The following is a 576,716-nucleotide window of genomic DNA, read 5'->3' on the forward strand; positions in this document are numbered from 1 at the left end:
ATAGTAAATCAAGCTCTAGAGCCCAGATTCTCAAAGGTAGTTAGGTGCTTAATTTCTATCAGAGCTAAGCACCTAAATATCTTTGGGGAGCTGGTCCTGATGGGCAAGGTTCCCTCTAAGCTGCATGGCTGCACATTCCCCTAAGCTTCCACATGACACATCACCTCCACATTGATGCACATCATAAAATTAATTCCACTCATGGATGATCAGTGGTTGGGTTGGGATCAAGGGATTTGGAGTGTGGAATGGGGCTGGAAGTCACCTTCTCTCTTAAATGAGAGCTGAGAGTCTGGAGAATAAGATAAGATCTTCAGAGACCTGCCAGTTCAGCGTGTGGGCAATATGTACTGCCCGTTTTCAAGCCCTGGTATACTTTGCTGAAACTTTTTTAACTCTGCATTTGTTAGGTGGAAGAACAAAATGTTTTACTTTTTTTTTTTTTTCTAGCTAGGCCAAGGTCATTGCTCATATGCTCTCACCCAGAATAACGGAAGGTTCTGTTAGAATTTGTATTGCCTTTGGATAACAGTTTTTCTGTGTTTCTGTGCCAACTCCTTTCATGGAGGGAGGAGACAAAATTGTGAGAGTAGGGGAACAGAGTTCGAAGAAGAAAGGAAAGGAAAAGAAGAGAGACTGTTTTTAGGAGGAAGAAGGTTACTGCTAGGAAAGTCCCTGACAGATCCATAAAAAAGCAGACAGTCAAAGGCAGAAAGAAATACAATAGAAATGGGTCAAAAAGAAAGCAAGCCAGGGCTCAAGTGTGAATACAAATTAGAGCAGGTATAGTTCTTCAGCTAACTAATCTATGTGCTATTATAAAGAAATTAGAAGGGTAAAAGCCAATACTGGATGTTATGAGAGCCAGCTTTCCACTCACAAGAGGGAGCTGCAACTAGAATTTCCCAGACCTGAGTTGTGCAATGTCTTATATAACAGGATGTAGAACAATCAGAATCAGTTTAGAGGGCAGATCAGAGAGACAAAAGAAAAGGAAGGAGTCAATGGTGCAGAGATTTCTGTGTCTTATTGAGAGAGCTAGAACATGGTGTCAGAAGTAAACATGCCTCATGTAAGGACAAAGCAGCCAGCGGATCTGATTATTATATTTATATTATCAGCCAGAGGAACACAAACCACAGTCAAGTCAGGAAGCCTGATACTGGTTCCTGGGCCCAGGGACATGGAAGAGGATGTCTTTAACAATCGTCTGTTCTTTAGTGAACTATGGAAAAATTATGAAATTGCCACAGGACTGAATGAAAAAAGATTAAAGAATAATGCCTGCAATACTGCTGTCAGTGATGGGGAATGAATGCCACATGCTCCAGAAGCACCTGGACATGGTGTCAGCAAACTACAGAGATCCTGTCAAAGTTTTGGATGCATGTGAGAATTTTGGACCTACAAGAAATGTTATGTATCGTAAGCACGGGCTGAATTGTTGCTTGCTGTCAGCCAGCTAAAAGGAGAGAGCTGCCCTGGGGGTGGGTGTGCTCACTTCAATTGTTTAGCTCTGCAAGATAATTAACTGTTAACTGTTGATATGTAAATACAGCGCATGCCAGGAGGGGGAAGGAATCTGAGGTGTGATTATGTAAATCCAGTTCAGCTAGGGCTGATGGCGGATCAGTGTTGGAATGGAATGTGATATATTGTAACTAATTTGGGGCTGTTGTGGGGGTCACAAATCATGCTACCCCTAAATGTGGGAACTGTAAAATATGATACCAGTGCTTGCAGGAGAGACACCATCATTGTAAGAGGTCTCAGAGGAGCAAGCCTCCCCCCCTGCCAGAGTTGAGTGAACTGAGTTGGGGGGAGGGGAGGAAGGGCTTGATGGCTGAGTCAGCCTGCTTCATGCCTGCCAGGTGTGAGCTGTAAGACTGGCTCAACCTGCCCCTTTCCCCCTGGTTTTAAGGACAGACCTAAAACAGACTCCATGAAAAGTCTTTTTGCTAGTCCAGTGGAAGCTGGAATCTTTTGCCAGCGTAGGTGGTGGCTAAAGAGATGAAATCACTGGTTTGGCCGGGAGCCAGATGCATTGCAGCCAGCGGAGTGGCTGGCGGGGACGACCGGTAGAAGTGGCAGCAGGTGGCCAGTGGAGCGGCTGGCAGGAACGACTGGTGGGTGGCCAGTAGGAGTGGCGGGAGGCAGCCAGCAGAGTGGCTGGTGGGAATGACTGACGGGAGGCCAGTAGGAGTGGCAGCAGGCGGCCAGCAGAGCGGCTGGCGGGAACGACCAGTGGGCGGCTGGTAGGAGCGGTGGCAGGTGGCCAGTGGAGTGGCTGGTGGAGCGTCCAGTGGCAACAGACAGAAGACTACAGGAGCAGCACAAAGGTGGCCTACCCTCAGGCTCAAGGAGGGGAGTCATCCGGATGATGTGTCAGAGCTGTAAGTGGGGCGTCTGAAGTGGGGTACGGAGAAAGTTGGTAAGTGAATGGAATCCTTACCTTGGTGGACTAGTGAGCCTGATAGGCAAAAGACATTGCTGAATCCTTTTTGAGCTAGGACAGTTACTCGTGAGGAAGGGGGGCTACAAACTCTGATGTGGTATTTTCCTAAGATAATGCCATGTGACTTCTCTCACTTTTATTAAGTTTCTTTTCTACACTCACTCTGTGCTTGCAAGTGGGGAAGCATTGCCTCTGAGGCACTCAGGGATGTGTGAATTTCCCAGGCTACTGGGTGGGGGCTTGAGCTGGTTCTGTGTGAGATGGACCCCTAGATATTGAACCTGGCTCTGGTTGCTGCCGGGCCTACCTGATAGAAGGGTTACATATGAACACTACCTGTTTGACAAGTGTGAGGAAGCATCTGCAAAAACTGTTGACCAGCACATTGCCAAGCTCTGCAAAATGGCAGCTTTATATGAGCACAGCATTTTGAAAGAGGAGTTCTATACAAGAGCACTTAGTCATAGGGATCAAAGACAAAAGTTCTGAGAAATCCCATGTTAACTCTAACAGGGGCTGTAAAAATGTGTAAAGTGAAGTAACAAACTGAACTAAACTAAAATAAACTGAAGATGAACACATGAGACTGAGAGTGCCTTGTGTAAACAAACACAGGAACCAAACCTACCAACTTAAACTCCATAAATACAGTGATGAGGCAAGCACACCTCACACTGAAAGCCATGCCTACTGAGGAACAAGACATTAAGCAAATGCCCAGTTTACAGCGTTATGTGCAGAAACTGTGGAAAGAGGAATCATTATTGGCAAGTGTGGAGTTAAAGGAAGCAAATGAAAGCAACATACCACATAGCAGAGGTGAACAACGATAAGCTGAGCAGCAGCCCAGAGTGAGATCCTGTACATATTAGAACAATACATGCTTACAGAACAAAATGGTTTCTTAAGCTCATACTAGCACCCTGCAAAGTAACACTGACGCACTGGCTTAATCTAGCAGTAGAATGCCAGGTAGTGGAGTATCTGTCAATGTAATGGGATACAAAGATTTCTTCCACATCCTACAGGTAGGAACACCAAAACTGCAGCCAAGCAATGTTACGTTAAAACACTCTCTGATAACATCGACCTCATATCAATAGGGAAATGTGAGTTATGAGCAGAACATGGAGGGAAAGTGACAGTTAGAATTCTGAGTTTTGATCTTCAGACAGAAACCACTTCTATCAGCCTATGCAAGTGAACATATGAACCTTGTGACACGATTCATATGGTAAACTCAAAATGAGGGGAAAAAATGCATATGGACGAACACAACCAGGTGCCTTCTCCAAGGCTTGAATCCTAAGGCTTTATGATGTTTTTGATGGACTAGGGAGTCTCTCAGTTATACTACGCTTAAGCATTGCACTGGCTGGATTTTGTGTATTTTTATCATTGCATTAAAATAAAAAAAACAGAAGCAATAAGGATGGCATTATTGCCAAAGTGACAAACTACAACATGGATAAGAAAGCACTGAGAGATCAGGAAGAGGCTCTAGAGGTCTCTCAGGAATATAGTAACTATGGTGATAAACTCAGTGGGTTTTAAAAGCAACCAAATATTTATACCTAAAGCTTATCCTAGCAGTGAAAATGAAATACGGTGAATTCAGTGATTAACCCCTATACACAACAAATTATATTTTAGTGAGACTATGATTGTAATTGGATATTGCCTTTTCCATTTTAGGAAGTCTTCAAGCTGCATGGAAACTATTTAAGAACACCCCAATAGTCTCAACCTAAATGTATATCCCAAATTTTAAAAAAAGTACAAAGACTGAAAAAATTCCTCCATGGATAAATAGCAATGAAAAAGATGCAATAAGAGGGGGGAAAAGGCATCCTTAAATATTAGATGTGAAATTGTACTGTGAAGAATAAACTCCAAGTCAAGTACAAAAGTATAATTAGGCCAAAGAATAATTTGAAGAGCAACTAGTAAAAGACAACGTTTTTTTTTTTAAAGTATAACAAAAGCAGGAAATCCTGTTAATCAATCAGTGGGGCCACTGGACAGTCAAGCTACTGAAGGAGTACTTAAGACAAGGCCATTGTGGCAAAGTAAATAAAATCTTTACATCAGTGTTCACTGCCAAGGATGAGAGACAGATTCCCTCATCTGAATAATTCTTTTTAGGAGACTGACAACTCTGAACTGTCCCAGATTGAAATATCACTAGAAGAGGTTTTGAAACCAAATGATAAATTTTTCACCAGGCTCAGATAGCATTCACCCAAGAGTTCTGAAGGAACTCACATATCACAGAACTACTAGCTGTGGTATGTAACTTAATAAGCCACTGTACCAGATGACTGAGGAATAGCTAATTTAATGCATTTTTTTTTTAAAGGTACTGAGAGGATCTGGAAATTACAGGTGTCAGGGCTGTTCCCCACTCTGGCACTCCAAGTGCAGAAGGTGGGGGCCCACAAGAGACCTTAAATACTTTGCCTCTATAGGCTTCTGCTTACAAAAACTCTCCAAGGTCACAGATTCACTGGCCCCGGAAGATAGGCTGTCACCATCAAGTGAATCAAAACCCTGAAAACCAGGACGAAACACTTGAGCTTCTTCCTCACGGGTGCCCCAAGTTCTTTTACCACAAGAGAGCTTAAAAAAAACAACAACCCAGAAAACAAACTGCATTCTCTTATAGCTGACCTTTCAGTCTAGGCAGAGACCTCCTGTTACTTTTCAACACCCATGAATCAAATCGGCACCCCAAAAAAGGTGATTTTTATTAACAAAACAAAAAGATATACTTGATAAAGCATACTTGGTTGCTAAATGTTACAGAGCAAACAAGAAAAGAACAGATTAAACCACCAAGAAATGTGGTCTGTTTGGGCTGCATCTTAGATACAGTGAATGGGGAAGGGAAGGCACTTGGGTTTCACACAGAGGAGCTTAACACAAGAAAGAAAATAACCCGATATACATTTTCCCCATATTTACTCATGATCCCTTCATGGCCCAGTCCATTTCCATGCCCAGTATTCCTCGAAGGCGTGGTAGTTCTGCCTGAATTTAAATCATCCTGTTTCTCCCAACTCCTGGCTCAAACTCTCCCAAAGTGAAACGGCAGGCAGGTATATCCTTACCATTCAAATTTCAGCACTGTATCCCATTGGTTCTTCTGGCTCCCTGCCAACACCCACTCACAACCTGAGTTTAACCCTTTAGTTACTGAATGCTGACCAGCACTCCTCCTAGCCATCACAACAGGTCAATAAGCCTAACTTCAGTGCTAAGAACATTATTTAAAATAATAGTAAAAAACAAAATTGCCAAATATTTGGATGAATAGGATATGCTGGGAAAGATTCAACATGGCTTTTATGCCAATCTATTCAGTTTTTTTGAGGGACTCAATAAGCATAGGAGCAAAAGCTGATCCAGCTGATATACTGTACTTGTCAGAGAAATTGGTGACAGTTGACATGGGAGGCCACCGGCCACATGACCATCTTGTTTTGCCTTGCGGAGGACCAGGACAACTCCTCCTCTGCACCAGGCCCTACCTCTCCCTTCCCCTGTCCTTGCTTCACCTCCACCCTGCCTCTTCACCCCTCTGCCCCAAGTGATACAGCCCAGGGGACTAGCAGGGCCAGGGCCAGTGCCAGCAATGGGGTCTGGCTCCTACACTCAGTAGCAACAGTAAGCGAGCTGAAGCAATGTGATCCCAGCTCACTCAGTTTCCAGCCATGTTGCTCCTCTTCTCCCCTGGTGAGTACAGGGGCTGCACTGATCCTCCACTAAGCAATGCGCTGGGAGAGCAGAGCAAGCTGGGGCGATGTTGCTCCGCTTCCCCTGCTACTGCTGGAGAGTGCAGGAGGAGGATGGGACTTCTGCTGCCAGGGCCAGGCCACTGCTATTCCCCTGACACCCTCCTGCCTATGGCATTTGGGGCGCATGCACTCCCTTGTGTTCCTCCATGTGTTGCCCCTGATCCTTGGACTTTCAGAAAGCCTTGGAGAAGCTCTCACATAAACTAAATGCTCTTAAACAAAGTACATAATTGGGGACAAGAGGGCTGGTCTTCTGTTGGATTATTAGCTGGTTGAAAGATGGGAAATGGAAGGTAGGAATAATGGTCATTTTCACAATGGAAAGAGGTAATTATTGATATCCCCCAAGGATATGTGTGGGATCTGGGCTGTTCAACATATTCATAAAAATTTTGAAAAGGGGATAAACAGTGAGGAGACAAAGTTCACAGACAATATTAAATTACTCAAGGTAGTTATGTCTGAAGCTAATCCTGAATGGTTACAAGTGGCTGTCACTAATTTGGGTTACTAAGAAACAAACGGAGAGATAAGGTAGGTGAGAGAATATATTTTGTTGGACCAGATTCCGTTGGTGAGAGAGACAATCCTGTGGAAGTTGTGGGTGGTCAGCTTCACTGGAAAATCAAGCCTCATTAGCTATCTTAAGCAACAATTTTGCAATTGCTTGCATACATGAATAACTATACGCATCCTGTATAGTTCCATGAGACTACGCATGAAGGCAAGGGTTTGCAGACATAGATACCCAGTGTTAGCCCCTTCCCCCCCTTTTCAAATATTTATTGAAAATTGGACATAAATATTAGAAGAATTGACATGCTGTTCCTCAGAGTCAATGAAATCAGTTTCTCTTCTGGGGAAATCTATTTTGAGCATTTAGCCTGAGAGAATCCCTGCTGTTTATTTCTCCTGCAGCTGGACCCTGTAAAGTGACTTTCCAGCACATTCTATAAAGCACAGCATTGTAAGAGTCAGATCTATTTGTCACAAGACCAGGTGGGCGATCACTTCTGTTTTCATCTGTGGAAATAGTATGTCAACTGAGCAATGTTTGGCATTTGCCTTGCTTTGGGAAAGTCCTCTGCAGATGCTGAGCAGTCTAGTAAAGCCCAATTAAACCAAAGTACATAGAAATGTCAGTGAGCAAAGCTTTATTTCCAGTCTTATTGTTTCAGCTAAATAGTGCCATGTAAAAACTTCTGTAAAACCATTAGCAACCACAATTTAAAACCAAATTTTTACAGAATGAAATCCTTCCTTTAATACTTTAATATATATATATATATTAAAGTATCTCAGCAGGCTACAAATCTCAAGGATTAGCCTATGTTAATTTATTTGTATCTAATGGGCTCATTGTGTGTTACTCATCTGATCCTTGTGAGGGAAGAATATATTGTGTTATCGGAAATGTTGTAGTGTATTGATTTTTGAGCATAGTTTCTGTGTAATTTTATAGATTAACTTTAGAATACATGTATAAAATATGAAATTGCCTAATAGTAAATGTTTCAGAGATGGTGGTAGTATTGATTTTTATAATTTTATATGAACAAAGTGTTTTCAAATAGGTTCAACAAAGAGATCACTGCAAATGGCACAGATAACATGGTTCTCTTGGCTGCAGTTTTCCACCAGATGGCAGTCAAGCTATTTAAGTTTAAAAGTTCTTCTAAAGAGGCCATACTTCTAAGTGAAAATATAAAGAAATTACTTCTGGTAGAATTTGCAAATATGAGTATTTATAAGAATTTTTATAGTAATGTTAAAGCATGATAATAGGCACAATTTTAATGGTCTTTCTGACACCGCTGAAGTCTATTGAATTTCCATTGACTTCAATGGCACCAGGACTTGATCCTTCCCAAAGCGGCATGCTGAGTCAATTGCCTCAGTTCATGCTGCAACTCAAAAAGAAGCCAGCATAGATTCCAACATAGCTCTCAACCAAAGCTTTGAACTCCCATGCTAGACACTGCTAGAGAAATGTTATACCTCTTTCGAAAGATCGCGTCTAGACTGCAGGCGGATCTTTCGAAAGAGAAATCCGCTTTTTCGAAAGAGCACCCAGCGAGTCTGGATGCTCTCGTTCGAAGACGGCCTCTTTACATTGAAGAACGCCTTCTTTCGAAAGAGGAACTTTCGAAAGAAGGCGTTCTTCCTCGTAAATTGAGGTTTACCGCCATCGAAAGAAAAGCCGCGTTCTTTCGAAGTAATTTCGAAAGAACGCGGCTTGAGTCTGGACACAGGGGAAGTTTTTTCGGGAAAAGACTACTTTTCCTGAAAAAACCCCTGAGTCTGGACACGGCCATTGGCTTTGGGGAAGCTTTGTTGTGAAGAAGAGAGGAAGGGATGGCTGGGCAGAAAGCCAATGAAAGAGGGGACAGAATAAAGAAGAGTGACTGCAGAAATGAAAGTCAAGAACAGGAAAAAGAGAAAAGCAAAAAAGGTTTGAGATAGGCCAGACAGAGCCTGTTCCTACTAGATGCTGAGGTCTCTCAGACCTCACTAAAATTGATAGGAATTGAGCATGTCCAGTACCTCAGTGGGTCAGCCCTGAAAGAACCACAAGACAGAACCCCCAAAAGGCCTGGTGAGGACTGTAAAATCAAAGGTTCAGAGCAAGAACAGGCAAAGTGAGCAAAAGGGAATGCAACATAGAGCATGAGATGGGGCAACCGAGGGGAAAAGAAAAACAAGACTGAGAAAATACAAAACAATTAGCGATAGCAGCTCATCTTCACCACATCTTCAGTTTGTGGTCTGAAACTTCATTTTCTTTTTCCTGTAATAATGAATTATGCACATGTTGAAGGAAACTGAACCCCTGTGCTGACTTATATGCACACACAAATGTTAGCCAAAAAGCACCCAGCCATAGCATGTTAATCTATATGATAATATAATATTGTTTGCGGGGGGTGAGTGTCCTAGAGCACAGAGATGCAGACGAGGAGACACACCTCGCTTTCCTTTGCATGGCTTTACACTCCAGTAAGCTGCAGCTACCCTACTCTTCTGATTTTGCAAACTGATGCATGTGAGCTATTGCCTCAGCTTGAGGGAAGTCTCATTGCTGGATCAGCTTGAACGACTGTGGCATATATTTATAAATCCCTGGGGAAGTCCTGCTCTACATCATGTACATGAGTCCACAGTGACTGTATATAGGCTCATGTTCCTAAAATATAGTCATTGGTGTTTGAATCATATACAATAATATTTCACTGTGCATTGAGAAGAATCTGATAAATTGCCATTTTACAAAAATTATAATTAACTAATAACAAGCAGCGCTGCTGTGATGGGATGTGTAGTCTCCACCCACTGTGTGGCAGTGATAGGTTTCAAACCCTAACCCAGCTCAATCAAGGTGCAATAAGTAACTCCTTCACTGTGAGGACTGCCAAAGATCCCAGTTTAAGGGTGGAATGTGGCTACTCTCAGCTGAAAGTAATTACTCTATTAGGGAGAGAACTCGCTCTGGGATCAAGGAAAGCTATATTGTTGGAGCTGCTTTTTGTTTGGATTTTGTGCTCCTGACAGTGTGTGTGAGCTGACTGCTAGGGACTCGAAGAGATGCTGGTTTGTTTATATGAATGCTGGGTATGTGTTTTGGGAGTAGAAAGACCACTAAGGCACCATCAACTTGTGTTGAGATGGCCAACCTCTGATGGACTCTTTCAGTTTGCATCATCCAAGTAAGAATAAGAATTGGCTTGATCGTTGCATTCCTTGATTTATTTTCTCCTCAAGGAGTCTTCAGTCAGCTGAACTTGCTGCGTAATTTCCTCTGAGTACATTGGGGTCTGGTCCTAGCTGATGAAGCCTTGGTAACAATTGTATTAACCTGTCGGGCCTTCAATTCAGATTCTTATACTAGTTCAGAGAGGTCTTCTGTTTATCCTATTAATATTTTGATGTGCACCAATTGAAAGTCTGGCTTTAGGCTCTTAAAAAAATCCCTTACATCAACAGATAGCTGCTTCAGTAAAATAGAAATTATTGCTGGCAGCAGCTTTCATTAATGTGAATATCACCATGGTAACCAGCTAGAGAAATGATAAACTATATTTCAATATAAAAGCTGAATGAACAATTGAAATAACTCAGTCATTGCTACCTGATATCACAGCAGTACGTTTCCTGTAGTTCTCACTATTGCTTCCTGCCCATGCTACATGGAATATAGAATGAAACAAACATTTTGATTGTTGCTCAGGAAGCTTTATATGACATGCAGAGGAGAAAGAATTTACATGAGTAAATCTGATTCACAGCTCAGAGGTGTGAGTCCTTGCTCCCTCAACTGATCTTCCATCCTGCATGGTTCTGATCCTTTTTTCTTCTGCATTTAAGATGTCCAGAATCACATCTTATACTAATAAGAAATAAAGTCAGGTCACTATAATTCCTCCACACCTCCTTTTATCATGTGTAAAAGCTTTGTTTTTTGTAAAATATAGTAACAGTAAAGTAGTGCACTGAAAGTGCCCGTACACCAGAGTCATGTCCTAGAGGCAGTATTGTTCAAGCAGGTAATAAGGTGCCAGTTCTATTCCTGACCATAGGCAGTGAAATATATGGGTCTACAGTGCCTGTGTTCCTTCAGTATTCAGGAATGTGGGCCTGGCTCCACCCATGTTGAATATATTTTCAGACCCGTCCCATCTGTAAGATGCACTGGGGCAATCACCCTGGCTGCGTCTAGATCGGCATGATTTTCTAGAAATGCTTTTAACGGAAAAGTTTTCCGTTAAAAGCATTTGCGGAAAAGAGCGTCTAGATTGGCACGGACGCTTTTCTGCAAAAGCACTTTTTGTGGAGAAGCGTCCGTGCCAATCTAGACGCGTTTTTCCGCAAAAAGGCCCCGATCGCCATTTTTGCGATTGTGGCTTTTTTGTGCAAAACAAATCTGAGCTGTCTACACTGGCCCTTTTGCACAAAAGCTTTGTGCAAAAGGGACTTTTGCCTGAACGAGAGCAGAAAAGTATTTCCGCAAGAAGCACTGATTTTTTTTACAGTAGGAAGTCAGCGCTTTTGTGGAAATTCAAGCAGCCAGTGTAGATAGCTGGCCAGTTTTTCTGGAAAAGTGGCTGATTTTCCAGAAAAACTGGCCAGTCTAGACACAGCCCCTGAGCCTGGCACTTTGTAGAAGTCCCATGTTCCAGAGGGGCCCAGGCCCAGGACAGCCTGGGAGGTTAGCGGGGGACCTGGCACTGGACAGCAGAGAGCAACCTGGCCCCAGCGCACCCTGCTCTGCTAACTCCCAGTGTTGCTAGGGGGAGGGAGCAGAAGCTGCAAAGATGTGGGGCAGGGATTTAGAGGAATCAGGAAGAGCAGAGACGGGTGAGGGCAGGGGATTGAGGGAAGAGGTAGAATGGGGGCAGGCCAGAGTGGAGGAGGTTTGACTGGGGCTGGGTTGCTCACTGCTGCCAGTGCCAGGCACAGGGCTCTCAAAGCACAGGGTCCAGGATAATTGCCCCAGTCCATCCTATAGACTGGATGATCCTTCTTGAATCCATTCTGGGAGCCACCATAAATATACAAACCGCATGTTCCTGACTTTGCCACTGACTCAGTGTAAAGTTTCAGCACTCGCTTGACCTATTTCACTGTCTGTAAAATGGGAATAAAAATACATCCTCAATTTCATACTGTCTTTTCAGAATCTTGAATGAATGGTGCTGAAACAGGGTATCATTATTATCCCAGTGCTGACTTCCATGAACACTGCAGCACATTTTCACACTCTGGTTGACTCATTTTCCTCAGTATATGGTTGCCTGTTATGCTCCAGAAGAGAGACCCGTTACCCCCGTGTGAGATTCTCCCCTCCCCCGCTTTTTTTCCCCTCCCGCCATACAAAGCTGCATATTCATTTGGAAATCTTTTTGCTTTGTTCCAATGAATTATTATGGGTGAATGTATCTGAAGTAGAATTTGAGCCATGAGAAGTGTCTGGTGATAGGACACTTCACCAAAGACCTTGTGGCGTTTAACAGATGGGAACTATGGCTTTCCAGTTTGGGATGTGAAATGATGTAAATAATATAGTTTCCTGTAGGAAACTTTCTCCTATTGTGATATTTCTAGTTGATTGCTAGACGCCGATGCTCTTTCTTTGATAGCTACCTTTTACATTCTTTGGAACAGCTAATCTCCACAGAAGCTCTGAAATACACACTGAAAGCACATCATGCTATTTTCATTGTCCCCATTTTCCTACCATTAATTAACTGGTCAGTTTTGTTACTGTGCCTTGGAAGACTGTGAAAAGACTTGAACCATAATAAGATTTTTCAAATGGACTGAAATAAACCAGTGGTTCAAATGCTATATTTTGCAAAGTCCATTTTGTTAAGGCATGCGAATGCCCAATATTCATGATACTCTGCCATTCTTACAGTGACATGGTAATGCTATCTTGTGAACAGCTTTTCTCCTCCTTTATATCGTACATATTCTCCTGGAATAATGCAGGGGTGGGGAACCTACGACCCGGGGGTTAGATTTGGCCCCCAGCTTGCCTGGATCTGGTCCCCAAGGCTCAGACCCTCCCCCGGGGGGCTGGAGCACCAAAATCTAATAGGCTGGCCCACCCCCCAGGCTCTGGTATACAAGAGGAATGTGGGTAGTGTCTTTCTCCTGTCAGTTTTGGGGGTTTTTTTGCTTCTGACTTGTGTGCAGCCCCCAACTGATTTTTCCATGGGTCAGCGGCTCTCACCCAAAAAAGGTTCCCCATTGCTGGAATAATGGGTTTGAATCATGGACTACGCTGCCCTGAGGGAGTTTTTGTTAATGGAGTGTAAGGGTACATCTCCACTGCATTGAGCCCAGATGATTGGCACATTGGGTTAGCTTAGCCCAGACGTCACCAGCCACACTTGCAAAACCATACCAGCGTTGCTATGCACTCACTGGTGCTGTAGTCATCCATGTGTCAATAGGACTTTTGGGAACTTATCCCATTGTTTCTTCAGCTACAGTAAGCTGAGCCAGTCTGATTCTTTGCCAGTGAAGTGTAGCAGAACTTATCCTTCTTCATGGACATTCTGGAGGACTGTTGGAAGACTATCAGCACTTGAATGATTTTTAGCCTGCATTCTCACTGCAAAGCGTAGGGTTGCCAGGTGTCTGGTTTTGAACCCGACAGTCCAGTATTTGAGATTTCTGTTCGGGAAACAAATTGAGAAAATATAAATGTCCACTATTTTCTTAATAAGATGTAATGTTGATTGCGATGTAATGTCAAGTGTGTCCGGTATTTCTGTTGAAACCATCTGGCAACCCTAGCAAAGAGTGTGGGTAACCAGACTATATGAAAACAGAATCCAGGCTCCAACCCAGACCCGTAGTCAGGTTGGCTAGCCTGGCTTGAAAGCATCACTAACTCAGGTGAGAAGTTTTGTGTACGGAGAGCACAAGTGTGAGGTTGGAGCCAACACCAGTCCCTGACCCTGGACTAACTGCAGTAAAGCCACACACGGCCCAAAGGGAGGGTTGTTGCCAGTACCGGAATAGAAATGAATCTGTCAATGGTCATATGCACATGCAATAGAGAACAGCATCTAAAATGCAGATGCTGCTCTCTTAGGCTATGTCTAGACTGCAAGCCTCTTTCAAAGGAGGCTTTTTCGAAAGTAGCTTTTGAAAAAGCCTCTTTTGAAAAAGCGCGTCTAGACTACAATACGCGGATCGGAAAATCGATCCGCTTTTTCGAAAAAGAGCGTCCTGACTGTTGGATGCTCTTTCGAAATTAAAAGCCACCCGGAACCACTTCTGCCAGGGCATGGGGGCAGCATTTCCTTCCGGGTGCTGCTGCCTGCCCTTTGCAGAGACGCATGGTTAAAGGGACGCCCCTGAACACCCGTTGCTCTGCTTCTGCAGCTGCCTTTGCTGTCCCTGTAGGAGGTAAGCAAGGCATTGCAGTGCTGGTTTGGAGTGCTCAGCTTCCTGGGACACCCCAGCAGGTTTTTTGTATAGAGGTTTTTCTGTTTTAGACCCATTTTTTCGGCATGGAGCCAGAGCTGCCCCTGGGCAGGCGATAGCCCCACGCCATCATACTGCAAGTGTTGCTGCATCTGCATGACACAGTCATGAGACTACTTCCCCATCTGGACCCAGACCAGAGGTACGAAGGGATCGTCCATCATGCAGCCCCACGGCCCTTGCCTCCAAACTTCTTTGTGGACAGGTGTTTTTGGAGGCTTGACACTGGCTCTGACTGGTGGGACTGTCTCGTTATGCAGCTCTGGGATGACCAAGAGTGGCTACGCAACTTCCGGATGCGAAAGACCACTTTCCAGGAGCTGTGTATCTGGCTCGCCCCTGCTCTGCAACGGCAAGACACCCACCTGCGGCCCGCATCCCTGTGGAAAAGAGGGTCGCCATTGCCCTCTGGAAGCTGGCAACCCCCGACAGCTACTGCTCCGTGGGACACCAATTTGGAGTGGGCAGGTCTACTGTTGGATACATCCTGATGGAGGTAAGTCATTGTCTGGGGACAGTCACAGTTTGGAGTGGAGAGAAGGGAGACTGTCAGGAAGGGCAAAGTGGAGTGTGAGGGAGCTCCTCCACTCACCCTGAATTGTTGGGGGGGGGGGGAGTTCTGAGGAGGGGATTCCCGGGGTGTTTGAGAGGGAAGGTGGGCGGTGGGTTCTCCTCCTAAGCGATAAGGCACCCCTTCTAACATTTTGTTGTCTGTCTCGTTCTGCAGGTGGTGAGGGCCATCAATTCGGAGCTGCTGAACAGGCTCGTCTGTCTACCAAATCTGGACAGCGTCGTGGCCGGCTTTGCTGCCCTTGGCTTCCCGAATTGTGGAGGAGCGCTCGATGGGACACACATTCCAATCTGTGCACCGCCCCATCGAGCAGCCCAATTCATTAACAGAAAGGGCTACTTTTCTATGGTCCTCTAGGCCCTGGTCGACCATCGTGGCCAGTTTTCTGACATTTGTGTTGGGTGGTCAGGGCAGGCACATGATGCCCGCATCTTCAGGAACTCGTACCTCTACCAGAGGCTTCAGGCAGGAACATTTTTCCCGCATCACGACTTTGCGGTTGGGGATGTGCGCATGCCGGTGTGCATAGTGGCTGATGCCGCCTACCCCCTGATGCCGTGGCTGATGAAGCCCTACACCGGCCACCTGGATGCGAGCAAGGAGCAGTTTAATGCTCACCTTAACCGGTCTCGCAACCAGGTGGAATGTGCGTTCGGACGTTTAAAAGGCAGATTCCGGTGCTTGCTCACATGCCTAGACATGGGGGAGAGCAACATCCCTGAGGTGGTGGCCGCGTGTTGCGTTCTCCATAACCTGGTGGAGAGGAAAGGGGAGGCCTTCCTACCAGGGTGGGGTACAGGTGCTGATGGTCAGGAGAGGCACTTTGCCCAGCCCCGGACGGCTGCCATCTGCCAGGCTCACCGGTCTGCTGTTTGCATATGGGAGGCCCTACGGGAGCAATTCTCAATTGGAGGCCACTGACTCTACTGAGGGGCTTCTGCCTGGGGACTGGGCCCTGGCCCAATAGAAGCTTCCCTCCACAACCCATCTCCTGACTCTGTTTGGAGAAATAATAAACACCAGGGTTTGTCTCAAAATAATAAGTTCTGTTTTATTTTTTTTAAATATCACTCACTAGAAAATAGTATAACTGTTGCAAACATAAAAAAGCTTTTGTTCATTTTTGATGTAGAAAATATACTTTCATGCCAAACTATGTACAATAAACATTTTGTTTAACACATTCCTTGTAATTTAACTGGGATGATGGGGGTGCTTGAAACCTGGAGGGGGGAAGGGGATCAGGTTGCACGGTGCTTGCCTGATTTCAGTCTCCTGCTTGGGCCTCATGTTTGGGGTCCACCATGGCCACGGGATCGGGTGGTGCGCCTGTCGGTTGGCTGGATAACAGCGGGTAGGTGCTCTTGGGACTGGGAGGCCTGGGGGAGAGGAGGGCCAGGGGGAGAGAGGGGCTGGGGAACTGGGGGAGTTGGGGGAGAGGGAGGTCCAAGGGGGGAAAGGGATGCTGCTGTGGAAGGGGGGTTTGGTGGGGCAGGGTCATGGGGTGCTGGAGGAGCAGGACCAGGCACAGGAGCAGGCAAGCCGCAGACCTCCCTGAGAGTGGCACTCAGGGACGTGTGTTGCTGGACCAGCTCCTCCATCAGCTGGTCATGCCACCGATCCTCTGCCTCCACCCTCTCTCGCAGGATGGTGTTGAGCTCCTGCACGGCCTCCACATGCTGCCTCAGGATGTCTGCATACACACGCCTGTGTCTGCGGCTCCCATGTCCCCGAGATGGAGGTGGGGCTGGGGTGCTGCGGCCCTCTTGCACAGCTGGTCCGACTGTGGAGGAAAAGAGGAAGACACAATCAGTCATAAAAAACTGGACTATGTAGCACTTAAAATACTAACAGGATGGTTTATTAGGGGATGAGCTTTCGTGGCCCAGACCTACTTCCTCAGATCAGAGTAACATGGCTACATTTCTATCACAATCAGTCATGTGTGCAACAGCTGTCCAAAAGGGCATGCCCTCTCCTTGAGACAGGGGAATCAGACATTCTGAAGGTAACACTGTGTGTGACCTGGGCATAAGCCTGAGCATTACAGATTTCCCTTGTGCATCACCCACTGTGCACCCACCTCCTCTCCCCTCCTCCAGGTGTTACACAACCTCACTGCACTCACCTGCTGCTTCATCTCCGGCGTCAGATGACACCTGGGAGGCCTCTGGGGTCTGTGTGACTGGCTCTAGAGTGAGGGTCGCCGTCTCCTCACTGTCCTCCTCTGGCACCATGTCCCCATCTCCAGATTGCTCTGGGTCCTGCTCTGGCGCCTCCACCACAGGGTCCGCCAAGCCTGACTGCACGAGACGCCGTAGTGTGCGTGCTTCACCACCACCCAGGATCTGGTCCAGCTCAGTATAATAGGGGCAGGAGGGGGGGCTGCCCCAGAACGGGAGCTATCCTCCCTGGCCTTCACATATCCTTGGCGCAGCTCCTTAACTTTGGAGCGCACCTGGTCCTGGGTGCGGGGGTAGTGTCCTTTTTGGGCCAGGGCCTCTGCCATGTGGCCATAAATGTCCGCATTTCGCTGCCTGCTTTTTAGGGCTTGTAAGGCCTCCTCCTCTTCCCAGAGCTCATGAAGGGTCTTGAGCTCTGGCCCAGACCATAATGGTGCCCGGCGTTTGGAGCCCCTGGTTGGGTCCCCAGAAGGGTCTCTACAAGGGCCAGGAGGGTCTTGGGGCTGGGACATGCTGCACTTAAATAGCTGTGTGCTCTGGCTGCTTTGCTGCCACAAGTGGCTGTGAGGGTGCCTGTCCCTTTAAGAAATGGCTGCAGACAGGAACCAGAGACATGCAAGGCATGCCCCAGATTGTCCACCAGGGCTTCTTCCTGGAGGCCATTATTTTCGAAAAAATGGCCTCCCCACATCCACACTCACTTATTTTTGACGGCTCTCCGTCAAAAAAGGCGTTCTGCCTCGTGTAATGAGGTTTACCGCCGTCGAAAGAAAAGCCGCGTTCTTTCGATTTAATTTCGAAAGAACGCGGCTGCAGTGTAGACGCAGGTGAAGTTTTTTTTGAAAAAAGGCTACTTTTTTCGAAAAAACCCCTGAGTCTGGACACAGCCTTAGGGTGCATCTACACAGCACAGTTATTTTGAAAAAACTGACTTTATTTCGAAACAACAATGCAAGCATCTACACAGTAATTCTGTTATTCAAAATAATTTTGAAATAATGGATGGCTTATTTCAAAATCTATAAACCTCATTCCATGAGGAATATTGTTTATTCCAAAATAGCTATTTGGAAATAGCAGGAGTGTGGATGCTCCATTGCTGCTATTTCGAAATCGCTCCTCCCCAGGGCTATTCAAAGTAATTACTCCCCAGTGCCTCCTGGTGCTCTAAATCGAGGTAGCACGTCCACATTAGGGAAGCCTGACTCAGACTAATTTTGAGGCTTCTCTGTAGCGTAGACATGCTATTTCAAAATAATCTATTTTGGAAAAAAATTCTGAAAAAGCTTATTTCAAAATACGCATGCTGTGTAGACATATCCTTAATGTTGCTAAAATCTGCCATGATACAATACAGAAACTAACAGTATTACAAGAGTGATAAACAGGTTCACAGAGCCTATTACTCTGTTGTGTTTGCATGTTATAAAATAAACATATAGCTTTACACAGAAACCAGTGGGGCATTCAGAGCTGGGGCTGGGTGGGCTTTTGGGGTCTCTTTGATATTACGTGAAAGTTAACTGTTGTGCATGGTGGGTGTGTGTGCGCTTACATAGTAGATAGAATTTTTATACTGCTGCTTAAAGCAGTCACATCCTAGAATGTGCTTTGTTTACAAAGAATTAATGTCTTTAGGTAAGACTCTGGTAAAACATGGCTTGATAATAGCTACAAATTATATTTGGTCCCAGCCTATAACCCCCCTAGAGCAGGATAATGCATATATAACAGTATTAAAAATATGATTTTGTTTAAAAAATATTCTAGTATGTCTTGAAATGGTACAAATCTGGATGCAGCTTATAATGTAAAAGCCCAGTGGGTCCTAACTGCTGTGGAGACACCTAAACTTGGCTCCATACGTCAAGTATGATAGGTGTTTCCTTCAGGCAGCTTTCCACAGAAATGCACATATTTCCGTTTGTGCATGATAGCAAACAGACCCCCTCTCTGTTTTCTGTCTGTCTCTCTCTCTCTGTGCAATCTATTTACGAAGTACTGTAGGAAGGGAGGAACAGCACAATTTTTTTTTCTCTCCCGCTTGATAAATCCTCTCCAAATGTTTTTGGTTGCTTTTATTTGCTCCTGTGGTAGATTGACTGACTGACAAAGTTGCATTAGTCATGGTTCTTATGTTTCTCTGCATCTATTTTTCCCATTTTATTTGAAAATGTGTGTTGTTAGTATTTTAGCTTTGTTTAAAAGTCTCCTGTCTGCCCCAATGTGTGTGAGCAAGATGCATAACAATAAATAGAGGTAATATCTGTACAATATAGTCCAAATGAAACATAAGCACTTACTGTGCCAAGAAGCCCCAGTCTTGGTCCAAGAAGCCATTGCACTGTGCATTATATGGCCACAAAACAGAGTAACTGGCTAAAAGAAGACTAAGATAAGTGCTGGAGCTATTCAGTTACAAGATTCCCATTGTGACAGAAGGACTTCACCTAGTTCAGTGTGACTGCAGGACAGGCTGACATAAGAAGAGGATAGACTGAATGCAATCCTATGATCTCTATATAGAAAACATAGTGTGTTACTCATGATGTTTTCTTTTCATATTGTTTATTGGCGTCTGATGGATACTTTCCTTCCCTTTGTACTCTAGGGATAATTCTTTGATAGTTCTGGTCTACAAGTTTTGCAGAAAAACTGCTTTTGAATTTGGTAAGGAGTTTTTGAAATATTTTGCAAATACACTTTTGCTGTATATCTTCTTTAAACTTGTAAACCCAGGCTACTTTGGGTAATGAATATAAATATAATGGTTTTGGGGAGAGAGAAATTATAAATAAACAGTGAAAAATCTCTTAAAATGGATTTTTCTATGTATAAGGTCAAACTCTTTAAGGGTTGCTATATTACAACTTTATTAAGGCTGGAAAAAATGCCTCTTAACAATGGGTGGGGGGAAGGATATATTATTTAATTATAATGCTAAAATTCCAATTTTACCCTAGATGGTTCACAGAATTTTACTGTAAAGGTATCACTGGTCTGGGATTAATTAGACCTGTGTAACTTGGAGGGAAAGTTAATATATCCTAGACTGATTTAATCTTAGAAAATTGTATATATTACAAAAAGCAGCACAGAGGTTTGATATGGTATGAATACGAGTGATGACAAATGGTAATGGACAGAGAGCAAGTGAGGAGAACAGGTGCATGCAAAGTGCACATTATTGATTGTTTCACATTTTATCATCAAATAGAAAAGTTACATCTCATGCTTCCAGTGATTGCCAGTGTTAATATTAGTCATTAATTTTCTAGTATAAATATCCAGGTGGAGTGCAATGTTTCAAAAGCAGTTCAGTGAATTAGTGACTGCTATTCTGATTCAGGCATTTCTAAAAATCTTACCCATAATCTGTTAATTATTTATTTAAATGTATTCAAGGTATGTTTTAAACTAAACTTATCTTAGTTATTCAAGCGAGATCTTAAACCAATTCCTAGGATAAACATGCATTAGAAAGGAAGGTTAATCTTGTGCCCCACTGGGATTTGGGAGATCTGAACTTGATTCCTAGCTCCACTGTACTCTGCCTATGCAATTTTTGGGTAAATCGCTTAATCTTTGTGCCCCAGTTCCCCATCTATAATAAGGGGTTAATAATTTCTCCCACCCTTTGTGTCTTCTTATATATTTAGACTGTAAGCTGTTTTGTGTCTGTGTTCTTATAGCACAATGGAAGACCCAAGTTTTGGGCCTCTAGGCATTCTTATAATAAAAAGAAATTACATTTATTATTAAATGGAAAGTACTATATAGTATTAATCACACTTATCTGAAAATCCTAATTATCCAAAGCCACAGTTTGTCCCCCCATGAATGTTGTAGGACACTTCATTTATCCGAACACCCAGTTATTGATAATTTTCATCTGTCCCCAAGGCCTATTGGATAAATGTGAATGTTATGTATATCTACGCACTTTGCAAAGATACATTTAGTCTCACAACAGTTCTGTCAGACCCAGAAGAGGACACTGAAGCACAGAGAGGTAATTTACTTGCCATGGGTGGTACAGGAAGCATTGGCAGAGCTAGGAATACCATCCAGGCTTCCGGACTGCTCACCCTGGGCTCCAGCCTGAGGGCTACCTTTTCCGTCCAGTTCAGAGGGCCGTTGTAAAAAAGGAGGAAACTATTCCTGCCTAAACTTCCCCCGCTTTATGAGATGCTTCCCCCATAAGTTAAGACAAAGGACAAGGGTGGGCAGGAGTGGTCTTATTTGTTAGAAAAACAATGTTTCCTTTTCGCATTTACCTCTTTAAAAAGTAGTGCACATTTCCTTACCCGTTCAATGCGTCTGTGCCTGAAAGAGACACGTCTAAATAAGGCCCAGGGCAACCCGAGGGCAGTTCTCTTGTTTGTTAGACTCTCCTATTTTCTTTTCATATTGTTTATTGGGCTCTGATGGACACTTTCCTTCCCCTTGTACTCTAGGGATAATTCTTTGACATAGGTCACATAACTGTGAACCACTGTAGGGAAAGAGTAGCTCTGGAAACTGTTCAAGCAAGTTTAATAATCTACTATATATTTGAGAGCGTTTTGTCTGGCTGTGCATCTACACGTGCATCTGTCTGCTTGTTCAAGGACTCCTCCTAAATGGTAAGACCTAGAACCAACACCTTTGGCATGCGGCCTCCTCTTATCACAACCTGAAGCAAGACAAAGGTTTGATTGTGACAGGAAAACTGGATGTGCCCAGAATGGGAGTGTGTCTCATAAAACCATACCGAAAAAAGAGAATCACCAGCAGGTCAAGGGGCTGGCTGGGGTGCGCTTCCACCATCCAGAATGGCCCCAGCCCCAACCTTGTCACCCCCCCCCCCCCAGCCATGCATTATGGAGAGTGGGGGGATGATGCTCTCCTTCCCCAATTCATATGAAACATTGCTGGCTGTTCCCCTGCGTCAGGGAGTGAGGTGAAAGTGCACAGTTTGCTGCATTCCTCACTCTGGCTAATGAGGGGAAGATGAACCTTGACATTCCCCAGCCAGGGGACATGCACCTCTCCCCCAGCTGTGCCCACTAGAGCTGCAGCGGTCATGCAGAGGTGCTTCTCACCTGGCCCCAACGTGCTGTGGTGAGATAGGGATGGTTAGCCCTCTCGCCCAGGAAAGCCTGCATACTGAACTCCTCATCCCCAGCCCCACCCCAGAGCAACGATTTAGATGATGCATGTACATTTTTCATTTCATTTTCCAAAAACAAACAAAAATAATGGGGTTAAGGGTCTGAGCAATGCTAGGTAAATTTTCTAGTAATTAATAAAAGGATTTTAAAAAATAAAATCCAGAAACCTTGAATGAGAACCACACAGTGACTAGAAAGATCAAATCAAGACTATGTGCATCAGTTATCGAACAGTCTCAAACAACTCCACTCAGCCTGTTATATATGTTGTATAATAACTAGAAGCCAGGAATGTAACCCATTGTCCCATCTCTGGCAGTCACTACTAGGATATGCTTCAGAGGATGGTGCAAGAAACCCCACAGTGAATGCTTTGGAAATAACCTGCTCATAGGAAAAGATGCTTCTTAACCCCAGGTAATTAGTGGGTGGTTTAGAAGCTGAAGCATGAGCTAGTTATATTTATATGGCTCTAGACATCTGGCCTAGATGCAAATGGTTAAAGGTTGGCAAAGTTACAAGCAACTGAGAACTGGGTCTTATAAGGGCAATGGTGGGCACCCTTAAGGATCAATATTGTTACCTGTTATTCTGTAATGGTAACTGAAATGAACACAAATTGCTGTTCATGCATCTCCTATTACACTGGAAGCTTCTTCACAGAAAGCTGAGATACCTAAACAAAAAGCTGTGGGCATAGACAAAAGCAAAATGAAGGTTGGAAGTAAGGGGAATACCTCAAATTTGTTTATACTAGGAAAGAATGTGCAGCCTACAATTTACTCCAAATGCTCTCAGGTGACAATTGTTAGCTTGCAAAGGCTGAGACAGACTCATATAAATAAGAGCTGGGAAAGCTGTATTGAACCCGTACATCCTCTAGGGTATATCATCAAGAGTTTTGTAGAATGCAATTATAAAGAACCATAGGTGCTGGAACTAAGGGTGCAGCTGCTGTGGCGTGAAGTGGTTTCCATCATATACAGGGTTTACAGTTTGGGTCAATGGCTCTCAGCATCCTGCTCCCCCTCCCCCAATTATAAATATTGTTCCTGCACTCCTGTAAATGGCATACATTTTCACCATTGCTTATGAAGGGGGACTACTCACCAATCTGGAATTTTTTCCCTGCTCTTCAGCCTCATTTTTTCCATTAATAAACTTCATCTCGTTAGTCCTAGTTCGTTTATTTCTAGCCTGAACTAAATAATTGCTCTTCTTGTTTGGCTTTTATAACCTTCCATTACTAGCAGTTACCACATTCCCCTTAATTGTCAGGGAGCCAAGTTGTGTGTATTTACTGTATGTGGTTTCTTTTAATCTTTCCTCAGAGATTACTCCTTCGAGCTCCTTAATTATTTGTGATAGTTTTCTCTGAACGCTTTCCCACTGGTGTGTGCTGAGACCAAAAGAGGCAGTCTGCTAAGCAGGGTCCTACTATAGCCATAGACCAAGGACTGGCCCCATTTCTCAGTTGCCCTTTGTGGAGTACTCCACTATACAAACCTAAAATCTAGTATATGCTTATTTTTTAAGAGTATGGGGGTAAGGACTGTTTCTTTCTAGGCATTTGTTCTAGCGATATGAAGGTTTAATCAGTTAACTCAGGGGTCACCAATCAGTAGATCGGGATCTACCGTAGATCTTGGAGCCTGACAAGTGATCTTGACTGGTTTGACCAGAAAGCTATCAAGAGCTGTCACTTTAGCTGCCCCTCCACCTACTGTCATGCTGCTCCTGCCCTCTGCTGTGGAGCTGCCCCCTTGGGAGCCTCCTGCTTGCTGTGCAGTGTATGGGAGGGAGAAGAGGGAGGCACTGATGTCAGGGATGTAGGGAGATTAGCAATGCAAATCTCTGTCACACTCATACACTGTGGCTACGTCTAGACTGGCATGATTTTCCGCAAATGCTTTTAACGGAAAAGTTTTCTGTTAAAAGTATTTGCGGAAAAGAGCATCTAGATTGGCACGGATGCTTTTCCGCAAAAGTGCTTTCACGGAAAAGCGTCCGTGCTAATCTAGATGTGATTTTGTGCAAGAAAGCCCCCATCGCCATTTTTGCAATTGGGGCTTTTTTGCACAAAACAAATCTGAGCTGTCTACACCGGCCCTCTTGTGCAAAAGCTTTTGCGTAAAAGGACTTTTGCCCGAACGGAAGCAGCATAGTATTTCCGCAAGAAGCACTGATTTCTTACATGAGATCGTCAGTGTTCTTGTGGAAATTCAAGCGGCCAGTGTAGACAGCTGGCAAGTTTTTGCAAGGCCCTGAGGAATTTTAAAATTCATGTGACTTAAGAGCACTCCAGCATCTCTCAGGAGATGGCAGGAACACCGGAAGAACTATATGCAAAAAGACGTGAAGTATGCTTTCTGCAGTTAACATTTAATAGTGCATTTATTGATTATACTCTGTACAGTCATATACCAAGTTATAAACCTTTTCCTTTGGTTCTCTCACTTAAACTTTACTCATGTAAAGCTTATTTACATTAGAAAGAAAAAAAACTTGAGGTACAAAAACCCAAAAAGATATCTGAGGTATAAATACAAAGTATATTTTAAATAATTATCTTTATCATGCTTTGTTTGACAGTACACTGTGGGCAAGTACACATTTATGATAGGCTTGTATGTACAGCATATGATTTATAAGTTCAAAAAGTGTTTCAAATTGAATATTCATGAGCAAACTTATACATTTGCCATTTAAAATATAAAAATACTGACAACGGTAACAAAATCTCAGCCATCTTGCAACTCATTCATACCCTCAGCCACAAAATACACTTATTTAATACTGCATCTCTAAACCAAATCCATACTTCATAGTAAAACCTGCAGAAAGACCACCTTTTCCAGAGGACCTCTTAGTTTCCTACTGTCCATAACGTGATTGTCAGTGAGAAAAATAGCTAAAGGTTAAAAAAAATTGAATGGCTCACATTGAAGCTCTTAAAGCTTCAGGTTAATGTGCAGCTTTCAGAAAGGCAGGTAAAAGAGAAAATCTATATGAATCTTCCTAGTTAACTTACTCTGTCTGATGCCTTAAGAATCCTGATGCCAGGACTCCTATGTCTACATTTTCCTCTTAAAAACCATTAGGATATAGTGAAACACAGGAAGATCATGTACAATTATTACAACATATTCAAGAGTAAATGCAACAATTATTCACTTTTAGTCAAAAAATAATTGACGTTACTGGCTTTTTGACCACTAGAGAGGAATTTCAACACTACTTCAATCTACATAGTTTACAAGTGTACTCTGTACTGCAGTAAATTTGCTAATCACTGCTATAAAGATTGTGTGGGTATGAAACAGACAGAGCAAGTTTACTATAACAATTGCCTACAGGTTAACAATATTAATAACACAAAACAGGCAAGAATGAAGGATTGCTGCTGCTGATGGTCCATTGGGTAGGCAGAGATTCCAGGTTGAACAGTATCTAATACATTAAAATCCATTTAGTGGATCCGTATCAGTGTGCCAGACACTATGCTTAAGCTTGTCCTTTCAACAATTACACTCATTCACACTTACCTCTGTGCAAACCTTTCTTTGCTTCTCTCAGTGAGAGCACATTAAAGAGTACCAGCTATTCCAGTGGATACACCAGTCCCTCAACATGTAACAAATAAAATGACAGGTATGTACATAAAGTTAATGTCACATTGGAATGAAGTATCTTCACCACATTCCATAATATATTTGTGTTTAAAGAATTTTGCTTCTCAGAAGCAACTCAAACCATCTAGAAATAGTACAATATACAGTTTTGTTTCTTTTTTATTGTTTTGCACAGTCCTCCTATATATTCCAGTCAAGATCTATACTACAGACCTTACACAGACAGGAAGCAGCTTTAAAATGTATGGGATGGTCACAGTCCAATTCAATATATTAGTCTTCGAAGACATCAGCTGGTATGTCATCCTATAATCCATTTGACAGTCTTCAGTTGCTGGGAATGTGTACACTGCTGATAGGTTTAATGCCTAGTTGTAGTCACCTAGATTTTACTTCTTTTTTACTGAAAGAGTCTCTGATCTTAACAACTTCAGATGCACATAGGTGTCCAAAAGACTTAGTGTACCATTCTGGCATGTGTCCCCTGTAGCACAGAGGGAAACAAAATAAATGAGAAGCTCTGTCAGCAATACTGGTCCTTACTAAACAAAAGTATATCAAAAGGTGCACCAACGGACATCTTGTTGGCTACTTGACTAGTTATTCCTAAAAACCCGGTTGAACTGAATTCTGAGAAATACCTGAATTCTGAGAAATATTCATGCCTACTAGAAGTGAAGAAGAAAAAACTCAACAAATAACTACATTAAAAAAAGAACAGAACCACCAAAATGTGCACCTAGTTTACAGAATAATTGTGTTATGGCTACCGCTAGTAGGGTGCCAATTATTTTTTTTGTCAAGGTCCATATTTCTTGGTCCATGTATAGTCAAGGTCTAAACTTGAAAGAAAGAAACATTTTCCATGCCACAATAAAAATAACGATATAAAGTTTGCAGTCTGTTAAAAAATAGCGGGCAATCTGGATATGGCCCGCAGTCTGTCTAGTGACTACACCTGTGGCTAGTACTTCTCATCAATTTGACCCTTGCTCGCCAGATCATGTTAAATTTAGACAGTGCATGCTTTGTGGATGGGATCTTGCCTTTACTTGTTTGGAAGGCAAATAATGTGCTCATAATGAAACATGAGACTGGGTTGTTGCTAAAATGCAATGTTTAGCAAGTGTTACAACACGATGGAATCTGAACTACTGTAATTTTCCCCACATACATTAACAGTGCTCTGGTTCTTCAGCAATGACCACTAAGTCACACTACCATTTTAGGTATGGGACTATTGTGACAGTGTTAGCTTAGCCAATGGGCTAAAATATGACAGCCTGCTTGCTCTATGACTCATAAGTACAAATGATGCAAAATCACCCTAAAACAATGCCTCCTATTCCTAGAGAAACTGCTGTCACCAACAAAGTCTGGGATACTGGGATACTGTACCTTAAGTCAATCCTGCACATGTAGGTGAGTTTGGATTTTCCTGACCCGCAGGGTTCAATCAGATATCTGGACAAAAGCACATTAACTCTAATGCCAACCACTGGAGCACGGTCATGATCCACCGAAGAGGCTAACAGCACACAAGCTCCTTTGGATAAATTCGTTCTCCATGTTCTGTTATGAATAAACATGAAATAATTGCCTTACATTAGATATTTGATTTGCTGTAAGGAAAAGGGCAAGTTTCTACCAGCTTTAGTAAAAGTTCTGAATTTGCATAAACAGGCATGTGTCTACCAACTCTTCTTTCCTCTGAAGTAGTGTAAGACACTTTTTTCCCTCTTAAATTTTGCTAATTCTCAGGCTTAAGCCTATTACTGGAGTATATGAAAGCTCACCTTAAGATTACATAGTCTCTGGCGGGGTGTGGGGCCATGCTGTTCTGGACATACTGGTATATATCTGTCTGACTGTCCAAGGTTTCAATTACTTTAGAATCCAAGAGATCTTCATCCCAAAGATGTTGCTCTTTAAGTAAACGGTTTAAAACATCCTCAGGTACAGCAGGGACTTCAATGGTGGCTTTCCATAGCCGGAGTGGAGGTCCTTCACACACCTGGGAACATCAACGGAGGCTTGTTAGTACTATTATAATTTATATCTTTTCTCCCTAATTTCTTCATGTTGAAAAACATACTATAAAGGATCAAAACACCATGTTATTATCAGTCTTGTCATATGCAAGAAAACCTAGTTTCCTACAGGGGAACATATGTATGAGAATGAGCTACATGGCTCAATGGAACTGATATGCAAACTTACAAGTTACCTTTTAAAGGGAGTGATCATAACTTCAAAGAGTGGCTCTTTACTAAAAAAGGGAAACTGAGAATAGCACCCTTTGGTTTCATCTTTATTATCTCCAGTGATTTCTGGCTACCATCTCAGATCTCCAAACTTGATCTGAGAGGCATGAATATTTATTTTTTCCCCCACCATTACCAGTAATAAAGGCTTCTGTGGGCCAAACAATATCTCTAGTTCCAGCTGTGCAAGTTCATTGCTGACCATAGGTTTTCACAGGGGTAACTGATCCTGTCCGTGGAGTTCAGTAAAGATTTTGATTATGATACACAAGAAAGTACAGGAAGCAATGGGATACCTTTTAGCTGTGTTGGCTCTGTGGAATGAATAGGAATAAACTTACTTTTGTCCCTAAAAGCACTAGGTTTTTTCCCCCCTATAGTCACTTTTCAGACTAGAGATTCACATTGCCAGTTTTTTCTTTTCTGCTACATCCTCATCTATTAAATTCTGTACCAGAATAACCCTCAGAAGCAGCCAATTAAACAGGAGTTGTAAATTTGGGACTCCTCCACGGATGTACCTTCTTGTAGGCGAGGTCTGCTTGTTCTGATGTGGAACAGCTGACCCAGCCTTTGAACTTGTCCTTCATCTCTTTAAGCAGGTCATCCATGCAGTCCTGAAGGTAACAGTGATAGTCAGAGGGCTCTGTACTGTTGATGCGTCCAAGTTCCTCCAGGCTTAGAGGCCTCAGGTCTTGCTCTGTGTAAGAATTCCGACATCTGCTCATTTCTTCAGGAATCTGGAAATTGCAGAAAAAGAATTATCATAATTCCGGAGCTATTTCTTCATATATCAGGGGAAACTGAAGGACTCAGTAGGGTCAAAGCCAGAGGTGGGAAAGATAGGGTCTGTGGGCTGGATCTGGCCTGCTAAGCCATTTGATCTAGCCCGCGGCTGCCCTGCCATTCCCCCGCTCCCAGGCCAAGTGAGACCCGGGAACAGGGAAGCACAAGAAATCTCCTTCCCCAACCAGGGGCGCACGGCACCAGAGGGAACCACCAGCTCTTCAAAATGGCTGGCGGTTCCCTCTAGGCCAGTGGTCACCAACCAGTAGATTGGGATCTACCGGTAGATCTCAGGGGCTCTAAGAGTAGCTCTTGAGCCCTCTGCCTGCGCAGTACATTTACATTAGATTTCCTCATTTGAGGAGCAGCTACTCACCGAGCAACAACACAGGTGAGTAGCTGTGAGGAATGGTGGGAGCTGGGAGGTCGGGAGGGATGAAACACCCCAGCCAGCTGACTGTGGCTTACAGCTGAAAGAGGCTGCCCCGCGCTCCAGCTGATCGGCAGCTTCTCCTCTGCGCCTGCCCACGTGGAGCTTGGTGCACCCTGGCTGAGCGCCGTGGCCAGCTGGCCGGGCAGCCACTTCTCTTCCCTCCAGCCCGGCTGCCCTGCGCTCAGCCCAGGGAGGCTGCGTCTAGCTCCAGCTGTGCTGGAGCAAGCTTCCCGGGCTGAGCGCAGGTCAGCCGGGCTGGAGCAAAGAGAAGCGGCTTCCCAGCCAGCTGGCCATGGGCTCAGCCAGGGTGCACCAAGCTCCACGTGGGCAGGCACAAAGGGGAAGCTGCCCGATCAGCTGGAGCGTGGTTCAGCCTCCATTTCAGGCCAAATGTTGGAAAAACCTCTTCCTACAGAAGAATTTTTTTTTAAAGCAGCAGTATAAGGATTGGGGATAGCAAGGGATGGAGAGGAGGAGAATAGAGAGGGCAGGGCTTCAAGGAAGGGGCGGGGCGGTAGATCTTGGCTTGGACTGTCATTTAAAAGTGATCTTGGGTGTAAAAAGGTTGGAGACCACTGCTCTAACAGGTGATCCTGGCTGGTTTGGCCAGGAAACTATCAAGCACTGGCACTTCAGTGCCTTCCACCCACTGTCATGCTGCTCTTGCCCTCTGCCTTAGAACTTGGGAGCCTTCTGCTTGCTGTGCAGGCTGTGGGAGAGAGGAGGGGGGGGAGCACTGATGTCTGGATGTCCCTCCTCACCCCACTCCTGTACCCTATCTCCACACAGAAAGAAGGGGATGGAGGGAGCTTGGCAATGCAAATCTCTGTCACTCTTTCACACCGTGTGTGTCTTTGTCATTGTCACCAACACACTCTGTCCTTCACTCTCATCTCCTGACCCAACACACACGTGGGGGCAGAGTAAACTAGTCTGTGCATTTCATCATTTTTGTTTCTCTCTTATGCTTAAATTTAATTCCTTGAGTAGTGAGTTCTAAAATGCCTAACCTGTCGTGGCTGGAGTCATTATCCTTACGGGCAGGGCTCGACAAACTATGTAAGCTACTTGCCCGTGGTGAATAAATTACAACCCAGACGAGCCGGGTTCGGGAGATCTGCGCATGCGCAAATCGCCGGACAGTGCGTCTGGTGAGCGGGGCTTGCCACGGCTCAGCAAGCCCTGCCTATGGGAATTGCTGCTCCTGGAAGTTGGCTGGCATGTCCCTGCAGCCCCTGAGAAAGGCAGATCAGGGGGTCTTACATGCTGTCCTTGCTTGCAGACACCACTCCTGTAGCTCCCATTGATCAGTAACAGGAAACCATGGCCAGTAGAAGCTGTGGGCTCAGTGCCTGTAGATATGGGGCAGCATGTGGTGCCATGGAGCCATTGCTGTACATGCCAGCTGCTTTCAGGAGTGGTGAAGGGCCAGGGCAGGAGTCAACCTGCCTTAACTCCACCACTCCGAAGTCATCTCAGTTAAACAGTCCCCAGCCAGAGCCTGCTTTCTGAACCCCGGTCCCGGCCCTGAACCATCTACTACACCCAACCTCCTGCTCCAGATGTGAGTCCCCTTGCACCCAGAGCTTGTACTCTGAACCCCCGCCCCCCCTCTGGACACCAATTAACCATCCTAGGCTAAGCCCGGAGCCCCTCCCATGCTCCAAATTCCTTGGCCCAAGACCAGAACCTGCACCTCAACCCCCTACACCAGCCTGGTGAAAGTGAGTGAAGATGGGAGAGGAAGGGGGATGGAGTGAGCAGGGGGAGGCCTCAGAGAAGAGATGGAGCAGGGGTGGGGCCTCAAGGAAGGGGCAGGAAGGAAGTGGGACATGGGTAATTGGGTTTGAGGTAGCTCTTACACTGCACTTAAATTGAAAAAGTGATCTTGTGGTTAAAAAGGTTGGAGACCACTGCTCTAGACATCCCACGTCCCTGGCAAGGCAGGGCAGGGAAGGAGGGCAAGAGACTTTGTGCACTCCCCCATCCCCAGGCCCTGACTGGCCCGGGGGTGGGGGAGTGCGCAAAGTCTCCTGCAGCCAGCTGGCGGTTCTCTCTAGGCTCCATGCATCCCTGGCAAAAGACTTCAGGCACTCCCCCCTCTGCTCCCACCAGGCCAATCAGGAGGAGACGCAAAGTCTCCTCCCTTTGCCAGGACTGGGTTGCATCTAGAGGGAACAGCCCCTGGCCGCCCGAGTCCCTGCCCCTTTGGGGGCAGCTTGTGACCACTGTCAAAATTCATGAAGTGCCCCCCTTCAAAAATTATTGCTCATCCCGGTCAAAGCTAATGGTTCATAAATTCATGAACTCACAATGCCCCCTTTCCCCCACAGCAGACATGCAGTATGACAATTGATACAGATGAATTCAGAGACTGATAACAGTGTATAAATGAAAGAACAAAGGGAAAAGAAGGACCCTGAGGGAAAAAAAAAGGGACCCCCCCCACCAGTTGTTGAAATAAATATTTGCTGCATTACTCTTGCCACCTGGAATTTAAAAGCTAAATATAGATCACAACCCTAATGAGTATACATCTACCTATTATATCCAAACTACAGTTTCTCTCTCTTGACCTTAAACAAACTAGGAAAATACAACCTATATGTAGCTACTAAAATGGTGGGTGCATAACTGATTGGAAAACTGTTCCCAGAGAGTACTTGACAATGTTCACAGTCTAGAGGGGCATAACAAGCAGGGTCCCACAGAGATCTGATTTCAATATTTTCATTAATTATTTAGATAATGCCATAAAGAATACACCTATAAAGTTTGTGGCTGATACCAAGCTGGGAGGGTTGCAAGTGCTTTGGAGGATAAGATTAAAATTCAGATGATCTGAACAAACTGGAGAAATGGTCTGAAGTAAATAATATGATATTCAGTAAAGATAAATTCAACATATTCCACTTAGGAAGGACTAATCAGTTGCACACATAAAAAATGGGACGTACTGCAAAAACAGATCTGGGCGTCATAGTGGACCACAAGCTAAATATTAGTCAACAACAGTAATACTGCAAAAAAAACCCAAACATCATTCTGGGCTATATTAGATGTGTTGTAAGCAAGACAAGAAAAATTGGTCTACTCCATGAAAATTAGGCCTCACCTGGAGTATTTTGTTTCCAGTTCTGGGTGCTACACTTCAGGAAAGATGTGGACAAATTGGAGAGTCCAGAGAAAAGCAATAAAAATGATTTAAGGATCTAGAAAACATGATCTATGATAAGGATGTTAAGGACTAGTCAATTTCCCGCCCCGCCATGCTGCCTCTATTAGATAGAGGCAGCAAAAGGGGGGAAAGGGGGGGCGGGCGAGAGAGAGGGTACTTTAAAGCGGCAGCGCTGCTGAGAGCTCGTACTAGGGCTTTGTGCTGCACTGCCCCTTTGAAACGCCGTGGCAGTGTTTCAAAGGGGCAGTGCTGCACAGCTGATCCAAGGATATGTATAGCGCTGCCCATTTGAAATGCTGCCTCGGTGTTTCATAGCGGCAGTGCTGCACAGAACTGACCCTGGGCTCCATGCGATGCTGCCCCTTTGAAACTCAACGGCAGCGTTTCAAAGTGACAGCACTGCCTGGAGCCTGGGGTCAGCTGCGGACTCCCTAGCTGACCCCGTGCTCCTTTTGGCATTTCTGCAGAACCTGGAGTCAGCTGAGGAGTGCCCAGCTGACCTGGGTTCCGCATAGTATTTCAAAGCGGCAGCGCAGCATGGAACCTGGGGTTAGCGGTGGACTCTGAGTCCCCCACTGACCCCAGGCGGGCGCTTCTGCTTTGAAATGTACAAGCATGTTGTAAGGAGGCAGGAGGTAAATTGTTCTTGTTTAACCTTTGAAGACAGGACAAGATGTAATGGGCTTAAATTGCAGCAAGGTAGATTTAGGTTGGACATTTTCTAGGAAAAACTTCCTGTAGCTAAGCATTGAAATAAATTGCCTAGGGATGCTGTGGAATCTCCATCATTGGAGATTAACAGGTTAAAAAATACCTCTCTAGATAATGTTTAGTCTTGAATGACATCCCAAGGTACCTTCCAGTCCTGGGGATCTATATTCTTTTTAAGAAGGTGCTCATCTGTTTGTTTAATTATATAGAATCTTTTTAGTTTCTTTAAAGATTCTTAGCTCTCCATTGAGCATGTCTATTTTTCATAGAGCTCTCTTGCTCACTGCTGAATGAATGGTGCTACTTGTTTCACAAGACAGTTGCCTCACCTGGAAGAGCTTCTTGCACTCAGCAATCATATGGGCAAGGCCTTGCGTTGCAGCCAAATTTTCATTTAAATCTTTCTGATCAGGTTTGCCCAGACTCTGTTTTCTCTGCATCACCCTACAAAGGAGGAAAATAAACAAGTCAGAATTAGCTAATGGCTTGGTAAGTAGATAGTGTAACTACACAATGTCCCGAGGGCACAGACTGGAGCTACCTGGGACTGAAAAAAATGGTGTAATGTTAAATCTTCTTGGTGTCTTTTCATGCTATTGCAGCTGTGCCTATTCTGTGGCAAGTCTAACCCGCTGAAAACAGCCAAACTGGCTGCCTAGCTGATCATCATAACCAGCGTCAGTAAAGGGAATGGAGTGTTTATGGTGGAAAATTGAGAGCCCACTTTGAGTAAAGAGGTGTGGGGACTTGGTAATCAATTTGACTTTCATCTGTAAGGCAAAATATTTCCTTTCAGTTCGCCCCCAGATAAAAGGAAATTGGAATAAAAACTGGCCGGTAAGTACTTTGGTTCCCTGCTATTGCTGGTGACCTGCACACCAGAATTAGTGTGGGTTTGTGTTTAAAGGGAATGAGAAAGCAGCACTAATTGGACTACTTTACTCTGATAAATTTTGCCACTCTCCAGTGAATGAGGATAAATTTATTGTTGCTCAGAGCTAGTTAGTTACCTGACCTCTCATTTTGTCTAACAATCCCTGTTTGCAAAGGAATGTCCCAATGGACTTCATAACACCCATCCATTCTTTAGCTTAACCTAAACTATGGGCATTTAACGTTCAATTACCTAGTTTGACACAGGATCATTGCACACCTGTACTAGGTGAATTACCCCTCCATGACATGACAGTAAAGAGGCTAAAACATGCTTTCTTAATCTTCAGTGGTGATACCCTCAGTGGTGTTATTTTAATACTGCTGTGCAACTGCAGGAGAAGTTAGAGGAGTTCACATTATGCTACAGGTGCTACCATTCTGTGGTAGTCATTATGGGTATGTCTACACTGCTACCCTAGTTCGAACTAGGGTGGCTATTGTAGGCATTCGAAGTTGCAAATGAAGCCTGGGATTTGAATATCCCGGGCTCCATTTGCATCTTGCCGGGCGCTGCCATTTTTAAATCCCCGTTAGTGCAGACTCCGTGCCCGCGGCTACACGCGGCATGGAGTAGGTAGTTAGAATTAGGCTCTCTACCGATACACCGAGAGAGCCTAATTCGAACTACCTACTCCGTGCCGCATGTAGGCGCGGGCACGGAGTCTGCACTAACGGGGATTTAAAAATGGCGGCGCCCGGCAAGATGCAAATGAAGCCCAGGATATTCAAATCCCGGGCTTCATTTGCAACTTCGAATGCCTACATTAGCCACTCTAGTTCGAACTAGGGTGGCAGTGTAGACATACCCTGTGTTTCCTTGGCCACTTCTGAAGTCTCCAAAGGTTCGTTTTGCTTTATAAAACCTACTGCATGACAGCGTGGGGATTGAATACGCATTGTACATCTGTACCTTCTATAGTTACCAATGTAATCAAAAGTGGTGGTGGGGAACAGAATTCTATTACTACAAAGCACGTTCAAGATGGTAACTGCTAACAGGGGAATCCCAGTACCTGCTAAATGGTACAAGGGAGTAGTATCCCAAGAAGGGTAGTACAGAGCTATATTCTTCTACATTTGTTAGAGAAATACCTTGGAGAAGAATTCTCTCTCTTGAGAGTATTTAAGTGGAAGAGGGAAGGTGCTAAACACACAGCAAGGTTTGTTGGCGTCATCTGGTTTTCCTTCACTGCGGCAGTGACATCACTCAGGAAATAAAGAAGAATCTGTAGGACCTCCCGGTTCTCGTCGGGTAAAAGCATAATAGCAGCCTTAATAGCCTGGAGCCGCTGGTCCTTTGGCACATCTGCATAATATTAGTAATATTCTCATCAGATTATTGATTTTCCACACACACAAACATGAATACATCCCAATGCAAAATTCCAGATTCAAATATTTCACTCAAGTTTGAAATGATTTCCTCCAGAATGCAGACCAGTCACAGGCACCACACGAAGGAATTTTTTTTATTGCCACCAATTTACCTACCCTCAGTTATTTCCTGTCTCATGAGTAACTCAACAGTGTAAAAGTTGTGCCTATACTACAGTTGGTATTCAAATTTAATTTCAAGCACTACCTTCTTCTGCAGCCCTGCTAAAAGGCCTGTTAAGCTGAAGAAGTCTGGCTGATGAACACAGGTGGGTGGTGGTGAACATGGACACAAAGTCCAGCTAACTCAGACTCCAGCAAAAATTCTTCACATCTCAAAAAGTTCATAGGGAAATGCATTTAACATTCAGTAAAGTAATAAAATAAAATAAATAAATAAATAGCTACTAAACTTTTTCAACACTGATGCCATAAAATACCAGAAAAGTGCTTCACCAAACACACACGAGTCTATTTTATTGAGCAAATCTTTCAAAGTCACATGGTGGAAAAAGAAAGTCACTGACATGCAGCCCCATACCATAACACGGCTCCATGGTTACTGACAACAAACACCTTGGGCAGAAAATTTTGACTCGTGTCTTTATAAAAACTGAAAGGATGGAAAAAAATGAAATAAACCAGGCCAGCTCTGCTTCTCATAAATTGAGTGCCAGTGAGCCACCCCCACAGAGGCAGCTCAAGGGACTGAATCACATGGTGTTTCTATCATCATTAGCCCTGCAAAACACTGATGACATGCTGAAGAGAAACTTGGCAGGATGTCTTATCTGTAATTCTTGCACTACTAAGATACCACTTGTTTTGTATCACTTTGAGAATAAAGCTAAATTCATAGGATTTTTTTTAAACTGATGGGAGTGATGATTTTAAAAGAGTTCATTAAAATATCTCACATGGGATATACTGCCTTCCACCCCAACAAGCTTAAGGCATTTTTAAAACCGTACTCAGGCACAATCAGCATACAGTAAGCTCTGCATAATACCAAGGGGATGGAAAATTCTGGCCACACACATGGAAGAAAAACTTCAAAAGGATTTTGCTGTTTATGGACAGAAGATCAAACATCTGGCTAGGGCCATCCCCCTGTTATGGGCAGAGAAGCTGGAACCTCTACACATCAATCCTGCGGGAGGAGCTACAGAATGGGGAAGTGCAGTTTTTGCAGCACTGGCATTAACTGCTCAAACAGGCAATGGGCTACATGTGGCCCATGGGCAGAATCCGGCCCCACCAAAACTGCTGGATCTGGCTCATGGGCTGCCCCTCTGTGGATCCCATCTTAGGTAACAACAGTAGAAATGATGACGTGGCAGCAGTAAGCTTAAAAATGTTTTCACAAGCTTATGAGTAGTGCTATTGGGCATAAAATTACGCGAGATGAAGGAATATCACAAGTTTCCAATTGAAAGAGGCAGAGGGTTTAGATTGGTTCTATTCTACATCACCATATAACTAGAGAACCAACAATCAGTTTCATAAGAGGCAGGGTGACAAAAAATGGATATGTCAAAAAAAAATAAAAGTATACGATGGTATCAAATGGCACCATTTCCAAATTCCCTGGCACATATGCTACCCAGATGAGAGATATATTTGGCAGTTCAGCCTTGTAAAACAGACACTGTAGGACTATTTGGGAATATTACTTTTGAAACCAGGGCCTAGTTTTCTGTCTCAAACTGGAATCTGAGGACTTACATTGGTAGATCTGCAGGAAAGTCTCCGAGAGTTTGTTGGTCATTAGTGGCTCAGGTAGATCACGAAAGTACTGCTTCAGCATGTCTGCCACATCGTAAGCAGACTGGCCTTCATAGTTAACGCAGTCTGTTGAGCTCTCATTCATTTGGCGCAAAGCCTGGATTCTTGACTTGACTCCAGATTTCCTGAATAGTCCAACCTACATGTGGTTTGCATAGTTAAAAAGAAAAAAAAAGACATTATAACCACCAAGGATGTGCCAAATCCTGCAGTCCTAGCCACTGACTTCAGTGGGAACTGTGCTTAAGTATGGCTACAGTAAAAAGAGAAACACAGGCCCTATAATTTGGCTCAAGTGCTGGCATGATGACAGTGTAGTGGAATGGTAGTGAAATGAAACTAACCTGATCCAAACAGTGGCTGCGGAGATACCGCATGGCTTGCTGAATGCTCTGCGGGAGAGGCTGTCCTGTGCGCTGGACATTAATTGGCAGAGGCACCCCAAACACATTTCGGTCTTTATAATCTGGGACCTTAATCCTTTTCATAAACTTTGGTACAGCCCTGTTTAAGCAAAGAGAATGCAGAGAAGAAAACGTGGCTGTTAGCATAGCATACACATCATTCTTACCACATCCACTCATCCCTATCTTTTTGGGTTCCAATAGCTGGTAAAGAGCTAAAAAGTGAAGTGGAAACAGATTGAACACGGTGCAAAAGGCATAGCTGTATCACTGAAAACATGAAATATCCCATCTTTTCCACAGAGGAAGGTAGGTGTAGGAATGGAACATCTCTATGAGGCAAGTATAATGTTAGGAGGGGGCTGTATTTGGATTGTAAGCATTAATATGTGGTACTAGTCAATCAATACCAGTACAACAAACACTGTAGGGTAGAACAACAGAAGCCAGGTTGAACTATAGTAAAGTCAAAATAAATCCTGTGGCCAACAACCCTTCGTAATGTAGTTTCTTTTGGTCTCTCAAGAAAGATGGGCATGTGAACAATAAGCTTTTTGTACGTCAGTCACTTGTTCTATAAAGCTCTCAAGCCAGGCTCACTGCCCACCCGCATGTGTAACAGCAGGAAGCTGATGGAATACATTTGAGTTTTGTCAGCTAAAAATTTCAGTTCTTCAAATGACCTCTCTGAGGGACCTCCCTCCTTGTCAGGCCCCTACTTTCAATGGGGGGGGGGGGGGGGGGGAGGGAGGAGGGGAGCGTTCCATTTGCTTTTGACTCAGATGAAAAATTTACCAGAGCTTAACAGAATAAATTACTCTTATTCTCAAGAGTGTTGTTTTCTTAAATAAAAAAAAATTCCTTTGGTGTCTGAAGTGTTGAGATCATCTTGCTAATGAAAGAGAAAGTTAATGTAGGGTACAAAATTTCAGAGGACACAACAGTGTCAGAGAACAGAGAGACTCTTAACTTTTGCATGTGCAGTCAACTGGACAAGCCGTGTATTATGCTTTTGGAGGTTAATGTGTTCTACAGAAAATAAAAAGACTCAAACTGTATTACATTATGGTTAAACATGGGGCATTATTGATATATGTGAATACTTGCTTTGTCAAAAAACAAGCCAGCAGAATGTGAAAAAACACATTACGAGCTCCACCGAGAATCTGAAGCATGCAGGGATAACTGGTCAATACTTATTTCTGTCTTACAGAACAAACAACTTCTGTATTTAGCATGGCTCACATAATAACAGCCTTTGAACAGAAGCTACTTTGATGTTGGAGTTAAATACTCACTGAGAGTCCTAGAGAAGGGAGGAGGCTGTCAGAACAAAGTAGGGCCCCCCCAACTATATTGTACTTTTTGCTGCTTTAGGACTGCACAGACTACAATACCGATATGGCAATAACAGGTTTTCCATTTCATTAATTTGACAAAAGGTATTGACTGAGTAACAAACACTTGACGTGGCTGAAGGAAACTCCACTTTTCTTCTAAAGTTGCAGAATTTTTCCATTTTGTTTTTATAATAAAAACATGAATTTGGGTTTTTTTTTCTTTTAAAATAAAATGTGTCAGCAGAAAAAAATTAGTTGTTAGATAACAACATGCTACAACTGAGTTGCCCTGGCATTAAATAAATAATATTAAGATTAATGCCAATGAAGGAGAAAGGTAGGAGACTATGAAGATAATTTTCTGGTATCTCAACATGTACTGAAGTAGGTCTTAAGTGCAGATTGTTTGAATATACGATTATTCCTTTTTGTTGGGGATGGTATCTGGGTGTTTCGCAACAAAGCCCCAACAAAGCCAGCTGGTCTGTGCTTCATCAGGGTCTGTTCTGAAATACATTCCTCATGTCCCTCCCTCTGTGGTTGCTGATTAACAAGGATCTGACACCCCATGACATTAAAACAATGTAAAGGGTTAATGGCTTTAGTATAGTCCTCTGAGGCTAGAGCCCCAGAAGGGGGTGGCAGAATGAGGCGTTAATTAGATGCAGGTAAACAGGAAGAGGGGAAGATAGCTGAGGGTTAGTGACATGTTTTCTATATTCATTCAGGACTGGCAAATCCCTAGGAAAAGAATGGTCCTTACCAGCTGAAGCCGTGCTTATTGGAAGGTGTGTATTTCTCCAGGAGAGCAGTTAACTTCAAAAGAGAGTATTTCTGAAGGAGGTTCATCTGTGCCACAGACTGACTATTAATCTGTAATGACACAGAGCTCAAGCTGGGACAGTGGGAGCTCTGAAAGCTGTGCCACCTCAGTCTGTGCCTGCCAGAAAGGAGGGGAAAATAAAAGGCAGTTGATTGAAGATACATGTGGAAACCACAAGGAAAAGGTTCTCTCTAATGAGGTGGAGGGCATGTGCTCTAATGTGCTGTTTAGCAGAACAGCATTAATAATACCCTTTGCATTTTGAGATTTGTCTACAACATCTGCTATACATCAGAAACTCCTGATATACAGTAGATGAGGAAAAATTTCCAGGTGTTAACGTGGGAGCACACAACCCGGTCTGGCAGCTCTAACTACATCACAGTAGTCTGCACAATATGGCATGAACCGGCACTGTTGGGAGTGCCACAATTTGGACAGGTTGTAAAATGAAGGCTTTGACCACTCAGCCATAGTCTCTTGTGTGATGGTGTTTTAGAAAGAGCAGGGATATCCCCACCAGTATCCTGGCTGATTTAAACTTTGGGCAATTACATTCTCCATTTCCCCCACACCCCAGTTTCAGTTTGACAAGTTGTTCCTTACCCAGCTCTAAAAACGATATTAGTGTTGCTAGTGAAGAGGCCTCTCACACTGCACTGCAGAAAGAGCTGCGTTTCAGTGGAGGTACAACATTCTGAATAAACAAATAGACTGTTTTAAAGAGGCTTGGAACCATTCTAGATTTAAGGGGCTATAAAAATATGTGCATAATTAATTTTCGAGAATGAGATGTAAAATGTACACATTTGCTTTAAATCCCCACGGCTGCTTCTATGCTTGGGGTCTAGTGGGAGAAGTTCCTGTTATTTACCTGTTGGACCGTGTCAGTGATGCACCCACTCCGGAGTCCCTTCTGTCCTGCATTCCTGGGGGCTCTTCTGTCTCAGTCAAAGAATTTCCTGTACTGTCAAGGTCACTAGGGGTTGCTCGATCATTATCTACATCAAGGTGAATCTGCTTCGGAGAGGAAGGGCATGGAGAAACTGAATCTAATGCTGAATCAGAGTCCCCTTCATCTGAAAACTTCTCTGACCACTGGTTAACTAGTCTCTGCATCCCTTTTACGTGGCATAGGATATCATCCAGCTCTGGGAATAGGTCTTCATTCTCCAGGTCCGCTAGGTCACCAGTACTGGAATACAGAATTGAGCCTGGTACATTGTCATAAATGCTAAGGCGGCTGCCCATTGAGCTAGAGGAGTTACGCCTTTTCCCAGTGCTCAGTTCCTTGGAGCTTCCTGCACTGTTCTCCCTTCTGAGGGAGAGATGACCATGTCCATGAAAGCTCCCAGTTCTCCAGTTCACAGAAGCGTTGCTTTCCGATGGGGAGAAGTTACCATTGCAGAGTGCTTTGGGAAAGGTCCCTGGCTTGTGGTCTTCAGGGATAAAAAACACAGTGTCTTCTGCAAAACTTCCCCTGTTCTTAAAGTTCTGCTCCATGACATCGCTGAAGGTTGATTGGTTGAAAGGGTCGAAGCCTTCAAGGTACATTCCCACCCTTTTATTATATGCACTGAGGCTACGTGTTCTCGTGACAGGGCTGGGTGTGCTGACAGCGCTGCTAGTCTCAGACTGACTGCCACTACTGCTGGTCTGGGTGGAATTGGAAACACTCCTTTTTCGTACCATGGGGACGTTAATATGGTTGCCATTGAGGGTAGAAATTTCCACACAGTTAAATTGTTTTAGTTTGTCCTCATCCATGCCCTCTTTCAGGATGGGCCCACTGATAATAAGACCAAGCTTTGAAGGTGCTTTATTTTTGCCATGGTGAGAGCTCTTGATTTTCAGGCTCTCCATCCTCTTTAGCAGGCTTTTGGTTTTAGACCTGGCATTCTTTTCATTGGCTTTCATATTGAAGCTGAAGCTAGATAGCTCCTTTGGCGAGGGAAGGCTGCTGAAGGAGTCATTGTTCGCTATGAAGTTGCCTGAGGAGCAAACGCTAACGACAGAGTTTGTTCTGGTAGTGGTTGCCTCGCTCTGGAGGGTGACCTGGTGGCTACTGGTGCTGCTGGTGCTGTGAATGGAAACCACCTCCTGACGCTCACTGAAGTCTGTCAGCACGCTTTCATGACTAGCTGCATTTGTCAGGAGAGGTGCTCCTGGTGATGAGGGATTCAAATCCTGTTTTGGAGGGAAGACATCAAACTCCTCAAGCCTGGACCACCTCTTGCTGTCCCTTTGAAAAGTCCATTTACCACTTATTGCACAAGGCTCATCTTCATCGGAATCTTCACTCTGCAAGCAAAGAGCATCTGATCAGGGATAATGACAAACTGGTAGTGATAACAGCTAAGTTATTTCATGAAGCATATTTAAGTAAGTGGGTGATCTTGCTAGTATTTAAGTGAAAAATCAAAAGAGACATGAGTGTCAATGAGGGCAAATTGGGCCTTTTAAGTCCATCACAGTTAATGATAACATATAATATGCAATATATCTTAAAGAGTATGTTAAATAGACAAAAAATATGTTTGAAGTTCATTTAAAAGCGGTCTTATAGAAATAACGCAAACAGAGCAAATAATATAACCTGCTTTAAATAGTTCTTTTCAACAAACCCCCAGTATCTGTAGGCTTTTAATTAATTGGTCACAGTGGATACCCTTGAGATCAGTGGAAATTCCTGGCATGCATAAAATTTTAAACTGGAGTCAGTGAGGGGCAGGTCTCCCTCTGGACTCTTTCCAATGCTACTCTTTGTTGATAGTGACTCTGTGTTTATATTCTCCTTTGCAATTAAGAGATTGTTTCTCAGACATTCTGAATTGTAGTAGCTTAACTTCTTACCCAATCTTAAGGCTTAAATGGTGTTATAACTGTGACTAATGAGATAGCAAGAGAACCTATTACACTGCCACAGTTTAATGCCTCCAGGCTCTAACCTGGTCCTTTCCTCCTCCTATAACCCAGCAGCTGACACTGAGATTGTCTGTGAAGTTTCTACTTCAAACTAGCTCCAGGCAATCTTAACTTTACTTCATAGATACTGAGCAGCAAAAGCCTGCAACAGTATACAACACAAGTAACCTTTCCATTGATTATACTTGATGTATGGGCAGTGCCTGAGGATATGTTTCAACATTGCCACTTAAGTCTCAACCTTTTAATGAAAAGGAATGATCTTGTATGATCAACACACTTCTCTTCCATTTACATAGAGTAGATAAGAAGACACATGGAATCTGGAAAAACAGAACTAAAAAGAATACAGGACTATGTAGCACTTTAAAGACTAACAAGATGGTTTATTAGATGATGAGCTTTCGTGGGCCAGACCCACTTCCTCAGATCAAATAGTGGAAGAAAATAGTCACAACCATATATACCAAAGGATACAATTTAAAAAAATGAACACATATGAAAAGGACAAATCACATTTCAGAACAGAAGGGGGATATGGGGGGGGGGGGGAGGAAGGTGAATGCCTGTGAGTTAATGATATTAGAGGTGGGGAAGGGTAGATGTCTGTGAGTTAATAGTATTAGAGGTGATAATTGGGGAAGCTATCTTTGTAATGGGTAAGGTAGCTGGGGTCTTTGTTCAGCCCCCCGCGGAGAGTGCCCATCTTGTTAGTCTTTAAAGTGCTACATAGTCCTGTATTTTGTTTCAGCTACACCAGACTAACACGGCTACATTTCTATCACTAGAACTAAAAAGAGTATATTTTAACACACCATAGCAAAGCAAGATACACCTTTGATACTAAATAAAGAACAAAAGGTTAAGTTTGCCAAAGCTTCTACAGGTTGAACCTCTCTAGTCTGGCATTCTTCAGACCTGACTGGTGAGGAACCAGAGAATTTGCCGGACTATGGGAGGTCAATATTGTCTTCCACTGCTTACTGCTTCCACTTCCACTGCTTACTGGAGTCTTAGAAGACATTTAGGGGTAAATTAGAGCTAAATAACAGCACTGAACACTGAGAGCCAGGACTGGTGACTGAAAAATAAGCTTTATGTCACTGTACGAAACTTGGCCGCACCTATGAAAAGTGGATATCTGGCTAGCTAAAATCATGCTGGACAACATATGTTGCCAGACCACAGAGTGCTGGATTAGAGAGGGTTAGCCTGTACATAGTCCTATGAGTGCCAAAAAGTTCCAATTTGTTTTAAAACTTCAGAAGCCATTTGTTAGATAAGGAACACAAGAACAAAAGTTTATTCTCTGGATAATAAGTTATCTTTTAAAGGGCTTTATTCACATAGCCTCTGAAGGGGTATCTTAGCCTAGTTCCAGTTCCGTTTTTAGTCTGATTATGGCACTTTACAAAGTAAGGCATAAAGCAAAACGGTACTTACGTTTCTAATAAAAAACACATACAGTAGAGTTCCTGTTTAGGTCGGATAATCGGACCGACAGGTGGTCGGATTACTAAAAATGTCGGATGATAGGGACTCTACTGTAGCTGGCGCCACTTGGTCCCCATCCCTGCCTGGCCCTGGCACCTTCCCTCCCTGCAGCTCCCGGGCGCCCGGCCCCGCTCGCTGCCCCGTGGCTCTCCTGGAGCCGCTGTTTCCACTCCTGCCGGCGCTGCTTCGTCCCTGGAAGCTACAGACATCAGAGGCTCCAGGAGAGCGACGGGGCAGCGAGCAGGGCCGTTCTCCCGGCCCGCACTTTATCGGACCCTGCAGCTTCCGGGGATGAAGCGGCACTGGCAGGAGCGGCACCAGTGGCTCCAGGAGAATGACAGGGCAGCAAGCGGGGCCATTCTCCCGGCCTGCACCCTGGAGCCGCTGATGCCGCTCCTGCCAGCGCCGCTTTGTCCCTGGGAGCCATAGGGTCGGATAAAGCAGAATGTCAGATTACTGAAGGTCGGATAATCCGGACTCTACTGTATAGTACATAGAAGAGGACTCACTGCATTCAGTGGTCATAATGCAAAAACTTAAAAATTCCATTCATGAGTGAGGAAACAATGAGACATTTGCTTAGTTAATTAAACTCAGAAGTTTGCCTACCAACAGGAAAATTAACTGGATGACAATGGATGCCATGCAAATGGTGCTGAATGTGATCCAACTACAAGGGAAGACCAAGAAAACAGTATTCATTTAGGGTATGTCTACACAGCAATATTATTTCAAAATAATGTCAAAATACTGTCAAGCTGAACGACTTCTTACTCCGACTCCTGGAACCCTCATTGTACTAGTAAGGGAAGTTGGAGGAAGAGTGCTCTATTTCAAAATAAGTGCTGTGTAGATGCTCCCAATTTTGAAATAAGCTATTTCAAAATAAGCTACATAATTGACATAGCTCAATTTGCGTAGCTTATTTCAAGTTAAGCCCTGCTGTGTAGACAAACCCTCAGATATACCCATTACTGACATTCTGTCAGCAACAGGTAATTTTCCTAGTGTAAACAAGGCTTATTCGAGCCAAATCCTGGTCTTAGTTAAGTCAACAAAAGGGGAATTTGGCCCTATTTTTTCTATATTATTACTAGAGTGATGTTTGAGCCAAAACCAGCAATTACTCCAAACCAAAACATGGACTGTTCTGATGTTAATGAGGCTCGGAAACAAGAGAGAACTGATTTTAGGAAACAAATCTTCTGGTAGTCAAAATCTTCATTATACATTTCCTATATGTATGCTATCACAAAATGCAATGCTATCTTTTCAGAACCTTTCTGCTACATACCATAAACTGTTAGGGAAATAAAGACTGATCCTTGGTAAACGTCCTTCCAGCATCTGTATGCATTCTTGTCAGGAGAGAAGGGCAGCACTGTATTGCACAAGTTTAGTCATCTGTATCTGCAACTACTCACTTCAAGGGGACAGACTTAAGTACTTTTGACCTTTCTGACTGTGTTCTCCTGCTGATTTTGCCAAACCTGCAGACATGTTTTCAGACTGCTAATCAGCTGAACTGAAGAGACGTGTCCAAAAACACCCCCCATCATTTTCATAATACATCTGTCCGCCAATCAAGGACTTAGGCAAGGGTATAATGTTTTTTAATACTGATGCCTTTATCTGTACCTTACTTTTAAAAAAATCAAGAAGCTCAACTGTCCATAATTACTATCACACCAAATCCAAACTAGAAATTCTACCATTACTGAGCTTGAATTGTAGAGGTCTTAGTGTAAGACTTACTGGCCAGTGAAATTCTTTGCTTTGCTGTTTGGTCAAGACAAATGCTACAAGCCATACTGCTTTCCCTACCAATACTGAAACTACTCCAAACTCACTTGACAGCATTTATCAGAGACTTCTGCCTTCGTTTCGATTAGTATTTTAAATGAGTGATTACAAAGCAAAGGAGCAACAGGCCCAACTGCGCATGCTGCTGAGGAGCCCTCCGCTCCCCCTGAGCTTGCCAGATAAAGCATTCCAGTGTTCTGCAGAGTCAGTTCAACTAAGCTGAGAGGATGATTTGCTCTGGTCCATGCTGATTAGTCAGCATCATAGGAGCTAATTGTGGTCTTCCTCGTCACAGCTGAACATGAGCGTGTTCTAGCTGACACAGGCACGCTGACATGGCATAGTAGTTGAGAGTGCTCTGCATCCCTGAGCTCAGCGTGTATAAAGGAATTAGATAAATCAATGAGTGTACTCGCTTACAGGACCAAACCCTGCAATCCTTAATCAAAAGATCAGAATGAAGCGTAAAGAGTGTGTTTTGTCCGCCTAAAAATGCCAGATTCAGCCCAGGAACAGTCTTGCGCTATAGCTCTGTTAGATGAACTACGAGATCATGTTCAGCTTTTATATAGTTCAGTACTGTAGAATGTTAAAAAACAAAACAACTACACAGCAAAACTTACCCTTTTCCTATGTGGACTAATTTCTAGCTTCATCACTGCACATTTGTTTAAAGTATTTAAACGCCTGTGGAAAAAACAAAAATCACCAGATTAACAACAGCGGGTGTATGACTTTTGTGACACTGGACTATTTCAATTAAGAGGCTTTTGTGAAGGCTATCTCCAAACTCCTTTGCATACAAATAGCCACAAAAGGAACCCCAATTAGCACTTATTATACTTAATTATTAACACACTACTTCAGCTGAATTCTGGGTGAGAAAAGTGAGGGTGGATGAGCATTTACTAGTTCCCCTGGGTCTAGCTAATGAGAGAAAAGTGAGTAAGTGAACAGTCCAAAGAGTGTAGAGACAAGCCAAATTTAAAAGTCCCTTTAAATTAATGAATTACTGACAATTATTGCTTAATATCACAGATCTTTTTATGTATAATCCTGAAGCAAATTTTCCTGACATACTCAGAATAAGGTACAAAGAAAGCTCTTCTCCTCTGATATTGTGGATGTGATGCAGCCTGCTGTTGCTTTCATTTTTTACCCATCTAGCTGAAGCCTCAAAGAGGAAAACTAATTTTCCACACATCAGGTGCCTATTTTGCTCATGTTGTGTAATATAATTACTTTCAATACAACCCCAGGACAACTCTACTAATCTGTTAAAAAAAAGAGAGAGCGAGAGAGAGAGAAGAAAATCATAGACCTTATTCTTCCTTCCAAGTCCATACAGTTTCTTTCATATCTAAGACTGTGGCTCTCAACATAAAATAAATTTAAATTAAAACAAAATTCATTGCTGGATAAGAGTACTACAGCTATAATTAACTAGGCTCCCCATGAAATGCACTTTTAACTGCATACCTTAATGTACAATATGCATCTTTTTGTATAATATTCTATGGCTGGCTTTAGACCCAGTGCCTATCGAAATCAATGGAAGTCTTTCCATTAACTTCAGTGGTGTTGGATCAGACCCCGGGTGCATACAATTCAAAATAGAATAATCAGATCTTTCTTAGTCCACTGAGTTTAATGAGAGCAGAATTAAGCAAATAAAAACCACACACAGTTTAAAATGCAGATCTTTGTTTTACAATTTTGACATCTTTTAAGCTAACCTTGGGAAAGCTAATATAGTTTTAAAAAAGAGAGAAACTAAAAAGAAAGTACTGATGCTGTAGTAAAATATAGTAAAGACTATGTGTGCTTCTTCCCCCTTCCATTACTTAAGCTTGAAACAGCACATATCATTTAGCTAATTGCGCATGTTTTAGAAGCTGTAGTAAAAAGGGGAACTAGCTGTTTAGACCCATTTCTCAAGGACTGGATTACACGTATTACTTGAGTTAGGGAAATTTGCTAATTGCTATTGCTTAAGTAAGCTATACTGGTGGTTGTTACTGAATGGAATAGAGTTGAAATATGCTAACCAATAACGCGGCAACACGAAGCTAAGGTAACAAATCAAGACGTGCCAAGTTAGATAAGAAAGTTAAATAAAGTATAAAAAGGATGCTTAGCCAACGCTCAGGGTCGGCTCTGCTTTGAACATTGAGTTCCTTAGCCGTACCTTGGTTGCAACCAATAAACTTGAGTTGGACCCAGCCTGAAAGTGTGACTCACTTCTTGGGGTAAATCAGACTAGCCTCCAAGGGGACGAAACCAGCAATTTATGCAACAATGCAAAGAAGTATCTGTGATGAGTCTTGTTAATTTTATATAACAACTTAGTTATGCCTAGAGGAAGAACAACCAACATCCTCCACTTTCTGCCCCCTTCTGCACAGATAAGGGTAGGCTGCATCCTTACAGATGGAATTTGCATGGGGTTTAATCCTGCACCCACTGAAGTTTATGGGAAAGCTTTTATTTGTTTCAGTGGTGAAGGTTCGGACCCTTAGAAAACAGAGGATCCATTTATGCAATAGAGATGAAACACAGGTACAGAGAGAGCCTTGCTCAGACACAGGGCCACACTGAAAGCCCAGAGCAGAATGGTCTCTTTCCTCAAGGAGTGGTCCTGGGCCTTATTTTCTGCACTTTAATGATTCTATCTTCAGAGCAGGGTTTGGCTAATTTCCTTATGTGCTTTCCGAAGGCTCTCATCACTGTAGCATCAGAGGCTTTGGCTACACTTAAGAGTCTAAAGTGCTGTTGTGGTAGTGCTTTAAACCGAAAGCGTGGCCATGGCACGAGCAGCTCTCCCAGCGCTCTACGTAAATCATCCGTTTGGCATAGCCAACAGTGCTGGGAGCACAGCTCCCAGGGCTGCAGTCTGGGTCACATGGCTGCTTTACAGCCCTAAAATTTGCTGTGCTCAGGGAGGTGTAAAGTGCCAGTATAGACTTGGCCTAAGTGTCTCTCAAACACTGCTATTTATTTTAACAACTCTCCTTCAAAACAAAGGAACGGTATTATTCCTATCTACAAATGTGGAAATGGGAGCAGAACCCCAGGTTTTGACTCATCAGTCCTGTGCCCCTCTGCAATAGACCATCTGGGGCCAACCCGTGGCTCGCGAGCTGCATGCGGCTCTTGCCCCCCAAAAGAGTGGCTTGCGAAGCCGCTTCTGTGCCCCGCCCAAACGGCCCCCACCCCCTGCCGGCTCCCTCCTGACCCCCGTCTTTCCTGTGCTTACTGGGTCGGAGCTGCAGATTTTTTAAAATGGCACCCAAGATGGCTGCCATCTTAAAGGGGCAGCCTCCTTTGTTTTTGCTTGACAATTCTTTTGGGGGGAGAAGGGGGCGGCTGCTTGACAATTCTGGTGCGGCTCTTCACATTTTTTCTGCCGCTGTTTTGGCTCTCTTTGTTAAATGGGTTGGCCACCCCTGCAATAGACTGTCCTCTCTCCAAGTAACAAGGATTACAATGCACACCACTATTCCAAAACATTACTCCAGATGGTCTTCAGAGTCATTACACCATGCAATGAAACATGCAGAGTCTGATTCTGCCTACATCAGCTTCATATTTCATTGGCTTCAGTAGAGTTACTTCTGACTGTGTAATGGAGAACAGAATGAGGCTCACAGGTCTTGAGACACATTATCAGAGGGAAGGTAACATTTTGGCGTGTGACGCCTTACCAAGTAGATTTTTTAATTTAAAAACAACAGACCCTCAGGAGAACCCTACTACACACACAGGGTGTGTCTAGACTGAAGAGTTTTTTTGAAAAAAGTAGCCTTTTTTCTAAAAAAACTTCCCCTGTGCCTAAATTGCTGCTGTGTTCTTTTGAAAGTAAATCGAAAGAACGTGGAAGTTTTTTCAACTACGGAAAACCTCGTTTTACGAGGAAGAACGCCTTTTTTTGAAAGTGCTCTTTTGAAGAAAAGATGCTATGTAATGCAAACTGTGCTTTTTCGAAAGAGAGCATCCAGACTGCCTGGGTGCTTTCTTTCGAAAAAGTGGCTTGCTTTTTCGAAATTAATGGTTGTAGTCTAGACGCTCTTTTTCGAAAGAGGCTTTTTTTAAATCTCTTTCAAAGAGGCTTGCAGTCTAGATGTAGCCACAGTGTTGCTGCATTAATGAAAAATAGCAGGTTCAACCTCTTACCTGACTCTACACAGAGTAAGATTAAAAGCAATTTTATCTGAAGACTGTATTCACATTTATTATTTTTATTTCCTCCCTCACACTCTCTCTTTTATCTCCTCTCAAAATACCATATAGGGCTTTTTTCTTCCTCTTACAAAACATTGAAGTGATACATTGATTCCCTTTTGTGCTAATGTTATATATTCATTGTAGTTTATAAATTATCAACATTAAAAAATGTAACAGATTAATTCACGCATAACTTTTACAGCAGAGGTCAGCTATGTGATGGTTACTTATCTTCCTTTTCAGATTGCATAACATCAATTGTTCATTTAATTTTGAAGAAGGGAATTCATATTTTAAAGAAAAATTAAAACCTATGTGTTTAGTTGCAAACAACAAAACTAGATTTTAAAAAAGCACACCTGCATCAATATGGATAAAATGTTAATTATTCAAAACACAATCATCGTAATTTCTTCCAGAAGAGTATACACTACTTGGGTTTTCTTTAATTTTTAATTTGGCACTCCTGAACCTCAACCCAAGGTCATGCCACTTGGCCTTCAATTCTGTTTCATATAACAACCTGTGAATTTTACAGTATTGAAGCATTTACCTCATACAACAAAAAGAGCTACCACGAAGCCCCTATATCAGGTCTTATCTATTTCCAGCCTGTTGCATTTAACTAGCCTGACCACTTTGATCAGTTAGGGGAAGCATATTTAGAGCCTACCTGATAAGAGTGTCTTTGATTTCACAAAGATTATATTGTAGTCCCCCACCCCATTTAAAATAAAACCTTTGGAAAGCGGATTGAGATAAGTATCGAGACAGACGATTTCTATAGAGATCTTTTTAGTCTGTAAAAAACAACCTCCCCTCCCCACACCCTAACATACATATGAAAGCAAGTTAAGATCATCTATTTATGGATGAGATGAATTACGGGACCAATCAGGCATGTAAAGATTCTGTTTCATATCTGACATGTTTTCATTACAAAAACAAAAAAGTTTCCTTTTGAATATCTAAATGCTCTACAGAGATGTTTCAGATCTGTGGTAACAGTCCCATAATTATACATCCAGCTTGTTTCTGCAGGGAGAGACACTGAAACCTTTAATGATGTTGCATGGTGGTGCCTTCCTCTAGAACTAGTTCCACTGAATGCATACATACCTACACACACAGACTATTATTCAGGTTAAGATATGAAATACTGGGATTAATTGTTATCTCTGCAATCTTAATTCATTCCCTTTTTGTATCTGCACTATATGATCACATACTATTCCTCCATAGAACCTCTAAAGAATAACTTATTTTAAATAATAACTCCAGAAATAACTTAACTTGAAATAGCACATCCACACTACAGGGAAGCCTCGAAATTAATCTCCCTTAATATGGACATGCTACCTTGACTTAGAGCCCCAGGAAGCACTGGGGAGTAATTACTTTGAATGACTCTGGGGAGTACTTACTTCAAAATAACAGCAGCTGAGCATCCACACTAACCCTATTTCGAAATATCAATTTTGAATTAAGGCATTATTCCTCATAGAATGAGGTGTTATTATTTCGCTACCGCAAGCCCATTATTTCAAAATAATTTCGAAATAATGGGCTTTCTGTGTGGAAGCTCACCTTGTTATTTCAAAATAAGGGAGTTAATTTGAAATAACTCTGTAGTGTACACATGCCCTTAATGAGAAGCTAATCAATATTTTGTTTTCTCCTCATTGTTCAAGATGTGACCGTAGCCAATCTTATTTCCTGCACACTAATTCCTGCTCTGAAGACAGAATTATTTGCCTGAACCTGGGAATGGGTACCAGAAAAGGGATCACTTGATGATTACCTGTTCTTTTCATTCCCTCTGGGACACCTGGCATTGGCCAGAGTCAGATGACAGGACATTGGGCTACATCAGGGTTTCCCAACCTATGGGTCGGGATCCAAATATGGGTCGCCAACTCCCCATCTCCCCACGTTTTTGAATTGCCTTGGGTCACCAAGTCTTCCTGAATTGTCAAAAAGGGTCCCCATCTGGAAAAGGTTAGGAACTGCTGGGCTAGGTGGACCTTTGGTCTGGCCCACTATGGCCGTTCTTATGTTTTTATTAATTTCCTCACAGGCTTTTCTATGGTTCTCATTACTATAGCATCTGTGTCTGACTCAAAGATTTATTTTCACAACCTTCCTATAAAATTAATTGGTAGTATTATTCCCCTTTAAAGATTGGGAACTGAGGCACAAGAAGATTAAGGTAAAAAATGTGTCCACTAATTTGGAGGGGCCAAATTTGAGATACTTAGGGTCTGTTTTTTTTTCAGAATCTTTAGCATTAGAACACTGAGACTCGTTGCAAGTGGGTTTCACAGGTATCTTCTGACAGCAGAGGAGTGTAGAGTCTCAGAAATCATGGGCTCCATTCCTAGTGCTAGAGGGGAATTATTCTCTCTAATGAGCAACTATTCTCTCCAGTATAGGCTTCTTATGCTTCACCACTTCCAACCCTCTCTCTCCCACCCCCAAATTTCTCCCCTCATCCTCACCTCAGTCGCCTTGTTCAACCATCCTCAATCCTACCTGGCTCCTTGTCCCCAGTCCTTCCAGCCAGGCCCAGCTTTCTCCCTTCTAAATTCTTATCTGATCATGTTTCATAATCGGTAACTAATTATTTTCTAATTATTTTTACTGTATTGTTACAAAGTATCATGAGCACTGTATTTTATCTCTATAATCTCCATCTTATCTGGTGGTTTACGTTGTTCAGGAAAGCCAGAAACACAGTGGCAACATTGATGCTTTCCACTAAAAACCACTAACATTCAGGTTTGAGCAGCATATACAAATTAGAGATCCAAACACATGATATAGTTGAGATCCAAAACTGGGCCTTCCTTAAATTTGAGTTTAGCTCTGGAGGTTTGGTATGGTCCAATCCTGCTAAAATGTCAAATATTGGGTAAAATATAAAGAGTTAAGCATTCAATTTTTAAAAAATTGATCTAACAGTGACCACCTTAAATCACTATTTAGGAAACTATTTGATGGCCTGATTTTCAGAGAATCATAGCACCTATAAATATGACTAAGTCTGTGCATACACATAATAATGCCTCACAATGCCCCTCTGAAATAAGGCAAATATTATATATTTATTGGGAATGTCTACACTAGCTCATTAATTCGAGCTAGGTAGGCAAATCAGGCAACCGGAGTTGCAAATGAAGCCCGGGATTTAAATATCCCGGGCTTTATTTGCAGGTTCCCGTCCGGGTGCCATTTTTAAATCTCCCTTAGTCCAAACTAACTGCCCGCGGTTACACGCGGCAGTTTAAAGTTAATCCTTACTAAGTCCTTAACTGTTACTCCTCGAGAAATGAAGAGTAACAGTTAATCCGAACCAAGGATTTAGTTCGGATTAACTTTAAACTGCCGCGTATAGCCGCGGGCAGTTAGTTCGGACTAAGGGGGATTTAAAAATGGCGGCCATACGGGACCATGCAAATAAAGCCCAGGATATTTAAATACCGGGCTTCATTTGCAACTCCGGTTGCCTGATTAGCCTACTTAGCTCGAATTAATGAGCTAGTGTAGATGTACCCTCCGAGTGAAAAGTTTACCTTTCTCAGCAAGTATTTGGTACCATCCTCCTTGATTTCTCTCCATATTATAGTTCTCAGTAGGGTATCATATTTACAAAATTAGTCTGCGATTAAAGCTTTGGTGATGGTTTTCCCTGCTCACATTATAAACTGTTCATTAAATTGTGTCCCTGTTCTTCATGCAGGAAAACTTTTTGTGAAATGCTTGCATTAAATAATGTACAACTTCTGTTTGTGTTTTCAAAATGTGTTTCTGTTTTAATTTCACTGTAAAATGTGCAATAAATGCGAGAAAGTAACAAGGACTGCTAGTAGCACACTGGCTGACATGGATAGGTACATTCTCAGCCTAGGGCACAGGAAGTCATGCTCACACAACTATTATTTTGTTATTGTCAATTGCATTTGGGTGTTAACTGAACATTGTGCTAAAAATGCAGGAGAATTCTTGACTTCCAAGATTTTCAGCCAAGATGTAGTGACAGGTTTATAGCTCTGTGACAACAGCTGTAAGCCTTTTCCAAAATTAATCATTATAAGTTACAAAGTGTCTTTATCATCAGTCAAAATAAAAACAAAAAGCACGAAGAAATACAGCAGCACATTTGTTGGCAAAGGTAACCTCGCAAAGATATTTAATTGACTTAAAAAGTTAATTAAGAGACTATTAAGGAACCCTAAAACAATACAGACTTTGATAATCTATTAATATGGGGGCATATTTATAAAGGATCTCTAAGCCAAATTCTGATTTCAGAGTTGCGCCATGAAGTTATTTGTTTTTAATTCCTGGTTAGTAGAATCTGAACATGTACTCCAAAATTTTAACTTAAATCAAAACATTCGTCTTTTGTACAACAGTGTCAGATCAGTCACAATGACTTCAAAATAGTATGTTATTGCCTTCAAAAATTCTGTCCTTGGTTTCACTTTTGTATACATTAAGCCAGTGGGATTACTAAACAAATTCCATTGTGTATTACATTTTGAAGACTAAAGCAAATGAATTATTTTACAACAAACAGTCATATAAAACACTGGCTACTTTCATGAAAAATAACTCTTCTTGAATTGATTACTTTGATAAGACTATTGTCACATTCCATTTCCTAAAGATTTGTAACATATACTTAAGGTAAAAAGGCTGTAAAAGCAGAACCTTACTTTATGGATCACATTAGCAGTGAACGCCATAGATTAATGCAGAAAATAGTGTTACTTTCATTCAGTAAGAGACACTCAGCCACTTTTCTCTCAAATAAATAAAAAAAATCCAGGTTAAGATAATACTGAAGCAGGAGTGTTGAATCCAAAATCCACTGGCTTGGCTACATTTTTTTTCCTGGCAAGGACAGATTACATTTCTGGGAATTTCATTTTTTTAAGCACATCACTGCACTTTCTGTTACAGGTTATAGAGCATATTAATGAATATATGAGATGCAATACATTGCATCTCATGTTTATACTTTTCACTTACATTACTTTTTTATTCCCAATAAATGCCAAATGAGCTGAGCTTTTCTTTATTGCATCTCATCTTAAATCATTTTAGATATTTCTGAAGTACTTTATATTCTATTACTTCCTTTTTCTTTCCCTTGTGCTTGAGGGACAGAATAAAATTGCACCGAAGTTACAAACTTCTCCTTATGACTTAATTTTAACTCCTTAGAGCAGTGATCACCAACCAGTAGATCGGGATCTACCAGTAGATCTTGGAGCCTCTGACAGGTGATCCTGACTGGTTTGGCTGGGAAGCTATCAAGTGCTGGTACTTCAGCTGCCCCTCCCCACATTACTGTGTTTCTCCTGCCCTTTGCCTTGGAGCTGTCCTCTCAGGAGCCTCCTGCTTGCTGTGCAGGGGAAGGAGAGAAGGGTGCTGATGTCAAGGTGCCCCCTTCCCACTTTGTATCATATCTCCACAGAGCAGAGAGGGGGCACAACAGGACTTGGGATGGAGTTTACTGGCTGCTTTTGGGAGTGGTGCAGGGCCAGGGGAGGGGTGAACCCTGAGGTAAGCAGGGCCCAGCTAGAGCCCACATCCCGATACCCTACCCCAGTCATGAACCCTCTCCTATACCCCAAACCCCGCCCTAGCCTCGAGCACCCCTGCATTCAAACACTCTCCTAGAGCCTGCAACTAGAACCTCTCCTGTACCCCAACTACCTGCCCCAAGCTCAGCTCAGAGCCCCTCACACTCCAAATCCCTTAGCCCAAGACCAGAGCCTGCACCCCAACCCTCTGCCTCTGTCTGGTGAAAGTGAGGGAGCAGGAGGTGGGGCCTCAGAGAAGGGGCACAAAGGAGGCACGGGCAAGGGTATTTAGGTGTGAGGTAGATCTTAGATTGCACTTAAATTCAAAAAGTGATCTTGTGCTTAAAAAGGTTGGAGACCATTGCCCTAGAGGCTGATGACACATGCACGTACTGTTCTGCTTCATTTGACTAACACACTGGAAAGCTGCAGTAGTGAAAGGTAAGAGTGGAAAGAAATGACTAGACTCACTTATATCTAGATATGAAAAATGGGCAATAGGCTCTACCCCCAAGCTAGAAAGTGAAATCCTTCACTGGAGGACAGAATAGTTTTTTAAATGACTGGCTGGTTTTGTAGTCTAGAATACTTAAGGGAAAATTGTTTAATCCTTACTCACTGTCATAGTCAGTTACTCACATAAATTGCCCTATACAATTTAGCTAGACTAGTTGTGTCAGTAACTGCTCACCCATATGAGTAAAGGATTAGCAATCTGGTGGTGAGGAAACAATCACATTGCTTGGGAAACACAGTTCTCAGAAAATCATTCCTGTTTAAATTTGAGACCATGACACAGTCATGTAAGCAATGGCCCTGGTTAAATACTGTTGTACGCAGCCAACTTCTCATTCTGCTGTAGCTTAATAATTCAAGAACATGAAGTAAAATCAAACAAGGAATGAAAAAGGCTGTGCAAATGTCTGTCATGAAGATAGCCACTAGCTGTTCTTTAGCACTTGAAAAAACCCAAATTTATATAATTAAAAAAAAATTAATATATACAGTAAAACTCCAGTGGTCTGGCATCCAATGATCCGGCACTCCTGATGGTCCGGCACCATCTGGAACCTGGAAGTGCTCCGGGCATCCGGACAATTGGAGCTGCTCTACCCCCGGCTTCCCCAATTCAGACGCTGCTGAAACTGACCAGTGGCTGACTCAAGGAAGCCCGGGACAGAGCAGCTCTGCCCCAGGCTTCCCCGAGTCAGATGCTGGTCAGTTTCAGCAGCGACTGACTTGGGGACACCTGGGGCAGAGCAGCTAGGGTGCTGCTGGGTTGGTCCCGCAGTGCCGAGGGGCGCATCTCCCCAACTCCATCCCAGATCCCTCATAGCTTCCTCTTCTGATAGTCCGGCATATTTGATAATCTGGCACCCCCTGGGTCCTTAAACTGCCAGATTATCAGAAGTTTACTGTACTGGCACTGGATGGCAAAAGTCCTCAAAGGCTGTGTCTAGACTGGCATGATTTTGCGCAAATACTTTTAACGAAAAAGTTTTTCCGTTAAAAGTATTTGCGCAAGAGAGCATCTATATTGGCATGTGGCTTTGTGCAAAAGATTTGCTTTTGTGCAAAAGCATCCATGCCAGTGTAGACGCTCTCTTGCGCAAGAAAGTTCCGATGGCCATTTTAGCCATCGGGCATTCTTGCGCAAGAAATTAACGTTGCTGTCTACACTGGCCCTCTTGCGCAAGTATTCTTGCACAAGAGGGCTTATACCTGAGTGGGAGCATCAGACTATTTGTGCAAGAACCACTGATTTTGTACATTACAAAGTCAGTGTTCTTGCGCAAATACTTGCGGCCAATGTAGACAGGCGGCAAGATTTTGCGCAAAAGCAACTGCTTTTGCGCAAAATCCTGCCAGTCTAGACGCAGCCAAAGAGAATATTAATTACTAAATGATCCAGTTAAGATTATTTGTATCCAACAAAGTGCTTTTTTTCAAAACAATATATTTCACTTACCTGCACAAGGCCTCAATGGCATCTCTGTCCAGGAAGTCATGCTCTCGCTTGACTAAAGTGATGTCAATGGGAAATAGGAGATCTGAAGGAAACAAGACAGATGGGCAATCACAAATAATCTTATTCCCAAAGGTAACTGATTTCAAAGCAGCCAGCTGTCTCAGAGTCAGTTCGCTAAGATGCAGGCAACCAGCTCTTGCAAAATAAGCTGCACATCTCACCATTCCAAATGCCAGACAGGCACTTAATTCTCATTGAGAAATTTGTGTGTGTAGCTCTGATAACTGATAAAGTTCACATACATCATGGAAAAAAAGACTGAGCAAAGCAAAGATGAAATAAGGAGAGACACAGAGAGCAACAAGCTGAATTCAGCTGTCTGCCTGTCATCAGAACCGGCAGTTGATTCAAACTCGCCTAGTTTAAAACAAATATTAAAAACAAGCTTTGATGAAGCTTGTATACCTCACATTAAAGCAAAGGATCACCAAAATAAAAATCTCTGGAAAACAATGGAAAATAAAATCTCACTGGCTGTTAATCAAGCAATTTAATATTCTGTCACTGTTCCAACATTAAGTAGATATGAACTGAAATTTAAAAAAAAAGACAAACTGCTAAGGAACCAATGCTGTCTCCATTTCCTAAAAAGATTGTTTAGATAAACTCTTTGGGAGAGCTAACAGGAGGAAATAATGTTGTCACTGCAGTATGCTGGAAACTTACTAGAGCTCTGAAACAACAACCAGATAAATATTATTTACTGTCCTCCACAGATTCCTGAATGTCACATAAGTCCCAATCCTGGATTCTTTGCACAGCCAAAATTCATACTGAAGCCATTGGTGGTTCTGGCTGTTCAAGCAATATGGGAACAGGTTCTAAAGCTACTTCTGCTGCCGTGTTTTGCCTCTCAGATCACAGTTTTTGTATAATAAGGAAAAGCAATTTTCTACGAAGATCTAATCTCCAAAGATCAAGAAGAGTGAGTTCAAGTGCCAAAAGCAGCAGGGTCAAGGGAAATTTGCTAAAATGACCAGAGATAATGTAGACAATGTTAGCTAACATTAGACCAACAAATAATCTCTCTCATTAATTATTGGGCCTACAAGTCCTTTGGGAACAGACAATACCACTTTCTGAAAACTGTAAGGAATTTTGGCTCCTCCCTCCCCAGAAAACTGCAGGTAATTCTTAATTTTAGCAAGACATAGGACTTGAGCCCAGGTCCACTGAAATTAGTGGTTTTAATGAGTATTAAACTGGGGCCATAAGGTACAGGTGTTTCCTCATAAAACGCATATCCCCCCAGTAGTTTCAGTCACATTATAGGAGTGCAGGGCCAAAATAAATGTATAAAATGTTAAATTCTGCTGGGATTTTCATAGAAACAAGCTAGCTTTGTGTCCCATGTGGAGGTGCACATCAAAGTTAACTTGAAATCCTAATAAGCTGACTAGCAGAATTAGGTGATAAATAGAATTCATATATTGGTTGTTTCTGCTTTTTGCTGGCAAAGTGAATTTAAAATAACTAAAGTATATTGCTTTTAAATAGGGATGGCTATATTTTTGATAACAGAATAGGCCAAATCCTGCTCTCACGTGGGTTGAAGACAAGCAGAATTTGGTCCTAAAATTAAAGGCTGGCGTCTGCAGAGAAAACAACTTCAAGCAGACCCTGAAAAAACACAACCAAGGAATGTTGTATGGGCAAACAATTTCCTAGAGATTCTGCATATCAGTAAAACACGACTGAAATGACCCTCATAAGCACTAAGTTGCCTAAGAATCCACACTTTTTCCAAATGTCAAAACCAGTTGGCATGGATTTACATTATTGGATTTATGATTCCCCAGCACACATTCCAAGAAAGTATGTTCCTGGCACCTTGTCAGCACCCAAAGAGGAAACAAATAGAAGGAAATTTCAATTCTAAATAGGCGAATAAAAGAATTGCTAACTGCTGTCTTAGCAAGTGCTATCATCTTCTCACATTGCCAATGCAGCTGCAAATAAAAGCTCAAATAAATCAGTTTTCAAGAAGAGTGCTTAGCATTGGCAGTTTCTAACAATTATTCACTGTAAGTAGTGGATTGTCTATAGACAGTGTTTAACAGCTGGAGACTATGAAGCAGAAGAGGCAGCTATGACAGTGCTTCCTAATTGTGCTAGAATGCAAAAAAATGTTACAAACAAAAGGACTTTCACAGTAAAAGACTTTCACTGTATCATTTTTCAAAATACACTTTACATTTTAGTAAATTCAGATGTAATTTAAAAATGGTAAGCCAAATCCTGAAGTGCTCATCACACAAAACTGCCAGTGAAATCAAGAGTTTTGCTTGAGTAAGGACTTTGAAAAAGCACCAATGTAATCCCTCCCTCATCCATACCGGCACGGAGAGTCTTGGGGGAAGATAGGGGAGGGGAATCTCTTCAGTGAGTTATCTTCAAATTATCCTGTACATGCATGCTCTCTCTCATCTCCACAGCGTGAGACCTACCCCCAAAACCAACACATGCCAGAGAACACATAGGAGGCAATGGCCATCTGGGAGGAGCCCAGGTGCTTGCATAATGACACAAAGTTCCTAATTCCCTCTTTGTTTCCAGACAGTAGCTCCACTGGAGGGTCTTCTCTGCCTACAGCTGCTGGTAAGAAATGGGACTGAATTGGTGGATCCATTGTTGAAAAGATTCAGTGAGCACTGTGTGCCTGACAGACTGGGTACATTGTGGAAGCTACTGTAGTGAAAGGCTGGGCTCCTAAAGCTGTCTACCCAGGAAGGACAATGGTGGAGACATCTGGGGCCCTGAAGTGAATTCCCAGGCACACAAGAACTATAATAAAGAGCAGACCTGTAGCACCTTACGGTGTGTCCACACAACACCCTAAGCTCAAAATAAGATACGCAATTTGCACTACACAAATTGCGTATCTTATTTAAAATCTATTTCGAAATAGGTTATTTCGAAATTTGGCACCAACTTTCAAAATAACATGCTATTTTGAGACATCTCTTATTTCTCATGGAACAAAGGTTGCTGGGATGTCAAAGTAGCATGCCCGTTATTTCAAAAAATAATTTGAAATTACGGGTGGCTTCGGTAGACATGGGGCAGCTATTTCAGGATGAGATGATCTGAAGTGGGTTTTACCCAAAAAAGCTCATAAATATATTAGCCACCTAAGTACCACAGGGCTTCTCATTGTTTTTACATTTACAGACTAACATGGATACCCCTCTGAGAAAAGCTAAAATACTTCTCCATATTTAGCTTTGTTTAATTTGGGCCATTAATTAATCCTTGCAGAACTCTGTGAAATAGATAAGTATTATTTGCCTCAGTTTCCCCAACTCTGAAAAGAGGGTAGAGGAGTCCCGTCCCCCTCACTCTAATAAATCAGTATCAGAGCCAGGACAAGAAATCAAGTGTTCTTGGGTCTTATCTTGTTCTCAATCCTCTATACCAAAGGCTGCTAAAATTCATCATTGAAGCACTTGCTGGTTGGAGAGTGCTGATTACCCCTTCTTATTTGCAGCTATTAAAATAGCGTCAGTAGCGCCAGAATTGCATTATAAACTTTCCTATATTGTCATGTAATCAATTCTACAGGCACATTATGGGATAACAAATGGGAAGGAGAGGTGTGTCCAGGAAAGTCATTAAAAAGTGGTTAAGACAAACATTGGGAATCCCTATATTAAGCTAGAAATACACGAAGCGAAACAATTTAAAATTGCCACCATGTCTGAGTGTCTTTGTAGGGTTTGATATAAATTCACCAAATTGTGTGTGTGCACATGGTGGATGGTAGAAACTAGCATAGTGCAGGATCTAATAGCGCTTCAGTTCATCACATCCCACCCTCATACTAGACACTGCATTTAGGAATTAATTATCCTGTCTAAACAATAAAGCTCTAGCAAATTGATCACACAGAAAAAAATCAACTATTATCAACTCCACTGCTTACCTTCGTAAAGCTGGGCATACTGTGGGAACCCTGCTGCTCGCAGCCAATCACAAGCTTCCTTGGCTTCAATTTCTGGAAGAGAAGAGATGCAAAACACCCTCTGATTAGCCAATTGCAAAGCAAAAAGTTCTTTTCTACCACTTCGTTTGCTGTGGTTACAAAAGGAGCATGTCAATATTCAGCAAAATTCTAGCTGTAACATATCTTATTATTCTCCAGGCTTTGTTGCTTCATTTTTTGGTTTCCTTTGCTTTTTGTGATCAAACACATCTTGGATATTGGAACTACATTAACACTCATCTCATATTTACAAAGCTAATATTTAAATAAACAAACACAGATGAATTCTAGAGCTACTATGGACTATTCTGTGCAGGATTTGTGAAAACCAGGGAAACTGGGACTGCAATCAATGTGAACAGCATTAATGCAATAAATTGTATAATCTCTTGGCACAGCTATTCTCTCTGGTCAGAAATACTTAATAAAGCTTATAATACCCATACTTTAACATCATGTAGATAATACTGATAGACGAAAAGCCTAAGAACAACTGACACATTGTGTTGCAGCTCACTCAAGCTTTACTGCACAGTTAAAACTGAGTAGCATTGGAGTTATCCACCCCTTTTTATGAGTTACTCAGTTTGAAAGCAAATTATTCTTTCCAACTAACTTTTTCTTGCTCTTCACCGAAAAATACCAATATTTTGCTAAATGAAATCATTCACAAATATGCACATGAAACTGTGAGAAAGGAAATGTGTATACTCATTACGCATTATATTTTCTTGTAAAGCATCTCCACAGATATAATTAATTTGGGTTCATCCCAGAAGAAAAAGAGAAGTTAATGTCTCAATAGGTCACAAGCCAGAAAAATGTAATGAATGTTAAGATCAGCTCTAGAAAAGCATCATTAATGGAGAAACCAAAACTGTACAGAACTAGAAGAGTTCTTTAAACTGACAGGATAATTTGGATGTAGTTTGTCTCTTTTAAATGCTTGGGGAAATGATAAATTGGGAAATACTTTCATATCTTGCTTAGAATTGATAGTATCTAGGAGGTAACGGTACATAATGAGAACTAAAAGGACACTATTAGTAATTCATACATTCCATAGCAAACTGTTGCTACTTGTTAGCAAAAGAACCAAAGAGTAGGATTCTTCCCAAATTTGGTTAACCAGAAAGTCGAATTTAAAAATATATATATATCAGAAAATAGCAGAGATTTACTGAACCATTTTCTTATTTCAGAGGCTTCAAGTTTATAATCTATTTTTACTAAAAGAGATTAATCTCCAATTAATTAAAGTTGGGCAAGTGGGAAAAAAATCAAAGCCAATTGCTTTGATGTTGAATATAACGTGCAGAGACAATTTGCCTTTTGAAGCTCTGCATATATACACATTACAAACCTAATAATGTATATAGAAGCATGGTCTTCGCTTTAGTTTTTTACAATATTAGTTAACAGTGAAATAAGAATTTTGAAACTTATTGCAGTCTGAAGGGAAGGAGAAAATAGACCAACTCCCCAGTCCTGTACTGTTCCAAAGCTGTTCTAATACATGTAATGTGTTTGGCTCTTTTAACATTTTACTTCATCAAACAGGTAGTGAGCAATCAGAAATTCTTAAAGTTTATTCAGCCTTGACTACATTCAGACTTCTTGATGGACCAGAACAAAAAGGCTTAATTAGACACAAGTGACTAGACAATTTTGCCACCTACTTTGACTAGATACCATCACTAGGAATATGCACCTGGATTTTAATACAAATATTTCGGAATATGAGCACGTAAGTCTGGTAGCAGTGGATTTAAAACAATTCCTCATTTGCATACTTAAAATGACAGTGTATGAATTTGGCGCACATTATAAAATACCTTTAAAGATGCCACAAACAAAGTCAAAAGAAATGGTGACCCTCTTTTGGATCCCCAAAATGACAATTTCACTTTCTTTGAGCTTCTATATCTGCTGCAGAAATAAAAAATAAGCTTTCTGTTTTGCTGAACATTGTATACTTCTGTGCTGATAAGATGCACCTCCAAATCAAAACATTAAGGAGAGCCAAAGCACAATATTCAAGATCAACAAACAGCAACAAATCCTTGTTCACTAACACAGGCAAGCATTTGCGCAACTTGTGTTTGCTTCACCTTCGGATTAGGGAACCACACGAGAACAAGCATGTACAGCCCCATCCACCCAGCTATTTAATAAGAAAATTATAATTCCATTCCAATTGTAAAGCATAAAAAAAAACCTTAGGTTTTTATGCAGTGCTGGATTTTAATTTAGACTTCAGTGATACATGAAAGGATGCTGAAAGAAATCCAGACAAAGTTATTTCAAGATTCTGGTCTTATTAAGGGCATGAAAATACTGGCAATAACAAAATATTAAGGGCCTCACAGAAAAGGCATTCAGATGCAATGAAATATTAAATGAACAATCTGAAAGAAATTCCTAAACATATTTGTAAAAGCTAGTGGTTGCAATATTTCTCATTTTTACAGGTTAGACGCCACAGTATTCATTAGACCCTAGCAGCTAGAGGAAGATAAGCAATATAGAATATGAATTTCTATTCTATTCATATCGGGCTGAGCAGTGGTACTGCATAGTGTAAGTTTGTGTTGAATATACAGCTCATTAAATTGCTGATAACAGATCAGTTTTCACTGCACTGCAAAACTTCATTATCTCACAGAAAAATAAATAAATAAATAAACAAACAAACATTTATTTTTTTATTCCTGCCAAATGAAGTGACAACCATATGGGGGAAGAGGGAGGAAAGGTTTTAGTTAAAACAGAGCTGGGCAATAATTTTTGACAGGGGGCCACCCCAGGATTTTGGAAAGAGACCGAGGGCCACACTCTTTGTAATATTAATGGAGGAGGTGTGGGGTTTGGGATGGAGGTTGGGTGCAGAAGGGAGCTTGGGAGGATTGGGGGTGCAGGAGGGAGAGTGGGGTCTGGGAGGGAGTTTGGGTGAAGGAGGCAGTTGTGACTCAGGGTAGGAGACTGGGGTGCAAGGGTTGGTTTGTGACCTAGGGAAGGGGATTGGGGTGCAGGAGTTTGGGCTGTAACCTAGGGTAGAAGGGGATTGTGATCTGGGGCAGATTAGGATGGCAGATGTGGGAGGAGATAGGAGTGCAGGAAGAGGACAGAGGGTTTCGGTATGTTGAGTGTGTGTGGGGGAAGAATAGAAGGCTGGGGAAGAGAGGGCCTGGGGTGCCAGAAGCAGGCTCTGGCAAGGAGATTTATCAGCCAGCAGCCCAACAAGCTTGCCTGCCTGAGGAGCTAAATGCTTGCAGAGTTTAAAAGGTTTCTCAGCCAGCTAGCCTGCCTGCCCCACACCTGGCTAGGCTGAACAGCCATGTGCTTGTGTGAATAACTGAGCTGGAGGGGAGAGGGATGTGGCGTTATTCAAACAGGCAGCACCCATTGTCCAATTTCAGGTCAGAATCCAGCCAATGGGATTGTGCTGGGGGTGGGACTTACACCTGAAGCCTTCCATCCTCCCCTCTGGGCTCACAGTGTTTAAAGAGAAACAGTCCCACAGCTGCTTTTCTGAGCAGTGCGTGGGACTGTGTGGCAAGCAGGAGACCCTACCTGGGGCTTCCTGCTGCATCCACGGGCCAGATCTGGTGGCTTGGCAGGCTGGATCCGGCCCCTGGGCCGTATTTTACCCCCTGGCCTGAGTTAAAATCAGGGTGGAACAGCCAGGGTATTTTGTCCTAGGCTGGAAGCTGCTGTCTGGCTGCAAGTGCTAAAGGCAGAGGCCCCTCCTACATCTTAACCTGAGCCCAGGAAAAATCCAGGATATGGGCCATAGCCCTGGTTATAAATGGATTTCTGAACATCTTGTTGATGAGTGCTACCTTAATTAGAAAAGGGACATCAGATGGGACACAGGCCCTAAATTGTAACCTAATTTCCAATCTGCTTCAAATTATACTAATACAATTTTTCATAAGATTATTAAATGTGTACTAATGCTGGTTGGAAATTGGTTTACAATTTGAGAAACAAGTGGAGCTCCTACACTGCCCATCTTGCAAGGATGTGCCATTTCCTTTTTAAAGTAAAAAGTAGGCTGCTACTAATAGATTCAAATGCCCATTATTTTAGACTACAAGCCAGTATTTTCATACGGCAAGAAATATGTGAACTTACACATGACCCTTCAAACATCTGCCTTGTGATAATTCTCTTGAAGCAATGGAAAGTTTTGGTGTGAGAAACATTTTTTACATTTCCCAATATGCAAGAAATTATTTTAGAAACTAAAAATGCAAAGGAAACACAATGAAGTCTTTATTCTTGGACTTTCTGTAAGCAAACAGCAGGCAAATGTGTTAAGGAGGAAACAGGAAATTTTATTGGAAACGCTTTATTTGTTAGTCTACTTCACAAAGCAGACAGTATATGTTTAAAATGAAGGTTAGGAGTTCCTTTTGTGTGGGACTGGGAATAATTAGGCCACATTTACACATTTCCTGGGGTTTTAAAATGACCCAATCCTACAAAACAACAAGTACAAACAGGAATTCTTAACAACTCCATTTTATTTAACTCTGCAATGTCTTAATTCCTGAAGATGTGAGTTTGCAATATTATGCCATCCAGGCAAAATCCCTTAATTCTCATCTCATTTTACACTGTAACTTCAAAATTGAACGAGAGGTCTACCGACTTAGTGTTGCTGGTACTGGGTTATAAAAATCAAAACTTTATATCCCAATGCAGGAGTTGTTAATTTATTTTTTTAACAAGAAAACTAACAGTTACTGTCTGTTCTGAACACAGGAAAGAAACAAATGTTTTGATCTATCCAAATCTCTCAAACGGTTTGAGAGTTTTTATAATTCCCATGAATCCATGAACTTCTGACAAAGGTTTACAGACTAGTACGTTTGCAGCCCTGTGCAACAAGTTGCAAACCTCCTACACCTGCAGAAAGACATAAATCAGCTCCATTTAAGCACCAAATAGAACACAAGCAATTGTGCCAAGCAGATGGTTTCCCTTGGCTTGAACTCAAGACGCCCTTATGGTCACATTGGCTCCTCTAAAAATCACTGAAACTCTGCTTATCAAGCCTTTTGGCTGCATCAAGGTGGCTGGTTTTACAGAGGCACTATGAAGTTGAACAGAATCACCGCTGTTTATTATCAGCAGATCTCACCAAAGGTTTGGATTTGATGTTGAAGATCACAACCATAACACACAGATACTCAGGACAGCCACGGGGAAAAAACAAAACAACAACAAAACACTTACTCTTTCCTAATCTGTGAGCAGAATAATAGTTTTACTTAAAATACATTTTCCTGCCAAAATATTTTTGTAAAATAGAAAACAAAATAACCTTCATTGGCTAGCCACCACGAGAGACATATGCAAGGATGTACATTAACCAAAACTGATTCCTCCACCACGACTGCCAATAATATCATGTACTAGAACTGATATCACGATTATTTCAATTCACAGAATTCTCTAAAGACCTTGATTTATACAGCATTTGAACTATTCAAGAAGTTCTGAACCATTTCCTTGCAGAGGATTTGCAGTACAGGCAGTCCCCGGGTTACGTACAAGATAGGGACTGTAGGTTTGTTCTTAAGTTCAATTTGTATGTAAGTCGGAACTGGTACATATTGTAGGGGAAACTCTAGCCAAACATTTCTCCAGAGCTCAGTTTTATTCTCCCACACCTCACTTCCCTCAGTCCTTTATTCTCAAGTTGAGGTGTCTGCTGAGAAAAGCCGCTCCGCGTCTCCCTGGTCTGTTGGGAGGAAGTCGGATCCATGTAACCCGGGGACTGCCTGTAGTTCAAACCTTGGCAGAAGATGTTCCATATGCCCATCTCTCATAGGATGCAACAAAGCAATCTCAGTGAAGTTTGAGAAGCAAACACTTTTCAGTGCATTTGAATTATATTCCTGCCAAATATTATGAAGTTACATTGTGGATCCTACATCAGGTTTGATTGGACCATTCTAATGCTACAGATGGTTTCTCTCAGGCCAAGATCATGAGCCCCACAAAATCACTTTCACAACCTCAGATAAAACAGTTTTGTAATTTTGAGAACTCCTTTGTATGAACCCATTAGCTCAGTGCTGCATACCTTCCAAAACAGTATCGTTTGGCAAAAATCAGTATTTTTTTAAAAACCAAAAAACAACCCTCTCTCCCCAGAATGTATATAATGAAAAAAATATGTATTTTAATCATAATTAACTAAATATAAATGTCGAAATGTTAAAAATTTCAACTCACAAACAACAAGCAAATAGATAATTCTGAAAAGGCTGACAAAGGATCTTCCTCAAAGGTTGGTTTTAATCATTTTAATTCATTCTTAAAGTAATGATAGGACATTAGCGTTAAACAATTATACAGAGTATCCCTTTCATTACAGGTGTGCCCTTCCGATATTTTTTTTAAACATCATGAGACATTCACCTCTGTTAATGTCATGAACACTGGATAAATTGGCCCTTGTGTTCAATTTGCCAGGTCAGAAGAAAAGTTAAATACTGTCTTTCTGCATCTTCAAAAACATACACAAAAGTTTGCAAAATAAGTATTATAATACACCCTCGAATTTCACTTTGCTTCATTCTGTTTTGATCCACATTCAACTGGAGTGTATGTCAATCCCTATTTTACTCTGTGTGTGTCAATAGTCAAGTCAAACTAATAAAGATGCCTGTACAGATTTCTTTGATTTTCACTACATTTCTTGCCAAACACTTTGGGAAAAAACAGTGTGTAAGGTCTTTGAGAGTGAAGATGTGTGGCACCACCTCCTTTCTCTTCCCCAGATTAGCAATGCCTGGGTTTTCAAACAAACATGCTGCTTTCTAATAATAAAAGCCCTAGAAGGAGGAAGGAGGGTGGGGAACCACTCAAATATTTCTTGATGAGCTGATGACAACTGAAAAACACTCTCCCTGTGTTACTGACTGGCTTTGTGTCAAGCACTGGAGGGGATTTTCAAGTTATGGAGCTGTTTGGAATCCTGTAGCAAGGATTTAACCATGCTGTTGATGTTATGTGTAAAACCACACCGCATTTGGAAAAGCAACAGAAAACGTGTGGAATTCATGATGGTAATAGAGGGAGAAGAAAGTACAATTAAAGGAACCAGATTTTTTGGATCCTATATTAATGTCTTCTCTGAAAGCCCGAGTACAATTTTTAACAGAACTTTTTATAAAGATACTAGCCCTCACTACTTAGAGTCAGAGTGAGCAGCACATCTCTATAGCCAGTACAGCCAGTGCCCGAATTATGAATGTATCGACTTACGACCGTTCGTATTTACGACCAACCTCCTATACAGCCGAAACCAGAGTTATGAACGAAATCTGCACTTACGAACAGCGTGACCATACATAAGTGAATGTAATCCGACTTATGAACAGATCGAGTTACTACCTAGTGTTTGGTACGTAACTCGTTCATAAGTCGGGGACCAGCTGTACTTTAAAGTTTACTTACCTTCATAATGACGTCAGAAGAATTTTAACATTAGTTCCCAAGTTCATTACCCCATTTATTAGTTCCATTTAGCTTTGTGTATTAGCTCCAATAAACTGTTTATTAGCTTACTTTAATTTTTCCTATAAAATATACCAAAATAAATAATATAATAGCCTTTATTGTCTATTGATTATAGCAAATAACCAATGAAATATAATATTGATCTCATACATCAAAATCTGATTGAAAATTTTTTTGAAATAATTTTGTATACCAAGGACTGTGGAAAAGAGAATTCTGAGCATAAGTCAGTTTCCTCTCTCTTTTAAGGGTTAGCAAAGAAAAATAAGTTGATTTTGATACAAAATGTTCAAGTTTCATTTAAGATTCATTTAATATCTGTCCTTCCATTTGCTTCAGAGGGCTCTGGATCAAGTGCTAGCCTAGAGCAATCCTTCTATTCAGAGGTGCAAGGGGATAAAGATAAGAAATCTTCTTACACTCCATCTCTGTCCCCAAAGACTCTGCAAGTGACTGAGGACAAAATCAGCCTCTTGGGGGTTTATGCTCTTTACCCAAATCTGGATTAAAAAAATAACCTGGCATTGTCAAAAACCATCATTTTACCTTCAAATCTGTCAATGGGGGCAAACTTAATTGTTGTTGGTTTACTTTATATAGGTTGGAAAGAGGAGGGAATATTACTACTACTAATATTTTGGCTCTAATCACTGAAGGAAACAGACCACTCACCTGTACATACTGTTTCTCTTTATAAAGATTATGCACAAAAGCCTGCAAAGCATGAATATGTCTCCTCTGCCTAATCCGTAATTCAAAACAGATTTATTAGCAGTGAAATATTCAGAAGAGCCCATTTCATTCTCCCTGAGAACCTGTGCACATAACCTAACTCACCACAAAGAATAGTTGTATGCCAGGAAAATCAATGATCTTATATGTTTAGTGCATGCTGGCCATATTACATGCCTTCCTCCACACAAAGAAATCATGAAAACAAGTTAAAATGTAATAATCTGATGTACACCCTAACTTTGTAAAAAACAAACCCACACACCTGATTTAATGAGTTTGTTTAGAACAGGCCATTATAATTTGTATGTTTTCTTTACAATGAATTATTGTGTTCATGTACTGAAGAGATTCCTCCTCCCTGAGATTTTAAGAAAGTGCTTAAGATGAGGGAACACAAACCATCCAATGAGCATCCCTGTGAGAAAAAGTACAGACAAAATTTTCAAAGAAGTAGGCAGGTTAGTCTGTGTCAGCAAAAATGATAAATCCTGCAGCTCCTCAAAGACTAACAAATGTATTTGGTCATAGTGATAGAAATGTAGCCGTGTTAGTCTGGGGTAGTTGAAGCAAAATGCAGGACAATGTAGCACTTTAAAGACTAACAAGATGGTTTATTAGATGATGAGCTTTCGTGGGCCAGACCCGAAGTGGGTCTGGCCCACGAAAGCTCATCATCTAATAAACCATCTTGTTAGTCTTTAAAGTGCTACATTGTCCTGCATTTTGCTATTTGGTCATAAGCTTTCATGGGCTAGGGCCAAACTGTAATTTCCACTTCATGCATCTGACAAAGTGGGCTCCAGCCCATGAAAGCTTATGCACAGAGAAAAAATTGGACACTTCAATTTTTATCTGGCCTGATTACTGAGTGAGTGATACATATAGGATGATGGCATGCAAAGCATTGGTAAGAGTGAAAGCAGTCACCTCTTCTGCTTGGCCAAAGGAGCCAGGCTGTCAGGTTCCAAAGTGAGAAAAAATCCAATCCTGCTCCAAAGGACCTTGAAGTAGAAGTGGAAAAAACCAAATGGATGTAAGGAGTAGAAAACTTCATCCCTATTCTCCATTCCCACAAAAGTGCCTGCCTATTATGGCATCTGGACCTACTCTGAAAGATGAACATCAAACAAAACTGCCCCAAAAGACAGCAATAACAGTCACACCCTGCCCCCATCACACATACCAACAACGTATAAGATCCATAAAGTTGCATAGTACTGGGAAAGAGCAAACCAAGAATTTGTGCTGCAAGCAAAAGGTCAGCAAGCAAACTCAGACTTTGAGAGTGAAAGCAAGACTGAATGAATCCAACAGCCATAGAAACTCAACTCTAAATGCTTGGTTCAGGGCTCAAGACTTCAAATTTAGAGATTGCGGAAAGGAATACCTGCGCTGATTTCAACTGAAAAATACTGAATAAGAGTGGAAGCATCTGATCTCTAGAAGGTGTTTCTACACAACAAAGTTATTTCAGAATAATGGCTATTATTCCAAAATAACTATGCGAGTGTCTACAGAGCAATTCTGTTATTTTGAAATAATTTCAAAGTAACAGACGGCTTATTCCAACTTCTGTAAACTTCATTCTACAAAGAATAATGCCTATTCCGAAATAGCTATTTTGAAATAAGGTGTGTGTAGATGCTCCATTGCTGCTATTTCAAAATAGCCCCTCACCAGCGCCATTCTAAGTTATTCCTCCTGGGGCTCTAAATCGAGATAGCACATCTACATTAGGGAAGCCTGCCTCAGACTAATTTTGAGGCTTCCTTGCAGTATAGACATGCTATTTCGAAATAAACTATTTCGGAATAACTATTCTGGAATAGCTTATTCCGAAATAACTGTGCAGTGTAGACGTAGCCTAGGTTTCACTATACCTGTCTTCAGCCTTGGGAATGGAGGGAAGGGACTGTTTTAGGAGTGTACGGGGCCTAGTACAGCGGAACCCCAAACTGGGCCTGTAGAAGCCACCACAATATAAATAAATACTTTTCATGATTTAAGACAGTCTTTAACTATGTGTCATATACTACTCCCCTCTCCCCCAAAATATATATAGTAAGCAGAACTTGAAGGCAGGACTTCAGATCTATAGCACAGATCTCTTCCAGTTTGGTTACATTGTAGTCTCAATCAAAAACAGCAAGCAAATGATCTGGTAGCACTTTATAGACTAACAAAACATGTAGATGATATCATGAGCTTTTGTGGGCACAGCCCACTTCTTCAGATGACCGGAGTTATGACTAGGTGATAAGAAAACTCAAAATAAACAGGAGAAGGGGCAGGTGGGGGGAGAGAAAGATGCTCTACCAGACCATTTGCTTGCTGTTTTTTTCTGTAACAGACTACAGGCAGTCCCCGACTTACGCGGATCCGACTTATGTCGGATCCGCACTTACGAACGGGGCTTTCTCGCCCCGGAGGTCGAGGTGGCGGATTGCTACCTGCGAGCTCTGGGGCGAGAAAGCCCCGTTCGTAAGCTGCTCCGGTGCCCCTGGTCTGCTGGAGACCGTCTCCAGCAGACCAGGGGCACCGGGCGGGTTCCCGCGCTTCTGAGGCTTTGCCAGAGCAAAGCCTCAGAAGCGCGGGAACCCGCCGCGGCTGCCGCTTCAGTCCCGGTACCTGTTGTCTGCTGGGGACTGGGGACTGCTGGGGACGGTCCTCTGAGGCTTTGCTCTGGCAAAGCCTCAGAAGCGCGGGGAACCGCCGCTGCTGCCGCTTCAGTCCCGGTGCCTGTGGTCTGCTGGGGACCGTCCCCAGCAGACCACAGGCACCGGGACTGAAGTGGCAGCCATGGCGGGGTCCCGCGCCTCTGAGACTTTGCCAGAGCAAAGCCTCAGAGGCGCGGCACCCCGCTGCCGCTGCGGCTCTGCTCCCCGTGTCCCTGGTCTGCTGGGGGGGGGGGCGCAGCTAGTGTGCCCCCCCAGCAGACCAGGCTTTTGTTTTGGACCCTGGGGCAGAGCAGCTGGGGCGCTGCCGATTGGTCCTGCAGCGCCGCTCTGGGCACTACTGGACTAACCCGGCAGCACCCCAGCTGCTCTGCCCCAGGTCCTGATTCAGCCGCTGCTGGTCAGTTTCAGCAGCGGCTGAATCAGGACGCTTGGGGCAGAGCAGATGGGGTGCTGCTGGGTTGGTCCAGTAGCACCGAGGAGTGGCGCTACTGGAGCAACCCAGCAGCACCCCAGCTGCTCTGCCCCAGGTGTCCCCAAGTCAGCTTCTGCTGAAACTGACCAGCGCTGACTACAGGAAGCCCAAGGCAGAGTTGCTCTGCCCCGGGCTTCCTGGAATCAGCTGCGATCAGTTTCAGCAGCAGCTGACTTGGGGACCCTGGGGTTCTTAAGTTGAATCTGTATGTAAGTCAGATCTGGCGGTCAGTTTCAGCAGCGGGAATCTGGACGCCAGTTCCGACTTACATACAGATTCAACTTAAGAACAAACCTACTATCTTGTACGTAACCCGGGGACTGCCTGTAACTCGGCTACCCCCTGAAGCTCCTGTAGTCTCAATGAGTACTAGTCCCTGGAGGGGAAAATGACACACATTTTGCTGGTGACTTTCTCAACTATTTCTCCATCTAGAAGATGTTTGTGGACTAGCAGTTAAAACAATGTTTTGCATAGGCCAGCCAAACACACATTTTTGCTATATGCATTCTGAAAAGCAGCACGGCTGAATGGCTAAGACTTGGTTCTGTCATGTTAGGGACCTGGGCTCTACTCCCATTTCTGACTGAAATATTCAGTAGTAATGGCTTTGTAGAATCCAGGAATGTGTACGCTTGTTAATGGAAGAGATTATGACTAGAACCCTGCCTGGATACAAAATATATATTTACATCCATATCCACAAAAATGAGCCATGAGTATCTGCATTGATATCCATGGATTTGCAGCACTCCAATGATGAGAGCACTTTGGGCTCTCAGTTTAGTGACCACTCCCTAAAAGAAAAGCGTATTTGGATGGTAACTCTTTTTGCTTGGTGGTTCCACAAGACAGGGAGGCTGATTGACTCCGAATATGGCACATACTGTGAAATCCAGGACCATAATTATACACATCTCAATATTTAATATTCTAAATTAGAGTTTGGAGTAACCACTTCCATTTTTCCTTAACGGATATTAAGCGTGGACTCCACTGTTTAATCTGAAGACTAAAAACAAGCTCTAAAGTTGAAGATAAAAGTACAGATTTTTATTATAGAGAAAAAAAAGCCTTTAGACCTGGATGAAACTCAGGTGTAAATCCTGGAAGACAGCCTTGTTCACAAAAGCCACTGCAAGACTGAAATACGGTCACTTCCATAACACTGCCTAGCATATTAAAAGTGAAAAGTTAGCTTTTCTTGGAGCAAGTATTTAGGAAATAATAGAAACTTCAGATATATTATGGAGAGAGGTATAATAATGGGTTCAATAAAACCAAATATCAAAGTCCACTTGAAAAATAGCTTGCTTAATATTACTCATAACAAGTAAAGGCCACAGAAGGGCCTAAATTCAGTGGAGACGTTGCAAGGAGACAGCGAGACTTTGGCAAGCCTGCAGAAGAGGACTTCATTCCATGCAGGTGTAACCTACACATCTACTTGGATATGGTGCACTGTCCCAGGCAGTGGCCCATATTACTTATAGCAAAAAAGAGACAACGAGTGAGCTCTACAGCCTTAGCTGAGAGCAGTCGGCTTTTAGTTCAAGCAGTAGAGGCTCATACATGAAGCCCCCAGGTTCGGTTCTACCTGTCTGCGTTACCTGGGCTCTTTGTTTTTCAGTGTATATGGGGAGCTTGGGGTGGAGTCAGCTACTGCTGTGACATTGGCTGTTTCCTCACATAGCACGGACATACATTTGTGGGGTTTTATAGCCCTGAAGCTGCAGTAGTTGCCATGGACTAGATCTATGGGGGAGGATAAACTATGGGGGAGGATCTTCTCTCTGTGTGTGGTCTTCAACTGTATGCATGGAAGAGGATTTGGAGTAAGATTTTCAAGTACCAATAGCTATTTATGGGTATGTCTAGACTGCATCCCTCTGTCGGCAGAGGGATGCAGATTAGGCAGGTCAACATTGCAAATGAAGAGGAGATTTAAATATCCCGCGCTTAATTTGCATTAAAAGGCTGCCATTTTTGCTGACTCAGCACTTTGTCGGCAAAAAGAGGCAGTCTAGAGGGGCATCTGCTGAGAAAGAAAGCCTTTATGACAGATCCCTTATGCCTACTGCAAGAAGGTTTACAGGATCTGTCGAAAAAGGCTTTCTTTCTCAACAGATCCCCCTCTAGACTGCCTTTTTGCCGACAAAGTGCTGAGTCGGCAAAAATGGCAGCCTTTTTATGCAAATTAAGCGCGGGATATTTAAATCCCCGCTTCATTTGCAATGTCGACCTGCCTACTCTGCATCCCTCTGACGACAGAGGGATGCAGTCTAGACATACCCTATATGAACAAATCTCACAAAACCCAATGGAAGTAGCCCACCTAAATTCCTTTGGCAATTTTGATAATCTCCTCATTGGCCAAGTGGGTTAGTATGGGAATGTCATTTTGGGATGAAATGACATAATCCCATGTCACCCACCTCATATAGGATCTGATGCAACTATTCTTATGCTTGTGTCAAGTGGTACTTTATTTCTCAAGTAGTCCCATTGATTTCACTGGGGCTATTTGCAAAGTAAGATGGGTCAAGATGAGGCTCACAGTGAACAGAACCAGGAAAAAAACAAGACTTTAAAGCTCAAGTCCTATGTCCCGTTCGTGCATATCACCAGTGGTGAAACACAAGTTGTCATTTTCCTCAAACAGCAAAAGACTAAAGATATATCATCACAACTTATCCCAGACTCGGAAGCAATTTCACTGGAGACATGGTATTCACTGGAGGGTGAAAGAACAAGTTAAAAGTTGTGGTCAGATTTTTGGCCTTAATAGCATAACCCACTCCATGAATTTAGTCAGTCTCTGTTGGAAAAGCAACAGACTTCAAATTCTTCTATGTTCATCAGCCTTGGAGAAAAAAATAAACAAGACCATCTTGACATGCTGAACCACACAGAATTATTTACAGCCTACCTTAGCCTGCTAAATGAATAAATCAGAAATAGGCCTGGAATTGCTAACATTATTCAGACTAGTTGGTTTGACATTCATGGTTCCTTCTTGGATCCAGAGCTTACAAAGTTCTGCAGTTCATCTCAACTATGATTTTAATAAGTCTAATTCAGAAATACTCTGCTGATTTTGTCAAATGTCTTGAGAGTTAAAAAAGCGGTCAGGATTAACAAAAAATGAAGGAGAATTTAGCCTGTCAGTGACAGTTGTAAGGAGCAGTCTGTAGAGAAAATCCACTGTAATGCCCAATCAAGATGCTTCTATCATTTATGGATATATTATTATCCCTTTGCCACTGTGAAGGCTTTGGACACCAAATCAGCACTCTTTGTGAAAGGGAGATCATTTCATTTGGTTAAATTTCTGCAATATGCACATGGAGGAAGGGGAAACATCTGAAGTTATTTTTATTTCTATAAAGTTTTCTGGTCATACAGCGTGAATGTTAGGGTGGGGCTAGTATTGTCTGGAGCCTGTCAGGATCCTTTTGCATAGCCTCATTTCCTTCTTCCTGTTGCTAGGAAAGATAGTTAAGCATGAGAAACTCTTGTTTACAATACTAGACCCATCCTGTTCAACACAGGAGCTCTTTTCCTCCATCTGCTTTTTACAGACCACGGGCCCCATCCTGTTCTCAATGAAGTCAATAGCAAAACTCCAACTGACTTGGGTTGGTTCCCAAGAAACACATTATATCATATGTTTCCTTGGGCAGGAAAAATGTGTATCACACAAACTCCACTTTTAAATATTTACAAAACACATAAATACAAAAGTTAAGAACTACTTACAGAGTGAAAAGGCAGAGTAAAAAAAAACTACGATCACGCTTCCCCAACCTCTTTGTTCATAACTCAAAGTACAACTGGAGATCAGCAATCTAGAAAGCCCTTTGAGGGCATCAAAACTGATTATATATGCAGGTTATTAGCATTACAGGTTATGATGCAGAGGCATGGGGGTTAACACAAAATTTTCCTTTTTCAAGAGGGCCAGTATGCATGGCATTCAAGGAAGTACTTTCAGATTTCTATAGTCAGCATCAGTATTATTCCCTTGCCCAGTAGGGGCAGCAATAGTGCTGTTTATCAGAAGAGAAGCACTCAATTGCTGCTGGCTTTAAGGTCCCAGGCCTGAGAACAGAACATATCCACTCTCAGACCTGGTGCTCTGTTGCAATGCAATGTACTGTTCAAACATCTTCCTGTACATTCTAAAACTGCTGGGTATGTCACTGAGATTTACGATCTAAACAAAAAAAAATTACCTTCTATATTTTTAACTACGCCTGAGAAAATTATTTTAGTGACAGCTGGTATCACTCAAAAAGAACTCTCTATGGGCATAAACCAATCCATATCTGCATTTTTCAGACATTCCATTGGTGAAGAATGAGCAAAGAGAACTTGTTTTATTACATGTCATAAAGGTCTGGGGATTCCTAGAGATTACTGAATGTAGCTGATCTCAAGTTTTTTTGACTAATCATAAACTATCAGTGCAGGAACACTGATAAAACAATAGACACATACTCTTTGCATGATATAATGCATTTCAGAATCTAAACTGAATCTAAATTAATCTTAACCTTAAGCAATGACTGAGAATAGTCTTGAAATAACCTTTGGGCCCATCTGCTAAACAGCCAGCTATCACACTCCTCAGTACTTTCATCTGTCATTGAGGTTTTTTTCTTTTATTGGAAACTCAGGTCAAGTGACCTAAAAGATACTGCTACCATCTGCTGCAACCTGAAAGGCAACATGGCAAACCAAACTGGTTGAATTAATAGAGGAACCTAATACCAATTATTTACGCTATGGACCAGCAATAGTCTGCTGGCCAGATGGATGCTGAATTAGTCAAACTTGGAGCTGCTGATAGATTTACATTCAGAGGCTGTTCTGCAATCTGTTTGGCTATTATCTTCCCTCTAGTTCTCCACAAAACAGCATTAAAAATGTAACCGGACACTTCGTATCTCACTGCTTCGCTGCTGGGAATTTCTTGATCAGGCCAGAGAATTCAAATAGGTCACACTTACTCATGTCAAAAATCCATCTGTTATTGATGGCTAAGATAAAGTTGCATTCCCTCAAACCATGAACCCACACATTGTAAGAATTATTGCCATATGAGGTGGAAATCAAAACCTTCTGGCATATTAATAATTATTTATGTAGTGCCATAAGTGTAGGTGGTACTGTAAAACTTGTTATTGTCTTTAAAAGAATAGAATTAAGAGATATTTGTCACATTAACTGCAAATGCACTTTAACATGTAGTACAGTGTTCATTAGCTTAATGGAAACACATTGTTCAGCAGCTTTACAATTACGGTAAAAGTGGGTCTTTGGTGAATGGTTGCTATTTGCAAGAAAGAGGCTGGTAGTACTGAAATGTAACCTGACAACAAAAAGAATTTGTTTTCTATTTGTGCAAGAAATACAGGGGGTTGTTTATTACTTGCAGGGGGGCGTTGTTCCTTGAAAGAGATCAAAGGCTCCAGTCATGACATCATGAGCTTGGGCACCACAGCACAGGAGGGAGTCATCTGGCTCCTTGAAGCCATCAGACTAATTATTGAGACTTCAAAAGAAACTATACGCTTCCTTCTCTTTTTTTTTCTAAAAAAAAAAAAGACTAGTTTAACTATTTCAACTGTAGTGCTCTTTAAAAACCTCAGGCACAGCTCAATTACAAGCTCCTTTATGAGTTATGAATTTCAATTCCAAGTGAAAATGTCAGAGTTGTAAGTTACATATTCTAAGCACTAATAAAAAGCATGTTTCAAGAAAAGCCCCTCAGTCTTGCTAGTCCAAACCAGCCCCAGATTTTTCATTAGTTTAGTAACCTACATTTTGCACACTTGGCTATTTCCCTGGTATGTCACCAGCCACAGAAGTTAACATTTACAGCCAAATTCCCATACTAAGCCAACTGCTAGTTGAGACTTTCCAGGACCTGAACATATTTTGGGTTTTAGCAACACTCTTCTCAGTTAAAAAAAAGAGATTCGAAAATATTGCTAGTGGCTATTAAAAAACAAACAAACAAGCTTTCTAACTTAGTAGATAACTGAGGAAAAGTGGGAACCTATCCTGGGTCGATGAAAACCAACAACAGTAACAGGGCATTTACTGAAACTTGATTTTTAATCCCAAGCAAGCCAGAAAGGATGCACAAGATCTTAGATCATTAAGAGAAAAAGCATACCAAACGCAAGGGGGGGGGGGGAGAGGAAGAGAAGTGGAGACAGCAGGGAATCGTGCATAGTTAGTGTACGTGCCAAGATAAAGGTCTGCGCTGACAAGCCTCCCCACCCTTTCAACTGTGTTAGACGCCCCTGCCTCCAGCATAACAACAGGCGCAAGACACACAGATCTAATCACACACACAGGGAACCCATTCGCCTCTCGATGATCTTCTCAAGTCAGATCAGGCTGTTGTAGCAGAAGGGAAATGTCCGGGTGTTTTAACAGAACCTTCCCTCCCTCTCCTCAACCCCAGAACAAGCCAGTCCCGCTGCCCGGACGAAAGTCATTTGCACCCTACCCAGCAGCATTAAACAACAGCACACAACACACTGGCTGTGCCGATCGCAACTTAAACCCGGGGCACCCCGCATAGCTCCGGGCTCGGACTGTTAAAGCCCCCCGGGTAGTAAGAGAGGTTCAGGATCTGGTCCCGTGGCGCTAGGTCAGGCTGCCCCAGAGGACTCGGCAGCAGAGCGGCCAGCCGGGCAGGCAGCGCCCGAGCGGGTCTCGCAGGCGGGCACCGCGGCGGGGGCAGGGGACAGAGCTTACGTGTCAGAATCATGGTCTCCCGTGTCGCGTCGCACGTCCAGGGCCGGGCGATAGGGCGCTACACGCGGCCAGAGGCTGCTCGGGCGCAGCTCAGCGCATCTGGCCCCTCCAGCGCCGCGCAGGGTCCCGTCCAGCGCCTGCCCCAGCTTCACTCGCCAAGCCCTTCGCGGAGCAGGCAGGCCACTGCAGGCCCCGCCGCCATCGCCTCCTCTCGCGCACCCCTCCCCGGGGAGCGGGCTCGGGCTGCCCGGCCCCCGCGCCCTGCTGACGGGTGAGCTCCGGGAGCCTCCGCTCCAGCCTTGGCGCTGCGGCTCCGCGCGGAGTTTTGAAAAAGCCTCCCCTGCGCCCGGTCCCACATACACTTCGGCATCGCGGCGGGGCAGCCGCCGGCCACGCCCCCTGCCGCCCAGCCCCTCGGCGTGTCTGTCACAGGGGGCCGGGCCGAGCATCCAGCGAGTCCCTCCGTCTGTCTCCTGCGCCTCGGCGCCTCCTTTCCTGCCCCACGCGGGCCGGGCCCTTGTGCCCAGATCCAGCTCCCCCGAGAGCGTGGCGAACGCTGTGCACCGCCCCTGTGCTTGACCCTAAACCCCAGGCTCCAGCACTCCTCGCCTGGCGCGCTCAGAGGGAAGGCAGCAGGAGGAATGTAAACTCCGCGGCTCTTTTTCAGAGGTCCCAAACTGCAGCTTTCCAGCAAAGCCCTGTTCCTCCAGCACCTGCCCAGAGGTGGCTGCCTGCTACCCTGTCTGTAACCAGGATTATTTTCTGACCAGCTCCTGTAGGTACAGGTTGAACCTTGCTAGTCCCACATCCTCTGGACCTGACTGTGCTGAACCAGAGACTTTGCTGAATGGCAGGAGGTCAATATTGTGTAGCAGCATCACCAACACTTCCCCTGCTTGATGGGCTCTTAGAAGACATTTAGGGATAAATTAGAGCTAAATAACAGGACAGAACTTTGAGTGCCAGAACTGGTGGCTGTAAACAAACTTTATGGGACTGCGGGGAAACTCAGCCACGTCCATGATTTGTGGCCATCCAGCTAACTAAAATCATGCTGCACCACAGATGTTCCAGACCACAGCTATTGCCAGACCCAAGTGTGATGGACTAGAGAGGTTCAGCAGTAGTAGCAATAGTGAAAGCCATTGGCCAGTGAGGCATGGCAGGGCTTATAATGTTTAGCTGTTTGGGAGCCTATGTCTGATTCATAAGTCCACATAGTCTGGACATAGCTCAGATCTAGGGCATTACCAACAGACAAGTAAGGATTAAAAAAGTACACCTCCCTATATCCATAATGGAATAGACTACCTCAGTGAAAAGATCCCTCTGCTCATGATTAGGGATGTTAGATAACATGTAATTGAATAGTCTGTAATGGCATTACATTTTAGCCGTTACACAACTGTTCAAGTCTCCAGAGGCTGGGTGAGCAGCCACTGTGCTCCCAGCCCCACTCCTCAGGGAGCCCCCTACCAAGCCATGCTACTTCCTCTCTATCAGTCAGCAGCATGAGGTGGGGAGGAATACCCTGTCTGTGGGGGTCTGAGGATGCAGAGCAGCCTCTGTCTAGGAAGAGCTTAGACTCCCCACAGACAGGGGCTGCTCCCAGGCTCAAAATTATGGCATTACCAACACAGTAGTAAGAATCCAACCAGTCTTTGGATTTATTGTCAAGGTTTATTTAAAAAATATGTTAATTAGGGTCATGCTTTCAGAGATGTGGACACATATCTATCAGGAATTGGACAGACACCAACAAACTCATTTCATAGTGGCTACAAAACAGCCACTAGATAGTCATAACTAGATGTAAAAAGATAAGGAGTTTTGTGGCACCTTAAAGACTAACAAAGTATGCCCAAATAAATCTGTTAGGGTATGTCTACACCACAGCGCTAATTTGAACTAACTTAGTTCGAATTAGTTAATTTGAACTAAGCTAATTCAAACTAACGCATCTAGAACTAAAAACTAGTTCGAATTAGCGTTTTGCTAATTCGAACTAGCGCGTCCACATTAAGTGGACCCTGAAGCGGGCTTAAGGATGGCCGGAAGCAGTGCCAGCAGGGCATCAGAAGAGGACTTAGAGCGTGGAGCTGCTGTCTCAGGCTAGCCGAGGGCTGTGCTTAAAGGGTCCCGACCTCCACCCCGGACAGACAGTTCTCAGGGGTGCCCCACTTGCAAAGCAGTCCTGGCTTGGAGTGCCCTGAGTGCCCACACTGGGCACATCACAGCACTCGGCCATCAGCCCAGCTGCACTTGCCACAGGCTGCCATCTGGGGAGAGGAGGCAATTGGGGGGCTGCAGGAGAGCTTCCACCCCCAGAAGCCAGCAGAGCCAGCCCAGTCCTCCCCATCGGGGGCTCGTGCCCCATTCCTCCCTCACCTCCTTCCACTTACCCTTCCCTAGCCCCTCTTCTTGATGTACAAAATAAAGATAACGTGTCTTCCAAAATGGAATCTGTCTTTATTGAACAAAACTGGGGGAGACTGGGAAAAGGAGGTGGGAGAGGGGAAGAGAGAAGCTGGGAGAGGGGAGGGCAACTAAAATGATCAGGGGTTGGGAACAGGTCCCATATGAAGAGAGGCTAAAGAGTCTGGGACTTTTCAGCTTAGAAAAGAGGAGACGGAGGGGGGACAGGATAGAGGTCTCTAAAAGCAGGAGTTGGGTGGAGACTGTGCATACAGAAAAGTTCTTCATTAGTTCCCATAAAGAAGGACTAGAGGACACCAAAGGAAAGGAATGGGTAGCAGGCTTCAAACTAGTAACAGAAAGTTCTTCTTCACAAAGCAAAGAGTCAACCTGTGGAACTTCTTGCTGCAGGAGGCTGTGAAGGCTAGAACTGGAACAGAGTTTAAAGGGAAGTGAGATCAAGTCATGGAGGTTGGGTCCATGGAGTGGTATTAGCCAGGGGGTAGGAGTGGTGTCCCTGCCCAAGGTTTGTGGAAGGCTAGAGAGGGATGGCACGAGAGAAATGGCTTGGTCACTGTCTTCGGTCCATCCCCTCCAGGGTCCCTAGGGTTGGCCGCTGTCGGCAGACAGGCTACTGGGCTAGATGGACCTTTGGTCTGACCCAGTACGGCCAGTGTAAGCTCAGGGCTCAGGGTCGGGGGTCTCAGTAGACCCCCTTGATTCTCTTGCACACCTGCTCCTGGGTGGCCAGGCTGGCAGCTCTCCTGCCCTAGCCGGCCACTTTCCTGTGCCTAGTGTGGAGATCGTGGATGAGGGCAGGCGGGTGCCCGCCTCTTGCGGTCCCAGGCAAGCTCCTGGGAGCCGCCAGCCTGGTCCCGGGAAGAGGGAGAGGGCTGGGGGGCATCGGGTGAGTGGCTCGATCCGTGCCAGGTGCAGGGTCTGCTGGCTGGGTGCTGGCAGGTTTGCACCTGGCACGGGCACCGTAGCCAGCCCGTGCCCCTTTAACGGGTCCGGGGCCAGGAGGGGGGCAGACGAGTTTCCCTGGTGTTGGCCAGAGCGGCCACCAGGGAAACCTGGGGAGGGCTAGCCTCCCACTAGTTCAAATTAAGGGGCTACACACCCCTTAATTCGAACTAGCTAGTTCGAACTAGGCTTAATCCTCGTAGAATGAGGTTTACCTAGTTCAACCTAAGCGCTCCGTTAGTTCGATTTAAATTCGAACTAGCGGAGCGCTAGTGTAGCGCCTATGAAAGTTAGTTCGAACTAACGTCCGTTAGTTTGAACTAACTTTGTAGTGTAGACATACCCTTAGTCTTTAAGGTGCCACAAGACTCCTACTTGTATTTACAGATGCAGATTAACACTGCTACCCTTTTTTACACATGACAAAAAAAGTTATTGATCTCATTAATAATTTCCTAAGTCATCCACTCCCTTTTACATTTTCTGAGGCTGGTTTAAATGCCCCTTTCTTGATAGATGCTCAAATTCTCAGCCTTAAAATGATATAAAACAAGCACAAATACTATGAGCAGCTGCAAAGCAATGAGTGTGTAAAAGGGCACTAACATTCTGAAAATGTCTGCATATCATCAAAGACTGTGACTGGTTAATTTTATTCTAAGTAAGCATCATCTATTACGTATTTTAGAATGTTCGTCTGTTTGTTCAAGAACTCCTCCTAAGCAGTAATAGCTAGGGCCAAATTCAGTATACAACTTCTTCTTATCATACTTTAAAGCAATGTAAGGGTTTGGTTGTGACAGGAAAATGGATACGTCTGGAATGGGATTGTTTCTCATAAAACCAAACAGAAAAGAGACAGAATCACCAAATCAAGTATAGTCCTCACAAGTGACATAACAGCAAATGTTGAAAGAGACTGAACCAATATGAGACAGAAAAATAGGATGAACCTGGTTGCTTCTCAATAAACCTTATGGAAGCGAGCAAAAAGGGAGAAAGTTGGAGTAGTGCTATGTGTTGGCACAGCTAAATCAATGCTTATGATCAGAAAACTATAAGACAATATTAAAACATAGCAAATTATAAAAGTTTACAGCAGGAATGGGCAATAATTTTTAATGAGGGGGCACTAAGAATTTGGTAAGTGGTCAAGGGATGCACTTTTCTATGGGGAGTATGCGGAGTCTGGGATGGCGGTTGGGTGCAGAAGGGAGCACTGGGGAGGAGACGGATGCAGGACAGGGTGTGGGGTCTGGGAAGGAATTTAGGTGAAGTAAGGGGCTGAGGTGTAGGAGGGAATGCAGGTTCAGGGAGGGGAGGTTACGTGTAAAAGAAGATTCTAACCCAGGGCGGGAATGCAGGAGGGAGTGCAGTGGTTTTGGGTTGTAACCTGGGGCAGGGAGTTTGAGTGTGGGGAGGTGGTGAAGTGCAAGTTGTAGGCTCAGGCCCTAAGCAGCTCCCTTGGGCAGGCTCCCTCCCTGCTATACCTCTCAAAATGCCTGGATGTTGGGGCCAGCCTGTGTGTCTCTTTGCCTCCAATAGGAGCTGTGAGGATTGTGCTGGGGGTATGGACAGCACCAGGAGCCCTTTCCTACTGGGCACACAGCATAGAGATGCACGGATTTTGAGTAGCCTCCCCCCAGAGTCCCACTGGGACATGGAACATTGGTGGCCAGTGGTGAACCAGATCTGAGGCTTTGCTGGGCTGCATCTGGCCCCAGGCCACATTTTGCCTGTTCCTGGTTTACAGAGATGAAGAAAAAAATATATACTTGTTGGAATTCTCATTTTAAACATTTTACTAAAATTAGCTTCATGAAATAACACTATTTTTGAAAACATGAAGTCATTTCAATACAGCATTTCCCTTTTATTTAAAAAAATCAGTTGTGTTAAGGACCCAAACAATGCCAGGTAAATCTGATAGTCTTTTATACTTTTGGGGCTTTTTTAAGTTCCATTGTTGTTTCAGCACTGTGGTCAGCTAGATATAAAGTGTGGTACCTGAACAGGCACATCTCCTCTTTCAGCATGCTGCTAACTGCTAAGTTGGCTATTACAGCATTGTTTCTGGATACCCCTACACAGTTCCAGATCATTAATTCACTTTCAGTCCAAAAAGAGCATGGTGCTGTGCTGTGTCTTCAGGCTTCACTTTCCACCCGGCTGAGTCAATTATCTCTTCTTATCTTAGTTAATTCCAACTTTTATGGGCTAAGTTGACTTTACCTGCATTTTTTGGATGCTTCTTCTATGGCAGCAGGTTGAGTTTAAAATGCAGGTCTGGCCCATAAAACACAAGTCCCTTCAGGGTTTTGGTGCCTCTGACATAATTTTTTCCACTCAGTCTTCAGGGTTCAAATAATGTAGGCAAGACAGACCTATGCTAAGTTTCCAGAGGGAATTTCATTTCCTGTTGTTGCACAGACGAGGCAATGCCACTATAATAGGTTGTCCTCTTTTTGTTGGCTACACCTTTGAGCTTTTACAGGACTAGACAAGGAAATGACACAGATGGCAAGACAGGGATTGTAAGAGTGTTGTATTTTGGCAGTGTGACTTAGAGCAAAGAGAGAAAATAAGTTACATCTGCAACAAACTAAAGAAAAGGCAAAAAGAATATACAGTAGGTTACCTATACAGGCAGTCCCCGGGTTACGTACAAGATAGGGACTGTAGGTTTGTTCTTAAGTTGAATCTGTATGTAAGTTGGAACTGGCATCCAGATTCAGCCGCTGCTGAAACTGATCAGTTTCAACAGCGGCTGAATCTGGACACCAGTTCCGACTTACATACAGATTCAACTTAAGAACCCCAGGCGTCCCCAAGTCAGCTGCTGCTTGAACTGATCAGCAGCTGATTCCAGGAAGCCCGGGGCAGAGCAACTCTGCCTCGGGATTCTGTAGTCAGCCGCTGGTCAGTTTCAGCAGCAGCTGACTTGGGGACGCCTGGGGCAGAGCAGCTGGGGTGCTGCTGGGTTGGTCCAGTAGCGCGGCTGCTCCTCGGCGCTACTGGACCAACCCAGCAGCACCCTAGCTGCTCTGCCCCAGGCGTCCTGATTCAGTTGCTGCTGAAACTGATCAGCAGCGGCTGAATCAGGACGCCTGGGGCAGAGCAGCTGGGATGCTGCTGGGTTAGTCCAGTAGCGCCAAGGAGCGGTGCTGCGGGACCAACCGCAGCGCCCCACCTGCTCTACCACAGGCCCCAGGCTTTGCTCCACGTCTCCCTGGTCTGCTGGGGGGGGGGCACAAGCTGCGTCCCCCCCCAGCAGACCAGGGAGACGCGGAGCAAAGCCGCGGAGGACCCGGGGCCGGCCCTGTGGAGCTTCCAGATAAGCTGGAAGCACCGCGGGTCCGGCCCCGGGTCCTCCGCCGCTTTGCTCCCCGTCTCCCTGGTCTGCTGGCTCCCCCAGCAGACCAGGGAGACGGGGAGCAGCTTTTCTCGCCCCGGAGGAGGCGGGCGGTGGGACCAGGCGTTCTGCCGCTCCAGTCCTCCGGGGCGAGAAAATCCCCGTTCGTAACTGCGGATCCGACATAAGTCGGATCCGCGTAACTCGGGGACTGCCTGTACAGCCTATGAGGGACCTTCACTTCTGGGACAGGCACTGTATGAAACAAAGGTTTTTCAGATCCCTGGGTTATAAATATGAGTATGTGTGTGGGGAAAGGAGAGAGAGGGAGAATTGCAATGGAATCAGGGTTAGGTAACTTAGGTAGTATTAAGAATAATCAATGTTATTGATGTTCTTCTAATTTATGAAATAGGCTGAAACATTCCAGTTGAAAGTCAGAACTTGTCTACACATTGTAGTTGCACTAGTTTAAGTTAAATGATTATAAACTGGTTTAAGTTAAATTGGCAGACCTCTGTGTGGAACAACTGCATCTTTCTTATACTAGTTATATTGCTCTAGCTTGCATATGGAATATGTAATGCCTACATTGAAACAAGGCCGATTTAAACTGAGGTCATTGTACCAGTTGAACCCCATTGGTTTTAAATGACCTCTTTAATTAAATCAGGGCAACTTCATGTTCAGGCAAGACCTATGAAGGTATCATTCATAAATGTGGGTTATAAATAATGAAATATGTAGGGCCCAATTACACTACTCTACATTAGCAAGCACTTACCCAAATACTCCCACTAAGCCTGAAGTACTTTTTCATACTTATGTATGACTTCTATAAAGTAAAAAAGAGGTATCTTCTTTTCACTCATCTAACATGTCACGGTCCTTAAATATATATTTCACTAATTTAAATGCAAACAATTAATAATTGGAAATCATTTACAGAGCAGCTCCCAAAGATCTAAGGTGGCTTTACTTCCATGAATGTATTAAACTTTGTGAGGCTGATAAGGTGATGTCTATGCTGCCATGCAATTTTGAATACTGGGGTGTGAACAGCAATGCATACCAAAGTACTGTGCTCTTAGGAATACATTAATGGGAGCTAGTAGCCTGTTAGTTCACATCCTTAGCATCCACCCAGGGGGAGATACAATGTATCACTTAAGGATTCATAGCTATCCACAGTCCCGAAGTCTGAACTACAGGGGCGTGTAGACAAGACCACAGTATTCTTTTTATCTTCATTTTATAGTTGACTAAACTGAGTAACAAAGAGATGAAGGATAATGAACAAACTTAAGTGTATAAACTCCAGAGTTAGGTGCCCAACTTTCCACTCTCTGCATCATTGCAAGCCACAAAACTCTCACTTGGCTGTCACCTTATTTTGTAACATCCAAACTGAGTGCCCTAATTTTCTATTGTGAAAGTTTTAGTAGGCATCTGCTTCCTAGACCCTGGGGAATGCACATTGCTGCCCCACTCCAGGGGTACATCTACACAGCAGCATTATTTTGGAATAACCGACATTATTTCAAAATAACAAAATGCACGTCTACACAGCAGGCCATTATTTCAAAATAATGTCGAGCTGGAGGACTTCTTTCTCTGCCTTCTGTAACCCTCATTTCACAAGGAATATGGAAAGTTGAAGGAAGAGTGTTCTTCCTTCGACTTCCTGCTGTGTAGACAACATGAAAAGCCACATTAAGCTATTTTGACTTCAGCTACGCACGCAATTGATGTAGCTGAAGTTGCGTATCTTAATTCGACTTTTGCCCTGCTATATAGATGGCCTAATGTCCAGATGCCTGTTTCCCACCTAAACTCCAGAGCAATTAATGAACCAAAGGAAGACAGGCATTTGGCTGCCCAAGTTATGTGTGGTGCCTGATCCAGTAGGCAGTCTCTGAGCACACCTATTGGATCAGGTCCCATTTAAAATACAGACAGAGAAGGAGGAAGAGAAGGGGATTCCATTACCTACCTTGTCACTGCAGAAATTATCATCTCCTTTGGCTTTTTTGCCTGGACTCTGGAGTGAAGCAGGTGCCAAGCTCATTAGGTACCTAAACTGCTTGACACCGGGCACTGGGTTCCTGTGCATGAATCACAAGCACAGATAGGGACCTCCCTACAGCCTGGACTTAGGCTCCTAGGGTGGGGTTTAGCTCACACCTCTCTCCTTAGCATCTCCCACAGGCTGACTTATTGTGTTGGCTATTTTTGGATCACATCACTCTTCTCTCAGTCATTGTATAGGAAGCCTAAGTGCTGAACTCAGGTTTTGTGGACCACAGTATTATTCCTGTGGCTTTTTAGGCACTTCAAAGTTAGGTGCTGTGACACTCAGCTTTATAATGCCTAAGTCCCTTCCTGGATCTCACCCTAAGTGGTTTGCCCAGGGGACACAGAAAGTCTGTATCTGTCCTAGATCTCCTGAATCCCTAATCTAAACCTTAACCACACCCATCCATTTCAGTCTGTAAGGAATCATCCTCACTTAGGCTTGGTCTACACTATAGAATTAGGTTTACACAAAGTAGTTGACATCAGCCTAACTCTGTACTACTGCTGCCTTGCTCCCACCATTGTGGGGGCACGTATACACTACACGGAAAATCAACGCTGCTGCAGTCGATCTTCTGGGGTTTGATTTAGTGGGTCTAGTATAGACCCCCCCATTAGTGCTGGTACTCCTGCTCCTCACAAGGAGTCAGGGAAGCTGAAGGGAGCATTTGCTCCCGTTGGCCTCCCGCTGTGTGGATGGTGAGGAAACGTGATGTAAGATATGTCGACTCCAGCTACATAATTTACGGAGCAGAGTTACGTATCTTACTTCAACATTCCCATGTGGTGTAGACCAGGCCTTAGTGCCTTACTACACTGACATAACTGCCCCTCCATGTGAGGCATAGGGCTTATGTCTGTGTTCCTTATATCAGCTGTTGGTTGTGATTCTTGTCAATTTCACAGCTCTGTTTGCTGCAAGAAAGTTGGCTCTTAGCTTTCCATGCTGCTGCTAGGACTCCGCTATGAAATAAGGGATCTTTCAGAAAAGGCTTTATTTTCCGCAAGATCAGCATCTAGACTGGCGCTTTTTTCCGACAAAGCTCCGTGCGGAAAAAAAGTGGCAGCCATTTTTATGCTAATGAAGCGGGGGAGATTTAAATCCCTGCTTCATTAGCAATTGCGATACGTCTAATTTACATCCCTTTTACGAAAAAGGGATGTAGTCTAGACGTAGCCAAGAGGTTTTTGTACAAAAAAGCACTGTGTAGATGGTGCCTTTTTGCACAAAAGGGGGTTTTGGTGCCTTTTTGCACAAAATGAGCGCTCCATTTGCATTTCCTCTTGCAGAAGAGGATTGTAGTTTAGATGCAGCCTCACAGTTCAACAATTCTGGGCAGCATTCTCATCCAGCAGTGACTTTTGGATGTTCTCAGACATCTTCAGTGACAGTAAAGTAAACTTTCCTCAACAAACCCTTCTGGTGTCTTCTGCCATTCCCCAGAAATCCAACCAAGCAACAAATTCCCTTCTTACCTAGCTACAACTTCCTTCCATAGTTCCAATGCTAATCACAAGCCTCAGTACTCATGACTCAATACATGGTGACCAGTTCTGGTTTGTCCTTTTCAGATGGTTTCTTCATGGCACAGTGCTCTTCCTGACTTGCATCTGATCAATCCCAGATAGCAGCTCTGTCTCTCCCAGCCTCAGCTGCTTTGCTATGTGAGGGCTTGCTGCTATAGGCCCTTTAATTTCAAGCTACTGTACTGTCTTCTCCCACTCTTTCTTTTCCCTTCCCTGGAACAGCTAGTTATCTCCTCAGCCTCAGAATGAGGTTTTAAACCTGCACATGCTCTCTAAACCTGCACATGCTCTCTAAACCTATGTCTTGTTTTTTGCTTCAGAGTTTCTGATCTAAGATAGTCAAGTCCAAAAAATGAGAAGACAAGGCCCTGGACAAGAACTCGTAAGGAAATGGTGAGAACAAGGTATTTAGAATTCTTGGAATAAGTGGATTCAAAGGAAGAACAGGCAGAAACATACAACAGGCTACTGGTGGACAGGAAAAGGGATACTGTTTCATGAAGGAGAGGGCTGCAACAGTGACTTCTGTGGCATGCAAAATGCAGGAGGTCAGGCTAGTTGATGGTAATGGTCCCCTTTGACTTTAAAGTCAATGAGTCTATGAATAAGGAGAGAAGCTGGGGAGCGAGAGAGGCATCAAGAAGAAATGAGAGTAGAGAGGAAGGAGGAAGACTATTTAGTGCCTTGAAGGAAAGCACAAGGCACTTAAATTTGATTCAGCAAGAAACAAGAAGCCAGTTGAAGCAATGCAGGGAGGTTGGGGTGACTTGGCAAGAAAGCAGAAGTTCTCAGAGCTCTTAAGAAAGTTTAGCAGGCTCACCTATACTGCTGTGGAAAAATAATAATACAGGTTGGACCTCCCTGGTTTGGCCCCCTCAGGACCTGACCTGTCCCAAAAGAGGGAATTTGCCAGATCAGGGGAAGTCTCTTGACACCAACCTTCTGGGATGCTCCCCTTCCCTGAGGCTGGCTTTGCTCTGGTGCTTTGCCATTGGGCTCCAGCCTGCTGCCTCCAGCCAAGTTGGACTCTCCAAGGATGGAGCTCCCCAGATGTGGTGACCTTGCTTCTCCTGCACCTGACCCTGGGGATGGGGCTTGGTGGCTGCCCCGCTTTTGCCATGCCTTGGGGACGGAGCTCACTAGGTGTCCCTGCTGCTTCCTTGCCCAGCCAGAGCTCCTTGGGGATGGGGCTCACCAGTTCTGCTGCTGCTCTGCCCGTCTGGAGCTGCCCAGTGACAGGGCTCCCGTGTCTTGTTGCTGCCTCACCCACCCAGGTGTGCCCAGGGATGGGACTCCCAGCCAGTTCACACTCCTGGGTACTGAGGCTCTCTGGTCCGGCAACATCCATGGTCTGGCCGAATCAAAGAGTCCTGGATTTAGAAGATTCAACCTATAATACATTTTTAGCCTAAATAAGCTCTCCTTTTTGACCTGCAGAGCAAATCAACCAGTGTGGTGAAAGATTAGCTCAATCTTCATTCTGTTCAATCTCTGTAGATACTGTCAGCATTGTCAGGGCCAGTGGTTTGTGATTGGAATGTCTGTCTGCTAGGAACTGGGCTGAGACCACTAACTAATTTCACATAGGCCACTAAGGAGATGCCAGAGGATAATCATCAACCTTTACTTGAGTATTACTGGTAATCTAAAGGCTCTGATTCCATCCTATTATCAATTCTTAGAGCCATCCTGTCTCTTTGGTTTGCATTTTAACTTGGATTCAGATGACACTGTCTAAGTGAATGCATTTGCAAAGTTAAAAAGTGAGCATAAGTGTTGTACTAGCAGGAAAGCATGCTTAAAGGAACATTCCACTGAGGCATGGGTGTTTACCAGGCAGCAGCAAAAGCAACACTGAAATCACTCATTTGTATGTAAAGAGCGTTGTGTAATCAATACAGCCTCTATCTTGTGGTGCAGATTTAATATTTTTATCTACTTAATTCCTCAGCTACTACTATTAGAAAAAAAGAGGAAATCATATGGTAGAATCCTAGGCTGGTTCCTGATGTATGAACTGATTTTAAAGTCATGCTTACTGAAAGAAGCAAGATGCTTTCTTAGTGGTGGAGTGGTGTCTTTAATGCAATACGGTCTCCATGGATGGTTAAGTAATTGCAAAGGATTGCCCAACAGGCACAATTGCTCACTTTAATAGGTGAATTCTCCTTCTGTTTGAATAGCATAAGGGAATGATTCGTAGGATGAGAACTAATAATAAGGACTTCATTGTCCTTTGTTTTCCCTTCAAGGCCCAAATGCCTTCCTGACTAACTGTACCATGGTCATCACTCCTCTTTTAAACAGTGTGATACTTAGGAGTCACAATTTGTAGTTTGTCATCTGACGTGCTGATACAAACACAGGATTGTAAGACACACGGATACAATTCTAAATGCTAGTGTTAAAGTCCTGTTAGCAAAGGCATGATAGATTATAGAGCAGCTTCTTTTTACTTGAGATACTAGGCCTCCGGCTATAGACATGGCTTCTGTGTGGCCTTGGATCCTGAAATGCTGTTTCTGAACTCTAAAGCACCCTAGTGTTGCACACTTGGTCAATGAAATAACAACTTAATTTCAATTCTAGAGCAGTTGATTTAAATGAAAATTAATGATTTAAAATGGACAATAATTATGCAGCCTTCCGTAAAAAGAAAAATTACTGGCTCATTTCTTAGAAATGAAATATACTAAGAATGCTGTGCTTTCTGAGAAGGAAGTTTTATTGCCCCACATCACAGAGATTGCTAAAGTGAAATGCTATATGTTTTTGAAATAATTTTAAGCAATAGTAATTTCATACAAACATACAAGTGTCTTATCTATTCTAATATCTTGTGTACTGAAATAGCCCATAGAGATACTTCAAGAAACATACACATTATCACTATGCAAAACTAAATACTCTGTGTGTATGTGCTTGTAAATTATTTGTGATCCCAGCTGTTGATCAAACTGACACCTAGATTTATTTTTTTGCAAGCAAATTAAAATGCTTCTAAACTTCCTCTGATACATATTAGGCATATAACTGACTATATTTTAAATGCAGAGATAAGTGAACTCTTTTTGCCTGAGTTCAAATGTACTCAAACCCCATGAGTTCGAAAGTTCAGTCTGAACAAAAACAGGACTGGTTTCATGTTGCACTTAGGGTAGACTGTATAAAATAGAAGCAGCGGGGGGAGAGAGAGGGAAAAATGATGCTAATATAGCTTGAAAAATGAAGTAGATTTGGCAAAGAGTAAAATAAATGCAGACTGACAAACGGAGAGGGGGAGAATGAGACACATTCTAAACACATTTTAACACAGAGGGCCATATCCCCAGTTGCTCTACATCAGCATAGATACAATAAACTCAATGGAGGTATTCTGATTTATCCCACTGGAGGTTCTGTCCATCATATTTTCCATCTAGAACGGCACTGATGCTTTTTTAAGAGAGTGATATGATTTCTTTCTTTAGCTAGAAAATATGTTTTTTTCACTCATGGAAAAACTGCAGCTGAGTTTTAAATTTCAGGAAAATAAGGCTTGAGCACTCAAAATAGCTTTGTGAACTCCATGAAGAAATCGAGAATTTCACAAAAATGCAAACCTCTTCAGGCTAGCTTATTCTCGTTCATCCCTGGAAGTGTGCAGGTCTCACGGTAATCCCCTGGTCTCAGGCCTTCCCCCACCCCACCACTGCTCAACTCTTCTCCTGACACCACTCCACCCTTTCCCCCAAGCGCTGCCCCTGCTCCACCCCACCTCTTTTTGCCCCTGCTCTTCCATCTCACCCCATTGCACTCCTTCCCTGAAGTGCCCTCCCCCAAGCAACATGACCCAGGAGGTTCCTGGGGGGCCTGCTGCAGGACAGCAGCACAGATATCTCCCACCCCCTGCAGTCATTGTGGTGATAGGAGCCGTGGGAAGCATAGTGAGGCAGCAGCAGGTCGCTCCGCTTCCTGTGGCTGCTTTGGATACAGGGGAGCCCAACTCCTGCTGCCGCCTTACAAAAGACCCTACAGGTATTCCCCTGGGCTGCCCTGGACCCCATGGGATCAGCTAACTTCAATATGGGGGACCCTTCCATCCATTGGATGGTCGGGGTGGCCACCGTCCCCCCTCTGCTCCCAGCTATCCTATGGACAGGATGGCTCTGACAGGACTAGTTAGAACTTCTAGCCTAGGGGTAGTCAGTTATTTTTTGTCAAGGTCCAGACTTCAGATAAAATAATACAATAAATAACAATAATGATAACAAATATTTACATACAGTATAAGTGCTGTTATTTGACATGTAATTAATTGGAAAGTTCATTTAACCAGCATTTCGGATAACTCCTAATACAAATCTCCAATCTAGTAACCAGGACTCAGGGCTGTCGACAGACATTGCCAGGCAAGGTCTGTGTGTGGGGGCTGTCTCCAGGCTGCCGGAAGAGGCGGAACCTTAGGCAGAAGTGGTGGAGTCTGGGGGCTAGCCTACTCCAGACAGACCCTTCGGTGGCACCCTGGGATCTGGCCATTGCCACTGCTGCTGTAGAGGTGGTAGTGGCCAGGAGTCCAAGCCCTTTTAAATCACTGGGCCCCATGGCAGCTGTCCCTTTGACTACTCCTCCCCTCCACTCCTTGCGTGGCAGCACATTATACAATTGCACATTTTGCTTTCTACTTTTATGCAAATGAGGCAGAAGGCAAGCAAGCAACCTGATATCAGTCATTTATTCAAAAAATAGCTTCCAAGGTGTGTCTTAGGGTCATTACAGATTCAGACCAATCTCTTACACCTTTTACATTTGCACAGGAGAATCCAATGCTGAATTGCACTTATCTTTGAACATTGTAATATCTTACTTCTCAGTTCTGTGAACACTTATGCATGTGTGAAACTCGATTCAGATAAATAACACACATTCATAAGTATTTGCAGATGAAGGATTTAATTATCAGGGGAAAAGAGGGCAAATTATTGCAACATTATTTCACTTCCACACCTATTAGAAAGACGCTTGTGCTATTAAAAAGCCAATGAAGAAATTAACAATGATATAATCTCGATCAGCAAATTAGCTACCAAGAGGTTTGATCATGCAAAAGTATCTACACGTTAAAGTTCATTGCATTTTATATAGTGTAACTTAACTTCTATCTAAACTTGCTTCATTTTATACAATTATTTTACATAAAGGGCTAGAGCTTCACTTGATGTAAACCAGTATAGCTCTATTGCCTTCAATAAAGCTACACTAATTTACACCTAAGCCTTAAATACCGTGTTTTCCTCCTTAAAGCTCGTCAGGGGTGGGCAATAAGTGACCTGTGGGCTGGATGCAGTTTACCAGGGTTAGTCCCTGCCAGGCCCAGACACTGTTTACCTGAGCACCCATAGGTAGGCTGTTTGCAGCTCCCATTGGCTGCGGTTCTTTATAATAAAGAATAATCAAAGAAATGGATTTCCCCAATGAGTGGCAGTAGCTGTGTTAAACTTAAAAAACAACAAATAGTCTGGTAGCATTTTAAAGACTAACAAAACATAGACTCATAGACTTTAAGGTCAGAAGGGACCATTATGATCATCTAGTCTGACCCTCTGCACAGTGCAGGCCACAGAATCTCACCCACCCCTCCCAGAATAATCCTCTCACTTATATCTCAGATATAAGATATTGAAGCCCTCAAATACTTTGAAGACCCCAAGATGCAGAGAATCCTCTAGCTGTGATCTGTACCCCATGCTACAGAGGAAGGCAAAAAACCTCCAGGGCCCCTGCCAATCTACCCTGGAGGAAAATTCCTTCCCGACCCCAAATATGGCGATCAACTAAACCCTGAGCATGTGGGCAAGACTCATCAGCCAGACACCCAGAAAGTTCTCTATAGTAACTCCTATCATACCTCCATTGACCTATTCCCACTGATAATGAATGGACAATTAGTTACCAAGATCATGTTATCTCATCAAACCATCCCCTTCATAAACCCATCTAGTTTAATCTTGAAACCAGATAGATCTTTTCCCCCACTACTTCCCTTGGAAGGCCGTTCCAGAACCTCACTCCTCTAATGGTTAGAAACCTTCGTCTAATCTCAAGTCTAAACTTCCTACTAGCCATCTTATATCCATTTGTTCTTGTGTCCACATTGGTATTAAGCTTAAATAATTCCTCTCCCTCCCTGGTATTTATCCCTCTAATATATTTAAAAAGTGCAATCATGTCCCCCCTCAGCCTTCTTTTGGTTAAGGTAAACAAGCCAAGCTCCTTAAGTCTCCTTTCATAAGACAGGTTTTCCATTCCTTGGATCATCCTAGTGGCCCTTCTTTGTACCTGTTCCAGTTTGAATTCATCCTTCTTAAACATGGGAGACCAGAACTGCACGCAGTATTCCAAATGGGGTCTCACCAATGCCTTGTATAATGGCACTAACACCTCCTTATCCCTACTGGAAATACCTCGCCTAATACATCCCAAGATCGTGTTAGCCTTTTTCATGGCCATGTCACAATGGCGGCTCATAGTCATTTTATAATCAACCAGAACTCCGAGGTCCTTCTCCTCCTCCGTTACTTCCAACTAATGTGTCCACAGCTTATAACTAAAATTCTTGTTATTAATCCCTAAATGCATAACCTTACACTTCTCACTATTAAATTTCATCCTATTGCTATCACTCCAATTTACAAGATCATCTAGATCTTCCTGTATGATATCCCGATCCTTTTCTGAATTGGCAATAGCTCCCAACTTTGTGTCATCCGCAAATTTTATTAGGACACTTCCACTTTGGTGCCAACAAAACATGTAGATGGTATAATGAGCTTTCGTGGATACAGCCCACTTCTTCAGATGACCGGAGTATTAGATGTCCAGAAAATGCTCTCCCACCAATATAGTGCTGTCTATACTGGTGCTGGTGCTTCTGTTGGTGTAACTTATGTTGTCCAAGAGTGATTTTTTTTCTATGCACCCTACTTGACAAAAGTTTAACTGACAAAAATGCCAGTGTAGACAAAGCCTAATAGATAACAAATATGTTTCACTAGGATATATGGGAAATAGGAGATTTATATATAAAAGTTCTTATATTTACTATCTTTGTTAACATACCAATGGTTGAATCATTAAATTAACTAGCTCTTTCCTCTGTCTGTTTTAAACAATTAGATTTTACCTTGCTTTTTTAAAATCACCAGGTTCCCATGCATTCCAGTGATGAGATGCATTTCCTATGTCTCATTCTTTTTCCCAGTGGGAGATCCAATCTGAGGAAGTATCTAAAAAATGTCAGCTTTTGCTGCAAGAGATAACAGCATCATTCACAAAATGCCTGCTCCTATAGGGTTCAACTGTCCTCAGCTCCCATTGAAGACTATGGGAATTGCAGGTTACAACGTTACTGAACAATAACTATTTAAAAAAGATGAATTTGCAAGACAGTTTTATTATACTCAAGTAAATGTAATCACTGACAGATTCAAAACTGGGACCTCTAGAGCTTAATGTAGGAACATCTACAGTTTAAGCTATTAAGCCAGCTGATTGGCAGCTTAGGCTGTAGAGCTCGCCCATTCTTATTACTCTAAGTGCCATTACACTGGACAGTGAACCACACCCATTAAGTGTGTGGGTTACATAAGCACTTTAGGCCCTGGTCTTGAAACATATTGCACCAGCACAGATCCTTGTTTTCTTGCAGTGTCTCTCTGAGTTCTATAGGACTCCACAGGGCCATATGGATGTCAACATTAGCAGACTGGATTGTCTGATCAGGACTGTTTTTAGCTACACTAACTAAGATATTATAAGTAACCACTGATGTTTCCTTTTAATATACAGTCTTTTTATCCCGCTCTCCCTCCCCCCGCCATCCCCTTTTGAATGATTCAAAGCTTTGTAGCTAAATTAGCTCTGTATTCATTAAACTTATTTCCTCTGCAGGAAATAGGTATATGCATCCACCTGGACGAGTTGCCCAATTATGTGAAAAGACTGCTGCTGTTTTTGCCTTGGGGAGTCTGCAGAACAGAGGAAATAATTATAAACCAATGACACCACAAAGTATGATAACTGAGGTAACCAGAACACACTCTCTGATGGATAATTTCACTACAACATTCATCAAAGGAAAATCATGTTTTATGGTATATTTATTAGATACCATAATCAAGGCAGCAGCTGCAGTAAATATAGTGAAAAGCTACTGAGAGAGTACAGAGGGAAAATCACAAATGCTTTCTGGTCAGTGGGCCAAATTCAGATCTGATGTAAGTCAAAGTAGCTCCACAGTCTGTTCCTTCTTACCAGCTCACGTCCAGAGTCCCTCAAGGCACTTCCTCTGACTGTCTGTCCTATCCGTCCCAGTAGAAGGGACGCATTAGCTACCAAATGGCAGATATTGATATTCATTAATGCATTTTGATAAGAACTATTGCCTTTTTGAACGTTTTTCTTCTCATGTTCTTATACCACTCAAGTATCTAAGCACTGTGCTGTAGTGTGTTAAATAATGTGACTAACATTTGTCCTGTGTATTTCATTTTCCCTCTGATCCTCTCCCAGGGATTTTTTTGTTGTTAAAATGTACATACTGTTATGTGCTTATGTTAAAAAGGCAAGATTGAAGAAGTGCATCTTGCATCTGAAGTGGAAAGTGGTGAAATTTGTGATGATCTTTAGTTCATGTTAGAATTTTTTCCACTGTCTCAGGCCAGCCCCAAACAAGCTGTCTCATGCACGGATGAGCATTCCTCTTCTGGTAGAAAGTTGTACGATGCTTCATGAACAGAGTTGTTAATCAGGTTTCTATGGAACTCCTTGACAGAGGATGTTGTGGTGATCAGGACTTTAATAGCGTTCAAAAAAGAACTAAATAAATTTATGGAGGATAGGTTCATCAATTGCTTTTAGCCATGATGGATAGGGAAGGTGTCCCTGGCCTCTGTTTGTCAGAGGATGGGAATGAGTGACAGGGGAGGGATCACCTGATAGATTATCTGTTCTGTTCACTCCCTCTGGAGCACCTGGCATTGGCCACAGTTGACAGATAGCATACTAGGCTAGATGGACCTTTGATCTGACCCAGTATGGCCATTCTTATGTTCTTATGTCTTCATCATAGATGTTTAGGTGATCTTTTACACATGTCAGCCTAGGCCACTAAGTGCCTTGAAAAGAATGAAACCTTGAACTGGACTTGACAGGAAAGACAACATAGGGAGTAACAGACAAGTTTGATGTTCATAGTAGCCTGTGTTATTGAAGAGATACCTGGCAGTTTTCTGTACTAGCTGGTGTTTCCCAGGAGCAGATATCTTAATGCTCAGGTATACCACATTGTTGTGCAGATGGGAGGTGATAAAGACATATAGAGCAGGTCATCATTCATCAGCATAAGATAGAGTCTCCTAGATAATCAGAGATTGCAGAAAGTGTGTGACTCATGGATGTTGCTATGTGAGAACTTGGTATCTGCAAGGAATCTAGGAACTAACTTTCTTTCTTGCTAATACCTTCTAAACTTTTCAATGTTTTTCTTAATAGCACTACTCTTTAGTTGTTTGCCATTTACCTGACAACTTCCTATACTTTGAAAAGGTTCAACAAGAAATACAAGCTACCTTTGTGAGGGAGGGAGAATCAAAGCAGCTTTTTTTGTGGAAACTACAACCTACTAAGCAGCTATCACTGAGCAAGAGCAGCTTTTAGAGATCCACATTCTCAATAAATTGCTGAAGAGAAGAAAATGGTGTAAAAAGAAATTAGTTATATTGCTCATAAGAACACATTGGGATGGATAATGTCTATTAAGTAATTCCATACTCTCCCAAATGAAAGTGCTCTAGACCAGAACAAGAGCCATTTTAGAGTTAGGAAGAGAATGCCTGACTCAGAACAAACAAAAGTTGCTGTCCAGCCCCAAATGAACAGATTGGAGAGCCAAGCCATTTGAAATAGCCATAGGAGAGGGTGATAGCATCAGTGGTGAAATCAGTTCCTTCATTTAAGTTTATGAATCATTGAAGGATGGCCAATTTAGCTAAATAATAATGCTTCTTTTCTGTCCTAAACTTCTCTTATTATGCTGGGATATTACAGAGGCCTCACTGGGGGAGTTATGTATGTACCTAGGAACAACTGGAGAAGTAACTGTCCTGTCAATAGGAGCTTGCCTGTTTTAAAGATAAGGCTACATACATACTCCATTACATGGTCACAAGAAACTTTTTTTCTTTTTCGGCACCTAGCTTCTTCAGTCATATCAGTTTTTGGGACAATACTTATATCAAATCTTAGCCTGGAGCAATTTTAGCATCTCTATGTTAAGAGCCCCAGAAAAAAGAGATATATATAGTGAAAATGGAGAACAGCCTTGCTCCTGAATGCCAATAAAATTCAGGTTTGTAGGCCCTTTCACCTGCAGAATCATATAAATCAAATACAAAGCTCAGGTACGTTTTTCAGATTTTAAAAGGCATGCAGAATCAGTGTAGGTTAGAAGGAAAGTTTAATCTAAATCACTTAATCATTAAATCTTAGAAATGGGTCTCATTTACTAATCCAGTAGATTTCAGATTTGAAAAAACATGTATAGTGCATAGCTGTGTGATAGATAGCCTTTGGAGTCTACTAACCTACTGCTATCATTAAAGAGATTGGGCCAAATTCTTTCTTAGGGTACATTATATTTGCACTTGATCAACATAACCTTTGTCATTCACGGGTGCTTAACCCCCTGCCGCCCATGAATGACAATTTTGCAGGGATAAGTGAAAGTGTGAATGCTGCTTTTGTTGGTAGGAGTGCTCTCCTACCCAGAAAACAGAGCCCTCTTGTATGGGGGAAGTATTTGTTTAAGCAAAAGTGGGGACAAATAACTTTCATATGCTCTGACTTTTAGGCTACATCTACACTGCAAGGTTTTTGCACAAAAATGGCCGTTTTTACGCAAAAACCTGTGGTGCGTCCACACCTCAAATGCCCCTTTTGTTCAAATAAAGCAGCAGTAAAACAGCAGAAGAGAGGGCTTTTGATGGTGAAGGTAAACTTCCTTCTATGAGGCATAACTCCCTTTTGTGCTATAGCTATTGTGCAAAAAGGCAAGTGTGGACACTCCAGGAGGTTTCTTGCCTATGGGAAAAAGCACAGATGCTCTGATGGCCATTCTGTGAATGGCCATCAGAACTTTCTTGCATAAGAGCGTCCATGCAGTGTGGACGCTCTCTTGCGCAAAAGCACATCACTTTTGTGATGCGCTTTGAGGTGTGGATGTGCTCTTGCGCAAGAAGTTTTAGCACAAAAACTCTTGCGCAGAAGACTTCTTGCGCAAGAAGCCTGCAGTGTAGACATATCCTTAGTGACAAGGCAGTGTCGACATAGTCTTGTTGCTAAAAGCTGTGCAGTGTGGACATACCTTCAGTTATACCAATTTAACTCCAAAAATACTATGGGGCAGATCCTCACCCCTAGTGTAACTCAGGGTACGTCTAAACAGCAACATTATTTTGAAATAACTAGTGTTACTTTGAAATAATGTTGAAATACTGTCAAGCCAGAGGATTTCGTACTCCAACTCCCGTAACACACATTGTATGAGGAGTAAGGGAAGTTGAAGGAAGAGTGCTCTATTTCAAAATAAGTGCTGTGTAGATGCTCCCAATTATGAAATAGGCTATTTCAAAATAAGCTACGCAATTGTCGTAGCTCAATTTGCAGAGCTTATTTCGAGTTAAGCCTGCTGTCTAGATGCACCCTCAGAGAATGAGTAAGGCCTATAAGGTCGACTGCTAGGGCGTGTCTACATTGCAGGGCTTAACTCGAAATAAGCTACGCAAATTGAGTTTATTAGCTTATTTTGAAATTGGGCACATCTGCACAGCACTTATTTCGAAGTAGAGCACTCTTCCTCCGACTTCCTTTAATCCTCATACAATGAGGGTTACAGGAGTCAGAATAAGAAGTCCTCCAGCTTGACAGAATTTTGACACTATTTCAAAATAACTGCCTGCTGTGTAGATGCGGACTAAGATATTTCAAAATAACACTAGTGTTAGTTAAACAATAACTAGTGCTATTTCGAAATAATGTTGCCGTGTAGACGTACCCTACTTATAAGAAATTAATCACATTTTCATTAAAAAAACCTCTGTTTTGGCTCTTGATGAATTGATTCTAGCCTTGTCCATACTGCTCTTTCATCTGATCACACAAGCAGTAGAAATATTGGAAATGTTTACAAAAAACCCTAATAAAATGTATTGTGCTCTGAACATTCAGTCTGTGGAGCTCCTTGGGTCTTTCATTTCTGAGACCATTGCTGCTGGAAGCTTTTATGTCTTTCCAGCTCCTGCTTAGCATAGGAAACAGCGAGCAGGTTATCATTTCAAAAAGAAACACAGAATGAAAATCTAAATGCATCCAGCTAGCTCATTGCTCGATCTCAGTTTCCGAGAATTAGAATTACTCTAGTACACACCTCATTAGCTTACCCATGATTGGATGCTGTGGGCCTTCCAGTGTCAAAATTAGAACCCTCCCTTCTTTGAAACAAGAGATTTTACATCACATATGTAGATTTATTATATTGAGGAACAGCATTAGGGTAGAAAAACAGTCTCAGTTTTCTTTGCTGAGGAATCTTTATATTCTCCAGGTACAGAGGGTCTATTAAAAACTTCAGGATTAACAGCATTGACTGGGATCTGATTTCTAGGCAGGAAGTGTAAACAATGACTTGAAAGGTGTGCATGCAGAACTTTCCAACTGATTTATCAGTAGCTCTTTAGAATCTATCATGCATGTCATATTGACCTTACAAACTTAATTACCTTAGCTATAAGAAATTGAATGCTTGCCTCTCAACTCCTTGATGTAAATCAAAGACAGAAATAATAATACAAAAAACCAACCCTCCCAAACCCTCTACAGAATAACGTTTCACATTTGCATCAGTCTGAAAAATTAAGACCAACAACAGAGTGCCTGATTCTGTTCTTAACTACACTGATGTAAATCTGGAATAACACCACTAAAATCAGTTAAGGCCATGTCTACACTACAGATAAGATTGAAGCAGCTGCAGTCGATCTTCCAGGGTTTGAATTAGCGAGCCATATCCTGGAGCACACGGCTGCTGTCACCCCCCCCCCCTCCTGAAACTCCACCCTTGTTAGCAGGTCTAGTGAAGACACATTAATTAGAACTGAGAGGACACTCCCGTCGAAGCCGGTAGTCCTGCTCCTACAAGGAGGAAGGGAAGTCGAAGGGAGTGTGTGCTAATAATAATTTTGAGAGCTGGCAGCAGTGTAATGCAGTTGTACTTCAGAGGAAGCTGCAGGGTGTACACTGAGAAAAGGGGCATGCTGAGGAGCAGGTAGTTGTGTCTCTGAAGAGGCAAGACTTCTACATTATCTTGATTAACATAAAGGAAGGATTCTTGGATTTTTTTCTGTTAAACAGTGTAAAGGTTCCTTTGGTTGCATAGGTTTTGGAAGAGAAATTGCAATAGTCTTTCCTCCCTCTTAGCACCCAGAATTCTCTCCATTAGGTCAGAATACATAGTTGCCAAAATTTGAAGTATTTTCATGGGACAGCTCTCCAAATAAGCAGAGAGGTTGGATACTTTCAGTTTCCAGCCATTAAAAGATCATGCATATACTGGTGATTTTTGTTTTGTTTTGTTATGCTACCTGAATGATCAGGAACTCAAAAGAACTACAGTTTTTCCACATGTTCTTGTTATTCATATTATACCCAAAGTAGCATCACATGCTATACATACACATTACATGTTACCCAAAGGCCTCTTCCAAACTTCTCCCAACCTGTTCTGTCTTCCCCTACCTGCTGCTGGATAGCCAGCAGGCTGGCCCCCCCTTTGATGTTTTCAGGGGGCAGAAGATAGCAGGCCTCCTTCTGTGTCTTTAGATGCCTTTCCATCCCTCTAAGACTGTCCAAATTTCCCTCTCATAAGGATTCTCCCTCTCTCTGTCTCCATCACTCATTCTGGTTTCTCTCTCCTGCCTCTCCCATGTTCCTGCCTCACTTTTCCCCTCATTTATATCCTGTTAGTTCTCTGTGGATCCATCTTTTCTCTCCTTCCCCTGGTTTTCCCCTTCTTGCTCCTGAGGAACCAGATGTTACACGGCAGAGTTTTTCTGAAAAAAACAGCAATTTTTTCCAGAAAAACTACAATTACATCCACACTGCAATTGTGTTCTTTTGATGGAAAGTCAAAAGAATGCAGGGGCTATTTCGACAGAGGTAAACCTCTTTCTATGAGGAAGAAGCCTTTTTCCGAAAGAGCTCTTCGGAAAAAGGCATGTGTGGACGGGGAAGAAAGGGGTTTTTTTCAAAAGAAGAGGCTTCCAGGAGAAAGCACAGGTGCCCTAGTGGTCACTCCATCCATAGTAATCACAACTTAAATGTGAGATAGCGTCCATTCAGTGTGAATGCTATCTTCCGAAAAAGCAGATTGCTTTTTCAATGCGCTTTGGCTTATCTCTTTCAAAAGAAGTTTTTCTGGAAGATCTCTTCTGGAAAAGCTTCTTCTGAATGAAGTCTGCAGTCTAGATGTAGCTTCAGATTAGTACGACCCTCCTCAGTCCCTCTCTTCATCTGCTGCTGCTTTGTGCTGTTCAAATGAGGAGTACAGGGCACAATGAGAGCAGATGGGGTGGTGGTGTCTGCAGCACAGATACACCAATCTCTGTTAGTGGGGTGGAAATCTAGAGAGCAGGGAGATACAAACTGCAACCTAGAAATACTGCTAGTCCCTGAGGCTATGTCTAGACTGCAAGCCTCTTTTGAAAGAGGCTTTTTCGAAAGTATCTTTTGAAAAAGCTTCTTTCGAAAAAAAGCGTCTAGACTGCAAGCAGTACTTTCGAAAAAGCAAGCTGCTTTTTCGAAAGAAAGCAGCGAGTGAGTCTGGATGCTCTCTTTCTAAAAAGCCCTGTTGGCATTCAAGAACGCCTTTTTTCGAAAGAGCACTTTCGAAAAAAGGCGTTCTTCCTCGTGAAATGAGGTTTACCACCGTCGAAAGAAAAGCCGCGTTCTTTCAATTTAATTTCTAAAGAACGCGGCTGCAGTCTAGACGCAGGTGAAGTTTTTTCGAAAAAAGGCTACTTTTTTCGAAAAAACCCCTGAGTCTGGACACAGCCTGAGAGAAACCAACTGATTAGTTGAACCAGGAACTAGTAAGGAAAATATGGGACAGTCACAACTCTGTGAGTACTGGCAAGCATTGGATATATCTACACTGGAGATGGAAGGTGTAATTTCAAAGTGTAAGCTTGAATAGACAAACACTAGCTCTGGTCAAATAAAATTAGAAGTGTAGCCGCAGTGGAACAAGTGGTAGGCAAGGATAGCCACCTGTATGCATAGGGTCTTGCACAGAATAGTACTCGGGACAACTAGCCCATCATTCCACTTAATATACTTACATTTTTAATCTGCTAGCTTTATCTGAGCTAGCGCAGGATATCTGCCCAATGTGGAAATGACACCTTCCAGGTTCCATATAAACATAACCTTAGATGGGTCTCCTTAGCTTGAAATAATCTTTTCTAAGCTTGTATCATTTGATTTGCTAGTTTCCTCAGCCCTGATAAGGAAGGACTGTATTTTTCTAAGGAGATTAAATGGAATTTAGGCTTCCAATCCTGCAATTGCTTTAGTACATTTGAAATGTTACTCAGCTGAAAAGTCCCATTTAAATTAGGTACATAAGTGTTTGCAGGAGGGGGCTTTAGTTTCTAGCTGATGGAGTTTCTGGCCCTGTAGCAGACCATTCTTGTGATGTGGACCACAGTTCACTCGAGTCCATTAAACTCATTCCACTAAGAAAAGGTTCCCAGGAACAGAAGGCTGATGATGCTTTCATCCTCTGGCCAGGAATAGCTACTATTTCTGGTCTGGTTGATGATACCGGAAATCAAAGTACAGATCTTGAGAACAGTAAGGCTTTTCATAATGGCCTCCCTGCATGATATGTCACGGGGCCAGCTAAGAAAATGAATTTCTAATACACTTGGCACTGAACCAGTGGCTTCTTTCAGAGAAGAACCGCACAGTACACTGTTTATTTGATCTGTGTAACACTGGAGTAGACTGCACCTATCTGAATTATCTTAACCTCATACAACCTTTTACTGGGAAGTTTGCATTGTTTTAAAGGTGCTAAACTCAAATATAATGTTCTTAGTTTGATTGTGATTTTTGGTGGAGAACATTTGTATTCAGGAAAGTGAGAAACAATATACTGGTTTCTGCCAGGCAAATAATATGCAAGCTTCCCTACTTATGTATTTCATGTATTTTGGAAGTGTTGCTACAGTAGAAGCTGAGATAGCCCCTTCATTCTAAACCCAGTTACTTTATAGTCATTTTAGACCATTAACTTGGAAGCAGAAATACACATATGCTGTAAATTTGATCTAAAATCTCTTTGTGATCTATGCTATTAACAAATAGCTTTTGGAAATGATCATATCTCATTTTAGTGACATGACAAACACAATGTAATTCTGATGACAAAAGTAAATCTCTATATTTTGTCTGTTTTTCAGGGGTTTCATGTTCTGCATAAATAGATCATAAATAAATATATTCAAAGACGAATTAGATTCTCCTGGTACATCTAACAGCACAAATAAAAGTCAAAAGATTCTTTTTCAGACTAAAGGTGATTCAGACTTCTCTAACCACTGTAAATTATGTGTCTGAAAAAATCAGTTTGTCCTGGATTAATTCCAGTTCATTGTGACTATTGTAGTTAGAAAGGAAAACTCAACTGGGTATTTTTAATCACTTTTACCTCTAGCAACAATGTGATGCTATTTCCATTGTTCCTGTTATGGTAATAAATAGCTGACATGTTCCCAAAAATTGGTTATTATGCTTTCTTCAATATATCAACCATCAAGACATTTCAGCCAGTTGGGAAAGGGAATGAAAAGGAACAGAGGAACCTCAAAGGAAAGGACAAGACACTGTGTCTTTTGTCTTTTGTTCCAAGATGGAAATAAACTGTCTCCACTGTTGATAAGCTCCTCTTTTGATCTCCTTTTGTAATAATTAGAGTTAGACACTAAGTTATTTTATGTGGCTCTTTAAATTCAAAGTCCAGTCCACACTAAACTAAAATAAATGGGAATTATTAGCCATATGCAAATATCAACACAATGAAGGCATCTATTATTATTATCTATGATTAATTATGTAGCTTTTGAATAATATCTAAGTAAACTAGTCAATGAAAGAAATGTTGGAGATGAGGAGTGTTCTTTAGTGCTGTCTAAGGGATAAATTTTTCTAAAGCATTTCAGGGATACACACACAGTGGGGCTCATATTCCTAAATTGAAAATCTGCCCCCTCCCACCCCTCAAAAAAAATTATGACTAAAGAGAAGACAGCAGTAAAGAACACGCCTCATATTTCAATTTAGGAATACAAGCCCCACTGTGTGAAACTGCCTGAAATGCTTTGGAAAAATCTATCCCTTAACAAATGGTTATAGTTTAAGTAATTAATTGAGAAGACTCACCTTTTAATCATTAGTGGAGGTAAACACAGCAAGGTATTGGGTTCTAGAACTCCACACAGAGATGTATAGCTATTCGTCTGATTAATCTGGCAGACAGATCATGTTAGTCTTATTAGGACTACAGAAAGGTTTAGAGGTGAAGAGATCTAAGGACAATGGGCTGGTGGGGAGCAACCCTCAGAACAGCTCTGTTTAGGGACAAGATCAGGATGAGATTTATGCTTTTTGTTAAATTAAGAGTAAAGGAAATCCTGGGGGTAAGAGGAAATTGGATTTAATTTGTTATGTGTGCACTGTGTTAGGGTCAGAGTGGGAATACTACCTCTTAAGTGCACATTTAGGCAATAACTTTCAGATTTCTTAGGTTAACAAGAAATAAGTTCTTGTTTTCCCATGAAAATCCATACTAGCATAGAATGTGCATATTTGGACAAAAGATGAGAAAATTAGAAACAATTTTAATTTCTAGCTACAAGCTAAAGAAATCCGATTTTGTAAATGTTAATAGGGTGCCCAGACTGGGCCAGAGGCTAGAAGGCAACAGGTCAAAGCAAATAAGCCTCTTCTATGCAGCAAGTAGACAGTCACTTTCTTCCTTTCCATGCCACCTGTTGAAGACCAGACTACACACTTTCTGTGTTATACAGCAAAGAACAGATCTGCAGAGTGCGGCTACTAAAAGCATTTCGGAATTGTAGTGTAATTCATAGATTTCTAAGGACTATTATGATTATGTAGTCAGACTCGTGCATCACACAATAAATAGAATCTGAATCAAGCTCAACCACTACTGGCTGAATTACAGCATCTCCCTGTTAGCTTCTCTGTACAATGTGCTCTCTGGCCAAATGATTTCTAAAGTACACTACTGTAATATGTTGTGCAACAGTTGCTCCCTGTAGACGCTGCTGGTGCACATTAAACATTCTCTAGTGTGCTTTAATGTAGTACTGTTTCAAACAGCTCTATGTTAAAGTGTATTGGCAGGGTCTACGCAGAACAGCCAATTCATGCACAACATGTTAGTGCACTTTAGAAATCACACCCCTTTGGAGTGCATTACCCTATTGTGCAGACAAATCCTTAGAAAGACATCTCAATTTATAGAATTTAAGTTATGAAGAATCTACCTCCTCCCTTGGCAAACTGTTCCAATGGTTAATTACCCACTGGGTCAAAAAATTATGCTTTATCCAAGTTTGAATTTTCTAAGTTTCAAATTCTAGCCTTCAGATCTTATGAGGGGGTTGTGCCTCTTGCTTGCTATGCTTGCAACCCCCTCCACCCTCCAGGATGCTATGCTTGCCAACCCCCTCGGCTGTTATGCTCACCAACCCTGCCCCCGGCCGCTACACTCATCAACTTCCTCCACCCCCCCCCCCAGCCGCTACACTCACCAACTCCCCCCTCTGGCCACTATGCCCTTCCACCAGCCTGCTCCTACACCGTCCCCCTTGGCCCCACACCCTACCCCCAAGCTTGCTTCTGCACCCTTCCTCCTGGCCAGACTCTGTACCCTCCCCTCCACCTACACCCCACCTCCTGCCCAGGTCCTGCACCCCCATCCCTATCCCACTCATTGGCAGAGATGGGAGGGGAGGGGTGCACAGAAGTGGGGAGGGAGGAGACCATGTGGGGTGGGGGAAGAGAGGCGATTGTGCAATTGAGGACAGAGGTAGAGGTGGGTGGCGGCATGAGGACACAGATGACATGATGACATTTACTCTGTCATTCTGGAGTAAAACAATTTTTATATATAGAGAAAAATCTTTCATTGCTCTCAGTGGCAGATTTTGTTAAATTTTAGAAGAGGGAGACTGAGGCTGACTTGGGTCACTATTTGGGAACTGCATTGGGAGGATAAAGGGCTTGCAAAAAGTAAACTAAGATTGGCTCAGGAAAGCCGGTGTGAGCTAGTTAGGAGAGTAACAGGTAGCCCAATTACAACTTCCCCACCTTGTGCTCATTTCTGACCAGTGTTGGAGGTGTGGGAGGATGCGAGGGCATGCTCCGAGACTCGTTGCTGGCACAGCCTGGAGCCCTGCTGATGCCAGGCTAGCAGGGAGCTGGTGGGGGAGGTAGGTAGCTAGTATCTGTTAGCATCCCACTGCTATTGGGGACACAGAGCCAAGTTGGCACGGAGCTTTACTAGCATCCTGGAAGACTTGTCTGCCAATTGCCCACTGCAGCACAGCCCCCATGTGCTGTGGCCAGGACTGGGCCACAAAGAGCAAAGCCACACACTGTTCCAGGGAGTACACGGGGACGGAGCTACTGGCTCCCCCATTTCATGGAGCAGTCACGCGGTCAGGGTTCCTGGAATGGGTCATCTTTCCAATGATATAGTTTTTATTCCCGGTGATCCATGAGGTGAAACTTGAGACCATTCAAAGGGATTGTGGTATTTATCAGACAACATAAGATGCTTTCAGCAATCTTAGTTGGTGCACATTCATATTATCAGTGGAGCCAATGGAATACTACATTTTCTGTGAGCTCTGTAAATAATGTCGTAAAAACAAAGAGTAATGGCATGCTGTTGGATTTCCAGGAAAGGAGGCCTATTGTCAACTTTCTTTAATCTTTCATAAATAGAAAAGCAACTAGGCAAAATGAATCATTCACAAGAGCAGATGTTAATTAATTAAAATAGACCATTAAAGTGTCAAAATAATTCATTTATAAAACTGTATTAAAACTTTCAACCTCACATAGAAAACTAGAGTTGGTACAGCTTTAATGAATGACACTCAAAAAACTATTCAGATAAGCAACTAATGTTCTGATGCGTATCTGACGTTTATTCTCTCTGCTTGCTCTGAAAATCAAAGTTTTCCAACATGTAGTTTTTTCATGCAATTTCCTCTTCTGACTAGACCAGAATTCCATGAGAAGGGCTTTTTTTGGTCAGTATTTTGGTACTTTTGCTTATGGCTGATACCAGGAAGTCAGGGACAAATGGAAATTAAAAAAAAAAGTAAAATGAACTTTTTTGAACCCTAAGAAAAGGTTCAGTCTGAGTCACTGCAACTTCATTTTGGCTTGCTGACAATGAGAGTTATTGGATTGTGGAATAATATCACATGGAAAGTTGCAGGAACTAGGGATGTTAAAATGCATTTAATTAAGTAATTGTGTAATTGCTGAAAAATTTCAGCAGTTACATGGTTACATGCAGGGCCACAATCAGCTCCCTAGGAGCTGATGTGCATGGGGAGCCAGCTTTTAAGTTCATGCCTGCCACACACACTGATACAGAGTAAGGATGTTAAGGACTAGTCGATTCCCCACCCCCCTTTGCTGCCTCTATTAAATAGAGGCAGCAAAGGAGGGGTGGGGGGACAGCAGGTACTTCAAAGTGGCAGTGCTGCACGGTGCCTGTACTCTGGGCTCTATGTAGCACTGCTGCTTTGATACGCTGTGGCAGCGTTTCAAAGGGGCAGTGACACACAGAGCTCGGAATCAGCTGTGCAGCGCCACCCCTTTGAAATGCTGCCACAGCGTTTCAAAGCGGCAGTGCTACATGGAGCCCGGGTCAGCTGGGGACTTCCTAGCTGATCCCAGGCTCAGTGTGGTGCTGCCACTTTGAAATACCAAGTGGAGCCCAGGATCATCTGGGGAGTCACCCACTGACCCCGGCTCTGTGGGGCATTTCCACGGAACCCAGGATCAGCTGGGGACTCCCTAGCTGATCCCGGGTTCCAGTGCAGCATTTCAAAGCGCTCAGAGCCTGAGGTCAGCTGGGGAGTCCCCAGCAGACCTCAGGGCCCATGGAAATGCTGTGCATTTCAAAGCGGAAGTGCCCTCATGGAGCCTGGAGTCAGTTGGACTTCCCACTGGCCCCGGGCTACATGAGGAGTTCCTATTTTGAAATGCACAAGAGCCCCAGTGGCAGGCATTCTGCGTGGACTTAAAAGCAAATGGTTTCTAACTGTTTCCTAGCTGAGGCTTCTTCCCAATGAGAGGGTTGGCAGATAAGAGCCCCTCCCATGTCTCTCTGTACCTAGCACAACTGCTGCTGTCTCTACCTCTCTCAATTTTCTCTTCTTCCCCCCATTTCTGCCAGTTTTTATTTTCTATCATGTATTGCTTTCTGCACTCTTCCTTTTGACTCTCTCTTGTTTTCCCTGCTTATCCGAAAGCTGCATATAACATGAACTGGGGACATGGACAGCGATAACTTCATGCGGGTAAGGTTAGCATGGGCAATCTTGGCTGAGCAGTGTGCTGCTGGACCCAGTGAGGAGAAGCTAAAGTTTCTGAGATAGTGTTTGCAGTCCTCTCCCCATAAGCCACTGCAGTAACTGGCTATGTTAGGGGTCTCAAGCAGCAGTGTGGATGAAATAGGTAGCTTTCAAGAAGCTATCCAAAGCCACAGAAGCACTTTTGCAGAAGTAGGGGCAGGCTCAGGTTAATCCAGCTTTCTCTACTGCATTGTTCTTTTACTCTTCCTCCTCAATCTCCTCTGGACTAAATGAGGACCCCACCCCAGCTCAGGAAAGTTCATTATGAACTTGTTTGAGTTTTCATTAGAAAAGGCAGTGGAGAATTACTTCTCCCGATGAAACCATATGGGGAATTTTAAATAGGGAGAATGGAAAGGAGTGGCATTGATGAATTCCAGAGAAAGAGAGCCATCTACTTCTGCTGGCTTGGAGGTTGTTCCAACAGAGTTAGGGCTGTTGGTTACTTAAATGGGCAATTCTGAATACAAGATAAATTAGTAACCCTTTAAAAAGTTCAGACAGGTGATACAAATTAACAAAATCAAGTCCACACTGAGGACTGCAGATTCTGTTGCACATACAATGTTTGAAGGTCTCAGATAACTGCCCGATACTAAGAAACTGAGTATCATGAGCTATAACTAGGGTGTGAGCTTACACTTGAGATGGAATTGGCTTTAACATAGTTAATGGGTGGGTGTGCTGGCAGCAGTTTGTTTATGTTGTTGGGCTTCTTAGAAAGAAAAACCTTGGCTACGTTCCTGCTGAGGGTTGGCAGTAAATCCACATACATTTCAGCAGAATATTGTTATATTTCATAGAAAGATTTGATGAAAATTAAAAAAAACAAGTTCAACCTTTACCAGATTTGCAGAATATTTTTTTACATATTTAGTGGGCTAGGTAATTATTTTCTTAATGATCAAACTTGTCAAAACACATTACATAGACTGTGTGTACATCATCATTCTTTTCCTTAGTACAGTCTGATTACAGATCATGCAATGCAGGAAAACATTCATTTCTAATTACTGCTGGTAATTTTTTAAAGATTATTCACAACCAAGTTACTACCATATAGTGGGAATTCTAAAGCTTTTGTGGGGAAAACAAAACTAGTTGGTACAGTTTATATCTTTGAGCTCACAAAAATGTACAGTTTTCTATTTTACTATATAGTATGAATTCAAATGCAGTATGCTGATGATAAGGACTGATATTCTTGCCAGTATTAGAAAATCAGACACACCATACCAAGATACCAAACATAATGACAATACTTCACATCTATATGCTGCTTTCTTACAGAGCCTTTCTAAGTGTTTCACAAACAATCTTCATGACCCCTTTTCAAGGTAGCTAACTGTTATTATTTTCATTTTACAGCCCAGAAAACAGAGGCACACAGAAGTTATTGTCTTGCCCAACATCACTCAGTGAGGCCATTAAGAAAACTGAGAACAAAACCTTGATTTCCTGATTCCCATTCATGTGGGGGAGGTCTAGGTTGGATATTAGGAAAAACTATTTTACTAGGAGGGCGGTGAAGCACTGGAATGAGTTACCTAGGGAGGTGGTGGAATCTCCATCCCAAGTGGTTTTCAAGTTTCGGCTTTACACACCCCTGGCTGGATTGATTTAGTTGGGGTTGGTTCTGCTTTGGGAAGGGGGCTGGACTCAATGACCTCCTGAGGTCTCTCCCAGCCCTAGGATTCTATGTTTCTAATGACAGGACCATCCTTATGCTCTATTCATAGCATTTCATAACTAGGGATTAAATGGCTGTGGGATAGATTGTGTCTGTTTATTACACGGGGTGGAGGAAAACAATAAGAGCCTTCAGGGACTTCTGTGCAAGAGCCAGGCATAATTGAAGTTCTTGTGCTCGGTGTAGCACAGTAGTGCTCTTTCGTAATGCACCTGAGGAAACACACAACCCAACCCAACGCTGCGGAACAGAGCGTTCCAACAGAGCTTCCAGGGCCTAGAGAAGTGAGCATTTTTTCTGCACTATCCTGAAAGATACAGCTCCCTCTGAGGGTATGTCTACACTACCCTCCTATTTCAAAATAGGAGGGTAATGTAAGCATACCGCAATTGCAAATGAAGTCCGGGGTTTGAATTTCCCGGGCTTCATTTGCATAAGCCGGGCGCCGCCATTTTTAAATCCCGGCTGGTTCGAACCCCGTGCCGCGTGGCTACACTTGCAATTGCGGTATGCCTACATTACCCTCCTATTTCGAAATAGGAGGGTAGTGTAGACATACCCAGGGAGAATGTGACTGGAAGGCATGATTGTGAGACTGGCTGGAAGGCATGATTAAAACCTTTGTGTTAGGACACTGTGTTTTATTGCATGGGAATTCGAAGCTGAAATTGTTTTGATGACAGAATGAAAAATATGGGTTGTATGGTTTGTGAAGGATGGACTTGCTACAGTATTCAGGGGGTATACATTCTACACAGTTTTTTTTATCTTACCCAGTGTCATTCTATAGTTTTTCTGTTTGGGAGTAACAGGTGCATTGTGGGATGTATTACATTATTTGAAATTTTATATGTAAAAGTATTTTGGATAATGTCGCTATATCATTTTCTAGTGTCTTAAGCTTTTGGAAATAATTTGTAATGCCCAGGGATGTGTAAGGCATTTCCCAGTTATGTGAATGTTGCAGCAATCATCAGTGCTAACTAGTGGCTAGTTATTTTTGTTGTTTTAGTTTCCAACTTAATGAAATAAGATGTACAGTGATATATTTGTTTCTGGGACTTCCGCTGATAGGTATACAAGCTATAGAGAGATCATGCTAATTTTTTTGGCATTATTTTTACCATTTTTTGGGGGGTGAAACACAAAAGAGTCATAGCTTCATTTTTATTTGGATGAACACCTAAAAATTTAGATTCTTATCCTTTGGTCAGAAAAACTGGACCAGGACTCTAATCAGAACAACAAAATTCTTGTAAGGATCTGACAGAGAGAAAACTTTACTTCCTGTTCTTGGGCAGGCTAGAAATCAAGTGAAAATCCTTTTGCTTTTTCTCTTGCTTATATATTGTGGAACAATTTTTCTCCCTTAGGGTATGTGTACACACAATCAGACATCCGTAGCTGATCCATGCCAGCTGACATGAGCTTGCAGGCTTGGGCTGCAGAGCTGTTACATGGCAGCATAGACTTCTGGGCTTGAGTTGGAGGCTGGGCTTTAGAGGACCTGATGAGGTGGGAGGGGCCAGGAGGCTGGAAGTCTGCACAGCAATGAAACACCCCTCCAGCCTGAGCTCTGCAAGCTCAAGTTGGCAGGCACAGGCTAGTCACAGGTTACTAGTTACTGTGCAGTCAGTAAATCCATACAACCCCAATGACGTCAGCTGATTCAAATTCTGCTTTCACATCTGGGTTTGGAAGGATTAGAATTTCATCGATAAATATCAGTAGATATCAGTTACACACACAAAGTGATGAAAATATATTTCTACCAATAACAATGGAAATTCAGAAAGGTAAAGTATGAATAAAAGATGCTTGAGAATTGATTAGAATTTAATTTCAAAATATTTATTTATATATTTTGATGTGTGATGTTGATGGACATAAGATGTCATGGGACATTTGACTAGTCCAGAATGTGGCTGCAAATTTAAAGGGTATTTTCTTTTACTCAGAATATACTGCATTTGTGCTTCATGATTTATTTTGGCATGCAATTTAAAGTGATGATTTTAGCCCATAAAGTTTTAATGGATGTCTCAGACATTGGCACTGACTTTGTGGATGCTCTGGAGCTCAAGCATTGAAGCCAAAAAAGAAAAAAAAAAGCGGGTACTGGGGCTACCGTTCAGCTTATTGGTGTCTGGCTGACGTACTCAGGGGAGCGTGTAGTGTAGTGGATGAAGGACCTCAGGGGAGAGGGCAGGAGGGGACAGAGTGAGGATGGGGACTCAGGGGAAGGGATAGAGTGGGAGTGGCACCTTAAGGTACATCTACACTGCATGCTTAATTCGAAATAAGCTATTCTGGAATAGTTATTCTGAAATAGCTTATTTATCAATAGCATGTCTACACTGCAGGGAAGCCTCAAAATTAGTCTGAGGCAGGCTTCCCTAATGTAGATATGATATCTCGATTTTTGAGCCCCAGGAGGCAGTGGGAAGGAATAACTTAGAATGGCTGTATAACTTATTCCTTATTTAGAAACAGCTATTTCTGAATAGGCATTATTCCTCATAGAATGAGGTTTACAAATTTCAGAATAAGCCGTCCATTATTTCCAAATTATTTCAAAATAACGGAATGGCTGTGTAGACGCTTGCATTTTTATTTCAAAATAGCGCTAGTTATCTCAAAATAATGGTGCAGAGTAGATGCATCCTTAGGCTATGTCTAGACTGCAGTTATATCAGAAAAAGATATGCAAATTGCGAATTGAAATTTGCATATCTTGTTCCGCTTTTTTTTTTTGGAAGAGGCTTTTCTGAAATTTGGCCTGTCCAAATTTTGGAAAAGCCTCCTCTTTCTGAATATCCCTTATTCTCATACAATGAAGAATATAGGGATGCCGAAAGAACGTGTTCGCATTCTGGAAAAGCTCTGCAGTGTAGACATACCCTTAGAGTGGAACTGGAGTGGGGCACAAACTGGAAAAATAAGTTAGTGGCTGTGATTGCCAAGACTGTCTGTTTCACATAAAATAGCAGCAGTTAAGAATAATGAGGAATTTGACCTTTCAATCTCTTGATTTGATTGCATGGAGCTCTAGGCAGATCATCCTTAATAATAGTATCTTCTGCCACTGGTTCATCAGAGCCGGGATATTTTGACTTTGATGTTCCACTGCAAGGCCTCTGTCCTCCCAGACTTTCTTAAAAGGGCTAGGAAAATGCCTGAGTTGATGGAGAAAATGGTTGAGGGGATTTTCTGTGGACATTTGGTCCCTTTTAAAATGATAAAATAATAGAAGTGTGCATGTGTCTTCAGATTACTACTTAAGTGCATTTTTAGAAAGTAGAAATAAGTCAGAAAATTACTATATGTGATAGCGTATAAAATACCTTACTTATAAGTGTCCTACAATGGGTATCATTCAAAAATATGCAAACTGATAGATAGGTAATGGAAATAGCCTAGAAATAATTATGTTCACTCTAACAGTGACATCAAGTTGCTAAAGCAAACATTTTTATTATAACATAAAAATTACAACAACGTTCAAAATGTGAAGAAAAAGTCATGTTTTCCAAATCAGTAAAACTTCCAGGGCTGCATCCAGCTACATTCCCAGGAAAATCATCATCTTAAGGGACTTCTGCTTTTGCTATCAGGAAAGCTTTCCAATACACCAACAGTGTTAGCTGTCGAACAGTTACATCTTGGAAGATATTTGTACAGCCATGAATCATTCCTTAGTCTTTGGACATGATGTTACTAATCTCCCTTGGATATTATATTAAAACAATAATCTACATTTTTATAAAGAATGTTCTGTCTGACAGCAGAGGATAGTCTCATAGTAGTAATGGACTTAGGTTAGCTATGTACTATTGGACTGGAACTACTCCAAGATTTCTGCTAATACTACTCAAAGTATGAGTCAACACACCTGTTTAAAAACATGGAAACCGTCGGAGGCCAACAATGTAATTTTTGGCAAGAGCATTAGAACTGAAAGTGAATTATGTTCTTTAATTCAATTTGAATGTTTTTAATATAGGACATTAGAAGAATTTTTATATCATGATTTTCTCTTCTCTGGAATGATGTAGAATAAGCAAATGAAATGAACTCTTGCAATGACTAAAACACCATTCCTTTAAAAACAATATCAAATATTTGTTTTATTTTTATTTAAAATAAACCTTCTTAAGTTTTTGGCAACAGACGATTTTCTAAAAACTTTTCAAATTAGTCTGTGTTTTCCTAACTGCTATAGGGCCATATACTTTAAACGCCAAGTCATGTGAACATGTCCATAAAAGCCAGTGGGGTTAACTCATGTAATTAGGACCAAACAGATAACTTTCAGTCTGATTATCTAAAATAAATCAAAATAACAAAGACCATAAGTGTCAATGAAAGTGTGTGTGCAGCTGAACTTAAGTGAACATAAAATGACTACCTGTATTTGCAAGCACCAGAATTAGAAATGTAAAGGTGTACTGCAATGAGAGAGAAATAATAGTTCTATGACACACTAAGCACTTTTTTAATGAAGTATTGTAAGACTGGGTGGCTAAAATCAATTTACAGCATGTGAAAGAACAACAGTTTTAAAATTCTAGCTATTTATGCAACATAGTTGTGCCAAATTTGAGCTCTCCTTTCTTCTACAGCCAAATATTACCATAAGAAGCCATCACACTTTTCTTCATTCATTGACAGTCCTTTGCTAAGTTTCCCTTTCTTCTCATGTAGTTGGAGGGACTCCCTGGTACTGCCAGAGAGTAGCAAATTTCAATGTCTACTCACTGTTTTCCTTCAAGGATTATTCAAGTAACTGACGTGTCTTTTCACAGACATCCGAATGCTCCTCTCCAACTAACTAACATGAGAGATTTTTATTATCGATAGTGCAAAATAAATACTGCTCCCTTTCCTCCCAGCAGAACAGGATGTTCATGTAGTCCACTTGCAAAAAGAAATCTCCTCGGGTATGTCTACACAGCAAAGCTATTTCAAAATAACAGCAGTTAAAAAAAAAAAAACAACCTATCCTAGCATCTACACAGCCATTCCGTTATTTGGAAAAAAATCGAAACAGCGGCAGGCTTATTTCAAAATTGGTAAACCTCTTTCCACGAGGAATAACACCAATTTTGAATTGTTATTTCAAAATAAGTGCTGTATAGACACTTATTTTGAAATAGGGGGCCTCCAGCCTTCCCAGGGTGCCCTGGTGGTCACTCCAGCCTCAACCAAGGACACTCCTCTTCCTCCCCCCATCCCTGGAGCCCTTAAAGGGGTAGACTCTGGCCATAGTGCCTGTGCCAGCTCCAACTCTGCCAGCCCAGAGCCAGCAGTCACTGCCCCTGACCCAGTGGCCCCAAAACATGAGCCAGCAAGCCACTGACAGCCAGCCCTCTACCGCTCCCCAGGAGCAGTCTGCCAGCTCCAAGGAGCCTGCCAGAGCCCAGAGAAGGCTGGCACCTTCCGGATCCAGGGTGGTGATCATGGACTTTATTCGAGTTTGGGGGAAATGCTCCCAACATCCATGATCTCCGCACTAGACAGAGGAACATGGCTTTCCATGTCAGGAGAGCTGCCAGCCTGGCCACCAAAGGCCACATGCGAACCCAGGAGCAGGTTCGCATGAAAATCATGTTGGGACGGCGAGACCCCCATCCCTGAACTTCCCCTTTCCCTTCTTCCCGTTGCTTCCCCCTTCCAGCTCCCTCCTCTCTGGTTTCTCCCCTCTCCCACCCCCTTTCCCCAGTCTCACCAGAGTTTCATCCCCCCCAGTTTTGTTAAATAAAGAGAGTTTGTGTTCATGAAAATACGTGTATTTTATTTGACATCAGGAAGGTGGGTTAGGTAGGGGTAAGTGGAAGGATGTGAGAGAGGAATGAGGCACAAGCCCCCAGTGGGGCAGGCCAGGGAGGCTCTTAGTGCTCCTCAGGATGGAAGCTCTCCCACAGGGCCTCCTGGATACTGACAGCCCCCCAGTAGACCTCCCGGATGGCAGCCTCCAGAAAGTGCAGCCAGGCTCTCAGCAACATGTCCAAAAGAAGCATCAAAAGTGCCCAGTGGCAGCTCCAATTCCATATTGAAGAGTACTGTGGTGTCCTGAATGAGGGCAACCAGAGCATGCAAAGACAAAAGGCTTTGCTGTCCCTCATCGAGGTAGGCAAGCAAGCAGGGAAACCTGAGAACTGGATGTCCGGGGGGGTCCCTTTAAGCACAGGCCTCAGATAGCCTCAGGAAGCAGCCACCCAAAGTAACTCCTGACCTGATGCCCTGCCAGACCTGGTTCTGGCTGGCCTTAAATGCGATTCAGCGTCCACTCAGTGTGGACGAGCTATTTTGAAATATCAAAAAGCTATTTCAAAATTCATGTGTGTAGACGCGTTATTTTGAAATAGCTATTTTGAAATTAGATATTTTGAAATAATGCTGTAGTGAAGACATACCCCTAGTTACTAAATAAATCATATTTCCTTTAAAAATCCATTTTGCCTTAGATTTGTAGATTACCTTACAAAAATTTCTGCAGAAGCCCTTCAGGTGCAACACAGGCAGTGTTATTTAAATTCAATTAAAGATGTGAAGATGTCTGGTTATTTTTCAGTCATGACCACTGCTCTACCAATCTGAGATACTATCATAAAAAAAGCAAAAGGGCGGCCTTCAGAAACACACTGCTATTTTGCGATTGTGTGAAAATTCTCCTGCATATCAACCAGTACTGCAAATATCATCCAAGTATTCGGTATGCTGGAAGATCTGATGTTGTGAGGTCCTCTTCTCCCACTAATTGACAGGAGACTGGTGTCCCTATCCAACACACCACTATTATAATTGACAAATCTGTTGGCAGTCTCAGAGCAGAAGCCAAAGATATTATGCCAAAGATATTATGTATCACGCAGGGAGCACAGAGATAAAGGGAAGGAAAGAAAAAATAAAGGGAGGATGAGCAAAATAAAAGGTTAGGGAGGCAGAAATTAGAAAAGGGAAAAGACAAGCACAGAGAAATCAGGGCAGGGGATGGGGAATAAGAAGACCTTTGGCTTCTATTTCCAGTTTGTCTATGACCTGATGTGTGACCTTGCATTGCTTTTCCCTTCCTGTCTCTTATCTGACTTACCTATTTAGAATGTAAACTCTTTGGGGGCAGAGACTGTGTCTTACTGTGTGTACGTAAGGTGCCCAGCAGAAACTGGTCCTGACATCAATTGGGACTGCTAGAAGCTACTAGTAACAATAAATCAGATGGAGGAAACCAGGAAGTGGGGGATTAAAATATGATTTTCTTCACTGTTAGTAAGAACATGGATTGGAATCCTACTTTCCTAAAGGAAATTAAAAGTCTGAGAAATTAATGCATGTAAGTAATAAGAGTAACACCCTGTTTGTTACAGAAACAAACAGTGGATCATTAATAACCACAAATGGTCAAGACTTCATGTGTGTCTCATCTAAATCCACATATCCAACTGCAAAGTGCCTCTAACATTAGATTAAGCCATTGATGCACTACTAGCTGAGAAGGGAAGAGTAGCACAATGCTTTCATACACCTAAGTATTATGTGGAGACAGAGAGATCTACATAATTGCCAGGCCCTTGGGCAAGGGGAGGCTGCTTCACACTCCCAGAAAGGGTGAGGCTTGGGCAGCCAGCCCTCAGTGCTGCCCGGACTGCACTGCTCCCCTACTAGCCCACCCTTAACTCCACTTAGTGGCAGTGGCAGGAGCCCCGAATTCTTGAAATCTCTATCAAAGCTATGTTACAGTAGCATCATTGCCCCTCCCTATTGGGAGGCCTGCTTGGAGGTCTGTCAACCGAGTACTGACCAAAGCTTCATAGGATCTGATGGTATTCCAGCCTAAAGTTATATGCTAAATAGACCAAACAAGAAAACAATGAAAACTCCAGACCTAAAACGTGTAATGTAAACTTCACAATGGAAGACCTTCAAAGAAGACAGGGTTGGGGAGAGGACTTAACTAAACTAGCCACCACTGTGACCAGGAATTCCTTTATTTAGTACAGAACCTCAAAGTTTAGCATGTAGCAAGTCTAGCTTTCAGGGGGGATGGGACAGGGCGACTGAAGGGGGTCGGGGATTATATCTAAACAGGGATTCTGTTCCTATACTTCTGATGTCATAAAAATGCAAACAGCCAGGTAATTATTAATTTCTCCAAAGCTATTAAGAGGATCATTATGATACAACTCATAGGACATGACTATAGATCTCAAAGGAAAACATATCCATGGAAGAGGCTCAGCTAAATTAGAATTTAATGTAGACCATCTGGTTTTCCACCACTGTGAAGAAAAACAAAGGGAACTTTCTTTTTAGAGGAGCCCTTGACTCAGAATATTAAAAAGGTCTCTACTCTTGTAGATATCCTCCCTGAAGAAGGAAATTTTGTATATAAAGACAAGATGTGAAGAATAATGAAGAAAGTACATTGGAGAGTATGTATTTCAGAACTGATATATTGTATATTTTATTTAACACAGGTGTTCCTATTGCTTATTTTTCTGGACTTATAACATTAATAAGACGGAGAAATCAATGAAACCTGAAATCAGTTTAACAAGAATGCTTTATTGGGCTTAATATCCACTCAAGGAATGGCTGTATCAATAAAAATACAAGGCCAGAAGGAACAATTGTGGTCATCCAGTCTGACCTCCTCTATAATATAGGCCATTGAATTTCCCCCAAATAAATCCTGTTTGAACTAAGCATCTCTTTTAGAACAAAACATCCAATCTAGATTTAAATCTTGTCCTGGAAGGTTTTTAAAAATCCTTTTAGGGAGAATTTAAACATAGATTATAGGAGATAGATTTTTAAACCTGATATCCCAAACCAGAAATTTAAGTTTTCAGTTTCTGAAAACTGAAGCATTTTCATTTGATAAAAAATGAAAAATTTGGGTGAATTTTTTTTATAAAAAATTCTATTTTTTTGAAAAACGATATTCCCTTTTCTGGCTCACTAGGGGTGCAAGCTAGAGAGTGTGTGTGGTGGTGGTGGTGGTGTTCGTGTGTATGTGTGTCTTTTAAAGCAGAGCACCCAGGGGCCTGAATACATTTGCAGCCAGTGGCAGCACTAATTCCTGAGCCAGCAGGGCTCTCCCTGTTTCTAACTCCAGCTCAGTGGCAATTGTTTACATGTGTGAGGGGAGAGCGACACCCTGACATCAGCCCTCTGCCATTTCTCCCTTGCCTTCCATTCTGCTCATCAGGCAGGAGGCAGCTTCCCAGCCTGGGTGGGAGGGAGTAGGAAGGAGAATTCCTTTCTGGAATTCCTTTCTGTGGATTGTCCCCTGAAATAACAATCAGGGAATGGGAATTGATGCACAATGCAGAGTCTTTAACTTCATTCAGGGACTATTACCCCCGGTCAGTCATTTTAATTATCAAATACTCTGTGATGAGATTATTCAATTCAATTGTTAAAAAATAATTGTAAGCTCTATTTTGTCATGGGCAACCCTGGTATTCTATCCAAATACTGGGGTGTGTCTGAATGCTGCTGCTGTGGGTCAGGGCTGTCCTTAGATGTGAGGCCCAGGGCAATGCCCCACCACAGGCCACACCCCTGCTCTGCCCCACACTGCCTCTGCCCCCAGGCTCCTCTCCTGTTCTGCTCCCACCACTGCTCCATCCGCTCCCGCACCCATTGCATCCCTTGTCCAAAGCCTCCTCCCCTGACTGACGTGAATCAGGGGATTACCTGGGAACATGGCACAGGGTGGCATCAGGAATCATCCATCTCTCCACAGTCACTGTGGTGGTGAGAGCCAGAGGAACCTGGCAGCCTGCTCCACTTTGTCATTCATCTCCCAGCCTGCTGCACTCCACTTCAGTGAAGTGGCAGGAAACGGAGTGCCCCACTTCCACTTCCTACTGTCATGGTGAAGTGGAGTGCAGCGGACTAGGAGTTGGGAGGCGGACCAGAACTCCTGTCTGGTTGCTCTGGCCTATGCTACTATGGTGAGTGGGGGGGGGGGGGGGGGAATCCCTGCTGCTGCCCCATTCCAGGCCTTCCAGGTAATCCTCCAGGCTGCCCTAGGATGGTTGAGGTGGCTGCTGCCATGTTCCCCATAACCATCCTATAGACAGGACACACCTGGCTGTAGTATATCAGAGAATTCATGTTAAATACAGCATTTGGTGAGGCTTCGAGGATTAGCTGTAATGCCTTGTATCAGTTATATCCTAGCAAAAGCTTGAAAATCTCCCATGTCTGCTATTGTTGGTCTAAAGGAATGCATTCATTCTTAAAACCCTTTTTTGGAGTCAATCTCAACATTTCAATCAACATAATGATCTAATAAATAAATTGAACATAAAACCCCAATACCTGTCTTTTTAAATACAGATTAGCAGCTTCTTTTAGGCTGTTGTCAAGACTATGGGAATGAGTTAATATGTTTGAGAGAGCCATTTCCATGGCTCTCTTACAATTAATTTTCTTTCCATAATTGATCAATCACATCAACAAGAATGAACACTAGCAAAACAAAAAGTGAAACAACAACAAAAATTATATTCAGTCTCAAACTGTTAGGCTACGTCTACACTGGCATGATTTTCTGGAATTGCTTAAAACGGAACAGTTTTCCGTTATAAGTATTTCTGGAAAAAGCGTGTCTACATTGGCAGGATGCTTTTCGGGAAAAGCACTTTTTCCGGAAAAGCGTCCGTGCCAATGTAGATGTGCTTTTCTGCAAAAAAGCCCCGATTGTCATTTTCGTGATCGGGGCTTTTTTGCGGAAAAGAAATCTGTGCTGTCTACTCTGGCCCTTTTCCAGAACAGTTTTCTGGAAAAGGACTTTTGCCCGAACGGGAGCAGCATAGTTTTTCCGGAAAAGCACTGATGATTTTACAGTAGATCGTCAGTGCTTTTTCGGAAATTCAAGGGGCTTTTTCGGAAATTCAAAAGCGGCTGATTTTCCAGAATAAGTGGCCAGTGTAGAGACAGCCTTAGAGCATAGAATCTTCAAGTCAAGGGTCCTAAGCGAAAGGGGCCAACTCCGTACAGAGTTTCCAGTTAAAACATTTCACGAACCACCTGCATACTCATAGCTAACCATAATCTCAGGCTGCAATGACAGCAAGAAAAAACTGCATACACTTTGTGCAGGCTGCAAAGAGAATTAAATGAACATGCTAAGTAGGAAACTAAACCAAAACAAGAAGCATCACTTTGAATAGAATAAATGGAGCAAGAGTGGTTTAGCATCTTCAAAAGAGCTCCTAAACGCAGCTCCTAAACTTAGCACTCTCTACATAGGCTTAGTCTTCCATTTCTTTAAATGTTTCTCTGTCTCTTCTTGGGTATGTCTACACTGCAGGAGGAATAACGATAGTTCGAACTATGGAGCATTTAAAAATGTTGGCGCCCGGGAACATGCAAATGAAGCCCGGGATATTTAAAGACATACTCCTTGCTACTTATTGCTTTGATTAGGACATAACATAGCAGTGTGCACTCATCAGTTCTGTACATGGTAAATTCACAAAGATCTGTCATCAACAGCTAATGGTCATTGGGAGCTTTCTTTAATAGCTTCCTGATATAGGAGATATGTTGCGTCTGATGAGAAAAAGGGAAACTTCCACTAACATTGATGAGACCTGGACTGAACACCCTCCCCCCCCACTAGTTTATTTCCAAGAGACAATGGAAATGTCAGTGAGACTATGAAAGGAAAAAGAGTTGAAATATTTTAAAGGACACAAGCTTTGTTATTAGTTTGTAGTATGGTTAGTATATGAAGATAAACAGGACTGACACTACCTAAGATCCTGTGATTTGCTGTTGCTAGATTAAAAAAACCCTCTTCTCCCCCTTCACACACTCTTCAAATGAATTTTCCCTCATTAACAGATCTGTTGACAGAAATTCTGGGCCCCAGGGCAGAACAGTCAGTGGGCCGCCGCACATACACTAGCCACACCTGCACAGATGTGGTCTTCCTCTAATTTGGGTAGTGCTGTGCTTGTGCTGTCTGGTACCCTGTGAGCTACTGGCTGTTCTTCTGGCTGTGCTCTTTTGGCACAATCAAGGCTTCCAAATGCCCACCTGGTAGGATTGTCAACTGTTAAATCATGCAAATTCAAAGACTTTGGTCCCAATCTTTCCCTGAGCCCACACCCCATCCCACTCCATCCCTGAGGTCCTGCCCTTGCTCACTGCATCCCCTCCCTGTTTTGCTCCCTCTTACCCACCCTCATGCAGGGTGCATCTACACTGCACTGTTCTTTCGGAATAACGGCTGTTATTTTGAAATAATATTGAAATAATGAGTGGCTTATGCCAACTTCTGTAAACCTCATTCCACGAGGAATAACTCCTCTTCTGAAATGGCTATTTTGAAATAGCTGCAGTGTGGATGCTTCACTACTGCTGTTTCAAAATAGCTCCTCACCATAGCCATTCTAAGTAATTTCTCTCCTATGCTTCCTGGGGCTCTAAATCAAGATAGAGTGTCCACATTTGGGGAGCCTGCCTTGGACTACTTTTGAGGCTTCCTTGTAGTGTGAATGCTCTATTTCAAAATAAGTTATTTTGGAATATATCTTCTGGAATATATTATTCCGAAATAAGCGTGCAGTTTAGATGTAACCTTACTTTCAACAGTTTGCAGCAGGAGGTTGGTGGCTTTGTGCAGGAATTTGGGTGCAGAAAGTAATGTAGGGTACAGGCTCTGGGAGAGAGTTTGGATGTGGGAAAAAGTGAGAAGTCAGAGTCTGGGAGGGAGTTGGGATGGAGGCTCTGGTCTTGGGCAAAGGGTGCAGGAAGGGTAAGGGGAATGGTGTTTACCTCAGGCAGCTCTTGAAAGTGACCGGCACACCCCTCTCTCAGTGGTCTCTAGATAGGGGTCAGGAGAATCTGTGTGCTGCTGATCACAAGCACATGTCTGCAACCTCCGTTGGCCACAGTTCATGGCCAATGGGAGCTGAAGAGTTGGTGCTCAGATTGTGGGTAACATCAGACACCTCTGCCAGGAGCTGCAGTGATGTGCTGGCCACTTCCAGGATCAGCATGGAGCAAAGGCAGGGGGCAGGAAGTCTGCCTTAACTGTACTGCCCTGAGGTGATAGTGAGGGCCCTCTGGCCCTTTTAAATTGCCTAGGCCAGTGGGCAATTACCCCCTTTCCCATCTCTGTCAGTGGGCCTACTCATTAATTACTAGGTTTTTAAACATAACAACCAGGTTTTTTTAATATAGGGCCTGTGCTTTCTTTATAAATATTTTCTCAGGAAAGAATCAGTAAAATGTGTGTATTCCTAGTGGACAGAAATACAAATCCACCCTGAGAAATGTCCATATTCATTAGTTTTTTTTCCAAAAAGTTAGTGGACAAATGTTTGGTATCTGATAGACTGGATTGCACATCACAGAACCACTGCCATAACAATCACTAACTGAGACTGTTGTTTGCTTTGGTAGCAGAGGCCAACGATTGAATTGACATAGAGCAGTGGTCCCCAACCAGTAGATCGGGATCTACTGGTAGATCTTGGAGCCTCTGATCCTGACAGGTTTGGCCAAGAGGCTATCAAGCTCAGCACTTCAGCTGCCCCTTCTCCCATTACTACACATCTCCTGCCTTTTGCCATGGAGCTTCCCCCCCATATTCTATCTCCACAGAACAGATGGGGGCACAGGGCTTGGGATGGAGGGAGTTTTCTAGATGCTTTGGAGAGTGTTGCAGGGCTAGAGCAGGGGTGAGCCACCCAGGAGCCACTTGAGGTAAGCAGTGTCCCAGCTGGAGCCAGAATCCCCAACCTCTGCCCCAGTCATGAACCCCCTCTGCACCCCAAACACTGAGCCCCTTGGATCCAAACTCCCTTAGAGAGCCTGTACTCTGAACCCCTGGTGTACCCCAAATCCCTGCCACAGGCTCAGCTCAGAGCCCTTCTCACACTACAAATCCCTTAGCCCAAGACCAGAGCCTGTGTTCCAACTCTCTGCTCCTGCCCGGTGAAAGGAAAGGAGGGGGAGGGAGCGAGGGAGGATGGAGTGAGCAGGGGCAGGACCTCGGGGAAAGGGCAAGAAGGAGGCAGGGCAAGAGTATTTGGGTCTGGATTGTGCTTAAATTCAAAAAGTGATTTTGTGCTTAAAAATGTTGGAGAGCACTGGCATAGAGATTTTTTACCAGAGGAGCTTTTTATAAACTAGAGATGGTGAATTCTGAGCAGATCTGTCCCATATGGAGAAATCTGAATGATCTGTGCTGTACCCCTTCTGTGAGGAAACAGAGGATATTATTCTTCGGTAATGTCAATTTGGCAATTTGAATTAGTGCTAAGCTCATTTGGAAAGCCCGTTCTTGAGATAAGACAGGTGATCTGAGACATATAATGCAATAGGAGCCATAGTAAAATGTCCTTTCTTTAGTCAATGCTCAGACAATTACTCATGACTTCTCATCAGTGTAATGGATTTGTAATGAATGGGGTGCTGGAGTTCAAGCAATTTTTTTACTTTTATAACTGATGCAGCAAGCCCAGTGTTGCCGGGTCTGTTAACTGCCTCGTCTAGAGGTGCTGGGGCTCAGCCCTCACAAACCCTGGCACAAATTAAGCATCATTATCTGATCCATATCAATCCAACATGCATTTCCATAGGAGCAAAGAGCACATCCCCAACCAGAGTGTTTGCAGGATCCTCTACCTCTTTGTGTGTTCTCCCATTTCAGAAAATTCTAATTCTATCTATTCTTGCTTTTGGTCCTTTGATGCCTAATCCTGCAGTCCTTGCTTCCTCAAAGCCCACTCCTGGAATCCCTATTGCTGCACATCGTCATTGCCCAGCAAGCTGCCATCATGATTTCATCAACTTTACTCCCAGGCAAACCCTTATTGAAATCAATTGACCTTCTCACACTCTTGACTCCATTGAAAGAAGCGGCAAACCTTCTATTGATCTCAATGGTAGTAAGACTGGGCACATAGACAGTTTTGTCTGGATTATGACCACAGGATTTGGTCTTGGGTTCAAAGAAATACATTTTATTTTCCTGCCGACACACAGTTTTTAAATGAGAAGTCCATGATGTGAGTCAATTAGAGGAGACGATGGAGCATGTGTATCAGATGTTTAGACTCTCAGGAGTAAATAGCTCCAAGATGGCCAAATAGTGCAGATTTGACTGGTTTTATTCCATTCCCATCCATGTTTTTAATGGCACTATTGTCAGGAAAATATCCCCACCAGATACAAATACAGAATTTGTTGCAGAAATAATGTTCTATTAATCAAATATCTTCAGAAAAAGCTGATCCATACTCAGCTGATTAAACTGTGAGGCTTTTGCATAGCTGAGCCCTTGAAATATTTGGAGTTTGTTCTGTCACTATCAGATAAACACAACAGAACACGCCGACCTGTAGAGGTTCATGACTAAACTGTTTGCAAGGTTAAAAAGAAAGGGAGAGCAAAAGCCATGTTAATCTTCTCTATCCCTAATTTTAATAAAAAGTAAATATTTTTGTAAAACCATTTCAAAGGCTTCCACTTTCAGCTATGTGGCAGGTCAAGATTAGGGGAAACCTAAGCACCTCTTAAGGTTAAGCACAGTATTTGTTTCTGTCTTTCAAACTACATCTGAGTGTATTTTGTAGATAAGTTAAGATAGGGTAAAGCTCAAACTCCTTTCCTTTGACTTTTTACCTAGAAATAAACAGCTGCAGATGCAGAAACTTCAGAGCACTCCCCCCACTTCATTAGAGATATTCTTCCCAGCTCTTAGAACTTAATAAAATATTGTATTAAGCTAAGGGCTCTGAGATTTGATGCTTTTATTCTGTTACTACTTGACAATTAAAATACATTTCTGCAGCATAGTATTTTAAAACATCAACAAGATTTTTAAAGAGACACCAGCTATTTTATAATAATTTTGGATTTTTTAACTCACTAACTGATTTAATTTAATAACTCACTCACTGGAGCATTTGTAATATTTTAATAGATTTTTGGTGGTTGAGTCCCTTTATTTATGTTTAAATATTATGAATAGGTGGACAAAGTACTCAGATAATATGGTGATGGGCATTAGATAAACAGATAGATAGTAAATTGAAGGTTGCAGTCAGTTTCCATTATAAAACATGGAGGGTATGTCTACACTGCATTCCTCTTTCGAGAGGAATGAAAATGCAAGCGAGCGAAATTGCAAATGAAACGCGGATTTGAATTTCCTGCACTTCATTTGCATAAAGGTGTCCGGGTGCTTTTTCGAAATACCCTATTTAGAAAGAAAAAATGCTATCTAGAGGGGACTATTTCAAGAAAAAACTTTCTTTTGAAATAACCCTGTAAAACTGCTTTTGCATTACAGATCATTAAAATTACCATAATTTTCAGTTACATTTGCAATGTAAATTCTGTGAGAGTATGGCTAATATTTCATTGTCACATACCATTTTAACTATTTTTTAATATACTAAGAAAATACATAATACTTTGCATTTTTACTGGGCATCCCTTCCAGTAATCTACTAACACTGTCAGGTTCTATGGTGACGTGCCCCACATAGCTAAACAGGACTTTGGGAAAGTGCTGATCAGGCCCATCAGCAAGTCCTCTTGCAAACTTAATTGTTAATGTGTTAAATTAATCATACTTTAAATTACAACCACCACCACTTGGGTATAACTCATACAGAGACGCTGAAATCAGTTTCCAGTCATGGAGCTAAATCCTTACCTAGTGTATATTAGTGTAGTGCCACTGGAGTAAGTGAAACTATGCTTATTTACATAAGCTGGAGACCTGGACCATGGAATTACTGTTTACTTGTTTGATTGGAGGGAAAGGAGATTGAGAGTGGGGGAAGGGCAGGCAGCCACATTTCCCTAACTGTATTTCTCAGGATATTGTTGGGTGCAAGGGGCTCCTGTGCAGAACCTCTCTGCTTCCTCAGTGTTGTTCAGCTTCCTCAGCTTGTTGAAGGCTTTGAGAGCGCCACCGTGTCAGGGGCAATCCAAACCACAAAAAGGAAAACAACATCAGTTGATGCAGACAAAGGGCATGTCTACACTGGGAAGTTATTTCGAAAGAACTCCCCTTATTTCGAAATAACAGGGCAACCGTCCACATTACCAAGCCTGTTATTTTGAAATAATGGTCTTGTTATTTCGAATTAATAACTCCTGCTTGTGAAGAGGAATAAGCTTATTCTGAGATAGTTATTTTGGGAGTTATTGTTTTGAAATAACCTGGTTGTATATTCATAGCCAAGTTTCCACGTGAATTTGGGGGAGGAGGGGAATTGGATTTATAGCAAAGCGGAGGGTCCCTTCTCTGTTTCCTCCTAACAAATCAGAGCCCAAACCCGGTGAAACTCCTCAGAGGTGGCATTCCCCTCTTTTGGCAAGGGCAGAGGAGGAGATCTATACATGGCTCTCAAGGGATCATCTGGACTTATAATTTTGGAATGTGGGTAGCAGATGTTGAAGAATCAAGTGTCATACAGATGGCTTCCACATGTTCCTCATTTGATATTCCATACTTCTGTGGTAGTCATCTAGTAGCCTTCATATAGTATGGCCCTCCTTGCTTCAGTGTCTGCACACCTTAAATCCTGAGGTTTTCCTCCCAGAACACTAAGTTTCTTCCTCCACAGGTCGAATGACTTTCCAGGCAGCAGAACAAGTGCACTGTACAAAGGAATTGTGGCAAGATTTCAAATGGCTGCATTGAAAGCAAGGTGTGGACCAGGGGGTCAGCTATTTTATGGCTGAGGGAGGGTTAAAGAATCTGCTGCTACACAGATTCTTCCATTCTCAGCCATTGAGAAGCTATGTAAAAGGCTGCAGAGTGACTTTGCAACCACTCCATAATCCAATGAGAGAATTCCTCCTCTTTCTCCACCCCCACAAACCCACCACGTCATTTTTCCAGGGCTTTACCCCAATATATATTTCTCAAACATTCTCTATGACCAAAGTATTTGTTTCACACTATTTTAAAATAAAATTTGTGGAATTTTACTGTCAAGCTTTATATATATCTTGCCACTCTCTTTCCCTGTCTTTTGTGTCTTCATTCCTCATACAAAAGGCTAAAAAGACATGTCCTCCAGATTAGTTTTGCATGTGTTCAGAACTTCAGTTATCCTAAAGTACAAGAATATATAAAGAGTTTCTGAGGAGGCAAAATGGCTTAGAAGGTATTCTTTTGGGTAAATGTGAGATTAAGATTAGTTTATTTCTAAAACAGCTGAGGATATGCCATGTTAAATTATCTACTATATGGTAAGTAGTTTTCTAATTGATAGGATTCAGTTAGTTATATCCCACCACCATGTGGTCAGGAAAAATGCCCGTTCATTTCTACTGATTGTTTAAAATTAAAAACTATTTGTCATTAGTATGACAGCTGTGTTTCTTTCTCAAAGGAAAAATAAAAGTTGAGCCTGCATTTTTTGAACTTCAGATAAATCTATACGATCTCCTGGCAGGAAAATAATCCTGTGTATATGTCAGCATTCCACAGTGAGGTTTTAACGAAGATCACATGCTGTACATTGGCAAGGCAAGGCATAGAAAGAACAATTCTATTAAAAAAATATGTATGAATACCACACCATTGAAGCCATTTACATGAACAGCTGCACTGTGCATGATTGTAGAATCATAGAATACTAGAACTGGAAGGGAGAGAGGTCATCAAGCCGAGCCCTCTGCACTCACAGCAGGACCAAGCACTTGACTGACAAAAAGGGACAGCTATTTTACTTTTGTTTTTACAAACTGGAGTATTAATATTGTAGACACACCACAAAAGCATCTTAAGAAAGCATACAAAACTAAACTGAATTCTGTCCTGGTTAGGCATTACAAAGTGCACTTTGATTGTGACCATTTGATCCTTCATTGATCATACAGTACAGTGGTTCTCAAACTTTTTGGCTGATGGATCACCTGGGTCAATTTGAACCTTTCTGCAGACCACCAGTTATTAATGGACACTCACCGTTAATTACATAATTATGCCGAAACCATTTTGCTAGTGCTTCAGCTACGGAAACTGGTTTAATTTAAATTATTAAACAGATTAAGCGCTTTAACTTTTGCATGTTAGTTTATCAAACTTCATTTTAAATAAAATAAAATATTAATTTATGTCCCACACAAAAGATTTCAATGTTTTCTTTATTTACGGCAAGAACCTTTTCTGTGTAATGGGCCACTGACCCACAGAAAAATCAGTTGGGGAGACCACACAAATGAGAAGCAAACAAAAAACATCATCAACAACAAAAACACCTCTTCCAAAACCCGAGAGGACTGAGGTCAGATTTTCTGGGTTTCCAGAGTTAGTGGATTTTATGGACCCCCTTAGGCTGTGGGATGGAAACAAAAATGAGGGGTTCAGTGAGCGACACCCGCCTGCCAGTGAGTGGGATAGGGATGGGATGCAGGATCTGGGAGGAAGGTGGGGTGCAGAAGGGGGTGAGGGTGCAAAGTCCGGGTGGGAGGTTGGGTGTAGAATCAGGCTGGGAGTATGGTGTCTGGCTAGGGGGGAGGGTGCAGGCGCAAGGGAGGGTGCAAGAACAGGCTTGTGGTAGGGTGCCTGGCCAGTGGTAGGGAGATGGGGGCAGGGAGTGCCTGGGGCTAACGCTGGGGGACAGACTGGCTGAGGGGTTTCAGGGAGATAAAGTGGCGGGGAAGCTGGGCACAGCACAAGGTGGGGGTGGATGACTAGGTGAGCTGAGGTGTCTAGCACTGCAGGGGATAGGGTCCTGCAGGAATCCAGTCCATGGCGCCCTCGGGGGCCGAGCCATTGCTCAGCCCCTCCCCCCACATGAGTCCCTGTGGTTACAAAGCCTTGAAGGGCCCCAAATCCCCACCTGCCTCCTGCGTGTGCAGGGTCCTCAGCCCCAGCATTGCCTCCTGGGCTTAGCCCAACTGGCTGCCAGGGAGTGGGGGCGGGGAGCCAGCTGCTCATGTACCACAAGAGCCCAGCTCACCTGGCCAAGCCCTAAGCAGCCCAACTTGCTGATAGGGTTGCCAGGTGTCCAGTTTTGAACTGGACAGTCTGGTATTTGAGCTTTCAGTCCGGGAAACAAATTGAGAAAAATAAATGTCTGGTATTTTCTAATTACATTTTTATTTTTATCATGAGTATCAGTACATAGTTGCGTATTGCCTGGCTGGTAGACACGTGCACATTGCTTGCGTGTGTCTACCAGCCAGGCAGTATGCAACTATGTAGTAGAGAGAAAGGGGGTGGGGCCAGGGGCGGGATGGAATCCCCGGGACCGGACTCGTCCATGCGCCCTTCTGAGACTGTGCACAGGACAGGCAGCACCCCAGGATCTGCATGCGCCCTGGCCAGTCCCGCTCCCCACCAGCCATTTCCCCTCCACTCCCACTCCCCACCCCGGCCAGCCCCGCTCCTCAGTGGCCGGTTCCCTCCCGGCCAGCCCTGCCTCCTGGCAGCCAGTGGCCCCCTCTCCCCGACCCTCTCCCATCCAGCCCCACTCCCCTCCTGGCTGGTCTCTCCCCCCCATCTGAGATCAAGTGTGTCTGGTATTTTTTTAAACCATCAGGCAACCATACCTGCTGAATTTCCTTTCTTCACCTCCCGGCCTGTGGGCTGGAGCTGATGGTGCAGACTCACAGCCGCATGCTGACCATGAGGTGGCAGTGTGGGATCCCCGTTGCCTAGGGGATGGGAGGGGGGTGAGCTTCCGCAGAAGACCACACTTTGAGAACCACTGATAGTAGAACCTCAAAGTTACAAACACCAAGGTTATGAACTGACCAGTCAACCATATGTCTCATTTGGAATCGAAATTACACAATCAGGCAACAGCAGAGACAAAAAAAAAAAAAAAAAAAAAAAAGCGCATAAGCAAAAAAGCAAATTACAGTACTGTGTTAAATGTAAATATGAAAGGAAAAAAGCAGTATTTTTTCTTCTGCATAATAAAGTTTCAAAGCTGTCTTAAGTCAATGTTCAACTATAAACTTTTGAAAAAAAAACCCACCTTAATGTTTTGTTCAGAATTATAAACAACCGCCATTCCCCAAGTGTTCATAACTCTGAGGCTCTACTCTAATTTCCAAATGTCAATGCCCATTGAATAAAACCAGTATTTGTGATCTTACTGAGAGGGAAAAGAAACTCTGTACACAAAGCTGGGCCCTCATGGACTCTGTTCTTTAAGGTGTTTTCTCCAGAACACGAGTACCTTCCAGAAATGCATTTAATGGCGAGCATCTGTCACGTGGTGATGTTGACTGGATCAAAAACCCTGGAGTCTGAACTTCCACATTTGTTGAAAGGATAGGAAAAGCAGAGGCAGCATCTATTCATATATCTCCAGAGTGCCCTATCAATGTGCTTCAACCCTTTTCAGAGAGGATGAAAATTCAATCTCCTGGTCTGTGCCCATGCAATGTTAAGAATATGTGCTTAGGCTGCCAGCAAAGAGGCTGGTTTGTGGCTGTGAAATGGACTGATCTAAGACTACTGAAGCATGTACCTTAAACAAATATCAGAGCCAGGATCATAGCTACATATCTCAGTTTGTCTTTGCTATTAATCACATTCACTCAGAAAACATTGTAGCTGCATGTGATCTAAATGTTTATCCTTTTATCTCTTCAGGATAAGAGATATTAATCTGTTCAAATGCTGAACCAAATAATTTTCATCTTTGTACTCTGGCATATGTTCACCATACAGCAGCAGATTTTATGTTAATTCAAAGCATTTGGCTGCAATTTTATTACTTTTAAGAGGTAAGTTTGTAACTTGTCACATTGGTGATACAACATTGTATAAAAGTAAAAATTTCACTTTATCAATGTTTTAGAGTCACTGCTTATTTAAGGATCTGGTTAAATTCTGAAACCACTCAGTCCTTAGTCTCAGTGGGTGTGTCTACACAGCAAAGTTATTTCAGAATAACAGCCATTATTCCGAAACAACTATGCAAATGTCTACACAGCAATTCTGTTGTTTCAAAATAATTTTGAAATAACGGATGGCTTATCCTGACTTCTGTAAACCTCATTCTACGAAGAATAATGCCTATTTCAAAATAGCTATTTCAAAATAAAGTGTGTGTAGACATTCCACTTCTGCTATTTCGAAATAGTCCCTCACCAGGGCCATGCTAAGTTATTCCTCCTGGGGCTCTAAATCAAGATAACACATCTACATTAGGGAAGCCTGTTTCGAACTAATTCTGAGGCTTTCCTGCAGTATAGACATGCTATTTTGAAATAATCTATTTCAGAATAACTATTTTGGAATAGCTTATTTTGAAATAACTGCAGTGTAGACATAGCCACAAGTGAGATCAGTGTGAGTTTGCCTAAGCCAAATCTTTATAAAATCTGAATTAAGATTTTGCTGCATGAGTATTTCCCCAAGATACATAATGGAAATCTTTGAGTTGGTTTAGTCACATAGAGCACGTCTACACACCAGGGCTAAAGCTGAAATAAGCTACACAACATGAGCGTAGCTTAAATTGAAATAGATTATTTCGGCTTTTGGTGCTGTCTACACAGCAAGAAGTCTAAGGAAGAGCACTCTTCCTCCGAACTTCGCTTACTCCTTGTAAAATGAGGGTTACAGGAGTCAGAGTAAGAAGTCCTCCAGCTCGACACTATTTTAACATTATGTTGAAATAACTACTTGTAGTATAGACACAGACTGTGTTATTTCAGAATAACGTGAGTTATTCCAAAATAACGCTGATGTGTAGACATACCTCTCTGCAGCTGGAGTTCTGTTTTGGTGAAGAGAGAAGAACCTTTTTGTGTTCAAGGTAACTCAGATGAGTAGTAAAAGGCAAAAATCATTTTGTTCTGGCTCAGTTAAAATGCTTTTCTATTGCTACAGTTTTGACCTGGTACCTTGGCCCATGGCTTATTGTAACTCTCTGCATTAGAGAAGAGCATAGCAGCTCTTTTAGGTTTGTTAATTTTTTTTTCAATTACTTGGTCCCTAAGGCTCTGGCCTGAGATCCAGTAAAGATTGGAAATCCTTTGAAGTGACCCATGTACTATTGTTTGCATGGAGCAATCCTGTCTTGGTTAATCATTGTGGCACCAGTACAAGCATAGATGAAGTAGTGTCAGAGACACATTTAATCCAATGATAAAAGAAGCAGCCACTCAAAGGGACTCTCAACAGCATTCAGGTCTGACTACAGAGGCCTGATAAAGAATTTGGATTGTGATGAGTCAGGCCTGTCATTTTAGATTGAGATAGATTGGGAGAAAGAGTATACAGGGGAAATGATTCAATACATGATCAAAATATCAGTTCCACAAACCCTGGAGTCAGGTATTAGGTTTGTTTTTGAGCTACAGTCCAAAGAGAGAGACTGCAACATCCCTGGTAGTATTTATTCAAAAAGGGACAATAGTAAGGTCAACGTAAAAATAGCAAAGCAAGCCCAAATCTTTCCAAAAGTGATTTTACAGACATAGCAAAATGCAGGACAATGTAGCACTTTAAAGACTAACAAGATGGTTTATTAGATGATGAGCTTTCGTGGGCCAGACCCACTTCCTCACGGCTACATTTCTATCACTATTTTACAGACATAGAGAGAATATGCCAGAAAAACATAAGTATTTATAACGAAGGACAAAAACCCCTATAACTTCTGGCTCTGTTTTGATTAAATATAGGCTCTCTTTTCTTACACAGACACAGACACAAACACACACACACACACACATTCATGGCATTGTGTCTGCAGAATTGGGTGGGCAGTGTTAGGTCTTTATATCAGGCACATTATGAGCACATTTTTGGTGCCCAATGTCTCTAGAATGATCTGTAATCAGCACTTTCCATTATCGCCATAATGAAAGAAAATGGGCCCGCAACAATGTTGCTCTTACAGAATTCATTTGCACCAGTCTCTGTTGCAGAAAGTATTTTCTAATAATCAAAAGACACTGTCGTGTAATGATCTGCACATGAACCTGGAAGTCAGGAACAGCCAAATATGAAGATTGGCTCTGTGACCTTTCACAAGTTGCTTAACTTGCTTAATCTCTAAAATACAGATACTATTTATGAGAGTTATGACTAACATTTAGTTATATCTTTGGGTTTTATACTTCTGCTAATCACCAATGTATCAGAGTATCTCGGATGTAAAATCAATAGCAATATCAGATTCCCTAATGAACTCCAAGGAGTCTCTCTCATTTCTTCCTTTTCAAAAGTAAAAACTTGGCTGGTTGAGCTAAGACTTTTATTTTTGATATTTTAGATTTTTACATTTCTTGTTGTTATTGTTAGGCATTTATTAGTTAGTTAGTACTGTCAGTGTTATTCTTAAAGACTACATCTAGACTGGCATGATTTTCCGCAAATGCTTTTAACGGAAAAGTTTTTCCGTTAAAAGCATTTGTGGAAAAGAGCATCTAGATTGGAACGGACGCTTTTGTGCAAAAGCACTTTTTGCGGAAAAGCGTCCATGCCAATCTAGACACGGTTTTGCTCAAGAAAGCCCCGATCGCCATTTTCATCATCGGGGCTTTTTTGCACAAAACGGTTCTCAGCTGTCTACACTGGCCCTCTTGCACAAAAGCATTTGCGCGAGAGGGCTTTTTCCCGAACGGGAGAGTCATTGTATTTGCGGAAGAACACTGACAATCTTACATTAGATCATTAGTGTTCTTGCGCAAATTCAAAGTGGCCAGTGTAGACAGCTGGCAAGTTTTTCCGCAAAAGCAAAAACTTTTGCGGAAAAACTTGCCAGTCTAGACACAGCCAAAGGGTTTTCCAAAGAGGAGGATTTGCAGCATTCCCATAGGCTGTTCAAGACAATCTGCTCTCTTAGGCCAAAATTCAGTGTGTTGTGCCTCATCTCGTAGACTAGTGGTAGATACGGGGCAGCTACCTATCTTTCATGATGAAGGGGCAGCTGGGCCAAATGACAAAATGTGGCTTTGCCAAATCTACAACCTGAGATGGCTGTCCAGAACTCTGCCACCCTAGACAGCTTTTAACTTGCCTATCACTAGAGTGTCCTGATAGTATTTCCTAAAGGCAGTCAGACTCTTGATTCAACTAATTTCTTCTGGTGGTTTATCCATAACTGGATCCCCTTGACTAAGAATGCTTTGTACCCAGCTCTATGGGTCTTCATCTGTCTTAATTATTCATAGACCAACATTTGGTCTTTAGACAACCTGGAGGCTGAAGTATTTATTACTTAGAAAAGTAAGACCAAAGCCTTAGATTGGTATTGGAAGTGGATTGGGAAGCTGTGGAAAAATGAGAGAGTAAGCTCATGGTAGCCTAAGCCATGGAGAAGGTGGGCAGCTGCATTCTGTACCTGATATAGCTTCTGCAGTAGATTATAGTAATCCAACTTGGCAGTTTTTATAAAGTGTTTTCAAGATGTGAAATGATGTGTGTAATAGGTGTTAAGTATTGTTATTGATCACATCAGGTTTTGCCATTGAATACCTCCAACTGATGAATTGGACAAGTCAGAGGTACTGTGTACATGCTTCCCATGACAATATATAACAGTGTCAGCTGAAATCCTTCTTATAGAAGTCATTCACAGTCATGCATTTCAATCTTTAGAATGAAAGCAAATACTGGACAAAATCAGTATGGATTAACATCAGATTCTCTCCACCTGAGAATCGAAGCCCCATAACTGTCCTTCCCTCCCTACTATGCATCTCCTGTCCAACTAACTGCTGACGTCTGTAAAACATGAGGGGGGGGGGGCGAGGGAGGAAAGATTGCTGTTTTCCTCCCTGTTCCTCGAGCGGGGAGGAAGAAAAAAATCTGCCACTCTCACCACAGGATTTGTTCACTCCCAGTTCTACAGCAGGAATGGGCAAACTTTTTGGTCCAAAGGCCACATCAGGGTATGGAAACTACATTGAAGGCCATGAATGCTCATGAAATTGGGGTTAAGATGCAGGAGTGTATGAAGGGTTTGGCTGGGGGTACTGACTCTGAGGTGGGGTCAGAAATGAGGAGTTAAGGGTGTGAGAAGGTGATCCAGGGTGGGACCGAGGGGTTTGGAACATGGGAGGGAATCAAGGCTGGGGCAGGATTTGGGCCGTGGAGGGGAAGGGCTCAGGAGTGCAGGTTCTGGGCTGTACTTACCTCCTCAAGCAGCTTCCAGAAGCAGGGGCATGTCCACATTTTGTCCAGCTTCTACTCAGAAGCACAGCTAGTCAGTTCTGTGTTCTGTCCCCTTCCCACCCCCGCCTACAGGCACCACCCTTGCAACTTCCTTTGGCTGTAGTTCCCAGCCAAGGGGAGCTGCAGGAGCAGTACTTGGAGTAGGGACAGCACACAGAATCCTCTGGCTGCCCCTACACATAGGAGCTAGTTGGAAGGAGGAGATGCTGCTGCTTCCAGGAGCAATGTGGAGCAGGGCAACCTGTCAGAACCCACTCTTCAGTGGGAGCTTGAGGGCCAGATTAAAATGGCTGGTAAACTGGAAGTGGTTTGTGGCAGTAGTTGCCCCCCTCTGCTCTACAGACTCTCAGAAAAGAAGCAATAACTTCCCTAGATGTTACTAAGCCTGAATCATTCCCTCTTTACTGCTGCCTACTTGTTACAGAGATAAATGGTGTGTGTGGGGCGGGTGGGGTGGGTAATGTCTTTTATTGGGCCAACTTTTGTTGGAGAGAGAGAGAAACTTTTGAGCTTACAAAAAGTTGGTCCAATAAGCGATAACTCAACCATTTCCTTATAATCTGGGACCAACATGGCAACAACATTACATAAAAGAACACTAGAGAGACATGGAAAAAGTTGGGTTAAGTAGCAAACAGGGAAGCAATAGGAGTTTTTATTTATTTATTTCATAATCCCTGAATGTGGACCTTGATACAAGGAGTAGGGGAGGGGAAAATATGGAAAGGGAGATGAGAATTAGGTAGAGCTTGTGTGGGAGAATGGTTTTGTCCCAGGACTGAGGACAACAGCGTATAGAGAAAGAGTTTGCAATGGGGAATGTTGATGTTTAGGAAGATTTGACAGTTCTTTGGGTGGGGGAATGATAATATTTTAATGGATCTTGGATTTCTTCCATCTTAATCCACCCCTAGTATGTGGAAATTCACATGATATAATAATGCACATATGGAGAGGGAATTTAGAAAACTCGAATTACTAAATCTTTTTAGACGTATGAGTCAGAACTTCACTTCCAGCAGAGCATGCAATCCATATTTCTATCCAAAATAAAATGTGGATCCATAAATGTTTACTAGTATCCAAACAACAGAGCCGAATACTGACATTTTGCCCTTGGCAACTCTTTGTGGAGTAATGTTAAGTATCTGAAATATCTGCAGATTAAAACCAAAACCAAACTAATCATTTTATTAAATTTCTCCTATTAACCCAAAAATGAAACTTAAATTTCTCTTTCCACTGCCCTTGGAAATACATGGAAATGTTGGTCATTAGCTGTAGGTAAGATTTGTAACATGAACATATTTTGCTGCTTAAAACAATCAAAACACCCAAACAAGTTCACCAATAAAAAACCAAGTATGTGATCATATTTTACATCTCTCATTTATTTAAAAAACACTCCCATCTCTAAGGCATTGTCATGCTGAGAAGGGCAAAAGTTCTAGATAATGGAACTCCTTTTAACAGGTAATATAGCTGTGACATCATTGGGAGTCCAACAGATGTGATGAGAACTGAGATGCTTTTTCATGAATGCGACTTCTACATTTCAACTCCTTCCTCCAGAATAAATATTCTGCATTCAGTTCTCCCCTTGCTGAGCTTTGCAGCAGGATATAAACAGTGATTTCTCACTGTTTGCCTCCATGCTGCTTCAGAGACATAAAACCATAGTCCTGGTGTATATATTTCACCGCAGTCACTTACGAAATTAAAGCCAAATTCTGCATTGGCTTAAACTCAGATAACTCAACAGAAGTAGTTGGGCTTGTGCCAGAGGATAAATCAGAGCAGAATTTGACCCCTGTTATTTATACCATGGTAGTGTCTAGGAACCCCAATAAAGCCTGCATTTTATGAGGCATAGTATAGATAAGTAACAAAGAACACAGCCCATGGCCCACAGAGTGGAGTAGACAGAATGTGACAGATGGATGAAACAAACAGGGCTGGTGTAGATTTGGAGGATGAAGCAATAATAAAACAGACAAAGTTTAACAGAAGAACAGACATGATGGCTTACCATTTGCTTAAAAAATACTACATAATAGTGACCTGCAGGCCTCACTGCAGAGATTTTAAGGAGGGTTTTAAAAAGAATGAAGTGGTGGCTGTATGAATTTTGATGGGGCTTTACAACCAATTTAAGACATTAAGCGCTAGACTGTAATTCTGCCATAAACACAACAGATTGTTGATCTACTTCCAGAGAAGACCAGAAAACAGATTACAACTCAGAGTCATAATCTGGTTCTTGCACTTGCTGTAGGGGGAAAATAATCTGCACCAGGCCTACAGTTGTTTAGGTTACTTCCCCCTTTGTGTCAGATCAGCGGATTGTTCTGTTCTGGCCAGCGGATTGGGAGGTGAAGGCTGAATCAGGGCTTCAACCTCTCACACTCTTGGCCTGCTCACCTTTTGGGAGAAGGTGTAGTGGTCCTATGGAGGTTGCATTCACCTCTGTGCACCAGCTGGTAATGCAGAGAGCAAGGGAGTAAAAGGGCATCTTATGTCCCTTTACTCCATGGACATGAAAGTCAGTTCATGCATCAGCTCAAATAGAGCCCAGCACTTATAGCAAATACATTATTAGCAGGATCTGTCCCATGGAAAATGTAGGTACCAGTTGCAGCAAGAGCTGGAAAGAATACATTATTTCAGACAGAGTCTCTGAGGGCCTGATTGAGGGGTCTATGAATAAATGATTCTTCTCACATAGAGTACTTATTTTTGTGTCTCAACAAATGGAAAGTATTGTAATGGAAATTTAAGATTTTTCTCCATTTGCTGTTGTTTCTTTGGCCCTTCAGAGACTTTTTGAAGTACTGTGAGGAATACACATTCTGTTATCCTTGGTGGCTTTAGCACAATGCCATTACTACTCAAGGCTTCTTGTCTTTGGCATGGTGAGAAGGGGATTAAAGAGCATTAATGCTGCTTGGTGCACATTGCTGGGGAAGAAAACATCACTGGGACTTCTTCTTCAACCCGACTGCAGAGATAGAGGTGTTGCAAGACAGACCAATTGCCATTTCCTTTGGGAGGGATTGCATCCCTGTCTTTTACTCCTGTCTGTGTCCACTCCCCCCAAACTTTTTCACCTGGCACATTACCATGAAAAAGGCTTTTCAAAGGGCTCAGGGGGAAAAAGCAATCCAGTTTGTTTATTTTGTCTAATGATTAAATGATAAAGCACAGATCTCAGCAAAAGATCTTAGGATAATGGACCTAGCAAGTTACAGGCATTATATTGCCTACCAAATCCAGTGAAGGACAGTACAATGGAGCTATATCCATGTCCCTTGAACCTTTTACTTGATGGGCACTGCCACTGGGTATCACTGTGGCAGCAAAGTGAATTGCCAAGCACTTACTTCATCTGGGATTCCTGGAAGTGAAGTCAGTGGGATCTAAGTGTGCTCAGCACTGTTGAAAATGATGACACTTACAGAGATGCCTAAATATGGATTTGGAGACCTAATGTTATGTGCCAAAGGCTGAACAATATGAACTGAACTTTACTTGCACTGCAACATAGTCACCCCTCACTCCCCCCACCGACTCCCACTTGTGCTGCACTTTTGTTTCAAGTCCTTAATATTTAATTGGATACATTACTTCAGCATGAGAGGGAGTGTGGTAGATGGTCATAAATTTCTTTGTTCCATTACAACAGTCACAATGCCCTAGAAAGCTTCATTATAATCACAGGGCCAGATTCTCAGCTATGCCAGAGTTCCTTTGCTTTTCCTCCATTCTGGGACTGTCTGGGAGAACACTGCAGTTCCTGGCATAATTTTGAGGACTGTTGGGGCCTGCTTGCAACAGTTCCTAGAGGGCCACTCTTTAGCCAGGTTTTGCCAGGGCAGAGAGACACTTTGGCCAGACCCATTTCAACTTAGCTGAATGGCATAGGAGCCAATATTGCTGAACTAGAACATCTGAGGATTCCTCTACACAGGGGGAATCCTCAACTATTTCTGCACTACTGGAGGCACTGGAGAATCCAGAACTTTCTTTGTGTTTGTAGTACAGCTATATTAACCCTTAGTCTTCCCCACAAAGTAACATCATCATAAACACTGAAAAAGGGGGGACACTCAGGATATGTTTATACTACGACGTTTTGCCGGAAGAGGCAATGCTAATGAAGTGTTTATTAGCATTTTGTCACACTTCATTTGCATAATCTATTCCAAGCCGTTTTTGCACAAAAACAAGCAGTGCAAAACCACCTTTTTGTGCAAGATCCTTATGCCTCCCAGGGGGGTTGTGCAAAAAAGAAACGTCCACACTGCTTGCAAAAATCCCTTATGCAAAGGAAGCACGAGAAAATGCTCTTCTCTCCATTTGCATTGCCTCTTCCGACACAACATGTAGTATAGACATAGCCTCAGGAGAGACATGTACTGCTGCCCAAAGCATCGACCCATCAGTATCGGCATAAGACTTGTTCTCCTCTGCCCCAATCCCCAAGCACTGTTTACATCCTCTTTGGGTTATTTTAAGGCCTCATTCTGCCTTCTTTTGTCAGTAGGAGTAGTAGTCAAAATCAATGGGGCTCCACACTGAGTAAGGGAAGAAGAAACAGGCCTTGCTCTGACTGTAAGCCCTATTGGATGGATACATTGTCATCATTCATCTATTAGCAAAGCAGTAATCATCTGCCATCACAGCCAGATTTCTTGTTGGTTTCTGCAGGCAAGATACAAGTATAGCCAGTAAGTAATATGGGATCATCCTGCCTCAGCTAAAAATGATGTGGGTATAACACAAAGAAAAATATATTTCTGAGGGAGTCAGAGGAGGGCCTGGCAGAGGAGGAGCTAAACGAGGCCTTTTTGCCTAATTAGCCCTGCCCCATTTTATCTGCAGCCAATGCCAGGCCTGGAGGGATAAAAGGAGGGAACCTGGCTCAGTTCAGGTCTGACCAGTGAAAAGGCAGGAGCTGGTTCTGAGGTTCGCAAGAGCAGACTTTGCTAAGTGACTGGAAGTCCTACACTCCAGACCCCCAGCTAACCCTGGGACCTAACCACCAGGGAACCCTGCTGCCTGGGGGACCCGGCGACAAAGTTATATAGAAATATGTTATATGTTTTATAATCTACCAGCTTGATTTTAGACCCAAATGGTTTCTTTTATAATATATGGGCACTGTATTGTAGGGTCAGGGAGGCAAGTGTGTCTTCAAAATCCAACAACTGTATTCAGTGCCTTATACATGCCTGGTAAGGGCTTGTCTCCACTGTCACTTTATTGATTTGTCAGTTTCTCACTCAGTGCTGTGAAAAAAAAACACCCCACTCCCCACCTCCAAGTGCAGCAAGTTGTAGTTGTGTAAAGCACCAGTTTAAGCAGAACTGCACTTTAAACTCAGCAGTGTGGACTCTACCTCTGACAATGATTTTAATGCTGGAAAACCAAATGCACAAGGGTATGCCTTTCTCAGCAGCTGGCTCTGGGCTCATTGTTATAATGTTTTATTCCGGAGAATGAGGAATTAATAGTTCATGTTGAAGGGACAGCTACAGCTACTGGCAGAGAACAATGATATACGTTTTAGAAGCAAATGGCTCAGGCAATATGACAAGACATTGTCAATAGGACTAGTGATTTGTACCATAGATTCAGTGAAAAACCAGAATCTAGTTTTCTTAAACAAAACAAAGAAAAAAATAATGAATTTATAATTTAACAAAACTGCCTGAAATCAAAGGCCATTTTTAAAAATCAATATATCCTCTATCCATGTGATTAATCAGGTGCTTAAACTTAAAATCAAAGCTTAAACTTTTTACTAACATTTAGGAATCTATAGTCCAATCCTTCCTAGAATTAAATGGTACAGTTCTGAAGAGCTGAATGTAAAAGGGAGAGAGAGATGAAGAGTTAAGAAACATAGGCAAGGGAAAAATATGAAAAATCATATTTAGCTAATATGTAAAATGAGACAGAGTTGATAGCAGATATATGAGATTTATGTCAGATGGCAGAAGTTTCAAGGATCTTTTCCTCTGTAACAAGACTCTCTGAGACAGTGGTTCCCAACCTTTTTTATACCGCAGACCAGCAAACCCATTCACAAACTTTTGGTGGACTGGTAGCATTCTGTTTGCATATTCATTATGCAAATAATGAATATTCAAATATGCAAATAAAACATGACTGGTTCACCAGAAGTTTGTGAATGGGTCTGCTGGTCCATGGCATAAAAAGCCCCAGCCTCAAAACCCCCCAGTGCCAGCCTTAACCCTTAGAGACCTCCCACCCCTCCACAACCTCCCCCCCCGCACCAGCTACTGACCCCAGAATCCCCTGCACCCAACTTCCCCAGTGCCAGCCTTCTGCTCTCATAGCCCCCCAGTGTCAGCTCCCATCCCAAATGCCTCAGTGCCAGCCCCCCAGTGCCAGCCTCTTGTTACGAGAGCCCTACGGCATCCAACCCTCCAAAAGCTCCCACTGCCAGCCCTCAGTTCCCAATATTAGTCCCATCCCCAGTGCTCCCCAGTGCCAACCTCACCCCTGGTGTCAGCTCCCCACCTTGGATGCTGCAGTGCCCCTGCTTCTTATAGTCCCCCATTCCTTAGAGCTCGCCAGTACAGCCCTGCCCCCAGAGCTCCCCAGTGCCAGGCCCCTGCCTCTTAGAGGCCCCCACCCCCAGAGTCCCACAGCACTAGCCCTGCCTCCGGAGCCCCCCGTTCCTGCACAGTCCTGCCCCCCTCACCTAGCCCTGTGCTGCCTCCCAGTTGCCAGCTGAGTGCTGCTGCCCAGGTCGCAGTAACTCTAAGGCTGCTGTGCTGGGCACTGCATGGCCCTCCTGCTGCACAGCGAGCTGCTCTTCTGCATCTGGGAGGAGACCCCAACCCAGCCTGGCACTGGTTGGGTGAGAGGCAGGGCAGGACATACCTCTCCCAACAGCCACAGTGAAAGGGGAGGCACTGGGCAGTGTACCAGCAGCCAGCTGTTCGTGGCCTGGTACTGGAGCTGCTCTAAGAGGCAGGTGCTAAATTAAAGTGCAAATGGGAAGGGAATGGAGAGAGAGATATGCCCAAGATCTACAGGGAAATCTGGAGCATATCTATAGTGTTTAAAAAGATCTTCATCGACAACAAAAAGAAATGCTGTTTTGAATTGGATTCTCAAATGAACAGGGATTTAGTGGAAGATGTTTTAATATGGTCACACTTCTTGGTGGATGTGGAAGGCTGCCCTAAACCACTTTGCTAAGTTATTAAATAGCTAAATATATTATGGAAAAAGAGGAGACTATTTGGGTGGCCCAGACAGGACCCACCATCAACTCAAGGCAAGGTGCACAGCTCCCTGCACTTTGCAAGATGGCATGCCTGAACACATCCTTATATAATTCTTTGGGTTGAATTCTGATCCTAGATTCTGTATAATGACCACATTATTATTTTACAGAATCTTGTAAAAATCAGCTACTGTGCTCACATGGACATGTGTGTAGTTGATTTTACAGGATGTGTGGTAACATGTCCACAGAGTGAGCTCCTCAGTCTCATTTCTGAACTAACTATAGAACAAGGGGAATAAGTCAAATTTCTAGTATAATCAATGGCATTGCCTAGGATATATTATCCAGATAGATCAACATTAAGACCCAAATGTCTGCCTTCCACTACCCTGAGCATTTGAATTCTGTGCTATATTCCTTTCTCATGTGAAATCCTTTTCTAATCATCAGTGGTTAATCTTGGATTTGAAGAATCAGCTTGAACTCCAAAATCTTTACTAGCTTTTAAGACAAAATTGTTACAAAGAACAACAAAATCTTCATTTTACATAAGACCATACTGGGTCAAGATCAAAGGTCTGTCTAGCACAATATCCTGTCGTCCGACAGTGGCTGCTGCCAGATGCCCAGAGGGAATGAACAGTACAGGCAATCATCAAATGATCCAGCCCCTGTCACCCATTTCCAGCTTCTAGCAAAAAGAGACAAGGGATACTTTCGGACCAAATGTATCTAATGTGATCAGTGAACCTTCCAGACAAAATGCACAAGATTAAACCATGTGTCACCACATTGTTTATATGTCCAATATCAGATGTGATGTCCCACAAAACTTAAGAAAACCAAAACATTATCTGAGATGCCAAATAATTCACCATAGTTACAGAGATGAAGCCGTGTTAGTCTGGTCCTGCTGAAACAAAAGACAGGACTATGCAGCACTTTAAAGATTAACAAGATGATTTATTAGGTGATGAGCTTTCGTGGGCCAGAAGTGGGTCTGGCCCATGAAAGCTCATCACCAATAAACCATTTTGTTAGTATTTAAAGTGCTGCATAATCCTGTCTTTTGTTTCAAATAATTCACCAGCTTCTTTCTTTTGGTTAGAACACACACATATATTGTCTTACATCTTTTTAGCCACCAAGTTAATCCATATGTAATTGCTTAAGAGATGAATAAACATTATTTGCTTTTGCTTATTATTGAAGTACATACTAAAATTCAGAGACTAGAACAGGGAATAATGACTGCTAATCCTTCCTACACTGACCAATAGGACTGGGAAGTGTGAGAGGGCAGCTGCTGAGTGACACTGGAATGATTGTAACTAAGGTGTGCCTGAAAATGTCAGCAAGACCAGCAGGAGGCTGAGTGATGAAATGCAGAACCACATAAAAAGGTGTTAGCAGATTAGAATTTAAGCCTAATGGACAGCCTTCTGCCAGGAGGAAAACATAATAAAAAAACAACACAGTGATTGCCTTCTGCTTTCTCTGTCCCATGTGTGCAGAATACTGACAGTGGAAGATATGCTGGGCACATTAGGATTGACACATTTAAGAGTTTTTGTGTGCACTGCAGCTGGGAGCGAACCTCATAGCCTAGGTAGGCAGACTCATGCCCAAGCAAGCATACTGAGAACTAGTTGTTTGGACACTGCAGCTTCAGCAGAAATTGGGTAGCCACCTGACTTGTATTTGTTCTGCAGTACAAACTTATTGCATCATGAAGATGGTTGATGAGAGGAAATTATTTACATAGTTATACAAAAGTGTTTTTATTAATTAATAAAAGTTCATTGTTAGACTATGACAGTCCCAGCATTTATGCCATTCTAATTTCATCTTAGATCATGAAAGAATATGTGACCGTGAGAATAAATCTTTCCCCACATTGGCAGTGACTTGAACTGCTTATAAACCAACAGGCTCAATTTAGCTTCAAAGAAATTTGAATTATATAAAAAAATCACCAAATTCTAGTAACATAATATTAGAGCACCGATAGTTCATGTTATCTACCACAGCACGATGATGTTGCCTACCAATGCTCCATTTTTTTTGGAAGGTGGGGAGGGCTAAGAAATTCTTATATTCAAAGACCTGAAGGCCAGAAATGACTATTCTGGTCATCTAGTCTGACAGACTGACATCTTGAATAACACCACCCGGTAATTTCTATGTCATGGCCATAAGTTTTATTTTGTGTGTTTAGCTTTGGACCATTTATTCCTCCTATTTGGGTGTTAAGTAAAACTTTAGATAAGCTAGCTCATTGGTGAGTATTCTAAGTTGTGACAGCCAGTGAGATGAAAAAGATAAAAATACCTGTTTCTTTATGACACTCCAAGGGATTAATTTAAAGGGTACCTGTCCAGTGCAACCAGAGGTATATTATTTTAGGCAGGGAAGATAGATACATACTGTTTTTGATAGTGCATTAGCTCAAAGAATAGCAGTGCTGCACACAGTAGGTAATGCCCCAGGCTAACCCAATATGGACTAGGGATGTGAATGACTAGTCGACTATCCGATAAGCATTTGCTTATCGGACAGTCAACAGGCTATTTGATTAGTTGCTTCCCCCTACCTTGCTGCCTCTATCAGAAAGAGGCAGCAAGTGGGGTGGGAGGGGGGAAGAGGAGGGAATACTTCAAAGCGGCAGCTCCCCATGGTGTTTCCAAGTGGCAGTGCTGCACAGGGCTCGGGGCCAGTGGGGGTGCCCTTAGCTGATCCTGGTCTCCATGGGGAGCTGCATCTTTGAAACACAGCAAAGAGCCTGATGCTGGGCTTCCCGTGGAGTTTCAAAGTGCGTGGAGCCCGGGAAGTACAGAGTACAAAGTGTGGAGTACAAAGGCTGATGTTGCTTTAAATGAACATTCTCATTTTTCCTAGGTAAAATTGGAAGGCATTATACAACATTTTGGACTAGATAACTAATTGAGACCCATCTAGCCCTACACTTCTACAGTTCCACAAATTTAAAAGTTTTGATATTGAGATGAGATACATATGTCAAACATGTTCCCATGTTGCCTTTCATCCCTGTACCTCCTTCCCCATTCCAATGCATCAATCCTTCATATCACGGTTGAAAAACACATTCTTTCCGCAAAGAAGTGCATCATGTTTGTTTATTAAAGAAGAAAGCAAGTAAGCCTGTACTGCTTGGTGAGCTTCAGATCAAACAGTTCTCTAGGTATCCATATTGTGTTTACCCATCTAGATGGTCAGGCATCCTAGACAGGGAGCATATGTGCCTCTGTGTTCTGTAAAAAACCGAGCAGCCTTTCAGTATTCACAAGTGACGGCAGGGAATGTGGGACATTAGGATTTCTGCTCCAAAGGAGCAAGTTGCCTACAGTCACAAAAATATTCAAGAAGGCTTCTTGGCACAGCTGCTTCATCAAAGCTTTAGCACATTCTTAAGTCTGGTACACATGTCATGGAGCCCCATGGATTCATATTGACCTACAAAATATCATAGTACAATTTTTACATAAGAATCAATTGTGAATAATTGGTGTGAATCTGATTGCTCATCTTATTCTTCTTGTACTGTTTTTCCTGAGTTTCATACGTACAAGAGGAGAATTAGGCTTCACAACTTTAGATTTCAAGGCCTAAACATACTTTCCTTCCAAAAACAGCTACATGTCTTCATCTTTCAGTTAGTTTTTCATTAACAATCTTACTAGCAGTGCAGAAGACAAATCCCAGTTGCTACTTCTATTTTCCTATGGCTGGCATACAGAATCCCAGGGAGGCAATGTATTACAGGACATTGTTTCAAACTAATTTCTAGGTTTCTTTGGGTCTGTTTTCTGTCCCAGGTTCCAGGGTCTAACTACAGCTGGCATTGCTTGGGAATTTTTGGGAACATTTTTTTTCTTCATTTTGAGCCTTACCGTTAATTTTCTTCAGGATGCTAGGCACTGACTTAAAATGTGCCCAACAATGCACATGGGTACCAGTTGAACAGCAGGGAAGGGTGTGGCTTTCATGGCATCCAAAACAACATGTATGACCAGACTTTGTTGAGAAAGTATGAAGGCTGATGTTGCTTTAAAGAAATCACATAAACTGTCAGTATTGTGGAAGCTGCCTCGTCCCAGTGAAAGCTCTCTTTTTGGTGAACACTGTGTGAGGTGCACAGTCAGCTTTAAAACTAATTCCTAATATGGTCATAAAAAGGAAAATCCACCATCCTTATTTGTCACCGAATTAAAGCATAAAGCCAGATAAATTCTGTCTGAATATGAGAGGGCTGTTGCATATTTTGTAAATTGTTTTTGTTTCACATCAACATCCTGTTGCCAGGGAACCCACCTTTCTGAACTGCAAATCTGTGGGACAGTTAAAATATACATGTAAAACAGAAAATAAATTCTGCTTCCAGTTCCATGGTGGCAGCATATATCTAGAGTTATAGAAATGAAGTCACCAAAGAATGTGTGACTCTGAGAAGAGAACTTTGTCTCAAGAGTCAGAACAGATTCCTGAACTATAATTAACAAAATATGATGTGCCTGTGCTATATTTTTTGTTAGTAAATCCTAATTCTGTGCTCAGATATGCATATGTGTTTTATGTTAATTTCAGTGGGAACTGTATATGTGTAACTCAGTGCAGAATTTTGTCATGACTATAAGGTAAGTGGAGCCTTCAGCTTGAGGACAGCTTCAATTTTAGGCCTGATCTAGTACACATTAAAATTAATAGAAAAACTTTCATTGATTTCAGCAGGCTTTGAATCAGGCACTGTGAAATAAAAGCAGTAGCACTATTCTATGACTTAATATAGGCCTAATTCTGCTCCAGTGGGAGTTTTGCCATGAAAGATTCCAGGGATTTCATGGCATGCTCTGAGATATTCTTTTATAGAAATTAAGCAATGCAACTAAGAAATACTGAAAAAATTCCCATCAATGGCCCTTATTAAATATTACAAAAGCAAAGGATTTTAAACTGGAGTTTAATGATTGAGCTCAGCACTACAACTCTAAAAACAGAATTTTAAGAATTATTTTCTAAGCTATTTTAATCACAAGCTTTTTAAAGAATTCATGTAGCTACACATACATGTACAGAAGCTTCTGGAATGACTAAATTCAATAAATATTTAGCTCTCTATTTTAGTACAGTTACAAAAGCACAATTTCTAAAATGAACAAAATTAAATGTCTAGAAATTTTATTTTAGTTTGTCTTTAAGGTTATTGAAATTGGTGCCATCTGTTCAGATACAACATTTAATCCTCAGCTACACAAACTCTATTCACTTTTTTGATGTTACTAATCATTACTTTGGAAGAGCAACATGGGCTGTTTTCTATTATTCAGTGAAACAGAAACAAAATCAAAAGATTTCCTATGAAACATTAAGAATGACTGAAGAAATCAACCCTAATTAAAGGATAGTCAAATTACAATGTGGGTAAGAAGCTAGTACTTTCTGTCTCTATTTTACATTAAAGTCTCATGATCTGATTATGCAATTTTTGGAATGGCTTCAGACACTAAGAGCTGTAAAAGATTTGACACATGAAAACAACATTATGCTATAAACATTTGTGATACACGTAGAACAGGAGGTCAGCTAATTCCAACAGGAGAAAAGAGAAATGATTATGTATCTTGCAGGAGTGTGAGAATTCATTAAAATATAATCAGACTGCAAATAGCTTCTATCTTCATAGGAGGAAGATTAAAAATCTGAAAGCATTCTTTCCTGGGAAAATATGAAAACATGTAAAAGATTGAATTGACTAAACAAATCAGTCCTCCCCCTCCCCCTCATTGCTGTGGGCGTTCAGAAGACATTGCTCAGAAAATGGGCATTACATTCCCAGGTTTACAGAAGGTATTTTCTGGTTGAGGAATGTAACATTCTTTGCAATGTGGGAACAAATGGTGTGTGTTCATTTGCTTATTACCACTTGAAAGCCTGAAGAGTGTCCAAATGCTACAAATACTAATGACAATAATTTCAGGAGCAGATTTATGTGTGTGTGACTGCAAGTTGAGTCATGCTTAATATGTCTTTTGCTGTGGAGCACTGACATTAGGATTGTCCTAGGTTAATGCTATACTTAGAAAATTCTGGTTTTTTTTCCATAGTTTCTTTTCTTCCTTCCTCGCAGAAACTATTTCCTTCCAAGCAGTGTTTAAATTGTCAGAGACTAGCCTGTACATAGTCTGGGTTAGATATCAGCAGACCCCACCACTGGAATGAGTGTCTCTAGATTTCCTTATCCATCCTCCTCAGCAGCAACTGCCATCAAAACAACTGATTCTAGGACAGAGATGAATGACTTCTCTCAGAATAAAATTCTACAGCAAGGTCATTGGTGTTCAAAACAAGTTGTTCAACAGCAGGAAATTCCCTCTAACTCTGCTAAATCTGATTTACAATAAATGTCTCTCTTCAGGATATACACTACCACAATATTTCATGCTATTTTTCTCATTTTTAATGAACTCTCAGAAAGCAGAGAGGGTGAAATTCTTGCCTCATTGAAGTCAATGGCAAATTTCCCTCGGATTTCAATGGGACAGGATTTCAGCCATGGTGTCTCTCTAGAGAAAAAGGTGAAGAATATAAACATCTAAAAATGTTGTTGTCAGAATGCTGCAGTTGGGCAAATGGAGAGATGATGGCATAAGAGGTTTCTCTTTCTGAGTGATACAGATACATCTTCTGCATTTTGAATCCTGCACCATCTAGCTTCTCCAAGGCTGCCTACAGTGGAAAGAGATGAGTGAATCTGTTTGTGCCTACTCTCTGCAAATGCGGGAAGCTGGCTGAACTGATCAAGTGAAATTTGAAGGTTGTGTATGTAATGCTGGTTCGCATAAAACACTGTATACATATAAACACATACAGTTCAAGTCATATAGTATGCTTCTCTCATATTTCTTGATGAATGGTGCATTAAAAGCTTGATTTTCCACTCTATCCTACCCATTTTACAACAAAGTAACTCTATTGACACCAATGTTGCATACTGGAGAATTGGTCCCTTAGTATTTAAATATGCATATCACAATCTAATTAGACTGATGTTCAGAAGACCAGCAACACTTATGAGCTCCTCCTCCCACCATAATCGACCCAAACTAACCCTTCTCACTTAACCCACCCCCTCAGTAAAAAATCTACATCAACAGACTGGGCAGCATGTCCTGAAGGCCTGATAACTGGGCTCCATTGGAGACAGGGAGATCAGTAAGTTCCAGAGTCTGTGATCCTTCCTTAAGAATGCCCAGACATACACATCTGGGGACATATCAAATTCCTTATCTTATTACAGAAGAGCGTTTGTAGCAAAGCAGTCTTAGATATGTAATTTGTTTACCTGGAATAAAAGAATATGTTAGATTACAGTCTATGTATAATAAAGGTGGCATGAATTTACCAAAGTTCTATCAGACTGATTTGACATTTACTCTTTGACATTCATTGTGTGTCTTGAATATTAATATTCTACCTTAGCCGATAGCCATGAATTATTTTTAAAATATTTTGCCTATAGTGTCTGTCCTAATGATACAAAATCTGATAACCCTATTATTTACATTTCAAGAAAGATGCTGGGTTTTTGCCTATGAACTGCAGCTTCCTATAAGAATTAAAGAAAAGCTGGATTACATTAAGATGCATATATTTAGAGTAACCTGTATGATATCATTGAAAGAAGACTATTAATTGTACTGGACACCATGGATTGATTAGTGTATATTGTAATTATCCAATTAATACACAGGTGGCCAATTTATGTCACTTGAAATTTTGAGAAAGAAATATAACTTCATCCTACCCTTATCCTGTCCTTATACCCCTGCTTAATTTTGTGCACTGATGACAAAGAAACTAGTTATAGTATGTGCTTAAGTGAGTTGACAGGACTGGGGACTATACTTGCAAATGAGAAACTAAGTCGAATTCTCCACTCCAATTCACATGCAGAATCAATACTAAAGTCTGTAAGAATTCCGTGAAGCAGAGTTTGACCTTTTGCTTGCAAAATCTATTTGGACTTCTTATGCTCCAAATCTTCAATTCTTGATATATCATTGAGAATAAAATTAATTATACAATTAAACTTAGAATATCTACAATTTTCCAATAAATATGTTCTCCATTTTGATTGTCATAGGATTATTTGGGAGAAAAAATGAATTTGACATATTCAGATCCTGTTTTCGTTTTGCTTGCAAATTATACATAAATTAAATGAAGATTTGTATTTGTAATTATTCCATGAATAGTTTTACAAATATATCTGAGTTTGCTGCAAGGTTGTTTTCAGACTATTTAGAAAATGTATTCAGAATATTTGCTATCTGAACTGTGTAATTGATCATCTAACTCCCATAGCACATTTTCTGTTTCTAGATTGGGTGGCTCTATCTTTATTAACAATAGCACCTGAAGAAATTATTGGGTCATTAAATCAAGGGGATGATGGTGAGCACTGTGGTGAGTGGTAGAGATAGAAGGAAATAGCCTAGGGACATTAAAATTCTCTCCTATCCTCTTGAAAAAGATATTTAGTGACAAATGTAAACCCTAAATCTCAAATTAGTTGGGGCCCTTCCTGAGGAAAGAGAAAGATTTAAGACAGGCTTATTGAATTTTAACTTCTCCTCCCATTATATTCTGATTCTCCTAAGTAAATGTGTGTACATGTGTATGTGCAATCCTTATTCTGAAAGCTCAGGTCACTCAGAAACATATCTAGCTCATTTAACAAGCTTGGGCATCAGGACTTGAGCCAGTGTGAATCTTCTATGTATTTCTCCATCCTACACATACTGTTTTAGATATCTACCAAATGGCATGGATTGAATGTACTAGACTCTATGTCAATATCAACAGCCACACATCACACTCATTAATCAGATGTACATGCACAGTGCTATGTAAAAAGTATGCAGCCTTTCAAAATCCCTTTTGAGTAAATGTCTCAGTTCCATGATCTAGACGGAGGCAGGATTTGGTGAACTCCCATGTTAACTATCTCATACAACATTTCACCTTTGTTGAACTAGTCTCATTTCTTCTGTCATCTTTTCTCATGTTTACTGAGCCACAAAGAACAATAACTCTTCAATGCTGGTATGTAACTGTGGCTGCAGGAGCATCTGCATGGCCTTGCGTAGAGATCATTCCACAGAACAGTTGCCCTGAACTGCTAATGCACCTCTGCTTCATTGTCTGATCACACTGTATACATCATATTCCAAGTTCAGGTGCTAGAACAAATGTAAAATGTTTCCAGGCAACATACTGCTAATTGAACATCTCTCCCTCCTACTGCTCTGATTTTCCGTCTACTTCTTATGACTACACATGTTGATGTTGTACTTATTTATTTTGTCTCAGAAAAACAGTTTTACGACACCTTACTAACTCATTGTGTCCTAGAATTTTCACTCCCAAACATATGGCTATTAAAGCATTAATATATTAATTTGTACCCAGATGCATATGTTCATGTATTAATTCTCACATTCCAAAGAGACATCCCCAAAACATTTATGCAAACAAAGAAATGGCCGCACATGTATTTGTGGAGAAAAAAAGGAATAAGAGTGTCATTCAAATTTGGTAAAAACGTTTCTCCATAATTTTTCTATTTGTCAAGCTCCTAGAAAACCCCTAAACTTAGTGAAAGATACCTATCAAAACATATTGGGTGCATTTAGACTGGCAAGATTTTGTGCAAAAGAGGCTGCTTTTGCACAAAAACTTGCCAGCTGTCTACACTGGCCGCTTGAATTTGCGCAAGAGCACTGATGTTCTAATGTAAGAATTCAGTGCTTCTTGCGCAAATACTTTGACACTCCCGCTCAGGGATAAACCCTCTTGTGCAAGAAGACAGGCACAAGTGTAGACAGGCACCTTCATTTTTTGCGCAAGAAAACCCTATGACTAAAATGGCTATCGGAGCTTTCTTGCGCAAAAGCGCGTCTATACTTGGCACGGATGCTTTTGCTCAAAAGCATTTTTTGCGCAAAAGCATCCGTGCCAATCTAGATGCTCTTTTGCGGAAATATTTTTAACGGAAAAACTTTTCCGTTAAAAGTATTTCTGCAAAATCATGCCAGTCTAGACGCAGCCAGTATGTTTTGAAAAAATTGAGGTAACTAAACCAGACTTTTCCATTAAAAGTATTTCTGCAAAATCATGCCCGTCTAGACGCAGCCAGTATGTTTTGAAAAAATTGAGGTAACTAAACCAGATATATTGACTCAACGCAAATGATGAAATCTCATCCCTATCAAAATCAGTGGGAGCTCTGCCCAAAATATAGAGGTTAGATTTCAAAATGTGGAAGCTAACTAAAGATGATCTTGTAAAATGGTGGCTATATGTATGGGTTCTGAAACTTCACAGATATAACTCAACAGATTTCTTCATGAATAGTGATTCCATTTAAAATGTGCACGTATGAGTATTTTTTTATAATGATGGATCCTATCTTCAATATTAGATCTGGGTCTCAGTTTTAAGCACGCTGTATTTTGGTGATATTTGGTTAAAGGGTTTTAGTTCAAGCCCAGCTCTAACTGGAAGTCTGACTGCCAGGACAAGGCAGGTGATAAGTATCTTATCCACAAGCCCCATGTTAAACTACAGGCAGTTACGTACAAGATAGGGACTGTAGATTTGTTCTTAAGTTGAATCTGTATGTAAGTCGGAACTGGCGTCAGCCGCTGCTGAAACTGATCAGTTTCAACCGCGGCTGAATCTGGACGCCAGTTCCGACTTACATACAGATTCAACTTAAGAACCCCAGGCGTCCCCAAGTCAGCTGCTGCTGAAACTGATCAGCGGCTGATTCCAGGAAGCCCGGGGCAGAGCAACTCTGCCTCAGGCTTCCTGTAGTCAGCGCTGGTCAGTTTCAGCAGCGGCTGACTTGGGGACGCCTGGGGCAGAGCAGCTGGGGTGCTGCTGGGTTGCTCCAGTAGCGCGGCTCCTCGGCACTACTGGAGCAACCCAGCAGCACCCCAGCTGCTCTGCCCCAGGCGTCCTGATTCAGCCGCTGCTGAAACTGACCAGCAGCGGCTGAATCAGGACGCCTGGGGCAAAGCAGCTGGGGTGCTGCTGGGTTGGTCCAGAGCGGTGCTGCGGGACCAACCCGGCAGCCCCCAGCTGCTCTACCCCAGGGGTAGGCAAGAAAAGCCTGGTCTGCTGGGGGGGGGGACACTAGCTGCACCCCCCCCAGCAGACCAGGGATATGGGGGTGGCGGGACCGCCCAAGTCCTCCACGGCTTTGCTCCGTCTCCCTGGTCTGCTGACCTGGGAGATGCGGAGCAAAGCCGCAGATCACGTGGGCAGCAGGACAGTCCAGGCGCGCCGCGCTGTCCCACTGCTGGCGTGCTCTGAGGCTTTGCTCCCCGTCTCCCTGGTCTGCTGGTCGGGAGACGGGGAGCAAAGCCGCGGAGCACGCCCGGGCTGTCCCGCTGTGGGCGTGCTCCAAGGCTTTGCTCCCCGTCTCCCTGCAGACCAGGGAGATGGGAAGCAGGTTTTCTCACCCCGGAGGACGGGGGCAGCGGACCGCGGCGCATCTGGGCGTCCCGCCGCTCCAGTCCTCGGGGGCCAGAAAAGCCCCGTTCGTAACTGCGGATCTGATGTAAGTCGGATCCGCGTAACTCGGGGACTGCCTGTACAAGACAGATCATATCAATCAAACTAGTCAATATCTAGAGGTCACAATGTTCTACAGCTTAGCTAAAGATGGGTTGAAATACTGAAGGGAGCATATAATAGAAAAAATGTAATTGTGAAAAGCTCTGATGTTGCTAAACAAGAAGCTAAATAACACATTGGATATAAAGAAAACAGATGTACAGACACTATTGAGGAGGCAAGGCACCTTTGATCTCATCTGTTGCTGCTGCTCATTCATGAAGGATAGTGGCAACTTAGTTGTTCCTGTTAATGAGGCTTTTCTAGTTTTAGGTTCACTGATTTCATATGCACAGACCTGGAGGAAAATTTCTTTACTTTCTAAGAAATCACTTTGAAGTCTTGTAAATATTGAGTAATAACATTTATTTCACTCACTGCCAGTAGAAAGGGATTATAAGATATTTTCATATATATTTGGTATGATTGCTGCTGGTATTTAAAGAATGTGCTTGAGGAGAGGGAGTAGCCTGTAAAAAAGCACTCTTAGAAGTGTTTATAATGTTATACCTACAATGAGCTACTTCCAGATTATTGAAAAATAACCACCAAAGCAAATGGAAGAAAGCAAACCCAAGTAAAAATGTTTGCACCGATTCAGGTATAAAAGTCAGTAAATGGTATAAATAAGAGCAGAAACTGGTTTTAGTAAAACAAATGATATCCTCCTGTTCACATCAAGTGATAGGATGACATTAAATAGTTGCCTATAACTCTACTGAAGTCCCTGGTGTTACATGAGAGTTGGATTTGGCCCACCTTATTTCACCACTGTTTCAGATTGCTCTAATTTAGGAATACTGTAATACAGGCAGTCCCCGGGTTACATGGATCCGACTTACATCGGATCCCTACTTACAAACAGGGTAAGGCAACCCTGCACTAGCTGCTTCCCCCCTGCAGACCAGGGAGACGCGAAGCTAGCGCCCCCCCAAAGCAGACCAGGGAGACGCGGAGCGGTTTTTCTCAGCAGACACCTCAGCTTGAGAATAAAGGACTGAGGGAAGTGAGGTGTGGGAGAATAAAACTGAGCTCTGGAGAAATGTTTGGCTAGAGTTTCCCCTACAATATGTACCAGTTCTGACTTACATACGAATTCAACTTAAGAACAAACCTACAGTCCCTATCTTGTACGTAACCCGAGGACTGCCTGTATATACACTGTTCCTCCAAGTGTACTGCAAACATCCAAAGAGGTAATAATAAATCTTAGAAGGGATGCAAATAGACCTTCATTCTCCTTTAAGTGATTATGGAGCCAGGATAGTGATACACTGTAACTAGAATTGCATTACAACTGATTCCAAACCCCTCTTTAATTTTTGTGGCGACTTCTTTCCTCCAGTAATTTCTCATGAATATTCTTTTCTCAGAGGAATGTGTATAGATTCAATTATTTTATTGGGGTGCTGTGTGGTTCCAAAAAGAATTCTCACCTTTAGTCCTTAGTGCAAGCGTGTCAAAGGCTCACAGTACACTCATTGCACATCACCAAGGGGTAGAGCGTAGAACAAGTTTGTAGATCTACTGTACATCAGCTGAGGGAGACCCTGACTAGTGCTGAGGGGTATGCACAATTCATCCTTTTAAGGGGTTTCTCTATTCCCCCTCCTATACACTCACCTAGAACACACAGAAACGTTCTGCCTGCCTGTGTTCTCCTTATGCAGAATGCCCTCAGCCATTGCTGCTGGTGCAGCACCCATCCTCACCTTGAAGCAACGAAGTAGTGACTTATAAAGCTCCAGCGCCTGATTCTTAGGCCAGGGCCACACCTAAAACTTAGACTCATGTAGCTACATTGCTCCTGAGTGTGAAAAATTCACATCTCTGGGAGAAGCAGTGAAGTTGACCTGAGCAACTGAACCTAGGTAGCTGGATTTCCTAGGTGATAGTAATCCCTTTTCTGTGCTGTAGAGAGGGTCTACGCTACAGCTGTGTTGCTGTGGTGCTAAGTTGTGCTGCTTTAGCTCTTGTAATATATGTAGCCTTATGTATATAATAAGGTTCCTTCACAGTGCAGGTATGGGGTCTCAAAAGAGGTAGCATAAAAGGCATTTAGTGTAAAGGAGAATCAGAATTGTAATCTTTAGCTGTAAATAGGTATGAAGGACTAACTATAGGTTATATATTCTCCTTCAAATAGATCAGTAATTAGAATTAATTTAAAAGGGAATTATAGATGCCTGGTGAGACAAAGTCCCCTTACAGTTTAAGTGTCTTAGGACGGGTATTGTCATCACATAGCATCTAGCAAAAGAGAGTCATGATCCTTTCTCAAAGCCTCTGGGTGCTACAGTATTATAATTCTGATTTCACACACACTGGTGTACATCTGCAGTAATTTCATTAAATTTAATGGAATTATGTTGGTGCAAAATCAGGTTCAGACTCTCAGTATATGTGCTGAAAGATAAAAGAACTGAGGTCAATGATCTATTATTATGGAAAACAGGCAAAGAAGAATTTTGGCTGTGAGTTCTGTGCAGTTCTGTGTGACAATGTAACATCTCTGCACAAAATTTAATGTGCCTTTTTGTTTTCAAGAAAATTCACTTTTAATTGAAAGTGATTGTCTTACTTCTGCGAAAACTATTTTAAGCCTATATCCTGCTTTCTATAAACATCCTGATTCACTAGTTCTAGGCACTAATTATCCTCTCTCCACTCAGCATAGTTCTGGCACCTCACTAGTTTCCTGCAGTCCACCCTAATTACATACTTTACTGTAACTATTTTAATCAAGAGGTAACAAAGTCTATACTTTATATTGAAAATGGACTGGGAAAAGACGGAAAAGGGATTCTTTCCTGGAGATACACTGATTCAAGTATCTTGGAATCCTAGTACTCATCAGCAGTTTCACAATGACAAAAATAAATGCTTAGTTTACTACTTTATGTTAAGTGGCAAAATTACTTCACACAAATGGGTAGGTCCTTCCCATCAGTTAGTGAGGCAGGTGCTAGCCATCTTAGTATAAGAATTTTATTTCAATTTCCTCCTCTTCTCAGTGAACACTCAGATCTCAGAATTGTTTTCCTATATTGTTGGAAACAGTTGTAGGTGGTGCCTTTCTGTTAAGCTCCAGATATCCGCTTCTTGGCCACACTGCAACAGTTAGCTCCCAGAAATTGCTAAAAGGCTTCCTAGCTGCAATGGAACGATATACAAAAATTACTGATAGCTACAAGACTGGAAATGTGGTTCACACGGCTCAAAATACTTGACAAGGATTTCAAAATACACATTGATGTTGCCAAGCACCTTCTTGCAGTTGTGGAGAAGGATTGGTTGACCTGCAGATGTTTAAACTGTCTTCAAACAGCTGGCTAGTCAAAAGTTAATATGCAGAAGTGGGGCTGTTCCAATGACCCAAAAACATATGACTGCAGTGAAATGCTAAGCATAGAACATCTGTTGGTCTACCTGCTTCTAGAGCAGTGGTTCTCAAACTTTTTGGCCTGTGGCCCACCCTGCTCAACACAAACTTTTCTGTGGACCTCCAGCCAGCTATCCATGATGACATGCAAGATGGGGTGGGAGTGCAGAGTCTGGAGGGGAGGTGGGTGAGGAGGGTGCAGGAGCAGGCTGAGAGTGAGGGGCTCTGGCCAGGAGATTAGGTGCAGGAGTGGGCTGAGGGTGGGGATCTGGCCGGAATTCCGGTCAATGGGAGCAGCGGGGAAAGCCTCCAGGTGAGTGGTTTCCTGCACTGCTGTTTCCCCAGCTGGGAGAGAAGGGAGCAACAGCATGCAGAGCTGCTTCCTCTGCCTGTCAACTGGATCTGGCTTGCGAGGCTCAGAGCTCCCTCCTGTGGTGGGAAGCCAGCCTCGCAAGGGGGGGAAGGTGTGTGGGGCTGAAGCACTTGTGCGTGGTTCCCGCAGTGAGGGTGAGGACTGAATCCCAAACCAAAGGCCAACCTGCAAGATGGCTGTGGACCACACTTTGAGAGCCATTGTTCTAGAGGACCTGTGCACCCTGGAAGATCTCACTGGGACTACACCCTGAGCCATATCATGTGCCCAATACATGACTGTGGTGGAAGAACATGAGAAGAAGCTAAAGCACCATCTTTCTTGCAGCATCAGTAGAAAGCAATGCACATTTTTCACATGCGCATTGAGAAGCTGAACATGGAAATGAGCAATTTGAAATGTGGGATTTGTGGGATTTCTCATGGGCTTGTCTGAGACCCTGGAACAAATTCCCAGAGGATCTAAGGATCAAAACAAACCTCACTACTTTCCATACCAAGTGCAGGACACATATTTTGAGCTTGCATTTTCACATATGTAGCAGTGTGCACATCTGACTGACTTATCAAATGGCGAACAAGTTGATTTGCTATTTGTGTTACATTTTATTGTCCCATTAGAATGCACAGCATAACAATACTATTTTAAAGTTGCTGACTGGTCTGAGTATAATACATACGAGCCATGTATTGTTATCTTTTTAATTTGGCTACTTTATTTTGTTTATATACATTCAAGATAGATTTTCCAGAAGGTGTTAATCTGACCATATAGCTATGACATATTATGTAAGAGGAATTCCCCTTACTCCATAAAAACATTACATTTTACTCATTCCTTTGCAATTTTAATAAGCAAACAAAACTTTATACTGTATTTGTTTATCTAAGGATAGCAGTGCCACAGAAAGCACGTAATCCAACATCATTGCTAGGCCCTGGCATAAATGCGTCATGGGAGTCAATCCTTGTTTTGAGGAATTTTAAAGCCTAATTTGTCCATAAATATCGTGAGATGGCTCCTGGCTTCAATTGGAAATTGGTACATCTGAAATAGATGAAAATAGGGATGGTGTTATGAAATTAGAGCTAAGAGAGTATTAGATCAAATGATCTTAATGCAAGGGGCAGGGAAAAGTTATTTCCCTGTGGAGAATTTCCCTAGGTGGTGGAAAGAGAAACCTTGGGCTTGAAATCGCATTTTACTGTGGTAGCTTCAAAGAAATGGAACCAGATGTACCCATCACCACCCACCAAGCCCCCATAGTAAACTAATTTGGCCAAATAGCCTAAACATACACAAAGCCATAATGACCTTTAATTCCTAACAGCTTCAGAAACTCATTAAAAGCAATAGTGGGTGCAAGGATCAGGAACTACTGGTTTCAACTTTCAGATGAGCTGTCTGAGACTCTAACCTTAGTAATGTAATGTAAGACTGCCTATGAGCAAGATGAGAATTATAAGTACCACTAACTAAGATATAGATAGAAGATGAAGTTGGACTATAATGAGAAGTGAAAAGTTTGTTGGTAATCTTTTCTGTTATTGAGGCAAAAAAATAAAAATGAAATAATTTCCTCACATGGACTTAGGTAGTAATATATTCACTCTTTCAGATGCACAAACTAATTTCTCCCCATGACTTCAAAGAGAAAAAAATCCCATAAGATGATCAAGCTATTTTTCCACTTTAAACTCTATTTTTGCTAATATTCTTCAAAGTTTGTTTACTTAAACTAATTTATCTTTGCTAATGACCGATTTCTCTTTTCCATAATCCATTTGAGACCATAAAAACATCTTCTTTCTAGTATATTAATCAAATCAGATGACAAGAGGGTGCCAAATCTGCTTTAAATTGCACTCAGTGTAAACGAAATAAATCTTGCACTGGAGTAACTCCAAAATGTTTGTGTGTCAAGGTCTAAACCAAGGCCTGCTAAAATTAATAGAATGTGAATCCTTTACATTAGTGTGAATTGCATCAGACTCTAAATAAGATCACATCAACTATCTACTTTCTGTTAGAAGAATGAAAGAAAAATGTGTGTAGTTCAACATGAACTGACATTCAACTCTTAACTGGTTAGCAGAAGCACAGGTATGTATGAATTTTATATATCCTAAGCTTTAATTTGCTAACTTTTGAATGAAACAGTGTTGGCACCAAATGCTCAGGCTCAGAGAGAAGTAAGGCAGCAGTAACCACAATGGGGATACTCAAGCTCATTGGCCAAATGAAAACCTTTGTATTAGCCCATTGGAAAAAAATACATATTTGGCAATTGCTGGATTAGAATTGTAGAATGGAGACAGTAAGTTTTAACTTGGAATGATCAGCTAGGCACATTGGAAAAGAGACAGGTGACCTTTCTGTACCTTGTTTTTCAGATGTAAGATGAAGATAATGATATGTACCTTCTCTTTCAAGAACTTGCCATCTTTGGATGACAAGCACATTAGCACTAATTATTAAACTTGGCAATGTGTTCATTCATAGTAAAACAAACAAACCTCCCCACCAACCAAAAAAAACCTAGCCTCTTCAATATATTAAGGAAAACTTAAATTACCCTTTTTTCTATGATTCCTAAAATGTTATTTAAACTGAGCTATTGGTGGCTTGATTATGGGACTAACAGTCGGAAGGATGAAAGAATAAGAATAAGAATAAATGCATGAAAGACACAATCCTTATTTGTAGGAGGCTCATGGTCAGGATTGCTAAAGAGACTAGGTGATGAGCGATCTTTGCAATCTTTTCATTTCTCCTAATCCTGAGGATGACAAGAGATTAAACTGTTAAATTATGGCAAATCTTACTTGGCATAAAAAGTGTGTTTTGGGGCTCCCTCCATGGTCACAGAATTGCCACCAATAGTCCCTTGTGCTCCCCATTGCACGGTGGTAAAATTATTTTCACTCTTATTGCATCTACAGGGTGCAGATCATACCACCCTCAGCATCTGTCCTCCCTTTGGAAGGTGTGAATATGAAAACATCATTTTTCCTGACTCCTGTGGCCAAGGAAGGGGTTGAGGAAATTATTGCGATCCTGGGCACCTACTACAATCTCCTGTGGGGGATGTAGTCTCATGGAAGCATGCTACAACTTTAAGAGCCTGGAGTCACAGGTACTGCCTAATACTGCATTCTAGTCACAGTCTGTTTGGTTAAAGCTGCCATTTTGAGGAATCGAAGAGCTGGTCTGGTCTTGTTATACTGGCACATGTACATTTTGGTAGATTTGCTAAAACTCTTTGATTACATACGTAAACAAATGAGTTCTGCTAACTGGATTTAACTTTTTGTTTACATTGACTAATTACCTACCCCTCAGACCTATAGCACCATGCAAATGTGAGCCAAAGCCCACTGGTCTCAATGACAAGTGCTAAGTCTACACTATTGCTGTTTTTCAGAAAAAGCTACACAAATTGCGCAATTTGCGTAGCTTTTTCTGATTGCTTTTCTGGAAGAGGCTTTTCTGCCATTTGGCCCCATCTAGACGGGGCCCAATGGCAGAAAAGCCTTCTCTTTTGGAGGAGCCCTTGTTCCTCATAGACCGAGGTATACAGGGCTCCCTGAAAGAGTGCGTTTGCTCTCCCACAAAAGAAAAGTGAAAGAGCAAATGCGTTTACTGGACATAGCGGAGTTTTTTCAGGATACCTGCCAGTCTAGATGTACCCAAGATGCCTGGTGAGCTGAGCCTTAGGATTGGGCTCTTGTGGCTTAACCTATTCCCATTCAAGTCTAAGAACAGTTTCCATTAACTTTAATTGTACAGGATGAAGTATCTAGTGAGAGGAATAATAATTAAAATAACATCTATAATACAACAAATTATAACAACAAAATATCGTGGGGCTCCAAAAAGCATGAAAAACACCATTAGGCAATTCCCAACCCTTTACAGTCCCAGCTACCAGTCCAGTCATGTTGCTGTGATTGTTTAAGGTTGAAAACACTCCTAATAAGGGCATGTCTTATATATTCAGCCTCCTATCTGTAGCTCTACAGGTTTGGCTGACGTGATGACTGAGTATCAACTATAAAGATGGACAAATGAAACTGCACAGTGGAAGGTTGCAGCAGAACACAGTGCTCTAATCATTATTATAGCAGAGGCATCTTTATTAACATAGAAAGCCTCTCAGTGTGAATTTCATGGATTCAGCTGTATTTCAACGGTCCTGAAAAATACAAGGTTTATGACTGACTAAAAGAAGTACAAGATGCTGTTCCTTTTCTGGACAGCTAGGAATAACACCTGATAGCTTTACAATCAAAATAAATACAAGGTGGGAAATACTATGCAAATGACCAAAAGAAATGACAATTGCACTGCTCACACAGACATGCTGTGGCTTGCTGCCAGTTAAATGCCTGGAGATTGTCTGCCAAGACAGGCAACAACAAGCTGGGGCACATGCTGAAGTCGTCCTCTCGATCACTAGCATAGCCCAGTGCTAAATCAGCTAGAATGGCAGGCACTGCGTTATGTTAGGGTGGCTGCCAAACTTCAAGTATAGAGCATCAAGCTGCCTGAGTAATGCAGGGCACAACTCCAAAAAGGCACTGCTATGCTTTTAAGTTGAGTTTCTGTGGATACCGATAGATCAGATGCTAACAGGAACACCAATAGGCAGTGACATACTTTGCCTAAGACCAGAAACCTCAGGGCCTTGTGAAGCCCTTCTATATACATTATCCCCAAACTACCTCTTCTGATACAACATAATTAGTATCACAAGTAAGCTGTCCTGCCAACTCCCTCTCTACAAGCCCCACACTCTCCTCCTTGGGATGCCTCAAGTGGGTATTAGGGAACCCTTTGGGTCTGAGGAGGGATCTTTCACCCTCTCTTCTGCTGTCCAGTGGCCAGGATGAGAATCTGAAGGTGCTAGAAGGTAAGTCCATCTTGGAGTAAACATTCTGATGTCAGCAAGAACCAGGGATGTGAATCTGACACTAGAGTGTGACACTACCCTAAGTTTCACACCCTAAGTTCCTACTCAGATATTCCCCTTTCTCTCACCTCTCCTAACCCACAGGCAATGATCCAACCAGACAAGCCCCAACAAAGTCTGGAACTGCTGCTATCAGTGAACTACTTGAGGCTCTAATCCTCTGGTGAAAGAGGCTGCTATGGAGTTTTTCCTATTTAAAGATGCTGAGTTAGTACCTTTCGGATTCCATCTCTTTCCCCACCCATGGGAGTTGGAAGTCTTGGCTTTTTCAAGGAGATTTCAGGGGACACAGTTCCCATTCTGTGCCCCTTTTACAGGAGTGGCATATATTTAATATAAAAACATAATGTACATATGTGTGAGAGAGAAAAAGATAATACTGTATATCTCCTTACTTTACTTCTCCCATTAAACACTGTCATGCGGCTTGTGAACTCCTTGAAGCAAGGACTTTTTTTTTATATCTGTGTCTTATATGGTGCCAAGCACCCTTGTGCTACTTAAGAAATAAGACAAACAGAAAGTCTGATTTGCACACGCAAATGTAGGGGTTGCTTGTGAAAAACTTTCAAGTTCAGCCTTAGAGATAGTTTAGAAAATTTGGTTCACAAGTCTCCCAACCAGCAATAATGAAAGCAAAGTTGTTCTGATGCCATTCATTCTACTTGCAATTGCTTCCAAAAAGTGTGTATAGAATTCACTTGAGGGAAATGTTCCAACACTTATCGTTTAGCAGTTCTATCATCAAACTAACAAACATAAAATACACGAATCTTCACAGAAGATAATCGGTCAGCTGAATATATCTGTAGTTTTACATATCCTGCTTATATCTTAACTTTCTCTGTTTTCTTCCTTAACACTTGCAATAATTTTGCAGCTTATTCCTAATATGCAGCCAACCACAGAACTGAGCTTCTTCCTGAAAGTGGGGCAATGGTAATATTCTTTCAGAGCAATAAGTGTTCTTTCCATGATTGCTACAGTTAGAAGTGAAAATGTTTATAATCCTCCCTACTGATGCTATCATGTTTCCTCCGCTTCATATTGTCTGAATAACAAAATGTGCGAAGTTAAATCTGGAGCAAAATTAGCAAATCCTGTAATTAATTTTAATTGAAAATAGCAGTTCAGTGAAATTCTTCTCATCTTAGTAGGGGTTAATGCTGATCTTTCCACAGGCCGCATATCCTAGAACAGAATTGAAAATGCACATGGCAACAAGAATATTCAGTTGCTCTATGTTGGTGCCACACACTAATTTAATTCCTTAACCCCAATAACACTTGTGCATTAAGAAGTTGGAGTCTGCAAACAAAACAGAAAAATAGCGCTGCTCAGAAGTTAATGAAAATATCAATAAGTCATAACATCAGGAACTTATCATCCACACTCTGATGTAAGGAAACTGTCCAGATATTAGTAGAATTATAGTGAATGAGATTATATTATTTGTTGAGGGAGGGTCTTCCAAACAATCAAAGCAGTAAAGCAGTTCAGTGCTTACATCACTTTTCAGCACCTTTAGAAAAGCTTCAATAATATAAAAAATTTTACGTGTGAAATGCCCTCACAATGCAGCAAGGGTACACAGACTGTGTTTATTTCTATGCTGGAACTCACTTAGAGGACTGTGGAAAAAACAGAATGCTGAAAATAGAGTAGATTTCCATAACACCTTTTAGCTGTTCTAACTTGTATACATGAGAAGCTTTTTACAGTCACTGTCATAATATGTTCAGTGTACTGTGCGCTCTTTTCTTATAAATGTTAGCAAAACAATGCCATTACTGCATTCTGGTTAAGGAAATGACAGAGGAACTGCATGAAGGACAAGTTTAAAATTCAATGGATGTGAGAATGTGTTATAACAATAGTTACAACTCTCTGCCTCTTCATCTCATCCAAGCTGCAATGTGGTGATTTTATATTGAAATACTCGTTAAAAATAGCCAAGTTGACAGAAAATGTACACTCTCACTTGCATTGCTATATCACCCTTCAAATTAGAAGTGCAAAAGTGTTGGAAACAAAATATCCCAACAGCTGAAAATAAGCAGCACAAGTCTCACACTACAACCTCTTGAGATCATACCAACACTTCTTCACATTTTTCTTTGGAGAGTGACAAGCTAAGAAAACAGAGAATAGGAAAAGACCCAACAACCAAATGTATTCTAATAAAAATTAGGGGATTTTGGCTCAAAAAACCCAACCTTCCCCTGTTTAAAAAACAGTGAAATATTTCATATTAAAATATTTCATATTATAACTGTTATAATATGACTATAATAACATTTTCCAATATAGAAAATATATGATGTATATGTACCATGCAGACAACTGTGTCTATATATAGACAAGTGTGTAGGCCAAGGGTGGGGGACCTTCGGTGCTCAGGCCATACATGGTTCATCAGGGCTAGCCACTGGTGGGCTGTCAGATGGTTTGCTTACCTGATCATCCATAGGCACAGAGCCACCAACACCCAGGGTTCACCATTCCTAGCTAGTGAGAGGTGTGGGAAGTGGTCTAGACTGGGCCATCACTTCCCATAGCTCCCACTGGCTTGGAACAGAGAACTGCGGCCATTGGGAGCTGCGGGGCTCCGTGCTTGCAGATGCTCTGGTAAACAAGCCATCTGGCGGCTAACTCTGATGAACTGTGTGTGGCCCATAGGTCAGAAATTCCCCACCCCTAGTGTAGCTCACAGGGTTCTTTGCATATTCTGGGTAGCCCAATTCCAAAACAAAAACCTTATTATCTTTCCAATCAAATTAATTGGAAAGCTTATAACACATACTATCTAAATTAATAATATCAACCTCCTAAATCAGGCAACTAATACACATATGTGAGATCACATATAGAGCCTGAGCACTGACGTTGTGATAAATTATAAAACCCATTTATTTAAAATTCTCCTCTCCATACTAGTTTAACAACATATTTGTCAGGTAACTCATGGGATAACAAGAAACCCTCTGCACAAGTGAGAAAACTTTAACCTGATAAAAGTGGTTGGCAGCTTTTAGCCTGAAGAAATTATGAGTATTTCTTCACTTTATCTCGTCCTGTTCTTCTTTACTGGGTATGCATTATTTCATGATGAAACGGTAATACTCGTGTATTGCTGTGCTGTTTGTTTTCCATGAAATAGTCTATTAATACAAAGTTATCCAACTACTGTTTCATCAGGATAATGTCAACACTGCAAATATTTTATAAATTTGATAATTTTAGATGTGGCTATATTTAGTTAATTATAAAATGGCCCTTATTAAAGGAACAATCTGATTGGGAAGCTGATTCCAAGATAAGCCAGAATTCAGTATAAAATACCCTCATGGATTATTCTTATGAATGAATAGACATCTCACTTGTTTTCTACAAGCAATTATATAATTTAAAAGTGAGTTTGTACAAGGATTACATATGAAGTCATGGAAAGTACTTGACCTCAGGCCTCACAATGCACTCAGTGTGTGGGTATTATTTATAAATGCATATTTTTAAAAACATTACCTCATCTATGCCCACACAGCCACCCACCAAATATATTTTGTTCTTCCAACCTCAAGACAGTCACTGAGTTAAAATTTAAAGCAATATATTTTCTTGTACATGAAGAGAATATGTTTCTAATAGGTATAATGTGATATGCATCTATATCTCAGACCCTGTAGAGTTGGTGTTTTAAAAAGGGGCAACTGAAAATAGTTATGAGCAAAATTAAATGGGTAGAAAAAATTAAACACAAAAAGTCAGAATGATAATTGCAAGTTTAAGAATGCTATATTAGATGACCCAAAAAACCACATTCCTCCTCAGAAAGTTTCTTCTGTTAAAAAGCCATGCTGGTTCAGAGAGGAAGTAAAAATAGCAACAAAAATATAAATAACACATGGAAAATGAGAAAGCTGATAATACTGAGTACAAACTGGTGGTCAGGATAAGCAGAGAACTGATAAGGGTATCAAACAAAAAATATATTGCTAGTAGGGCTAACAACAGTAAGAAGAAAATCTTTAAATATACCATAAACAAAGAAAATCTTAATAACATTATTGTTCTAATACTATAATGTCAGTCATGAAATAGATAAAGAAAAATATTCAATAAGTTTTTCTGTTTCGTATTTGGAAAAAGCAGAAACCTAGCTATCTTACAGTGACAAGGAAATTCTTTCTATTCTATCTGTAACTAGGAAAGATGTGAAAGAGCAAGCATTAAAATGTAACATTATTAAAATCAGCAGGCCAGATAACTTGGACCTAAGATTGATAAAATAATTAGTTGAGGAACTCTCTGAACCGTTAATGATGATTTTTAATAAATCTTAGAAATTCCAGTTTTAGGAAAAACCAGAGGTCTGAAGAAAAAAATTATATTTTTGCCAATATTTAAGAAATTTAAACAGGATGATCCAGGTAACTATTGATCAAATAACTTTACATTTATTCCAGGCAAAATCATGGAAAAGCTGATGCAATCTATGAAGACTTAAAGGAGGGTAGAATAATTAATACCAATCAACATGAAAATTAGGTCTGGTAAGAAAACTTGACTTTTTAATAAGATTATAAGTTAATTGATAAAGGTAGGTATGAACATAATATATTTAGACTTCTGCAAGGCATATGACTTAATTTCACAGGCTATGTCCACACTACAGCATTATTCAAAATATCTTATTTCAAAATAGTTACGTCAAAATAAGTTATTTCTAAATAATGCATCTACTCACAAAATGCCTTTTGAAATAGCGTTTTGCTATTTCGAAATAGAGCATCCACACTAAGTGGATGCTGAATCGCATTTAAGGCCAGCCGGAACCAGGTCTGGCAGGGCATCAGGTCAGGAGTTACTTTGGGTGGCTGCTGCCTGAGGCTACCTGAGGCCTGTGCTTAATGGGACCCCCCCCCGGACAGCCGGTTCTCAGCTTTCCCTGCTTGCTTGCCTACCTCGATGAGGGACAGCAAAGCATTTTGTCTTTGCGTGCTCTGGTTGCCTTCACTCGGGACACCTCAGCACTCTGCAACATGGAGCAAAAGCTGCCCCTAGGCACTCTGGTGCTTCTCGTGGATGTGCTGCTGCGAGCCAGGATGCACTTTCTGCAGGCTGCCATCCGGGAGGTCCATCGGGGGGCTGTCAGTATCCAGGAGACCATGCGGAAGAGCTTCCACCCTGAGGAGCACTAAGAGCCTCTCTGGTCTGCCCACTGGGGGGCTTATACCTCATTCCTCCCTCATGACCTTCCACTTACCCCTCCCTAACCACCCTTCCTGATGTAAAATAAAATACACATTTTTTCATGAACACAAACTCTCTTTATTTAACAAAACTGGGGGTGGGGTGGGGAATGAAACTCTGGTGAGACTGGGGAAAGGAGGAGAGAGAGGGGAAAGGAGAGAGTGGGAGAGGGAAGGGGAAACCTGTGAGGAGGAAGCTGGAAGGGGGAAGAAGGGGGAGGGGAAGCTCAGAGTGCTTTTTCGATGAGCTTTTGCAGTGTGGACGCTCTCTTATGGAAGAAGTTTTTCTGGAAGATCTCTTCTGGAAAAACTTCTTTCAAAAGAAGCCTACAGTCTACATTTAGCCTGCATTGGCTTACTTGGCAAAGTATGATCATTTGAACAACAAGCATTTTAGTACAGTAAAGGCACCTAAAAGCAAAGAATGTAGATCACACTTACAAGATGGTAGATAATATCTGTGAATACAGTGAAAATGAAAAAGACACTGGTGTTTTAATGTGAATAACCAACTGAACATGATCTCCCAGTGCCATGCTGTAGCCAAAAGGGCAAGCACCAAAGAGGAGCAGGAAGTTGGCATTAGCTTTATAAATGGTACAAATTTATAAGCTTTATAAATGGTACAAATTGTTTGAATGCTCTGTTCAGTACTGGTGTCCTCACTTCTTTTAAGGATGCTGAAAAATTGGGAAGAATCCAATAAAGAGCTACAAGAAATAGTCAAGATTTAAATAGGTAACCCAAGAGAAGGCTAAAAGGTTATTTATCCATGGTCTACAAGTACCTTTATCAGGAAGAAATTTTTGACAGTACAACACTTTAATCTAGCAGAAAAAAGCATAACAAAATCTAATGGTTGGACACTGAAGCCAGACAAATACAGACTAGAAAGGTGACACAAATTTTTAAAGGTGGAAGTAATTAACTGTTAGAATATCTCACTTAGAATGGTGGTGGACTCTTCATTCTTTGAAGTTTTTATACCAAGACTTGATATCTTTGTAAAAAGATATGCTGTTGTTCAAACAGAAGTTTTGGGCTTGATGCATAAATTACTGTGAAGCTCTATGGCCTGTGTTACACAAGAGATCATAATGGTCCCTTCTAGTTGTAAAAAAAAATCTTTGAATCTATGGTAAGATAAATATAGTGTATAGTGCCTTTCAAATAAAAACTACCACAAAATGCTTTACATAGTTGAATAACAAAGAAAAAACTTATCACACCATCTGTATGTCATATAGATGAACAAATTTAAATATACATACACTCATCCTATTTACCTTTATTTATTACAGTTACATCTGTTTGGCTACATAAGCCCACTTTTTTAAGGCAGTGGCACTCAAATCTACCAGTTACTTCAATGGGAACTGTACCTCTTCAGAACTGCTGAAACATCTTGCAATTTATATATCATATTTGTCTAACTATTAAGTTGTGTATCTTTTTAAATATATAAATAGTCATCAAAAATATGTTTGCACAATGTCATCTTTTATACAAAACACATGAATTAAGCTCACCACTCCAGAGTAATAAGGCCACACATAGGATACGTCTAGACTGCGTTCCTTTTTCAACAGAGGCTTTGTTGACAGATATTGTCGACAAAGCCTCTGTCGAAAAAGAGGATCTATACTACAACCAGTACTGTTGACAAAGCAAGCCACATTTTCGAAAGAGAGTCTAGACGCAGTCTTTCAAAAAAGCACAGTTTGCATACAATAGCGCTTTTTTTCAACCAAGTACTATCGAAAAAAGGCGTTATTCCTCATAGAATGAGGTTTACCGCCATCAACAAAACCGCCGTGTTCTGTCGACTTACTGTCGACAGAATATGGCGGTAGTGTAGAAGCAGGTACAGTTTAATTTTGCAAGTTTATATGCCCTTGCAGAAACCTGAAGACAGTCTTTTCTAAGAAGAGATAGCAATATGTATTTTAATCATTTATGTGTAGCATCTGATATCTACAAAATATTTAATAAGGAATTTTGTTCTGACCATTATTGAAAAGTCAATTACTTTCAAATAGAAGGGATAGTCAAGATAGGTTGGGCAGGCTCCTTATTTGTTTTTTTTCTGACAATGTTGGTGAGTATATATGAAAGTGAAAAACTAAGAGTACTGTTTTGAGTGTGGTGCAGTAAAGCATAACATTTCCAGAATAAAATCCTGACTCCACTGAAGTTAATGGTAAAACTCTGGCCCCTGGTCTACCCAATCGAATTAAGATGCACACTTCAGCTATGTTAATTGCTTAATTTGAAGTATCTAAACACCTCAGTATACAAAATTTAGGTCTTAGCACTGGAAAATGCTCTTATTGTTTTATTTGTATTTGATGGATTAGCTTTTAGCATTCTAAGAACATACAATGTCATACTTTGTGTATTTACAGTAACTGCAGGTAGACAACTCTTCACTTTCATGACTACTAAAGTTCACTCTTAAAAAATTGTGACTTGTGGATTGTGCAACAATGAATAAACCAAGACAAACATGCTTTTAAATTCCCCCTTCAACAGATATCCCCACAAGAAAATGGCTGGCATGACACTGCAAAGATTCCTGATGTGTATTTAGTCCTAGGGGAATTCTGCAAAGGTTGCATTTGGAGCCATAGTAAAATTTCAGAATTTCCCCAGGATATGTATGAAATGTTGCTGGATGGCAACAGCAATATCCTGTCCTTATGCAAGGTGATGGGAGAGTGTAGAGAAGAATTGAGCAGGGCAGTGGGTCATGAGTCATCCTGCTGGCATAGTCCATGTTGGCTCCTGGGGAGACGATGGTAACAGCAATCTGTAGTGCACCTTACTATTCTATCAGGGAGGAGAAGTGCTTTCACCTCTTTGAGCTCTTGTTGCCAATTGTCATATGTGCAGAAGGGCCTTGACACACCTTCAAGGCAACATATTACATTTCCTAGACATCAGGATGCACATGCAATACCCTAGCCTAAATCCTAAGATTCATAAAAATGCTAGGCAGGTTATCCTACCCTCTTGGCTGCGGTAGACTGAGGGAGATGTGGTGAGAGGAAGACTCATAACCTTTTTTCAGCCCCTTTTTAGCACACCAACACAAGGACAGGTAAATTTTAGTAAAAAGATATCTACATTGTTTTTATTATTTTTAATAACTGATTTTTTTTGCTGTGCACAACAGCACCAATCATGGTGTCATTTAGAGTTCAACAAATAGTATTTATGTCAGAATATTTTGGGAGATCTCCTCTTTTTTCTCCATAGTGGTATTTTTCCAGGATATTCTACTCACTTGGCTGCCAAAAGGTTTACAGTAGTTATTTCTAGCTGTCTGATGTTTGTGTTGGACTGAATTGCATGATGTACCATCATTGTGCACATGCTTACATCTTTGATAAGTTTTGGCTACTCCAAGGTAGAACATCGTTCATATAATTTTCTTATTGCATATACCACAAAAAATGAATTTTTCACGTTTTCGTCTTTCTCTTGTTAGTTACTCAGACCTTGTGTTATTAAAGGTGTGTCCTGATAAGAGAGTTTGCTTATCTAGTTGCACTACTGATTTTAATACTGCAGACAAATAGACCAGCAGAAAGTTATTTGATGTTTTGTGTTTCTTATAGTCTCTCTATTGATCTAGCATTGTATTTTACAGAAATGAATCCTGAATGTTTTCAATGTAGTTACATATTGTGCTGCATACCTGGGAACCAATGGTGATGAATGATTAAATAAAGCGATTTGGCAAACAACAATCCCAATGTATTATTGTACCTGTCAACTCTCAGATCACTAGCAGAGCCTGGAAAATGAAATGCTCACTACTTTTAAGGGCACTCCAACATGTAAGCACTGTACTGATAAATACTATGGCTGCTCACAAACATCTGCCATCAAGAATAAAAACATAACCACTCTTATCAACATATTTTAAGAGGTTAAAGGGTTACATGTTCACTCATTTCTAGGAATGTGACAGTCCTAAGAAATAAATTAGCAATTGTGTTATTCCTCAGATATTTGTCAGTCACATGCACTGCATGTGTATATTAAGGATGTAAAAATCCCATTTAATTGCTTAACCAGTTAAACATATTATTTAACAGTTAACCATATAAAGGGGCTTAAGCGGGGGTAGGGGGAAGGCATCCAGGCCCACTGAGAACAGAGGTGGGGAGCTGCTCCAGGCCCATTTGTAGCTCCAGGCCCATTTGTTAGCATTTAGAGGTTTTATTAAGTCACAGACCTTGTTAAAGATATATCTACTACAGGTTGGACCTTGCTGGGGATTTACTAGACCAGGGACGGTCCCTCCTCTCATGGCCATGCTGCCATCGGGCTAGGGCTCCAGGCTGCCTCAGCCTGCCCCCTCGGGGCTCTCCCTGGCCCGCTGCTGCCAGGGCTGGAGCTCCACAGCCAGAGCTGCGCAACCACCTGGATTTGCAACAGGGGCAGAGGTCTGCAGCCACCTGGCTCCACAGCTGGGGCAGAGCTCTGTGGCCCAGGTCACAGCTCCCTGGCTGCCACGGGCTGGATCTAGAGTTCCCCAGCCGCTGGAGCAAGAACGTGTACAGAACTCTGTGGCCAGGGCCAGAGCTCCCTGGCTGCCGCTGGGGCTGGAGCTCCCTGGCTAGGGCCAGAGGTCCACGGCTATTGCCAGACTAGAGCTCCCCGGCCACAGGGGGCAGGGAACTCTGTTGTGCCAGAACTCCCTCCCATGCCATCTGTCCTCCCCGACCCCCACACTCTGATCTCCTGGCTGAGTTGCTGGTGCCCCCTACAGCGCTCCTGCCCCACTGCCAGACCTCCCTCTTCCTGGGCTCTGTAGTCCACGAATGTCTGTAGTCCATTCTGGACCACAGATGTTGCCGGACCAGGGAGTCCCAGTTAAGGGAGGTACAACCTGTATAAATATTCAAGTGAGTTTGTCTGCCTGTCTGTTCAAAGGCTCCTTCTAAGCAGGCAGAGGAACTACAGCTTCCTCTTATCATTACTTAGAGCAAAGTAAGGGTCTGGTTGTGACAGTGTGACTGCCACCAGGTGGATTTGAACCTGGGATCTCTGGAGCTTCGGGTAAGAACCGCTATTGCTTGAGCTGTAAAGCCAGCTGCTTCTCAGCTTAGGCTGTCGAGTTCTTATCTCTGGCAGTAAGTGGTTTAAGTGCTACTACATGGGATAGTGAACAATACTAGGGGTATGTCTAGATTACAGCTCTTTTGCCATCCCTGTAAACTTCATTCTACGAGGAAAAAGGGATGTATCGAAAGAGCAGGTTTTTCCAAAATGTGGTGCTGCGTAGATGTGCCGAATTTTGGAAAAGCCTCTTTTGACAGAAAAGTGGAAAAAGATATGCAAATTACGCTTTGCAATTTGTGTATCTTTTTCGACTTACCTTTGTAGTCTAGATATAGCCTAGGTGTGTGGGTTACACCAGGACTATGGGATGTGCCTGGAATGGGATTGCTTCTCATAAAACCATACAGAAAAGACACAGAATCACCAGGCAGGTGAAAGGGGCTGGCTGGGGGCATGCCCATCCACCTGGACTGCCTCAGCCCTGAGCCTCCTACCCCCTAGCACCGTTTAGGAGGGCGGGGGTGGGGGTGACGCTAAAGCGCCCTGACAATTAATATAGGAAGATTGCTGGCTGTTCTCCTTCATCAGTGAGCACATGGACAGTGAACAGTTTGCTCCATTCCTCACTCTGGCTGGGGAGCGCAGGGGACAGGTGAACATGGATCTGTCCTAGCTGGGGGACATGCACTTTTCTCCTGGCTGCAGCAGCCATGGAGAGGCACTTCATACCTGGTCTAAAGCTGCTGCGGTGAGGGTTGGGGTTGTCTTCTCTCCCCGAGGCAGCAGCCTGCATACTGAGCCCATCATCCCAAGGCCCACCCCACAGCAATGATTTAAATGAAGAAAAACAAAAATTAATTGAGTTAAGGACCTGAGCGATGTGAGGTAAATCTTCTGCTAGATATATAGCAAGGTCTTTTTGTGACCTGATAAAACCTACATATTTTCAAGGATATGTCACATGCAGTGGGAAAGCATAAATTACTTGTGTCATTACATGTTTTTCTGTGTGAACTTATGGGTAGAAAACTATTTAATAGAAGACAAGGGAGTCTGTTGCTGTTGTCTTATTTGGAAGTAAGCCAGAAATTCTTTGGAGCCTGTTGATGTAAATGCCATACCAGGTTTAACTGTCAATTGAAAAGCTTACTCAAAGTATTTCACACAAACATCTCTAGCAGATGGAATGAAAACAAGCTCCAATGGTAAACAAATATCCAGATGACCTAGCAACAGCTAAATTAGGAAACAAGAAAATATTAAACATAAAGGACCACTTCACCAACCCAGCCTCCCTCTTCTAGATTTTGCATAACCTTGCTTTTTTATTGAACCTATCACTTTTTCCCTCTGTCACTGTATCCAGTTGTCTTACATCCACACTTTTCTTTTGACTGCAATAGATCCTCATGTTGTGGCTCTTATACTATGTCCCACATTGCTTCTTCCACAGAGAAAAATCTAGTGTCCCTTCCCCCAAGCCATCTGTCTCTGTTAGTCTCTGGCTAACTGTTAATTTAAATTTATCTTGGAAGAAAGGCTGGAGTCTTGCCCCTGAAGGACACTGACAAGCATGAGTTCAGGTGTCGACGCCTGCAGGTATGGAGCTTTGAGGGAAATACAACATTTCCATCCCTAGTGATGTGGTCCTCTTTTGTGAAACTCAGTGGTAGAAAGTAAAGTGAAGGAAATGGGTGTTTTTAGAGATCTCAGAAACCTAAAAATAATGAAAGGCTACATAGAATGATGTAGCATCTCTGGAAACAGCCACAAAAATTATCCTGCTATCTAATAACTAGCACAGCAGGCTGGAGTTGTTTATAATCTACTATAGTTGGGTCAGGTGCTTATGACTCACAGAAAAGCAAAAACAAAAACAAAAACAAACCAAAAATCCCAAAACAAAAAAACCAACAAACCCTCACTGACGTGGCCCCTAACTGAAAAGCAGACTCTCCCCAGATTCCCCTTGCACATGAGAGATTAGGGGGGACCCAGTCTAGTAGATTTTGTGTGCTCCAGTCCTGCTATGGGGTGGCATGGGGTCGGCCTTGGGGGCCAGATCCAGGCAAGCTGGGGGGCTGCATTTGGCTCCCAGGTCTTAGATTTCCCACCCCTGGTTTAAAGCATATTTATATCTCTGCCACTGTATAATGAGGCATATCATATGTCTGATGACAAAACTGTTGCCAGATAACATGATTTTACTTATTGTAACTTAGATAACTTCAATGTTTGCTGGTATCAATGTATTTTTATTGTCTTGAAGTATATCATGCAAAATGTTTTTCTTTATAATCCACACCCATCCTTCCCTCAAAATATCTTATGCTATCAGTTCTGGCATTAGCCCGCCATCACAAAGGCTTTTTCAGTATTTAGCTGCCCTTGTTTTTCCTACAGACAAATAAATGAAAATTACGTAAACCATCACTTTACATTATTGGATCTGGAAGGCTTTTTTTTTTTTGGTCATCACAGTGATGACTAATCTTGTCACAGTCATTAAAAACCTTTCTCTCCCCTCATAATAAGCCATTCCCAGGAAAAGTATACAATATAAACAAACTAAAGTGGCGTTTCTTATATACCACACCCATTGTGCATTTCTGCTGCCCTTTCTGAAGGATTTAAATGCTTTGACAATAAAAACAACAGCTTTCATTTATGTGAACGAAAAGCACTTGTTCTAAGAGATAGACAACAAACAGAAGAAAAAAATTGGCTACTTATTTTCTTCCCCAGGCCTCCATAATGGTTTGCCACATGTTTTGCATCTTGTAAGCCAAAATAAGAGCATATGAATTGTAGCTGTATAGCTATACTTAATTTATATTTCAAAAGCCTGGCTCTGGCATATCTGACACTCACTTGGACCTTAAAGCAGTGAGAGCCTTGCCAGAGGAAATACCAGTAATCTTTCACTACACAGCCCAGATACTCCAACTGACATACTTCTTGGCTAGGAAACAGTCTGTAAAATGCAACTCACTGAAGCATATCATACCCATAGAGCACAGAAGCTGACTTAATGGCAAAATAAAATGCTTCAGCAACTTCGCTGTGAGGGATTCACAACATAATTTCAACAGTGAAATGTTGCATTCATTGTTTCTTCTCTTTAAAATATATATCACAAGACCATAGCTGGAGAATCCTGCACTGTGGCACTGAAGGGAGGGGGAGCACAGAAGTAATAATGCACAGAAAGAAAATGATAGGTAAATATTGTGGAGTGGCACTGACCTACCTTATGCAAATGACACCACTGTGTATTTTAAAACATGTTTTTTTTACCCCCGCCTCACCTGCCAGTCGTCTGTCTCTTGTATTTTTCCAGATAACATCCAGGGCTCTAGCAGTAGAGTCTCTGATATGATCACTAAAAGATCTTCTCAAAGGGGGTTTCCCTGGGTGTTCCATAATGCAGTGCAGAGTATCACACATCCACAATAAAACTGCAGCAGTGTGGCCACAGGATAATGGGCATTCTTTGCTCTGTTCTCTGTCTGAAATTTCCTTCACGAGGCCGGTCGTTACTTTGTAAAATTTGTCGTCAGCTTTGCAGAGCCCCTTCCCTCAAGACTCAGGCATTGCAGTTCTCACTGCGGACACAGGAAAGCTCAGACTGCAGGCAACCTACTGGAAAGCTGCCAAAGTCAGAACTGCTGCTACATCTGGAAAGGCTTACAAATGAGCTAACGGTACACTCGTTTAGATTTGGAGCTTTATTTGTGGATATCTATATGATTCTAGCTTCCTGTTTAATCAAATAACTTACTGAGCACATACTTGCATGTGCATTTATTAAGATAACATGTCTCTGCTTAACTGACATTTCAGGTACTCTTTCATTTTTTTGAGAGGAATAAAGTAAGAAATGGGAAACAGCTATTTTTCCTGACTTAGTTCTTTTATTTTATTTTGTTACCTTATTTTTCTCACATTTCACTCTGTGGCATAAGGTGATTTAGGGCCTCATTCTGCCATCCTGATTTCCACTGAGTAATTTCTTACTCTACAAGTAATATTGTTAGCTGCAGTACATAAGGGGAGGGGTCAGAATTGGATCCTTCTTATCCTTAGCTGAAAGGGAATGTAAGACCCCACACTCTAAAAGGTTCTTGCAAACTCCAGTGACCCTGAATGAAGCCAGCTTGACCTTGCTCAGCTTGACCTTGCACTTCCCCAATGAAGGAAGGAATGAAGGGGGAGTTGACTCTCCACTGGCAGTTTCTGAAGTGCCCCTGGCAACGTGTGACTAGTGCAGTGCCCAGCCTATAAACCTTACATGTGTCTAATTTCCTTTGAAATCAATGAGAGTGATGTGTATGTCAGGACTTCAGGGGCAGGTTGTTCTGGAATTAATTCAAGCAGCAACTGAACTTTTAAAAGTAGATTGTGATACTTCTCATGAAAATAGCGCCACCATTAAAATTAATTGCTGGATTTCACATATAGATCAGCCCACACCGATCAAATTACAGAACCAGGCCCAGAGATTCTATCCTGGTGGTGGTGGAGTTTTAAAATTTTTAATACTTTATTCTCAAATTTAAAGAGCTGTTATTTAAATATGCATTTAATTAACTTACTTCACACCTTCCTATCTGTTATTACCTTTTCCTTTATCTTTGTTGCCATTATTTCTTCTGGGCCAAATTCTGGTCTCATTTACAGTATTGTGAATCAGGAACTTCTTCACTGATCAGAAGTCCCCAGGATTTACATGTGAGAGTAGAATTTGGCCCTGTGTTTGTTTAATGCAGGCTGTAAGCTCTTCAGCTCAGGGTTTTGTCTTTTAAAAAAATGTCTATAAAGCACCTATAAACTCTGTTTTACTGCATAAATATTAGAGTAAAAATAATAGTAGAACTATAATTTTGCACCCCTTCTACACCTTCTGCTCTCTGATGGTGGCAGTGGGTAAGGAAACAAGTCAGTCTCTTTATGTAGACAACTGTGCTTTCTGGGGTGTCCAGAGAGATAATCTGTAAACATTCTTATGCCCCTGAACTGCTCTGCTTTTATAGCCACAATTGTGTGACAATTGATGTGTGACAATTGATGTGTCAAAATAAATAGTTCCCACCTGCCCTACATCTTCCATTGTATCGATCAATGGTGGAGATGCATCAATACTGAACCCCCCCCCCCACTTTTTCCTATTATTGATGAACTTGAAGTAGGCATTATCTTCAACTCTAGTGCTCAATAAATGTATCTCCATAAGTTATCTGAGCCACATTGCCCTAAAGTTGAAAAGAGCAGGTGAAGAGATAGCAGAGTCATGAGTTTGTTCAGCATAGTTAGTAAAGCAAGCAATTCTTGGGTTTAAGACAAAGTATTGCACATATCCTGGATATGGCTGCATCACAGCTTCATGCTGTATGCATTTCTTTGGCCTCTGGACAGTTGGCACACATGCAGAAATGTGGAATTTCAAAGTGTTAATACAAAGTATTAATTAAAATAGTTGAAAGCTGAAGAATTTGGTTTGGAAACTGTCATAATGAGCAAACACAGGGTAAAGGAAGTAATAAAACACATCAAATTGGATAGAGGTGATTAGTGGAATGTTGCTGGTCTGAAGTTACTTAACATTTTCACACTTCTAATCTTAAAGAGTTTATGCAAAAATATTAATTCAATTTTCAGGTGATACTAATATGGAAGAAGATGCAAACAACTGTGGAGACATAAAATCCCTAATAAAATATAGAGAAGTTAGAAATATGTTCAGGAAATACAATGAGATGTTTTTTTAAAAATAATAAATTGATGTAGCTAAAGAGAAAACGAGTCAAAAGAAGGGGAAGAAATCTGAGACACATTTATATAATAAAATTCCAGGTCTGTCACACTGTCTCTCTCTCTCTCTGAAACCTGCTGGCTGCGTCTAGACTGGCATGATTTTGCGGAAATGCTTTTAACAGAAAAGTTTTTCTGTTAAAAGCATTTGCGCAAAAGAGCGTCTAGATTGGCACGGATGCTTTTGCGCAAAAAGTGCTTTTGCACAAAAGCATCTGTGGCCAATCTAGATGCGCTTTTGCGCAAGAAAGCTCCGATGGCCATTTTAGCTATCGGGCTTTCTTGCGCAAAAAATTAAGGTGCCTGTCTACACTGGCTCTCTTGCGCAAGTATTCTTGTGCAAGAGGGCTTATCCCTGAGCGGGAGCATCATAGTATTTGCTCAAGAACACTGACAATCTTACATTAGATCGTCAGTGTTCTTGCGCAAATTCAAGCAGCCAGTGTAGACAGCTGGCAAGTTTTTGCCAGTCTAGATGCAGCCATTAAGTTTAAATTTGTATTGTCAGCGTAAAGTGATGGGAACCAATATGATCATGGTTGAGGGTTCTTTTTCTTCAGAGTATCCTCAGGTTGAATCATCATTTTGACTTTCAAATTGTACAGCCACAATACTTGCCATGTCAAGAGTCCTTAACCACTGTGATAACAGAGGTAACTTGATCCATCACTATCTCCACTCAGCCTCATTTGCAAGCCACAATTTCATTGGTTGTATGAGGGAAATTGCACAAATGATGGGTTATCTGGCCAGCTGCCGCACTCATGTGTCCAACTGTCACCTGCACAAATCAACGCAAACCTTCCAGCAAAACCTCTCTAGATACAAATCAACACAACTATCTGCACAACATCATTAGCACACACAATAACCCCAAATGCACATTGCACCTCACTTCCTCCCAAAATAACAATGGCCGTACAAGATCAGATCAATGGTCCATTCACTTTGGTATCTTGTCTTCTGACAGGGACCAGAATCAGATGCTTCACAAGGAATGAGCACAAGAGGGCAATTTCAAGTAATCCATTCTCTGTTATCCAATTCCAGATTCCAGCAGTTGAAGGCACATTGATAACCAGAGCATAAGGTTTCATTCCTGTCCATTTTGACCAACAGACCTTTCATGAACTTTTCTAATTCTTTCTTGAACCCAGTTATACTTTTGACTTTCATAACATCCCCTAGCAATGAGTTTCACTCTGTGTTGTATGAACAACTGCTTTGTTGTTGTTTTAAACCTGCTGTCTATTCATTTTCATTGGGTGATTCCTAGTTCTTGTATTATGTGAAGGGGAAAAATAACACTTCCCTATTCACTTTTTCCACATCATTTGTAATTTTATACACCACTATCATATCCCCCTTAGTCATCTCTTTTCTAAGATGAACAGTCCAATATTTTAATCTAACTTTGTATGGAAGCTATTCCATACTATTATTTTCATTACTCTTCTCTGAACCTTTTTCAGTTCTAATATATCTTTTTTGAGATGGGGCAAGCAGAACTGCACACACTATTTAAGCTATAGGGACACCATGAATGTATATCTTGGCATTATGAGATTTTCTGTTTTATTTCTCTTTCTTAATTGTTTTTAACATTCTTTTGGCTTTTCTGGACTGTCATTTCACATTACATGGCCATTTTCAGAGAACTAGCTATGAGATGACTCCAAGTTCTCTTTCTTGTGCAGTAACAGCTAATTTAGAGCCCATGATTTTGTATGTATAGCTGGGATTATTTTTCAACATTGAATTTCATCTGCCTTCTTGTTGCCCAGTTTTCAGTTTAATGTGAATCCTTTGTAACTATTTGCAGTTAACTTTGGGTTTAACCTTCCTAAGTAATTTTGTTTTGTCTGCAAGTTTTGTCACCTTGTTTTTTACCCCCTTTCCAAGATCATTAATGAATATGCTGAACAGAACTGGTCTCAATTCAGATTGTGGGGGGAACCCAGCTATTTACCTCTCTCTCTCTGCTGTGAAAATTATTATTCCTGCCCTTTGTTTCCTACCATTCAACCAGATACTGATCCAGGAGTGTGTCTGCCCTCTCATTCCATGACTACTTAGTTGCTTAAGAGCCTTTGTTGAAGGACCTTATTAAAGGTTGACTGAAAGTCCAAATATACTATTTTAACTGGATCGCTCTAGTCCCAATGCTTGTTGACACACTCAAAGAATTGTAACAGAATGGTGAGGCATGGTTTCCCTTTACACAATCCCATGTTGACTTTTCCCAACTTATGTGTCTGATCATTCTGTTTTTTACAATAGTTTCATCCAGTTTGCCTGATACTATTTGACCAGTTCCTCAAATATGTCACCTAAACAGGGTGGCTCAGGTGTGGGAATCATTTCCATATACCTTACAATTTGTGGGGCCCAACACATGATGCCCCTGTGCATGATGGCAGCCCATGGGTGGGGGAATGACAAATTTTTAGCTATGTGATTTTATAATCTTCAGCAACATACCAATAAAATATTACTAACGCAAATTTTAAACTAAGGTCCACTAACACAGTAAATTCAGCAACTGATAGTATATACCTGGGTTTGGCAAATGCCTGTTAAATGGATTCATTACCACTTGAATGGCTCTTTCTCAGATTCAATGTTCTGCTAATAGGTCTGGCATGCTTTTTCACTTTCAAATTAACTAGATCCTCTCCTGGGAGAAGCAGAGCCACAGAAAAGGGATAGGAAGAGGCAGGTGGATGGACATAAGACCCAATGGTGCCCTACGCAGCTGTGCATTCTGTGCAACAAAGTCCCAGTCATAATCCAATAGGAAACACTATAAAAATGCCTATCGCAGTACAGGCAGTCTCCGGGTTACGTACAAGATAGGGACTGTAGGTTTGTTCTTAAGTTGAATCTGTATGTAAGTCGGAACTGTCGTCCAGATTCAGCCGCTGCTGAAACTGACCAGCGGTTGACTACAGGAAGCCCGAAGCAGAGTTGCTCTGCCCCGGGCTTCCTGGAATCAGCCACTGATCAGTTTCAACAGGCTGAATCAGGACGCCAGTTCCGACTTACATACCGATTCAACTTAAGAACCCCAGGCGTCCCCAAGTCAGCTGCTGCTGAAACTGATCAGCGGCTGATTCCAGGAAGCCCGGGGCAGAGCAACTCTGCCTCGGGCTTCCTGTAGTCAGCGCTGGTCAGTTTCAGCAGCGGCTGACTTGGGGACGCCTGGGGCAGAGCAGCTGGGGTGCTGCCGGGTTGGTCCAGTAACGCCCAGAGCGGCGCTGTGGGACCAACCGGCAGCGCCCCAGCTGCTCTACCACAGGCGTCCGGAGAAAAGCCTGGTCTGCTGGGGGTGGGGGGGGCGCACTAGCTGTCCCGAGACACACCACAGTCCTGTCGCTGGACTTGATGACCTTCTGAGGTCTCTTCCAGTTCTATGATTCTATGATTCTATACTAATACAGATGGTAACCGTAAATGCCCTAAGAGGAGTATATTGCTATCTGCAATACCAGAAGGGGCAAACCACAACGTCAAAGTGGAAAATAAATTGTGAATAAGTTGTATGATATGTACACATACATACTATATATATATATTTATATGCCCATATACACTACAAATCTATACACCATTTTTATAATAGTCATAAATATTAATTATTTGGGAGTGCTATTAGGGCTCAATCATAAAACTACAGTCCTCAGTCATGGTCGTAGACCCTAACATCAGGGACTAGACACCATTGACAAATAAAACCTGTCAATTGGTTGTATGAGAGAATGTACAAATAAAGGGACAGATGGGGCATGAATGTGTGAACAGTAAAGTAAAGGTGGCCACATAACGGAGTTTCTCCCACTGTGTCACCTTCAGTTCATGCGTTATGCTTTTCCAGGACAACGGTTAAATATCCTCCACAGAAGAAAAACAAAAAGTGGAGGCATGTAGTAAGATAAGTTGGGGCCTGTCTTGTTTTTACCAGGACTGCCCCCATTTTTAAGCTGTCTCCCAGGCAACCCAACTTTTTTTTAAAAAGGGGTAAAATGTGCAGTATTTGCATGTCCCCTGAAAATCCTTGAGTTCCCCAGTAATTGCAACTGCAGCAGCCTCCTATTTGTGGCTGGCGGTAAAGCAGGCACCCAGCATGTTGTGTGTGGAGTCAGGCTGAGTGCCAAAGGAGAAACCAGATGTAGTGTGTATCTTCCCTCCCTGTGCACCCTAGAGAAGTGGGGAAGTCTGCCAGCCTTTCAGGAACATGGGGCTGATGCCCCAACCACTGCCCCACTGAGGCTGAAACCCCTTTCTCTGGAGCCCCCACTGCTGGAGGCAGCTCTGTTCCCAGGTGGCCCTCACCATGGGGCTGAAGCTCTTTTCTGCCACGGGGCTGAAGTCCCATTCCCGGGTGCTCCCCACCCACTGCGAGGCTCAGCCTGGTTCCCGGGTGCCCCCCACCCGCTGCGGGGCTGAAGCCCCATTCCTGGGCAGCCCTTGACACGTGGCTCAGCCCTCACCCCCATCCCATTTCCTCATTCCCGCTTCCACTGTGGAGCTAGAGCCCTGAGCACTGGCAGCTCCTCCACCCCCACTCCACTGGGGCTGGAGCTCCAACTGCCAGCAGCTCCCCCTCTGCCCCTCGCTGACCACCTGGCTGAAGCCCTGAGCACTGGCAGCTTCCCCCCCCCCCACTGTGGGGCTGATGACCTGAGCACCAGCAGCAACCCCCTTTGGTGTCCTGTATTGGGTGTAGGGAAATATGGTCACCCTACACAGATATTAGGGACATGCCGATTCAGGTTCTGGACGGGGTCTAAAATGACTGCATGATGGATAGTGATGTTTTGATCAAACCACCATGTACAAGGTAATGGGAAGTAGAAAAGACTTCCTTATTGAGACTTTAGGTCAGAGCTGTGGAGGTGGTTGATAGTCTTTCCTTACATTATTATACAATTCAGATAACATCACATCAGGAATAAAGCATTCAGTTTTGGTCTGTGCTGTCTTGATACCAGAGAGAGAGTTAGACAAAAGTATAGAGGAATAGAGAAGAGAAACAATGTCATTAGAGAATTGAAGGGGTTAATTCACGAGGAAAGATTAAAAGTTAACTCAAACAGCTAATCTAGAACAATAGAAATAAAAATAAAAGAAATGAACATTTAGGATAGAGATCAGTTGAGACTTTTTAATGGCGTGGTTTTCTAGTTTGAGAAGGAAAACACTTCTAAAGGTAATTGTGAAAGTCTCATTGCTTGTGATATTTGAAATCAGACTGGAAAAATCACATAACCTTCTTTAGTCTCCTCTTTTCCAAGCTGAAAAGTCCCAGTTTCTTTAATCTCTCCTCATACGGGACCCGTTCCAAACCCCTAATCATTTTAGTTGCCCTTCTCTGAAACTTTTCTAATGCCAGTACATCTTTTTTGCGATGAGGAGACCACATCTGTACGCAAGGTTTTTGTGCAAAAACAGCTGTTTTTGCGCAGAAACTCCTGGAGCATCCACACCTCAAATGCGCTTTTGTGCAAGTAAATCAACAGTTAAATGGCAGAACAGAGGGCTTTTGCCAGTGTAGATAAACCTCCTTTTATGAGACATACCTACTTTTTGCACTACAGCTATTGAGCAAAAAGACAAGTGTGGAGGCTCCAGAGGCAAGTGTGGGAAAAAGCACAGGTGCTCTGATGGCCATCAGACCTTTCTTGTGTAAGAGCGTCCATGCAGTGGACACAAAAGCACATCACTTTTGTGATGTGCTTTGAGGTATGTACGTGCTCTTTGCGCAAGAAGTTTTTGCACAAAAACAGTTGCACAAAAGGCTTCTTGTGCAAGAAGCATGTAGTGTAGACATAGCCTCAGAGTCTAGTTATTCGCCTCTTCATCAGAGGGAGGGAAGATCCTAGTCAAGTGTCCAGTCTCAGTCCTTCCCCTGTAAATTGCTCTTCCTCTTTGGCTGCAGACTGTTTGCCTTATTGTGGCCTGTCTCTCCCCCTCTCTGCCCCCCACCAGCCTGCCAGAGCTCCTTTTAAAGTAGGTTCTCCATTGGTAGGATGCCTGACAGCTACTAAGGAGCAAGGTCTTCTTGGCTGTTCCACCACCAGATTTACCTTAGTGTAGGGATTGTAAATCCATCACAAAAGGTATTGTAGCAAAATAAGGCTCATGAAAGAAGAAGTATTGCTCTGAAACTCCCTTCAATGTCTAGCCACAAAGGGTTAAATATATGGTGCAGCTATTGCCCTATTTCTGTGTTTCAGTACTTTTGGCAATGTAAGGAAGACCATCAGCAGAATACTTCAGTACTTAGTAATCTTAGTTTTTTTATAGTTACATTACCTGGGTGCTGTAGCTGTGAATTCTTTTGTTTTATTCAGTATTTCCCTGTGGTATAAATGAGATAGAAACTAAAGAAAATGTTTTGGTCACAGATTAAACTGACTGGGTCAAAGACTCCATGCCAGTTTACAAATAAAATAAAGAGCTCTGAGGGAAAGGAGGCAACTGCTGGCAACAAAAGAGTGTAGAGGACAAATCTGAAGCAGTGCTCTGAAAGTAGCTCGCAAGCATGTAGTAAAGGAAAAAGACCGGAAAATGCCTGTGTATACGTTCCCAAGTACTATTTAATGTAGACCCCCAGTTATAGAGAAAAAGATTTGAGTTTATCACCACCAGTATGGTTATTTGAGCTAGCTGACATTTTTCTTATAGAACAGCTTTCTGTTGGAAAATGCATTTTAATCAAAATTGTCACAGTTCCACAAAATGTTTCTAATTCAAAGAATTTTTTCATGGGAAACAGTTCAAACACGTTTAATGTTGTTTGACTTTCTTACTCATTTAAATAAGGTCTAAACATTTCATTTAAAGAAAGTAAAAGCATTTCAACCAACTTTCTCATTTAGATTCACTTCATTTTGACTATTAAAATATTAATTCTATTCTATAATATATTTAATAATGCAATTTTATATGATGTTTTAACATTATCTACAGAAAATGGTCTTCACTTTATCAACATGAAACATCTTGATATTTCCAAATAGATTTTTTTTTAATTTCTATTCAGCAAAACAATTCAAAATTTTGACTTTTCAAAATTTGGAATGAAAACAAATTTCAAAATATCAGATTTTCCAACACAATATAAATTTCCTTTTCCAGCCAACTTTATTGGTTACTGAAAAGCTTAGGTTATTCTTTCAAAATTAGAATACCGAGATACAGAAAAAATAAGGACGATCACACTGAGCAACACCTCCATTCTTATACTCCAGCCTCCAACTTACATGGTGTGGGGCAAAGCAGCTAAGAAACAATACTGGGTACAGTCATGTCACATGCTCAAGGGTCACTGTGTTGTGAAGGAAATGAAAATGAAGATCAGGCACGAAGACAGAAAGAAACGGGGTTGAAAGATGTTTTCAAGGTGTGGAAGTGTGCCGGGAACTCTCTTAGGATATATCTACATTGCAGTTGAAATCCACCACCTGGCATGTGGCTGCTGGCTCAGACTCGTGAGGCTCAGTCTAAGGGGCTGTTGAATTAAGGTGCAGCTGGTGGTGCTTGGGCTGGAACCCCATTCTAGAACCTTGTGAGCTGGGAGAATCCCAGAATCTGGGCTGCAGCCTGATCTTGAACATCTACACTACAATTAAAAAGCACCTTAGCCCAAGTCAGCTGCAGGTGTCAAGTTGCCATGTAGACATCTCCTTACAGGCCTCAGCCATGGGTTTAATTGTGGCATTTAAAGTGTAGCCCTGATCAGGCGATAGTAGGCCACTGCCCTGTCCAGTAGGGGCTTCCTGGATTTCCCAAAACATAGGGGAAATATTCAGTGTAATCTCCTTGGAGCACCTAACTAGCTTTGAAGTGGAGGGAGAGGCATAACAACACCTCCAGGCAATGTACTATCTAAACCCTGGTCTACACTGTGGAGTTATTTTGAAATAAACCCTCTTATTTTGAAATAATAAGCGGAGCGTCCACACTACCAAGCCTGTTATTTTGAAATAAAGGGCTAGCTGTTTTGAAATCTGTACTTCTGCTTTCCCTTGGGGAATAAGCTTATTTTGAAATAGTTATTTCAGTAGTTATTATTTCAAATTTAGTTATTTTAAAATAATTTCCTAGTGTACATATACCCTGGGAGTGCACAGAAATACAGGATCTGTATTTCTTTAAGTATTTGTCTTGGACCCTTTGCACAGGTTATTAAAACCTTTCATCCTTTGCCATGTTTGCACTAATGCAATGGATTATTTGGTCCTTTATATCTGAATAAAAAACATTATAGCAAAGTTTTAAAACACAATCCAGGCTATTCCATTAGCACCATTTGTGGTATACACCAAACACACCATGGTTTGTTTTTCTTCCAAAGCTTCTTCTATACCTAGACAACCACACTGCTCTTGGCAAAGTGCTTGGAGCAAATCCTCTCAAAACATTCCACCTGCGCAGATTCTTAATTGTTTTTTGTTGTCTAATAAACCCAACTTAGCAGATTTGCATTCTAGAGTAGTTTAATACTTGTATGATTGTACTTTTATTATTTGTAAATAAAAAATATTAAACTAACATACGAGCAGAAATTTTTGAGGTTGTTACTGAGTACACATCATGGCTCTGATCCAGAAAATCAAATGCACACATTTAATTTAAGTATACTTTTAACTTTGAATATGTGAGTAGTCTTGTTGACTTGTGTTGGAAGTTAAGTATGATGTGTGTATGTGACTTGTTTGGATCACAGATGAAATCAGTGAGTATCATGTCCTCAAAGTGAAAACTAGATTTAAAAAATGACAATCAAAAACAAGGTTGAACCTCTCAAATCTGGGACTCTCAGGTCTAGGTCTAGCAGTGCCACATATGTTGATTAATTAACCAAAGAGCACTGGAGGTGACAGTGGGAGATGGGGAGCTCAGGTTGGACCAACAGTGGCTGCACCAGACAGCAGCTGGGGAGCCCTTGACCTGGCCAGGGAAACCCCTCACATCAACAAGGCCCAGCATAGTAGGGGAATCAGTGTCAGCTGGCTGAGGAGTCCTGGCCCCAGCCAAGAAACCTCTAGCTGCAGTGGAGCTGCCAACCATGAGAGACCTGGCCCGGAAACCTCCAGCAGCAGCAAGGGCTGGCCATGTCCAAGCAGCCCCCCCCCTCCCCCGCCAGAACCACAGTGGGGTGACTGGGCAACACCAACTGAGCCCTAGCAGGGTAACCCCTTCCAGGGAATCCTGGAGAAATACCCTGCAGCAACAGGAGCCCCAGGGTATGCTGAGGCAGCCTGCAAGCAGCAGCATGAGGAGCCCCTGCCAGGGCAAAGTTAGAGGGGCTAGGGAGCAGAGCCCAGGAACAGGCAACCAGCAGGGGAGGACTGACCTCCCCTGGTCCAGTAAACTCCCTGATTTAGGACAGCTCAAGTGCCAAGGGTACCAGACCAGGAAGGTCCATCTCTATGGCTGTGTCTAGATTGCATCCCTTTTCCGTAAAAGGGATGCAAATTAGACACAGCGCAATTGCAAATGAAGCGGAGATTTAAATCTTCCCCGCTTCATTTGCATAAACAAGGCTGCCGCTTTTTTCCAGCTCGGGGCTTTGCCGGCAAAAAGCGCCAGTCTAGACGGGGATCTTTCAGAAAATAAAGCCTTTTCCGAAAGATCCCTTATTCCTGATTTTAAGAGGAATAAGCGATCTTTCGGAAAAGGCTTTATTTTCTGAAAGATCCCCGTCTAGACTGGCACTTTTTGCCGGCAAAGCCCCGAGCCGGAAAAAAGCAGCAGCCTTGTTTATGCAAATGAAGCGGGGAAGATTTAAATCCCCACTTCATTTGCAATTGCGCTGTGTCTAATTTGCATCCCTTTTACGGGAAAGAGGTGCAATCTAGACACAGCCTATATGTGTAAACACCACCTAGTGGATTTGAACCTAAGACCTCAGTATAGGAGCCTCTACAGCTTGAGCTATAAAGCCAGCTGGCTCTCAGCTTAGGCTGTAGAGCTCACTCCTTCTTATCTCTCACTGTAAATGGTCTAAGTGCCCCTACATGGGACGGAGACCCACACCCACTAGGTATGTGGGTTACATATGCAAAACAATAAGCAGTGACCAAACCCAAGTATTCACTGCAAGACATATCTTTATGCCTGCTCATTGCTGGCCTCATTGTCTTCTCAGGTAATTAGTGTTAATCCATCCTCAAACAGCTACATGCAATCTTGCCCAAATTGCTGGTAATTACTTCTGAAGTAATATGTATTAATGAGGGGAAATGGGAAGTTCTTTGAAAACAAGTGTGATGGTTTAAAACTGGGTCTTTGAAACAGGAAGGAAGTTATTAAATCTCCATTCTGTTAAAGCCATATGTGAGGTACCAAACTACCGCAGCTCATTAAAGCATGAATCTACAACAGAATAATAGCTATGTCAAAATACCTTTAACTTCCTAGCTTAAGATGCAGAGATCTCCTAATGCTGGCAACCTCTTTCACTTACTATACCTGATTCTAAGGCAGATGGTGTTAATAGGGTCAGTGTTCAGTACTAGGATGAGTAGTATATCACTAGTTTCAAGCACCTATGTAATCTTTTTTTATTGGTATATGGATACAACCTTAAATTTGGCATTTTCTGAGTGCTTCACTTTGCAACCTGAATGCGCTTGTAATGTAATAAAGATCTTCAAAAAGATCTCACAAAATGAAACTTAATGTGGATAAATGCAAAGTAATGCACATTGGAATAAATAACCCCAACTATACATATATTATGATGGTGGCTAATTTAGCTACAACTAATGAGGAAAGAGATCTTGGAACCATCATGGATAGTTCTCTGAAGACGTCCATGCAGTGTGCAGCGGCAATCAAAAGAGCAAACAGGATGTTAGGAATCATTAAAAGGGGAAAGAGAATAAGACAGAGAATATCTTATTGCCCTTATATAAATCCATGGTACGCCCACATCTTGAATACTGCGTACAGATGTCTCCTCATCTCAAAAAAGATATACTGGCATTAGAAAAGGTTCAGAGAAGGGCAACTAAAATGATTGGGGGTTTGGAACGGGTCCCATATGAGGAGAGATTAAAGAGACTGGGACTTTTCAGCTTGGAAAAGAGGAGACTAAGGGTATGTCTACACTACCCCCCTAGTTCGAACTAGGGGGGGTAATGTAGTCATATGGAGTTGCAAATGAAGCCCAGGATTTGAATTTCCCGGGCTTCATTTGCATAAAGCCGGCCAGCGCCATTTTTAAATGCCGGCTAGGTCGGACCCCGTGCCGCGCGGCTACACGCGGCACGGACTAGCTAGTTCGGATTAGGCTTCCTATCCGAACTAGCTGTACGCCTCGTGGAAGCCTAATCCGAACTAGCTAGTCCATGCCGCGTGTAGCCGCGCAGCACGGGGTCCAACCTAGCTGGCATTTAAAAATGGCGCCGGCTGGCTTTATGCAAATGAAGCCCGGGAAATTCAAATCCCGGGCTTCATTTGCAACTCCATATGACTACATTACCCCCCCTAGTTCGAACTAGGGGGGTAGTGTAGACATACCCTAAGGGAGGTTATGCTAGAGGTATATAAAATCATGAGTGGTGTGGAGAATTGAATAAGGAAAAGCTATTTACTTGTTCTCATAATATAAGAACTAGGGGCCACCAAATGAAACTAATGGGCAGCAGATTTGAAACAAATAAAAGGAAGTTCTTCTTCACATAGCACAAAGTCAAGCTGTGGAAATCCTTGCCTGAGGAGGTTGTGAAGGCTAGGATTATAACAGGGTTTAAAAGAGAACTAGATACATTCATGGAGGTTAAGTCCATTAATGGCTATTAGCCAATATGGGTAAGGAATGGTGTCCCTAGCCTCCGTTTGTCAGAGGGTGGAGATGGATGGCAGGAGAGAGATCACTTGGTCATTACCTGTTCGATTCACTCCCTCTGGGACACCTGGCATTGGCCACTGTCAGCAGACAGGGTACTGGGCTGCATGGACCTTTGGTCTGACCCAGTATGGCCGTTCTTATGTTCTTAATATATTTATCTTTTAGGGTTAGTTTACTCCTGGCTCTTACTCTGGCTCCCATGGTGGTGGGTTAAGTGCAAGGAAACTGTTCCTCATTGTCACTCCAGAAGAGAAACCACCTCAGAGTTAGAGGAGGAGACAGGGCCATGGCCCTGCTCCACTCCACACTGGCATTAGAGCAGCACATTGGGCTATCTTATGTGTTCATATAGCATGTGCTTTCTCCAGCACATTGGTGGGATCGATTGTGCCTCTCTGCAGTCTATGTAAACATTAACCGAGAGGATCTTTGCTATTGTAGGCCAACTCCTTTATGTTGAACAGGAAAAACCTTGGCAACAGTTGAAGATAGGAAAGTGTGGGGAGCTAGAATTACAGAAAATACACATTATTGGCAAATAACTCATTTCAGTGTGCCAATTCCTGACTAACTATAAGAGGATGTCTGAAAAAATTATAAAATATGGTAATTAATTCTTATTACGCAGAAGCTGTATTGATAAACAACAACTCAGTTTTTGCTGACTTGATAGCTACCCAGAAAGTCAACCTCAGAGTCAAGCAATTCTCCACTTGGACTTAATTTACTAGGGTGATATACTTGGAAAACATAAGCTGCCCTGGTAAAGCTTATGTTTGTTACTCAGATAAAGTAAATAGCAAGAATAACAAAAATAAGTGTAAATAGCAACCCTGTCTGATCATTTTGAAATAAAAATATTAGAAAGGGAAAGTTGGTATGGGGGTCATTTTCACATGTTACTTTCATTAGCAGTGTATGGTATGCAGACACACATGGCTTGCATGCCAAAATACTGTTAAATACTATGAAGCATCTGGATTTTCATTAGTGCATTGTTCAGTTTTTCTATTCAATATTTTGTCTTTATAACTATTTTAAACATTGCTTTAGTTGCAGATGAATGTGACATAGATGAAAAAAACACATAATGTTTTCATGTATGTTCCTGTCTTTTAGTTTATTCCTTCTGCAGTAAGGGGAAGACTTTGCCAGATCTATACTAGGAAATTAGGTCTATATAACTCTATTACTCTGGTCTTGAAAGAACGAACAAAGCAGTTAACCTGATTTAATCCCTGATATCAGTCACAGACAGTGCTAGCTCTCTCATCAGCATAGGTAGTGTGTTCACTGGTGTGCTACAACAGCACCACTGCTGTGTTTTAAGAGTAGACAAACCCTTAGTTGTTTTATTTTATTTTTCTGATGAGGCTGAAAACTCCATTAGCGTAGGTAGTGGTTTGATTATGTGAGAAATAGTTGACAAATTTCATATCAAATAGTAAGTAATTGTCAATATTGCAGATTTTGAGCCTGACTCAAGAGGTAGTTTTCTACAGGCAATCGTTAAGTCTGAAATTTGTTAACTATTGAGTGCTTGAGCAAACTTCATGTAGTTTTATTTTCTGCTTAATATTATAAATAGAACATCACTTTGATGTACTATTATCTTCTGTTTACAAGACTGAGCATTTTAAGGCCTTCAGTGTACAGGAAATGTGTATAGGTGCTGACTGCTACAGTATTGCACTGTTTTGTGTTTCCTCCACCAAATATAGGGCATTCAGCTATGTTTTTGCCTACAGTCCCTTTTGCCTTGGTTCCAATATTTCAACTGAAACACTGTAGTAACTGTTTGCTTGTTTCAAGTTCTGGTGTCTAATCTTTAAGAGATAAACAATCTAATGTTTCACTTCCTCTTCATGTAACCTTACGGTATCAAAGATACCAGAGGAAGCATTATGGAGTATCAAACAATTAACTTGAAGATGATAGCGATTATCATATCAAAAGAAAGACACACTCTTATCCACAATAAACCAATTGTGAATAATGAATATGTACAGTGTACCCTTAAAACACACAGGTATTCTAAAATTGAGACACAACAGCAGGTAAGTTTTCATTACATGTTAACATTTGACATTTACTGTTTGGTGTTAGAGACCCAGTTAATGAAATTTCATAACATAGTCTGGTATATTATCCAAGGAATTAGAGTTCAGTTTGTTTTCCTTTGTTTTTCCTTACATTACTTTATAAATGGCCAAATCCTCCAGTGTAGATAGGCTTGGAAGGATTAGATTTCTATCAGTAAATGTCAATTTCACTGTGCATGTACACAGATATATTTCCATAGATAATAATTTAAATCTATGGACAGGCAAAGTAAGGAAAATGCCACTTGAGATCTTATTAGAGTCAAAATCTAATGTTTTAGGACTTTTGAATTAGGTTTGTTACAAATGGACTAGTAAAAGAAAGGTGAAAACTGGTCTGATATGTTGCTTTAAGAATATTTACTTTGTATATTTTGATGAGTGATGTAGATATTTTGTGTTTTAATAGTTTAATAAGCTCTAATTTTTTGAATCTCAATGTCTACTGTCACTAGTGTACCATAACAGTGAAAATTTAAAAGATAAAAATAAAAGTACTTAAATTTAAACATTAGAAAAGCAATCAGGTGACCTGCAAAAGAACTAGCAAGAGGTATCAGGAAAAATTATTAAAAAATCTTTAATTTCTTTAGAAGCAAAGCAGCTGCATGTGTTACTCCAATCATTGTAAACCAACAAAGGGCAAATGAGATAATTAAATAGATTGGTGAAGCAACGAAGAAATTAAATTAATTTTTGCAATCACCTTTGCAGAAGTGGATGATGTAGAAGGGCACTTTCGAAGGAGAAGTGGTTTTGTTAGGAAATCAAATAGTAGTCTCCCAAGCCAAACTTTTAATAACTTTCAGACTGTAATCAGGACAATAGGAATTGCCAAAGCACATTAAATTTTCTAACATATTATGCATATTTTAAATTAAAACTAAAAAAAAAAACCTTTTCCTTCAAACACAAACAAAAACAAAAACAAGGGGCATAATTTTGAGAACGATTAAATGAAAGTAATTTTTGCAGATAAAATTCTCACAATAAAATATGTCAGCATTGATGAACTGGCATATGTTTCAAGCACATCTGCATACATATATGTGTACTTGGGAGGGGCAAATAAAGACAATATTTTTTCTATAGCACTCCTATTTTTTGTTATTCCATAATATTATCTCTCTGTTTACCTTTATAATCGAATGAAGCAGTTATACTTAATGTACTGGATGTTTCTGCAAAAAACAATTGGAATTGGACATATTTTGAAAGGTTCAAACGGAGCTGAGCCTAGAATGCAAGTTTTAGGCACTTCAGTACCACAAAGATGTCAACAAGTTTGAAGGAATTCTGATAAGAAGAGTGTAAATGATTAAGGGGCTGGAGAGTTTGATTTATGAGGAAGGATTAAACGAGCAAAACATGTTGAGCTTAGCCAAATGACAGAAAATGGGCAGGGAGAGAATAATGATAATAGTTGACAAGCATTTTAAGTGTACACATCAAAGGAGTAAAATGGTTTAAGGTGGTACAAGGATAAGAAAATGAACTGATATTCAGGCTGAATTTTAGGAAACAGTTCCAAAACAAGAGATTCATTATACAGTGAAATTTTTTTAAGAGCCTCACAAATAATCCTGGCAGTAGAAATTCAATAAAACAGATATGTAAGAAAAAAAATCAAGGAAAACAACTGCAAATGTGAAGCATAACTGAAGTGAAATATTAGGGTTACCATATTTGAACTTTCAAAAAAGAGGACTATCCTAAGAGTGTATCTGTATCAATGCCTACCCAACTCCCATTAATATAATGTGAGCTGGTAGATAATGATACTGATACACTCCCTCACAGGAGTGTTCTCTTTTTTGAAAGTTCATATATGGTAACCCTAAAAATATGCTTATTTCTATCAACTACAATGTAAATCCCCATCCTGCAAACACATATGCACAGGTATTAGAAGGATCAAGGCCTAAATCTGTACATCACTCACACAAAGAAAACAATGACACATCAAGGGTATGTGTCAGTCTTACAATAGTACAGACAAGCAATGAATGTTAACAAAGATTCAGTTAATTAGACATACAAATCCAAAATGCAAAAAAATCTGCTTCCATCAGTGAATTTACAAATCCCAGATGACCCACTAAAGCCACAAAATCTTCTTCATACTCCTGTGAGGCAGGAACATATTTTCAGTCATACACTGTACTCATTGAAACTGAACTCACTTCATCCCTGGAACTGGAAAGTGACGTCCTGGTCATACAAAGAATCACCACGAATTCTATATTTAACTTATTTGGATTTACATATCGGTGTTACATGCCATGAAACTGTATAAAAAATGTGGGGACTTCCCCAGGAAAATTATATCTGCATTTAAAAATGATATCTGCATTTTTAAAGATGATGCTCTGATTTCAAGATCCTTGATCAAGAGGCACTTTTTTATGCATGACTCCTACAACTGAAATTCCCACCAAAAAACAGTCAAGAGGGTAATGAAAACGTTAGGGATTAGGGACTCAGATACAATGTGCTTGATTTCTTAGTCTGGGGCTCACATACCACCACTTCATGATGATTAGTGTGAACATCTCAGAAATCTACCAGAAGATCCTTTACCTCAAGTATCTGGTGACAGGTTATATGATGGTTATTAGCTCTCACATGGGAGCTATGCTCCTAAATAAATGTTTCTCAAAGTGGTCCGTAGACCCACTCTGAGAAAGCTGCTACCAAGCCGCTCCAGTTTGTTTACTTATCGGCTCCACAGCCTTGGAGCCTCATGGCTCCCATTGGCTGTGGTTCACCATTTGCAGCCAAGGGGAGCTGCGGGAAGCAGTGGCTGAAGTCATGCTGCTTCCTGTGGCTCCCTTTGACTGCAAACGGTGGACCACAGCCAATGAGAGTCACGAGGCTCTGTCTCTGTGGAGCCAATAAGCAAGCAAACAAACCAGAGTGATCTGGTAGCAGCTTTCTCAGAGAGGGTCTGTGGACCACTCTGAGAAACACTGTCCTAAATCCCTTATAGACATTTGAAAAATCTCCCTTTAAATTAATATTCATAATCCATCAATGACTGGAAGATAGCTAACGTGATGCCAATATATAAAAAGGGCTCTGGAGGTGGTCCTGGCAATTACAGACCAATAGGTCTAACATCAGTACTGGGCAAACTGTTTGAAACTGTAGTAAAGCATAAAATTGTCAGACACATACATGAACATAATTTGTTGGGGAGAAAGTCAACATTGTTTCTGTAAAGGGAAATCATGCCTTACTAATCTGCTAGAGTTCTTTGAGGGGGTCAAGAAAAATGTGGATAAGGGGGATCCAGTGGATATAGTGTATTTAGATTTCCAAAAAGCCTTTGACAAGGTCCCTTATCAAAGGCTCTTAAGCAAATTAAGTTATCATGGGATAAGAGGGAAGGTCCTTTGATGGATTGATAACTGGTTAAAAGACAGGAAACAAAGGCTAGGAATAAATGGTAAGTTTTCAGAGTTTTCAGAGAGGTAACTAGTTGGGTCTTCCAAGGGTCTGTCCTGGTTCTAATACTATTCACCCTACTTGATATGGAGAAAGGGATAAACAGTGAGGTGGCAAAACTTGCATATCATACTAAACTGCTCAAGATAGTTAAGACCAAATCAGACAGTGAAGAGCTTCAAAAACATCTAACCAAACTAAGTGATTATATTTAAAGAGAGCAATCATGTCCCCCCTCAGCCTTATTTGGTTAAGGTAAACAAGCCAAGCTCCTTGAGTCTCCTTTCATAAGGCAGGTTTTCCATTCCTCGGATCATCCTAGTGGCCCTTCTTTGTACCTGTTCTAGTTTGAATTCATCCTTCTTAAACATGGGAGACCAGAACAGCACACAGTATTCCAAATGAGGTCTCAACAATGCCTTTTATAACGGCACTAACACCTCCTTATCCCTACTGGAAATACCTCGTCTAATGCATCCCAAGACCGTATTAGCCTTTTTCACGGCCATGTCACAATGGTGGCTCATAGTCATCCTGTGATCAACCAGGACTCCGGGGTCCTTCTCCTCTTCCGTTACTTCCAACTGATGTGTCCCCAGCTTATAACTAAAATTCTTATTATAAATCCCTAAATGCATAACCTTACACTTCTCACTATTAAATTTCATCCTATTGCTATCACTCCAATTGACAAGATCATCCAGATCTTCCTGTATGATATCTGGATCCTTTTCTGAATTGTCAATATCTCCCAACTTTGTGTCATCCACAAACATTATTAGGACACTCCCACTTTTGGTGCCAAGGTCAGTAATAAAAAGATTAAGTAAGATTGGTCCCAAAACTGATCCCTGAGGAACTCCGCTAGTAACCTCCCTCTAACCTGACAGTTCACCTTTTAGTATGACCTGCTGTAGTCTCCCCTTTAACCAGTTGCTTATCCACCTCTCAATTTTCATATTGATCACCATCTTTTCCAATTTAACAAATAATTCCCCAGGTGGTACTGTATCAAATGCCTTACTAAAATCAAGGTAGGTTAGATCCACTGCATTTCCTTTATCTAAAAAACCTGTTACTTTCTCAAAAAAGGAGATCAGGTTGGTTTGGCACGATCTACCATTTGTAAATTTGTCCCAATTGCCATTAACCTCAATGTCCCTAACTACTTTCTCCTTCAAAATTTTTTCCAAGACCTTGCATACTACAGTTGTCAAAATAACAGTTCTACAGTTACCCGGGTCACTTTTTCCCCCTTTCTTAAAAATAGGAACTATATTAGCAATTCTCCAGTGAAATGGTACAATCCCTGAGTTTATAGATTCATTAAAAATTTTTGCTAATGGACTTGCAATTTCATGTGCCAGTTCCTTTAATATTCTTGGATGAAGATTATCTGGGCCCCCTGATTTGCTCCCATTAAGATGTTCGAATTTGGCTTTTGCCTCGGATATGGTAATATCTACCTTCATATCCTTATTACCATTTGTTATGTTGCCATTATCCCTAAGCTCTTTATTAGCCTCATTAAAGACTGAAGTAAAGTATTTCTTTAGATATTGGGCCATGCCTAAATTATCCTTAACCTCCACTCTGTCCTCAGTGATTAGCGGTCCCACTTTTTTTTTTTCCTATTTATATGGCTATAAAACCTTTTACTATTGGTTTTAATTCCCTTTGCAAGGTCCAAATCTACATGACTTTTAGCCTGTCTCACTTTGCCCCTACACGCTCTAACCTCAATAAGGTAGCTTTCTTTGCTGGTCCCTCCCATCTTCCACTCCTTATATGGTTTCTGCTTTTTCTTAATCACCTCTCTGAGATGCTTGCTCATCCAGATTCATTTAAAACACCTGCCTATAATTTTTTTCCCTTTCTTGGGATACAGGCTTCTAATAGCTTCTGCAACTTTAACTTAAAATAATCCTAAGCCTCCTCCGCCTTTAGATCCATAAATTCTTTAGTCCAATCCACTTCCCTAACTAATTTCCTTTGTTTATTACATTTAGCCCTTTTGAAATAAAAAATCCTAGTTTCAGATTTATTTTTGTTTATCCTTCCATTTAGAGTGAACTGAATAATCATTTTGGTTGTTCTCTGCTGAATCCTCTCCAATGCGTCCACATCCTTTCTGTAATGGGAGCCCCCGAATGGATTCAATACTCCAGATGTAGCCTCATCAGTGCTGAATAAAGGGGGGTAATAGCTTCTCTAGATGTGCTGTCAATGCTCCTCCTAATGCACCCTAATATGCCATTAGCCTTCTTGGCTACAAGAGTACACTGTTGACTCCTATCCAGATTCTCATCCACTGTAATCCCCAGGACCTTTTCTGCTGAACTGCTACTTAGCCAGTTGGTTCCCAGCCTGTAACAATGCTTGGGATTCTTCTGTCCCAAGTGCAGGACTTTACACTTGTCCTTGTTGAACCTCATCAGATTTCTTTTGGCCCAATCCTCTAATTTGTCTAGGTCACTCTGAACCCAATCTCTGCCCATAGTGCCACCTGGCAAAGTGTTCACTGTTCATTACAAGCAATTCTTTCCTCAAACTTTAGCAGGAAAATAATAAAAAGAAATTAAAAGCCAACTATAATAGTTCTGTAGCTTGTATTTGGTACTGTCAGCCCACAAATTCAAAATATCTAGTGTTGAAAAAAATATGCCAATTTATATAAACTTTCAAAAAATGCTCTGAAATATCTTTTTGAAGAGAGGAAGAGAATTAACTTTTATCAGAGGTATTAACTTGAATAATAAATTCTCTTTGCCTTGATCTTTTAGGATTGAAAGACTAGGTCTTTTTTTTATTATTTTTCCATAGAAAAATCTTTTTCCCTTTCCAAAGCTTATTGTGCTTTGAAAGTGTAAAAGTTATTGAATAATAATTTTTCAAGATTGATTACAAGGTTCTTTACAAAATTCTTTATACTATAGTCAATGCAAATATATGTGTGTGCAATATTTGAGTATGTATTATATATATGAAATTGCAAGGGTTTTCACACAATTTGGTGAAGAAGAGACCCTTTTAGTATTTTCTCTCGCTCTCTCTCTCTGTCTCTCTCTGCCACACACACACTCTCATACATACATGTGACCTCAGTGGACCAATGCTAGCCCTGGTCTATACTAGGGAATTATTTTGAAATAACTCTACTTATATCGAAATAACAAGGGAACATCTACACTATTATTTTGAAATGGTAACTCCTCTTTTCCACAATGAATAACACTTATTTTGAAATAGTTATTTCGAAATAGCGGTAGTGTGGATGGCTCTACCACTGCTGTTTGAAAATTACTACTCCCCAGAGTCATTCAAAATAATTACTCCCCAGTGCTTCCTTGGGCTCTAGGTTGAGATAGTACATCCACATTAAGGGAGCCTGCCTTGCACTATTTTAAGGTGTCTTTGTTGTGTGGACATGCTATTTCTAAATAGTTATTTTGGGAGTTATTATTTCAAAATAATTTTCTAGTGTAGACATGCCCTTAGATAGCACCGACCCAACTCCTATGTACATACATCTGAATGATTTGTATAAAAACCCTTTACAAAGTCTCCTGAAAATTTCCTCTGATTCTGGTTTTGAACCTCAGCTGTCAACATATTTTTTTCTGCAGGAAGCAACGAAAATTACCACAGATTATATCACAAAGTAAAGCTTCTGAAATGCCAATTATTTCATACCAAAACAGACAATATTCAGGAGAAATTGATGAGATTTTCCCAAAGTACTGTTCAAAGGGAATCAACTCTATTTCCACTGCAGCTTGATCAGAAACATACCCCACACAACTTTTTTAAGATTCTACTACTTTCAGAAATTTTAAAAATTCTCTGCACTACAGAAAATGCTATCTAGCCAAGAACAAATCAGCGAGCAAATCCAGGATCCTTAAAACAAGTTGGAAAGGCCTAACCAGCAAAAGAACTGCTGAGATTCCAGTGATCATGTCAGGCATGGGAGCAGGATGTGGAGATCCTGTGCATGAGGACTCCATATTCCCTCAACACAATGGAGTGATGCTCTCCAATGGATCGCCCTGCTACAGCATAGGCAACTGTAGGGAGAAGTTGAGGTGTGGCTAGGTGGTCCAGGAGCTTCTTCATAGCTCTGAACCTCTACAAAGGGACTGTGGGGTTAGCTAAGCTGCTACTGCATTCCACAAGACATGGTAGCAGCGTGGGAGTGGCAGTGTGAATGACCTAGTACCAGGATATAGAGGAGAATCCCTGCATCCCTGCAATTCTTACATATATTCCCTGTGCAGAGCCTGTTTACTTCTTCTGTGCTCCTCTTCTCCCACAGGTTTGAGACCAAATCACACCCTCACCTTCAATATACAGATGGTAGTATGCATTATCCAAGGGCACAAGATCTGTTCAAGATGAAAAAGCAAAACTGAAATAATTACCTGAATTTTAATAAAAAGGAATCATCTGAAGCATCATCATCATCATACATTTGAACGTGAACACACAGTGGGCTTCAAACCACATGCAGTTAAAAAAGACACAGCTCTTAGGAGTTCACAGCATTCCCACAGCCTTTCAATTAAGACACAAAATACTTTTTAGACAGCTTGCTTTGAACCTGAAAATCTTGCATGCTAGAGCTGACTGCACTGTCAACAGCTAAGAACAAATGAAAGCAAAATGCAGTTATGGAATGTGATAAAGTTTCTCAATTCACAATGAATGCTCGAGTTCCAAAGGATTCTGTAACTGGGTAGATCTTTATTATAGCCTTTGAGAAAATTAAATATGTGAGTTTTAAAGGCCCTACCTGGGAAACTATTTAAAAAAGAAATGGTTGCAGTAATACCAGAGCATGATACTGTTGAGGGGTTAACATAATTGTAGGGCAGAGTTAAGACTGTCTGGCTGCCTTGACTGTGCATTGCTTTCCTGAATATGTTTGGATTTCCTTTCAGCAGAATCTTAATTCTGAATGTGCAGTGCTTGATTTTGGGGATAATTACATATCTACTAATTTTATCCAGCCATTACTAATACATAGTCTGAATCTTAACTCTCTTTCAATGTAGTTTTTGTTTGGGAATAGGAATTAGCCTTTACTTGCACTAGGAACTTTATCTTTTATTTAATAGTGCAAAAGGACAAAACACTTCATGAATTAAACCTTGGTCCACCTACATTCTTGCCATGCTTTACTGCTGCTGTTGGCTTTAATTGTTAACTATAGTGAGTAATAGAGGAAATGGTGGTATTTTATATATGAAATTTTATGGATAATGAGCAAGACACATCTGGCAATACAACGATGTAATTTTTTATGGGGTAAAAATGTTGAAAATTGAAATACTTGAAGAATAACAAGGAACAGATGATGGAAGGAAACAGGAATTCATGGTTTGCCATTGTACTATGGGAGAATATTCCAAAATATGCTCTATCTGCAATATAACTCAGTATTGTCCGTTGCATGAGTTTTTCCCCTTGGAAGCATTATTTAGACAGCAGTCTGATAAGGCTTTAAGCTCAGGAAAGTCTTAACACTGCAGTGCTATCTGCTGCTTTACCAAGAGTCATCAGAATCTGATGCTCCTTATTAGAAATTTGAAAAGGTCTATTTATGATAAAAGTGAATCTTGCCCTCCTGTTCTGGGACCATGGAGATTTCATCCAGAGCATAAAAATGATGGAATGGGGAGGATTTTGGGAGGCTGAGTAGGATATCTATACTCCCTGCAATGCATGCTGTGGAGTATAGCTCTTTGCCCCATGTCATTCAAGATGATCAGGGGTGGGGATTCAGTGACTATATCACTTTATAGCTGTAATAGATACTGTCCCTATGGAGTGAGAGCTCAGGAAGTGCAGAAAACTATTGCAGCTTCAGGGCTGTAGTTGTGGCTGCAGAATGGCTCCAGCGTACCCTTGCGGGCTTCCCAGAAGACAGCCCCAGCAAAGCTGATACATAGACCCAAAAGGCTGTGAAACTGTCCCGAGGCTTTACTCCATCCTCTTCTAGTGAAAGGGTTGTGCTGGGATAGAGCAGGCCTGGTTAAAGAGAGCTGCACTCTAACAATCCCAATGTGATCCAGTGTCCCAGCCATTACCAGCTGCCAGAAATTAGAGGAGCCCTGAATCTCCTTTACAATTATGCCCAAGGGCTGAGCTAGCCCTTGGGATCAGGGAGAAATAAAGCTGGTGGCCTAACACCAGCTCCTCCTGTCCTCTCAAGAGTGTTGAGTAGAAAATGGTGCACCTGATATTCTAGATCACTGATTTTTCCTTTTCCATTCACCAAATGAATTACTGGAAGATAACTGCCATGTGCTTGCAGGCATAGTGCATGACACCATCTGAGCCTGCAATTTAAGCCAAAACAATCACTCTCCACAATTTCCACTTTTGGTAAAATTAAAAAAACCCCCAATACATCTGACAATGAGTTAGACACAGAGAGCATGGGAGTGGTGGAGGGAAACACGAGGGGGGGGGGGGATCAGATCTTAATTCAGACACATAGAACATAAAATGTAAATAAAGACTAGACTCTTTGTGACATATTTTCAAGTATTCAAGGCGTTCATCTCTGGGACTTTCATTGGGAGACAGCAAACTAAAACCCTGTTCAACCCAGCTCATCTCCAGAAATGGACTATTGCTGGGCTTTAAAACTAAATTCCCCCCCTCCTCCAGAGACTAACCTGAGTAAACTGGCTGCATGTGGAGTTGGTGGACAGGCGAGACACAAATTTCTCCTTAAGCCATCATGGAATGCTAGTGGAGTAGCTCATCCACCACTACTACACCCTCAAAATGTCAGGTCTCTCCCACCCCCACATCAGCAGTGTCTCCCCAGGTGTGTCTAAACTACATGGCTCCGTCGATGGAGCCATGTAGATTAGACAGATAGGCAAAGGCAAATGAAGCCGTGATTTAAATGATCGCGGCTTTATTTAAATTTACATGGCTGCTGCGCTGAGCCGACAAAGAGCTGATCAGCTGTTTGTCAGCTCAGAGCGCTAGTCTGGACGCTCCCCTGCCGACATCAAAGCCCTTTGTCGGCAGCCCCGTTATTCCTCGTGGGATGAGGTTTACCGGGGCTGCCAACAAAGGGCTTTGATGTTGGCAGGGGAGCGTTCAGACTAGCGCGCTGAGCCAACAAACAGCTGATCAGCTGTTTGTTGGCTCAGTGCGGCAACAATGTAAATTTAAATGAAGCCGCGATCATTTAAATCGTGGCTTCATTTGCCTTTGCCAAAAAAACAAATCTACATGGCTCTGTCGACGGAGCCATGTAGTTTAGACGTACACAGTCAGATCCATTAGTTCTGCACCTAAAACCTTCTCTGAAATGGCAAATGAAATTCACTGCCATTCTCCAGGCTGGATTTCTACATCTGAGAGGGAAATTAACTTCAAGGAGGTTAGGTGGTAGTACTTTTGATTCTGCCTTCCTCACTATTTTTGAACGATTAGGGGATCATCAACTGTCAGTTGCTGTCTGTTATTGTTTAGGTATCCACGGTCTGCTGGCTGCCTTGACAACACACCTTTCTTGCTCAGTGCTGGCATTGTAAGAATCATGATGGAGAATAAGTTGTGTCTGCTTTGTGTTGCAGCAACCTCTTGCTCATTTAAGGCCTTCACAGAGTTCTATGTCAGTTTCCATCTGCGTGAATGAAGCTGAGTGTCTTTAAACATGCATTTTCTTGTGTCTATAAGCACTGCCATTTACATTAAAATCACTGACTGATCTTAGTTTACACAAGCAAAACTGTTGTCCATACTTCAGAATGATACAAGTTGTTAATTTTCCATGATTTCAGTCAGAGGTGAGAAAAAAGAGGAGCAGATGTTGACAGCCATTAAAAACAAGCAAGATAAAACAAAATGACCGCCTAAAATGCCTCTCAAATTTAAATTTGAATGTAGCTTATTTTGTCTCATTTTTTATTGCTTTTTTTCCCCCAAGTTTGCTTTTTCTTTCTCATTTGATGAAACTGAAGGTATGGAAGCTTAGGTAACAGATCCCAGGAAATGAAACGATCACACTATTTTTAGCTGAACTGCAGTGCACTTACCACAACAAAATGCTTTTCTGTTAAGAAAACAGGACAGAGGTAAGTTGGAGTCATGGGAACTGGTGAAGAAAGCAGCAGAAAGCATAAAAACTCAACACAGATGTAGTAAAGATTTTCCAGATGTGAAATTCTTTCTGTGGATCAGTAGATTTAGTTTGGCTTACTGAAGTTATAACTTTTATCCTAGTAAAAATATAAGTATGGCTCATTTCTTATCTCTCAGTCTTTTAATGTAACTAAATGTAATTTTCTTTGCTAAAGTTTTATATGTACGCATCCTTTATAAAAAAATCTGACTCATTCTCTGTGGTTTCTTTTGTATGTGGCATACATTGCCTCATTGGAAATTCCCGTGGAATTCATTACAAAAGTTAATAAATATAGCAACTTCTCAAGTGGAAAACATGTCTCCCAATTTTCATTTATAGTTCCTCATTAAGAAATAAAACTGGATAAAAATTATATATTTATTCCAGTTACAAAGAACTTTGAAAGTTTTACACGTCTTTAGTTATAATTTGCATTTGCCTTCTTATAACTTGGTATTCATTTTTCCCCTCTTAGTTTTTAGTCTAGTCATTAATTCAGGGAACCATCTGACTGTAATATAATCTAAAGATCTGTTTACAGATTTTGAGCTCCTGCCTCTGATTAAATAAAAAATCCAGGTATTTTTTAACATCATTATATTTCTTCGAGATTACTTCTTCCACAGAGGTGAAATACAGAATTTCCTTAATTTGATGAGGTGTTTGATTAATGTAAGATGCTCGCCACGTGGAAAGGACACACACACACACACACACACACACACATATATATATATATATATATATATATATATATATATATATATATATATATATATATATACTAAATTCACTGAGCTCAGTGCAAATATAATCAATAACAGAAAAAGACACAACAGAGGTAAAACTTCAACAATCCAATGCTATATTTACAATGTTATTGACAGACTTAAAAATTATCCAGTCATTGGATGCTCTCATATTAAATGGAAAATGTTATGGGATTAATTTTACATCTTGGGTAACATTTGGGATAAATTATATAGATATATATAGTGAAATCTTAAGCGCAGCGAAGTCAATTGGAAAATCCCCATTGACTTCAACGGGGCTGGGATTTCATTGTTGATGTCATTTTATTAGTGTGATATGTGTGCCATATAAGAATTTAAAATATATTAACTTATGCCTGGCACATGTGGAAATATTTTTAGTTAATTCATATGCTTTGGTCCTATTCTATAATTAGATTTTCAATCCAAACTTTCATTTCCGTTGCAGTTTAATGGGTAGCAATAATTAGTCATTCAATTTAATTGATTTGTATACAATTTACAAATAATTTTTCTGACATAGTCGCCTGAAATACGGTATGATGAAGTATATCTGATGAAAATTATATATTAATATAAGACTTTGTATATTTGTTGTGCAAAATAAAGCACTTTGCAATTACCTACAGATATCAAATTTTGCATAAGCTATCCTGCCACTTAAATAACCCAAATGCACAACTTTTTACACCAGAATATGCTGGGTGAAAGGTTCAAATAATTGTTTTTGTTTTTCATCAGAAAAAAGTCATGACTACTATGATTAGAGATCATAAAACATATTTTCTAACAAAATTAAAATCGAGTCGCCTATTCAGATATCATTTTAGTGCAAAGAAAATGTTTACTTTTACAAATAACAAAATAATTCAAATTAGTTACAGAAAGAGTAATGGAAGCATTACGTGTTTCTGATTCAAATTTACTATGTATGGTAATTGTTCAGTAAAATGAATAATGTTTGAAGTTGAAATCCTACAAATGTAAAACTGTGCTTTTTACTTCCCTTTCGCAAGCACATTAATCATAGAATCATAGAATCCTAGTGCTGGAAGATACCTCAGGAGGTCATTGAGTCCAGCCCCCTGCCCAAAGCAGGACCAATCCCAACTAAATCATCCCAGCTAGGACTTTGTCAAGCCGAGACTTAGAAACCTCTAGGGATGGAGATTCCACCACCTCCCTAGGTAACCCATTCCAGTGCTTCACCACCCTCCTAGTGAAATAGTTTTTCCTAATATCCAACCTAGACCTCCCCCACTGTAATTTGATACCATTGCTACTTGTTCCGTCATCTGACACTACTGAGAACAACCTCTCTCCATCCTCTTTGGAACCTCATTTCAGGAAATAAAATCCTCCCTTCTCTTTATTTCTGCAGACTAAAAAAGCCCAAATTCCTCAGCCTCTCCTCATAGGTCATGTGCTCCAGCTCCCGAATCATTTTGGTTACTCTCCGCTGAACCCTCTCCAATGTGTCTACATCCTTTCTGTAGTGGGGCCCACCGAATTGGATCAATACTCCAAATGTGGCTTCATCAGTGCCGAATAAAGGGGAATAATAACTTCTCTAGATTTGCAGTCAATGGTCCTCCTAATACACCCTAATATGCCATTAGCCTTCTTGGCTACAAGAGTACACTGTTGACTCCTATCCAGATTCTCGTCCACTGTAATCCCCAGGACCATTTCTGTTGAACTGCTACTTAGCCAGTCAGTCCCCAGTCTATAACAATTCTTGGGATTCTTTTGTCCCAAGTGCAGGACTCTACACTTGTCCTTGTTGAACTTCATCGGATTTCTTTTGGCCCAATCCTCTAATTTGTCTAGGTCACTCTGGACCCTATCCATGCCCTCCAACGTATCTACTTTTTCCCCTAGCTTCGTGTCATCTGCAAACTTGCTGAGGGTGCAATCCAGCCCCTCATCCAGGTCATTAATAAAGATATTGAACAAAACCAGCCCTAAAACTGATCCTTGCGGCATTCCTCTTGAAACTGAGTGCCAGTCAGACATCGAGCCATTCATCACTACACTTTGGGGCTGACAATCTAGCCAGCTTTCTATCCACCTTACAATCCGTTTATCCGATCCTTACTTCCTTAACTTGTTGGCAAGAATATTGTGGGTGATTGTATCAAAAGCTTTGCTAATGTCAAGGTATATCACATCTACTGACTTTCCTATGTCTACAGAGCCAGTTACCTCATAATAGAAAGAAATCAGACTGGTCAGGCAAGACTTGCCCTTGGTGAATCCATGTTGACTATTCCTGATTGCTTTCCCCTTTTCCAAGTGCTTCAAAATAGATTCCTTAAGGATCCTTGAGAATTTAATAAAAAAATCTATTCCATATATTTAATTTCTTGAACTTTCCTATAAACATAATCTATGCAAAATGACTTTGCCCGGTCAATGATGGGCCTCTCCTACTAGTTCAATATATATATGTCCTTTAAAAATATTTATACTTAATCAACTGATTAATAAGATATAAATTACTGATGGAAGTCTCAGTCTTTCTTCCTTCTCCTTCTGGTATAAAGAGGCATTCATTCCTGGATGAGATTATGAGTTAGGCAGCCTGCCAAGAGCAAGTTTGTTGTGGGTATTTTTTGTTTTGTTTTTATATGCTATTGGAGAAGCTATTTTGACTACTGGTCTGCTCGTCACCATAAGCACCCTGAAGCTGAGATGGGGGACGGGGGAATGATAACACGTGCATAAGCAAAGCTCCTGCCAACTGCTGCTCTGTCCCCTACTCTACGCTGGCCAGTGCCCAGCCTCCCACTTCTACCAGGCATGGGGCGGCTACCTCCTGCACTCTCCATGGACAGCAGCTCCTTGGAGGCAACAACATTTTCCTTCTGTGCCATTGGGATACCGAGCCCATGCGTGCTGCTTCCTTCTATGTGCGTCAGTGGGCGTGGGGGGAAGGAAGCATGTGAGGGGCTGGATTTCAACAGGGATCTACTCTAGCTATAGTATGGCCAGCAGCCCGGAGGAGGCAGTGCTGCTTGGGGTGGGACAGCCCATGGGGCTTGGAGTTATCTTGCAGCTTAGGAGCAGAATTGGCAGAGACAGTGCATGTCAACATGGCATGGGCGTGGCCTGGCAGCATGTCACAGCCCGGCAGCCAGCGGTACATGGCCCGGCACCAATCTGTGAACTGGCGGTTAGGACCCACTGGACTAGAGACTTTCCCAGATTAGAAGGCAGAAAAAAAAGACTCAAGAGGACATGTTTAGCGAGTTAATGCACACCTCCAAGAGTGACAAGATGGAGCTCAGAGAATGGAGGATTACACTGTTCAAGAACCTGGATGTAGACAGGGAGGACAAGAGAGCATGCAAGGAACAAGTATGTACTACACTAGAAAAGATTCTGTAGATAATGTAAATCAGTTGAGGTTCAAGAAAGGCAGTTGGATATTAACGTCTCTCTGTACCCTATGCTGAACCTGCTGTAATTCTCACCCAGTTCTTCATCTTCCTCCCTCTAATATGTATAGCTGAGTGGGTCCAAACTTGGGCATCTGTATGGGTAGTCCGGGATTATGAAAAAAGATAGAAATAAGACTTGGTTTATCTACCAATGATTTCAGGAAGGGAGGGAGATAAGTGCATTAAGGGAGGCTAACACCATATTTCCATAACTACCTGTACCAAAGCAACTACAAGCCCAATCCAAAATTCCACTTGGCAGTATGTACTGTGAGATATCTGCTCATGCATCAATACAAGCCCTACTAGTCTGGAAGTCCTCTGCCAACACAATGAGTATAGCGTGGACACGCTAGTCTGACTTGCTTAATTTAGAGGCTAGATGTCAACTTACATAAAGTTGACTGAACTTTGTGTGTATACACTGCCTCAATCTATCAAACCATTACTCAGGGGACTCAATCTTGATCACAAGAGTGGAGTGAGCTGAATCCAGGGTATACATGAACCATCTATTATTCATATTTACATGTTAGCAACATTTCCAGTCCCCTTTTTGAAACATTCAGGTGGATTTAACTGTAGTTTATTGCATTTTGCAAACTTTTAAATAATTTTGCTTGGCAGTAATATTATTGAAATTCCCTGAAGCTGAAATTTTGTTGCCAAAAGTCTAGTGAAATTGGTGCAAAAGCATTTAAGAGCAAATGTTTACAATATATGCTTTTTGTAGCACTCCATAGTTTCCCCCTACAAGTTTCCTGCCTTAAGTTGTTGCCCATGCAGTTGGGCTAGCCTGTGATCCTGCTGCCTACAAAACACAAGTAACTGCTTTACATCAGTGGTTTTCAAAACTGGGTTGCACGCCCGCTTGGGTAAGCCATTGGCGGGCTTGTGACACTTTGTTTATCTAAGTGTCCATAGCCACGGAGCCTCTCAGCCCCTTGGCTGGAAACAGCAAATGGGAACCACTGGGAGCTGCGAGGTTCTGTGGCTATGGACACTTAGCTAAACCAAGCATTACGGGGCTGCCAATGGCTTACCTGGGCAGGCATGCTACCCAACTTTGAAAACCACTGCTCTCTTCTACCTGGCAGTTCCTTCTTGGTGGCAAGCATGACTCAAGAAGGTGTGTGCTGTTATGACCACACCACACCTGTATGCTGTGGGGATGCTGGCTGGCAGAGGGAAAGGGAACAGTGCTCTATGGCTTGTGGGAGGAAGAAGAAATCAGAAGCTGCTGCAAAAGGGAAAAGTGGTTCAACATGGGGACACTCACTCATTCCCTGGGACCACAAAGCTGGAAGAATTGAAAAAGGGCACACCCTGGTGGGAGTAGCTCTTTTCCATGGAGCAGGCAAGGCAGCACCCACCCTTCCTTCCTTTTCAGTGGCAAAATACGAGGTTTGGTCAGGACCTGCTGCGAGCATTGGATTAACTGTCCCTTTTCAAGGGGATGGGAAGGACTTTTTTCCTCAACACGAGATTGGCATAGGAGCACTGGAGAGATTTTTGCCTTCCCCATAGCAGATTCAGGGAGGGCTTTGTGGCCATAAGACATGAAGGGAGTTAGGTTATTGCTGCGATGCAATATGTACGTGTCAGGCACATGTCCAGTGCAGGTATTCTATGGAAACCATGGGCTTACTTACTATGAGGTGGTACTAAAGCATCACAGCCTAGGCTGGATGATATGAACACCCTAATACCAATAAATAAATAAAAGGTGGTAATGGCTACCCACCCAAAATATTATGAGTAAAGTGGTATTGTTTGGAAATGAACTTGTTTTATTAAATGGTTTTTAAATAATTGTTAATTTGTTAAATAAAATTTACCTGAAACTACATGATTGTTTGCTGACAATAATAGTCTTCTGACTCTTCCCATTTTTTGCAAGGACTGAAAATACTCTAATTACAAGATTTTGAATGTGGTATTATTTAATTGATAGATAAAGCTTATTATGAAAGACATTTTTATGGTGGATCACTGCACAGTAAAATGTACATTCCTAACCCTAAAGCATGTTTTAAACCACTCACTTCAATGTTAATGCATGCTTTTTTTTTCATACCATACAGATCTCTTTGAAAATAAGTACCTTGTCATAACAAAAGTATGTATTGCAAGAAAAACACACATTAAGTTTGACACTGAAAGAACAGTTGAAAGATTTAGCACAATGCCCAGCAGCTGTGAATTGCTCAGATACAGCTCTATACATCTTTATTCCTATCAGGTGAACCCACCTTGCCCATAATATATTAGGTTTTCTTTTGTTTTTTTTAAAAGGAGGCATATATCTTCCCTGCCAGGAAGCCAAATAACTTACAAGTCAGCTATAATGTTAGTTACTATAAGAATCCCCATACTAAAAAATCTTTGATCATTCATAGCTGAGGTTGCTCTCATGATTCATATGATCCTTATATAAACAATTTACAAGAATATTACAGTTACAAAACTGATAAGCATTTACAAGTATGCAAATTACCAGTCAGAATGTGGCTCCTTGATATTTAAGTTACCTCAATTTAAGCTTTCTCACACATTGGTTAAGTGGGTGCAAGCAGCTGTAAGGAAGTGTGGGTGTGAGTAAGGAAATCTAATTTACATGGATTCTGAATTTGACACAGGCTTATTTACTAGAGGACAGGTTCTCAACTTAGATTGGGCTACTATAAGGTGGGTGCATAACTGGCTGGATAACCGTTCTCAGAGAGTAGTTATTAACGGTTCACAATCCTGCTGGAAAGGTATAACAAGTGAGGTTCAGCAGGGGTCTGTTTTGGGACCGGTTCTGTTCAATATCTGCATCAACTATTTAGATATCGGCATAGAGAGTACACTTATTAAGTTTGCAGATGATACCAAGCTGAAAGGGGTTGCAACTGCTTTGGAGGATAGGGTCATAATTCAAAATGATCTGGACAAATTGGAGAAATTTTCTGAGGTAAACAGGATGAAATTTAATAAGGAAAAAAGCAAAGTGGTCCACTTAGGAAAGAACAATCAGTTTCAAACATACAGAATGGGAAGCAACTGTCTAGGAAGGAGTACGGCAGAAAGGGATCTAGGGATTATAGTGGATCACAAGCTAAATATGAGTCAACAGTGTGACACTGTTGCAAAAAAAGCAAACATGATTCTAGGATGCATTAACAGGTGTGTTGTGAACAAGACACGAGAAGTCATTCTTCCGTTCTACTCTGTGCTGACTGGGCATCAGTTGGAGTACTGTGTCCAGTTCTGGGCACCGCATTTCAAGAAAGGTGTGGAGAAACTGGAGAAGGTCAAGAGAAGAGCAACAAGAATGATTAAAGGTCTAGAGAACATGACCTATGAAGGAAGACTGAAAGAATTGGGCTTGTTTAGTTTGGAAAAGAGACGATTGAAAGGGACATGATAGCGGTTTTCAGGTATCTAAAAGGGTGTCACAAGGAGGAGAGAGAAAATTTGTTCTTCCTGGCCTCTGAGGATAGACCAAGAAGCAATGGGCTTAAACTGCAGCAAGCGAGGTTTAGGTTGGACTTTAGGAAAAAGTTCCTAAGTGTCAGGGGGTATGTTTACACTACCCTCCTAATTCGAACTAGGAGGGTAATGTAGGCATACCGCACTTACAAATGAAGCCCGGGATTTGAATTTCCCAGGCTTCATTTGCATAAGCCGGGCGCCGCCATTTTTAAATCCCGGCTAGTTCGAACCCCGTGCAGCGCGGCTACACGCAGCATGGAGTAGCTAGTTCGGATTAGGCTTCCTAATCCGAACTAGCTGTACTCCTCATTCCACAAGGAGTACAGCTAGTTCGGATTAGAAGCCTAATCCGAACTAGCTACTCCATGCCGCGTGTAGCCGCGCGGCACGGGGTTCGAACTAGCCGGGATTTAAAAATGGCGGCGCCCGGCTTATGCAAATGAAGCCCAGGAAATTCAAATCCCGGGCTTCATTTGCACGTGCTGTATGCCTACATTACCCCGCTAGTTCGAACTAGCGGGGTAGTGTAGACGTACCCAGGGTGGTTAAACACTGGAATAAATTGCCTAGGGAGGTTGTGGAATCTCCATCTCTGGAAATATTTAAGAATAGGTTAGATAAATGTCTTGCAGGAATGGTCTAGACAGTACTGGGACCTGCCATGAGGGCAGGGGACTAGACTCAATGACCTCTCGAGGTCCCTTCCAGTCCTAGTATTCTATGATTCTATGATTCAACTTGGAATTTTTTTGGTTGTGAATGGTGCTGTTGATTTTGCTGATCTGAAATGACTAGCAGCACTTGAGACTATATCTATCTACACTGCAACCCAGATCAACACTCTGATATCGATTCAGTGGCAGTCAATTTAGCAAGTCTAGTGAAGACCTGCCAGTTCAACCACAGATTGCTCTTAGGTTGACCCTGTCACGTTACCCAGGATAAGAAGAAAAAAAGGAAGCTGCCAGAAGAGTTTCTCCAATTGATCCTTTGCAGTGTAAAGCCCAGAGTAACTCGACTTAAGGTACGTTGACCCTAGCTACTTTATTCACATAGCTACGCAAGTCCAGCTAAAGTTTACTTTCTGCTGTAATGTAGATGTCGCTTAAGATTGAGTCACTGTTGACACGTTCCAGAAGCTGGAAACCAGATGGTGGGCTTTTCTGTATTTTTTAAAGTACCAAAAGGGAATGGCTCCTCCCTTGAATTTAGTCTATTCCAGAGTATCAGGAAGCAAACATAATTGTATTTTTTGTATCAGTTAGGAATATGACATATTCCATAGTCATTAATTCTTTATATTTTTCAGGAAAAGAAAGCATTTGAAAGATTTCATGAATCAAGCCTCTACCATTGTTGATGTCAAATTAACAAAAAATCTAAGCACCTTCTTAGATTTTGGAAAAATTTTAATCTAAATCTGACTCTTAACTCTGTAAATTGGTTTTCGAGAGTTCATATGCCACCAGGAAATTGCTCATTAGCCAACATTCAAAGGGTGGAATATAGAGCGAAGCAAAATTTTTAGAATGATTAGTTTATTTGATGAAAGGTACAGTTTTCATCAACCCAATATTCACAAATTTGATACAAATAATTGTGTCTAGTCAAAAGATGACCAGGAGATGGAGGCAGTGTGGGTGTTGCCCATTTTCTCTTGTATACTTTCCCCTAGTGATTAGGCCACTCATGGAAAGTCAGGTTCAAATCCCCATCCTGGAAGAGATCTGAAATTATTATTTTTTTATTCACCAAAGATTCCATAAAATGTTCACCTGAAATGATTCATTATGCTGTTCTTTTTTGGAACTGACACTGAACAAAAAATATCCGTTATTGGCCCAGCTCTGGTCATAGATAGCTGCCAGTCATCAGGAGGTATGGAGAGCTTGAGACTTCCTTCCTGTTTAGATCAGCTTTTAATATGCCATTCTACAGTCTTTCAGAGAGAGGTGCTGGTCCCTGACATCACCTTTAACTTTTCTGGAAGTGCCATTAAAGATGCTGAGCCTCTCTTTCAGAGTAAGCACAGCGTGGAACGTAAGTACAGTCATTATTCACAGGAGTCACCTCAGCAGCTAACAAAACTACTTAAAAATCTAAATAAAGCTTCCAATAATAATGGTATCAATTATTTTACATCCTGAAAAAAAAAGCATTGCCAGGAACCTCACCATAAAATGTCAGCCTCCAGCAAGTAGAGGCATTACAACCCTTTTTCCACTAATGAGATCACATAAATGTCAGTAGAACAGTGAAATGCTATCTATGCCCATTAGCATTTATTGATCATTGGCAGCAATCCACGCAAATTCAAATAGTATTGCTGTAGCTGTTCTTTACAATGACAAACTGGAAGGGGAGGACTGCTCAGCTGACATTTTTATTTGCAAACAAACACTAAAATAATACTGTTGGGGAAAGACTGATGTGCAATCAATTGTAGATGAAAAATTACCTGATAGCTGAGAACTAACCATTTGGTACCTCATATGAAGTTGTCACAAGAACAATGGCTAATGTAAAGGGCTGAAAGCAATCCGGGAGATGTTAATAGGTTACTAAAAGTCCATGCAATGGAGCAGCGGAGCTAAAGCAGGTTTCCTATTAGCCCTAGCTCTGCAGAGCTCCCAGGAAGTGATGATATTTCTTTCTGGCTTCTAGACACAGAAACAGCTCAGGAGTCTCCTCACACTGCCCTGCTCTAAGCACTGACTGTGCAGCTCTCATTGACCAGGAACCATGCCAAACGGGAGCTGTGGGGGTAGTGCATACAGTCAGGGGCAGCACAGGAGATACCTAGCTACACCTTTGCATGGCTGCAGGGACATACTGGTCACTTGAAGAAGCTGCCTTAAATAAGCACTGCCTGGCTAGAGCCGGCACCCTTCACCAGCCCCTGCCCTGAGCCCTCTCCTGTACCTCAAACTCCCTCCATGCACTTTTAACCCCTCAGCCCCACTCAGAGCTCACTTCTGCACCCAAATGCTCATCTCTGACCCAACCCCAAAAGCCCACACCTATAGCAGGAGCCCATATCCTGACCCTCCCCTTGCCCAAGTCTGGTGAAAGTGAATGAGGGCTGAAGAGAACGAGCAATGTAGGGAGGGCAGATGGAGTGAGTGGGGCTTTGGAGAAGGGGTGGTACATGGCACAGCCTCAGGGACGAGAGTGGCAGGGTAGTGGCTGTTTGGGTTTTTGCAAGAGAAAATTGGCAAACCTCATGTACAACTGCTCTGCTATAAATAGTTAGGATACAATAGGTATGAAATCATTGAATATATTCTATAGTGCTAGCTAAAGGCCATGCTATATAGCTTGCAGATTACTACTGTGCACGTTTTCTTTGACAGGGATACTGATTTGTCACTAGTAAATTAACTCATGTTTTGCTTGAATTCCTACAGACTTGCAAACCACTGCAATTCAGTCAGCAAGACCCAATTTTTGAGGCAGCAGTTTGATCTAAGTTTCAGAACGACTATGTGATGATACAACTTAAACAACTTTTAAAAAAATTCATCAGCCAACAGGTCTTCTACAAAGAAATTGCAGACTCAGTGTATTTTTGAAGACATATGTATTAAAAATGAAACCTGCAGTTCATCTCACCATGTGGCAGCACAGTGAAGATCCTCTGCTGCCTGACAGTGATGATGAGAGTCTTGGAGGGGAAATGCCCTGCAGTTAAGACCTCTTTAATAATTTATATATTTTTCCCACTTACAGATCAAAGGCAACCAGAGATATTAACACCCCAGCACACTGAGTCTGTGCTTCATTACACAGCATATTTATTAAAAGTCTAAAACAAATACAGACATAGGAATTTCCTCACCCCCCCCCCCCAAATTCTGCCACAAGAAATTGTTTGATTGCTATGTCCTATTGTAATACTAGTAATATTGTATTTGGGGACCACTCAGAGACTTTCTATTGACTACAAATGTCAAAGATGGCATATGTTTCAGTCAGATAGGAATCTATACTATATTTTCTTGCCCATAGATACAAAATTGTTCCAGTTCAGACAAGAGTGAGCTATGGAAAATATTGTATATAAGAAACATAAAAAAACAGAGTCTGGCACATAATACTTTCTTGAATACTACTTTACCTCCACAAGAAGTCCTGTGAATAAGGTTAAAGGTGGTCCAAATATAGGCTGCACTTTCTCTTTAGAGTTTTTAAATATTTCAAGTAAGATGGAATATTTTGGTGGTACCAATAACACCTCGAATGATCTCTTGCTATTTTAATCTACTATATATTTGAGAGGGTTTGTCTGTCTGTGAATTCAAGAACTCCTCCTAAATGGTAAGATGTAGGATCCCCAAATTCGGTATTCAGCTTCCTCTTGTCATAACTTAAAACAAGGGAAAGGTTTGGCTGTGCCAGGAAAATGGGATGTGCCTGGAATGGGATTGCTTCGCAGAAAACCAAACATAAAAGAAACAAAATCACCAGGCAGGTGAAAGGGGCTGGCTGGAGGTCCCCCTCCATCTGGGAATTCCCCAGCTCCAAGACTCCCACCATCCAGGTGCCAGGCTGAAGCTCCTCCCAACCCGATTCCTACAGAGATGTTGTTGGCTGCTCCTGTTCGTCAGACAGTGAGGTGAACGTGCACAGTTTGCTGCATTTCTCACTCTGGCTGGGGAGTGCAGGGAGCAGATGAACCTGGACCTGCCCCAGCTGGGAGACAGTACACCTACCTCTGCTGTACCTGCTGGAGTTGCAGCAACCATGGAGAGGTGCTTCTCACCTGGCCCCAAGTTGCTGTGGTGAGAGAGGGCTGGGTTAGTCTTGTCTCCCCAAGGCAGCCTGCATATTGAACCCCTCATCCCCAGCCTCACCCCAGAGCAATGATTCAAATGAAGCATGTAGATTTTCATTTTATTTTCCAAAAATTGAGGTAAGGACCTGAGCAACGAAAAGTAAATCTTCTAGTTATGAATAATTAAATCTAGAGATGGATTCAAGCAGCAAAATGTGGATGTGGATTTCAAAGCCCATTTTCTGCAAGTTAAGGTTGCTAATTTTACATTGAGTTTATAATTCTGATAGATATTATATGTTCAAGAGAACTGATTATTAAAATGGTGAATATTATGGAGTTTCAGCAGGTAAATCCATGAAATGTTGCCACAGTATTTCAAAGGGGAAGCACCGAACAGAGCCTGGGATCAGTTCAGGACTCCCTAGCTACCCCAGGGCTCCACGAGGCATTATGGCTTTTCATAATGCCACAGTAGCATTTCAAAGGGGCAGAGCCACACAGCTGACCCCAAGCTTAACATCATGTGGATCCTGGGGTCAGCTTTGAAGTACTCGCCTCTCCTCCCCCCCCACTTGCTGCCTCTATCTGATAGAGGCAACAACGGGGCTTGGAGGGAAGTTACTAGTTGACTATCCTGTCGACATTTCCTTATCGGATAGTCGACTAGTTCTTAACATCCCTACTCCTGACCCAATATCCCACTTCATCTTTCAGGTGTCATACACACAGTCCCTGCATCCCTCTCCATATGTGAGCCAAAATCCAAGGAGGCTGCACAGAGATTGTCTTAATGTCATTTCCCCTCCGTGTTTGCTATGTTAGACCTTGGCATGAGCTAGCCCTGGATGTTAACTTCTGCCTTAAAACCTTTAATTTAAAAACCTTTTTCCCACTGACAGAAATGTCAACATGATAAATGGAATCAATCAGAATGCAGTGTTCTCAAAGCCTCCTGGTCAATGGCTGTTCTGACCAGCAGGCAGGCGGGCTGCTCATTTATAGTATCCTGCTAGGATGACTTCACAATTAAAAAGGAACACTCTCCACTGCAAACAATTTTTAGCCTTCTTGATAGGTAGACAAAAGTAATGTTTTCAGATTATATTTTAGTGAGGCTTTAAATACCCCCTCCTTTTTTCTTCATCTAGCTGACAGGTTCTCCTTGAACTAAAGTAAGTCCTTCTCCTAACTGGAATAAAAAAATGGACAGAATATTTAATGAAATAAGTAACACTTGTGCATAAGAATTATAATTAGTGATGTGTGACCATCCAAAAAGTTGACAGTTTAATTCAGTTAAGCATCAGAAAGTGCAGTTGCTTATTCAAAAGCTCTTGGAACTATTTGATTCTCTGACACCGTTATACTAGAAAGCCCTGTGAAAACATTTTTTTAAATGAGATTTCTGAATCACAAACCCTGAAATAACAGTTTCACTCTTTATTTCCCTGTTAAATCCTGGATGAAACCAGATAGTGCAAAGTGGAGAAAAAAAGACTGAACACAACTTATTACTATTATAATAAACTTTTCAGAATATCAAAAGTGGTTTGGTTTGAGCTTTTGGGTGAAATCTCAAATTAGTTTTTCTTCTATCCCAACCTGTTTGCCCTGTATACTGCCATTTTCCCAACATTTAACACAGGGATTCCTACGTAGTTTTGTTCTATAATATACTTGCAATTTTGATTTGTTTCTAACAAAATAAAAGCAGTTTACAATTAATGACATGAGTAACTGAACTTCCAAGGCTTTTTTATTTTATTAATAATATTTTATTTTAAGCACATAGTTTTATATCAAGTGGTATAAAAGTTTGAATGACATTATTTTTGAGACACTGCTTAACTCACGTATCACGGCTTTCTCTCTTGTAATTTATGCATGAGATTTTTCTTCCGATTAGTGGCAGCAGGAATAGAACCTGTGACCTAGGGCTTTTAAAGCATGAGCTTCTATTCCCTGAGACTAAAGAGACTGCCTCTGATGGTGACTGGCCTCATCTTTGTCCAGTGGAGCTGAGTGCTACAGTGGCAAGTAGAATGGGTTACATATGACTCCCAAATGCATGCCCATTATATCTTTCTCCACCACACATCATCCAGAGTTTCTGACTTTTAAACAAGACTTTATATTGCATCTGCTAACAAAGAAGCACAAACACAAACTGCAAACAAGCTAGAAACAAGGTGGGCACTTCTGCATGCACAAACACTCTTCCGTTTGAGCAAGTTAGTGTTTTGCATATGTGCTCTTGTATTTCTGGTGGCCAAAAGTTAATCAGTCACATTTGGATATTCTTTTGTTTGTAAAAAGAAATATGGGAAACTCAACAAAATCTCCTAAAACTCAAATTGGAGGTGAAAGGGACAGAGGCAATTGTGTATGTTAAACCTGTATGTGTGAAGTACATGCCTCTACAGGCTGATTATGGGCTGAAAAGCCTTTCACCTCTTATCTAGCCCACTTCAACAGTGAGAGAAAATAAGGTCTTTTGGCTGAAGAAAAAGACGGAGTCAGAAGACCTGGGTTTTTATTTCTGGCTCTACCGCAAAATGTCTGTGACAATGAGCAACTCTTACTGTGCCTCTGTTTTCCCACATAATAACTGAAGATGATAATGCCTGCTGTAAAGATTCAGTCATGCTTTTTAAAGTGCTTTGACTGCCTTATAGAGAAGGTGCTATATGCTCTATGATTAAAATATTGTGAATGGTGAACATCATTACTGTCTAATAGCTGCTAGATAGAGTGTTGGAAATTAGTTAGAGATCTCTTAAGTAACTAAACTTTAGATGCCCACCTTTTCAGTTTTGAATTTAGATGCTAGGATATTACTTAGAGGATGCAGCCACTTTTATTGGGAAAGAGCATCACTTCTCTTACCTTTTTCTCCACTATCCTGTCCCCTTCTCTCCTTTCCCTCAGTGTCTCCTCTTTCTTCCCTTTAGTGAAACCTACCTAAATTAATCCTCCTGATAAAACAAACAGTGGAATTAACATGACATGTGCGGCCACCATCACCACACTGTTCACTTTGCTTGTGTGTGATACCCCTTCTCCTGTCCTGTCTTATCTATATAGATTATAAACTCTTCAGGGAAGGAAAGAGCTTAATTTGTACTGTGGACTGATGCGGCTCAGCTGGCAACAGTTTTCACCTCTTCTGTCAGTAGAGTTTAGGAAGCCATGCCAATCAGCACTTTCATGAACAGCATGATTTTGCATGTATGGTGTGTAGGAGGTCACACTACACAGAGGACATCATTTTTTTCTGGGAACAACATTATCATTCTTACTTGAGCCCCAGCACCTTTCTTTACAAATTAAGCACTGTGGCAGGGAATGCCCTTTTGCTTTGTATTTATACAGCACCCAGTGCAGTTGGGCCTACTCCAGAAAAATAATACTTTTTTGTCAAGTATGGTCATGGCTCAGTTGTGTTGTTAGGGGCTGGGGCCTGCTCAATTTCCATGACATTGTCTGTCACTGGCAACTCCCCTCCTTGTTTATCCGGTAGTCCAGGAACGTCACTTATGATCTCATCAAAAACGATGTAGTTGGTTTTTAACCAAGTCCCAATGACTCCAAGTTTTTAAGCACCGTGTGTAATGTTGATGGATGTTTCACATCCATACACAATGAGGATGTCATCAGTCCTTACTATAGCTCACCGGATACCATTCAACAAGTTTTTCATGATCTTCTGGAAAATTTAAGGTGGTGGTGATGCACATCATCTCAACTGATTATCTGGATAGAACTTTTTTTGAATGTGTATAGTGGTGTACTTCTAATATTTCTTCTATCTCACCTGATGGTGTGCTTGAAATATTTGCAGCTTACTATATTTTGACCCACATGAAGTACTGCCACCAAACCCTCCATCTATGGACTGGCATAAAAGCCTACCTTGGAAACTTGATACACCTTGATTTCATAATGGTGGCAAATGAGGATGGTCTTGTTTGCTTTAATCAGAATTCATAAAATTACATTAGTGAAATGGTGCCCTTCTTTTCCAGCCTGTCTTACTCAGTTTCAGTCTTTTCTCTGAGGGCATAAGGAACTAATCTTTCGTTAAAGTATTTTGGTTTGAAACCAACTTGGATAGAAATCTTGGCTGTTAAATCTTCCAAGTCCTAATGTCTTCTTTAAAAACAGGTGGGTGAACACCTACGACTGATGGTTTGCTAACATCGAATAAAAAAATTTCCTCCAATTCAGTTTTAGATCTTAGAACTCATTTCTTTCTAGCAGATTTTGTATTGGCCATCATATCCCTAGCATCAATTACATTTTTTCCCTTTTTTGGCTTTTGTATTTTATGGGGTGAGCACAGAACCAGACAGGTTTTTTGTATTCACTAATGGGCCCAGTCCTTCTTTGCACTGATGATAGGTATCTTCATTATACTAGAAGCTGAAGTATCTCTTGCAATTTGTATTAATTGTTCAACTATACCTTTACTTCATATGATGTCACTTTCTTCCCTTTAACACAGTGCATACCACATCCTCTGTATTCCTTCTCCTCCATGTTATAAGCCCTCTGTTTTTGTTCTTTTAGGCCTGGTCTATACTAGGCCAGGAAGGCTGGCTTAAGGTATGCAACTCCAGCTATACAAAATGCATGCCAGGAGTCAGCTTACTATAAGCCAAGCTGTGACAGCATCCACACAGTGGAAGGCTGATGGGTGAAAACACTCCCGTCAGCTTCCCTGTCTCCTTTCAGAAGGAGGAGCATCAATCGCTGGTGGAGGCTGCCCTCAGCATTCAATTTATGAGTCTATACTAGACTCACTAAATCAAACACTAGAAGATTGACCTAGGGAGCATCGATCTTTTCATAAGTATAGACATGCCGTTGAGGTCTATCCTCTTGAGCCTGAGATGCTGTTTGATAGCATCAAAAACAAAAAAGTGACTGTCAAATTTTGAGTCATTTATGATATGGTCTATTTTATATGTACAAACTGATGCAAAATGAACTCCTGAACAGTGGAAACACTGCTGCTCAAGAGTTTGGAGTCCCTTACCGCTTTCTTTGCATTCTGTTTATTAAGTCGGTATAACTTGTTCTACAGTCTAAATTTTTCACTTCTGCTTCTATTGTTGTTCCTATTTCCACTGCTTTGGGCCACAGCAGAATTCTCCCCTGCCAGGAATTTTCTTTGAATTCTCTCTCATTATTAACACCACAAACAAATCTGTTCCACAGCATATCCTCGAGGACATTTCTGAATGAACAATATTCTGTTAATCTTTTTAGCTTTGTCACATATATAGGTACACTTTAGCTTGGCCTCTGCATTCTACTAGGAACTTGAAACATTCCACAATAATGTCTGACTGACTTTGATGTGCACTGCTCTGTTAACATATTTTGCAGGTGTTCTGAATTGTTATTGCCTGGTGTCTGAGGTTGTAAAAAACTCCTTAAAAGAGAGTAGGTTTTACTGCCACATACATTGAGGTAAATTGCTGTCTTTTTGTCTATTATCTCTAATCTGATTTACAAGAAAATAGTACCTAATCTTGCCATAGATTCCTGCATTAAAGTGGTCAAGTTTCCCATACGTTCCCATTCTTATGTTCTTTCATGCCACCAGTTTTGTAAGGGCCACTCCATGCATACAGATCATGCTTTGCTTACAGTACTGAAGTCTGGGAATGTGTTGCTTTATTCAGCTATATCCAGAGTTGTGAGGAAAACACACATTAGCTAAAACAAAAAGTATGGTAGGGGTGGAGCATGACTCCAATTCATAATCTCTGAGAAATCCAGTTAATCTCTTGATTACCACTTTACAACAATAAATAATATTAATACAGAAGAAGAGGTCCTCTTGCAAATTTTACAAATGATGGGTGTGATGTTTCACCTCCATATTCTTTTTGGAAATATGCTTATGAATAGAAATATGACATAAGTCAAATATGCATCATGCAAAATATTGCATGTAACCTATCATTGGAAAGCTTGTAATCCCCTGAATGTGTATTCTATTAGAATGCATGTACCATTTCTGAATCTGAAATTAAGAATATTGACTTTAGATTTATTATCAATGTGTTCACATTGAGAAAAGCCTATTTCCCACCCCCACCACTGTCTAAACAGCTTTCATTGGCCAGGAACCGGCCAGTAGGAGCAGCACTTGCAGGCATGGGCAGCAATGCACACATGCAAATCTCTTTCCCACCTCCATGGGTTACACAGAGTTGTGCCTGCACTCAGCCAGCCAGCTATTTCTAAGAGTGGGGCTCAGGCAAGCTGTCTCTGTTTGCCTGGCCCCATGCCACTATGCTGTAGACTGGGAGCCACCTGTAATAAATGCCTCCTGGCTGCTGCCTGTACCCTTACTCTCTGTGCCAGCCCTGAGCTTGCACTCAAACTCCCTTCCAGAGTCCATAACCCTTATCCCCTCCTGAACTCACTCTGACCCAACTTGGAGCCCCTCCTGCATCCAGAATATTGGGGTTTAGGAGTGAGGAGTGCAAGCTGTGGTAGGGAGGGGCTGGGGCAAACTCCTTCCCAGGCATGCTTGCTCACCTTACTCCTGCATGCCAAAACTCAGCCCCAGCCTGTAGCCCCCTCTTGCACGCAATCTCCCTCTCAAAGCCTGCATCCCTCACCCGCTCCTTCAGCCCCACCCCCTTCCTCAATCAGATGAAACTGAGTGAGAGTGGGGGAGAGTGAACGAGGGTGGAGCAGATAGGGCTTTGGGGAGGGGCTGGTGTAGATCCTGGGTTGCCCTAAATTAAAAAAGTGGTCTTGGGTGTAAAAAGGTTGGTGACCACTGTGCTACAAAGACATGTGTCCATGTCACCTGATGTTGGAATCCTTCTTGCATTTTGTTTTTTTCCACAGGAGTGTGGGGAATTGAACAAAAGCTTCCTGTCCTTGGGAAATTCTATAAAAAGCAAGGGAAGTAAACAATGATTGTCTTCAGCTGGCTTTACAGACTGCCTCCCCACCCCAAAAGCGTACATGAAAACCCCTGGAAACAAAAGAAATATAATGACAGGGATGGAGGAGAACTGCTGGACCCAGGTCAAAAAGGACATCTTGGACCTGAGAATGACTTTACCTGAAACAAGGACTAGAGTGAGAAAATATGATTTGTAACAAGTTCTATCAGTACATTAGGCTTAGCTGGTATATTTTGTCTTAAATTCACTTAAATCCTAACTTTTATACTTAATAAAATCACTTTTGTTTATTAATAAACCTAGTGTAAATAATTGTTCCCAGGAACGGGATTATGGAGGGGGCAACAGCTGTGCATCTCTCTCTTTCACTGATAAAGGGGGAAAACAGGTTATGAGTTTGCTCGGTATAAACTTTGTACACAGTAAGACATATTTATTTGGGGCTCTGCTGCTACTGGGGTTGTGCACATAGGTTCTGTGTCAAGTACCTTTGACTGAACCTTCACAAAGCTGAGTAGATCACAGCGTCTGTGTTGTTCTGCTGTTGGCTGTTTCCCCTAATGTGTACCAGTACTGGAAGAGACCGGAAGGTGTAACTCAGCAGGACAGGATGGCGGGGCACCCCAGAGGGCAGTAAGGGGCTCAGTGGCATTTCAGCACATCAAGTGACAATTTTAAGCTATGTTCCCCGTGAGCTGTGTGCTTGTGCAGCTGCTCAGGAGAAATTCAAATGCCACCTAGCTGATTAGCAGAGCGCCCACAGCTAGGTTTCCTGTGGTGCAAATTCACACATGCCTTGCTGCATGTAAAAAATTATTCCGTGTATGGATGGAAAAAAAATGCACATGGATGGAAAAGATTAAAGGGAGCATCTCAAGGGGATCTCTGTGACCAAACCTATTCCTATTGTTAAATATTGGACAACAGTTTTGGGAATTACTGTGACCTTTACCAGCTAAAATTGCTAGTGACATCCTGGAAAGATAGATGCTTTAATCAGAGCTTTTCTTTCTGAGTCTCACTTAACCGGGGGAGGGGGGGGGGAAGGAAAAAGAAAAAAAGAAACCACCTCCATGCATTCAGAAAACAAATACAGCCCTGAAAATGCCACAAATAAACATCAGAAACCAAACTCCAAGGGGTGCCTAAGCAAACCCTATAAATATTTGAAAGTCATTTAATGCTATAATTAATACGTGTTAAAACAAAATCCCAGTAAAAAAATAAAAAAGACACCCATATGAACAGTACTTGAATTATATAGCAAAATGTTTTTTAGGGTGCAAAATACTCTACCATTTACAGCAACATTAAATCCAGTTCATACTGTCTGGGCACTACTATGTCTATGATCTCTTCTAATACTGCTATATAATCAAATCAAAATCGTGGTGGCATTCAGACAGCATAAAGAGCACGAGCTGATACAATACTAGTCCCTTGATATTGCAGAGGTGCTTAACTGTTTTTTGCCAAAGGAACAACTACAATAAAACACTCCAGAAGGCCATAATTCCCGTTATCGCTATTAAGATAGTAAAGAGTCAGACAGACAATATCTGCTTTCTTAGCTCAGGTGAACAGTCCCATTGTCTTCAGAGTTTGTTTATCAAGCCTTCAAATACATCAAAATAGCCTTTAACAAGAAGCAGAAAGGTAGCACTCAGAATACAAAGGATAAATGCTTTGCACAATACTTTCAGACATCTCCTCTTGCTAGTGTCATACACAGTGTGACTCTTGCCCCAAAAGTCAGTTCCAGTGCAGGATGCAAAGAGTGATATTTGCACAGAGATTTGTCAAGTCGATAATCTTGAACATTCCAAAGTAAGCCAGGTTTAAGCCAGACTTTTACCACTAGGATAAGTAGCTAACATTCCAGGAAACTAATACAAGAAGATGAGAAAACAAGTAAATGTTTACTCACCAGCCTTCTCCTTTTCTGAAATAACTGGCATAGCCTAAAAAATAAAATAAAATAAAAAAGATAGAAGGGTTGCATTTAAGAAAAGGTAACAATATTAACTGAAAGATATCATTATTGATTTATCTAGACTGTGGGAGTGTCCAAAGGCTCTGAGTGGAATCAAGGCCTCTGTGCAATAGACACGCCAATCTCATGTGGAGACATAATCCTTGCTTCAAATGGCTTATGCTGTCATATAGGGGGAGGGGGAAAGGATGCAACAAATCAGCGGAGAATAAAATAAGGGAGATTTAAGGTTATAAGACTACCTGCCATGATCTTATATTCAAAACATGACCATTGCAGTAAGTGATCTGTAAAATTAAAATGTCACAGAGAGATCCAATGGGGAATGACTGAAGGACAGAGTAGTGAAAACTGCACAGCTGAAAAATCAAGGGATAAAATTCTAAAGTCCTTTGCATACAGAAGTCAACAGACATTCTGCTACTGACTCCACTGGAAACAGGGTCAGGCCCAAATGTAAGATTTCTCCATAACATGTCAATTTCTCTCTTCTTTAAAACCCTTTTCAGAAAAAATAAAAGAGTTGTTCCTGGTGATTTTTCATAATATGAGTATCAGAGTGACAGCTTATTTTGCTGCTTCTCTTTCTCTCACCTTAATACAGAATTAAGAAGAACTTTTCTCCCTCTAAAATGGGGCCATCAATTGGTTGTTTTTAATATCAGCACAGTATCATTTATCTTTAATTGTCTCAATCTTTTTGAAAAAGAGCAACAGTTTTATGAATATCTCAGATGTTATAGGACAAAGTTGAATTAGTTATCTAATTTAGAGATCAGTTCATAGCATATATTCAGAATGCCCAAGTTAAGGTGACATTCCTTCATGAATGTCATTATTGGGGACGGGGGAGGAGGGGATACTATAGTTCTGACTCAGGCTGTTTCTAGACTGCAGGGTTTTTTCAAAAAAAGTAGCCTTTTTTCAAAAAAACTTCACCTGAGTCTAGACTACAGCTGCGTTCTTTCGAAATTAAATCGAAAGAACGCTGCTTTTCTTTCGACAGCGGTACTCCTCATTTCACGAGGAAGAATGCCTTTTTTTGAAAGTGTTCTTTCGAAAAAAGGCATTCTTGAATGCAAAGAGGCCTTTTTCAAAACAGAGCATACAGACTGCCTGGGTGCTCTCTTTCGAAAAAGTGGCTCACTTTTTCGAAAGAAGAGGTTGCAGTCTAGACGCTCTCTTTCGAAAGAAGCTTTTTCTAAAGATTCTTTCGAAAAAGCCTCTTTCGAAAGAGGCTTGTAGTCTAGACGTACCCTCAGAGAAAATCTTCTTGAAGCCAATCAGAAAGTTGCCTGAGTCAGAACTTCATGGTTGGAATTGAGTTGTTTTGCAAATATCTCAGTATTGGAATGAAATATTTAATTTTTTTAAAGAGGGGTGAGGACTGGGCAAGAAGCCAGCTTGAAATTTGCAGTGTGTATGGCTGCTAATGGAGATCTTTTGAAATATGGCTAACGCCTTAGCCAGCTTTGAACATTCCAGCCCTAAATGTATTTTCTATTTCACTTTAAAAACAACGCAGGAAATCATACCAAAAATAAAGAATCATTTCTTTTTATACAAAATTTAGAAGAGAAAGGGATATGCACAGTATATATAAATACACAATCCATACTGTGGTAAGCCAAATGATAAATTGCAGAGTCACATGATAATTTTAACAAAAAACAGGACTATGTAGCACTTTAAAGACTAACAAGATGGTTTATTAGGTGATGAGCTTTCGTGGGCCAGACCCACTTCCTCAGATTAAATAGTGGAAGAAAATTGTCACAACCATATATACCAAAGGATACAATTAAAAAAAAATGAACACATATGAAAAGGACAAATCAAATTTCAGAACAGAAGGGGAATGGGGAGAGGGAAGGTAAATGTCTGTGAGCTAATGATATTAGAGGTGATAATTGGAGAAGCTCTCTTTGTAATGGGTAAGATAATTAATGTCTTTGTTTAAACTTAGGTGTAAAATGTCAAATTTAAGCATGAATGACAGTTCAGAGGATTCTCTTTCAAGTGTAGTCTTAAAAGGTCTTTGGACAGGGTACTGGATTGGAAGTCAGGAAATCCAAGGGTTAGTAATCAGCATTGGGCAAGGGACCCCTTATTTTGGTGCCTCTGTTTCCTATCCCATCCTCTGCTGGTCCATCTGTTTAAAACAGTAAGCTCTTCATGGCAGGAAGTCTCTCTCACATTGTGACTGTCGCTAACAAACATATTTTTTAGAAACAGTTTACAAAGGTTTAATAGATGTTCTAAGAGGTGAAACTCTGGCCTCACTGACATCAGTGGCAAAACTCCCATTGTCTTCACTGGGGCCAGGGCTTTACGCAAAGAGTGTGATGGTCTTAAATGCATCACCAGATGATGTTGTAGATAGCTGTAAGCAATGGTTACAGGTAACCCAGTGGACTTAATATTAACATTTGATTAATTATTAAAATGTCAATCAATCCTTCAATAATCTTTCATAAATTCTTTGCAAGAAAACCCTTAATATAAAGTGCACCATTATTTTTAGTGCTTTTCCAGCAAAGGAAATCCACCAATTGTCTTTTATTTTTAATTTGTCTTATGATAGCACTTAAGAAACTGTCGAAGTGTGTGCCCCCATTATGCTAGGCATTGTATAGACACATGAACACAGTCTCTGCTTCAGAGAGCTTATAAACTACATTGTAAAAATTATAGTACTGCACCTGAGAGTAATAATTGTCATATTTTTTTTGAGTTACATCTAAGGCATGAGAATGTACATAAGGCACACTTGAAACATTCCTATGTACTATACCTAAATAAATACATCTCACATAGAATGCTTTAGGTAAATGAAAGAGACACATGAGTTGGTGGTGTGGTAGAAGGAAGAGGCATCATTTGTCTTCCTTTGTGAACTATTCTATGATTGAAAAGATCTTACCATAGGATATATAAACGGACATTCAGAATTTTCCATTTCTTAATTGTATCCTCATTACTTTAATGATAACTCCTGTATCACCCTAAACTGTCCTTGAAGTTTAGTTCCTTCAGATATTTGTATACAGTCATTACACCCCCCCTTTTTCTGATACAATGATATCAAACTTAACCCCATCCACCCCAGTATTCCTTTTAACGTGGGTATGTGTGTATGAGGAATGAATTATGTTCAAATATAAAGACTATAAACATGGTCTTTTCTACTTCCACCCTCCACACATATTAAGGCAAGGTGAGGCCAGTATGATCATCTGGTCTGATCTTTAGCATAACCCATGCCTAGGGCTGCCAGCTGTCTAATCATACAGACCCAAACAACTTGGCCCTGCCTCTTCCCTTCTTTGAGGTTCCACCATTACTCACTCCTTCCCTCTCGCTCTCCCCAGCCCTCATTTGTATTGGAATAAGGCAGGAGTTGGGATATGAGAGGGGGGTGTGAGCTCTGGGCTGGGACAAGGGAGTGCAGGTTCTGAGAGAAACTTTGGGTAGTTGAGGGCTAAGGGCTGGTACAGGAGGTTGGGTCTGGGATACAGGCTCTGGTCAGGTGGCACTTAGCTCGTGTGGGTCTCAGTCCTGGGCAGTGGCAGGTCCTACCTGGAAATGGCCAGCACAACAATAGCCAGGTGGCTCTATGTGCTGTTCCTACCTACTGACATTACTCCTGTGGCTCCCAATGGCTGCAGTTCCCATTCAGCTGTGGAGTTGCTGAGGGTAGGAGCAGTGCAATGAGACCCTCTACCCCAATGCCTAGAGGCTACATGAGGGACATGATGGCCACTTGCAGGAGCAGCATGGGGCCTGCCCCACTGTGCTGACAGACGTCTAGCAGCTAATATTCAAGTTTAGCTTCAGGATCCCCTGGGAGATTGACCCCTGTTCCTGGAGACTCTTGGCAAAACTGGGAGGGTTTTGGCATGCCTACCCAGGCCATAGAAGCCCACTAAGTGCTTTCTGCATTAAACTTCTGACTTCTGGTTGAGTCACACAACATACCTTTCAGAAAAGCATTTAGTCATTATTTTAAGACCCATCCCCATTCATTTCATTCTCTGGATTCATTGCCATTCTTCCTCTGATAGGAAAAATGAGTAGGGAAGAATGGAAAGGAGAGAAGGTGTGCTGCGGTCGAAAGGAGGGGCTGAGGAATAGGTAATTAAGGCCCTTAATTTTCAGTTATTTTTTAGCTTACATTTTTCCAATCAAAGAAAGAATTTAAAAAACAACAAGTAGTCTAAGGTGCTGCAAGACTTCTTGTTGTTTATGTTTTCCCAGTTACAGACTAACACAGCTGCCCCTCTGAAACTAAAGAAAGAATTTGTAAGCAAAAATTAAACCAAAAACTAGTTAAAGCTAATTACACAACAGAAAATGGAAATACTTCTGTATGGAAAAAATATATACCAGCAGTCAGTCCATTTTAAAGACTGAAAATAACAGTGATACATTGTTAATGTACATGGCACTTTGTTACATTTATAAAGCTTGAGCTGATCTAAAAACCTAAATGTTATTTTCTCCTGATTCTGAATTATAAAGCTTGAGCTGACCTAAAAACCTAAATGATATTTTCTCCTGTTTCTGAATTAAAAAAGAAGCACCACTAAATCTGAGGAGGGCTCTTTGGTGCAGCATTTTTATTTATGTAAATTAGTTTACTAGATTATAGAAAGTGTAGGCCCTAAAATAGGTTGTCATAATTTAAAAGTAAGTTTTAAACAGGCTACATTTTAAAAAAGAATAATATATTTAATTTAAATTTAGGAATCCAAGTTTGGCCCTTATTTCTCAAGTACTCTGAAATTCTTCTGAATGAGAAGAACCAGTGAAATGTAGTGAAATTATACTGATTTGAGAGATTCTTTGTTTATTCTTGATTGATAAGGAAATAAATTGACAAGAGAAGTTGAAACATGACAGAATTCTCTAACTAATAGAGGACAAAATACTAAGTGGGTGCAGTGTTATTTCTGGAAAACGTAAAAGAATTCAATTAAACAGCAATTAAATCTGTTTCCATCAATTTCTCAGACAATTCTGCTAAGCTTGAGTTTTTTGTTAACACAGCTATATATGCCACTTACATGCTGCACAGTGGGATAACATGACTTATCTTTATTTAGAAAAAATGCTCCCACCTCAAGTACAGTTTTGAATTCACTGGTGACTTTCTTCAATGATTTCCATATGTTGTAAATGAACTGCATTCCCACAAAGTGATTTAACATTTCTGGCAAAAGAGCAATTAAATGGGATTTTCCTGGTAGGCCAGATGGGTCCACTGTAACATCACATTATTCATTACTTCTCACTCCTGATGGAACAAAGGAACTCCACTAATAATTTCCACCTGATAGAATCACACTTTTTTTGTAAAGCTTCTAAGACTCTTGTGTCCCTCACTATTTGGTTTGAACATCAGGAACTAAACAAAAATCCTCAGACATTTAAAATAGTCACTTTATTATTTTTGTGAATACATCTTACAGTTTACCTGCACAGAATGCTGAGAACAAAACGACTGCTTTAGAAATGTAACCGGGTAATTAAAAGATTACAGGACTGGAAGGGAACTAGTGAATCCTCAACACCAATCTCTTACTACCGCAGGCAACCCTGGCATGTAACCCCATTCATAAAACTATCAAGCTCCATCTTAAAATTATACATAGCTTGTAAAAAACACCTGCTGGAATATACCCAAGATTTTGTTCACCACTGAGCATGCTATGAGCCTGGGAAAGGCTCACTTTGAAATCTCTCTTTTGAATTGTAGCACATGCACATGTGTTGTATTAATTTGGGTCTCCGATATCCCCTGGGTCCTTTCAATGGCCACCGGAGTGCTACTCTGTGTGGCTCTGAGGGCTGAGGGGAGAGGGGCGGGGGCAGAGCCATGGTCCAAGTGGCACTGAGGGCTGGCTGCCCCCAAACCTGCCCCTTCTGCTCAAGGCTATGTTCCTCCCGAAGACGCAAAAACAGACACCACATACTTTTCCTGAGGGTCCACAGAAGTTGTTGGCCCTGCTGCCCCCATCCCATACTCCTCCCTCCCAACACCACCATCTGGGGTTGAACTTGGCTAATTACAGTGAGGAAAAACTACATGGACCTTGTCTTCACTAGAACTGTGTACTGAGATAGTTACCTTGAGGTCAAAATGCCTTTTATGGTGTGTGGAAAGAGCCCCGAGATGGGTGCAATGGTTGCAGAAATATTAGTAGGTTCCCTTGCACACTGAAAACACAAGCAGCTGCACTAGGGTTAATTCCTGTGTAAATGCAGAATGCTATAACTGTGTATTAATTGGCACAGACTATGTGAAAGAATGCTCATAATACATAGTTCCTGTAATGAGAATCAGCTACATCTTTTAATTTTCTCTATATTCTTTTATGTGTCAACTTTGTGACAAACTTTCCAGTTTCTTAAATGTTAAGGCTCATTGTGTAGTTATATGTACTTTAGTAGCTACAGATTGACGTGTCTATTTAGGTCTATACCACTTTATTTTCAGAAGGCACAGAGCAGGTAAACTGTAATTGGCATCACTTAACTCACATTTTCAATGCCAAGATGGGTATTTTACAAAGCCTTTCAATCTTATTATGCTGTCAGCTGTTCAGTAATTTCTCGAGTACATATTTGAAAAGACATGTTGGAATGCTTCCTTGCCAGTTATCTGACATATCTTGAGTCACAAGGCAGTTCTCCAATTTTTATACAGAATTTATTGCATCATTCTTCCATGTTGCTTTATTTCTAAACTTGGCAATGAATGCAAGAGTGTCTCTATATCCTGACCTTTTTATTTAGCACAGATGCTCCTTCTGCAATTTGTTTAAAGGAAGATACTGGAACCTCAGATAGGTAAAAGAAAGAATTTTATTTACTGGTGTGTGCAGTGTGCTATTGGTCAAGACTAAACTCAAAGGGGTGTCTACACTTCAGTACAAGTCACGCTGTTTGGCCAAGGTTGGCCTAGGGCAGCTGACTTGGGCTTGCAGGGCTCAGGTTGCAGGGCAAAATCTTGCTGTGTAGCTGTTTGGGTTCAGACAGGAGTCCAAGCTTTGAAATCCTGCAAAGAGGGAGAATGTCAGAGCTCATGATCTAACTTAAGCCTGAACGTCTTCAAGTTTTAGCTCTTCAGCCAGAGCCCCACAAGCCTGGGTCTGAGGGTATATCTACACTGCAATATAAACCCATGCTCAGACTCAAGATTGCACCCAATCCACCCTTCAATTTACATATAGTCTCTCAGATTTGGGCTTGGACATAGGATCCCAGGACCCTGGGATGGAGGAGGAATCAAACCAAGTCAAACCAGGACCCAGGGCTTGAGTCCTATTGCTTTGGACTGTAGACATAGCCACACCACACCCTGGTCTGTAAGAGACCACCAAAAGGATCTCACAATCTCACAGGGCCACCTTCCATTGTCCTCGCTGTCTCAAGAATCTCCAGTCAACTCCAGGGGAACAGGGGCAACCTCACTGCATGTAGTGCAGCAGCTCAGCAAGTCAGTATTTAACACTTCCGTTGGCTTCTGAACACCGATCTGCAGAAACACCAGAGAGCTTTCTGTGCTTGCAATAGAGACCAAACAGAAATCTTCTGCAAAATGAGCAGCTTCATAGCCAGGGGGAGCACAGACAGATTTTGGTATCTCTCTGGTGAGAGACCAGAAAAAGAAAGTCCACATATTTATATGTAAAAGTTCTTACATGCCTATGCCTAAGCACTCCTTTTCAACATGTGCATATCATTTTTCTGCTTCTGTAAAATGGTTCACTGAGAACCATACTGTGGTAACAGTACAATATCTAGCCCACAGCTGCTTGTGACCATACTGACCATTGTGGATTTGGTCACATCATAGTATTTGAGAATTGGAGCTGTTCAACTAATTTCTTTTACCTTTTTGGAGGCAATTTCTTCATTTGGCCCCCACAGCTAAGATGTGTTGGACTTTAACAGCTCATTCAGTGGCTTTGTAACGGAAGAATATTCTTGTAGATATTCACCAAAGAAATCTGTCGTCCCCAGTATACATCTCAATTCTAGTATATTAATTGTGTACTCAGTTCTTGAATAGCTTTTACTTTCTCAGGACAGGACGGATTCCATCTGTATTTATTGTCCAGCTCAGTTTGTGATATGCAGAACACACATTTTGCCTTGTTTAGCTTCAGTCCAGACTGACTGACTAGGACTTTGTTAAGGTTTTTGTTGAGTTCTTCCACTGAAGATTCATACACCAGAATAGCATCCATTAAAACTACAACTATTGCACTCATTAATGGCTTTGCCATATTTCTTTGGAAAATTTTAGGTGCATTTGTAGTCCCAAAAGATAATCTTTGAAAGAAAAATCTCCCAAAAGATATGATAAACATAGCCAGAATCCACTCAAAGCATCCAGATTGGAGAATACTATAGTTCCTTTTACTTTGGGAAGGGAGTCATCCGGTGTTGAGTGGGTACATTTTACTTTCACAATGGCTCCAGTAAGTCTTTTAAGATCAATGCAGATTTTGTATTTTCTTTATAATTTATACCATTGCAACTCACCATGCTGTTGGATCAGATTTTCTTGATTATGCCAATCTGCTCAATTTTCTAACTCAGTTTCCACTTTATTAAGTAATGGTATTGGAATCGAGAAAAATGTATGTACATTGTAGGGCTCACAATTGCCTTTTCAGGTTCTTTGTACTGGATTTCCTTTCAAAAGTCCAGTATCAACAACTGTTCCATCAAGTTCTTTCACCTTTCTCATTGGCCCATTGTGGCTATCATACCGCAGCTGAAAAGGGCTGGTCTGTGGTCATTTGATCACATGTACCCTAAATGCATAGCTTTTGTCTTTGTAAGTTGCTTCTATGGTGAAGTAGCTCATGCAGTTCAGAATACCTTTAGGATGAATCAGAGCGGTGTCTGGTGACCTAAGCTCTGGGACAAGCTGAAGGCGATTGTAGGTCCCTTCTGAAATGACTGTGACATTAGCTCCTGAGTCAGTTCTAGAGCCTTGCCATGAATATTCAGTTTCATTCTCCAGGCAGACCATGTCAGTGGTATGCAGCCTGTGGCCTGAGGACTGCTGCAGGTCCTCAGACTTTACCTCAGATTTTCAAAAAGTTTCATATCCCATTCAAAATTCTGTAGGCTCCACAAATGAAAAAAGGTTGAAACCCACTGCTCTATTTTATCATGGCCAGACCGCTCTTGTTCTGCAGTACTCCTTGAGAGAAACCGGCCGCACCCTTCCTGCATACTATTGCCTTTAGAAAAAGGAAAGGTGTGAAAAGGGGAAAATAGCCTCAGACTCTCCCACCCGTCACCTTTGCGTGAGAACTGCGGGGCTTACCAGGTCGCATGAAACCTGCACAGTTTCGGCCCAACCCCTGGGACACAGACCCCGCACTTGGTGACCATTGGGCCATATATGGTAATATGCAAGCACGGGAAAGCGATGTGCAGATTTGGGGATAAATACCCATGGCACAGTTTGCTCTAGGAGGTCTTCGCAACACACGTACCACCATGCATGTGCCTTCTCGTATACTTCAAAGCGCTGCCGGCCTGATCAACTGACCAGCCACCTCCCCCGACTCTCGGGCGTAACCAAGGCCTTTGCAACCGAACCGATATCTATGAAATGTTCCGTGTGCTGTGTAAATTGGTATGTATGATTTGATTTTTTCCTGTTGTATAAGCTTAGTGTTGTAGTTGTTTGTGGGTAGTACATAAGAGTTTGTAGTTATCACTGTTATTTAATTACTGTAGCTGGATATTTTAAGATTAGAGACTATTCCCCTTGCCATTCCCATCCCTATATCTCTGACACGTTTTACTAGAAGCCATAGAATAAATATAATAAATACTGTAAATTCATTATTAACACGGTCTATTAAAAATCTTAGAATAAATACTATAAATTCACCTCTGTCATAAATAAATATTTTTTATTTGATAAAACTGTCCACCTGGTTCTGTCCTTCCCCCCTTGGGTATTTATCATCGGACCTGTGATTCTTGCGACATCTATAACATAAATCAATACCCTGTCTGATTTGTTGTGATAAACAGGAGCAAAATGTCCATATTTTTTGCACATTACACAGTGTGCGTCTCACCAAATATGCATAATCTTTTGGAATATGACCTTTTTCACACCATGTGTACATAAGCTGGAATTTGTCCCTTTTAACTTGGGAGATCCCTATCCTTGCCTTAGGTATTTTATTATATGACTTTTGACACTCGGCTGTCTGTTTATAGCTTCTACACTAGTTTCATGTTTTTCAGATTACTTGTGCCCTTTCTTTTGTTTGACTATTTCTAACTGCTCTGTTCTCTGTATAGCTGTGGCAAAAGCTAAAGGCAAGTTTACACTGGCAAATTACTGCACAGTAAATCAGCCTCTGGCACTGTAACTTTTGAGGTATCCACACTGGCAAGGCACTTTGTACACTAGCTACCGAGTTGCTGCACTTTAGGTAAACCACCTCAGTAGAAGCATAGAATTTGCTGAGCTCTGAATACAGCACTGGGATGACAGTGTGGACACCTTGGTGTAGTACTGCATTGTGACTGGCCTTGCTCTCAGGTAACCAGTCCTCAGACCTGCCCTTTGCACTCTTTTTTAAATTTGAAAATCCCCTGTTTGCTCAACGATGCATGGTGTTTTCGGTCATCTTTCTAGCTGGCCATGCATGAGGATATCCCCTGCTTGGAGCCAGGCTGAGATGCTGTACCTCATCAGCATTTGGGAAGAGGAGGCTGTCCATTCTCAGCTGTGCTCCAGCCGACTTCTGCTGCATCACTCACACCTTGGCCTGAGCCACTTGCACAGTACCTGTGATGCAGTCCAGAAACAAGTTGAAAATCCAATGGCTCATGCAATTAGACCCCGTAAGTGGCTAGGCAGGGTAACCCTGCCCCACACAATCCTTACTGACCTCTTTCCTTGTGGATGCCCTCCCTCCTTTTCCTAATGCCAGATGCACTGCAAATCAGGAAAGAAGGAAAAGGAGAATAGGGGGACAGGATAAGGGGCTTTCTGTCTTGTACATGGTTTCATTGTTTATACATGTTCATGGATTTTATTTTGTTTAAAGTTCTGTTTGTAATGATGTTGTGATGTCATAATGGCAGCTGACCTGACTGGCAATTGCTGAATGTTATACTTTTCTCATGCATCTTTATAAATAAAGCTTTTTATTTCATCAAGGAAGTTTATTGCAATCACTGCATCACTTCATACACGTTACATTTAAAATAATACAGGTGAACACATGATCAGGGACAATTAGGAAGTTAGTATGGAAATACTATTTCTCAGGAAACCTATCTACATAAATTTATATTGACCTGAGGAGAATGATGTTTCCCCCTTTCAGAGGAAGGGAAAACAGCTAGTGAGTGGTGGCTGGGCGTAGCCGTGGGAGAGTATGGGGTTGAGGCTAGCTGCTGGAGCTGGTATCAGCACTGGCCACACCTTGCTGTCCTGTCCCAGTAGCAGCATATGCAGCACTCTGTTGCCTAAAGTACTATGAAATTTGGGGCACACTAGTGCCCTAGGCAGCTGCATAGGCTGTGTATGACTAGGGCTGGCCCGGCCTCCTTCCCACAAGCAAATTCATAAAAATACTGCTCTGTCTCTTCAACTGGACCATGCAAGCCTGCAATGTGGGTGCACAAAGCATCCCAGACTTCTGTTGCTTGGATGGATTCATCTTCAACTGTAGCAGCTGCCCTTCCTGGCTGAGTGTACCAATTCAATGGCACCTTACTGACATAGGTCCATCTGGGAGGAAATGGCTCACCTCTGGCTTCACAATGATTGTGAAGAGCACAGCAAGACCCAGTAATACAGGCAGCACTGATGACACTGGCAACCAGACATATCTGAAGCCCCTTCCAATGGGATTTCAATCTGCCAAAAGCACAGTCCGCAACTATGCTGAACCAGCTGAGAGTGTAATTAAACCATGTTAGGGTTAGGGTATGGTTTCATAAGCCAAGGATTAAGTGGGTGCCCCAGAATAACCACGGGGACAGTAATTCTGTTTATGACAATGTCATTTGGTGGGAATAGTGTCCCAGCCTGTCCATGAATATCGATTACTGATCAGCGAATAATCCTTGAATCATGAACTTTCCAGTCTAACCCATGTTGACATTCAGAGTCGACCTCTTTGGTCCACAAGGGACTGCATAATACTGGAGAAGTACCTATTGCAATTTATGTAGTCATGCTCCTTGTCAAAGGCAAATTATGCACACATGAGTCTCATCAACAGCCCTGCTGCAGCTTGGAAATCACATTCACTCAAAGCCAGGTATTACTTCAGAAATATCTTTTATGCCTGCCACCTTGAGGTTAACCATATGCCCAATCACTTTACCCACAGCCAACTTTCCAACATCAGACAGACCTGCAACAATCTGGGGTAACCACCTTATAACAACCTGTTTCTGGACAGGGATGGCCTCTCTCCTGCATGTTTCTTTATGCTGTATGGTTACACTGTTCACAAAGATCCAGAAATGTAGCTTTCTTCATACTAAAGTACTGGACCCATGGCTGGTTATCCCATAACTGCATAACAATGTGATCCCACCAGTATGTACTTGTGGCCTTTTTCTCCAGTCTGTGGTTATCTAGTGAGGGTGAAGATATCTGATACTACAGTGCTCTGTAATCCTGTAGGCAAGGTCATAACAAGATCCTGTCACTGAAAGTTTACGTCAGCAAAATTCAATTTGCAAATAAGAACATAAGAATGGCCATGCTTGGTCAGACCAAAGATTCATAAAATCCAATACCCTGTCTTCTGGTCACTATAAATGCACAATTTTAACAGCAGCGATAGTAGTTAGCCATTGCAATAGCTTAGCAAGGATTGTGGTAAATTCTCCAACACTTGGAGGTTTTAAAATCAAGAGTTGATATATTTTTAAAAGATACCTTCTGGTTGAACTAGAGCACTGTTTCTTAAAGTGGCCTGAGGACCCACTCTGAGAAAGCTGTTACCAGGCGGCTCTGGTTTGTTTACATACTGGCTCCACAGGCTTGGAGCCTTGCGGTTCCCATTGGGTGCAGTTTGCCATTTGCAGCCAAGGGGAGCCATAGGAAGCAGCGAGACTTCTCAGAATGGGTCCACGGACCACTTTGAGAAACATTTAACTAGAGTATATTGGGCTAAATGACTAGCCACTGGCATCAATTCCATGGCCTGTGTTATCCAGGTTATCAGTATAAATAACCATGAGACCCTTTTGGCTTTTAAGTCTATGGACACCCAAATGGGTTTCAATCTAAACAAATGCTATAGTCCTTACTCAGGAAGAACCCATTCAGTTCTATAGCTATAAACTATCAAGTTGCTTAAGTGCTTTGCTGGATTCAGATCTAAGTACGAAATGTAGATTTGTATCAATAATAATACATTGCCCAACTACAGCTTCTTTCATCCCCAGGGTTTGAAAGTTCTATAAAATGTGGGTAAGTGTAAGTAGAAACAGCAGAGGCAAAAGTTTATTTGCCAAATAGAAATTAGATGGTTTTAATGTCCAATCCATCAGAAATTATACTCTCTGTCTTGCAGAAGCTTCATGAGTCTACGGACTACAGAACCACAGAGATTATTTCCTTTTCTGAGAAGAAAAGGATTCCCATTCCAGCGACTGTGCAATAGCCACCTTGATTACATGCTTATAAAATATATTGTATAGATAGAATTCTGTTATATATTGTTATATCTGTGTGCAAATTATATCTATGTTCAGGGGTTCCACATAGAATGCGAATTCTTATTCACAGAAACTTTGTCCTTTTTTCATGAAGGAGAATTACTAGAGTTCTAGATCTGAATTAACGTGAGTAGCCTTTGGTAGGGGAACTGATTGCCCAGAGAATCAAGAGAAAAGGAGACTCCTCCATCCATTTAGCTATGAAATTTATGGCTACGTAATTTTCTTCTTTCCAATTTTGATCCTGATGATGGAGCAATGGATTAGGAAGAGTAGTTGAAAACTGTAAAAGGTAGATGAGTCCCCATAGACTTTTTCCCCCAAGGAAGCACGCTGCCTATAGAAAGCTTTCATTGACATGAGCACTTTTGTTTGATTTCCCTCCTCCCCCCTCACATTGGTTGGTTGGTTGGATGAAAAATATTTTTGTTTTACATGGCAGGTTGCTTTGGACTCCTGGACACTCAGTAAAAGGGAGGAATTGTGTATGGGAAGACACTTCTATGAGGATTAAAAAGTTAAAAAAACCTACAAAAATGAAAAGTAAGCAACACTTAACATTTTAAATAAGCAATTAAGACCCAGGAACAATGAAAACAATGTCAGTCAATGGAACAATATACAAACTAACAATGGCCCGGAAGAGGGGCTGTTGGGTTTGTTTATAACAAAGTAAAGTATTTTAAAAAACAGAATTAGTAAACTATATGCCAATCTGTCCCTGAGGTATAAAGCAACTACATTCCCCTTGTATACCTCATAAATACCCTACCCTGGCAGGTAAAACCAAAGCTGCAATTAGCAGACCAAACTTTTTGGATTCTGGCCAACATGGACTATCAAATTATCTCAGCTATTTAAATCATGATCAAGATACCTTGGACATTGGTTCAGGCCATTGTTACATGATTAGATTTGGTCATTTCAGATTTGCAAATGTGTATAACCCCCCTACCTAAACCTAGCCTATCCAAACAATTCTTGTTGAGCTCCTACTTCTTTCTGTCTATATTGGAGATTAATAGCAAGTACACTGTTTGGAGATACAGAGAATCTGATAAAAGTGGAATTGAGTTTTAGACTTGGTCTTGCTCCATGAGCACCTCATTCATGAGCCAAAAAAAATTAGGCACTTTTAATTCTGCCAGGTGGAAGCAATACCACTCTCCTTACTTCACCTCAACCACCAGCATAGGCAGTCATCAACTTCAAGCTATAAGCAGTTCCTACATAGTCAGCTTAGAGTGAGGGGGGATTTGATAGCAGCCTTCTACTTACTGAAAGAAAGGTCCAAAAGAGGATGGAGAGAGGTGTTCTCAGTAGTGACGGATGGCAGAACAAGGAGCAATGGTCTCAAGTTACAATGAGGGAGGTATAGGTTGGATATTAGGAAAAACTATTTCACTAGGAGGGTTTTAAAGTCCCGGCTTAACAAAGCCCTGGCTGGAAATATTTAGTTGAGATTGGTCCTGCTTTGGGCAGGGGGCTGGACTCAATAACCTCCAGAGGTCTCTTCTAGGCCTATGATTCTATGAACATTATCTGATCCTTAAGATCATTCAAAGTATACTTATTGTGAACACCAATCAAAAAGCAAACTGGCCCAACTTTACCCAGTTCACCAATCACAACATCACTTCTATATCGTGCAACACCTCTACTGAGGAAGCTTATATGTGGTTTACAGAAGTCATTTACAAAGCTGCCACCAAGTCATTTCCAAGAGGCAGTTATGAGATTTACCTTCTCTGCTAGCTGAGGAATGAAGAGAATGACAGACAATCTCAGATCTTGTAGACAGCTCAACCACTTGTACAAGAGCAAAATGAGATCAGGATATCATGGGTAAACAGGTCAAGATCCAGCCACAAAGTCTGGGTTCTAATAAAAAATGTGGTGTGGCTTGGAAGCCTCCTACATAGCACCATTATGCAGTCCCCCAAACAGCATTTTTCCTCACTTGAAAATTGTTGCAAAGTTAGCTAAGAACAAAGGGTATGTCTACACTACCCTCCTAGTTCGAACTAGCAGGGTAATGTAGGCATACCGCACTTGCAAATGAAGCCCGGGATTTGAATTTCCCGGGCTTCATTTGCATAAGCGGGGAGCCGCCATTTTTAAAACCCCGCTGGTTCGAACCCCGTGCAGCGCGGCTACACGGGGCACGAACTAGGTAGTTCGAACTAGGCTTCCTAGTTCAAACTACCGTTACTCCTCATTTCACGAGGAGTAACGGTAGTTCGAACTAGGAAGCCTAGTTCGAACTACCTAGTTCGTGCCCCGTGTAGCCGCGCTGCACGGGGTTCGAACCAGCGGGGTTTTAAAAATGTCGGCTCCCCGCTTATGCAAATGAAGCCCGGGAAATTCAAATCCCGGGCTTCATTTGCAAGTGCGGTATGCCTACATTACCCCGCTAGTTCGAACTAGGAGGGTAGTGTAGACATACCCAAAAAGTTTGGAGGAAAGGTGAAGAAGAAATGGAGGCAATACAAGCAGTGCCTGGCTGAAACAGAAGAAGACTTGCAGCCTTTCACTGCAGATGAAATAAAAAGGGTAATCAAAACACTGAAAACAGATATTTACCTGTGGACTTTTTTCCTGAATACCTGAAGAACCTAAGGAAAAACTTGCAGGCAATGGCTACATCTTTCTATCTAGAGTAACCCAGGAAAATAAAATACTTAACATTTGGCACAGAGTAAAAGTAATAGTAAAACCCCAGATAGACTACCTATCTTCCAAATAATTGCCTCTGTCAATGGTTGTATCTTTAATGTAGATCAAGCAGGTTTCAGACCATCTCAGAACCTGTGATCAAATGTTGGCACTTGCCTCCTACATGGTGAATAGCTTCCAGAGCAGAAAGAAGAAAGGCTCAGTATTCCTAGTTCATGCTGTTGCTTGTGACATAACCTAGAGTACTGAAACGATCATTGATCCTACTGAAGTGCACTGTGAACTGTTGCTGAGAGGCTAGCTTCACTTTTACAAAGGAACAACTAGTGGAAATCCTAAAACAGTCTACCTTAGGTCTCACTTCTGTCACCAACAATTTCTAACCTCTTAGCAAATGATTTTCTCAATAGCACTGTCAGGCATTTTATCTAGACAGATGGCATGTGTATCAGAGTAAGCCCCAAATTTCAGTCATCTAGAAGTTCTGAATGCTGATGTGAAATAGAGGGCTCACTACAACAAAAGATGGAGACTTTAATTAGTACCATAAGGATAGCTTCCAGCTGTTCCTATTTATACCATGCAAAGGCCAACAAACAGCTGAATATCTTCCTAAATGGATGCAGGCTGGGCCATGGCCCAAAGCCTGAGCATGTAAGTGTTACATTGGACACCTGAAAATGAAGACAAGAAACATTCTGATCAGCAAATTAACTGATACTTCCTGGGGAGTCAGTGAGGAGACATTAAGAAACTCAGGCTTGCCCTGTGCTGTTTTGTAGCAGAGTATTGCTCCTAAGAGTGGCTCACCTATGTTCCACACAGAAGGGCTACGTCTACACAGGCCAGTGTTGCGCAAGAACATATACAAATGAAGCATGGCGATAAATATCACCGCACCTCATTTGCACACTTAATGAGCTGCCATTTTTGTTCAAGGGGCTTTTGCGCAAGAAGGAGCAGTCTACAAAAGGAGTGTAGACTGCTCCTTCTTGAGCAAAAACCCCCTTTTGCGCAAGAGCCATTCTGCTGCTTATTTTCAGGCAGAATGGCTCTGGTGCAAAAGGGTTTTTTTGCGCAAAACGGCGGCTCATTAAGGATGCAAATGAGGCGTGGCGATATTCATCACCGTGCCTGATTTGCATATGTTCTTGCGCAAGACTGGCCAGTGTAGACGTAGCCTACTAGTAGATACTAAGTCAAATGAAACCATGTGTATAACATAACCAAGTAGGTTGGCCTGGCTGCTGGTCTTATCCAGCACTGCCTTGCAGAACCTGCTCCTTTAGACATTCCACATCTACTCCCGTTTAAAGATGTATTTAATCGACAGAGCTAACAACTCAACTCAAAGTGCCCCATTAGAACAATTTCCAGAAGAAATCTCAAAGTCACCTCCAGGCAACATATTATGTGGCAAGATCAAGCTCTAAATATAGCTAATGCCTATCCCATGACACTTCCAAAAGCCTCGTCTACAGTCTAGTCTCTGGCTTTAACCTTCTGTGCCATCTTTGGATAAAACTCAATTGGCCTCAGATGAGGAGTGATCAGGTGTGCTGCTAATGACTGCAAGGGGGACTTTTACTATTCCTCACTTTGGCTAATTAGGTGATGTGGGCCACATACTTCACCCATCAGCAAGGACTGCCTGGTTCCTTCAAGGAGTTGCACAATGTTGCTACTGAATGGTTAAGCCACTTAAACTAACACACTTGACTTGACCATAAACGCAACATTGTATAGGGTGTCTGTGACAGAGTGCTGAGCGATGGAGCTCAAGCCAGCACTTTGGTCACTATTAGCACCAATAAGGTTCCTTGGAGAAGGTCTAATTGATCAAGGATGTGCCTAATTACCAGGCAAGACTGATTAGTAGGTTACTGAGCTAATTAAGCATCAACAGGCTTGTGCTTTGAAAAGAGCACTGGAAGGCTGTGCTTGAAGAAGAAGCAGGGAGAGAGAAGGCAATGGGAGTCTGGAAAGGGGAGCTCTCAGAATAGATGTAATGGGTTGGCTGGCCCCTTACTAAAACTCAGTGGGGGTTTTGGGTGGCTATAGCCCCAGTGCCAAATGGAAGGGTCAGGGTCATTGAGAAATCAGGACCCTGAAAGTGACAGTTCCCAGGAACAATGGGAAGAGGCCAATGCTACAGGTCAGCCCAACAGACAGACTGAGCACATTAATGAGGGAATGAGGAGGCCAGGAGTAGGGGATAAGTCCTATCCCCTGGATGAGCTGGATTTGCTTGATTCAGACAGAGGGGAGCTGAGCTAAGGAGAAAGCAGGAGCCCGAGCTGAGCTGGGGAGCAGAGCTGAGCCAGCCAGAAAAAACTAGAGACAGTGCAGAGAGAAGATCGTGTCCTGGGAGCAGGGCTGCAGCCATTGATCCTGAGACACAGCCCAGAAAGCAAAATCATGCAGGGAGTGAGGCTGGAGCCCAGGGAGTTGGAGGCAGAGCAGCAGAGAGTGGACCTGAGGCTGGAGTAGCCTGGAGCTGGGTGTGTTAAGCAGGTGGAAAGAGTGTGGGGGGAGGCGCTCTGACCAAATGCCTAGTGCAGGTAGATGCTACCAGCCAGGGAAGCAGACAGCCTCCCGGGGCCCCTGGGAAAGCTGTGTGTGTGGGGCTTTGTGCTCTCAGAAGGGGTGGGGCATGGGATAGCCAGCCCTCAGTGCTGCCTCAGTGCACCACATCCCCTCCTCCAGCCCTTAGAGTTGCTCAGAGGGCAATTTAGTGGCGGCACTGGCCAGGAGCCCTGGGCCCTTTAGAATCACCAGCCTCAGTTGCCCCCTTTGGGCCTTCCATTGGCAGGCCTGATACCAGCCAAAAGTCCTTGCAGGCCAGACTTGGAAGGGGAACTTAACCCCAACTCAGGGGAAGATGATGGGGAGAAGGGTCCTGCCACGCAGAGCCTGAAGTCATGTGTCCATCACCAGAGCAAGTGTCCAACCCACAGCATCCCTGTGGCACAGCCAAGGCCTGAGGAGGAGGCCCGAGACTGTTGAGGAAAAGACTGAACTGCTCTTACATTCCAGAGTCATTGTTTGTGATGTTCCGGTGCCACAGAGTGGTGTTATGTGATTTCCATAAAGCTTTCCCACGTTTCCTTATTCTTTTAAAAATTGATCTGTTTAATACAATGTATTTGCTTTGAACTGCAGTGATCAGTGGGTCAGGGAAGCATCCAGTGCAGAGAGAGAACCTGGAGTGGCAACATCCTAGTCCCTGCCTTAAGTGAGGACTCTGATCCTTTCGCTAGCCTATTTCACTGGCATAATGTAAAAGCCAGGCAAGTTCCCCTGGATAGTGGAACCACCCATTTACATAACACTACCGTAAGCCCTCCCCCCACCTTGCATTCCCCTTCCGAAGGAGAAGGGGCTAGAAAAGTAGAAAAAGGTACAAAGGGCTAGATTGATACATATTGGCGGAGAGACACTGCACATAAGGTACACACTGGTGTTTACCAGCCAGAAGGTCTCAGAAGAGTTTGTGGAAGAGGTTGGAGTTATGGTAGCTTCACTTTTGTCTTAGTGCCCCAACCATTCTGCTTGTAAACTGTTCATTTTCCCCACCCTTCATCTGCATTTTGGACTGGCTTTTCCTGTCTGCTTCAGCAAAGTGGTCTGATTCTGGCTTGAAGTGACCAAGGGATGAATCCCCTTGTATAGGATAACTTGCCATTGGCAAAATACTGGTGGGGCTAGCATGGCTGCTTCTTCCCCCATTTTCACTCAGTCAGCTATCGGGGTATTCTAAGGGTGGGGCAGGAGAGAGAGAAGGTCCACTGCAGCTATCCTCAACTGATGTAAATCTACTATGGACCATATGACAGCAGAGGCATATGGGGCGTGACGTGAGGGCCACATGCCCTCAAACACCATGGGCAGGAGGGGCTGGCCCGCAGCAAGTAGAGGGACTAATGGCTGGGGGAAGCTGGCACTTGCAGGAAAGATCCAGCCCCTCACACTCAGTGGGAGTGTCAGGAGAAGCAGAGCAAGGCTGTTTTGATTTCGTGGCTGCTATGTTGGGGTGAGTACAAGGGGTGGCAGATACCAGCTGCTGGTACCATCCCTACTAGTATCCTCATCTGCCTCAGTTGGGGAAGAGGCAAAGTGGAGCAACAGCAGGAAGAGGTGGGATCTAGGTGGAGGAGGGTTGTCTTGGTTCCTCACGACCAGTCGTCTCTGTGCACTAGTGACTCATGGTAGAGTTGGCTCCAGTTGTTCGGGGTAGGCAGCACAGGATCAGACAGCCACATCTGGCTCCTCGTGCTTTCTCCACTCCACTGTATCGGAGTGGGAACTGATACATATTAGAGAATTCACTATTTTCCCATTGTTAACTCTTTAGAGTGGGGCTGCATTGTCCATAATGCGTTTATATCATCCTAGATTTCAGGCACCATTGTAATTTAAACAACAATGAAAGTTAGCAACAGTAAGACCTCAGCTATCTTGCATTCCAAATTTTAATTAATGTAAAAGCCAATGGATGATTAATTAACACAAAAGTGAAAAATGATAAATAAAAATAGACTTGTCATTGGTTCTCCAGATTCAGTAAGCTATCTAATTTACCCTTGAGGGCAAACCTTAATTGCTGGAGTGAATTTTAGTGTAACACTAGAACATGTTTATATAGTTTTCATTAGAAACAGAATTTGTGTATCCTGCAGTTCAACCATATGTACATAACTCTCCTCTCCTCCCTCCAAGCACTTAGAAGGTTAACACCAAAGCTCAGATTTGACACTTTACACTTAAAACTGGATCAGACCCTAGAGTCCTAATGTTTGTCATCAATCAGTAGAAGTTCTATTAAGATTCATTTACACATAGACAAAGCTCTTTCCCAAGCTTAAAAGTCATTTGTTTAGCTAATGTTTATCTTATAAAATCTTTTACAATAACAAACACATCAATAAAATTTGAAATACTGGCAAAACGGAGTTACTTGGGAACCAAAGGGCACTCATATCTGTAAGACTGCAGGAAAAAATAATTAAAATCTCATGTTTCCCATTTGTTTCAACATCATGTAATGTCTACAAATGTGATTTTCCCTTAATGCCTTTAAATCTTGAGAATACTTGTATGTGTTTGACAGAAGTCCCTCATAGTTTTAGCCTTTTTTCATCTTTTTTGTGCAACATACATTCTGAGAACCTGTTTATGTGATTCTTATAAAACAAAAACTTCTTGATTATCAAACATTTCAATAAACAAAATATATTATAATGTCTTGGATATAAAAGTATTATGGTTTCCATATTGGAGCTGATACAGGGAACTCTAACTGGTAGGGGTCTGGTCTCCATTTTTTGTTTGCACAGCAACCCAGCACAAGGGGTTCCAATCCTTGACTGGCGATTCTGGGAATGACTGTGACACACACACACACTCATGATGAGGTAATCCAATAGTACATTTGCTGAACATTGATATTCTCAAATATTATTTTTGCTACAGATCATATCAGAAAAAAAAGGACTGCTGTGTAATAAGTGGCTGATTGTGGCACTTATGTTTAAGTGCAGTTGAAGCTTGCACAAACAGCTTAATCTTAGCTGAAGTATTAGTACGGTAAAACTTGCAGCAGCACATACTTAAGTGTACAAACCCATCTGGCACCCTGGATTGTTTGCCTTAACAATTGGCTGAATGAGAAGTACAACTCAGTGGACTTATAGGTTCTACAGTTTTGCATTTTTTGAGTGCAGATACGTAAACAAAAACAAAAAAAAAAAAGGAGAAAATTTGTAAATTGCGTTTCACAAAAAAGAGATTGCATGACAGTACTAATTTAAGGTAAATTGAAAAAAACACTGTTTCTTTTGTTTGTACAGAGCAAATATGAAGTGAGTACTGTACATTTTGTATTTTGTGTTCTAACTGAAATCAATATATGAGAAAATCATGGGTGATGGGTAATGTAGGCAAAGAAAGGCATTGCCTTCCCAAAACTGCTTATGCTCCCCAGCCACCTGGGAGGGCTGGGGCTGCGGCGAGGCAGTCCCAGTTCTCTGGCTGACTGGGAAGGCTGGGTTTGACTCCAGAAGGGGAGGTTACTAAAGGGGCGGGGCCTTGGATGAAAGGGGCGTGGCTAGGGTTTGCCTTCCCCAGCTGGGCCTTCAACCCACCATCCATATAGAAAAGTAGAATATCCACAAATATTTCATAAATTTCAATTGGTATTTTGTTGTTTACCATTGTAATTAAAACTGATTAACTTTGATTAATTTTTGAGTTAATTGCATGAGTTAACTGTAATTAATTGACAGCCCTAGCAAATATCTACATGGGGAGGAAATATTTAATAATGGGCTTTTCAATCTATCAAAGGAAAACTGAAATGGGGAAAAGTTGAAACCAGAAAAATTCAAACTGGGAATGAAGGTTTAAATTGTTTAACTGTGAGGATTAATACTCACTGGAGCAATTTACTAAAGGTTGTGATAGATTCTCCTACACTAGCAATTTTTAAATTGTGTCTGGAAGTTTTTCTAACAGAATCTGCTCCATGATTTATTTTGGGGGAAGTTTTATGGCCTGTATTATACAGATTAAATTAACACAATGGTCCCTTCTGGGCTTGGAATCTGTGAAAAATAAGATTTCTATTCCTCAAAGCATACCAGTTTACCAATATGCAGATTTAGAATGGATCTCAGTCATGTGATTTATGAGATCCAGCTTTGCTAACTAGAATCTGTCCTTTGAGTGCTATCATCACCCTCCTGCCTTTCCCCATATTCACAAAAAATAAAAATCTCATTATGTCACTAGTTACCAATTTTAAAAAGAAGCAGAGATGAAAACCAGAAAGAGGTTCTCTTGGGGTTTGTCCAGATGAACATTTAGTTTGCCACAAGCTGGGGTAGGACTCCATCTATGCTTGCCTGCCATGAACTGACTGTTCCTGTGGACCCCCGCTGACACCCATTAAAAGTTCATTACTGTGTTTTGATTCATTCCTCTTCAGAACAGATCTAGATCAAAGTGCATTAATGAACTGTTAATGGGCATTGGCAAGGTATATATAGACAGCATGAAGCAGGCTAACTCAGGATAGATTCACATCCCAGCTTGTTGCAAACTAAATGTTTATGTAGACGAGCCCTTAGTCTCCATAGCAGGCTTCAGTGCCTAGGGCAGCGGAGAGAGGCAGTGTTAGTAGGGGATACGTGGGCATACAACTACACTGCTCGCCATCTGAGACCTGGTTACTCAGGTGATCATGGCTATGTCAGTCAGGACGTTACTCAGGACACCCCTGGTATCCCAAAATAGCTATTTTGTGCCAGTAAACCTCATTGCATGAGGGATAAGGGATGCTTCGCAATAGCGCCTTCTGTGTAGGCAGTGCTATTTCAAAATAACATCAAATAATAATATGCGCTTTCAAAATAACATTGAAATAAGCTACGCAATTTGCACCCTCAGTGCTGTGAAAAATTCATGTGCCTGGCTGATGTGGCTCTGCAGATCTAACCTCAAGTGTTGATGCAGCCAAACTGACAGAAGAATGCTTCTGTCGACCTAGTTCCCATCATGATGGAAAAAAACCTTCTGTCTGTATAGAATCCCCTTTAAACTATGGGGTTATGGCTATAATATATAGGGCTATGCTGTCATAGTATATCCAGAGTTTACAGATAACAGTCAGTGTTAATGTTGCTGCTCTAGAGCTAGACCAAAAATAATTGCTAGCCTTAGTTTTGAATTTCTGTTTGTTTCTTGGGTACAGATTCAGATCTCAGCTGTACTGCTATAGAAGAAATTATAATCTAACCTATGTAAGAACTGTCATTTCATTCTGGTCCAGAGAGCGCTCAGGTTTTTTAGTGTAACATTTTAAAAGGTGACTTCGCACACAAAGTCCAGCAGCAACATATTGACAGCAGCAGAAGAGCCCTACACAAGGCCCTGAGCCTTTGTGCACTCATCTTCTGGAGGCCGTGCAGGCAATCTCAAGGGGCTGTTCTTTAGCGAGTCAGTAGTAATTGGCTGCTGGACTTGGTTTTGAATTTTTTAGGACACTTGGGGCTAAATTTTCAAAACATGACCTGTATTTTTTGGCACACACCTCTGCGTTCACAATCTCCTGTGCACACTGTGACTTCCATGGGTAATGTCTTGGACCAGGTACAAAAGGATTAAGAACAGCTCCCTGCAGAGGTTGCTGCTCTCAGTTGATCTGAGTGCAAACTAGAACTGTGGTCATTTATGACAACATGGGCTACCTTTTTCCTGTGATGCTGAATTCTCCCTCTTAGTACAGGATTCTAAAGCATTGTATAAAATGCCACAGTATTGAGAATAGTAACAGAGAGGTAGCCATGTTAGTTTGATCTTTAAAACAAAAAAAACCAGTCATATAGCACTTTAGAGACTAACAAGATAGTTTATTAGGTGATGAGCTTGAAAGGTGATGAGCTTCCAAGCTTATCAACTAATTAACTATCTTGTTACTCTTTAAAGTGCTACATGACTGCTTTTTTTGTTTTACAGTATTGAAAGCGACAGTCATGCCAACACCTGAGCACCACAATAAAGGTATGTTTACACTAGCCCCCTAGTTCGAACTAGGGAGGCTAATGTAGGCATTTGAAGTTGCAAATGAAGCCCAGGATTTAAATATCCTGGGCTTTATTTGCATTGTCCCGTCCGGTCGCCATTTTGAAATTCCACTAGCCCGAAGTAACTGCCCGCGGCTACATGCGGCAGTGAAATGGCAATTTGAATTAAGTCCTTAGTTCGAGTTAACTGTTATTCCTCCTGGAATGAGGTGTAAGAGTGATGCCTCTCAAGGTCCTTTCCAGTTATAGTATTCTATGATGTATGACAGTGGATAAATACCTCTTTTGTCCCCAATTGTATTCCCTCGCAAGGATGTGGTGTCTCTACACTGTTCAATGCTCATGAATGTAACCAGTAAGTAATATTATATTACAGTTCTGAAGTTTCTTACAATGTCCTGTCCAACGAGGGCTGTGCACATTTTCTTAAGTTAATAATGCCACAACTAATTTGTACAGGGTACACATATATAGTTAGTTTTGTGGTGCTTATAAACTCATTCCTATAGATAATACTTTTTTTCTAGGCTACCATTAAATTATAAAGGCCGTGGGTGCTATTCTGGACCCATTGAAATCAACCATAAAAATTCACCCTATCAGTACTAAGGTTTGGGCCACCCGGTTGGGACATAAAAGAGACATTCAAAAAACAATTACTTTTCTCTTATTAATCACAATCCTAACCTACACATGCACTATTAGATGTGCATTCAGTGGAACTATCGTCTAATATTTAGAGTGCAGAAGTGTGAGTTAGGAGACCTGTGTAATACTCCTAGCTCTGTTACTTTTTATTCACTTGAGCAAATCACTTAGTCTCAGTATCCTCATCTTTAAAATAGGGACAATATTACTTACTTGCCTCATAAGAGCTGGGGGCAAATTAGTTAATGCCTGTAAAGTGCTTTGAGAATCCTCAGTTAGATTCCAGCAATATTTTTGAAGCATCACATTTACATATGTGGTGCAGGATACCAGCACATAAAGATTGTTGTATGATGGATTATTCAGACATTAGACATAAAAAAGGCACAAGAGTGCAAATAAACAAAGCTTATATAGTGAAAAATACTATATGGGATTACTGAGTCAAAGTATTGGACATTTTATCCTTTATATATTAAGCAGGAGGCCCTAATATATCCACACCATTTTATAACAGGACTTCATTAAGGTAAGTCAACCTGCACAAGAATATGTTTTTATTTCTGTAGCTTGCATTCCTATGAAAAATTTCCTTCCATAAAACCATCCACATCATAATAAATTATGCTTCATATTTTCTAGTATTTTCATAATTTGCAATACTAGTTGTGGTACATTCCTTTGTTATTAAAACTGCAACAGTTTCTTACATCATAGAAAAGCCACTGAATTTTTACCTTTAATTAACGGACATAACCATCCCCTACTCAAAGCAAGTCTAAATATACTTGCAAAATTTTAGTTTAAAAATCTTTTGGTGGTATACTTAAAAGCTGCAGACAGCTGTCCCTCTGTTTTCATTTTACATAAATGTGGGTTTCTAGGAGGCACTGTTTGTTTCCATTTAGCCATTTCTATATATAAAGTGATGCATTTCCAAGTTCATGAAAACGGAAGGGATTTATTGTGTTATTTGTGGCTGCAGACATGATCCTACACCAATAAGTCACTGGGAACATTGCCATTTACTTCAATGTATGCAGGATCAAGTTTATATTGCTTAACTAAAAACCCTCTAGCAATGTATTTTATTTTTGTTCTAAAGCCATGTGCTGGAGATACATGCACAAATCGTGTCAACAAAGGGCTGGATTTTAAAAAGGCAACACAAGTCTTTTATATATCTCTTCATTTAAAGAAATTCTAAAACTGGTCCTCTTTCAAGATTGTCTTGCTTTATTTTTGTAAAAGTTATTTTTAGTTTCAACAGCCAGAAGATCTCTGCATCTTCTCTTTGTTCCTATCATGCTCTCACAAAGATCTCACTCAACATCACTTACCAGCCTGCTAACCACTTCACAAACTCATGCACCCCATGTCCTGGAAATAATAGCATAGGGCCTGATTTTGGAAAGTGTTGTGCTTCAGGGAGATGCTGGGCACCGTCTGTACTTCACAGAATCAAGAGAGAATAATTTGCTTTTGACCTTCCCCATGTTCTCAAAGTTAGTGACAAATGCTCTGTCTTGAAAAATAGTAGTTTAAATTTTTAAGCTTTCTACAGCACAAAGAAGAAATCAAAGAATACATGTTGAACCCCTCTAATCTGGCACTCTGTAGTCCAGCAACATCTGTGGTCCAGCATGATTTTAGTTAGCTGGATATCCACGTATCATGAGTGTGGCCAAGTTTCCTACAGTTCCATAAAGTTTGTTTTCAACCACCAGTCCTGGCTCTCAGTGTTCTGTGTTGTTATTTAGCTCTAATTTACCCCTAAATCTATTATCAGAGACCAGTAAGCAATGGAAGTGTTGGTAATACTGCTAGACAATATTGACCTCCCATGGTTTGGAAAATTCTCTGGTTCAGAATTGGTCAGGTCCTGACAGTGCCAGACTAGAGAGGTTCAACCTTTACTAACACTAGACCCTTGAAAGGTATGTGAATTATTTAATATTGTAGCAACAAGGATTGTTATTAGATCTGTAAAACATTTTCTGCTAACATTTGTGACCGTTTCTCATGGTCACATACAATGCACCTACTAACATGTAACAAGTATTTAAACATGTGCTTGGTCATTAACTATTGCACCAAGAACTCCAGAATGCCAGAAATCCATTAAAAGGTTTTAAAGAGTTTGCTTTTTGAATGCAAAGTGTTCAGGCTGGTAAAGTACATTTCTGACAAAAGAAATGTACCTGTAAAAGACTTAGTGAAAACAATAACCAGAGTAGGCCAAATATAAAAGTCTAAGCTTAGAAAAAAGAATTTTAGATTGGTATGTGATATTTACTGGAGTCAGAATAAAATTGCCACAAAGGATGAAAAACCTCTGCATTTTTAGGGATTTTTTTTCTGGCAGTAAAATACAGAAAAACATGGATTAGTTAAAAAAATAGCTCTATGCCAATCCTTCCTTGTGGGAAATTTGTGACTTTTTTATTGGAAAGAATGGAAGAATTCAATACCCCTGACCACCCATGCACTTAAGACCCGCCAAATGCAAGTTTTGCATTAACAACCGGATGAGAACAGAACATATTCAAATACGTGGTTAGAAAACTCTTAAAGCAAATTAATTGATGCTTACCAACTATAGAATAGGTTCATACTGTATAACAGATATCAGTGATTAAATCTCCATACATATTCTTAAGTTAATTCATATCTGTTTAGAATACACCACTCATTTTTACATCAATTACAATCTTTTATATAATCCTTATGGTCTGATGTTTAGAGGTGCTGAGCACCTGTTGCTGCTATCAAAACCAATAGGAATTGCAAGTGTTCATTATTTCTGAAAAGGATAGCCATCTATGAATCTCAGTCAGTTTCCTCTGCATATATCCATAGGGAATATAACACCAGCACTATGGAACCCGTAAGAAAATTATGTTGAAAATATTAGTGAACCTATAATCAAAATGACTCTGTCATTGTTTATATACTGAAATACCAAGTTTTCAGTAATTGAAAAACATTCATAGCCCATAAATATTATTAAAAATGGTTGGATACATAATTTAAAAACTGTATTATTATGTAAAAGAACAATGATTTTGTTTAAACACAAACAAAAACTTCAAAATTGCTTGTGAAGATAGGGTTTTGTTTTTTTCAGACAGCTGTACTATGGATTTAGCTCATCTGTCACCAAGTTTCATGTTTTACATAGAATTGAATTAATCTTAAAATGATTATGATTACAATAATCATATAAGTTTCTTGTCAAATTGAGGTAGAGACACAGAGTTTTCATGGTTGGTTGGTGTTAGAGCTGCTGTCTAAGCTGTATTTTGCTCTGAGTTGTAGCAATGGGTCCCTACAGTTGCTAGATATCGACTATCAGTTAGAAGAGTAGAGGGTGTTCTGAACCTTGCAGCAGTTTTGTCCTTTGGGAGAAACCTTTCCCAAATACATTTCTGTGGTTATAATATTTAAAACAAAACAAAAACAAAACCAACCACCAATCAGTGGTGTAGCCAGAAGATCCCACTTGGGTGGGCCCTGATGTTGGGTGGGTGGGCAATGATGGGGCAGGGTTAAGCCCTGGCCCAGTTCTCTATCTGGAGCTTTGGGTAGGCTGCCGGGGGGGGGGGGGGGGGGGAGGGGGAGGGGAGAGAGGAGAGGAGCACAGCTCACTCGGGCCCACCCATGGTTATGCCCCCCAATCAACCTGTCAACACCCTTATGTATATGGTGTGAGTTCCAGTGTGAGTTCTCCCAGACAGAAAGAGAAGAAACACAACCTATATGGAGAACAAATTTGACCATATTTCAGAATGAGATAAATGGTCTCCAAACTGGGTGTGCATCCTGACCAAGAGGCAGACAGGGATGCTGCATGAGAGAGTTCCCTGCCCAAACTGAATGTATTCTTTAAAATATTTATAGGGAGTGTTCCCTTTGAAATGTCAGTTATGTAAAATTGAGCAAATCATCTGACAAACCTAGATCTGCTGAGACAGCTACATAGTGCAAGAGGACACTAGCCTGGAGCTCTATTCTGTGTGGATTAGTCCTCAACTAGAGTATTATGCCCAGTCTGGGCACCACATTTCAGGAAAGATGTGGACAAATTGGAGAAAGCCCTGAGAAGAGTAATAAAAATGATTAAAGGTCTAGAAAATGCGACCTATGAAGGAAGATAGAAAAAAAACTGTTTGTTTAGTCCAGAAAAGAGAAGACAGAGGAGATGTGCTAGTAGCTTTCAAATATAGAAGATTGTTACAAGGAGGAGGGAGAAAAATTATCCTCTAATCTTTGAGGATTCAACAAGACGCAATGGGCTTAAATTGCAGTAGGGCAGTTTAGGTTTAAAATAAAACTTCCTGTTAGGGTGAGAAAGCATTGGCATACATTGCGTAGGGAGGTTGTGCAACCTCCAAATCGCTGACTGAAATGCCTGTAATGTCTGTCAAATCCAGTTATTCAATGGATGCTTTATGATGATGAATCATAAACTTAAACAGAGCACCGTGTTTGCAAAAGTCAGCAAAATGAGAATGTCATCAGGCGCTCATAAACAAACCTGGAAAGCTACCGCAAATCAAGGCTGTTATTTGGATTCTCTCTCTGATCTGAATCACAAAACATTCATAATCTTTCAAAATGTGCCAGTCTGCCCATGTTGATATTTTTGATTAAGGCAGTCAATTTTGACTCAAATCCAAATATTGCCTGCTGCAGAGTCAGGACTGTATTTCCTTGCCCTTGTAGCTAAAGGTTCAACTCATTCAAATGACCAATAATGTTGACGAGATAGTAAAATGTGAGCAACCAGTCACAGTCTGAAAGCTCAATGTGTTTGACACCTTTCATATCCAAAAATGACTTAATCTCATTAATGCAGGCAGAAAAATGAGACAAAACTTTGTCATGAGATAACCAGGGAACATTGCGCATTAGTAGATCAGGGTTTTCAGAATCTACATACTCAACCAGTGACTGAAATTGATGGTGATTAAGGTCTCAAGCAAGAATCCAATTGACAATGTAAACGACCAGTCCCATTATATTTCCAAATTCAGTTCCACAAGATTGTGCACCAAGTGCCTCCTGGTGCACAATGCAATGCAAGTTCAAAAGTGGATGGTTCAGCTCTTCTAACAAGAGTAAGGAATCCTCTGTATTTGCCGGCCATGCTAGGTGCACCATCTGTACACACAGACATAAGATTATCCAATTTTATTTCTTTCTTGTTTACAAAGTCCATCACAGTTTTTAGGATGTCTTCACCCCTTGTTCAATTTTTAATTAGTAATATCTCAATCATTTCTTCACGCACAGCATTTCTGTAACTATATTGTCCCAGAATACACAACTGTTTAATGTCACATGTGTCAGTTGTCTTATCTAAAGCAAATGAAAAATAAGTAGCTGTACTCAAATTTTGCATTTGTTCCCTGTCAATCTGATTTGATGGGCCATTTTCACAGCTCTGTGATGAACTGTTTTTGCTGATAATGGCATGTCTTGAATTTTCTGTAAGATTTTTGTCCTTGTGAAACTCATCAAACAGTTCCTGACCCATTTTTGGCATGCATCTCTTCACATAACCCCTGTCAGTGAAAGGCTTCCCCTTTCGAATAATGTTGTATGAGTCTGCAAAACTTGCTGAGTTTAAGTTCCCACCTTTTTTTGATCACGCTAGTAGGCTATTTTGTCCAATGTTCATTTTTCGATGCAGCGCTTCTCAGGCTATTTTTTTGCACATTACACTTGGGGTATTTTGTAGCAAATGCTGCATGATTGTCATGAAACATTTTTGGGAACAGTCTCTCACTACAAATGAGTGCAGAGATCCAGAGCTATCCACAAATGCATACAAATCTCTCCACTTCTTTTGAAAATTGCAGTACGGGTAATCTCTCATTTTCTTTGACATTTTTAGTATTGGGGTTATAAAGTTCACCATCACATAGGATTTCTTAACCAATCAAATAAAAAGGGAATATGCATGACCCCCAATAAGTGGGGAAGATGAATGGTTATTAAAATGAACAATTAAAAGCGAAACAGACAAAAATATCATCTTGACAGGAGTAATTATGAATTTTTAAAATTTTGAATTAATTTTTCATTTTAATTTAAAAAGTTGTGTGTATTTTGGGAATGATGAAAAGAGCCATATTTGGTTCCGTTCTGAGCATATTTGGCTCTAGAGACATATGATACGTCTAGACTACAGGCTTTTGTCAACAAAGCAAGCTGCTTTTTCAACAGAGAGTCTGGACACTATCTTTTGAAAAAGCAGTGTGGATGCAATAACTCCTTTTTTCGACACAACTCTGTCAAAAAAAGGTGTTATTCCTCGTAGAATGAGGTTTACCACTGTCGACAAAACTGCTATGTTCCGTCGACTTACTGTAGACTGTAGATGCAGGTATAGTTTTGTCAACAAAAGTCCACCCTGTGGTCTAGACACACCCATAGGTTGCAGACCCCTGGTATAGATAATACTTAGTTGTGCCTTGAGTTCAGGAAGAGGACAAGAAATCTTCTCAAGGTCTCTTCCAGTTCTAGACTTCTATGATTCTATGTGAAGTTATACTGAAACCAGAACAACCTGCACATCTCTCCTGTTGGAAAGTTGATAAGCAGTCAGTGCATTCTTTTAAAATCAACTGAAGACAATGGGAATCTTTCCCCTGACTTGAACTGGGTTTGAATTATGCCATAAATCAACATAGGATTATCTTTTTCTGTACTAAAAGAATGCACTGACTTAATTAATTTTAAGTCTAAAAAATACAAATAAACCAGTACAAATCCTTCATATAGACTCACTTGAACTGGTTTAAGCAATAAGTGACCAACAATCACCAAAAAAGACAAGGCTTAAAATAGTTTAAAAACATCTACATTAGGATTTTGAACCAGTTTGATTAGATCCATTTTTAAAATAGCTAGTTATATCAGGGTCAAGCTTGTAGTTAACTTTAAACATTTAATCTTCCTCTTTACTGGAAAGCAGAGAATGGCCATCTTTTTTCTGCAGACTGGATGAAGGAATTAGACTGGGAAGCTGTGTCATTCCTAGAGCTCCCTCTGTCCACTAGCTCACTAAACTACAGTAGAACCTCAGAGATACAAACACCAGAGTTATAAACTAACCAGTCAACCACACATCTCCTTTGGAACTGGAAATATGCAATCAGGCAGCAGCAGGGACCAAAATCAAACCACAAATACTGTACAACACTGTGTGAAATGTAAATTACAAAACAAAAAAGCAGTATTTTTCTTTTGCATAGTAAAATTTCAAAGCTGTAAGAAGTCACTTTTGAGTTGCAAAATTCTGGAAGAACATCATAATGTATTGTTCATAGTTACATATATTTCAGCATTACAAACAACCTCCATTCCCAAGGTGTTCATGATTGAGGTTTTACTGTACATTGAAAGCCACAGTTTCTGTCCTACTCTTGTGGCTAGAAGCAACTAGAGGATATAGAAAGAAAATAATAGAGGAATACATCATGTTTACCACAAGATAGTGAGAAAAACTTTGACTTTTGGATGTACTGTCTGATTAGGGCACTATGCAATACTGAATGTTAAATTATATAATCTATGCTGTTTAACATAGTGCAGTTTAAATGTGTCAACAAAATATTGTAAGATAAATTGTCAGAATCCTCAATTGCACAAAGAAAAATCATAAGTAACTTTCTTGCACAAAGCAACAATTTATGAAATTATGTAAGCAACTCCAAACAGAATTCAAGTAATTCCATTAAAGTAGAAGATTTAGGTTTTCTTTTTTAAAAGGGTAGGCATGAGTCTTCTTTAAATAAAAGTGAAAACTCCCAGTTTCTGTAAAAGTTTAGCCCATAGTAGTAATACATAATGGGGTGGAAAATGTTTCAGAAAATATCTTAATTTGTTTTCTCTCAGGGTAAATTGTTTTTACTCTGTGACTGCAGAAGTCCCATAATGCAGAGGAATCACTTCAGTTACATTGTGGAGCTCATGGAGATTGCAAGATTACGGAAACCCACACAAAGGGTCAATGTACATTGAATGCCCAAACCCTCCAACAACAGAGTTTGGAGAAAGGAAAGAGGTAGAACAGGATCATTGGATCTACCACAGCACAACTCTCCCATGGGACACAGAAGATCTAGAGGAAGGGTGATTACACTTTTAGGGGAAACCCGTGTTTAGCTCTGCTCGTCATACTGCTACTTTATGCAGGATCTGTCCTTTTGACCACTGTTCTGGTCAAAGCACAAGGGGCCACAAATGTGTTGTAGGCACTATAATACCCCATCACAGCTCCCACCAGCAGAGCTGAAAAGGTGTTAGCTAAGATGGGACTTTTTCAAGGAAATAAAAGCCCCCCAAAAGAGAAAAGAATAGCACATGCACTAGTTAGCAGGGTGGGAGCTACTAGAAATGCTGTGAAAACAATAGGGAAAGAATTGTAAAACTTCCTGCTTCTGTGGAATCTTTGGATAACATACGTTACATAAAAAGTCATATGTGGGTCCTGCAGGCCTGGGATGGAAGTTTCCATCCCTTTGAGTACATGGCCTGGGACCCTGCAAGCACAAACAGCAGCTGAGCTTTATCACCTTTAACCCATGCCTTGAGCTGGGAAACTACTAAGAGGTAAACAAGTTTGACCTCTGTCTCAGCTTATAAAAGCTATAAGAATAGTGTTGAGCCAGGTACACGCACACCCAGTAAACAACTGGGGCTACGTCTAGACTGGTATGATTTTCCGCAAATGCTTTTCCGTTAAAAGCATTTGCGGAACAGAGCGTCTAGATTGGCACGGAAAAGCATCTGCAGAAAAGCATCTGTGCCAATCTAGATGAGGTTTTGCGCAAGAAAGTATTTGCGCAAGAGGGCTTTTGCCCGAATGGGAGCAGCATAGTATTTCCACATGAACACTGACAATCTTACATGAGATCGTCAGTGTTCTTGCGGAAATTCAAGCGGACAGTGTAGACAGCTGGCAGCTGCTTTTGCGGAAAAACTTGCCAGTCTAGAAGCAGCCCTGTAGTATAACTAGTGTAAGGAGTCCCATGCTTGGTGAGTCTCACTCCTGGTGAGTCTCACCAGGGACCTAGATCTCGGAGGGTGCCCTAGATTCCCCCAGCTGGAGCCACATCCACTGCGGCCTGGTGCGAGGTGACAGGAACGGCATTCCCCGCAGACTGAAGGGGCATAAGCATTTCTAAGTGCCTCTTATTCTCTCTTGTGCGTTGCTCTTCCTGCACTTATTGATGGGTCACTTTGCAGTAGCTGTGAAACCATCGGGCAATATTAAGCCTGTAATAGTAGTGACATAGTGAGTTTAATAAACGCAACTATCCCTAATTGACTCTGCTGTGAAGCGAATCTACGATCCTGTTTGGCCATTGGCCCTGTAAAATGACAACATAGAATTCAAGATCAACAAGGAAAGTGTTTATCATGTGTTTTATGGAACAAGATATGTACTCCATGTTGATTCACATGATGTGATGACTTATCAGCTGTGTGATAGAAGTGAGTTCATTTCTCCTTTTGGAAGGAGATACTGATGGCAGAATCATAGGCAGAATTGGATAATAATGTCAGAAACAAGACAGCAGAGAATGCAAAAGCATGCCAGTTTCCCCTCTTCCTCCAGTAAATGCAAAGGGATTTTCTGCTGGTAGAGGTCAACAATGCAAAGTATTTTTTGAAGATAAAAAAGGATACTTCACACAGTTTAATGATGAAAAAAGCCTATTTGCTTGTCATATTTAAGATTTACGAGAGGCAACATTGTTTAAAAACAAGCTGAACACAGTACTTCAGAAGGGGGCTTCTTTATCTATCCAGAGTAACATAGCTGAAAAGGAGAGACTGAGGGTGCACCCCGCCCCCATCACCCTCTTCTATAGCTCAATAGTTAGAGCACTCTCAAAAGGCTGAAGACCCTTCACCAGTTTCTCTCTCTGGATCAATTAGAGGGGGAAATTAAATCCAGGTATCCCAGACTGCAGGTGAGGATTTTAAACACAGGAATAACAGTGATAAGGTGACCACCACTAACACCTCCTCTGGTTAGCTCTGTGGCCTCTAAACGCACCTCCCAACTTGGATGTCATAGATGAGCTAGGTGTTCCTCCACCAGTCTTCTGTCAATTCATGGATTGCACTAGAGCTTAGGCAGAGGACAGGTGGCATTTGGACTGCTAGAGGGAGGCAGCAGTGCACAAGCCCAGAGTTAGAAATTTAGGGGCTGGGTGACTTTAGACATTTATGGGGTTCAGCCCCACCAAACATGGTCTGTCTTTGTTTGAGTCCTCTAGCATGCCGAGCACAGTCTCAGCACATAAATAATAATAATTGTGATATCACTGTATTGCTTGGCATGGAGCTATTTCTGGTTTTGCTCACTTAGGATATATGTACACTTGGAGCTCTGATTTCCTGTGCAAGGAGGCACACCCACACAGGCTCTTTGAGTTAGCACATGAAAAATGGAGTGCAGTTGCAGTGGTATGAGGAGAGAGATGGGAGAACCACTTTGTGTCCTGGAACAGGTATACTAGCCTTTCCCTCACTTGTGCTGCTGCAGCTGCACTCTATTTTTAGTGGCTAGCTTGATGAGCGCTTATGCAAGTCTGTCTCCTCTAGATGTGAATCACACCGCCTGCTGCAGGTGTAGACATACCCATAGAGATAAATGATAACTTGTCAGGTCTGGAGAATTTCTCACAAAACCTGTTTTTAAATCTCCATTTTGCTGATGTTCTCAAACTGTGAACTATGTTCTCCTATGGACCTTCTCCCAGAGGCACTTTTGTAGATAGCTAGCCATATGACTAGCGTCTCTTCCTTTTCTTCTGAATCCTCAGGTAAAAGGATGTCTCCAAAAGACCCAATGATATGGAAAGTGATCAGAATACCAGCTCACATAGGTTTGTCTCTAATCTCAAGACAATTTCATGCTATGCTCATTTACTCCTTCTCTTCTCTTGCAAGGTATTGTGAGCAAGAGAATAAATCAAACTTATGAGGTTTGTCCATTGAAAATATCCAGTAATTTACCAGGAAGAGATTTCAGAACTGCATAGCTTGTATGTACATTCTTTCCAAGGGCAAGATCTTTCACTTTTCAATATTACATTTCTCCATTAAAAGTCATGGCAGTGCATCAAAGCCAGCAAGGGGAAAAAAAAGGTTATAGAGGACTGAACTTTTCAGGGATGAAGGTTTGAACAGTTTTGGAAAAGGTAAGCATTCTATCTATCATCCTTGCTCACTCTACAAACTGAACCCTCAGCATTTTAAAGGTTAAAAAATATTCTACTAGAAAAAAAACACTTGTCCAATAGGCATGATGCTCTTCCACAGTATCTTCTGCTCCTGTCAATTTTAAAAGGGATGTTGTATTCTAGAATACACTGTAGGGTAATGAAATCCCTGCCTCCATTCATTCCCATGAAGATTACCAGGGCCACTGGAATAGAAAGATCATGAGCCATTGAGGATTTTGAAATTACAGTGTTTATATTTTTAAGTGCTAGTGCAGTTTACAGATTACCACTGTAAAATGGGTACAGTACCACTTCCCTATCTCACCAGGGAAAAGATTTAGAAGCTGCACTGATACTATGATAATCAGGTCACCGATAAAATTAAGTTTAGGTTCTTATTATACTATACGCCAGGGTTGACATTAAAAGTACGCAAGAGTAGAAAATTAACATTCCCCAATGATTATCCAGCCTTGCAACATGCTTTGCATGGGGTGCATGTGATCTCCTACTAAGCTGACTGCAGGTCTGGAGCCTGAAATGCTAGTTACTCTGTTCCCTGTTATTACTCACTGAAACCATATAAACACACATACACTCTATTGGTCAAAATAAAGTTATTTTGACAATTATGCTGGTGTGAATAAAGATAGAATTTCAATTGTAAGAAAAAACGTGCATAACACGAGGATAATGAATAGTACTGGGAATGCAGAAGGGAAAGTAACCTGAAGGGAGCCTTTCTCATGTGACTACCCAGCCTTGCTACACATTTTGTAAGTTGGGTGTAAGGCAGCCCAGAGTGATGAAACATATGTATTCATAACAAGCGTTATGCTCCAAGATAGGGGTTGCTTACCCACACCATAAAATGCTGACTCTGAATGAATGTGTGGAGTACAGCCAGTTGTGAAATCATGTACACCCTTTACTTCTGGTAATCTGTCTTGCAGAACAACAATGCAAGACCTGATCAGGCTCACATTATGTGATGCTCTGCAGCAGAGCTATTGATGACCTAGCTAGATTAAAGGTCAGCAAAGTTAAGCTTGAAGCAATTGTTCCATGAACTCTGGCACAGTCTGACTGGGTTCCTGCTTTTTTTGTTGCCTTTGGCACTAATCTTGTAGTTTAGTGAGGATTGTGAAATTCTGAATAAAGCTACAGTTCTTTTTTAGTGACACTCTCTTCAAATACTTTATCTCTTCAAAATTCCTGTACAGTATAATCACACCTATGAGCTAGGAATTTCTAACTGGTGTGTCAAAAGGCCATAGAAAAGACAAGAGCTCCATAAACCCTAGGTGGAGCTGAGATTCATTAGCTGAGATTCACTATAACAACAATTTGCTTTGAAAATCCAACCTGATGACTACAGGAATTGCACGTAGGAATCTGCAACAGACTTCAACAGGACAGAGCCATAAATTTGGAAAACTCTGATTTCTGTTCAATTGTGTGTAAAGAGGGAGAGGGTTGAATTAGTTCAGCAAAATACAAGCATCTTTGAAATTCTGGGAGAAAGAAGGAAGAACAAAAAACCTTAAGGATAATTTGGGTATTTCATATAATTGCCTCTTAAATCCTACCAGAGTGTGACATTTCCTGTCAATCCCAGATATACTCCTCCCTTAAAGTGGTACTTCAGATAATGACCATGCACAAACAGAAGAGTTGGACTGACTAACAATGTGGCTTAATTTCCAGAAGCTGAATGCTTTAAATTGGTTGTCTTAACAAGGGCCATATGGAAATTCAGACTTCATGACCCAAGCTTAATGATTACAAGTGAAATTTTCACAGGTGCCTAAATGACTTAGATGTGAATATCTATGGGACTTAGGCCCTTACATTTATTTTCAAAAGTGACTTGGGCACCTAGGGGCCTAAGTCCCATAGACATTTACATCTAAGTCACTTAGGCACTTGTGAAAATTTTACCTAAAGTCTTACTCTCAAGAGTGACAAAAATTGGGAACTTTGTGTTGTATACTTAGCTATTGGACGTCTATCTCCCTGGGGGTACGTCTAGACTACACCTCTCTGTCGATAGAGAGATGTAGATTAGGCATGTTGAAATTGCTAATGAAGCAGGGATTTAAATATCCCGTGCTTCATTAGCATAAACATGGCCACCACTTTTTTTCAAAATGGAGCTTTTTCGAAAAAAAAGGCAGTCTAGACATGGATCTATCGAAAAATATACCCTTTTTCGAAAGATCCTGTAAACCTCATTTTTTGAGAAATACAGGATATTTCAAAAAAGGGTTTATTTTTCTACAGATCCACGTCTAGACTGCCGTTTTTTCGAAAACGTTCCATTAAAAAAAGTGGTGGCCATATTTATGCTAATGAAGCATGGGATATTTAAATCCCTGCTTCATTAGCAATTTTGACATGCCTAATTTACATCTCTCTGTTGATAGAGAGGTGTAGTCTAGACACAGCCTGGGTGACAATAGGAACAGTATTAAACTGTTGAGGGTAAATTAGGAGGCTTAATGAAGGGAAGATAGCAATAACTGTGAATATGTAGGGTGCTCGAGCTCCCTTGAAAAGATATATGAAGCCTGAGTATGTTTCAAGAGAAACAGGGAAGAAGAAAAGCTAAGCAAAATGACCTCCACCTTCCCCCCCCCCACACACAAATGTCAAAATAACCTGCAAAATGAAACACATTTCATTACAGGTCAATTGAAAAGTTCCATTCATACAGTTTGTTTTATTTCTAAATGAAATTTTGTGAAAAATCACCACATTCCCATAGAAAGTTTCAGTTTTGATGAAATGGAATTTTCTGGTGGGAAAACATTCTAGTGGAAAAAATATGACCAGCTATAATGAGGAGACAGATTTTTCACAAGGAAGGGCTGAAATGTATTCAAGTACACAGTGAGTAGGAGTTCAAGTATTTCCTCAAGAACAGCTGGCACCCAGCTCTCCCAAAAGAAGCAGGGATAACATCAACTAACAGTGGTCCTAATACTTTCCCACTGCTTTCACCAGGCAGCAAGGACCTGGTTCCATCTCACAGTTTGTAGTTTACAGCTCCCAGAGGAGCTCCAGGGCCCAGAGGTTAAGTAGCAAAAAGCAGAGGGAGAGCTCCCCCACTTCTCCTTGGAACCCAACAAAGGGAGAATGCCTTCTCATTCCTATGGCAGGAAAAGCACCTCATGAGCACTATTGCTAAGGTCAAGATTTTCAAAGTTTAAATGTAGGCTTGTAAATCTACATGTCAGCCCAGAAAGGCAACATTTTCAAAAGCACTTAAATGTTTTAAGATCATAAGTCTCAATGAAAGTTATTTAAGGCCTGATTTTAAAGGCATTTCGATATGTAAAGATGCAGATAGGTATCTAGTAGGATTCACACATTTCAATTAAGAGCCTGGGTGTAGTTGAAAAGCCCATTGGTTGCCTATCAGCATCTTTAGGTGCCTAAGCATCTTTTAAAATTGGGCCATTAGGAACCACTTTTGAAAATCCCACCTTGCATAATTGGCATAAATTTCAAATTTTGAACACCCAGCACTTCTGAAGTTAATGGGAGATGCTCCATTTGCAGCACTAACTTATTTAGGTGCCTTTATAGGGATTTGTTTGTATTTGTTTATCAGTGAGGCTATGTCTAGACTACACACCTTTTTCGAAAGAGGTTTTTTCGAAAGATACTTTCGAAAAAGTCTCTTTCTAAAAAGAGCATCTAGACTACAATCAGCAAAAACCAAGCCACTTTTTTGAAAGAAAGCACCCAGGCTGTCTGGATGCTCTCTTTCGAAAAAACACAGTTTGCATTACATAGCTCCTTTTTTCGAAAGAGCACTTTTGAAAAAAGGCGTTCTTCCTCATAAAATGAGGTTTTCCACTGTCAAAAAAACTGCCACATTCTTTTGATTTACTTTTGAAAGAACACAGCAACAGTCTAGATGCAGGGGACATTTTTTCAAAAAACACACCCACTAGTTTTCACAACCTCAAGAGATCATACAAGGAATTTTCAGAACAATGTGAAAAGCTAATTTAAAAGTATTTTTTCCTCAGATGTCTTGGAAGGTTCTGAAACTCCTAAGCAAGCTGAAATATTATTCAGTTTTGGGATTGCAAAATTGGTTCCTATTTGAACCTTAGATATAGTTGGCAATAAACCATCAACTCAAGTTACAAAGAAAAATTACACATGACTGTGTAGAAAGGTCCTATCGTGAGCCAACAGTTCCATTTAGAAAGTTTGGAAACTGGGTAGAAAGTTACTGAGCTTAGAGGTTTAAACCTTTTCAATACTCTATGGATCATTTATATACCTGCAGCAACATTAAAGCTCCAGTACTGTACAGAAATATTATTAATCCAATGGCTCAACAATAAATGATCAAGGGTATGTAAACAAACTCATATTTCCTGTTGAGTTGAATGAGTTACATTTAATATTGGTGCTATCGGTACATGCACCTCCAATTTAAAACAAATATTGGTATTTAAAAGCCATCTTTGTTCCCTGCCACACTTCCTCTAACCTACATTCTGTAAGTTTCTGATTTACTCTAATATTTATCTTGACCAGTCCCTTCTAGTGCTTTGGGAGAAGCAAAAGTCTCAGAGAACCTCCTAAGTTAAGAGACTCACTTGCCATGGGATAAGAGGGAAGGTCCTTTCATGGATTGAGAACTGGTTAAAAGACAGGAAACAAAGGGTAGGAATAAATGGTAACTTTTCAGAATGGGAGAGGGGTAACTAGTGGTGTCCCCTGAGGGTCAGTCCTGGGACCAATCCTGTTCAACTTATTCATAAATGATCTGGAGAAAGGGGTAAGCAGTGATGTGGTAAAGTTTGCGGATGATACCAAACTGTTTAGGATAGTCAAGACAGAAGCAGTCTGTGAGGGACTCCAAAAAGATCTCACAAAACTGAGTGATTGGGCAACAAAATGGCAAATGAAATTTAATGTGGATAAGTGTAAAGTAACACACATCGGGAAAAATAACCCCAACTATACGTACAGTATGATGGGGGCTAATTTGGCTATGACAAATCAGGAAAGAGATATTCGAATTATCGTGGATAGTTTTCTGAAAACTTCCACACAGTGTGCAGTGGCGGTCAAAAAGGCAAATAGGATGCTAGGAATTATTAAGAAAGGGATAGAAAATAAGACACAGAATAATCTTACTGCCCATGTATAAAACTATGGTACGCTGACATCTTGAATACTGTGTACAGATGTAGTCTCCTCACCTCATAAAAGATATTTTTGCCTTGGAAAGGGTTCAGAAAAGGGCAACTACAATGATTAGGGATTTGGAACGGATCCCATATGAAGAGAGGTTAAAATGACTGCGACTTTTCAGTTTAGAAAAGAGGAGACTGGGGGGGGGGGAATATGCTAGAGGTATATAAAATCATGAGCGGTGTGGAGAGGGCGAATAAAGAAAAGTATTTATTAGTTCCCATAACAGAAGAACTAGAGGACACCAAATGAAGTTAATGGGTAGCTGTTTTAAAACTAATAAAAGAAAGTTCTTCTTCACACAGCGTAGTAGTCAACCTGTGGAACTCCTTGCCAGAGGAGGCTGTAAAGGCTAGGACTATAACAGAGTTTAAAAGAGAAGCTAGATAATTTCATGGAGGTTATACCCATAAAAGGCTATTAGCCAGGGGATAGAAATGGTGTCCCTGGCCTCTGTTTGCCAGAGGCTGGAGAAGGATGGCAGGAGACAAATCACTTGATCATTGTCTTCAGTCCACCCTCTGCGCCAGCTGGTGCTGGCCACTGTTGGCAGACAGGCTACTGGGCTAGATGGACCTTTGGTCTGACCCAGTATGGCCTTTCTTATGTTCTTATATTCTTCCTTCAAATCTCCTAAGGTATGTCTACACTACCACCCTAGTTCGAACTAGGGTGGTAATGTAGGCAACCGGAGTTGCAAATGAAGCCTGGGATTTGAATTTCCCGGGCTTCATTTGCATATAGCCGGGCGCCGCCATTTTTAAATGTCCGCTAGTGCGGACTCCGTGTCGCGCGGCTACACACGGCACGGACTAGGTAGTTCGGACTAAGCTTCCTATTCCGATCTACCGTTACTCCTCATTTCACACAGCACCAAATTTTGAAATAATGAGCTATTTCGAGACATTCCTTATCCCTCGTGCAACAAGGTTTATTGGGATGCCAAAATAGCATGCCCATAATTTTGAAAAATACTTCGTAATACCGGGTGGCTTGTGTAGACGCGGAGACACTATTTCAGGATAACTCTGGTATCGCGAAATAGCCATTCAGTGTAGATGTACCCTTAGTTTAATCTCTGAAACACATACTATAGTATTTCAAATATGTCAATCACGTCATTTATTATACAACAGTGGATAGAATGTAGAGGTCATTTTACTTAGGTCATTCATGTAAGTATTTTATTTATTTTAACCCTGAGTGGCACTTAAATAGCAGAGAGATGGTCTTGATAAAAGAAGCTAAATACAATCTCAGTGCACAAGGGTGCTTAAAAGATAAACAAAAACTTCTTGCACTGTAGATAAAATATATAGATGATTTGTAGCACTCCAGAAAATCTAGAGCTGTAGAAAGCAATAACATTTTGGAAACGGAGAATTTCATTTTATAAAATTGTAAACTAGAAGTCACATGGTTCAATTATCAAATTTAAAACACCTTCATTGTGTAGTGCAGAGCAGCAACTAGAGGCAGTTTCATTTCTGGATTTCCAGATGTGTCATTTCCACCCTCATTTAGTACAGTGTAAGTGCCTGAAGGGGAGAGATTAGAATGTGTGGCATGTCTCTCCGAAAGGAATTTTGTGTTACTCTTCTCCCCTCCCCAAACAACTCAACTACTAAAGGGAAATGTTAACCAGTATGGTTAGCTACCCCCTACCTCCACCCTGGCTTTAAAAAAGGGAGTTCCTTATGAGAGGCATATGCAGAGGACACAAGATACGATTTTCCGTGATGTCATTCACAGCAGGTCTGTGTCTGGAAAAGTGCTTGGAAAGCTAGACTTCTTCTATTACAGTAAAGGATATACTATTCAACAATGGCAAAATCCATTCCTGCTGCATTTTTGAAATACACAAATAGGAAAGATTTATAGTCATACACAAACTGGGAATAGTGAGTGCAGGGACAAGAAAAGCAAACTAAACATTTGTTCAACTATCAAGAAAGTGACCAGATATGATAATTTGCTTGCACTATGTGCCATCTGCATTTTTAAAAAATTGGTTACTCTTTCTGTCTGTCTGTCTGTCTGTCTGTCTTAATTTTCTTCTACTTTTATGCTTCCTCTCCGCACATATTATTGTGCTAATGTCTCTTGTGTGCCTACATTTTCCCCTTAGTTCCATTCAAATAGGCTACGTCTACACTGGCATCCCTTCCGGAAAAGGGATGCTAATGTAGACTTTGGAATAGGCAAATCCGCGGGGGATTTAAATATCCCCCGCGGCATTTGCATTAACATGGCTGCCGCTTTTTGCCGGCTTGTGGAAAAGCCGGAGAAAAGCGCCAGTCTAAACATTATTCTCCGGAAAATAAAGCCTTTTCCGGAGGATTTCTTATTCCTACTTTCAAGTTCTTTCAAGTAGGAATAAGAAATCCTCCGGAAAAGGCTTTATTTTCCGGAGAATAACGTCTAGACTGGCGCTTTTCTCCGGCTTTTCCCCAAGCCAGAAAAAAGCGGCAGCCATGTTAATGCAAATGCCGTGGGGGATATTTAAATCTCCTGTGGATTTGCCTATTCCAAAGTCTACATTAGCATCCCTTTTCCGGAAAGGGGTGCCAATGTAGACACAGCCATATAGTATCTTTGACTTCCCTCATTCTGTGTTACCTTATTCCATTCCTCATCATGAGGATGATTCTAAAGTTCTTACTCTAATAGGAAGTTTGCCTGAGAAAGGACTTCCACACTGAGTCCATATCATATGACTTCTGAGTTTCTTTTAATTGCTTCCCTTCTCTCAGGCTTTTATAGTCTCTTCTCTGATCAATGCATACCAATTCAGAGATCACAAACCTAGTATAGTTTACTTATCTGTTCACACATTCAGCTTAGCCATAATGGTGCAAGAGTGCAACAAAAGACAGCAGGCCAAATTCGATGGTGGTGTGAATTACACCCACATACAGACATGTTATTTATACCATAAGAATGACATGTTAAATTCTAATGACTTCCATACAGCATAGAGGTTGTAAAACGCTCCTGACTTAGGGCTAGAAGAGCAGGCTTGTAAAAAGAAAGTAACAGTTAAAAAGTGATAATTCAAAGGAAGCCTCCCCTGCCTTGTTTTTGCATCCTTCTGCTATTGGCTTTTTCCTGCTATTCTTGCTTACACCCTTATGACCACCTGGCATTTAAAAAAGGAACCTATTTATACTCACATCTGTTTATCAATATGAAACTATACAACCATTTAGATCATCTCTGATTTTGGCCCACTACATCCTGCAAAAGGACATAAGCCTTGAAAACTGGGTCATCCAAGATCAAGTGGCAGGGAACTAGTTGATTTTGTAAGTGATTTAAGAATTAAAGTTCTTTTCCAATAGGCAACTGGACAAAATGTCCTTTACTTGATAATCTAACAGCTCCAGTTTTACTAATTCTAAATTCTTTTGCCCTAATTTTTAAATACTGTAGCCAATAATAAACATCATCATTCAGGACAACTAAGAGCTCAGAGGCAAGCATTGTAGTTGCTCCAGAAACTGGATTCTACTGGTTCTAGAACAGTAGTTCGCAAACTTTTCAGCATCACGCACCCCTTTTTGATTTTTGAAACCCCCCCCCTGCCAAAAAAAATAGCAGCAAAACTTGTTGAGAAAAAAGAAAAGGAACTGAGCGGGGATGCAAAACTTGATGGAGGTGGCGGGGGGACTGGGTCGCCTTGCCCCCCCCGGAATTTCTTCATGGCCCCCCAGTTTGGGAACCCATGTTCTAGAAGGACTCAGAAGTAGCAAGGATTCCTTTACTAGGGTTGTCAGAAATCAACGTTGCAACCATGGGCAGCTGGTATAAGGGAAGGGAAGGGAAGGGAAGGTACTGCCTTCCTGGGGACCTAGTGCCCAACCTCTTTCCTATTTCTATCCCTGTTCTGATCCTTCAGACAGGCTCCCACAGCTGGCTGCTGCCTAATGAGTCTTCCTCCTGAGGGCATCAGCCAGACCTATTAGAAGAACATTGAAACTGTTAAAGAGCCATTAAAGCGGTAATTCAGCCAGTTAACAGGCATTTGCCAACCCCCAGGTATACTGTCAGTATCTGAATTTACTGACAAAAATAGTTGTGCACTACTGTAATATTTACTCAGAACATATTAGTCTACAAGGCCTTAGTTTAAAATATTTCATTAGTGTATTGCTGAAGATTATAAGATCATATCACTAACAAAATCCTGGCATACATTTTTAGATGCACAGTCTGAGTATTCATCTTTAACCTTAAAGCTAGCTCCCCAGCTCACCTCTTCTTCTGTGGTTCTACCTCTGCTCTGTCCAGGTGCCACCCTCTCCCCAGCTAGCTTCCTCAAGTGTCCACTTCACCTACTGCCCAAGTTTGCAACTATCCAAGGCAGAATTGCTTTCCATTACAAATAAAAGATAAACCAACAGTTTCCAGCCCAGTCCCTGAAGGAAGTCTAGTACAGGGTTAATAAAATCATCTTTGATGGGACCTCTGGCATGCCAGTTTTGTGCCTGAATGCTGACGTTCTGTTTCTTTTGTGGCTGTTTCTGGTTCCCTGCCAATAAGAAGGTGAGTGTGACCCTGCCCAGTTCTGCTCCTGACCAGTTCCCTCTGCAGCCAGCTGTTTCCAGCCTACTGCTTCAGTTCATACAAAGCCTCCAATTCTGTCCTGAGACACCTCCCCTTTGATGTCTGATGCCACTTGCTTTTCTTGTATTCTGGAGGTTATACAATCCTGTAGGCTACATGTTGAACTGGGGGTTAACACCACCCAGTAATGAGTCAGCAGGTTCATTACAATGTTTCTATTTTCATGCTCTTCATTATGGGTGAATTTTATTCCCATGCAGGGGGCAAGCACAAGGGCTATTTGCAGATGTCCGTTTTAAGTTTTACTTATAGAGAGAACTTAATGGTTCATAGCTAGCCCTCTGCACAGGATGAATTTCACCTGATAATAGCATCCATAATGATTTCCTTTCAATGTCAGAGAGATAAAGGCACATTGTGTTAATCGTAATAACTTGCATAATGCATCTTTCAAGAGAAAAATGAAGTGGTGAGATATTTTCACAAGAGCCATCAGGCTTCTCTATTAAATGCTTGCCTTTCACAATTCTACCTAAAATTATATCTTTATAGGACGTGTAGCACAAAGGATGCATCTAGCACTAAACAAGAACTATGCTGGCATGTAGCTGCATAAAAGAGGAACAGCTTCTATATAAGGCATGCAGATTAATTTGCTCTTGGCCATACATGTACAAAGCAATCTTCCTTGCCAAAATATTTATATAAAGAATGAATATATCAGTAACATTTTGTGTAAAGTCGTCCACCAAATTTTTGTATCATGTCCAGTGAGAAGAAATGCTATATTCAGTAGATGTCAGAAATCAATTCAGTTCCTTGTAAAACATTCTAGTTTTTCCTCCACAGGTCAACACTAACTTAACTAATCCTGTCCAGTCTGATTTGTTCAGTGACACTGAAATGTATGCCATATGTGTCTAAAGTATTTTTATTTTGTGTGACAAGGCCCGAGGTAAAAAAGGCCAATTAACCAACAGGCTGAACCTGGATGGAAGTCAAGGACTGGTGAGCCCTAATGACTGATGAAGCCCATTTTGGGATAGGCTCACAAAGAGAGGAAATCAGGAGAGAAGAACTCTGCAGTCATTCCCAAGAAAGGAGTGGAGTTGTCTAAGTATAAGGAAGAGTTCTGTGATGACAGTAAGCCCCATGATCCTGCATTGAACTACAGAATCTGGCAAGAAGCCAAGGGGGAAGGAGCCACAAGGAGCAGAGGAAGCTCCCATAGTAACTGAGAGGTGGGACAGAAGTTAGAGATGAGACGTAGAAAAAAAGACTGCAACGAAACAGCAAAGAGTTGGAGCCTGAATATATCATGGTGCTGGGCATAGGGTTCCTGGGTAAGAATCCGGAGTACTGGGCCAGTGTGTATTCCCCTACTAGAGACTGGAAAAGTGACACAGTCTGGGCAGTGGATCAGAAGACTGCCTGAGGCTATGTCTAGACACTGCAGGCTTCTTTCGGAAGAAGCTTTTCTGGAAGAGATCTCTGAAATAACTTCTGAAAGATAGAGTCTACACAGCAAAAGCACATTGGAAAAGTAATCTGCTTTTTTAAAAGATAGCAACCATACTGAATGGACACTATCTCGCATTTAAGCTGTGATTACTATGGATGAAGTGGCCACCAGGGCATCTGTGCTTTTTTCTCTTTCCTCTTCTTTCAAAAGAACTCCCTCTTCCCCAGGATCTCTTTCGGAAAAAGGCTTCTTCCTTGTAGAAAGAGGTTTACCAATACTGGAAAAACCTCTCTGTTCTTTTGATTTTTTTTGAAAGAATGTGATTGCAGTGTGAACATAAGTGAAATTTTTTACTCTGCCTTGAGTCTCCAGCACTGTTTGGGAGTATATCAGGTCAACTGAAGACAAAGGGCTATTAGCTTCCCATTGTCTAAATAGTCTTTCCCCCATGGTGGGAACTTTTTGTTTTACATCCCTCTTTTATGGAAAAATACCGGGGTCAAAATGGAATACCAGTACCAGGTAGTATGGTCACATGTCTTCCTAGGACCAGCCACTGGTTAGATTTACAGGACAAACAAGGATGTTTACAAGTTGTTAAGTTGTTCACCAAGTTGTCAAGGCTCCAGGGACGTGGGGAGAGAAGCGCAATGGCTCTCATTAGCACATTTAAACTATAAACAGTCTCATACTTAATTTCTAACTTTTCATACAAGAATGTTGCATGCAACAAAATATAATATACAGATCCAGAAGACTGTAACATTAAGACTGATAGGCTATAGGAACATCTCAGAGTTATGCATATTTATATTTATAAAACAATTTTAATAAATTATGGAGCGGGGAAACTGTCACAATAGCCATGAGGAGGTGCCACAGATGTCACTTGTAAACCCTGTGACAATATCAAGCTTTCAGTTCCTGCTCTGTGAAACAAGGCACAGATAACTGAAAAGTACTTTGGGAATGTACTCCCCTCCCCCCCTTTTGTATGCAGCAACTGTTTGGTACTGGGAAGCAGAACTGAGCCCTTAGATGTAAGAAGTGAAAAATATGTGGATTACATGCAGACAGAAAATTTACTGTACTCTAAACCCCAAATGTGATGATCTTCATGCAAAATTTCTGTAGCAAGTGTTTAAAAGTGTTAAACTAATACGTTGACAACTGTGACATCTGGAAAGCAAAGTTAAGTAACCTTCAGGGGGAAAAAGTGAAAGCTTCATAGGAATTCCAGCTAACCACTACAGTCTATAGAGAAGAGGGTCCCACTAAATCTTAATAGTGAATAGACATGATGAGAAAGGAGAACAAATGGGACAGTTAAATAAGTACTAATCTTAAGGTGGTAGATCACAGTTAATTCCAATACCTGCAGTGGTGCTTATTTTGCCATAATTTTTTACCTTCATAATATACCGCCATGTATAAGCAAAACACCACTGATTTTCAAAAATGCAGAATCAACCAGGATGCAGAATCAGCCTTGTATCAGACACTCATTTTTTCAAAATGTGAACACTATAGAGTTTTTTACTCTGCCTTGAGTCTCCAGCACTATTTGGGAGTACCGTATTTTCCGGCATATAGGGCGACTGGGCGTATAAGACGACCCCCTAATTTTTTAATTAAAAGATAGGGTTTCATCTTATATCCCAGTGCCCCTACGCCTCCTTTGCTCCCGGTGTCCCTGGTCTGCTGGAGACGGTCCCCAGCAGACCAGAGGCACCGGGAGCAAAGCCGCAGCAGCTTTGCAAAGCCTCGGGGGAAGCCGGCGGGGGGGGCGATGCCCCGCCGCCGGCTTCCCCCGAGGCTTTCAAAGCCGCGGAGGGGCTCGGGCGGGGGGGCAGCCCAGGTGTACCTGGGATTTCCCGCCACCGGAGCCCCTCCGCGGCTTTGCAAAGCCTCGGGGGAAGCCGGCGGCAGGGCATCCCAGGCACGCCTGGGATGTATACGCGGCGTACAAGACGACCCCCGATTTTTGGGGGATGTTTTTTAACATCAGAGGTCGTCTTGTACGCCGGAATATACGGTATATCAGGCCAACTGAAGACAAAGAGCTATTGGCTTCCCATTGTTTAAATAGTCTTTCCCCCGTGGTGGGAACTTTTTGTTTTACATCCCTCTTTTATGGAAAAATACCGGGGTCAAAATGGGATACCAGTACCAGGTAGTATGGTCACATGTCTTCCTAGGAAAGCCACTGGTTAGATTTACAGGCCATTTTTCAAAATGTGAACACTATATTTAAGGAAAATATCTTGAAATAAACTTCAGTAATTATATGGAAAAATTGTCATGAGATAAAGTAGAAAGTTCAATTAACTGAGATGGCGAGACCCTTGTCTCAATGCTATTTTTATGTACATCGTAACATAGGCTAACATTTTTAGTTGATGTAAAGGTAATGTTTTATTTGGCGCACATTAAGTTGTTTTATTTACTTTATTGGCAGATTTCTACATGGAGCTACAAAATTGCATCACTGCCTACAGCATTGCCAATTTGCAAATTCAGCCCAGAGCGAATGAGACCCAGCCTCTTGCAAAGAGGTTTACAGGATCTGTCGAAAAAGGCTTTCTTTCTCAACAGATCCCCCTCTAGACTGCTGCTTTTTGCCAACAAAGCTCTGAGTTGGCAAAACGTGATGGCCATTTTTATGCACATTAGGCACGGGATATTTAAATCCCTGCCTCATTTGCAATGTCAACCTGCCTAATCTGCATCCCTCTGCTGACAGAGGGATGCAGTCTTGACATACCTCTCAAGAATATTCTCCATAATCTGCTCTGTCATTCTATTCAGGTTTTGTACTGTTCCCATTGCTGGGGTAGATGAGAGAACACTATCATCTTATGGTTATCAATTCCCCTCCGGAGTACTAAATCACTTATTTATCACTTATTTAAACTGGAAAGTGGCAGCAAATTAGAGGAGAAAAACAAAATTTGGCAATAAGAATGACATCATAAGTTTGAGTAAGGTAGGTGGAACAGATACAGTTTCTAACTAAATTTGGTCAAATTATTCATTGAGAGTAAATTTGAAGAAACATATTTTTTTCCTCACTGCAAAGCATTCATAGAAATCTGGATAATTTCATAAATGTATCTGGTTTCATAAATATTTGCTAATAGCTATCATAATAGCCTACCAGCCAACAGGTAGCCCATACCATCTTCACTTTGACTATTTGTTATTCACAGCATATACCAGTTGCCTAACTTGCATGGTATTAATTTTGCTCCCCAACTGAAGAATAAAATTGGGCAAATAATTAATTAAAACCATCCTTGTTCATGCATGGCTATCCTTGTTTGTCAGCAACTGTGGGCTTTCTTATGAAGAACAGCCATTTACCTGCATCAACAAAAATATATCAACATATCAATCTTCATGAATAGAGATTAAAAAGGGAAAAGAGCCTGACTGAACTGAAGAGCCATTCCAAATTTGAAAATATATTTCCTAATGATGAGTTTTCAGTAATCTAGCCAGCTAAAATGAAACCTAATTAATTTAAAAGAAATATTTACCTCATTTTTTCTCTAAAGAGAATGTGTTGTAAGGACTGAGCTATGGATGGTCTTTCTAATGGTTAGGGTGGGAGGCTGGCTTAGCGATTGGAGCAGAAGTGATCATGCTTAGTGGCTACAACCAGAATCAGAGCTGAGTTACCAAGTACAGAAAGTGAGCAGGAGCTGAGGGCTGGAGTGGTGGTCAGAAGCAGAGTATCAAATTCAGGGAATGAGACAAAACTGAGAGGCAGGAATCAGGAACTGAGGGTCAGAGCAAAAGTACTAGCCAGAGCCATAGAAGGAGCAAGAACAGAAATAAGGAACCAGGAATAAGGAGAACCCAGAATAAGGAGCAGGAGGAACAAGGAAGGCACTGGAAGCAGGACCAGAATCACAGATATGGGCATAGGACACATGTTGAATTTTGGTTTCAGTCTGTAAGTTTGGACAAGGAAAAAGTGAGACAGCTACAGAAACTATCGTGCATGTTATACTAATTGGCTTACTCTGAATGCAGCTAATTCCGGTCATTGAAGATGGTTACCATGGCCTGCATAAAGTTCTCTAACTTGCCCAAGAGGGGATTAAGTTGCTCCAACAGGATGTGCTAGCTAGCATCTTTCTAGTCAGGAGACTGCTAACTAGCCCCATCTTGGCTCTGTTAGTGGGATAGATTTGTGAGCTCATCTGGAACAATTGGTGGCATTGGTTCAGGAATGCATGAAAGATTCTGTGATCCCCATCCAATCTGTCTGGGAGGGGAATCTTTGGTTCCTTTGGTGTGAGAGAAGGACAAAGAGGCTGGGGGCCTGAAGAATTGCACACTGGGTCTAAAGAATACCAACCTGCCCTTGTATAGTCTGTATGGCAATCAGCAGGTCAGCTAGAGAAAGGCCAGCCTAAGCAGGATTCATTCCTCTCTTACTCTCACTGCTTGAATATTCTCTTCAGTTTCTGAGGATTACTCAAACTATTAAGGACTGGGCCACTGGTTGCCTTGCCTTGCCAGAAACTGACCTAGAGGCTGGAGCAGAGGTGACCAGAGCTCAGATCAGAAGCTAAGTTAACAAATCCATGGAGCAAACCAGAGTTGAGACCCAGGAATCAAGAGCTGAGAGTCACAGAATAAGTCAGAGCAGGGCAGGATACAGGAGAGGAAATTGGGGATGGAAACCAAGAGTGGGAGCAAGGAACAGGGAACAAGGAAGACGCTGAAAACAGGATGGGAAACACAGCTATTAAGCAGCTAGAGACCCATGGCTCATGTAGGGTTTAATAATGTATCTTCTGATCAGCCAGTCAAGAGGCCAGGTTCACTGGCTGAATCAGCTGAGAGCAGTGATATGGGTTTGGGTTCAGCTATGGTTCTCTGATATTGTGTTAACCTCAAATCAATATTCAAAACTGACCTTTTTTTCCCAATTAAGCATTATCTACTAGTGTTTGTATGATGCCAAGCATAATGGAGTTCTGTTCTTAGTTGGTCCCTAGGTATTACTGTCACACACACACACACACAAAATCAGTACGATGATGTTTGTGTCTGTAAGATGATGTTTAAGTGCTGACACTTCAACTGGGATTTTCTTAATATTTGAGGTTTTGTATTTTTTTCAGAAGTACTTATCTATCCATACAATGCTAGACAGAAAAAAAATATTGCTGTTCTCCATTAAACCTTACAAAGTGTTGGAGTTAATACAAACTTTTTGCCCTTCTCTTTCCTACTCCCTGAAGTTTTGTGAATGTTAGTCATCTTGCATTTAGTTCACTTGGGAACTTTGAGATTCAGGACAGAGTCCACCAAACAACTCATTTTTTCCTACAGAAGCTTGGAAATAATACATTTATTTTGGACTCAAATTGCTTAGCAGGTCGGTATCACAGTATCATATAACATCTACAGTATGCCAGGCAAAATAAAGCAAATACATAAATGGTGCCAATTTCATCAACCACCTTTCTGGGCACTAGACATTCATTTGGAATTTAGGGACATGTGGCTTTCATTTATAGCGTGAATCTGAGGTGAAGCCTAAAATGCTGTATTGTGTGTGTGACAAGGGCATAGTTGTTACCTATTAGTCAATGGATGATGAGTTAATTACCTTTTCATATACCTGCATTTTGGATGTTTACATGTGTTTGGTAATCTTCTGATGGCCTCCTTTAAGATCTTCTGCAATTTCTGATATGGGAAGCAGATGGCAGATTATTTCCCTTACCTTGCCAGCTATAGCTCTTCCAACTCCATGTCTACCCACTCCCCACTGTGGATAGCAGGTTATAGCAGCCCTTGGATGACAGCTCTGATACATTGTGACCCCCACAGGTAGGTAAGGTAGCCCATAAATAGTATTTGGGGCTCTTTATATGCCCCTTTATTCTTTGTCATTGGTGTTTTGGATGGCTCACTGTTCAGCCCTGAAGATTCAATTAGTATAATGTGATAGTTTCTGTAGCTGTCTCACTTTTCCTCCTCAAATAGTACAGACTGAAACCAAAATTCAACATATGACTAACTTGCTAATGTTTCCTTGCTTTTTACACTTTGCTTCATGCCTCCAAGTGGTCTTGTTTACATTAGGATAATAGTATTCAGCAAATAAGTAAAATTCATACTATTTTTCACTTATTGCAAATATTTTTGGGGAGAAGCAATGGCCAAAACTTCTAGGTACATAAGCACAGTACTATATCTGTTGTTAAATGAAGTAATAAACCATCACCAATGGGAGACTTAAATTCTTCACATTTCACTGCTCTAGCCCTGGCCCTGGTCCCCATTCCAAAAATCTTTCTTATAAAGAAAAGAGAAAGGGAGACTAACTTTGCTCACCAACTTTAACTGCATGGAGAAGTAATTTTAAATCAGGAAAAGGCAGCTTAAAAGAAACTTGAATAAGTCATCCCACCTCATTAAGGACATCTGGATCTTAGGATTTTGTTACTGGGTTTTGAGGCTAGGTTTATCAGGAATACTGGTGTGGGTGAATGTGTTTGATATCCATGTATCATCATATTACAGAATATTTCCCCCCGCTACAACTTGACACCCAGCAGGAACATGCTTTTGTCCCCATTACTGTTTATGCTTACTTGGAATTTCTTAGGGGCCATGTGTGGCCTTGATCCTGAAAACACTAACACACATGTATAACTGTTCTTAGACTAGCAGCTCTGTTGATTTGAACACACATATTCATGTGAGAAAATCTATTTGACTATCTGCAGGATGGGTCTGAGAGAAAACCGGACACAGGAAAGTTATGTGATTGGAGTTAAAATCATATACAAATGATATATACTGTAGGGAACCTAGAAGATTCTTTCCCTACATCTGCTAACAATCGTTGAACAATACAGTGGTTTCTCTGGTTTTAAGTGAAATAAATCAGACTGAAATATTTTTTTAATGCATGCCATATACGAGAAGATTGGGTGAATTTAATTTCATGTTGTTCTGAGGAGATCACTGATTCTAGGGTTTATGTCAAATCTAGATGTAAGACCAGACCAATATAAATGAAGATGATTTGTGAGGCGATAAAGGGCTTAAATCAGTCAGCACCAAATCCTCCAGCAGGAGAAAAGCAGCAGTACAAACCATCTGCTACCTCTGCTCTGGTAAAGACTTAAACTGGCTAGTGCAATCCCGTAAGTGGGTAAGGATGGCATAGGCCCAAACAGGCCAGGGAGAAGATGCCTTTCTCTCTCTCTGAAGCCTGCTTGCCCTCCCTCAGTTGAATCTCTTCAAGCAGGTGGCAAAAATAATTCCCTTCTGGTGCATCAGGATGCAAACTGCAACCCCACCATAGGCATGGGAATGAGTTGGCCCACAGTTTTTTGAACTCTGTTTCAAACATGATAGGATTTCAAAATAACTAAATAGGAGCTCCTAGAGTAACATAAATAAGCATACTCTCTTTGTAGGTAAGACACACAAATCTCTCTTATGCTATTTCTAATACACACATTATGGTGGTACCATAAACATTTTATTAATGCATAAGTTTATTTTAAAAGTAAGTTGTGAGGCAAAAATGCAACCCAGCTTCTCAACTCCAAACACAGGAGATCTGAACAGAGTATGAAATGAAAACTACTTCTTGCTTTGATTTTTACAAAACAAAACTATATGGATACGATTTTGCAATACCCAACCATCTCCTCCCTCCCACTTTTGTCCATCTCTAACAAATAAACATGTCAAAATGTAGCTGGGGGGAAAATCTTGTTTCCCTTCCTGGAGCCAGAGAAACCTGCCTATGGCTGATGAGACACAGCACCCTGAAATAGGAACATTTTGGTCTTGGTTTTCTTTATTACTTGAACTGATTGACGTAATTTTGATATTCATCTGCAAAGCAGCTGGTAGGCTTAGGAGATGAAAAAGAACACAAAGTATTATTTATTATTGCTATTGTGAAATTACACTGGTATTGTGTCAAGAAAGCTCTCCTTATTTCACATCAGAGACATGTAATATGGTTGTGGAATTAATTACTATACTACTAAAACATGGTCTCATCTGAATAAAAAATGCTATGTAATTTTCAGCTCCAGGTATTCAGTTTAGGACCATTTGGAGATGGAGTTTAAAGAGTCCCATCCTGCATCTGCTTGCTTTAATGATAGAAGTAATACTCTTTAGGATTACTTAGAAATTTTTCATGAATATTTTAACAACTTTTTACTGTTTCTCATTGAAATTTCATTCCACTGGAAAATTTATATCTATACAGTCTCCATGTAATTAATGGGAATATTTGTGAGTAAAATAAGCAGGACTAGAATCACAATAAAATTCTATAAATCTATGTTTAAAATGATGCCTAGTATAAATGTCAGAAAGTGTAAAGTTAATTTGTTTTTCTTCAGATGCCCTCTCACCAGTGTCAACGGCTTTCATGATTTAGGCAGTAGATGGCAGCATTCAGCGTATAAATGAACTGAACAAATAACCAGACTTAAAAACTACAATTAAAATTCAATTGTTACCATTAAAGTCTTACATCTTACTTTTCTAAAGCAATTTTCATGGGTACCACGTTGATATTCTAATGGAAGTCAATTTTAAGCTATCAGCTTTATTTACTTTCTGTGGATCACAAACATTTGCGATATGAACAAGAAAACATTTAAAATTGCATGTATGCAAGTCATATAAAATAGTTCGAAAGAAAAATGAAAAATATACAAAGATATCCATATAGTTATAAACACACATCCATCTTAAGTAAGACTGGGTATCTGAAAGGGAACAGGAGCTGAAGCAAACTCAGCACTTTGAAAACCATGCTACTTATAAGGGCTGCAAAATATATTTTAAAAACCTAGCTTTAGGCATTCACTTTATAAAAGCTTGGCATTTGTATCCTATAGGCTATTTACAACTTATATTTTATACCAAACTTTCTATGTCCATGTCAGTTTTCAGAAATAAAAGCCTTTGTTTCCCAGTAGCTGAAAGCTTTTGTATCATGTATTATCCCTGAGCAATGTAGAAGTCTCACATGTCAAATTTGGGTTGGGGTTTTTGCCTCTAATCTCAGCAACTGTTTATTTTTCTCTTGTATTAAAATGAGCTCAGCTAACATATTTGGAGATTTCATAGATTTTTTTAAAATTACATTCATTAGAAAGCAGGAGATTACAAAGAATTAAGGCAGACTGGTAGGAGCATTCTTTCCCCTTCAGCTTTAAAATACTGCATTTTAAAATCCCGATGGATTAATACAGGGATTAATATTCAAACAAATATCCAGGCACAAATTCCTTTTGGAGACTCAGTTAAAAAAAATCAAAGGAAAGGATTTGAGGAGAGCTATATACAAGAAGTACATGACTGATCTTAGTAGTTCACTACTACATGACTGACAACTATTATGACATAGTACATGACTGATGTATTGAAACAGGACAGTTGATATGGAAATGTCTTTTTCTCCACTTCTAAGATAATTGTATATGGAAGATGGAAGATGATAGAAAATATTATTCCAGTCATTCTGGCCCGGTACACATCCTGAATCCCTACTCATTTTTAATCAGTCAAAATTCAATCATTCAATTAGTAAAGGGACTTCACTTTTCGATCAGTTAGTAAGATAGATAATAAGCATTATCCCCATTATCAACCTTATTTAATCAATGACAATTCTGCCCGAGTGAGTACCGAGTAAAAGTTAAACCAACCTTCAGGAATTTACCCAATGTAACAGCATAAAGGTAAATGATATTGGAATGGATTTTAATATATGTACTCTTTATTATAGCATTTATACCATGCTTACTACCATGTTAGTGTCAGATTTAGAATGAGTAACAATAATACAATTTCCGAGTGACACAAATCCTACTGGCATAGCTCACAAAGATTTGCCTAGAGACTTTTTCATCAATGTTTTGTGTGATTGTGCACTTTGGACATTTCAGTTTTTCAAAACTATTTTGCTTTGATGATTCCCCTTGTGAATTTTTTACCCTTCAGTTGGGTGACAGTAGAAGGACGATGGTCCAATGAGCTGTTCAACTGGAATGAAAATTTAATGAAACTATGAAATATATATACACACCTTCCCACTTCTCTCAATTGTTACTTTTTAGAAAGACTGGCAAGATCACAAAAAGGAAAATAAAAACAAAGACAGTAACTTCTAGCACAGTTGTTTGATGCCTAAATACACCTGAGAATTTTTTCCTAAACTACTAAGAATCGTTAGCACAACACATAGTTATATCTCAAGTACCAAGAATTCCCTCAATAGGAAAGGACGGAACTTCCTGGGAATCATTTAAACTCCATTTCTTGATGTACAAGGCAGCTCTGACAAGCAGTGTAACAGTGAAGTATACTCTTACAATACACATCTCATGGATGCTTATTTTTCCGTGGAAGAAGCACAAAATTTTACAATTCATGAATTAAAATTCATGAGTGTTTAAACATTCATTTACAAAAAAAAAAAAAAAAAATCTCATTAAATAAGTACTTGAGCTTTCATTCTGTTTTATGCATTTTAATGCTTACTGGTAGCTGAAAGCCAGTACTGTCCTTAGGATTTATAGGGTTCTACGCAGAATTATTTAACTGATGCGCCTATACCCATCTTGCTCTTAGCAACACAAACATTACAGTTCCCTACAGAGATCCTCTCCCTCACACAGAATACCTTGTGCTGATGCATTAGGTTTTGTAAATATGGCCTCTGCCTGAGGAGACTGGATGTGCGGTAGCCAACCTGCTCTTTCTTACCTGTAGTCCTAGTGATCAGGACTAGATTAACTCTCTTCTGGACTCAGGGCTATTAGATTTTGTGGGGCCCTGTATACAGATTTTTTTCCTGATTTAAAACAAAATGATCACATGCACGATGGATGGAGGCTTCTAAAAGAGGGGTTCAGAATGTGGAAGGAGGCTCCAGGCAAAGAGTTTGGAGTGCAGGAGAGGGGTCAGGGCAGGAGGTTGGTGTAGAGGTGCAGGGTATGGGTGCGAGTTAAGGTGCTGGAACTGGCTCATGGCTGGAGCGGAGTGTCATGGTCTAGGAGAGAGTTAGGGTGCAGAGTGCTTACTTTGGGTAGCTCCCATTTGGTGGCACAGTCCCACATCTGCCATGGCCCTGTGCTGCTCACAGAAGCTGCTGGCATATCCTTGTGGCCCAGGGGATGGGGTGCAGGAGTGTGAGGGCTCCAGCTGAGGCTAAGATCTCTAGGGTGGGGCTGGAGGTCAGGGGCTCAGAGCTGAACAGAGGGTTGGGGTGCAAGGGCTCTGGCTGTGGGTGCAGTCTCTCGGGTGGGGCTGGGGTATGGGACAAGCTACAGGCTCTGAGCTATCAGTATGGGCTTTCAGGTGCAGGAGGGTGCTCATGGCTCAGGGAGCTCAAGATGGGGTAGATGATTTGGAGCTTAGGCTTACCTGAGAGGCTCTGTGCTGGGGAGTGGCTCCCCTCTGCCAGGCATGGCTGTTCCCTGTTCAGGCTGGTGGGGAGGGGCTTAATGGCTTCTGTGAGAGGCTTAATGGGAAGGTGTGCAGCCATATAGCTTAAGAGGAACTATGCTGGTACCCCAAATTTTCAGGTGCCCTATGCAGCCACATACATGATATATGCCTAAGGACAGCCCTGGCTGACATGTAGGTGTAATTTACAAAGTCCTGTGTGACTAAAAAAGTTTAGAACAGAAATTGGATGGCAACAGATCATGAAGCCCTGTGACGACCGTACCTGGTGATACACTACACAAAAAGAGCTCTCAACAATGCTTTTGGCAGTTCCACTGTTCCATACTGACTCCAGAGACATTCTAAGCATCAGAGTGATGTTTGGGGATCTAACGGGGCATGTTTATTGTACCCCACCTCTTCCACAAACAAAAATGGCCATGAGAGCTTCTTGATGGTAAACACCAGCATGTACTTTACGTTGCTTCACTCCCTCCCCATGCATGTATCAGTGCAACCCCTCCTTTGTAGCTCTGCCCAACTCTCCTCTGAGGAAAGGAATTGAAGTGTCTCTATAGAAAACTCCCCTTCTGAGGCTGGCCTCGCCTGGTGTTGCTCTCCTCCTCCTCTCTCTTGCTATTTCCATTTTATCTTGAGCATGTCCTCCTGTACTCTTTTTAAGTTACTTGCCTGTTAATTGATTAATTATCTCATTAACCTCCAACCAGTCTGGCCTAGTAATCAAGTACAGTGCAGAAAAATTAGGTTTTCTCAGGGGAACCTAACTGGTGTAAATAATGACCAGACTGGCTCAAGCTCCATCTCTCTGCGGTTAGCCACAGAGAACTAGTGGGGTCTTGTTTTTTCTAGGGCTTTTCATGTAGATCTACATGATGCCTTCATTGGAAAACCAAGGAGATGCGGTCTGGATGAAATGATAATGAAGTGGGTGCATGACTGGTTCAAAGACTGTATTCAAAGATTAGTTATTGATTTGCTGCAAGCCCCAGCAACAACTCAACCAGGTGATATTCTGAACAAAAAGAAATGTCACTGCTTCCATCACTTCGCATAGCTGCAGACATATTAGGTCTCAGAGGGACACCTCTGAAATGTTATTATGTAGATTAATGAAGAGCCTATAAATATCTCACACAGCTAACATAGGCTTAGCTCTTGATCCTGTGAGAGATGTGCGAAGTAGACCCCTGTGCCTAGTTAGAGTCTGCATGGATTTCATTGTGAGACTGATGGCTCTCCAGAATTGCAATAATCACTAATTTATAGAACATTCATTTCTCAAAGTAACTTTAACCACCCAACCTTGCCTATAGCAAGAACATGACAAAGTGCAATCTTTGCAATTTGCTCCAAGGTACAGAATGATATGAGTCTTTCATTTGAGAGCATCAGTGTGATTGTGGCCAGTTATCACAACACAGCAGCACAAACTTTAGTTGTTGCTATTGTAATGCTGACAAGTGGAACCAAACATGCGGCCTCAGGAGCTGGGCATGAGCCTCTATAGCCTGAGCTGAAAGGCAGCTGGCTCTCAACTGAGGCTGTAGAGGAAACTCATTCTTTCTCTAAGTGGTCTAAATTCCACTACAGGGGACAGTGAATCACATTCGGTATATGTGTGGGTTACACTATACTATCACCAGGATTACCTCCTACCCAACATTAACAGCTCTCAGTGCAAGTCTCACAGAGCTATCCCTGCTTTTTCATGGTAGATTACTAAGCAGAATTTTATACACAGTGGTTGACAATTCAATCAGTCTTTAAAAATCTATTGATATTTAAGGGAAACTTGTTTTCAATTTTTAAAAGATTATTCACTTTTGTTTATTAGCAGATTGCAGAGTGGAACAAATTAAATATCTACAAATAAAATTATATAAAAACCAATAAACCTATGAATATACAATCATTTTAAAACCTCTTTTTAAAACTTAGGTTGTTCAAAGTTAAGATTCAGGTATCCACCATAATATATAAAGTACTGGTGAACTGATCCCTGGCATTACAGCTCTATAGTACTTGTAGCATGGAGATGCAAGGATATCTCAATAGTGACGGTATTTCAATCTCATTGCTTTTATTCTATTGCTTTTATTCTATTGCTTTTATTCTCAAAGAGGAATGACATGTAGACATACCCTTATACTGAAGAGTGACTTCAGGGGGAAAGCAAGGGGCCAGAGATGAGGACCAGGACAGCTATAACTCCGTTAGATCAACAGGGGCCAGGAGAAAGGAACAGCTATCTACTATTGATTTCAGAGAGTTTGTCTGTGTGTCTGTCTGTCCCCCATGCAGGAGACATGCATTCCTCCCCGTCTGCATCCACTACAGTTCCAGTGGCCATCAACAAATGCTTCTCACCTGATTTCAAGCTGCTGCAGTGAGAAAGGATGGTATTGTCCTTTCTCCCTAGGCAGACCAATGATTTAAATTAAGAAAAACAAAAATTAATTGAGTTAAGGACCCAAACAACGCTGGGTAAATATTCTAGTCTTTAATATTTTGGTAACATTTGTATAGCTTTTCATGTCAATGACATTTACTTTAATTAATTGCTTCAGTAACTTAAATAATAACATTACATATTTAAAGTGATAAGATATAGCATACCTTAACTGTAGTTGCACAGTATTTTGTATCAGCCCAGGACAGCCTACACAGTGTGGTTAAAGGAATTAAGATATTTTTATTTTCAAATATTGATTTTGAAAACATGATTTTAGCACTTCTGCCAGTGAAAGGATTTATATCTAACATGCCATTAGGAATTGCCATGAAAAGTACAACCAGCCTTTTTCTCCCATAGATCAGGAGATGTCAGCTTCTATAATTAGGAAATAAACCTAAAAGACAACTTCAGTTTTGAGGTACACTATCATAATAAGACAGATGTAGTCCAATATCTGTTCTTGTTATGGACTGTAGTCTGGCTAAGGTACTTATATGACCCCACTGGCAAAAAAACTTAGCACTTCACAATCTCTAATGTATTTTTCCTTACAACACCTTATTTACAGATAGGAGACTGAAGTACAGAGAGGCTAAGTGACTTGCCCAAAGTCATACAGGAAATCTGTGGCAGAGCAGGGACTTGTGTCTGTCCTTGGGTAATGCCATAGCCATTGTATCATTCTTCCTCTCCTTATTCTGTCTGTGATGCATTGCCAGACCTACTGACAAAGAGTGAAGTTGCCCTGGAGCATGGTAATTCAGAAGGGCCTGGGACTCTCAGGAGTGCGGAGCCTCCCCCCACACACACACCTGGGTCAGCGATGCAGCAAGTCTGTCATCCCCCCTGTGCATTGCTTTGAATATCCAGGCTATCCTTGGTGAAGTCAGTGTCTTGAATGCATCTAAGAACAGAGACTATCTATCTCTTACCACAGAGTGACTATACAATCTGATATGGTTGATCAGCACCCAAATCCCTAGTTCTAATATGGTTAGTAGTTTTATATACTTGTAATTCATACCCCAGTTAAATTTGTTAGTTTCCTCATTTTAGAGACATGTCCACATCTTAATAGAGTTAAATGTTTAGATATATTTTATGTTAATAAACTGAATATAAATTATACGTGTGCTATTTTTAGCCATTCCTTTCAGTAACTAAGTGTAGCCATACTTTATTATTTACACGTTGTTAGTAAATAGCAGTACCTAAAATAAACTAAAAATAAACACCTGCAATCCTTAAAGCATTACAATAGTTTTACTCCAGAAGCAAATAAATCCTTTTAAATAGTCCCCATTAAAAAAAAGTTTTCCAAGTTTCCACAGCAGGAAATAAGATATAAAATAAAACTATTCTGAGCCAGCTACTCTAACAGAACAAACTATGACAACATTCACTTCCATAGATAGAAAAGCACAGCGAGAGCAATTTCACCAGTGATTTCACAGGGGAGACCATCTGCACATAGACATCCCTGGTGACTACTCTGGGAAGAGTCAACCAGCTGGTGTTGGACACACATGTGTTACACACCAATGCCAAATTGTTCCTTTGAGTCATGCACACTTGGCTCTAACTGCTTTCTGTGCAGTATGGGGTGGAGAATGCCAGCTAAGCATCTTGATAACAGCATCCAGTGGTGGATATTCCTTTCAGTGGGTTTAGATAATAATATTAATAATAATAATAATAATAATAATAAATAATAAATGGGGATATACCTATCTCGTAGAACTGGAAGGGACTTCAAGAGGTCATCAAGTCCAGTCCCCTGCCTTCACAGCAGGACCAAATACCATCCCTGACAGATTTGCCCCAGATCCCTAAATGGCTCCCTCAAGGATTGAACCCTGGGTTTAGCAGGCCAATGCTAAAACCACTGAGCTATCCCTCCCCCAATAGACTAACTCCGGGCCAAAGTATGTGAGGATGAGAGTTGGGGAACTTTTCCACACTAGGGATTCAAAGAAAGCAGATTTTAAGAACCAGTGGCTTCAGGATGAGGGGCAAACCTCTCATTGAGCCAACAGCTAGTGCAATGGTATGCATCAGCGCTATGCTTGCTGCCTGCTGGGGTGCCCAGGGAGCATGTCCTGAAAGTACAAGATCCTCTGTGATAAGAGTATACCATGTAAAGGTTGGCACTGTCCTGCTTTGGGGGTTGTACTCCTTACCATGTGGAAGACGTGAGATCAAATAACCAGAGCATCTGAGAGCTTTTAGTGTGATCCTATTTACCAATCTCCCAGAAAACAACCCTGGAATGATATGTAGCACGAGAAGTTTCAGGAAGAGGGATCTCATTTAGGGAAATGTGGGGGAAGATTTTGAAAATTAATTTTAATTTAATTGAGGCTTATAACCAGTCATACATATGGGGTATGTCTACACTACAAAGTTAATTTGAACTAACAGACGTTAGTTCGAATTAACTTTGATAGGCGCTACACACGCGAACCACTAGTTCGAACTTAATTCGAATTAGCGGAGTGCTTAATTCGAACTAGGTAAACCTCATTCCACGAGGACTAACGCCTCATTCGAATTAACTAGTCCAAATTAAGGGCTGTGTAGCCACTTAATTCGAACGAGTGGGAGGCTAGCCCTTCACTGCTTTCCCTGGTGGCCACTCTGGGCACCACCAGGGAAACTCTTCTGCCCTCCACCCGGCCCCGGAGTCCTTAAAGGGGCACGGGCTGGCTATGGTGCCCATGCCAGGTGCAAGCCTGCCAGCACCCAGCCAGCAGACCCTGCACTTGGCATGGCTCAAGCCAGCCACCCGCTGCCACCCAGCCCTCCGCCTCTTCCCAGGACCAGGCTGGCGGCTCCCGAGAGCCTGCCCAGGTCCGCAAGAGGCAGGCACCCGCCTGGTCTAGTGCAGACATTGTGGACCTCATCCACGACCTCCGCACTAGACACAAGAACGTGGCCGTCTAGGGCAGGATAGCTGCCAGCCTGGCCACCCACGAGCAGGTTTGCATGAAAATCAAGGTGGTCCAGTGAGACCCCCGACCCTGAGCCCTGAGCTTAGAACTGCCGTACTGGGTCAGACCAGAGGTCCATCTAGCCCAGTAGCCTGTCTGTAAACAGCGGCCAACACTAGGTACCCTGGAGGGGATGGACTGAAGACAATGACCAAGCCATTTGTCTCGTGCCATCCATCTCCAGCATTCCACAAACAGAGGCCAGGGACACCATTTCTACCTCCTGGCTAATACCACTCCATGGACCCAACCTCCATTACTTTATCTCACTTCTCTTTAAACTCTGTTCTAGTTCTAGCCTTCACAGCCTCCTGCAGCAAGGAGTTCCACAGGTTGACTATTTGCTTTGTGAAGAAGAACTTTCTGTTACTAGTTTGAAGCCTGCTACCCATTCATTTCATTTGGTGTCCTTTAGTCCTTCTATTATGGGAACTAATGAAGAACTTTTCTTTATGCACCCTCTCCACACCACTCATGCTTTTATAGACCTCTATCATATCCTCCCTCAGTCTCCTCTTTTCTAAGCTGAAAAGTCCCAGTCTCTTAAGCCTCTCTTCATATGGGAGCTGTTCCAAACCCCTGATCATTTTAGTTGCCCTCCCATCTCCCACCCTCTCTCTTCGCCTCTCCCACCGCCTTTCCCCAGTCTCCCTGAGTTTTGTTCAATAAAGAGAGTTTCTATTTTTGAACACATGTGTCCTTTATTTTGTACATCAGGAAGGGGGGCTAGGAAGGGGTAAGTTGAAGGAGGTGAGGGAGGAATGGGGTACGCGCCCCCGATGGGGAGGACTGGGTGGCTCTGCAGGCTCCTCGGGGTGGAAGCTCTCCTGAAGCCCCTTGATTGACCCCCCCTCCAGATGGAAGCCTGCGGCAAGTGCAGCCAGGCTGATGGCTGAGTGCTGTGATGTGCCAAGTGTGGGCACTCAGGGCACTCCAAGCCAGGACTGCTATGCAAGCGGGGTACCACTGAGAACTGTCTATCCGGGGTGGGGGTTGGGTCCCTTTAAGCACAGCCCTCGGCTAGCCTGAGACAGCAGCTCCACGCTCTAAGTCCTAATCTGACTCCCTGCCGGCACTGCTTCCGGCCAGCCTTAACCTCGGTTCAGGGTCCACTCAGTGTGGACATGCTAGTTCAAATTAGCAAAACGCTAATTCGAACTAGTTTTTAAGGCTAGATGCGCTAATTCGAATTAGCTTAGTTCGAATTAACTAATTCGAACTAAGTTAGTTCGAATTGGTGCTGTAGTGTAGACATACCCATGGAGTGACTGCTGCGATGCTATAAATGTGTGAGACGTATACACCTCTATATACTCTATGTTAAAGTATTTAAAATTATTCCACCGTGAAAGAAAAAACAGAATAATTGCAAAAAGTATACATCACAGAAAAAGAACTATGCAGATACATCCAGCATTAACCCAGAGCTAAAGTCACCAAAGAACAAATGCTTTTAAACATGGAATTAACATGTCACCATATCTCGCTCCAGTGATGTCTATCCCACAGCATCACAGAAAGTCAGCTGTTCAATGGCTCCCACATATTAGTAGTGAAATTTAAATGGGGGAAAAAAACCCCTCGGCTGTGTCTACAGTGGCATGATTTTGCGCAAAAGCACTCGCTTTTGTGCAAAAACATGCTACCTGTCTACACACTGGTGGGGATTTCTTGCACAAGAACACTGATATTATAATGTGTGAAATCAGTGCTTCTTGCACAGGAACTATGATGCTCCCACTCAGGAAAAAGCCCTCTTGCACAACTGTTCTTGCACAAGAGGCCAGTGTAACAGGCAACATGAATTTCTTGCGCAAGAAAGCCCGATGGCTAAAATGGCCATCGGAGCTTTCTTGTGCAAGAGAGCGTCTACACTGGCACAGATGTTTTTGTGCAAAAGCACATCCCTTGAGCAAAAGCAAATGCCAGTTTAGACACTCTCTTGTGCAAATACTTTAACGCAAAAACTCTTGCATTAAAAGTATTTGCGCAAAATCTTGCCAGTGTAGATGTAGCCCTCCTGTTTGTTACCTTTGAGAGTCTTTGACACTTGCTCTTCATTACAGAGGGACAGGGATGGGGAAGACAGTGTTCCCCAACAATTGTACTATGCTCAAGAGCTTGTGCTGTGCTTTTTGCAAATATTGACAAAATACAGAGCCCTCGATTTGCTATAGCTATGCACTGGTTCAAATGATTAATTTTATGGGATTTAGTTTTAACCAAGTGTAGAATCCTAATTCCACATACATGTTTATTGGAACCTTCATAACGGAGGCAACAAAGAGCCATTAGTTATCTTGCTATTACAGTGCAGTGCACTCTCACTTTTTGTTTCTAGGTTTTGGCCCAAGTTCTCTACCAGTTCAATTACCTTTGGGTATAGCAGTGGGGAAAAGTGGAGGAATCTGCCACAGAATGGGTGAAGGCTTCCAGATTCTCTGGTTGGTTCTGTGCCAGCACTGACAGAGTTTAGAGAAGACTAGACTTCTCCAGTTGATGAACTGAGGATCTACCCTTCAGAAAATCTGAAGAAGTGAGAAGAGCAGAATGAGCTGGGCCCTTACTTGGGAGTTTCTGGGGGCACACAGGCATTTCGAGGAATGGAGCTGCAACAGCACCTGAAGGCACAAAACCCTCTTTTCTGAAATGTCAGTCATCTAAATTACAGGAAATTGCATCAGGTATGTGAGACTAGCCCAGGGATAGCCCTTAGAATCTCCCATTCTTGTGTGCGGATGTATCAGCATAGATTCTCCTGATGGGAGAAATGGAGACAGGGAATGCTAAGAATTGCTTTGCACACTGACACACAGATGAAATCATTTCAACTACTTTTGTTGTCTGTGGATTCCTTTCTCTCATTTCTTCTTGCTGATATCCTGTTACCATGAGGTGACGCAACATTGCATCACCATTTAATGTTATGATCTGTGATGACAGCCACCCAAATTAGTGAGCTCCCTTGTCTGTCTTGATCTTCTACAACCACTATGTAAACTCATGCTGTCCCAATCTGAATCCCATAGAAAGATATCCTTTACAGCTGCTGTAAATCTTATCTTCCAAAGTCAAACACTGTCGCCATTATAGTTTGTCTTTTTACATGAAAACCAAACTTGTAACAATTATCAGCATACAGTCCCAGATTAAATGCCTAGTTTATCTATGCCATAACATGCATTTTGAGCTGCATCCTGCATTTTAGGACACATGTTAAGGGAAATCTATGAAAACCTCAAAGCTTTCAATACATTGTTTAGGGACTGTATATTGCTGTACAGCCTGTATAGCATGTGGCACATCAACTTTATCAGTTGTGTCCAATAATCATTATATATAATAAGGTTAGCATTGCTCTAAACTCACCCCAGCCTTGGGTTTAGCTCCAGAGCCAGCCATCGGACATGGAGATATTAGATCAGAGGCACGGATAACAGGGGACAACTGTGTTTTGGAGTGACTTATTGAAGCAACGTCTGCTCCACTTTCAGAGGCAGATTCCAAATCCTGTCAAAAAAGTACATATCTCTTTAGCACATGTTAATATGGAACTGTTTAATGCAAGGTACTATGTTAATTAAATGTCTGCATTTCCATTAAACAAGGTGTTTATTTAGGCACATTCAAATATAATATATTTGAATTTTGTAAAGTAACACCCCCTTCTTCTCTCTCTTCCCTTACATATGCACTATTACTTTCATTCTTCTCAGAGGAGGTGGTTCGCATTAGCTGCCGTTCTGAAATTATGTCACCACTAACATCAAAGTTATTATTCCCCTAAATGGTAGTGCGTAGAATTAAAAAAAAAATCGGAGAGTTGTAGAAGTCTGGCATTATTTTCTTATGTTCAGTGTTTCCTGTGTGTGTATGTGTGTTGAGTTTTGCGCCCACCTTCTGTCTCTGGAAGCATTTGCAAGCTCAGTGAACATCTGTTAATCATCATACAGCTGAGCTGACGTCATCATTTAACTGTTTGTGCAATTCAAAGGCACTGATTCTTGTTATTTTGGAATTACATTAGAATGGGAACATTTGCCATATGTAGTCTGGTTAAGGTGCTTTAACTATTTAGGCCAAGGGTTAAACTGAGAATGTAATACAAATAGTGTAATAAAAACATCTCCTTTTAAAAATATCATGCAACATCTAATTTAGACAATGTAGACACAATCATTGCTTTGGAAACGAGATTTTTATACTTTGCACAATATCCACAGCACCAAAGTTCCTAGGAAACCAGTGATTACATGTAAACAGTATCAGAATAATGTTAACAATCTGGGATTCCACGTTTTGATGTATGTTGCTTCCCTCTAAAGGCTCAGTTTTCATGCTGAAGGAAAATATCATCACTGATTGTCTTGGTAATCAATGTATGGTAATTTTTATCTGAAATGTTTTTTTGTTTTCAGAGTATTCTAGATAACACTTAATTCGATCCCTCATCTTTTCCCCTCTAAGTAATTACACCAATACAAATTTTTATGGAGATCGGTCAGCCTTCCCGTAGTTAAATTTTTAACCAGTTGCCATTATGAAGTCTTAATAGACTGCGACTTTGGCTTTCAAAATGGTTCTGCCTCAGAAGTCACAGACTGACTCTGAAAACAAAGGAGAAAATGTATGCAAAATTTGAAGAACACACACCACACTTCTTTCAGTTACAACTAATTAAAAATTACCTTGATTAACTCAAATATGACTCATCAATGTCCCTTCATATTTTCCATCCAGTTCAAACTTCTTGAAAATTCATGAGTTAGCTATATTTAAAGATACTAGAGCAATTCTTTTTTGATAGTTTTATGTCCTGTTGCTATAAAGTTGATTTATTTCATTTTTGTCAATGGAATTTTTTGCCAGTGTCTGCATGGAGAGTGGGATTGGGCACCATGGATGAAATTCATCCCTGCATGGAGGGAACCTGCACAAAAACTCATGTACTGCTTAAACCCCCTTTCCTAAGTCTTAAGTGAGTGAATGCATGAATTTTGGGTAGGTCCTTTGCATAAGGATGAATCACACTTTACAGCATAAGTGAATTTGAGAGTACTTTCTATGCAATTTGAATATTTGAGTGCAATGTAAATTCAACAAGAAAAAATAAAATTAAAAAGCAAAACATTAGGAGACACTACTTAACAACCAATCAAAATCGTCAAAATCCTCCTGCTCCAACTGAAACCATCTCTTTTAAAAGATTTCAAATATATAGCAGCTATGGTGTTTTGTTTGTACTTTCTCTTTCAGTTGAAATTTGGCTTCTTCTAAGAACAAGTTAAAATCCCCTGCTGAGTATCTCAGTAAGCATTATTATTATTTTAAATAGTGAACAGCTGCATTTAAGAGATTAGCAAATATTTATAATTTTGGTGTATTTTAAAACCTCTATATTTTAAGTGGCTTAGATGCAATATGCTATTAAACTTTTTGCTATTTCTCTGTATAAGTAACAGAATTCAAACATGAATAATACAAACAAAATATTATATTAGTAACTACATGCCTTTCAACTGGCCAAGATGCTAAGATTCAGATAAATATTAAAAAATGTTTTTTCTCCTACACAGTACCTATTGAAATGTGTGGAATTAATGCAGATGACTTTGTTAGAAAAGAAAGTATTCCAAACATTGGCTAAAACGAACATATTTCTTTAAGATTTCTTATTTTTAATTGCAAAATGACTGTAATAGTGGTGGTTAAGATTAGCAAAACTACTGCATTATACAAGCCACTGGAAAAGGTAGTACAGGTAGTATTCTTCACATTTACATGTTTAACCAAATCTTTTAAAATTACAATTTATTCATCAGTGAACTGCTCTATCCTCTTTTACATTATCCTCTGCAAAGGTCTCTGCATCTAAATAAAAAGTGAAGATTATGCCAGAATATTATTCTAACGGAGGAGGATTTCATAAATGGCCCACAAGTGGCTCCCTGCCCAAAAATTGTTAGACCCCATAACTCAGAATAAAACAAACTGTTACTTAATGTACATTTTCAGCTCTAGCTATTGCAAATCTAATGGAATGTGCATATATTCAGAGACCAACATTACTGTGATTCTAACTCCACTCTCTATTACCTCTTATCACTATGACAAATTATACAGCCTGACACCTTTTGATTTTTGGCTGTTCTCCCATTCTCTCATCTGGGATGTTTCATAATTCTCCCACGTATCAGCTCTTTTTTCACAGAAAAGTGCAATCTGCAAGTGGAAGCCCGATCCAAATAATATGAGAGAGAGAGAGAGAGAGAGAGATGAAAAGAAATGAATGAAACAAAATAAAACTGACAATACAAAGAGTTAGCAAACAGGCTCACAGGTATATGCCTCCGTTTGTAAGTTGGGGTGCTGGATGGTGAAGAGCCTGTACTGAGAGCATTTTCAATATCCTGATCGAGCTGGTCCAGTTTCATAATTAGCAGTACCATGGAGTCCAATCGTGACCGATCTCGATCTTCTCTCATTTCCTGAGGAACAGAACATACAATTACTGATTCTGAAAGGGCACTTCATGGAAAGAATAAAAAGCTCTCTGTTCCCTAATTTGACAAAAAGTCATTGAATAATAGGCAAACTCTCATTTTTTCAGGGGAAAAAAAGAAAAATATGTTTTGTATCATCAATAGGCTGTTCATTCAGAAAAGGTTGACTTACTGCCAGTTAAGCATTTGGTGCACATATCTAATATACGTCTTGTACTGGAATGTGTCAGGAAACAATGTGTACAATACTGTTTGATATAAATGCACTATGTAGGGATTTCTCCAATTCATGAATAATCTCCCATTCAAAAGGGCTATCTGAACTTATTCTCCTTTTCCAAACCCCTCCCCCAATAGTTAATTAGGTTTATTTGAAGTGAGATTCTCTTTCCCTGTGATGAACAAAGAAAACTATGTACAAAGATGAGTGGCATATATTTGAATCTGTGATAAAAATAGAAAAAATCCACAGAAAATAACTTTTCTGCTATCTTTGAACACCATGTACTTTGACAGTGGCACCCATTAATGCTGCTGTACCGTTGGGACTTACCAAACCAATTGTTAGAAGCGTTTTCATGTTGGCTGTAAAAATCTTGCTGTACATGAAATCTCTCTGACTTGTCATAAAATACATGCTGTATTTATAGACACCTGCACAGGGGACAGGAAACTCCATATGCTTCCCATCCCAGAAACTCTCGCACATTCCCTTGTTGGCGGATGGAAAAAGAAGAGTTATAATTCCCCTTTAAAAGAAGCTTGGTATGTGACCCCCCAAACCAGTAGAGGCATGGACAAACTTCACCTGGTGCTTCTGTACTTGCTTTGGATTTCACTGACAGGGATCCAAGGGCTGGATTAGTTCCTTAAACATTATGGGCTCGTCTACACTGGCCCCTTTTCCGGAAGGGGCATGTTAATTTCACCTATCGTAGTAGGGAAATCCGCAGGGGATTTAAATATCCCCCGCGGCATTTAAATAAAAATGTCCGCCGCTTTTTTCCGGCTTTTAAAAAAGCCGGAAAAGAGCGTCTACACTGGCCCCGATCCTCCGGAAAAAGCACCCTTTTCCGGAGGCTCTTATTCCTACTTCAAAGCGGCTCGCTTTTTCGAAAGAAGTGTTTTCAGTCTAGACACTTTCTTTCAAAAGAGACTTTTTCAAAAGATTCTTTTGAAAAAGCCTTGTTCAAAAGAGTCTTGTAGTCTAGATGTACCCTATGAAAGATATTATTTGGATGATGCTCACTGAAGGTAAAAAAAGTTATGGTGCTACAGCCCCCTGCAGCATTTGGAAAATGTGGCCTATGTATGCTTTGTCAAATCCTGGAGATGGAGACTAAATGAGTGAATGTTTTGTTGGGCATTAGAAAAGTAGAAGTAGAAACCAAATACAAATTCCTGTAGAGTGTTAACTAGTCAATAGGACAGCTGAGTAAAACTTTCTCTGAGCTGTGTGAATTGCACAGGGAATGTAAGCAAAGTTTAGAGTGAACCTGTGGTGTTAACCTCTAGTGAGAAACCACATGGCAAGCAGTGATAGCAGTACAATGTTACTGTCTTTCAAGCTGGTGAGGAAATTTTAAAGTGAACCCCTGCAGCCCTAACCTCTGAGTTTCTGCATTTCACTTGATGGTTCTGGTACGTTTGGGGACATAGTGTCTCCAGCTTCCATGGATGCAGAAAGCAGCAGAGTTGCACATGCAGGTGAAGAGTCCTCTACATAGTATGTGGTTCTATGGCAGCTCCATCATACCGTTGTGTGAGTGACTGGGGTTGTGCATGACTGCTGTTACTATGACTAAGCTGATTCACTAGTCAACCTCCTCCTCCTCCAAAAAAGAGGGGCACACAGCTGCCATAGAAGCAGAACCACTCTGGGACATAGAAAAGCCTACATCCACAAGATCACCCTGATTTTTTAAAAACACATTTGTATTTTTCCTTGGAATCTTAACACTGAAAACGTAAACCAATATAAAACGATTATAAAACTTGACAGGAAAAAGCAAATGAGCTGCATATCTGCAGCAAGAGGAGTTTATCTTAAATAATCCTGTTACAAATTCTCCCCCAAATCCTTAGTCTGGCTCTTCATGAAGTGGATTGGTAGTATTGGAGAGGAATCACTTATAATTAAGAGGTGGCAAAGCATTATTATAGTTATAATAAGCCTTATTGTTATTATCTGGAAAGGATAATTAGGCTTGATGCATGGGATAAGGGTTTGGGCCTTTTGAAAACAAAGATATATTTAGGCCTCTAAGTAAGGCCCGTGTTATTGCAGTACTTCCATGAATAGGAGTCAGAACAGCATCTGGTTGAGGAGTTTTTCATTTGTTTGTTTAAAAAAACCCCAGACTTTTCCATTTGCACTGCTCTTCAGCATGATTCATTGTGTATTTCTACCATTACTTTTTGTCTCTTTCATAAATGCCTAACAATTATAACAATACAAATTAAAGTAGACCATAAAAAATCAAAAAGCTATTCTTGATTTAGCAATCCAATAAAATATATTAATCCTCTAATAATATTTATTTAGTGTATGTTTAAACAATTTTAGCCTTGATATGATCAAATGAAGTTCCAAGTCTTTTATGGCTTCTTCATCTTCTCCATATCTCCCTCATGTATATATTCTGAGATTTTGTTACCAACTTGTTATTTTATCTGAGGTTAGCAAGACACTAACAATCCATTATGTTCCCTTTGAAGTGACAATATTTCTTTACCCTCACACACTGTCCTCCTGATCTTTCTTTCCAATTGCAAATTATTTTCAAAATGATAGTTAATATCCAGTAGTTGTTAGATTTTTAAATTAAAAAAGTGAAGACTACAAAGTCAAGCTCTCAAATGTTAGGTGATACCTGTGTACCTAAATTTGGCTCCCTTATGTTTTTTCTTTATGTTGCTGTCTAATTATATGACCATATACTTCTCTTTTTCCCATCTGTGACATCTGTTGTAATCAGGTAAACTAATTATATGTATTCTTATGTTTAAATAAGTCTTGGCATGTTTTTGTCAGGGAACTAATTTTACAATGTTTCAAAATTTTTCCACGACTTCAGAAAGGGAACAATTTAGGTCACAATGTATTAAAATGTTCTTGCAAGTTTTAGTTTTTTGTCACACCAACTAAGATATGTTAAAAAGGATTAAGTATGAGGGTATATTGGATGTTGCAAATACTCCTAAACCAAACATTTTAGAAACTTAGGAAAGTCAGAGATAAGGTTACATTAAAAGAAATAAAAAAATGCTCAAGCATGAAAAAGCACCCAAACAACACTAACTCTGCCATGTATTGCAACCATGCATTAACCATCCAATCGTGACTAAGGCACTTCAATGTGTGGTCCCAGGTTATATTTTAAACCCCTCACCCTGGTCTAAACACTCTGCTCTGTGCAAATAGTGGGGGTACTTATTTGTGCATTTTCACAACTTAATACATTTGGGTTTCTATTATATGTAATCTTAAATTTGAATTTCTTATGTTTACAATGCTTGGAATAGTTGCAATATTATGTATTTCACCTTGATATCTGCTCTCAACCTTAACTCAAACTTAATGAAGTTTACTCCCAGGAAGTTTAAAATTCCATATGTGATGAAGTAAACATGAAACTCAAATGGGAAAGTTATCCTGGGATATTTCTAAAGACTTGCAATTATTTAATATCCATTTTTATTCTTTTATTTTTACTTTTATTGATATTTTATCACATAGGATTGCCAACTTTCTACTTTAAAAAACCCAAGCACCCTTGCTTTGCCCCTTTTCTATGAGTATCTATGCCCACCCACCTGCCTACTCCTTCTCCCCTCCCTTCATTGCTTGCCCTCCCCTACCCTCACACACTCACTCAATCACTCATTTTCACTGGCCTGAGGCAAGGAGTTAGGGTGCAAGCTCCTGGGTGGGGCCAGAAATGAGGGATTCAGGGTGCAGAAGGGGGTTGTGGGCTGGGGCAGAGGTTTGGGGTGCAGGTGGGAGTGCAGAGTGGGGACTCTTGGAGGAATTTTGTATGTGGGAGGGAGCTCAGGGCTGTTGCAGGGAGTGGGGAGTATGGGTGAAGGGTGTGGGCTCTGGCAGCACTTACCTGAGGTGGCTTCTGGGAAGCAGTAAAATGTCCTTCCAGAGAGGTGGCCAGGGGGATCTAGGTGCTGTTTCTGCAACTCCCATTGGCCAAAGTTCTTGGCCAGTTGGAGTTGTAGAGTCAGTGCTTGAAGCAGGGGCAGTATGCAGAGCCCCTATGTCTGCCTCTTTGCCTACCAACTGGAGGGACATGCCGGATGCTTTTCGGAACCTGCCTTCCCCACGGTCCTGCCAACCAGACTTTTAATGGCCCAATCAGTGGTGCTGACCAGAACCACCAGTGTCCTTTTTTCAATAGGGTGTCCCCATCTAAAACGGGATACCTGGCAACCCTAAGCACAGAGTATTCAGAAAATACCAGTCAGTTAAGCTGGGTATAGCTGTTTTGCTTCACTGGAACAGAAAGAAACAGCTGAAGTGTATACTCGAGATATCCTCTCTTTGCTGTGTCCCACATTTTCCTACACCTAGATTTCCCCCTCTCTCCTGCACTTCCCTCTATACATGTTCCCCACATTCCTTTGTACACACACACCAATTTCCCACTCTCTACTGAAGTCCTGCCCCCTCCACCACCACCTTTTTTGTTCCTACCTTTCTACCCTTTCTCCAGAATAGATCTGGTGAAAAGGGAATCTTTTAAAAATAAAAACATTAGGATTAATGATAATTATTTTTGCATTTAAATTTCATGATAGAAGATTTAGCCATCAGAGGACGCTACTATCTCACACTGAAATTTCTACATGATTAAGATACAGCTACCCTCATTTTCCGAATCTGCTTTAAAAATAGGTATCCTTATGCCTTTATTTCCACTGAGAGTGAGCCTAGCAGCCATCTTTATTAGGAGCAGCCTGTGACTTCAATCCCATTGTGAACAATAGCAGAGGGCAGTCATTTTGAAATAGGGCAATTTTTCATGAAATCACAGTACTAGAATATTTGTCATTCTCTTCAATAAGAAAAAATGGGGAAAAGGCCCATAATGCTGAAAAAAATGTAGCCTCTAAACAAGATTTCAGTTAATTTTTTACTACAAGTGAATGCTGGAGCGTGTGAAATATTCTGTTAAATACATTCAGATTAAGCAAACTATCTTTTAATGACTCATTTTAATTAATTTTAACAACATAATTAACCAATTTACTTGTAAATTCTTAGAAAATTAATTCTGTACAGCAGCTTTTCTTCAGCTATATCCACCTTTCAAGAGGTGGAGGTATCAATTCTGGTTCACAGAGACCCACGTATGCTAGCTCTGATTGAGCTGGCCTGAAGCTGTGTCAGTGTAAGTGGCAGAGGGATTAACTTTCCCAGAGTACCTACTTAGTATCCTGGAGGAATGCATACTTTTAAGGCTACAGCTGTGCTCTTATTTTTAGTGTACAAGCACAATGAGAGCTAGTTCATGTGTGTCTCCTGGAGCTGGGAATCTCATCCCTAGCTCAAAAAGCAGAAATATGCTTTCAGTGTGTGTGTGTGGGAATGAGTATGAGATTTAGAGTTTTTCTTGAAACCCAGCTGGCGGAATCAAGAGATTGCATGAGAATCTCTTCATGTCTTCATTAAAAAAAATAAATGTCTAGTCCTCATGATTGCAGAGAAACAAACAAAAATCAGACGAAGTGAAGTGTGTACACTATAGAGACCCAAACCTGAAAACAAAACAAAACAAAACAAAAATTATCCATTAGTATTTTGTAAAACCTCATGATTTTTAAGCCAATCTCATTTTTTTGGGAATAGGAGTAGGGCTGCCTCATGATTTTCAACACTTGCAATTTAAAAAGTTGCTACCTTTATTATAGAACCATGGGTGGTGCTTCCATAATAATGCTTTAGGTACTATACATAAGGGCTATGTCTAGACTGGCATGATTTTCTGCAAATGCTTTTAACAGAAAAGCACTTTTTGCGGAAAAGTGTCCATGCCAATCTAAATGTGGTTTTGCGCAAGAAAGCCCCGATCGCCATTTTCGCCATCGGGGATTTTTTGCGCAAAACAACACCGCGTTGTCTACACTGGCCCTCTTGCGCAAAAGCATTTGCGCAAGAGGGATTTTGCCTGAACGGGAGCAGAATAGCATTTCCGCAAGAACACTGACAATCTTACATGAGATCGTCAGTGTTTTTGCGGAAATTCAAGAGGTCAGTGTAGACAGCTGGCAAGTTTTTCCGCAAAAGCATTTGCTTTTGCGGAAAAACTTGCCAGTCTAGATGCAGCCACAGATTTTATGCATTCTTCCTAAGAATATGGCAATACAACCGAGATACTAACTGGACCTTTGATCAGTTTTAGTATAATAATATTTATTAAATTGTTCCCCAAAGTCTCCCAGAATATTTTTTTAAAGTAAAAAAAAAAAAGAAATTAACTGTGAAGGCGAACATTTCTAGTGTTTATAATGCAATGGGAAATTTAGTACAAGTTGCTGAATATTGAAAATTAGTAAGCGAAGAAATGCAATAGTAAGTTTTAAAATGCACTTTGTTAATTTCTATTCATAACTGTATGGCTACGTCTACACTGGCATGATTTTGCGCAAATACTTTTAATGCAAGAGTTTTTGCATTAAAGTATTTGAACAAGAGAGCATCTACACTGGCATGTGCCTTTGCGCAAGAGATGTGCTTTTGCGCAAAAGCATCCATGCCAGTGTGGACGCTCTCTTGCACAAGAAAGCCCCGATGGCCATTTTAGCCATTGGGCTTTCTTGCGCAAGAAATTAACGTTGCCTGTCTACACTGGCCTCTTGCGCAAGAACAGTTGCCCAAGAGGGCTTATCCCTGAGTGGGAGCGTCAGGGTATTTGCGCAAGAAGCACTGATTTTATACATTAGAACATCAGTGTTCTTGCGCAAGTGCTCGCGGCCAGTTTAGACACAGCCTAGCTTTTGCGTAAATTTTGCCAATGTAGACACAGCCTAGCTGTGTTTGGATTAAAATGAAAGTAGAAGATAAATATGAAGCTGTAGAAGTTGTAGAAACTTCTAAAGTTTATTATAAGACAGATTAGTGTTTTTAAAAAGGCTATTATGGAAGTCCTGCATTTGAGAAAAAATTTTTTAAGGACTTGTAAACTGTAGCGACTCACTTGCATACCCCAAACTAATTTTTTTTCACAACTGTACAAATTGAATACTTACATTTGTACAACTGAACCTACCAATGGCTGGTTAAGCATCAATGGGAAGGCTTGAATATACAAATCAGATATGTTGAATCAAAGATATAAAAAAGTCAAATCCTGTTGATTTCTATAATGCTAGATGCCTATGGTTTCATTAAAGAATAGACCTTAGATTTCAGAGGCAGAGTTACTGTAGAGCTGGCAAGACCAGCTTGCTAGTCCACAGAAGAAAGAGACCTTTTAGGAAAAGTGTTGGCTAAGTTTCTCTGAGTATCTTTGATCTGCAGCCAGTTGGACTGAGCCTAAAATCTTACATTAGTGTTATACATTTCATATGACATTAAATTCCTCATCCTTGTCTTTCATTGCTAAAAAACATATTGTTCAAAATGGAAAGGTACTAAAATCTCTTTTCACACACTGTGAAGGCATTCATCTGAACTGACAGCAAGAGCTAAAGATAATGCAATATATCCTGTTTCAGAACTATCTGTTGATTTTTTACAAGCAGTAAAATAAATCAGATACATTTTTTTTATCCCTTTGCACAGCAATGTACAACTGAGATAAACTTGGGTAAAAGCCTGAGAATCTTATCTCTCGCTGAAGATTATATCTCATGCAACCATACTGGGGACATATTCTTCATCCTTTTAGGGGAGAAGACATGGTATATGGAGGCAAAGGAGAACATTTCCACATGCTGAAAAAATGATATCACGGCTTGTATTTTCTCCCACATAAAAGACATCAGGACCATTTGTTAAAAAAAGATCACAGTATTTTTCTTACGAATAGCTTAGATCGTCTAATTGAACAATATTTAAAAGAAATTAGTCATGGAAAGTATTTCTTTAATTTATAAACTGAAGCCTGAAAGACAATGATTATTTAAAAAACAAACAAGATTTGTTTCTGGGAAGTACAGGTTTTTAATGCTCCCTATAGATACTTTGAGTCTCAGACTATTGTTCATTATAGTAGAGCTTTAATTGGGCTATTTTTCAACTGTTTCTAAAACATGCTTTCAATATTCCAGTTAAAACTTTTAAGGAGATGATAGCTGTGAAGGAGAAGAATTAGAAAACACTTGAGTGAGGTACAATACAGTGATCTTTCAATGCAAGATAGAGGATACAACTGAACAGATTCTCACAGAAACTCACATTGGACATCTGACTTTAGGAAAAGTCATTCCATTGTATTACTTCCAGGGATAATAACTGGGACATCTAACTATGTGGATTGTCAGTGCTGCTGCAGAAGAGTATGCTTTGGATAGTATCTTTACCCTTTCCTGCACTAGGAAACCTCATGGCATGTGAACCCTAAAGAGAACCCACTGGAAGTTTTTTCAAGGTTTCTGGCTCATTACTACATGGCCACATTATCTCAGCATGGCCCACTGTAGCCAACAGCAACTTATAAAGCATAATACCACTGAAACGGCTAATAAACAGTCCAGTTTGATTTGGTTTTCTAAGTCCATTTTACTGTGAGCAAACAATCATAGAAAACACAGACAACTCAGACTGTGATCGCTCCATTGTAATGGATTCTGAAAGACTTTAGAAACTCATTCCATAAACTACAAATGCTGGACCAAATTCTGGCCCTAGACCCTCTTCTTCCTGCTTTTAATGACCTGGACGAGGGGATGAATTGCATCCTTAGCAAGTTCACAGGTGACACTAAGCTGGGGGGGAGGAAGATATGTTGGAGGATAAGGACAGAGTCCAGTGTGACTTAAACAAATTGGAGGATTGGGCCAAAAGAAATCTGATGAGGTTCAACAAGGGCAAGTGCAGAGACCTGCACTTAGGACAGAAGAATCCCAAGCACTTTACAGGTTGGGGACCGAATGGCTAAGCAACAGTTCAACAGAAAAAGACCTGGGGATAACGGTGGATGAGAAGCTGGATATGAGTCAACAGTGTGCCCTTGTAGCCAAGAAGGCTAAAGGCATATTAAGGTGCATTAGGAGGAGCATTTGCAGCAGAACTAGAGAAGTGATTATTCCCCTTTATTTGGCATTGGTGAGGCCACATCTGGAGTATTGCATGTAATTCTGGGCCCTTCCACTACAGAAAGGAGGTGGACATATTGGAGAAAGGGCAAAAAGAATGATTTTGTAGCGGAGGGCAACAAAATGATTAGGGGGCTGGAGCACATGATTTATGAGGAGATGCTGAGGTATTTGGGCTTATTTAGTCTGCAGAAGAAAAGAGTGAGGGGGGATTTGATAGCAGCCTTTAACTACCTGAAGGGGGTTCCAAAGAGGATGGAGAGAGGCTGTTCTGAATAGTGACAGATGACAGAAAAAGGAGAAATGGTCTAAAATTGCAGTGGGGAAGATCTAGGTTGGATATTAGGAAAAACTATTTCACTAGGAGGATGGTGAAGCACTGGAATGGGTTACCTAGGGAGGTGGTGGAATCTCCATCCCTAGAGGCTTTTAAGTTCCAGCTTGAACAAGTCCTGGATGGGATGATTTAGTTGGGGATGGTTCTGTTTTTGGGCAGGGGGTTGGACTCAATGAACTCCTGAGGTCTCTTCAGAACCTATGACCTATGCTTTGCCCCACTCTATGAAGCTCTCTGCCACTTCAGTCACCATTTCTCACTTAGGTATGTGTCAGAGGCATGGCTTTTGGAAGACACTTGGCTAGCAATCCCCAGATGATGAAATGATCCCTGGGAGCCTCATGCATCGCAGAGAAGCCACTTGCTACCCAAGGATAAAAGGGGTTGAAAAGGTGGATAAAGCAAATTTTGCTATCACCCTTCCAAACGCTGTCAAATCCCTTCCAAGTAGCTTGATGGCAGTTGAAAATTCAGAAAGAGCAAACTTTGTCTGGCCATTTACTCTGCCCTATAAAAAGAGAACTCACTTTTCACTTTCCCCTTCCTGCTCCCTATTGTTTGTTGATCCCACTCACAGTGTCATGTATAATATCAATTTGCAATTAATTATGAGGTAGCAGAATTGTATCTTTCGTTTATTCCGTATGACACCTATAATTCTTTATGGTGTGTGTGAGTTACAGTAAGAATTACAGCTGGTAAAAATGTTGGGAAAAATGAATTTAACAAAACAAGCAATTGGTTCACAGACAATTCATGAAGCTGAACGGGAGCTAATTTCCTTGAGTGTATTGTTTGTTGTAATTTTTCTCAGAGGTGTAACCATGTTAGTCTGTAACTTTAAAAATGTTTGCCCAGTTGTTATTTTCTTTACAATTCTTTTCACAACAGTGGCTGTGACACTTTTCAGGATTACCAGAGGTGTCAAAAATGAATCACTATTACCTGTTCACAGCATGAAAAAGCTTTGTCTGTTTGCACCAGGCAGAAAGCCTCACAACTGTGCCAGCTGCTGACAGCACACAAACCCTGCTCCAGGCTCTGCAGGCTAGCAATGTGCACTCACTTCTAGGGTCCAGTCACTTTCTCTCTGAACATCCATACTGTAACTGATATGCAGTATGTCAGGTCACCACTTCCCTTCGCACAGAGCACTGAGACATATCCATAGTAAAACCTAGCAGAACTTTGTTCAAGTTAAATTAGGGATTCAAATAAAAACAAATATAAAGGTATGGAAACTTAAGAATAGAAATAAAAGAAAACATAACATGCAATATAAAGCCAATACATATTACTTTCCTATCCAACAAGACATCTCAATTGTCAGTCACTACAATGCTTGTCCAGTTCAGAAAGCTGGCATCCATCTTTTATGAGACAACCCAGCCGGTAGACCCTCTCCTCTGTTATGGATGTTTTTTTCTGCCATTACTTGTGCTCTAATAAGGTTACAGGAAACTGCCTCTCAGACCATGGACCTCTTTGGTTCATCTGCCTTTGTAAATACACAAGTCTCCAGCTGGTCCAAATAGTAAACAAAGTGCTTCTTCCATGGATATCAATTGCTCTGAGTATGGATTGAGCCAGCCCTAAGACGTAGACCACCTGGCTTCACATGACAAGTCTCACTTCAACAATTTTGCAACTAAAATTCTATATTTACATATTTCAGACTATTTGCTGTACAAACATCTCACAAAAATTAAGACAATAAGATAGTTCTTTATTTTTAAGCAGAAACCACATATCACCCCTTTTTGGTGAAATATTGAAAAGATGGTCTAATATAGAGATAACATACCTGTCTGGATATGTCTGTTACAGTGGACTAATCATTCTCCTTACCTCTGCAAACTTGCTGTCTGTGTTCTGTTATGAGAACTGTAGTGTACAAAGATTATGACCTTGTTAGCAGTATATCTTATTATCTTCAGCATTCTGTTTGTTGATTGACTATCTAGTATACTGTTTTAACTAAAACCAAACTAATTTGTGGGGAAGGATAGTAGCCAGACATAAATACAAAATAGGCCACGAATGTCAATTCTTCCACAGTGACAGAGTATAGAATGAATTAAATGACTATTACCGTTACAAAGATTGTAGTAAGAACATAAAATCAAACAATATTAGCATCATGTTATAAAAGAGACTAATGAGAACAGAATCTGTCTCAGGGTGCATATAGACTACAGAGCTTTTCTGGGATACCTCTGGTATCCAAGGAATGCATCTGCTTTTCCAAAAAAAGTCAGAAAAGTGGATACATTTTGTGAGCATCCCTGTGAGCCTCATTTCATAAGGAAGAAGGGATGTTCTGAAAAAGGGATTTTTTCCCTGATATTTGACCCTGTGTAGATAGGCCAAATGTAGGAAAAAGCCTCTTTCAGAAGAAAAGTGGAAAAAGATATGCAAATTGAACTTCTCAATTTGCGTATCTTTTTACGACTTTTCTTTGTAGTGTAGACAATAACTTCCTGATTTCCTTCTTCCTCTTCTTGTGTTGTAAGCTGGCCCCAGAACTTCATTCATCCTTTCTAACTAAGCAAAAAACAAAACAAAACAACATACCAAAAAACCCCAACCCTTTATTTGACCTCAGTTCTACTTGTTATCAAGTGAAACACTTACACTTTGAGGAGAGTATTATGACAGTAATGTGAGCACTAATTATGAGTCTGGAAGAAATATAACAATTTAATAGAACCCTAGACAAGGAACTTGACACATTCTGTATTTCTGATATTATTGCCAGCACTCCACAGACCTAGGTTTTTTGTACATAATTAAACAGATATTTTTAAAAACTAAGTTTCTGCCTTCTGCATTTGCCTCACACTAAGGACAACAAATAAGGCCACATCAGTAGGCAAAATGGTGTAATTGTGTAAAATGTTTGCAAGAAATGGCAACATTAAACTCAGCTTCTTTTGGGTCTTGTTACAAATACAAACAGGTTAGTTAAAAGGTCAGCTAAGGTTTACGAATGTATGGAAGAACCTGCACCCAGTTACAAGTATGCCTAGCACAGTTCACAATTGCTGCAGCCAAACAGATGGTATTAATGATTTGTCAAGATTTTGAAATGAAACTATGTGAATCCTTAATGGTTCTGGCTGAATTTCATTTTCAAATTTTTGGATTTATCAAACTAGACACTTACAACGAAACTGAGTGGTAAAAATCTATTATTAATGAGCATTAAGATGGGTTTGATCCACTATTCAGTGAAGTCAATGGATGCCTATTCATTTACCTCAGAGTGTTTTGGATCAGATGTATGAACCTGTGCAAAGCCAAACATCCAAGTTTTCTCAGGTTAAAGAAAAATATGTGAGTATGTATTTAGTCAAATTCACTACTGGCATAAATGAGTGCAACTCCTTTTGACTTTATTCATTGGGATATTTTGCTACTATTATAACACTCATGAAAAAATGTATATCCTAATACTTATCTTCTGTGTAATCTAGTTCAAACACACTGAGAACTTTTGATGAACTTTGGTTTCAGTACAAGAAAAGATGAATGTCCGCAAGTGCTGTGCTCTTCTCATGAACTATGAGCTAAGATCGCCGAGAAATGTAAAATATGCCAACAAGAAAAAAGACCCCTCAATTCTAAAGAGTGGTTGAATGCTGTTTAACATCAAGGGATCTATCTGGAACAGTTCTCACTGAGGTCCTGTGAGCTATTAGAGAGACTCATTCATAACTTTGCAAAATGAAAATGATAGGTCCTGGAATGCAGATTAACATGCAGAAGGTCCATTAAGTTAATCATCGAAGAAAATAACAAGCTAAAATCTGAAGTGGGTTTAATATATCTCATATATAAATTGCAATTTAATCCTGAAAACCACACAGTGCAGAGTAAACTAAATTCTTTTGAAGTGACTAACTATCCAAGTACTATTGTTTTCTAGGAATGGAACAAAGGTTCAAATAAGGCAGCTGTCCCATGCTAATTACTGATGACAGCACTGAACATTTGGTAATGAGAATCTTTGTACAAGAAGAACTGTAAAAAGTTCCTGAAGATTTAAGTATACTGTTATTCACCTGATTTGGATGTGATTGAAGCAGTAGAATTTCTCTAAATTTATCATAGGGCTTGTCTTCACTGCCACAGAAATCAACACTGCGGTAGTCGATCTTTCAGCATTCGATTTAGTGGGTCTAGTAAAGTTCTGCTAAAATGGAATACTGATGGTGTTCCCATTGACCTCAGTGATCCTCACAGTTATGAGGAGTAAAATTGATGGCAGCATTTCTCCTATCAATCCTCTGCTATGGGGATGACACCAAAACATGATTTAAGGTACATTAATTCCAGCTACATTATTTACGTAGATGAAGTTGCGTACCTTAATTCAACCTTCTGGCTTTAATATAGACCTTACCTTACTGCCTGCTGGTACAAGGTTCCACAGACATTTAGGAGATTCAAGTCTGAGCAAAATCTCAGTCCTTAGGCAATTGCGGCTAAATATCTCCACAAACAATAGGCTTTTCGTATTTTGTCAGCAACTGAATAGTTTTTTCCTACATAAAATGCTTGTTACATACAATTAATTGAGAGTAAAGTGTCCCGTGATTGCTTCCAGCAATGGGACAAAAGAGAATGGTCTACAACAAATATGAAGAATGGTGCCAAAATACTGGAAACCTTCACCAAACTTTATAAAGGGTTATGGCGAAGAAAAAGTCTTCCATGTTAACGCTGGCTCATTTTCCAGTCAAAATAAAACAACCCACTATTAATTGTTTTTTGACAGACTCTTATAACAGGACTTGGGTAGTCTAGTGGTTAAATCATCTGACTCTCAGGACTGGGACAGGATGATAGGATGGGATATATGAAGAAATTATATTAGTCAACAAAACAAAACAAAAAAAAAATAAAAGAGGAAAAAAAGAGAAGTACCTTCCCTTTTTTTGAGCATTTATCAATCAAATATTTTACTAATGCCAAAACACTGAATCAGATGAGCACGGTGAATGTAGCATTAAGTGAGGGATGAGTCTGCATGATGAAATACTTTTTGTTTGTAAGAAGGTTTTTGTGGTCTAGCATAACCTCAATCTTTATTTATTGAGTTACCATAGTTTGACACTAAGGATTAATTTAACACTCAATTTCTATTGTGTATCACATGTGTATCACAAGTTAATCTGGATCTGCAAAAGCGACGAGGAGTCCTGTGGCACCTTATAGACTAACAGATTTATTGGAGCATAAGCTTTTGTAGGCAAAGACCCACTTTGTCAGGTTCATGTAGTAGAAATTCCAGGGGCAGGTATAAAAATACAGGCATAAGAAAAGAGTACCAATCAAGAGAAAGGCTGGAGATAACGAGGTCAATTCAGTCAGGGAGGATGAGGCCCACTTCTAGCAGCTGATGTGGAGGTGTGAACACCAAGAGAGGAGAAACTGCTTTTGTATTTGGCTAGCCATTCACAGTCTTCGTTTAATCCTAAACTGATGGTGTCAAATTTGCAGATGAACCATAGCTCAGCAGTTTCTCTTTGAAGTCTGTTCTTCAAGTTTTTCTGTAGCAGGATGGCTACCTTTAAATCTGCTACTGTGTGTCCAGGGAGATTGAAGTGTTCGCCTATACGTTTTTGTATATTACCATTCCTGATAACTGATTTGTGTCTGTTTATTCTTTTACGTAGGGACTGTCCCGTTTGGCCAATGTATATAGCAGAAGGGCATTGCTGGCCAATGATGGCGTACATTACAATAGTAGATGTGCAGGTGAATGAACCCTTGATGGTGTGGCTGATCTGGTTAGGTCCTGTGATGGTGTCGCTGGTGTAGACATGTGGGCAGAGTTGGCACCGAGGTTTGTTTATACTTCCACTTGCCTCCTCTGCAAAACTTTTGTCTTTCGGGTGATGAGGAAGTAAGCACCCATGAATGACAAAAGTTTTGACAATCAATTGTCAGTGCCAACTCTGCCCACGTATCTACACCAGCGACACCATCACGGAACCTAATCAGATCAGCCACACCATCATGAGTTCATTCACCTGCATTAAGTAACTTAAAAGGGCGATTTTTATCTTCATAGAGCACAACTTTAATTTTCAGGATTCCTTTTCCTGGACTCAGATTGAGTATTTGAATTTAAGACAGAGATTATTTCATAAAGTGAGAATGGGGAAGATTAGAGTTTGTGAGTTGTATAACTTGCTCAAAGGTAGCCCTTAAAGCAGTAAGAGAAAAAAACCCCACCAAGATACCTTTGTAAGGAAGCAGGCAACCTTAACAGGGATAGGAAAGGAACCATCTTTCATTAATTAAAGAAAAAACAAAACAACATTTTCTCCCTACCACCTCAAAGACAAAACCAACATCCTCCTTGGATGATTGTCAGAGAATGTACACTGTCTCTTATTTCCATTGTGTTCTGTGCTAATATATAAGACCTAGTGTACACAATAAAGTTGTTCCTGTAGAACTATGTTGGTTATGGGGAGCAATTGTTTACCAACATAGTTATACTCACAAAACCTTTTTTATACCATTTGTTTAGCATTTGAACGTCAGTCCTACTCTGTACTGAATTAACAGGGTAGTTTCATTTTCAGTTTAAATCAATTCCATAATCCCAGTTTGAGGCCTTAAACTAGAAAAATGTAAGCATGTAGTTAAAGCAGTACAACCCCTAAAAGAGTGGAGGCAATTTACCATTATAAAAGTGCTTTATACCAGCATCACAATTACTCTGCCTGTACGGAAAGCTTGGAAATGTGATTGAGTCAGAAACCAAAAGGCAAAGAAAAAGGACCTATTGAAGAAATTCTCGTGATTTTTCAAGCTGATCACATGATTGAGGACTGATTTATGATATATTTTTTTAAAAATGGTGTTAACTACTGCAAGCTTAGCTGCACTCTTTGTTCAGGAGAAAAGGTAAGAAGGATAGTGTTCTGGTAATATTAATCAAACACTCTGGGGGGAGGGAGTCAGGGGAAGAGGAGGAGGCAGGATGGGAAACCCTGTGCAAGTATTAAAGGATTATTAATGATGTATAGTTTCCCAAAATGTACTTTAATACTCATGTATTAGATATTGGGTCTAAAGCAAAATCTATAGAAGTGAATGGGAATCTTTCCATTGACTGCAGTAACTTTGGCTTAGGCTTGTTATAGGAGAAAACATAAATTGAATGCTCAAATCACATGTTAGTACTGAAGAGATACGAAGCTTTCAGAGAAACCTAACACTGTTTTTTAGCTCAAATCACTATTAACGAACCTCCCAGAGCATCAAGAAAATAGCATATCCTTTCCCGTTAGTTCACAGGATTACGTATTAATGTTTGGAGGGAAAAGAGCCTAGAAAACAAATGAACAACAATGGAAGTGACACAGATGGCATGCAGCACCTGACATATGTCAGTTAGTTTACAATCAGAAAAACACTGAGTCACATCCAGCAAACTATTGGAGACCACCGATCAAATTGTATTTCTAGATGATGCAGTGGAGGATTGGGCACATACCTTGTGCATTGAACAAAGTTGTTTTCAGCATGAAAACCTCCTAAAAGTTAAGTACCAGTGATAAGCCACAGCATTTGTTTTCTCAAATTATTTCTGTGATCAGAATACAGAACAGAAGTTACAGCTACTTTAATTGTACTAGTAAATTTAAAAAAATCTTAAAAGGGCGAATTTGTTTTATGAGCATTTCATATCTGTCCAAAGTCTAGAAATCTCTATTCTCTAGCGAGTGAAATATTTTCACAAAGGAAATGTTGTGTGACCCCTTACATTCCTTTAATGCATAGAAAATTGGTATTTTTAAATTATGAATTCAATTTAGGCCCAATTGTATCCATTTAAGCCAAATTACAGATACCCAAATACGCTTGGTTTGGGCAGGTCCCAAGATGCCTTCTTTTCTGATGTAGACAGACAACTGGTGGCTACAATGTATAGTCACTTTCTGTTACCTGCATTCTTAGCAGCCCCTGATAATGCAGAAGGTGCAAATCTCTACAACATGATTCATGGTTATGGTCAGCAGAAATACTACTCAACAGAAATACTGCAGGCCTGTGTTGTGGAAAGAGCAGCTTGTCATACCAATTAAAATGTGCCGTAACTGGTGCTATTTGAGCACAATCGTTGCAATGCTCTGAGGGACATTATGATTGTTCCTGGCCCTTAAATCAACAATATGACAGAAGTCCATAGGAGTACTCACATGCTTATGCATGTGCTTAGGTACCTTGCTGGACAGTGCCTTAATTCCTTGGCACACCTTCATTTAGGTGCTGCATCTACTCCACACTCCAGCATAGCACGAGTACTTTGCCTAATTGTCTGTCTACATTTATCCTGTGACCTATTTGGGACAGCCAGCTTCTTTTCATTTCTTGGGATCGTCATCCAAAATTCATAACTAATGTTGACTTTAGTTATTTGAGCCCTCTAAACCTAGGTTTGCAATGAAGATGGACAATACTACTTTACCCTTGTGCACTCTGTAGAGATTAAAAAACAAATTGCTTTTGCCGACACAAATGATTCCAAAAGGCAGGCGAGAGGATGGCTGAAAGAAGAGATTAGAAATTGAGACCTAGGTTCTGTTACCAGCTTTGCCACAACTTTGGGTGCAAACTTAGGCAAATCACTTTAACCTTTCTCAGCTCTCAACAAAGAAATGAAAATAATGATACGTCTCTATTTGTATTAGCTGAGAGGCTAAATCAGTGTATTAATGTTTTTCAAATACATGGAGACCATTGGGTGGAAGGTGCTATGTTCCAAATACTCTCATTTGATAAATCTTCTAATGCTATGGAAATGAATACACTAGAAATGCCAACAACTGAAGAAATACTTCCTGTTACATTAGCAGAATATCTTGGCTGATAGAACCTTTTAAAATCTGCCTATGATTTCCATTTTCTTTTAATCAATACTTCAGAATTTATAATTGTTTTTCCAGGGCCTCCACTCAAACAAAAGCAGATTTTTGTTTCAGCTGTGGTAACCAAACAATTCCCAAAATACTTCCTAGATTTTGTTTTCCTTTACAAGAAAAACCAAGTCTGCAAAGCTGGAAGGCAGTGTGTTAGCAATGGGGTGCTGCCTGCATAGCTAAGTATTGCAAATTGTCATGTGAAGGCAGTAATCATAGGTAGCCCTTGCTCGACCTTGCAAGTGTTATCACATGAAGACTTGGCATGAGCAAATGGAGTTATTGTGCCATCTGTTTTCTATAAAGATACAAATATTTAACTGCTTTTGTCCTGCTTGAGTTTCATGCTGTTCTTTTAGGTTTTATGGGAGTAGTTCTGCCTTCTCCCTACCCCCCGATTTGCACACACAAATCCCATTGATATGGTTGAATGCCCCATCAGATATACCCAGGCAATTGCAAACTTTTCCTTCTGGTCCATACATGTACACTATCAATATTGCAAAAACATTGTTTCGCTATTATATTGTTGTTAACTAGGTTGTCTGATTAAAATTCATTATTGGGGTTTGCCTGAAAAGTTTTACATCTTAGATATAAAGGGTAACCATGTTAGTCTGCAAAAACAATGAAGAGTCCCATGGTAGCCTAGGGTATGTCTACACTACCACCCTCGTATGAACTAGGGTGGTAATGTAGGCAACCGGAGTTGCAAATGAAGCCCGGGATTTGAATTTCCCGGGCTTCATTTGCATAAAGCCGGGCACCGCCATTTTTAAATGTCCGCTAGTGCGGACTCTGTGCTGCGCGGCTACACGCGGCACGGAGTCCGCACTAGCAGACATTTTAAAATGGCGGCGCCCGGCTTTATGCAAATGAAGCCCGGGAAATTCAAATCCCGGGCTTCATTTGCAACTCCGGTTGCCTACATTACCACCCTAGTTCGAACTAGGGTGGTAGTGTAGACATACCCTTAAAGACTAAGGGCATGTCTACACTTCAGTGTTATTTTGGAATAATTGACGTTATTTTGAAATAACAAAATGGGCTTCTACACAACAAGCCATTATTTCAAAATAATGTCAGGATGAAGGACTTGTTACTCCGACTCCTGTCACCCTCATTTTATGAGGAATAAGGGAAGTTGAAGTAAGAGTGCATTTCCTTTGACATCTTGCTGTGTAGACAGCACCAACAGCTGAATAAGCTATTTCAACTTCAGCTGCACAATTGACATAGCTGAAGTTGAGCACCTGAATTTGACTTTTGACCTACTGTGTAGATGTGCCCTGACAGATTTTTTGGGGCACATGCTTTTGTGGGCAAAACCCCACTTCGCAGATGCATGGAGTGGAAATGATAGAGACAGGCATCAATGTACTAGTACATGAAAAGAAGGGAGTTATCTTATCAAGCACTGGTCTTCCACTTGTAATTTCCACTCCATGCATCTAATGAAGTGGATATTTGCCTACAAAAGCTTATTCTCAAAAAAAATCTGTTAGGCTACGTGTACACGACGAGTTTTCTCGGCAAAAAATTTGCTAATGAGGGACGCTTTTGCATGAGTCGTGATCTCATTTGCATATTTTCTGCCGATCTGTTTTTGCTCAAAAACAAGCAGTGTAGACGTTTTCTTTTTGTGCAAAACCCCCTTTTTCTGCAAGATCCTTATGCTCCAAAAAAGGAGGTTTACCAAGCTTGGGGAAAAAGGGATTTTGGCACAAAGAGAAAACATCCACACTGCTTGTTTTTGTGCAAAAACCCCAGTGCAAAAATGGATCTGCAGAAAATATGCAAATTAGATCACAACTCATGCAATTGAGTCCCTCATTAGCATATTTTTGCCGAGAAAACTCGTAGTGTAGACTTAACCTCAGTCTTTAAGGTGCTATAGGTCTGGAGAGAGAAAGGGAAGCGCCTCTGGTACATTTATAGGGCATCTGGGAACAAGTCTGCCAGCATGGGTGGACAAACTCACATAGTAAAAATCGAGTTAATGTGCTTAAATAGAAATGTGGACATTTAGCTTAGGGTGTAAAGCCAACCTGACTCCCGAGGTTTAAAAGTCTGAGGCAGAACATCCACATAGCTATATTTAGTGCTTTAGCTTGAGCCCTCTAGTGCTCATTTATCCATATAGGCTGGGAGACTTGCCCCAAATGCAGTGTAGATGTATTTTTTATTGGGAGCCACAGGGATAAACAGGAGACTTGTAGCACTGTATTAGTAAGAGAGATTTAACTAGAGGGCATGTGATACCAATTGCCTTTCCCTGCTAGACTATTCAGTGCTGGATTGAATGATCTCTCAAAGTTTCTTCCATTTCTATTATTCTATGATTCTGTGAAAAATAAGGTCATGCTGTGAGATACCCTAATGATGCACCCCAAGAATAAAGCTCTAGTGCATTATTACTTACTGTCGACTATTAAATGTGCAAAAAATGGTCATTTGGCAAAAGACTGTTATTATGTACCCTCTCAGTCTTCTCTTCTCCAGACTAAACAAACCCATTTTTTCAGTCTTTCATCACAGGTTATATTTTCTAGACCTTTAATTGTTTTTGTTGCTCTTCTCTGGACTATCTCCAATTTGTTCATATTTTTTCTGAAATGTGGCACCCAGAACTGGAGTGCGAGAGCAGAACATGGAGACCTCTACCCACCCGGGTTTCAGGGACATGCCAGAAGCCACTGTTGCTCTGCTACATTACCAGTGGTGACCATTTTAAATTGCCTGGGTGTAGCAGGCAGTGCTGGGGAGCTGGGACATGCATTGGGGGCAGCGCGCAGGGATGGCAGGTGGGGCTGGAAGAGAGACCGGGCCCTGACCATTGCTGGACCTGGGCACTGAACAAGTAATATTCCTGGTGCCCAGGCACCATGGGCCCATAAAACGTGCTGCCTGTGGTCAGGGATGGTCTAGATACTACATAGTCCTTCCATGAGTGCAGGGGCTGCACTAGATGACCTCTTGAGGTTCCCTCTAGTCCTACAATTCTATGATTTTATAAAGGAGCTTAGGTTTTTGGTTTTCATGAAAAAAAAAGATCTCATTGTTCTCCATGTGACAAGATGTTCTACTGACAATTGCTTTCTTATTAATTTATTCCTGCACAATAAGATTTAAGCCAAAGTTATATTGATATCACAAATCACAACACATTCTAGTTTTAAAAACTAATAACGGGCTAAGGAGGCAGTGTTTGGATCTTGATCTAGTCAAGAAATGATTTATAGTTTGAGATTTAGACTGAATGAGGACAAAATACACATTTAGGTTTAGATTCAACATGATCTCTCTTGAAATAATAGAAATCGTATACAACCATCTGTCCTTGACAGATTTCCACAATCTCTGATGTAGCCTAACCAGATGGAAACTAGTCATCATCAAGAAATTTTTGCATTTGATTTGAGGGCTGATTTGAGGGGTCAGTAAGGCAAGTTCTGCTTTTGAGGTTCCTGTTCAGTCCCATTCTTCTAATATACAGTGTAATTGACTCTGACTGGAGCTATCTGTAACCACAAAGGTCTTACTCTCTCTGCCTTTGAATATGGGGGAAGTCATAAGAAGCAGGAATCACATACCCAGGGAGTCAGCAAATTGCTTATACTATGTTTTGTTATACAATCAACTTTATTACAGTGGAAGAGCTAAGTGTTCCCAGATTAAGCTGCCATAGATGCTCCAGTCACATGAGCAGTTCTGAAATTCTGTAGCTATTTTCAGATCCTTTTTACTGTGCTGCTATTGTCCCCAAAATAAGTGAACCCCCAAACTTTTTCTTCAACCCAAACACACTGTATATCACACATCATTGTTTTACATTAATTATATTTAAAAGGATAATCATAAATATCAAATGGCAGAATAGTATTTTGTAAAAGCCTGTGATTTTGATAAATTATGCAACTTTTATTTATAATATATTCAGCTATTTAATGTATGCCTTTGATATGCTTATGTACATTTGAGTTATAAACATGATTTAATAGGATTGACTTACACACAAAGTACATGGCAAGGAAAGCTTGAATACTCACAGACAGGGGGCTATATATTAACCTTGATCCTTATGCTGAAAAATACTCATTGATTGCAGCACTGAAAGCAATGGTCTCCAGTCAGTGCATCTTTCAGATAGAAAAAAATAATTAGCATGCCTCTAACTGTTTATCATTAAGCTGCAAAATGTTAATATTACTGAGGGATATAAAAGTCTGATCTTTGGAATATAACTATTAACAATTAGTGCCAGGTGATTATTTCACAGAGATTGTATACAATGCACTCCTTTTAGCTCCCTCCCCGTACTTACAAAGAAGATCATGATTTTAAAGCATATTTTCATTAATCAGAATTATCTTGTCAGTCTCTAGGTCTTGGTTTGTACATAGTTTGTGGTAAGTAGTTAATGTTGAAATTTGAGCTCTTTTGATTGGTTCATATTATTGTTTCTCTTAACCAGGCTCAATTTTACTAAGAATCACATTTCCAGTGTGAATTCTCAATTTTATTAAACACGAGTTTGCTTTTTGTGACTATTCTTCAATATTTACTTAAAATTCTAATTTTTCTTGAACATTTCTGTTCGTAAAATCCTAGAATATTCATAGGAAGCGAACACAAAGGAGCATAAACATAGCTGATGCAATTTCATATAAAATTTAAGTAAATATTTATGTTGCTCTTTCTTTTGAGCAACAATGTGTGGTGGGATTGAGAGAATAGTTTAGAAGATTTGAAAGAAAAGAAGAATGAGAGAGAAGCTAGTAAGGGGTATAATAACTTTTCCTAGCCCAGACTTTTGTTTAACTCAATGATGCTCTACTTGCTAACAGAATAAACTAGAACCCAGTGCTCTTATGTGATATTTTGTCTATTTATAATAATAATAATAATTATTATTATTATTATTATACAGCTAAGGTGATATTAAACAAAGCTTGTATCTTACAGGAATTTCTGGAGCTTCACAAGCATAATCTGTCTCCATTCTGTCATTTTTAGTGTGGTGTCCACACATTATTACACCTTGGTTTTATTCAGAAGTGTCAGTGCTGGCATTCAGCATTCCAGCCAAAGTGGGGCAGACCACTCAGCGAACATACTAATTCTGACTAAAATCTAAGATTTGGAAGAATTAAACCAAATCTCAATTTAATAATTGTTTTCAGCTGCTTTTGTGGTCAGCAAGGATCAAGTGGTTGAGGCTTTCAACCCCATTTGCTCCGATACAAGAAATAACTTGTCTATTTTTAAAAAAATGATTCTAATGTTTATATAACAGTATCTCAAATTGATACTGTTGGAAACTGGAGTCTCTGCTCGCCCACAGACATGATATAACATACATCCAGAGGCAGAAAAGCTTTCACCACTGCTCATAGGCTCAGAGACTCATAGATTTTAAGGTCAGAAGGGACCAACATGATCATCTAGTCTGACCCCCTGCACAATGCAGGCCACAGAATCTCACCCACCCATTCCTGGAATAATCCTCTCACCTATATCTCAGATATTGAAGCCTTCAAATGATGGTTTAAAGACCCCAAGATACAGAGAATCCTCCAGCAAATGATCCGTGCCCAATGCTACAGAGGAAGGCAAAAAACCTCCAGGGCCTCTGACAATCTACCCTGGAGGAAAATTCCTTCCCAACCCCAAATATGGTGATCAGCTGAACCCTGAGCATGTGGGCAAGACTCACCAGCCAGACACCCAGGAAAAAGTTCTCTATAGTAACTCCTATTATCCCATCATTGGCCTATTTACCACTGATAGTGAAAGATCAGTTAGTTGCCAAGATCATGTTATCCCATCAAACCATCCCTTTCACTGCTGATTGAAGCCTGATCAAAAAGGTTCACTTCTAGAAATAGGAAAGTTCACATCATTGTGATTTCTACTGAGACTACCTGCCAGTTTTGGTGTTTATTTTTGTAAAGGTGGAGACCTGATAATTGGGAAATGGACTGAGCGCGCCAATGCATTTTCATACACTAAATAACAACCACAGACTAGTGAATTTCAGGCACTTCTGTTCCGGACTTGCTTTCTTTGGACCACCTTGCAACAAAGACATTAGCAGTTTGAACATAAACGACTGGAAGGAAATAAAGCACACAAAACCCTACAGCTGTCTTTCCGTTACAGCATGACTACCATGAAAGATAATCCATACATCAAAGAGCTTGGTTTCAAACAACATGTAACAAGTAGATGGAACAATGGGAGGATAGATGGGGACAGAGTAAGGGGCAATAGTAATCTGAACTTGGTCTCCCCCTTCCTGCTGGGCTATGCTCTTCCTTGTTTTCCTAGCTCCAGTGAGTTTTTCCCAGTGAGTGCTCCAGCCTCTGAGCATCCATTGGGTCACTGACTATGCTGGACCAGGGTTGTTGCTGGACTAGGGCAGTCCAGATTGAGGAGGTTCAATCTGTAGTTGCCTACTTGATTCTTTACTATGGTAGCGACCTTATAAGAGTGCCCATTTGTTTAAAACATGGACAACATGCTTACTTGTATTCCCAAGTAGTATCTCTTGTCATTGAACTTCTTTACCTTGAGCTTGGGTTCCATTCTAGCTGCTTTGTTACATTTCACCAGTGAAAAGCTATCTTAAATCAAGCAAATCTGAACTTCCAAAGGTTCTCCCCTGCATAAGGAGATCATCATATGGCATAGTTAAAACTGGATATATAGGTTACTATGTCAGTAATTTTCTTCTTTATATTTCTCATTTCAATATGAGATAGCAGTGATACTTAACACTAATCTATTTCTTCACATTTTCAAAAGTCTATAAAAATTAACTGACCCTCCTGTTTTAAAAATGATAATTTTTTATTACAAAGCTGTTTATCTGAAAATTTTTGACCTGCTCTAGATAACAGTCTATTAAGATGGAAGGACAAGAGTGTAGAGTTTAAAATTAATATTTAGATAACTAGTTAGCGGAAAAAATACAAGGAAGGAAAAGTCATTACCGTTATGAAAAGAAAAGGAAGGAAAAGAAGATATTTGAACAGAAAATAATACATTAAAAAATGCAACAATATGATACACCGAAACAACTTAAAAACAACAATACTATTGTCTTTCAACATCTTGCCAGCACCACTATAAGCACCCAAAGCAGGATGTTATTAACAATGTACAAGCAGCATAGTTAAAAAGATGGCTAGAAATAAAAAGCATGTGTGCCAAGAACACAAAATACTGGAGGGACTTGGATAAATTAATGCAGCTTTCAGAACAGACAAAACAAAATTATAAACACACTGTTTAATACTTCTCAGCTAAAGTGACAATATATGATTATATGTGAAAAGCAAAATATTTTAAAATGATCAAATGTTCACTGAAAAACATTCATGAGGATCATCTTGAGCAATGTCTCTCAAAATCTATTATTTTCTGAGCAGAACAGCATTAACAGAAGGGTATACCAGAGGAAAACAGTTCCCCTGTTGACCCCAGAGGTTGGCTGCATTTGCAATATTTTTGAGAATCACCTTAGTACAGCTACTCTTTTTAGATGATCCCATGGCTTATCAAGAACCCAGACTTGAGATCTTAAAGGAGAAGAGCATAGAACTTATTGAATGGAGCCATTTAGAATAAATGGAAGAACACTTACTGGAGGCATGTTACAGCATCTTTTATATTTTTAGTGAACTGGTGGATTCTACTTTTAACCATAGAAGGCCCCTTTCTGGATGACTGACATGGATCGTGTACCAATTGATAGTAGCAAAAGGGCCATGATAGAGGAGCGAACAGTGCATATAAATAATATTTATAGAGGAGATCTGAATACAAAAGGATTTCTTAAGAGGACTTTACATGTTGATATATGTGTGGCATTTATTTACTGATCCTGTATCCTCCCATGATCATTTATCTGGCTGCAATATGAGGAGAGATTAATAAGATTAGGACTTTTCAGGTTGAAAAAGAGACAACCAAAGGGAGATATGATAGACATCTATAAAATCATGACTGGTGTCGAGAAATTAGATAAAGAAATATTATTTATTCCTTCGCATAAGAACTAGGAGATCACCAAATAAAATTAATAGGCAGCAGGATTAAAACAAATAAAATACTTATTGTTTTCATTTAATGCGTGTCAACCCATGGAACTCCCTGTCAAAGGCTGTTGTCAAGGCCAAGACTATAACACGGTTCAAGAAAAGACTAAATAAATTCACGTAGGTCCATCAATGGCTCTTTAGCCAGAATGGGTAGCGATGGTGTCCTAAGTCCTTGTTTGCCAGAAGCTGGGAACAGGCAACAGGGAATGGATGACTTGATTATTACCTGTTCTGCTCCTTCCCTCTGGGGCACCAGCATTTTGGTTGTCCTTATGTTCTAATAAGATTTTTTGCTGATTTTCAGAGAAGAGATCACAGACTTAAGCCTAAAAATGGCCTGTTGAAGTAAACTGGAAATAAACTGTCTAGTTTGCACGAGATAAATCTTTCCTTCCTCTATCCACAATATATATATATATTAATTAGGATTTCTTTTGGGGAGAGGGAATTTATGTATTTTGCCAGTGTTTATCCCTTTGTCATGGTCTACACTAAGGAGTTATTTTGAAATAACAAGTGGAACATCCATACTACGAAGCTCGTTATTTCTAAATACCAGGCGGGTTATTTCAAAATAATAACTCCTGCTTTCCATGAGTAATAATGCTTATCTTAAAATAGTTATTTTGAAATAGCGGTAGTGTGGATGCTCCGATGCTATTTTGAAATAACGACTACCTAGAGTAATTCAAAATAATTGTTCTCCAGTGCTTCCTGGGATTCTAAGTCAATGCAGCATTGTCACAGTAACAGAGACTGCCTTGGACTAATTTTGAGGCTTCCCTGCAGTGTGGATATGCTATTTTGACTTTGTTATTTCAAGAGTTATTATTTTGAATGTAGTTATTTTGAAATAATTGTCTAGTGTAGACATGTCCTCAATGTATCGTTTCTAACCAAAAGTTCACTGATAATTTTCTGCTAACTGAAAATAGCCTAGATGATACTGGGTCCTGCTGTGAGGGCAGGGGACTGGACTCGATGACCTTTCAAGGTCCCTTCCAGTTCTAGTGTACTATGATTCTATGAATTATTCTTACCAACTATAGACAACACATTCTGTTTTTGAGGATGTGAAATGATAATTTTATTTTAAAAAGGAAAGAATCAGACAAACTACAGAAACAAAAGGCCAGATGTACAACAAAAAACCAGAGCACAGATGTAAAACTGAAATGTGCAATGAACACATCAGCAAGGGAATACAATAACAGCTGTGAGGCACATTATAGCTGGCTTAAGTATAATAAGAATATAAATATAGACATAAGGGTGAAGAAATACATACTGTAGATTGTTAAACTGATAAAGACTTTAATACCCGCATAGTGTAAAACACCTGATTAACAGCACCATCATGAAAGGGAAGAAAAACATCTATGGCTGCATTTTGAACACAGCTAGCAAAGCATTCCAGCATTACTATCTAAACTAGATACATTTGTCTTCTTGGTGATGTCATCCCACTCTGAGGTGGAACAGCTGTAAAGAAGGAAAAACAACATAAAAATAACCTAAATATTTCCAGATCATACAGGACAAAAGGTGATTAAGTTCTTGGAAGAAGGTTAAAACTCAAATTGTACTTGAACAGCCATCACTGGCTGGTTTTCGGAGTGGTGCAGGTGGGCTAAGAAGCCAACTATGTACAGCAATTTTTATTGGATTGGAGACTATTAATATACGGTGAAGGAGGTTAAAATTCAAAATGTGTAAAAGACACCATAGTCCAGAATTAAAGGAGATGAAAGCACATTGTAATGTTTTTCTATCTATACTGCTCAGGAGCCCAATGGAAAAAAGCCCTACCAAGTCCTACAAATTTCCTGTACATATTTATTAACTATGGAAAAACTTACAATTGAGAGTTACTTGGGGGTCTTGGTGAAACTATGTTACATGATCTTATTTTAAAAAGGGTTAATGATATTTGTTAGAATAGTCAAATATATATATATTATTTTATCACTAACGAGCTTGACTCTTATTGATAAGACTATTAATTTCGTATCAATAATGTTCTCCATAACCAGAAAGATCAAGGTTTGTTCAACTGGGCTCTTAATGGCATAAGGTAAGGCTTCAATACTTTTGCTTATATTGAATGGTGCCTTCTTCTAAGAGTAGTCCCATGACTACTGGCAACAGACTTCACTGGACTCTCGACAATGTGTGTGTGTATGTGTGTGTGTGTGTGTGTGGGGGGGGGGGTTAGTTTCAAGCCCGAGATTGGTTGTGGCCTCAGACAGAAGGGGCAGTCCTAGGGTCAGACCGCCCTTGGCACCTCCTAGACTGGGGCATATCTCCCCCACCCAGACAGCAGACAGCATCGTGTGAGACTCCAGCATGGGCCCCAGAACAGCTGACCCTTTTGCCTTCCTTGTTGGTGGCCTGTTGTAACTATTTGAACCATCTACTCTATTGTCTCTCTCTCTTTATTTTTTTCTCCTTTTCTCCTTTTTTTTATCTTTTTTTCCCTCTCCTCTCTCCTCCTCCTCTTCTCTTATTTATTCTTGGATCTGGACTTCTGATACTCCTGTCATCTGAAGAAGTGGGTTGTGCCCATGAAAGCTCATGATACCATCTACATGTTTTGTTAGTCTTTAAAGTGCTATCATACCAGACTAATTCAGCTACCCCTCTCAAGTTATTGGAGTTTGTCTACACTGGCAATTGATTGTCAAAACTTTTGTCATTCATGGGTGCTTACTTCCTCCTCCCCCAAAAGACAAAAGTTTTGCAGAGGAGGCAAGTGGAAGTATAAACAATACATTGTTTGCAGGTGGGCTGTCCTGTTGACAACGCAAATCCTGCTCATAGGGGGTAGAATATTTTGTCCACAAAAGTGTCAACAAACAGCATTTACCCTACCTGACTTTTTAGTGACACAGCTGTGTTGATAAAAGCTATGTGATATACAAAACTACTCAGGATTCATCTATATAGCAGAGATATTCTGGGATACTGAGGTATCCCAAAATAGCTACCCTATGTCTTAGAAACATGAACAATATTTCAAAATATTTTTCGAAATAATGGGCATACTATTTCACCTCATCACATGACAGTTAAGGGATGGCTCAAAACAGCACGTTATTTTGAAATAGACTTGAAATAAGCTATGCAATTTGCATAGAACTAATTGTGTATCTTATGTCAAGTTTAGGATTCTGTGTAGACACACCCTCACAGAATAAGATACTAACTCAGCATAGGTGAGAATCTACCCGCAGATATTTAGTTATACCTGTTAACAAATAAGGTGAGATTATAAAAAATAGTGAGCACTCACAGTTTGTATCTATTTTTGCATGTTTTCAGTTTCCATTTAGAACTTAAATGAAGTGGCCAGATTTTAAAGAGCTATAGCTGTTGAGTGCTTTGTACTTTTAAAAATCTATCCCTAGTTGTTTGCACTGCCTTCTAAAATTTCTAAATAGAGATGCAATGGTTAGAATAACAAATGATTTTGTATTCAAGTGACACAGTTCCTATATAACACTAATGTATACTAAAAGTTATATAGTACTCACAAAAGTACTACAAAAAGTCTGACACTGCTGCTCTTTGCAAGTAGTCTCAATCAGTGCAGAGTGTGGTTTACTTAGTGAAAATAAAGGTGGCAGAATGAAGATCTTAATAAATGACACAGTAAAACCATCAGTACACTATATATTACAGAGCCAGTTTACATAAATAAGCCACACACTGAAGGACATTAGGATTGAATGGATGTTGTAAATGGGATGCCATAGCAATGAATAACGAGGGATTAAATGGAGATGGGAAACAGGCTGGGTGCCTTAATTCTTCACTTCTAAATATTCTATTTTATTTATTTAAGTTAACAATTTTAGTGAGGAAGGTACAATTTTTTTGAGGGGAGGGAGGTTAGTCGGACTGCAGTGAAATGCACTGTCCACATTCACTCTTCTTAACAAAGTATTTTATTTTTCAATATAGCCGAAGCCAAAGGGCTGATTATATCGTGATGGAGTTATTCACATATTGGAGCATCTGACCTAATCACACACTAGTGCGTCTGATAAAATGCATACACACATGTTATTCTGTTTATTACAATCAATGTTTTAAAAGCAAAATAAAAACTAAGTCTGCACACTTCTATTTCAGTGGTTTTTTTACTCCATATTCTCCAGTGTAGCAGGCTTCTCTTTCAGGTGACTCATTCCCCTTTTGTGACTGGGCAGCCTATGGTATGACACTAAAGCTATGTCTACACAGAGATGCTATTTCAGGATAACATCTGTTACTCTAAAATAGTTTCTGCGCGTCTTAACAGCAAACCTATTATTTCGAAATACATTCGAAATAACAAAATACAGGACTATGTAGCACTTTTACATAGTCCTGTATTTTGTTTCAGCTACACCAGACTAACATGGCTACATTTCTATCACTATTCGAAATAACAGGCTTCTTATTCTAGTTTCCTGTAAACTTTGTTGCATGAGGATTAAGGTAGATGCTGGAATAGCAATTTATTTTGAAATTAACATTGTGCAGATAGTGCCAAATTTTGAAATAAGATACGCAATTTGTGTAGCTCAAATTGAGTAGCTTATTTTAAGGTATATGTTACTGTGTAGATGTTCTCTAAGAGATTTCTGCTAACAATCATGGAAAATAAGTTTCATGAATCATGAAACAATGAATGTAGTAATAACATCACACCCCTCAAGTTTACTGTATAAAAATCTCACAGAACTGAGAGGAAACATTTGTTTCAGAATCTGCCCAAAATGGAAGTGTCCACATTTTAACCTTCCTTTCTTCCTTCGTAAAGTCTTACTGATGTGAAAAGCTGAAATACAATCTTGCATTATGAAGTTCTTAATTTGCCATTTGTGTTTGTAGATCCCTGTTGCTTTACTATGGTTCACATTTTAGCATATCATCCCAAACACAACATAATGCATGGCTCTTTGTTCTGCTTTTAAACATTGTTTAATCCAATATGAAGTGAAATTTGCACAATATGACCTTTCTTTGTGCATACACAATTTTTTATGAGCACCTGAAGGTGCAAATGGCAAAACTTTCAAAACCCATTTGTTAATCTTATTTCCCCTTGCAAGTGACAATGTATATGAAAAAGGTGAGCAGTGTTGGGAGTGCTCAAATGAAAGCTGTGCTGAAGCCTCTCTAAAAATTTCTGTCATAAACGCAGTAAATAAAAGGAAATACATTTATTGACAATATACATATTTCTACATCTGTAAATATATGTAAAGTCGTTAAAGAAAAATACCACATTGTGTTATTTACATGTAGAACTTTTAACTACATCTATCTATCTAGTGACACAGATTGATATTGAAAAAAACATCTGCATGTTGTAAGCTTTTTATACTATATCATATCAAAGCCTATATTATGAAAGGTTTTTTTTAATATTTACCTATTTTTATAGGAAAATTTAGATTTGTAGGGATATAAATGTGCCTTTTCATCATCTTACTTGATCATCTGAATACTTTTCAATTGGTTATGTTTTTAAAATTCTTACTTTCTTGATGTATACATCCCAGCAGAGATGCTGTTTTCAGTATCTGTAGCACCTTAATTTCTAAACTGAAATGCTTGGTCTGCAAACCCTTATTTGGAGGAGCAGATATCTTTAATAGTTCATATAATGAGGATCTCTTCTAAAATACATATAGAAATTTAACATCTTTTAAGCTTTCGAAATAGTAGATAAATCAGATTAGGAAATAAGCAACAAGCTATTTTCTAGGATTAATACTCACCACCTTCCCAAGAAATATCTCATCCTTTATTTGGTGAAACAGTAATATTGTTATGTTTTAAACAACATCTAAAATGCCTCTTTATATTGGTAAGTATTATTCCTTGCAAAGAATGAAATTAAGCTATCTTTCTGTAATTTTTCTTTGAAACTTTTAAATGGAGTTGCTGAAATATACAGGAAATAGGTGAAAAATATCACCAAATCTTGTCACACAAAGCTGAAACATTTTGAAAAGCAGACATAGTTTGAGCATGAAATATGCCTCTGGAGGAAAATAATTGCTTGGAGATGGGGAAATAGTGAGACTTTTTGAATAGTTAACTAAAGAACAGCTGGCATCAATTAGCTTATGTCCTCATGCAAAGAAAATGCCTCGATTAAGTACTGTACCTACCTTTCAGCTGTTCAAGAGTTCTCCAATAATTTGTTTGTTGTAATCAAACATTATCTCACGAGATATGACAGCATTCTCCCAGAATGCTGTCAGTTTTGCACGAACTTTCTTTCACCTAAGCTTGAGGCACCCTTGGTTAATGACAGCTTCCATTACCCTTGCAGGACCTACCATGAAAAAAATTTGTTCCCTTCCTCCCCCCAAGAAAGTTGCAGTAGAGCATGGAGACCCTAACTATTGATACACAATCAGAGCCAGAAGCTTGAAAGTGCAGCTACAAAACCCCACTGGCAGGGGCAGGAGCCAGTTGGTCTCAATGCATAGCCATTTCAGGGACCTACCCAAGGATTCCTGGCTAAACTGCTCAAGGTGCTGTACTTTGCACCCAGTGGGAGATAAAGCAAAGTGAGTGACTTTTAAAACACTATTTGTTCTAGTTGCAGAACAAGAATTTTGGAACGTCAATATGTTTTTCTATTTATAAAACTACTAATAAAATTATTATATTAATCTTAATTATGAAGAATATTATGTTTTGACTGTTGCAGAAGAATGATTCTTTCCTACAGCCCTTCCACTAAAATTATGAAGAATTCAAGTTCCATGTGATTGTATGATTAAATATATGCAATATCAAATTTTTGTCTTTGTCCATTTTAAATTCCCTTTACATTTATGACAAATATATTCCTCTTTTTACATGGAAGGGGGTTGGGGAAAGTCCTTACACATGTATGCATTGACAGCATCCAGGCTATGTCTAGACTGCAGGCTTCTTTTGGAAGAAGCTTTTCTGGAAAAGACCTTCCAAAAAAAACTTCTTCTGAGAGCGTCTACACAGCAAAAGTGCATTGAAAAAGTGATCGATCTGCTTTTTCGAAAGATAGCGTCCATTCTAAATGGATACTATCTCGCATTTAAGCTATGATTACTATGGATGGAATTGCCATCACAGAACCTGTGCTTTTTCCTCTTTACTCTTCTTGCAAAGAGCTCTCTCTTCCCCATCCACACATGCCTTTTTCCAAAAGAGCTCTTTCGGAAAAAGGCTTCTTCCTTGTAGAAAGAGGTTTACTAATGTCAGAAAATCCCCTCTGTTCTTTCAATTTTCTTTCAAAAGAATACGATAGCAGTGTGGACGTAATTCAAGTTTTTTTCAGAAAAACTGTCTTTTTTCCAAAAAACCTCTGTAGTGTAGACATAACTCCAGATACAATATTATCCTGAAAAAAATCTTAGGGGTTTCACTTTGTGCTATTCCAGTAATGAGTTGTGCAAAATCAGTTTTAGAATTTAGTAACTGCTGGATCCAATATTCTAAAACATGTGAACCCATAGTCATAAATAATCATAATTTAAAAAACAAATCATTATAAAACTTTAACTTTGTTAAGCTTTAGCCCATTCAGCTGCCCAAATAGAATTCACAATTTTTTCAGCCACCCCATTTTAAATTCCTGTCTCTGGTAAGGAAAAATGCATGGGCCCATGATTCTGGCTTATTCTATTAAAATGGAAGTAGGTAGATTAGATTAAGATTCTAGTTCCACACGAGTGGATTTACTCTCATAAAAGTGGTGACAAAAATGTGGCTCTTGCTGTTTTACGAGTTAATGGAGATGCCCCCAAAATTAATTCCATATGAGAAAAAGACTAAATTAAATCTTGACCCTACTGAAATCAATGAGAGACTTGCTATTTAATTCAATAGGGTCAGGATATTAGCCTATTGTAATTTATCTGCTGTGTACATCAGTATTTACTTTGATACTTCTGTAGAAGCACATGCTGGAATCTGAAGTGAGTATCTCCAGATATTTATGCTAGCATTTTGGGCTAGCATACAAGGTCCTGTCTACCTTTAAGCAAAAGCCATGAGAAAAAGGTATGTTCAGATGGGCTAATTTTATTAGCTCATTTCTACATAAGAACATTTAATGTAATATTCACTCTACTATAGAGAAACAACAACAAACAAACTTGGCAAAAAATAACAGGGAGCTTCATAACAGGGTCTGCAAGGGAAGGAATACTATCAAATCTAATTAGAGATGGGCAAACCTCCAAAGCTTCTCTGAATTTTATTTGAATTTATGAACTCAATAAAACAGAGTTGAGGATCTTGTGAGAAAAAGATTTCTGATGAGATTTCAGGTATGCTCTGTTTCAGAAATACCATAAATGAAGGCATTTTTGTGGTATTACAGAATTTTTGGTTCCAGCTTGAAACAGGAAATGAAAAGATGTAATGAAATAAGGAATAAAAATGGGGAAAAATGGTTTTTCAAGACCCAAGAATTGTTTAGCTGGGCTACTTTATATATTGTCAAATCAGTTCATCCATCTTGAAAAATGGTAACACTCCAGCCATCAACTACTATCAGGGGCTGTGTCCAAGGAACAATGATGGGCATCACTGAAGTTATTCTGGATAAACTTGGCTCCTGGGGTTTTAAAATTATTCCTAGAATTATACTGAAAACGGCTTTGAAGAATCTTCTTGAGGATCTATAGCACCTTAGAAACTAACAAAAATACAAAAATAGTATCATGAGCTTTCATGGGCACAACACACTTCTTCAGATGACAGAAGAACTGGGTTGTGCCCACGAAATTATTTATATGTTTTTGTCTGTCTCTAAAGGTATGTCTACACTAGCCACCTTAGTTCGAAATAGGGTGGCTAATGTAGTAATTCGAACTTGCAAATGAAGCCCGGGCTTAAAATATCCTGGGCTTTATTTGCATGTTCCTGGGAGCCGCCATTTTTAAATGCCCAGTAGTTTGAACTCCCTGCCTGCGGCTACATGTGGCAAGGGCTAGGTAGTTCGAATTAAAGCTTCTAATTCAAATTAGCTGGTAAACCTCATTGCAGCTAATTTGAGTTAGGGCTTTAAATTGGACTCCCACTTCACTGTCACGTGTAGACGCGGGCAGTTATTCCGGGCTATTGAATTTCTAAAATGGCGACCGGCCTGGAACATGCAAATCAAGCGCAGGATATTGAAATCCTGGGCTTGATTTGCAACTTCGGTATGCTTCATTTGCCTCCCTACTTAAAAGTAGGGGGCAAGTGTAGACATATCCTAAGGTGCTACAGGACCATTGTTGTTTTTTTAAGTCTTCTTGAGGATGCTAATTATGTGGAGGTACCAGGAGGAAATCTGTTTGTTCTATCTATCTTAGGTACTTATATGAGCCCTAGTACTATAATATCAGGGGGTATGTCTACACTACCCTCCTAGTTCGAAGTAGGAGGGTAATGTAGGCATACCGCACTTGCAAATGAAGCCCGGGATTTGAATTTCCCGGGCTTCATTTGCATAAGCGGGGAGCCGCCATTTTTAAAACCCCGCTGGTTTGAACCCCGTGCAGCGCGGCTACACAGGGCTCGAACTAGGTAGTTCGGACTAGGATTCCTATTCCGAACTACCGGTACACCTCGTGGAACTTAGGTGTACCGGTAGTTCGGAATAGGAATCCTAGTCCGAACTACCTAGTTCGAGCCCCGTGTAGCTGCGCTGCATGGGGTTCAAATCAGCGGGATTTTAAAAATGGCGGCTCCCCGCTTATGCAAATGAAGCCCGGGAAATTCAAATCCCAGGCTTCATTTGCAAGTGTGGTATGCCTACATTACCCCGCTAGTTTGAACATACCCAGGGTGTCTTGTCTTTCTCTCTCTATATGCATTTTTTTCCTTCAGGATGACAGAGTGACCTCATCATGTCATCTGTGTCCTCGTGCCACTGATGCCACCCACCTCCACCCTCAGTCGCTTGCTATGGCCGGCCTCAGCATCATCCCTCCAGCCATAGGCTGCTCTAGGTCCTGCTCCAAGTTCATGCCACAGGTGGCTGTATGGCAGTGGAGGAGCTGCTGGAACTGAGTCCCCTCTGCCATCTGAGCCCGACCCTACCCCCCAGGCTATGCTGGGTCCTCTTCACCATCTGAACCTAACCCTCCCCTCTGTACTGTGCCTGGTTGCCTCCACCATCTGAGCCTGACCTCACCCCCACCGGACTGCGCCGCATCCCCTTCGCCATCTGTGCCCGACTCCCCACAGGCTGCACTGGGTCCTCTTCGCCATCTGAGCCCAACTCCCCGAAGCCACTCTGTGTCCCCTAGGGGAGCCGCTGCTGCAGCTGCACAGTCTTCTCCTTCCCCGCTCCTGCCCATGTCCCCCTCCCATCTCTGCCAGGATGTGGGATAGGAATAGGGATGGAGGTGCAGGATGTGGGCAGGAAGTAGGGTGCCAGAAGGGGTGAGGGTGCAGAGTCTGGCCAGGAGGGAGCAGGCAGGAGGGGGCTGAGGGTAGGGTGTAGGGTTAATGGGTGTGTGCAGGAGCAGGCTGGTGGTAGGGCATGGAAGCCAGAGAAGGGGAGCGTTTGCAAGAGTAGCTGCCAGAGTGGGGGAATTGGTGAGTGCAGTGAGCAGGGTCCTCTCTGCCATCTGAGCCCAACCCACTGGACCGCACCAGGTCCCCTCCATGCCTGCTCATCCCCTCCCTGGGCTGCGCTGGGTCCCCTCCACCATCCGAGCATGACTGCTCCCCAGCTACCCAACATCTCTTCTACCATCTGGGCCCAACGGCCCCATGGCCTTGCCCCTTTCTGCTAAGACCCCCACAACCCCAGCCCACTCCTGCCCCCTCCCTCCTGACCAGACAGACACCTATCCCAGCATTCTCCCCTACTCTTGCACCCTCCCCAAGGCCAGACACCTAGCTATGCCCTGTTCCTGCCTCCTTCTCCCTGGCCAGACATCCTGTCCCCAGCCTGCTCCTGCCCCTTTCCCCCAGCCAGACACATACTCCTGGGGGAGGAGGAGGCTGGTGAGTGTAATGAGCAGCAGCCCCTAGTAATTTCTAAGGGTATGTCTACACTACCCCGCTAGTTCGAACTAGGGGGGTAATGTAGGCATACCGCACTTGCAAATGAAGCCCGGGATTTGAATTTCCCGGGCTTCATTTGCATAAACTGGGCGCCGCCATTTTTAAATCCCTGCTCGTTCGAACCCCGTGCCGCGTGGCTACACGCGGCACGAACTAGGTAGTTCGGACTAGGCTTCCTAGTCCGAACTACCATTACTCCTCATGGAATGAGGAGTAATGGTAGTTCGGACTAGGAAGCCTAGTCCGAACTACCTAGTTCGTGCCGCGTGTAGCCACGCGGCATGGCGTTCGAACGAGCTGGGATTTAAAAATGGCGGTGCCCAGTTTATGCAAATGAAGCCCGGGAAATTCAAATCCCGGGCTTCATTTGCAAGTGCGGTATGCCTACATTACCCCCCTAGTTCGAACTAGCGGGGTAGTGTAGACATACCCTAATATATTTATCCTCACAGAACTAATGTGATGTAGGGAATTTCTATTATCTCAAGTCACACAAGAAATCCGTGGCAGAGGATGTATTTGAACTTAAGCTAGCTAGTGGTCTTTCCTTGCTGTATTTTTTCCTGTTTCTCTGGCTCACTTCTGGAGTGATGAAATTTAGAAATATTCCTAGTGTTGTGGTGAATGGGGCAGTAACTGTATTTTCTCTGTCTGTGTTGGGTGGGGAATGTTTCACTACTGAACCTCATGTTCCATGATGCAGATCTGATAGAGCAATCAAAACGGAATGATAAATCGGCATGTATTGCTGTTTGGAGAAGGGTCTGTCTTGTTACATTTAATAAGAACAACAACAAAAAGGCAGTTTCTTTTAAAAGTGCCTTTTCTCATCTCTAGAGCAGTCCTATTCAGCTTTGTGCTTATTATATTTTCTTCTTCACTCTGGTACAGGAAGCTGAGGGTGTTGACCTCATTTGGATCTTTCCCAATGTCAGAAGGTGGTCTGTTCAAAAAGTTCCAAGACACTGATCCCTTCCTGATTTATCAGATAGCTGGGTCAATAAATAGGGTTTCTACTGTTTTTTTCACAGCTGTAAAATAACCAACTGACTCCTCTGAGAGCTAATTACTGGATCTTTTGAGTTTTTCTTTCAAGAAACAAGGATTATCTTTCTGTTTAATAAATTCCACTGCAATGTAATTCACCAGAGACTATCTAATCACAGAAGTCCCTGCTCTCTCAGAGCAGTTTATTTAAGTGAAATGTTAAGATTGTGGACCAGTTTTTTTCTTTATAAACTTTTCTCAGCCTTGGTACTGGGACATTTTCCCATAGACTATAAAGTCTTTTACTATTTATGAGAAGATAATATGGCAGTGATTATGTACCATAAACCCAGCAGGATGACAAATAATTCAAGCAAATAATAGGATTTCTGTGCATATTTTTTGTGTGGGTGTGAATCGTGAGGGCATAGGAATGGATGACGGATAAGTGGGAAATGTTCCAATCCTGCCATTTTTTCTCCCCCTTTCTAACACATTCCCTCCAGCTATACACAGCCTACTCTGAGCTCCAGTTAGAGGTACGCCAGCTGACACTAGACACAAAGCAGCTGAGGCATTTCCTCCCAGCAAGGTTTGAGTTCTCTTCATGCTCATTCCAATTCACTGGAGGTTGGAATCCAAATTCGGACTGGTTATTTAGTAGTGCCATGTGCTATCACACTAGGCTGCCAGTTAGTCCTCTGTGCTTATTTTGCATGGATACTTTGATCAAAATGTTCCTCACACAGTGTAACTTGGTGATTGGCAATCTGCAGCCCATGGACTGCATGTGGCCCATAATCATAATCAGTTGGTGGGCTGCAAAACATTTTGCTGATGTTGACCATCCATAGGCATGACCCCCACAGCTCCCGGTAGCTGTGGCCTGCCAGTGGCTCATTCTGATGGGCTACATGTGGCCCATGCCCACAGGTTGCCCACCACTGGTGTAATTCCTTAATTCAAAGGGACAGCATGGGTGAGATAGTATCTTTTATTGGACTAATTCCATTGATGATAGAAACAGGCTTTTGAACTGCATGTAGTTTCCCCCCAGACCTGAAGAAGATCTCTGTGTAAACTGGAAAGCTTGTCTTTCTCACCCACTTTCTCTTCTTAAGTATCTGGGACTGGTACAACTACAACACTGTTGCCCTTAAGACAGATTTCATCATATGTAAATCCCTCAGCAAACTTTTAATTCAAAAAGATAACTAAAGGAATACCTATCAAGTAGATTTCACCAATACTGTATATTTAGAAATGATAGGCACTAACATTATGTTACAAATGCATTCATTTGATAGATCTGTTCTTGTGAAAGAAGAAAAATAATAAAGCATTTGGCTGAATATATTACAATTTTATTCCTTCATTGAGTAGTTCTTTCAAAGTCTGTTAAATTTCCGTGTTGTTGTAGCTTTTTTAATTCCTGAAAATAAATTCTTTTAACCAGTACATTTGCCCCCAAGGCATTTATTTACGTTTCTGCTGTTCTTTCATAATATTTCTAATACAATATTTCAGACAGAAGCTGTATGGCATAGCCACTAGAATTTACGTAGCAATGAATCCAAGAACTTAACATTCTAATCCCAGCTTTTCTAGTGATTTACTTTGTGACTTTGAGCAACCTCTGTACCTAAATTTCCTCATGTCTATACTGGGAAAAATTAATAAGCTACCTAACTTGTAGGATGGGGTGGACAAACTATGGCCTATGGGCAATGTCCAGCCCAGCAGACATTTTTATCCAGCCCTTGAGGTCTTACCAGGAAAATGGTTTGCCCCACTCTGCCCACCCAGCTCTCCTCAGCCCCCAACTCTGAATTCCACATATACCCTCCCACACATACTGCAGCAGCATGCCCAATTCCCTCCTGATTTTCTACAGCCTCACCTCCAAGAGTCTTGGAACTGCCCAGGGTCTGTATCCATCCCAACCAGCATGCCTCCACCCATAGCAGTACCTGGTATGGTGGCCTAGATGTCACTCCCAATAGGGTACCTAGGAATCCCTGGTACTGCCCCGGAGAGCCTCCTTACCCATGTCACACCCCATGATTTGCCCCATGCCACCATCTTGGTAACATCTCTGATAGAGCCCCCACATGCCACACTCCACCTTAGTGCACCATAAAATGTCCTTATCCAGATGAGGCCTTTGGGCCAAAAAGTTTACCCATTTCTGTTGTAGGAGGTTGAGATTCAGTTTGTTTCTGGTACTACACTATGAAAATGTAAACTGGTGTATAAATGCTACGCGGAGTGATATTTAAACATTGTTAACTTAACCAGGAATAATTTTATAGGAACCATTTCTAAAATTCTCCCTAGTATTCCTCTACTGATGCAAGTAATACATACAGGGAGAATGTTTACACAATACCTACTAGATTGGACTAGAACAAATGAATGCTTATCTTTATTTCTGCATTGGGCATATGAAGTGATATAATCTTAAAGCTACTGTTCCACACAGTGTAAACAAAATGATTAAAAGCGACTGCGATATAATACATACATACACATACTGAATGGGGGTTCCCATGGAAAGATGGAAGATTTCATGCTTTGGTCATGGTAGAAAAGGCAAATTTTATTACTTGTCATGGATTAATAGGAACCAGTCACAGACAGAATGATAATGTATGTGAAGAAGATGCAACATATGCCTCTCTGGCATGGATCTTCTCCATGTGTTATGATACTTCCTCAGAATGCACATTGATGTATTGCTGAGCACTATGGTTTCGGTGTACACACATTATTTCTCAACTTGGGCCAAGTGTTTTAAGGGAACATTCAAGCTAGAGAAATGTCTCCCATCCAAAGTATTCACTTTAGATAACTAATATACAACGTAATTTGCAATTGAGTTTTTTTCCCTCCTGTTGGCAGCAACACTGCCTCTAAGGTTATGGCTGCACTTGGAGCTGGGGGGGGGGGGTGTAATACCTAGGTCGCACACATGCACTCTCAGTTTTTAGTAGCGCAGACATGGTAGCCTATGCAGCCATAGGTGGTGGCTTAGGCTAACTGCCCTGAGTACGTATGGCGCCCGGTCCCCATATTCTTGAAAGCCCAAGCTCCAGTCCAAGTTGCAAAATCACATTTCTGGTTTTAGTGTGCAAGCTCAAAACTCACTATCAAAAGTGTGTCTTCCTGGGCTGGGAAGCTTGCTCCCTCCATCAGTGTAGCACACACAAAATTTCAAAACACAGACACAAGGAGTGCATTTCACTGAATTCAGTAAGCATAAACTTTTTCAAATGAATAACAAAGAGGGTGTCTTTAAACCAGCTATAGGGAAATACTGCATTTGGATCTGTTTTAAAAAACATTTAAATCCTGCCTTGTGCTCACTAGGACAAAGCAGCAATTACGAAGACCTTCATAGCCAAATTCATGCCCGTGGTTACTCCACTTAACATTGTGGCAAAATACCATGGATACACCTGTCCCTATTTTCAAGCTTATTAACATTTAACGATAGATAGATCATTTTCTAATTTTGTTCACAGACTCACTTCTTCTTCAGTCCTAAGGCAGTAGTTGAAACCACATATTTTTATCCCTACATATATATATTCAGAATGACTGAATTCTCATCACTTTACATAGTGAGAAAGTTGGTTATGTTTGTTTTTACCTACTTGATTCTTGGGCTCATCATGTTCCTCCCAACAGAAAAACTTCAGCTTTACAGCTGATGATTACATAGTGACAGAAGAGTGGAATTGACAGGGATGGAGTGGTCTTCTTTCAAATGTCATGTTCAATGCTATATTTCTTTGTTAAAGTTGGACATCCAAACTCTCAAGTCAGTGAACAGCATCACTGGTTAGATTGTGGATATCATCCAATGAGCCAGTGAATGTTCATGTTGGGCATTCTGCAACAATGTGATGCATAGTTTGTGGACTGCCACAGTCACAAAGTGGAGATGGCAACAAATTCCACTTATGCAGTAGATAACCTCACCTGTCCTGACCAGTCCTAAGCCGGTTTAGGACACACCACAGTCTCTGGGGAAGATCGAAGCCTTTCTGCTCAGTGGTGGGATCCGACACAAGATGTTTGTTTAGGATGTCTACTTGCTGCCATTCAGCTCCCCATAGTTTCTCGACATTGGCCATGACTTCCTTTACTCGGTGCCTAGGAGGCTTATGGGTTTTTAGACGCAATGTTGGTGGCTGATCAAAGTATTTTTGCATGGGAAGAGGTTGGCTGCTGTGGTTGATATGTTGGTATAGTCTGTATTCCTGCTCCTGTCGATGAATGCTTGGTGGGACAATGTTTGTCAGTGGTGGTAACAATTCTATGGCAGTGGGCTTTAAAGTTCCAATTATCACTCACATGGCGCTATTCAGTTGAGTGTCAACTAGCTTTGTGTGGGTGCTTTCTGACCACACAGGAGAGCAATATTCAGCAACAGAATACACCAGGACTATTGCTGAGGTTCTCAAGGTCCGTGCTCCAGCTCCCCCAACTGGTTGCACCGAGTTTTCTTAGAAACTTGGCTTTAGCTTCTCCTTTGTTTGTTCCAGAAGGAGAGCGTACAGTCAAGTGTTACGCCTAGGTATTTGGGATGCGGCTCGTAAGCAATCTTTTTCCCACAGAAAGCAACATCAAGTTTTGCAGTGGCATCACGGTTGTCTAGATGAAAAGCTGTGACCACAGTTTTGTCTGGGTTTGGTTTGAGCCGCCACTTTTGTAGGTAGTTGGATATGGTCAATAGATCGGATGTTAGCATCTGGCTGACAGTTTTGAAAGACTGTGATTGTGCAGCCAGTGCAGTATCATCTGTGTAGATAAACATTGCAGAGCCTGGTTTTGGAATGTCGCTAAGATAGATGTTAAATAACGATGGTGCCAGTACAGAGCTCTGAGGGAGACAGTTATTCAGTGTTCTGGGTCTCCTAATGCTATTATTGAGGTGCACATGAAACTGGCGGTTGCCCAGCATTGCTGTCCATAGCCAAAGTGTTGGCTAGCATTGTATCAACTGTGATAGTTTGCATAGTAGTCCTTTGCACCACACTGTGCCAGTCTTCATTTTTGCCTGGTAGCCAGCTTCAATGTGGAGTGGTAATGGCCAAGGAGCCATAAAACTCAGATGTTAGCTATCCTAAGTCTGTACCATCCAGTGGCTTGAAAATAAGCACCAAGACCTTGGCTTGGACATGGTATTCAATGAAGAGTGAGTGGAGTGAGGTAAGAACAGGGGTGCCATGCTCTCACAAACCTGTGGCAGTGAGGAGGTGGGCTGCTGCATTCTGTGTTTCCTCTTTATTAGTTTTCTACACAAACTGTATCCTCAACTTTATTGTTTTCCTAAATTTTTCTGATGACAATTGCATTTGTGATTTGTCCTCCCATAAATTATTTTAGTTTCGGAATCACTGTCACAGAGGTGTGCATCATAACACCATTGAGGAAGATTGAGTAGTAACATAGAACATAATCAGCAAAGGTGGAACAGAATCAGAAACTGGACAGGTTTCTGGAACATTTTGGAAGTGACATTCCAAAGGATCATTCACATTGATAAAATACTATTTTTAATAGAAAGCCAATCCAATTTTATGCTGCATTATTACCATATTATTCAAGTTATACTTTAAGGGAAAAGCTGAATCAAGTTAGTTTACTGGAAACACCTTATGATTTCAACCAACATTTGTCTATGTCTCATACCTCTAAGAGGCAAGAATTCAAGAAAACGTGTACATTTCGGTTCACAAACAGGGAACACATGTGCAGGAAAGATTTTGTACGTCCTCTAACAGCCTTGTGTACCACTCAAGAACCACGAATTATCCATCTCATAATCTCTACCTCCAGTATGTCGACTTTGCATTGTAATCCATTGTTTTGTTAAATAGTTTAAGATTCAGTGCATGAAGAGTGCTCTATAAATAGTAATACAATTCAGCAAATAGGTGAAACATAGAAAGTACAATGTGGATTGTTAATCTGGTATCCTGTCGCTGATGTTGATCAGGAACTCCATTGGAAGCTAGAATCTTCTTTTTCAATATACCTACCCAATTTTGTAATTCATATGATAGAAAATGTTTCTTACTCGCTCCAGCTAATTCATGTTCCCAAGAGTATAAGGAAGGATATTCTTTGCTATTTTTAGTTTAAACTAGTGACACTGCAAATGCTACAATCATTATTTGTATTATGGGAACTATAATAGGCTATCCTTTTGACTTTTGTTGAAAAAGCCATTTTTACTGAAAAATGTTTTGACCAAAATATTTCAGCCAGGTCTAAAACTAATGGGTTATACAGAAAAATAGCAATATTTGTGGAACAAAAAGCCCCCTGAAAACTGAATATGTGTGGTTTTAAAAAATAACTCATGTTCAGGTCTGAGGTTTTTTTTTTTTTTTTTTTTTACACAAAATTTGAGAGAGTTTCCTGAACAGCAAAAATTATTTCATACTTTAGTCACATCATTCTGCAATCATCCGGTTTGAACTTTTTAAACTAGTAATTTTACTTTCTTCATGTAAGGAAGATTCATCTCCAGATACAACACCTCTAATTAGCTTTAATGCCCTATTTAGGTTACATTTTTTGTTTGGGTTTGCTACATCTTTTCACAATTGCCCCTGAAACACTATGAAAAGAATGCTAGGCAGATATCCTCATTGTGAATGAGAAAGAATGATGGCGTACAAGCAGAACGTGTTTCGGAATCTACCAATGGAAGAGCCATGCCATTTCCTCCAAAGTCTTACAGCATAACCACAGTTGAAGCTCACTCCTACAGAAGGAATCAAAGACATCTATACAACATCAGGCAGAACTCGAGGATACATATCACACAACTTGTGTGTGCAAAAAAGTAAAATATGCTTATGGAGTTAATAGCAAAAAAAAATCACCCGGAGCTGCAAACACTAGCTTTGGGTGTCAGATTGGCCCCAGCAACTGAACAGGAGCAACAGTTGTAAGAAAAAGGTGTCATCATGAGCTCAGGTAGCCACAGCACTTCACAGAAAGTAGTTACAGGCAAATGTCTAATAAGGGGCAGAATAATCCTCTCATCTGTCAAGTGGGTCAGCTTGTCTGTCTTGTATGCCAGCAGTTATTAATGGCTGGTATTGGTCTGTAATTAGGAGTGATAGTTATTATCACTAATAACAGGATATTTTCTATTTTCAAAATATCAGTCTCTTCTGGAATAAGCACTGTATTTACTATTTAATTATACTTTAATAAAAGTCCAGTTGTATAGTTCTATAATCGGAGTGAAGCATATTTGTGTACAAGGAAATTCATTATCAAAATGCTATTTTCCAGTGGATTGAAGGTACATACTGTATCAAACCAATAAAAAAGAATAAAAAGGATTTCTTTTCATATAATGGGTGGCTGTGTCTAGACCACATCCCCTTTCCGTAAAAGGGATGCAAATTAGACACATCGCAATTGCAAATGAAGCGGGGATTTAAATCCCCCCCACTTCATTTGCATAAATATGGCTGTCCCTTTTTTCTGGTTCGGAGCTCTGCCGGAAAAAAGCGCCAGTCTAGACGGGGATCTTTCAGACAATAAAGCCTTTTCTGAAAGATACCTTATTCCTCTTAAAAAAAGGAATAAGGGATCTTTTGGAAAAGGCTTTATTTTCCGAAAGAGCCGCGTCTAGACTGGCCCTTTTTTCCGGCAAAGCTCCGAGCCGGAAAAAAGCGGCAGCCATGTTTATGCAAATGAAGTGGGGGGATTTAAATCCCCGCTTCATTTGCAATTGCGATGTGTCTAATTTGCATCCCTTTTACAGAAAAGGGATGCAGTCTAGACACAGCAGGTGTGTCTAGACTACAGGGTTTTATCGACAAAAGTGGACTTTTGTCAACAAAACTATAACTGCGCCTACGCTACTGCTGCGTTCTGTCAACAGTAAGTCGACAGAACGTGGCAGGTTTGTTGACAGTGGTAAACCTTGTTTTAAGAGGAATAAGTCCTTTGTAGATAGAGTTCTGTTGACAAAAGGTAAGTGTGGACGCAGGGAAGAATTTATGTCGACAATAAAGGCCTGTAGGAAGAAGTCCTGGTGGACACTCCTGCCACAGCTTTCAACTCTATTATTCCTGCCTGTAGCCATCTTTAAAAGTCACAGGCACCCAGGATTAGCATTCTGGCAGCAAGCCAGCTCCAGCCAGGACCCTGACTGTGCAGCTCTTCCTGGTAGGGCCACTCAGAGTCATGTCCCAGGGACAAGTCCCCCAAGGTCTCCCTAGCTCTTCCAGTGTCACCAAGTGCCTGGCACCCTCCTGGTCTGGGCCCAAAATAAAAGCCCTCTTGGACCTCTGGTCTGAGGAGGAAGCTCTTCAGGCCCCACAGTCCAGGCGGAGGAATGCTGACATCTATGCCAGAATAGCTGATGGCCTGACAAGGAAAGGCCACCATCCCCGCTCCTTAGACCAGGTCAGAGCCAAGGTCAAGGAGCTGCGGCAGGGGTACGTTAGGGCCCATGAGCTAAGCTCCCGCTCTGGGGAAATGGCACACTATTGTGCCTATTACAAGGACTTGGACCGGATCCTGGGTGCAGGGGAACCCCTGCCTCCCAAAAGGGTTGTGGAGTCTGGCTTGGAGACCCCTGTGCAGCAGCGGCTGCAACTCCAGGGTGAGACCCCAACAGACGACCAGCAGCTCCAAGAAGAGGAGGAGGAGGAGGAGGAAGACACCACCAGGAGCACAGCAACCCTGACCTAGGATCCAGACGCCCACACTCAGGAGGCCTCTCAGACAACTTCGGACACAGGGGAGGGAACATCAGGTGAGTGCTGTGAGGGTCCAACGCACACAGGGCAGGGCAGGCGGGAGCAAAGTGGATGGTGCAGTGCTGTGACATGTCATGCTGATCACAACCTGGGGGGGGCCACACACATGGCCGACCTCAGGGAGGACCGTTCTATCCCTGTACCCACATGGCTGCAAGGCACTACCTGCTCCTGCAGGCATGGGTTGGGGTGCAGGCATGGGTTGGGGATGCTGGGATTGCCACTCAGCTTCAGGACTCTCAGCAACCTGTGGGAACCCCAACTGCGGCCTGACGCTTGTCTGTGCTGCTTGGCCATAGGGTGTATGGGGGGGAGGGGCGGGCAGGATGGTGGCCTGCTCACCTTCTGGAATCCAGGGAGGCTCTGGCTGCTGGCCAGGCCACATCATGCCTTACAATGCTCAGGGCACATGAGCGTCCTCTGACCCTAAGACAGGCACTGCCTGCTGAGAAGGAAGGAAGAGGGCATGCTCTCTTAGGGAAAGTATGAGCATGCATGACTGATGACTTTTCCCTCTTGTCCTCCATAGCCGGATCAGCTGACCAGGAGGGGAGCATCACACCTGCCCCACCATCCAGACGGCTGCAGGGAACCCGTTGGCACTGGCGCATGTATTTGGACCTGGTGCACCAGCACATCTTGGTCCTGCATGGGATGTAGGACACAATGAACCAGAGAATGGCGGCAGAGGCAGAGTGGAGCAGGCGCTTTTTGGATGAGTTTGTCCAGCAGTGCTGAGATTTGCGCTGCTATCTAGGAGGCCATGGCCTTCCCCAGTCCTGTGCCTGGTCCTGCTCCTCCTGCTCAACCTGCCCCCCTCCAACTCCTATCTCCCCCAACCCCTGCTCTCCCCTCAGCCCCTGTCATCCCAGACCCAGGTACAGCCCCACCTCCTGTCCAGCCCCCTGCTGTCCCAGCCCTCATGCACGGCTGTCTGTGAGAAGGCCTCAGCAGCCAAAGTGCCAGGGGCTCTTTATCAAAGCAGCACCCTCAGTCCTGAGCCTCCCTTCCAGGCTGACATTCTCCCTTCCCACCTGTGAAAGTCACTGAGGGAAGCACTTTACTTTGTTTACAAACACTTTATTTTTCTGAACAAAACAGTATTTTATTTTTTCAAAAAGCCAACAGTGAAATAAACTAAACATTTTTTCACCAACACCTGTCTCTGTTCTCAGTGTGTGATGAATTAGTACAATGTGTGAATGTGGGGCTGGGAGGGGTTTTGGGGAGGAAGGCACCGGGGGCATGGGGCAATCCCACATTTGGAAGGCCCTGGGGAAAATCATCAGCCTCCTTAGGAGAATTGCTCCCTCGGGCTTATCGAATGCACAATCCCAGCTGGTGGAGTTGCCGGATGGCAGCTGTCTGGGGTTGCTCAAAGTGCCTCCTCTCCACATCAGCCCGTGTCCCTCATGCAGAGAGGAAGGCCTCCCCTTTCCTCTCCACTAGGTTGTGCAGCACACAGCATGCAGCAACCACATCAGGGATGTTGTATTCCCCCATGTCCAGCCAAGTGAGCAGGCATCTAAATCTGCCCTTCAGATGGCCAAAGGCGCACTGCACCTGGAAGCGAGCCTGATTCAGGAGGGAGTTAGAGTTCCCTCCTCGCATCCAGGTGTCCCGTGAATGGCTTCATGAGCCAGGGCATAAGGGGGTACTCTGCATCGGCCATGATGCACGTAGGCATCTGCACATCCCCGACTGCATAGTTCCTCTCCAGAAATAATGCCCCAGCCTGCAGCCTGCGATACAGGTATGAGTTCTGGAATATGCGGGCATCGTGTGTCTGGCTTGACCAGCCGACACAAATGTCTGTCTCTCTCAAAAGAGCTTGCTTTGCAGCATGTTGATGACATCAGCAGAGGTCACTTGCAGAATTTCAAAGTCAGAACGATGGACAGTAACTGAGCATTCCCATTTTGGAGACCACAAAAATTTTGTACATTTCTAAACTAACACACTTTAAAAGCAGAAGCCTGTGGAAAGCATATACATGGAAAGTCTGTTTCTATTTCAGTTGTGTATCTGTTAAGATGGAAAAATGTAAAAGTCTACACAGATGGTAAATAAATATCTGCTACATGAGGCAGTTCTTGGAAAAAAAATTCTCAAATAACTGCCAATTTTTTTTTCTGCAAGACTTATTTTTAACTTTCCCAAGGACTGGTTGACAGAGCTGGAGAAGTCTCCTTTCACCTTTGGAATCTTGGATTGATTCCAGAAATAGAATCTAAATAGTGTTTTCAGTATGGATTTGTTCCCCTTGTACCTTAAGATAAAATAACAATAATATTGTTTTAAAAAACTGAAGCACCCATGTTTTTAATTCTAAATCATCACTTCATCTGGACACAGAACTAAACTACTAAGTATTTTTTGTTTAAATGTATTTTTAGTGAGTTATGTAAAATGGCTCTATTAGGTAATTCATAAGATGATAAATATGTCATTTCCCCTTCTGTTACTGGGAAATTCTCGACTTTCTATCAGTTCATTAGGTTGGCAAGAAAAAATATTTTATTATTTTTCAAGAGAAAAATCAGAAAAGTGTTGCTGAAATATAGGAAAGAGTGCCATCTACCAAATTGACAGTACTGTACCAATACTGTGCCACCATAATGCTGGTGAGGCTCTTGTTCACTTGATACAAAATTGAAGTCCTGTCCACTTCACAATAAAGAGTATATTGCACTCGTTACATGAATTAGGTTATTACCCTGTTTATCAGTACAGGGTAATATTCTAGTACAGACAATTTTATTTATCCTTAAAATGCCTCATAGTGTTGTACAGCATATGGTCTTCTTCACTTTCTGTGCACATAGTGCTACTATGGTCGGCTCACAACCTGCATTCCACTACAGAGAGAGCTGAAGAGATTCTACTATATTATAATTTATTAAGTGCTTTGGGATCCTTCTGGATGAAGGAATCTATATATGAGAGAGAGAACTTGGATGTTTTTGGTATAGTGCTCTGTAGTACTGTAGTTACAGAAGAACTAGACACTATTTTTAATATACTAAAGGTAGACAAGTCACCAAGATAGCCATCATCAATGTTGCACCCCCAGTCTCTTCTCCCATCACCTCTTCCTGCAGGAGACCCACTGTTGGACAATAGTGTCATGCCATTCTTCCAACAGATTTCAGAAGATCAGAATTGATTTGGCCACCCATCGTCTTCCTGTGATTTCTCTCTCCTCATTCTTTCTGTTCTTTCTCAGTGACAATAGGACACTGTAGGTTAATTGACCAATCAGCTCTGTACTGTATCCTCTTTTCTATCTATGTGCAGTTTTTTAAAGCACAGTTCCCTGTGTGTATAAATGTTATAGAAATAGTTATTTATCATCCGCAATTTTTTTTATAAATCATTTTTTTGTCTCTCTGACTCCAAGATTTTCACAGTCTAAAGTACTTTTCTTTCCTTCTTCCTAGTCTCCCCTCTCACTCTCCTTTTTCACCCCCTCTTCTCTGCCTTGCTGGTCTCCTCCTATTGTCTGGGATTATATCAACAGAGTAATAAATTAAAATACTGTAAATCTTTCCCAAAGTCTTTAGCCAAAAAGACTTGGTAGATTTGACCTAAACAAGTGACTGAATATAAGCCACTTAGTATATTAGTTCTTTTGTTTGTTACTCATATTTAATTCAATTTATATTATGCTGTCCCCACATTTTCTAATTCAATGTGCCACAGATTTTTATACTGAAAACTTAAACTGATTCCCAAAGCTTCTTAAAGGGAAGCGAGAAGCTTTTGCAGCTGGGGCTTTTGGCACTTAGAAAGGTGTAGGAGGCAGTTTTGGCACCCACAAGACTGTTGAAGCTTTCGTTATGGTGAAAGGAAACTTCTTTCTACCTTTCCCTCCTTTTCACCATTGTTGGAAGTAACTTAGTTTGACATCAGTAGGATTTCAATTCCTTCTCTTCACCTTTCCTTCACCCCAAGAAGGCTTAATGGCATCTAATGGACTCACTGTATGCCAGGTACTATATTCACATTTAACTGGATATTTCTGCTGAAACATTTGTCAGTAATTAACCTTTAAAGTGCCATGGTTAGGATTCATTAGGAGGATCTGTGACATCACATCTCTAGATTCCATGAGCTATTTCATGGGAGTAGGAGTTAGATTATTTGTAATGAGGTGTGGGAAGAGGCACAAGAAGTGATATTGATGTGGCTCATAGCAGGAAGAAGCAAGAAGAACTAAATAAGGATGACCTTGCTAGGAGAGGTTAAAGAAGTAGGGTTAGTTTACAGGTGGGCTGTGTCTACACTGGCATCCCTTCCGGAAAAGGGATGCTAATGTAGCACTTTGGAATAGGCAAATCTGCAGGGGATTTAAATATCCTCCGCGGTATTTGCATTAACATGGCTGCCGCTTTTTTCTGGCTTGGAGATAAGCCGGAGAAAAGCGCCAGTCTAGACGTGATTCTCCGGAAAATAAAGCCTTTTCCGGAGGATCTCTTATTTATTGAAAGTAGGAATAAGAGATCCTTCGGAAAAGGCTTTATTTTCCAGAGAATCACGTCTAGATTGGCGCTTTTCTCCGGCTTATCTCCAAGCCGGAAAAAAGCGGCAGCCATGTTAATGCAAATACCGCGGGGGATATTTAAATCCCCCGCAGATTTGCCTATTCCAAAGTGCTACATTAGCATCCCTTTTCCAGAAGGGATGCCAGTGTAGACACAGCCGTGGAGACTGAATATGGGTATGTTTACTCTTGGAGCTGAACAGAGCAAATTCCAGCTCACAGAGACTTGCTCTGATGCAGTAGCCCATTAAAAACAGAATGTAGTCAGGATGGCGGGAGGGAATAGCTGGCTCCAGTATGTGCCTAACATCCCACAGGGGGGTGTAATTGGAGTAATTCCACAGCAGCAGCTACTCTCTGCTTTTAGTGCACCAAGTTGGTCAGAGTTGGTGAGGGCATGTCTCATGGAGCAGGAATTTACACCCAACTAAAGTGCATGCACAATACTTTACATGAAAGGCCTAATTTAAAGTGTGTCTAGATTACAGGGTTTTTTCAAAAACAAGTGGTCTTTTTTTAAAACAGTTGGTATTTCTCCCTAGCCACTGCATATGCTTGTGGGGTGACGGGGGGAGGAGAAACAATCCGCTATCCCCAGATCTCAATTGGCCTTGGGGCCAGGAAGTGGCAGGGTGGCTATGGGCTGGATCCACTGGCTTGGTGGGCTGGATTTGGTTCACAGTGGCCCCTTTGCCCACCCCTGTGTTAAATGCTACAACTTGATCCTGGAGAAACCGTAATGACTGCAAATGGAAAGAAACCCAATTTATCTATTTCATGAACAGAACAGAATTTCACTGCCACTCACTTCAGAAGTGAGAAAAATAAAAGAAAGCTCCAAAGAATGATTAGATTTAAGATATGATTTGTATTATACAGAGTTAGTGTATCTTAACATACCATGTGAAAAAGCTGAATGCTTTCTTAGAGAGCTGTTAGCAGGGAGTGGTGTGTGGGTAGAAATCAGTGATTAGCATGCTCTCTAGGAGTGCATTGATAGCAGCATAAGAAAAAAAAATGTTCTCTCTCAGGAGAACGTGGATGACCTAGAAAAGAGTAGTTGACATTCCAATCCGAGGCTTGTTTTGCTCTTGTTGAGGGCACAGGGTAAGAGAGAAGCAGAAATATATATGTATTTGTTCTCACGTTGATTAGAGAGGATTTCCCTGAGGTCACGATTATTCATGGTCCTGAAACAGAAAGAACTCACTCATCAACTGACCTCAACCAGATATTGAGAAGAACACTGTAGTGGTAATTGTAATATTACAAAAACACAAATATAGTGTTTGTAAATGGTGCTAGATAACCCCTAACCCTAGAAATGTGTATTCACAAAGTAGTAATCATGATGTAAAGGTGGAGTAATTTTTGCTTGCAGGATGGGCATCTGGCTTATAGTATCTGCTACTAGGGAGGTTCAGGAAGGTTCAGAAATGGAGGAAAGAAGAATCAAAATGCTTCTCACTAGAGGGATTCCAGAGAGAAAGAGATAGTTATTGTGTCCAGAGTTGAAAATTTCTGTCACAGGTGGAGTCTATGCCATTGATCATTCCCTTCACTAGCCTCCCACTTATCTAAAGGACTTTGGACACCTTCCCTATTTTGCCCCATGACTTCTGTAACCCTCTAGTCAGTCCCTCTCCTTATGCCTAGCACATCACCTTGAAGTTAATCTCTTGCAAAGTTGCAGTACAGAAATGCACATTGTGGAACCATGGTGTAGTGTACAAGGATAGAAGCTCGTGACATGTGTTTGATGGTGAGATACAATCAGTTTGGCAGTTCCTAGAGAAAAATGAGAGCGAACAATAACACCACTCAGAAAAGGATTTTAAGCTAGATGTCCAGCTATCTAGCTGTTCCCATCTTCCTCTTTTTCAATTACATTTGCGGATACTGCAGAAATGTCAGCTTTGAAGTAGCTGTAACTCATACTAAAATTAATTGCATTATGAATGATGAGCTTGAGAATTATGCTAAGTACATGAATGATTTAGATTTCTTCTTTGGTTATGCTGCACAGCCATGATTCACATAGAAGTGGTTATTAATGCAAGCAAACCATCTTCTTTAAGAGCAGTGATGGGAGCCAAGAGATAAATATTAATTGAATAGAAAAGCAGAACTACTCACTGCATCAATTTATGGATAAAAACTCTTTTTGAAATGGCTATAGTTGAGAGATATTTTATGCCTAATACACCCCCTACCATGTGGAATAATTTATCTGGAATTGTATAATGAATTGGGTTATGCATCTGAGAATGAAAGAATGCACAAGCTTTCATTTTGTTAATTTACATACAGTATTACTAAGGCCCTACTTGAGTTATTGATGACTGTCAAATAATTGCATCTGAGTTGTGGACTAGACATGGAAAAATCTCAGAAAAGTAATAATGGACCTATATTAATTGTGGTATTTTGGAAAAGCCAGAGGGAAAAAAACCCTATTTGTGTACAATATAAACAGTCAAGTATGTCATGCCTGCTAATTTTTTTATAACCAGACATTTTGCTGAAATTATATTACAATAATTAATATTCAGATCTGACAACCCGAGCTCCAGCCATGATCAATGCAGCTAAATGGAGTCTACCACATTAATTGGGAAAAAGAGTGTGTCATAAACCTCAAAACGTATGCAAAATTGAGGAGTGTGCACAGTAAGCTAATTAAAACCAAAATCATGTTAGAAGCCTGATATTCTTTGATCTGCAATATCTCAAATTAAGTAAGGCCTTAGTATTAGTTATTTTAATTTTTTTAGTGGTTGGATCTAGCATTGTGTATGGTGTGACTTAAATGTGATACGAATATCATAATAGCAATTTTGTATGTTACTGGAGAAAACAACATCCAGATAATATTGCAGATCAGTTTTTCCAATAATAAAAGTTAATATACTGGTATATGACACCAAATTTATCTTTCCTTGATGATCAAGACCATTGTTCTACCATTACTATACAGTAATGAAGGGAGACAAGAATATAGTTTGGTTTAGCTACATATTTCACCCACATACCTATGTACTTTAGTATTTTCCAGGAATATTGAGAGGGGTAGGTCAGTTAGTCTGTAACAGGAAAAATTAAAAAAAAACAACAACTAATAGTCTAATAGCGCCTTAAAAACAAAACATGTAGATGGTATCATGAGCTTTTGTGGGCACAACTCACTTCTTCAGATGACAGGAGTATTAGAAGTTCAGATCCAAGAATAAATAAGGGAAGTGGGGAGGGGAGAGGAGGAAAAAAAAAAAAGAGAAAAACGAGGTGAGGAAGAAAAAAAAAGAGACAGTGAGCAGATGGTTCAAATAGTTAGGAGAAGTTGATAAGAACAATTAGCGCCTCCATTGTTTGGTTGGTTAAGTCATTAGGATATGAAAGGTAGTGTTCCAGCCAGCCAATATCCCTTTGCATAAGAATTAAACTTGTGAATGAAGTTAAGTTCCGACACTTCTCTGTGTATTTGGCTTGTGGAATTGTCCTGAAACAAAATGGTGACTTGGAGATCCATTAATGAGTGTGATGCAGAACTTTATTCACTCCATATGGGCACTCATAACAGGTCCCTGTACTTGTAGCATGCTGTGTGACTTTCACTGAGCCTGTCCTGTGAACAGACCACAGGAGACACGGGATGCTAGAAGAAGAGTGAGTCAGAGCAGAGCCCTGGTACAGGAACTGACACCATAGCAATGGTGAGAAGGAGCACCAGCATAATGTACCCTTGCATTTGGTACTATGACCCTTAGCCATGACAGTATGGCGACAGGGTCAAAATTGAGTGAGTAGTGTACATGGGTGCCCTCATGACAGAGGAGAGCAAGGTAAACCTGAGTGGCCACTGGGGTAGCCACAGCTTTTCCTCATTGCTGCTGGCATTGGGCCAGTTCCTGCACCAGTACCTAAACCAAATCACTGGGAGTTTAGGTTGCCTATCCTTTCATGAACCAGGCCTTAGACACATGCCTAGGCTATATATGTCCTAATCCAGCCTTGGGTAGTAGGACTTCATGCCAATGACTTGGCATTTTCTACTGGGATGTGCATATGGTTGTGGGTGCCACTGTTACCTTGAGCAGACCTTTTTCAATTTCAGCTGATGGAACTTCTCTAGGGGCATGTCTAGTTTACATGCCTCTGCCGTCAGAGGCATGTAAAATAGGATACCCGACATAGTCAATGAAGCTGGGATTTAAATATTTTTATAAAATAAAAATGGCTGCCACAAGACAAAGGGAAGCCTTTGTTGACCGCTCCCTTATGCCTCTTGACTTGTGCGCTGTGCCGACGATCAGCTGAGCATCAGCAGAGGCATGTAATTTAGACATACCCTAGGTGATTAACTTTAAGCAGATGCATAACTGCTTTTCTGAACTGGGGCTTCAGTCATTTTCACATGCAAATTAAATAAACAAATATTTTCCTTTGATATAGACTAAAGAAATAAAACTGGCAACTTAATTCACATAAACCCCGAACAGTTGAACCTTGTAGTCATTAGCTTCAGGGGTTAGCCGAGTTAGTCTGTACAGGAGAAACTTAAAAAAAACACAGATGGTATGGTAGGACTTTATAGACCAACAAAACATGCAGATGGTATCATGAGCTTTTGTGGCCACAGCCCACTTCTTCAGATGACAGGAGAAGTGGGCTGTGCCCACGAAAGCTCATGATACTATCTTTTGGTCATTATAGACCTAGACTGACTTTTTAAAATTCATTTAAAAGAAAGAAAATAAAAATTTCTTCCTCTAGAATCTTTCCACATAGGAAAATTTTTAATGTTAGAGCATAACTTAATACATTGATCACTGGAAATTCCTACTCTTACTTCAGCAGATACTGGTGTGTGACCTGAAAACCATGTATAACTACAAATACATGTATTACCATTTTAGGCAGCTGAAACTTGACTGATGCATAACTTAATGTGCAACAGTCATTTTATGGCTCTTGGTTTGCAGTCTAGACAAAATTGGCAGTCTCTAAAATTTATAGCTGAACACTGTCACAAAAATGCGTCAAAGTAAAATTTGCATAAAGGTTATACTGTAATGGCCTGGCAATCATCCCATTAATGACTGCTCTCTGTTCAGAGCTTGTTTTAAATACTTTTCAGATTGTTTGGAATTCATCAGACTTCAATCCAAACACAATGGATATCTGTGGGAAAGCGTTCTTTAGCTTTCAAGTGGACAGAGATAATGTTTATGATATATTTTTATGTAAGCCACAGAAAAAAATTACATGGTAAACTAATTATATTAGAAGCTAGATGCCCAGCCCTACAAATTCTAGGAATTAAGTTGGTCCCTGGCAAAACTAGAGAAAATATTTTATTTTAGTTTCAACTAATTTTGTAGTCAAATTGTTTTATATTTCTGAAATTTGCCTTCAATATTGGCTAGGTAAATTTAGGTAGTAAGCAAGCATTTTAGTAATATTCGATAGAATAAAATGTTTCATTTCATTAAAAAAAATATAATGTTAAGTTTGCTTTACTTGTAGTTATTGCCAGATTCTTACTGATGCCTTTAAAATTATAGCTATTTAATGGTAATATGCAATGCAGCAAATTCTTTGTGGTTAAGCAACAGTAAACTTCAGTAATAGTTACACATCTGTGCTAGATACTGCAGAATACAGCATTGAAAATGCACAAGTAACAGTTGTTTTCTCAGGCTATGTCTACATAGCAGCATTATTTCAGAATAACTATATTCCAAAACAACAAAGAGTGTGTGTCTATATTTCAAGCAGTTATTTTGTAATAATGGTGAGCTGGAAGCCTTCTTATTCTGACTCCTATAACCATCATTTTACTAGGAATAAGGGAAGTTGAAGGAAGAGAACTCTTCCTTCAACTTCTACTGTGTAGATACTGCCAAAAGCTGAAGTAAGCTATTTCGACTTCAGCTATGCAACTGACGAAGATCAAGTTGCATAACTTATTTCGACTTTTGCCCAGCTGTGTAGATGTGCCCTCAGAGGTTATAACTTGGGATGTTTAATCAACTTTGAGTATTGTAAAGATTCCTGTGTATAACTCAGGCTAAAGTTATCATGAGTTTGGGACAAGGGAGAAAAAATTGTTCCCTAAGCTCCTCCAACACTTTAGAAAACTAAGTAGGGAAAAGAAAATTAACGAGAAAGGTTAAAAAAAGTAACAATATCTGAAATGCACACATAAAGAACAAATTCTCCATTACTTCAGCTTACATTTTTTTAAACAGATGTACCAATTGCTAGTATTTATATTTGAAATACCACGTAGCAAACATCAGAAAACCTTGCCTCCCATGCCAAGCTCAAAATAGAAAAGATTTAGTCTGAATAGTGTGAAAACTACTTCTATGATCTCATTTTTAAATATGCCTGTGCAAATGACCATTCTGGTGCCATGTGACTATTCAGAGTAATAGAAATGAAAAACAACATTCATTGGTAAACTTAAAAAACAAGAAATGGTCTGGTAGCACTTCTGGTAGCACAAAACATGTAGATAAAGTGCTACCAGACCATTTGTTGTTTTTTAAGTTTATCCTGTGTACAGACTAACCTGTTTACCTCCTGAAGCTTCCATTCTTTGGTAAGTAAGCTTTCTTTTGCCTTTTTTGTGTGTGGCCATTTCTGTATAATGGATTCCTGTAGTACAAGATGAATAATCATTACTAAGACCTGGATTCAGCAAGGTACTAAAGCATATTCCCTGGCTTAAGAACATGAGCAAACCCATTGAATACAGTTGGACTATGCATGCTCTAACTTAGATAATTTGGTGCTTAATATTGCTGAAGTGGTGTTACCCAATGACAAATTCAGGATTCTAAATATTTTGTAGTACAGTACTTTTATTTTAAAGATCAGTCTCTCTTGTAACCCTCAGTCTGTGAACCTACATGACTGGTTGGCAAACACACTATTTTTCCCTTTGTTGGAATGTTCCATCATAATATTAATATTATGAGTGTTTTCTTAAAACTTTAGGGCTACGTCTACATTGGCAAGATTTTGCACAAATACTTTTAATGCAAGAGTTTTTGCGTTAAAGTATTTGCACAAGAGAGCGTCTACACTGGCATGTGCTTTTGCGCAAGAGATGTGATTTTGTGCAAAAGCATCCATGCCAGTGTAGATGCTCTCTTGTGCAAGAAAACTCCGATGGCCATTTTAGCCATCAGGCTTTCTTGCGCAAGAAATTCATGTTGCCTGTCTACACTGGTCTCTTGCGCAAGAACACTTGCGCAAGAGGGCTTATCCCTGAGCGGGAGTGTCAGGGTATTTGCGCAAGAAGCACTGATTTTATGCATTAGAACATCAGTGTTCTTGCGCAAGAACTTACGGCCAGTGTAGACATGCAGCAAGTTTTTGTGCAAAAGCAGACGCTTTTGCGCAAAATCTTGCCAATGTAGACACAGCCTAGAAGTATTTTTTGGGGAGAAAGCATGAATTGTGACAAGTGTATACAACTGGACATCTACTGTTCCAAGGAGATGCATTGATGATACTTTATATTGAAATAGACAAGTCTTTTGCAGCTATCTGACTCCTCTAGCTGGGGCTATGTCTAGACTGCAGACATGCTGCGTCCAAGGAATGCTTTTTCTGAAAAAGCAGACGCATTCTTTCACCATCTCTGTAATCCTCATTGTATGAGGAAGAAGGGATATGTCAAAAGAGGAGGTTTTTCAAAAATTTGGCACCATGTAGATAGGCCAAATTTTGGAAAAGTCTCTTTAGAAAGAAAAGTGGAAAAAGATACGCAAATTGTGAAGTGCAATTTGTATATCTTTTTCTGAGTTTTCTTTGTAGCATAGACCTAGCCTGACACACAAAGTTCAAGAATTCCAGCCTGAATCTCAGAAAAGGATAAACATTCAATTTCCTTCAGCCAAATCAGGACCCAGTGTGGCTCATGTTCCATTTCCCATCTTAAGAGCTTCATAGTCATCTTACTTCCACTCTCATATGCTCCCTTGTAAGGGGTCTCCTACCTATCCTTCCTTGCATTGATCTTCACTGTGGAACTCAAAGACAACTGGTTAGTCTATTGCCAGACATGAGCACTGAGAATGTGGGACCATTCTGGGAAAATGTTACAGCATTAAGAGTGAATTGCAAAGGGCAAATATTGAAAGCAATAAGCACAGTAAATAATAAAGAACCATTCCTACTTTGAAATTTGTTTGCATAACTCATTCATCCAATAATTTCATATCCAGAAGTTTGATGAAAGTGACATCTGATCCCAAATGAGTTGCTTACAGAAATGGAGATGAATTGATCAAACAAATTGTTCGCTGCAAATAGTTTGCTTGGGTCTAATTAAAAAGAAATGGGATCTCCCCCAAGAAATTCTAGGTTTTAACAAACATTTCAAGCAGACCTGAGACCCAAAGAAGAATTCTGTATAAATCAAAAGCTTGCCTTTTCACCAACAGAATTTGGCCAACATAAGATGCTACTTCACCTATCTTGTCTCTCAAATGTTCTATGTACTCTGGCACAATACATCAATTGCTCTTCCTACAGCAGTAATTATCAAGCTGGCATTTCATTTAATTGAGCACAGTAAATTAACCAGTACTTCCTCTCACCATCTCTAATCCTGTCAGGTATACAAATTTAGCACAAATAATAGCCTGTATAAGTGAGACAGATGCTTCACATTAGAAATGACTTACGTGAGCCTCAAAAGGTTTGGAGTTCATGTTCAATTTGGATAAACAATCAAAAGTTCAAACACTGATCCAAAGTTTATCTGAACTATTTGAACTTGGTCTAAGAGTCTCAGAGGAAAACCTATCCTTAGAAGATGTCTGAATGATACTGCTTTGGGATAGTTTAGAAATACCATGAAAACAGCTGACCTCATAGTAACAAAGCAATTGCAGATTGTGGCTGTACAGAGTTTATGAAACTGAAAAACACTGAAATAGTTATATGTTGCAGAAATTTCTAGAAGCACTAGTCTGAGATGCCAGGGGGAATGAATTTTTTTTCAGTGCAATGGTGTTTTTTGTATTTTCTTCTCAATATTTTACCCATCCCTTCGTCACATAAATCTCTATAAATTGGATTATGGTGATCTGAAGTATTTTGAAGGATTCATAATTATAATTAGAAATGCCAGATTTTCAGGAAACTGCTTTTAGTTACAAATGCAAATATATGCACATACAATATTACCACAGCTGAGGATACAATAAATGTACAATTGACCATTCTGACATGTAACAATTCATTTGCCATTTTTCCACTTGCCATTTTTCTGAAAATTTGGTCTTAAACTACACTTTACTAAGGCATCCCAGATTTACTGCTTTGTGGGCTGGATTTCCTCTGAGTGAATGTGCCTATGTCCTATCTACTAGGCTATCCTAGTCCTATCTCCTAGACTGTTTATCTTTTGCTATTAGACTTTATGAACAATTCCTATGCTGAAAACTTCAGTAATCTCTTGGAATTTGGATTTCTCTTTTACACTAACATTGCTGCCTCTTGACTCTTTTACTTACAATCTCCTATGAGAAACTAACAATGGGCCAACAGAATTGCTGGGCCTCTGCGTGCAAGGTGGAAGGCCTGACACTGTGCTCTTTGGAAAGGGTCTGGTATTGGGCAGAAGGGGCTAGCTTCTCCCTGTTAGCAGGGCCTCTCAGGGTAAGTCTACACTACAGCATTATTTTGAAATAACTTATTTCAAAATAGTTAATTTGAAATAAGTTATTTCGAATTAAAGTGTCTACACACAAAATGCATTTCGAAATAGTGTTTTGCTATTTCAAAATAGCGCATCCACATTGAGTGGACACTGAATTGCATTTAAGGCTGGCCGGAACCAGGTCCGGCAGGGTATCAGGTCAGAAGTTACTTTGGGTGGCTACTGCCAGCGGGGGTCCCTGTGCTTAAACAGACCCCCCCCCCCCCCCCCCGGACAGCCAGTTCTCAGCTTTTCCTGCTTGCTTGCCTACCTTGATGAGGGACAGCAAAGCATTTTGTCTCCGTGTGCTCTGGTTGCCCTCATGTGGGACACCATAGTACTCTGCAACATGGAGCCAGAGCTGCCCCTGGGCACTCTGTGCTTCTCATGAACGTGTTGCTGCAAGCCTGGCTCCACTTTCTGCAGGCTGCCATCCGGGAGCTCCATCGGGGGGCTGTCAGTATCCAGGAGGCTCTGTGAGAGAGCTTCCACTCTGAGGAGCACTAAAAGCCTCCCTGGTCTGCCCCACTGGGGGCTTGTGCCTCATTTCTCCTTCACATCCTTCCACTTACCCCTCCCTAACCCCCCTTCCTGATGTCAAATAAAATACATGTATTTTCATGAACACAAACTCTCTTTATTTAACAGAACTGGGGGGGGGGGGGGAGGGAAATGATTAATGACCACCTCATTTTGAGGTAGTGGCATTGAAGTGTCATTTGTGGGTACAAAGTTTTCATTATCGGGACTGGAAATGTCACTGTCAGTATGGTCACCGTCTAATGGCTTAGGCGTCTTTTCTATGAGAAATTATGTTAATGGCTTTAAACTCTTAACTGCTGCTTCACTTTGTTGCTTGCATGTCTTTCTAATCTTTGCTTCATTTTTATAAATGTTCCTTTAAAACACAGTAACACACAGTAAATTAATTTGCTAAAGTCTATTGGTTAGTCACAATTTTAATTGTATATACTTCACAATGAATGTTATATAACAACAGTTTGGGGATGTTATTTGCTATGGCCCTTATAGCTTTATTTCAAAGTCTTGAAATTTCATCTGCTAACATGTTCTCGTTATTAAATTCCTCTGATCACTTGTGAGTTACTATGAATATGAACACAGGGCTGTTGCCAGATTAGATATAAAGTTTAATACATTTTCAATTCTAATTGTTTATTATCACAAAGAAAGCCTTTAAAGGTGAATCTAAAACTGGATGAAGAAGTAGCTTTTAGCTGAGCCTGATATGGTTATTGTATACGAAGACACATAAGAAAATTAGGAATTCAAAAATCTCCTATGCAGAGATAAACATATAATGTAAAGGTTATACTTACCCTCAGACCAAGCAAAATCACTTTACAGTAACAGAATTACAACTTTCAAAACCTCTAAACTATGCAGAGACTGTAAACAGCATTTCATAACATGGATTCACTAATCACAGAAATTACTCCAGTCTCTAATCATGCAGATGAAAACTCAGAGAGGGGCAAAGGGGACAGTTGTGACTTAAAAAAAAAAAAAAAAAAAAAAAAATCAGCGAAGGCCTGATGTCCCACAATGATTTAAAACAATTTTTTGCAGGTATATATAGGTTTTTTTTTGCCTCTTTAAGGTGTATAATAAATTGAAATGACTTGGTAGAAAAATGTCAAAATTTGAGGCCCCTTTGTCTCTTGAGGCCAGGGCCAAATGGCCCATCTTGCTCCCCCTCTCCCGATAGGGCCTGACTTTCAGACCTTCAACACTGGCCAGAGTGCATCTACTAGCAATCCAGTGGCAATTTAAAGGGCTCAAGGCTCTGGCAACCACTGCTGCCATAGTCAGGAGCCCTGGGCCCTTTTGAATCACCAGAGCCCTGGACAACTGTCCCCTTTGTCCCCCTCCATTGTCGGGCCTGACTCCTAGCTTCCTGGATATTTATGGTTTTAAATCTTCCATCTTTATGGTCTGTTTTTGCTGGAGCTCTTAATTATGCGTTACTTAAACAAAAAAACATAGTATCATTACATTGCTCTTCTCTATAAGCCCAGTCCTTACATTCATTCAAAGACATTTCTCTGAAACATAATCTTTCCCGTTTCACCCTCATTCTGAGTCAGTTCCCCTCTTAGTTTTTAAAAAAAGGTAGATATCAAAATGATTCCTTCTCTTACTAGGGTTTAGAACAGATTAGAGGGCAGACTGTTCTGTGTGTTAGGGCCTGCATGATTTTGTAGCTCCTGCTGAGTGAACTCCTGCATCTTTAAGTGCCTTTAAATATCTGGGCCTCATGAGCCTAGATCCGGTTTACTTTCTATGAAACAGACTTCTGATGTCTAAGACATTTTTGAAAACAGGTCTTAGGCATTTCTGAATGTTTTACCCTTGGCAAATACTTTTAAATATTCTGCTGGGTTTTCAAATTGAGGTATAACATGTGTGCCTACAAAACTGCAAGCATACCTGAAATGCTCTGAATTTGCTTATGAAAAGCTGCGTTTATTCCCATGTCAGGTTATTGAAAAGTCTTTGAAGATGAAATATACCATTTAAGTGCTCTGTTAAACACCAGTTTGTTGGCCTAATTACTCCATTTTCATATCCGCATGGGGGAAGAGCTGGATGTGTGGTGACTGGATGCATATGCACTCATTTGTGGTTCCCCCTATTGAAAGTTTATCCTATAATTCTAGTCCTCCACCTTTTATGCTTTTTTCTGTCTCTTACATCAATCGTACAGATGTTGATATTTGCTGTAGCTATTAGTCATATTTCTGGGGTGAGATTTTCAAAGAAGTTTAAGGGTTTTGGTTATGCTGGACATAAATGTAGAATAACAAATTGCTATCCTATTTTGCACCACTCTGTTTTTCAAAATTTTTCCATTTGTTAAAATGCCAAACCCTTAGAGTCAGCCTTATTTTGAAACAATTAAAGAGGAAATATTAGAAAATTGGAGCTGTTGCTATATCAACAAGTAGCCAGTAGCTGTTTCTGGTAAGCGACTGCCATGAAGGTAATAATAATAACTTACACAAACAAGTTGTAGTCTCTCATGAAGAATAAATGTTTCCAAACATTATAGATTTTTTGATGACAATGACATTTTTTCCTCTTGAGACAGAAACCTACATTCTTTTTATCCTCCATAGTCCAGTTCTGAACAGTCGACTGTAATAAGATCCCGTACTCATGCTCCATTATTCATTGAATATAGTGGTAATTTAGAAGGGCACCTCATTTGTCAGCATAAGTCAAAAGTCTCCGGAGGCTGCAATTCTTCACCCCAACCAGAGATGTGTGCATTAAGGCAAATTTCATTGCTACTGACATACGTTTTTAGAAAGACTGAAGAAAAAAAATATACAAGACAAAACTGTTCAATTCAGTCTTCTCTTAAACTACTGTGGCAGGATCAGTCTCCCTCCTGAGACCCTGATCACCGTTCTGTCCTCTGTCCCACACTTTGAGGACTGCAGCAGGGCCCTCAGCTGCAGAGTTTTTGTCCCTGGGCCTTCCTGGCCCTTAGCATAAAGGATGTTGTACTGGGCTGAAGCCCTGGGCCAGTCACGGCTTACCAGAAAGCCCTTTTCTTGCCCCAAGGGTGGGGGGAAAGGGAGCCCTCCAACACCCCCTGCTCAACTCCTCACCTCCCGCTGTGGCTTTTAGCAGGGCTGGTGGTTCCTTCTGCTCCTCCACACTAAGGCTACATCTAGACTGACAAGATTTACTGCCAATACTCTAAACGCAAGAGTTTTTGCATTAGAGTATTTGAGTAAGAGAGCATCTATACTGGCATGTGCCTTTGCACAAAAGATTTGCTTTTGTGCAAAAGCATCCGTGCCAGTGTAGATGCTCTCTTGCGTAAGAAATTGATGTTACCTGTCTACACTGGCCTCTTGCACAAGAACACTTGCGCAAAAGGACTTATCCCTGAGTGGGAGCATCAGAGTATTTCCTCAAGAAGCACTGATTTCATACAGTAGAACGTCAGTGCTCTTGCGCAAGAATTTATGGCCTGTGTAGACAGGTGGCAAGCTTTTGCGCTGAATCTTGCCAATGTAGACACAGCCTAAGTCTCCTTAACACTGGGTTGTTTTCCTTCTCTCTCTCTCTCCCTCCCCTCTCCCCCAGGGAGGGTTTTTAAATAGGCCCTGGGGCAGCCACAATCAGCTTCATCTGGCCCTTAATTGATTTGCAGCCGACCTTTCTCAGCTGCCCCTAATTAGCCAGGATTGCTGCTGTTTCCTCTGCTAGAGCAGCCTCTCTCCCCTTCCCCCAAGTTCTTTAACCTGCTCTGTCACACTATCCTTAGCTTTCTACAGATTCTGGTATGACCCATTCCATAGCCCAGTCTCAGATCTTTCTCCATTTATAGCTGGCATGAAGTCTAGTTCAGTATGAGAGGACACAGATTGTATAGCACAGCTAAGGTCAAAAGTTCCATAACTCCACATTGATATTTTTTGTCATCCCAACTCTTGTTAACCTATTGTCAATTTAGCAGATGTCACATATCTCCCAAGAGGTCTAACCTAATTTCTGAGCTTGTAATGCTACACAGGAGATTATGCAATTGCAAACTGAAGTGAAACTACTGCCTTTCCAACCTTATAAGTTCCAGAGGGAAGCATCAGAGCTGAGCATACTGGCCAAAGCAAGATTTGAAGTATGTTCCCAGGGTCCTCTAACACTGAGAGAACACTTCAAAGTCTGATCTGCCATTGAACTGAATAACCCAAAGGTTTGGGGCATGTATTTGGATCAGTAGGGATGTAATGTGTTCTCAAACCTCTTTACCAGGGGTCTCAGATTCCTTCTCATGGGCTATCTCCCACCAGAACAGTTGCACAATCTATCCTGGGAGTCCAGGCAGGCCAGGGAGGGGCTTGTTCATTCACATTCCTCAAGCCCCATCCCTTCCCACCACTGCCCCAGCCTCTGTTCTTCACTGTCCCCCATCCCCCAAAGACACAGCTTCGGGGATTACTGAGTGGCGGGAGGTGGGGGAAAGCTGGTGAAGGTGATAATGCTGGGGTTTGGGGAACAGCAAGTCTCCCACCTGGCCGGTTGGGACTCCTGAGCTGTATTGCACAATTGCTACAGCTGGGGTGGCCCACAGGGCGGGAGTTTGTGACCCTTGCTCTATAGAAATGAATTTAAACAAACAAATGTCCATGCTTTTTCTTTACTCTGTGCAGACATACAGTGAGATTAGTTAGCTTCATGAAGCATATTCAACCATTTATTCTTTTGAGAGGCAATGCTGCTAATAGACATCACTCCTATATTTTGGATGCCCCAATATAATAATCCTTACTGTCAACATGACACACAATAAAACTTTATGCACAACATGATGCACAATGTTTAAGTTGCATGGCAGCTGACTGGAATGGCACCAATCAGCTGCCATGCAACTTAAACATTGTATAAGTACTGCCAAAGCAATAAAGGCACCTGCTCTGCAAACCTCCAGCAGGAAACAGGCTACAAACAGGAGTTCTGATAACTCCAAGCAAGAGGTAATTTCTAGATTCACGATAAATGACATAATGGCAACTCCTTTCTATTTATAATATTGGGGCGCAGAGGGGCTCCAGTTCGAGCATCTCCAGTTAGTAAAACTGGAACAGTGTATGTCATAGCCAAAACAAATTATTAAGATGGAAGTTAGTGCTGGTGAAATGTCCCAGACTAGTAGCCTTGGAGGCTGAGGTCCCATATTTATTTACAGAGCAGATACAGCACAGACAACAGCAGAACAAGATTTCCCACGCTGTCACACTAGCGAGAAACAGATAGCATCTCTAGAAGAGAGAGGGAAGTCCACTTTCCATGCTCATACACTCTTTGGCCTCTCACTTGAGAGAGCTATATCTTATGTCAGTAAGGGTCAGATTTCTCAACATATTTATGTGTCTAAAGAAGCATATAGGGGCTTAGTGGAATTTTCAAAATCACATTTTAAGGTGCCTAAATACCTTAAAAATCTGATCCTAAGCACTTATTTTATTTTTAGTGGCATTTATTAGGCACTGGACTGACACCATCACATTTGTTTCATATTGCACAGCAAACATTCATCAACTAGTGGTGTGTGTTAGTCCCTATCTTCTGTATTTAGGCTAGGTTGAACTGCTGACCTTGAGAGAAAAGGCCCTATATCCCATTACCAATCCCTGAAGTCCCCTGGCCACTGCAAAGCAAACACTTGGTTTTTATGGATGGATTCTATTTCAAGTCTGTTTTCTTTTCATTTTTTTTCTAATAAAAAAGGTTTTCAGTGTCCCCTTAGAAACATGGCACAATTTTATTAGAGATTGTTAGCCCTAGAGATGGGCAATATCATCCTTGTAAAATATTGTAAGATTAGATTTAAATGATAAAACAATTGAGGCAGGAACATTGTTAGTAAAGTGACCTGCACATCTAGAGAGCAGCAGCTCAGACCTCTTCCCTTGAGCCAAACCTTTTCAAAAACAGACTAAACAAAGTTGCTTGAAGTAGGCTCCCATTGGCTCTCCCTTGAAAAACCTCCAAGCTCTATCACCCTTTGGAACACAACCCCTTTTACAGTTCCCTTCTGCACATGACTTCCAGTTCCTTCCTTCTGTGTGGTTGCCACTTTGCCCTGAAACTTTTTCCATTCTCCTCTCCAGCAGCTTTGTGGCTTGTTCCCTCTCTCTAGTACACTGACCTTCCAATAATTTCTCAAGCACCGACATATTCCACTGATGCCTTACTGAGATCTTTAAAGATTCTTGCTTTTTAGATACCTATTGTTGCAACCACAAACCACAAGTATACTTATGCTGTACATGGCACGTAAAAGGTATTCAGCATACTCTTCTTGAACATATACTAGTCTATATGTACGTCTGTCAGGTGGAAGCATCTTAATCAGATTACATTCCATAGAAATCCCATTGTGGGTATCACTAGTCACACACTATTATTTTACACTAATGATATCATCTAAAAAATATAATATATACATGTGCTGTAAAATGAATACTTTAGCTGGATAAATTATATACACACCAAAATTAGCAACTGCAAAATCTATGAACACCAGTTCTTGACAGTGTGGCTTATCTGACAACTGACAGCTATGACCATTCAAATGACACATATACCAGAAGTAACATACTGAAAGCAGAATTGCTGAGAGCATCATAATAGTACTAGCCAATGCTTAGTGAATCAATGCTGTGATATCACCCATGGAGAGATATATGAACACTGATAATATTTGGACTATATAGAGAGGCATAAATGTGATATTGTTAGGATTTTGTGTTAACTGGCAGTTCAGATAGAAATAAAAAGGAAAGACTGAACTAACAGAGGTAAGTCACAAATACTGTGACTTTAAATCAATTTAACAGTCATTACAGAGTTATGAAGTACAGCATTTAACACTAAAGTAAGGCTGTGTATGAAAGTTTCTAGAGCCTTTTGTAAAAGCTGCATGTAGCTTCCAACCATAACAAAACTCTTACTGAGTGTTAATGTTTCCAAACAGTGTACACAAGGGAGTGATAGCCACAAGTCAGGATGCTGTGTTGGCATACAGTGGTTTGGACATGCTGCTTCATGCTTTAGAGGTTGTGATTTAGTGAAACAACCACTGAGACACTGAATATCTCATCTGATGGCAAAACCACAATTTTATAGAAACCAGATTTCTGAAAAATACAAGAGGAGCTGGGCATTATTGCTCAACGTGGGCTTGGCCAAAAGAAGAGCCACCAATATAATGTAAGTATTGGACAGAGAGAATAAAAGCTTGTTTATAATGTATGTTAGTCCATGTTGAGTGTGTATGTGTGTGTGTGTCATTTGTTACTTGACCTATATGGACCCCATTGGTATTCAGTAAAAGTTACCCAATCTGTATTAATACGAAATAATTTGAAACAGGCTAAATTAACACACATCAGAATCCACACCAGACAGCTAATGTGTAGCACAGTAGTGTGCCTTGAAATTCATACTAATACACTGCATAGACAAGCTCTAAGCCTCACACAGCCCACAGAAAAAGACTTAGGGCCCAAGCCTGCACTCCCATGCTCAGTAAAACTCTTCCTACAGAAGTCAATGGGAGTTTTGCTCCTGCTGGGATTGTGGGATCTGACCCTTAGAGTTTTGGAATTATTTTTTCCCCCTGTCTGAAGAGCCCATGAAGTTCTCTCATTGCTCTGAGTCTGAAAACATCAAGAGCTTCTGCTACCTTCATGCCAGCAACATATTTTGTGAGAACTCTCTCACAGGAGTTCGGTGGAACTCAAATAGCTGTTCCCTGTACTTCACATCACCAATACTCCACAAGTTTTAGAATTTCCTTTTAAAAATTTGCAACATTTTCCTCCCCATTCCTTTTAATAAAGACGCCATACAGCTGCAAACGTAACTTGTATCTAAAAACAAACTCTGAGAGTTGATACTAGCAAAAAGATGCACACACACACACAGAAAACCCTGGGAAGGCTGCTTACTGATTTACCCATGATAAAAATAGTTAGAAGAGAAGAGAAAGTTGTGATCAAAGATGTTTTATATATATATATATATATAAAATTATAAACAAATACAAAGAGTATACCAATTCACTAGAAAGCAATTTTCAGATCTTAAAAATGGCTATACATCCATGTCATACGTTTCCAAATTGTTTCGCAGAAGCATGTGCAATACCTGGCATCTGCACAACATTATAAGAGATATTTACCTTAATCCTGGAATAAATCAGCCATGAGATTACATGAGAAAAGGTTGACCAAAACTAAAATAAAACCCCTCAATTTGTGTGCATCTTACCTTTCTTTTGCGCAGTTTCACTTGCGTGTCCGTAAATTCCTGGGTGTATAGATTATCCTTCAGATATAAACACTGCATGCCTTCCACTGGAGTGATATTTGTAGGGCATTTATTTTGAGGAACCGCTTGAGGTTCTGTGAAACCACTTTCATCCAGTCCATTTTCCATTGACATTATATGGGAACTGGGAGAAGATTGTATAAGGTAGTTACTGGAATCTGCCATTGAGAATGGCTGTCTACCACTGCCAGTATACAGACCAGGAGAAAACTCACCCTGGGCCACATTATAGTTAGCCTTTTCATGCCCATCTTTAGGAGCGTCTGATTTCCTACGCTGTCGTGCAATTACAGCAGTATGAAGCAGCTGTTTTTCAGGCATGATTTCCTTCACATTCAGAGAACTTGAAAGATTTTCTCTTGGGGCATCTATTACTTCATTTAAGCTTTTATCATTATAAAGCTCCAGGCTTTTCCTAATACTGCCACAAATGTCCTTCTCTTCCTTTTCTTCTTCAGGGACTGTGTCATATTCAGGTTCATCCATATCCCCTATTGTTTCAGAAATGTTAGATTCCCTATTTGTTTTTATTATTGCTACCATCTTTGTTAAGGAGCCTGCTCCTCCTAAACTGCTCTCTTCATCTGTCAGTTTCCTTCCAATTGTAGTTAAATGGTGATTTACTTTATCCAAACTGAAATTTAAAACGACATCGTCATCATCATCAGAAATATGAACCAAAGTTTCTGTGCTGGCTTCCAAGGAAAGAAAATGTTCCTCCTCCTCATGGTTATCATTTTCATCCACTTCTTTTGAAATGTTGCTAAGTAGTTTTGCAGGGAAGCCAATCAGTTCTCCACCATGGCAGCAGTCTGGTAAAGAAACACGTTTTTCTTTTTGGTCCACATTTAAAACTTCATCTTTTTCCATACTTGCTTGAAAGTTATCAGCTACAAGTCCATGATGACATGCTGTATTATACTCAACAGAATTGGAAGGCAGCAAGCCCATCCACTGGGTCACATGTTCTTCCCAGCTTCTCTTTCTGATTGCTAGAGACATGTCATAATAGTTCAGGCTGCGAGGTACATTCTATACAGGACCAGAGGAGATGACATGGCTGCATTGAGTTCCAGAGGGAGAGACAGTTTCATCATTTCAACATCTGTAAGAAATGAGAGAAGTTTTGTTACCGATTCAACTCTAAGAAAGAGACAAGAGTAGAAACAGCTTAAACAAAAATGTAAAAGCAAAGATAAGAGCATGGGGTTGGAAGGGAGGAATTTAAAAGGATGTTTTGTGAAAAAGCTTAATAGTTATCATATAAACTTGATGGCAGTTATGATTTAGAATAGCTTACTTTTTTATTACTTTCCAATAAACAAGCTTATGGGCAGGCTACTGGTTTCACAAGCCAGATTTTGACAATGAGTCTCTCTTCACTATTTCTGTCATAAGATATCCATTTTCATGCTTATAAAATGTATTAAATCTTGTGACTCCCAGAACACAAAGTAAGTTTGCATTTCTTCTTCATGAAAGGAAATCCATGTTGCCCAGACCTTACATTACCATCTGAAAGCTTGGATCTGAAGCTGATGATTATTTAGAATTTCACAAATGTTATAAACCTCTCTTTATCATGCTGTAAAATTTCAGCCCAAACCCGCAGACAAGTAGTGGCTGTCATTCTTATTAACATGAGTAGTTTCACTGGTTTCAATGAGACTAGTGACAATAGTAATACATCCAGAAGTGTTTTCAGGATTGGGCTCTTAAAGGGGCTAAAACGTCAATAAACCAGTTGAAGTAATTTAACTTTCTGGAATACTTCTCGCTTCAGGTAGGTCTAGCAGTTGAAGGAAAAATTGGTTTATTAGTGGCCACACAGGTCATGATCTGTCATCATCATTTCCATGAATGACCCTTAAGGCCCCACAAGTTCTGTTAGGCTCCGTGCAGGGAGAGAGGCCACCTATGTGCATCATCCTGAAAGATCAGAGCCTCAGTCATTAGAGCACTCTAGCTATTTTAATAAACATTTGTTTAAATTGTAATTATGACATATTTTATAAGCCCCTACAATTCTATTAGTTTGTTTGTGTCGCTTACCATGTTGGCAAGTACTTACTTAAGTGTCCCCACTAAGATCAGTAAGATTACTCACATGAGTAAGCATTGGCCAGTGCAAGGAAGGTTTCTACAACTGGTCCTTGTATCTGATTATTTAGATAGCAATGTATTCGAATCTATTCCCTCTGACTTTTAAATGTCTGAACCATTGGACAAAGGAAACACATTACAGCTATTTAACTTATGCAATCTAATAAAAGACAGAGCAACAAGTTCTGTATCAAATAATGAAACAAAACTACTGGGCTGTCAAACATTGCAAGTTCAAGGAGCAGACACTTCTACTTTTCACTCCCTACATAAGAACTGTCAGCACTTAGCACGAATCTGCTTATTGATTTCAGCAATAAAGAAGATTAACTGCCAAGTTTGTTCTGGGTCATTTCAGCCCACTACAGCAAGCTCCAATTGCCCACCACGCCACAAGGCTGTTCTGACAAATCACATGCCCGAAGGTATAAAAGTAGGCAGCTTGAAAGAAATGCAGAATTATGACTGCAGTCTCTGTAAATTATGCCCTGACAAAGTGACTTTTTCAATGGACTTGTGCACACCCTGAGATCTGTAATTTCTTTTTAGGATGGCAAGTTTCATTTAACATTTTCCACCTTTCTGGAAGTTTGTACTTAAAAAGAAAATATAGTCAGAGGGTATCAAAAATCTGGCACAAGTCATTATAGTGTGGGAGGCAGAGGAAGATGGAAAGAAAAACAGTCAGGCAATTGCTCTCCTCTCCCTCACCCCCCGAAAAATACACAGCAACAAAGCTATTTTCACAGACAAAATTTGGAAGTGAAAGGATGATTTGAGATTCTCTTTTCCCTTTTGTTAAGCACTTTTCATGTGAACATCCCAATGCATTTTAGAAAAAACATTTGTAATACATCATCTCTTTTATTTTCATCAATTTAGTTGAGTAAATTGGAAGTCTGAAGAGGTTATATAGTTTTCTTGTGATCATACAATGAGTTTAAGATGAGAATACAGGCATCCTGAGGATATAGCACCAGATTATACTGTCCTCCAAAGGACACTGATATATGTACTTCTAGCCATTTTTTGGCTGGCAATCTGAAAATGCCAGCATTCTAAGGGTTAATGGGTGTGTGGTAGTCCCATTGCTGTTAAATGGAGTTACATGTGTGCAGTGAGGGCAGAACAGATCTCTCACTGTTTTTCATTTTTGGATGTGGCAGGTTATATTTCATGGGGGATGAAAAAACAAATAAATCTCACTTTAGGAACCCTTCTGTTTTACTTATGCTATCACACTCTCTTTGGCTCTCTAATGAATAGCAGACAAAAGGATTAAATTAGAGAATATCAAATGTTTTGCTTGAAATTCAAGACAAATAAATGTATGGCAAGGGCATTTTCATTGTTTCCTACACATTGTTTCCTGTGTAGTAACATGGAGTATGAAAGATTTACCAGATACATACGAATGTAGCCAGACGACTAAAGTGACTAGTTAGAAAGGCCCTTCCATGCCCTCCTTACAGACCACTTACCCACAGATCAGTGGAAGCGCAGTTACTCTATCCTTGCCCCTATTGCCAAAGGTCTGGAATTTCCTACCAGAATATGACCTGTGGAGCATGCTAGGAATGCCTTCTCTCTCTAATCCCCTGTGTACTAAATGGATAGGCGTCATTCTTCTCTCATTTCCTCCCCTCATCTTCAGAGCCCCCCGTTGTCCATGTCTGTCTCCATGCTATCGACACTTTCCAAACACTGCATCCCCAATATTTCTGAGAAGGACATGATCCCAGCATTCCATCTCCTGTCTAGGTACTATATGGGGGTATGTCTACACTATAGGGGTATGTCTACACTAGCCACCCTAGTTCGAACTAGGGTGGCTAATGTACACATTCGAAGATGCAAATGAAGCCTGGGATTTAAATATCCCAGGCTTCATTTGCATGTTCCCGGGCGCTGCCATTTTTAGTGTCCTAATTCGAACTACCGTTATTCCTGCAAGGAGGTTTAACGGTAGTTTGAATTAGGAGCTTTACTTCTAACTACCTAGTCTGTGCCGTGTGTAGCCGCGGGCAGGTAGTTCGAACTATAGGGCATTTAAAAATGGCTGCACCCGGGAATGTGCAAATGAAAGCCCGGGATATTTAAATCCTGGGCTTCATTTGCAAGTTTGAATGCCTACAATAGCCACCCTAGTTCGAAGTAGGGTGGCAGTGTAAACATACCCTGGGAGAGTTACTGCCAACCAGGCCCGGCCAGGCTCTCCCCCTGCTCCTCTCAGAACCAGCACATCAAAGAAGAGCTTTAGATAGAAATAGCAAAACAAGTCAATAAGTTATTCCCCCACCATCTCAACAATAGTATTCATTTATGTCTTGCACAGGCTGTAGATGGGAGAGATTTTGCACAATTGGATAGACTGAGGCCTTCTATTCTATAAAACACACCAATGTAATCATCCTGTTATATATGCACACATTCAAGAGATCAATAATATGTATTTTGATAGTTTCACCTTCATTTGCATGTTGCTTCCACATAGCAAACATTGTTTAAGATAGTGAATAGTGCTGATATTAAGACAGAAGGTTGCTTACAAACTGTTCAACATAAAATATAACTCTTAGCTCTCTGCTCAGCTCATTAAATTAAGTCCCTCTTCCTGTCTTGTTTCAAATATTCTGACTTGAAAATGTTTCAGTTTTTGTAAACAAATATTTCTATGCCTATATTAATTATACTCAACTATACCATAATGCATTACTTTTCTCAGACTCAATCATTTTTGATGTACCCTGAATGGCATGTAAATATTTGCAAGAAACTAGAAAAATAATTTGTTACGTGGGTATTTCTGTATTGAAGCAATATAAAGCAAGCAGGCAAGTTTAAGCAGTTTGCCAATTGCTAAAGCATTAACTTAGTTGTATTATGTTGCTAAATCCAAAAGAAAGAATTAAAACTATCAGGCTATGTCTACATTGGTGCGATCTTGCGCCAAAGCGTCCGTTTTAGCGCAAAAACATGCTGCCTGTCTACACTGGCAGGGAGTTCTTGCGCAAGAACACTGATATTCTAATGTGTGAAATCAGTGCTTCTTGCGCAAGAACTATGATGCTCCCGCTCAGGAATAAGCCCTCTTGTGCAACTGTTCTTATGTGAGAGGCCAGTGTAGACAGGCAACATGAATTTCTTGCGCAAGAAAGCCCGATGGCTAAAATGGCCATCGGAGCTTTCTTGTACAAGAGAGCATCTACACTGGCATGGATGCTCTTGTGCAAAAGCACATCTCTTGCGCAAAGGCACATGCCAGTGTAGACGCTGTCTTGCGCAAATACTTTAACGCAAGAACTCTTGCATTAAAGAGTATTTGCGCAAGGTCATGCCAATGTACACGAAGCCTCAGAGTGATAAACCCATAACAGCAGGAATAACTCCCAAATACTAACATTGTTACGGGTAATACTCATTGGTAATATAGAAAACAAAACAAAAACTCCATGGAATTCTTCATTGTCCTGGCAATATACCCTCTAGACTTCTGGCCAACACATTGGAACAGAACAGAGCCTGAATCTATAAACCTCTTTTTGTTTTTAGTTGATCCCAGTGGGTGTTAGGAGTGGACTTTGAGGACTAAACCACTGTTTTCTATAAAACTGTGCAATGAAGAAACTAGTGAATATTTTGTAAATGATCATCATCTCTGTTCTTTTATTTAAAGAGCTCCAAGTAACCTGGGATACACCAACCACACACAAAGCAATTTATATGTTTGTCGACTGCCTGGTGTTATTTGCAGGTGCAAGCTAAACTGATCCAAACCAAGTTTAAATTATTGTAAGAGTTTCCACACCTAAAATTGCATTGGTTTGTATATAGACAAGTCCCTAATCTCACCAAAAAGCTGTAGTCACATTTGATGCTATAATTTTATTACTCTGTTCCTCTATAAGAAAATCCATAAGTGAATTATACATTTTATTTTTATTTATATACATATTATAAATAAAAAACTTAGCTAACAAAAAACTCCACATATTTCTCACTGAATTTTTACACAAAGTTAATATTTTCTAACAAAAATCTGAAAAAAGGATAGGCTAATAAGCTAATAAAAATCCTCAGTTAACTACCCAAGGCCTCATCTCTCATAACTTTCTGAGGATTTCCTTTTCCTAGAGGGAATCAGTTTTATTATCTCACAAAAAGTCATTACGTATCTTCCTTTATACACTTTGACATATATCTGAATGCAGCACTTATATCTTATTAGCTATCAGTGAAAAATAAAATACTGTTAGACTCATTTTCTGTACTATGCTAAGTATCTTTTGCATAAAAGTTTTAAAGTCCTAAGTCCATTCAGCCTATGCAAGAGTATTCTAAAAACCCCAGAAATTAGATGCGTCAATCTATGATGCGAGCTCAACAAATGGTTCTTGCATACAAGTCCAAAGTCTTAGAAACCAATACTGTTTACATACATTGACCAAGAAATGACCCCTCCCCAACATTCTCAATACATCTTAATTTTTCTCTAGAAAACAAAAAAATATTAACACGTTGCTTAACTTTATAATGGTTTGCTTCCTTTCAAAATGTCTTGCTTCACCATCATTGAAAGAGGGTTTGAAAGAATAGACAATTGGTGATCATACAATATTTATTTTTAAATGTGTTATCTGGATTATTTCCTGAGCTAGAGAATCAGCCTTCTCTCAAGGAGAAGGGAAGGAAAAAGAAAGCATCCAAAGGCAAAGTGAACTATTTCCACACTTTACCAGGCTTATTTATTATCTCTGTGGGAAAGTTTACACTGGCAGTGTGCTTGAGGTAGTGCACTAACGTAGTAGAGTATCTGGGGGTAGCACAGGCAGAAGCTTAAGCTAGCTACCCTAGTTACTCAGAGGGTCTGGGTGGGTTTGTAATCAGAACGGTTGCTCATGCTACCCTTGGCTACATTATGATTTAAGGGTGATCTCTTGAGCAGAGCTAACATATGTCTGTCTACCCAAGCATATTATTCCTTTGGACTCTTTGTACAATCTAATATCGCCAGTTAGACAATTTATTACTTATTTATGTGACTTTCTTAGTAATATCTAGTAGGAGTTCAAGGCTGAACATTCACACATTCAAAGGCCCAGATTATTTCAAATATATATCATTTTAATGTTTTTTCTTCCGTTTTATTGACTGTCTGAACAGAGTGTTCTGCATATTATGGAACAGCAGCAGACATCTTTTCTCCAGGGAGGAAAAAAAACACAAAACAAATATGTGGATTAGTCCTCCTTTCATGGAAGTCAGGCACTTTTGCCATTGATTTCCACAGAAGCAGAATCAGGCTGAAGGATGAATTTGATGCTGAACTTCAGCTAGTGTGTCTTATTTATCTGCAGGTGGGTCTACACTCTGAGCTAGGGATGCAATTCCTAGCTCAAGAAGACATACTCCTGAAAGTTCTGATAGAGTGTAGCTGTAAGAGCCTGGCTGAAATGGATGGGTTAGGCTCAATGAATAAAATCTCTGAGACCATTGATACGGGTTCAGGTGGCTAGCTCTTCTTGCTGCTCATGCAGCTGTGGCTGCACTCTATTTTTAGCACACTATCTCAGTTGGGCCTTTCCTTGAACTGAGATTTCCCCCACCTTTCCTGCCCCCTTCCCCCTCCCCCCAGTTCAGTGCATAGATATACCTGGAACATTTATTTAAATTTCCAAAATCATCTGTGCTTCCTAGGATGATCATTTTTAACCTGTGGTGAAGTTAATAGAAAAACTGATCATTGTATTCACTGGAGGGGAGGGGAAAAGAGGGGGAGGGTGAAGGGTGGAGGGAGACAGTCCAAAACCTGCAGTGTAAAGGCCACATTTTCTAGCTATACATGATTATCATATCAAAACCAAATTTAATTGTGACTTTATTTCCAAAGCATATAAGATTCATATAAGAATCCAAAGCTATAAGAAAGGATGTGGACACATTGGAGAGGGTTCAGCGGAGGGTGACCAAAATGATTTGGGAGCTGGAGCACATGACCTTTGAGGAGAGGTTGAGGGATTTGGGCTTGTTTAGTCTGCAGAAGAGACGAGTGCGGGAGGATTTGATTGGAACCTTCCTTCAGAAAGTTGAAGGCTGCTAAGAGGATGGAGAGAGGCTGTTCACAGTAGTGACAGATGGCAGAACAAGGAGCAATGGTCTCAGGTTACAGTGGGGGAAGTCTGGGCTGGATATTAGGAAAAACTATTTTACGAGGAGGGTGCTGAAGCACTGGAATGGGTCATCTAGGGAGGTGGTGGAAATCTCCATCCCTAGAGGCTTTTAAGTCTTGGCTTGACAAAGTGCTGGCTGGGTTGATTTAGTTGGGATTGGTCCTGCCTTGGGCAGGAGGGCTGGACATGATGACCTCCTGAGATCTCTTCCAGCTCTATGATTCAAACATCCAATAGATATGAAGTAGTGTGACAATTTAAAGAAAAAAATATGATGTGTTATGGCCCCATTCGAAACACTGTTAACAATGGTTGTCAGCAACAAGTCCCATTGATAAAAAATAGTTTAACTGCTAATGTAGATGGGACCAAAAACTCTTTTTGACACTATTACAGAAACGTGACAGATTTGATTGAACAAGGTCTCAGTTACACATTTATACATAATAACCTTGAAAACAGATCTTGTCCCATGTACACTAGTCGTTAAACTTTTTTTCCACTACCAGTTCAGTGGAACAGATTGCTGAATACCAATGCCAGCAATGGCTTTGTTTCCTAGAGGAGATGAGATTTAAGGGGGAAAAGGTACAGGCTGCAAGAAAAAACATACTAGTAATTCCCATTTGGGTGCAACTGAAAATATCCTGAGAGGAAATGGGGCAAGTGCATCTGGAGTATCGTTTAGGATGCTATTGGCAACAAATCATGAGAATGGCAACTGGAATAAGCCTTTGGAAGAGACCAGAGACCACTGAATCTCTTACAGGTGACTTTGCATAGGCAATACCTTGTAGGAGGACTCAATTATATTCACCTCCTTTGTGTGAAGGGAGGTAAAGCTTTCATTCAATTACACATGCTAATCAGCTGGACAGACAGCTGACAAATATAAGCAGAGATTGTGAAATTACTGTATTTTTGCCACATTTTCTCCAAAGCAGCTAGTGACCAGGGAGAAATACCACTTTCAGAAAATTTGATTCCATTTTACATATGCTCTTACGACTGTTATGCTCGTCACTGAAGTAACTGAGCACAAGATGGGCACAGGGACTGACCCTGTTGTGCCCTGCACTCTGGCTAGGGAATGGGGCTGGGAAGGGGGAGGGAGAATGGGGAGGGCAGGGGTTGATCCCATTTAGCTAGCGCCCACTTAAAGTCAGGGTCCACTCAAGTGAGTGCTTCTGGCTATGACACTGGCTAGGATGGGACAGAGTTTCATCGCTAACTAGAAATGGTAGAATACTTTGCTCTCAGATACTGCGGACTGAAGGTACACACCTACAAATCGGTCAATTCAACAAAAAATGATTGCTGCAACTTTTAAAAAAAGCGCTTACTCTCCCTGTGGGTAACTGTACCTTTAATGAAGATTCTGTAATAAAGGGTTCATGAAGCAGATCTCTGCCCAGAACCTTTCCTTGGAGGCATCACTGAATGTCACACCAAACTACACTCAATCTTGCTCAGGTGCTTCTTCATCCAGCTGTTCTTCATGCATGAGCTGATCTCACCCAGGCACTGGGCTATGTTGGTGTCACTGGAGAAAGAACTGATCTTAGTGGGACTCTTCAGGTGAGGGGTCTAGTGATGGAAGTGTAGTTTCCAATCAGTTCTCTTTAGGTGTCCAGTCCAGAAGGATTCAAATGATTTTAGTGCATTCTCTTGGACTTCTGCAGTTTTTCTTAGGTGAGGCAGCAGCATGTCAAATTAGACAGTGCCAAAACTTCCGAGAGATCTAAGGAGTTGAGAATAGGTTGGCAGCAAGAGATCATCACTCAATACAACTAAAGCTATTTCCATCCCATATCTTGGCCTGAATCCAGATTTTGCCAGGACTAGGACATTAACTTCAATTAATTTTTTGGGCTTTAGCTAGCTTTTTATGAGTTTACTCAGATACAGAAGCTTTAATACTGGGTGGAAGTTCACTAGAACTGACATCTGTAGTGTGGATTTTTAGTGCCAGAAACACTGCTATAACAGTGAGGGAAACCAAGAGGAGGGATTAGCAATTCTCATTATGTGGCAGCTTTAAAGAAGTATGTGGAAGATTGTGAACTTGATGTTGTGGTAAATGACACATTTCTTCCTCAGAGGCATATAAATTATGGATTTCTCAGGCAAGGCATGCTTCTTGTTGGTTATTTTTTCCTCTTGATTATTGCCATTTTCTTCTCTCTCATCTCACGAAGTAGTACTGCCAACTTCTGCTCTCTACACTCCCCAAATAGTACAATATTTTCCCATAACCCCTTACTCCATCCTAAAGCTTGTTAGTAAAACCATATCACTCTTTCTGAATCCCTCCAATGCCACTTCAAAGTTTGGGTCACAATCCAACTTCCCCAAAATTCAGTAATTTTCAAAATTGGACATTTTCTATGGCCTAATATAGAAAATTATTGTTATTATGGTAGCACTTGGAGATCTCAATTATGATTGAGTCCCTGTTGTGTCAGGCACTGTACAGACACATTATAAGAAAAATCCTCTGCAGCAAAGACCTTACAATCTACAGAGGTAAGATAGAAAAAGAGTGGGACTGGAAACAGAGATGCAAAGAGATAACAGGTATCATATATGAAGCTCAAATCATTATGCAAATATTTCCATTTTTCAAAGATTTAGTTTGGTCTCCATTTTGATAGAAGAAATACTAAAACAAGACAACAAATCCTTAGAAGAGCAAAAGACAAAAAGAAAAAGAGAGAGAACTGGAGACAACAGTAGATTAAAACATGATTTGAACCATCCTTTAAAGACCCATCGTGCCTAAGGCTTTGTTTTTGTGTTTATATTCGGTGGTTGATGCACAAGCTGCCAAATGTAAAACAATAGGCACTTCCAAGTTCAATGTAAGGTATTTTCCTCATTCAAGAAAAACAAGTAATTATCCTAATATTGGATTATAGCTCCTCTACCACAGGGTAACACTTCAAATACATAGTTTCTAAAAGCATCATCAACAGCAACAAGTTACAACTAGAGAAAAACGGAATTCACCATAATCAACATATAATAAATGCATTCACCATTTTGTGAGAATTAAGAGCCATATTTTCAAAATGCCACAGTCTTACTATTAATTTACACATGGAATTTTGCATGCATGTGATGTTGGGATGCAACTTTGATAGAGTATACTGTATATACCCCAAAACATTTGGAATTGAATGTGGAGCTAACCATTCAACTTATCTGGAAATAACATTTCTACTGAAAATTTGAGTTTTATGGTACCTAGTAATATCCTCATAGAAAACTGAGGGTGCAAACAAGTAAAACATTGTTTAATTGATGTAGCAGAAGCACAGTTTGGGAATCCTTTATCCATCATGGATCAGTATCAAACCTGTAATGAACATATATTCAAGTGCTTTCAACCTAACTGATTGGAAAAGTTGGCTAATTAATATCACTGGTGTTCTACTCTGGAAATTGTCACATTGACCTCAATAGTTACCAGAGTCTAAGGGCCTCAGGAATTACTCCCAAAAGCACTGTTATTTCAAGCATTTCTGCACCCACCCTTTTTTTAAAAATAAAAGGATACAATTTGCAAATAAAAAATAATTTATTTGAAAATATTCTCCTTTAATACAATGGACACATTATATAGAACCAGGATGATTACAATTCACAGGATGATATTCTAAAATTTACTAGTTGGAGAAAAGCATCTACACCTAGCTGAATGTTCTCATCAAACAATTCTCTCCATTTTTCATATGTCTATATACTACTGGCTTCATGTCCTGAGGGATTTAGACCAAAATCTTATAACATATCTATTCATGTGGACTCTTACTGGAGTTTAATCAGGCTCCTCACAGGTATAGGGGTTCATCTGCACAGAACAACTTGCAGGACATAGGCCTTAGGATGCATCTGTTCTCATCTCAGAAATGTAGTTGTGTTGGCACCTGGAACTGAAAGTATTAGTTTTGCTTAGATGATATTGCATGACGAAGGCATCTGCAATTTTAGTTTTGTTTTAGAATTAAAATTTACAAAGTATAGTAGCTAGAATGTGTTGGGGTACAGCTACACTGCGGGGGCTTTTTTGAAAGGAGGTATGCAAATCGTGCTCTTATTTGAATATCTTCTGATTCATTTCCTGGAAGAATTGTTCCCGATATTTGGCCTATATACACAGTACTCCAGTTGAGGTCTAATTAGCACAGAGTAGAATGGAAGAATTACTTCTCATGCCATGCTTACAACACTCCTGCTAATACATCCCAGAATGATGGGGGGTTTTTTTTGTAACAGAGTTACAGGAGCTTTCAAAAGAGAGTTTTTCCCCCAACATTTGGCCCCATGTAGACGGGCCAAATATTGTAAAAACCTCTTCCAGGAAAAGATTCGGAAGAAGACCTACAAATGAAAGTGCAATTTGCATACCTCCTCTCTCTCCTCTCCGCCCCCTCCCCCCGCAGTGTAGGCATACCGGTAGGGATAAACAGTAGTGGAGATGATTTATTTTAAGGATTTCTCCCACTTAAGAAAAAGTAGGCAATTTTTTAACTTTTTAACAACATACAGCTAAAACGACAAAGCTTATCAGATATATCTGCAAAAGGATACAATCAAAAAAGAGTGAACACATATAAAATTGACAAATCAGATTTTAGAATAGAGTGTGGGGGGTGGAGGGTGAGGAGGGGAGGTTAGTGTCTATGAGATAATGTTATTAGAGTTGATAATTGGGGAAGCTATTTTTGTAATGGGAAAGGTAGTTAGCATCTTTGTTAAGGCCCAATTATCACCCCTAATGTTCTGTCAATTATATATGTGGTCACTTTTTTTTGATTGTATCCATTTGGTATATATGGTCATGCCAATTTTCTTCCACAATTTGATCTGAGGAAGTGGGTCTGGCCCACAAAAGCTCATCACCTAATAAACCATCTTGTTAGTCTTTCAAGTGCTGCATAGTCCTGCCTTTTGTTTCAGCAAGACCAGACTAACACGGCTACATCTCTGTTACTATTCCGGATGCAGGAGTAAGGGTTGGAGTGTATGAGGGGCTCAGGGCAGGAGGTTTGGGTGTGTGGGAGGCAGGACAGGGTGCTGGAGGTGGGGAAATAGAGTATTACTTGACCAGGGCTGGACTGATGCACCTGGGCAGCAGTGTGTGGACGTGGGGCTGGGCCAGGATCACTGCAGCCAGATCGTGGCCTCTCCTCCTACCCATGCCCCAGCAGGAGGGGGGCTGCTGCCAGTCCTTCCTGCTGCCAGATGGGGGCCAGACCGTAGGGCTTGCCCCAGCACTGGGGCTGGGGACAGGATGCAGTGGCCTGATGGGGTCTGGTCCCTGATTGGGGCCTTGTTGGCCAGGCTGCCAAAGCTGGATCCCAAGCCTGGTCACCAAAGCCAGGCTGCTGCAACAATTGTGGGGCCACAGCAGCTGGGCCACAGGATCTGCCCTAGGGGCACAGCTGCTGGGGACATACCACGGCAGTCAGATGGGGCCTGAAGCCAGGCCACTGTGGCCAGATGGAGGCATTACTTGCTCAAGAGGGCCCGTGAAGACAGGGAAGAACTGTTTTGCGCAAAAAGCCCCGATGGCTAAAATGGCAATCAGGGCTTTCTTGCGCAAAACCACGTCTAGACTGGCCACGGATGCTTTTGCACAAAAGCACTTTTTGCGCAAAAGCATCCAAGCCAATCTAGACGTGCTTTTGCAGAAATATTTTTAACGGAAAAACTTTTCCGTTAAAAGTATTTCCGCAAAATCATGCCGGTCTAGCCACAGCCTCTCTGTTCCCCTTGGGACCAACATTTCCCAAAGCCTACAGAGCAGTAATCCTGCACGCATTCTTACTGAAGGGCATCCCCTCAGACGGGTGGGGAAGCATGGAATATAAACCATTACTCCTTTCCACTATGGTATTTGGGGCCTTTCTGGATTAATTTCCACTCCTTCATTCCCTTTCATGTCACATAACCATGAAAAACTTCTGGCCCATTATTCTTAAAACAATATTTGGTAAAAACACAGTTAAAACTTTTTTGCAGTTCTCCCCAACATATTTGAAGTGATGACTCATATTTAGTTACCTAATTGGCCAATAACTTTGTAGAATCCTAATGACGCACAGAAGTGAGAAGGAATGTCTCATATTACTTCTGTGTAATAGCTGTCATTCTGGGTATATTGAGAAACAAAGGGATATTTAGAGTTTAATTTGCCATAAAATACATTTCTAATGTGCATCACACTCTAATAGTTAAATAACCTACTTTACATAGAGTAGTGGCTACTATGTTTATAAATTAAAGAAATATCCTAAATATTCTTCTAAATATCTCAGAAAGATTCTCACCACTCTTATTGCTAATATTATTGTTAAGAAAAGAAATGAATTATCGTCAGTTTATGATGACCAATATGTATTTACTGTTTTTTCTTTCTTCTTTCTAAAATGCTTGAATAGCACTTTACACATCAAAACAGTTATCCAGCTGCATTAGGTTATTTTGATTTCTGCTATCTTGATTAATGAAACCCACAGTTAACATCAGATGTCAGGAAATACGCTCTGAAATTTCACATTGAAAATGTACACTTTTAAGAATATTTATTTTTAAGACATGAACTACAGCTAAGGTAGCTCTGGGAAAAAAGCATTAGAGACAAGAGCAAAAGAGATATAAATGATATTCCTATCTAAACTTTTGCTTCAGAGAATTAGTACCAAGGAAAAAATTCTAGCCCTAAACCTCCTCCCTGTTGGCAAATGAGGTTAGAAAAATTATTCACACTTCTGGTTTTCCTATATTATGGCCATAAAAATGCAAGCAAAACCATGCAATGATTTATAACTGAACATAAACATTTAGTATATCATTCATATTTTAAAATACAACTATGATACACATGCATATTGTTTTAGAGTTCACATATTTCTACAATTGTAGTTGGCATACAATCTACCGCTTAGTGTGATTTTTTCTCCAGTTTTACTCTTGAGAACGTAAACCTAGACAGCTCCACTGTAGGATACTGATATTCAATTCAACCAGTTACAGAAAAATGTCTTGATTTTCCAAATCAGCTTTATTTATTTATCGAAATACAAAGCATAAAAGACTCCAAGACTGCCTTACCTATATGAAGAGAAGGTGGAAATCACAGAAATTACCTCGCTAAAAAGTTTGGCCAAAAAAAAAAAAAAAAAACCCCAAAAAAACCCCATCCCCACCCAAAAATCCCTCAGTCCCAGTTAGTTTCCTCTAGCATAAAAGTTCGGATTTCGTTGAGATCACTGCTCTATTCTAAGCACTTTTGCTCAATGTGTGATTCTAATAAAAACACCCTCTGCAGCTGGAGGGAGCCTTAACTAAGCAGAATTCTGTCAAGCTTTTCCCAGTGACTTCTGTCTACTAAATTCAGACTGATGTTTTGTGAAAGGGGCCTCAACAACCAGGCCCAGATTGCCTGAAAAGTATTTCCTGCCTTTGAGTAGTGTGCATATGTGAAAGAAGGACTGCATGGGCGGCGAGGGGGGGGGGGGGGGGGAGGGAGGGTAGGAAGAGGGAAAAAATGAAAAGACGACAAGACTGAACATTTCAAGTCATTTGAGTTAGCCAACTACTGAGACAACTCTGTCAAACTATTAAAAGATTTATGATGCACTTGGAGAATTTAGAAGTATTTTCCATTCCACATTGGTTTATGAAAAAAATATCCTGTTACTGTAACATGCATATGCGACTCACCAGTTGTCCCTAAACATAGGAGAACATCTTTGAATGTCTCGGATCTTTGGGAATTCAAAGCAAGAAATGGGCAGAAAGCAAGTTGGCTTAAATGCCTGACTTTTACAAAATTTCTAGTGCAATTCTGACCATTAATGTCACAGAATTAGATAGGTAAAAGCTACACATGTATACTTAAAATGCATTTTTGCCAGTGAAATTCGCTTGAATCACAAGAAATGAATGACTGTCATTACAGCTTAAAAGTAGATATAGAACAAGTAATGGCATATGCCGCTTTACCTCTACTGGGAATCCTCCAGAGTCACACAAATCCAGCTCTGCAAAAGCAAAAGGACAGACTCCATCTTGATCATATTAGAATTCTGCTGACACAAAACACTTGTAACTATTTCTTTCCAGTTTGACAGAGTGCCTGAATCACATCTCTAGAGAAACCGACAGCATCTACATCCTTCGTTCTATACAAATTTTATGAAACTATCATCTGTTTATCTTTCCTGCTTTCTTCTGCGTCCTCTGAATGATTTCCTCTTAGTTGCTCCAGCCTGGGAACTTGGATTACCATTTGGTTTTGATTAAAACCAGACAGACAGCTCTGTAGAAGTTTGAAAACGAGCTAATGGAAATCACTGGTATGGTTTTAATTAATGTATCAATTAATAATAAATGTTAACTATTCATATAACAAATGGCACAAACTACTATGAACACAAAAATACAGCTCCAAGACAGCAAGATAAATCTTTAAGTGAAATAATGCAAAATTTCCCACACTTTTCTGCCATATACTTTACCCTAGTAACAAAAATCATAGAGAGTTGCTGCCCAATAGCAGGATGAAGCCAAGTTAAGTGGTTTTCTTTTGTTCAGGGAAAAAGTATTGTTGCTGACTTTAACTATCTTTTTATGCAGAGGCCACACAGTGTGCCTTGGATGACTCATTTGTGGTCCAGTCTAACCTATTTTAGTTATTTCTTAGATTAAACAAGTAGTACTGTTACTGATAGGATAAACTGGGGCCTTTTCGTCTTTGTGTGTGTGTGTGTGTGTGTGTGTGTGTGTGCGCGCAAAGCTCATGAAGGATATAGAGGAAGAAACACAGCGATAACCGCAAAATTACATCATGAAACTTACTACATCATACAAAGTATTGCCTAAACTATTAGGGAAACTAGCCCTCTTAGGTTTTACATTGTGACTGAAAACATTTAGAGTAAGATATTTATTTGTAGGGTGATGGACAGCCATTGCACTTAATTGTTGCTCCAAGAGAATTCTGCTAGCTTCCAAGAATTGAAGTTTTACAGGTCTATAGAATTTCTGTACTAGTAAGAGTGAATCTCCAACAGCATGTTGACTTGGGCAGAGGCAGTGGATTTAATCTAGTAAGTAAGGCTGAATTCAGCTGTCATTTAATATAGACATACCGGGAGCTAGTTTATTAGAATTTATATCCTCAGCCCATGGAAGATTTCAGAAAAATGTTTTAAAAAACTTTAATCTTCATTTATGTGGATGTAATTTTATATGTGGATTTTCCAGTCCTAAAATTCTGGGATTAGTGTTTAAAGTTTGTTTAGCAAAATTACACATGCAGAAATAGAGGCTGGGCTGAGGCCACTTCTAAAGTATAGTGCTTGCTGTCAGTGGATGTTCTGCATGTGGGTCAAGAGCAATGTACAACCTTAAGTGGAATAACTAATCAGTCTTCTCAGATGCAGCAAGATAGATATAAAAGTGTTTACAATGAAATAATAATAATAATAATTTGCAGATGTGTAACCAATAGGGAATGATCTTATGACATGTAATTTTTACTACCTTAATCTAAGCTGGTGATCCAAATGGAAACTTGTAGCTCTAAATCACAGTGTATTGTGATTATTCACAGCCTTTTTTAAAGTGATTTTCAGTCTATAATTGAAACAGTGGCTCTCAATAAAAGCCAAATGCAGCTATACAGAGACTGGAATTTGTTTGACTTAAAATTATATGATTAAGTCTTGTTTCATTATGAATTCAAAGGAAGACAAAGAAGTAAGAAGTTTCTCTTGAAATGAAATTTCTGGAAAAAAATAGTTTCTTGCCAAAGGGGTTTGTTTCAATTGCCCCCCCCCCATAATTGTGATAGCTTACACTTCACTGATGTACCTGTGAGAAGAAACACCTCGCTTGACTCAGACATCTTTCCTTGGATGATAAGGCTACTTTAGGTCAAGTTCAGTTTTTGGGGAACAGCCCTTTGGCTGTAATTCTTATTAAACTCCCCCCCCCCCCAGCCAAGAATGGAGAAGTAAAATATTTCCATATCCCACAAAGACAGCCACATCCCTCTGTACCCTTATGTACATGCTGTGTATGTTTCAGTGACAGAGAAGCAGAAAGAGATGTACATTGCCCCTTTAAATACAAAATTCCGCTTCCACCCTAAGTATACTGCCTTTCTAAGTAGACCAGGAAGACCAGACACAGGACTATGTAGCTGTGATACCCTGTGCAATCATAGGGTACGTCTAGACTACATAGCTCTGTCGACGGAGCCATGTAGATTTGTTTATTTGGCAAAGGGAAATGAAGCTGCGATTTAAATAATCACGGCTTCATTTAAATTTAAATGGCTGCCACGCTCTGCCGATCAGCTGTTTGTCGGCAGATCGGAGCAGTCTGGACGCTCCCCTGTCTATCTTAAAGCCCTTTGTCGACCTCCCTGGTAAACCTCATGCCACAATGCATAAGGGGGAGGTTGACAAAGGGCTTTCAGGTCAGCGCGGGAGTGTCCAGACTGCTCCGATCTGCCAACAAACAGCTGATCATCAGCTGGTCAGCAGAGTGTGGCAGCCATTTAAATTTAAATGAAGCCGCGATTATTTAAATTGTGGCTTCATTTCCCTCTGCCGATCAGCCTAATCTACATGGCTACCTCGACGGAGCCATGTAGTTTAGACACACCCATAGAGTCTAGAATCAGAAACATAGGACTGGAAGAGAGGTCATTGAATTTTGTCCCCTGAATCCCTGGCAGGACCAACCACCAACTAGATCATCCCTGACAAGTGTTTGTCTAACCTGCACTTAAAAATGTACAATAATGGAGACTCTACAACCTCCTTAGGCCATTTATTCCAGTGCTTAACCACCCTGACAGTTAGGAAGCTTTTCTGAATCATAGAATCAAAGGGTTGGACTAGACCTCAGGAGATCATCAAGTCCAACTCCCTGCCCTAAGCAGGACCAACCCCAACTAAATCATCCCAGACAGGGCTTTGTTGAGATTCTAAGACCTTCCCAGGCAACCTCCTCCAGTGCTTCCCCACTCTCCCAGTAAAGTTGTTTTTCCTAATATCCAACATTCTGTAATTTGAGAAGAGCTTCTCTCCATTCTCTTTGGAACCCCCCAATTTGGGTAGTCAAAGGTTTCTATTAAATCCCTCCTCAATCTTCTCTTTTGTAGAATAAATACGCCCAATTCCCTCAGCCTTGCCTCGTAAGTCATGCGCTCCAACCCCCTAGTAATTTTTGTTGCCCTCCACTGGACCATCTCCAGTGCGTCCACATCCTTTCTGTAACGGGGGAGGGGGCAGAATTGGATGCCATACTCCAGATGTGGCCCAAGCAGTGCCAAATAAAGGAGAATAATCACTTCTCTAGATCTGCTATCAGTGCTCCTCTTAATCCACCCTAATATGCCATTAGCTTTTTTGGCTACAAGGGCATGTTGTTGACTCGTATCCAGATTCTCATCCACCATAATCTTCAGGTCTTTTTCTGCCAAACTTCTGCTTAGCCAGTCGGTCTCCTGCCTGCAACAGTATTTGGAATTCTTCCATCCCGAGTGAAGGACTCTGCATTTGTCCCATCCTCCAATTTGTCTAGGTCTAATGTCCAACCTAAACTTCCCTTGTTGAAATTTGATCTCATTGTTTCTTGTCCTATCATCAGAGGTTATGAGAATATTTTTTCTTCTTTCTCCTTGCAGTTTTTTAGGTACTTGAAAGCTGCTATCATGTTCCCCCTCAGTCTTTTTTTTTCTGACTAAACAAACCGATTCCTTTAATCTTTCCTCATAGATCATGTAATATAGACTTTTAAGCATTTTTCTTGTTCATCTCTGAACCGTCTCTAATTTCTTCCACATCTTTCCTGAAAGATATTTTGATATTTTGGCCTTGGAAAGGGTTCAGAAAAGGGCAACTAAAATGATTAGGGGTTTGGAACGGGTCCCATATGAGGAGAGGTTAAAGCGACTGGGACTTTTCAGTTTAGAAAAGAGGAGACTGAGGGGGGATTTGATAGAGGTATATAAAATCATGAGTGGTATGGAGAGGACCGATAAAGAAAAGTTATTTATTAGTTCCCTAAATAGAAGAACTAGAGGACACCAAATGAAATTAATGGGGAGCAGGTTTAAAACTAATAAAAGAAAGTTCTTCTTCACACAGTGTGTAGTCAACCTGTGGAACTCCTTGCCAGAGGAGGCTGTGAAGGCTAGGACTATAATAGAGTTTAAAGAGAAGCTAGATAATTTCATGGAGGTTAGGTCCATAAAAGGCTATTAGCCAGGGGATAAAATGGTGTCCTTGGCCTCTGTTTGTCAGAGGCTGGAGAGGGATGGCAGGAGACAAATCACTTGATCATTGTCTTCGGTCCACCCTCTCTGGGGCACCTGGTGCTGGCCACTGTCGGTGGACAGGATACTGGGCTAGATGAACCTTTGGTCTGACCCAGTACGGCCGTTCTTATGTTCTTAAGTGTGGCATTCAGAAATGAATTTAGAACTCCAGTTGAGGTCTAATCAGCACAGAGTAGAATGGAAGAATTACTTCTCATGCCATGCTTACAACACTCCACATTCCAGAATGATGGGGTTCTTTTTGTAACAGAGTTACACTGTTGACTCATATTTACCTTGCGGTCCACTATGACCCCTAGATTCCTTTCTGCAGTAATCCTTCCTAGACTTTCATTTCCTATTTTGTATGTGTGCAATTGATTGTTCCTTCAAAATTGGAGTGTTTTGTATGTGTCCTTATTCAATTTTATCCTATTTACCTCAGACCATATCTCCACTTTTGTCAGATCATTCTGAGTTTAACTCTATTCTCCAACCCCTTCCAGCTTGGTATAATTTACAAACTTTGTAAGTGTACTCTGCGCCATTATCTAAATTGTTGATAAAGATATTGAACAGAACCAGTCCCAAAGCTTCTTCCTATGCAACTCCCTATTTATTCTCTTCTTGCATGACTGTGAACCCTTGATAACTGCTCTCTGTGAACAGTTATGCACTCACCTTATACTAACCCCCTCTAGGTTATATTTCCCTAGTTTATTAATGTGAGACTAAATGCTTAACTAAAGTCTAGGCATTATCTAATGTATCTAATGCTTAACTAAAGTCTAGGCATACCACATCTACCACTTCCTCCTTATCCATAAGTGTTATACTCTCAAAGAAAGTGCTGAGATTGGTTTGACATGATTTGATCTTTACAAATCCACATTGTTACTTATCTTCTAATTGTTTTCAATGGATTCTTTAATTATTTGCTCTTTAGCTTTTCCGATATAAAAGTTAAGTTGACTGGTCTGTAGTTTCCTTTTTCCTTATTTTCCTTTTTATTAGGGATATAATTGTGTAGTTGATTAACTTATTGACAAATAAACTGATAAGCAAAAGCTTATCAGTTAATGCTGTAGACTACATGCAATTCTCCACGCTTCCCCCACCACCAGTAAATATTTTTAGCAGGCTGGCCAGCAGCCTTATTCAGTTCCCGCTTGCACCAGGTCCAGGTCCAGGTCCAGGTCCAGGTCCAGGTCCAGGTCCAGGTCCAGGTGCAGGTCCAGGTCCAGGTCCAGGTCCAATCCCTGTTGCAGCTCTACATTTAAAGTGTACTAGGAGCCAGGCAGGCAGCTTGGCTCAGTTCTGACTCTCACCAGGTCTAGGATCTCAGACCTTCCCCGGACAGGGTCTGCTGCCACCCCATGCTGTTGCCTCTGTATCAGAGGCAGCAGCACAGGGTGACAGGCAGCTGGTCTGCAAGAGGAGCTGGCTTTTAAACTGGCTCAACTTGCAGACCAACTCCTGCCTGACACCTCACCTCCTCAGGAGTAGGGCCAGAGCACAATGGCTGCTGGCCCTGACCCCAGGGACTATAGAATAGTCAAGTAACTGATAAGAATTCATGAGATTAATTGACTATTCAATTAACTAATATTTAACAACTCTACTTTTTACACATGCACACTATATTCCAGTCTTCTGGAAAATCCCCTGCCTCCCATGACTTTTCTAAGAGAATAGCTAATGTCTCAAATACCGCCTTAATCAGCTCCTTGAGTATTCTAAGATGGATCTCATCAGGTTCTGGTGACACGAAGACATCTAACTCGGCTAACTAATCTTTAACTCATTATTTTCCTATTTCAACTTCTGAACCTACCTCATTTTCATCAGCATTCACTATGGTAGGCATCCAATTGCCACCAAATTTCTTAATGAAAAGTCATTAAGCACCTCTGCCATTTCCACATTTTCTGTTATTGTTTTTCCCTCTTCATTAAGTAACAATGCTACCTTGTCTTGGTCTTCCTCTTCTAATATATTTGTAGAAAGTTTTCTTGCTATCCTTTATGTCTCTATCTATACTTTGCTCTTGTGCCTTTAATAAGGTCTCTTTGAAAAACTGCCAACTATCTTCAAATTTTTTCCTCTTAGATTTGCTTCCTATGGGATCTTACGTACCTGAGTTTGCTAAAGATTGCCTTCTTGAAATTCACTGTCTTTATTTTACTGTTTTTCCTCCTATATTCTGTAGAATCATGTACTCTATGTTTTCAAGTTGCCCTCCACTTTCAGAATATCAACCAGTTCCTCCCTATTTGTTAAAATTAAGTCTAGAACAGCCTTCCTACTTATAGCTTTCTCCACCTTCTGAAATTAAAAAAAAACGATCTCCAGTACATTCCAAGAACTTTTTGGATAATCTGTGCCCTGCTGTGTTATTTTCCAAGAAGATGTCTGGGTAGTTTAACATTCCCCATCATCAGCACATCCTGTGCTTTGGATGATTTTGTTGTTCAAAAAAAGTCTCAATCACCTCTTCTTCCTGGTTAGGTGGTCTGAGGTACACCCTTACATGACATCACCCTCTTGTATCCTTTTTATCCTTACCCAGAGACCCTCAACAAGTGGAGATGGGGTATTGAGTGGGGGCTCAATGGGCAGGTGGAGAGAAGACATCCTGACATGAGTCCTCTCCCCTTCCCCTATTTGTAAGCAGGAGGCTTCTGGGAGCATTTCCAAGGCAGAGGGTAGGAGCAGCAAGGCAGTGGAGGGAGAGGCCCCACATACCTTGCAGGGAACTTGGGGAGTTGATGGAGAGCTGCCAGCCCATCCTGGTTCCATGCCCTCATAAGGACAGGCTGCTTTTCCAGAAAATCATGCAAGTAGTTGCCAAAGGAGGTAATCAAACAGTGTTATAAGGGAGCACTGCAACTGTAAATAAGCATGCACTCTAAGGGTGCATCTACACAGCAGAGCTTAACTCGAAATAAGCTATGCAAATAGAGCTACATAAATTGCATAGTTTATTTTGAAATAGCTGATTTAGAAATTGGGGGAACGTCTACTTAGCACTTATTTAAAAATAGAGCACTTCTCCTCTGACTTCCCTTATTCCGTGTACAATGAGGGTTCCAGGAGTTGGAGTAAGAAGACCTCTAACTTGACAATATTTTGACATGATTTCGAAATAACTGCCTGCTGTGTAGATGCAGACTAGTTATTTTGAAATAATGTTGCTAGGTTGACATACCCTAATAGAGCAATGAACCAACATAACTGTGACAACATTTAGTGAGGCATTACAAACTGGTGCAAAACAGCCACAGTATCTTTACATTTTTTAGCTTATGGACAAGGACTTTATGGAATGTTTACTTATTATGAAATGCTGTGTACTTGCATGTACTGCTACTATAAAATAACAAACAGAAAGGAGAAGACAAGGTCATTTTCATTCTAACTATATTCTGAGAAAAAAAATTATCCACAACCTGTATTTGTCAACCAGTTCCTTGACAAAATACCAAAAAATCAAGTGAAAAATTGGAAACATTCATAACATTGCAAATGCAAAATGTTCTGTCTGTATATTGGTATACCATTTTCAATTGTGATTGACTTCTTGACTGAGTAGTAGGGCAGAATTCTGAATATTAAGTCAATCTCAAAAGTTAAGCACTCCTGAGCTGTAATATAATATAACCTGGATCAACAAAATATTTGGCAAAGGGGATTTTTTTCTAAAAGGAGAAAAATTTGGCTCTTAGACTTCAAGTTCGGTTATTCCCGGTTTTAGTGATGTAACCTCCCTAACAATAATGATGAGCACATGAAAGAATCCTCGTATATACATACCACTTATAATTGAAGATGCATGGATTCATATGACATAGCTTGCACTGTACTAATATTTTGGTAATTTGGGCTTTACTTTGTTAGTGACCTGTATATGCACTAATGTGCAGAATAGGAAAGTTAGACATTTTGAACCTTGGTTTTATTTGTTAAGATGTCATAGAACACGTTGTTAACCTACCAGGTCCACTGCTGATGTGAAAAGAGAAGAAATGTGTTGCACAAATTTGATAGATGAAAAGTTTGTTACTTCTTTACTATGAAATCTGCATGGAAGTTAAAAATCAAACAAACATGAAGTACAAAATAATTATAGCTTTTTGAAATGATCTAGCTCTTTTAAAAATCATTTTAGATCAGAGACTTTAGAACTGATGCCCAGTGAAAACTAGCAAATGCTGCATTGCATAAAAGATCATTAAACATACATTAGATATTTTCCCAATATTACTTTTGTTGCAATTGCAGAGGTTGTCACAGGGATATCATGGGATAAAAAATGGACAAGAAGTGATCAACAAGAATCATGCTGATCTACTCTGAAATATTTTGATAACTCCTTTTTTTTACAATGTTAACAATTATGAGTCATATTCTAACAGAACTCGCTGCATGTGGACACTTGAAAAAAGCTTCAAACCAAAAAAGGCAGAGACAGAAGGATGTCTGTCCAGGTCTTGGTTATCTGAAAAATCTCAGCTGTTCAGGAGATCCATGATAGGAGTCCAAAGCATTCTAGGGGTGTGTAATCTGTCTTTGCAGTTTTGTTCTCATATCCGCCAATAATTCTTACATAGACCTTCCCATAGAGATTATTTATGATACTAAGAAATTTGTGTATGTGGGGTGCTATTATTGGCTAGCATTTGAGATTGTATACAAAGTGTTTTTGCATTTTATGTGCTCACACATTTGGGGGGAACTTTTATAGCTTGAGCCAATATTTAGCCCAATTTTTAAGAAAATACTACAACACTTTCTAGCTAAAGAAGTCTACCTTAGGTTTTCATATAAAATGGAAAACTCTGTGTCCTAGACAGAGGATGAGTTTGAATATCTTGACAGTTCTCTTTGGCTTTGCACCATCAGCAGAACAATTTCTCTCTCAACAAATTCCACATTCCATTGTTCTGCTGCTGGTTTTCTTCCTGTTTTTACTTCAGACTATCCTTTTTCTACTCAAGCTTCTCTCAATATCTGTACCTCTTAATCAGGACAGCTTTTACTGCTAAAGCGTTCTACCTTGGACACAAACATTACTTTCAGTACTTTCTTCCCCGTAGGTCACTGTTATAACTGGTTCAAAAATTTTCTATTAGAACCCTTTTTTAGGCAGAACATTATTTGACTAAAACGAACAATTTCATAGAATGTGTTCTTTCCAATAATTTTTGGGGTGTTCGAATGGAAAACAGAGTAACTTTAAGCTGAATTTTTAAAAAAGGAATTGAAGTTTGTAACAAAAGGATGGAGTTATTTTCATTAACATTTTCCACGGAAAAAACAATAATTTTCTAAACAGCATTAATCATAAGAAGGGGCATACTGGGTCAGATCAATGATCCACATAGCTCAGTAATTTATCTTCTAACAGTGACCAGTGCCAGATGCCTTAGAAGGAATCATAGAACAAGGCAATTTTGAGTGATCTATACCTTGTTGTTCAGTCCCAGCTTCTGGGTTTTGTAGGTTTAGGGACACCTAGAACATGGGGTTTCATCCTGGATTATGCTAGCTAATAATCATTGATGAACCTTGTAAAGGAGCAGAGAAAGGAGGTCCCAACATCCCAAGTAAGCCCCCACCGTACCTTTCTGGGAAAAGCGAGGAATCTATTGAGAAGTCCCAAATAAGGGGAATCTGTACGCTTAGGGCCACACCCCAAATTTAAGGATGGTTGACTAGGGAATGGTTAAGAGCCCCTGAGACAGGAGGACAGGTAGCAGGGGGCCAGCACTCCCTTTTTTTGCCTACTTACTCCACTACCTAGCTGCTAGGCTGCACAGCCACCAGGGACCCAGCCACAAACACAGTCTCCATGAACGTATCTAATTATTCTCTGAACCCATTCATACTTTCGGCCTTCACAACATCATTGGTTCTTTGGTGTAAGAGAATTGTCATTTTAGTGCCAGTATAGGAATAACGAACAATAGTAGCTTTTCATAGTTTATGAAAACACATAACAGTATTTCTGGTCTTGTTGTCATTGGTGCCCACATCATGACTACCACAACACCTGGTATACTTGTTGGCAGTCTGGGAAAACAAGGATGAAGAGTTTTGAAGAATGCACACGCCTCTCTCCCACAGAAGCTCTCTCTTCAGATTACGGGTATGTCTACACTTGCAGCCTAATTCAAATGAGGGCTGTAAATGCAGGCATTCAGAATTGCAAATCAATCCCGGGATTTAAAAGCCCGAAGTAACTGCCCGCGTCTACACGTGGCAGTGAAACTGGCTTTCGAAATAAAGCCCTATTTTGAACTACCTGTTAAACCTCATTGCAGGAGGAATAACAGGTAGTTCGAACTTAGGCTTGCAAATCGTAGATGCGGCAGTTACTTCAGGCTTGCAAATTTCAGAAAATGGTGCCCGTCTGGGAAGATGCAAATCAAGCGCAGGATATTTAAAATCCTGGGCTTGATTTGCAATTCCAAATGCCTACATTTGCAGCCCTAGTTCGAATTAGGCTGCAAGTATAGACATACCCTACATTTGAGGTAAGTTGGCAAGGCAATGTGTGATGCTACCTCATCCTTCATGTTTTGGGTATGACAGGAGAATAGTCATGGCCAGGGTATCGGTGGTCATGCTTGGTGGATGAAGGTAGAATTAGGCCTTGTGGATAGACCCAGAGCACAGAATCAAAGGTGGAATCAGAAGTCAGAAACCAAAGCCAAGGGGTCAGTGTCAGGAACCAAGAAAAGCAAAATGAAGAAGCAATGTCTATCCTGGCAACAAGCTGGGAATCCACATAGCTACAGAGACAACTTCCTGATGTTCCCTCCAGACTTAAGTAGTACACCTGGAATGTTCAGGATCCAGAGGTACTATCAATGAAGCACTCAGTGAGTAGCCCCACAAGACATACAGCTGACTCTGCCAGAGCTGTTGGATGAACATAAGAACATAAGAATGGCCGTACTGGGTCAGACCAAAGGTCCATCTAGCCCAGTTTTTCCAGAAAAACGGCTGATTTTCCGGAAAAACTGGCCAGTCTAGACACAGCCTTGGTGTCCTCTAGTTCTTCTATTATGGGAACTAATAAATAACTTTTCTTTATTCGCCCTTTCCACACCACTCATGATTTTATATACCTCTAGCATATCCCCCCTCAGTCTCCTCTTTTCTAAACTGAAAAGTCCCAGTCGCTTTAACCTCTCTTCATATGGGACCCGTTCCAAACCCCTAATCATTTTAGTTGCCCTTTTCTGAACCCTTTCCAAGGCCAAAATATCTTTTTTTGAGGTGAGGAGACCACATCTGTACACAGTATTCAAGATATGGGCGTACCATAGTTTTATACAGGGGCAGTAAGATATTCTGTGTCTTATTTTCTATCCCTTTCTTAATAATTCCTAGCATCCTATTTTCCTTTTTGACCACTGCTGCACACTGTGTGGAAGTTTTCAGAGAAGAATCCATGATAACTCCAAGATCTCTTTCCTGATTTGTCGTAGCCAAATTAGCTCCCAACATACTGTAGGTATAGTTGGGGTTATTTTTCCTGATGTGCATTACTTTACACTTCTCCACATTAAATTTCATTTGCCATTTTGTTGCCCAATCACTCAGTTTGGTGAGATCTTCTTGGAGTCCCTCACAGTCTGCTTCTGACTTGACTATCCTAAACAGTTTTGTATCATCTGCAAACTTTACCACCTCACTGCTTACCCCTTTCTCCAGATCATTTATGAATAAGTTGAAAAGGATTGGTCCCAGGACTGACCCTTGGGGGACACCACTAGTTACCCCTCTCCAATCTGAAAATTTACCATTTATTCCTACCCTTTGTTTCCTGTCTTTTAACCAGTCCTCAATCCAAGAAAGGACCTTCCGTCTTATCCCATGGCCATGTAATTTACACAAGAGCCTTTGGTGAGGGACCTTGTCAAAGGCTTTCTGAAAATCTAAGTATACTATATCTACTGGATCCCCCTTGTCTGCATGTTTGTTAACCCCTTCAAAGAACTCTAATAGATTAGTAAGACAGGATTTCCCTTTACAGAAACCATGTTGACTTTTGTCCAACAAATTATGTTCTTTTACATGCTTCACAATTTTATTCTTTACTATTGTTTCGACTAATTTGCCCGGTACTGAAGTTAGACTTACCGGTCTGTAATTGCCAGGATCGCCTCTAGAGCCCTTTTTAAATATTGGTGTCACGTTGGCTACCTTCCAGTCATTAGGTACGGAAGCCGATATAAAGGATAGGTTACAAACCACAGATAATAGTTCAGCAATTTCCCATTTGAGTTCTTTTAGAACCCTTGGATGAATGCCGTCCGGTCCTGGAGATTTGTTGCCATTAAGTTTTTCTATTTGTTCCAAAACCTCCTCTAATGACACTTGAATCCAGGACAGTTCCTCAGATTCATCACCCATAAAGGATGGTGCAGCTGTGGGAATCTCCCCAACGTCCTCAGCCATGAAGACTGAAGCAAAGAAATCATTTAGTTTATCTGCAATGGCTTTATCGTCCTTGATTGCTCCTTTTATATCTCGATTGTCTAGGGGACCCACAGGTTTTTTAGGAGGCTTCCTGCTTCTAATGTACTTAAACATTTTGTTATTTCTTTTTGAGTTTTTGGCTAGCTGTTCCTCAAAATCTATTTTTGCTTTTCTTATTACATTTCTACACTTGATTTGACAGTGTTATGTTCCTTTCTATTTATCTCACTAGGACTGGATTTCTACTTCTTAAAAGATGCCTTTTTGTCCCTCACTGCTTCTTTTACATGGTGGTTAAGCCACGGTGAGTCTTTTTTAGGTGTCTTGCTATGTTTTTTAATTTGGGGTATACATTTAAGTTGGGCTTCTATTATGGTGTCTTTAAAAAGTTTCCATGCAGCTTTCAGGGATTTGGCTCTAGTCACTGTGCCTTTCAATTTCCGTTTAACTAACCTCCTCATTTTTGTGTAATTCCCCTTTTTGAAATTAAATGCCAGGGTGCTGGACTGCTGAGGTGTTTTCCCCACCACAGGAATGTTAAATGTTATTATATTATGGTCACTATTCCCAAGCGGTCCTGTAACGGTTATCTCCTGGACCTGATCCTTGTGTTCCACTCAGGACTAAATCGAGAATTGCCTCTCCCCTTGTGGGTTCCTGTACCAGCTGCTCCAAGAAGCAGTCATTTAAGCCACTGATAATTTTATCTCTGCTTCTCTTCCTGAGGTGACATGTATCCAGTTAATATGGGGATAATTAAAGTCCCCCATTATTATAGAGTTCTTTATTTTGGTAGCCTCTCTACTCTCCCTTAGCATTTCAATGTCAGTAATGCTGTCCTGGTCAGGTGGTTGGTAATATATCCCTACTGCTAATTTCATATTATTGGAGCATGGAATTACTATGCATAGTGATTCTATTGAACATGTTGATTCTTTTAATATTTTTATTTCATTTGATTCTACATTATCTTTCACATACATTTCGATATATTTTATATCCTGGTATGCTTGTGTCCCACAGATTTTCCTTATTCCACCAGATTTCATAATGCCTATTATGTCAATGTCCTCCTTTAATATGAGGTACTCTAGTTCACCCATCTTATTAGTCAGACTCCTAGCATTTGTGTAGAAGCACTTTAAAAATTTGCCACTGTTTATTTGTCTGCCCTTCCTTTATATGCGGTTGTTTGTCTGCTTTGGCCCATGGTTTGTCCTCTACCCGCCTCTCTTTCTGACTACATCTTAGAGAATCTCTATGAATGGATTCTCCTCTAAGAGAAGTCTTCATCCGATTTACGTGCATCTCTGCACCGATCGGCTTTCCCCCATCTCTTAGTTTAAAAACAGCTCTACGGCCTTTTTAATGTTTAGTGCCGGCAGTCTGGTTCCACCCTGGTTTAGTGGAGCCCATCCTTCCTGTATAGGCTCCCCCTCTCCCAAAAGTGTTCCCAGTTCCTAATAAATCCAAACCTCTCTTCCTTACACCATCGTCTCATCCACGCATTGAGACTCTGAAGCTCTGCCTGCCTATCTGGCCCTGCGTGTGGAACTGGAAGCATTTCCGAGAATGCCACCATAGAGGTGCTGGATTTCAGTCTCTTTCCTAGCAACCTAAATTTGGCCTCCAGGACATCTCTCCTACCCTTCTGGCAATTGGCCAGACTCCAAAAGACCCACATTCTAGCCTTATGGAGCCTCACAGACATTTTTAGAACTTCTAGACCAATGTCTCTTACAAGTATTAGATTTTCATGATTTATTGTGAGACTTAAAAAACAAACAAACAAACAAACAAACAACTACTACCCCACACAGTTTACATGTAATTGGAAACCAGATTTAAAATATACCAGATGCGCACAAAAAAGTTACTACAGGAAATAACAGAAAGGAGGTTGGAATGTAATAAGGATGTGTTATGTCCAGAGATCATAATGGATGATGTTATCAAATATCTGTCCAAAACAACATAAGAAAATATCTATGTTTACATTTTCAATTATTAACAATATACTGCCATTTAACAAAAGAATGGCTCGTGGATAGGCTGTTGTCAGAAAAAGACTGTAGGTGGGATAACACAGCAATTTATAACAACCAAGACACATAGTAAATGGAATTCTATTACTGAGATGAGTAAAACTTGCTCCATTTCACTCTGTACTATGTAGAAGAATAGATTTTCAAAATACTGTCTCCTTAAAGCTAGAATTTGGATGCGCAACTATTTTGATATAAGTGTGTGACGGGGTGACACAACCTTGCACTATCCCAGGTCCCCCCCGGGGGGACAGAGAGGGGCGGACCGGCTTTCCCCGCCTCGAGAGAAGCCGTGGTGGTGGCGGGAGTGCGCCACACAGTCAGCGGTGTAGTCGGCATCCCCACTGACGCCCCGATGAAGGTAGGCAATGGTGCCGGGAAAGACTTTGGGGGCAGAGTCAGGTGGATGGGGCGGGGGGAGGAGCCGACTGGGCAGATGCCAGTGCAGGCGTCCTCAGCAGTATAAAGGGGGTGGGGGCCCTCGGATAGAGGAGGCCAGCCGGAGGAATGGATGAAAGGGCTCTGGGCCTCCAGAAAGAAGTGAGCAGGACACCCTGGTGAGCGGAGGTGAGGAAGCAGCCCAGGACTGGTGCAAATCGGAATCCTGCAGGCTGATGAGTTGCAGCACGCAGCCCCATCAGACAGGAGAGGGGAGAACAGATATTCTCCACCCACCTTAGGGTCCTGTGCTGGGGTCTGGAGAGAGGGAGGGCCTGGACCCTCCTCACCCCCTGCTCGGGGTGCCCCTGGGAAACCAGGGAAAGGAACACTTTCATGATCCAGAGGGGGCGGGTTGAGGGAAAGAGAGGAAGCAGGGGCGGTGAAAGGGGACTGGAGGACATGACCCCGGGGCACCCTATGACAAAGTGCAACTCTTACCCAAGTTCCACTACATATAATTCTACATGTTGTTTTGCACAACTAGCTAAGTATCACACAACATATCTGGCTCAAAAGGGTAGAGCTGAACTCTGTAAATGAAGTCTTAAATATTTATATGAAGAAGCTCAGCTCTGGCCAGGTAACTTTCAGAAAGAATTTCAGTACTAAAATGTTAAATTTGTTGTTATTGTTTGTTCGTGACTAACCATACTTCATATGAATAATGTTACTCTTTATATGTATATATAAATAAATCTCATTTAGCATTTTAGAAAAGCATGAAGTATGGCTGGAATGCCATGGAATACCATGACATCACTCATGGTAGCTGTTACATTTATTTCAACACCCCATGAATAAAAGAAGAAAGATTATAGAAAGCTCAGAAGGCAAACGTGCTGAATGATAGGAATACAGTAGCTACTTCACCTTGGACCCCTCTGAGAAGCAAGGAAGTTTTATACGAACATACCACAGAAACAATATTTTGGCTCACTGTTAGAAGAGAATGTGTCAAACACAAGGGTAACATATTTAGGGCAAAATAACATTGTGTATAACCTCTCAAACAATAGGCTTACTGAATTCAGTGATAATATTTCAAGAGAACCAATAATCCTATGAGTTGTCCTTTTGATATCCAGCAGTAACAGTAAAAACCACATGATATTCATAACACATTATTATATCAGTCCAGGAGGTAGGAGAATGAGCCCACATATGGTGGACAATTGGCTCAGCCTTTGAATTATAAACAAGCTGACATAGAAATATTATTTCCCCTCTCGCAAATGAAATAGAGATATGATTGCAAATGTCATATTCTGGATATTTTAGTAATTATCCACAATAACATTTTCTGTGTGTGTGTGTGTAATTTTCAAAATATGTTCAGCTGGTTGATTTTATTTTTTACAAACTGCATTTTTTTGCTAAGACATCAAGGAAATGCATCAGTTTTGACAAAAACTTCATCAAGAAGATTTCTGAAAGTCCATGATGGAACTTTTGGTCAAAATGAGAAAAAGAGGCCATGATCCAGAATAGGTAATAGCAGAGTAGTCAAGGTATAAGTTCTTGCACTGTTGCTGTGCCTTCCACATTCCAAGAGAATGGTCAGGAAACAAGAATTGTGTTTTGAGAAAAATCTCAAGGTTTCAGCATTTAGTTCCACTTTCATTTAGAGCCATACCAAGATCTTTCAAAATTGTCATAAAAATGTGAGAGAGGGAGTGCCCCAGAATAGCAAATAGCCCAATGATGAAAAAGTAATATACAATGTTACGTTTGTAGTAAGACAAGCATGCCTGGAAGGAACTTCCATATATTTTAAGAAAGTTTACCATTTCCTAGTCAAAACAAAAGTATGACCTCAGAATCAGACTTAATTCACAAATGTCCATGACATGTGGCTCTGACAAAAAGAGACATGTCATGCACTTTGAAATTCATCAGCACAGTACCATGGTTTGTCAATACAGTAAGACACAGGACATTGCATTTGAGATTGCTGAATCTGCAGAAATTTAAATAATTTATTTTATAGTTCACTTCACTGTTATGAATATTCAGCTTTCATATATTTCTAGCTACATATGTTTAATCTTACCTTTATAATGAAATTTGATATACTGGAAACTAGTGGTATCTTATCTATAACGTTAACTCAAAAATTCACATTTTAGTATTAAACATTGAAACTAAATTCCACTGTCCATATTCAGTTTTTATTCTGATAGATTCAAAATGGGAATTTATCTAGTAATACAACTGTTTTATTGAAGAAGGCTGATTAACTAACATACTGAGTTTATAATCCAACAAAAAATATTTTTAACTAATTTTAGTGAAAAATAGCAAGATTTACAGCCTGAGCTTGAATAATGAACCAAAGAACTTGTTCTCATTCTTGATTTTTTAGAGCATACACCTCAGGGAAAATAATATGCATGCATGCATGAATAGAATGAAGTAAGAAAGAAGAAATCTTGAAATCCTTTCTTTTGTTTCTTATGATTAGCAAAAGTATATAGCCATCTGCATTTTATAGAATGTCAGAGGATTCAGAAATATCATTTTAGTTCCAAGACCACCATATTTTTGGACTGCTTACTAGTCACATAGTTAAACCAGAGGTACTCACACATAGGGTATGTCTAGACTGCATCCCTCTGCCGACAGAGGGATGCAGTCTAGACATACCCATAATGATTTGAAAGCGTACACAATTTAAAATCCATATATTTTGCTGTATTTAAGTATATTCACACTGTTGCAAGTAGACCTAACCAGAGGACAACAATTCAATTTCATGGCAACTTTCAAGGTTCCAAAATGTGTTTTCATTCCTCATTGGAATGATCACATTTGTATCTCTGTGTTGTATAGCCTGACTAACTTTAGTTGCAGAAGTACTCCTACTGAGGTCAATACTTAAATGTTTAAAGTTATGCATATGCTTTAAAAGCCTGTCTGAATTGGGACCATCTCATGATCCTTTTATGATGATTTTCATTAAGCTGTCAAATTTCAAGAAAGGCGAAGTCTATTTCTCCCCCTTCCCAAAATGTTAAGATAAACATTTTAGCTAAACAGAAGATAAACTCTTAAATCCAAAGCTTCTCATGAGAGGTGGGAGACAGGCCAACTATAATATACCACAGATGGATTAACATTCATTAGAAGAATGAAGTGACTTCCAAGTTATGTGGAAGCACATAAACATTGTGTACAAAACTGCTAAACTTTTTTTTAAATAATATTTGTTTTCACATTTGTTACAGGGACAAAGATTCTGATCCAAATGCCCTATAAAGGACTCTCTTAATTAAATGTACAATGCTATTTATAGAATATAAGTTTCTCAGATATTGCTAATTCATTTTCAAATCTCTCTCACATACATTAATAGATGCAAAATATTAATGATATGTTCTTAGAGTGAATTCATGTACAATACTAAAAATCTTTATAATATAAGCTAGAAGCTTAGTTTTCTTAATTTATAATGCGGATCTTCTAGAAAGTAAAGTATTTTTTAAAACATTCAGAAGGAGACTTTATTACAATGAACTAGAACTTATATACTTTATTTTTTTTAAAATAATTCTATTAATTGGTGACTAGCATAAGGCTGGGCTATAAGTATGATTAATCTTTCAGAGAGGCAGTCAAATGCCCCCTTTTAAGGACAATGTCTGTTTCATCCTTAGAGTTTTAAGATGTAGATTTCTTCTCCTGCACTGTGCTCTGTAGGTAATTAGTGGCATGATCTTGTGCAATGCATGTTACACCAATTCCTTTTGCCCGAGCTCACATTGACAGGAGTCTGCATTTCACATGATAGGGCCCTTAAGAAAATATCATGGCACTGAAGCTCTGTGAGCCAGTGAAAGTTCACTTGGTTGGTACTAGTATATAAAAATTCAAGCCAGAATTTAAAATAGAACATGTATAAATAAGAACTGGAAGAGGAATAATTGGTTCCAATCTCATTGGAAAATTGTATTCTAGTTTTTGGCTATACTTCCACCTATTATTAATTCATCAATGTTCTTGTCATAACTTGGCAAGAAACTCAGAAATGTTGTATATCATTGAACTCTTACATTTCCTGTTGTAAAGTCTTTTCATCTCCCACACTGGAGAAGTCTTTGGAGTTCTACATCAAGACATCAGTAAAATCACAGAGAACTTGTGACCCCTTGCTTTGGACTCTTTCTCTAATTCTGAACAAATGTAAAGCGTGTTGGTTATCTATTATATATTTGAGAGAATTTGTCTGTTTATTCACGAGCTCCTCCTAAATGATGACTAGTTTCAGAAAGGTAGCTGTGTTACTCTGTTCAGCACTAACAAGGAGTCCAGTGGCACTTTAAGGATTAACACAGTTATAGGGAGTGTGAGAGAGAGAGAGAGAGAAACAGACTAACATGGCTACCTCTGAAACATATATCATAGAACTGTTGTGTCTGTCCTCTTATAGTTATGAACTTTCCTGTTTAACATACAGCACAATTTGCACTATTACCCATCTTCTCAAGTGAGAGAACTATTTTAGAGAACATGTTTTATATGCAAGATTTAACAAACTTTGTTCTGTTCTACATTTTCTGAGTCATGTTCCTCTATTGTTGTAATAGGCTGATATTTGTTGGTGTCATCAGTTTCTATAGCATAGAGTATGCAGTTAAAAACCATTATACCCCTTGTATTTTGGTACTTACAAACATGTACTATGTTCTCACATTTTTAAAAGTAGCTATGTATGTGCAAAATCTCTCTGATTTTCCACTCTGCAAAGGACTATAACATTTATTCTTCTAGTACTCCATTTTATTTCTAAAACAATAAGAAAAAATTGCTTATAATAGTTCAGTCTTTGGACTTAAAACAGCAAATCAAGGAAAACTGCATGGCGATTTCCTTAAAAACAACTTCGGGGAAATAATACAGCTTCACAACCGCTAGTGATTTTTTGAGAGCTGGGGGTTGAGATAGGAATGGTTCTGTTTGAACCAGAACCAAAACCAAATAGTTGTGGAACTTTTGAGAAGTTGAAAGAGTCAGAAAACTTTAATTTTGGGTTGAATCAAAAGTTAATTTGGGGAACTTTTAACCCCTTTTAAAATAAAAATCAAAGCAAATGAAGGACAATATTCACAAAAACAAGAAGGAGAAGGAGCCTCTTCTCAATAGACCAATAGTTAGAGCACTCACCCGACATATGAGAGACCACTCTACAATGCAGGAGTGGATAGTAAAATGGTGGCAGCTCACCAGGGTTAGCCCCCAGCAGACTACCATCACTATATTTACCTGTGCTTGTGCAGGTGTGGGTGCTTGCAACTCCTGTTTACTGCAGATTGGGCAGTTCCCATTGGCTGGGAATGGCAAAGTGGTGTCCTTGGTTGCACTGCTTCCCGCAGTGCCCATTGGCCGGGAATGGTGATCCACGGCCAATAGGAGCTGCAAGTGCCCATACCTGCAGAAGTGCATATAAATATAGAGATGGTAGACTGCTAGGGGCTAACCCTGGCAAACTCGATCCAGCCCATGGGCTGGTATTTGCCCACTACTCTATTGACTACTCTAGAGCAAGGACTTCATTGCAGAATGTCTTCATCCCAGGGGAATTCCCTAACAATGAGGCTTTAGAGTCATTCTCTCATGGCCTGGTCTAACACCTATTCAAGTATTTTAAACAAAGCATCAATAAGTGAGTGTAAGCCCCACCCTAGAATACCCAACAGCATACTGGTCAGAGCTGTCACCTGGAAAGTGTAGATCAGAGTACTAGTTGCTTTCCTGGGGGATTAGTTTTGGGAGCAATCTGATTTAACATTTTCATTAATGACCTTGGCATAAAAACAGGAGCATGCTAATGAAGTTTGCAGAAGACACAAGTTAGGGAGCAACTGCCAATATGAGGAGGAATAGAATATCATAGAATAAGTTCTGGGTGACCTGGGAAACTGGAGAAACAGAAATGGGATCAAATTTCATAATGCAGAATGCAAGGTCATGCACTTAGAGACTAACAGCAAGAATTTTTACTACAAGCTGAAGACTTCACAGGTGAAAGTAATGGAGGAGGAGAAAGACATGGGTGTGAGGTAACCATGAAAAAAGGCTAATGCAATCCTAGGATGCATTAGGTAAATAAAAGATAGGCCTATGCAACACTTTAAAGACTAACAAGATGGTTTATTAGGTGATGAGCTTTTGTGGTAAACAACACAGCATGACTCACTACCATGAGTGCCTCTTGCTGCACACTTTGGGAATTAGTTTTTTTAGCACTGGAGCACCCCTTTCTAGCTAGTCTCTCACTTACTGATACTTGTTCTTCTCCATTCTATGTCAGGGTCCACATCCCTCCCAGACCATGTTGCCCTCCTACCTGAGTACTGCCCCACTGCAGTGCACCCATGTTCTGGAGTCCTCCCCCTCTGGGAACCACCAGCCCCCTATACCCACCTTACCTCAGTGACCCACTGCCAGTCTTCATCTAGCCCCTGCTAGATGGACAAACTGCAGACTGAAGTGGCCACTTATCATTGGCAAAGGGATGTGGACCTGCTGCCTTTTCCTACCCTGGCTGCCTCTCTTCACTCTAGTACCCTGAGGCCTTACTTCAGGGCCTATAGCCTAGGAGCTTGCCTGGCCAGAGCTTCCCCAGCTCTGCCTGCCTTTCCTCGGCTCTGTTTTGGTACATCTCTAGTTTCCCTGACAGCTAGGTTCCTCCTGCTCTACAGTCAATATGTATCTGTCACCACCGCTTCAGGAGCCTTTATACATACTGCCTTTAGCTGGACCCTAATTGGCTCATACTGGCCACAGCTGCTGGCTCCACAGCTCCAGCCTTCTCCCAGGGCTGGGTTTTAACCCTTAAAGGGCCAGTGTGAGGCAGACACCCCATCACAGTAAGGTATTTCCAGTAGAAATAGGGAAGTGTTACTGCCATTTTATAAGGCACTCATGAGATCTCACCTGGAACATTCTATGCAATTCTGGTGTCCCATGTTTAAGGAAGATGGGTTCAAATGGGAACAGGTGCAGAGAAGGGCTACTAGGGTGAAGAGGAATGTGGATCCTGTTTTATGAGGAGAGTTCAATAAGCTTGGCTTGTTTAGCCTAGCCAAACAAAAGCTGAGGGGAGATAAGACTGTTCTCTACAAATATATCAGAGGGATGAACACCCTGGAGGTAGAGGAGTTATTTAAATGAAGGGCAGGTGTTGTCATGAGAATGAATGGGTATAAACTGGCCCTTAAGTTTAAATTAGATAAAGGTTTCTCAACATCAGAGGACTGAAGTTCTAGAACAGCTGTCCAAGGGGAGTAGTGTGTCTATGCGAAGAAATCTAACTTGTTTCAAGACTGAGCTAGATACATTTATGGAGGGGATGGTATGCTGAGGTTTTCTATAAGGGCATATGATCCATCTACAACTGTCTGTGCAAATATCTCCAATGACTGGAGATGGAACACCAGAGACAATGACTGATTTAATACAGAGAATGATTTCCCTGGTGTCCATATAGCAGGTCACACCCACATGCTCTGACTACAGGTTGCGCATTCAAAAACTGGAATTCTCTGGTCCAGCAACGTCTGGCAACAGCCATGGTCTGGCAGAACCATGGATGTTCCTTGATCAGAGAACCCTGGTAGTTAGTAGCAGGACGGCAATCCAGAATGATTGAAGCAGGCAGGCTGGGGCAGAGGCTGGGGCTGACAAGCAGCCCCCAGAAGCCTGCAGCAGTGAATCTGGAGCCGGCAGCAGCCCCTGGCAGCTCCCGACAGCCTGTGGCACTAAGACCGGGTTGGAGCAGCTCCCAGCAGCGCAGGATCAATCTTGCAACAGCCCATGATAGCATGGGGCTGGCGCCAGAGCAGCCTGCAGAAGGAGGGCCAGAGTCTGTGGGCTGCCACGGGGCAGGAGCCTGTGCTCTCAGCAGCCCGCAGCAGTGGGACCGGGGTCAAGGTTGGCAGGAGTTCCAACAACACACAGCACCATGGGGCTGGAGCTCCAGCCAGCCTGCTAAAGCAGGGCCAGAGCCTGCAGCCTGCTGCGGGGCTAGGACCAGAGCCCAAGCACTCAGCAGCCCCTGGTAGCTTAACCAGGGCTAGGGCCAACCTCTAGCAGCCTGCATCAGCACGGGCAGCTGGAACCTGGCAGGGGCAGCAGCAGCAGGGCCAGTAACCCATCAGGCAGCCCAGCAGGGCCAGCAGGTAGTCCCACTACCCCGCCTGTCCCTCCCTTCCAGCTGGTAGTGTTGGCGGCTGTGGCAGGGAATCTTCTCTAGTCCAGCAAACTTCCTGGTTTGGGATTGATCAGGTCCTGTGGTTGCTGGATAAGAGATGTCCAACCTGTACTCACCATATTTGGGGTAGAGAAAGTATTTTCCCTAGGGCTACATCTAGACTGCAGACTAATTTCAGAAAAAGTTTTTCCAGAAGAGATCTTCTGAAAAAACTTCTTCCAAAAGAGCGTGTCCACACTGCCAAAACACATAAAAAAGTGATCTGTTTTTTTGAAAGAAAGCATCCACACTGATTGGACACTCTCTTGCATATAAGGTCACCCAGAACCACTTCAGGCAGGGCTTTATGTCACCTGTTGTTTCCTAGTATTGGTGCCGAAGCCTAACTGAGACATGCGCTTAAAGGGACCTCCCTGAACAGCCGTTTCTCTGCTTCTGCTGAATGCTTGCCTACCTCTCCAAGGGACTTTTGCAGTGCCTGCTTTGGTTTCCCAGCTTTTTTGGATGACACAGCATTTTTGTTAGTGCCATAGAGCCGGAGCTGCCCCATGGCATGCAATGGCCCCACACGGCCGCTGCAGTTTCTGCAGCAGTTTGGTCAGGCTGCCTTCATGGCCCTGCATGAGCTCGACTCCAAGCTCATTCTGGGTACCCTCTCCTTGTGTGTGGGAGCAAGACCTGTGCAACCGCACACCACAGAAGAAAGGTGTTTTTTGGAGGCTGGACACCAGCTCCGACTGGTGGGCCCTCCTGGTCATGGAGCAGTGGGATGATCAGCAGTAGTTCCAAAATTTCTCCATGAATAAGGTCACCTTTTTGGAGCTGTGTGCCTGGCTTGCCCCTGCCCTCCGATGACATGAAACCCACCTGCGGCCCACCATCCCCCAGGAGAAGTGGATTGCAATTGCTGTCAGGAAGCTCACCACCCCAGAGAGCTACCATTCAGTAGGCAACCATTTTAGCATGGGGAAGTCCACTGTTGGGGCCCTCCTCATGGAGGTTAGGCACTCTCTGGCTGCAGTCCCTATATGGAGATGGGGGGGAAGATCTGGAAAAGGGGGTCTCTCGGGAAAGGGAGGCATCTGTAGGGAAGGGGTTGGGAAGGAAGCCACATTCCTGAGGGGTTGTGTCATCTCACCCTCACAGAGCTCTCCTGCTGGAGGGGAGGTGATCTCATAGGGGGTGGCACCAGGAGTTTTTTGGGGGAAGGGAGAGGGCGGGAACCTCCCAAGGGCTAAAGTTCTCCCTCTTATTCTTTGTTTTGTGTGTTTTTGGTATCCTTCTGCAGGTTGTGAGGGCCATCAACTCCATCCTGCTGTGCTGTGTCATCAGCCTGGGAGATCTGGACCCAATCGTCGCAGAATTTGCTGCTCTGGCATTCCTGAGCTGTGGGGGAGTCATAGATCGGACCCACATCCCAATACGCACACCTGTACATTAAGTGACCCAGTATATCAACAGGAAGGGGTACTTTTCAATTGTACTGCAGGCTCTGGTCGACCACCATGGATAGTTTGCAGACATTTTTATCGGGTGGTCAGGCAGAGCACACAATGCCCACATCTTTTGAAACTCTAGCCTCTACAGCAAGCTGGAAGAGGGCACATTCTTCCCCCACTGTGACTTAACAGTTGGGGATGTGCAGATGTCACTGTGCATCATGGGGGATGTGGCCTACCCCCTGATGCCCTGGCTGATGAAGCTGTACACTGGCCTCCTGGACCCTAGCAGGGACCAGTTTAAATTCCACTTCAGCCTAGCAAGGATGAGGTGGAGTGCACCTTTGGCTGCCTCAAGGCATGGTTCAGGTGCCTCCTGACCCATCTGGATCTAAGGGAACACAACATCCTGAGGTCATCTTGGCATGTTGTGTCTTCCACAACATTGTTAAGAGGAAGGAGGAGGCCTCCTCCCGCAGTGGGGAGCAGAGGCCATCAGCAAAGGGAGACCCTTTGAACAGCCACGGACAGCTGCCATCCACAAGGCCCATCTGGCCAGGATGCTCATGTAGGAGGCCCTGAGGGAGAGTTTCTCTCAAGGACCCCAGTAATTCTCCCCAAGACCTCCCCACTAGGGGTCTCTGGCTTGCACCCCTATCTCTTTTCCACCACAACCACTCCCTTTGCCTCTTCCCTGACCTCAGAATAAAGATACCTGTTTGGATTTGAACAAAATGAACTTTGTATTAATCTTTCACTAAAAAAAAGCTGAGGAGGCTCAAAATCTGGAAGGGGAGGAGGGCTCAGTGCTGGGAGAGGTATGGGGGGCAGGTGGATGTCCCACTTCAGGTGTGGGGACCTCATCAAACTTGGGGTTGGATAGGTCCGGGGACCACAGGAGGGTGCACAGGAGGAGGGGCTGGAGTGAGATCAGGGATAGCAGAGGGGGCAAGGGGATGGAGCATGGGCATCACTTGGGGAACAGGAGGGTGGTAGGCAGGAGCAACGACAGCAGCTGGGTATGCTATCATTTCCCGAATGATGGCACACATGTTATTGCCTTGCCATATGAGCTGGTCCCACATGCGGGTACACCAGTCTGAGTCCTCCCAGACCTTCTGCACCAGGGTCTGCTGCATGTCATGCAGGATGCCGACATGCTGCCTCATCAGCTCCTCCTGGACCCTGGAGTGCTTTCCGGTCCCCTGGGGTCAGGTGGCTGGCTTACCCCTCAGTCCCATCTGGTCCGTCTGGGGAGAATACAAAGAGGGAGAGGTGGTCAGTCATCCATGCAGACACTGTCCCTGAGGCCATGCCCTCCTCCGTGAGCAACGACCAACAGTTCTCACACCTGAGGATGGGGGAGGGGGGAGTGCTGGGAGCAAGGACATGTGTGGTGAGCCCTGATGAGCCCAGGAAACCATGCTGGCTGCTGTCTTCCCAACTCCCATGGACAAGCAGGCAAGGGAAGTGTCCAGCCACAGCGGGATCCCATGGCTGGCAGAGGAGCCAGGAGCAGTCTGGCCCTCCCTGGGGCCTCCACACACACCTTCACCTAGCAGCGCTGTCCATGGGAGCAGGTGGTACCTTGCATGTGTAGGCATGCCCGTGTGCAGTGTGCAGCTCTCCTTGGCGTGTCTGGGATCGTGTCTGAGTCCTTGTGGCTAGCCTACTTCTCGCCATGACAGGTGGTGGGAGGGCATCTCCCCCTACCCCCTGGGGCCAGACATGTGTGTGGCCTCCCCTGAGCCTGGGATCAGGAGCCTGGGTGGGCTCAGGGGCTGCCTTCTGAGTCCATGTGGTGCACAATAACACTGCTGCATGAGGCTCCACATGCACAGACTGCAGCACAATGTCCAGCCCAAGCAGGCCAAGCGAGGCTTGCATCCCTCCCTCTCTGCGCCCACCTCCCCCACCTTGTGTGTGTGACAAACTGCGAGCACTCACTTGAAGATCCCTCCCCAGCATCAGATGATGCCTGGGACACATCCTGGCTCATGGCAACTGGCTCCAGGGACAGCTTCACTGTGGCCGTGTCATTCTCCTCCTCTTCCTGACCCTCCTCACCCTCGTCCTTCTCCTCCATGACCTCTGGCTGGGTGACAACAGGCGTCTCCAGCCTGGAGTCCACCACAACGGGTGGGGAAACAGCTTCCCCAACACCCAGGATCTGGTGGACCTCCTGGTATCAGAGGTGTTGGGTCCTGCCCCAGAGCGCAAGCTGTGCTTTCTGGCCCTCACATATCCCTGGCAGAGCTCCTTCACCTTATTCCAGACCTGTTCTATGGTCCAGGGTGTGTGTCCCTGCTCTGCCAGGGCCTCGGCCATCCAGCCATAAATATCTGCATTACAGCATTGGAGCGGAGATCCTGTAGAATCTTCTCCTCACCCCACAGCTCAAGGAGGCACAAGATCTCTGCTGTAGACCATGAGGGTGCCCACCACTTTGTACCCCTTGGTGGGTCCTGGGAGCCCTGGTCCGGCTCCCTGCAAGGGCCAGTGGAGTCTCAGTGGGCCTGTGGCTGTGCCAAAGGTGAGCAGCCCTATGGCAGGGAGAGCTGTGTGCTGCTCCAGGGCTGGCTTCCTGCCACAAGGCTTGTCCAGATGCCTGAAGCTTTAAGAGGGGCCAGGAGACAGGAACTACAGTAGGGCTACTCAATGTTGGAAGCCCCAGGGGGCAAAATGATACTCTCAGAACATGCCGAAGGCCACAACTTAAGTTATGCAAATAGCTTCATTCACACTGACAGACATCAATAGAAAGCACTTCCCACAATGCTCCAGCTCTCCCGGCATCTCCTCCCTAGAAACGCTGACACCCTGTACTCGTCTGTCCAGCCCATCTGCTTGCGTCTTTCAATGTACACCCTGCCTGGAAGATGCGTCGCCATTGTGGCACATGTTCCCAGTGGAGGCCATGTTCAAAGGATCCTACCCCTGGGCCTCATGTTGAGCCCCGCGTAAACCCAAACTGCCCTGTGGGCCGCATGTTGAGTAGCCCTGAACTATGGAGTTGTGATTACTTTGAATCAAGTGGCTACCAGGGCACCTGTGTTATTTCCTGGTGGTCTCTTCTTTCAAAAACCCCCCAATCTTCTCCATCCACACATGCCTTTTTCCAAAAGAGCTCTTTTGGAAAAGGCGTTCTTCCTTGTAGAAAGAGGTTTATCGCTGTCAGAAAACCCACTCTGTTCTTTTGATTTTTTTTTGAAAGAACGCAATTGCAGTGTGGACGTAATTGAAGATTTTTCGGAACTTTGACTTCAGTAGGGGCATAATTTCAATCTGTGTGACTGCCTCTGAGTCGGATTGAAGCTAATCTATTTTTTTGTTATAACACACCAGTCTTTAACTGATCATGTTAGACTTGATATACATGATAATTTCATATTTATCCTAAAGAGAGAAAATATTACTACTAGCCAAAAATATGTATTGCTTATTTTTAATTTTAGCCACATTTTTTAATGCTTAATGTTATAAGCTTGAGATTAGTCGCAAATGGAGAGCTGATTCAGTAAGAAACTATAAATAGAACACGGCCATCTAGTTTATGCTTATGCTGTTCCACTGATGATCTTAAAGCTCCCTGAAGGGATCACCCATCAAAAGGGTAGATATGTTTCTGTAGTGCTCATTTGTGTCCCTGTGTCCCTCCTGTGAATTAGATGTAATGGCCAATCACATTAGCAAACCATTAAGTACAGAAGTAAAGCCAGAATTCTAATGCCATTTCACCCTGGGAGATGAGGATTGCTTGATTCGGCTCTCGCACCAGTGATCTAAAGATACAGCTCCTTCATAATATGACATTTCTTTGTCACAGCTGATCATGCTGTTCTTTAAAACTGCACTAAGCTACATAATATGTGAAGGAAATTCATGGGTTTTGATCTAAGGCTATATGAAAGGAAAAATAAAGAAATGAGAAATATGTACGGGTTGTGCCTAGCACAATAGGGTACTGATAAGTGATATGGGTGATTATTATTTCTATCCCAGTAGCACCTACATTGCAAACGTTAAGTCTTCCTCGGTTTTTGCCTTTATCCCCTAAGGTGGGGGAGGAGGCAAGGGAAGTAAAAAGTAACAAAAGATTTCATTCATTGCAATGCTGAAAACTTCAGGTATATCAGTACATCCACTCTATCCCAATCTACTGTCAAGTTCAGTTAGTTATCTCTGTTTACTGACTTTGCAAAGTGACATATAAAGCAATAATGTGATAGCTTCAATGAGGGGGAGAAGCAGTAGAGTGTATACATTGCAGAAGTTACATATCTATATTCGTATATCTAACTTTCAAAGTTAATCAGAGCCTGGGTTCTGACAAAAGGTAAATGCACCAAAGGGGATCCTTGCATCTGGATGGAGGTCTATAGGATAGTCAAATGGTGAGGGGTGACGACAGCGTCATGGGGGACTCTGGACAAGGTGGAGGGGCAGCTCTGTGCTCTTGGAAGGGGTGGAGCCTCAGTATTGGCTGGAGAACACCCTACAATGCTCCTGCCTCCCCTGGCAGGCCCAAGAGTAGGCTAAAGCATGCCATGAAGTGCTCCAGCAGCAATTCAAAGGGCCAGGGGATCCGGTGCCACTGCTGCCCTACTAGCAGTAGTGGCAGCTGGGAGCCTGGGGCACTTTTTAAAGGCTGGACCCTGGCACAATTGCCTCCTTTGGATTCCCCTCCCCATTGGCAGGCCTGCATATAGTTAGTGTGGAGGTTGGGCACTGACATTCTTTTTACTGAACATGTCCATGGAACTGTTGTACATGGCTGGGATTAAGGGACTAGTGTTTCCCAAAGTTAAATGTAGTACCAAGCAGAAAGAATGCTTTCCCAGGTATGGGTTCTGTTACTTCCCCTGGCTCTTCCTAGGCACTGCACCTGGCTAAACCTGGAGTTGATCCTTATTTCCTGCACTACCCAGGAAATGGTCAGGTTGTTGAAAGAGTGCTAGGGGACAGTCCCAATATGACCCCCCTTATATTTTGTGAAAGGATCAGGTTGAACTGCATGTTTTCCTGGTGGTCCCCAATCTGAATCTGGAGAGATGCTAAATTGCTTCTCCTTTTAACTTCATCCTTCATGCACCATTAGCCTTGATCCACTTTCCTGAATAGTGCAAGAAGCAGAAAGTGCCTTGCATACTAGAGTACACAATTGTATACATGTACAGATTACAAGAAGGAGGAATACACAAGGCTGTGTCTACATACACTGTTTTTAGTGACATGGGGACAGTCTAATTGCTATTGGCACTTTTGCCAGCAAAATGCTTTCACGCCCTATGAGTGGGGTTTGCCTTGTCTACAGGACAGTGCTCTCTGCTATCAATGATCCATTTACACTGTCCCTTGCCACTGCAAAACTTAGGTCTTTTAGGGAAGGGGCTTTAAGTACCTGTGACTGACAAAACTTTTGTCATTCAATTGGCAATGTGGACAAAGTAACATGTAAAAAAGCAAAGGAAAAACAGGAGTACCTGTACCACTGAACACTCTCGGCCATGAACAAAAGATAGCCTTCTGCTATTACTGGCCAACCTGGATGCTATACAGGACAAGTCCTATACAAGTAAGAGCTTGGCAGGGTTGCTTCATGAAATTGCCATCTCTGACTTCATATTTCCCTCCAATTTTCAGCAGTGAGATTATTTATTTAAATAAGTTATAAAGGCATTGTCAGAATTTTACCAGTAGCAGCTGGCCAACAAAACACTGCTTTAAGAGATGGATAGCAGACTTACTCAGAAATACTAATTTTACAAGTGCAATTATTTTTTCTCAGCCCTGACCTCCCACCTATCAATAATAAACAATTAGTGAAGGGAAAGGGTATTTGTGTAGCCAGATGTGGATATTTGTTATATTTCAACAAAAATACCTACATTTAGATATAATCTCTCCCCCATATCTCCTTTATTAATCAACTGATTGATGAAATTTGAAATGGAATCAATTCTTCCCTTTTTTAGAGGCCCAAAGCTCAGCTTATTTAGTTTATGCCTTAATAAAGCACTGTCTCCAACTTGTCTACAATTCTTAATGTAGAATTTAAAAATTTGATGAAAAATGACAGACTCCATGTCCCCTTGTCTTACACAATACTTTGATTTCAACCAATTGCTTATTTCTCTTTCAATTCTTATGGCTCCATAGGAGTCTTCCTACATACCATTTGTAAGTGCAATTGTCCTCTCTGGAACTCTTTTTACGATTTTACTGCTTTCCATAATGCTTCCCTCCAAACCACATGCCTTTGTGAAGACAATGAAAACAACACACATTTTTAATCCCTATTTTCTCTTCTCCAACTGTTGGAGAAAGCATGTATAATCAATATTACTTAAGGCTAGTTTGAAGCCACATAGTTTGTTGTCTGCTACTTCCTCTAAAGCTGGCTTTAATCTGTTGACAATTACTCTCCTCATGATTTTTCTGGTACCAATAATAACGTCTACCTCTAATTACTTAGATCAACAAGATCTCCTTTCTTCAAGGCAACTGGTGCCTATAGCCAGTCATCTGATACCTCAACTTCCTTCCATAACTTCTTTTATACATAACATAAAGTTCCATATTTATTGCTAGGGAAATGAGAGCCACTGAAGAGAAATTAAAGCTCACCAATCTGTATAGAAGACTAAGGGGCTGCATCTAGACTGGCATGATTTTGCGGAAATACTTTTAATGGAAAAGTTTTTCCGTTAAAAGTATTTCCGCAAAAGAGCGTCTAGATTGGCAAGAATGCTTTTGTGCAAAAAGTGCTTTTGCACAAAAGCATCCATGCCAATCTAGATGCGCTTTTGCACAAGAAAGCTCCGATGGCCATTTTAGCGTGAAAGTATTTGCGCAAGAAGCACTGATTTTGTACATTATAAAGTCAGTGCTCTTGCGCAAATTCAAGCAGCCAGTCTAGACGCACCCTGAAACATTAGTGACTTTTCCCCAGTCCACACAGTTCTGCTAGCCTCAAACTTTAAAGCCCCCCAAACAATCTTTACTTTAAATCCTTTTCTTGGGGTTGTCCTGAGGGCCTGCTGTATCCCTCCTCCAGATGCCTTTAGGAGACAGTTGGGTGATCCCACCCACCTTCAGATCCTTAGAGCAAGTGAGGCTGGCTGACCCACTGCTCCTCAAACTGTCATTGGAGACTGGCAGTGTAAGTGGGCTCCTCCAGGAGCAATATCTTTAGAAAGGTAGAAACAAAAAACAGGACTGTGTAGTACTTTAAAGACTAACAAGATGGTTTAATAGGTGATGAGCTTTCATGGGCCAGACCCACTTCCTCAGATCAAATAGTGGAAGAAAATTGTCACAACCATATATACCAAAGGATACAATTAAAAAAATGAACACATATGAAAAGGACAAATCAAATTTCAGAACAGAAGGGAGATGGGGGGGAAGGGGGGAGGTAAATGTGAGCTAATGATATTAGAGGTGATAATTGGGGAAGCTATCTTTGTAATGGGTAAGATAATTAGCATCTTTATTCAAATTTGAGTGTAAAGTGTCGAATTTAAGCACGAATGACAGTTCAGAGGATTCTCTTTCAAGTGAAGTCTTAAAAGGTCTTTGAAGCAGGATACAGGTAATCAAGTCGTTGAGACAATGTCCTTTCTGGTTGAAATGGCAAGAAACTGGTTTTTTTTTGTGATCCTGTCTGATATCTGTTTTGTGGGCATTGATCCTTTGGCGAAGTGTCTGAGATGTTTGTCCAATGTACATAGCAGACGGACACTTTCGGCACATGATTGCATAAATTATATTTCTGGATGCGCAGGAATATGTGTTCTTGATCTTATAACTCACTTGGTTGGGTCCAATAATGGTATCAGCAAAGTGAATATGTAGACAAAGCTAGCAACGGGGTTTGTTGCAAGGGAAGGTACCAGGGTTGGTATTAGTGTGGTATGTCCTGTGGCTGTTGGTAAGAATCATCTTGAGGTTAGGTGGTTGTCTATAGGGGTATGTCTACACTAAAAAATTAATTCGAATTAACGGACGTTAGTTCGAATTAACTTTCATAGGCGCTACACTAGCCCTCCGCTAGTTCGAACTTAATTCGAACTAGCGGAGCGCTTAGTTCGAACTAGGAAAACCTCATTTTACAAGGATTAAGCCTAGTTCGAACTAGCTAGTTCGAATTAAGGGGTGTGTAGCCACTTAATTCAAACTAGTGGGAGGCTAGCCCTCCCCAGCTTTCCCTGGTGGCCACTTTGGCCAAGACCAGGGAAACTCGTCTGCCCCCCTCCCGGCCCCGGAGGCCTTAAAGGGGCACGGGCTGGCTACGGTGCCCGTGCCAGGTGCAAACCTGCCAGCACCCAGCCAGCAGACCCTGCACCTGGCACGGCTCGAGCCACCCACCCGATGCCCCCCAGCCCTCCCCCTCTTCCCGGGACCAGGCTGGCGGCTCCCGGGAGCTTGCCCGGGACCGCAAGAGGCGGGCACCCGCCTGGGTAGTGCAGACATCGTGGACCTCGTTCACGATCTCCGCACTAGGCACAGGAAAGTGGCTGTCTAGGGCAGGAGAGCTGCCAGCCTGGCCACCCAGGAGCAGGTGTGCAAGAGAATCAAGGGGGTCCACTGAGACCCCCGACCCTGAGCCCTGAGCTTACAATGGCCATCCTGGGTCAGACCAAAGGTCCATCTAGCCCAGTAGCCTGTCTGCCAACAGCGGCCAACCCTAGGAACCCTGGAGGGGATGGACCAAAGACAGTGACCAAGCCATTTGTCTCGTGCCATCCCTCTCCAGCCTTCCACAAACTTTGGGCAGGGACACCACTCCTACCCCCTGGCTAATACCACTCCATGGACCCAACCTCCATGACTTTATCTCACTTCTCTTTAAACTCTGTTCTAGTTCTATCCTTCACAGCCTCCTGCAGCAAGGAGTTCCACAGGTTGACTCTTTGCTTTGTGAAGAACAACTTTCTGTTACTAGTTTGAAGCCTGCTACCCATTCCTTTCCTTTGGTGTCCTCTAGTCCTTCTTTATGGGAACTAATGAAGAACTTTTCTTGATGCACCCTCTCCACCCAACTCCTGCTTTTAGAGACCTCTATCCTGTCCCCCCTCCGTCTCCTCTTTTCTAAGCTGAAAAGTCCCAGTCTCTTTAGCCTCTCTTCATATGTGACCTGTTCCCCACCCCTGATCATTTTAGTTGCCCTCCCCTCTCCCAGCCTCTCTCTTCCCCTCTCCCACCTCCTTTTCCCAGTCTCCCCCAGTTTTGTTCAATAAAGACAGATTCCATTTTGGAAGACACGTTATCTTTATTTTGTACATCAGGAAGGGGGGCTAGGGAAGGGTAAGTGGAAGGAGGTGAGGGAGGAATGGGGTACGAGCCCCCGATGGGGAGGACTGGGCTGGTTCTGCAGGCTTCTGGGGGTGGAAGCTCTCCTGCAGCCCCCCAATTGCCCCCTCTCCCCAGATGGCAGCCTGCGGCAAGTGCATCCGGGTTGATGGCCGAGTGCTGTGATGTGCCCAGTGTGGGTACTCCGGGCACTCCAAGCCAGGACTGCTTTGCAAGCGGGGTACCCCTGAGAACTGTCTGTCCGGGGTGGGGGTCGGGACCCTTTAAGCGCAGCCCTCGGATAGCCTGAGACAGCATGTCCACGCTCTAAGTCCTCCTCTGATGCCCTGCCGGCACTGCTTCCGGCCATCCTTAAGCCCTGTTCAGGGTCCACTGAATGTGGACATGCTAGTTCGAATTAGCAAAACGCTAATTCGAACTAGTTTTTTAGTCTGGATCTGTTAGTTCGAATTAGCTTAGTTTGAATTAACTAATTTGAACTAAGTTAGTTCGAATTAACGTTGTAGTGTAGACATACCCTAGGAGACTATGGGTCTGTCTCCTAGAGCGTCTCGGAGTTTAGTATCCTGTTCCAGTATAGTATGATAATGTGTTGTACAGGTTTAAGTTGGGGGCTCTAGGTTATGACAAGTGGTGTTCTATTGTTGGTTTTTCTTGGGTCTGTCTTGAAGTAGTTGGTTTCTAGGTATTCGTCTGTCTCTTTCAATTTGCTTTTTTATTTCTTTGGGTTGAGGTTTATAAATGCTTGGTAGAGATCCTGAAGTTTCTGGTCTCTGTCAGTGGGATTAGAGCAGAAATATATATAGTGCGCATCCAGAAATATAATTTATGCAATCATGTGCAGAAAGTCTGGCCCACGAAAGCTAATCACCTATTAAACCATCTTGTTAGTCTTTAAAGTGCTACACAGTCCTGTTTTTTGTTTCAGCTGCACCAGACTAACACGGCTACATTTGTACCACTATTTTAGAAAGGCAGGCAGACTACTTCATCTGAAGTCAGCAGCTGTAGTTCTGGGAAATACTGATACAGCAATGGTACTAACACTTTAAATGCCACTTCCTGTAATTTTGGGCTGATACATGCCAAATAAAGGTAAAATATTACTATAACGCATTCTGAGAAGTATCAGACTGCAATAAGGCAAATGGCATTTCAGCATCAGCAACCATGAGCAGTCCTGTGGCACCTTAGAGACTAACAAAAATATTTTTGTGGGTGTCTAAGGGTATGTCTACATTGTGGCACTATTTTGGGATATATAAAATATAGAATAGCTTAGAATAGACCTATAGAATAGCTGGGTGTACAGAAGCAGCTCATTATTTCAAAATAGATTTAGAAATAATGAGTGGCTTATTCCGTTGTCCCAGTTATCCTCGTTCCATGAGAGTTAAGGGGCATTTCAGAATAATGAGTTATTTTGAAATTTGGCACTGTGTAGACAGCGCCAAATTATGAAATAATCTATTTTGAGGCAAGGGTGCTGTGTAGAGGCACCCTATGTTGCCACAGGACTACTCGTTTTTGAAGAAAATTCTTCTGTGGCTAAATGATTATTCTACCATGCCCATTCTATTCATTTCCTGTGAGTGTAGTGTGCAGACTGACTTATCTTGGCCAAGGAGGCAAGTGAAGGAGAAAGGCCAGATAGCTGTTCCCTTACAGATATTAGGAAGGGAATGGTAGATCACTAGCCCCTCAGAATCCAACTTTACTTCATGGATGAGAAATTGCAGGGTCAATTGAGGAGTCCAGGTTGTATGGTGAAAAAGAAGGACCCAATGTGGGCTGTGGGGAAAGGAGAAGTCTGGCAAGAGGAAGAGCCAGCTCTCTATCCCCCAACACACACTTTTGTTTGAGATTAACTTGGAAATTTTAGATTTATGTGATCCCAGAACACCAAATAAACCTTTATGGTCACACCACAGGTGCTGGGAGTTAGCGCTTGTCCTATCTTGTGATCATTGCTGTGCCCACCCCCCTCCTTGCACTCCCCAGCATGCCCTCCCTCCATGACTCAGCCCTCCTGCCTTGTCCTCTTCAGGGATAACAAAGTTCCACCAGACAAGATGTCCATTTGTAATCTCAGGCAGTCTTCTGTTCCAATTCCTGGTCCTGTGCCCCTCTGCCAGTGGCTAGTAGAAAACCCAGGCTCACCCTACTCTGAGTTCCAGTCCCAGAATGCTATGACTGAGCAGATCTGGACCGCTCATCTCAGATCCAATTTCTGGTTTTCCTGTTCACCTTCCTCCCCACCTCTCTATCTTCTTACCTCCTGTGAGCCCTCCACTACCAATGCCTACTTCACTCCTCTAGAGTCTCTTGTAAGATTTCACGGTGCAGGGAAGGGCCCTAGGGCTCCCTCTCCTTCTTGTCCCTGGCCAATTCCTTTTCTGTCTACAAAGGAATGTCATAACTCATCCCTGCAACCTGTTTCTGATCTCACTTTTTAATGTATAATCCTATCCTTGCTCCTCCCCCATCTGCCATTAGGTTTTATCAATTATTGGTTCCATTTGGGCCCTTCTGCCTTACATTAATCTATGAAGGGTTTGTGTGGACATGGACACCCCTCCACAGGGGCACAACATCAGGCAAAGTTAGACGGCAGGTTTATAGTGCTCGGAGAACAAATGAAATCCAGAAAAAACAAAACCATGCTCTGATTAAAAGAATCCAGGTGTCACAAATGGAGCTTAAAATAAAATAAAACAAAGAAATATGCTACAGTGTTCTGAAGTAGTTGTCCATAACAGTATAGTTTCATTAATATAATCATTGTCACAGTTGGTCAGAATACGCTTGGGGGAGGGGAGTGTCTGGCTTTTTGCAGAAGTTGGAAAACATTCAGAAACTGGTAAAATTTCCTACAATTTCTATAAAAAAGCCAATTTTATTTAATCAATTTTTAACTTTTTTCCCTCCCAAATTCTATAGTTAGTAAGTGAAATGATAAACAGAAACATTTTTTCTCATGGAAAAAAAGTCTTATTTCCAATGAAGTCCTATTTTCAGATGAAAAAACATGGTCAGAACATTTTCAAACATCACCAATTATCATATTGCTTTGGACTCTCCATAGCAGCATTTACAAGGCAATTTAAGTTTAAAAAAATAATGTGCATTAGAGAAATTCCTCAACACAATAGATGGTCATTAGCTGTAAAGAAGTCTGGAAATGTGAATTAAGGGAAAAAATTAAGAATAAGGTAATTGAAGCTGCACAAACAATTCATTTGCAAACTGAAAATACCATTCTTTCCATATGGGAACTATATGTATTTTGTGTTACATTATCCCAAAATCTCTTCTCTTTAAGTCTATGCATGAAGTATCTATTCACATCTAACTCAAATGAAACTCTGAATGACTTTTATGGGAGTGCCGTTTATTTAAGGTCTGATCCTACTACCATTTAAGTTAATGAAAACATTCAGCTGACTTCAAAGACAAATTTGGCTCTAACATAAGCTATAAAGAGCAGGGACATTTAAGAAAAATAAATCAAGTGCCATGTACACTTATGGTATTACAGAAATTAGTGCAGTAGGCATTTGGCTGGAGCAAGGATTGGGATTAAACTTTAAAATCGAGCCCTCTAATATTTAAGAGTACAGGGAATATTAGCACAGGGAAAAGAGTCTAAAAGTTCATTCCATCTGTCCATTCCTTTGACTAAGCAGTTATTCCTCACAATTGCCGATATTTTTGTGCTATCACATATACTATAATTGTATACAGTACTTTACAGAAACAAATTGTTTTAAAAAGTCAAGCCATATTACAGTGCTTGTCACATTACTTCCCTCCAACTTCTGGGACATTACAAGTTGGCAGGGTCTCCACAGAAGCAATAGTTTACAAAGCATACTATGGCTTTGTAGGCATCTATGCCTTTATAGGCACAGCTGCAACAGTAATTATTCCTCTTCATTCAAAAAAACACTAGGCCATGTCTATGCCAGGAAATTATTTTGAAATAACTAAATTTGAAGTCACTTACAAAATAACAAAATCAAAATAGTGTCCCCCCACTATGGGGAGGGGTGGGGAGAGGGGGGAGGCTCGAAATTAGTCTGAGGCAGGTTCTGTTATTGTGGACGTGCTACCACAGCTTAGAGCCCAGGAAGCAATGGAGAGTAATTACTTTGAATGACTCTGGGGAGTAGTTATTTTGAAATAGCAGTAGCGAAGCATCCACACTAATGATATTTTGAAATAACAATTTCAAAGTGTTATTCCCGAGGAAAGCAGGAGTACAGATTTTGAAATAACCAGCCCATTATTTTGAAATAAGAGTCTTGGTAGTGCGGACACTCTGCTTATTATTTCAAAATAAGAGGGATTATTTTGAAATAATTCCCTAGTGCAGTGGTCCCCAATGCGGTTCCCGCGGGCTCCATGGTGCCTGCCGGGCCATTTCTGTGTGCCCGCCGAGTGATCAGGGTCAGCCCTGCCCCCGGGCATGCGGTTCATGGGCTGTGTCGGCACCGGGCGCGTGGCGTATGGGCATCCCCGCCCCTGGGCACGCAACGCAGGAGCGGCGCCAGCGCCGGCCCCAGGCGCACAGCGTGTGGGTGATGCCGGCTCCTGGGCGTGCAGCTCAGGATCGGCGCTGGCCCCGGGAGTTCAGCGCATGGATGGCACCAGCACTGGGCATGCAGCGTATGCTTGGCCCCGCCCCCGGGTGCATGCACAGCCCCGCCCCCGGGCACGTGTGTGGCCCCACCCCCAGGTGCTCAGCGCATGAGTGGCCCTGCCCCTGGGTGCCCAGCAGCCCCAAAAGGTTGGGGACCACTACCCTAGTGTATACCAGGGCCTAGAGAATAGTGGCTCTTTTTGCATTACATTACAAGCTGATAGGGTTCTCTTTTCACTTAGGAGCCATTAAATTGTGAGAGTTTAATTCTTGCATGACAACACTTAAAAGGAAATGTATTTGTCACTTGCCAAATGTCTGCCTGCAACACCTTCCACAGAAAATTAGTACAACTGCATTTTCTTTGCTCCATCAAAGAGGCTGCATATTCCTGTTGGTCCCTAGCATGTAACAACGCTTGGGAGTCTTCCATCCCAAGTGCAGGACTCTTATTGAACCTCATCAGATTTCTTTTGGCCCAATCCTCCAATTTGTCTAGGTAACTCTGGATCCTATCCCTACCCTACAACATATCTACCTCTCCCCCTAGCTTAGTGTTATCCACAAACTTGCTGGGGGTGCAATCCAGGTCATTAATAAAGATGTTGAACAAAACTGTCCCTAGAACCAATCCTTGGGGCACTCCTCTTGAAACCAACTGCCAGCCAGCCATCGAGCCATTGATCACTACCTGTTGAGCTTGACAATCTAGCCAGCTTTTCAGTCACTTTACAGTCCATTTATCCAATCCATACTTTTTTAACTTGCTGGCACTTACCTAATTTTGCTACAAGCAACACAAACAGGGCCACCTTAACTTTAGGGGAAAGACACATATTAACTTCAGTTGGAGATGGATCACGTCCTACATTCCTTCTTGAATATTTAATATACATTTCTGTGTACAAGGTATTGGATCCAGGCACAATGTACCTGTTCACAATTATAAAGGAGCATATACAACACATCCAGTTCTGTCCTTCAGGATTTCTAATGATTAAAATAGAAACTGCATGCAACAAACTGCATACCTTACAACAGCTATTAAAATAAATGTGAGGGAAGTAGCCAGGGATGGATTTACACCACATGCTCTCTAGGCATAGAAGTTTCAGGGCTTCTCTGCCTATAGCAGACCTTAGGGTTTGTCTACACTACAAAGTTAATTCGAACTAACAGACGTTAGTTCGAATTAACTTTGATAGGCGCTTCACTAGCGCTTCGCTAGTTCAAACTTAATTCGAACTAGCGGAGCGCTTAGTTCAAACTAGGTAAACCTCATTTCACGAGGAATAACGCCTAGTTCGAACTAAGGGCTGTGTAGCCCTTTAATTCAAACTAGTGGGAGGCTAGCCCTTCCCAGCTTGCTCTGCTGGCCACTCTGGCCAACACCAGGGAAACTCTACTGCCCCCCTCCCGGCCCCGGAGCCGTTAAAGGGCCACGGGCTGGCTACAGTGTTTGTGCCAGTTGCAAGGCTGCCAGCACCCTGCCAGCAGACCCTGCACCTGACACCCCATGAGCCAGCCACCCGATGCCCCCCAGCCCTCCCCCTCTTCCCAGGACCAGCCTGGCGGCTCCCAGGAGCCTGCCCGGGGCCGCAAGAGGAGGGCGCCCGCCTGGTCTAGTGCGGAGATCGGGGACCTCATCCAGGTTTGGGGGGAAGCCTCCAATGTCCACGATCTCCTCACTAGCCACAGGAACGTGGCCGTCTACGGCCGTATAGCTGCCAGCCTGGCCGCCAGAGGCCACCACTGCAGCAGGGAGCAGGTCCGCTGCAAGATTAAGGACCTGCGACAGTCCTACTCCTGGGCCTGCCTGCCAGGGGCTGACCCAGAGGCCTGCCCCCACTTTGTGGCTCTGGACCGCATCCTGGGGGCTCATGCCGTCCCTGCCTCCCGGGAGGTGATTGACCCCGGGGCAGAGGGACCACTCCCGGACACGGAGGAGGAGGAGGAGGACACCGAGAGCCAGGAGCCTGCCGGCAGCCTGCCCAGGACCCAGGACCCCTGAGGCACCCCACTGAGCCACTCGCCTGTGTCGTCCGAGGCCGCGGAGGCCTCCACATGTGAGTACCATCATGCTCCCCTTATGTGTACGGGGGGCTGAGGGAAGAGGGAGCCCAGGGACCGTGCGCCTGGGCCTTGCCCACCACGGAGCAGCAGCTGGGTGTCATGCAGGGGCCTTGGTCTTGCAGAGGGGGGCTGGGTTTCACCCACCTGGGCCCCAGGGAGAATTGACCACTGCTCTTGTTTCACCACAGCCGCAGCACCTGGGCCTGCAGGGCGCACCACCCCACCTGCAGCAGCCGCCCATGCCCGGGCCAGCAGGAGAGCCAGGAACCAGGAGGAGTACCAGCGGTGGCACCTCTGCTTCCTGGATCACCAGCTCCGCATCCAGGACCACTGGGTCCAGGAGGACCTGAGGCTGCGCCAGCGGAGCTTGGAGGCGCTGGAGGAGCAGGGCCGTGCCTTCAGAGGCCACCTCCAAAGCCTCCTCAACCGGTGCCCGCTTCCTCCTGCTCCTGCTCCCCCTGCTCCCCTTGCTCCTGCTTCCTCCGCAGCCCCCGTCCCTCCTGCCCCAACCTCCACACCCATTCCCCCCCGAAGTCCCCGCACCCGTAGTGCTGCAAGACGGGAGAGGCAGCCGGACCCCCACCCCTGAGCTTTCCATTCCCTTCCTCCCTTCCCTCCCCTTCCAGCTCCCTCCTCCAAGGTTTCCCCCTCCCCTCTCCCACCCTCACTCCTCCGTCTCCCCACCCCCACTTATGTTAAATAAAATGAGAGGTTGTTTGCCAAAACAGGTGTCTTTATTTGACATTAGGAAGGGTGCTTAGGAAGGGGAAATGGGAAGGGGGGGAGGGTGGGAGAAGGCCACATTGGGGCATGCAGGGAGAGTTCAGTCCTCCTCCTCCTCCACCAGGAAGCTCTCCCGCAGGGCTTCCCGGATCCGGATGGCCCTCCGATGGGCTTCCTGGACAGCGGCGGTGCGGGGCTGAGCGTAGTGGCCAGCCATGTGGTCAGCCTCAGCCATCCAGGCTGGCAGGAAAGCCTCCCCCTTTCTCTCACACAAATTGTGCAGCACAGAACATGCTGCCACTACAGGAGGTATATTGTGCTCGGCGAGGTCCAGGCGGGTGAGGAGGCATCGAAAGCGGGCTTTCAGTCGCCCGAAGGCCCCCTCCACCATGATGCGGGCCCTGGTGAGCCTGGCATTGAAGGCCTGGTGGGAGGGATTGAGGTGCCCCATGTAGGGCTTCATCAGCCAGGGCTGTAGGGGGTAGGCGGCATCCCCCACCATGCAGACGGGCACGTCCACGTCCCCGACCCTGATGTGGCGGTCGGGGAAGAAGGTCCATCCTGCAGCTTCTGGCACACGGAGGAGTTGCGGTACACCCGTGTGTCGTGTGCCTTGCCGGACCAGCCCACATTAATGTCCGTGAACTGTCACTGGTGGTCACACACGGCCTGCAGGATCACGGAGAAGTACCCCTTGCGGTTGACGTACCAGGAGGCCTGGTGTTCCGGGGCACGGATGGGGATGTGCGTCCCGTCGATGGCCCCCCCGCAGTTGGGGAAGCCCAGGGCACCGAAGCCCCGGATGACGGCATCCGGGTCTGCGAGGCGGACCACCCTGCGGAGCAGCACCCGGTTGATGGCCCTGACCACCTGTGGAGAGACACAGCAAAGCGCAAATCAGTGGGGCGCCCGGGTGGCTCGGAGTGCTTGTGCCCTGACAGTGCCCCGCACCCCACTCCCGGAAGCAACCCCCCCCGGGTGGCGTGTAGCATGACCGGGAGAGACTGGTGCGGGGCACTTTCGCCTCCTCCCTCCCCCCCCTTTTTCCATGGGGCGGCCCATCCCCTCCTTGCAGCCGCCCTCCCTCCCCCCCCGTCCAGTGGCCGGCGAGTGCCGTACCTGCATGAGCACCGCTCCGACGGTGGATCTCCCCACGCCGAACTGGTTCCCGATGGATCGGTAGCTGTCCGGCGTGGAGAGCTTCCAGAGGGCGATGGCCACACGCTTCTGGAGGGGGATGGCGGGCCTCATGCGAGTGTCCGTTCTGCGCAGGGTAGGGGCAAGCCACTCGCAGATCTGCAGGAAGGTGTCCCTCCTCATCCTGAAATTCTGGGTCCACTGTCGGTCTTCCCAGTGCTCCAGGACGATGCGGTCCCACCAGTTGCTGCTGGTGTCCAGACGCCAGATGCGGCGGGGCACGCCGGCGTCCGGGCGCCGCCGCAGCTCCTCCACGGCCCCCAGGGCGGCCAGGTGGAGAGGCAGGGGGCTGCCGTGCATCAGGTGGTGCCAGGCAGCCTCCAGCCATTGCTGGCAGGCTTGCAGCAGCAAGCCCAGAAAGTGCACCAGAAGGTGCAGGGCGAGTTCTGGCTCCATGTTGCCACCTGTGGCGGCGTCCTCGAAGGGAAGCACCGACACAGACGGGCACAGAGACCAACGCTTTGCTGTCCCTCGGCGAGGTTGGCAAGCAAGCAGGAAAAGCTGAGAACTGGCTGTCCGGGGGGGTCCCTTTAAGCACGAGCCTCAGATAGTCTCAGACAGCAGCCACACAACGCAACTACTGACCTGATGCCCTGCCAGAACCGGTTTCAGGTGCCCTTAAATACGCCCCTGCGTCCAATCAGTGTGGTCATGCTAGTTCGAATTAGCAAAACGCTAATTCAAACTAGTTTTTAGTTCTAGACGCGTTAGTTCGAATTAGCTACTGTGCCTCAGTGAAAATCTGGCCCACTAAGCAGATGAGTCACTGCACAACACAATGAATAGTTCACCCCCATGGATATATGTTATTTTAATTTACAAATATGTTTATAATTCATCATTAGAGCAACTAAATAAGTGATAATGATTACAAAGATGACAAACGCAACAGATTTCGTTTCAATCACAATAGGGCCAAAATCTACTCTTAAACCCATACTTTTCCTCTAGCAAGAGAGGGCTCAATCTCCCCTGCTCCACCTCTTTCCCCAAACTCTTGCATTTGTTCTGCTCCTATCCCCCTGGGCATCTTTCAGATTTGGGGAGGCAACTTTAAACATGATTCTATGGGTTAGGTAGGCACTTCAAACCTAGTTTTCCAGCAGATAATTTAGCAGTTAGCTGCCAGGAGCCCTGAATCTAATTCTTGTATATAAAACAGACAAATATTAGACCTACTCAGCTCTAACAACAACATGTTCTGATAGCTTGTGGGAAGTCACGTAATGAATAGTGTTAGGTTTAGAACATTAACATACATTCTTACTCTGTTACTCGCTCTGAGGAGAGAGACCCCATCAGAACTACTGGGTTCTGCCACAGCTCTGGGAAGGGAGTGAGGTCTAGTGGGCTACAACAGGAGTAAATACATCTGGGTTCTATGTAAGAACATCAGAATGGCCATACTGTGTCAGACCAAAGGTCCATCTAGCCCAGAGTCTTATTTTCCGACAGTAATGAATGCCATCTGCATCAGAGGGCTTGAAAACAGTAGGTAATCATTGAGTGATTCATTCCCAGCTTCTGGCACACAAAGATAAGGGACATGCAGAACAGGGTATAATATAATATAATATAATATAATATAATATAATATAATATAATATAATATAATATAATATAATATAATATAATATTAAAGGGTGCTGGATCTCTGCCCACCCTGGCTAAAAGCCACTGAGGGACCTAGTCTCCATGATCTTATAAAGTTCTATTTTGAACCCTGTTATAGTCGTGGCCTTTAAAATATCTTCCAGAAAAGGGTTACACAGGTTGACTGTGAAGAAATGCTTTTTTAAAATCTGTTGCTTATTTCATTGAGTGTCTCCTAATTCTTACATTATTTGAAGGAGTAAATAACACTTCCTTGTTAAATTTTTCCACACCATTCATGATTTTAGGGACCTCTGTCATATCACCTCCTTAATCATTTCTTTTCCAAACAGAAAAGTCCTGGTCTTTTTTAATATCTCTCCTGTGTGATATTGTTCAGTACTCTTAATTTCTGATGTTCTTTTCTGTACCTTTTCCAAATCCAACATTATCTTTTTTTAGATGGGGTGATCAAATATGCACACAGTATTCAATATGTGGGTATACCATGGATTTATATAAAGGCAATATGATATTTTCTGTCTTAGTATCTATCCCTTTCCTAATGATTCCCAATAGTCTATTAATTTTTTGATAGACAGGGAGCAGATATTTTCAGACAACCAGCCATATGACTCGGAGTTCTCTTTATTGATGTGTTCAGCTAATTTAGACCCCATCATTTTGTATGTATATTTGGGATTATATTTTGCTATGTGCATTGCTTTGCATTCATCAACACTGAATTTCATTTGCTATTGTGTTGCCCAGTCACCATTCTGTGAAATCCCATTATAACTCTTTGCAGTCTGCATTGATTTAATTATCTCAAATAAATTTAATATCTGCAAATTTTGCTAACTCACTGTTTACTTTTTTTCCAGATGATTTATGAAAGAACAGCACTGATCCCAGTACAGACCCCTGGTGAACACCACTAATTTAGTTCTCTCCATTCTCACCATTTATCCCTTTGTTGCCTATCTTTTAGCTGGAGTGTCTGACAATGCTTTCAGGATCATTTATGACCCTTAGTTTATTTTAATGACAAATCTTTTGTTTTCTTAATCACCCTGCCTCTGTTTATAAACAGACTCCCTGTGGAAAAGGCTGTGCTGCACCTAGCTTCCAAATTCATCACATATCAAACCCAGGCTGTTTCTGCAGTGCTTGGGGCTAGGGTGAGTAGACTCCTGGTACAAAATTCAGGGAGAGACTAGAATCCTTTGCCCCTATAAATGGCACCCGTGCACACCCTTGTCCTATTGCACCCCTTTTCCCATCCCATCTCTTCCTGCTTTTGCTCTGCCCTGCCTCTTTCTGCACTCTCTCTCTAGCATGCCCCATTCCTACTTCTCCTCCTCTTTCTGGATCCTCCTCTGCACCCTGATACCCCATTCATGAAAGGGAGGGGCAGGAGCAGATATACAGGGCTGTGGGCAGGCAAGAGCCTGTGTGGAGGAGAGTAGCTGTGTGAAGGAGAGTAGCTTAGTCACCTGCTAACTTTTCTCCATGGCTGCTCCAGAGCACCCTTGAAGTTGGTGTCTGTGTTCCAACACCTTTGAACTCCGAGGTGGCGTGTAAAAGTAATGAGCTGAATTTGGCCCTATGTGCCTGTAAAGCCTAATGTGTATAAATGCACATCTGAAAGAGAAAGTTATATTTAGGAGCTAGAACAAAGGTTACCATTGTGAGACTTCTGTTACATGATATATGGCATTTTAACTGAGACTGTTTTGGTCAGTGAAATATAAAGGAAGTGCCTCACTGGCTATCCAAGTTCATACGCTTAGCTTTATACCAGTGCACAGTACAGCCCACGTGGCTAAAAGAATGAGCTATTCACTCAGGTCTCAATCTGGCTCTGTTTTGGCCCCCTGGGTCAACAGCTTCCAAGTGAAGCATAGAGTACTGTGAGGAAACAGCCTTGCATTCCTCAGTGATCTAGTTTGTTAGTGGAAAATTTCTTTTAAAATCAGCAGATAAAAGAATCTAGCTAATGAGCTCATCTGTCACCACAGTAATCAAAACCAGTTTTGAACCCTTAGACATTTCAATTAATGTTTAAGACTTATTCAAAGGAACATCCATCTATTTTTTAGATCGACCTACAAGTAATTAGTTCTCACCTTTCCTCTTTCAGCTGTATTCTCATCTATGAATGTTGAACCTTTGGTGATTGAATCATCCTCCCTCTTTGACTGATAAAAATAAAATCCACAGCTCAACTTGCTTTAGACATAATTTTTTTAAAAAGAGAAAGGAGAGGGAAGAATTAAAAACAGGCGCATGTGGAAAATACATGAGATATGATCATACAACTTCAGAATTCTGTAAAGGGAAGTTCAGTATTGCAATGTGCAACCTCAGGTTCTAAAAAAATACAGGTTTATTTGCCAACAATATTTCTTTTATGCACAGCCTTATGTCTGTATTCAACAGCTATTATTTATCTGGCTCCCAAGCAAAAACATATAGTACACGAGACAGCAATGGTTTGGCTCCAGGAGTTGTTGTAATTTAAAGACTATTTGTAGCAAAATTTGTAGACAATTACTCTGTTTCAGAACTCATCACTGAGGCCTAGATTCACAAAGGGGGCTTTGTTATTTCTGTGTGCAGTGCTGGAGCACCTAACTTTTTGGGTGCCTTGTCATCCACTGGAATATGTAACTCGGAGTGAGGCACTCAGGATCTTTATGCAACACACAGGGAGAAGTAGGCATCTACAAAATTCAGCATGCTGAATGTTGAGCGGCCTACATTAGGTAACTGAAAATGCCTAGATGAGGGATATGACCTAGGTCCCATCCCTCAAATGGAGGGATGCTAGCAGATGGGGTGCTAGCCCATTGGGGGTCCTAAGCAGGAATATATTTGGGACCCTACCATATACAAACCAAATGGGGGGCCCTTGATCTGCTTGAGGCTCTAAACAATTTCATAGACTTGCTCTGCATCTAAGTCCAGGCCATAGGAAAGCATCTAATGGTACTTGGGATTCCTAGCCATGAATCTTCTTCTGGAGTTAGCTGCCTAAGCCCTTTCTCCACAGAACATGCTATAGGCAGAGCTCTCATGGATATAACTTTTAGTTCAGTGTTTAGAGCACTCACCCTGGTTATGGCAGACCCGTGGCCAGTTCTCCCCTCTGCCTGTGTGCATATTGTGTACCATTATCAGTGGCCCCAGCAAGACAAGACAAGTCAGGTCAGAAGTTTGGTGAGCCTAATACCCTTTCCATGTATGCAAATGCACAATAGTGGATCAAATGAAAAAAGGGTCCAAGTTATTTCCCTTCAGCAACTCCATTTTATACAGAATTATGTACATTTACTACTGTATGGTAAATGTTTGTAATTCTGTAAAAATGGAGTTGCTGGAGGGAAATCTCTAGGGTTCCAGTTCTGCAAAGAATTATGCTGATGGGCCTGGATTGAGTCCTTGTTTTTTATTCCTTCCAATCTGATTGTAAAGAAAATTAAATCCAACACTATGGTCAGAAAGCATAAAGAACGTGACTTAAAACACAACTTCCAGCCATTTTTAGAAAACTTGTATTTCTAGTTGGAAAGAAAACTTTCAAAGGCTGTACTGAAAATAGACTGATCCAGTGCTTAAATTGGAGCAACTCACTCTCATCTTGATGGGTTGTTAGTCTGGAAACCTAATGATGAAAATTTGAAAGATGGTCATCATACTAAAAACAGCCAGCTAACATATGTCTGACTCAAAATCCTACACAAGGACTACACGGCTGCCAAAACCCCCAACTTCGCTCCTGACAATTGAAATGCAATTTTACATTGTCAGTATAAAAGTGCAGAGGCAAGTTGAAAAGTAAAAAATGAATAGGACCAGAAAAAAATAAGAAAATATTTTTACAACAGTCTTTCAGATTGTCAGCTGGTAATTAGGAAGAGATTGCGGTGAGAGCAAGGCTTGGCTTTCTGCCGAGAAACCATAACGATGCTACAGATCTTTCACTGTGTGCCTTTTATCCTGCCATTGGACTTCCCTGGGACTCCATGGGGACATAGAGGGCTGCTCACTCATGTGATTGGAAGATCAAAGCCTATGTTTGTTTAATTTTTGAGACAAGCAGAAAGATTTATCAGAACTGTAAATCTTAAAAATTAACTCCGGGCTTATGGCTTGCATGTGTGCCCTGACAATTGCCATTATAAGCACATCAATCCAAATCAGTTTAAGTGGCCATGGATTTAGTGGGACAGTTCAGCATATTTTCATATGTAATGCAAAACTGGAAAATTTGGTAGTTTACCCAATAATATGCCCTGAACAACCAGTCCCCATGATGGAAACAAAACAACCTCTCCCCCCAGGCTTTAAGATTTTATCTGTGAGCCAAAATTAAATGAGTGTAATGCTATGAAAGGGGAAAGAGGCAGAAGGTCAAGAGTTAAATTTGGCATGCCCACTCCTTTGATGGCTAACCTTCACACAAGTCTGCACAAACAGCATTTAGAGATGCACTAGCCAAAAAGCAAAAGAACATAGGGATTTCCAAACCAACCAAGCCTATAGTTTGCTTAGTATAGCATCTGTTCTCAGCCAATAGTATGCATTTCAGATGAAGAGTCAGGACTTCATTGAGGACAATTATGAGATAAGCTGCCCAATAAGGGAAATTCCTTCCTCCAACCTCCCTTCTCTCAGACTCTGGCACTTTGTAGTTAGATGTCGGTGGGGGGGGGGGGGGGGCGGAAATGATGCACAGATCATTATATTAGGGGAAAAGTCAACTGGAATATTGCTGATGTTATCTTAAGGAGGTATTTCATAAGACATACTTTTATTTGCCGCTATGAAAATTTTTACTGAAGTAAGCTGTTGATTTTATGTTGAAGTTAAGATCACATACAGCTTCTCATCTTGAAGGGCTTCCGCTTCCCATATTGGAGAATAAATATTCTATTCATACCTTGCTGATGCTTTCTTCCTCTTTTCAACCATGGTATTTTCATTGGCAATCTTTGGTTCTCATTTGGTATTTTCAGACAGAGTATGCGTCTCCAGATTTTGCTTACTAGGACATTTTTTCCTCTCGCTCAGATTTCCTACTTTACTCTGACTGCCATTATTGTTCAGCTCTTCACAGCTGTTATGACTTCTAAAAGTTGCAAGATTGACAATGATAAAGCCTGTTTTCGCAGCTCTTTTCAGGCCTGTATGTTTAATGTAAGCAAAAAGAACAGTAACAATAAGCTTTTAGTTTGCCCTATACTGAAAAAAATCCACACCTAATTGTTCTTCGCACAGGACTAACCTCACCTGCCTTAAATACATAAAGCACACTAGGAAGAATATCATTGTCCTGAAATACATTTGTCATTTTATCCTAGAAAGATCTGCTGGAAACACATTTCTGTTAGAGAGCAATTTTGCATTGAAGAGAGTTAGTAGGAGCTATGAAGTCACAAAGGATGGTGCTTTGGGGGACAAGGCTGTTTCTACCTATTGCACATTCCTCTGATGCCATCTCTACCTACCTGATATAATTCTATGCTTATACTCACCTGGAGTGCCACACTTTCCCCTCTATTCTAGATATTTAGTTTTGATGGAGAGTGATTGGTTATAAACTTTTAAAGGGCATGGGTTCACTTTAAGAAGAAGTAAAGAAGAGAGATTAAAGACAGCTGGATGACTTTTCTTCCCCCAAGCTCTCCCACCCACCCCATTCCCTGCCCAGACATCTGGAACATTTTTTTTGGAAAGCATATAAATTCTCCTAAGCAAAATCTTCTATTTGAAGAAATGATAAATGTGGCAAAGACATGCATTATGTGCTTTTGTCTGAAGGTTTAAATCCATCCCCCCAAAAAGACAAATGCTTGATTTTTTAAATGGTAAATCTAAATATATCAAAAGGTATAAGTGAAACATAAATACATCAAACTTCTTTGGGAAATTATGGCATTTTGATGTTCTTTCAAAACACTTTGGTCCAGAGAATTGCGCTGATGACTGTTTCTGTTATGATACTTATTCGTGGGAAAGTATACCCAGAAGAAAGTAAAAATGTACCATTTATGGCTTAAAAATGAGGCCAATTAAACCCAAATAAGGGTTTAACTGATCAGTCTATAAAGATAGAGAGAACAAATAATGGACAATGGGCTTGTCAATACATCAAAGAAATATATAATATAATCCAGTGAATGGAAATTGAAACTAGACATATTCAGACTGGATATAAAGCACACATTTTTCATAGTGAGTAATCATTGGAACAAATTACAACAATAGTGATGGATTCTCCATCCCTGAAAATGGCTAAATCAAGACTGGATGTTTTTCTAAAAATGTGCTCTCAGAATTATTTTTGACAAAGTTCTATGGCCTGTGTTATACAGAAGGTCAAATGAAATGATCACAAATGGTTCTTTCTAGTCTTGGAATCTATGAATCCATTCCTTGAAATGGTACAGCCTCCTCGCCCAGCTAGTTCAGAGGGCCCATGATGCACAAAGGATTGGGTGAAGAAGAGGTATATTCTGGACTTAAAAAAAAAGTCCTAGAGTGATGGAGATGACAGTATAAACTGTCAATAAATCAAGAAGAACTTTAAAGCAGACAATATAAATATTTTCAGCTCTTAAAAATGTGTTTTGGAGATGGAGAAAATTTGGTATAGAACTACTAATGATTAAATATGGGTTATGGCAACATATGGAAAAAGGAATGTATTCTGTGAGACAAGTAGGAGTTAAAGGTATAGGGTTACATTTCGATCTGTGTGTCCTTTGTAAAACAAGACCCAAGTCAAAGATTCTGAAACCAAAAAGAGTCATGTTTACATAAAACACATTCATCCCAAAATGAACAGACTATTCAATTAATCCTAATTCTTCATTAACATACACAATAATAGTGATCTTTCATCATAGATTATGTGTAATTCTGGAATTTTGCTTTTTAAAGTAACCTATTATACAAATGTGTGTCAACATGAATGGAGCATGCTAATAAGTAGCAATACAACTGTTTTATTTTTCAAGGTAAAGGAGTTGGAGGAAAATCTGGATGAGAAATGTAAAAATAAAATCTATAATCAAAAGCACACTTCTAGGCTATATCTAGACTGGCATGATTTTCCGCAAATGCTTTTAACGGAAAAGTTTTTCCGTTAAAAGCATTTGTGGAAAAGAGCGTCTAGATTGGCACGGACGCTTTTCTGCAAAAGCACTTTTTGCAGAAAAGCATCCGTGCCAATCTAGACGCGGTTTTGCGCAAAAGTTTTCAGTTGTCTACACTGGCCCTTTTGTGCAAAAGCATTTCCGGAAAAGGGCTTTAGCCCGAATGGGAGCAGCATAGTATTTGCGCAAGAAGCACTGATTTCAGACAGTAGGAAGTCAGTGCTTTTGCGCAAAATCACGTGGCCAGTGTAGACAGCTGGCAAGTTTTTCTTTTGCGGAGAAACTTGCCAATCTAGACACAGCCCTAATGTTTTGAATTAGAAAATCAGTAAGGGATTTTTCATATTTCAATTGTCCTGGGGGAAGTTATTGATGAACAAGATGAACCAGAGTGCAAAAATTGCTAATTCTGTAGCACCATCATAGTTGAATAAGAAAGTTTTTTTAGAACAGAGCCAATTGTTAGTGGACCTTCTTTTAACCCAACACAAACTAAAAAGAACATGAAACAGTTATATTTACTGAACCTTTAAGCATCACAAGGAGGAGGGAGAAAAATTGTTCTCCTTGGCCTGTGAGGATAGAACAAGAAACAATGGGCTTAAACTGCAGCAAGGGAGATTTAGGTTGGACATTAGGGAAAATCTTCCTAACTGCCAGGGTGGTTAAACACTGGAATAAGTAGCCTAGAGAGGTTGTGGAATCTCCATCTCTGGAGATATTTAAGAGCATGTTGGATAGATATCTATTAGGGATGGTCTTCTAGACAGTACTGGGTCCTGCTGTTAGGGCAGGGGACTGGACTTGATGACCTCTTGAGGTCCCTTCCAGTTCTAGTATTCTATGATTCATCTTGAGACCAGGACCCAGTCATCTGTCAGTTATATGCACACAATATCCTTTTGCTTTAATGGAGATTTGTTCATGCATATGATAGACACTGAAGTACCAACTTGCCAGGAAAAAACAGATTTCCCTCCCCTCCCCCACTCCCACATAATATCCTTCAGTTGTTGTAGGAAAGTAGTCAAGGAGAATAGTTACTAATATAGCTAAGATAATCTTCTATAACTGTTCTCAGATTATATCCTGCAGATACCCCAAAAATCAGGGAGCCCTCTTGGAATTGTGAAGTATGCATGCACACTTGGAATTTGGGAAAGATGCAGTTGGTACAAAAGAAGATTTTCCTTACACAGTCAAGTAAAGGAAAAAGCTTGATAACCATTTGCTTATAAACAAGCTAAGTGTTAGAGGAAAAACCATTGCTTAAAGCAGCTTTACTTATTCTCACTTTCTATATCCGAATTCTCTCTCTCCTTTTGATTGTGTTACAATTTGATGGGTACAGAAAGTCAAACAGCTATAGTGATGGGAAATTTTCAAAAGATTTGGTGATTCAGATTAGGCATGTCTCCAAATTTCAGATACTTTGTGGAACCTTTAGAGATCCTCTGGCTGTTTTCTCTTCTTTTGCCCACCACCTTCGGATCTCTATCTCGATATCTGCAGGTTTGTCCATGGTGCACGATTCAAATGATCCTGTCTCTTCCCCCTCCAGCAGGGAGGGCCATCCTCTCAAAGGCCAGGAGGTACACCTCCTTGTTGCCTTCCCCTGTCATCTTCTGGAGATAACTGTTGGCATGCAGAGACCGAGCTCCATCTTGTCTGTGTATCTGGGTGGTCTGAGCCTTCAAATGCATTATCACCTCCTGCCGGGTGTCTTGGTCCTGGGCAGCTTGGCTCATCATCAGCTGATTGGTTTCCTGATGTAGCCGAACTGACTTCCACTCAGATGTCACCTGAACCCTGGTAGCTGCCTGTTGTGTTGCAGTGGCTTGGACGAACACATTCATTACATCCTCCATTTTGCTTTTTGCTCTTCTTAAAGTGCAGCCTACTCTAGGTGGCTCTGTTGCAGGGTCTCCCTGCAGCAGAGAATCCCACCAATGACATCACATGTGGCAGGGCAGGCTCACTCCTGAGTCCCAGAGCCCTGCTCAGTCCACAATCTATCAGTCTCAGTACTGAGATACTGATCCCTCTTGCCCTTGCTGGGGTTTGAGCTTTTGTGTCTCAGCTACAAAGGGCACAGGGGCAGGCAACCCCTGGTCAGCCTGGGCTGGGTAATCAGTCCTCTCTAGCTACTGGCTGGACTCTCTGGCTGCTGGGGAAAAGGGAGCCTAAAATCCCTCGTTGGAATTCCTCACCCCTCCTTGCTGTCTCTGGCAACGCTGCCATTTCCTCGCTCCAGTTGTTTGGTTTTCTCCCTATCTGTTGTGCTCTTCTCTCACTCCAGCTTCCTCTCTCACTCTCCCCCCAGCCCTGCAGGGAAGATTTCCTTTTAAAAGGCTCTGTGGCAGACTCAGATCAGTTGGTCCTGATTGATTTACAGCAGTTCTGTCTCCCCTGCTCCTGATTAGCCAGGGCTGTTGCTGCCTTTTGGAGTTGCCTTTCTCTCTCACTAATCTAGCCCTCTGGCCTGACCCTGTCACAAGACATTCATACTGCTTACTCAGAAGAATTCACATCATGTGCATGCAACTAGAATAGCTCTAGTGCTTCAGAGGCACACTGCAAGATCTGCCGCATAATTTAAAGTGAAATCCCAGGCAAAGACAGTATACATTCTACTAATCATCACACTTTCACAATAAACTAGCTATTAGATAATGACTTTCCCTTCAGACACTGAATTTTGGTAAGCCAATCAGATCTAGATAGAGGACAAGGTCTGGACAGACTCATCTATTCCTTATTGATTCTATGGTTAAGACTACATCTACACTATGAAGAAGGGAGGTGTTTCCCAGCTTAATTAAACATACTCACACTCTCTTATCTGAGCTAGCATGCTACAAATAGTAGCCTACCATGGGCATGGCAAGTTGTATCCTAGGCAAGATGCCCTGACTCCATACCCACGAGTTACAGATGAGTTTGTACTATGAGCAGCTAGTCCATGCTGTTATGGCGACACAACTATTTAGCATGCTAGCTAAGATGAGAGAGGGTGCTTGTATGTCTGTGAGCTACCTTTTAGTGTAGATGTAGCTCCTATCTGCTCTTCTTTTCTTTCCACAATTTATTCTATGTTGCAGGAAAGAAACGTACAGGGCAAGCCCAACCTTTAGACCTGTATTATTATTTTTTCCCTCATGTTATCAAGCAGTTTACTGCAATAGACACAATTGGACTAACTTCTCCCTGCTATAACTCCATTAGTATTATTTCTCTGTCATTGATTGTTTCAGGGTATTAGTGTGTTCTGAGCTCAGAAATATTTATACAAAAATGCAAACTTGCCAATTCCATTAGCATTCCCATTCGAAGCTTACTTGTTATATATTGCAAAGACAGCAAAAACAGTATATAAACTCACATTATGATAGTATTCTTGAGAGTTCTTCTTACACGTGTGAAACACTGCACAATAAGGCCAGGGGAAGTTTGGTTTACTGTACTGAATTCCAGCTACGTAAATAACATAGCTGGAATCGACGTACCTTTTAAGCTGAAATTTGTCACCGTTACCACAGCAGGAGGTTGATGGAAGAAATGTTCCTATCGACTTCCCTTATTCCTCATGACAGTGAGGAGTACCAGCACCGATGGGAGGAGTCTCATCTGTTGATTTAATTCGTCTTTACTAGATCCACTAAATCAAATGCCAGATGATCAACAGCTGCTGTGACGATCTTCCCACTAGTCTAGATGTGTCCTATGGGAGGTTTTCAGTGTTTCTTCTTCTTTTCATGTTAATCATTGACCATTTTGGCACAGTAATGCTGCAAAGAGGATATGAATGGGTAATAGCATCTACAACATGTATATTCTTCTAATTCTGTTAAAAAATACACAGTGCAGCAATGACTCTACAACATATAATATTACTTGCTTTAAACATGCCATCACACTATAGCCTGCATTGTGCTCTGTCCCTTAAAATAAATTCTTCACATTTTAGTGAAACCTCAAAAATAAGGAGTTTGAAATAAAAAAAATTACAGTATAAAACATTATTAAACTAAACATAACTCAAGACATTTAGTCATAACACAGTATGTATGTGCATGACTTCTTAGTTGGTCTGATGATTGGAGTTTTACAATACTGCTTTTGAAGAGTGGAGAACACTCTTTTTAAAGTTTTCTGAGAATGTTTAAAGAATTTTGGTAAATTTTTGAAAATGATTCACTCCTAATAAAAGGTAATTTCAAAAGAGATTGGCCTATCAAAGTTTGAAGGAGTATAGCAGTTATTTTATAAAGTCCCACATACTTAACTTGAATTGGCTATAAACAGAATTAAATTCATATGCTATGAAGAGGCATAAGTTGATCATTAGTGAAACAATAGACCATATTCTCATACTCCCAAATGGTGGGAATGGTTTTATAGGCAAAAAAGTTTTAAAGGGTAGACGGTTATGAATCTAACTATACATTTTTCTAATTTGAGTATAAAATACCAGTTTTAGAAACCTGTAAAATTTTCATAAGAAATCCAGCAACTCACATGACACATCTAAGATCTAATCTTTCATTGCTGTTTTGGTAGAAAATTGAAGATGCATGTCCCCATTGGAAAACTGGCATTACATCCTCCTTAATAAAGTGTTTGCATCCCTTCAAACAGAAAGCCTCTTTCTGACGCTCATTGAAAAAGCTAGGCTAGACTTCATCTTGAGCTATCTGAATCTTCCTGTATGGGTACATTTTAGGGAAAACTATTCATTGAGATGGAAAAAGCATTTCCATGGTGGGGCAATTATAGCAGCTGTGTTTGAAGATGCTCAGGAATTTGGTTGATAGAATAACTCTTAGAGGATAGATGGCAAGTAAAGTAGTCAAATTAATGCTGCATTTATCACTATTCTCTCTCAATATATAAAGAAGTGTGTGTGTTGTCACACACTGTATTTGTATCCTATAACTCCAAACTCATTCTTAGAAGGGCCAGAGACATCAGATTTTAATGTTCTAACATTTTGGGATCTAAAAAGTTTAGAACATTTGCAAAGTGTATGTAAAATACAACCTTTTAGAGAGGGGAGCATTTCACATCCCAGTTTGCAGAGGTGTAAATTGCTATACATAGTGTAAAACAAAGCAGCAGCATTGCTATAGTGATTTAGGCACATGGCCTTACCAGTGCCAAATAATCCCAATTATTTTGGGATTTTTAGCACTGTTTTAGAAATGGTAAACATTGCTAAAATATTTTTTCCTGAAGCATGTGTAAAGATTATGGAATTCATAATGTTGTGGATTTATGAGCACTGATTGAAGAACCTGAATCACTCACAGCTAAGCTGTATACATACATATCTATATAATATTTCTAGCAGTGAAACCCTGTGTGTGTCTGTTAACTGGGTTCAATCCATTTCCCAAGTCAAGGCAGTGGGAGTTTTGCTATTAAGTCCAATAGGAGTAGCAATAGCTTTATTGCACATCCTAAATGAGCTTGATGGGGACAAAAGTATCCATCTGTGTATTTGAAATCTGTTATAATAGCTACCACCCAGGATTTTACAGAGTGAAGTACTGTTAGATGCACATATACCCATTCCTGAATTCTCAGGTGATCTCGCTCCTCTCTTGATACTGGCAGAAATTCCATGTTCAATTTGAGTAGCTCATGGGATGGGTTTTTGACATGCTTCTACCTTAAAATAAAACATCAGCAAAAAGGGATCCTATCAAAAACATGTACTTTTTGTCTTTCATAAGCGAGCATCTTTGTTGATCTTAGTGGTCAGTGATATGATTTAAATGGTATGTTGGTAACTAGTTTTCCCAAACAGACTCACATACTTGCACAGAAACAAACAAACATGCACAACCAAACCAGAGAAGGCTTAATGGTAAATATGTATCATTTATACTTTGCCAAAATGGTTTTGTGGTTTATTACACTACAGTATCTCAAGGACGATTTTTTAAAATAGAGCTATAGCAAATATTTGCCTGTATACTCACAGAAAAGTTAAACATATCTAAATATACCTATTTCAGTAAAGCTTTGCAAGGAGCACTAATGTCCAAAAGTACTGAATGATGAGCTCATTCGCATTTAGATATACATGGTTTTAAAAACCAAACTAATGAGCAATGGGAGTCCATATAGAGAATATAACATGAGAACAGCAAGACCAATACCCTCTCCACAATAATAGCAGTGGAAAGTTAAGCACTTCCCTGTGGAAGTCACCTACCAGACAAAGCTATCTGATAACCCTCCTTCTCTTTGCTTCACAAATGAAGAAGTGAGACAGTTTCTCTGCATCCATGATGTCCACCATGACGTCCACCATGGCCCAGATACTCAAATTCCCTGGGATTTAGGCACCTAAGCACCTTTGATATAGTATTTATGAACTGGGAGGAATTCAGAGATAATGAACATGAATCGTAATGGAGAATGCTAAGAAAAAACAATTGAGCTAAATCTGTGTATTTTGATGAGTAACAACCAAAGAAGACACATTAACAAAAGAGCTATAAATAGTTGAAGGCCGTCAAAACTAAAAGTGTTAAGTAATGATTTAGAACAACATGGGGGGACATTAGCTGGAAATAATATTAAGTGAAGAAAGATATTTACACATAAGGAAATGTGTTGACATTTAGCTTTACATTATCATGCAACATCCTTGCATCAGGATTAGATGCCAAAGGCCTTGATGTCTATGTGCAATGAACCTGCTGTCATCAGAACTTTATATAAGGATACAGAAATATGCTAGTTGATTCCAACACAGGAGCAGAATCCTAGTGAAGATTCATGGCTTGGCTAACTCAACACTAGACTTCATCAGGAGCTGTAAATCATTCTGAGCTACTGTAATTGTGGTGGTGATAGTTATTGAGGTGCTATCAAGAAAAAGCATGCACTAGAATAAGACGAGAGCAGATGATCTGCAAAACTCTTTTTTGTCCATGAATTCTAGGATTTCTTTCCTTCTGCACTGAAATTAACCCTTTATTGTGCAGGTGACTATTTATGGAATTGGTACGGAAAAGGAGAAGAGAGACAGTCCACACATATCCTGTCACAAAATTAACAACAAATTGTCTGGTAGCACTTTATGGACTAACAAAACATGTTTTGGTCTGGTAGCACTTTATAGACTAACAAAACATGTTTTGTTAGTCTATAAAGTGCTACCAGACATTTGTTGTTTTTTCTGTACAGACTAACTCAACTACCCCCTGAAGCTTACAAAATTAACATTTTGTCATGACCTGAATTTTGCATTAGAGGAAAGCAATGGAATAACCTTTCATTATTGTGAAATGGCAGTAGTATTATTCGTCCTGGTAGCTTTCAACATAGAATATAAATGAGAAAGCATGGAGGAGAAGGTTTCAGTCTAAAAGGTTAAAATCAACCAAGAAACTAGAAATTGGCTTTATCGTATGAAACTAGAAATATTTTAGGGTCAGACACTCAACTTGCATGGCTTTTATGCATCAGATAGTGTACTAAATACATAAAAGCCTTTGAATCCTCTACCCAGAGTACATATTTTCTGAAAAGCAACAATTTCCTAGTTTCAATACAAATATTTCCTCTCCTTTAATATGTCACCAACATGGGTCAGTCTCAAATTTCTATGCTGTCGATTCCTAGATTGTTAGCCATTCCTTTCCTAATAGCAGCTGGAATCACACCCACTTCCCAGTAGGAGAGTTACTAGCTTTTCCTTTAATAACTCAGGCACTGTAGATGTAATATTATTATGAGCAATTAGCAACAATTTTCACTTCCACAATTGGATACACCAGTGAAATTATCTGTTTGGATACACCAGCCAAATTATCTGTATCCTGGCCTAGTCCAGTCACAAAAGTCAGGAGGCATCACAGGCCAAATTACAATTACACTCAGAACAAGGACCCAGCTCCACCCCTCCTCTCTATCATAATCCTTAACTCTACCTCTTTTGTAAGTTTCCAGAGCAGTTACCTCTCAGGAACACATTAATGTATTCATGTGACCTTTCACTGGCCATTGACTATCTGTGCAGATTAGACCAGAGCCTGCACTTCCATACATGCCAAATCACAGCTGCTTCACTGCTGGGACCAACCTATGAATGTCCACTCAAAGCTTGCCACCTACTTGTGGGCCAAATGCACCGAATCATGCTCACACATTCAGTCACCAGCTCCTGTGATCCATTCATTTTATCCTGAAGGAAGGGATCCTGAGGAAGGGGTTAGAGCATTTATGCTACTGAATTATCATTTCTGAGGGGGTTCCAATAACCTTGTATACATTTGGATATAACCAGTCAGAGGCATAAGCCACTGGGCTCCTCCCCTGAGCTGTACCATGGATGGAGCCACTCCAATCATGACAAAACTAAAAGGGATCTCACTTCAACAAATAAACTCAGCAACATGCATACCGATATTGTCATGAACTGAACCTCCCTTTTTCAAGTGACTCATTTCCCTATTAGGAAATAGTGGCCCGACTCCAGCATCCTCTGCAAAAGTGTGCTGTTTAATAAACAACCCAAAAGTTCATGATTTCAGCCCATGGCTTTCCCAGAACACCATACATTATATTGTCAAAAGCAGAAATAGCTCTGTAATGGGGTGGCACTCACCTCCCATGAGCATCTCTGTCTGCCCTAGTGCATGTGCTGTACTCTCCTTTCAAAGTCTCTTCAGCTTCTCAGCCCTCTGGCCAAGCTACCCTCTTGAGTGGGATACACATCCCCTTCTGGGGTACACTCTTAATAGGGGTCCATCCCAGTGCTCTCTGCCAGTGTCCTTTTAGTCTGTTCCCAACTCAGAGAGTGGCGCCTCCAGGGCTTTCCCTCTGGGAGACAGCTTCCTTAGCCAGTGTTCCAGAGTGCACACCTTGAAAGCACTAGCAACACTGACTGCATATTTATTCCTCAGATCTCTTTTATAGGCCTTCATGGCCCCTGATTGGCTGTTTCCTCCTCAGCTATTCTAGTCACATTGGAGGACTTCTTTATTGTCCTTTCCTTCTAGGGTGGGGTGTGGCAAGGCCACACACCTCCAGCAAGGGGCTTCAAGGGGTGGTCCACCACATCACAAGGTGATATTCAGAGAAGGCTCACTTATAGATCCAGATGGAGTTCAGTAAACTGCAAAACAATTAGTGTTAGGAGCGTGAAGTTATGTTAGAAGTGTTGAGCAAAGGCAAAATTGGCCAAGGTTCAGAAGTCTAGCTGTGCTTGAACAGACTCCTCATGGACTCCCAGAACCAGCTCTTAAATCAACTCTTATATTCGGATTGACTTGAACCAAAGCATGGACTACTGCCTTACTTTTATATTATCAAATGTCTTGCTCCTGAGCTCGTCCCTGCATATTGTCACAGATCAGAGGGTTTCATGTCTTCTACTCTCTACTCCCAGATCCAATGAGCACCAGTTGCTCTTGAACAAATGCCATATGTGTTGACTCTCCCCTTCTCCACCCCTACATCTGGATTAGCTTTTGGATACATTTTTGGCATCCAGGCCTGCAGACAGGGGGCAAATGGAGAAACCTTCCTGGGGCCCAACAATTCAAAAGGGCCTGTGGCTCCCAGCCATTGCTGCTTAATGGCAGCAGCCAGGACCCTGGGACCTTTAAATTGCCACCAGAGCTCCATACTGCATGGTCTGGATGGCTCTGACTAGTGGCTGGGAATGGAGGGAGAGGGGAGAGGAGGGAGCGCAGCACAGTGCAGTGTAGTCCAGGGAGTATCGTGGGCTTTCTGCCCTTGCCTTTTCCTTTCTGAGGCCCCACCCGTTCTGGATGTACAGAGCCTCTTCCACCAACTTTGCCCAGGAAATCTGTTGGCCTCCCTGATGGCATTCAATCTGCCCCCTTCAAAATGAATCCTATTGCACTGATTCAGAACTATCCAACATTCAATCAAGCCACCATTTCTTGATTTAATAATAAAGTGGATGTGGGCATAACTGAGAAGGCAACCCACTGCCAAGTGCAAAATACCTACCTGTCCTGGGTTTATACTATAAATATGCCTTTAGAGGTTCAGAACTATCATGAGCATCCATGTGCTTGGACTGTGTAAATAACATTACCCTTGTAATAAATCTCAGGAGATTAAATATTAAGGGGGCATTGGGAGTAGCCAGAAAGGTGCTTTATTTGAGCCTTGCTACTAATAGCCAAACTCTCAGCATATCTACAGCATAAGAATGGAAGAGTAAGAGGCTCTAGGTCTATTTCCCATGGAAGGCCGGTTGGTTGTAAGTTATTGGACACATGTAAGGCCTTAATAATTTGGTAACATAATGAGTTAACTAAGATAGGAGGAACACCCAGGGAACCATTTACAATGGATGCGTTAAACCTGGAATTTAAAATGAGGGAAAGAGTAAGCTGGGCACGGATGATGTGTGGAGAGATCATGCTGTATAGGAACCGGTTCTTTCAAAGCAACCAAGTCAGTCCCAAAATATGGGCTGCTATATACAGTAAATGCAATGTATTATGTAAATGTTTCCAGAGTAACTTCAGCTGTATGGAATACCCATACCGTATTCAGGAGTCTGATCAACTCAATGTAGCTTTGCTTTTTGAGAAATAGACGCCTGAGGAACAAGACTGGAGTTTTTGAGAAACTGAGTGAGAAAGGTTCTGGGAAACCCCAGAAATAATCATGCTACTAATTTTGTCATAAGGAGGTAGTAGCTCAAGGGCTATTACAAAGGTACATTTTTGGGCACATGCTTCAAAACACAGGCTTGTAGATCCACCATTCAGAAAGACCCTGCAGCTTAAAAAACAAAAAGCCTCCTTACCTCTCTCTGACATTTGATATAATTTCTATCAAATATACCCCTTCTTAAACCATGATTTCCCTGGTCATGATAACCTCATAGGAGACATCTATAGCACTTTGAGGTCCGTGGCAGATGTCGATTTCCATACTTCCACTTGTCATTCTTTTCCTAGAGGGGAGGTCTCAGTGGATCCTATCCTCTAACAGAATATCACCTCTCCTGGAGTCCGGAGCAAATGTGTTCTTTGAGTGCCAATTAAAAATAAAATCTCTGCATTAGTATAAATACGAGCATTTGCTGTCAGTGAAAGCCCAACATAATTGCTTGCTAAAATTCAGGTCTCCAGCTTGATGGCTAAGGAATTTATAAATCAGTCAGCACAAAGGATTATCACCAGGTGAGCCAAAACCATCTTTTCTAACCTTATTTCATGATCAGCCTGGTCCTACTTCATTCCCACATACATTGTGGCCATCAATTTAAATTCTTTCAGATGGTCTCTTGCAAGAGCTGTAAATGTACTGTGGGTGTGACAGGCTAATTAGCATATTTCGGCAAGACCAAGTGTTCCTCCAAATATTTGACAGCACACCTGAATATATCTGGTGGATGACACAACCAGTTTCCCAGACAGAACTCTCCTTTTTGATCTCTCTCTGGCCTGTCTTCCATATGAAATAATGAGATTATTTCTCTGTTTTTCCCTTTAAATGTTATTTCTAGTGACATTGAGCAGGTGCATCATAATTAGAGACGTCACTCCTGTTAATCCTGCCATGCTGACAGGAACTGTCAGCTGTGGGGAAACCACAATACACAATACACCCCACCTTATCCCTGTACCTACATTTCCTTGCTGATCTAGATTCAAAAGTGTTTTACCTATAACATTCTGCCTCCTTACTAGACTCACTGCCACTACCCCAAATGTGTATTGTGCCTAAATGCTGGGGGCCATCTCGATCCCACTGTAGGAGGGTTGCTTTTCTTATCCATAATATTGAGCAAAAGGATCCAGGAAATCCTCAATACTATCCTAGTCTAATAGCCCAGTAACAGTAAAGAAGCATCTGGACTCAGTCCTACAGGTTGCTGCTAGGTCCTGAAGAATCCAGGGGAAAAGAAAATTCAACACTAGATCCTTGGGTAGAAGAGATCATGAGCCCCAACAAGGGGAAAACTTATAGACTTCCAGGCCACCCCAAAGTTCCATGAGAACCCCTCTCCCCATGTTTCTTTTCCACCCGTCCTAGACAATGATTTCAGCTCCTTAAAAGGACTCATGGTTTTCTTCCCCTGCAACCCAGAAATTGGCTTCCCATCTGTGAGGCTGGAGGACTGAGGGTGGGGAAGGGGAGGTGTAGAGAAAGCTCTGTAACAAAGGAAATGTACACAATTTCTAAAATTCAGAGACCTCTGAAGTTGGATAGAGAATTCAAGTTCAAGGAATCCACTACCATTCTCTCAATTATAAACAGGGATTAAAATGTCCTTTCATATTAGAGACTGCAGAGAACATACAGGAAAATTGGGTTCTTTTACAGTTCCAAATTTGTAGCATGCCACAAAATGCATGAATTCGTGACTGCAGGTTTTTGTGGCCTTTTCTGATGCTATGCAATGCTTGTTTTAGACTATTTGAGCATTTTAAAATTACTTTAAAAAACACCAAATGCTTCCAAAGCAGCTGTAGGAAATTTGTGTTCAGATGGAGAGAATCCAAGATGGCCTCTGCAAAGAGCATCTGCAGATGTTTGCAAACCCTTCTGTAGAAATTTTAATGGGACTATTAATTCCTCTATTGTTTTAAAGAAGTGGTAGTGTATTTTATCATTAGACCTTTGATATTTCTGTTGAGAGTTTTTAAATTAAATGTCAAGGATATTATTGTTAGAAATATTTTATATATTGATATTTACCTGTTTGCGAATAGACTGACTCCGTAGATGAATGGCTAACACATAGTAACCCCTGTGTATTCAAGGCAGTCCATTGCACAGCCCTTTAACCTCAGTTTCCCTTCTAGGAAATTCAAATACATTCCAACTTAATTTTTCCAGAACAGTTCTCCTTAGAGTCTGATTTATTAATTTAAAGTTCAAAACTAAACACAAAAGTGGCATAGAGTCAAAGCTCCTATGGTCTGGTCACAGTTCTTCTTGCCATAGCAGTCTATTCCACCCCCCTTCCAGCTGGAACTAATCTCAGGGTCTTCCCTGTAGGAGTTTCTCTTACTCTGTGTTGTCCCCTTACTTCCCCATCAATGTAGCCACTTTTTGCTCTTTGCAGAAAATTGCCTAATTCCCTTTAGGTGAGGCTCATTCTGTTATCATGGTTGGCTTTGATCCAGGTTCTCCAGTCCAAGGGCAAGCCACCCTTTATAGCAGTTTCTATACATGCTAATCCATTCCTACAAGTTGTCTGTAGCATCCAAAAAGCTTGTGTCGTTCCTTAAAAATGACTCATAAAAACCATTTAGCTCAAAAAAGTCAGTATTAGATGTATTCTTAAACCACAACTTTGGATAAGTCTGTGACTACATCCTCCAGCAATTTATAACTTCCCTCAACTCATGCATTACATCAGCTCTGGACTATTCCTAAGGGGAATTTAAACTTTAAGTAATGACCAGAGAAAGAACTTTACTCATTTTCTCCTAATCATATATTTTCTCTCACTCTAAAAGCCAGTATTCTGCACGATAAACTCTTTTTCGCTCACAATGAAAGCAGAGCATTAAAACAAGAGCTTCTATAAAGCTTCTTTCTCACAAGAAGGAAGGGTCCAAAACACTTCTACAGAGACACAGTCCTTTTCTATTATGCAACTATTTGAGATTTGGACAAGAATGTAATGTATGCATATACGTTCAATAGCATATTTGATTGCTAGAAATTACATAATGAAAAAACTTAGGGCCAAATTCTAAATGGTACATTGAATGCTATGGGAGTTATACATGCTAAGTATCCTTTAGCATTTGTCCCAAACTGCACAGAACTAGTTAATAGTTCTACATATTTACTCATGGTACAGAAGAACTACTGTTGAACATTCATGAATTTATCCTTTCAATACACTGATTCATAATGGAAAATTGATTCAATCAGGCAATCTGATAATATAGGTATTGTTTGTTCACATGTTAATGCAATAATGGAAAAATATAATTTTAGGCCATCTCGTTTTCTCACATATTCGTACAAGAGTTAATGTTATTCTTGAATGGTCTTTGACAAGCTTTCTAGAACTGCCTATCTAGTTGTCGAGTATGTGGCTGGCTGCAAGGATGTTACTCTTCTTTCCGTACCAGAGTTAACAGGTGTGCCTGAGTATGTGAAATTAAGGAAATTTCAAAATCAATATAAGGATGAAGAAAAGCTGACTCCAGCTGAATGCAAGCAAGAAAACTGTGATTCTAGTAATAAGAAGGAAATGCTGTGAATAATTTGACATCTTTAATATTCCCCATTTTTGAAAGAATCTGACTTCAAATTATTGTTATGTTGGTCTTCAGATTTGGATCCTTTTGGACTCAATGCCAGCGGACGTAAGAGGCCATCTGCCTAACATTGGTCTCAAACAAGACTGGCTGCCTTGGTGTAAGTCCAACTCAAGGTTACTTCCCTAATATTCAAAGCCTTCCTGAGTCTTGTACCTAGCTAGGTGAGAGATCATCTCTTTACCCATAACCATGACCTTTCACAATAGCTACATTACACTTGAACAATGAGTGAGTGAGACAGAACTTTTACAGAAGCTGGATTGAGAATAAGGCACTCACTCCTGCAAGAAGAGAAGGATTTTACCACTCTTGGAGCTAAAAACAAGCCTCTTTCCTTCAACTTAGAATAAGCTCCACAAAAACACTCCTTCACAGAAACAAGAATGCTAGTCAAACTATTTTACCTACAGGCCATGAGTAAAGAAAGATTATCATAATTATACACCTCCTTATTCTCATCACTAGGTGTGCATAAGGCCAGTGAGACCCTATGGAAATATGAGAAGGAAGCAAGTTATGGAGCTGGTGAAAGAAAGGAAACTGAAGTGTGTGCTTAGAGAGGTCTTTGCTTAGAGATCTCTAGCCACATCTGTATATGAAATAACTTCTGCTCTCCCTTTTCTATATCTGCCAGAGTTGCCTAGCCAAGGCAATAATATAAGGCAATTAATTATGACTTCTTATGTCACATATCCTTTCAGGAAGTAGTCAATTTCCTGATTTAAAAAACAAAACAAACACAAGAGGGAGCTAGAGACTTTAACCTCTTATTTTAAAGCAAAGGAAGTGATCTTGTTTAGCTTGAATAAATTTGTGTGGTGGTTTGCATACCTCTGATTATTTAAAAACCTCATGTTGGATGCACCCAGTTTTCTCTATAATTGTATTTTATGGGAACTCAAGAGTAAGGTTCAGGTTCTGTAGGCTCATACACATATACTTAAGTTCACATTTGTTCATGGGACCCAAAAGTGGTCTCAGCAAAAACAAAAGTTTGATCTCATTAAAAAGTGCCATAGTTTCTGCTGCTTATGCTCCAGCTGCATGGCAGTTGCCACCTCCTCCTGCAGCTCTGGTGCCAGCACCTCTTCCTGCTTGGCCTCAGCCAGACACTGCCACTCCCATTTGTTGAGCAGTGCTCAGGCCCGTTCTCCTCCTCGTTGATCTCGGTCTCGCTCTCCTCCTTCTTTTCCTCCATCTGCCTCAGCCCCGCTGCCTTGCCCAGACCCTGTCATGCGGCAGCACTCACCTACTCTCCCTGCCGATGGCCTACCTAACCCCCATTCTTTCAGGCCTTTTGCTCCACAAAGCCCCAACCCCTCTGCTGGCTCCAACACATTGAGCCACATTGAGCCATCCAATCCCAGCAAAACCCCAGGAAAGGCAGCTGCCTAATCTGCTGTTAAAAAAAAAAAAACCCTCCCCCTCACTCTCTCTCTCACAAATAGTTTCCTAACATGTTAAATATTTCCCAGGAAGATGTAAATGTGTATGTGCTTTGGCAGGGCATTGCCCCGTACTGGCCCTTTAAGGGGCTGAGCCCTGGAGTCAGGAAGAAGCCCAGCTGAGGCAGCTAAGGAGGGCCCAGCTGGAGGCCAAATAGAGCAGCTCCTGGGAGGAGAGGGACCTGCTACCTGCCTGCAGTGAGAGAGAGGCTTTGGCCTAGCAATCCCAGGTTACCCAGCCTGAGGCCCAGGACTGCAAGGAGGCAGTCATGGAGGATGGGGCTTGCAGAGAGGCAGCCCTAAAAGGCCGGTCTGCAAGGAGGCAGCTGTGGTTCGCAAGGAGGCAGCTGCCGTACACTGGGGGAGTTTGAGCCAGAGAAGCCCCAGGCCATAAGTTCGCAAGGCAGGGTTGCAGGAGGTAACTGGGCAGGCATAGTGGGAGAAGAACTGGGGGTTCTAAGGAGTAGGGAGGACCCTGGAGAGGAGCGGAGGAAGAACAATGACTCCCCCCGGAAGGGGGTGTGGATCAAGACCGGAGTGGACACTGTGGGAGGGCAGTGCCCTGAAGAGAACACCTCACCCAAAGGGGGCATGTCAGCATTGGAGCCACCAGTTACTTCCCCAAAGCCACCCTGAGGGAAAGTGAGTCCAACCCGCTACAGTGGGCAAATACATGTATTCTATTGCTTGCTATGTAAATCCATGGTTCATGGACACCTTGAATACTGTGTCCAGTTCTGGATACCCCTTCTTAAGAAAAAGATATCTTAGAATTGAAAAAGTTACAGAAAAAAAAAGACCTAAAATGATTAAGATTATGGGACAGCTTCCATCTGAGGAATGATTACAAAGATTTTTCAGTTTGGAAAAGAGACAAAAAAGAGGGGACATAATAGATGTCTGTAAAACATGAATGGTATGAAGAAAGTGAATAAGGAAGTGTTATTTATACCTTCATATAACATGAACTAGAGAGCACCTGATTAAATTAATAGTTAGCAGGTTTAAAACAAACAAAAGGAAGTACTTCTTCACATAACACACAGTTAACCTGTGGTACTCATTGCCAGGGGATGGTGTGAAGCCTGCTACAGTGGGGTTCAAAAAAGAATTAGATAAGTTCAATGGAGGACAGATCTGTCAGTGGCTATTAGCCCCAATCATCAGGGATGCAACTGTATACTCCGGGTGGCCATAGCCTGCGACTGCCAGAAGCTTGGAGTGGATGACAGAAGATTGGTCATTTGATGATTGCCTCTTCTGTTCTTTTCTTTGGAAACACAACCTTCTGGCCACTGTTGTAAGATGGACCTCTGTTCTGACCCAGAATAGCCATGCTTGCATTAGCTTGAAGGAGGTTCAACAAAGAAACATAACAAAAGCCTAGTATTCCACTCTGTGACATCAGTTTTACCCCAATGATTTCAATAAGTTAGACCAGCATGAAACTGGCATAGTATATTTTCAAGTCAGGATCTGGGTCTTTTCACAGATAACAATAAATTTAAAAGATTTAGCCAAATCTGGAGTGTAAACATTACCCTCCTTGGATAATGTCCATTCATCAGCAGGGCTCGACAAATGCACTCGCCCGCTCGCCCATGGCGAGTAGATTTTACCAGCTGGCGAGTGCAGGGGTGGACTGGCCCAGTGGGCGGTTGCATCGGGCTGGTGGAAACCCGTAGTACGTGCGGCGCGGCCCCATCTGATCTTCCGGCCGGCAGAATACCAGAGCGCCACTGGGAAGGGGGAAGTGCGGCGATTCTTGCCACCAGGCTGCCTGCGTGCAGCTCCGGCGCGAGGAGGTGGGGCGGGATGCCAGGACACTGGCGTGACATGCCCCGCTGATTTTAAAGGGCCACGGCAGCTTGGCTCTGGCCTCGTGTCCCTGGGAGCTGGCTGCAGCGCGCGGCTCAGCCAGGGCCCGCCCTGCCAGCTCCAGTCCTGCCATGGCCTCAGCACCCCTTTGTCTCCACGCTGCCCGTTCCCCACACCGCCCCTGCACCCCGGACCCTCTGCTCTCCCTCTTTCCTGTGACCCTTTGGCTCTGTGCCACCCTTGCACCCCTCACCCTGCCCCCCAATCCCTGCACCCCCAGCTCTGTGCTGCCCATTCCCTGCACTGTCCCTAGACCCCGATCTCTCTGCCCCTCCCGTTCCCCATGTCCCATTCCCTGTACCTCCACCACACCCTGCTCCCCCGATCTCTGCATCCCTCTAGTTCTGTGCCTCCCCTTCCCTGTGCCACCCCCGTACCCTCCCACACTGTTCTCTGCATCCCTCTGGCTCTGTGTTGTCTCTGCACCCTGCTCCCCCTGTGGGTCAAGAGTGAGGGGTGCTTGTCCATAGGGAGGGGCTGGACAGGGCAGGGAAAAAGCTGCTGTGACCCAGCATGGAGTGAAAGGGGGAGTTCACTTGAAGCACCTTTGTCTTTATGGAAAAAAACGAATGAAAATGCTATTTGCTATTTATACGGCTAAAATACTAGGACAAAAATGAAAACAAACAAACAAACAAACAAAAAAACCCATTGCAAAATGCAAACATGTAAAAGACAACAAAAAAGGGGGTAGTGGCCAAAAATGTTTTGCTTGGGGCAGCAAAAAACCTAGAGCTGGCCCTGGGGGTGGGGAAGAGGCTTGACTGGGCCGTGGGGAAGGGAGAGGAAAAATATGGGGAAGGGGCTTGTGCTGAGGGGAGGGGAGGTGAAGGGAGGAGGTCAGGAGAAGAAGAAGAAGAAAGGGGAAAGCACCAAGGGACAGGGGTGTAGGAGAGATAAATGCCAGGGGGCCAAGTGGAGACAATGAGGAAAAGGGCAGGAGGGGAGGTGTCAGTGGGAGGGGGGACAGGGTGATACTGGGAGAGGAAAGGGTAAGGGCACTGGGGGCTAGAGGGAGGAGAGGGAGGTGCTGGGAGAAGGCTTGAAAGAAGGGATGGGCATGAGGAAGAAGGGGATGGAGTAAGGCAGCTGTGAGGGCACAGGGGAATGAGGGGAATGGGGGCAGTGGGATTCTGGGGGTAAAGCAGAAGGGCAGACACCTGCAGGGGAGGGACCAGCACCAGTGGAGAGAGGCAGGGCAGGAGTGTAGTGGGAGGTGTTAGGAGAGGGGATGAGCAGGGGTAGCTCACATGATCAGAGTGGGGCTACTGGAGGAGAGGGCACAGGGGGGAGAGAAGGGCGGGCAGAGGGGGGCAGGTCTCAGGAAGGCTGAGGGCAGTGAGAAGAGCAAGATGCGCCGGAGCTTGCTCCGAAGATGCCAGAGCAAGCCTGGACTCAGCATAGTATTTTCTGTATTCTTAATATTTAATCCAAATCGCAGCCTTGTCAGACTTAATTCTGATAATTGATGAGATTGAGGAAACAAGATAATAGGTAACAGAATATTAAAATGGGTTTTAGTTCATTTACATAAAACCTCCAGATTTCTGAATTTACAGGTATATATCCATCAAAACATCCCATATATTGCACGGGACATGCTGAGTTACCCACCCCCTAGCTGCGTTGGAGAGAATGGAGACTAGAGTAGGGAAGTAAGCCGAGTAAGACTGGATCCATGCCTCAGGCTAACTTACACTTAAGTACTTAAAGATAAGGATTTTTAGTGCAAGAAAATGAAAATCAGGAGGAAACAGATTACATGCTACGTGTATTCCTGAGCAATAAAACAGTTTCCCTTGTGTGAAATTGGGACGTATCTTGAGTTACTAAGGAATAGGAAAGCTCGCTAAACAAATTATATTTTAGTTTGCCCCTTTTTCTGAAATGGTACATCTAGTTATATTAGTGTAACTCCACTGATTTCAGTGAAGTTATTCTATGTTTACACTAATACAAATGAGATCAGAATCAAGCCTGATGACTTTCAGAACTGTCAGATAAACCCTACACATACTTTCTGGATATGGAATCATAGATGCATATGACAGGAAGGAACACACAGCAGTGAAACGGGATACCGGAATAAAGCCCCTACATCGAATTAGGTGGTAAACCTCATTCCGTGAGGAATACCACCTAATTCAATTTAGGGCTTTATTCCGGAGTCCCATTTCACTGCTGAGTGTAGATGCGGGTAGTTACTTTGGATTAGTCAATTTCTAAAATGGCAACCGGCCGGAAACATGCAAATCAAGCGTGGGATATTTAAATCCCGGGCTTGATTTACAATTCCGGTCGCCCTCATTAGCCTCCCTAGATCAATGTAGGGGGCTAGTGCAGACATACCCTGAGAGGTCATAATGTCCAGTCCCTCACCTCATGGCAGGACTATGTATTATTGAAACCTGGGATGAGGAACCTATGGCCCATGCTGTTTGCGGCTTGTTCACCCAGCATCAGGGCAAGCCAGAAGTGGTTCTTCAGCCATGAGGGGAGCACTGTAGCTGGAGTGCTAGCACTGACTCCCCGCTGGGGGAGGGGGAATGAGCCTCGTGGGCCCAATCAATGCAAATTGTGGACTGGATGCAGCCTGCAGGAAATGGTTCCTGTGCATTGCAAGGAAGCACTCCACGCAGGCACCCCCCTCATTGCACCCATTCCCTGCAATGTGCAGAGCAATACCGAGGCATGTGGGCCCCCTCCCCTGTCCCCTCTCAGATCTTTCCTCCCACCCAGACCCTGCATCCCCACCCCACGCCTGCACCCCCTTTCACCCAGACCCCTCACTCCCCAGCCTACTCTTGCATACCCTCCTACTCAAACCCCATACCACACACTGCTCCTGAACACTATCACTTGCCCAGACCCTAAACCGCCAACCCCAGCCTACTCCCTGGCAGTCTCTTCCTGCATAGTCTACCTTTCATTTTTGGTCTGACCCTAGAGCCCCACAAAATTTGCTTGCCTCTTGCCCCCAGAAGAGTTAATCTGGCCCTGGGGCTAAGCCCTGAGCCCCAGCATCCCCCACACACCCCTGGAGCTGGAGCTTGAGAGGAGTGTCTTTTTTCCCCTTGTTTCTCAGCCATATCTGGAGGATTTTGTCCCCTTCTCTCTTTTTTTTCTAATGTTCAAACTAAACCATTCTTGCTGCAATCTAAACCCATTGCTTCTTGTCCTATCTTCAGTGGTTAAGGAGAATAATTTTCCTCCCTCACCCTTGTAACAACTTTTTATGTACTTGGAAACTGTTATCATGTATCCCTCAGTCTTCTCTTATGCAAACTAAACAAACCCATTTTTTCAGTCTTCTTGTCTTTTAATCATTTTTGTCACTCTTCTCTGGACTGTTTCCTGTTTGCCCACATCTTTCCTGAAATGTGGCACCCAGAACTGGACACAGTAGTCCACCTGAGGCCTAATCAGGAGGGAGTAGAGTGGAAGAATTACTTCTTGTTTCTTATTTACAGCACTTCTGCAGCCCAAAATAATGCTTCCTTTTTTTGCAAGTGGCACACTGTTGACTCATATTTGGCTTGTGGTTCACTATGGCTGTGTCTAGACTACATGCCTCTGTCGGCAGAGGCATGTAGATTTGTTTGTTCAGCAAAGGCAAATGAACCCATGAATTAAATGATCGCGGCTTCATTTACATTTACATGGCTGCAGCGCTTAGCCGACAAACAGCTGATCAGCTGTTTGTCGGCTCACGCGCTAGTCTGGACGTTCCCCCAGTCGACATCAAAGCCCTTTGTCGGCAGCCCCGTTATTCCTCGTGGAATGAGGTTTACCGGGGCTGCCGACAAAGGGCTTTGATGTCGACAGGGGGAACGTCCAGACTAGCACGCGAGCCGACAAACAGCTGATCAGCTGTTTGTCGGCTCAGCGCGGTAGCCATGTAAATGTAAATGAAGCCGCGATCATTTAAATCGCGGCTTCATTTGCCTTTGCTGAACAAACAAATCTACATGCCTCTGCCGGGCATGTAGTTTAGACGTACCCTAGGATCCACAGATCCTTTTCCACAGTACTCCTTCCTAGGCTGTCATTTCCCATTTTGTATGTGTGCCACTGGCTGATACTTCTTGACTGTGTCTAGACTGGCCACTTTTTCCGGAAAAGCAGCTGCTTTTCCGGAAAAACTTGCCAGCTGTCTACACTGGCCGCTTGAATTTCCGCAAAAGCACTGACAATCTCATGTAAGATTGTCAGTGCTTTTGTGGAAATACTATGCTGCTCCCATTTGGGCAAAAGTCTTTTTCCGAAAGACTTTTGCGCAAAAGGGCCAGTGTAAACAACACAGTAGTTTTTTCCGCAAAAAAGCCCCGATCGCGAAAATGGCGATCAGGGCTTTTTTGCGGAAAAGCGCGTCTAGATTGGCCATGGACGCTTTTCCGCAAAAAGTGCTTTTGCGGAAAAGCATCCTGCCAATGTAGACGCGCTTTTCCGAAAATGCTTTTAACGGACAACTTTTCCGTTAAAAGCATTTCCGGAAAATCATGCCAGTGTAGACGTAGCCCTTAAGGGGGGTACTTTGTATTTGTCCTTATTGAATTGCATCTGATTCCTTTAGAGAAGTGGTCCCCAACCTTTTGGGGTTGCCGGGCACCCGGGGCGCAAGAATGGCTCGGGCAATCCTTGGTCACTAGGCAGGAGCACATAAATACCCTGGCGGGTGCCATGACACCTGTGGGCACCGCGTTGGGGACCACTGCTTTAGAGCATTTCTCTAGTGTGTCCGGATGATTTTAAATGTTAATCGTATCCTCCAAAGCACTTGTAACCCCTCCCACCTTGCTATCATCCACTAACTTAGTAAGTGTATTCTCTGTGCGTTTTCTAAATCATTGACGATAGATAAGTCATCCAGGGTTTATCTGAAAAAGTTATTTAATAAAAATAACCCGGGACAAAGTTTTTTAACCTAGGCTTTTTCTATTTACATCTTCACATTCAGTCTATTTAATAATCATATTGTAATTTAAAATCACATTAATAATAAATAAAAATGGGAGTACAATATAGCTACACAAGGACAAATGCTGTATTAAATATGTAATAAATGAGAGACATTCCATTAAATCATTACTTAAAACTTCAACTACATAAGCTCAAATAAGGAATTCCTAATTTATTATTCCTGGATAATCACTATCTCTAGGGATACTGCCTTTTCATTCTTGTAAAGATGTTTCTTGTAACGCTGATATATTTAATTTATTTATATCATTAGTTTGAATGTTCTTATCCATAACTGAAGGTGACCACGCCATTTTCCAGGGGAAAACACACGCATGCAACCACTAACATAACTTCTTCAATGCAGAAGCATGAGTATAACAAATACGAAAGAGCTTTATGTCTATGTCTGTGCATATTTGTACCTGTTTTAAATGGCACATCCTTCCGATGCCAGATGCACTTTTCTAGTTATGGCCAAGCACATTATTGTCCTGGATTATACGTGTACATAAAGAGAGAGACTGAGTTTGGAATACAAGCAGATGACTATGTTACATGTGAATACCTTGAAAAAACAACTTTGAAATAATTTGAAATTTCATTAAAAACTTTCCCAGGTATTTAAGAATGCATTAATATCCATATAAAATAAATCAATAAAATACTTTTATTGTCATGAGTTGAGATATAGACTTCAATGGTCAGTTTAAGGTAATGAGTGGGTTCTTCTCATGTCTTGATTTTCTTTGTATTAGATTTGTTCTTGTGTCATAAACTGTGTGGAGAAATAGCTAATTCTAAAGCTGTTAACATAAAGTGATGTCTGTCTGTATTGGGAAAAATCTGTTTCTGTTGCATCCAACATAACATCATTTCTTCATTCATTAATGTGGAGAGAAAGATCTGAAAAATATTGACTATTTGTAAGGTATTGAGAACAATTATTTCTGAGCACTCTAATTTTACTTTATTCTTATTGTTTCTGAGCAAGGTAATATTTTAAGTGTAGGTTAAGAAGGTGTGTAATGATTTTCAATCACTTAAAGTTATAAGTAGGTTTCCATATATCATATTGACAATTTAAATCTCCAAAGTATAAATATGCAAGACCTTTGCCCTGTCTAAAAGCAACTAGCTGGGTAAAATCAAGATATTTTAAATTAATGATGAATGTGCAATTACTTTAAGGGAGCATAAAACCAAGCTCTCCATTAGGAATATATTAGCAGCTGTAAAAAATACTGTTGGTTCATTCAATTAACTCACAACCTTAGAGGCCATAGCTCATTTCATTTGTCACCACCCTGATGTGCAGCTCTACATTTTGCAAAAGCTCTCATGCCATTAGATTATTAAATCTGGCTGATTTGTTTTCTCAGAATTATATGACTACATTCTGCACATTAACTAATTAAGAAAGGTAAAGATCCATATCAAGGTTTTGTTTAAAGACAGTAAATGTGATCAGCACATTTTGGATTAGGTGCAATATATTCATTCTTAAATCGATGTATAATGTGCAATGTTCAAATGTTACTAATTATTTGTCATTCTCATGGCATTATCTATCAAATGGAACATCCTGAAAAAATGGTTCAGAAACATGAAAATCCTAAACCATTATATCTTTACCATCAAATCATACACAATCAAACCTCCTAATCTTTAGAATTAATTGTAAACTTTCCTCCCCTATGGTTTGTTTTACAGATCACATGTTTGAATTACACATATCATCCAAATAGAAAAATAATCTTCCTTTATTAATTGTTTTCCTGATTTCTATTGAATGATTTAGATTTTAAAGCTAATTTACAAAATGAGGCTCTTTTGAATATCTGGACCATAGGAAAGTGCTGTACGTTTTTCCATTTTTCCAGGTCAACACCGATACCAAAGTGCCCAAAGCAACATTATCTGAATAATAAAATAAAATAAATGAAATAATAATAATCCTACATTTCACATGCCATAACGTATATACTAAGTAATAGGTCACTCTCTTACCTTAGTCGAAGATGCGTGCTTCTGACTGAATGGAACAATTTTCCTTACATCCCAGGAAACTCTTGAACAGTAATCCTGTTATGTGTCTACAGCAGTTTCTAGGGGTGGGACTTCTGTGTAGTAATGAATTCATCAGGGAATCTTCCCTTTCAAAGAATGCTAGTGCCTACCAGGAAACCACTTTACATTTACTGTCACAAGCTTTTAGATGATTAGTTTAAGAGGTAGTGTGCATATGCATATGCATCAACACATAGGGAGACGTTGCTCACTATGTTTCTGGTATACTGAAACTGCAAAAGTTTTAATAACGGGACCAAATTAAAGGCTAACAAAGAATTTAATACATTTTACATAATACACGCACGTCCTGCCCATGAACTGGCTATTGGATTACATGACATGTTCTCCCGCTCTGGGAGGAAATATGGATCCCTGGTTACGTCAGAGGATTGGCTACAAGCAGCTTGAGTTCTGTTTCTGATGTCTTGTCATTTACCTCTACTTCTACTGGCTTTGCACCACATTTCTTATCTGTCTTAGTAGGGAGGGAAATTTTGCAGACCTCCAGTTCTTCCTTGATCCTCTTCATAATTTTGCATTTGTTATGTGGTCCTCTCCACTTCCTCCTTGGGAGAGATCTTCTTCAGCTAAAAGAAGGAAGGAGCTGAACTGGCATATTTGTTTTGCAAATAACTTGGCAATATTTGATGAGGGCACTCAAAACAGAGGGGTAATAATACAGTAGTTAATTCAGTTGTAATTTACAATTATTGTAAGGAAATAACTCTACAGTGATTATGTAAATCAGATAATCAAAGTCCATCAGAGCAGAATGACTTGCACAGCATCAGGATTAACTCTACAGCATATTTATATGGTATTTATATATATTAAAGGAGCTACTAAAGGAAACTATCACACAACGGTATTACCTAGCCTACATGAATCTGGTAAGAGCAATATTTTACTGTGGTTTGTTAATGATTTTACTAATGAAAAAGAGGCAAGACACTCAGACCAGGTATACACTCTATTCCAAACATGAATTTTAAATATTTTTTATTTTTTAAATGTGGAGCTGTATAAGAAGCAGAGATGTCCCCACATTCTAAGAATAAAACTAATAAAGACCATGGGACACTTAAAATAAATAATTTTAAGAGAAATAACTTCCCATAGTTTCTATAGGTATGTACAATGGCACTTAAATGTGTTCCTATTAAGAGCTTGGATTAAAATAGATTTGAAAAATAAATAATCAGTGTGCTAGTAACACCTAAAGAAAAACAATAAAGACCAGTTAAACCAAAAATCTAGTAAGGTGAAAAGTTTAAGAGAGTTAGGCAGCTCCTGGCTATAGCAGAGAACATCTAGAAGGGTGAGTAAGCATTTAAGGGCATGTTTACATTATAGGCTTAAAGTCAACCCATGTTGGATCAACATACAGTCAGCACAGTAATTACTGCAGTGGCAGCTATCCATACTGCCATGACTCTGTGGGTGGCGACTAGGATTCTCAGCTTCAAGCAGCTATCCACTGAGAGTCCAGATCTCTCCTGGGTTTTTGTGTCCCAGCTCCCTCGCGGGAGTGGGGAGAAGCTTGGGGGCTCCTTGCCATCCTCTGCTGGGAGCCAGGTAAGCATAGCACATCTGGGAGCAGAGACCCAGGGGGAAGCTGGACTCTAGCTGCCTGGCTTTCTTGTCAATTTGAGGACTCCAACAAGGAGCTCGGACAAATTAGCTAACAACTCAGGGAAGCACTGTAATGTCTACACAGGCACTGTGGTGCTGTACCTACACTATCACAAGCCCCGTGCCTTTTGTGGAGGTGGAGTTATTATGACAGTGCAGTAGGGCACTTACATCAAGAGGACAAGGCTGTAGTGTATGCACTGAAATAATTAGGTTGACACAAACTGACTAGGCAATGACTAGATTGCAAAGAAAAGTCAGAAGAAGATACGCAAATTGCAAACTGCAATTTGCGTATCTTTTTCCACTATTTTTTTGGAAGAGGCTTTTCTGAATTTGGCCCGTCTCCCTGGGGCCAAATTTTGGAAAAACCTCCTCTTTCGAAATATCCCTTCTTCCTCATACAATGAGGAATACAGGTATGCCAAAAGAATGAATCTGCTTATTTGGAAACTGTTCCGAAAAAGTGGACGCATTTCTTGGATGTGGCATAGTTTTTATGGGATATCTCCAGTATCCCGTAAAAGCTCTAAAGTGTAGACATAGCCTTAGGTTGACCTAACTGCAGGGTGGACAAGGTCAAAGCATTCCCCCAAGACTCTTATTGACAATGTCTATTTTACTGATGATATGGCCTCCATTATAGTTGTAATTGAGTGCCTGACAATTCTTAGTACATTTATCCTCACAATAGCTCTCCAAGGTAGGGAACTGCTATTATCTATACTTTACAGATAGGGAAGTAAGACACAGAAAAATTAAACGATATATGTCAAGTCTCCTGAGCCCTAGGCTAGTGCCATGACCATCCTAGTCTGGAAATTTTTTGCTCTCCAGATCAACTCCAGACCATTATAAGCCAGTTATTTCCTGAGGGGGAGGACTTCTATGGATTGTCACAGTAATGAAAGGGATAGAATTAGATATGACAAAAGGCATTTAGTATTAGGATTGTTCGCTTTGAACAATTTACATTGGCTGTGACTCACCACTAATCAGGGGATACAGATATTAGGGTCATTTCCTATGAGTCTACTCTCCAACATGCTCCTTTGGCATGAAGTCAAGTGCTCACAATTTTTTACACAGTCTCAGGGCAGTCTACGTAAAGCATTATGTTATGTTCATCACTGGGGCACCTGAGCATGTCAGTTTAGCTCGGAAAGATCATTAGCTTCTTTTCCATCCTGTTTCTGTATTTTATTGAAACAGTTCATCTAGACTAGTACCCTTCTTTGACCTATCACAACTAGCCAATGGCATTCAGTGAGGCTTATAAATGGCTTACTGTAAGTTCCACTTAAACCTTATTTTGTGAGTTTAAGTGGTAGGTATAATGTTAGTGTTCTTCTGCATTGTGGTGAATTTCTCACAGTGAAAAATCAAATCTCACAGAAAATTGTTTGACTCTACGGAGTGGTCTCAATCAAATTTGTTGAATAATTTTGAATAATAAATAAATTTGAGAAAATGGCCTCCTACTTGTGGATATCCTGCAAGCAGAAAGAAAGGAAATTCATCAGAAAAACGAATTATTCAAAATGCCAATGCAAGTTGTGTACTGAGTATGCTGCTGCTAGAGAATTTTATCCAAAATATAAATAATATGCATTAATCTTTTTTCTGATTGTTTTGGAGGATAGGGAAAGGCATATTTTCATTGTTGGGGGATTTATTTGCCATATCAATAAACATCTTCACTCTGTTGATAATTCTTATCTTTATTAAGTTTGGAAAGGTAATAATTTTGTTATGCTATTCTACTTTGGCATGCTGTCTTTATGCAATAGTTAAAATTATTGCTCTAATTTGATTGTTTCTTTCCTATTCTAGATGTAGAAGTTCACTTTGTAACCAGTGTAGAATCTTTTTACTTAGCTGTATGAAAAAATGTGCTTCATATTTGATACAGAGGACCTATACGTTCTTTTATTTCTTGCTTAAGTTTTTTGCCCCTAAAGTCAGAACAAGTATAGTAAGGTAGCTCTCAGAAGTTAATTATTCTGATCAACCATAAACCAGTCTTACTTATGACCTTTTTATTGATGTGCTATACAGTGACAAACTGCTTCTCTCCTAGGTCTGTGTAGTGCTTGTATTAAATTACTGTCTAACTGGTTTTCATCTACTTTCCAGATTACCCTCACAGACAATAACATTACTGTCCCAAGTCATTTTTCTCATGTAAATACATTATATGCATTCCCTGTCTTTGTTACTGTTAGAGATATATTGAATTTGACGGTTACACTTTTCCCATTTAGCAGCATTTAGGGACCATGCATCCATTAGTGACTAACATATAGCTTGTATTTAATTACATTATGTTGCAGCATTTTGTAGGTGGAATGTGTCCTTTGATAAAGAAAATTCAATTTAATGCAATGGTGCCTTCTGCTGAATTCAGATCTGGTTTACTACTATTAGTTTTGAGGAGAAGTAGCCAGTAGCTAGCAAAATCTGCTCATTGTCAAACCAATGCTTGAAAAAAAAAACAAACAATTTCATCTACTCGCTATAGCTAAATAGAGATTCTAGCTTGCAAAATCAGACTACACTAAAAAAGTAACAATTGAATTTGGATCAAATAATATAGGATTATTCATGTCAATATTATCCCTTTTCTCCTCTTCCACTCACAAGAGAAGTCCAATAAATATTTCCTGGAGACTTGCAGATCCCTTTTGGTTACCCCCTGCTTCTTTTACACCCTGAAGGAAAAGAATAATGCTGGAGATTGCATGAGAGTTTTCCAAGCATGATACACCAAGCTTAAACCAAGCTCAGTTGTTCTAGTACAGAAGCCCACAAGAAAAGATGTTGTGGCAGGATAAGATCCATCCCCACCCCTGGTCTACACTAAGGAATAAGCTCGAATTAAGCTATGCAATTTCAGCTGTTAATTGCGTAGCTTAATTCAATGTATCTTAACTTGAATTTTGCACTGTCCACACAGTAGGAAGTTGAAGGGAGCACTCTCTCCCTTTGACTTTCTTACTCCTTGTAGAAGCAGGACTACTGGCATCAACAGGAGTGATCCTCTCAGTTTGAATTAACGTGTGTTCACTAGACCCACTAGTTTGAACCCCAGAAATTGACTGCAGCAGCTTTAATCTTATCTGTAGTGAACACTTGGCACCAAATAATAAGATATAATGCCTGGAGGAGCAGAATGGGAAAGAATGATGACCGTATCTTTTGGCTGGGCTGTAGCTGCAGAGAGCCAACTCTAAGTGGCATGCAGGTGGCTGGACCTTTCCCATCTTCCTCTCTAGTGACTAGCACAGTCATTGGCTTTAGCTTGGCATGTTCTTGATAGTCAGAAGAGTGCAGGGATTGCTAGCTGTGTCCAGACTCAGGGTTTTTTCCGGAAAAAGTAGCCTTTTTCCGAAAAAACTTCACCTGCATCTAGACTGCAGCTGCGTTCTTTCGAAATTAAATCGAAAGAACACGGCTTTTCTTTCGACGGCGGTAAACCTCATTTCACGAGGAAGAACGCCTTCTTTCGAAAGTGCTTCTTTCGAAAGAAGGCGTTCTTGAATGTAAATAGGGCTTCTTCAAAAGAGAGCATCCAGACTCACTGGGTGCTTTCTTTCGAAAAAGCGGCTTGCTCTTTCGAAAGTTCCGCGTGCAGTCTAGACGCTCTCTTTCGAAAGAGGCTTGCAGTCTAGACATAGCCCTATTGTGGCAGGCTTCTGCACAATTACTTCCTTGTAATTTCTTAGACATCTGCATGGGAACCAGTCAGTCTCATGTGCTCAAGTAATGCAATATGAAATAGCTGCTTTTCCTTCATAAACTTTACAGTACATCATGTAAATGAATTGTAGAGCTACAGGGATAGTGAATGTTAAAAATACTGTTTTTGAAAAAGACATTATCATACAAATATCATATAAAATACATTGTGTCATTAAGAACCACATTTCCTTTTGGATGTTACAAACTGCCTAATCCAACTGATGAGATTTAAGTGTAAAGACTAGAGCTGTGTCTAGACTACAAAGAAAAGTCCGCAATTTGCATATATTTTTCTGCTTTTCTTCCGAAAGAGGCTTTTCCAGCATTTTGTCTGTTTACACCAGGCCAAATGTCGGAAAAAATCCTCTTTCAGAACAACCCTTCTTCCTCATAGAACGAGTTATACAGGGATGCCAAAAAAAGTGTCTGCTATCCTGGAAAAACTCTCTAGTCTAGACGTACATTTTTTTTTCTGCACACAATTTCCATAAAAGCAAATATTTTCCCCAGTATGTTTTATTTTTTCTAGAGCAGAGTAGAAGCAGGGAATAATGAAAAAAGCAAACTATAGACATAAGCAAACTATAGGCATAAGAACTGTTGTGAAAAACATTTGATATCTATTGCAGAGAAGGCCAATTTAGGTTTATACTCTGCCCTAAGTTTACACACAGGACTTCATTTCAAATGAGTTGAGTGTTTGACAAGTAGAGTCTTCAGGGGCTTGCTGGAAGAAAAGGCTAGCTATCCAGCAACCTTGCAGATGCTACTGTGCTCCAGGCCTGTACATAAACTAACGCACACTAATTTGTACCACGATGTAGATGGAACAATTGTTAAGCCCAGGTTTTTCAGTCATGATGAACACTAATGTTGACAGGAATGCACTTCCGAATTATGTTAGCATGGGAATTATCCTCACATGTTTTACTGAAGATACACTGCTCTTTCATTGGCTAAAGAAATCACTGTTGAACTACTTATACTGAATGTGTGGGCAGAACTTCCTACCCAGGGATCAAGTGTACTACTTCTGTTGCATCCCTGGTCTTTGTCAACACAGGGCCCAGACAGCTAGTATTATGATTTTATTGTGAACAAAATAATTAGATCTTTTCTTTTCTGAAATCTTGGCACTGCAGAGAAAACAACCCAATGCACTTATTTAATGAGACTTCTTTCTACAAAGCACTCTAGTCTCTTGTGCCATGAAAGGAAATTCAAAGCGACTTTCCCTATATTTAATTAAAGGTGCAATACAGATTAGTAGTCATTAAAATGGAAAGGATGGATTTTTTTAAAATTAGATTGCCCAGAGAAATTATTTTCTTTCTCACCAGTTCAAAGGAAAAAAGACTTAGAATGTTAGTTCCCTATTACTCTGAGATAAATAAATTTAACAGAAATACGGCATTACAGTAAATGTCGTTTTATGATCATGAAGTTTAAGGGTAAGACTCTTTTGGTGAAAAGAAAAATGCCATTACCCATTAATTTCCAACTCTGAATGCATTAAGTTAATTCAAAATAACTATTTGCTGGTGCAAATGTTGATGCTAATTATGAGACATGACTCCTTCGTCACATGAAGTGGCAACTCTGCTGCTATTTAGCTTTCCAATAGAAATCTCTGACTTTGCTGATTCTTCCTGAGCTTCAGAAGACCTCATGCTCTTAACTGACCCAACTGAGATCACTTGATCTGGCAAGGGAGGAGAGGCTGGGCCTCCTTTATTTAAAGGGATCAGCCACCCGGTGACAGTCCAGAAAACCCACCTAACAGTGATAGACTGAAAAAGCTCAATCTATTTAGTTTATCCAAGAGGTGACTTGATCACAGTCCTTACTGCCAGAGGGCGGAGAATTCTGATTATAGAGAGCTCTTTAATTTTGCAAACAAAAGATCTAGTGGTTAGAAGATGAAGCTAGACAAATTCAGAGAAGAAATTTATGGAAATAATTAACTACGTTATAGGGTCTATGGATGTTTTTGTGCAGTCTGTGTTAGATTACAGTAATCCCCCTACTTGTCTTGGCCCATTCCTTTAGGCTTTTAAACATTTTTCTCATGTAAATATTTTAGATTAATCTGTACAAGTTTAAATCCCCTTTTACGGGATTAAAACACATGGGATTTGATATTAAAACATACTGAGAAAATATTTGCAAAGTTCTGCTTTGGAAGAGTATGCACAATTCCCAGTGCTCATTGTGCATTACTTCCCATATGTGGGTCCAAAAGTTAAATTCTACTTTTTAGCAGGAAGCTTGTCTTTACTTTTCATAGATATGTACCCTTGAGAAGAGAGGGGATTTTTGCCTTGAAGCCCTTTTGATGTGTTTAAAATAGAATTTAAAACAACTTTCATAGTAAGAGAGGCAGTCTCATAAGGCATGTCTTGAGCTACATCAATTGTGTAGATTAAGTCAAAATAGCTTATTTCGGTTTTTGGCACTGTCTACACAGCAGGAAGTCAGAAGAACACTCTTCCTCCAGCTTCCCTTACTCCTCGTGAAATGAGGGTTAGAGGAGTCAGAGTAAGAAGTCCTCCAGCTCAACATTATTTTGACATTGTCGGAATAACTGATTGTAGTGTAGCTGTGGACTATGCTATTTCAGAATAGCACCTTCCCAACATATTTGTCACAGAAAAATCAAATATCAAAGATACTTTGGAATTACATTGTACTCATGTTTTATGCAGATACCATGTCATGTACAATGTTTAATCTGTGACAAACCAACCATTTAGTTGACTAGCTAATACAACCAGGTCATTTGTTACAAATGTCACATACATATCTGATTACACTGTTTCCAGAAATACAGCCTGAATTCAATGAGGCACCCAGGCCATATTTTGCCTTTGGTGTACTTTCTAGGCTTGCGTTAGCATTTTTAGGGAACAGGTTTGTCATAAAATATTCTCCTTTCTATTCCACTGTTTAGTTTAATTCACTGGGTGGAAGGTGGATTAAACCAAACAGTGCCAGGGTACCTTCATCCTGGAATAAGAATATCCATACGTGAAGTTATGCAAGAATGTTTGCTGCACTTTAAGTTCACAATTTACCTTATGCTGTGCTTACTTTCAAGTGGCAACCTTCATCAGGTGCTTGCATTATGCATTTATTAACTGCAGGAAATGTGCTGAAGATCAGATTCTCAGCTGTGCTTGATGCAAGGTAGGAAGGGCTACAAAGGCGGCGTAACTGTTTTGTGCTGGGGTCTGATGCAATTTAGGGATACATGGATGATTCTCCTTTTTCCCTGGTTACATCCTGTAACATGCAGGGGTACACTTCAGGGCTACGTCTAGACTGGCATGATTTTCCGGAAATGCTTTTAACGGAAAAGTTTTTGGAACAGAGCATCTAGATTGGCACGGATGCTTTTCCACAAAAGCACTTTTTGCGGAAAAGCGTCCATGCCAATATAGACGCGCTTTTCTGCAAAAAAGCCCCGATTGCCATTTTCGCGATCGGGGCTTTTTTGTGGAAAACAAATCTGAGCTGTCTACACTGGCCCTTTTGCGCAAAAGTTTTGCGCAAAAGGACTTCTGCCTGAACGGGAGCAGCATAGTATTTCTGCAAGAACACCGACAATCTTACATGAGATTGTCAGTGCTTTTGCAGAAATTCAAGCGGCCAGTGTAGACAGCTGGCAAGTTTTTCCGGAAAAGCGGCTGATTTTCCGGAAAATCATGCCAGTCTAGACATAGCCCAGGGGAAAGCAGAGGAACCAACAGTATTGCCAGGCCCCTGGGCAGTGTGTGGTGGTGGCGGTGGTAGGGAGGCATCTCCATGCTCCCAGAAGGGACAGGGCGTCAGGCTGTTGGGGCAAGATGAGGGCAGGTGTGGAGCCTGCCGTCTGATGCTGATTCTAAAGGGCCTAGAGCTCCAGCTGCCACCATGGCTGCAGTTGCAGCCGGAGCAGCGGCCAGGCGCCTCAGGCCCTGAGGAAATTTCCCCCTTTTTCCTCCCTGTCTGGGTGAAGGGTTGTGTCTCCACCAGCCCCATAACCTTGGGTGCTTCACAATGATTCACTATTGTTGTTCTCATTCTGGGCCACTCACAGCAAGCATGCATGCCATTCCTTGAGTGGCTGTGTGTTAGACAGTTCCGGTTCAGCAGCTAGTCTGCAGCCTGACAGCACCAATCTGGCTTCCACTAGCATCAGCAGAAAGAATGTACCATACACAATTGTCATTATTTCCTTTGAGGTTAACAAGGTACCAAAAGTCTGGAAATAGCATTTTCATATTTGACATATAATTTTCTCCCTGGAAACTAACATGTCTGTATAATTATGTTTCTGATGGTGCATATGAGATGGCTTAGTCATGCCAGGGAGTTGCTAATTTTACATATGGGAAGAAAACTAACACAACAAATGGAAAAGAAATCCCACTAGCAGGTAGCTTGGCAGGAACACAAATTGCTTCCATGTAGACTGGAAAGCTGCCACAGGATGCTCACTTACCAACTAAGCAAATAGCAAGCGCAGTACAGAAATGATTATTTTGTGACTGTAAGAAAAGGCAAACCAGACAAAGTATAGGACAAAGATGTCTCGACTAAAGGAAAAAAGGAAGATTTCAGGAAAAGGAAAAAATTCTCAAGCAGAAGACGTGAGGGACCACAAAACCGGATAAAATTCTATACTGATCTATATCCCTGTTTAACCTTCACTTCAGTCCAGTTGTACTGGGTGAGTGCTAGTGAAACTTGCTCCACTGTTAACTAGCAGTTTTGGAACATTTATCAAAGGAGTAATTAAGGGTATAACAGAGATTACTGGCTAGTAATGGGTTTTCAAATGTACACAAGGATAATGTACACCTGTTTCTAGCATTGTAGTTTGAAGAAAGTTAGGGAGAGTTCAACTAACAACATATTTTTTACTTCATTTTATATCTGAACTAAAAGAAAAGTTGTTTTGGTGAATTGTAAAACAGCAAAGGGGAGAAACATGCTTTAACATTATATTTCTGCTATAAGTGAAAAGAGATGTCACACAAAAATAATCTGGCAACAAATATTACATTTATTTTTCATTTCATTATAAGGCCAAAAGGGAAAATCCATTTATTACCAGATGAATTTTCAGTATGGCACACACTCAAAGGAAGAACTCAGAGAAAGAAGGAAGATATTTGAGAGGTTCCCAGGTGCAACATTTTTTAAAAAGAAAAAAGTTTCTAGAAATAAGAATATCTCTATTTATGTCACTGAAAACTTACTTTGCCATTATAAACTGTTATAATAATGGTTAATGGTTTATTTATATGAAATATTGTTTATGTAAAGAAGTTATTTTTAAAGAACTATTGTAATAAATGATAGAAATACATAAATAATTAATATGTACAATTTTGCTTTTCCATACACACACAACAAATTCAGTATTTAAGACAGCCCTTTGGCTAAGTAAACTAACCTATACAAGATATTAGGTGCTTTTGAAAATGGCAGTAGATGCCGATCAACATCTTTAAATAACTAACCACTTTAAAAATCTGGCTCTAAATTTTTGCATAAAATCAGTTTCTCATGATTCAAATAGGGGTAATGGTATTTCTTTTCTCTTATGCTTTCTCTGACTTGTCTCTTTAAATTGCATGCTCTCTCTGGTGGTCATTACTGCAACACACATAAACCACAATTATTAGAAACACGTAACCCAAACCCCACCTTTGCTTTCAGAGCAAAAGAATGATTAGCACTGGTTTGAAAGTTTGGAACAGAACATTTTTCCATACAAAAAAATCAACATTTCATAGGATTTCAATGAAATTTCATTTAAAAACACAAATCAAAATGAAATAATTTGACTGAAAATACTGGAAAGTAGCATTTCAGTTTTTCATTTAAAATTATTGTTTTGAAATTAAATTCTTAAAGTCAAAATGCAATGCATTTTTTTTTAGTTTTATCAGTCTATGGTGATTGACACCAAACAATTTTTTTTAAAAAAAATTCAATTTCACTAGTAATTTCAATTGTTTTATATTTTAGCCAATCTGTGGAATGTCTGGTGCCCATCCAGTTCCAATAATGATAAAAGGTTTAACTGCACACAAGGTCTTGTGTGTGGAAGGAAATTTTCCCATGTCAATCTCACTCTTCCATTTAATAAGCCTCCTCTGCTATCAAGGATGCCTGCAAGGGGAGCTCTCAGGTGACAGATAGGCCAGGGGAAAGTAGAAGCAAGGGCAGTGGAACACTAGTCATTTCTCCCACCTGCCCCATGGAAATGTAATTCAGCTAGAAATTGTATTGCATTTCTGCCAAGCACTTTCCTCGGTGAAGAACTCTGGGAGAAGGGGATCACAGGGGAACTCAGGCAGTGTGAGCTGTGATGCCAAGAGGATGGACTTGCTCAGCTGGGCCTCCAAGTCAGTGAGTCTCTAGCCCTGGACTCTTTACAGATTCTAATGGATTTGCAGAGTTTAGGGTCAGACTTGCAGCATGTTCCAGGGAGAGGAGACTACACCCCGCTGAAAGAATATGGGATAGGATCATGGGGATTTACATTTCTTTCATTTGCCAAGGGAGAAATTGCTCCCAGATGGTATTTACATACACATATGCCTCAATTTCAATAATTTTTCACAACATTTTGAAAGTTAAACAAAGTTTAATTTATAATACTACTTACTTTGAAGTGCTTTTTTATTTTTATTTTTTTGAAAATGTAAGGAGAAACATAAAGCTTTTTCCCAGTTCCTGTTTGGTTTTTTTAAATAAAAATCGTAAAAAGAGAAGACAACATAGTTACAGTTTACGGATTGGTATGTAGATATTGCTGCTTATGTTTGCACTGTCACTCATAATAGCAATCTTAGTTTTTCTGTTGTTTAGTCCAGATCCTGATTTGGAAGCAGGTTTGTTAGGTATGGCTACACTGCAACACTATTTTGAAATAACTAGTGCTATTCTGAAATAACTTAGTCCGTGTCTACACAGCAGGTAGTTATTTCGAAATAGTGTCAAAATACTGTCAAGCTGGAGGATTTCTTACTCTGACTCTGGTAACTCTCATTGTATGAGAAGTAAGGGAAATCAGAGGAAGAGAGCTCTATTTCAAAATAAGTGCTGGGTAGACGCTCCCTATTTCGAAATAAGCTACGTAATTGAAGTAGCTCAGTTTGTGTAGCTTATTTCAAGTTAAGCCCTGCAATGTAGACACACTCTTAGGGTATGTCTACTCTACAGCATTATTTTGAAATATCTTCTTTCGAAATAATTAATTCAAAATAAGTTATTTCAAAATAAAGTGTCTACATACAAAATGCATTTCGAAATAGCCTTTTGCTATTTCGAAATAGCACGTCCACACTGACTGGATGCTGAATCACATTTAAGGGCAGCTGACACCAGTTCCAGCAGGGCATCAGGTCAGGAGTTACTTTGTGTGGGTGCTGCCTGAGGCTAACTGAGGCTTGTGCTTAAAGGAACCACCCTGGACAGCCGGTTCTCAGCTTCCCTGCTTGCTTACCTACCTTTCTGAGGGACAGCAAAGCATTTTTGTCTCTGATTGTTTTGGTTGCCCTGACTCAGGACACCACAGCACTTGGCACAATGGAGCTGGAGCTGCCCTAGGCACTCTGATGCTATTTTGGTTGTGTTGCCGCAAGCCTGGCTGTGCTTTCTGCAGGCTGCCTCATGGCATCTGCTGCAGCCGTACCCCCACGCCATCTTCCTGACAAGGGGCGGATATAGGGAAGGGCAAGTGGGGTGGTCGCCCCGGACCCTGCGCTTCAAGGAGCCCCGCGCATGCACGGTGGCGCCATGGCGCATGTGCCATGGCAAAAGGGGAACCCGTGAAATTGTGCTGCCCTGGGCCCCACGAAATGGTCATCTGACCCTGCTCCGGACCCTCCTGAGGGACGGGGAGGAGCAGCTGCAGCTCCCAGATGCCAGCGTGCCCCGCTGCATCTGGCGTCTGGACACCAGCAGTGACTGCTGGGACCACATCATCCTGGAGTGCTGGGAAGACCAACAATGGACCTAGAACTTCAGGATGAAGAAGGACACCTTTCTCGAGCTCTGCGAATGGCTCGCCCCTGCTCTGCAGCGACGGGACACACACATGAGGCCCGCCATTCTCCTCCACAAGCCTGTGGCCATTGCCCTATGGAAGCTCTCCATGCTGGATAGCTACCGATCTGTGGCGAACCAGTTCAGCGTGGGGAGATCCACCGTTGGAGCAGTGCTCATGCAGGTATGGCAGTCTCCGGCCACTGTGCCTGGGGTGGGTGGGTGGGAGCAAGGAGGTGATGGGCTGCCCCAGGGAAAAGAGGGGGGAGGTGGTGCAAGTCCCCTCCATGGGAGGATTTTGTCTGTCCCACCCGCACTATGGGCTGCCAGCAGTGGCCAGGATTGCAGGAAGGGTTGCTTCTGCGAGTGGGGGCATGGAGCAGTGACAGGGAAACAGCACTCTCAGCCACCCTGGCACCCCAGTGACTCTTGGTGGTTTTGTGTGTCCCTTGGCAGGTGGTCAAGGCCATCAACAGAGTGCTGCTCCACAGAGTCATCCGCCTCACTGATGTGGACACAGTGATCAAGGGGTTTGACGGTCTGGACTTCCCCAACTGCGGTGGGGGAGAGGGAAGGCAATCAACAGGATGCACATCCCCATCCGTGCCCCGGACCACCAGGCCTCCCTCTACATCAACTGGAAGGGATACTTCTCGGTCATCATACAGGCTTTGTCTGACCATTGGGGCCAGTTCGGGGACATCAACTTGGACTGGTCCGGCAAAGCATATGATGCGTGGGTATACCGCAACTCCTCCATGTGCCGACTCCTTTCTTCCCCGACCACCACATCAGGGTCGGGGACGTGCCTATGTGCCTGATGGGGGATGAGGCCTATCCCTTATAACCCTGGCTGATGAAGCCCTACATGGGACACCTCAACCCCTCCCAATAGGCCTTTAATGCCAAGCTCGGCAGGGCCCGCATCATGGTGGAGGGGGTGTTCGGCGGGTTGAAGGCCCGTTTTAGATGCCTTCTCACCCGCCTGAACCTATCCAAGCGGGATATTCCGCACGTGGTGGTAGCATGTTGTGTGCTGCATAATTTGTGCAAGAGAAGGGGGGAGGCTTTCCTGCTGGGCTGGATGGCAGAGGCCGACCACTTAGCTGGCCTGAACACACAGCCCCACACAGCTGCCAGCCAGGAGGCCCATCGGGGGGCTGTCCATATCCGGGAGGTCCTGTGGGAGACCTTCCACCCAGAGGAAGACTAAAGTCTCCCTGGTGCGCCCCACTGGGGGCTTATGCCTCATTTCACCCTCACATCCTTTCACTGACCCCTTCATAATCCCCTTTCCCATTAAATAAAGACACGTGTTGACAAAAACAAACTCTGTTTATTGAACAAAACTGGAGTGGCAGGGGGGAAATGAGGGCGGGAGAGGGGAGGAGAGAGGGTGAGAGGGGGGACAGCGAAACCTGGGAGGAGGGAGTTGGAAGGGGAGGCAAGGGGAAGAAGGGGGAGAAGAAGCTCGGGGTTGGGGGTCTTGTTGGTCCACCTGTTTCCCAGCACTGAAGGTGTGGGGGCCTCGGCATCCCCGGGGGGGAGTGGGTATGGAGGGCGGTGTGGGTGGGGGAGGAGGAAGAAGTGAGAGAGGAAGCAGGAGTGGGAGGAGGAATGGTAGTTGGGTGGCAGCTGGGGCTGGAGTGGCAGGAAGCAGCAACCTCTGCACCAGGGTCTGTAGGTGGTCAGAGATGGCACTGCCCTGGGCAAGCAGCTGCTGCCAGCTATCCCACCACAGCTGCAAGTCTTCTGCCCTCAGTGGTTGAGGGTGTGGTGCTGGCCTCACAGGATCCCCAAATGCTGCAGCTGGTACTCCTTCTGATTAAGGGTCAGCCTGCTGGCCCGGGTGCGGGAGGCTGTCCTGGGTGGGGTGGTGTGCCCTGCACTTGCAGCTGCTGCGTCTGTCGAGAAACAAGAGAAGTGGTCAGTTTTCACAGGGGATGCAGTGGGTGAAACCCAGCCGCTGTCTGCACGGCGAGAACAACAGGTCTCCACACCATCGGAGGCGATGTGCTTGCACACAGGCCATGTTCGGCATTTCCTGCTATCCCCGGGAGTGTGAGCTGGCCTGGGATTGCACTTGTGCCCCATGGCTATATCTAATGTGGGGTTGGGGAGAGAGATAGATGTGCCCTGCCTTTGCATAGAGGGGGCTCATGGAGGGAGGGCACCATGCAGTGTCCCTCCCCGGGGTCAGGAGCCTATCATGTGCCTTCATACATATGCACATGTGGGTAACAGGCCAGGGCCCCTGTGTGGCAGCCAGCTGAGGCCACGTGCCCGGGATGTCACGGCATATGCACAGGTTGATGTATGCTCCATGGTCAGCAAAGCCCACACGCGTGGTCCCTGGTGTCCCCCGTCCTGCATAAGGGGACAGTGATGGCATTCACATGTCGAGGCCTTCCCAGCCTCAGATGACACTGGCAACAGGCTTGCTGGGACAGCTCGGGGTCCTGGGTGCGGGACACTCTCCCTCCAGGTTCCTGCGGCTCCTGACTGTCCTCCTCCTCCTCCTCCTCGGTGTCATGGGTAGGGCCCTCTGCTCCAGGGTCGATGACCACCTGGGATGCACAGACAGTCTGACCCCCTAGGATGTGGTCCAGAGCATCATAATAGAGGCAGGTGTCCAGGTGAGCCCCTGATTAGGAGCTGCCTCCTGAGGCCCTGGCATAGGCCTGTCACAGCTCTTATTTTCATGTGCACCTGCTCCTGGGTGTGCATGTGGCCCTTGGTGACCAAGCTGTCAGCCATCCGCCTGTCAATGGCCATGTTCCTGCATCTAGTGCGGAGATTATGGACATTGGAGGCAATAGGTAGGGCAGAACATTCTAAGGGTATGTCTACATAGCAAAGTTATTTCAAAATAACTTTACTAGCATCTACACAGCCAAACCGCTATTTCAAAATTAATTCGAAATAGTGGAGCGCTTATTTCGAATTTGGTAAACCTCATTCCATGAGGACTAATGCCAAATTCAAAATAGCTATTTTGAAATAAGTGCTGTGTAGACACTTATATCAAAATAGGGGGCCTCCAACCTTCCCAGGGTGCCCTGGAAGCCATTCCAGCCTCAACCAAGAACACTCCTCTCCCTCCCCCCCTCTCCAGAGCTCATAAAGGGGTAGACTCTGGCCACAGTGCCTGTGCCAGCTCCAAGCCTGCCAGCCCAGAGCCAGCAGTCACTGCCCCTGATCCACTGGCCCCAAAACATGAGCCAGCAAGCCACTGGCAGCCAGCCCTCCACCGCTCCCAAGGAGCAGTCTGCCATCTCCCAGGAGCCTGACAGGGCCCGGAGAAAGTGGGCACCTTTCTGGTCCAGGGTGGAGATCATGGACCTTATTCATGTTGGGGGGGATGCCCCGAATGTCCATGATCTCCGCACTAGATGGAGGAACACGGCTGTCTGTGGCAGGATAGATGCGAGCCTGGCCACCAAAGGCCACATGCAAACCCAGGAGCAGGTTTGCATGAAAATCAAGTTGTTCCGGCAAGACCCCCAACCCTGAGTCCTGAGCTTCCTCTCCAGCTTCTTCCCCTTGCTTCCCCCTTCCAGCTCCCTCCTCCCAGGTTTCCCCCTCCCCTCTCCCAGCCTCTCTTCTCCCCTGTCCTGTCTCCTTTCCCCAGTCTCACCAGAGTTTCAGTCCCCCTTGCAGTTTTGTTAAATAAAGGGTATGTCTACACTACAAAATTAGTTCGAACTAACGGACTTTAGTTCAAACTAACTTTCATAGGTGCTACACTAGCGCTCCATTAGTTCGAATTTAAATCGAACTAACAGAGCGCTTAGTTCGAACTAGGTAATCCTCATTCCACAAGGATTAAGCCTAGTTCGAACTTACTAGTTCGAATTAAGGGCTGTGTAGCCCCTTAATTCGAACTAGTGGGAGGCTAGCCCTTCCCAGCTTGCCCTGGTGGCCACTCTGGCCAACACCAGGCAAACTCTATTGCCCCCCTCCCGGCCCCGGAGCCCTTAAAGGGCCACGGGCTGGCTACACAGTTTGTGCAAGTTGCAAGGCTGCCAGCACCCGTGCCAGCACACCCAGCAGCTGACACCCATGAGCCAGCCACCCGATGAAACCAAGCCCTCCCCCTCTTCCCAGAACCAGCCTGGCGGCTCCCAGGACCCTACCCGGGGCCGCAAGAGGCGGGCGCCCTCGTGGTCTAGTGCGGAGATCGTGGACCTCATCGAGGTTTGGGGGGAAGCCTCCAATGTCCACAATCTCCGCACTAGCCACAGGAATGTGGCAGTCTATGGCCGCATGGCTGCCAGCCTGGCCGCCCGGGGCCACCAGCGCAGCCGGAAGCAGGTGCGCTGGAAAATAAAGGACCTGCGGCAGTCCTACTCCCGGGCCTGCCTTCTGGGGGCTGACCTGGAGGCATGCCCCCACTTCCAGGCTCTGGACCGCCTCCTGGGGGCTCATGCCGTCCCGGCCCCCCAGGACATGATAGACCCCGGGGCAGAGGGACCGCTCCAGGAGACGGAGGAGGAGGAGGAGGGCTCCGAGAGCCAGGAGCCTGCTGGCAGCCTGCCCAGGACCCGGGACCCCCGAGGCACCCCACAGAGCCGCTCGCCTGTGTCATCCGAGGCCGGGGAGGCGTCCACCTGTGAGTACCAGCATGCTCCCCTTATGTGTACGGGGGGCTGGAGCGAGAGGGCGCCCCGGGACTGTGTGCCTGGGCCTTGCCCACCATGGAGCAGCAGCTGGGGATCCTGCAGGGGCCCTGGCCTTGCAGAGGGGAGCTGGGTTTCACACACTTGGGCCCCTGGGGTAATTGACTGCTGTTCTTGTTTCACCACAGCCGCAGCACCTGGGCCTGCAGGGCGCACCACCCCGCCTGCAGCAGCTGCCCGTACCTGGGCAAGCAGGAGAGCCAGGAACCAGGAGGAGTACCAGAGGCGGCACCTCCGGTTCCTAGAGCAACCGCTCCGTCTCCAGGACCACTGGGTCCAGGAGGACCTGAGGCTGCGCCGGAGGAGCTTGGAGGCACTGGAGGAGCAGGGCCGTGCCCTGCGAGGCCACCTCCAGAGCCTGCTCGACCACTTCCCAATTCCTCCTGCTCCCCCTGCTCCCCCTCCTCCTCCCCCTGCTCCCGCTCCTGCTTCATCCACACCCCCCATCCCTCCTGCCCCACCCCCCGGACCCGCAGCGTTGTGAGACAGGAGAAGGCAGCCGGACCCTCACCCCTGAGCTTTCCTTTCCCTTCCTCCCTTCCCTCCCCTTCCAGCTCCCTCGTCCCAGGTTTCCCCCTCCCCTCTCCCACCTTCCTTCCTCCCTCCCCCCACCCCAGTTATGTAAAATAAAAAGACGTTTTTGTTTGAAAAACAGGTGTCTTTATTTGACAGTAGGTAGGGAGGAAGAAGGCCCCAGTGGGGCATGCAGGGAGAGGTCAGTCCTCCTCCTCCACCAGGAAGCTCTTCCGCAGGGCTTTCCAGATCCGGACAGCCCCCCGCTGGGCTTCCCGGATGGCGGCGGTGCAGGGCTGACCGTAGTGGCCAGCCATGCGGTCAGCCTCAGCCATCCAGGCTGGCAGGAAAGCCTCCCCCTTTTGCTCACATAAATTGTGGAGCACACAACATGCTGCCACCATGGGAGGGATGCTGTGCTCGGCCAGGTCCAGACGGGTGAGGAGGCATCGAAAGCGGGCTTTCAGTCGCCCGAAGGCCCCCTCCACCACGATGCGGGCCCTGGTGAGCCTGGCATTGAAGGCCTGGCGGGAGGGATTGAGGTGCCCCATGTAGGGCTTCATCAGCCACGGCTGCAGTGGATAGATGGCATCCCCCACCAGGCAGACGGCATCCCCCACCAGGCAGACGGGCATGTCCACGTCCCCGACCCTGATGTGGCAGTCAGGGAAGAAGGTCCCGGCCTGCAGCCGCTGGCACACGGAGGAGTTGCGGTACACCCAGGCGTCGTGTGCTTTGCCGGACCAGCCCACATTAATGTCCGTGAACTGTCCCCGGTGGTCACACATGGCCTGCAGGAGGATGTAGAAGTACCCCTTGCGGTTGACGTACCGGGATGCCTGGTGTTCCGGGGCGTGGATGGGGATGTGCCTCCCGTCGATGGCCCCCCCGCAGTTGGGGAAGCCGAGGGCGCCGAACCCCCGGATGACGGTGTCCGGGTTGGGGAGGCGGACCACCCTGCGGAGCAGCATCCGGTTGATGGCCTTGACCACCTGCGGAGAGAGACACAGCAAAACGCAAATCAGTGGGGCGCCCGGGTGGCTGGGAGCATTCGTGCCCTGGCAGTGCCCCGCGCCCCACTCCCGGAAGCAACCCCCCTGGCGGCGTATAGTACGGGCGGGACAGACCGACCCCTCTGGTGCGGGGCGCTTTCGCCTCCTCCCGCCCCCCCTTTGTCCCTGGGGCGGCCCATCCCCTCCTTGCAGCCTCCCTCCTCCCCGTCTCAGTGGCCGAGTGCCATACCTGCATGAGCACCGCTCCGATGGTGGATCTCCCCACGCCGAACTGGTTCCCGACGGATCGGTAGCTGTCCGGCGTGGAGAGCTTCCAGAGGGCGATGGCCACCCGCTTCTGGAGGGGGATGGCGGTCCTCATGCGAGTGTCCCTTCTGCGCAGAGCAGGGGCGAGCCACTTGCAGAGCTCCAGGAAGGTGTCCCTCCTCATCCTGAAGTTCTGGGTCCACTGTCGGTCTTCCCAGCGCTCCAGGACGATGCAGTCCCACCAGTCGCTGCTGGTGTCCAGACGCCAGATGCGGCGGGGCACGCCGGTGCCAGGGCACTGCTGCCTCTCCTCCATGGCCCCCAGGGCGGCCAGGTGGAGAGGCAGGGGGCTGACGTGCACCAGGTGGTGCCAGGCAGCCTCGAGCCATTGCTGGCAGGCTTGCAGCAGCAAGTCCAAAAAGTGCACCAGAAGGTGCAGGGCGAGCTCTGGCTCCATGTTGCCACCTGCGGCGGTGTCCCCGAAGGGAAGCACCGACACAGACGGGCACAGAGACCAACGCTTTGCTGTCCCTCGGCGAGGTTGGCAAGCAAGCGGAAAAGCTGAGAACTGGCTGTCCGGGCGGGTCCCTTTAAGTACGAGCCTCAGATAGCCTCAGACAGCAGCCACACAAAGCAACTACTGACCTGATGCCCTGCCAGAACCGGTTTCAGCCGCCCTTAAATGCGCTCCTGCGTCCAATCAGTGTGGACGCGCTAGTTCGAATTAGCAAAATGCTAATTCGAACTAGTTTTTAGTTCTAGATGCATTAGTTCGAATTAGCTTAGTTCGAATTAACTAATTCGAACTAAGTTAGTTTGAACTAAGTTAGCACTGTAGTGTAGACGGACCCAAAGAGAGTGTGTGTTCATGAAAATACGTGTTTTTTATTTGTCATTAGGGAGGGGTAAGTGGAAGGATGTGAGGGAGGAATGAGGAATAAGCCCCCAGTGGGGCAGACCAGGGAGGCTCTTAGTGCTCCTCAGGATGGAAGCTCTCCTGCAAGGCCTCCTGGATACTGACAGCCCGCCGATGTACCTCCCAGATGGAAGCCTGCAGAAAGTGCAGCCAGGCTCGCAGCAATGCATCCACGAGAAGCAGCAGAGTGCCCAGTGGCAGCTCTGGCTCTATGTTGCAGAGTGCTGTGCTGTCCTGAGTGAGGGCAACCAGAACACACAGAGAAAATGCTGTGCTGTCCCTCATTGAGGTAGACAAGGAAGCAGGGAAAGTTGAGAACTGGCTGTCCGTGGGGGGGTCCCTTTAAGCACAGGCCTCAGATAGCCTCAGGCAGCAGCCATCAGGTAACTCCTGACCTGATGCCCTGCTGGACCTGGTTCCGGCCGGTCTTAAATGTGATTCAGCGTCCACTCAGCGTGGATGCACTATTTCAAAATGCATTTTGTGTGTAGACACGTTATTTCAAAATAACTTATTTTGAAGTAACTATTTCGAAATAAGATATTTTGAAAGAACACTGTAGTGTAGACATACTATAGTCTAGCATACTAAAGTCTTCCTTGAGTACAAACTCTCAAGGTTTGTGGTCCCAAAATTAAAAATATAATCATGCCTGAAATATTTTAACACAAGTCTTGCCACATAGTCTAAAAAGAGTTTGAACATATCTAAAGCTTAGGTAAGTATGCAAGAATCATTACATTGTATTAATTACTTCACTTAGCACATCTTAAAACTTGCATTCCTTGTCAACAAACATTTTATGTGAACAATTTTGAACATAATCATGCTGGCTGCGTCCAAGTATTTAGCAGTGCTGCAAATGTTAACCTTGAAGAGAAAAGGAGCTTGCTTTAGATTGAGAAAAAGGGAGTACTTTTGTGATGATTTCCCAGAGTATCAGCTGTTGCAATCTGTTTATTTGTTTGTATCTTATTTCTTGTTGCTATGTGCACCCTCCCCTTTATTCCTATTAGGTCACTTTTTCAATGTTTTACAACAAATGATCCCCTCATTTGATGAAATGCAAAATAAAGCAATAATTGTAAATATTAATGGACATAGCCTGTGCAACAACATTGCAATATGATACAAGTGTAATGAGCTCGGCTACTTTATTTAAAAGAAAAATTAGTCCTCTTCGTTTTGGTAATGATATTTGCCTTTTTTCTAATATCAAGCCTGCAAAACACAGTTGATCACTTGCCACTTTGCTCACACTGTTAGTGAGTTTCAGTTGGATATCAGCAATCTACTGATGGAATTTATATGGCATAGAATTGTCTTGAGAGGGGAAACTCAGAATAGTGTTATCGCATTAAAGATACAGTAGTATACTCTGTGTACACTGGTTAAGGCAAATGATTGAACCCAAGCACTCTCCACAGAGCACAATAATATCAAAACACCGAGATAAGCTTCAAAACACTGTTTTAGTTTCCCTATAAAGAGTTATTATGAGACTGATAATTAAAATTTGTAAATACTGTGTCAAAACAATATCAAACTCAGATATTCCCAACTTACTCTGCATATTTTCCCCCTTAAACCTGCTTACAGCATAAGTAAATATTTAACTGGCATTTCCAGACAGTAAGCACAGCCATCTTCCATTCTAAGTGTAAGAGACAACATGAAATAAGCATCTTTTAGTTTTTATCAGCATGATATAAGGATATTCCATTATTGTGGTGGACTGAGGTTTGTTTCCTGGTCTTGTTCCAGATTAAGGTGCGCTATACGAAAGCCTGCAATCAGTGTGATTCTGGGAAGAATCAGTCTAGAAGAGAGTGAGCTGAGTTGTTTTTCTCTATCATAGGAAGCAACCTGATTTGTTTCTCCCAGCTGTGAAATTCTTGTGTGTTGTAGTTCTGAATTCCAAGAAATAAAGTAGTGCTACATTGCAACCTGCTCGCAAGAGTATTTTTGTTATTTAATGTCTCTCTGGGAATGTATAAACTATATCCCTCTTGAAAGAGGGATGTAAATTAGACGGATTGAAATTTCAAATGAAGCTGGAATTTGAATTTCTAGATGCAGTTCTTTTGAAAAAAAAAAAAAAAAACCCTTGTTTGAAAGATCCTGTACTCCTCAGGATCTTATGTTAGCAATACAGGATCTTTCGAAAAAGGTTTTTTTTTCAAAAGAACTGCATCTAGATGGTGGTTTTACTTTTGAAATACCTGTTTTTGAAAGAATGCGCTGTTGCCATTATGCAAATGAAGCACAGGAAATTCAAATCCCATCTTCGTTTGCAATTTCAATCTGTCTAATTTACATCCCTCTTTCGAAGGAGGGATGTAGTTTAGACATAGCCTCTGTGTATGCAGTGAACATCTACTATTTATTTGAGAGAGTTTGTGTGTCTGTCTGATCAAGAATTCCTCCTGAAAGGTAAGAGCTAGAACCACCAAATTCAGAATACAGCTTCCTCTTGTTACCTCTTAAAGCAATGTAAGGGTTTGGTTTGGCCAGGAAAATGGGATGTGCTTCTCATATTTATTCTCACATACAAAGAGACAGAATCACCAGACAGGTGAAAAGGGCTGACTGGGAGCATTCCCCTTCCCCCCCAAGACATCTCCCACCCCAAGGAGCTCTTTAGGGAGGTTAGAGAGGGCTGAAGGGCCCCCTCTCCTATTTGTACTGGAACATTGTTTACCCATCTGGAGATGATTGTGGGACCAAGGTCAATACTACAGATTAATTTTGATGTAGGTAAAATACCATACTTACCATTACTATGGACATGCTTCTGAATATATAGATCATAGATGAAAAAGAAAAAAAACAGATATTGACAAGAAAAATCCATTTGACACATTGTACCTCAACAACAACAACAACAACAACAAAACCCAAGCCAAACAAAAACCAATACAGTACCTGAAAAACTACAATCACCACCAAAATATAGGGCATCAATAGACTTGGAAAAAACATCAATTTGTTATTTTTCTTCTCTTGTAACAGTAGGGTGCTTGTTCTTCACATTTCAATCCACATCATTACATACTGTCCAGAGCTGAAGAACAATAAATCCAGTTGTACAAGTGATGTTATCATGAGTCATAGAAAGCATGGGACTTGCGTGTATAGGGTGGAACAGAGTAATGCTACAGTTTGTTAAATATATCAACAAAATGAGTAGCCTTGTTACCAACAGCTTTATATTTCAGCAGCAAAAGGGTATAAATTGACTTTATATAATCCATCATTTGTTGATCTTTCTATTTTTGATTAGCATTTACTTTTTCTATTTACAAAACACAAATACACTATCTACTATGTAACACACAGTTTGGCTTTTGTGATATTGAATGTACTGGAATAAGACTAAAACTAGATGCCCTCAACTCCCTTCTAGAGCAATGAACAATATACAGTTACCTACATGGAAGCTTAGAGGGTGTAACGGGCTCCCCTCACCATGCTAGGCTCTCCCGCTGACCATCTTGGGGATTAGCTCTGCAGGTCAATAAACTCTCTCCTGATGGGTCACTTGTCACTTCTTCTGCTAGACACACATCACTTCAAGGACTGCAGTATCCTCTTCATGATACAGCCATCCAACTGAGTCACAATCTGTGCTCCCCCTTCTGGTGGCGAGGGCTGCAGTCCAACTGTCCCACCACTTCCCTAGTGGCGCATACGGAAAATTGTGTGGCCACTTCCCTGTGTCCCTAACACTCTCTTCATCCTTGCCTCAGGGCCTCAGCCTGAAAATTCCAGCAACCAGCAAGGAGCTGCCTTTAGCTTCCCTGGTCTCTACCTGTAGCACTTCTCTGTCCAGGGTGCTAGCTTCCTCTTGCCTGTCAGGTACCCATTCCTCCCTTCTTGTGCTTCAGGGAGTAACTGACCCTATTCTGTCCTGCAGCTCTTCTTATATGGGCCTGCCTGGCCCTGAATATCTGCTCCCCTCAGTCCCTCCTGTGCAGCCTCCCTAGGGCTTTATTATACCATTAGGGGACAGTGTGGGAACCAACACCCCATCACAGAAGGCTAGAAGTCCTTCACTCATTTATATATCCTCAGCTAGTAACTTCCTTCCCCTTCTTCCTCTTCTTCTTTTTTTTTGTTATTCACCTTGGAAGTATGAAAAACATACTCCAAAGCTTCATCTATCCCTTCTCTCTCTTTCCATTCATCACAGTTACATGCCAGCTACACTTGTACCTCCCTTCTAGATCCTTTGACTGCATTAACTCTGATGTCAGGGCCTCTCCTAGGATTGTATTCACTGTTGTCTCAATCTTAGTCTGGGCCCTTAGTTATGATAGCCCATTTACCAACCTTGTTTAACCAGCAGGTCTTACTGGGTCGGGCATCTGTGGTCTTGCCAATCTGACCAGTGGCAGAGTGACAAGAAAGCCTTCTGCAAACCAAAGTATTATATCTCTCTCTATATATAAAAAAAAAATGTTCCTGCACGATGAGAGAATGATGTCATCATGTCATCAGTGTTCACGTACGACTGCCACTGTCGCCTTCATCCTCCAGCCTCAACACCGTCCCCTCTAGGCTGCTCCACAGCCCGCTTCATGCCCTGGGGGTGGGGACTGTGCCACTGGGGAGGAGCTGTTAGGGCTGGGTCCCCTCCTCCATCTGAGCCCAACCCTCTGCCCCGGAGGTGCTGGGTCCCCTCTTCCATCCGAGCCCGACCCCCCACCCCTCCTTGGCTGAACCGGGTCACTTCGAGTCCCCTCCATTCTCTGAATCCAACCCCCCACTCCCTGGCCTATGTGTTGGGTCCCCTCCATCATCCAAGCCTGACCCCTCATTTCTTCCTGGATGCACTGGGTCCCCTCTGCCATCTGTTTGGAGAAAAAAGGATTTTAAAATAGTCTGTATACATGTCTATTTTATCTAGTTTCTTACCATCACCTGCTTGAAAGCTAGGCACGGCCAATTTCTTCAGGTGTCTGCATGTAATACTGGTTCTCCTAAAAATCTACCTGAGAGGACCCTGAACAGCTCCCACTCTGAGAGTCTCTGCTATTACCCTTTTGATCTTCTGCTTCCTAGGCCTTTTCCTATGGCTATGCCTATGACTATGGCTGCGTCTAGACTGGCAAGTTGTTCTGCTTTTGTGGAAAAACCTGCCAGCTGTCTACACTGGCCGCTTGAATTTGTGCAAGAACACTGATGATCTAATGTAAGATTGTCAGTGTTCTTGCGCAAATACTATGCTGCTTCCGTTCGGGAAAAAACCCTCTTGTGCAAATGTATTTGCGCAAGAGGGCCAGTGTAGATAGCTAAAAAGTGTTTTGTGCAAAAAAGCCCCAATGGCAAAAATGGCGATCGGGGCTTTCTTGCGCAAAACCGCATCTAGATTGGCACGGGTGCTTTTCTGCAAAAAGTGCTTTTGCGCAAAAGCGTCCGTGCCAATCTAGACGCTCTTTTCTGCAAATGCTTTTAACGGAAAAACTTTTCTGTTAAAAGCATTTGCGGAAAATCATGCCAGTCAAGATGTAGCCATAGTATCTGCAAAGAAGTGGATTGTCTGAGTCATTTTGTTTCCTTCCCGTTATTTTTTTCTTAATTTCCTTTATTAAATTAAACGATTAAAATCAAACAATAAACATTGCAATAACCAGGTCAACATACAGTATTCAAAAATTATTACAGAGCCACTCTGTTTCAATCACACCATTCATCTCTGCTCTTCACCACAAGACATGAGGTAGAAAAAAAGGTGATAGAAGAAAAGATTCTTCAAAGGACAGCATCAGATGAAAAGACAAATCTCAGAGTTTCAATCGTGAGTATGTGAATTTGTTATGCTGCCTCACTTCAAGTCTTCCTTTTAAGGCCCAAATCCACTAGGACTTTTGAAGATGAGTGTATGCTGTAGATTATTAGAGCAGTAGTAACTTACCTTAACCCGTAGAAAGTTTTCCATGTTCTTACCATGTCTACAGTCCCTATTGTTAGGACGTACTGTCTATTGCTAGAGATAACTTCTAAGCCAATATTTTAGAATCAAAGCATTATGGGGTACTGTCTGGAATGCATACCAAGGTCATAACTGTCAGCGTGTGACATCATTCTCAAAGTAAAAAAAGAGAGTAACTCTATTTAGAGAGAAACTATGTTGCCCAATAGGGGTATGCCATTAGACACTACAGGGTATGTCTACACTATAGAAGAAGATTGAAGCTGCTGCTTTCGATCTTCCAGGATTCAACTTAGAAGTCTAGCTAACTCGAAGTGAGGGGGCACTCCGGTCGACAACGGTAACCCTGATTTCATGAGGCATAAGGGAAATTGAAGGAAGTGTGTTCACCCTTCAAACTTCCTGCAATGTGGACAGCGCCAAAAGCGGAGTTAAGCTACTTCGACTTCAGCTACGCAATTAATATAGGTGAAGTTGCATATCTTAATTCAGCTTTGTCCCACAGGGTAGACATACCCTGAAAGTCCTGAGCTGAAACTCAAAATCTGTTACTTCATAGGAGCTAAGAGGACAAATGAGTTTCATGTAATACTGGGATTTTATGTTTCTTTGAGAGACCATAGAGCCCTCCATATTATCAAGAAAAATGTACTACAAATGAGTGGGCAGGGAATACCCAATACAGATGAAATGTTATGATTATTTAAGCTATTATTCATTATTTAAGAACTGATGCCATACTCAGTATTGTAGTATTGTCCAAGACATAAAGGAAGACTTGGTTTTTGCCCTGAAGAATATTCATAAATATTGTTTGCTGGCTTTTTATAGTTTTTCATAGGCTCTGCTTCATACTTTTAAAGGTAATGTTTTAAAGGAATATTGCCTTTTCAGGTTTCCCCTATTTGATTATTACTGTGTAAAGTATAAATGTGTGTTAATCAGAGGCTAATTTCCTACCTGTGACATTACAATATAATGGACATTTGCTTCTCAGTTTATCACATAAAATTCTTACCTGATCTTTTTGTAGCAGGTAGGTTAGTTTCTACGATGACCTTAGGATTCAAAGCAATCCTGTGAGATTTGTGTCTTAAAATCTTCCCAATATATAGGTGAGAAAATATTAAGAGTACATTTTTTTAAAAAACATCTGAGATTCCATTTTAAGTGAATTTGGTATTTGGAATTCCAGAGCTGAACTTTCAGTGAGATTTGTGTTTAAAATGGTTTTAGAGGTGGTAGACAACTCTTCGCACTTCACCTGGAGTTATGAGTTCTCATCACCAAAATGAAAGAAATCAATGAGACTTAGGTGCCTAAATACATTCAAAATCTGTCCAAAAATCTCTTTTGAAATTGTTTTGCATACTGTTACTTGTTGTGTTCATGGATAAAAAACAACCTCAAAACACAGAAAGATAAATCAGTCTTCTCCGTAAAGAATAGAGACACAGCTTACCCTGCCTTGCTCGAGGCTAACTGTTTCTGGATTGGCAGCTGAGATACAGATTGCATCCTTCCCTACAGAATCCCTTAACCTGCAAGGAGAACCAGGACCAGCACCTCACCCAAATCTTTTAGTTCAGTTTCTATTATTGACCCAACATGTTTCAATGACTGAATCCACCTCATTTGCTTACACCTTGAAACCTGAAAGGGCATGTCTAAACTACACTCCTCTGTCGGCTGAGGGATGTAAATTAGACGTATCGAAAGTGCAAATGAAGCCGGGATTTAAATATCCCATGCTTCATTTGCATAATGGCGGCCACCGCTTTTTTTCTAAATGGGACTTTTGAAAAAAAACACAGCAGTTTAGACAGGGCATTTTCAACAGAAATGCCCCATTTTGAAAGATCCTGTACTCCTCAGATGTATTTTTGTTCCCACTGAAGTCAATGAAATTTTTGCCATTGACTTCATTTGTGCAAGGATTCCACCCCCAGTGTTAAATATCTTAGCCTTAGATTTTGAGCCCCTTGTGGCAAGCATTGCTTTTAGTATGAGTCTGGTTGTTTATAGTATTATGCTTCTTCTTTTGGATTGCTTTTAATTTCTGAGGGGAACACCATTAATGGCGTCAGTAGGAACTGACTCCTGCCCTGTGACAGTGAGCTTTTGCAACCGTGAGCTGTATCTGTGACCGTGTCTAAGAAATAAAGTTCACAGGCACATAATTATTACACTGGTAAGGGACCTTGTCTACTTTTGTGTTTGCACATATACACTTATAATGTTACATCACTGAATAACTAACCATAGAAAAACCTTGCTCATAGTCATATTTCTTCGCCAAATACAGTATTTAAAAGGAGCATCTCTGCTGGAGCAATTATAGGAGTTTAAAGTTATGGAAGAATCCAGAAGGGAAGTCTCTGGAATTTATTATTTAGATCACTTCACTTATTGGAAAATCTGCAAGATTAAAATCACCATTTAAGTGATAGAACCCTCAAGCTTAGAACAGGAATAAAACTTATAGAGTTTGTATTAGTTTTTCTTCCAAATATTCCCTTCTGCTGCAATATTAATCCAGACTCTGTAGGTTAAATCACATGGCTTGAAACTGTTACTGATCTCTCAAGCTTGTCTATGTTTTTGCCCCTAATTTCAGTTATCACAGGAGCAGAGCTGTCCTAATTCCTGGCTAATAAAACCTTCCCAGATACTGGTTCACTGCCACATGTTGTAGAGCTTGGGGCAATATAGACATATTTTATTACAAAAGAGAGTCATATTTTCAGCAGATATAAATCAATGCCCCTCCATGTAAACCAGTGTAGCTCCACTGACTGACATCAGCTGAGAAATTGGTCAAAGTCTATATTTTTATATACATTTTTATCCAGTAAAGACATAGATGAGGAAAAGAAAATTGAGGATACTAAAAAGAGGGTAATTTAATTTTGTTAGAATATGAAAGAGATTGGGAGAAGTGTAGTGTTGCCATAAAGTGTATTGGCTGTTCTAATGATTTTTCTGTTAACAACATTACTATAGGGGCTCGTCTACACTGGCCCCTTTTCCGGAAGGGGCATGTTAATTTCAGCTATCGTAGTAGGGAAATCCGCGGGGGATTTAAATATCCCCCGCGGCATTTAAATAAAAATGTCCGCCGCTTTTTTCCGGCTTTTAGAAAAGCCGGAAAAGAGCGTCTACACTGGCCCCGATCCTCCGGAAAAAGCACCCTTTTCCGGAGGCTCGGAAAAGGGCGCTTTTTCCGGAGGATCGGGGCCAGTGTAGACGCTCTTTTCCGGCTTTTCTAAAAGCCAGAAAAAAGCGGCGGACATTTTTATTTAAATGCCGCGGGGGATATTTAAATCCCCCGCGGATTTCCCTACTACGATAGCTGAAATTAACATGCCCCTTCCGGAAAAGGGGCCAGTGTAGACGTAGCCTAGAAGTTTATGGACTGGAAAAAAAATACTAAGCTTCCTCTCTTTTAATTCTTTAAACAATACCAAAACTTTTACTAAACCTCCAAAGGAGATTCTGAAGCATGAACAATCTAACAAGCTGAGAAAACACATACCTCTTTTTAGCAGTTTCTTAGCACAATTCTGTCTCAGGGCACACCAGACTTAGGCTAATCAGTTAGACACAAAGTGTAAAATATTTTTTGTTCATAGGCATTTTATCCAATGCTCAGTACAGACTTATGCTTAATTTATATATATATTTAGTTTGAGAAGCAATTAACCTTTTATTGGTTGAATTAAATTTATCAAACTATGGAACACAGAAACTAAAGTTTATGCTTTGATGAAGAAAAATGTTTCAAGTTAAAAACAGCATATTTAAAGCGTATGGAAGAGACCTTCCAGATCAGTGCCAAGCACGCATTCGCGCGCACACACGTTTGTCTCAGAGGGGGAGCCTTGTTAGTTTGTAACTTTAAAAATGAGTAGTCCTGTGGCACCTTAGAGAGTAACAAAAATATATATGTAGTATCATGAGCTTTCTTGGGTAAAACCCACTTCTTCAGATGAGATGATCTTGAGTTATTTCCTTGCTACCTTTAACTCACAGTTCTGAAATACCTCTGCATACAGCTGTTTTGATTTTGCAACACAAGATGCTCCCATGGCCTAGAAGTAAGCTGTCACACCATATGATGTGAACAGAAATTTAATTTAACAAATGTAATACTGTATGTAGTTCCCTTGTAAGTACGAGATGGAAATCTGGCCAAGTAATTTCTGAGGCACAAATATTGAAAAAGAAAAACAGGTCAAATATGGGATTTATTAATTTTGTGCTACTTAGCCCTTCAATACAACATTAACATATGACACAATGAGAAAAATGAACAAACAGGGACATCTTGTGGTAAATTTTGTAGTTCACAGGACCAATTAAAATAAAACACAGTACCTTTTGGAACATGTTGAGTGAATCCATATTAGAACAAAAAATATGTGCAGACTGGTGATACAGTATTAAATAGATGCATAGATAAGAATGCTGCTGTAAATCTACTGTCAATTCATAAACACACCCACTTCAAAAACAACATCATCATCTGGCTTTCTCAGTGTGCCTTGTTTTCTGTATAATGTTTGTATTCTGAAGATTTACTAAACACAAAGATCAAATAATGTAAAATAAAGAAATAAATGCATGCAGACTCTAACCTAATCTACAAATGACAAACTTAGGAATTTGTATGAATACTGGTAACTATAGAATGATTTGAAGCAGTCACGTTCCACTGTAAAATATTCATACTATTATACATATCATGAACAAGCATAAGACACAATCTATATGGACCAATATCTGTCTGAAACACGTATTGATTCCTTTCTTTGTTTTGTTGTATAAATCTCTGCTGAACTGTAGTAGAACTTTTATGGTGTTATTGTGTTATGCCTAATTTTTTTTTAATTTAAAGTTTTTATATCACTATACACAGTATAATAGTGATAGAAATGTAGCCATGTTAGTCTGGTGTAGCTGAAACAAAATACAGGACTATGTAGCACTTTAAAGACTAACAAGATGGTTTACTAGATGATGAGCTTTAAAGTGCTACATAGTCCTGTATTTTGCTTCATTTATACAGTATGGTACAATTAAAAAAATCCAATTAAAATACATTGAAAAAGATTGGACACAAGTTGCTAAAAGCATCATCTCCACTTTTTATATACCCTACCCGAGTCCCTCTTTACCTGAAACCAATGACCCCTTTCTACATCTTTATCACCTTGACTCTTCTGTGATTTATTTGCTTTTTAGAGCTATAATATTTATAATCTATGCTTGTATAAAATTACTTTGTAAGTTAGTTAAGAACATTTTTTAAATATCTTACAGTTCCTTAAATAATTGATTTTGTATGCAAATTACAAGACATTTTTATGTCTTATGTTCTGGAAAACTAAAGAGTTTGTGCTGTGTCACACACATCAGAGATGATGGACAACCCTATATAAGCAGGCCTCAGTGCCTGCAGCATGAATAAGTAATTGCTCTGTGCCAATTCCCACTTCAGTTGCACTGATATAGATGACAGAAGGTAGTTTCTGCACAACTGTTTTACCATTTTGACTGGTCTATTGTATAATAACATACAGAAATTATTCCTTGACATAATTTAGCAGTATGAATTATTGATCAGGTGACAAAAGTATTTAAGACACTGAAGCCCAAGCTTCCTGAGGCCTTTTCACAAATAAATGTGTGTGAATTCTAGGATGGGGATAAAATTCTGATTTTTGAAACCACATTGTTTGGGCAGTGAAGGCTTCTTGTGAGTTGACTGAAGATTTCGTGCTCACCATGACATCATTGGGAATATCTCAGTAGGTTTTGGGGTGAATCACATACATGGCCACACTCTGATAGGAGGTAAGGTTCACTGGTAGGTTTTATTCACATCAAACAGCAAATATTACCTCCCCCATATTGAGGTCAGAGCACACCTCTGTCCTCAGGAAGAAGGAAATATTTTTAATGGACCATAAGATAGTAGGCTATATGGCTACAGGCTCTTTAGTATTTTGTAGGGCACTTAGGGCTTGGATACATGAGGAGTTTAAAGCAGATACTGGACTGAAAGTCTGGACTGAAAACACAAATCATCATTGCTCATTAACTCCACATTTGTAGTGATCTCGAGTCTTTGTGCCAAGTGGATTAGGTTTGATGTGAATTGAATTAGCACAGTTGCTGCACACCACTTTTTTCATGCTTCCAGTAGCTCTCCTGCAGTCCTTTGTAGGTTAATATTACTAACCCATTCATTCATCTGAGTCCCCTCACCTACTCTGGTGTCCAATTGCCAGCATGTTCCTCTCCTCTTTGTAATGTTGCACAAAGCCAACATATCTCCATTTGTTCCTGGAACTTAGTGAATAATATTCTTGTAATACAATGGCAACAGCAGAAGCTCACAACTTGCCTCACACAGCAGTCTAGAGCTGTGCTGAGATGCTGGACCTTTGCCATCAAGTATCTAATTGCAGTTTAGAAATACCTGTATTGGACATTGCAAAAGCAGATGTCTATGAGGGGCCATGAAACCAACCAGTGCTGGGGGCTGGCTGGCTCTGCATTTCCAGAAGGGGTGGGGTCTTAGGAGGAAGGGACAGGGTTGAGGTAGCCATCCCTTGGTGCCACCCAGATCATGCCATACCTCCCTGAATCGCACCAGCCAGCCCCGAGAGCCACCCAGAGTGCACATGGCACTTTGGCAGTGATTTAAGGGGCCTGGGACCTGACCTCAGGAGAGGGTATATTAATATGAGGGACCAAAATACACATTACAGCAGGAGATATGTAACTTGTTCATTTTTTGATGAACTGTATATGATCCTACACAATTATAGCACAACCCATCCAAGATGCCATATGAAACTTGCTGGCCATACCCTCTCTCCATTGAGCACACTAGGATGCTGGGAAGGTATTACCTGCTGACAGCCAGGACACAGATTTGGGCCAGCTGTAAAATCACCTATACCCATATGTGTCTCACACTGGCTGAGCTTGAGTCCCAGCCAGAAACCTGGGCCATTCTGACTCAGTTCCAGATGCCTCATAGATGGATGTGAGCTAGGGCCCCTTCAGAGTATCCAATACTTGCCTGTCTCCCATCTTCACTCAGCTCACATTGCCCCATCAGTCCCCACATATATGTATCCAAATGGCTGCTGTACATAGACAATTGGCCTCTGTCTTGTGTCACAACTCACAGCTATCAGCTGTTTTCAGAACCCATAATCTGGAGGGTACTTCTTCGTCTTCCCGTTTTCCTTTTCACTTCTCTCATCCGTCCCACCTGTTAAACATTCCTACACCATCCCATTTGCCCATTCAAAATGGCAGCCAGCAACATGGTGCAGCTGAAGCACCTACCCCATCCCACCTGCACACCACATTCAAATACAGAAAAAAAATCATTTACGTAACAAACAACAATTCACTGACAATGATTACAGGAAAATAAGGTTGGATGGTGTTCACAGTTTACATGAACACCATCCAATCCGGTAAAGGAACAAACAATATTTCTCCTTGCTGAGGTTTAAATCTTCTGAAAAATACACATTCTAGTTAGCAATCATTATAGAACCCTATTTTTCACCATGACTGTAAGGAAGATATAGCAAATTATAAGACCAAGGAATGACAATTTTATTTCACACATTATAGGGAACAGCACTATGCCTTCCTCCTACTAAAGCTTGCAAGCTACTTCTATTCCTGGACTAATTCTGGGGAACATATCCTCATGAAAAGCTTCACTACATATCTTGCTGGTCTAACCTTTACTTTTTTTGGACAAGGTCATTCTTTGCCTCTTAGTCACCCACCTCAGTGTAATGTCATCAAGAGTCAGGGCAGTCTTAAACGGGATGCAGGGGGGATTACTATCTTTCTCCCCCCTCCAACTTCCCCTTAACCCTCCAACATCATACAAAACTGCAAAACCAAAATGAAATCTACATTCCAACACTTCCTATCTCCAAACAGCACAACATCACATACAGCAAACAGAAATACCAATTCACACAGCAGCTCCTCACATGCAGCCTTCCCATCTCTGAGGGTCCCTGAAGAATGGGAAGAGTCTCAGGATATGTCTACACTTTCAGCCTATTTCTGAATAGGGCTGAAAACGTAGGCATTCAGAATTGCAAATCAAGCCCAGGATTTAAATATCCCGTGACTGATTTGCAGTTTCCCGGCCGGGTGCCATTTTTGAAATTTACAAGCCCAGAATAACTGCCCGCGTCTACACGCAGCAGTGAAATGGGCGTTCAAAATAAACCTCATTGCAGGAGGAATAACAGGTAATTTGAAATAGGGCTTTATTTTGAACGTCTGTTTCACTGCCGCGTATATATGCGGGAAGTTATTTCGGGCTTGTAAATTTCAAAAAATGGTGCCCGACCAGGAAGATGCAAATCAAGCGTGGGATATTTAAATCCCGGGCTTGATTTGCAATTCCAAATGCCTACATTTGCAGCCCTATTCGAAAATAGACTGAAAGTGTAGACATACCCTCAGGGAAGTCAAATCACATATGCCTATTAAAACATTACTAGCTGAAACTATCTGAAATGTTAACAATAAGTGACTATATTTTCCCTACTCCAATAGCCACAGCACTTGCCAGAACGTCAAGTTTAGGACCTTTATCTATGGTTCACAGGCTGTGCAAGCTGAGTGAGTGAAAGAGGATGCTCGAGATAAGATTTCTGGAGAACTCATGGCAGAATCCCAGAGGAGGACCATACTGGCTGTGACATGAGGGGGGAAAATGCAACTCTCCTAGGATATTGAGTTACCAGTCCCCTTACAGTTATCTTAGTCTTTATGTCTCTTCTTATGAAGGATACTTCCTTTTTCTCCTAGAGCTTGGGTAGTTCAAACAATTATTACCTCTTTCCTTCTTAAGAATCCCCAGAATTTCTCTTGGAGCTGGGTTGCAATTTCTCTTGGTCTGTGTTTTTTCCTTCCACCAGGAGTCCCCAGCTCTCCTGGAGCTTGGTTGCAATTTGTGTCCTTCAGCTGGCTTCAATTAGTCCTCAGGCTCAGAAGCTTTGGCAGCCTTCTTCAGCCACTGTCTGCTCCCTGCTAACTCCCAAAGAAACCTTCTTATTTTCTTCAGTGTCTGCAGGCATCTGCCCTGCTCTGAAGGAGGAGGCAGTATTTATACAGGTCCCTTCTCCAATATCATACCCAATTAGATGGGAGAAAAGGGAGCCTTGCCTTGCCTTCTCTGCCAGCTCCTGACTCTGAGCCCTTAAGAGTTTCCTTCCAAACCTCACTTACTTTCTGGACTGCTTCCTCTCTCCCAGGTCCTTGTATTTATCATCAGTCCTTTCAAGTCAAACATTCATGGCAGGTGGTAGAATAAACTAATCTCTAGGCAATAATACCCACAAGGATAGGCTACCCCATCACAGGGCAACCCTTGTTTCAGAGGCCATTCCTCTCTCAGGGCATGCCTACACTAGGAAATTATTGGAAATAATTTAGTTTGAAATAGTAACTCCTGAAATAACTATTTCAAAACATCATGTCCACACTACAGGGAAGCCTCAAAATTAGTTGGAGGCAGGCTACCTTAATCTGGATGTGCTACCTCGACTTAGAGCCCAGGAAGCACTGGGGTGTAATTACTTTGAATGACTCTGGGGAGTTATTTTGAAATACCAGCAGTGGAGCGTCCACACTAACACTATTTTGAAATAACTGGAAATAAGCATTATTCCTCATGGAAAGTAGAAGCTATTATTTCAAAATAACCTGCCTCTTGTTTTGAATTAACAGGCTTGGTAGCGTGCATACTCCCTAGTGTAGACCAGAGTTCAGGTTCAATATCTCCCACTGAGAACTCAGGTGCTATTGTTTTATTTAAAGATTTACTTGTTTTGTTAGTCTATAGATTGTTGTCATAGATGTACTTTAAATAAAACATATTGATAGTTAGAGGTTCAATTTAAACTTTATTTTTGGCTCTGTTACCATTGCTTCAGAATAAAAGCAATTTAAAATACAAGTTATGTCATTTATGTCTCATCATTGCATGCTATGGGATTTACTCTGAGAATTTTACTCCATCCATTTCCAGCACCCAGAAATGTGTGTTCACACAATGCAAACTGAAAATGGACCAGGTGTCCCATGAGTGCGCCACTAGTGCAGCCTAGGGCTATGTCTAGACTTCAGGCTTCTTTCGAAAGAAGCTTTTCCAGAAGAGATCTTCCAGAAAAACTTCTTCTGAAAGACAGCATCCACACTACCAAAGCACATCGAAAAAACGATCTGCGTTTTTGAAAGATAGCATCCACATTGAATGGATTCTGTCTCACATTGCAGCTGTGATTACTATGGATGGAGTGGCCACCAGGGCACCTTGCTTTTTCCTCTTTCCTCTTCTTCTGAAAGAACTCCCTCCTCCCCATCCACACATGCCTTTTTCTGAAAGAGCTCTTTCAGAAAAAGGCTTCTTTCTCACAGAAAGAGGTTTACTGCTGTCAGAAAAAAAACCTGTGTTCTCTGATTTTCTTTTGAAAGAATGCAATTGCAGTATGGACATAAATTAAGTTTTTTTCAGAAAAATGGCAGTTTTTCAAAAAAAACTATGTAGTGTAGACATATCCTGGGTGCTATCACCTGAGTTGGGACAGAATGGTGGCCAAGTGTGTATTTGGCTTTTTTGAAAGGCAGAGCAATAGGAAGAAGACAGGGGATGCATACCCAGAAGGGCTCCTAACTCACCATGCATCTAATGGTTGTGGTCAGGAGGCACCTGAGGAAGCACAACAATATGGCACAACACTAATAAATTCTAAGTATTAGGGATAGGTACCTACATGCCAAAGTTCTCTCTGGGACAACCTGAGTTTCTATCTAGGAATAAAATATCTTGGATCTCAGAGGACACTTCTCTCCAACGTCCTCCAGCTCATCTTCTCAGGGTCCTGCTGCTTGTCCTCGGTGAGGCAGAGGGTGTGAGGTATCTTGGATGGGTTGTGCTATAATTGTATAGAATCCTGTCCGGTTCATTATAAAAAGGACAGGTCATACGTCCCCTGATATATTGACTCCAAGCTGCTTGCTTATTTTCTAGCCTCTTGTGAACATCTGCTTTGCACTGTCATGAAAAGGACTTTATTCTGGTCTCTGGACCTGAAAGCCTCCTGCCTTGATGCTTTTCCCCAGCCGGCAATGATATTGGATCTTAACACCTCTGGGCCTTCTGCAGTGCTAGTGCAGTTGTATTGCAAGAATGTGGCTAGTCTGGGATTCAGAAATAAAAAGGGCAAATGATGATGCTAAGCCAGATTTTCAAGTGGGGATGGAACAACTTGGGAATTTGACACCAGAGCAGCAGAGGTGAAACAAGTAAAGAGACAGGTCAGTAACATCAACCTGCAAAGAATTGTGGAAGCACAAAAAAATGGAAGCTAACTAACCACATTGACTCTGTTTTGGATAAAAGTTCACTACAGAACTTTAAGGGCATGTTGTTGGGTTGCCTACATGGCCATTTAGTGTGTGAAAGGCTAATGTGCAAATTTACATTGCAGCTAGCCACATACTAACTCTCCATATACAGACAAAATGGTGCATAGCTATTGTGCCCACAAGAACAATAGTCTATACTAATTCAATTCACAGCAAATAGTCTACTTGCGGAGAGGACAAATGCAGATTTAATGAACAGTGATGGATTGCATTGTGGTAATGCAACTGTTTTTAAACTGAATTAACTCAGTTTGATTGGCTTTAAAATGCCCTTATTTCTCCTTAATCAAAGATTCATAGACTTTACGGCCAGAAGGAATCATTGTGGTTATCTTGTCTGACCTCCTGCAAGGTGCAGGCCACAGAAACTCACCCACCTGCCCATGTAACAGACCCAAAACCTATGGCTGAATTACTGAAATCCTGAAATCATGAGTTAAAGACTTCAGGTTACACAGAATCCCCCAGGGAGGATGTGGGTCTGGCCCACGAAAGCTCATCACCTAATAAACCATCTTGTTAGTCTTTAAAGTGCTACATAGTCATGTTTGTTGTTTTAGATTGATAACCTGTGACTGATGAAGCTGACTAACCACATTGACTCTGTTTTGGATCAAAGTTCACTACAGAACTTTAAGGGCATTTTGTTGGGTTGCCTACATGGCCATTTAGTGTGTGATAGGCTAATGTGCAAATTTACATTGCAGCTAGCCACATACTAACTCTCCATATACAGACAAACTCATACAGATTGTAATCCCATCAGGGCAGAAATTGTCTCCTTCCTGAGTTTTACAGTACTCAGCAAAATGGGCCTGGCAGCCTATGAATGCTATTTACTAAAATAAACCATCACTGTCTGGAATTCAGAGGTTGTTATTGGTTCTCCAACATCATCTTCTTAAAACAATCTATAGACTTTTTCAGATAGGTAAGTCCCTACCTGACTGTTACCATCAGCCCTTGGAATATCCAATCTCCTTGAAATAACAATTCCTTTGTGCTGCATTTTTCAATCCTCCTTAAGAGGTAGAAGTACTTGTGCTACATAGGATCACAGACTCTTCCCATTCTCTGCTAAAAGGAAATTAATAGTTCTTCCCTCCCTGAAACTTTCAGGGAGAGAAACTTATGCCATACCCAGAGCCACAGATAGGGTGGGAGGAGTGGGAAGAGGACAAAAGGGGTAGATGTCCTGGGGCCTGGCAATTTAAAAGGGTGGCATGGTCCAGGCAGCAGTGAGGGGTAGCTTGGGGAGGCTAGTCCCTGACCTTAGCCTCACCCCTTCCACCCAAGTCTTCGCACCTTCCAGGGGGCTAGGAGCTGAGCCCCCTCACATTGCTTGCGGCCCAGCAATTACTGTCACCAACCTTGGCCATACCATGCCCTGAGTCCATCTCTGAGGGACCAACATCATTAGACCTACTTCCTGCCTATTCCTGAAAAAAAAATCAGAAAATATGGAAAGCTTAGCTGCCTCGTTCCCTCAGGGCTTCATCCTCAAGGCCTGAGTAATAATTGGAGAAAATAAGTATGGTGTCTTAAGAACAGCATGCATTTTTCTTCTCCAGTGCTTTTCCATGTTCTGGTGATACTGTTCTTTTATTGATACATATCAATCTGATAATGCTTGAGACCCAGATAACACAAATGGCTCAGATAACACCGAGAGAAAGATACTCTTGGTAAGGAATTGTTGTCTCAGCTAAATGTAAAATTCTGTAACTATTCAAAAGAAAGGTTTGAAAATTTGGTGGCTGAGCTGAGCTCATTGGACTAGAAAGTGATGGGTATTGAAAGAGGGTGGATGGCTTTGAAGAGAACACACAAGGTAAAAGAAAACAACATGCTGGCAGTCACTGGCAAAACATTAAGAAACTTGCATATCATCAGAGGGCCTGCAAGCTGCTGCGGAAGATGTAGGACTCCCCAGAGATAAGAGTCAAGAAAATGAAATTAAAGTTCTTCACTGCATTTTATATGGTGTAATGATCTGTACAGAAAATAAAGCATATTCTAATGACTTGCATTCCAAAATTAAGGTAATTAAAGAGGGACATTTTCTGCTCCTAAATGTAATGATATTTTTCCTTTTGTCCTTTCTACAAACATTGTATGCTGCAAATATATTTTATAACTTTCAAAATGCGTATTAATAGTCTATTAAAGTATTAAACATGGAAGTATTAAGACAGGTTAATAGGCACTAATTACAAGGTATTTTCTAAAACGTGTATAAAAAGAGGATTTTTTAAAATCAATTGTTTTACAAAAAGACCTGCAAAAAGAGTGATATTGTGAAATTGTCTAGAGCTACATTGTTTATGAGAATTTCTGACAGGCTTCACATTAAGCATGGAAGCTCTTCAAGCAAGAGATAAAGGCACCAGATTGGGTTCTCTTCTTCATCTTTCATAATTCCTTTCCCCAACGTCCAGAGGAGCAGTGCTTGGCATATGGGCAACAATGGGGAGCAAAACAGCAATATTTCAATTCCTTCATCCTATTTATTCCTATTTCTCTTGCTATTTTTCAGACTTTTAGCTGTTCAAGAGCTTACTACTGGTAACAGTTGTTTAAGAATTCACTCATTTCTAAGCCTTGACCCAATTCAAACCTACATATAGCACACCAGTGCTGCCAAGTTGCTGTACGAATCAGATAATAATTATGCAGGGTAGAATTGAAATCGCTAGAGGCAGGCAAATGTATATAGAAAATGGAAAATCAGACACGCAGAGATATCATAGGGCACGTCTACACTAGCTTATTAGTTCGAGCTAGGTAGGGTAATTAGGGCAAGCAGAGTTGCAAATGAAGCCCGGGATTTAAATATCCCGGGCTTCATTTGCATGTTCCCGGGCACGCCATTTTTAAATCCCCCTTAGTCTGAATTCCGTGCTCGGGGCTACATGCGGCACGGAATAGGTAGTTAGAATTAAAGATCCTAATTCGAACTACCGCTACTCCTCGTGGTTCAGGCCTTATTCAGTTCTCATGCACACAGCTTCAAATCAGGAACAATTCTTTTCAAGTTAAGGAAGTGGGAGTGATGCAAATGACATCAGAATAAGGGTATGTCTACACTACCCAGCTAGTTCGAACTAGCGGGGGTAATGTAGTCATCCGTACTTGCAAATGAAGCCCGGGATTTGAATTTGCATGAAGCCGGCCGGCGCCATTTTTAAATGCCGGCTAGTTCGAACCCCGTGACTAGCAAATTATTTTTCCCATTTCTACATTTTCCTAAAAGCACTCACATGTTATTGCTGTAATTTAGAAATCATATGTTGATCCATTTTGATAGGATGTTTGTACCATTATGGCTTTTAAACTATGTCTGTGCCTTGATATTACAGAGTCTATGGCAAACCTTCCTTTGTAGCATTTAACTTAGTTGGAAAAAATGAATTCCAGGCTGAGATTTACACACTTCCACAGCACAATTATAGAAACATAAATTACAGGGTGCTTGCTAAGGAGAAAATGTTTTGGAAAAAAAGATTGGTTTATTGTTTATTGTGTTTGGAAAAACTGTGATTACAACCTATACCAACTGCTCCAATAACACAAACAGGATTTAGAAACCAAAAAGAATTAAAAAATTGTCTGGAAAATAGTTCAAGCTTTGGATGATACTCTGAATAGGGGCTGCGTTTTAAAAAGATGCCTCAAAACCTGAGTTTTTGCCTTATGGGTCTGATTCTAATCAGATAGTTTTATACTTGTCTGACTCATGGCTTTAGTGGGACTGCTGATCTAGAGTTAATTAGACCAAATCAGGGTCTTATATTTTAATCCTCTCAAACTTGTAGCTTTTAAGCTGTGTCCATGCCACTTGTCCTGAAGAGGGATGGATTTAAGCATGTGCTTAAAAGCTTTCTTTTAATAGGTCCTTAAACCATTCTCAGGATACTTTTTAATTAGATTTTATAGACAGTGTAGCCTTTTGTATTAAGAATCTATAGAAAGATTATCACTCTTAAATTCTATAGAAACTGTCCAAAGATGTTGTCCTATAGTAACAGCTTAATGAGAATCTAAACACCAAGATTCCCTATCAATTAAACATTTTCTCTGCTTTTTCCAAATGTAGAGTTACTAAATTATTACATGAGTAGATGGAAGGTGTGTCTGTACAATGATAAATAGGTACATTTTGGTCTGGGAGTAAGTTTTGGAATTACTAATGAGCTTCAGAGGAAAATTGTATTGGATTTTTAAATATTTTCTTTGTTGTTTTCAAGTTCTTGCCTAATTTGGCCAACGTTGTGACTACATGGGAAAGACCATGTATTTTATTTATCAAATATAAAACACTGTGGTGAGCGGTTATTTTCTCATAAACAAGTTAGCATGTGCTGTAGCTGTATCTTCCTTAGTAAAAGAAAGGAAGGGAATGTTGGTTTTCTTCATTTCTCTACTTCTTTCTTAATCACATCCCTGTTTGGGGCTGGTGACTTGTATAGACTTGTATAAACTTGTATAGACTTGTATAAACTCATAATTAGACACCGGGCTGTCATGCAGATTGGTCTCTCTTTGGTCCACATACCAAGTCTTTGGTCTCCCTATTGGTTGTCTTTCATCAAAGATCATTGTAATAGACATCTTACCAATACAGATTTTAATTCTCCACTGGATATGCCCATACTGACATCATCTAGCATCCCTCAATTCGTCTTCAGTTGGAGCTACTCATATTAGACCCCTTCCAATCTCATTTCTCTTCCTATCACACAGTGTTCACCCCTTTGACCAATTCAGCATCTTCATTTTCATGGTGGAGAGCATATAGATTTCTTTTTTAGGGGCTGGCCAAGTCTCTGTTCTATACATTAGGTTGGGGGTGGGAAAGAAGCAGCTAGTGGGCCAGATGCTGTTTTAAACAGCTGGCTGCTAATTGGTCGGCAAGCTGGGGAGAGATGGGAGAATTTGCATGCTGTCCCTGCCCCCAGCAAAATCCCTCATCTCCCATTGGCTATTCCTAATTTGCCTCAGGTCACCAGTCTCTCCTGCCTTAGGTCACCACCAAACCCTCTGTATCCCCTCTCCCCATCTCCAGGTCACAGCTCCCTCCCAGACCCTGTACCCCCTCCTACAACCTTCCTGGAGGCCAGAATCCTCTCCTGCAATTTTACCCTCACCTGAACCCTAAACCCCCAAGCCCCTGCTGCAGACCATAACTTGTTCCTTCACCCAAACTCTCTTTCAAACTCCACATGCCCTCCTACACCACAATCCTCTGTCCCAAGCTCCCTTTTGCACCCCCCACCCACAGTGCCCTCCATAGAAGTGTGGCCCGTGACCCTTTACCAAAATCTTGGAGTAGTTTCCCAATTAAAAATCATTGCCTACCTCTGCATTAGCTGGTCCAATAACAGTTTTAAACACTCACAAAAAAACTGGTGTCAGCTACCACCTTTTGCACCAAGCAGCTTTAGTACAAATACTGGGCATCAAACAGAAACACACTGTTCTGAGCAATTATTGAGAACAGGTGCTTAAATTATTTTTCTTTTCTAAACTCCCTGCCTTCATGGTCAGTCCTCCTTTCTTAGGGTATGTCTACACTACAGAGTTAGTTCGAACTAACTTAGTTCGAATTAGTTAATTTGAACTAAGCTAATTCGAACTAACGCGTCTAGAACTAAAAACTAGTTTGAATTAGCGTTTTGCTAATTCGAACTAGCATGTCCACATTAAGTGGACCCTGAACAGGGCTTAAGGATGGCCGGAAGCAGTGCCGGCAGGGCATCAGAGGAGGACTTAGAGCGTGGAGATGCTGTCTCAGGCTAGCTGAGGGCTGTGCTTAAAGGGACCCGACCCCCACCCCGGACAGATAGTTCTCAGGGGTGCCCCACTTGAAAACCAGTCCTGGCTTGGAGTGCCCGGAGTGCCCACACTGGGCACATCACAGCACTCAGCCATCAGCCCGGCTGCACTTGCCGCAGGCTGCCATCTGGGGAGAGGGGGCAATTGAGGGGCTGCAGGAGAGCTTCCACCCCCAGAAGCCCACAGAGCCAGCCCAGTCCTCCCCATCGGGGGCTCGTGCCCCATTCCTCCCTCACCGCCTTCCACTTACCCTTCCCTAGCCCCTCTTCTTGATGTACAAAATAAAGGACAATTGTGTTCAAAAATGGAATCTGTCTTTATTGAAAAAAACTGGGGGAGACTGGGAAAAGGAGGTGGGAGAGGGGAAGAGAGAGGCTGGGAGAGGGGAGGGCAACTAAAATGATCAGGGGTTGGGAACAGGTCCCATATGAAGAGAGGCTAAAGAGACTGGGACTTCTCAGATTAGAAAAGAGGAGACGGAGGGGGGACAGGATAGAGGTCTCTAAAAGCAGGAGTTGGGTGGAGAGGGTGCATACAGAAAAGTTCTTCATTAGTTCCCATAAAGAAGGACTAGAGGACACCAAAGGAAAGGAATGGGTAGCAGGCTTCAAACTAGTAACAGAAAGTTGTTCTTCACAAAGCAAAGAGTCAACCTGTGGAACTCCTTGATGCAGGAGTCTGTGAAGGCTAGAACTAGAACCGAGTTTAAAGGGAAGTGAGATCAAGTGATGGAGGTTGGGTCCATGGAGTGGTAGTAGCCAGGGGGTAGGAGTGGTGTCCCTGGCCAAAGTTTGTGGAAGGCTGGAGAGGGATGGCACAAGACAAATGGCTTGGTCACTGTCTCCGGTCCATCCCCTTCAGGGTCCCTAGGGTTGGCCGCTGTCGGCAGACAGGCTACTGGGCTAGATGGACCTTTGGTCTGACCCAGGACGGCCATTGTAAGCTTAGGGCTCAGGGTCGGGGGTCTCAGTGGACCCCCTTGATTCTCTTGCACACCTGCTCCTGGGTGGCCAGGCTGGCAGCTCTCCTGCCCAAGCCGGCCACTTTCCTGTGCCTAGTGCGGAGGTCATGGACAAGGTCCACGATGTCCGCACTAGCCCAGGCAGGTGCCAGCCTCTTGCGGTCCCGGGCAAGCTCTCGGGAGCCGCCAGCCTGATGCCGGGAAGAGGGGGAGGGCTGGGGAGCATCGGGTGGGTGGCTCGATCCGTGCAAGGTGCAGGGTCTGCTGGCTGGGTGCTGGCAGGCTTGCACCTGGCACGGGCACTGTAGCCAGCCCGTGCCCCTTTAAGGGGTCCGGGGCAGGGAGGGGGGCATAGAGTTTCCCTGGTGTTGGCCAGAGTGGCCACCAGGGAAACCTGGGAAGCCTTAGCCTCCCACTACTTCGAATTAAGGGTCTACACAGCCCTTAATTCGAACTAGCTAGTTCGAACTAGGCTTAATCCTCGTAAAATGAGGTTTGCCTAGTTCGAACTAAGCACTCCGCTAGTTCGAATTAAATTCGAACTAGCGGAGCGCTAGTGTAGCACCTATTAAAGTTAGTTCGAACTAACATCCGTTAGTTCGAACTAACTTTGTAGTGTAGACATACCCTTAGTTATCATAGCCTTAGAATTATCAACATGCTTATTAAGTACAGCCTGCTAAAAACTGTCACCACTTTCACTCTTTTTCATTTCATGATATCTTGAATTTTCATTACTCCTTTACAAATAATTACAGGGTAGGGTTTTGGTTTTTTTGGCTTTTATTATAATATTCAATTCCAAAGTGTTCCAAACAAATGAAGATGGTCTGTCTTATTGCATTATTTAATTTTTGATTTGACTAATTATCTTATTAACGGATAGCAATTTCAAACTCAGTTTCAGTGTAGTGGTATAGGTCTAGCAGAACAAATAAAATAAAGGCTGCAGATATTCACCCTTAGGCATAACTAAATAACAAAAAAAGAGTTTTCATATGTTCTTTCATCCATCATCATTCACTATCACTCCTGGGATCTAACAAATAAGGTTGTTGCTTCTCGCATTGATTTTTTTTATTTTCTAATGGCAAAATTCTTCCTTCATTCGTATTCCAAAGCCAAATAAATGGCCCAATACATCCAATTTCACTCCTAGCAGCTAACAGCCCTGAGTTCTCTTTAAAAGTGGTATCAAAGCTCCAGGACTTTTCTCTGGGCTCAGGTTAATCTGCTGCATTACATCTTTCTCTGTTACCCTGAGCTTCCATCGTCATCAACTATTCTGGTATCACAGTCATAAATGAGAATTTGTGCCTTAGTGGAACTTTTGTAGTCCCAGCAAGGCACATTTGTAAGTTACTGGCATGCTGCTACAGCCAATGTCTGCTGCAGAGATAGGGAATAATAGGGCCCATTAGGTCTGTACTCCAAATTTTATGACAAAGGAATATAAAGTTCAACAACCAAAATACTTCCACTATACTAGCAGGACTTACAGGATCAAACAAACTTCTCTGCAGGGTAATAAAAATAACAATAACAAAAAGACTGAGATATTGAATGCTCAATTCAAAAAGTTTGTATATTCCTGAACTTCTAAAGTTAGTGTAAAACTCTGACATCCAAAGTCTGAACTTTATCAATCTCAAATTCAGAAATTGGAGTTCTATTTGTGATGTGTATTTTTTTCCGAATGACCCATGAAACATTGTAACCAGCTGTCTGCTCCAGCATTTCTAGTTCTTGAGGCAGAAAATGTCTCTTCATGCTCCTTAGCTCCTAAAAATTTCCCTAGATATTAAGACAACACCAGATGTTAAAAGCAGCAGCTGTTCTCACATCAGCAGAAAAAGGAGCAGCCAGATTTGCACAAGAATCCAGGGCTTCGAATATGAAGTCCCTCAGAGCCTCTCTTTCATGACAGCATTCTAAGTGAACATTTCAAATTTTGTACATTTAAATGCTTATTTATGGAAATAATATGCCTGGAACAAGATCTTAACCATTTTTACAGTACCTTAAATGCATCTGGCAAAAGGCACAGTAGTTTCATGCAGATTACATGTTTCTACAGTCACATAAGACAGAAATGGCCAAACGTAAAACTGATATCTGAAGTGTCCTCCAAGTATGCTTATACATAGTTACATTTAAATTGTGGGGGGAATTGTGATGTAGTGATCTGACTAATATGACCATGATCACCTGTCACACTAAAAGCCAGTGACATAAGGGATGTCCTAGAGCAACACGCACTGTTCACTTACTTGCATAAAGAGTTTCTCTCTCCCACCTCACTTTTCTTTTTTCTTTAATTCCACATGAATCATTTACTCCTTTTTCCTATAGTCCCTCCCCCCCCCAAAAAAAAATCATGTAGAGTTCACATTATAATAATAACCACATGTTAATTTAGGATGGATCCTAATTTATGAATTTCAGTAAAAAGAGTTCAGTTTTCCTTTCCAAGTACATGTTTATGTGCATTACTGACATAACTATTTGCTCATGTTGCTGCTGCATCTACTTTCTTTAAATCTTGTATAGTTTTAGTATGTGTTCAGTTGGAAGAGTCTATTTGTCTAATGCTTTTGTCTGAGCTCTGTGTAATGCAATTTATTATTCTATTGACTTCACTTGTTCTTTCAGGCTGTTATATTTAAGATGGATGAGGCATTTATTTTCAGTCAAGAAGCTATTTAAAAATACACTGAGTTGTATAGATGAATTAATTACTACAATTAAGTCTTTGTATGTGGTTTGGAGTGACTTGTTGACTTTCTGTCCTAAGCACATTGTCTTTAAATCAAAGAGTACAGAAGTACAGATAGTCAATTACTTGCTACCTACTTCTACTAAATAATCTACTTCCTCCAGACAACTTAACCAACCGATTACAGGCAAAGGTACTCTGCCAGTATCTGGTAGCTAAATAGAATATCCATACAAGTTAGCAATAAGTGATACTTATTTTAAGTGCAGTGTGGGTTGTCTGAGAAATGAAAACAGAGTTTATTATTCACAGGCTATTTGGAAGCCCCCCAATTTATGCCCTCTGATTGCTAGCCACTTTTTATTAGTAGAAAGCAAGGCTGCTGCCTGCATACTAGCATCGACTGAACTGCTTTCTAGATAGAGTACTGAACAGTCAGGAAACGTGTCTTCTATTCCCAGTTCAGCACTAGTCTGCTGGGTGATCTTGGGCAAGTTACTTCCCATCTCTGTGCTTCAGTTTACTCCTCAGTAAAATGTGAATAATGATACTGACACCCTTTTTGTAAGGTTAATCACAGTACAGTTTCACTGCTGAAATATTCATGTTTGCTTAAATATCACTGGAATTATTAATTCAAATATATCAAAATATATGGTGGTTTCACAATTAACTATAGCCTTTGTTATGATAGATTTGCTCCATTGGAGTATAGTTAACGCAAGTCCCCTGTGAGTAACAAATGGACATACATTTCAGGGTAAATATCAAGAAAGAGCTGTTGAAAAAAGTAGCTACATTTTTGTCCTTGGAATTTGAATATCCAATAAAATGTTAGGGAGACTGTCTAAAGTCTTGAATATTCATCCTCCTGGTCCCAGGACAACTCTAGAATGTTAGGACTGAAAACGGGTGATGAGAAGAAAGGAAAAAGTAAAAAGAAGGAAAGGGAGAAATTGCCAAAGAGAAGATTGGAGAGTTTTGGGGAAAGTAACAGAGGCTGATTACAGATTTACCCTCCCAATAGAACCTGTAACACTGTCAGCATACCCCTCTTAATCAATCATATTTAATATGTTCCATCTGCTCATAGAGTAGAATGTAGACCAAGCTGTTCATCTGTTCATAATGCATGTATCAACAGCTTGAGGCTTATGAGAAATGAACTAACTGTAGGGTAGGTAATTAGTGCCTTCAGATCTATTTTTTCACCTAATATGAGCCTTTTGATTTTTCACTTTCCTTTTCTTGACTCTGTACTGAACCAATATGTTACTGTAGCAGATTCTAGAAACCTATTTTTCACTTTCTTTCAATACACACATTTAGATGTAGGCAGGACTATGTTCTTTTAATATTTACTGGGTTTAAGTCACATATCAAGAAATGGATTCTGTAGTGACTGAATAATTTGTTGGAGACGTGTAACACAGTTGTAAATTGAAATTAACTCCAGTGACCAGTGTAACTGAGATAATGATTTCTATCAGTTCACTGTCTCTGAACCTGTTCCTCCCAATACTACAAATACTAGGCCCACCAATATACCTTAATCAAATATTTCCTGTGAATCAGTGAAAAAAAATATGATCTCATAATGCTTATGACTCATGTTAAAGAAAACAATAAAGGTATTTATATTTACATTGCCCTGGCATGGGACAGCTCTTCCAAAGTCCTTGCATTCTCTTCTGTAAACAGGGCATACACGAGTTAATTTTATCTGAGACTATTTATTTCATTTCATAGGGATTGGCTTCAGATACTAAAACTGATCCAAATTTGCAGTCCAAGACAACAATTCTCATCTCTCCTTCACACTGCTTTTATATGAGTGTAACTCCTTTGCTTTTAGTGGAATTACTGGGGGTGTACACCAGTGTGAGATCACAATCAGATGTAAAATGTTAGTCTAAGTATCCCTATTATGATTACTTTAAACTCAACACGGAAGACCACAGCAGACTGGACCCAACAAGTGATAAGATGGGGGAAGGTTTAGTAAGCCAATATTAATTATTATTACTTTGTCCCAAAATGCACTTGTTTCAGAGTTTCATATGTATCTGGGTTTCTGCTGGCCAACCCCAATCTGCAAAGGTTACTGGGAGGTATAATAGTGTCAGAGAAGGGCACGTTGAATATTACAGTGCATTGGAGCCTCCAGGGAGATCAGACATGTGAGCCCGCAAACTTAAAAAGACCTCTACTTTGTAAGCTAATTATGGTTATACTTCTGTAAGGTGCTGAATGTGTAATGATAGCACTTACGCTTTGGGCACCTCTGCCCTCAAAACCACTGGCTGGCACAGTCTTCATTAACTGCTGGTAGATGCTTCTAGGCAAAGTTCTTGCAATATCATAATGCAGAGCTTTGTGGCTGCTAAAGTAAATTGTACTGAATAATAGATGATTTTATATATAGTTTTTGCATGCTAGCAAGTGAATTGTGAGTGTTTTGTATTCCATCAGGGGAAGGTTATTCAATAAACTTAACACTTTTTTTTGGTTAAATCACAACATAGAAGACCTGCATATGAAAAGCCATCTTGAAAGTGACTTTTATTTGTCTTCAGAAACAGTTTGAAAAATGTGGACATTTGTTCTGCATTTGCAAATCAGTTATTCCTAAACTCATGAATTTAAAGAGCTGTAGCTTGCATAACTGTCTAAACAAAATTTAAATTCAAACCCACCCTAAAACCTACAGCAGATGGCAGTCTAACTCCAAAATACACCTATGTAGGTTGCTAATCCTCTCTTGGTAAGTGAAGGTAAATATTGGCTATAGATAGCATAAAGATAGCATAGAAATAAGCAAGCAACAATTTAAACTTTCTTTTTTTATGGATAATATTCTGCTATATGATGCTGATCCTTAGATGCCCTGTGATTGGACTTTTAAATATGGACTCCTTAATAATTTATGGGTGTGAATTTAAAAACCTGTTTTAAATACATATTAAAAAGCACTATTTTTTTCTTTTTTCATCTAAAAGGTGTACTAATGTTTTAAGGAAACAACCTTAATTATACATGGAAAATGACAATATTATAAAATCTAAAGTGTTCTTCCCAAAATATTTATAGTTGGTAAAAATAGGATTCTATTCCAAAAATGATTACTCCATTGAATTATCTTCTTAGCAAATTACCATTTTCCATTAAAAAATTGCCCTTTTTCAACAAATGAAAAGTTGTCTACCATTTCTCTGGAGAAACAGTGTATATAGAATTAACCTTGATAAAATGCTTCTAAAACATGAACAAAGAACTGTAACATTTCTAGATAAATAAAAGGGCTATGTTTACACTGGCGCAATCTTGCGCCAGAGATATGCAAATGAGGCTAAGCGTGGAATATCTCCAAGCCTCATTTGCATATCTAATGAGCCGCCATTTTTGTGGAAGAGGCTCTTGCTCCAGAAGGAGCGTCTACACTGCCCATTCTTGCGCAAGAAAAACCCTCTTGCGCAATGCCGCTACGCTGATTATTTTCAGGAATAACGGCATTGCGCAAGAGGGTTTTTCTTGCGCAAGAGGGGGCAGTGTAGACGCTCTTTCTGGCGCAAGAGCCTCTTCCGCAAAATGGCGGCTCATTAGATATGCAAATGAGGCTTGGCAATAGTCCATGCTTAGTCTCATTTGCATATCTCTGGAGCAAGATCGCACCAGTGTAGACCTAGCCAAGGTGTTTCTACTAAAACCTTTGATCTAATGGGAGGAATTCTATCACATATTCAATCACCAGCAAGGCTAAGAACTGAAAGAAACTTGAGCATGTTCAAGATAGACTTCAGTGTTTCTTTCCTCAGTGATTCCAGCAAAGAACATTCACAAACAGCTAACATAGTCCTACAAATCCTAGATTCATTGTGTAAGAGATACAATCTAAAAACTGATTTTTATCATTATGGAAAGGCAATAATTTGAGAAGTTGAGTTCTCATGACTGAAATCCATTCCTATTTCCAGGGCCCAATGGGCCCTATAAGTTTCATGTAAACTTTCAAATTAGTGCTTAAGTGCTACATGGGCATTCATAGAATCAAAGAATCATAGGGTTGGAAGAAACCTCAGGAGTTCATTGAGTCCAACCCCCCTGATAAAAGCAGGACCAATCCCAACTAAATCATCCTACCTAGGGCTTTGACAAGTCAAGGCTTATCAAGGGATGGAGATTCTACCACCTCCCTAGGTAACCCATTCCAGTGCTTCACCTTCCTTCTAGTGAAATAGTTTTTTCTACTATCGATCTTAGACCTCCCCACTGCAACTTGAGACAACTGCTCCTTGTTCTGTCATCTGCCACTGCTGAGAACAGCCTCTCACCATTCTCTTTGAAACCTCCCTTCAGGTAGTTGAAGGCTGCCATCAAATCCCGCCTCACTTTTCTCTTCTGTATACTAAATAAGCCCATATTCCTCAGCCTATCCTTGTAAGTCCTTGTAAGTCACGTGCCTCAGTCCCCTAATAATTTTTATTGTCCTTCCCTGGACTTTCTTCAATGTGTCCACATCCTTTCTGTAATGCGGGGGGGGGGGGGGGGGGAGGAGGAGGAGGGATAGAACTGGACACAATAGTCTAGATGTGGCCTCACCAATGCCAAATAAAGGTAAATAGTCACTTCCCCAGATCTGCTGGTAATGTTCCTACTAATGTGACCTAATATGCTATTAGTCGTCTTGTTTACAAGGACATACTGTCGACTCATATCTGTCTTCTCATCCCCAGTCCTCTTCTGTTGAACTGCTGCTTAACTAGTCAATCCCCAGCCTGAAGCAGTGGTTGGGATTCTTCTGTCCCAAGTGCAGGACTCTGCACTTGTCCTTGATGAATCTTATCAGATTTCTATTGGTCCAATCCTTGTGGTCATTTTCCCAGGAATTATTTTCAGACATTACCATAAAGATAACTAAATAAACAAAATTAGAAACCATTTCAAAATTCAGATGTTTCTGTGTGAAGTTGCAAAGATTCTGTTCCTTTTTGTTCCTCTCCAGTTTGGTCAGTATGGAGGAGTAACAGCGTGGGGACATTATAGTATTGATTTCTTGACAAGTACAAGGCAGCTTTTAGGCTGCCCTAGGTCAGTGCATGTGAAGAATCAGAAGGTATCTTTTTAAAGAATAGTGACTTAGCTTTTTATCTTGTAGAAGAAGGTGATTTTGCCAAAGGCTGCAAGTCTTCCTGTCATTGCGGTTTTGTTGAACCTTTGTACCTACACTTCTGCTTCTGTATCAGTGACTTGGGTAAATCCCTCAGAAGCTCCAGGCCAGACTGTGGTAAGTGTGTTTGCTAACAAACATTCATATTTCAAGTATTTTTCCCTTTTGCTTTAGCCTTTGGGGAAACCTTTATTTCTCCCTCCCCCATTATAAATACTTATTTCTTTGGCTACATCTAGACTGGCATGATTTTCCGGAAATGCTTTTAATGGAAAATTTTTTCGTTAAAAGCATTTTTGGAAAAGAGTGTCTAGATTGGCATGGACAATTTTCCGCAAAAGCACTTTTTGCGGAAAAGCGTCCGTGGCCAATCTAAACTTGCTTTTGTGCAAAAAAGCCCCGATCGCCATTTTCGCGATCGGGGCTTTTTTGTGGAAAACAAATCTCAGCTGTCTACACTGGCCCTTTTGCGCAAAAGTTTTGCGCAAAAGGGACTTTTGCCCAAATGGGAGCAGCATAGTATTTCCGCAAAAAGCACTGATTTCTTACAGTAAGAAGTCAGTGCTTTTGCAGAAATTCAAGCGGCCAGTGTAGACAGCTGGCAAGTTTTTCCGGAAAAGCGGCTGATTTTCCAGAAAAACTGGCCAGTCTAGACACAGCCTTTTTGTTTAAAAAGGTGTTTGGGGGATGATTTTAGCTTATCCTGTATTTGAGCTTGATAGTTAGGACATAGAAATTACCATCAACACTCCCTCTAGTTTTTTTTCCCACCTATGTGTGGAATAGATTTTGTTATGTTCACCAAGGCATTTATGGATGTTTACCACCAGTAAAACACCTGCTGCCAACTGTGGGTGCTGTAGATGCTCTGCTAATCAGACGGGCAGAATTTGAATCTCTCCTGGGCAGCTGCCCAAGTGCTCAGATTACAGGGAACCACAGGTAATAGCTGACTTTTCTTAATTAGCCCTATGTAACAGGCCTCAGATTTTTAATGCAACAAAATGAAGTGATACATTCGTGTGACATCCAGCCCAGCTGGCTACAGTAGCTTGGTGGAAAGTAAATATACAGGATGAATAGTTTTCTGTTCCCTGAGTGACCAGGGCAGGGTCTGCTAGAGAGCAATTAGGTCAGACAGACACCTGGAGCCAATTAGTAGGAGCATGCCTGAAACAGAAGAGAGACAGGCTATTCGGGTCACCTGCAGACCATTAAGGACCTGCTAAGGCTGTCTTAAAAGGCTTCCCTTCAGAGAAGGCTGGTGGAGTGGGGGTGTGTTAAGGACTGTGTGTGATATGGAGGAGCAGAAAGGGCTTGTTCAGGTTCCAGGAAGAAGGTATTGGTAGGAGTTGATTAGGAAAGTAGCCCAGGAAAAAATGCTGCTACACTGGGAGTGGAGGAAACACTGCCTGTTGCCACTGCCTTTGGGTGTCTGGGCTGGAACTCAGAGTAGTGGGTCAGCCTGAGTTCCCCTCAACCCTTCCCACTCCTCTGCAGTCTGTCCCTGAGTGGGGAGACTGGGCCTATGGAAGGGTTTTATCCCAGCCCATTGATTAGCTTGTGATGATGGTAGCTCTGTGGCCTATGACTTGCCTCTAGTAAAAGGGTGAGAGGCTATGTTGAGGGCCCCAGGGAGACTCTGAGGCCAACATCAACTGCCTTGAAACACAGGACCTCACCAAGACAAGGTTGGAGCTCTGCCACAGTTAGATGTAAAGGATGAAGAATCATTGAATTTTTTTCCCTGTCCTGATGAGCTATCAGTTACCATCCTAACTGTAATGTATGGATGGTAAAAAGGTGACTGGAATAACTTCTAAAAACTCAGAAATAGACCAAACTACATATGCAAGACTTAAATACTAAATAAATTAAATGTAAATAGAAATTATTTCATTTTTAAGGATACATCAGCATGGCAGGGCTAATTAGCTATGCAACTTCAGCTATGTCAATTGTGTAGCTTAAGTCAAAATAGCTTAATTTTGCTTTTGGTGCTGTTTAAATAGTAGGAAGTCAAAGGAAGAACACTCTTCCTTTGATTTCCCTTACTCCTCATAAAATGAGGGTTCCAGGAGTTGGAATAAGAAGATAACATTATTCAAAAATAAAGTCTTGTAGTGTAAATGTGCACTATGTTCTTTGGAATGATATCAGTTATTCTGAAATATCGCTGCTGAATAGCTGTACCCTTAGGCTATGTCTACACTGGCGGCTTCTTGCGCAAGAACATCTTGGCTACGTCTAGACTGACAAGATTTTCCGGAAATTCTTTTAACGGAAAAATTTTCCGTTAAAAGCATTTTCGGAAAAGAGCGTCTAGATTGGCACGGATGCTTTTCCGCAAAAGCACTTTTTGCGGAAAAGCATCCGTGGCCAATCTAGATGTGCTTTTGCGTAAAAAAGCCCTGATCGCCATTTTGCGATCGGGGCTTTTTTGCGGAAAACAAATCTCAGTTGTCCCTTTTTGCGCAAAAGGGAATTTTGCCAGAATGGGAGCAGCATAGTATTTCTGCAAAAAACACTTATTTCTTACAGTAGGAAGTCAGTGCTTTTGCAGAAATTCAAGCGGCCAGTGTAGACAGTTGGCAAGTTTTTCTGGAAAAGTGGCTGATTTTCCGCAACAACTGGCCAGCCTAGATACAGCCCTTGTGCAAGGGTTCTTGTGCAAGAACTGTTATGCAAGAACAAGTCCACACTGCCATGGCAGTGTGGACGCACTCTTGTGCAATAAAGCTCTGATGGCCATTTTAGCCATAGGGCTTTCTTGCACAAGAAACCCCTGTAGTGCGTCCACACTGCCCTCTTGCGCAAGAGGTTTTTAGCAAGAGGACTTACACCTGATAGAAAATAGCATAGCTCTTGTGCAAGAAGCCCTCTCTTACCACACTTTATTGTAAATCTTCTTGCACATGAGTGAGTGGGCAGTGTGGATGCTCTGCGGAAGAACAGCCCTTCTTACGCAATAACTCGCCAGTGTAGACATAGCCTCTGTGACTTACAAAGATCCAATTCAGCATTAAAATTCACCTTTAAAATGAAATTTTCAAAATACTTCAGAGCTGTTACCTAAATCAGGGAATTCAATGCCCCACTAGATTTATTATAGAATCTGAATTTTATGTAACTGTAACATTTAATGAACATTCAACTTCTTTGTAATACAGATTTTATTTCCTTAAAAGCATACCTTTATAAATTATGCCTCACTCCAGTTAATAGCAAGCCACCTCATACACTCCAGCTCAGTTTCCCCATTTGTACAATTCTGATCAAATTAGCTGATGGGGGTGATGGATATGTTTGTAGAAGATTACAATTTAGAGATGTTCCCTCTGGGGTTTAGAACACTGCATGGCAGTGTAACAGCAGTTCATTAGAGAATTTCTCCAGTTTATTTTATTAACATTTTATTCCTTTATCAGTCACTTGTTTGTTATTTAATGAACCCCAAGGTCATTATACAAGGTGTTCAGATGATTAACTAGGGTAATCGCTATAAAGTTTGAAGAAAAAAACGCTATGCAGAATTCACTCTTGAAAAGTTAACCATGGTAGCTGAGTTACTGTTTTCATTTCTCAAGGAAAAATTACATTCTCAGACTCCTTTGTGATAAATATTGAGTTTTACAATAATGACTACTGTTGGGGAGCAATTGAATCCTAGAATACTCAAGGAGCTGATAGAGGAGGTATCTGAGCCTCTAGCTATCATCTTTGGAAAATCATGGGAGATAGGAGAGATTCCAGAAGACTGGAAAAGGGCAAATATACTGCCCATTTATAAAAAGGGAAATAAGAACAACTCAGGAAACTACACACCACTTTGTTTAACTTCTGTGCCAGGGAAGATAATGGAGCAAGTAATTAAGGAAATCATCTGCAAACACTTGGAAGGTGGTAAGGTGATAGGGAACAGCCAGCATGGATTTGTAAAGAACAAATCATGTCAAATCAATCTGATAGCTTTCTTTGATAGGATAACGAGTCTTGTGGATAAGGGAGAAGAGGTGGACGTGGTGTACCTAGACTTTAGTAAGGCGTTTGATATGGTCTCGCATGATATTCTAATCAATAAACTAGGCAAATACAACTTAGATGGGGCTACCATAAGGTGGGTGCATAACTGGCTGGATAACCATACTCAGAGGCTACGTCTACACTGGCCCCTTTTCCGGAAGGGGCATGTAAATTTCACTAGTCGTCGTAGGGAAATCCGCGGGGGATTTAAATATCCCCCGCGGCATTTAAATAAAAATGTCCGCCGCTTTTTTCTGGCTTTTAAAAAAGTTGGAAAAGAGCGTCTAGACTGGCCCCGATCCTCCGGAAAAAGCGCCCTTTTCCGGAGGCTCTTATTCCTACTTTGAAGTAAGGAATTCCCTACGACGACTAGTGAAATATACATGCCCCTTCCGGAAAAGGGGCCAGTGTAGACGTAGCCAGAGAGTAGCTATTAATGGTTCACAATCCTGCTGGAAGGTATAACAAGTGGAGCTCCACAGGGGTCTGTTTTGGGACCAGCTCTGTTCAATATCTTCATCAACGATTTGGATATTGGCATTGAAAGTACGCTTATTAAGTCTGCAGATGATACCAAGCTGGGAGGGGTTGCAACTGCTTTAGAGGCTAGGGTCATAATTCAAAATGATCTGGACAAATTGGAGAACTGGTCTGAGGTAAACAGGATCAAGTTTAATAAAGACAAATGCAAAGTGCTCCACTTAGGAAGGAACGATCAGTTTTACACACACAGAATGGGAAGTGACTATCTAGAAAGGAGTACGGCAGAAAGGGATCTAGGGGTTATAGTGGACCACAAGTTAAATATGAGTCAACAGCGTGATGCTGTTGCAAAAAAACCAAACATGATTCTGGGATGGATTAACAGGCATGTTGTGCGCAAGACACGAGAAGTCATTCTTCCTCTCTACTCTGCACTGGTTAGGCCTCACCATGTCTACACTGTTGGGTTATTGCACAAGTACGGCCGTTCTTGTGCAAAAATCCGCAGAGCATCTACACTGCCCACCCACTCTTGTGCAAGAAAATTTACAGTACGTCATGGAAAGAGATGGCTCCTTGCACAAGAGCCAAGCTCTTTTTTAACAGGGGTAAACCCTCTTGCACAGGTGCTCTTGTACAAGAGGGCAGTGTAGACACTCAGCAGGGATTTCTTGCGCAAGAAAGCCCTATGGCTAAAATGGCCATCAGAGCTTTCTTGCTCAAGATAGCGTCCACACTGCCATAGGTGTTCTTGCACAAAAGCACAGCTCCCACATGGCAGTGTGGACATTTTCTTGTGCAAGACTTCTTGCACAAGAACCCTTGCACAAGAAGCCCTTAGGGTGGTATACATGATACACACATACTAAATGTGGCAAAGTGCTAGCTGTGCCCTGGGGTGTGTGCGCTTCTGGAAGATAGTTTACCTCAGCGTCTCACTGTGGCCCTCCACACAAAGGGGGAGCTCTGTATTGCCAAGAGCCTAGTATGCCCAAATTGGTTTTAGCCAAGTTAAGGCAAGCAGAAGACACCTGTTCATACACTTATAAATGAGTGCCGAGTGCTTGCATGTCACCATCAGATGTGATAAAAACTGAGATTGCACCAGCCTGAGCCCACCAGGAAAGCATCCAGCATCCCAGCACAAAAAGACTGGTCAGATGGCTACTGAGGAGGAGCAGAAATATCTCCAAACTCAGAGATAAAACTTCCCGGACAGAGGACACTGATGATGAATGTCTCTGCAAAAAGGGAAGCAGTGGCTAAGACCCCCATTAATCTTTCAAGACACTAAAAATATTCTGGTAAAATAAATATATGAAGAGAACACTGTCCCAATCCCCAAGGCATCTAATGTTTATAAAAAAGATAACTATGGTTAACTCTATCAAAAGCCTTCTACTGGTCCACTGAAATAAGCCCCACGTCCAGATTACAAGTAAACAGTAAAAACACAAGGTAAAACAAACTATCAAAAAAACAGCTTCTAGTAATACAATTTGTTTGATCAGTGTGTTTTAAGAATCTAGATAGTCCTTCAGACTATCCTAAAGACAGTTACCTAAAGACTTGAAAAAAATCTTATGAGATCAGAGAGGAGCAGAGCGCAATTCTGGGACCCCTATTACAGAAAGGATGTGGACACATTGGAGAAGATCCAGTGGAGGACAACAAAAACGATTAGGAGGCTGCAGCACATGAGTTATGAGGAGAGGCTGAGGGATTTGGGCTTATTTAGTCTACAGAAGAGAAAAGTGAGGTGGGATTTGATGGCAGCCTTCAACTACCTGAAAGGGGGCTCCAAAGAGAATGGCGAGAGGCTGTTCTCAGCAGTGGCAAATGGCAGAACAAGGAGCAGTGGTCTCAAGTTGCAGTGGGGAGGTCTAAGATGGACAGTAGCAAAAACTATTTAACTAGGAGAGTGGCAAAGCACAGGAATGGGTTACCTACGAAAGTGGTACAATCTTCATCCCTAGAGGTTTTTAAGATTGAGTTGGGATAATTTAGTTGGGGTTGGTCCTGCTTTGGGCAAGGGTTTGGAGTCAATGACCTCCTGAGGTTTCTTCTAACTGTATGATTCTATGATCCCTTTCTCTTTTACACACTCTACCTCCACTAAAAAAAAAGGTCAGGACCAATCAAATTTCAGAAATTCGTATAGACTTCAGATGGAGGCCAATCAATGACTTGGGAATTGCCTGTAGAGAGTTGCTGGATTGCAACCAAGAGCTTCTGAAACAACAACAGGGCATCTAGGAACCATTGTGCCTCACCACTCAGATGTGGTAACCCCTGTAACAGATCTTCTACTGCTAGCACATTAAAGACTTCTGGGTAATAGACAGTAACATAAAAGAAAACAGCTGTGGGATGACCATCTGGTGGTAGGGAATAAAAAAATCAACCAATGGGCCATAGTCTTTTTCTTCAACTATAATAAGAAACTTGTGAGAGTGATAGCTTCCTGAAGCTGACTAAAATAGGCTCAGACCGTGGCGCCTTGTCCCTTCTCTCCAAAGAAGCAGCCCTCTGGCTTGAGGATCACCTTGCCAAGGGGAGAGTGTGTCCCACTATGCACAGTGCTACTACCCAATGCAATGGCATCCTCCTTCTCAGAAATCAAAGATCTAACATCAGCTGCTATCACCTCAGGGCTCTCCAAAGTCTTTGACTTTTTCAAAATGATCCCACATAAATCTGTCCTGTCATTCACCTCCCATCTCTAGAAATGCTCTTTGCTCACTCCTCCAAGAGCTGATCCTCACCCTCCAGGAATTGCTTTTCTACAATTCTGGATTGGGGGGAGGAGGGTGATGAGAGGACTGCTTCCTGAACAAAAAAACAAACAAAAAAAAGACCACATAAAGAAGGGGGGAAATAGAATCAGGTGATGCCAATGCAAGCTTTATCTGTTTCTGGTCCCTTGATGTTGTGGGCTCCCACATGGTTATTTATGATATGGTGCTAGAATTACATAACATGCCTCACATTTTGGTTCTTGCAACCTAATGGAACCACCCTAACTTCAGAAATTGACTTCCTGTAATGGGAGGGAAAACCTAGAACATAAGGCTCCTTTACCCAAAATCTCTCCTGGACCAAAATGATTCACATACTGCTCCTGGGGGTATGAAAATTACTTCAGATTTCTCATTTAAAGGAGAGGTTTCATACACAGACCATAACCTAACCTACACTTAGCAACATATACTACAAATACAGGAGACAGCAGGCATACACCAAATCGCATGCTTGCTGTTCAAATAGCTAAAGCCATCAGAAGTGGACCCAATGAAGAAGCAGCCCCCTCCAACCCTAAAAAGAGAGAGAAAGCAACAACATCCCTAAAAACAAAGAAACAAGCAAGTAAACAAAAACAGATACAGACCAACAGAAAGAGCACACAGCACATAGCAAACACAGCCCCTCTCACAACCCCTAGGCTATGTCTAGACTGCAAGCCTCTTTCGAAAGAGGCTTTTTCGAAAGTATCTTTCGAAAAAGCCTCTTTCGAAAAAGAGCGTCTAGACTGCACGCAGTACTTTCGAAAAAGCAAGCTGCTTTTTCGAAAGAAAGCAGCGAGTGAGTCTGGATGCTCTCTTTCTAAAAAGCCCTGTTGGCATTCAAGAACGCCTTTTTTCGAAAGAGCACTTTCGAAAAAAGGCATTCTTCCTTGTGCAATGAGGTTTACCGCCGTCGAAAGAAAAGCCGCGTTCTTTCAATTTAATTTCGAAAGAACGCGGCTGCAGTCTAGACGCAGGTGAAGTTTTTTCGAAAAAAGGCTACTTTTTTCGAAAAAAACCCTGAGTCTGGATACAGCCCTAGAGAAAAAGACACTTATCTACCAATCAGGTTATTAGAAGAGCTTAACAATGTAATAATTAGGTTGTTTTGACTTCCAATCTGAGTGAGTAAAATATTAGTTGTTAATGCTTAAAATTACCATTTGCAAAGCTCTAATTTCTAGGATGAATCAGTCATTTTGTTTGGTCTTTTTACATAGTTGTCAGTGTAAATCAGTCTTTACAAGGATATTAGATCTACATTAAGGTATATCTTAAAGAATTCATGATCTGCACAGGAGATTTTGTTACTGAAGTATCCCATGTCACTATGCTGCTAGATTTCCCTCTCTACTTATTGCAGAGTTTGAAAAGCGTCTTCTTTCTGGGATTGTGCTATGTTGCAAACAGGGCCAGAATAAGGGGGGGGGGGGGCCTAGCTGAGCAGCTGCCCGGAGCGCCAAACTATGGGGGGTGCTTGATGGCAGCTGTAAGGAGCCGCACATGCATCGCGTGCCTGCTGCCCTGGGCACAGGAATGACTTGAGCCGGCCCTGGTTGCATATCCTTGATCATACTGGATACTTTATGCAGAGTATGTATTAGTGAAGAGTTAAATGCAGAAAGCATGTGTAAGTATGCCTTATGGGTCAGAATTAAATTTTATAATTAGAGATCTAAGACAACTTGGATAAGAGATAGGAATGAACTGAAATCAGAGTTCCACAAGATCCTGCATATTGTGTTACTGAAAATTCAGATCCAGGTGCAGATTTTTGTGGTAGGAGTCCCCTTCTTGTTTACTTAATTTGATTACACTTTACACTTTTGTGTGCTTACTTATTTACATTTCTCTATCTTTTTGAAGTGCCTTCATCTTGAGTTAGAAGATTTGCCAAAAAGGATTCCCACTGGTCAGCTTTTCTCCAGGTGTCTGAACAAAATGCATTTGTATATTGGATTTGGGGGAAGTTATATCTTAACGGGATAAGATATCCTCTTCGGGATAGCCCTATGTAATCAAAGTGCTTTGGCAAAGATTACACAGTAAAGAGATTCAACCAAAGCAGAAAAAAAAGGGGATTTCAGAAAGACAAATTGGTAGTTTCACATATAGCCCCCCAAATGTGAAATATTATTGAAGTTTCTTCTACTTGTGCTAACTAAAAATCAAAACTATGATACAACTAACATTGGTTAATGGAAACGCATTCATTAGAACTGTCTTTAGAACAAGGTATTCTGGACAGGTTCTGAAGTCAATGGGAGAAGGAGTGAAAGACAGGGCTGCATACAGGAGAGGAAATGGGGGCAGATGTCCCAGGGTCCAGTGATTTAAAGAGTCCTGGGATCTGGTCCATCACTGTTGCTACTATGGCAGCAGCAGTGGCCAGAACCCCAGCCCCTTTAAATCACCACAGGAGCCCCAAGCGACATGGTCCCGGGGAGGCACTGAGGGCTGACTGGGGGAAGCTATACCCTCACTGCACCCCTTCCACCTGAGGTCCCACTGCTTCCTGGGCCAGAAGGCAAGCTGTCCCTGGTTGCACAGTGCCCAGCAAAGTCTGTCACTAGCCCTGGTGAAATACAACTCCATGCACAGAAGCGTGATAGAATCTGCCTTGGTGATGGTTAGATTAAATGGAAAAGTGTTGCACTGTGCAAAAAGTATACCGATCAGGCAGCAACAATTTTATACATACATTCCAAATATACAAACAATTGGGTATTTTGTTTTTACACAACTGTACCCCTGCAAGGGAATATACAAAAACAGAAAATAGATTTTTTTTGTTCTTTTCTACAGAACTGGGTCAATCATCAAGACTCAATAATGAATTACTCTGTGTATGTGTTTTGTCTGTGCTTTGCAAAAAGAGTAGTTTCATCTGTTCCGTGGTATTCTACCTAATTAAGAGCATGTTTTTATATTCAAAAATACCACATTACATTTGTGATTTAGTCCCACAGCAGCGAGGGGGATTATTTACCTTTTCACAGTGACCTTTTTATCTGCCATGTTACAGCTGTATGCTTATAATAATCTCCATCAGAATTTCCTGTTCTGGGAGTTGTTAGACATGGTAAAGTACAACTGACAGACTTAAATAAAGCCTACAGAAAATGGCTGAATAAAAGAAGATTTGGTTATGCACCTGGCTATATTGGAGATATGATCTCGCCATTAAATAAAATGTACACTGGATAGTTTGCAAGTTCTCATTTTTAGACTCAGTGTTACTTGACTACATTACCTCCCTTTCCCACACACTCTCTGCATTCACTTTTTGGTGATGGAGAATAGGGACAATCAAGAAAGCAATTACAGGCACATCAGGGCTACTTCTACACTGCAGGCTTTTTGTGCAAGAACAACTGTTCTTGTGCAAAAACTTGCAAAGCATCTACACTGCACGCGTATTTTTGCAAAAGTACATTTACAGTAAAGCATTGGAAAACAGGGCTTCTTGCACAAGAGTTATTCCTCTCCCCACAAGGAATAAGCCCTTTTGCGCAAGAGCTCTTCCACAAGAAGGTAGTGTAGACAGGCAACAGGTGTTTCTTGCGCAAGAACGCCCTATGGTAAAATGGCTATCAGAGCTTTCTTGCTCAAGAGATCATCCACACTGCCATGGACACTCTTGCGCAAAAGCACATCTCTTCCACAAAAGCACATGGCAGCGTGGATGCTCTCTTGTGCAAGAACTTTTGCACAAGAACTCTTGCACAAAACTATTTTTGCACAAGAAGAGTGCAGTGTAGACATAGCCTTAGAGATCTCTCCATCTTACCAGGTCTTTTTCAGCTTCTCTCATGCTTACTGGATCTTTTTCCTAATCATATATTCTCTGCGGCTGTTTACCTGTGGCAAGTTAGCCATACAATGTAACATTTGGAAAGTGCAGCTCTCCTGTGATAAGGGTAAATAGGTTGTTTTATGAGACTACCATTTAACTGTTGAGGGAAAAACCCCACAGATTCTGGATACTAAACATTTTGATCCAACACTAATTTATCACTGAAGTCAGTTTGGTGTTTGGATCGGCACCTTAATGCCCTCATCAGAACAACTAAGGCTACATCTGCACTACAACCCATGTCAACAAAACTTGTGGTGTTCAGGGGTGTGAATATTCCATCCTTCTAAGTGCCTTAAGTGCTTGTGAATTCAGCATTCTGTCAGGATGAGAGCTTCTGCAGGTTGTGGAAATGGATTTTTTATACTGATGGAGTGCTCTCTATCATCACCATAGCACATCTTCCCCAGACACACTGCAGCGGCACAGCTGTATCGGTATAGATATGCATAAACATGGCTTAAGACTGTAAGTTTCAGGGTATCAGGTTTTTCAGGGCTGTGTTTTTCTATAACTGTGGAACAAACAGCATAATAGGGCCCCACTTGAGACTGCCAATCCTTTGTCATTACTGAAAAATAAACATTATGATTTGTACACTGAGAACTGAAAAGGGTTTAGTTAAGTGTCTCAGGAAAATCCACACTTCCGAGAAACTTAACTATACTTATGTAGCTACACTGATCTGTTTACCTTGTCAATACTGGAAAAATTCTTTCATTGACCTAACTAGTGCCTCCAAGGAGGTGGTTTACATATGCCAATGTGCAAATCGCTCCTGTTGATGTAGGTGGTGTCTACAGTGAAGCTGAGCTCCCGTGACATTGGAGTGTAGACATGCCTTCAGTGTGCAAATCTTTGACATAAAATGAGTCTAAAGAGTTACTCACTCAAAAAGCTACACAGCTGGAACTCTGTCTTCATACCCCATGGCATCTTCTTTTGCAATATTCTCGTCTGCAGAACATCAAAGAGAAGTGGGAAGAAGGCCCAAAGATGCTGTAGGGAATATATTTTCCTGAAAAACTGCTCAAAATTACTGAACCTCTGTGTTGCTTAAGAGGACACAGTAGATCTGATAATCATAACAGTACAGGGTATAAAAATCCATGCAAAACAAGATTTCAAATAAAATGGTATCAATATATAGTGTCAAGGAATACTATTACTGTACACAAATCAGGCTCTCTGTATGAGGTCCAAAAATATAAAGTCATAAGCTTAAGCTTTTATCTTCCTCAAGGGCATTGGGAAAAAGATACACAGTCAGAATGACACTGTTTTGACACCATATTATTAACTATGGGAAACACATTTCATGTTTTATACTACTGCTGATTTTCTACTAGAGACTCAAGTATATAACTTTTCCTATCACTTTTGTCTGATCCAGAAACCAGATAGACGTCTTTACCTGTTTGAATGACAAAATGGTGAGAACAAATGTTCAGAGACAAACGAAGGAAAGATGAGGAAATGCAAAGCAGGACTGATCTTAATCCTCAAAGGCAGCCTTGGAGACTCGCAGTGGATTGTAAAGAACATTAAACAGAAAGCTTTTGACAGGCCATCTTACTGATCTAGTCTTAGCAGACATGTGAGAAGTTCACCAAACCCCATGATTAATGTTAGGGGTTAGTCTTTTGAAGCACTCTTCCATAAAGTGATTGCTTTTTGTAGAACTATGGTAATGGGACATCATGGGGACACATTTTTCTACCTCAGTGGTGGCTGATAAAAATAAGTTTCCTGGAATCCAAAAGAAGATGCACAGCAATCATAGCTGGAAAAGCCCACTGCTGACTTCAAAGTGCTATCAAAATTATTGTCAGATAATTGTCTTTCATTGTGAGGAGCTGTATGAAACGTAGAGAGCCTGTACAATGGTGTCAGCCATGAATTTGTTAAATGTCACAAGAGGGGGCAGATGCAAGACACAACCACAGTAAGTAACTGTTATAAGTACTGTAGCAGGATGGCTTTCTCCCTACCATGAAATATATGGACTGTTATTTAAGTTTTGAATAAAGAACAGGCATGGTACAGAGGGTCTTGTTTGCAGAACAGTGAAACATGAGAAATCTTCATTTTGTAAAATTATGAATAATTTCTAGTTTAGGAAGAAGGGTGGATATCAGTGAAACTTTTGGTATTCATTTATTTGTAAGAAAATAGCTTGAAAAGAAAATAAATGTCATGATCAACGATGAAAGTATTAGAACAACTCAAGTACCAGAAAGCAGAACAAATTAGCAAAGTGTACAGTACCTTTGTATTGTAGGAGTCCTAACAAAAGTTAAGACAAACCAATTCATGGCTATTTCTCTAAACTAATAGAAAGCTTTTGGTCTAGGAACCATGTCCACCTTCATCTTTGTTTTGCAGAAGAGACCTTTTAACAGAGCTTTAAGAAGTAATTGTCTTGTCTGATCTGTTAACTAGCACATGAAATTAGACCTATTCTAATAAAATATGGATTTGGGGATAGTTACGGTTAAGTAAAGATAAAGAAAATTTGAATAAATGAATGGGAACACTTCATACTAGAAATGCTAGAGGACTGAAGAAGGTTGGAATCAAAGTGTCAGTCACCATTTATTCCTGAAGACTTTATCCAAAAATTAAGATAGTAAAGTTATGAAGGTGACGGGGCTCCAGGATGTATTTTACCATTCCCCGGAGAGGGCAGACAAATTGGATAGTGCAGAACTCCAGCTCTCAATTCCTTTCATTTTCTTCTGTTTGAATCAAATCAGAAATGTTTGTGGCCATTGTAACCCATTTAGCACTTTTTGTTTTGGCTCTAAGTTACATTTTCCCAATTAACTATCCTAAGGGCAAACCCGAAAATATTGAGATTAGCCAAAAAGAGGGAAAGAAGTTATAACTCAGTGGCACCATAAGAAGAACTATGAAAAAAGAAAATGAAAACCAGCCAGCAACAGTGCCAGCTGTGTTTGGGACTTTTGATGACAGCAAAGTTAACAGATGAGAAAAAGTTTGACAGATTGAGGTCTAAACCAGACAAATTCAAGATGATTAACCGGGCAGTGAGGTACAAAGAGAATATAGTGATATTGCTGGACAGGAGAACAAGGTACAGCAGAAAAGGACCCTGGAAGAAGCAGGTTTTAAAGGAGAATGACACGGAATACTTGGTGGAGAGGAGAATATCCCAAGAGTAAGCATCAGCATGAGTGAAGGAGCAAAGAAAATCAGAGGGAGGAAACAATGGAATAGAGAGAGAGTCGAGCACATAGGAAAATGGCAAAGAGGCTCAAGGATTAAATTCTGTAGAAAATCATCTCATCAGACATTAATGCAAAGGCAAATTAAATTATGGCATTTTATTTGAATATTTTAACACATATATTGTAAAGTAGGGTTGAATATAGCTGTAAAATCTTATTATAGAAGCCTTCTGCATTATGTCAGAATACAGAGCCTTACAAAGATAATGGAATATTTCTCAATTTTTATTTACTAAAATACTTACAACACATCAACTACTGTTGCTAAACTGTTCATTTAAGGTTCACGAAAAGATGCCAGGGAGTGTGCTAATTTAACACTTTTTAGCTGGTTGCCAAGAAGGATATGACATAACTAAACTGAATGATGCGGGTTTCCTGATTTTTAATTTTTATTTATTAATAGTTATATCACCAATCATCCAGCTCTACTACTTTCCAAAGATCTATTTTATATATATTGTTTCTGTGATGCTGAAGAACAATAATCACAGACACTTCCAAATGCTACAGGCACACAGTTTTATTGGTCTTTCAGGAAGCAAGTCCTAATGGATAAAGCACTACATCAAAGAGCTAGGTTCTGTTCTTGCCTTGACCACTGGCCTACTGGCTGGCTTCACCTTTGTGTACCTCATATCCGCCCCCTCTTTGAGGCTGTCTCTAGACTACGAAGTTCTATGAGAAAAAGATACGCAAACTGTGAACCACAAATTTGCGTATCTTTTTCTGCTTTTCTTCCGAAAGAGGCTTTTCCGACAATTGGCCCATCTACACTGGGCTAAATGTTAGAAAAAAGTCTCTTTTGGAACATCTCTTCTTCCTCGTACAACGAGGTTTACAGGGATACCAAAAAAATTCTTCTGCTTTTCTGAATTTTTTTTCCAAAAAGTGGACGCAGTCCTTGGATGCAGCAGAGCTTTTCTGGGATACTATATTCCAGAAAAACTCTGCAGTCTAGACATACCCTAAAATAGGTGTAACACCAGCAGACCCTGGTCATCTGCAGGTGAAATTGAACCTATCTCTGTAGTTTAGTGCAGTGGTTCCCAAACTTTTCGGCATCATGCCCCCATTTTTGATTTTTGGAAAACCCTCACCCCCCTCACCCCCAAATAGCAGCAAAACTTGTTGAGAAAAAAAAGTAACTGAACAGGGCAGCAAAACTTGATGGGGGGGGGGGGGGGGGGAAGGCTGGGTTGCCTCACCCCCCCCCCCGAATTTCTTCATACCCTCCAGTTTGGGAACCCATGGTTTAGTGCATGAACCAAAAATCACCTGGCTTTAGAGCAAATTCACTATTCTCTTTGTAAGTGGTCATGGTACCATTAGATGGGACAGTACACACCCAGGAGGTATGTGGGTTACATAAGGATAATGCTACTTACTTTTTTTTGGTAAAGTTCTGTAAGGCACACCTTATATAAGCTAGGGAGTATTATTCTTAGCAGCAGAGGAACTTGATAGTGCTAATCCCAGAAGGTCACTGTGGTTGCTTCATTCCTGTAATGTGACATTGCACTGACCACTATATAGCTGCTCACCTAAAAAACAAAACAAAAAACTCTACTCTCTTAGGAGCAACAAAAATCTGAATGAAAATCACAGCTCTCAGACTCTTTTTTCCTGACCTATAGACCTTTGGGTTCTGTCATTTTTCTCTCTGCTATTAAAAACTATTCACCAGTGCCAGTTTCTCTCAGTCAAACGGTAGTTTGCTCCTTTCCTTTTTTACAAACTCCAACCAACACATGACATCATGTTTTGTAGGTCGATCACCCCACTTCACTTCCCTCAAATCTGCTTCTTTTGCTTCATCTTGGTCGCTCCTTGATAGAGAGAGAAAGAGAGAGAGAGAGATTTGAACATGGAACTGCCTCTACCAGTTGTTTGCTTGTGAGCACTAACTTGCATTTCTCCGTACCGCCACCCCAACTTTTTACCTAGTGCCAGAAAACTGAATAGAACTAATATGGTGTTCTTGTCTCCTCTCACCCTCTCATTATTCAATTCGGCAACTGGCTTTCTAAACCAGTAGGATATCTGAAACAGGAGAATACAGGGGATCCAGAAAGAGAGTAATAAAGTTTGTCATGGAACTTTGTGATAAGAAAAATACACTCAGGATCTTACATGCCTGCAGCAGAGACTTCCATTGGGAGCAGAGAGATATGAAAATTGGGTGAGTGATGAAACACAGATGAGCAAGAGGTAAGGAAGAAGTGACAGCAATTGCGGAATCTGATAGAGAAAAAGAGGCAGTCAGCTCATAGGTAGGGAAATGATGGAGAAACAAGTTTTGGGGGACAGAAAGGATGGAGAGAAAAAGGAAAAAGAAAAGACTATGAAGGCAAAAAAGTGCAAAAGGAGTTGGGAAGAGAAGAAAAAATAAATCGTCACGCTTTACTTCTTTTTTTTCTATTTCCTATTTCTACACTTTAAATGTACCATGAAGTGCAATATGAAGAACTGCTAAGGGATAGCATGCTGGCACACTGAAGGAGAATTTGGAAGTGCGTCTAACTGTGTACTGTTGAGAAAAAAGGTAAATTAATGGAGCTTAAGCAGTACTGTCTGAGTGTCTCATTAGAAATGGATAGAAAGGGAAAAATCAGGGATCCTGGTTTTAATGAAGTACTAGATGCAGATGATGTCATGTACCTGGAAACAACTTGGTACAATACACTGTAAAACAGAGTTCCCTTGTACACATATAAATTTAATTCTGTTGTCTTTCCAGGGTTGCCACTACTGTAATTGTGGTTATGGGGATTTTCTTTTAGGATATGTCCACACAGCAGTGTTATTTCGGAATAACTGACGTTATTTCAAAATAACAAAGAGTGCTTCTACACAGCAAGCCATTATTTCAAAATGACAGCGAGCTGGAAGACTTATCATGACTCCTGTAATCCTCATTTTATGAGGAGTAAGGGAAGTCGAAGGATGAGTGCTCGTCCTTTGACTTCCTGTTGTGTAGACAGCGCCTAAAGCTGGTTAAGCTATTTTGACTTAAGCTATGTAATTGATGTAGCTGAAGTGGTGTAGCTTAATTTGACTTTAGCCCTGCTGTATAGACGTACCCTTAAAGGCCCAATGATTAAATGTGATCAAAGTGTTTTAAATAAAACATCATTTACTAATAAAAATGAATCACAACTCCGTTGATAAACAAACATTTGAAATGAGGGCAGTAAAGAGAAACCGTTCTATATTTCTTATTAAATTCATCCAATATAATTATTAAATTTTTGCATTAAAGTAAATTAAGAAGTGACTTTAGAATAAGTGTTTTTTCTCTGCACAGTGAGATTTACAACATCAACCCTTTAAACTGTGTGTCAGCAGAAGTATGGCCAACTGTGACTATCCCAGTAACAACAGAAATCCAGGAGTATATGAACTAAAGCATATTTTAGAAAATCAAAAGTAAATATAAAATCATAGCTAGTCTAAGGTCTCCATAGTAGATTCTCTGTATAGTAACAGTGAATTTAATATAAGAATAACATTCTTACCTACTGAGACCATGTGTTTATTGTCTCTGTTCCAAGGCTGACAGGTCCCTGGTAGCACCTTAGAGTCTTAGTCAGGACCTGTCCCCCATCTTCCCTGGTCTGTGATGTTCCTTAACTTCTATTGTAACCATATTGATTTCTTTCTGTCATCAGTATTAATCAAATATTTAATGTAAGGCAGCGTTTCATGATAGGTGTTTTCTCTGCCTATGTCCCCACTCCAAATATTCCTTCAATATGACAGAAAACTTTTTGCATACTACAGTAAACTTCCGATAATCCGGCACCTTTAGGACCCAGGGGGTACCGGATTATCAAATATGCCGGACTATCGGAAGGGGTCTATGAGGGGTCTAGGGTGGTGTGGGGGGGATGCCACCCCAGACCCCTCATAGCCCCCCCTTCTGATAGTCCGGCTCTGCCCCAGGCGTCCCTGATTCAGCCGCTGCTGGTCAGTTTCAGCAGCGGCTGAATCGGGGAAGCCGGGGGCAGAGCAGCTCAAATGGCCCGGCTGCCCGGAGTACTTCCGGGTTCCTGATGGTGCCGGACCATCAGAAGTGCCAGACCATCAGATGCCGGACCAATGGAGTTTTATTCTACTTGGTTACCATAAATCTATTTCCATATTCATCATTCTATCTCTGCACAGAGTTACTAGTTATCTTTGCCTTAAGAGCTAGACATTTTGTAACTCTCTTTTGGCCATAATTTTAAACTTCCTATATTTCTTAACCACTACTGTTTATAGCATATTGTGTTTGATCTTGGTATACATAGTCCATGACAAGTTCATTTAGAGGTCTGCTGTTTTGTTTAAAACCAGACTAGTTCCTCCAAATCCAGCAAGAAAGGCATGAAAAGAAAAATACTCAGATAGTGAGAAATCCCACACAGGGATGCTTTTTGGATCTGTCACTACAAGACATGTTTTCTTTTTCTTTAATCATTCTTGTTGCCTTTCTCTGAACCCTATCCAATTTGTCAATATTCTTATTTAATTGAGATCATGAAAACAGGACACAGTATTGTAGCCTTGGTCACACCAATTTCAAATATAAAGATAAAATAACCTCTTTTTTCATTCTCAAGTTTCTTTTGCTTATGCATCCAAGGATCTCATTAGGACTTTTGACCATAATGTCACATGGGGAACTCCTATTCAGCCAGTTATCCACCTTGATCCCCAAATCTTTTTTGCAGCCACTGCTTCCCAGGATAGGGTCCTTATTCTGTAAGTATTGCTTACATTCTTTGTTTCTATAGGTATGCATTTATGTTGAGACACTGTTTTCCATTTAGTCCAGCATGCACTAACCCTTTTTATACGATGGACCGGCAAACCCATTCACAAACTTTTGGCAGACTGGTAATATTTTATTAGTATATATGCATATTCATTATGCAAATTCATTTGTGTATTTGCATGAAATCATTAAGATCAGAATTTGCAGATATCAACACTAAAAAGAATTGTTAAAAGAATCCTTTCATTTCTTATCTTAAGCCATTAACACCATTTGCATGACTGAAAATATCCAACTTAGTGTTATTGATAATTGACATGATGATTAATAGCATAAATTAAACATTGAACTCACACAATTTATTTAAGGGACTTCTGCTGCATTTTTGTCGCTCATTTCTTTGATGTTTACATCAAAACTAGTCAAATTCAACTTCATGCACACACGTACTGCAGGCCATGGTGATCTCTCTCACACACACACTGCAGGCCCTGGTGATCACTCACATACACACACACACACACACACACACACACACACACACACACACACACACACACACCTCTCAGAGGGCTCTGTCTTCCCAGGGCTGCCCCACATGCTGAGGGCTGGCAGGCAGGCAGGCAGCAGGGGTCCAGCCAGACTGGTGTAGAACCCAGAAATCCCTTCTTGCTCTAACCACTCCCCAGCACTCCCCTACCATTCTAGCAGAGAATGCAGTCATCTGGCAGCCCAAGTGGCTGCCAGAGCTGAAGCTGGCTGCTGTGCCAGCTGAGCTGCCACAAACAACTGAGCCAGAGCTGAGCTGCCACAAACAACTGGTCCAGGAGCAGCTAGCATGGGTGTGGCCTGGCAGCGTGCTGTGGACTGGCAGCCAGCAGTTTGTGGCCTGGCACCAGTCCACAGACCAGAGTTTGGGAATCACTGCTCTAAATTCATGATCTTCCATATGTATTACTTATCATTCCCTCATTTTTTGTGCCTCATGTAAAACTTTGTAAGTGAAGGTTTTATGTTTTCTACCTAGTCTTTCATTAAAAAAGAAAAAAATTAAATAGCATAAGGACAAGAATGATCCCTGGCAAATCCCACTGGAAACACACCTACTTGATGACAATTTGCAGTTGTATTTTACGATCTATCAGTTATTCCGTTTTTCATTAAGTTAGTGTTTAACATTAACATTAAATTAATGTAATGATATCTTTTTAGGTTTATTTAAATACAAATGTTTAACCAAGTCAAATATCTTGAAGTCTAACAGGCACACTGTTCTGATCACTTCCTCTAGGGCAACTGGTATTGGCCACTGTCAGCAGCCAGGATACTGGGCTAGATGGACCTTTGGTCTGACCCACTATGACCGTTCTTATGTTCACTATTTATTACCTTTATCTGCTAAATTTGTAATCTCATAAAAAATCAAGTTAGTTTGACTCAAGTCTATTTTTTATAAATCCATGTAGATTTGAATTAATTACATTTTTTAAAATTATTCATTACCAAGTCCTGTATCAACCATGCCACATTATTTTGCCTGGCATCAAAGTCAGGCTGACAGGCCTATAATTACTTGGTCATGCTGTATAACCTTTTAAAATATCAATTAAAAATTCAACAAAGATGGAATTATCTTCTAAAAGGTAGATTCGGTTTTTTAAAAAAATGTTTAATTTTTCCACCCATTTTGGTGCTGATGCCAGTTGGTGTTCTTCGCAATGACTTACACAGAGCAAAAAATACTGCTTTAATTTAATTTATACATTTGAAAATTGTGACTCGGTTGCTTCTGGGTTTGAAACAAACCACTGCTGGGTCTCTAGTCAGGATTCAAAAAGGCCATGCATATTCCTGTTGCCCGCTTGAGGTAAATCATCAGCTGAAGCAGACTTAGGATGGGCAGATAAGTCCCTGGTTAAAAGCCAAACTACAGTCCCACATCAATAGGGTGACCATATTTCCAAAGGGAAAATGGGACGCCCCATAAACCCCACCCGTCTGTGCAGGGCTGGCCTGAGCCTTCCTTTCTGTGCAAGGCTGGCACCACTGCTCATGCAAGCTCTTCCCTGTGCAAGGCTGGGGCTGGCATGGCTGCAAGTTGCCCCTCGCCAGAGCCCTGCCTACCCCTTGTGAGTTTGGGGCTGACTTCACTCATCCAAGGCCTGCTCGCTCTGCCTAATCCCTGCTTTCCCTGACCTGCGGCTGGCATTGCCACTCCCCCCCCCACATGTTCCTGTACACCCCACATAAAAAGTGGGCAATTGTCCTCTTTGATCTTGCCAGCTTCATCAGTTAGCAAGAGAAAATGGGACAAAAGCCCACTTTTGAAAGAAAAAAAAGAAGAAGAAGCATCAGGATGACTGGGACAGAGTTAAAAAAATGTGACCGTCCCAGCCACAACACCATATGGTCATCCTGAACATCAGGCCTAACTTCCCTGAGGGGGATGCTAAGAGGCAGCAATCTCTCTGATAGTCAAATATTTTGCTTTTTTACAGTCAGCTACTAAATGAGCTATGCTCTCTCCTTTTCCTCCTAACCCTACACCTATGGCAGGCATATTAGGGTAAAACAAACTGAGCTCACAACAGTTCATTAACCCTTTCCTGGCCAACATAGGGTCTGGATACTCCAGCACAGGATTAGCCCTTTTTGCCATAGCACCACATTGGAAACTTCTGCTTTCTTGCTTATCATCTCAGAGTTGCTCCTTTCCAGAATACAATTCTGCCACACTTGCATTTGGTTGTATTTTGGTAAACTTAAATGATGTGGGCCCAGATTTCAAAAAGTCTCAGACAACCTCTAAACCGAGGCACATAGGCTTTAAAGGAATACCTATTAGCATTTTTAAACCAGCCATTTGTACCTGAAAACTGAGTTATTGTACAATTACTTGGTTTGCATGTGCAAATGGCGTTTGCTGAATGCTTAATTTTGCAACCAAAATTAGAAGTTATCTTTGCAATTAGTCCTTTCTACTAAGTTTAAACCTTAGAAAATGTAAATGCTGGAAGAGCTTTATTTTGCAAGTAATAATGCTTTATTATAATGGGTTAAAGAATAGTTTCATTTGATTGTTTCAGGTTGCAGTGATTTTATATTGGGTTTTTCTTTTAGGCTATGTATTTAGCTTTAAAATTAGTCACCATAACATTAAAAAGCATTGAGAAAAGATGGGATTAAGAATGGAAGAAGTTAAATTAAGATACAACATATGGTGTATGAAAGCTAGCACTCTTTTTACTGCTCTTAAGGGACTTAACAGAAATGAAGGTTTGTCTAAACTGACTTCCTAGGAAAAGCTCATGAGGACTATTCAGTTCTATGGCATGCTCTAACAGCAGTTTATTTAAAGGATAATCCTTCTATCCTTTGTCTTTTGTATGACAAACAGGTATTAATATAAAGTATTTCAAGATTAAGTACTATTTGGAATAGTATATTTGCATACAGTATCTGGGGGAGCCCAGCAGTGCTGATGCAGAATGTAAAACCTCTTTGATTTTTTTTCCCTTTCACCCCAATCCTATATGTTTTGGAAACGGGCAAGACATAAATAATAAGCAGCAGGTTGGACTCAAATATACTTAGTACAGTAAAACTCCAATAGTCCGGCATCCAATAGTCCGGCACTCCTGATAGTCCGGCATCAAAATGGCAAGAGCATAGTGAGTGAGCTTCGGCAAAAAATGAGTCACAAGGTAACAGTGGCAGCAGCTGAACTGAGCAAAAAGGGTAAAAAAGGCTTAAAAAACTAAAACATTACAGTATACTGTATACAGTATATACAATAAAAAGGGTTAAGAACACTTTATGTACAGAATATAATATATACAGTACATATATAACCAGTTTATAGTACCTCCTGATAGTCCGGCATATCTGATAATCTGGCACCACCTAGGTCCCATAGGTTCCAGATTATCGGAAGTCTACTGTAGTAGTAACTTCTCCTAGACTATGATTTGATTTACCTTCCATCTGTATTTCCTGATTGCTGTTCCAACTGTAAGCTGAAGTGAGATTTATCTGAAGGTCTACTTTTACCAGAGACAACAAACATCCAAATCCCTGAAGTTAATTTTTAAACCTATGTTACAGGATTTTTATGTTCTATTTTTATATCCATCTAGGCCTCTAACCATTCATAAGCTTCTATTTTCCATCTTTTTCTTCATGAATGTCCACTGCCTCCCCTACTAGGACTACGTCATAATATAAGTAAACATTGCAGTACAGTCGTGTGTATTTTCTTTCAATCTTATATCCTATCCTGCTACTAACTAATTAGTTAGGGTGTATCAGTAGGACAACACCCACCTAACTATTGGTCACGCATTTCTACTCTGCAATGTATAGAATGTTCTTCCACTTAGATGTTTAGATCATGTGCTAAGTGCCACATTTCTGGCCCTCTTGTTTTCTTAGAAAGGTCCTGGTTGCAAACACAAAGTCCAAGAGTTTTTGGCATGCTGTGGCATCTTTTATTTATAAACTGATCCTTTTGTTAAGGACAGCACAACTCAAAGAAAAATACCGTTAGAAAGAAGTACTTTTTTCCTATATATCACTAAATATTTCCCTTTTTGTTGCTTCTGTCCTGTTGAGCTAAGCAGTCTTTCTGCTGTAATCCAACATGGCATATCATAATACAAATTTGGCAACATATCCTATCATCTCCAACACTCTTTCTTTCTAGCTCACATTTGTGTGTTTTGCAGAAACAGTGTTACGTATTATTTATAACCATAAAAAAGTAAACCTCCATGGAAAATGTGCTCTTCTTGCTGAATTTAACTATCAGCTCAAACCCACCTTCGTTTGTCTGGTAACCCCAGAACTCTCAGCTCCAGCTTCCCTGATTTCAGATGATCTCTTTTTCTCAAAAAGAATGAGGTGTATGTTGAAATGTGGGTAGACGCAGCTTTTCTACACATACCTGACTAAATTCAATCCTGATGCAACACCCTTTTGAGCAGGATCAGTGACTAGGTCATAATATGAGTATCCTGTAAAAAGATTAAACCTTAGAATCTTAAAAAATGATATTTGCAGATGTTTTCAACATGAACAACTAACATGATTAAAAAGGTGATAAATGGTATCTTTAAGCGGTACAAAGGGTTGGTTCACATCATGTTAATTGACTCAGGTTAACAAAGAAAGCACTTTTGTTTATTTTTCCAGACAAGACCAAATTGTGTAGCTGTTTCAAGTACATAGTGGCCAAATAGTCATCCCCACCTACCTCCCTATGCTCTTTGCTTAAGCCATCTTCATTGTTTATTTACGAAAAAGTTATCTCATGTCAAAAAATAACACCATTGATAGAGTCATTTGCACGTCAGACTCAGTTGCATGAATAACCATGTCTAGCATTTTGAAAGCGATCTTAACTTCTATCTTGCATCCCTGCTTATCAGCTATCAAAGAAGGATTGTGGTTCCCCATTATTTAGCACTATATGTAGTCATCCACTGCTTTTGAAATGCTACTAAGACAGGATAATACCTCCCCCCACCCCAGTATGTATGTATGTGTAAAATGTTCACCCAAACCAGCTTAGCTTTGACAAAATAGATTTACCTGAAATATGATTACACTTTCAACCCTTATTGCACAAACTATATGCACAGATTGTAGATTTTCACAATTGCTTACGTACACATAAATCCTGTACTTCTGTACAAGTGGGTTCAAGTTCCTATTTTTTACGTGAGTAACCTATGCATAAAGATATGTGCATATTTTACAAGTGTAACCAACACGGAGGCCTGGTCTACAATGCAAGGCAGCTTATCTCTGTCTAACTTTGTAAGCATCTAACATGAAATGTCACGCCCATTGATGTAATTTTCCTGCTACACCAACTTAATAATTCCACCTCTGTGAGAAGCATAGCTCAGATGACCATGTCACCACTGTGCTGCAGATGTGCTCCTTCCTAGAGTACAGGGAAGGTGTTGGATCTCCTGGCTTTGTGGGAAAAAGAGGCTATGCAAGCATTGTTCCATCTAGAAACCACAATATCTATAAGCAGATCACTCGGGGCATGAAGGAGAAGGGCTACATCAGAGTCAGGCAGTAGAATCATGTGAAAGCAATACCAAAAAAGTAAGGGAGGTTAACGGTCACTCTACTGTGAAGCTGCAGACATGCTTTTTTACAAGAAGCTGCATGCCATTCTCAGATGTAACCACACACCTGCCAAAGATACTTTGGAGGAATCAGAGGTCACTGGAGTGAATCAAGAAGATGAGGTGTTCAAGGAGAAAGAGGAGTAGAAGAATGGGGGACAGACAACAGGGGTAATTCAGTGGCAAAGTGAGCAAGGACCTCTTTTTGACACCAGAGCAGTTGAGCAAGTACCTACCACTCAACAGTCTGATGCAGGAGACAGAATCTTTGGAAAGTATGCAGATTGCTTTGATACTGCAGGGACATATCTGTTCATTTACTTTTTTTTCAATCATGCTAAAAGAGATAGTGAAATACCCATGTAAGGCAGAGTCACTATCAGTTTCTCATTCCCTTGTACAGTTGGGCAGGGCCCTGCTGCAGAACAGTTTATATGCACTGGGATGTCCCATGACTCCTCTATAGCAATCTTGACGAAGCTTTCCTGAAGGTAGTCTGCAATCCTCTGTCAAAGGCTTCTGAGGAAGCCTGCCTTATTTCTTCCTCATGGTAGGATGTTTTCTCACATCACTTCACAGTCATCATTGCAGCCCTCAGCCGAGCAGCATACAGACCCAGTGTGCAGCTAGATGCATCCAGCATTCCACCTCTGTGAGAAGCATAGCTCAGAAGACCATGCCACCACTGTGCTGCAGATGTGATCCTTCCTAGAGTACAGGAAAGGTGTTGGATCTCCTGGCTTTGTGGGAAAAAGAGGCTGTGCAAGCATTGCTCCATCTAGAAACCACAATATCTATAAGCAGATCACTCGGGGCATGATCCCTTTCAGCTTTTGTTACTCACAGCAGTGAGATATCAGCTAAATTCACCACTGCCTCTGGAAAACTGGATTCAGTTCAATGGTCCTATCTACATTCAGTCATGCCTGTGAGCTTTCTTCTGCCTCTGCCTATTACGCCAACTCACCCTGTGTTTTTCTGAGGCTACACTCACCATAGTAGGGACTGCCACCATGATCTATGAAGTGAGAATGTATCTGGCAATGGTGTTTTGAAGAGCTCTCCATTGATACCAGTAAAGTGGCTTAGCCACATAAGGAAAAGGAAGGGGACATGAGACGGCATATTCAGAAATCCTGCAACCCTTTTGTGCTGCAGATATCAAGATGAGGTCTTGGAGGATCATGCTGGGACTAAATGAACGGGGATAGTATCGACAAGAGAAAATAATGGGAAAAGGAGAATAAGCAGGGGTTGATAGTGCTTCTGAAGCGGTAAACAGACATGCTGTAGAGTCTTGTTGACCTTCAGGCTTAGTTGATCCATGCTCACCTTGTAGTCCATAGAGAACTGAATTTGGGATCTCCCTACATTTCCTCCTCACACATATTCCATATGGCAAATGAGGCCTTTGCACTATCCCTACCACTCCATCCTGGGGGAGAGCACAGACAATCACAACTGCACTCCTGAGAGAGACATGGTTGGTATATGCATTTGTGAAGTGTAAATAACTGTTCTTTCCCCTTTGAAGATTCTATTTCCTGCGCTTATAACATTTCACCCAGTTATAAATGTTTGTTTACATGGATTTGGAATAAAAGTCTACTTAAGGAAATGTAAGTCATCTTCATTACTTCACAACATATGCTGACTGAGGCCATCATATGAAGATAATAGGAATAGGTGCACACACAGCTCTCAATACCACATTCATGCTGGGCTGCAGAAATGCAAACTCAGAAACACAACACAATAGCGATATGATAACATCGTCTTTCGAAAATATGATCGGAATTTGCATATCCTCTTTTGAAAAATCTTTATAGTTTAGATGTAGCCAATAGCAACACACATTACTTAAAATGGTCTTTCAAAGCCTCCCTGAGCCATATAGCTCCCCATTGAGCTATTCTTATAAGCCTGGTATCTGGCTGCTCAAAATCAGCAGACATCCATTCAGTCTCCACCCTACATCCCAGTGGAAGCATCTTCTCCTTTGTTTCACAGATGTTGTAAAGTATACTGCAGGCAATTGTAACTAAAGGGATATTTTTTCCATTGAGGTCTAATCTTGTGAGTAGACAATGTCAGCACCCCCATTTGTAATTCACTGGTTCAAAAAGAAAGTTCCTGCTTTCTGCATTCTCAAAGCTGTGTGCATTATGAACCTTCCCTGACCATCCTGTGCTGATGTCAGTAAAACATCCCTTGCAGTACCATTGAATAAATAGCCCTCTCTGATGATGGACTCTGCAGGAAGGTAGTCCGATGCCAAAATAGATACATGTGTGCTGTCTATCACTTCACTGCGCTTCAGGAATCACATTACTGCAAAAAGATCCAGTATATTCTGCACATTGTCTAGAATCACAATCCTTCATAGCCCCCCCATCCACCCTCCATCCACAACAGGCCTTGTCCCCACAGTCTCCCCACTGGCCACAGATCTCGATCAATGGGAGCTTCAGGAGTAGTGTCTGCAGGCAAGGAGACCTCCTGGGTTGACCCTCCCAGGGGCTACAGGGACGTGCCCTGTGTTAAAGTTTGTTCGGGTATGTCTACACTACCACCCTCGTTCCATGAGGAGTAACAGTAGTTCGGAATAGGAAGCCTAATCCGAACTACCTAGTCCGTGCCGCGTGTAGCCGCGCGGCACGGAATCCACACTAGCGGACATTTAAAAATGGCAGCGCCCGGCAATATGCAAATGAAGCCCGGGAAATTCAAATCCCGGGCTTCATTTGCAACTCGGGTTGCCTACATTACCACCCTAGTTTGAACTAGGGTGGTAGTGTAGACATACCCTTAATGCCCCTGCACATTACCACAACCCCACAGTGCTTTTCCCAACTCAAAATTGATTTCTTACTGATCAGTAGCAATTTGGTGTTGCAAGCTTCCCTAGTGATTACCACTTGCTTCTCCACTGACAATGGATTTCTCATTTTGGTGTCACTATATTGGAGGGCAGAGGCAAGCCATGCATATATGTCTAAGAATGTGGCCTTGTGCATTTGAAAGTTCGGCAGCCCCTGCTAGTCATGCCATACCTGCATAATGATGTGATCCCACCAGTAAGTGCTTGTTTTTATGGGCCTACAACCTGCACTCCACCATATTAAAGCTGCTCTGCAATTGCCAACAGCAATGGGGAATTTTTTCTTTCCATGGCACACAGCAAGCAAGCTTGCAAGGAATCATCATATTCCAATATGGCTCCTCTAGCAACTCTGTAAATAATGTATGATTGGGCACATTGTGATCACAATGGTCACCACAATAGTCCAGAGTTGTTTAGGATCCCCACTTCTCACAGAGCTGATGCGCATTTGCGGGGCTTTTTAAAAGAGGCACACAATATTATGGGATGCAGATAACATTAAGGGAGGAATAAAACTGCATTATGGAATACTGAACCATATTTTCAGTCACCCTTGTGTGAATTGTTTTACTCCCATGAGGCATTGAAAACCTTTCCCAAAACATCCTGTGCTAGATGGTGGCAAATTGCACTGTGGGGTACCTACCCAGGGGGCACTGTTGTCTGCACAAATGCAAGCACTGCCAGTGAGGTTGCGCACCACTAACATAAGGAGTGTAGTGCGTACATGCTAATGCAACTTAATTACTGTAGAGGCTGTATTTCAATGTAATGTAGGTCAACTTAATTTTGTAATGTAGCTTTGCCATGAGTTTTGATAACAGCTCATTATGTCTCCCTAGGATATGAAAGCACTTAAATAGTATGCTTGTTTTATCATTTGGTATGTAAGCACTATATTCAGAGACACCTGCTACAACTTACGTTGTGGTACTTCACCAGTCAAGATGTGTCTCTAAGGGGATCAAGAACCTCTTCTGAGAGTGCCACAGTAGCACTTGTTAACAAGCTTGTTGAGAATATTTAGTACTAGGAGTCTGATTCAGGACTTAATTACTCCAGTTGTATTCCTGTGCAATACTATTGATTTTATTTTCGATGGAGTTACAACAGTGTAAACTTAAGTAAAAGAGGGGAGAATCAGGCCCATAGAATTGATGTAAGGCAGTCCTTACTCTTAATTTAGTGCACTGACTGGATGTTTTAGTTGGATAGGCACTTCCATGCAAAAAGGCCACTGAGAATGTTAGTAGTCAGCAGTGGTACCAAAAGTAGTACATGTTCTGAGGTATTTTTATGGTGACCTTCCATGCATAGGTCATCTGAAACAAAATAATACAAAAAAGACCAAGGACGTAGGACCTGAGTTAGTGTTATATCATTTACAGAGGACACTATTTGTTCCAGTGAGGTGAGATCACAAAAGTTTTGCAGCACAGATCACCACAGGTTTTTCCAAATCATATTCCACCCTTACTTATGCTTCCCTAGTTATTTGTCAGTCTTCTGTATTACTCCTATACCTTGACCATTTTTAAAACAAGTTTTAAACGGAAATCACGAGGGACTCTGCCTTCTGTAAAAGATATAGGACAATCTCCTTGCCAGGCTATATATTGTACCACTTGGAAGTACCCATTTGGAGTATGACTCTAGGCCACAGAACATGGTGGCCATAACTTTGCACACATAATGTACTATACCATACATTTTCACACCGCTTACACAATACACCAACTACTTTCTGCATGGTAACTGGTAAAATGGAAGTAGAACAGGGTGTCATGTAAAATGGTTTGCCTATTACATCAAGTCCAACAAAATCCAGATTTTAGCTACAGAAACCAAAGAACTTGCATGTATGTCTGCTCAAGCATGAAGTTCAAGACCATCACAATTCTACAAATTATGTTTTGACAGGCTTCTGCAGGAACAAAAAGCTATGCGTGATTCTGTTTGAAAGAAAAATAGAGGAAATGCAGGCTTTGCCTTCACCTCTGTCCACTGGAATCTTATTAACAGTTTAGTTAACATTTCCTGCCTTTTTGAAAAGGTCGCTTGAGGAGTTAGTGATGATAATGTAAGCAATTGTACTGACATGTATTGTTCCTAGTACTTGTGTCACATTTGTAAAAAGTATATGAAAGGAATTTGAAAGTAACACCCTTCCACCACCTGCATAAAACCTGTCTATGCTGCCTGCACAATTCAGAGCTATTAAAATGCTTGAAGGGGTACTATTAAATTGCTTGCTCTGTCTATGTGTGCCATTTTGTGAGGCAGAGTAATCTTTCATGTTAAAGAGGAGACATACACTGAATTATCTGATGAGAACTTGAATTTTCTCTTCCTCTTACTGAATTTAAAATCATATGTGAAAGAAAAAAAATTAGAAGGAAGTTACATAGGTTGCAATGTCAAACATTTAAAAGTTGAGAAATGCCAAATTTCAACTGTCCAGCAAACCATAATTCTGCACCTTGGTGAGACAGGAGTCCTATAAAATTAGCAGCATGTAATGATGTAATTAGAGAGTACAGGCAGTCCCCGGGTTACGTACAAGATAGGGACTGTAGGTTTGTTCTTAAGTTGAATTTGTATGTAAGTCGGAACTGGTACATATTGTAGGGGAAACTCTAGCCAAACATTTCTCCAGAGCTCAGTTTTATTCTCCCACACCTCACTTCCCTCAGTCCTTTATTCTCAAGCTGAGGTGTCTGCTGAGAAAAGCCGCTCTGTGTCTCCCTGGTCTGCTGGGGGGAGGGGGGGGTGCTAGCTTTGCGTCTCCCTAGTCTGCTGGGGGGAAGCAGCTAGTGTGGGGTTGCCTCACCCCGTTTGTAAATAGGGATCCGATGTAAGTCGGATCCATGTAACCCGGGGACTGCCTGTATACCATAATTAATATATATTGAAATAGCACAGGCTGAACCTCTCTAGTCCAGCACACTCTAGTCCAGCAACATCTGTGGTCCAGCAGGATTTTAGTTAGCCAAATGTCCATTTATCATGGATGTAGCCCAGTTTGCCATGGTCCCATAAATTTGTTTACACCCACCAATCCTGGCTCTAAGTGTTCTAGCTTGTTATTTAGCTCTAATTTGCCCCTAAGGCTACGTCTACACTGGCCCCTTTTCCGGAAGGGGCATGTAAATTTCACCAGTCGTCGTAGGGAAATCCGCAGGGGATTTAAATATCCCCCGCGGCATTTAAATAAAAATGTCCGCCGCTTTTTTCCGGCTTTTAAAAAAGCCGGAAAAGAGCGTCTACACTGGCCCCGATCTTCCGGAAAAAGTGCCCTTTTCCGGAGGGTCTTATTCCTACTTCAAAGTAGGAATAAGACCCTCCGGAAAAGGGCACTTTTTCCGGAGGATCGGGGCCAGTGTAGACGCTCTTTTCCGGCTTTTTTAAAAGCCGGAAAAAAGCGACGGACATTTTTATTTAAATGCCGCGGGGGATATTTAAATCCCCCGCGGATTTCCCTACGACGACTGGTGAAATTTACATGCCCCTTCCGGAAAAGGGGCCAGTGTAGACGTAGCCTAAATGTCTTTTAAGAGCCTAGTAAATAGTGTTGGTGACGCTGCTACACAATATTGACTTCCTGGGTCCAGCAAATTCTCTGGTTCAGCACTAGTCAGGTCTCAAAGGTGCTGAACTGGAGAGGTTCAACCTGTCTGTTCCCTTCCAGTTGATTCTTTAGTAATTATTACATACCATAAAGTTCTAAAATTCTACATTAGTTTTGTTGGAAAAGAAATAGGACAGGAACTGTGATAATTTCTAAATGGAGATTATTATTAGTCAACTTAACTTTGAGTGCATTTGAATTAACATGTGGAATATGAAACAATAACAGCATTACCTCTGGAGTATTTTTGAAAATACAGTATTATTATTACCAAGGCTCAACAAACCATGGCGAGATCTACTCACCAGCCCCGCACCACGCATGCACCAGACTGGCACTGTGCATGCACGCAGCACTGGTGAACGGAGTGACTGGCTGAAATATATAACGATTTGTCAAGATATAGCGATTTGTCAAGCCCTGATTGTTACAATTCATATTACTGAAAATTTTGTAGACATCTCTTCTAATATCGGAAACAGATAAGTTTGTTTATATAATCAGAGAGACAATCAATAGTCTGAGTTGTACATTTTCACTTTAAAGCACTTTATGAATCTATGAATTACGTCCATTTTCTAAATCCATATGTTTCAGTAGTATTTTTATTTACAGATGTTTTCTTATAGGCTAGTTTCTGGTTCAGTCACATTTCTGTTATAACCACATTATATTATTTGATTATTTATATTATTTGACTTTGTCTATAGTTTTTTTCCATTCTTATCTGTTTTAGGATTGTCTCTCATTCACCCTTACCTTGCCTACAATTAAAATGGTTAAAAAATGAAGAAAGTAGAGGAGATTGGAGAACACACACACATATGCACAGGGAGAGAAAACAAATCACCAAGATTACTTAACCCTGTTCTAAATTCTGTAGTTTGTGTGATACCCCCTTACTCACACTGCTCATTACAATAATCTGAAAAACCCCTAAGGTCATTTCAACTATGACAGAAACTAATTCAAACACCTTGCTCATCAAAAGTTTGCCTTTTCAGAAAAAATGATGCATACAGAGAAATATATTATACTCCAAAATATCCTCAGGTTAACAACCAAAATATATTACAACTACAACTGTACTTGAATCAGACATATAAAAAGAAAATAATAGAATTGTTCTAACATACAAATCTTGAGTTTAGTACTACATTTACTCTAATCACTTCGGGTATGTCTACACTACAAAGTTAATTCGAACTAACGGATGTTAGTTCGAATTAATTTTGATAGTCGCTACACTAGCGCTCAGCTAGTTCGAACTTAATTCGAACTAGTGGAGCGCTTAGTTCGAACTAGGTAAACCTCATCCTACGAGGACTAAGCCTAGTACGAACTTACTAGTTCGAATTAAGGGGTGTGTAGCCCCTTAATTCGAACTAGTGGGAGGCTAGCCCTCCCCAGCTTTCCCTGGTGGCCACTCTGGCCAACACCAGGGAAACTCTATTGCCCCCCTCCCGGCCCCGGACCTCTTAAAGGGGCACGGGCTGGCTACGATGCCCGTGCCAGGTGCAAGCCTGCCAGCACCCAGCCAGCAGACCCTGCACCTGGCACGGCACAGAGCCACCCACCCGATGTCCCCCAGCCCTCCCCCTCTTCCCGGGACCAGGCTGGCAGCTCCCAGGAGCTTGCCCGGGACCGCAAGAGGCAGGCACCCGCCTGGTCTAGTGTGGACATCGTGGACCTCGTCCACGACCTCCGCACTAGGCACAGGAAAGTGGCCGTCTAGGGCAGGAGAGCTGCCAGCCTGGCCACCCAGGAGCAGGTGTGCATGAAATTCAAGGTGGTCCACTGAGACCCCCGACCCTGAGCCCTGAGCTTACAATGGCCGTACTGGGTCAGACCAAAGGTCCATCTAGCCCAGTAGCCTGTCTTCCGACAGCGGCCAACCCTAGGGACCCTGAAGGGGATGGACTGAAGACAGTGACCAAGCCATTTGTCTCGTGCCATCCCTCTCCAGCCTTCCACAAACTTTGGGCAGGGACACCACTCCTACCCCCTGGCTAATATCACTCCATGGACCCAACCTCCATGACTTGATCTCACTTCTCTTTAAACTCTGTTCTAGTTGTAGCCTTCACAGCCTCCTGCAGCAAGGAGTTCCACAGGTTGACTCTTTGAACTAGTTTGAAGCCTGCTACCCATTCCTTTCCTTTGGTGTCCTCTAGTCCTTCTATTATCAGAACTAATGAAGAACTTTTCTTGATGCACCCTCTCCACCTCACTCATGTTTTTATAGACCTTTATGCTATCCCCCCCTCAGTCTCCTCTTTTCTAAACTGAAAAGTCTCAGTCTCTTTAGCCTCTCTTCATATGGGACCTCTTCCAAACCTCTGATCATTTTAGTTGCCCTCTCCTTTCCCACCCTCTCTCTTCCCTTCTCCCACCTCCTTTTCCCAGTCTCCCCGAGTTTTGTTCAATAAAGAGAGATTCTATTTTTTACCACATGTTTTCTTTAATTTGTACATCAGGAAGGGGGGCTAGGGAAGGGTAAGTGGAAGGAGGTGAGGGAGGAATGGGGTACGAGCACCCGATGGGGAGGACTGGGCTGGCTCTGCGGGCTACTGGGGGTGGAAGCTCTCCTGCAGCCCCCCAATTGCCCCCTCTCCCCAGATGGCAGCCTGCGGCAAGTGCAGCCGGGCTGATGGCCGAGTGCTGTGATGTGCCCAGTGTGGGCACTCCGGGCACTCCAAGCCAGGACTGGTTTTCAAGTGGGGCACCCCTTAGAACTGTCTGTCCGGGGTGGGGGTTGGGTCCCTTTAAGCACAGCCCTCGGCTAGCCTGAGACAGCAGCTCCAAGTCCTCCTCTGATGCCCTGCCGGCACTGCTTCCGGCCATCCTTAACCCCGGTTCAGGGTCCACTTAATGTGGACATGCTAGTTCGAATTAGCAAAATGCTAATTCAAACTAGTTTTTTAGTCTGGATCCATTAGTTCAAATTAGCTTAGTTCAAATTAACTAATTAGCGCTGTAGTGTAGACATACCCTTCCTCCTATGTTATTTTTAAATGGAATATCAGGGAATTAGTTGTTTTCCTTTTTTCAATTAAGTAATGGAAATATAGAAACAACAAGAGAAGTGGGGTGCAGAGAGTGACCAGAGATTATGCTTGTGTCCAACAGAGTGTTCAAGGGTTCCTCTGTATCTATTTCAAATTACAGTGAATGAGGATTTTGAATGGCTGTGAATACAAGACTGTAGCATGTGCACTAGTGTAATGTCAGCAGTTTTGGGGGAATGTGGTGAGGACTGCTCTTTTTATCAAGTATTGTAATATTGTCTTACCAACTAAATCTTACAAATCCCTTTTGAATAACCTTAACATTCAAAGCCTTCGATCTGTGTAAAATATCAGTGTTATGTAATCCTAATTTCCTTTTCTGCCCTTCATTCCAATAGCTTGCTATTTTACGGTCTGTGCTTGAAATACTATTTGAATAATTTATTATGTAAAATCTGATACAGCTCACAAAAGCTGGATAGGCTAGAGAGGAGCTCAAGCACTGTATCAGCTCTTGGAGTTGCAAAACCCCTTTCCTCAGCTCTTTTAAGGGATGTTTTCTATCAAACCTTTTTCCAAATCATTTTTTTTCTGATGCCTTTCATACCCAATAACTTCAGTAGACATCTGCCTGGACTTTCACATACTAAGTTCACATAACCTAACTCCAGTTCCCTGCCCAATCAAGTCCCTGAGCAACTGTGGGGAATGCAGCCTTCTGCTCCCCACTCTGCCTTGTTTATCTGGCAGTGAGAGGAAGAGGTATGATTTTTGTAATGAGTGGGTGACCTAGATGTGGGTGCTGTCAGCCCAATCCAGGTGAAAGATGGTTAATCCAGAACTGCCTGGGAGTATAAGTACCCTGGTCAGCTGGAAGCAGGGTGGCCACTGTTATATCCCCAAAATACTGGACATCCTGGTACTTTCAGGACAGTATCCCTACTGTTGTGACTTTTCATTCATGGGTCATGAGGTCATGCCTAGTGATGTGAGGTGAGAATATTATCTGAAGAATATTCTCTGAGAACGAGAACATTCTGAGAATATTCTTCAAAAAATTATTTCCCGAGAATTCTTGAGAATTTTCTAATTTTTCATTTCCTCTTGAAATAATATATTGTATCCAACTTTTAGAACAACCTGAATATTAAAGAGCTTTCTTGATCATTCAAGTTAGTTTGAGAACTTTATAGAACGTTCCAGAATGTTATGGAACTTTCTAGAACATTCTTGAGTCAGGAATTCTGACTGTTATGGAACTTTCTGGAAGCATCACAAAAAGTATATAAAGAGGCAATAACACATTTATTCTCTTTTGTGAAAGGTGTAATTGTTTTTTCATCAGTATGAAAAGAAGAACTAAGCCTAAAAGTGATGTGTGGGATTATTTCCTTCACGAAACAGTTAAAGACTTATATGAATATAAGTACTGCAAGGCTGAATACATCAGAAATGCGACAAGGGTGAGAAAGCATATTTCCAGTTGTCTGAAGACTCCTGCTTACATCAAGGGAAAGGCAACAAAATTCGTAGAGTCCAGAAGCAGATCACCTTAACTATCAACTGCATCAACATCTATAGAACACTGCGATAGTGCTAGTGAATTTACATCACCGCCTTCCACATCTAGTTCAGCCAAGGTATCTCACTCTAAGTCTCTACTTTGATTCTATGAATGAAATGGAAAACAAAGTTTTGGATGAATTTTTTGCACGAGCTATATTCTCATCAGGATTGCCTCTTTCACTGGTTGAAAATAAAGATTAGATTACTTTCATGCAAAAATTAAGACCATTGTACCAGATGCCATCCAGGTACACACTTCCTAACAAACTTTTGGAAGTTGAATATCAACGTGTTGATGCTCCTATTAATACAAAAATTGCTGAATCCTCTTCTCTTGCACTGCGGTGTGATGCTTGGAGCAACCAAAGAAATGAATCTGTTATATATTTTATTATATCAACACCCCAACCAGTGTTTTATGACACAGTGGCAACTGATGTTGAATGCTTTACTGCAGAGTACATGGCATTCCATATGGAAGAAATAATGACAGAAATAAGCATTGAAAAATGTGGTGCCATTGTCACTGATAATGCTGCGGCAATGGTGAAATCCTTATCAATGCTTAACAAAAAATATAATCACATTGCTATGTATACTTATGCTGCTCATACATTAAATTTAACTGGTGACATCAATAACTTAAAATCTGTTCAAGAAACTGAAGCTACTTGTAAAACTATTGTGAAGGAAATTAACAAATCACAAATTTTACGAGCTCATTTAATTGCATTTCAAAAAGAAAAAAAATCAAACTTGTGCACTTAAATTGCCAGTTAAAACTAGGTGGGGTTCCATTTTATATTGTTTGAAAAGCTTATTGAAATCAAAAAACATCTTAAAATGCCTTGCTGTCCATGAAGATTTACAGACTAAGTTGAGCAAACGTACCAGGAATTCAATCCTGGATGAAGATATATTTTGTGTACTAGTCTAAAAACTGCATGTGCTGGTAAGTCCTGTTGTTAAATGGATTACACTACTTGAATCTGACCAGCCAAAAATGAGCAAAGTTCCTGAATGTTTCAGGGAATTAAGCGATCATTTTGACAGGCTACTTCCTGAAAGTCAATTTAGCAAACAAGAAAAACAGGATGTGATGAAAAGTTTTGAAAAAAGAAGAGACATGGCTCTAAAAGACATTCACTATGCTGCAAATATTGTAGATCCAAAATTCAATGGTGAGTACTTTACTAGAAATGAACAAAAAGAAGGAACTGAATTAATTGATAAATTAGTCACAAGAATGTATGGCACTGATCATTCAGCAATAGTCATTGCAGAGCTTGCAGAATATCATGCTAAAGAAGGTTTTTTTGGAAAATCATATGTAACAAAACCAGCTGGCTCAGTAGATGCAGTAACATGGTGGAAGGTATTTTCTATGGATCAAAATTAGGGAAAGCAGCGATCAATATATTGAATATGCCACCAACAATGGCAACAACTGAAAGAAATTTCAGTACTTACAGTAGCATTCATAATGCAAAAAGAAAGAAGTTAACACAAGAAAGGGCAGGCAAGCTGACATTCATAGGCCATAGTATAAAGCTTCTTAAAAACCCAAACGATGCTCCATTGAAATCCCCAAGAGAAAAAAGGAAACAGAACCAGAGAAATAAGGAAGACGACATTGATGATGCTGAAGAGAAAGAAGAAGAAGTCAAAGAAGAGGATATGTATGAGGAATAAGAAGAGATAGAAATATATGGGTCAGATTCAGAAAGTGCAGATTCTGATTAGACTTGTATTCAATCCAGAAAGTTAAAAATATTTGTATCCTGCAACAAAAGATTTGTAATAAAAGTTCTAGTAATTTAAACCTCTGTCTTTTTTTCTTTACTTTCCTGAATTTTCATTTTAACAATTGGAAACTTTCATGATTCTTGAAGTTTTATTAAAGAAAGACATTATTATAAACAGTAAAATTCTTTAAAAACTATTTAACAAGTATTTAAGAGAAAATTCTCAAAAATTCTCGCATTGGAGAATATTCTAAGAACATTCTTGAGAATATTCGCCATAAATTTATTCCTGAGAATTTAACATTACTAGCGCTCATGCCAAATGGAGGACATCATTTTAAAGAGTATGCTGCCACACCCCTGCTAGCATGATCTCATACAAATGCATATAAGTTTGAGAAGACAAGGCACCATTCTTTTCAAAATGGCGTCCCACCATCATCGCTACTGGACAAAACTATGTCCAGTTTTGTGTCAAGACAGGACAGAGCATAAATCTATAGGGGAAAAATGGACCGTCTGCCTTAAAACTAGATGATTAGTCTGCCTAGTTGGAAGTATAGTGCCCCCACCTCTGCACCACACAAACTTGTTCTACTTGCTTCCTGATCTCCCTTTTTCTGTCTCTGAAAAATTCCTTCACCTTCCCTATCTTAGTCATTATAGTTGGAGCCCTTACAAAAGGCGACAACACATTTCTAACCAGCCAGGCTGCAAAGTATCCACTATATACAGGTGTGGTGAACACATTGTGATATATGTCTATCAGGTTTATTTATCTGAGAAATTCCTCCAAAGATTAGCCTGTTTACATTGGTTGTTCTCTTGTTTCAGTTAGGCAGATAATTAGTCTCCTGAAAAATATGGTAGTTGTACAACCCAGGAAAGCTCTCCTCAAGAGTAGGTGACAGAACCCTCTCTCTTCAGCTTTGGTCCACAAACTTTCCAGAGACCCTTGTGCTGGCTAAATAGCTTATGTAGTTTGTTTACAATGAGGGCTCACAACATCTCCATACTCTATATAGCTCTACTCCAACTTCTCTAGAGAGCCCTTAGATCCTGTAAGAACCAGTCTCATTCTGTCTCTCCCACAAAAGAGATTGAAGCAGACAACCTGTTTTTCATTTGAATCTTGACACTTTGGGTATGTCTACACTACCCTCCTAGTTCGAACCCAGTGGGGTTTTAAAAATGGCGGCTCCCCGCTTATGCAAATGAAGCCCGGGAAATTCAAATCCCGGGCTTCATTTGCAAGTGCGGTATGCCTACATTACCCGCCTAGTTCGAACTAGCGGGGTAGTGTAGACATACCCTTTCTTCCCATTGGCTCTCCTGGCTCCCTGCCAACACTTCCTAGATTTTTTCTGGGATTCTCCAAGTTTAACTCTTTACAGGCAGCACACCTCCCATCCTTCATTGCAAATATTTAGTGTGTAAATATTTCACACAAAGAAAGCCAATAGCACATCTCTATTGATATTTGGTGCTGCTTTGTACTGTTTTTCGAATCTGAAGGTGATCTAGATATCAATTATTACAATGTTGATTTACAATTATAAGGAATAAGGTCATATGGCTTAGCACTTAACTTTGGCATTTTCTTACTTTTAAGATTGAATGGGTAAACTGAATACTGCCACGTCTGTGTATGTTTTATGATATTTAATTGGATGATCACATGCTGTTCTGCCAACATAGAATATGAGCTCATTCATCATGGCATTCAATCATGTCTAAATCGTGTCACGGACAAGGCTGCTCCATAGGATGTGGAGCAGCCTCTGTCCATGGGGAGCTTGCACAGTCCCCCCCCCTGCAGACGGAGGCTGCTTTGTGTCAGCCTCTTCTCTTTCTCTCTCTCCCCTCCTGATAGAGGCAGCAGCTTGGGGGTAGAGGGCAGGTGGTACTGCGGAGCTGGTGCTGGGGAAAACAGCTTTTAAGCTGGCTGTTCCCAGCATTGGCTCTTGCTTGCCCTCCTCTTCCTCTGCTGCCTCAGTAGAAGGCAGCTAAGTACGGGGGGCAAGCAATTAGGACGTGAAATCAATTTGTGCTGAAGGCAAGATTGTCTCTGTTCTCCAGTGTCTTCAAGTCGGCGTTTGTCTCCCCATGAGTGGAGTTGCATGGCGCAGTACTGAGCCAGGTGCCAGAGCATACCTGCTGCGTAGGCCACTGCAGCAGCAGATACGCACGGTGCTGCACTGAGCCAGGCCATGTATGTATTAGGCTTCCTAATTAGGCCATGTATGTATTAGGCTTCCTAATCCGAACTAGCTGTACTCCTCATTCCACGAGGAGTACAGCTAGTTCGGATTAGGAAGCCTAATCCGAACTAGCTACTCCGTGCCGCGTGTAGTCGCGCGGCACGGGGTTCGAACTGCCGGCATTTAAAAATGGCGCCGGCCGGCTTTATGCAAATGAAGCCCGGAAAATTCAAATCCCGGGCTTCATTTGCAAGTGCGGTATGCCTACATTACCCTCCTAGTTTGAATTAGGAGGGTAGTGTAGACATACCCCCTGAGAGTTAGGAAGTTTTTTCAAATGTCCAACCCAAACCTCTCTTGCTGCAGTTTAAGCCCATTGCTTCTTGTTCTATCCTCAGAGGCCAAGGAAAACAATTTTTTCCCTCCTCCTTGCGATACCATGTTAGATACCTGAAAACTGCTATCATGTCCCCTTTCAGTCTTCTCCTTTCCAAACTAAAGAAGCCCAGTTTTTTCAGTCTTCCTTCAGAGGTCATGTTCTCTAGACTTTTAATAATTCTTGTGGCTCTTCTCTGGACCTTCTCCAATTTCTCCACATCTCCCTTGAAATGAAGTGCCCAGAACTGGACACAGTACTCCAATTGAGACCTAATCAACGCAGAGTAGAGCAGAAGAATGACTTCTCATGTCTTGCTCACAATTCTCCTGTTAATGCATCCCAGAATCATGTTTGCTTTTTTTGCAACAGTATCACACTATTGACTCATATTTAGCTTGTAGTCTGCAATGACCCCAGAACCCTTTCTGCCGTACTCCTTCCTAGATAGTCACTTCCCATTCTGTATGTGTGAGGCTGATTGTTCCTTCCTAAGTGGAGTACTTTGCATTTGTCCTTATTAAACTTCATCTTGTTTACCTCAGATCATTTTGAATTACAAGCCTAACCTCCAAAGCAGTTGCAACCCCTCCACACTTGGTATCATCTGCAAACTTAATAAGCGTACGCTCTATGCTAATATCTACATTGTTGATGAAGATATTTAACAGAACTGGTCCCAAAACAGGCCTCTGCAGAACCCCACTTGTTATGCCCTTCCAGCAGGATAGTGAAACGTTAATAACTACTCTCTGAGAACGGTTATCCAGGCAGTTATGCACCCACCATATAGGAGCCCCATCTAAGTTGTATGTGCCTATTTTATTGATAAGAAGATCATGTGAGACTGTATAAAATGCCTTGCTAATATCTAGGTATACCACATCCACTGCTTCTCCCTTATCCACAAGATATAATTAGTCTCTGCTATGAAATCAGTTACAAAAGGCTTAAATTTCCAAACCCATTTATAGATGTGCTAAACACATGGAGCTCTTTGACTTCAATGCAAGTTTTGGATGCTTCTCTAAAAATCCAGTCATTTTTAACTGCATAAAATCTCTTTGTCTCACTTATGAACACAACTGTACAAGCTTTTGCCAGAATGGACAAGAATCTTTCCATTCATACCACTAACTAGATATCAGAGAGGCTTTAGATATACATGAAATAAAATACCTCTCTTGAGAAAATAAAAGATCATTAATATAATAGATAAGAAGCTTATGGCAAATCTATTTTAAGATGCATATATTGACATTCAAATGCATGGGATTCCTTTATAAATTATGATCTTAAAGCAATCCTACATTCAGAACAGACATTGTCTAGACAACCTTTATAGGTGATAGGTACATGACAGAGAGGGTCCCATGGCTGTATATCACCCAACTCTGTTGCCACAGACATTAGGAATAGTGAACTGTGGAAGGTGTTTAACCTTTGGAAATCAAAGAATATTGATTCCATGTAGTTTCGCGCTTTGCTACCCAGGCACCATCTCACCTCCCTGGAGTGGAAATCATATTTTGAATTTGTTAGACGTCAGCCACATTTAAAATGTAAATATTGGCATTTGATTAATAAGTTTTTTCCATTGACTTTCATTGCAAATATAAACATTAATGATCAAGAATAGTTGGAAGGTTTGCTTTTGTTTTTTGTTTTGTTGTTGTTTGCAGAAATCTATAGCATCTTAAAATTTCAAAATTAGAAAGGTCTGAAAAAGTTAACCAGCCTAAAATTTGAACAGTTGGCAATTTTAATTGCTTAAATTTTCTAAACCATTTAAAGTACTTACTTGTAGCTTTCCTGAATGCTATTTTTAAATGAAAATATTTATTGTCATCTGTGATACAGGGATTTTAATTGTAAAAAAAAAAAAAAAGCTCCACACTCAAGGTTTTAAGCAAATTTTATATGTAAGGTCTCTCCAGTGATTAGGAAAAGTCCCTTTCTATGCATTATTTGATGATTCTTAATAGTCAAGGTCATGGCACAGCATCTTTCTTTCAAAGTCATTTAGCTAAATGTGATATATACATAAATGATTTGTATTACATATGCCTTTCCAAAATGCTTTTATTAAAAGTAAATTGAGTGGAGAAGTAAACATTTATATATTATATCAATGAAACAGTGCCAAAAAGTTAGATAACTATTTTTTATTTACATTCTACATTTACTAAGGCTGTAGGTAATAATAGGCTCTATACTGTCAGACTACTCAGTCTTGTTCCCAACCTACATTATTCTCCTGTTAATATTGTTATCATGACAACAAGGTCCTATAGAAACTTAGCCCTCTTTTCAGCAAACGGTTTCACCATGTGCTTAGTTTTAAGTGTTTGTCTAAACATTGATTTCATGGGATTTAAGCACAGCTTAACTTAACTTTATGGGACTTAATTTTAAACTTGAATAATGCCTTCTCTCATCAGAAAATCACTAAGGGTGAGCACTATGCTCAAGTATCTTAATTGACTTGGGCCCAAATAGACTGTGAGTGTAGTTTACGTAGAACTCTATGTGTATTGATTTGCTAATAAAAGTATGTTTTTAAAGATTTTATCTAGGACTCCAGATAATTGCTAAAGAAGCAATTTTCTATTGCAGGCTTAAAACCTTTCTCTGGCTGTTGGAAAGCTTCTATAGATTTCCATAGCTCGAGGAATTCTCTATTAAAGTCCAGAGGATCATTTCAAAAACTCTAGATAAAGGTTATCTTGGCTATTGTGTTCTAAAAAGATCAGTATAATAGCTGGTTTATTATTTTGTAGATTTAGGGATCATGAACATGAGAGATTAAGCAGTGCCAATGTCACTACACCATTCTGACAATGCATCAACAATCATTATTTTAGTAAGGAACCGTAACTGACCAAACATTGTCAGTTATACTATATCTCTACCTCAAGTCATATGGTAATTTTCTAGTATGGATGAATCCAAATTAGGGATATTTTATCTGACATATATATGTCAAAACTGTCTTAAACAGCTTTTTGGAAGTGAAAGTATATAACTTGTCGTGTCAGTAAGGTCATCTGCAAATTCTACATTGTACATAGTGTTACTGAATAGCCATTTGTGTATACCTTTCAGTTGTCCTTATATCACTATTTATAAATATTGGATCACTTTTGTTAAACAAATCCTGTCCCAAGATTGTTAGTTAACAGTAAATTACTGGTCATGTTTACCAATACAAGCTTATTGTTTGCTTTTGTTTCCCCATCTGTTTATATCTACCCGTTTTCTTTTCTTATACTTAAGTTGTAAAATCCTTAGGAAAGAAACTGTCTTTTTGTTCTGTTTTTGTACACAACTAGAATGATGAGATTCTGGTCCATGGCTGGGCTCCAAGTTACATCTACCCACATTTGTGTAACTACGTAACTCATAATAATGAGAATATGATGTCAACTTGCCAGGATTAGGTTTTAAAAAAAAATCTGTAAGTGCCAGTAAAACAGAGATTTCACTGAACACATTGGTTTAAAAACAAAAAACAAAAATATTTTAATTCATAATAATCAAAGTTGACAGAAAGGCAAAGAAAAAAATGCTGCTACAGAATTTATTCCAGTCAAGACTTAAGGACATTTACTTAGTATATTTTGACATGTAATGTTGACAATTTGTGTTTTAACAATGATAAAGGTTTCAGTTTTTGAATAAAAATACCTATTGTGATTAAATAACTATAATCTAAGTGTAATGGTGTAGATGTTACCTCAGTTTGCCCTGTTTTGATCCAGCATGGCATGACAGGCAAACCCTGCCTCACTCCCTTCTCTTAGTTTTCAGACAAACCTTTTTAATTAAAGAGCACTTCCCTGCTAAGGGTGTCAACTATGAATGACATCATACTCACAAGTAGAGGCTCACTCAGATATAACCAAGGGCATAGTTGATTGCCTTCTCTGTCCGCTTCCTGCAGGACATGTCTCTCCTGCACCTGAAGACAGTCTCTGCTCCAGGAACCTTTCCCAGTCCCTTCCTCCTTTTTAGTCCTTCAGCAGGAATGCCTAGCTCTCCTTTTTGGACCTGAGCTGTATAAATTAGTTCCACACTTTCTCCTTACTCAGTAGTCTCTCCAGATTTCCTCCTAGGAGCTGAGCTGTGGATGAACCAGCTGTGGGGTGCTGACCAGCTTCTCCTCCAGCTGGCTTCCTTTTCCTTAATTAGGCTGCAGGCAGCTGGACACGGCAGCTGTCCCCTGCGATAACTCCAGTTGTTTGATGTGCTATGATGAAGGAAGTAGCATTGCTGTTGGTCCCCTTCTCCCAGTTCATCCCCAATGGGTTGGATGAGTGGAGAGACATTCCCTGCCTTCTCTGCAAATCTCCTGGACCTAGGTTCATAGAGAAACAGTAAGGGGATTTCCTCCCAGGACTGCTTCCAGTGTCTCCTAGGTTGTTGTATATATGTGGTAATAAGATCTCTCAGTCCCTTAAAAGGCCATGTGATGTCATAGAATCACAGAATGATAGAATAGTAGGACTGGAAGGGACCTCAAGAGGTGATCAAGTCCAGTCCCCTACCCTCATGGCAGGACCCAGTACCATCTAGACCATCCCTGATATACTTTTATCTAACCTACTCTTAAATATCTCCAGAGATGGAGATTCCACAACCTCCCTGGGCAATTTATTCCAGTGTTTGATTGCCCTGACAGTTAAGAACTTCTTCCTAATGTCCAACCTAAACCTCCCTTGCTGCAGTTTAAGCCCATTGCTTCTTGGAGGCCAAGATGAACAAGTTTTCTCCCTCCTCCTTACGACACCCTTTTAGATACCTGAAAACCGCTATCATGTCCCCCCTCAATCTTCTCTTTTCTAAACTAAACAAACCCAATACTTTCAGTCTTCATTCATAGGTCATGTTCTCTAGACCTTTAATCATTCTTGTTGCTCTTCTCTGGAACTTCTCCAATTTCTCCAGCTATTTCTTGAAATGCAGTGCCCAGAACTGGACACAATACTCCAACATAGGCCTAACCAGCGCAGAGTAGAGCGGAAGAATGACTTCTCGTGTCTTGTTCACAACATACCTGTTAATGCATCCCAAAATCATGTTTGCTTTTTTTTGCAGCAGCATCGCACTGCTGACTCATATTCAGCTTGTGGTCCACTATAACCCCTAGATCCCTTTCTGCCATACTCCTTCCTAGACAGTTGCTTCCCATTCTGTACGTGTGAAACTGATTGTTCTTTCCGAAGTGGAGCACTTTGCATTTGTTTTTATTAAACTTCATTCTGTTTACCTCAGACCAGTTCTCCAGTTTGTCCAGATCATTTTGAATTATGACTCTCTCCTCCAAATTAGTCGTAACCCCTCCCAGCTTGGTATCGTCTGCAAATTTAATAAGCATACTTTCTATGCAAATATCCAAATTGTTGATGAAGATGTTGAACAGAGATGGTCCCAAAACAGACCCCTGTGGAACCCCACTTGTTATACCTTTCCAGCAGGATTGAGAACCATTAATAACTACTCTCTGAGTACGGTTATCCAGCCAGTTATGCACCCACCATATAGTAGCCCCATCTAAGTTGTATTTGCCTAGTTTATTGATAAGAATATCATGCGAGACCATCTCAGATGCCTTACTAAAGTCTAGGTATACCACATCCACCGCTTCTCCCTTATTCACAAGACTCGTTATCCTATCAAAGAAAGCTATCAGATTGATTTGACATGATTTGTTCTTTACAAATCCATGCTGGCTGTTCCCTATCACCTTGCCACCTTCTAAGTGTTTACAGATGATTTCCTTAATTATTTGCTCCATTATCTTCCCTGGCACAGAAGTTAGACTTAGTGGTCTGTAGTTTCCTGGGTTGTTCTTATTTCCCTTTTTATAAATGGGCACTATATTTGCCCTTTTCCAGTCTTCTGGAATCTCTCCTGTCTCCCATGATTTTCTAAAGATGATAGCTAGAGGCTCAGATGCCTCCTCTATCAGCTCCTTGAGTATTCTAGGATTCAATTGCTCCCCAACAGTAGTCATTATTGTAAAACTCAATATTTATCACAAAGGAGTCTGAGAATGTAATTTTTCCTTGAGAAATGAAAACAGTAACTCAGCTACCATTGTTAACTTTTCAAGAATGAATTCTGCATAGCGATTTTCCAAAGATGATAGCTAGAGGCTCAGATACCTCCTCTATCAGCTCCTTGAGTACTCTAGGATGCATTTCATAGAATCATAGAATCATAGAATAATAGGACTGGAAGGGACCTCAAGAGGTCATCGAGTCCAGCCCCCCGCCCTCAAGGCAGGACCAAGCTCCGTCTACACCATCCCTGACAGATGTCTATCCAACCTGTTCTTAAATATCTCCAGAGAGGGAGATTCCACCACCTCCCTTGGCAATTTATTCCAATATTTGACCACCCTGACAGTTAGGAATTTTTTCCTAATGTCCAATCTAAACCTCCCCTGCTGCACTTTAAGCCCATTACTCCTTGTCCTGTCCTCAGAAACCAAGAGGAACAAATTTTCTCCTTCCTCCTTGTGACACCCTTTTAGATATTTGAAAACGGCTATCATGTCCCCCCTTAATCTTCTTTTTTCCAAACTAAACAAGCCCAGTTCATGAAGCCTGGCTTCATAGGTCATGTTCTCTAAACCTTTAATCATTCTTGTCGCTCTTCTCTGTACCCTTTCCAATTTCTCCACATCTTTCTTGAAATGTGGCGCCCAGAACTGGACACAGTATTCCAGCTGAGGCCTAACTAGCGCAGAGTAGAGCGGCAGAATGACTTCACGAGTTTTGCTTACAACACACCTATTGATACAACCTAGAATCATATTTGCTTTTTTTGCAACAGCATCACACTGTTGACTCATATTCAACTTGTGGTCCACTATGACCCCTAGATCCCTTTCCGCCATGCTCCTTCCTAGACAGTCGCTTCCCATCTTGTATGTATGAAACTGATTGTTCCTTCCTAAGTGGAGCACTTTGCATTTCTCTTTATTAAACCTCATCCTGTTTACCTCTGACCATTTCATCAGGCCCTGGTGACTTGCAGGCATCTAACTTTTCTAGGTGATTTTTAACTTGTTCTTTTTTTATTTTATCTTCTAAACCTACTCCCTTTCCACTAGCATTGGCTATGTTAGGCATTCCTTCAGACTTCTCGGTGAAGACCGAAACAAAGAAGTCATTAAGCATCTCTACTATTTCCATGTCATGTGTGCCACTTGGCTCCACTCCGCTTAGGGGGCAGATTTCCCCATAATTTCCCTCAACAGTGAACATTTAAAATAAAAAAGCCACATTATTATTCATTAATTTAAAAAAAATGAATTCTGCCAAGCCTACTTATTTGATATAGTCTATTCAGCTGTTGGTTAATTAAATCCTTGAACTTCAAAAAATATGTTTCAGTGCAGACACTGAAAATCTGATAGATTTTATGTGGTGCCAATCAAGTCAAGGCTTGCTCTGCAACACCAGTAAAGTGTTGTGCTGAATAGTGGAGTTAAAGAATATCTTAGGGAATGTAGGGAAAGAAATTAATTGCATGAAAGCAGCAACTTACTGAGGAAGTAAATTGGTTTATGCTCCATGTCCACTGTGCAAAGCCCACTCAGTAGTAGAATCCTTCATCTGCAAAGCAAACAATAGTGGGCTACTTTAGTTAATGGAAGACCTTTGAATTCATCCAGTACTTATGAGTTTGTTAATAACCAGGTATCAGGCCTTTAGCCCCTTCTGGTCTTAATAGTTTTTGCCCCCTTTCCAGCTTTCACGCTATATCTCCTGAGAGGACATGGTAATGGGACTCATACTCATCATCTTCTCTGAATTCCAACCTAGGCGAGGGCCCTTCTGATAAGCAGCTAAGGTCTATTTCCCTGTGGATCTTATGATTTACTCCCTCGGCTGCTTCCTATCTTTGCATCAGTTATGGAGCCATTCTCTTCATCTTCATGGTGTTTCATTTCTCTCTGCAGCTTTTAAATCAATCTTTTGCTGAGGAGCTGTCTTCTGGTGTCTCTTGGCTGCTTTGGCAGCTGCCTGGAACACTTTCACCAAGTTCACCTTTGCTGCCATCTCCCTTCATGGCCAATCCTGGGATCTATGCTTCTTAATGCAGCTCTCCTCAATTTTCCCTTGTCCTTACAGAACTTCCTTTAAAGAAACCACCCATTCCACGAGGAGTAACAGTAGTTCGAATTAGGATCTTTAATTCGAACTACCTACTCCTTGCCGCGTGTAGCCATGGGCACGGAGTTTGGACTAAGGGGGATTTAAAAATGGCGGTGCCCGGGAACATGCAAATGAAGCCCGGGATATTTAAATCCCGGGCTTCATTTGCAACTCCACTTGCCCTAATTACCCTACCTAGCTCGAACTAATGAGCTAGTGTAGACATGTCCCCAGGTTTGTTTTTTAAAAGTGTCGGGTAAATTTGATGACAACTGAGGAGTCTGAAAAAAAAAGTTTTCATTCCCATTGTTTTTGTCCTATCATTTTTCTGTGTGAATTCACCAAGAGCATAATGATTGTCTGTTTGTACACTATTGTGTGTGAAATGTATTTAACTACCAAGAAGGCAAGCAGTTACATCGATGCATGGTTTGCAAATTTGGTAGATCACTGAATTTTTGCCATGGATCATGTGAAATGTTTGGGAAAGATGCATTTGGCACTCTGTTGTAGCAAGTAGCAGCAAGTTCACCCTACTAAAGCCTGTTAAAATAAGCTATCCACTATAAATGGTTAAGTGCTGTGCTTGTTCACACTGGTATTTAAAGGTGGAAATCTCCCTTTTTTAATGAATTGTGGTGCTTTGACAACAATAGCAAATCTGTTCTCTAATATTTTTCTTTTCCTCAACCGTACATTTGGGTCACAATTTAAGAGCCCAAGGATCCCTGGTGAGGGAACACTTGACGTGAGCTTTCAAGGAAGTGAGGTTTAAATCATGTTTACCTTTTTATTAAACTGGGCCTACAGCAAAGACATTACCTTGGATTTTGCCAACAGATGCATCTCTTAAGGGGTTATCTTGAAAGAAAATTAATCACTTATGCGCAGCTAGTGTCTCTAGCTAACAAACTGGCAGGAACAAGAGGGGCTGAAAGGATATACAAAAATGTATAGGATAATCTGTACATAGATAGAGACACACTTTCCAGCTCATTTTTCAGAAGGATCTGAACTTTTGAGATCTTAATGCGTATTCAAACCAAATCTTTTGTACGACAGTTTTCATTGGTTAAGACACATAATTTGGACATGTGCTAGCAAAATACATTGCTTAAGTTTTGTGTCTGCTAGTTCTGCAATGCTGTATATTGTTGCTGTCATCTGCATTTTTGCCTTCTCTCTTAACAGACTTGTGTCACAGTCTAGGTTCTCAGAATCCAAGAAGAAGCTTAATTTCAACTGACAAGGGCCTGAAATAGCAGTACTTGGTCAAGTCTCTGAATGAAGTGGTATTCTCTAGCTTCCAGATTGAATATTTTACATTTCCTTGAGAGTAATGCAGGAAGTCTTACACTTATTCATCTATATTACCTATTACTGGAGTACATTCATCTTGTAATGATTTCATTCATAAATCATTGGTAGCAATCATAACCTTACAGAATCACATTAACCTGGATATAAATAACACAGCATAATCACAGTGGTGTGAAGTAAAAATACACATGGAGTAGAGAGAGAGCATAGATAAACAATGGTGAAGGAGGAACTATGTTCCCTAGTACAGATTTTTTAAAAAGGGTGTCTGCAATTTCCTTTTCCCCTACACCCCCAAGGCATGTGAACAAAAGTATTTAAGTAGCTCATTTGAAAGGTCTCTGTGCAACCTTGGCTAAATAGCTATTTCAATTTACATATTTATAAACTAGGTTAGTACTGTATTTGCTTGCCTAAATCACCAGCCTGTGAGAGAGAGAACTGTTAAGGGCAAAAAGATTCTCAGATTGATGATGCTGAACAAACACACATATTCTAAATGCCAGACATCACCACAGATCCAAGAATAAACTCACTATCAACTGGCAAAGAACTAGGGCAATGGTTCTAGACAATCCTAAGTAATATCAGAGGGACAGGGTGGGGACGTGGTGGAGCGGAGAGGAAAAAAGGTTGTGCGGATTTTTTTATTGTATTTTATTTGCTTCCTAAGAATTTGGCATTGTTGTTCCATAGCCATAGTTGCAGGATGTGGTTTACTATTTAGAGCTGATCAAAATATTTTGACTGAAACACATTTTTTCTTTTTGGAAAATGTAGTTTCATTAATTAGTTTTCCAAAGAAAAATGTTGATTTCAGTAATGTTTTGATTTATCTCATCAGGTGAATTGAAAGAAATTGTTTTAATTAGCATTTTCAGGCATGAGCATTGATTTATAATGAACATTTTCGAAGGTTTTTTTTTCATTGAAAGCATTCATATTCATTAAGCTGAAAAGTTTAAGAAAGTTTCTCTGTTTTGAGAATGCTCTCTTTCATGTTTTCTTGGCTGACCTCTACGTCAAACTGACAGCCAGGAAGATGGCTTTGTTTGACATACTGTCATGGGGTATGCTAACCACCATGACACTTCCTTGTGGCTAGGTCAGTTCACATCCAAACTAGTAACCCTCCATTTGCTTGCTCATCCCATTGTGTGTCTTTCTCTTTCTTGTCTCGAAGTGCTCTCTCCTCATGACTCAGCCCTCCAGTCAGAAGTATCAAAGTCCCACCCCTACCCCTTTGCAGTGTATCAAAGTCCAATTGGACAAACTGTTTATCTGCTAGCTCAGGCAGTTTTCTCATCCACGGCACAGTTTGTGCCACTTTCCCAGTGGCTGGTAGGGGAACCTCGACCCATCTATTACTACAAGACTCAGTCCAGGGATCCTATACAGACCTGGCAACCATGGTCTGCTCTCTAAAGCACTATTGCTGTTTCCCTGGGCATTTTCCTACTTCTATTCTTTTTCTTATGACTCACCTCTAAGTTTACATTGGAGATTCCTCCATTTCCCTTGGCTACTTAATCCCTCTCAGATTAAGTCTGTAGTTCAAGGCACAGTCCCAGGGCTTAATCTCCTGCCTGTAATATCAACTCCCCTTCTTTCTAGGGAGTGACTACAGAGATCCTCCCTGCAACCTTGTAACTACCGCCAAATTCATCTCTTTATAAGCCTATCACAACTCCTCCCCCCGGAAAGCTTCATCAGCCATTTGGTCTTTCCAGTCCTTGTCTCTCCTCCAGATACAGCCGATAAGGTTAACTGACTTATTTGAGCTGTTCAGATGTTATGTTAAGTGGATATCCCATCACATATACACACTGTTAATCTCTTCCTTGGCTGTTACTTCCCCCATGAAAGAGTCCATTCTTTGCTGTGTGTTTAGGGATATGAAGACTCTCAAAACCAGACTGCCACATATGGCAGGTCTGAGTCTCAGTCTCTAAAGGGCAAAGGAAAGAGTAGTTGATAGCCCCAGACATATAACATGAAGGGGAAAGTTCCTCCTTTAGCCTGATATGTACAAGTTTGTATCAATCAATAGAAATCCCAGGTGTGCTACAGTTAGTTTCACAGCATGGACTCTGTTATACCAAAGGGTATGTCTAGACTGCATCCCTCTGTCAGCAGAGGGATGCAGATTAGGCAGGTTGACATTGCAAATGAGGCAGAGATTTAAATATCCCGCACCTAATTTGCATAAAAATGGCTGCAGTTTTTGGCGACTCAGCACTTTGTCGACAAAAAGAGGTAGTCTAGAGGGAGATCTATTGAGAAAGAAAGCCTTTTTCGACAGATCCCTTATGCCTCCTGCAAGGAGGTTTACAGGATCTGTCAAAAAAGACTTTCTTTCTTGACAGATCTCCCTCTAGACTGTCTCTTTTTGCTGACAGAGCTGAGTCGGCAAAAACGGTGGTCATTTTTATGCAAATTAGGTGTGGGATATTTAAATCTCTGCCTCATTTGCAATGTCGACCTGCCTAATCTGAATCCTTCTGCCGACAGAGGGATGCAGTCTAGAAAAACCCAAAGAGTGCCCCAAACAGTTCTTTAAAACAAACAGTAGGGTCACCGAAATTGTACTGCATCTTTAAAAACCCCTGGGTAAAAACACCCCTAAAATTAAGGCTTGTAAGAAGCACACAGTTGAAAGAAGAGTGAAATCTTATGTTCACTTACAGAAAATATATATTATTGGCAACTTGCACAATTAACTTCCATCTCCAAAGAGCCATACCTGGTGGGACTACATCGAAAGGGAGATTCCATTTTCACCTTTCACAATCTTTTTGTAAGCAAGCATGTGTGCCCTAAAATGTTCACTCTTTTAAAGAAAACATTACAGGAGGTAGCTGTTTTTTTTAAAATACATCTAATTATAAAGGGAGATTTGTTTTAAAAAAAATCATTAAAATATTTTTAAATAGTCTTTCAAACTGTCTAGAAATAAACTCACCCAGTCGCTCAGAATTGCAAGCTATTAAATGTTAGCAGCTCTCTGTGATTAAGCTATATGTTAGGTAATATGTAGTGTAGCCATTAGAAATACCCAGGCAGACATATTCACAATTGTAAGTCTTTAAAAAAAACACAAGAGGACATTGCCATTAAAAGATAGCCCTGATCCAAAGGTGGTAAGAGTTCCAGATAACATAAAAGTTGACTGCAAAGTTTAGTTTATTTTTATACCATTTTAGTTCATCATGCTGTGTATTCAGCAGAATCAATTGCAAGATACATAGCACTCTTAGCATGTTCCCCTGATGTTTGCAGGCTGCCACTCACTATCACTTCTCAAACCTCAGCACAGTTTACTTTCCTCTATCATTTTCTTTGACATAATGAGCACTTTTGATAAAATAGATGTTCTTGCTGTACAACACTAAATCAAGCACATTTTCTTACAGCAAGGCAGCTATAGAGTTCATCGTCATACTTTTGAAGAAACACTGATAAATTACATATTACTTTAGAACATGAGTGAACAGAAGACATTTTCTATATTTTATACATTTTTGAGTTGACAATATTTCAAATATGAGAAAGTTCCTAGAAGGCTAATGATACAAAAAGCCCTTGCATTAGGGAACTTGATTGAGGGGTTTAACTTTTTTAGAGGAGCTGACCTATTTCATAAAAATCTGTTTTTATCTGATGTTATTATGCCTACATACTGGAAGTGAGGGGAAAAAAGAGAGTATAAAAAACAAAGCCCACACTGTTTTGGAATTATGCAGTTTTAGAACTTACACAAGAATGTACAAGATAGTGCAAAGATTTTCTGGCATTATGTCGGATTCTACATTGTTGCCACAAAGTATTAAAAGATGTCTGGGACCTTGTAGGTCTGCTTTTCAGTGCAAGTGAAATCAATTATGGAGAGTCTGGGTATATATTAAGGGTAACTTGTTTTATTTAACCTGTCTTAGAACAGAAGTGGCTTCCAATAGTTTGCAGGCAATCCCTTATTACAGAAATCTCAACTCCAAACCCATGTCCAGTTCCCATGAAACAAGTCAGTCTCAAGTATTGACTCTACTGAGATGTGAACTCAGAGATCAAACTTCCCTGCCACTCACATAACTTCTTCTCCCCTGACATTTCCATACCTAAACTGAAGACAACACACAGAGTATCTTTCCAAGAATTTGTGCTCACATGCTAAGAAAAGCTTATAGGACTGAGTGTTATAATGCAACCTGCCATAATGTATGCAATACACCATCAACATGTTTGAAAAACCTAGGACCCTGTGTAATATTTTCAAAGCTAAACTTTGTATCCAGTAAACTTTGTAGCCCCAAAATATTAGAAATCTTAAGGAAGGACTGTCACAGTAAATCATGACCCTTCCCTATTTATGAGACACAGCTAGGTCAATAACCATAACAATAAAGCTCAAACACCGTAGATGTAGAGGACTTAGACAACATCATGTAAGAGGGTTGCTTTATCCCGTCAGCATTAGTCATATATCTGTGCTACAGTTCCCTCTTCTGGTTGATCTATTAACTCCCCAGAGGACAGGTGACTCAAATTTTAGATCTGGGGCTAAATTTTTATTGCAGTCCAGCACTTTTGAGGGCTCAACAACAAAAAAAAAGAGTCTGATCTTTGAAGTCCTTCATTAGATTAAGTAATCCCATTGGCACTTTCCTCATGGGATGGAAGTTTTCACATTACTACCTCCCTCAATGGCAATCATTGTGAGCCACCCTCTAGTATCCCCCTATATGCATATTGCTTTCCCAGGTTCCAGCTTAACTTAGCACATTACACTCAAGTGTTTCTTTCCCAAGGGATGTCTACATTGCAATTGGATGCCTGTGCCAGCTGCCTTAGTCTGATGGGACTTGGGCAAAAGGGCTATAAAGATTTAATCTGTATACCCAGGCTACGTCTGCACTGCCCTCTCTTGCACAAGAAAATACGCAAATGAGGCAAAGTGGTGAATATCGCCCTGCCTCATTTGCATACTTAATGAGCTGCCATTTTTGCGCAAGAGGCTTTTGCGAAAAAAAAGCCATCTACACGGCTCCTTTTTGCACAAATACCCCCTCTTCGCCAGAGCCATTCTGCTGCTTTTTTTCAGGAAGAACGCCTCTTGTGCAAGAGAGGGCAGTGTAGATGTAGCCTTAGGCTTGGGCTAGAGCCCAGGCTCTAGTATCCTATAATGGGGGAAGGCCCCAGAGTTCAGGCTCCAGCCCAGGCCCAAACATAATGAATCAGTCCTGCTGTTTGTTTTGTTGGGAGAACTGGCTTATGTCGGTATCCCACAATGCCTGCCCTGATGTCAGTGCTCCTCAGTGTTTTGTGATCTCTGCTATCCTGCAGACATGCACCTCTCCCTTTTCAAAGATCTTAGAAGTATCTGTCAGCCGCGTGAGCAGACAAAGAGTAAATCATTGGAATGCTTCTGTTCTGCCCTGCTAAGAATACAGCAGCAGGCAGACTGTTGCTTCAGAGAGAGATCTAGAAAGATGGCTGTGCTGTTTTGACTTTCCTTAGCATGGAAAGCTTACATAGCTATCAGACAACCCCAAGAAGCTCAGACATCAGCTCTGCCTTCCCACAACATTGCAATGTGGGATATTTACCAACATTGCTTTCCTTTATTTGTCGACAGGATGCTAGCAATGTGGACATGAAGGCTACGTCTACACTACAAGGTTTTTGCACAAAAAAGGCTGTTTTTGCAAAAAACCCATGGAGCATCCACACCTCAACTGTGTTTTTGTGTAAGAAAATCTACAGTAAATCAACAGAACAGAGGGCTTTTTGCAGTGTAGGTATACCTCCTTCTACGAGGCATAACTCCTTTTTGCACTGCAGCTCTTGCACAAAGAGGCTTGTGTTTCTAGCGCAAAAAGAGCCTATCTGAAAAAGCACGGGTGCTCTGATGGCTATTCTGTGAATGGCCATCAGAGCTTTCTTACGCAAGAATGTCCATGCAGTGTGGATGCTCTCTTGAGCAAAAGTGCATTGCAAAAGCATGGACACACTTTTATGAAAGAAGTTTTTGTGCAAGGACTCTTCCACAAAAGACTTCTTGTGCAAAAACCCTGCAGTGTAGACGTAGCCAAAATGTTGACATGTTGACAATGGGAGGCAGAAAAACTGATTTGACCATTTTTCACTTTTGGCAACTTTGGCACGTCAACAGCACTTTTGTCGCCAAAACTTCCCAATGTAGACATTGCCTTAAAAACTTCTTATATATAGCCCAGGTAGTCATCTGACCACAACAATCCTTAGTTGCATCCACTTTTTAAATAGCCCTACCTACTCTGTTGCAGTTCCACCTGATATCCATAGACGTTTTGCCTGAGTGAAGTGTAAGGACTCAGACTGCATATATTTTTAGTCACACTTTATGTATCTAAAAATGCAAATATATATATAGCCAAATTAGGCTATTCTGACACTGGAAAGTGAACAATAAACTTATTCACCAGCCTTAAAAAGATTAATGTTCACACAAAAAGAGCTATTAAACTTCCTGACTAGGCAACTAGACTGTAGAAAAGAAGTCTAATCCCTCTAAATAATTTTAGATATTCAAAAATTAACATAATAGGCCTTCAGTATCCAGCATTTAATTAAGTCATATGCAACATGATTATAAAATTATACCACTAGTACAAGTGCATTTTAATTGGGTATAAGTGATGTGGGAGCTGTGAAAAACTGATTGTGGATTCCTAAGCATAGAGTCAGTTCTACCCTGGTCCTAGCTCTTGCTTACTTGAGGGTTGCCCTAAAATTGTGCTTGCTGCTTGTAGCACTTGAGGGTCCACCCACCAACCAGTGATTGCTGGAATATAGTAATTAGGAACTACAACACCAGGTGAATCCCCAGATGAGGAGATCTAGCTGTTTATACCTTCAAACTAACCAAAAGAGACAGGACTGCAGTTCATATTACAGCCAAGTGAAGAACTGAGTTGGTAGCATTTTACATCCTCTTTGCCTAGGTGATTCCGTTTGAGAGTCTGATTGGCCCCTAAGTTAGTATTAAACAAATTCAACTCTGATCTCTGTAAGAGGACTGAATTGAAGCCAGCAATACTTAGTTCTAAATATGGATTTTAGAGCTAGTGCTTTAAACAGTAAAGGAAAGACTTGCACGAATAATATTGTGGTCACACAACATCATTAGGGGCTTAAATTATGCCCACACATGAATGGATTTGCAAGTTGGGAGGCAGGAGTGGGCAAAGAATCTCTATTCACTTCACACTCATATAGGGGTAGAACATCAGGATGTTCTTGAGATCTGAAGACAAAGATTTACTAGTTTAGTTGGCTCAGAGAGCTTGGGACAAGTGGCAGAGTGGGGCTATGTGTAGCAAACATAGACTGTTGTTCACAAGGATGGAATTTACTTGCCCAAGAGAGGATGATGCAGCAGTAACTCACTCCACTCCCTTGATCTCCTGGAATAGTTTGCTGACCTGACAACTTCAGCACCCCCACAACTGGAGTAGTGCATTGCCCTATTTCCCTAGTCTGCAGGGTGGGGGGGGCGGGGGGGGGAGGAGGGGGAGGAGCTCTAAGAGATCTGTAAAGGTACAGCATTTTTGTCCAGCCACCATTGATCACCCATGCAAGGTTTTATAAGAGAAATGTAATATCCAAAAATAATAAGGCATATTTAACTTTGACAAAAGATGAATGGCATACTGCACAGTCCTCATAAAACAATAGCAAAACAGGAATATAGCCAGCAGACAAGGGTCAAGCCATGGTGATGATGACAAATGTCACCACCTACAAAAGTGAAGTATTTGTAATACAACTTTAAATGAGAAGGTAAGACTGAATGCCACTGGCAAAACTTCACATAAGCAACACTCAGACAATACTCTTGATTTTGGCTGCAAAGTAAACACAGCTTTTTACTTAAGGCTTTAGTTTACATGTTACTAAAGATACACATACAACTTAAAATCTGGTAACTAGAGAACTGTAGAGGATTCATTTAACCCCTTGAGCTCCCTTTTGGCAGAGAGGCCTCCCTC

General features: G+C 41.5%; 1 protein-coding gene and 1 long non-coding RNA gene across 9 annotated transcripts; both read right to left on the minus strand.

Annotated features, from left to right (window-relative positions):
- Nucleotides 1-24,529: 24,529 nt before the first annotated feature.
- On the minus strand, nt 24,530-409,843 carry DLC1 (DLC1 Rho GTPase activating protein). 8 transcript variants are annotated; one of them, XM_075930377.2, is made up of 19 exons: nt 389,300-389,530; nt 385,101-385,221; nt 372,954-374,118; nt 302,217-302,366; nt 299,248-299,388; nt 230,738-230,771; nt 61,809-61,880; nt 57,827-57,908; nt 46,666-46,729; nt 40,695-42,121; nt 39,761-39,937; nt 37,598-37,757; nt 37,194-37,392; nt 35,187-35,400; nt 33,488-33,602; nt 28,572-28,790; nt 27,583-27,800; nt 27,185-27,358; nt 24,530-26,270 (listed from the first exon to the last, which is right to left on the minus strand). In XM_075930377.2, the coding sequence occupies exons 3-19, from the start codon at nt 374,013-374,015 to the stop codon at nt 26,165-26,167; spliced, it is 4,614 nt and encodes a 1,537-aa protein (XP_075786492.2). In that variant the 5' UTR covers nt 374,016-374,118; nt 385,101-385,221; nt 389,300-389,530; the 3' UTR covers nt 24,530-26,164. The 8 variants fall into 8 exon arrangements, with proteins under 8 accessions (XP_075786492.2, XP_006113565.3, XP_075786493.2 ...); XM_006113503.5 differs by lacking the exon at nt 389,300-389,530 and adding an exon at nt 388,406-388,755; XM_075930378.2 differs by lacking the exons at nt 385,101-385,221; nt 389,300-389,530 and adding an exon at nt 409,766-409,843.
- A 55,791-nt stretch (nt 409,844-465,634) lies between these two features.
- LOC142829460 (uncharacterized) lies at nt 465,635-492,403 on the minus strand. The gene is made up of 3 exons (XR_012903878.2): nt 492,309-492,403; nt 489,317-489,455; nt 465,635-466,195 (listed from the first exon to the last, which is right to left on the minus strand). It is a non-coding gene; the product is annotated as an uncharacterized LOC142829460 (long non-coding RNA).
- Nucleotides 492,404-576,716: the final 84,313 nt, after the last annotated feature.

This window comes from Pelodiscus sinensis, chromosome 4, assembly GCF_052426305.1.
Source record: "Pelodiscus sinensis isolate ZL-2025 chromosome 4, ASM5242630v1, whole genome shotgun sequence".
Classification (NCBI taxonomy): domain Eukaryota; kingdom Metazoa; phylum Chordata; order Testudines; family Trionychidae; genus Pelodiscus; species Pelodiscus sinensis.

Bases quoted from the DNA above. Each gene is read 5' to 3' on its own strand.
- DLC1 (XM_075930378.2), bottom strand. From the start codon at position 374,015: ATGTCTCTAGCAATCAGAAAGAGAAGCTGGGAAGAACATGTGACCCAG. The intron at 302,367-372,953 runs GTAAGATGCACA...TCTGTTCCTCAG, and splicing joins TGAAACTGCGCAAAAGAAAG to GAAATGAGAGAAGATCGAGA. The intron at 27,801-28,571 runs GTACATCCGTGG...TGATGTTCCCAG, and splicing joins CAGACCTCGCCTACAAGAAG to GTGTGTGAAGGACCTCCACT.